The 512,285-nt window shown below is 48.6% G+C and overlaps 10 protein-coding genes and 1 long non-coding RNA gene across 15 annotated transcripts; 7 read left to right on the forward strand and 4 right to left on the reverse strand.

The window, feature by feature from the left end:
• The first annotated feature begins 1,061 nt into the window (after positions 1-1,061).
• Positions 1,062-7,752, forward strand: TMED2 (transmembrane p24 trafficking protein 2). 2 transcript variants are annotated; one of them, XM_063173166.1, is made up of 5 exons: positions 1,062-1,254; positions 2,665-2,857; positions 3,222-3,242; positions 5,103-5,210; positions 6,263-7,752. In XM_063173166.1, exons 1-5 carry the CDS (start codon positions 1,075-1,077, stop codon positions 6,385-6,387), a joined length of 627 nt encoding a protein of 208 aa, XP_063029236.1. In that variant the 5' UTR covers positions 1,062-1,074; the 3' UTR covers positions 6,388-7,752. The 2 variants fall into 2 exon arrangements, with proteins under 2 accessions (XP_063029236.1, XP_063029237.1); XM_063173167.1 differs by lacking the exon at positions 3,222-3,242.
• Positions 7,753-8,317: 565 nt separating this feature from the next.
• DDX55 (DEAD-box helicase 55) lies at positions 8,318-15,651 on the forward strand. Its single transcript, XM_063173169.1, has 14 exons — positions 8,318-8,425; positions 8,663-8,713; positions 8,800-8,886; positions 9,448-9,539; positions 9,633-9,695; positions 10,275-10,424; positions 10,917-11,106; positions 11,243-11,325; positions 11,692-11,823; positions 12,737-12,829; positions 13,453-13,567; positions 14,227-14,395; positions 14,740-15,032; positions 15,409-15,651. Exons 1-14 carry the CDS (start codon positions 8,318-8,320, stop codon positions 15,571-15,573), a joined length of 1,791 nt encoding a protein of 596 aa, XP_063029239.1. The 3' UTR covers positions 15,574-15,651.
• Positions 15,652-15,875: 224 nt separating this feature from the next.
• EIF2B1 (eukaryotic translation initiation factor 2B subunit alpha) lies at positions 15,876-19,407 on the reverse strand. 2 transcript variants are annotated; one of them, XM_063173170.1, is made up of 9 exons: positions 19,347-19,407; positions 19,140-19,241; positions 18,918-19,054; positions 18,722-18,838; positions 18,435-18,547; positions 17,740-17,808; positions 16,992-17,067; positions 16,672-16,797; positions 15,876-16,259 (listed from the first exon to the last, which is right to left on the reverse strand). In XM_063173170.1, the coding sequence occupies exons 1-9, from the start codon at positions 19,357-19,359 to the stop codon at positions 16,104-16,106; spliced, it is 909 nt and encodes a 302-aa protein (XP_063029240.1). In that variant the 5' UTR covers positions 19,360-19,407; the 3' UTR covers positions 15,876-16,103. The 2 variants fall into 2 exon arrangements, with proteins under 2 accessions (XP_063029240.1, XP_063029241.1); XM_063173171.1 differs by lacking the exon at positions 19,347-19,407 and adding an exon at positions 19,319-19,346.
• A 22-nt stretch (positions 19,408-19,429) lies between these two features.
• On the forward strand, positions 19,430-24,297 carry GTF2H3 (general transcription factor IIH subunit 3). 2 transcript variants are annotated; one of them, XM_063173172.1, is made up of 13 exons: positions 19,430-19,502; positions 19,666-19,745; positions 20,033-20,142; positions 20,682-20,845; positions 21,106-21,168; positions 21,404-21,433; positions 21,882-21,910; positions 21,995-22,069; positions 22,258-22,311; positions 22,533-22,601; positions 22,725-22,860; positions 22,943-22,979; positions 23,066-24,297. In XM_063173172.1, the coding sequence occupies exons 1-13, from the start codon at positions 19,430-19,432 to the stop codon at positions 23,133-23,135; spliced, it is 990 nt and encodes a 329-aa protein (XP_063029242.1). In that variant the 3' UTR covers positions 23,136-24,297. The 2 variants fall into 2 exon arrangements, with proteins under 2 accessions (XP_063029242.1, XP_063029243.1); XM_063173173.1 differs by having other exon boundaries at positions 19,446-19,502; positions 20,036-20,142.
• Positions 24,298-24,890: 593 nt separating this feature from the next.
• Positions 24,891-33,034, forward strand: TCTN2 (tectonic family member 2). 2 transcript variants are annotated; one of them, XM_063173270.1, is made up of 18 exons: positions 24,891-25,013; positions 25,759-25,872; positions 26,158-26,231; positions 26,364-26,559; positions 26,763-26,863; positions 27,111-27,307; positions 27,545-27,668; positions 28,165-28,300; positions 28,888-28,953; positions 29,353-29,481; positions 29,743-29,820; positions 30,128-30,208; positions 30,519-30,630; positions 31,005-31,108; positions 31,500-31,650; positions 32,297-32,422; positions 32,511-32,599; positions 32,787-33,034. In XM_063173270.1, exons 1-18 carry the CDS (start codon positions 24,923-24,925, stop codon positions 32,891-32,893), a joined length of 2,076 nt encoding a protein of 691 aa, XP_063029340.1. In that variant the 5' UTR covers positions 24,891-24,922; the 3' UTR covers positions 32,894-33,034. The 2 variants fall into 2 exon arrangements, with proteins under 2 accessions (XP_063029340.1, XP_063029341.1); XM_063173271.1 differs by having other exon boundaries at positions 29,356-29,481.
• A 1,071-nt stretch (positions 33,035-34,105) lies between these two features.
• ATP6V0A2 (ATPase H+ transporting V0 subunit a2) lies at positions 34,106-49,024 on the forward strand. Its single transcript, XM_063173174.1, has 20 exons — positions 34,106-34,254; positions 35,576-35,654; positions 36,655-36,752; positions 37,177-37,314; positions 37,658-37,758; positions 38,400-38,526; positions 39,271-39,353; positions 39,693-39,786; positions 40,090-40,302; positions 40,845-40,995; positions 41,703-41,842; positions 42,570-42,724; positions 43,659-43,749; positions 44,047-44,165; positions 44,597-44,807; positions 44,940-45,059; positions 45,555-45,674; positions 46,648-46,765; positions 47,154-47,325; positions 48,213-49,024. Exons 1-20 carry the CDS (start codon positions 34,138-34,140, stop codon positions 48,313-48,315), a joined length of 2,550 nt encoding a protein of 849 aa, XP_063029244.1. The 5' UTR covers positions 34,106-34,137; the 3' UTR covers positions 48,316-49,024.
• Positions 49,025-49,783: 759 nt separating this feature from the next.
• Positions 49,784-99,389, forward strand: DNAH10 (dynein axonemal heavy chain 10). The gene is made up of 77 exons (XM_063173490.1): positions 49,784-49,955; positions 50,245-50,337; positions 50,697-50,812; positions 51,246-51,414; positions 51,714-51,871; positions 52,560-52,790; positions 53,389-53,579; positions 54,017-54,215; positions 54,918-55,112; positions 55,262-55,432; positions 56,070-56,246; positions 56,599-56,772; positions 57,395-57,564; positions 58,271-58,422; positions 58,804-58,968; positions 59,401-59,608; positions 60,484-60,640; positions 61,784-62,260; positions 62,395-62,553; positions 62,891-63,016; positions 63,096-63,198; positions 63,431-63,609; positions 64,192-64,403; positions 64,701-64,857; positions 65,289-65,522; positions 65,624-65,746; positions 66,511-66,744; positions 67,249-67,472; positions 67,970-68,239; positions 68,326-68,509; positions 68,784-68,918; positions 69,292-69,444; positions 70,017-70,205; positions 70,307-70,453; positions 71,006-71,197; positions 71,363-71,481; positions 71,640-71,798; positions 72,089-72,224; positions 72,335-72,457; positions 72,626-72,760; positions 73,062-73,275; positions 73,521-73,640; positions 74,551-74,696; positions 75,110-75,262; positions 75,550-75,810; positions 76,448-76,620; positions 76,962-77,055; positions 78,097-78,264; positions 78,553-78,741; positions 79,353-79,524; positions 80,371-80,574; positions 81,287-81,367; positions 81,799-81,996; positions 82,603-82,764; positions 83,305-83,479; positions 84,305-84,486; positions 84,690-84,826; positions 85,696-85,913; positions 86,252-86,473; positions 87,012-87,159; positions 87,949-88,228; positions 88,583-88,812; positions 89,424-89,697; positions 90,326-90,430; positions 90,910-91,064; positions 91,816-91,970; positions 92,188-92,371; positions 92,924-93,124; positions 94,221-94,430; positions 94,808-94,903; positions 95,501-95,672; positions 96,091-96,222; positions 96,512-96,723; positions 96,797-96,964; positions 97,170-97,350; positions 98,542-98,687; positions 99,057-99,389. Exons 1-77 carry the CDS (start codon positions 49,784-49,786, stop codon positions 99,201-99,203), a joined length of 13,533 nt encoding a protein of 4,510 aa, XP_063029560.1. The 3' UTR covers positions 99,204-99,389.
• A 105-nt stretch (positions 99,390-99,494) lies between these two features.
• On the reverse strand, positions 99,495-113,575 carry CCDC92 (coiled-coil domain containing 92). Its single transcript, XM_063173175.1, has 4 exons — positions 113,485-113,575; positions 102,966-103,102; positions 102,671-102,712; positions 99,495-102,093 (listed from the first exon to the last, which is right to left on the reverse strand). The coding sequence occupies exons 2-4, from the start codon at positions 103,093-103,095 to the stop codon at positions 101,318-101,320; spliced, it is 948 nt and encodes a 315-aa protein (XP_063029245.1). The 5' UTR covers positions 103,096-103,102; positions 113,485-113,575; the 3' UTR covers positions 99,495-101,317.
• A 51,281-nt stretch (positions 113,576-164,856) lies between these two features.
• On the reverse strand, positions 164,857-210,594 carry LOC134427594 (uncharacterized). Its single transcript, XR_010030201.1, has 4 exons — positions 210,517-210,594; positions 210,213-210,407; positions 178,715-178,857; positions 164,857-165,078 (listed from the first exon to the last, which is right to left on the reverse strand). It is a non-coding gene; the product is annotated as an uncharacterized LOC134427594 (long non-coding RNA).
• Positions 210,595-211,430: 836 nt separating this feature from the next.
• On the forward strand, positions 211,431-227,381 carry RFLNA (refilin A). Its single transcript, XM_063173176.1, has 3 exons — positions 211,431-211,753; positions 220,323-220,432; positions 222,092-227,381. The coding sequence occupies exons 1-3, from the start codon at positions 211,544-211,546 to the stop codon at positions 222,423-222,425; spliced, it is 654 nt and encodes a 217-aa protein (XP_063029246.1). The 5' UTR covers positions 211,431-211,543; the 3' UTR covers positions 222,426-227,381.
• A 10,638-nt stretch (positions 227,382-238,019) lies between these two features.
• On the reverse strand, positions 238,020-464,202 carry NCOR2 (nuclear receptor corepressor 2). The gene is given in 48 exon segments (XM_063173183.1): positions 238,020-240,334; positions 240,453-240,632; positions 242,250-242,477; positions 244,375-244,428; positions 245,681-245,826; positions 246,132-246,278; positions 247,735-247,928; positions 248,254-248,396; positions 248,495-248,638; positions 250,099-250,532; positions 251,046-251,208; positions 251,319-251,453; positions 251,869-252,018; positions 252,146-252,391; positions 252,794-252,878; positions 252,880-253,022; positions 253,771-254,134; positions 254,921-255,195; positions 255,655-255,741; positions 256,065-256,217; positions 259,598-259,748; positions 262,155-262,258; positions 263,083-263,187; positions 263,865-263,970; positions 264,052-264,191; positions 264,597-264,752; positions 268,956-269,196; positions 270,107-270,227; positions 274,464-275,019; positions 277,424-277,571; positions 281,782-281,924; positions 290,879-290,941; positions 293,624-293,796; positions 294,651-294,772; positions 308,807-308,905; positions 311,023-311,077; positions 314,278-314,456; positions 316,786-316,882; positions 318,327-318,514; positions 323,535-323,601; positions 332,061-332,113; positions 336,686-336,742; positions 348,860-348,973; positions 354,033-354,212; positions 372,827-373,004; positions 381,684-381,811; positions 394,071-394,271; positions 464,164-464,202. Coding segments are annotated over 47 exon segments (7,476 nt in total). The 5' UTR covers positions 394,176-394,271; positions 464,164-464,202; the 3' UTR covers positions 238,020-240,158.
• Between the last annotated feature and the right edge of the window lie 48,083 nt (positions 464,203-512,285).

Genomic DNA, 512,285 nt, shown 5'->3' on the forward strand with positions numbered 1-512,285 from the left:
GGCCTGATCCAAACTCATGGAATATGGCTTGGCAGGAAAAGTCTCTCATCCAGGCACGCGTGTGACCTGCAGCTCCTCAGGCTCAGCCTGTCTGGCAGATTTTGTCCACACTTGTCCCCACCCTGTGCCTGCCCTGACACGGCAGCTCTGCCGGCCCACACCTGGAGCAGAATGTGCTGATGGAAATCTGCCATTTGTGCACATGAATGTGTCTGGATGTCACCACGGCTACAACAACCACGCTTATTGGCAAAAGTAGCATATAAATATTTCACTGGAAAGCCAGATTGTGTGTTAGTCTTTAACTCTTCCCCACACCATTAAAACAGCTAGTCATGAAACAGGCTGCCTTGAGCTCAAGTATTAACTTCTGTATTTCAGTTTGGGAGGTTTAATTGGAAATTAGCGCTTAAGCATGGTCATGCAAGGAATGGGTTTTTAAACAGTTACTCTGGGGTGAAGCAGAAACTGGACGTGCCATGACTGTGTTTCCTTAAGCGTGAATAGCCCACAGGCTGGGCTTCACTATTAACATCTTAAACGTTGGCTGCTCCCCAAACATCTCCCTCGCTGCAGCAAGTTCTGATTTCCCAATTTTAGCAGCAGCCGCAGCAGCCTCGGCAGCGGTGACAGCCGCGGTGACAGCCGCCTTGCGTCCCTCCCGCCTGCCCTCATCGCCCCCGGAGCTGCCGGGACCCCTCAGGAGCCGCCCCCCCCCCCCCCCCATCCCCTCAGCCTCCGTTTCCCGCCTCCCGCCCTCTCCCCGCCCCGCCCCGTTGCAGGGCAACGCCCCCTCATTCCCGATCCTCGTTCTGATTGGCTCTCGCCGCCACCGCCCCGCCTTTTCTCCCCGCTCATTGGCTGCTCCCTCGCGTGGATCCCGCCTCCCGCGCCGCGCGGGCGCTGCCTCAGCGCCTTGGCGGTCCCGCTGCCCTTTGTCTCCCGGCGGCCGCCGTAGCGCAGCCCGTACGTGGCAGCGGGGCGGCGGCGGCCAATGAGCGGCGGCCCCGTGCGCCGGAAGGGGCGCGGCGCGGGCCGGAAGCGCCGCTCGGTGCCGCCGCCGGTCGCTCCGCCATGTCGCCGGTGCGGGCGGTGCTGGCGCTGGTGGCCGCGCTGGCGGCCCCGGCCGCCGCCTACTTCGTCAGCATCGACGCGCACGCCGAGGAGTGCTTCCTGGAGCGCGTGCCGTCCGGCACCAAGATGGGGCTCATCTTCGAGGTGGCCGAGGGCGGCTTCCTGGACATCGACGTGGAGGTGCGGCGGCGGCGGCGGCGGCGCGGGCCGACCTTGGGGAGCGGGGCCGTCCCGGGGCCGGGCCCGTGCGCTTCGGCCCTGCTGTGTGCGGGGGCCCTGGGGAGCGAGCGGGGAGCGGGGCCGGAGCCGCCCCCGGGCCCGGGATGGTCCGAGCGGGGCCCGGGATGGTCCGAGCGGGGCCCGGGATGGTCCGAGCGGGGCCCGGGATGGTCCGAGCGGGGCCCGGGATGGTCCGAGCGGGGCCCGGGATGGTCCGAGCGGGGCCCGGGATGGTCCGAGCGGGGCCCGGGATGGTCCGAGTGGGGCCCGGGATGGTCCGAGTGGGGCCCGGGATGGTCCGAGCGGGGCCCGGGATGGTCCGAGCGGGGCCCGGGATGGTCCGAGCGGGGCCCGGGATGGTCCGAGCGGGGCCGGGGCGGGCTCGGGGCGGTCCCGCCGCTCCGCGGGGGCTCCGTGCGGCGGCGGCGGCGCTCAGGGCTCAGCGTGGGCGGCTCGGGCGGGCCCGGTGCCCGTGCGGTGCCACCCCCGGCTCCGCCGCTCGAGGCTCGCTCGGGCTGTTCCCCCTTCCCGTGGGGATTCCGCCCCCGCCGCGCTCGGTGCAGCCTCGGCACCGGGAATTGTGTGGTGCGAGGAGCGCCCGCGGTTGCTCTGGAATCGGTGCTTCCCCTTGAATTGAAGGTGTTGTGTTTAATCCCGGTGGTTGGCATCGGGGAAGTTCTGAGCCAATTCTGATCTTCAGATAGGAATCGAATCAGGAGATACCGAGTACGAATTGATTTAATCTGTTAGAGAGCAGAGAGGGTTTTGTTTGGGATGTCACAGATATGGGAGCTGTTGCTGAGTCCTGTAGCAGTTGGGAATGACCCAAGGCTGGGACACAGGACAGGGCTGGCAGCTCTGAGATCCCTTCCCGTGTCCCGTGTGGAGGCTCAGCAGCAGTTTGGTCTGGTGGGATGGGAATTCAGGATCACAGTGACCCCGAGAGCTCAGAACTCAGGTGTTCAGTCCATCTGAAATGGTAACTGCAACAATGCCCGACTGTGTGTCTGAAGTCGATTGGAGAATGGCTTTTTTTCCTTTTTGTTTTCCTTCAGACATCAGAGATAAGGTTTCCCCTGCAGTTGTTAATTTGCCAAAGAGCCAGGGTTTGAGGTTTACTTGCTCTTGACTGCTTATCTCGACCACAGGAGGCCAGGGAGGGAGGCTTTTCACAGCTTTCTTTACCAAGAACTTTGTGGGGTTTTATAAAAGAGATTTCTGTGTGGGGAGCTGCACCAATGAGTTGTGGGAGGGAGAGATTGAAGTGTGCCAAAGCAGGCAGATTGCAGATGGTGTTGGTGCCCGTGATGGTGCATTTGAGAGCTCTGTGTTTGGAATTCAAACCTGTGACCCTCTGTTCTCCCCCCACAGATCACAGGCCCTGATAATAAAGGGATTTATAAAGGAGACCGAGAGTCCAGTGGAAAATACACCTTTGCTGCCCACATGGATGGAACCTACAAGTTTTGCTTTAGCAACAGGATGTCCACCATGACTCCCAAGATAGTGATGTTCACTATCGATATCGGGGAAGCTCCCAAGGGGCAAGACATGGAGACAGAAGGTGAGGAAGAGTCCTGGGAGGAGCTCAGCTCCAGTCTGGGAGCCTTTCCCTGCCTGCATGACTTGGGAACTTGAGAAGGGCTCTCAGCATTCCCATTCCTCCAGGTGTGGTTAGCTGTTCTCCTGCACAGCTAAAGTGGATGTTTTTAGAGCTGGTTACACAATTTGAGGCCCATCTGCAGCCACTAATCTTCCATCCTTTAGCCCTTCATCAGTGCCATCCTCTGATTCCTAGCAGGCTCAGCAGAGTGGAGCCTTAGTTGTAAATGTGCTGATAGGAAACTTCTCCCATAGCTGTGTAAATGACTGTTTTATCTGCAGCCTTTTGTCCTGTACCTGTGTTCATCTCTCACACTTTCCTCTAGGTGGTGGAGATACCTGGGATGGTATGTGGACTGCTTTTTGAAAGCTCCTTAGCATCTTGTCTCTGGCACATGTTCATTCACTAACAGCTAACTTGGCTTTTTCTCTGTAACATTGGTTTGGAGCATGGGAATGTCTGTATTTAATAAACTACCCCAAAGGTCTGATTCTGAGCAATGCTGAGCACCTGCAGGCTCCCAGAGGCAGGTTTATACCCTGAGCAGCTCCTTGCACTGAGGGCAGTTTGCCTTCAGGTGGTTATTCATGGCTGACAGAGGATTTGATCAGTTTAGGTGAAATTGAGCTCAAACATTGAACATCCAAGAGTGCTGGATGGTTTTGGCAGTGTTTGCCTTCTATTGCTAAAGGGGATGTTGAGTAATCTAAAGCTTTAGGAGGCAATAAGCTGCTCCTAGGTTATGAATTATTGCTGATGTGTCAGGGGGAAAACTCAAACTTGTCATTTGCTGTAAAAAAATAAATATATTGCCTAGCAAGTTATAAACTTTATAAATAAATCAATGACTGTAGCTAGAAAGGGCAACCAATTCTTGTTTTCTATTTTGGCAATTAAATAACTTGGGCTTGATTGAGTGCTTGATGTCACTTAAAAAATAGCACATTCCTAACTTTGGATATTTTTTAAAGACTCACTTAAATCTTTTATTGAGTCTGCCTATATCTGTTGTAAAGGGTATTAGTGCAATAAGACAATTTCTGAAGTGAATTTTTGGAGTGTTTTTACACTGTCCCTGCATCTGTAGTTTCCTCTCTTACCAATAAACTGCACTTGCTGCAGTGACCAGCTGGCCATGGAAATAAGGGATTTGAGGTACAGGGAAAGTGAGCGTGGTTTGCACAACTATTGAGACTTTAACTGTAACTTGTATGAGTGTCATTCTCTGGTCCTCTCTTTTGACTGTTCCCCACAAGGTGTGTGTTTTGAATAACCTGTTTTCAGATTGTGATCTGAAACACTTAATTTACAAATAAACCTGTAGTAAGGTAGCTTCCAAGCCAACTGTGTCCCTTGAAAGGAAAATATGTTGGGTTTTGTGACTTTTAAAGAGAGCTGATTGCCCAGGGTGTGTCTGTAGAATAATACCTCAACCTGATGCTAGAAAACTTTGCAAATGCCTTGCCTAATTTATAAATTTGTGATGGACAGATATTTGAGTGTGGATGTATTAAAAAGATCCTGTGATTGGCAGTCAAACCACTAAATCTGAGATCTCTGAGCCTTCCATTTGCTGACCTGTCTCAAGCTGGTTTTGTGCTGCTGGTTTGGTATTTAACTCCTCTCCTGCTTTCACAACACCACAAGTGAGGGCTGTGCCAGCCCCCCTGGGCATTGTGCCCCCTCAGTGCTGGGTTTCAGCTGAGCTTGAAGATCACAGGATGGGATTTTTTGCTTCAGAAAGTGATCTCATGATTTGCCAGCATCATGATCTTGAGCTAAATTCTCAGTCACTCTATTTTTGCAAGCTTAACAACTAGGAAAAGCTGTCATGTTAAGATAATTTGCTTGGAATATATTGGATGATATTGGCAAAATAGATAGTAGTGTGTGGTATTGATCTCGTGCATTCTTCCATTCTGTTCTCCTGGAAAAGTGTGTGCACACTGGAAATGTGGGCTCTGTGCTGAGTCTGAGCTGTGTCTCCTCCTGTTGGATGTGGAGAAATGTTCTCCCACTTGTTAAACACCACAGAGACACGTCAGGGAAAGTGCTACAGAAACTGAGCTTGGCTGTCAGGGTAGGAAGTGTTCAGCTGTACTGCCAGACCTACAGCAGGAAATTACCTTTAACTGCTCATAAATCCATTGAAATCCTTGTCTCCAGTCATAACAGCCTTTCTGATGCTTCTGAAATTGCTCTGCAGCTCACCAGAACAAGCTGGAAGAGATGATCAACGAGTTAGCAGTGGCCATGACAGCAGTGAAGCACGAGCAGGAGTACATGGAGGTGCGGGAGAGAATACATCGAGCAAGTAGGTGCCAGCCCAGCCACTGCCTTCCCCTCTGCTCTCACCTGTGAATGGGCATCACTCCATCAAAGCTATTCCCACTGACTTCAAAAGTAATCATTTAAATCCTGCAGGGCCTGACACAGAGTAAAGAATGGAGGTGGTGCTTGCAGTCATCTTTAAATTGGCTTCTCCTCGTTGTTATGCAAAATAACATTTGCTTAAGTGATGTAAATTCTGCACTTGAGTGATGTATTCATGCAGATACCAGTGATGGTGTTATTTAATCCATGTACACAAGGGCAGGGTGAGCCATGGGGTGGTTTTAAATTGGAAGGGAGGAGGTTCAGATCAGATACTGGGGAAAATTCCTGCCTGGGAGTGTGGTACAGCCCTGGCACAGCCCAGAGGAGCTGTGGCTGCCCCATCCCTGGGGATGCCCAAGGAAGGTGTCCCTGCCTGTGGTGGGGGTGAGATTGGATGAGTTTTAAGTTCCTTTCCAACCCAAACCATTCCATGATTTGTTTCCCAAACTTTGGTTGAACTGTTACTTCATCCTTGAAGTGGATGTGGTTTAATAATTGAGCCAAAATATTTTTTAAAAATGTTTTGTTGAAATAGAGCAAAACTACTGTTACTTTCATGGGTGAGAATCAAGGGCAAGTATTTTTCATGTGAAAACACAACATTATATGAAAGCAGTGTTCCCTCAATTATTTGAAGCTATGAATATTTCCAGTTTTGTGACATTTGTTACTAAAAATCTGAATGTTTAGAACCAAAGATGGTGACCCCTCAGAGATCAGCAGTTCCTGCTTGACTCTGAAAAAGCAGGAGGCTTTGTTTGGCAGCTCAGAGGCCAGAAGGGTGGGCAGAATAGAGACAGATGCTGCAGTGCATGTCCAAAGTGGGTTTAAAAACAAACTTTTCAGAAAAATCCCCCTCAGATCTCATCTCTGTGATGCACCTGACACAAGCCCAGTGCTTCCTGTGCAATGCTCCAGTTTCACTGCAGAATGTTTGCAGTTTAAATGCTTTGTTACTAACTACTTCTTTCTTTTTTTTTTCCCCAACAGTTAATGACAACACAAACAGCAGAGTGGTTCTTTGGTCATTCTTTGAAGCCCTTGTACTAGTTGCCATGACACTGGGACAAATCTACTACCTGAAGAGGTTTTTTGAAGTCCGAAGGGTGGTGTAAGATCCTTCTGTGGTCTCAGATTTCAGTTCACTCTCTACCAAACATCCTGGTCACAAACAAAAAAAAAAGTCATTTAGTTTCCCAACCCTCTTTACTGAACTGTAAAACTTATTTGCTTATGTTCCTTCCTAGTTAAGAAAAAAAAAAAAAAAGGAATTGTTTTTATATATCTTCCGTAGCAAAAGCTGTGCTGAAATCTTGTCACTTTACTGGCATCATTTTGTTCCACTGAGATCTGCCCAATCTGTGTGCTAAGCAAGGTCCAGGCAAGCTGCAAACTCTGTAACTCACTCCAGTAACAAGCTCTTCTGTCCTTTCTAACTTCTTTCCCTGTCTGCAGAAGCACTTGCACTTCTGCCCAGGGAAACGGTACAAGGCCCTAAGGTGACTGTTTGCATCCTCACACCCTCAACCCTGCAGTAGGTGTTTCCAACCTGAAATAATCCCTTCTCCACTCACAGAAACTGCCAAGGAAAAGCTTAAAATTCATAAATTCATACCTAGTTGCTGTTTAAAAGATAGTCATCAGCAACTGTCTTAATGATACCAACTTCTTCCCAAAGTTCTTTTTAATTAAATAGTTGATATAAAAATGCTTTTTTTTTTTTTTGTTCTCTGCTCATCACCAAATGTTCCTTACACGGTTTTTAGTCTCTCAGAGGTTTTATTTGGAAGCCAATTGTGTGCAGTGTCTTGGCAACACTGGTGAACCCTTTGGCTTTTGCAGGTCCAAAGCTCAGACTGTTTGCCCGGTGCCCAGGGCAGAAAGTTCAGGAATTCTGGGTTCCTGAGGCCAGAGGGTTCTGGATCCTGGGGGTTCAATCCACGCTATGCAGCCCTTGTATTTAAGTGCAGTGGCAAACTCTGCCATGATCTGATCAGAATTAGCATAATGCTAAATACTGGTGTGTTTTCTTTTTTCAGGCACATGTAGATTTGTTTTTGTACAAAGTTCCTTTCCTCGGTTCTCTGATGATTGGTTTAAAAATTTAAGAAGCGTCTGATGTGGGTGCTGAGCCAGGATTATGTTGTGACTGATGTATATTAGTTGTAATCATTTTTGGGGGTGGGGTGGGGTCTTTTCCAGGGGGGATCCTCTACAAGTAACACACAACAGTTTTGTACAATTAATTTAAAATTTGTTACAGGTTTTCATGTTCCAGGTAAAGTTTTTTCAACCTCGGGCAAACACTTGCAGCAGTTCTTCAGAGAGGTGGCTGTTACACCTTATTGCAACTGTTGTGTGCCAATATTTTTGTGTAAAACACTGAAAATTGAATTCTAAGATGTACATTTGAAAATTGCTCGTGAATCTAAATATGACCCAGGTTCGATAAATAAACAAATTCTTTAAAAAAATAAAAACCAGCTTTGTGCTTTTTTTTCTTTAATACTTTAAGGAAGTGCAGATTAACACAAAGGGGTTTTTATAAATTATTTATTTAGTCGTGGCCATAAACTGAACCACAAGAAGTTCCATATCAATGTGATATGTGCACTGGAAATTCCCAGGGAGGTCGAGGGTTCTCCCTCTGTGCAGACATTCCAAACCCACCTGGTGACCCTGCCTGGGCAGGGGGCTCAGACTGGCTGACTCCAGAGTTTTCTCACAATCCTAACGATTCTGTGATTCCCTGCTTCCTTAAAATATCAGTATCCAGAGTCCATCCAGAATAAATATCAGGTAGCTCTGAACCTACAGCTTAGGTTTGGGGTACTCGGGTGGCACAGCGCTGCTGTAAGACCCTCAGAAGTACTCACTGCGATAGGCAGCTGCCATAAAAATGGGAATTTTTGGTTAAATCCGAAATTTGTTTTTCGCGGAGGAGGCGGAACTGATGTGCGGCGGAACGGAGGTGCCGCGGTTGTGCTTCCGCCGAGCGCCGCCGCGGGTGCCGGTGCGGGGGAGCGGCGGGGCGGGGGCACCAAGATGGAGGCGGTGTGTGAGGGCGGCTGGGGCTCGCTGCCGGTGCCGCTGAGCCCGGGCGTGCTGCGGGCGCTGCGCGAGCTCCGCTTCCACCAAATGACCCCGGTGCAGGTGCGGGGCCCCGCGGCACGGCCGGGGAAGGGAGGCCGGGCTGGCGAAGGAGGGCGCGGGCGGTGTCAGGAGCGCCGGGGCCGTGGCGGTCGCAGCAGTCCTGAAGCCGCATCCGTGATTTCCCCGCCGGCGCTGCCTGGGTGATGTTCACAGCGAGCTCTGATGTGTCAGAGGAGTTTCACCTCTGTGAGATTTATCACCTCTTCACCTGCTCATGTGGTGCTTCTCTTTTTTCAGTCTGCGACCATCCCGCTGTTCATGAGTAACAAGGATGTGGCTGCGGAAGCCGTGAGTGCTTTCCCTTCGTGCAGCTCCTTTTTTCCAGCCTTGTCTCCGGAGCTGAGGGAGGGCTGACGCTGTTCCCACTTTCACAGGTCACAGGCAGTGGGAAAACCTTGGCGTTTGTGATTCCCATCCTGGAAATCCTTCTCAGACGGGAAGAAAAGTTAAAGAAAATGCAGGTGAGATTAAAATATTCAGTGCTGAGTTTGTTTTTATGATGTGCCAATAAGATTTGAGAACTTCAGGAAAATAACTATAAGGAAAATTTCCTACACGCAGAGTGACTGCTCAGCAACAAAAAACTGTTTAAAGCCTGGAAATAAAATTGAGGTGCTCTCATTGCACTTAGGTGCAGCTTCTCCTCTGGCAGGAACAGAACAGGGCTCTGAGCTCTGAGAAGAATGTCCCAGAATATGGAATACACTGATGCACTGCAAGAGAGATTTGAATCCTTTTTAGCACCCATTGACCCTGAATTCATTTTGATGTGCAGGGACCTTCAGTGTCATTTGCTGTTAAATGCCATTGTTAGGTGCTGCTCTTTCAGCAGAGATATTTTACACACTGATACAAAGTCTTTCAGAGACATTTTTGGATGTTTTTTATGCTTCATTGTATTTCTGTGGAAATGTTTTGTCTGAAACCAGGCTCACAATCATGGCTCATATTCCCTTAGCTTGAAAGGGAGGATTCTGCCCAAGTCTTTCTTTTTTTTCTCCCCACAAATTCCTGTTTTTCAGGTTGGGGCTATAATCATCACCCCAACCAGGGAGTTGGCCATTCAGATTGATGAGGTGCTGTCACATTTCACCAAACACTTCCCCATGTTCAGGTGGGTGAACTTCAACATTTTCATGACCACAATTCCTTCTGTCACCCAGCAAAACTTCCAGATGACCCAAACCTTTCTGTTTCACTGTTTCAGTCAGATTCTTCTCATTGGAGGGAGGAACCCCATGGAAGATGTGGAGAAGTTCAAGGAGCATGGGTGAGTTGTTTGTTCAGTGTCTCAGAGCTGTGGTTTTCTCCTTGTCAGGGCTCTCAGCCCAGAGCTGTGCTCCTGCTGCTGCTGCAGTGGGATGTGCTGCCAGAATCTTTTGGGGTGAGCTGGGAGATTGTGGGGTCTGTTCCTGGAGGGAGGTACAGCCCTTATGTGACATCAGCTCCATTTATCTGCTGACTGGGTGAAGAACAGAACTGAAAATGCCTTCAGTGAATATTTCACTTCTCCCTGCTCATTAAAGTCCTGGAATTGTTTGGTGCTGATGCTGATGATGGAGTTTTGAAGGAGCCCTGTTTGCCCCTGGCTTTTGCATGGAGGCACCAAATATTCCTGCAGTGATAGCTGCTTGCTGTTTATTTTCTAAACTTTTATTTTCTAAACTTTTCTTTCACCTGGGCATTCCCCCCCACGCCATGCCACTGAAACATGGTGCAGTTAAAGGTGACAAAATGAATTGTTTTACTGAGGAGTGCAGGGCAGGGCTGTGCTGTGGGAACAGTGCCAGGGGTTCTCCAGATTGCTGCCCCTGGGTGAGGGAATTTTTCTGTGTGTGTGCACCCACAGGGGGAACATCATCGTGGCCACCCCGGGCCGCCTGGAGGATCTGTTCAGGAGGAAGGCAGAGGGGCTGGACCTGGCCAGCTGTGTCAAGGCTCTGGATGTGCTGGTGTTGGATGAAGCTGACAGACTCCTGGATATGGGCTTTGAAGCCAGGTATTGAAATAATAGATTGTGGTGGTTCTTCTGCAGTTTTAAATGAGTTGATGGATGTGAATGAGCGTGGCCTGCAGTGGCCTCCAAAGTTAACTTGTTCTGTTTTTTGAAATTTCTGAATTTGTTCTTTCATCTTTGTTCTGTAACTACACAAAGCAGTTGCTAAGGGGGAGGAGAATCAGGAAATGTGGGGCCTCAATGAATATGGCATTTCTTTTGCTGAGATGTATGTTAGCATATCTCTATTAATAAATATCATTATTCACACTTCAGAATGGTTAAAACACTTTAACCAATAAACTTTGATCTCTCTTTTCTCTGTATTTCTGAGAGAAATTGAGGTGATAGCTCACCTCTCTTTGTCTCAGAGCTAAGGTAATTATTTCAGGAGCAGTTTGATGTGATAACAAAGCCTAAACTCCTTTCCAGTGATTGAAGCTCCTCCTGAGGGAGGCCTTGGGACAGTTCCATTTTCCCTGTGCTCCCTTGCAGCCTGAATGCCATCCTGGACTTCCTGCCCAAGCAGAGGAGGACAGGGCTGTTCTCAGCCACGCAGACCCAGGAGCTGGAGAGCCTGGTGAGGGCAGGGCTGCGCAACCCCGTGCGCATCTCGGTCAAGGAGAAGGGGGTGGCAGCCAGCAACACCCAGAAAACCCCAACTCGCCTGGAGAACTTCTACATGGTGTGAGCCTGGGCTCCCACTGAGCTCCCTGTCCCCTCTCCTTTCTTCCAATAACATTTTAAGTCTTGGCCACTTAGGATCACCTTAACAGGAGAGCCAAAGTCCATTTTTTATGTTTTTCTTTTGCATTTTTTAGATCTGCAAGGCAGATGAAAAGTTTAACCAGTTGGTGCATTTTCTTCGTCAGCACAAACAGGAAAAGCATTTGGTCTTTTTCAGGTAATTCTGTTTGTGTTTCTTTGTGAGAACAGTTTGGTTTTTAATTACCCAAATTCCAGAACTCTGTTGCAAAGGACACAGCTGTTTTCAGAGTGATTAATTTTGAGAGCTGTTTTTTAGAATATGGTGCCTAAAAAGAGATTAATCATTGCTTCATGTCAGGATTGTGTTATTAAGCAAAACATAAATTTAATGCATTTTTAAAGTAAGACATTATAGATGGTTATATGTGAATTATAAAAATTATGTGCATGTTTAAATAAAAAGAGTGTATATTTCTGAAAGAGCTTGGGAAACTCTGGCTTGATTAAACCTGATTAAAATGCAGCATAACCTTTTGTTTTATGCCTGTCCTTATCACTACAGCACATGTGCCTGTGTGGAATACTATGGGAAGGCTCTGGAATCCTTAATTAAGCAGGTGAAAATAATGAGCATCCACGGGAAGATGAAGCACAAACGAAACAAGATTTTCACGGAGTTTCGGAAGCTCCCGGGGTGAGAACGGGGGAGTGGCTGAACAGTGAGGGGGAGGTGGTTGTGTCTGACTCTTCTGCTGCTGCTGCTTGGTGTGGAAGGATGGCTCAGGTGAAGGATGCTCCAGGCTGGCTCTGAGCGTGTTGATGATATCACAAACTGTGATGTTGATAATATCACAAAGTGTGACCACAAACAAAGGGAGAATGGGACTGGAGCATCTGCACCCTACTGTAGATAATCCATGTGGCAGCACAGGAGGTGAGCACACTGCACTGTCACTTGCAGCAGTCACACATTAGCCCTGATGTTTAAACAAACTGGTAGCAAAAATCAGCTTTTCCTGATTATTAACCAGAGTGGAAACCAGGATGTTCCTTTGTTGGTGTATGAGCAAGAGCATGGCAGCACTGCTGTAACCTGCCCACAGGGAAATGTGCTTTGGCAGCTTTGCAGGGTGCTGTTAAGAAACTCTTGCCTCATCAACTGTCATTTTTGTTATTGCATGGGACCCGAGTTTTAGCTTTTTATGCTATGAGAAAAATAATTACCAGCAGATTGTAAGAACAGCTGTTGAAAAGAACAGCATGGCAGTTCTGCTAAAATTGTCACTCAAGTCTTGGGTCTTTTATTTTAACATTTATTATAGTACATTCAGCTGTGGTGGATGCAGTGCTGGTTTAAAATTTGAATTTTTAATGGGGAATTGATTTGTCTTAGAAATGTAATATAAATCACAATAATTTTCAAAATGTTATGTAGAATTTTAGGTGGTGAAAGCTGCAATTACCTTATATTTTGTCTCTTTAAAAACTCCAAATGTTTCAGTGTTTTGTTTCTCACTCTCCAGTGAAGGTGCAGAACACAGAGCTGTGAGGAGGCTGGCTCTTCTCAAAGGACAGGTTAATGAAAATCCACTTTTCCTTCTTCCCAGGGGCATTTTGGTGTGCACAGATGTGATGGCCCGTGGCATTGACATTCCAGAGGTGCACTGGGTGTTGCAGTATGACCCACCCAGCAGTGCCAGGTACAACTTCACATCCTGAGATCCCTTTTCTTTCTGTGTCGTCTTTTCTTTCTGTGCTTTTTCAGGTCTCAGTTAGGAACAAAAAACCACATAAAACACATCTAATCACTTCCTGGGGGTTAATCTTGGGGAACACACAAAATAATGCAGGAGCAAGGCTGAAACAGTGCAGGTTTTGTTGTCACTGCTGACTTGCAGTGACTCTGTGGGGTGTAGGTGTCAGTCAGGGGGTGATTGTCACATCTCTGTGCAGAGGTGGCTCTGGGGTTGGGCTTTGTGTGAGAATATCAGAGAGTGAGAGGTGACACTGGGGTGAAGGAGAACAGAGCTGAGAGCAGGGACTGAGCTCTTCAAGGAATGGTACATTGAAAGCTCACAGGAAAGGAGCTTTTCTGTGCATTTTAACTTTTGCTGTCATAATTCTTCCTCCAACTTGCTTGAACTTCCCTCCCAAAGCAGACACCCCTTGCTTTAGCCTAACAATTGAGTGGGATGGTCACACACCTCTTGAGTTACATTTTGCTCATTCCTGTTGGTTTGTTTAGTGTTTTCCATCCCACAAGATTTGCCCTTTTGCTGCCCAGTGCTTCCAAAGCCACTGAGTCTGTGCTGGGCTCTTTCAGTGCCTTCGTGCATCGCTGCGGTCGCACGGCGCGCATCGGCAACGTGGGCAGCGCCCTGGTGTTCCTGCTTCCCATGGAGGAGTCCTACATTAACTTCCTCTCAATCAACCAAAAGGTGAGCAGCCTTTTACTCTGCCCCAAAGCAGGAAAGAGCAAGGGCACAGACTTACTGATAGGAGCTTTGAAATCAGAATTTGTAGGACGTGGGGTTATACACGTGGGTAATGTTTTAGCAGAGGTGCAGAATTAAAAGACAAGAGAGCTGCTTATTAATCACTAAATGCAGCTGGAATGTGATTGCTCCAGTGTTCGGCACTGGGTTTGTAAGAGGAACATGCAAAGAGTAAGGAAAGGCCTTTTGTTCCTAAGGGTGTAAATGGAGCATTTGCAGGAGGGCAGTGCTGGCTTACGGTCCTGCCCCAGCAGCTCACACCCTGCAGCCTCTCTGCTCTTTACTCTCAACCCCTGCAGTCCCCATGCCTGCTCCTGCCTGTGAGGGATTCATTGTGTGAGTTCTCTGGAGACCTCCTAGCGAGAGCAGAGCTTGGTGAAGCAGGAGATGAAGATGTTGCCTCTGTGGAGCTGCAGTATGAGAACTCCTGGAGCTGCTGTGTGGGGCTGATGGTCAGCTCAAGTGTTGGAGTGCCCAAAGGGAAAGGGGCTCAAAGCTGACTGAGGATTAGCTGGGCAAGAAGGGTGAGTTTGAGGTTTCACAGTGCATTCCACATCATTTGGTTGAACTTTTGGTTTTGTTGTTTATTTTCTGGTTGCCAGTGTCCCATGCAGGAAATGAAACCACAGACAAATGTGCTGGATCTTCTCCCCAAGCTGAAGTCCATGGCCCTGGCTGACAGGGCAGTGTTTGAGAAAGGGATGAAAGCCTTTGTGTCCTATGTGCAGGCCTATGCCAAACACGAGTGTAACCTGATCTTCCGGATCAAAGGTAATTCCCACCAGGGCTGGGGCCTCTCACTGCTTCTCTCCGACAACTTTTGGTGTTGCCCAAAAGCTTCAGCTTCTGATTTTTGATCTCACGTTCCCTTCCACCACCATCAGATTTTGACAAAACTTCTATTTTTTTTCAAGCATCTTGTTTCAAGAGAAAACATTTAAATACGGAGCTTGACCAAACTGATAAAAGCAGAAATAAAAGTGACTTAGTATTGTTGCCAGTATTAAGATATAGAGTGCCAACAATACTTTAAAATAATGTAGACTTTTTTTCCTTTCAGTTAAATTAACTTTTTATCCATCAGGAAACTGACTTTATGATCTTTATTTCAACAGATCTGGATTTTGCCAGTCTTGCCAGAGGTTTTGCATTATTAAAAATGCCAAAGATGCCTGAACTAAGAGGAAAATGTTTTCCAGACTTTACTCCAGTCACTGTCAATACAGACTCCATTTCATTTAAGGATAAAAACAGAGAAAAGCAGAGACAAAAGAAATTAGAAGAACTAAAAAAAGAAAGAGAGGAAAATCAAGGGAAAAAGAAATTTGTAAAGAACAAAGCATGGTCAAAGCAGAAAGCCAAGAGGGAGAAGAAGAAGAAAGTAACAGCTAAAAGGAAGCGTGAAGAGGTACCTGTGTCCATCCCTAACTGAAGTGATTTCTGTAGTTTTGCCAATGGCAGAGCCCTGGGATTTCAGTGGGGTGGAACTGATGGCTGTGAAATAACATTTTAGGACTTGGACAAGCAAAGCTTAAAAAAATGATAGAGGTTTTTGAAGCCAAACACTAAAACAACTTCTCAGCACTGATGCTGGTCAGTAATAGGATTTTTATTTCTCAGAAGTGCAGAAGTATGGCCTGAGGGTGCTTTTGTCAATTGAATTTATTATTTTCTGCTTGGATATTTCTGGCAAACTCTGACTTGTAATCTTCTCTTGTGTTCAACTGTGTACAATGAAAACCTTTTGATGTTGTGTTTAATTTGTTGTTCTCAACTTCCAACAGGGCTCTGATATTGAAGATGAGGATATGGAGGAACTGCTGAATGACACAAGACTCTTGAAAAGATTAAAAAAGGGAAAAATTAGTGAAGAAGAGTTTGAGAAGAAACTAACAGGCAACCACAGGCTCAAAGCAGAAACTGTTGAGGACATAGATTCTGAAGGCTGACAGTCACTCTAACCACATTTTTACATTAAAACACTGCTTATTTCAATAAAACTGGATTTCTATAAAAATAGAGAACAAAATATCTGGATAAAAAGAGAACAAAGCTGATCTAATTTCTTCACAGAGAGACCTGGCATCCCTAAGGACACAGAGCCTGCAGTTGTTGAGAACAAAGCTAAAAGCACCACTCTGCTGTGGCAGGGGCTGCAGGGTTCCATCAGCAGCCCTGGGCATGTTTTCATTTTGGTTTTTTCAAGTACATACCACAGATCAGTAACAGCAAACCTCAGAGTGAGTCTGGATACACCATCAGGGATTTTATTTAAAGTATCAAAATAATCCATCCCTCTTTAAAATAATTTAGTTGTGGCCTTTAGAAGCTGTAATAACTTTGGGAACTTTTTAAACAGTGGTCCATAATTATGTTAATCCTTCTAATGGCATTTCCTTGCCATATTCATGTATCCTTCAAGTTCTCAGAACCCTGGCAGTCCCTGGAGGTGACACATCTGTGCCTCTGTGTCTCTGGGTTACAGGTAGAGTTTAATGAGTTCATCACTGACAGCTGAAGGAGTCAGCACACCGAGGTCTGTGAACAGCAGAGTGATCAGAGATGGGGAGGTGTAGTCAATCCAGGGGTGCTCCTCTTTTAGGTTCTGACTTGTTTTCAGAGTGTCTGCTTTGTACTGGAAGGAAACAGAGACCATGAGTTACTGCACAACTGCAAATTAAATCCTCTTTTGGGCAAGAGCAGTGCCACAGCCTCAAGCAGATGTTTGTGGTGAAACTGAAGGAAGTCAAGTGCACACACTGGAGCCACCTTGGCCTCAGCTCTTTTCTCTTGTGTAAAAAGTACAATTTGTAGTTCTGGAGTTTGTTGGTTTAACTGTTTCTTACCCTCAGCTGCTCCTGTGCCCTAAAGGAACTGCTTTAGGAACACAGTACCAGTATCAGGACAAATTATGGCTGTTTGGTGCCTCTACCATGGAGCAACCCCAGAATATACCACAGCAGAGAGATCCAGATAATCAGAGATGCTTAGAAGACAATTTTTCACAGGCACATCAGTGAACGAGATGGAAGTTGAGTTTCTCTCACCTTAAACCTGTCAGGGACGTCCTGCTGATTGAGAGGGAAGAGTCTGACAAACTTGAAACTTTCTGCTACCACATAAAATGGCTTATTCTGGGCTTTGGCACACACAGCAATTTGATTGGTGCCAATCTGTGGGGACAGATGGAAAACAACATTGCAGACTCAGTGCTTGCCTGAAAATATTGCCCAGCTTCCAACAATTAACAGACATTTACTGGATAAAATCTACATGGAAGAGGCTTTTCAAAAAGCTTTAAATGCTTCAGACAAACCAAACTTTAAAAGTCCAGAATGTACAGAATGATGTAAGAAACTCACATTACCTTGTTGATAATGCCTCCACTTTCAACTACACCTTCAGCACCAACTAACACCAGGTCCACTTTCTCCATAATGTAGCTGTTAAAAGGGGAGAAAAAAATCCAAGCATTACTGGGTAATAGGACAAATAACTTGCTGAACAAAACAGAAATGGGTAATTCAAACAATCTTTCCATTTTCTGCACTAATTCCAGCTACCTTTTGTAAGTCCACATGCTGCTACACATCCTTGGAGTGAGATTTCATCTCCTTTCCCTGCAGGAATATTAAGCAGCCTTTTCTTCCCCAGCCATAGCTGACCCTGGCAACTGTGTAAAAGCTGGAAGAAGCTGAACTCTAACTAGGAATGTTCAGATTTGTTGTAGTTGTTTCTTTTCTCACAAGTACTGGGCTTGTGCTAAGCAGTGGTGATTTAGCAAACACCTTAAGAAAACACAAAATGATCACACTTATGGAAATTAGGAAAAACAAGTGGCTTCTTTGTTAAGCACCTCAGTTCTTTTTTACAGATCTGTACAAGTTCTTAGGTCTGGTTCTTTCATTCCAACATGCAAAATCAAACGCTTGTGTTGTAGCTGACACATCCTAATTGTGCACCTGAAGCTGGAACTCGTTTGGCCTGTTGGATGGCTTTGACAAACTAAGTAATATCTCTGGGGTTTGAACAAGCTGCTCACATGTAAAGTTATTTTGTCTTACTGTCAAAATGAAATTGTGATGAAAAAGATCAAAATTTATCATCAGGCTTACCCAACTGCAGCATCCAGAATCACAGTCACGGGAATGTTCAGTTTCCTCAGGGCTTTTGCCATTTTTTGCCTATTAAAGAAACATTTGGACCTTAACAATTATTTTTTTAAAGACAATAATAGGAAAATATTGTCTGAAAGACTGAAGCCTGTGACTGCCCCCATTCCCCTGCTGGTAGAACAGAAAATTAATTATTGTATAGAAATGGAAGGAATTGTTACGTGTTGTTAGTGACATGTATTACCCAGTGTGCAGGGTTAACTCCTTCACTTACATAACATTTGCTCTGAAGGAATTATTTGGCATTTTTAAATGACGTTGTTAGCTGTATATTTTACTTTGCTATGGTTAGCATAATACTGATTATTTTAGCCTGCTTCTTAAAGAGACAATTATAAAGCACTTGTCTCCCATCTTACAAGGGAAAAAGTAGATTTCCTGGCATTGACCAAAAGTCTGTGAACCTTTGAGGGAAACCTACATAATACTAATTAGGATGTCAAGTATGGAAAGTTAATTACCAATATTTTTTAGATTTATTTTTTGATTTGTCCAGAATAATGAGATATGAGCGACACTTGCCATTTAAAATGCCCCAACCAAGCCTAGCAGCTTTTCTTAGGGCAGGACAAGTTGGATGGTAGCTGTAACTTACGCTGTTAACCAAGATAAACCCCAAATTACTGAATACTCACCCTGCTTCGTCTGGCTGTGACTCAGTAACATAAACACTGAATCGCTTCTTGGCCTCCACGGCTGCTTCCAACACCCTGAGGACCACCCTGGAGTAGGCATGTGTCAGTATTCGCTGCCAGGACAAAAAAATTCACATATTACATCTGCTGAGCCTCGGGAAACCTTGACTTTTGTCCTGGCTTGCTGTGCAGAACGAGGTTGTGCAGAAGCCCCCACCAGACTCCTCCGCCCTCCTGTTCTGCAACAGCAGAACCCAACAGCAGCGCCCCTGCCCCGGCCTACTCACAGCACCGTCTCTGATGAACGGGTGACACAGCTTGGCGATTTTATTCCTCGACAGAGACACTTTGGTCAGGAAGATCTCCCCGCGCTCGATCATGATTTCTTTGCACTTGGAGTAGTCCTGGCAAAGAGCGGGACGCGGGCTGAGCGGCCGCGGGCTCCCGCAGGCGCCGCAGCGGGGCCGGCCGGGCGGCCCTTACCGAGTACTCCAGCGAGGTGAGGCTGATGAAGCGCAGGAAGAGCTCCCCGCCGGAGGACACGGCCACCGAGGAGTCCACCCGCGACAGGGTGTCGATGGCGTCCCGCAGGCTGTTCCGCAGGCCCTGGATGGTCTCTCCTGAGGGGAGGCAGACACGCGTGCTCAGGGGCTCGCCCCGGGGACAGCCGGGGCTCCGCGCCCCGCCCGGGCCACCCGCGCCCACCTCGGTCCTGCTTGAGGAACCCCAGCAGCGCTCGGATGGCGGCCACGGCCGAGGCGACATCGGGGTCGTCCCTCAGCTGCGCCCTGAACGTCTCGATCAAGTCTGAAAAGCAACGGGGAGCGTCAGGCCCTGCCCAACCCGGCCCGGCGGCTCCCGGGGCTGCCCCGCGCCCCCGTTACCGTCCGTGCCCATCGCCGCCCCCGTTACCGTCCGTGCTCATCTCCGCCGCGCTCCGCTGCGCTCCGCCCGCCGCGCCGGGGCGTGGGGAGGCCCGGCCGGGGCGTGCCCGGATGCGGAGCGCCGGCCCGGGCGTCATCCGCGGGCGCCGCAGCCGCTGCAGCCCGGCCGGAGCGATGAGCGCGGGTGAGCGCGGCCGGGGCGGCCCGGCGGGGGCTGTGGACGGGTCTGGGGGTGCCGCGGCGGGGCTCGGGCTGCTCCGGGGGAAGCGGAGGCGGAGAGCGGGGCCCCGGGGCTTCACCGCTCTGCTCGGGGCCCGCAGTGACGCCGCTGTGCGCTCCCTTTGCAGATGATGAGCTCAGCCTGCTGATCATCGTTCTCGACACCAACCCCATCTGGTGGGGGAAGAGGGCCCTGGGAGAGGCTGAGGTACGGTCTGTGGGCGCTGGCACTACTGATGACCATTTCTGGGGGAAATGTAATCATTTTTTTTTACTTCTGAACTGTGCTAATATTGTCTGCTAAAGCAGGTATAATGGGTATCCGTAATACCTTTTGAAATAGCTATGCAGTATTCATTAGAGCTTTTTTAACAGCAAAAGCTCTTTCTGCATCTTCAAATGTAGGTTTTTAAACTGCAGTCATTTCAGAGATTACTTCTGAATTGCTTCTCTGTAAATGTTAGTGTGCTACATCTGCTCTGTTCTTTTTTCCAGCAGTTCACCCTGTCGAAATGCATCGATGCAGTGATGGTGCTGGGGAACTCCCACCTGCTCATGAATCGCACCAACAAACTCGCTGTAATAGCAAGTCACACTCAGGAAAGGTAGAGCTGTTCTGAACAGTGTGAACGTTTCCAGTTTCCTGTATCTGTCTCCTGATTTTCTTGCTTGATGGCGAGAATCCAAGTTAAAAGTGTATAATATATTGTCTTAAAAAAATTAGCTGAAACTATATAGGAAAGAACCATAATGAGTTACAATGCACCAAAAGGAAGACAGAAGGGAGATTTAAATAGACTTAAAAATGCTCAGAGAGAGAATGGTAGATATATGTGGAGTAGAGCAATGCAAATGGCAGAAGTTCCCTGTTTAGGGGATATTTTTACCCCCAGATGTTTGTGAATCTCAGGATCTACCCCCAAGTGCAGCCAAAGAACTTTGCAAGATCTCTTAATAGATGTCTCAAAAGGAGGGAGCTGAATGTGGGTTTTACTCCAGTTTAAGGTCACCGACCTTACACAGCCTCATTAATGCCTCAAGCATTAAAAGGATTTTAAATTAAACATCAGAGTATTGTTATTTGCAGCTGATTCATTTATAGCATTTTTTCTTACATGAATGCTTTGTTTTCCCTCGGTTTCAGCCGTTTCCTGTACCCTGGGAAGCGTTGGGCTGCTGCAGATCCCTTTGGAGAAGGAGGCCCTTCCATGGAATCTAACTGCTCTGGCAGCAAGGATGGAAAATATGAATTATTAACAGCAATAAATGATGCAATTGCAGAAGAGATTAAAGACCTCATGACAAAGAGTAAGGAGAAGAAAATTCTACGCTTAATATGCAGAACTGGAAAACACACTTGTATTGTCAACGAGTTGCAGAAATGTCCTCTATTTTCACCATATGAATTTTAATATGCTTAAAGTAGATGAGTTTATTATGTTTGACAGTTCAACCCTCTGCATTGGTATTATTTGCCAAAGATAAAAATGTGTGGTATTTTGTATTGTTAGGTTCAGTAGCTGCTTTTATATATAAAAGTCACTTTTGCACTTTTTCTTGTGTTGCAGCTGACATGAAAGGCCAGCAAACAGAAACCCTGTTAGCAGGATCACTTGCTAAAGCACTTTGTTGTATCCTTTTGATTACAGAATCTTCAAAGCCTTTATGTGTTCTCAAGATTGTTTCTTATAGTACTAACTTTCACTATTCTTGTTTTGTTATAATACTTAAAACTGAAACATTTGCCTGATGGCTGTGGCTTGTGCTTGTCAAAATGTGTATTGGCCAAGGTGGTGAATGTGTGGTATGGATCATGGAATTATTTCTAAAAAGGGAATGTAGATTCCTTAATTGCAGCTCATGTAGACATCAACAAGATGGGCAAAGACCTAAAAGGTAACACCTCTTTTCCTGTTTTCAACACTGAGTAAACATTTTAACCTGAATAACAGGTATAAATACACATGCACACACAAACAAATATACATGTTTGAACACACCCCCATTTCCAAAATTTACACTAACAGGTAGAGATTTATTTTGATCATTTGAAGTTGCCTGAATTAAAAATGTTGAGGGACTTGATCAATGGTCCACGTCCTTAGGGAGATTTTCTGTTGTGTGGAAATAAACTGTAACTGGAATTTCTGTGGAATAACTGGAGGTTGAGAGGAATTAGTCCATAGATAATTGCCACTGGGACTGGAAATAGTTTCATATAGATATTTTATCTGACATGTTAGATCTAACATCCAGTATATTCTGAGGTGTCATATGCTACAGAATTAAAGGGGTGCTGATTAAACAAGGTGCTGATGCATTTCTCTTTCTTTTTAATACTTAGCAAATCAAGAAATTAAATCAAGGATTCTGGTAAGAACTTTTGCTGTCACAGTTTTCTTTTAGTCTTGAAATCCAGTGAAATATGTAGGCTAACAAGTCTGAGTTTGTATTTAGGTCATAAAAGCTGCAGAAGACAGCGCATTGCAATACATGAATTTCATGAATGTGATCTTCGCAGCACAGAAACAGGTGAAGCTGGCCTTTTTTTCCATTTATATTGTCTTTTATTTCTGTGTAAAGATAACACAAATGTTAATTTCTCTTATGATTACATAATTTATAGTGCATTTATCATGGAAACAAGTCATGACAGAAACACTGACAGAGCTGTGTGGGTTTTGGCTAAATTTGTTTTTTGTGCATGCCGTCTCTTGTAGAGTATTTTGATTGATGCCTGTGTCTTGGACTCTGATTCAGGTCTTCTACAACAGGTACAGACTTGCTGTTCTTATTTGCCATTTATATTAACTCATAAAAACTTGATGTTAGTTCAACACATTCTTCAGCTCTTTCCTTTAATCAAGAGTGGGTGTGGAAATACGTTCAGTGGATCTGACAGTTCTGCCATGCAGGCCTTGTGCAGTACATGGATATTCTGAATGCCCTGTTAATGTCATCAAACAACAATCTGATCATGGTCTCTGCTTTGCAGGCCTGTGATATCACGGGTGGCATATATTTGAAAGTGCCCCACATGCCATCCCTTCTGCAGTATTTGTTGGTAAGTCACTTAATAAACACTTCAGTGTTTTTCATGTGTCAGATATGAAATGTTCACTTCACAATTCCCGATAATACAGGAATAGCAACCTAATTGACAAAATACTTTTCTCTATCCATGCAGTGGGTTTTTCTCCCTGATCAAGAGCAGAGATCCCAGCTCGTCCTTCCACCTCCTGTTCATGTTGACTACAGAGCTGCCTGCTTCTGTCATCGCAACCTCATTGAAATTGGCTATGTCTGCTCCGTGTGCTTGTCAAGTAAGCTTATAAATATTTAACAGCCTGATTTCTTACATTCCAGTGACCTGTTTTAGTGAAAGCTGATTCTTTGATTTTTCAGTATTCTGCAACTTCAGTCCTATCTGCAGTACCTGCGAGTAAGTGTTTACTCTTTGTATTTCAAGGGTGGGTGTGGGAATATGTTCAGTGTATCTGACAGTTGCTTTTCCATATTTTTTTCCAGAACTGCTTTCAAAATATCATTGCCACCTGTCATGAAAGCGAAGAAGAAGAAATTAAAGGTAGCTGCATAGCAACATTATGTAAATACATCATTACCTCCTCCAGAATTCCATGAAATGGAGCCTACTTGAGAAACTGATGGCACTTTTTATTGGATATGAAAGAGAACTGTGTGCAGTGCTATTACTTGTTTCTTAGGGGATAAATATTTAAAATGTATGTTTTCTATGCAGCCTGTTAAGTAACAAATCACTGTATTACCATGTAATCTGTGCTGTTTTAATACTAATTCTTCGCTGTAAGAGGAACCAGAAGTTGCATCCTGGTAAAGAGACACAGCCTGTGAATTTGAGGGTATTCTGCCCACTGCAAAGTTTCACACCTCTGAGTTATTTTCAAAGTCAAGAAAGCTTCGATTCTTTCTGTATGTTGGTGTAAAGTTAAGAATGACCATTCCTAGTGTGTAGGATCAGAATTACAGCACTGTGTTGTTCAGGGACTTCAGCTTCTTACTAGCAATATGAGCCATCATTTTCAAGATGGTTTGTGAGCCACTTGGAAAGAAAAAAAAGGTGCTAACTGCCCTGCATGTGCACTCAAATGTATTCATATTCCTGTGACTGTACTGTCCTTGTGGTATTTCTTTCTCAATTTATTATTTCTTCATTTGTGAATGAAAAGGCCTCCCTTAGTTTAAAGTAGCATCAATAAATGCAGACTAACTGGTTAGTCTTCAAGGTTTTATTTTGAAACTAGAAAACAAGAAATGTAGTTGTAATCTGATAACAGGTACAATTCTTATTTTTAGTATGTGGGTTTCCATCTGACATGTGACAAGAACAAAGACTTTTGAATTGGTGTCTTTTATGGCAGGAAGGTCTGCTGTGTACTTCTGAATGTCGCTTTCATTTAAAGAAACAAACGGTATCTCCTCCTAAAGAGAACCGTATAAATTGGTAGTTTAACCTTTCTCCTGAAAGGAATAGAGAGGAATTTTTTTCCACATAGAAAACGAGTTATTTTTTCCTGCCCAATGTGTTTACAGGAATTAGTCAGGTCTTGATATTCACTTCAGGTTTTGTCACTGTAACAGCTGCAGTGCCAGTTTTTTCTGGGCTTGCCAACTTAACAAGGCGAGCTTTTTTTCATTGACAAAAGCCATTTTGTGTGAAGGCTGTATTTATAATTTACATTGTATAAAACTTTTGTAATAAAGATTGTCTCTTTTTCAAACATGGTCAGTTATTGCTTTGATATTTAAGGGAGAGCTACATGATTTTCCTGGAGTTTTGTTGTTTGAGTCATATTAGTAAACAAATGGATTCGTACTTATTTCCTACAAATTACGTACTTCTCTTATTAATTAGTACTCTACTGCCTCTTGGTTAATGATTCTCTCACTTCTCATTTTAATTAGTCCACGTGCTCAGTTTCTCTCTTTTTTTGGGTTTGGATGTTTCTTGTGTCACTGGTCTCCTACCAGAATTACCTTTTAGCTGCTTGGATCTGATTTCAGCACAATTTTTGAGCTGGTTCTTTTAGTTTCTTCCTTAACTGGGAAGATGTCCTAGTGGTCCGTAAATTCTACCTTCTTTCGTGCTCATAATCAATCTTCCCAAACCATGCCCCGGGTCTGAGACCCCTAAACTTTATTATTTTCTTTTTTTTTTTTTTTCTTACACACTTAGAGCTTGCTTGTTAGCGTTGCTAGCTCTATTAGTTTGTAACCGGGCCCGCGTCCCCCTGAGGCGGCGCCGTTCCCGCCCTTTCCCCTGAGGCGGCCCCGTTCCCGCCCTCCGCGTTGCCATGGCGCCGCGCTGGCGCTGCAAGATGGCGGCCGGGCGGCCGCCGTAGCGCTATGGGCGCTGCCGGCTTCGGGGCTCTGCTGCTGCTGCTGCTGCTGCTGCTGCGGGCGGCTCCCTGCCCCGGGCAGCCGGCCGGGGACACCGGTGGGTCAGGGCGTGAGCGGCCGCAGTGAATGGCGGCCTCTGGGGGGCGAGGGACCGGCGGGGTGTGGGGATGGCGGTCGGCCCGCGGCGGGATCTGCCCGGGAGGGCGTGAGGGAGGCGGTGCAGGAGCTGAGGGTTCCCCTCCGGAGCGCGGTCTTGGGCGCCCCTTCCTAACCCGAACGTGCCCACCATGGAGTTTCTGCCGCTGCTCAGCCCAGAGGGGGCAGGTGGAGCAGTTTATGTCGGACCTTTCAGCATTGGCAAAGTCTAGAAAGAAAAATTCAGTGAAACCCCCCACTCCGAACCCTAAACTTGGCACTGCGGCTCATGCAGAATGCATGAGCCTGCAGCTCCGGGATCGCAGGACATTCCTGGCACAATTCATGGCCCCAAGAAATTAAAAAGTGTAAGCTGAAGTCAGCAAGAAATACTAAATATGGTGTTGTCTGAGCTGTGCAGTATCTGCGTGGACTGTAAATGCTGTAATGTCATTTTACTGCCTGCTTACTGGGCATCTTCACACATGTGAACTTGTGGCATAGAAAGCTACACCCACTCCTCCAGGGCTTGGCAGGAATGGAAAACATCCCTGTACTAGGCATTACATGATATTTTTCTTCTATTTGTAACAATTTAAAGTCTAAGAGTGTAAGAGTATAGCCCAAGCACAAGTTCTATATGTTTTACAGATGTTACCTCTTTCAGTCAACTTATTTCTTTCTCTTTTTTTTTTTTTTTTTTTTAGTCTTTCAGCCTTCGTTTATTCATATGTCAGGGCCCAGAGTCAATGCATTTTTTCTTGGCAATTCTTCAGGAGTTAATTTTTCTATAATTTTAAGTCCTAGAGATGCAGAGACAGGTAAGAACACTTCAACCCCCTTTCCCCATGTAAATAAATATGTTTGAATTGTTAATATTTTTTGACACAACAATTACTAGAGAAATGATAATGCATGTCATTTACTGTCTTAATAGTTACAGAAACAAGAATTTCAGACATTCCTGTAATTAACCTCTTAGTTCTCAGTTGTTTCTGTGTGAGCTGGGCCTGAGGGTGTACCTGAAGGCACAAGAGGAGTTTAAAAGCACTTCTCGTTTCCCAGTCCTTTCTAAATGACCTTTAATTTTTCCTTTTTTGTTATAGGAAAATTGCAACTTGCAAATTGCAGTGGAAGTCAAAGAGCTGGAGACTGGAATTTGGATGTAACTCCTGGTGTGGTATGTAAAATACTGATTCTTCTCTTATTCCACTTCATTCCAGCTTCTCTCTCAGAAACTGATGAATGGTATGGACAAGAGCAATTTCATACAAGCTGTCAGAGCTGTCAGACTTTATTTTGTGTTTTCCAGAACATTTCCAAGGTGACTGTAAGCCTCAGCAGAAGTCTGGAGCTGTGCTTGCCCAATGCCACCGAGTGCTGCCCCTCTCCTCTGTGCATGGTGGAAACACTCCAGGTTTTAGCCTGCCGTGGCTCAGTGATGCTGGCACAGCTCCTCATTCAAGCTGAAATATTTGCCAACTCTTCCTTTGCAGGAAATGTGTCAGGTAAGTGCCAAACAAGAAATGGCATTTTGGCTGCTCTTTTCCTCTCTGTATGGAAAAATCGGGATTTGGGCAGCAAGAAGAGATACTGAGCAATCAATGGAACTAAAAAAAAGGTTTCTACACAGGTTAAACTGCAGTGTGTGTGTCTTTTTATTTGGATTTCAGTCCACTTAATCTGATTTTCTCTCCTATTTCTGTTACAGAAAATGCAACCATCATCCCAAACCAGGCATTTAAGCCCTTGGGCTCCTGTCCTTGCAACTTAACAGCTGGAGCTTGTGATGTTCGTTGTTGCTGTGATCTGGTACTTATTTCTTGTTAAACTTTGATTAAGTGTTCTCAAAGTTTCTAGACTCTCTTGTCTGAGGGGAGAGAGAGGTACTGAATGCCTCAGACTAGATGGGCCAGGGGGGTGTTTGGATATTCCTGTATTTCTGAAGGTAAATATGTTCTCTCTACAAAGTTGCTTGATTTACCTGTAGGTTTGGCTTTATATTGCCATAAGTATTGCAATTACCTTGCTGAAGAGTGACCATTGTTTTCCCTTTCAGGAGTGTACACCAGACTTTCAGCAGTTATTCAGTGGATCATGTTTCCCTGGAGTGTTTGGTGGGGATGTAAACCCACCTTATGATCAGCTGTGCTCTTCCCAGCCAATGGAATACACCCCTGAGTGGTTTCCCTTCCTCTGTGTACAGTCTTCTCTTGACAACACACCATTTCTTGGCTATTTTTATCATGGCTCTATGTAAGTCTTAAGAAAATTTATTTTCTCATCACACTCTCATCACACTCATTATGCAACCAAAAATATAACCTTTATATGTCTTTATAACGAAAGTTACTTTGAAATTGGGGTTTTAGGGTGTAAACCTTAAAAGGAAGTAGAGAAATGTCATTGGTAGTATATAAGAACAGGGGACTTGAAAGCAAACCTGTAATTATTTGTGTGAGGTAAAGAGTTTATTTGTAAACTTGTTTGCAGTTCTACACCCAAAGTTCCTTCATTTAAGATCCCTCTACAAACTTCTCCTGGGAAACCTTTCACTGGTTACAGAGAAGGAGATCCAATAGTAACAGAAGAAGATGAGTATTTTACTGTTCCCCAGGTAATCCTTATGAGCTTTTGATTCCTCTTGGTTTGTTTGGAACTCCCTGCATCCCTCTCCCTATGGCTTTGCATCCAATTTCAGCAACTTGATGTTGGGAAGTGGTGGGGTGTATCTGTCAAAAAAACCCCTCAACCAAACAAACAAAAAACCCAAAACAAAACCACAAAGTCATTATTAAAAGTAAACATTATACTTCCTCATCCCCTTGCAAAAGGTAATGCAGTTTGGAGACACTTGTTGGTTATAATTACTTTCACAAATGAAGATGAAGTCATGGTGTTCATTGAAACTGCTTTCAAAGCTGTGCTTTTAAATGTTCACCTCTCTTTTGCCAGAGGCTGAGGTGTTCTTATAACAGCAGATAGCTTGCTTGTCAAAGTGTTATATTTGTGGCTGTAGCTGCCCTACACATTGTGGGGCATTTTACTGACAAGTAATCTTCAAATGGAAAGCAAAGGGGTAGAAAATGCTCATTTCTGTGAACCCCCTGCAGCAATCCATGGCTGGACAGTGTGTTGGGAATGCTCCTGTGGCCTATCTCCACAACTTTGATGTCAAGTGCCTGACCAATTTGGAGTCTTACAAGGAAGGCCTGCCCCACGACGTGAGGATAAACAGTGGCACTGCAGGTATGCTGCAGAAACCCGAGCAGGAATGTGTTCCATTGTTTCTCAGAGCTGCTGGAACAGAACAAACCCCAGGGCTGTTGGCACAGTGGCAAAATGTAACATCTGTGTTATCTGATGGCCTTAGTTCAGCATAAGCCCTTGTGTCCCACTGTTTCCCAGGATTTAGGAGGTAAGAAATAGCAGGATGGGCCTTTGTGTCCCATTTACCTGTTCCTGGTGACTCATTTTCAGACTTGCAGAGCCCTTTTCTGTCAGGAGGGTGCAGCATCAGCGTTTTAGAGTGAGTGAGAAGTGATTACTCTCTGCATTACAAAAGCCTGTACTTATGGAGAGTCATTTTGGAGTTTGAGATAATATGATTACCAGCATGAACATATTTTATTTTATGCTCCACAACTGTCTAATTTTGTTAGTCTATATTACCTCTGTAAGACCCACAGTTAATTAGCTCTGCTTTCAAAATACATAAACAGTCTTTGTCTTTACCAAAATGAATTTTCTAAATAATTTCCTACTCACTTTGCATAACAACAAGGATTGCACCTTGGATGTGAAAGCAGAAGCCTTTGTTTGTTTTTTGTTCTCAGACTTCATCCAACAAAATGTTGTCTATAGAGCCATCACTGACAGGAGCAAATTCATCACTGAAAGTGGTAGGTCTCTTCCATTTAATTAATGTTTCTTACTTAACCTGGATGGTATATGAAATAGATTATTTTGATGTCTAAAATGTTTACCTGCTGCAATTCTTAGGAGGAATTTTGTATGTTATCTAAGACTGAAAAAGTAAACTGTTTTTTCCTGCAAAGCAGGAAGTATTTCATTTACTCCAGTCCATCACAGCTGGTCTGGAAATCAGGTTCCTTACCTTGCACACATGGAGGATTGCACCATTGCACACTGAAACAGTAAAATAAATTCTCAAAAAGATGAATGTGGTAATTTTCAGAATTTTGCCAAGGTTTTAATGTATTCTTTCTCAGCTGCAGTAGCAGAGCTTTCTAATTGGAATGCTTTTCATTATGACCTTTTCTCTTTTTTCCTTCTGCCAGAAGATCTTCTTGCTGCTGAGGTTCTGTGTCAAAATGTAACTTTTGCAGAACATTATAAATTCATTTGGAAAGACATGAACATTGAGCAAGTCAATGTCACTGTCTTCCTTGGAAGCTTATGTGATGGAGGTATCATGACATTTCTTTTATAATTTTTGATTTATTTCTTTATCTTCTGCATGGAAATTCTCTGATAGAATCTCTTATTTACTAATTCCTCTTAAAAATAAATTCCCTCGGACTCTAGAAAGAAAATTATGGGGTTATTTTCCATTAATTTGTGTTGACTGAATTTTCTGTCACTAATGAAAACTAGAAGTTTGTGCCCTACATAGAACATACATTTTGCTAATTTACTTATTTAAAAATCATACTTTTTTCTTCCACCAGAAATCCTGACACAAAGATTCACAGTTGAATTTCTAAGTTTAAACAGTACTCATGGAGAGGAACTATTTGAGAATCCAGGTATTAATACTTCATTTTGCCTCTAAAAGTAAAAACATTTGTACTGTATAGATTCTTGTCAGTTATTACATTTTGTATTTCTTTTGTCCTTTATGTTGTCAGCCTTCACCTTCCTGCCTTACTGCACTGCCAATAGCAGTGAATGGTTCTTAGGCTTTTGTTGCATAGATATTGATTATTTAAAGTGAGGCCATTCCCACTGCAATGGAAATATCTTGTCATTTACTTCAAGATTGATGACATTTAAAACAATGCTAATGCTTATAGATTCTTGTGCAGTCTTGATAATTTACCCTTCTGTGTTTAGGGTATCAAGTTGGAAAACCAGTGAAAGCTGCAAATCTGAATGCTTCTGATCCTCTTGGAAGCCTGAACATTTGGCAGCCAGGTATTGGCTTGTGAGGTTACAACTTCAGTTGTAGTTAATGCTGAAATTTTGGAGCTTTATTTGGTTTTTGGATTTTTTAAAACATATTTTAGTTAAAGATCTCTGCCAGATTTTGTTTTTCTTTCCCAACCTTAAAGGTCAGTGAGAAAACCTTTAATGCTTTCTTGGAAAATTGAATGATTTGTATCTGGTTTTGAACTCTACCATGCTGAGTTTGCATTCTGATGTCTGATGTTTTGCACAAAATTGAAAGCTGGAGGTCCAAAGGTGGATAATAGGAAAGCTCAAGTGAGATGTTTTCATTTCACAGCTGGCAGAGGTTTATGTGCATCAGCAGCTGACAGACCAGTTCTGTTTGGAGTAGACTCATACTCTGGGTGCATTCTGGAAGTTGATATTAATGAAGATTGCAGCTTCTTAAGGTGAGCCTCACAAGCTGATTGTTTATCCCTGTTTCATTCCTCTTGATTGTTATGTGACTGTCTACAAGTGCCTCCCATCAGCACTGGTACATTCTTTTTAATTATTCATGGGTGTGTTTCAGCTTTCTGTGGTTAATAGTCTCACTTCTGGTTTTGATGGGAAATCATAATAATGGTTTCACTCTTTACTCAAATGAGGACTGTGTTGGCTGCAATACTTTTCCATTTCTTCCCTTCAGTAGTTGAAGTTTATTTTTGTTGTGCGATAACATCTTTCAGATGAAACTGACCTTAGGATACTGTAATACTGCAACCCAGAGTGGTGAGACAGCACAGATTTATATTCTGTGTGGTGTTACATTCTTTCTTTGCAGAGGAAACGTGACTGAGAAATTGAATGCATTAATACAAGCCACTCACATTGGAAAGAGGCACAATTCCAGTTACACTGATCTAAGTGACTGGGTGGAAATTATACGTAAGTGAGGCTTGTGTTGTTCTTTGTAGTCTAAATATGCCCATACAGTAAATAAAGCATGTCAAAATAAATCCAAATTGTAATTTCAAGTACCTAAAGCTATGATATGTGTGTCTGCATCCATCCATCCATCTATGTGTACACACAGGCACATAATTCAGTATGTCTGTGGATACTGGCATATTTTACTGCCAGCCTGTACTCATATGACTTGGTATTTATCCATTGATAAATTACTGCTTTAGGTGTTTTTTTATAGAGAGAAACATTTTTAATGTGCTCCTGTGTGACAGTTACCAGCATTTCACTGGGCTATGAGAATAATCTAATTATGGAATATATAATGTTTTCCATAATATTTACATTTAAATCCCTCTGTTCTCCTTTATAGGTCTTGATCCCTTTAGTTCTAATGTGAGCACTGGAGGCTTGAAAGGCTTTTGTCCAGATATTCCTGCAAACCTGAATATTCACATCATCTTTGCTAAGGTGGGAGCAGTGCAAGGGATTCCCCTGCAGGAAATTCTTGCTGTGCAGATCAGGTAAAGTGAGTTGTGTCTCTGGCTATCTGACAAATAAATGCTTCATTTTGAGCCTTGCTTACCTAACAGATCCCAAATTAATTTTACAGACAAAAAGGGTGGGTTTTGTTGCTGGTTTTTTACACGCCTTTCACTTTGCAACTCAAATTCCTTTGATCACAACCAGGTTAGCCTTTCTCCCTCTGAAATGAAAATTAAAGAAAAAATTAATGATTAAAAGCAGATAATCCTTACACTTCACTGAAATATTAAATAAAAGACACGATGCTGCCAGCAGGAGGCATACACAGGGCATCCCATCAGGAGTCATGTGGTGGAAGCAACCAGATTGTCCTGTGTTCTGGTTTGCCCCATTGCAGAGCTCTTAAGAGCTGAGCTAAATGCTTTTTTCTTTCCTGGAACAGGGAATTTTCACTCTGCAAACACTTCCCCCCCCTCCACCAAGTCAATCCCTATCAAATCAGTGGGATTCTGTTCTGTTTTACCTCATTTCCAGACTGTGCAAGTTCTCCCCTCGTATGATGTGGAAAATCCAGGGATTATCAGCCTCCTCATAAGTACTGTGTGCTTTGTCCTTTCCTGCTTGTATTTAGGGTCTAAACTTCCATTTCCATCCCTCAGGCAATAGTTATGCTGTTTGTTACAGTTACTCAACAGTCCTGTGGCAGTTCCAGTGTGGGCTCGGCTGCAGAAACACCCTCAGCTTCCTTCCCATCACAGCTTCTGTTCAGTTCATTGAAGTCCCAGCCCAGCCACCCCCTCCAGTGACCAGGTAGTTTTGGTACAAACATTGCTAACCTCCCATTTTGTTCAGCAGATGTAACATGAATTGCATTGACCAAAAAGTTCCTTTTTTCCAGGTATCAGAAGATTTATGCAGAGTTTGACTGCAATCAAAATGAGGTGTGCTGGCCACAACTCCTTTATCCACTGACACGCTTTTACACAGGTAAAATGATAAACAATGTGGGATGCCACAAAACATGGAAGGCCTTATTTCTTTGAATCATAATTAGATGTGGGGAGTTGTCTGAAAGAATGCTTTTGCATGCACTTCTATCTGTATCTTTTGGTTGTTTATAAACTAAAATTTAGCTTTCACATTGCTTACTTTTTTTTTTGGTTTTTTTTTTCAGGAGAACCATATTCCCAATGTCTTGCTAAAGGCCTGTTTCTGGCATTTCTTGTTTTACTTGCAACAATTATGAGCAACCCTTGGTTTTCTAAATTATGGAGCAGATAGGTAAAAATTATGGAGAAACACTCTTGGATTTTGTAGACAATTTATATAAACGTTTAAAGAGAGATAAAATCAATACTTCTACAGCGTACAGAAAATGGCTGTTACTTAAAACAAAAAGTAATAAATTATTTTTAAGCTCTAGACTCTTGTGTTTGGAGTAGCAAAGTGCAGAGTTGACTTCAAGAAGGTGGCAAGTCCAGCCCAGAGGCTGCAGCGGGTTTGGGATTGTCCTCATGGGTGGACCATTGGCCTCTCAAGCTGGTTCTCTTCTCCTAAAACTCTTGACAGTAAACCCCCTGTGCCCACCTATTTTTGGAGCAGTGGGCAGGCTTCTCACACTTCTGAGAAGTTGTAGCCCTTCAGCTGTTTTCATGTTCTGATCTAAAATTTTCTTTTCTAGTTAATGCTTTGCATTGGTAACCTGCAGTGTCTGTGCTCAGAGCACAGAAAACATCTATTCATTGTCCTTAGCTGGTGAAAGAGAACATTTGGGATTTTCTTGTGGTTTGGATGGGCCACAAAGCTGAGGACTGGAGCAGTTCTGCTATAAAGACAGGCTGCACTTGGGGATGTTCAGCCTGGAGAAAGGTTGTGTGCAGACCTTCAGTATCTGAAGGCACCTACAGGGCTCCAGAAAGGGAGTCTTCATCAAGAACTATAAAACAGGACAAGGAGTATTGGGTACAAATTGAAAGAAGGGAAATTGAGGTTAGATTTTGGGAAGACATTTTTACTGTAGGGGTGGTGAGACACTGAACAGGTTGCCCAGTGAGGCTGTGGATGCCCCAAGCCTGGCAGCGTTCAAAGTGGAGCAGCCTGGTTTGGTGCGAGGTGCCCCTGCCCACGGCAGGAAGGGCTGGGACTGAGGGATATTAATTAAATCCGTTCCAAGCCCACACGGTGCGGCTCTGGGGCAATGCTGCTCTGCAGGGCCGGGACTTGGGCTCGCTGATGCTTCTCGTCCCTTCCGACCCAGCATTTCTGTGATTCCATGATGTTCTCTCAGTCCTGCATTTCCCCTGGGTCAGCGTGCCCGTTGTCGTTCCCGGCAGCTCCGCCGGCAGTGCCCGAGCCCGCCCCGCGCCGCCGCCGTTGGCACCGCGTTCTGCGGCCGTTCCCCGCCCGTTCCCCGCCCCGGAAGCGGCAGCCGGGCCCGCTCCGCCCCGCCATGGCCGCCCCCGGGCCGCGCTCCGCCCGCCCGCCGCGCTGAGCCCCGCGCCGGGAGCCCCGGGCCGGCCGCCGCCATGGGCGCGCTGTTCCGCGGCGAACCCGTGTGCCTGGCGCAGCTCTTCCTGCAGAGCGGCTCGGCCTACGAGTGCCTCAGCGAGGTGGGCGAGCGCGGCCTGGCCGAGTTCCGAGACGTGAGTACCGCCGGGGCCCTGTGGGCAGCGCGGGGGCTGAGGGGGCCCGGCCTGAGGACCGAGCCGGGCCCGGGGCCGCTGTTGGGGTGATGCGGGCTCGGCCCCCATGGGTCGGTGGAAGCTGCTTTTATTGCCGTCTTTCCGCGACTCCGACAGGCAGGTGCATGGCCCGTCCCTGTGTGGCATTCGCCTGGAAGCAGGATCGCAGAATTGTTGGGGCTGAAGGGATCTCTGGAGATCAGCCAGTCCAAGCCCTGCCAAGGCAGGGTCACACAGGGGTGACACCGGCACGGGTGGGGGGATGAGTGATGGGGAGTCAGTGCGCAGCCCTGGCCTCCCCGGCACGCTCGGGAGCGATGCTTTGGGATGGATGTACCCCACCTTTCTCACCTTAAACTGGGGTCATTGGCAGCGAGATCCCGTGGGAGAGCCCCTGACCCAGCCGCAGCCTCAGTGCCTTCAGCCTGAGCGTGTGTGCCCAGCTGATGGCTCCATCCACCCCAGTGACAGACCCACAGACGGCTGCTCTGTAGGTTTATTGATAGCTGGTTCCTGTTCCTGGAGGGGCACTTCCATCGTGGAGGAATCTCCTGCCTAACATAAAGTTGGGTTGGGCAATAATTAGCCACGTCTCTGCGTTGTCTCATCATAATTATATGATCTTTGCTTGCTGAGTGGGACTTTGAAATGTTTTCCAGATATACATTAGAAATGTAGCTTGTAAAATCGTTGCAGGGAAAGCTGGGAAGACTTAAATAAACAGCTAGTTGGTAAATATGGCAGGGAGGAGAAGGCAGATTTCTAAGAATGATTATATGAGTGTATGATTAACACTTTGATGTCATTCTAGTTACCTGATACACCATTTGTTATAGAAACAATGCATTAGTGGTTCTGATTTAATAAGCTGGATAAGTAGTCAGAGATATTGTATGTTCATATTATGGGGATGTACATAAAATGTAATATTTCAGATAGACTGTGGAAATGCATCGCAGAAAATTTGTTAAATGGTTTGTTAATTTGAAGTCATTAAGCAATATTTTAAAACTGTCAAAATAAGATTAGGAATGGTTTCTCCAGTAGACCTTGTTATTTTGTTGTTTGATTAAAACTAGCCAATGGCATGGATAATTCTGCTTTAATAAAAGCAGCTTTGCTATTTGAAGACTTTGTAATCTTTTTAGGTTTTTGTGCCTTCTCAGCTGACAGGCACAGAGCTCATGCAAATTGTCTCCAGGAAGTTACAGGAACAGCTGTGGTTTTCTAGGGGAGGTTACTATTTCAAACCCCTAATAAGCATTTTGTCCTTCTCCTTCAGCTTAACCCAAATGTGAGTGTGTTTCAGAGAAAATATGTGAATGAAGTGAAGAAATGTGAAGAAATGGAAAGAATACTTGGTGAGCTTTATTTTCATGCCTGCAGTTTCTCATCTGTGGCATTACCAGAGTGACACTACTGTGAAGGTTTCAGCTTCAGGGTTTTTTAACCCTCCCATGCTTTGTAAGCTGTGAAATTTACTTACACTAAATATAGATTTGGGGTTTTTTATGCTCAGAGGTGAAGAACGGTTGCCAATGTGTTGCTGATAAATAAATGAGGCTGTTTCAGTGTTTACTACTTGAAACTCTGCTAGGGGAGGTGAAACTTTACTGTAGATATTTCCTTGACTGTAAGATATTCCCTATTTCTTCATTTTGTGTAACTCAACATTATTGATTTTCCAGGCACCCTTAAAAATATCTCAAATTAATAACAGTTGTGTTCTCATGGTAGTTAATGAATAGAGAAGGGTGGGCAGAGCATTACAGCCAAGCTGCAGATGTCTTCAGTGTATCCTGAGGAAAAGTTACAATTGAAGGATTGCGTTGATTGGAATCTCTCATCAGAGGCACGTGCTGGTCATGCCAGCAGCTCTTTTGGCAGTCCCCCTGCCCAGTGTGAGTTGCATTTGTTGTCAAGGTTGCTTAAGCTGCTTTGTTTGAGCACTTTTTACTCCAAGCATGGGTCAGTGAGCAGCAGGTCTGTTTGTGGCAGAAAGTGACACAGTTGCACCATGAGCAGAAAGTGACACCGTGCAGCAACAAAGAGGTTCTGTGAAATGGTAAAAGCTTCTTAGAAAATACTTGTTGGGAAAGAGAAGCCTCTGAAGTTTGCTTGCTTCTGCAGACTTCCAAGGCAGGAATGGTTTGTGTGTTTTATCCCCACCACTCTCCAACATCTTCATTTTTGAAGACTTCTGTGTGAATTGTTGCTGAAATGAATGAATAAAACAGGCAGGGCTTTGATGCTGCAGTGTGATTAGCACCATCAAGAGCAGCTGAAGGTCAACTCTGCAGCACTCTTGGAGGTGTAGGCAATGCAGTTTCCTTTCTGATGCTGTTTTTCTTCTCACTCCAGGGTATTTAGTACAAGAAATTAAAAAAGCAGATATTCCACTTCCTGAAGGAGATGTTGCTCCTCCTGCCCCCTTGATGAAACACATTTTAGAAATCCAGGTAACTCCACACTAAACAGATGCCAAAGTCTTGGAACTTAATTTCAACCTTAATGACTTGTGTTTGATGTAGAAGCTTGTAAAACACTAATTTTGAACAACAGTCTGTTTTGTTGTAATTATATTAAAAGAATAAATGGATATCTTCCACTCTGTGCTACCTGCAGTTCTAATTCCAAGTCTGCATTATTTTGACACAGATTAGGGGCAGGGCAGCACTCTGAACAGGTGTCAGTGGAGGATCAAGTGTACTCAATACAGAGCAATCTGTGGCAGACTGAGGGATAAAAGCTCTGGAGCTTTAGTTAATTAAGAAATGGGAAACTCCTATCACTGTCATATTATTATGTGTTGGAAATGAATCCTACTCTGTTTTCCAAAATCCTGTAACTCATTCTGTGTCTTTTCTTTACTTTGTATCTTAGGAACAGCTGCAGAAGCTGGAGACAGAATTGAGGGAAGTAACTAAAAACAAAGAAAAACTGAGGAAGAACCTGCTTGAACTGACAGAATACAAGTACATGTTACAGATCACACAGAATTTTGTCAGGAGAACGCCTGAGGTATTGCTTGGGGGGTTTGACAGGGATTGTTGTGTGGCATTTTTGTGATTTTCCCTGTTGAATTGCTTGAAAATGAAGGTGTAATTATATTATTTTGGTGCATGAATTGTATTAAGAAATTTACACTGTAATTTTACAGCACTGACTATAATTGTTAAGAGCAGTGCACTTGAGATCAAGGATCTCTCTGTTGCCTCAACTGAACACAGAAATGAGTTTTATATTTTTAATTAAACCATTTACCTAATTACCTTTTCTTTCTTAGAATAATAATGAAATGAGAGGTTGTTTTTTTTTTTTTTTTTCCTGGAAGCAATGAATATTCTTTCTTTTTATTTGCTAGTATGAATCCCATTTACATGGAAATTTTGAAGAATTTCCTTCTGTGGAGAACGAGCCGTTGGTGGATTTCAACCGCACGCACAGACTGAGCGCCTCGCTGGGGTGGGTATGGCAAGTGCTTGATGAGGGGCTGTAAGGGATGAGCTGTTCTCTTAAAACATGGCCTGTGGTGATTTCAGGTGTGCCAAACAGTTTTAGACAGGACAGGAGCCTGGTCCCAATGTACCTTTATCACAAACCCAGATAATTTGATGAGATAAACAGGACAGCATCCAAAAAAGCTGCCACAAAGCTTCCATCAAACCAATGACGTGTAAAGGAAAATCTCTAGATCAATACTTCCTTCTATTGTTTAAACTCTTTTTCTATGATAAACACACAGTGTTTGAATCACCTGGCAGTGTAAATGTAACATAAATTGTGTTGCCTTTGAAATGATGAAAGGATACTGCTGTCTATGGTGTTGTTATGAGAGGATATCTTCCAAGAAAAAATAAATAATCTCACAGAAATAACTAGTTAGAAGTAATTCTACTTGTGTGCTCGGGTCTGTGGTCTGTTTATTTCACAAATAAAAATTTTATATACCAGCTGGTATTTTCTATACCAGTTACTTCCTGTTCAGGGTGATGCTTCCTTCCCTAGCCATGGCAGATACTAAATTATTGTGGTGATGTACTCTGAATTTCCAGATTTTTTCCTTGTACATTTTATCTTATATTTCAATTTTTTCCTTTTCCTAGATTCATATCTGGGTTAGTTCACATAGCAAAGATTGAAGCATTTGAAAAAATGCTGTGGAGAGTCTGTAAAGGCTATCCCTTTCTTACCTATGCAGAGTTGGATAAGGCTCTGGAAGACCCAGATACAGTGAGTAAACATTGTAACGATCAATTTATTTTATTTGGAAGAATTGCTGCTCAGATCTGTCTGCAGTAAATGGAAATGATTTCCCAGTGTCCTTGGAGGAAAAACTATTTAGAAGTATTAGAATTTGTCAAGGTTGTAGAAGTGGGAATTAATTTGTCGTGGTTAGCTTGAGGAGTGCAGAACTTCATTGTGGAATAGTGGTGACTTTATGATTGGCCACCTTGGTCAAAATACGTGGCAGAAATGGCTGCTTGGATATTTATTAACCAGGTCTGTACAGTGCATTGCCTTTTAATAGCCATTCCACTTGTTCATTCAGTAGTTAAAAACGAATCAAGTATAGCTAGTTTTCTGTCAAGTTTTTTCTGTGAGCTTAACAAGTTAATTTTTGTAAATCAATTACGGCAGCCTAATCTGTCGCCTTTTTTTTATTTTTTGCTTGAATTCTAATTTGTTACCTTTTTAAAAGACTCTTCTTACTAAGAATTCTGAGATAGTAAAATATATTGTCTCATTGATTTCCCCTGGAAACTTTTTCTGCTTTTCTCTAATATTAAAACCAAAGAAAGAGATACCGTCACAGTTGAATTTTATTATTTGATCTTCAGTAACTGATGGAAGATTAATTCTATTAACACAGCTTTTTCTAGTTGTTCAGCTTTGTTATTTAGCTCTATTATTATGTCACAGAGGAATTGCTGGTTAAAACATAATTCATCAGCTTTACTTTTTATGGTTTTTTAGGGTGAAACCACTAAGTGGGCTGTTTTTTTAGTGTCCTATTGGGGTGAACAAATTGGTCAAAAAGTTAAGAAGATTTGTGACTGGTAAGAAGTAAATCTAATATATTTACATTCCTTTATACCTGGGGTATTTTCTGGTTGGTTTTTCCCCTGCACCCCTTTTTAAAAAGTGTTGGTTGTTATACAAGCTTTTTGTGTTAAATTTGTTCCTCCCCTTGTTGCACCCAGCTCTATAATTACGCAGTGTACAAATAAATACATGAGTCATTTCACTTGCAGTCTTTACCAAGTACAGGCAAAATGCTGCCTCTGAGTCGAGTGTGTTCCATGGTTATGAAGTGTGTGTTGCAGATCTGGCTGTGGCAGGGGTTGGGTGATGAGTTGTGGTGGGTTTGGTCACGAGCACAGCCCTGTGTCCTGCAGCTATCGCTGTCACGTGTACCCCTACCCCGACACCACCGAGGAGCGCCAGGCCGTGGTCGAAGGACTCAACGTTCGTATTCAGGACCTTGAAACTGTGAGTAAAGAACAGATTTCCTCTTGCACTGTAGGAAATCATATAATGAATCACAGTGTTGAATATAATTTCTAACATACGTGCAGCTTTGGAGCTGATGGGACAGCAAGTTGTGTCCCTGGCCTTGTGTTGCACATATCTGTTAAACCTCACAGCACTTGGCATTGCCTTCTGTTTTCAGCAAAAGGATTTTTGCTCTCCTAAAAGCAGGCCCAGCACTGGACATGTACAAGCTGCTCTTCTGTGATCAGCACAGGCACTGTCACATTCTCAGTGAGATCTCTGTTTTTTTCTCAAACAAAGGTGCTGAATAAAACTGAGGAATACTTGCGCCAGGTCTTGTATAAAGCATCAGAATCCATCTATACTTGGGTTATCCAAGTGAAGAAGATGAAAGCCATTTACCACGTCCTCAACCTGTGCAGTTTTGATGTCACAAATAAATGTTTAATTGCTGAGGTTTGGTGTCCAGTGGCTGATCTCCAGAACTTGCGCCATGCATTGGAGGAAGGCTCAGTAAGTCACCTGAATGCTCACTGATGTTAAAGCTTTTATCTTGAACTAATTATGCATGTAAGGAAAGAAAATAATTATTAACAATAGACTAAAAGTAGGCACAGACAGATCTGGGTCTCTGTATAAAACAATTTTTTGTAAGCGCAGCCTTTATTTAGTGTTGTGTGTAGTATTTTGGTTTTTTTTCTTGAATAACTTCTGTATTGGACCTGAGTCCAGCTGGGCCTACCGTGTTATTTGCAGTCATGCAGAAGATGCCAGTTCTCTTGCATTTGTTTTTGTTTTATAAGAGAAAATTGTAATAACAAATCTTTTTTTTTATAATATTGTGACTGTTAAGTCTCATCTGATACTTGATATGAAGTAAGAATTAGAACACTGTGCATAATTTGTTTTTAGAGGTGATGCAAAGGAATAAATGTTAAACTTGGGCATAATTTAATGGTATTTTTGGATCAGTGAAACTGCTGATAGGGAAGACATTTTCACTTTGATTAGATTAACACAGATCTAACACAAATATATCTTCTGTCTGTAATTAGAGGAAGAGTGGAGCTACAATTTCCTCATTCATGAATACCATCCCAACAACACAACCTCCTCCGACGTTGATACGTACCAATAAATTCACCTCAGGGTTCCAGAACATCGTTGATGCCTATGGAGTTGGAAGCTATGGGGAAGTTAATCCAGGTTGGTCCTTCTGAAAGCTGAGCTCTGAGCTGTGCTGTCATTGCTGCTCGCCTTGATACCTTGCTGAATTGGGCACTGGCAAAGATCCAATGGTGACAGTCATACTGCTTGTTAGTAGCTGTTTTAAAATTTCAGTAGCTCATCAAAAGCACGAACAGGGCTCCAAGCAGCAAGATGGGATTTGGTTTTGCATTTTATCATGAATGGTAGTGGTAATAGCTGTATAATTTTTGTTCTATATGTTTTACTTTGGGTAAGGAAGATATTTAGGGGAAAAAACAAAGAAAACTGATCTTACTGAGGCGTGGAGTTCATAACTTGAAAAATTCAGCTTGTTGTATAGCCCGCTTTAACATATACTTGTAGCTATGTTGACTGGGTCATTCTGCACAGGAGAAAGTACCTCATAATACAGACCTGAAATACCCACAGAGGAAGAACTGTTTGATTGGGTTTTATTTACTGGGTTCACATGATTATCCTCAGAATTGTCAGCTACTGCTCAACTGTGAAGTTGTCATTGCTACACAATAAACAAGCTTTAAACTGAGTTAAATTTACAGTGTGGGGGAAAGGGCTATGAGTAGGGAATGAAATGTCTTTCAAACTTAAAAGCATTGAGAGATTTAAGTGTGGGGTTGCTTGGGGATATGCAGGCAGGACATCCTCTGTGTGCTGTGCTGAAATGTGCCGTGTTGTCCCTGCAGCTCTCTACACCATCATCACGTTCCCCTTCTTGTTCGCGGTCATGTTTGGAGACTTCGGGCACGGGCTGCTCATGTTCATATTTGCACTCCTGACAATACTGTATGAAAACCACCCTAGGTTAAAAAGAGCACAAGATGAGGTAAAAGGAATTTCAAATTATTTACCTTCCATCCAGCCAGAGAATTTGAATAGACATGGTTTCTGAAAAGTACTGTTTTTTTGCATGGGTACTTAATAAGGCTTTTTTCCATTCCTTTAGGATTTTCTGTGTTAAAATACCCCATATTCCATGAGATTAATGTAATATTTTAAACTATGCAATTGGAAGAGCAGAAATGATCAAGTTGTAATGAAAGAATTAGAAAAAATTTAAAGTTTTAAGCTTGTCTTTACTTCTACCTGGACCTACTCAGTGATGTGTTTTACAGAATGTCATTACAGTGGCAATGTAAGGAGAAAATGATTTTCCAAGTTCTACCTTTTATTATTTATAAAAAGAGTTGCAGTTTGAGATTTATTAAACTTCACTTAAATTTTTAAACATACAGGTTGGAATGCAGGAACACCTGCATCTCTCATTAGAATTATGTTCAATTAAGAATGCCTGCAAATGTGTAATTTCTTGTAAAGTAGTCTCAGGAAGGAAATGGCTTCAAAAGACCTTTCCTTAATCTAAGGATGCTGGTGATAAAAGTTTCAATGTGGGTCATGGAAGCTCATATTCCTTAATGACTGTTCACAAATAAATTTTAGTTTTTAGAAGTCTTTATGTGTCCAGAAATGTGTTTCTTTTAGACATGTCTAGCTAACCTTTGCTCACATAACAGATGATATTCTGTTTTTTCTTTTTTCCTCAATACTGACAGATAATGAAAATGTTATTTGAAGGCCGATATGTGATATTGTTAATGGGGCTCTTTTCTATATACACTGGATTGATCTATAATGACTGTTTTTCAAAGTCAATAAATATATTTGGATCTGGATGGAATGTGTCAGCAATGTATGAAAAGGTTTGGAGGTGAGCAGCATGTTTGGTATGCCATTAAACCAGAGATGTATTTCCTGCAGCAGTTCAACCCTTTTGTTCGTGTGTTTTGCTATCCTGTTATGGTTTATCTTTCCATTGATGTTTTACTTTTTATTTTCTAGATGTGTTTTTATGTCTATATAAAGATTTTCAGAGGAATAGAAAACACAGGTCTAGTTTTGGACTTATTTGTCCTAGGTCATGCTTCTGGAATGAATAGTGGAGTGGCATTTCCCTCTACTACAAGAAATTTACTATTAATGAAGTAAAATAATTACCTGGCAAGCACTAGTCTCTGCACAGCTTTTCTTGATATAAAAAAAAAAAAAAAAAAAGAAAGAAAAAATAGTCTATGTGAATTGCCAAACCTGCTTTTTCTCAGAGTGGGATAACCTCACTGATTTGAGGTCTCGTTACTCTTTGGTATTTAAATCTCCTGGTGCTTTCCAAAACAGGATGTGGCTTCAAAGAGTCAAGACCACTGGCTAAAGATTTGAACGAGTTGTGTGTGCTGTGATAATGAAAAACTACAAAAATAAAGTAGAAACTTCCCCAAATGCAAAACAGAAAAAAGGTAGCAATTATTCTTTGGGTGTTTGACAGTGAATTTCATGCAAAAGCAAACTGTGAATTTTTAAAATGAAACTTTGAGTTCTAGGGGAATGTGGAATAAAATCCATGAACTTTGTTTTGAAAGATAGTGAATGTGAATTAAGCCCAGATTATGAGGTTCTAGGTGGATTTTTGTTTTTTTCTATTGATTGTATTAGTCAGGAGTTTTGTGCTTAGAAACTCTTACACTCTTTTTAAAGTGTGACAGTGGGTGAGTTAGGTAAAGGAAAGCAGGAGCAGTGTCCTGCAGAACTGAAAGTATATTGTGGTCATGTTGAAAGTGTCAAATCTGAGTGTTTTTCTTTCACTGCAGCGATAAGGATTTGGAACATAATCGATATTTAGCACTGGATCCAAATGTTTCTGGTGTCTACAATGGAGTTTATCCCTTTGGAATTGATCCAGTGAGTTTCATTCTTTTTAATTATCCACTTGTGATGATCATTCTTTGTCCACTAGATTTTGGTATGTGTATGAGTAAGATAAATCTGACTAAGAAAAAACTACATTTCTGATTGTATTCTCTGTTCTATAATATGTTTTCTTCTGACAAGTCAAAGACTGAACTATTTTTACACAACTCAAATTTCAGTTGTGACCTCCATTTGAGGTAGAATTCTGGTCCCCAGTAGAAAATGGATACTGGTTTATTCCTCCTGTTATGGTGTTCATCAATGCCGGTTTGGTGTTTTCTTCTTCAGATATGGAATTTGGCAAGCAACCGTCTCACTTTTCTGAATTCATTCAAAATGAAAATGTCTGTGATCTTCGGAGTGACTCACATGACATTTGGAGTTATATTGGGGCTGTTTAACCACGTGTAAGTACAAGAAGTTAAAATAATAGCAACACTGTATTTTTTGTCAGGTCTGGGATGATTACAGTTTATCTTATAAGAGAAACTGGAATTATTGTTTGAGAACAGAATAAGAGTAATTGTGAAAACTGTTCTTATAAAAAGACAATAATGGAGAGGTCTCCTTCACATATGTAAGATGATGGTTCAATATTGTGCTAAAAAATCCCAAAACAAATTAATACAAGGCTTTATTTCACTTGTTGGTAAATAAAAATATGTGCCTCTTACAGTTTTTATTTCCACTGAAATACCTGATAAAATTTCACTGAATAAAATGAAATCAGCTCTGGAATGTAATCTCAGTCTTGCTGTTTAAAAGTGCTTTGTTTTATTGAAATTATATTTGGGCTGTGGTGGTAAAACTTTATTTTTTCCACATTTCTACCTTTCAGGCATTTCAAGAAGACCTATAATATTTATTTGGTTTTTATTCCTGAACTTTTATTCATGTTGTGCATATTTGGCTATCTGGTGTTCATGATCTTCTTTAAGTGGTTGGCATACTCTGCAGAGAACTCCACAGCTGCCCCCAGTATTCTGATACAATTTATTAACATGTTCCTGTTTCCTAGTGGTGAAACAAAGAGCTTCTTCTACGGCCAGGTGAGTAATGCTCTTCCAAGCTTTTGGAAATCCTGTGTTCCCTATGCAGATAATACTTTAAAGGAAAAGGGGATGGCTTTTCCTACTGTGGATTTTGTGATCTAATCTAATTTTCCTCCCTCCCACCAACAGATTCCTCTGCAGAAGTTTTTAGTTGGTGTTGCTTTTCTTTGTGTTCCTGTAATGCTGCTTGGTAAACCACTTTATTTGTTCTGGTTGCACAGCGGAGGCCGAGGCATAAGAATGTACAGGGTAAGTACTGGAAGATGCTCACACATTTCCTCAGTGCTGCAGAACTCAGCTGCTGGTTTGTTGCACAGAGTGTGTCCCTGTGGGTATTTCATAGAATGGGATGGGTTGGGTTGTAAAGGAGCTTAAAGCTCATCTCATTCCACCCTCTGTGGTGGGCAGGGACACCTCCCACTGTCCCAGGTTGCTCCAAACCCCTCCAGCCTTGTCTCCAGGGATGGGGCAGCCACAGCTTCTCTGGGAAAACTGTGCCAGGGCATCACCACCCTCATGGGAAAGAATTTCTTCTGTATATCTGTATTCAGTTTGAACCCATTACTCCTTGTCTTACCAGTTTCTGCTCAGTTTGGAACCTTTGGACTGAAACACGTAATAGTACTTCATTCCTAGTACTTCATTCCTCTAAATCTTTTTGCCTTTTTCTGTGACTACTTCAAGTAAATTTATAAAATAACAGTGGCAGCCTGCTTGAAGAGACAATCCATTCCCATTTTGCAGAGTGGCTACAAGCTTATCCGAAAAGAAAGTGAGGAAGAGCTTTGTCTCCTGTCATGTAATGATCTCGAAGAAGGTGTCACTCACTCAGACAGCGGGCACAGAGAGGGGGATGCAGAGGAGGTAATGTTTTTATTTAATCTCTGGTTTCTATGTTCTTAAAAGCAAATTAGAAGTGGACAGTCAATAGATAACCTACACTATGAGCTGAGCAGTTTTGAAGAAACTCAGCTGAGACTTTATGAAGACCTTGATGCCCAAATGCAATTTACTTATTTGTTGCTATTTTATCATTATTTTCTGGTATTTTCAGACTATTACAGTAAACCACAACCTATCTGTAGTAGAGAACAGAAAGAATGTTTTGTTTGCAGTTAAGACTGCATCTAGGAGTACAGGTTTTCTTATATTGAAGAGTGGGGTAAAAATCCTGGGTTTTGTTTGAGTTTATGGATTCTTAAACTTGAGGCAAGGAGGTGACTGCCCAGCTTTCTGTTAATTAATCTTGGCTTTTCAACTGGACAAAAGTCTTTCTGTGTCTGCAAATTACATCTTGTTTTGAGGATTATTGCTAATGGGGATTTGGGCAGCATTCCCAGTCCCCACCCACTGCTCCTGCTTAGTTTGGGCAAATCTTTAAAGGTCTGGGCAGATTCCACTGATTCCATGTGAATTGAAAGACAAAGAATTGCTTCAACTTCCTAATGTGCAGAATATGTATAGTTCTTGTCTCACTGGGGTAGTGGACTCTTGTTTCTTGTGTATAGAAAATACAAGAATTATTTACTCAAAATGTGTTATACAAAGTGTTGAAATACAACATTCAGACAAAGTAAGTGTTGAAATTTTCAGTAATATCAGTTTCGAAACTCTTTATTCATTACAAGTATTTGTATTTAGAACTTACAGTATTAGTGTGGTTATCTCTCTATCAGTAGCATTGCTGGTAATTACCCCTGCTTTTAAAGATGAAAAAATTGATATTGTAGACTTAGAATTTTAATAGAATGGGAATTAGAACTGGTTATAGTACTTAAAGTTTTCAAGAACTAGATAATATTGGTAAAATTGATGCAAATGTATTTTTATCTTTTAGCTGGACTTTTCAGATGTTTTCATGAACCAAGCAATTCATACCATTGAATACTGCCTGGGATGCATCTCTAACACAGCCTCATACCTGAGACTCTGGGCATTAAGTCTTGCTCATGCACGTAAGTGGGGATGGGTTTTTTGATATATTTTTTGGTTTTTTCCTACATCTGTATTTTTAATGCTGTTAGGGGGAGGCTGGCCTGTTCCATTGATACTAGTACGAAATGCACTTTTTCTTAATTAAAAAAAATCCCTATTTCAACTAATCATGATTTATGGAAGCTTCCAAACTAAAACTGTGACTTTATGTAAAATATTGCTCTCAGTAAGTCTAATTTTGACACTGAGGTGTATCTTTAGATATTTGAGGGGATGGGGGCAGCTTTCTGGGGAGGAAGGTTGCTTATACTCCCATGTTCAGCATGGTTGGTTGGTTAAATGAGCAAGTCAGTGGGTGAAGGCACTCAGTACCAACATTAATTATGGCAACTTTCTGGTTTTTGTTAGAGTTGTCAGAAGTTCTGTGGCAGATGGTGATGAGAGTGGGTCTGCGTGTGGATACGATGTACGGTGTCCTGCTGCTGATCCCTGTGATGGCATTCTTTGCTGTGCTGACAGTTTTTATTTTGCTGGTCATGGAGGGCCTTTCTGCTTTTCTCCATGCCATACGACTTCACTGGTACGTTCTCTTTTTCTGTATGCCACTTCAGCATATGCTGGCTTGTTAAAGGGGAATTTTTATGGCAAAATGTTAGGTGCCTTATTAAAAAGGCAAAGTGTAAAATTCAAGAGCCTCATTGCTACTGAAATACATTTATTTAGTTATATTAAATAAATTACTTGTTAGTTGGATTTGATTGTTCGTCTGGGATATTTTCAGTGGATTCAAGTATTATATTGGCTTATGATGCATTTTAACTTCAACCACATTCACAAAATGTAAGTGCATTTGATTTGTAGTATTGCAGCTTTTCATAATGTAGAATATTAGTAACTTGTATAAGTATTTTTAGTTTCAGTCTGGTTATCTCACTATATGGTTTCAGTCCATTTATTTGGTTCAACAGAACATTTATATTAGTGAGTGGGGCTGCCAGCTCTAAAGTATTTTAATCCTTTCTTAGTCTTGGTATCACAAGCTCAGCACTTTGGAGTGGATTCAGAGCATGTTTAGTTTGAAATCTGATGAAATTTATGACTTACACAAAGGCGTATAGTGACCAAAGACAGGAGGTAGAGCTACGCACATGACAGGTTGTCCTCATGATATTGCACACTTGCAAAACAATTGGCTATAACTCACTCAGAAACAAATGAGTAAGCCAGAAGTAAGAAATGAGCCTTTACAGCCTGGTTTAGTGCCTGTGGGTCTCCTGAGAAACAGGAGTTAGACAATAAAAATAATAAAGTTAGCCTGGGACTGTGATGGGAGGGTTAAATAGCTGCACAGAAAACAAATGAGAGGATTGGAGTTGGTTTTATTCAGCTTCTTGTGTTGCACAGTTCTGTCCCTTGATAACTAATTTTGGATTCATGAACAGTTTCTTGTTTTTTGTCTCGTTTCAGGGTGGAATTTCAGAACAAATTCTACTCCGGTGGAGGATACAAGTTTACGCCTTTCTCTTTTAAGCACATTTCTTTACATTTTAATAAAGATGGTGCATTATAATTTGGCTGCTGTCAGCAGAAATGTTTGGAATTGCCTGCAAGTAACTGTGATTGGATCTTGCCTATGAATGGTTTCTTGTGGAACAAAGTGGTTTTCACTGATTGCCTTATAATGCAGCCAAACAATTCTGTAAAACATACCTCCCATAGAAAGACATAGCAGATCTGGAGCATCTTGTAAAATATATAGATATAAAATGTACATTTTTCTCTTGATGAACTAATGTTGTAAATTAATTTTATTCTTAAAAAAAAAAACAAAGTTACTGCTTGTCCTGAAACCCATGTAGGCATTTTTTGAGTCTCTTTATCGCTTTTAAGTTATCTGAAAGACTTCTCATTATATTAAACATTCATTACTAATCACATACTCAACCCAGCTGCATCTTGAGCACTTTGGGAACCTTTCAACAATGCAATAGGAGCAATGTTCTGTTTTCAGTCTGTATTCCAGGATGATTATGAAGTGTAAATTTATACACACCAATGCAATGTGCTCTTTTTTGGCCATATTTAAAATTGCACTGGAAATGTTATCTCTTCATTCTGGATTCTGCTTAGAGTTACTACTTTAAGCTTTCTGAAGCCACACTGATATTTATATTTGTATTTAATGTTATGGAAGAAGGCAGGATTTACAAGTATTACTCTTCTTTTTTCCACTGTAGTGAGGAAAAACTTTTGCACATGGAATAAAGAACTGGCCTCGATCCCTGTTTCTGTTTTGGCTCTAAGGACACACAAAGGGCACTCCCTGATGGCGTAGAACCGAATTTATACTGCATAGGTAGACAGGGGTCGTTTTATATTATTTTTGTATCAGTGTGAAAATGGGGATATTGCCATGATATTTTAACATCTGTGCCATACGAACAGCACAAATTAAATTTTGCACTTGTTTCATACGAATTCCCAATAAAGCCTCGTTTGCGCTGTGCCGAGCGGGCCCTGTGTTTGTCCGTACCCTTTTCCCTGCCTCAGGCGCCGCTTTTCCCCTGAGGGGCGGCCGGCGCCGGGGAAAACCGGCGGGCGCTGAGGGGAACGAGCGGCCGTGAGGGGCAGACGGTGCCGGGGGCAACGAGCGCTCGTGAGGGGCGGCCGGTGCCGGGGGGAGCGAGCGCTCGTGAGGGGCAGACGGTGCTGAAAGGAACGAGCGCTCGTGAGGGGCGGCCCGTGCTGAGGGGAGCGAGCGCTCGTGAGGGGCGGCAGGTGCTGAAAGGAACGAGCGCTCGTGAGGGGCGGCAGACGCTGAGGGGAACGAGCGGCTGACGCTGAGGGCAAGCAGTGCGGCCGGGGTTGAGAAGCAGGAGCGGTAGCGCGGGGCGGGCTCTGTACGGGAGCACGGCCGCTCGAGGCGCCTCCGGAGGCGGGCACGGAGCCTCCCGAGGCGGGCTGAAGGCGGGCAGCAGCCGTCGCTCCACCCTGCACCGTTGCCGTGGCCACCGAGAGGCGTCGAGCCGGTTGCCGCCATGAGCCTGGACGACGTGCGGGTGCGGTGGCTGCGGGACCGAGCGGTCTCCCTGCTGGGTCTGAGCGATCCGGCGCCTTTCGAGGAGCTGCTGAGCCGCGCCGAGGGTGCCCGGGTCGTGCTGCTCTTCTTCGGCCTTGGCGCCGAGGGCGGCGAGGATGCGAGCGGGGCGGGCGCGGCGCTGCTGCTGCTGCGGGCTGAGCGGCCCGGCCCGGCCGGTGAGGAGCGGGCGGGAGAGGGTTCCCCTGGCCCGGCGCTCTCCCTGGGCACTGAGCTCTTTCCCCCTCCCTCAAACCCCTCTTCGTCCCATCTGCTGAGTCGCAGGTCCTGGCCCCTATTTTTAGCCCTTTTCCTGTCTTTCCGTCCCTTGGGCTGTGTTCTCCTGCCCTTCTATAGCGCCCGTTTCTAGAATGTTGTGCCCTCTATTTGCTTTCCTCCCATTTTGCATTTGTGCACTTGCAGGTGGCGTGAGTGAGCGTTTCTATGTGGCTTTTAATGAAATTCCCGAAGAATTTGTGTCAAATTCTACTGTGTATTTTCTGAGAGACACCAAAGGTATGTTCCCTGAAGAACTGCAGCCTCAGCGTTTTCAGTTTTGCGTTAAACAGCACCTCCCATTGTGAAGATATGATAGAGACAGGGACTCAGGATAGTGCACATCCAACTTATTTAACCCCAGCCAGGGCTGGGGGTGCTTTGTCATTTAACAGCATTTCTGTGCAAGATTTTCCTCCTCTGTCTGTAGAGTGAGAGTTCAAATCAAGCCACTGTTCTTTTGAACAGAAAACCGTATTTGAACATGACTTGCACCAAACCTAGTAGTGTTTTATTGGAGTTTTAACTTATTATGAAAACGACTTTATTATTTCTGTATCAATTAATTAGATTTATACTAAATTTTTGTATATGTTTAGAAACAGTTCCTGTACCTAAAGACCTGACTGAAGCTAATGAGATTCTTCCTCGAGTGATAAAGTCTGGGATGCTGACTGATGATACTCTCTTGATGCTGAAGAATGCTATCTCACAGGTAAATGAGTGACAGCTTTTATATATGGAATGAATCTTGAGTGTTTCTTGGTGTGGTTTTGCCTATTTAGTATTATATGGACTATGCATAATAAATATTAATATTTAATAAGTGACCTTCATATGCCAAAATGAAATATTTGTGAATGCTTATTTGATATTTTGTTTCCCAATTTTTCCCCCTATTTGGTAATCGTTTAAGAGTTTGACACCAGACACCTCTATTTCTGTGCTCACAGACTTTCATGAAGGCATGCTGGAGCTATTGCTCTGCAGAACTTGAGGCAGAGAGAATCATGCTAAGGATGTGAAATGGAAGGAGACACACTTAAATTAAATTTAAGAACAATATCTAATGGTTAAGTGAATTGCTTGTAAGTTTTTTTTTTTAATATGAACCATCTAATCTGTGGCACCTGTTTCAATCCTATCAGTCTTCACCAGCTCCCTCCCATGGTCAGCAGCAGACTGAGAAAACTTCTTTTGATTCAGACAGTGAAAACTCAGATTCTGAAGCAGTTAAATTACCTGAGACTGAGCCTAGAAAGTCAGTGGAGTCAGTGGAAAGTCTAACGGGGAGTGAAACTCAGCTGATCATACCAGGTGAGGGGAATGTTTTGCCTCTGCCAGCACTGTGGTGATTGGAGCACATGGCAGTAGAACGAGGTTCACCTGAGAGGGGCTTTGTGCAGAATAACAGATTTGATTAAAGCTGCTCTTTGCTGATACCACCTGTGCTTTTCCTGCCCTGAAGCATAGCAGGCAGCGTGGAGAAATGGATGAAATCAGTGACAAGTCTTTGAAACAGTTTGGAGTAAGAGTAGGAGAGGGGGTAGACATATCCAGTGGTGCCACGCTGCCAGAACAAGCCATTTCATTCTGCATGTGTTTTATTCCAATAGAACATCTGAAACTGGAGATGCCCAATGTAGATCTGGATAGACAAGTGGCTGTTCTTGCCACAGTTCCAGGAGTGGTTCAGTCTCTGAAACGTTGTGCAGTGACCTGGAAGAAATTAATATCTGGAGTTCTGAAGGAACAACTGGAAAAGGTTCCAGAGGTAATGTTGCCTGTAACACCAAGATGCTTTTATTCCTGGAGACTTTACTTCATTTCCCCACAAGAACTGTGTTAGTTTTTAATTCCTCTTCACATTTGATTGTTGGATGACCATTTACTAATTCTTGAAAAGGAGAACAACAGTAGTGAGGAACTGTGTGGCTTTGGGAAGTAGAATATAAATAAAATATGAAGTAATTCACTGCAGATCCTACCCACACAGAACAGCTGTGGAAAACTAAGAGACTTTTGTTATCTGCTCTCTTCTAAAGAGCAAAGAAACACTAAAAGCTGCACTGAATATTTTTTTTAAATAGACAGCTATATTTTTTCTTTTTTTTGCAAAAAAGTGATCTCAAACAAAAGCAAAAATATTTATTTTCAGGTTTTCAGTCTGCAGATGTGTGTATAACTAATACCACTAAACATGCTGAGGGATTTTTTAAAGTTACCTGTTCAAAAGCCATGACTTCAGGGAAATACTCCCCATGAGCAGTTCCCTTCAGTGTGTGTATAATTTTATTTCAGGATCTTATTCTCTCTGGCTTTTTGTATGGTTGAATCATATCAAGTTTATCTCAGCATAAAATTTATTGAAAAGAAGGGAACAAATATAATCCTGATTATAAATATTCACTCTTGCATAATGGTAATTCATCTTTTTGTATTTGATTCCACATTACTTGTAGGGTAATAGCCCACTTGCAGAGATTAACCTCTGGCGTGAAAATGATGCTGCTTTAAGGGCTCTTACTGAACAGATGAAGCTTCCAGAGGTGCAAAAAGTCATGGAAATATTGCAGAAAGCTGAACCTGAGTTTACTGGAGATTTACAGATAGTCTTAAGTGACCTCAAAACGCATCACATGGAAGCTCAAGACAATGCTAAGTTTCTGTCAACTCTTGAACGCCATTTGAAGGTACTTGCCCTTGAGAAAACTTGCTCAAGCTTAAACTATTTATCTGAGTTTGGTTTCTCTGTTGATCTAATCACCTCTTGTTTATTTTTTCACTCTTTAGCAGCAATAAAGATATACTCTAGATTAACAAATTATATTTAATTTTTTAAAAGGGGCACTTATTTTGTATGAGTTTCAATGATTCTAATGTCTGAAAGCTCAGAGCTGTGAGCACTTGGTTTCTAGTCCAGTCTTGGGAGTTTTGATGGCATCAGCTGAACTGGGGAAAACTAAGATTTCTCTAGTCCCTTTTTTTTAGATAGTTTCTACCTCAAATTACAGCTGATGCTTCAAAGTTTAAATTGTATTGAAAATCTTCCAAACAAAGAGTTGAGCCAAAATTTAAAATCAGGACCTAAAATTTGGAGCAAAAGGTGCAGATTTGCACATCTTTAACCATGTGTATTATTCAGGCAGCAGGATGTCTCCTTGTCCAGGTTATTTATTTAATGATCTTACAGACTTTCATAACCTGAGGCATCTACAGAACAAACATTAGTTTACTAAATATGAATTTGTATATTTTCATGACATCTTACCCACAATATGCATTCCACAGAATTTATCAACTGGCACTGGGGTGGATGTTATCTCCCATGTCATCCCCTCCCTGCTGAACGCCCTGAGGCTGGTGTGGATCATGTCCCGGCACTACAACAAGGACGCGACCATGGTGCCCCTCTTGGAACGGATCTCCTGGGAGATTTCCGAAAGAGTGTGCAGAGTTGTGGACCTGCAAACCCTCTTTAAGTAAGTGCTGGGTTCCTCTTTAACTGGGCTGTATTTATTAAAATGTTTTATTATTATATTTGCTTGCTTCCACCAAAGAGGTGTCTGTATTTTTCAACCATCTGAAGTTGTATTAGAAGTCAATTTATTTCGTAATTTTCATAAATTACTAAATCAGCCATGAAGATACAGGTTCTTGTCCTCTTTTGGATTGAAAGAACATGAACCAATAAAACAAATAGAAAGATAGAGGTAAAAAAGTGGCATAAATGTAACCAAAATCACTCCTCAAATTATATCACCTTTCAAAATCACATTGAAAATAAGTTATAAGTTTTGCCTAGATCTTTTAGAGTTAGAAGTGCTAAACCAGGGTATATTATTTCAGGGGAGATACAATTTTTTAATCTATAGTATTTCTATTTGTGATATCTTAACTGTGTTGATTTGATTAATAGACAAGACACAGCTACTGCAAAAAAGAAAATAACAGAAGCAAAACACACTCTTGAACAATGGAAAAAATGTTATTTTACTACTTGTATTCAAGTTGAAGAGTCAGGAAGTAAGCGATACTGGAAATTTGACGTGAAAAGTTTATTTGAAAAAACGGATTATATGGTTTCAATCTGTCAAGATCTGTATGATATGTTTCAGGTAGGAACATAGACAATAAATAGAGATTGTGTAATCACTGTCTTCTACTGTAGAGGAGATTCTTTTGTGTTGTAGGTGTAGACTTGTTAACAATTTTTAGTTTTGTGTTTGGGACCTGAGTGGTGCCTTTGATTCCAACAAAACTGCACTTGATGCTGGATGTGCAAATGCTGGAGGTGGAATAACTTTTCTCCAGGTACTGGCTGGGGAAAGGTGCCACTTGTACATGGTCTGAACATAAGAGACTTGCAGCAACTGTTTCACGCATTTATGATTTTCTTGGGTTGCCTTAATGAGATCAATAAAATACCATTTAAATATACTATAATATAAAATTTGGCCATCTGTCAATCTGTGTATTAATTGCAGAATAACATATGAGTGGAGAGATGCTGTGTTTAGGCTAATTTAAGTCAGGGTAATTAGCAATATGGACAATCATTAAACTGTGTGTAAAGTGGAGTGAAATGGACTAATAACTGAGTATTATCTGTTATAGCAACTAAAATGCTGGGCTTGTAGATTGTTGCTGTGGTTTTTTCAGTGTCTTGTATTGAAATATTTGAAGTTTGAATATTAGCACAAACTGGTCATTCTCTGAGTGGCTGATATTTTTTAAAGGAAAAATTTAACAATAATATGTTCAGTGGCAGAAAAAATATTAAAAAGAAAGCTTTATGGTATGTTCTTGTGAATGAATAGGTTGCTGAAGAACTTCAGAATATATTTATTCCTGAACTGAAAACTGTGTCAGAAAATCCAAAGGGTGTTGATGAACTACAGAGAGAAGTAAATATAGTAATTAGTCCTATGGAAGACCTGAGATTTGACCCTTTTAGGATGGAAAATGCACGTGACTGGGCATTCGTTGTGGAAGAATTTAGAGCAGATGTTGTGGTAGGTACCATATACTGTGATTGCCAAAAAATAGTAAAAATAAGCTTGACTGCTCATATTAAAAAGTATTTTCATTTTGCCACCCTTTCTTGGTTTTGCAGGATGAATTTCTCAGTGACAGGGTTTCTTTGCTTTCTTCCTTTGTTTAGGATATTGAAGAAAAGATGACAAGATTTATTGATAAATCTTTTACAACCCTTCGATCAGCAGAAACTGCTTTTGGCCTGCTGTCAAAGTACAAACGCCTCCAGATTCCTAAAACTATTAATAAGCAGTTCATGAAAAAGTTCAGTGTTGTTTTGGAGCAATATTGTAAAGAGGTATTCAATTTAAGCATTTCTTATCCAGTACATGAAGTTCTTTACCTAATGAAAACCATAAATCTGTATATGTCTAAATACCTGTGTGGTGTAATTTGCTATGTAAAAGACTGAACACTTTTATAAATAAACATGATAATTGCTCTCTTTTTTTGGGACCAAGTTGGAGCAATAGTCTGGTTAATTTGCTGAAATGTGCACATCTGTCTATGTGAGACACTGTGGGAGCAGGAAGGTGCTCTGAATGCAGCAAGGCTTGTGGCTATTCCTGCGCCTTGTAAACAGTAACTCAAGCTTCCTGGGAAAATGGACTTTTTTATACCCTACAGCTTTCTTGTCACAACCAAGTTCATGATATGATTAGAAGATGTCATAGATCAACTTTGGAAGGCTAGCCTGTATGTTGGGAAGCTTTTGTTATCGGCTATTTTTTGATATTTCAAAGGACATTAAACTTAAAACAATTTCACAGAACAGGCTGCCATAATGGAAGTTCCACAAGATGGAGAAATAAAGACAAAATAATTATCTTTATCCTGCTGCTGGAATTAGCTTCAGAACTTGTGCTGTGTATCAGACAGTGATCATGGGCAAGCAGTGAGAAAATGATTTCTTGCAATATTTTATTCTCTTCTAGGTTGAAATTGTTGAGCAAATCTTTGTTCAGAACCTCAAGGATCCACCCCTGTACAAGAACCACCCTCCAGTGGCCAGAGCAATCTCCTGGTCCCGATCCCTTTCCCATCGGCTCAGACACACCATTACTCTGTTCCAGGAAGAAAAGGAGCTTCTTGCCTCTAAACGTGGACAGGAAGTATGTTGGGTCTTTTGGTACTTGATGAAGGAAGAAACACTTTTGTTATATACTTGTAAAGATGTGAGAGTGCTCTAATGTGAGGGGAAGTCCCAAATCTTTGCACACAGCAAGCCGTGTTAGATGTGAAAACTGGATTGAAACCTTCCCACTGTTTCCCAGGGAGGCAGTGATGGAATCAGTTATGTAATTCAAGAGCCCAAATTCTCCAGTGTCTGCATTAATTACAGGCTGTTACTTGTTCTCTTATCTAATAAAAACCAACGACCATATTGAGAGACCATATTAGGACAGGTTAGTTAAACATTTCTCATGATTTTTAAAATGAGTTATACAGAGTTGTCCTTTCTAGGTGCAACTAAAATATCTCCAATTGACCAAGAAAATGGAGGAGTATGAAGCTAAAAAATACCGTCAGTGGAGAGACAGGGCAGAACACGTGCTTCCACTGCTACTGAAAGATACTCTACTGACTCTTGTCGCTGATGAGGCTGCAACAAATGTTCATGCAGAGACTTCTGAGCAGGTGAAATGTAGGAAGATTGTGTACCAGGCTTCTCTGAGGGGAAAACTGAAACTTACCTGATGGTCAGCAAGAATTTTCTGAGAGTAATGTTTTAAACACAGATTTAGGAAAAGTTCTGAGCTGAGAATTGTTTGTGGCCCTTTATAAGACAGTTTCTGAATCAACTGGCAAATGATTGAATTTTGTTTCTCTGTGTGTTCTTCTGTGCTGTAGTTCCTGTTAATTTTTTAGGTTTTGGTATAACATTTTTGGGACATTGCCACGGTACTTGGGACTGAAGTTAGGTAGAGGCAGGTTTCCAGCAGAGATCTTGCAGAATCCTGTTCCTACTAAACTTTTGTCTGGCTGAATTTCCCCTGGGATTTCTGTTGTAACTGTTTGCAGCAGTGTGTAAACAGAACTTTGGTTTGTTTCTTGTGATTGACAACTGAAAAGGTAGTTCTGTGTAATTTCTGAACCAAGAATGCTGAGGCTACTATCAAATTTTAAAGGCATTTCCACAAGCCCTGAATGTCAGTCATTCTGACTGTTACCTTCTGCCTTATCAAATGTCTCCAAAAGCTCACCTTTACCTTGTGATGTTTCTTGCTCCTCTCTTTTCTGCTGCTTTCTTGTGTTGCAGAGCTCTGCAACAGAAGAGCCTGTCAGCATCAGGAAAAGTGTCAGCTGTGCTCTGAATTTTTCTCCTGAAATCCTAGAGATTATCACTGAAGCAAAGTACATGGAACAGCTAGGGCTTCCCATCCCAGAAATGGCGAGATATGTGGCATTACAGGAAGACAAATATCTCAGGTAAGGCTGTAACAGAATATCTGCCCACATACAGGCTTATGGCTGTATTTCAAGTGATTTCACTCCAGGAACAGGCCCTGAGTCATCACATTTTGGAAACATGAGACCCCTTAGTGATTCTTCTTTTTAAGGGTACAATTTCTAATGGCCATGTTGCACTGATAAGCTTTTCTTTGGAACTCTTTGCATCCTTTGTGCTGTAGGACTATTATACAAATTAACAACTTGTCCAAACCTGAGAGGAAAAAAATTTGCAATGAATTGTTTCTGACATTTAGATTTCAGCTCATTTCAACACACTATTGCATTCTTCTTGTACAGCCTTGGAAAAGTCAATTGTGTCTAAATTATCACAGACATTTAGCACACAGATGTGCCAATAAATTCCTAAATGGATTTTAAAGTTCACCTGTTCAGTTCACCAATGTGCTGCAAACTAGGGCTGTCTCCATAACTTTTGAGATGGGGCAGGAGAGGTTTGTCCAGCTACTATTTGAACCACATGAAACTTTTCTTTGTTTTCAGTGGGAAATAAATTACTTTTATAATCAATATGTATTCAGTGGTTAGTTCTGCAAATTTTGCTTTATATGAAAGTCTGAATAGAACAATGTAAGTTCTCTGCTCTTTGGTGGAGTTTGTAGCTCTTTTTCAAGAAAATAATAATTTTTGCCTTTTGAGTTTTTGTGTTTCTTACATTCCTTAGGTACACAAATAAATTGAAAGTCATGCTGAGTCGCTATCACAAATTAATGGAGATGGTGAGTGAAGCAGAAATCAAACTTCTTGATCGCCAGGTCAAAGAACTCTGGAGAACATTGAAAGCAGGACAGAAAAGACTCACATGGAAGTCTGTAGGTAATGGAGATACTACTTTAAAATGGCCTTAGAAGTTTATTTTTAGTTTAAAACATCTCCTCAGTTCTACTTTTTATGATGGCAGAACATATGATCCATCCTCTTGCCACAGGGACAGAATAGCACATTAGACAAACTCTGACCCAGGAGATATTTCTTGGGTTTTTATTATATTTAAAACACTGGAGATGGTTAGAAACACTTAGCTAAAAGCTGTAAGGGAGCAAGATGAAGGATTAGCTGAGAAAACATCTAATCTATGATTTTGCTGAACTTTGGGTCATTCTTAGAGAGAAAACATGTCTGGTTGTGGCAATTTTGATGCATTGATGAAATACTTGTTAAAAGAGAAAAAAACAAATGGTTTTGATTTATTTCAAGGTATTGGTGAATTTATTGTCCAATGTACACAAACCATTGGGAGATTAGAGTTACTTGTCCGTCAGATTCATCAAATTTCTGAAGACATAAACAACAAACTTCAGTTCATAGAGTCCACAAATCTCTTTAAGTTTCCACATTCAAAAAATGGTGACAAATGTCCTGGTAAGTCTTTATATTTTCATTTCCAAGCTCTGTGGTGTTTTATTTTTCTCTATCTGCTACTTTGTGGTTTTAGTTGCTAAGATCAACCCTTTTAATTTTTATCAAAACTGATTACCAAGGGTGTAACAGAGGATGGAACGTTTCCTCAGATGGAAATGGCAGCGAGCTGGTTGTCTGCCAGATCTCTCTGTCACTTGAGTGGATGATGGATCAAATTTCTTTCAACACTTCAGAGCTGTAAAAAGGTTGCTATTAAATAATTGAATCAGATTAAAATCCGTATTTCAGAGGGCTGAAATATTAATAAATTAAAATATTTTTTATCATAAGATCAATTTTGTGTTCACAAATAAAACTCAGGTATACACTTCAAGTGTATAAAACTGTTAGATCTTTTGCAGTTAATAATGCTAGTTTTTGTATCTCTTACAGGAGCAAAAGAATTTTTTGACTATGTTAAGTGTGAGCGAGGAAAAGATGTGGAACAACTGGTTAGAACATATTCTGCAATTCCACAATTGCTTATAGAAGTGGAAAGACGAGTTGCCTATACAAACAGTGGCAAATCTCCAAAATTGGCTTCCTATTATGCATATTGGGAAAATAGGATTTATCAGGCGTTGATACAGTTAGTTGTGAAGTAAGTGAATTGTTTGCTTTAATGAGTTTCCAGTCATCTTTAGGTTCTCCTGGATCTGTTGATGAGTGTGTGCACTGACATTTTGTTTAAACCCATCAGTGACTTACAGTTTGTGTAAGATTTGTATTTCCAGTGATTTTTTTCCTGTGGAGAATGGAGAACTGATAACAAGGTACAGAGGAAACCCAGATTCTGAAAAAATGAGTATTGGCATGTTGTTGGCAGAAGAGAGAAATAAGACGCATTTGCTGCAATGTGTGTATTTGCACTTCCCTGGTTTATCTCTAAAATCAAGGTTTTGTTCTCCTAAAGAAGATGATTTTGAGAACTTGGTGTCTGAGTGCCAGGTGCCTCCCTGTACTGCATGGGGCGGGAATCCAAGAACAAATGTTTTACTTGTTCTGCAGTGGCTGAGGCCAGTGCTGGAACAAGGCATTGTAAAGGCTTCCCTTACAAGCAAGGTGTTATTGCAATTCAGCGTTGCAGCTCTGTTGTAACATCCATCTAAGCTTCCCAACCACCTCTCTTCCCATCATCCATGTTCTGCAATCTGATCCATGCTCAGATGACTTTGCCACGGTTGCTTATCTGGGCTCTTGCTGTGAAGTTGACCACAGTCTCAAGATCCTTTTGCACCAAAATATCTCCATTCATTCCTTCCAGCAGCTTCTTTTAGCAAGTAAAGCTTTTGCATTAAATCAGTTTAGTGAGACAGTTTTCCTCTCAGATACATCAGTGTTTCCAGCTGGGATCAATGATAACTCAGCTTACAGATCTAAGCATACACTTGAAAATTGCAGCCTTTCTAGGAGCATTTTCCTGGGGGCAGCTCCTGATTATTTCTATCTTTGATGCTTTTTTTTTTCCTTTCTCAGGAATTTACAGGCTTTTAATGCAGCTATTCTTGCAAATGTGCCACTGTTACAAGTAGAAGCTGTTTTATCTGCTCCTGAGATAACCCTGCGTCCTAATGACAGTGAGATTGAAAAAATGACTATGCAATCTATCCAAGACTGTGTTGAAGTCACTAAGGTGATTTTTGATAAAGATTTCTTTTTGTTTCCAGAATTTGCTTGTGATTATAATGAACTAATCTTATTTTATGCTTGGGTAAGCATAAATGTCAAAGGGGAGATTGATATTGCTTTATCTTGAAGTCAAAATACCCAGTACATTGTTCTAATTTTACAGACTGTCCTAATTTTACAAACTGATGATCAAGGGGGAAAAAATCCATGCGATTTTTACTCAGGTACAATTGCTGATGACTTTTTAGCAGTTTTGGCAGTGTAACGACATGATTTGGTTCTATAAATCAGCATACATCAGAAGGAAATACTTCTCAGATTGCACTGCAGATGTTGCTTTCTGCTGTATGAATAAGCTGGTGGAATAAGGAACGTGAGTGGCCTCCTCTACTTTACATTACATTAGAAGCAGCAGAAAAAACAGTTCAGAAAATGTTGGAGAGAGGCATCTAGGACAGCAAATACTTAGATTAGGTATCTAACTTAACTGGCAGTGATGTAGCAGTATTTTCCTCCATAAATAGTTTCACACTGAACTGCTTTCCTGAAAAGAAGCCAAATAATGTGACAATGTTCCTGCCCTCTGCTGATGGACAAATGATTCCAGATGTCACCTTAAATGAATAAATTTAGTTTAAGTGTGCTTTTTGTGCTCAGATTTGCTGTTGTTCTCTACTGCTGCATTCAGACTGTTTGAGCCAATACCTTTTCCTCTCTGTCATGCTATAATCAGAAGAGATTTTAGAAACAGATAGAGTAATGCATGGAACAGTTTTGTTAGGATGAAATAAACTCTTCTCAAGTTGATGGGAAAGTGTGATCTCTTTTTGCTGTCAGAAAAGCAATTGATTTGAGAAATCATTGATACCAGTTCCTACATTGTGTACTAAATATTGGTGAACTCCTTCACTGCAAGGGAAGGAAGCATTGGAACAGAATGCCCAGGGAAAGGGTGGAGTCACCATTCCTGGAGGATGTGGCACATGAGGGCATGTATGATTTAGTGGGTGGCTTGACAGTCTTGGACTGCTTGTACTCAATGATCTTAGAGGGCTTTCCAACCCAGCTGATTCTATGAGTGATTTAACTAAAATGACTCCGCCAGGGAACTTTTCTGTTTTCTGACCCTGTCTTTGAAACTCTCCAGCACTTCGTACGATGGATGCACGGTACGTGTATTGAATGCCCTCCTCAGCACGTCAGGGCGGATGAAGTTGTCACTTTCAACTTCTACAGTGATGTCTCCCAGAGCCCTCTGGTAATTGAACAGGCTGTTCTCATCACTCAGAATGTCCAAAATCTCCTGGAATCTCTCAGGAAGTGTTTGAACCAGTGGAATAAGTATGACCAGCTGTGGAAATCAGACAAAGACGCAGTCCTGGACCGTTTAGCTGCACAAAAGCCTCCCTGTGTTGTCTTTGATGAGCACTTGCAGTTCTATATGACAGTAACTCAGGAAGTAACTCAAGGGCCCTTGGTTAAAGATGAACAATTTATCAGGCTTCAGCTGGCTCCTTTAGCCTCTGCAGTGAAGGGCACTGCTAGAAACTGGATGTTGTCACTTGGGAAGCTGCTTAATGAGTCAGCAAAGGAGGAGCTCCGATGCCTTCAAGATGAGATTCATGTAGGTGTTTTCAGTTTGTTTTTTTTTTTTTTTTGTTATCTTTATCACATAGACTAAGAAATGAATCTCATTACTGTAATTCTGACAATTGCTTTGTCAGTGTTGATTCTGGAAAGTATCTTTACTTTTTACAGAAATTATCAGAGAATCTGAATAAACCTCCTGAAACCCTGGATGATCTCAGAGTTGTCCTGGGCGCGTTTGAAGTGGTCAGAGACATTGCTGTTGAGGTGGAACTGAGATACTTGGACATTGGAGAGAGATACAGAACTCTTGAATTGTACAATCTTCCAGTAAGTGTGTGTCTCATCAAACCTTTCAAATCTGAGCTAAGGGCACAGATGCCTCACATGTGAATGAAGAAATATTTTCCTTTTAAGATGTGTTACAGAATTACAGAATTATTGAGGTTTGAAGGGATGTCTGGAGACTCTGTAGTCCAGACTCCCTTCTCAAATCACTCTGCCCACGTTAAAATGGACATATGGAATCTGTTTAAATCCAATTAAGGTCGCTTCAGTATTGGTTTTGTGTTTTGCAAATTTGTAATGTGAACACATATTCCTCACTTTCTTGTGAAAGTGTGTGTCTATTTAGGCCTTGTGAGGGATGCTACTTGTTTTGTTTTAGGTACCTGAAGAAGAGATACTGCAGTCTGACGGTGTTAGGGAAGCGTGGGAGACTCTCCTTGTGGAGGCAACAGAAATCACTCGCAACCTAGATTGTAAAGGAGGCATAAAAGAAGCATTCACAAAGGTAATACTTGTAGTTAGTATAGAAAACAATTAGAAATGGAAACTGTTTAATAGAACCGTTTAAATTATGTTCTTTTTAGGCGACAGAGCAACAAATTGCAGACTACAGCAAAGAGACAGAAGACTTTTTGCAGAAACTCTTGAGTGAGGGGCCTGGTGTTGTTGGAGATGATCTTGATAAAGGTAGATGGAGTAATGTGTGTGAAGTGATGTTTTGAAAATATTAGTCTTCAGACAATTCAAACTTTATGTAAAACAAGAAATTTATGCTTTCCTTATTAATATACAAACTCATCAGTTGGGAAAGTGAACATTTTTAGTACTGGAACATTCACAGACTATATGCAAATTCTGTCTTATTTCCCATGACGATCCCTGTGATGATTTATCTGTAAAATTCCCTCTCCTTTCCCAGGACTAGAACTCATGGCTCAGTTTGAAAAAGAATTAGCGAAATTGGAAGAAAGGCAGCGGCAGCTGGGCAGTGCTGAGAAACTTCTGGGCATGGCAGGAACAGCGTACCCAGACTTATTAAAAGCACAGCAAGATGCAAAAGCTATGAAGCAGGTCTATGACATTTATGCAGAACAAAAAGTGAGTGTCACACTGAGTCTGCAGGCACACATCCGTGTTCGTGCAAAGACACACAGCAAAGATGGGGACTAAAGAAGAGGCTGCATTGCCCCCTGGTTACTGTCAACTCGCAAGCCTTTGCATGAAATAATCTATGCCCTGTGAAATAATTTTAATATCATTAATGCAGCACTATCAGTGTCTCCTTGGTGGACCAAACACATCCTCTCATCAGATGGGAACAGACTTTCCCCAGCCTCTCATAACTGTTGGATGGCATTTTACTGCACATGGTTCCTGATCAGTTCAGTGAAACTACTTTTGGATATAGGATGTGTACAGGTGACAGTGGGTATCTCAGGCTTTAACTATTTTTTAAGAAGTTTTATTTTTCCAAAATTTAAATGCCTTGTAAAGTATGGTGCTGTTCTCCATATTCCCTTTTTACTATTTGTTATGCAAGTGATTGTGTTTGGCTATGAATCTGTCCTGGACATGAACTTGTCTCTCCCTAAGTTTGTAAAATGTTAATATAATTACATTTTGGGGGTCAAAACTAAAAGGAATATGTTTTTTTTCCCTTCTTAATGTCCTTGTTTGTAGGCAGCTAAAGAGAAGTGGTCTAAGACACTCTGGATAAACCTCAATGTCAAGGTTCTTCAGGATGGAACCGAAGGATTTCTGAAAGCTGTTCGGAAGCTGCCCAGACAAGTGCGTGGTATGCCAATATGTAAGCAACTGGATAAAAGCTTGAAGTCTTTTCTAAACTCCATTCCTTTGTTGCTTGATTTGAAAAATGAAGCTTTAAGAGAAAGGTTTGTTTTGATTTATTTACATCACCATATATAGAAGTATTTGATGTGTTTTGTTAGAACTTTCAGTTACCATTACTGGGGTCATAGCATGTCCTGGAGCTTGGAAATTTATTTCTGCCTAATGAACTTGTGTAATAACATGAAAGGTGCTGCAATGACTGGGATAATTTATTTATTCAGACTAGTAGTTCTTATTTAAATAGCAGAATCCTAAACATAAGTTCATTATTATATGTTACAGTTGTTTTTGTTTTTTACTGTATTATGGTGTTAAACTGATGTGTCAATTTAAAACAGGCATTGGGAAGACCTTATGGAGAAAACAGGAACAAGATTTGAAATGAAAACAGAAACATTCACTTTGGAAAATATGTTTGCCATGGAACTTCACAAATACGCCGTGGTTATCAGTGATATAGTTGGAACTGCTATTAAAGAACTTAGCATTGAGAAGGTAATGTACTGAATTATAGAATCAATGTAAAGCTAAGAAGACAAGGATGACAACAATCAGTTTCATTTAAGATTTTTAGATTAGCATAACTGCTAGTTTGGCCATCTTCAGGGAGCTGCCATGAGCTACATGAGCTGGGATTTACAGCTTTGTTAATGAGCTCCTACTGGCACTGGATCCTTGCAGAATTTGGTTTGGCAGCAGCATATTGGATTTCTATGATTATACTAAGAAAGTTTGTCCTATGAAAATGGATCTGAAGAAGGATCAACTCTCTTGCCATCATTCTTTGAAATAGATTGCTTCTTTGTAAACCAGAGTTAGAAAATCTGCAAAAAATTTAGCTGAATTAGCTGTTTCATTTTTTGCTAAGATTATAGGCCTCCAGTTTTGAAGACTGAAATATGCATTTTTTTTATGTTCACATGCAGGGACTGAAGGAAATAATAGAAACGTGGGAAAATATGAAATTCCCTGTAGAAGTGTACACCAAAGGCACAGAGACACGAGGCTTTATTCTGGGATCTGTAGAGGAAATTTTAGAGACTCTTGATGACAACAATGTCAATCTTCAGAGTGTTTTGGGCAGTCGCTTTGTGGGTCCTTTTCTTTCAACCGCTCAAAAATGGGAAAAAACTCTGTCATTGATTAGTGAAGTAAGCGAGGTAGGAGGAAAGTGCTGGACTAAATAATTAATGTTTATTATTTATAATCCAGATTTTCCATTGTATTTCTGTTTCCTCTGATGGTAGCATTTGATTTGTAGATCTGGATATCAGTTCAGAGAAAATGGATGTACCTGGAGAGCATTTTTGTTGCTCCAGATATAAGAGCACAGCTTCCGGAGGAAGTCAAAATATTTGACCGTGTAGACCAAATGTTTAAACAGGCAAGTAACTGACTTGTGATCAGCATATTTAGTGCATTTTGCTTCCAGTTCCATAGTTACTTATAGTCTTTTGTGACATGTGTAATACTGAGAATGATGTGCTATAATTAATTGAATATGAGATTAGGGAACCCAGGAATTTTCTGGTTTACTTCACATCTGTCATAACCAGCAGACTTCTCCTGATTTAGCTGAGATGGGCAGATGTGAGGTCCTTGGCTGACAGCATGGAGTAGGCAGAATCTCCTTTTCTTTCATTGTTTACAACTTTTTACTTTTACCTTGGTAAGAAGAAGCTTAGATGTGTTCCTATTGATTGAGGACCTATGTAGATGCTAAAAAGGCTTTCCTGCTTCATGCCACTGTTCCCATACTGAACGCATATTCCTGGTATGAAAATGGCTTACTTACTTTCCTATGTGCAAAATTGAGAGAGTACTGGGATTTTGAAATATGATGTTTGATCTGTCCTTGAAGTACCATTGTGTACAGAAGCAGAGTCAGGTATGTGCTTAAGCTGGCCTGATTGGGGATACAGGCTTGTTGGGCTTACCCTTGCTTTTATAGTTCTGTCTCCATAAACACACTACCTTCATGTTTTCATACAGCACTGCAGCACCACAAAACCATTTCAAAACCTTTGATTCACTTCTACAAGGACCTCTACTGCTTGTGCTGTTTGCATGCTTTGTCATTAATGAAATATAATTTATATAACCTATTGCTGTTCAACATTTTCTAAACTCCCCTTTCTCCCTGTATAGATAATGGAAGAAACTGTAAAAGATCCGATAATAAAAAATTGCTGTGAAGTCCCAAATCGTCTATCAGACCTCCACCGTATAAACGATGTGCTGGAGAAATGCCAGAAAAGCTTGAATGAATATTTGGATTCCAAGAGAAATGCTTTCCCCAGATTTTTCTTTATATCTGATGACGAGTTGCTCAGTATCCTTGGCAGCAGCAGTGCACTCTGTGTCCAGGAACACATGATAAAGGTACAATGTCTGGCTTTCCACAGTGCCTTGTGCTTTTAAGTGCTTTGAAAAGTTTAACAGACTGTACTGTACATACTCATAAGTATGCATGAACATTTTTTGCATACAAAGAGAATTCTGGCAGCATCTTGAAGAAGATTCTGAATAACCAGATCAGATCTGATGCACAGTCTCTGCTGCCTCTCACACTGCTTGGTAGCAATTATGGTAGAGGAACATTCAAGATACACCAGAATGATCTATCATTAAAGAACTTTATGCACAGATTGTAGCTCCTTCTTGCTCTTATTTTCTAGGGGGGAAAAAAATATCAATGTAATTTGGGCCTGATTATTTGCTTGATATTCTGCAGTTCTGCTGCTGGGCTATACATCAGCATTTATGTTTGATTACTTGGGAGTCAGATCCATTTCTCTGGAGGAGAGCTGGGGTTGCATATGTTTACATTTGGAGGCTTTGTTTCTAAAATGCCTGTGAATTTCTTTGTTGGTGCATTTCATTCAGATGTTTGATAATGTAGCCTCGCTGAGGTTCAAGGACGGTGACAATGATGAGAAGATTGCCACAGCCATGATCTCAGCAGAGGGGGAGGTGATGGAGTTCAGGCAGGATGTCCATGCTGTGGGCAGAGTGGAGAACTGGATGACAGTAGTGCTGGAGGAAATGAGACGGAGCAACCGGCGCCTCACCAAAGAAGCCATTTTCCGATATTGTGAAGACAGAAGCAGGTGAAACAATCAGTGTCAAGGAACACATAAATAGCTGATGTGTTAATGATATGGAAAAGTTACGGCATAATTTTACAATTCCTGCACATTTTAGTCTGTGTATCTCTATGTGGATGGATATGAATACATTCACATGTACTATTTTAACCAACCATGTAGAATGCATAATCTCTCATATCTATTTTTCTAAATCTTGAGTTTTATTTTTGGTGCTGTGTGTTCAGTAAGTTTTTCTCACAATGGAAATAAAATTTCCACTTGGAAATTTTATACCTGGAACAAACAGCTTTTCTATCAGAATATTTCCTAGGCTTTTGAAATCCCCCAGCATACCTTGATAGAATTCTGTGTATCTCTGAAAAGTTTGGCTTGTGTTGTAGCTGCTGCAGGAACAGGAGAAGCCTCTTTTTTGTTGTTGTGGTTTTTTTTTTCTTTTGTCATCAGTTACTTAAAATAAATAGTAACTCAGCCTCCCTCACTGTATGTGTTTTCCATAGAGTTGATTGGATGTTGCTCTTCCAAGGCATGATGGTGCTTGCTGCTAATCAAGTGTGGTGGACTTGGGAGGTAGAGGATGTCTTTCGGAAAGTGAAAATGGGAGAAAAGCAGGCAATGAAAGTTTATGCTAAAAAAATGCACAAGCAAATCGATGACCTGGTTACCCGCATTATGACGCCCTTGAGCAAAAACGACAGGAAAAAATACAACACTGTTCTCATCATCGACGTGCACGCCAGAGACATCATCGACGTATTCGTCAGAGACAGGTAAGCACCACCTCCAACTCCTGAGCTAACGCCAAACCTAGGGGTCGTGCTGCCATCCTCTTGGCTGACGTGAGCTCTGTGTGCAGCATCCTGCAGGCTCAGGAGTTCGAGTGGGAGAGCCAGCTGCGCTTTTACTGGGTGCGCGAGCCGGACGAGCTGATGGTGCGGCAGTGCACCGGCGTCTTCTCCTACGGCTACGAGTACATGGGGCTCAACGGGCGGCTCGTCATCACCCCGCTCACCGACCGCATCTACCTCACCCTCACACAGGTGCACCCTCAGGGACATTGTGCTAGCAAGCCCCTGTTATACTTAGGCACATCCTGTTTTATTGCCTCTTCCTGCTGTCTCCCACTGTGAACGCCAAGATGTTTGAAATCAGTTGTGATATCCTTCTCACCTCATTGCTGCAAAGACAAGGTAGAAGGCGTTCACAAAGATTAAAGTTTTTTGTACCCAAGGATTCATATGTGGTTTTGTTACCAATCTAATCTAACATAAATCTAATTCAAGCTGTGCTTTGCTTTTTGGTTTGTCTTCAAAGGCTCTATCAATGTTTTTGGGAGGAGCACCAGCAGGGCCAGCAGGTACAGGGAAGACAGAAACAACCAAGGATCTGGCCAAAGCACTGGGCTTGCTGTGCATAGTGACAAACTGTGGAGAAGGCATGGACTACAAAGTAAGAGTTAAAGATCTGTGTTCTCTGAAAAAATGTCAATTTCTGCTCTTTATCAGTGCCCAGGATCAGGACATACTCTGAACTTCTACATAAGTATCTCCATTAGCAATACCATGCTGTTTGATAATTAAATTTAGTAAAAGGTGTCAATTTTGAATAAATTTCTGAAGGAATTTCAGGCCCTTTCAAGCAGGGGAGCAATTACTGCATGTTTTGTGTTTAAGTGTATGATAGGCAATCTGCACTTGGCAAGTAATTATTGCAAGACCAGAGGTTTATCCATCATTAAGTATTTTAGTGTGTTCCAAAGTTTTTTGATGCTGAATGTTTTATATAGTCACTGCTGAGAAGTTTTTCTTGTTGCTCCTTTTAGGCAATGGGTAAAATTTTCTCAGGCCTTGCCCAGTCTGGTGCATGGGGATGCTTTGATGAATTCAATCGCATCGATGCTTCCGTGCTTTCAGTCATTTCTTCCCAGATTCAGACAATCCGAAATGCTTTAATGAATGGGTGGAAAAGATTTCAGGTAAACATTAAAAAAGAGAAGTAATTGTGGAAGGCTAATCTTGGTTTTCAGGGCAAGATACAGGGTTAGACCCCATCATTAGATCAAAGGGCTGCTGCTTCTGTATTTCGTTTGTGCTGAACATTTCAAACTCCAGAGTATGTACTTTTGGTTTGAAAGATGTTAAATCCTTGCTGATTGCCTAATCCTTTGCTAGGTTTTTCCTTTGTGAAGTGAGATAAAAGTGATCTTAATAGGATAATAGCAAGTAAATGGGGTGATAGTCTAGTAGTAATGAGGAACAGCAGTAATTTAACTTGATGTGGATTGTGAGGCTTTATTTTCTGAGGCTTTATTTACTGATGCTTACTGGAATTAAAAAACCTCAGACTGAAAATTTGAGGCTTGTGAAATATCTTAAAGAAGGTGCATTAATCCCATTGTTTGTATCACGATGACTTTCTAAAGCTAAATATTTTAGCACTTTGTCCTAAGTGGGTGCCCCAGTATTATTGGTTTTCTCTTTGAGCAAATAGTATTTTTTTTTTTTAGTTCCTAATTCACATTCTTCTAATGTTTTCTTATGCCTTTAGTTTGAAGGACAGGAGATTTCCCTTGATAGCCGTATTGGCATTTTCATTACAATGAACCCTGGCTATGCTGGCCGGACTGAGCTCCCTGAGTCTGTAAAAGCTCTCTTCAGGCCTGTGGTTGTGATTGTACCAGATCTTCAGCAGATCTGTGAAATAATGCTGTTTTCTGAAGGCTTCCTTACAGCAAAGGTAAGATGATTCTGTTGTTACCCATACCCACGTACCCACCCATGTTTGCATGGCCAGTAGCAATGTCCACATTTGTGATCAATAATTTAAATCTCAAACAGGTCCTTGCCAAAAAGATGACAGTGCTGTACAAGTTGGCAAGGGAACAGCTTTCTAAACAACATCACTATGATTTTGGACTGCGGGCCCTTAAGTCAGTGTTGGTAATGGCTGGAGAATTGAAAAGAGGATCAGCAGACCTCGATGAGGTAGATTTGCTGCTTAGTTACCCTGGGCATATAATCTTTTTTTTCATTAGAAAGGTAATGTGTTTCCCCATCTGATGTAGTTTGTCTGGTTTGGAAATAAGACCATTGGTGTTATTTGTCTTATTCTTTCCCTTTGTTCTTATTGAGTTTTGTTGCGCTTTCTGCCATTTCTGCTTTCTCCAGTCAAAGTAGGCAAATCTATGGAAAATGAGATATTTTCCTGCTTATTAAGTCCAGGATGCAAATAGCCAGATGAGTATCTCTGGATGACTAGCAAAAACTGGTTTTTGAACCGTGACTGCTCCAGCTTGGGGAAGCTGTATTGTTTGATTAACATGGTAGAAAAAGGCAGTGTATTATTCTTAGTTATTGATACACTTAATCCACATAAAATAACCTCTGTGGTTTCCACTAGGAACTGATGACAAAAAAACAATCTAAAAGCTGCACTGAAATAATTGAACAATAGTTTTTAAAGATTTAAAGTTTTGAAGTACCTCATTTTAGCTAATAAATATTTGGTAAAGATTGATTTTGCTATGTTTTGTCTAGGATGTGGTGCTAATGAGAGCTCTGCGAGATATGAATCTTCCTAAATTTGTGTTTGAAGATGTACCTCTGTTCCTTGGCCTGATCTCTGACCTCTTTCCTGGCCTGGATTGCCCTCGAGTCCGCTACCCTGACCTTAATGATGCTGTAGAACAAGTGCTGGAAGAACGAGGTTATATTGTTCTACCAGACCAGGTATAAAAAATGTTAATTGCTTGAGGTTTTGTTGTAAATGTGAGGCTGCAGGTGCATTATTGCACCCTTGAATGGCTCCAGAAAAATTTGTCTGATATGGACCTGCTGCTAGCCTTAACCACAGAGGTATGACAGTAATGTACTGGATCAATGTTTATTTTTCAGGTGGATAAAGTAATTCAGATGTATGAGACAATGTTAACTCGTCACACTACAATGGTGGTTGGACCTACTGGAGGTGGCAAGACAGTTGTTATTAAAACCTTGTGCCAGGCCCAAAACAAGTGAGTGTAGAATGTAAACCAGGCTGTAAAATGGCACAGTCATATTAGTCAACCCTGTCCAGCCATGACAGGATCAACAGCCACCCAGGGTATTTGTTTGGGTTAGCGTGAGATGATAGTGTGATGTTGTACTGTTGTTTTTCTTGCTGTGTCTTTAGGCTGGGATTAGTGACAAAGCTTTACACACTGAACCCTAAAGCTATGAGTGTGATTGAGCTGTATGGGATCCTTGACCCTGTCTCACGAGACTGGACAGATGGAGTCCTGTCTAACATTTTTCGGGATATCAACAGACCCACTGAGAAGAAAGAGCGAAGGTAGGCAGCTAGAAATCATAATGATGGTTTTGAGATCCTGGGGTTTACATAAATTAAAAAAAAATAGATATGGCACTATTTAAAAAAACAAATGCTAAATAAATAGAAAGTGTCCACGGCTCTTTCTGTCTCCTGTGAGTTCCTAGTCTCAGTGAAACGATGCAATTATAAAAAATGAATGGTAGACTTCAAAAACCTGACTGACAAAGGCACCATTGTTGACACTTTTGAATTCAGAAATATGTTAGGAAAATCAGAGATCAGTCAGTGCCCATGGCTCTTGTACACAGGTACATTCTCTTTGATGGAGATGTGGATGCTCTCTGGGTTGAAAACATGAATTCTGTCATGGATGACAACAAGTTACTGACCCTGGCAAACGGGGAGCGGATTAGGCTTCAGGCACACTGTGCTTTGTTGTTTGAGGTAAGAAATGACTGTACCATTTAATATACAGGAAGGGTTTGATACAGATGGTGCTTCAAGGCCTGAAAAGCAGTTAAAGTTTACCATTCTCTTGTGTGATTCTTTTATAGGTTGGGGACTTACAGTATGCATCTCCTGCCACAGTATCCCGCTGCGGAATGGTCTTTGTAGATCCTAAAAATCTGAGATATGAGCCCTACTGGCAGAAGTGGGTCAAAAAAAGAGAAAATGAGGTGGGAGTTTCTGCATTTGTTCAGAATACTTGTATTGAATAGTATGGACAGTCTTTGGTAGAATTGCTTCCTTCAAGAATCATATCTGGTCAGCCAGGTATTGATGGGAAGCTCTGCTGTCAATGTTTTTCTTTCCAGCTGAATTATTGTCTTTTTTGTGTTCCTTAGGAAGAGAAAGTGGAATTGGATAATCTCTTTCAGAAGTACGTGCCTTACCTTATTGATATGATTATAGAGGGAATTGTGAATGGCAAACAGGAACGAAAGCTGAAGACCATTATTCCTCAAACAGATTTAAATATGGTAAGAAACAGAGAATAAAGATTGAACACATTTAACTAAAAAGAAAACAGAATGATGGAAAAAGTGCAACCTTCCCAAAGAAAGAACAGGAGGAGAGTGCTGAAATGCCAGTTTCCTACTGATGAGCACACAGAGACACCAAACCAATCAGCACATAACAATGCTCTTCTACTCAACTTAATACATACAGCAGTAGATCCATTTGTAAGAACAAAAGACCAGCAATCAGCTGAAAACATGTTAAGAGTTTTCATGCATCTAAAGGCCAATTTTCTTTACAGCTTTGTCCTTTTTCCAACAGATCGTGCAGTTGACTGTGATGCTGGATGTCCTACTTGAACAGCCTGAAAATCCTAATGTTCTGGAGTGTTTTTTCTTGGAAGCTTTGTATTGCTCCTTAGGTGCTTCTCTTCTTGACGCTGGGAGAATTAAATTTGATGAAAACGTTAAACATATTTCCTGCATGAATGTTATTCACACTGAGGGTGTCCTGGCTAAGCCAGGGGAGCTGCCAGGTAGGATCTTGTCATAATTTAATCTGAATGCCATTCATTGTAATAGAAAAGTGATAGTTTTCATGAAGGTGCTAGAGTAGAGGAATTTTGGCTGATGACTTAATGAGTTAAATGACTTGTAAATAGAACAAAGTGTTGCCCAACTTGGTCTATAATCTTACCCTTCATTTTCATCTCAATCAGAATGTTTTCTTAGGAAATATTTCAGTGTCCTAAAAAACTTGCAGTTGCTTAATGGTTTGCAGGTCAGCTGCCAACTTTGTATGACTTCCATTTTGATGGATCTCAAAAAATGTGGGTACCTTGGATGCAACTTGTTCCTGAATATATTCATAATCCTGAAATGAAGTTTCTTGACATTCTAGGTGAGTATAAGATAAAATACAGCAATGATGTGCTTTTAATTCATAATGTGCCACCACTGAGTGCATGGCAACTTAACATGAGACGTCCCTTTTCTGTACTGAAGGTCATCTGCTCAGGTTCAGTTTTGTGATGGCGCAAATCAGTTTCTTTAAAGTTCTTTTCAAAGTCGTTTAGCAGTCATAAAGAGCATTGTGTAATGAAAAAGTGAGGAAAGGATAAAAGCAGTTTCAGTCAATGAAGGTTCTTTAGGAGCTAATAATGCCTTTTAAAAGCTGGAATAGCAGAAGATTCACAGTTTGCTATACCAGAAATTCTAGAAAAACATCAACTTGTAGTTTGGGTATTCAGTAGATAAAAATTGCATTCTTAGGGCTGCTATTGGTTGTTACTTGAAGCCTTGCCTAATGATGCTTTTCATAGTTAGAGACAAATTTGGGCACATTAATATACAGTGATACTCCAGCAAGCACAGGTTAACTTCACTGACACAAGAGATAAATTTATAATCTCTGAAGTTGCTCCAAATGCAGGCAATTCACATAGAAAAAAATTCATCTCTGTAGAGTTCTGGGAAAATGCTTATGATCCAAATAAATCCTGATTATATCCTTGAAATAGGGATTAAATGGAGCTGCTTAACCAAACCATGGCCCTCCTATATGAAAGATAACTTCTTTTTTAGTCTATATATATGGAAGAAAAGATCTCAATGACAAAGACTGAAAAGAGATGGTTAAGCAATAAAAATTTTCCTTCAGCATTGTTAGTGAATTGATAATTCATCTTATGTCTTTGTGCAACTGCATCTTAATACCTTGAGAGTGTGTTCCAGCACTGTTCTATAAATCTAAATCCCCCAGCTGTAGTGCATTTTCATTTAGGCAAGGATTGTGTTCTGCTCTTTTTCAGTGCCCACAGTGGATACCACCCGCACTGCTTGGTTACTGGGACAGATGGTCAAAGCGAAACGCCCCGTTGTTCTTGTAGGTGAATCGGGTACATCTAAGACAGCAACCACACAGAACTTCCTAAGCAATCTGGACAAGGACGTTAATGTATGTGTGAGGCATTTTGTCCTGTTTGTAAAGCTGCATTTCCATTCTTTGCCCTTGTGTAAAATTTGCATTGTGAAGCCTGAGTCTGTGGGTTGCAATATTGACTTGGGTAATGTGACTGCACACTCCAGACCCCAAGTGTGTGACTGATTTGAAAATCATTCAAGATCAAAAATGTTTTGTCCTCTTTTACCTTGTACAGACTCAATTATATAAAGTAAAAATTTCTTGTCAAAGTGCTAATGATGGGCTTACTTTTCTTTGTCACATGTAATTCAAGTGAGTAGTGGACCTGAGCAGCCTTTCCTCTATGTCTGACAGCTAATATAAAAAATATTTTTGAATGCTCCAGTAAAAATAAAAACCAACAAAACAGGTTAGAGTCCATTCTTATAATCTCCTCCTGTTTGCAGCTGGTGCTGGTAATTAACTTCTCTTCTCGTACAACATCCCTGGACATTCAGAGAAACCTGGAGACAAATGTAGAAAAACGAACTAAAGACACTTTTGGCCCTCCCATGGGAAAACGTCTCCTTGTGTTCATGGATGATATGAATATGCCAAAGGTAAGATGTCAATATTTTTTCCAGGTAGTATAGAAACATTTGGGGTGGTACTGACATGGTGCCTGCAATCACAAATCCAGTGTGCATTTAGTTTATCTCCGAGAAGAGGCACTTTTCCTAGAGGACACGTTAGGAGTGTTCACAATCAGTGCCAGAGATTTACAAAGTGTCCCTTGGTCCCTGTAATGTTCTCCTGAGTATGGAAACCAGTATTCCCACAATAAAGCAGTAATTGGTGAGCTGTTGTACTGTGCTTTGATGTATCCTGACTCGTGTGTATGCTTCAGGTTGATGAGTATGGCACACAACAGCCCATTGCCCTGCTGAAGCTGCTGCTGGAGAAAGGTTTCATGTACGATCGTGGTAAAGAGATGAACATTAAATTTCTTCGAGACCTGGGTTTTGTTGCTGCCATGGGCAAAGCTGGAGGAGGTCGGAATGAAGTTGACCCTCGATTCATGTCACTCTTCAGTGTTTTTAACATCCCTTTTCCTTCTGAGCAATCACTGAATTTGATCTACTTGTCCATCCTGAAAGGCCACACTGCGGTAATTTCACTGTTTTTAAAGGATTGCTCAACAGGTGTATTATTTTTAAATAGACATTTATTTCTGTGTTGTTGCGAGATCTGAAATCTTTGTTACCTTTTTTTTTTTTGTACCTAGAACCTCACATAAACCTTTCTTTTCCTCTTCTTTCTCAATGGATTTTACATTGCTTGGATAAGTTCTTGTGTGATACGTAAACATTCAAGCCAGCATATAATTTATAAACCTGGGACTTTGCATTTGCTGATATGTGTGAATGACTTGGTTACAGTTCCTTTAAGCAAATGCACAAAGATCTGAAAATTTTTTCCTGATGAGTGTGAAAATGTAATATAATGCAACAGACTGCATTGCTGGCAGGGTACCTGCAATATTAGATAAGAAAAGAGGAGTTTAATTATTCTGCTGTAGAAATCTTGTAGGAATTCCAGTCACCAAGTTTGATGTTATCTTGAGCACTCAGAAGGTTCCAAAGTGAGGATGGAGCCTGCCCTAAACATTTAACTGCAGAATATTCATACTACAGAGAGTTGTTGAACCAAACAGGTTTAAAAGCTGGAAAGCAGATTATGTTTAATATTGTTGAATTCTGTCTGGGCAGTCTCATGAAAACACCTCTTCTTTCTCATGTTTGCAGAACTTTAATGAGTCCATATCAGCCATTTCTGACAAGATTACTCAGTGTACTTTGGAACTTTATAAAATGATCGTTACTGACCTGCCGCCTACTCCTTCCAAATTCCATTACATTTTTAACCTGCGGGATCTCTCCAGGGTCTATAATGGACTTGTTCTTACAGATGCAGAAAGGTAAGAATGGAAAAATTGTCATTAGTGGTCCCACACCTATTTTCTTTTTGGTGACTCTGAATGAAATTGAGGTCATTTGGTACAGGAAATCAGTCACATTTGGTCACTTTTCATTAAACCACAGTGAGAAATAGAACATCCTAAATTGTGACCTTACTCTCTATGCCAAACACTGATGCATGATTCTCTCTTAAATAAGATACCAGAGGTAAAAATGCAAAAGAACTAAATCATAAAGAGTAAAAAGGTAAGTTCAGAATTTGGTCCTTGTTATTAACCATATGGCCTTAGGAATCATGTCAGCTCATTTGGTGCAGTCTGATATTTTGATGTTATTTCAGGTTTCACACAGCGACCCAGATGGTGAGAGTTTGGAGAAACGAGTGCCTGAGGGTTTTCCATGACAGGCTGATTAATGAGGCAGACAAAGAATTGGTGAGTAATTTCTTTCAGTTTTTTAGTAGTCACTGACTATTATTATGGCAATTAATTTGCAACAGCAACACTACCAAGCGTTGGGCTCAGGTCTTGCTGTCTGACTGCAGATTTGTGTAAGCAATATGTTGCTCATTAATTTAAAGCATGGCCCAGGGAAGATTTTTTCCTAAAACAATGTGCAGACTAAGAAAGCAGATCTACTGAAGGAATGGAAAGTATCACTTGGTTTGCCTGTCCAGGAAAATTGATTAGCAGAAGTACAGGTGACAGAGTGTGAAAGAAGTACAGGAGAAAACTCAGGAAATCACTTCAAGTCAGTATTTTCCTTCAGGAAGGATTGTACCAGAATGTCACTGTACAATCAAGTACTAAAAATTATAAAAGCCAAATTATTACACAGTGAATTCAGTTCTGGCTGTTGTGCAAATTGGAAAATGCTTCAAATTATATCTTTAAACACAGAAGAGAACAATGTCAATTGTAAACCTCGAGATTTAGGAGAGAAATTGAGATAAAGTCTACTCATCTATAAGCAACCTGCTTTGCTTTGGAAGTTGCTTAGATAAAAAGAGGTAGGCCAAGAAGGCTTCAGATTTTTCTAGTTAAAACTTTCTCCTCTAAAGTACAAAGATACATCTCCAGCTCAATTTTCACAATGCAGAATATTAATGCAGACTTTGAAACTTTGTGAGAGATCTTTCTGATGAGATGTCTATGAATGCTGAAAAGGGAAGTTTATTAATATACTGTTTACATCAATATATGAGGTGTTTTATTTAACAGATTTCTCCCTTTTTGTTTTGATGTCGTACAGTTGATTGGCTTGAACCATTCTTGAACTGCCTATTAGATAATTTTAATTAAACATAGAATATAGAAGGGGGCTGTAATCTTTGGATCTTCTAGTGACATAAATATATATCACCTTGAAATAAATCAGTGTTTGAGCAAGAATCTGAATTATCACCTTTCTAAGTATGACTGGATTCACAATGAGGTGCTTTGTTGTGTTGCCTGACTCATTTCATGTCTGTGAAGGTACAAGGCCATATAAGATCCTTGGTTGAAGAGCATTTTGCCGATCACTTGGAGCACGTCATGAGGGATCCCATTCTTTTTGGAGATTTCAGAACAGCACTGAATGAGGCAGAACCTCGTTTTTATGAAGATATCCAAGATTATGAATTAGCAAAAGCTCTCTTTAAGGTAGAGTGCATCAGCTGGGAACTGTGCCTGAGGAACGGGCAGGAGCCTGCCTCAAACTGCAGGAAATCTGTTCTCTTCTGTGTGCACACAGAACTTTATGTGCTTCAATGCCCATTTGGGATTTGCAGTGATGAAAACTGAGGATCAGCTACAGAGTCAGCAGTGTTTTCCAATAGTTCATTTTCCCTGAGGAATGGGAAAGGAATAATGCTGCTGAATGAGCTATTTTCTTAATGTTATTAATTGTTTCATTGGTCTCCTAGTAACATTGTTTTCCTTTCTCTGAAGGAAATTTTGGATGACTACAACGAGTACCATATTAAAATGAATCTGGTTCTTTTTGATGATGCTCTGGAGCATTTAATCCGTATCCATCGCATCATCCGCATGGACCGCGGGCACGCCCTGCTCATCGGGGTGGGAGGCTCAGGAAAGCAGTCCCTGACCAAACTGGCTGCTCACACTGCTGGATGTGAGGTTAGTGACCCTGGGTCTTGGCTGGGAAAAGAGACAAGGAAAGTAGAACTGTGATTGGGATTAAACTGGGGATGGGAGTGAGTCAGTCAGTCAAGACAAGATCAGGCTGGCAGCTCTTCCCTGTGGAAAGAAACCCAGGTGAGGTGATTGCCAGGAAGTCCAAGGTGATGCCTGTGTGTGATCTGGGCAGGAAACTGTCAGTGCCTGAATCTGGGTTTTGGCACTGGGGAAGGAAAACAAGGATGGGTTTGGTGATGAGCAATTAATTGTCCCTAACTACTGCTGTTGATGCTTAAATGTGTTACAGCAGCACTCCAGTGCTGCTTGAGGAGCCCTGTTGTGATTGATACTGTATTGTTTCAGAGGAAATGTTCCTCTCAGAGGCATTTTACTTAAAAAGGCTTGGAAGGTAAGAACAAAAAAGGAGCATGAACACAAAGCAATTTTGAAAATGCAATCCTCAGGGTTGTACAAATGCACAATTTTATTGATACTTAAATGTTTAGTGATGACTGAGGCCAAACCAACCCCCTTGAGTCTAAGTGGAATTCAGAGTTGCCATCATGTCTTGGGTCCATCTGTGTCTTCTCAGTGTATGTTTTCATCCTTAGGTATTTGAGATCATCTTGAGCCGAGGATATGGACAAAATAATTTCCGAGAGGATTTGAAAATTTTGTATGAGAAGTTGGGTATCTACGACAAGTCAGTGGTCTTCTTGTTCACTGATGGCCATGTGGCAGAAGAGAGTTTCCTGGAGCTCATCAACAACATGCTGACTTCAGGTGCCACTGGCAGCCTCTCTGCTTGTACCCTTGATACAACTATTACTGGTTTACCCTGTGTCCTCTGCTGCTTTCGTTGGTTACACTTTTCAGTACTACCTGAAATGATCTTGTCCTTAACAATGGCTTTCTGGAATCTTCTTACAGTCATTTTTGTGTCTGGAGAGGTTATAGGGTTCATTCATGCTGGTGATGATGCTGCAGGAGTCTCAGATTTCTTCCAAGACTGAGGGAAACTTCAGCTGCATTTGGCCACAAACCCACCTGTTGTCCAATTGGCTTTTGAATAGCATTCACCTGAACTGCAGCAACTGTTCATATGTATATTCATGTATATATGTCCTGAAATGTAGTTTGGTATCTTCTAGCAAATGAAGCAGCTGGAAATGAGCAGCAGCTGGCACTGTGTGACCGCCCTCTCTATAGAAGTTCCTCCACAGTCTGATATGAGAACAGATGAGTTAATTGTATCCCTTGTCTTGTTCTAGTTTTCCCTGTCCCTGGTCTGTCATTAGGTTACTTTGCCACAAGATTGAGAGAACAAAAATGTGAGCTGATGGTTCACAGACATGAATGAAGATTTTCTTAGCAAAGTCCTGTGACATTTTGTATATATTGCTAAAGCCCAAACAAAAATGAATTAATTACTCCTCTAAATCCCAAGTATGACCTATTTTCTATGGGGAGGAGGAGAAGCATAGAGAGATGAATTGGTTCATTCAAAACTACTCAGAATCATTTTTGCAGAACTAGATTAAAATTGGTTTCTCATCTGCCCTATTCCCAGCCATATGGTTTCCTCTTACTGGTGGTTCTCACTAGCATTCTTCTGTCCTTATGTTACAGGAATGGTGCCAGCCCTTTATGCAGACGATGAAAAAGACACCATACTAACTCAGATTGGAGATGAAGCTGCTAAGGCTGGCATGGGCCCAGCTAAAGAGAGTATCTGGCAGTATTTTGTAAGCAAATGTGCAAGCAACCTTCACATTGTCCTGGGAATGTCCCCAGTTGGGGAGGACCTGAGAACATGGTGCAGAAATTTCCCAGGTATCATCTGTACACACTGCTTAGTCCCTTCCCTGTGAAACACAGATTTACAGGCAAGAGAAAAATCTCCTGTGGACACTGAGTCTGGCAGCTGAAACTAAGCAGAGCAGGTTTCATGATTAAGGGCTTGCATTGCATGTTTTTTTTCCAGTTAATTACCACATATCAGTGAACAATATTGATTAGCATTTATCACATCAGTTCATTTTCCAGTTGAACAGCTAGAAATCAATTGGTCATTCTCACTGAACTGGAAATACACAGCCTTTGTCTGCAGCCTCTTTTCTGTAGCTTACAGCAGAAAGTGTGGTGTTAAATCATGAAACTAGGATGGTGGGAAGAGAAATCTTTTGTTCCAAAGCCTGGCAGATGCTGCAGGTGGCTGAAAGGAGTCCTGGGAAACAGGAGAGACTCGTGAAAGAGGGGTCCAGGTGGGAATGCTAAACCAGGCCCTACAATACATTATTGCAGCTCTGCACTGTGTCCTGTAGAGCCTAAGGAATGGTACAGTGGGGTCAGCAGGACACAGGGGCAAAGCTCATCATTTACTGTCAAAATCAAAGTATGGATTTTGTGGTAAATTCTGTTTCTAAGAAAGGGACAAGACTAATTTGCAAATTTTTGCTGTAAATAAAGTTAGAGGATTGCCTATTTGATTAGGGCTTAGTTTTACAACGAAATTTTTCAAATAACACTGTCCTTTTATTTTAAGGTCTTGTCAACAACACTGGTATTGACTGGTTCTTGCCCTGGCCTGCCCAGGCCTTGTCTGCAGTTGCACAGTCCTTCCTGGGTATGTAACATGTCAGTATTTCAACCCATTAACCCTTGGCATAGCCTAAGAAATATATTCTTTACTTTGGAATTATTGTACTTTTCACAAGTTCATTTCCTATTGTGCTTGTTACCTTGAGTCTAAATGGGTAATGCAAAAGCCCAGTCAAAAAATGTCACTGCATTTAGAAATGTCACTGTATTAAGAAATGGTAGTTTCTTAATCAAATAGATTTGAAAATATTTAAATATTTAACACTTCAATCTATGATAACATTCAAGTTCCAAACTCTGCAGACAATGTTACTGACTACCAGGAGGTCCCTTTGGCCTTGCTTTTTGCCCCAGCAAACAGACTTGTTTTGTGGCTGGCTTAGATGTACGTTTGGTGTATTCTGAAAAAAAAAGCCACAAATCTTTGAATTTTTTTTTTTTTCTGCCCAATTTTAGCAAAAAACCCACGCATCCCACCAGAGAGCTTCCAGTCAGTGGTTGACCACATAGTCACGGTGCATGAATCTGTAGGGGATTTCAGCAAGAAATTTCTGGAGAAACTGAGACGTAGAAATCATGTCACACCAAAAAATTATCTTGATTTTCTCAATACCTATGCAAAATTGCTGGATGAGAAAAATGAGTTCATTTTAGGTAAGACTAAGTAGATGTTTTCTCCTGTTTAATCAGTGATTTAAGTATTTTAAAAGCAAAATTTCTGGTGAGAATCCCACATATTATCCAGAATATGCAAAAACTCTGTTAGTACTATCTCAAATGCTGTGCTGGCACACAGCTGTGGGGCTGTGTTTTGACATTGACCCAAAATCCTGGCCACACATGCATGTTCAGACTCTGTCAAACAATGGGCTCTCCTCAAATCCTTTTGTGAATGAACATGAGCCAGAATCTTCAAACCAGACACTCCTCTGCTTGGGGAAGAGTCATGCTAAAATCCAATACCAGCATGGCCTTGCTCAGGGTTTGACTTTGTTCCTCAAGCAGCAATTCTTATTCATACTTCAGTGGCACTAAAATATGTGAAGAGGGTAAAACACAAACAGTGGAATGTGGCAAATATGTTGTGGCACGGGGCCACTATGTCAGCTCAAGTGACTTCATTTTGGCTGGCAGGCTCAGGAAAAGAAAATCTCTCAGTGCACCTCTAAGGTTATTTTCTCTTGGTGAGGTTGTCTGTTGCTGTGTGCTTGAACACAACCAATGAATCACTGACATTTCTCCCTTTTCTTTCCTACCTAGAACAATGTAAACGGCTGGATGGGGGCTTGGTTAAGCTGAAGGAAGCTGCTGTACAGCTGGCTGAGCTGAACGTGAAACTTGCTGAGCAAAAGGTTATACTAACAGAAAAAACAGCTGCTTGTGAGGCTTTGTTAAGAGACATTAAATTAAACACAGAAATAGGTGGGTAGTTTACAACTAGTGAAGTGTCCCATAGACTAAGCAGGGCTCACATCATCTGGGTTAGGCTGGGTGGGGAGACCCTTGAAGAGCTCCAGCTGCTTCTCAAGGTATCCCTCTTGTTCTGTGTGCTGCTCCCAGGCCATGCCAGAAGAGCAGGTCCCCTGCCTTGCCCAGATTGCCATCCTTGCTCCACATTTGGCCCACAATACTTTACACAGTGTTTGCCTGCCCCTGTCTACCCTTTCCAAGGTGTTGGGCATAATGTGGGAAAGGCAATAGCAAGAAAGGCAATTTCTGATTCAGGCATTTAGTATTAGGGGAAAATCAGAGGGAAATATGGAGGAAAAGAGATTATGCATGCTGTTGTGTGGAACACTAACTGTTCCTAATCTGATGACATAGCTGGCAACACAAGTGTTCTGACCTGATGGTAATTTGTGATTTTCAGCAAGAGTAAATGTCTGTTAGTGTATTACTTACTATATGTTCTGTATACAAACTTGAATGATTCATTTATGGTCCTGCCTTTGCAATTACTAGCTGAGGAGAAGAAAAAAATGGGTGAAGAGAAAGCTATAGAGATACAGGAGCAGAATGCAATAATTGCTGTGGAGAAGGCAGAGGCTGAGGCAGCCCTGGATCAAATCAGGCCAATCATGGAAGCTGCCAAACGGGAGGTTGAGAAGCTTGACAAGGCTGAAGTTACTGAACTCAGGTGACTCATTTGTATGTACAGGAGCATAAACTCTTGGAAATACACTCTTGTTTGCTGGGTCTGAGCCTTAACCTCATCTTTCTCACCTGCCTGTGAAGGTCAGGACATCAGGTGCCTGGGTGCAGAGGTCACAACAGAATGCCCTGAGGCCTAGTCCATGCCTTTGCCTTAAGACACTTCTTCCAGGCCTTTGTTTGCTGTTTACCCCATCATTCTCTGGCCTGTGTCTGATGCACCAGAACCTGCTCTGGTTTTTGCCTGAACAATGGCAGTCCAAACCTGTTCATTCTTCCTTTTTCCCTGTGTAAGTAGGAACATATAACAGTTATTTTTCAGGGATACTTTCATAGCACAAAAATGTATTTCCCTGCCTAATTTACTCCTCCCTATGTTTTGATAATTCTTTACATCTTTTTTGTCAGGATTGATATAAAGGCACATCCAGTCTTTGGCTCTCCCTGAAATAGTTGTCCCCAGAATAGCAAAGGCTCTCCCTTCCCTGCCACACTTCAGTTTCCTTTCTCTCATAGATCTCTGGATTTTTCTCCATCTGCTTCACTGCCCTAGGAAAAAATAGCAAGGATCAGTGTTTTGAGCTTTCCACTGCTAAAATCCTTTAGTATTTCATGAATCAAATTGGTTCTTGAGTTTTTGATTAGTCAATAATTTATTGTCTGGCTTGGGTTATTTTTTTCACTGTTGTGGCTTGTCTTATGTACAAGCTCCCGTATTGCAGTGCCTCTCCTAACAGGCAGTACCCATGTCTGGCCTCATGTGCTTTGTCTCCTTTTTTCACTTCCACTGTCTCTTTCACCTGTTTTCCAGGTCCTTTGCAACACCCCCGAAGCAGGTGCAGGTTGTTCTGGACTGTATTCTTATAATGAGAGGTTACAAAGAACAAAACTGGAAGAATGCCAAAGCCATGATGGCTGACACAAACTTCCTGAAACTTCTGTTGACAACAGAATTTAGGGAAATTCCATGGAGCAATGTGAAAGCTATGAGAGGTGAATTCCTGTTCTGGGTATTGCAGTGAATATAGGATCTTGTTAATGGGAACAGCCAACAGAGTCTCTTTAATATTCTGACAAATATTTCCTATTGTCTGTCACAGCATTGGCTGGTGCTGCTGATAGGAAAAGCTATTTTTTTGAGGGTTTGTTCACAGTTATTCAACTCACTTGCAATATTTTTGTGTTTGCCAATTTAGCTCTCTTAAAGAATCTTAATACTACCTGGGCTGAAATGGAAGTTATCAGCAGAGCAGGACTGGGAATGTTAAAGTTTGCTGAAGCAGTGGTGACCTACTGTGATGTAGTTAAAACAGTCAAGCCAAAGGAAGAAAAGGTAAAATGTGCTGGAATCAAACTCAGAGGAGGTAGAAACATGATCCTGATGGAAAAGATAATACTTGACCATTTCATAGACTGCCCACATTTCCTATTGAAGTGCTTAAAAAGTGGTGTTTAGGAGAGCTACTGTAGTAGCAGTGAGGCAGGTTGTCAGGCATAAATCACTGTATTTGTTGTGTCAGGATGCTGGGCCATGGGTTGCCATCCTTGAGGGATGCCAGTGCTTGAGGGATGAGGGAGGAACATGTTCAGTTGGAATTTTGTAATCTAATGTGCTTAGAAAAACACAGTTTAGAGCTGTTTACTAAAAACAAACTTTAAAACCCATGGCATTTGGGCAGAACAGAGGTCAGTAGTACATTAAATCCATGTTCCTTAAGCACAGACCTTTGATTAGCTTTTTCTAAGATGACTGGAAATTCAACTGTCTTACCAAAGGAAATGTAATGTCCAAGAGATGACACTGGAAAATTTTGTCAAGAAAAGGTTCTTTTATACAACTGACTACAGAGCAAGTATATTCACTAGACGATGTGTCTGACTTTGGAGCCTTAATATTGTTATTATTAAGCAGACAAACCTCCCCTTTTGTCAGGAGGTCCTGCTGACCTCCAGTGCTTTAATACTCCTTGTGGGTACAAAACTGGGAGATTTTTCTGCTTTGGAATTGCAGTGTCAGACCATGATGTGTGTTTGGGATAGGGAGAGGAGAGTGACAGTGTCAGTTATTTTGGCTTACACTGTTTATTACCAGAACACTTTGAAAGATATAACACAACCAAAAGAAATGTAATAACTTACTTCTTCTCTCTAAAATCCTCCTGTCCTCTGCCACTCTTATGTTTCCTTCCAAATGTACTCTAGGTGGCCAGGCTGGAACGGAACTACGAATTAAGTAAGCGGGAACTGGAAAGGATACAGGCAGAGCTGGCTGCCATTCAGGAGGAGCTTAAAGCTTTGGGGGAAAAATTAGACCAGACATTAAAAGAAAACCAAAAGTTACAAGAAGAAGCAGAGATAATGCAGAGAAGATTAGATGCTGCTGACAAGCTCATTGCTGGCTTGAAATCTGAGAATGAGAGGTAAATCTAGATCCAAAGAGGATAATTTTTGACATCAGAGGTTCATGTGTCAGGGATAAAATCTTCAGGTGGAGACATTTTTGAAAATATTGCTTTCTATGCTGTTTGTTTCTGAGAAGGGCTATTATCTGTTCTGAACTAATATCCATTAGCTCTTGGAAAATAACTGAGATTAAAGGATGAAAGTTCAGATCAACTCAGTGTCTGTGACCCCCATAATAGCAAGAGAAAACTGATTCTAAATTTGGGGGTCTGTCTCAACCTGTATCGAAGTAGCAGGAAATCCTGCACATAAACCTCATCTTCCTGGTACAGAATCTCCCATATAATTATTTCAGGTGGTCAGATGAATTCAAGGAATTAGAAGCAAGGAAAGCGAAGTTGCTTGGAGATTGTCTGCTTGCTGCTGCTTTTCTGTGCTATGTGGGAGCCTTCAGCTGGGAGTTCCGTCATGAAATGCTCTATCAGGTGTGGCATGAAGATATTGTCTCCCGAGAAATCCCTGTCAGCCATCCATTCAAGTTAGAGGCCCTCCTGACTGATGAGGTGGAGATTAGCAGGTATGTCCAGTCAGGAGAGCCAGGGACTGCTGGATGTGACGTTTAAAGTGGGAGTCTGGAGCTGAATCTGTAGCACAGAATTGGCATTGTGGGTGGAGGTGCACAGCCATACCAGAGAGGGAATCTTACTTTCATGTCCTGATTAACAGGGGCCATTTATTGTAACAATCTCTTGTACTTAACATCCAGGAGCATTCACTGAACTTAGACATCTGTAATACCATTTCTAGGAAGTTTATCAGGAGTTCTGTATAAAATATGTTTCCATAACCCAGCCAGTGTCTTTTCATTGACTTCAATGGGTTTGGCATTAAATCCAGCCCCATGGAGCCCATGTATCAGCTACCACAGGATTGCTCACAGTCAGTGCTTTGACAGTGAGTCAGTCTGACTGTGACACTGTCCCCAGAACCACATGCACTGTGTGTTTGTCTGATTGTGTGCTCAGTGAGTTGCATAATTTTGCTGACAAATGAAATGTGCTGCTCTCCCATTGAGTTTTCATCCCTGGCTGGTCTTTGGTCCATCCTGTTCCCAGGTGGGTTTCTGAAGGATTGCCCCCAGATGAGCTGTCTGTCCAGAATGGAATCCTCACAACGTATTCCAGCCGCTTCCCACTCTGCATTGACCCACAGCAGCAGGCATTGCATTGGATTAAGAAGAAGGAAGAACAAAATAACCTGAGGGTAAAGATGAAAGATTGCTTTACCTCATTACTGATTGTTTTCAAAGCTGCATAAATATCTGTCACCTTGAATGGGGAACCAGTTATATAGCACAGAATTATTGAATGGTTTGGATTGGGAAGGACATTCTAGTTCCACCCCTGGCCATGGGCAGGGACACCTTCCACTATCCCAGGGTGCTCCAAGCTTTCAATACTGCCAGGGACTGGGCAGCCACAGCTTCCCTGGAAACTTATGCCAGGGCCTCATCACCCTCACAGGGAAAGATGCCTTCCTAAATATGTAATTTAGCCTTGGCCTTTTTCAGTCTGAAGCCATTCCCCCTTGTCTCATTGCTAAATGTGCTTGTCCAAAGTGCCTCACCATCTCTCTTGGAGCCCCTTTAGGTTTGGAAGGTGCTAAAAGTCTCCTTGGAGCCTCCTTTACTCCAGGATGAACCGCCCCAGCTCTCTCAGCCTGTCTGCACATGCAGAAAGAGTCTAACCAAAAGGCTGATGTAGATTGTGATTAATCTCAGCTCCAGGATGGAACTTCCATGTAGGAGACAATAAACACATTTAGAGGCACAACTAGAACTTTAAAGGGTAATTTCCAAATGGAAATTATTCTCAGCTAATCAGAAAAGAAGCACCTTACTGCTCTGTGCAAGTGCACATTTATATCATCAGAGGAAAGACAAAAAACAGCAAAGAACAAACTTCAGTACTGTTGGCAGCTACTGCAAAATAATAATGTTCAGCAAATTGAATATCAGTTCTCCTTTCATGTTTTCCCATTGTTCTCTTGCAGATGGCTACCTTTAGTGACCCAGATTTCCTGAAACAACTAGAACAGGCCATAAAGTATGGAACCCCTTTCCTGGTGCACAGTGTTGATGAATACATCGACCCTGTGATAGACAATGTCTTAGAGAAGAATGTCAAAGTTGCACAGGGGAGAGCATTCATTGTGCTGGGGGACAAGGAGGTTGACTATGACAGTAATTTTAAAATGTACCTGAACACCAAGTTAGCAAACCCAAAGTATTCTCCCTCTGTGTTTGGCAGAGCTATTGTTATCAATTATACAGGTAAGCTGAAGTGTGTATATATAATAAAAATGTAGGGGTTGTGCTGTTGTGCAAATTTAGGGCCTGGGTCATTGTCTCAACGAAACTAAAAAATTCATACTCTCCCTTATACTCAGCATCTGATTTAATAGAAAGTCCTTCTCACTTCTCTCTTCTAATCTGCAACTGAGCTAAAAATCTCTTCCTGTCCTGGTCAGGTGAGGATGCTTTGGTGGAATCAAGATGCACAGTCATTAACCAGATCACTCTGTTGTATTGCTGTGGTTTTATGAGAGGCCTGAGATTAACTAAGTTGCACAAAAACTGTCCTGTGCTTACACAAGTCTGTGCTCTGTCCATGTGTTGTACCTGCAGTCACCCTCAAGGGCCTAGAGGATCAGCTGCTCAGTGTCATTACGGGATTTGAAAGGAGGGAACTGGAGGAACAGAGAGAACGTCTCATCCAGGAGACAAGTCAAAACAAAAACCTGCTAAAAAATCTGGAAGACACTCTCCTTCATGGACTGTCAACTTCCACAGGAAACATGCTGGACAATGTGGAATTGGTGCAAACCTTGGAGGACACAAAATTCAAAGCTACTGAGGTACCAGCTCTGGGCTTTTTGGAGGGGTATCTATGGACAGAACGTAGTTGTTCCTTTTTCATTGTGCTTCCATTTTTCTCCTGAAGCTTGCAAATAGTTTGAAAGGAAATGGAGAGTTTTCTCATGAATGTGTTGCATCTTTCAGTATTGGGCACTATTTTATTGATCAGAAAACCAAATCCTATCTTCAGGGAAGTCCTTAACAGGACCAAAGTAATGTTTGTTTACAGTTCTAAGACAAAAGAATCCATCCTTGGAGTTTTCAGGCCACAGCTGGACAAAGCCACACTGGACCTGATCTGATCTTGGTGTTATAACCAAGCTTTGGGCAGAAGTTGAACTAAAAATCCCCAGAGGGCCCTTGCCACACTATTTCCATGATTTTTTGTAAATCTTTGCTGTTACTTTTCATAAATATACGGGGGGGGGGGATTAATTTTATCTAACTTTTAATTTTTATAATTCATACAACTTCTTTTGAGTTACCTGCCCAGATTCCCTGTACAGTCACACAGAGAGGCAGGCACTGAGCAGCTCTGATTCCTGTGGTATAATAGAGCCACTCTGGATCAGCACAGCAATCACAGGTGCATAATCCCCTGTCTGCCCAGGTGATTGAGAAGCTGAAGCTGGCTGAGACGACCGCAGCGGATATCGACCTTCTCCGGGATGGCTACAGACCAGCTGCCAAGAGAGGGGCCATTCTCTTCTCTGTGCTGGCTGAACTGGCCTTTGTCAACATCATGTACCAGTTCTCACTGGTCTCCTTCTTGGAGGTTTTTGGATTCTCTCTTCGGAAATCCATGCCCAGTCCTATTCTTCCTAAGAGGTTAAAGAACATCATGGATACACTGACTGTGAGCACCTACAACTATGGCTGCACAGGTTAGTGCTGTTTAACCAGGGGCTGAGACTGTGTAGTGCAAATAAAGTGAAGCCCTGACTTCATGTTAAAGAGGCAAGTTACCAAGCAGGAATTCAGTGACGTTCAGGTCTCCTGGTTCACACTTTCCTCCCTGCTATTTCTGTTAGAAAAACATTGCACATTACCCATGCAACTCTTGCAAATATGTTTTTCTTAACACATTTACAAATGGTAAAGGCAGCCATAGTGCTGTTCACAGGGGCTGATTAACTCTTAAAGCCTGATTCAAAGCCCCAGCTTTGATGCCCTGATCACAGAATCATAGCATTGTTCAGACTGGAGAAGACCTTTAGGAATATCAATTCCAGCTATCAACTAAATGATCTTTGTGGGGTGTCCAGATCATAGAATCACAGAATGGTTTGGGTTGAAAGGAACCTTAGGAATCACCTGGTTCCAGATCCCTGCCATGGGCTGGGATGCCCCTCACTAGATCAGGGTGCTGAGGGCCCATCCAAAATGGCCTTGAGCACTTGCAGGGGTGGAGCATCCCATCAATCCCACAACAGATGAAGGATGTGGATTGAAAGATTGCTCCAGTTCCACAAGCTTTTGCAGCTGATTTTTGAAAATGTCCTTTTAACGTAGCCTTGTTCGAGAAGCACAAGTTGCTATTCGCCTTTGACATGACTGTCAAGATAGAACAAGCTGAAGGCCGTGTTCCACAAGAAGAATTTGATTTCTTTTTGAAAGGTAAAGTGAATATTTACATGTAAGTAGATAGCTCTACACAGCAATAGCTAAAAGATCTTTTGAAGAGAGATCTTTGACTAGAGATGATTTACTATGAGCCAGCACCTCAATATGGGGAGCTCTCCCACTGAGAGCTGTCCTGTGTGGGGTTACACAGACTGTGGTCCTGCTATTTCTATTTCATATTACCTAATTGTTAGAATGTTATATGAGGAAAGGAATCTGCAGTTATTTTCTGACTATGTTGTAGTTATTTTCTGACTGTGTATACATAATTTTAGAAATGTTTGCAAGGATAAAACTCTGGCTTTTGCAAGCCCTCGTAAAATGCCATCTTTCCCTCAGCAGACCAGTCTAATCTCACAGTGCTTCCAGGAACAAATTTCCTCTGGGTGCCTGTGTGCAGAGGGGCTGTGTGAGTGGTCATGCACTGGAGGGTTTCTGACATGGACACTGATCTCCTTTCTGAACGTGCCCAGGCAATATTTCCCTGGAGAAGAGTGCCCGTAAGAAACCGTTTCCTTGGCTGCCAGATCAAGGCTGGGAAGACCTAATTCGCCTGTCTGAGCTACTTCCTGAGAAATTTGAATCTCTTCCAGATGATGTGGAAGACAACGAAGATGAATGGAAAAATGTACGTGCCTTTTTGCAATGCTGTTTTCTCTCCTGGTTTTTATTCTGGTATTAAATGGTCAAGTGTGATGCAATGTGTCAGCAGTCCACATGTGAGTTGTCACTGTGGGCTCCTTCCCTCAAAGCCTTTCTTTGCTTCTTAACCTCAGTTAGTGATTGGCTTCTTTGTAGAAGAATTAAGGATTATATTATTTAAAAAACAAACCAAAATACTTTCCCTGTTATACTACAGAATTTTTATTTGTCATTCAAATGCCTTAGAGGAGTTATTTACTGTGTTATATTCAGTGGAAATTTTCTGTTCATTTCAGCAGTCAACATTTCAGTGGTGTTTTTGTACTGCTAAATTGTGTTTTGCTCTTCTTGTGGCAGTGAATTCTATAGGCTATTGACAAACACAGATTTCTTTTGTTCCTCCTTTAGCTTCATTCCATGTCTTCTTGCTTAGTAAGAAGTTTTCCTGCAAGCAATCTGTTAATACCTTTTTGCTTTTGATACTATTTTCTATATCTTAAGAGAATTAGTTGACATAAACTGAAAGTACAAATGTGTTTCTAGACTTGAATACTTTATACTGAAAAAGTTGGATTTTTCACATTTACCTGAATTTTTAATATTTATTTGCAGCTGATTGACTTTCTTTGTTTTTGTTGTGTCTCTTAGCCCCTCATTCATCAAATTGATTTTCTCTTTCCTAGTAATTTCCCTGACAGAGCCACTGGGTTCATTTGTGTGCTGTCTTTCCTCGCCAGTGGTTTGACACAGATGCTCTGGAGCAGATCCCATTGCCAATGCACTACCAGCGCAACGTCACAGACTTCCAGAAGCTTCTCCTGCTGCGCTGCTTCCGGGTGGACCGGATGTACCGGGCGGTGATGGACTATGTGACAGTGACCATGGGCGAGACGTGAGTCCCTGTCCCCTCAGACCCCAGCACAGCACTCACACAGAGCTGTCATCAGCTTGGTCAAGGCTCTGTAGTTTGCCTGAGGAGCAGAGCAGGGGCTGTGTCTGAATGATTTCCGCGTGCAGTCTGTGGTGAGCTGTACCCTGGGTGTGCAAGGCTCTGTTCCTACGTGGAGCTGCTCTGCAATCACCCAGACCTTTGGATTTTCCCTCTGCAGGTACGTGCAGCCCCCTGTGATCAGCTTTGATGCCATCCTGCAGCAGAGCACCCCTTTCACACCTGTGGTTTTCATCCTAAGTCCTGGCTCTGATCCTGTCAGTGACCTCATGAAACTGGCTGAGAGATCAGAGTTTAAAGCAGATAGACTCAAATTCCTGGCCATGGGACAAGGCCAAGAAGAGGTAACTTGGATGGGAGGGTGGGGATCTGCTGTGTGCAGTGAGTGTGAATTGTAAGCCATGCTCCTGATGCTCTGGGGCTGATCAAATTTCCATAGGTCTGCTCCATTTTAAAAGGAGTTACTCATGGTTCTGACATAGATTTGTCAGCTTGGGAATAACATTTTACTGAACCTGAAAAGGGCCATTTGGCTGACTGGCTGCTGTTCTGGTTTGGGTGAGGGTAGATTCAGAATCAGATTTTCACTTGTTAAAAAGCAGAGATGAGAAGATGTTGCTGTGTATGGACATGAGGTGGTTGAAAGTTAGTGTTTGCTACCAGAAAGTTTTGATGCTTCTCCTGCCTTTTCTGTGACTTTCCTTTTTGTTATGGACACTAAGGCAGGATGTCCAGAGCTTAAGAGCTGATTGAATTTGCCATGATTTCAGTCAGTGGAAGAACTCCTACCAGACTCATTTAGACCACCACTTTCCTACCCACTGCACGAGCCCATCAGAGGCAGTTTGTTCTCAGGGTAAAGGGAGGCTTACAGGTTGTTCTCCCTCTGTCCTCAGATTGCTCTGCAGTTGCTGGAGGAATCAGTGGTTCATGGACATTGGCTCATGCTGCAGAACTGTCACCTTTTGGTGAAGTGGCTCATCCATCTGGAAAAGGCTGTGGAGAAGATCACAGATCCTCACGAAGACTTTCGCCTCTGGCTGACGACTGACCCAACTGAAGGCTTCCCAATTGGGATCCTGCAGAAAGCCTTAAAGGTGGGGAAACCCCAGCCAGGAGGGCCTGTCCTGGCACTGGTGCTCAGCAGAACAGGCTGGCTCTGGGAGGAGCCTGACCTCAGTGCAGCACACTGGCCCAGGCTTGTGAACTCAACTTTGTCTTTATTTAAGCCAAATCCTTTTTTCATCATCATCCTGTTTATTTTCCTGGCATGTTTCCTTTGGGTGAAAACTGTTCAGCAGTTATTTCAAAGCAGAGATTTGTGACTAAACCTGGAGATGTTGCAAATGGTCTTTAGATTTAAATGAGGGAGTACCTAGAGACAGAAACAGCCTCTCAGCCCTGATGCTGCAGGGCAGAGCCAGGGCAGTGTCAGGCTGGCAGTGCCCGTGGAGCAGATGTTGGAAGTGGATAATGGTTTCCAGCTGCTACTTCAGGCTGCAGTGCTTATCACTAAAGGCTGAGCTGATTATTTTGAAGACACAGGCCATGATTCTGCCCTAATGTTCTTTTCTGTGGCTGCTTTACTGCTGCTGTGGTGCCCTGGCCAGTAAACATTTATTTCATTTCACAGAGTGGAAAGCAGTGGCTCAGTGGCAGCTCTGGGCTGTTCTCCCACTCCTCCTGCAGGGGGAAGGGAGCCTGAGTGGATCTTTAAGGCTGCAGATCTGCACTTTTGGGTCTTGCCAGGAGCACTGAGAGCTGAGGTTTTAGAGCCCTTTGAAAGGCTGCCAGGAAGCTGCTCTGGCACTTTGATCAGCAGTGGAGCCACGTTGTTAAAGCATCTTACTGTGAGGATATAGGGCACATTAAAATGTGTAAAATACTGGTATTTCAGCAAATTAGATCTTCAAGTATGAGAAATATTAATGTCTTGCCAATAAGACTAATTCCAAAATAATATAGAGTTCTCTTTGCATAGGTGTGTTTACCTTGATAAACCTAAAAGGTCTGTTTCCTTTCAAGTTTCCTTCCTTAAGGAAGGAAAGAAGAAAAAATCCATATTTGACAGGCATTTGGAAAACAACTTAAAATGTCAAGCTTGCATTGTATAACTTACTTAATGTGATATATTTACAACTTATTTTCCTCTAGTTATCCAGAATTTGATGGCTTCCCTAATTATTTTGGTAGGTTGTTACAGAACCACCTAATGGTCTGAAACTGAATATGAGAGCCACCTACTTCAAAATTCCCCCTGAAGCCTTAGAGGAGTGCCCACATCCTGCCTTTAAATCCTTAGTCTATGTCCTGGCATTCTTCCATGCTGTGGTTCAGGAGAGAAGGAAGTTTGGGAAGGTTGGCTGGAATGTACCATATGATTTTAATGAATCTGATTTCCAGGTAAGAAAACAATTTCAATGGCTCTTATATTCTTGAGTAGCTCAGATTACTTTTGAAAACACAGAATTTATCCAGCTTTAACCTTTCTCACAATTAGATTTTGCTTAGTATTTTTTCTGCTTCTGAGGAGTCATGTAGACTCCTGATCTTCTATAATGTCAATTTAGGATGCTAAAAATTAGATTCCCAATCTTTCATGTTTTTATTGCCTCTCTCATGGGTTTCTTTTCGTAAGAGGATTTATACTTAGCTTTTTAATTATTTCAGAAAGAAATAATTGTTAGTTTTCAAACAAGAGCTACATTAAATAAAACCTATAAATATGTATATCTGATTTATGAATCTTCTTATCTCATATGTTCCAACAAATTCACTAGGTGTGCATGGAAATCCTTAACACATACTTGACAAAAGCTTTTGAACAAAAGGATGATCAAATCCCTTGGAGCAGTCTCAAATATCTTATTGGGGAGGTGAGTGCTACAATGCCACAGCAATTCAGATTAATTAAGTTTCCTTTCTGCATGGGCTGCATCAAGTAAAGCTGGGAATCTTTCCTGGGCAGGTTTGAAACTCCAGTGTAGCCCTGAGCAAGGGCCTTACTCTCAGTCTCAGGGAATTAGGGCCACGGTGTGCACCTGCACAACAGGGAGTGATGCTGCTTAATTAATTCTGAGAGAGCCCTTGGGAGCTGTGCTGGAAGAGCACAGGGCTGTTGGCACGTGGGGCATCACTGGAGCTGCACAAATCTGTGCTCTCAGAGCTGGCACTGCACTGGCAGCTGCTGCAACATGAAGTCCTGCAGGAAAATGTTACTTTGCTGGTACCTCAGGAAGGCCCCACTGCACACAAACCATCCAGATGGATGATGAGGAGTGCCCAGAGCAGCTCTTTCCAGGTCAGGATCAAATATTTCCTTCCTGTCCCCGTGAGAGGGGACTGGAGATGTCCTTGGGATCCATCACAGCCACTGCAAAAGCAAAGAGCATTTCTGACCTTTCAGTGCTTTTTTTAAGCTGTATTTTCTGCTCCAAAGGCAGTGCTGTAACACTGATGTCACTGATTCCCAGGTCATGTATGGTGGGCGTGCAATCGACAGCTTTGACCGGCGCATCCTGACTGTCTACATGGATGAGTACCTCGGGGATTTCCTGTTTGACACTTTCCAGGTGTTCCATTTTTATAAAAGCGACACAATCAATTATAAAATTCCAGAAGGGAAGGGAAAGGATGACTTTGTTGGTAAGAAATGCCTCTCCTGCCACACTAAAATAGTCTGCTTGCAGTGTACTTTGTCTCCATACATGGCTGCTGGGTGTGAGAAGTTGAACAGAACACCAAACACTGCTGGTGTAGGGATTGCAGTGTTACAATCCACTGCTTTACAGGAGCAGTCCTTTGGAATGTGAGCTTGTCACTGAGCTCCTCGGGTGTTTAAAAAAAACCCCCAAAAAACCCCAAACCACAGAACCTCTGTTGTTAAAGCAGCATGTTGTTAATGATATGTAATATTTCTGTGGGGGAGTCTCTGTGTTTAGAAGTGTTTATTCTGTGCATTACTCCAATACCAGGTTTAGCATTTTGATTTTTTATTCAAGTAGAGCAATAGTAAAATTGCTGTGGTGTTCTGGTTAGCAGAGCCTGTGTGGTTGTATTGCAGAGGCCATAGAAGCTCTGCCACTCTCCAACACCCCCGAGGTCCTGGGCCTTCACGCCAACGCCGAGATCGGGTATTACATGCAGGCCGTGCGGGACATGTGGGTCCACCTGCTCGAGCTGCAGCCCCAGACTGGTGAGGGCCCTGTCTGAACTGGGTTTGGGAACAGGAAAGCTCCAGGGCTACGTGCTGAGCCCTGGGGAGAGGGACAGCAGCCCCTGTGAGTGGGGAGTGATCCAGGGCTGTGTTTGGCCTCAGGGAGAAGCTCAACACCTGCCCAGAGGCACAGCTGGGACATGCAGGGCTGTGGGCAAAGGTCAGAGCACAAGAGGGGGGAGACTGATGCCAAAAGGTGACTCAGCTCTCAGTCTTCTCTCAGAAGATTCAGTACAGATTTAGTCTCATCAGAATGTTTTGGTTTCAGGTGAAACTGGTGGAGGAATTAGTCGAGATGAATATATTGCAAATGTTGCCAAGGATATAGAAAACAAATTACCTCAAGTATTTGATATTGACCAGATACGTAAAGGATTTGGAGTAAACATCGCCCCCACGACTGTGGTGCTGTTGCAGGAACTGGAACGTTTTAATAAACTCATCGTTCGGATGGGAAAGTCTTTGGCTGAGCTCCAACGTGTGAGTAAAATCCCAAAAACTCCCTGGGACCAGCTGAGCTTTGTCTGCCCTCAGAACTCTCACCTTGTTCCAGGCCTTGGCTGGGGAAGTTGGAATGAGCAGTGAGCTGGATGACGTGGCTCAGGCTCTCTTCAATGGGCAGATTCCTAGGATCTGGCGGCGCCTGGCCCCCGACACCCTCAAAACACTTGGAAATTGGATCATTTTCTTTAGAGCTCGATATGACCAGTACACCAGCTGGGTAAGCAAGTGCCTCTGGCAGCCTTTTGTTTTGTTACCTGCACAGTGTGCTGTGCAGGCTGGGGCAGAGGCCAGTGAACGCTTCAGGTAAGTTCTTGAACCAGTGCCAGCCCTGCATAGCTGTGGCTGCAGACTCAGCCCAGCTCCTCTGCAAGGGCAGTGCAGGGGGAGTACCAGGGGCTGCCCGTCACTGTCTGTGCTTGCAGGTCAACGACGGTGAGCCTGAGGTGATGTGGCTGTCGGGGCTGCACATCCCTGAGTCCTACCTGACTGCTCTTGTGCAGGCCACCTGCAGGAAAAACAGGTGGCCCCTGGATCACTCCACCCTCTACACAGAGGTAACCAAGTACAGGAAACCAGAAGACATCACTGAAGGGGCTGCTCAGGGTAGGTGTTTTCTCAATTGTTTGGCAAAACCAGTTAAGTAGTTAATTGGTGAGAGAAACAAATTGCATGGCACACTAAATTACTGAGGTTAAACCTCGGCAGGCATTTGCCCTGGTTTGCATTTCACAGTCCTCATGATTTCCAGATGGGAAGTGGCTGGGTTCTGTCCCTGCAGAGCTCCTGTGTGCATGAAGCACACACACTCTTCCCACCCACAGGCAGGGACCTCTCCCTTGCTTGCTCTCTATATATACATACACACACTATATATATATATATATATAGTGTGTGTATCAATATTTATATATATACATTTTAAAAGGTGTATGTATATATGTATATATATATATAAAGTCTAACTATATATGTGTATGAATTTTTATATATATATAAAATTGTGTGTATAAATATATATGTGTGTATGAATGTATATAAATATATATATAAGTGTGTATATATATATTTTTATACATATATATGTATATATAAATACAAAAGTGTATCTATATATACTTATATAAAGACATACTGATTTTTTATGCTTAGAACATTACCAGTTCCAGCAGGCTTGTAAAGATCTCTTTACATCACAAATAATATATTGAAATGTACTTAAGCAAAAAGCACCTAAAAATATGTATTATTTATTGTGTAAATATCTCTTTATGAGCTCTCTATGCCTAGCACTGCTCTAATTCTAATAACTAAATATAACAAGCTGGGTACAGGGAACAGCTAAGCAAGGCTCTGAGTACCAGTTCTGTTTGGGAACAGAGGAGGGGAAAAGTCTCATTTTTTAAAAATCTAAATGCTGTACTTGATATTTGTAGCAGAACAACTGTCCTGACCCTTCACCTGCTCTCAGTGACCCAATGATCAGGCCCAGGGGAGTTACAAAGCTCTCTATGACTTAGGCAATTGGAGGGCAGCAAATCACATTTATTCCTGCTACTGTTTATCATGTGTAGTGCAACTGAGACAGTTTAATTCGATTTCCTAATACAACTGGATGATAAAAAGAAAGCTCTCAGAAAACTGCACCCTGTGCAGCTGCAGTTTGAAATGCAGTGTGTTTGTGATGATGACTGTAGTGCCCAGAGCAGGGACTGCAGGAACACTTACCTACAGAGATCTCCTAGATCCTTTCTAGGAGCTCAGTCTACCCAAATGTTGCATTTTCTGCCTTCACAGGCTGCTATGTTTCTGGTCTGTTCCTGGAAGGAGCAGACTGGGACATAGAGGAGGGCTGCCTCACCCAGAGCAAGCCCCGTGTCCCGGTGGTGGAGCTGCCCATCCTGAAGATCATCCCCATAGAAGCACACAGACTCAGGCTGCAGGTGAGGCTCCTGAATTTCCTTCCTTCTGCTGTCACAGCTCCCCAGCTGGCAGGCCCTGCCCTCTCTGCCCAGAAACTGCATTTTATCATTACCACTCCCACCTGGTTTAAACTCTCCTTACACTACCCATCCCATTTTCTAAGGGAGTTGATGCATTTGTTGCCTCTTTTCCCTTCCGGCCCTCTTACACTACCCCATCTCTTTCAATTATTTCCCATCCCCAGTAAATTACAAAAAGGGACTTACATTTTCTGGTTGTTGGCTATTTAAGACCTCTAACAAACAAAGTGAATTTCTGAAGCCAGTCCTCTCTCCTGGAGGCTCTGGCTGTTTGCAGTTGCTCAGTGTGTGTGCTGCCTCCTCCTGCAGAACACGCTGCGCACCCCGGTGTACACGACCTCCCTGCGCCGCAATGCCATGGGCTACGGCCTGGTCTTTGAAGCTGACCTGTACACCACCAGGCACATCTCCTGGTGGGTGCTCCAGGGCGTGTGTCTCACCCTCAATGCTGAGTGACAGCCAAAAAGAGGCACCGTGTTCTTCCCCCAGAATGAAACCCTTCAGAAGTGCAGGGGAAAAACCCTGATCCCAGGCAGAGATCTGACCCCATGGGTGGGGCTGTGTTCAGTTAGGCACACCTGACTTTAGTTAGTATTAGCCTGGTTGTATTATACTCCCAATAAATGTGTTTGAGGAATAGTGTTTTTTTGTAATTTGTGTTTCCTTTTGGAACGGTTCCAAGCCAGTCTGTGGCTGCAAGAGAGAGTAAATTGGTCCCACACACACAAAGACTAAGGTTTGCCTGGGTGGTTGTAAGAAATGTCTTTAATTGCCCAAAGCATCACTTCTGCACTGCCTGGAAGCGGTGCCTCCCACCAGCCTCCAACAAGTGGCAGGGTAGGTCACTCATACAACACATGACCATAAAAATATGGTGCCAACAACCAAAGTAACCAAACCAGCTGCTGGTTAACGCAATACACATAAAACCAGTAAACCTCAGAGTAACAACCTTGCTTTAACCAGCCCCTTTCTGATCCCTCCCCACCACTTGTGAAACAAATCCTTCCACAGAGCCAGCAAGGCGCGAGGCTGAGGCGGGTCAGGGCTGTGGGACAGCGAGTGCCAGAGGGTGCAGAGGGCAGAGCCTGCCCGGGGTCAGCCCTGCTGGAAGGGTCATGCTGCAGGAATCGAGCGGGACAGCAGCTCTGCCAGCCTGGCCGGGACGCTGACAGTGGGCCAAGGCTCTGCAGGGACACACACCAACACAGCTGCAGGAAAAGCTTACAAGGGGAAACTACAGCTGGCAGGGGAGGGGACGGGGCAGGCAGGGATCCTTCATCAGCTGTCACAGAGAATACACGTTCCAAAATTTTAAAGGCACATCATAAGCTTAGCAGCATTTGGGAGCCAGTGTTTCTTGCTGGTCCTACTCAGAGGCTGCAGACAAGAGTGAAGCAGAGGTGAACAGAATGTAAGAAAAATGGACAAACTAGTGCTCCTATCCAAAAACTATATACCCTCCCAGCTCCTAGTATGCCTTTCTTTCCTAGAAAAAACAAAAAAAAATGAATCAAGTAGTCTAACAGCTGTTGGGTCTACCTGCTACTTACTAGAAAGGAGTAGGGGAATCTGGTCAAGTGCAAGGCAAGTCCATCCCAATCCACAAGGACAGAAATCAAGGATGCCAGGTTCTCCTGTATGGATCAGTTACATCACTTACAACTAAATACTCATATTTTAGAGGGGCAGCTCAGGTTTCTAGGCTGGCAGCAGCCAGCACTGTCTGATGATGCCCAGAACAAGACTAAGGTTTTTAGGAAACAAAAATAATCCCTTTACAAAAAAAAGTGCAGGTTAGAGCATAAAGAACCATTTCCATATTGGATAGCCAGTTACATTTCCTCCCTGAAAAGGAGCTCTGAGCCAGTATGGAAGGTGCTACAAGTGCAGTGTACTGACTAGCATAAAATGAGTCGTGAAGATATTTGATTAAAAAAACCCAAAACGATCCCCACAAACAACCCAGTGTTCATACTCTTTCTATGAGGGTTGTTAACCCTTTAAATGGTGCTTCCCCCACCCATATTTTACTTAAAGCCACAAACCAAAGTATTTAGGATTAATCAAGTAGTGCTTGCTGGGGCTCTGGGGACGTCCTTAGGTCATTAAAGTGAACGTACACGTGCCCAACTTTCAGTGCTGCTGCGGCTGTGGCAGAGGTCAGTGATGGCTCTGGAGTGCTCACACACACAGTGGAGACAAGAGAGCCCCTGCCAGGTCAGGTTACCAGCCAACAGGTGTGGCTGCAGTGCGAGGGAGGGGTGTCCTCTCTAAGAGCGCTCACTAACGCAGCCCCTGCCTTTGCCCACACGTGCAGTTACACTAAATGGAGCAGCACTTGGAAGCAAGCGGTCAGGTCCCCCTGATTTGGCCACAGCATGGAGTGCTTATATACCTTGCCATATGAACACAGTCCTAGGAGGTTTCGTTAGAGCAAAATGTATTAATGATGTACCCGGGAGGAGTTTGGCATGCATGGGGCATCAAAAGAAACTTCACCGCAGGTGCTATTTACCCTACAGGCTCACAGTGCATAACCAGCACAGAACAGCGCTTCCGTGGTGCTCTCAGACAGTTCTGTCTGTCCCCGAGTGCTTTCTGACCACTTTGCTTCCATGGACCTGATCCACTGCCAGGGTCTCCACCTCCTGCGGGGGCTGTGCGGGCGCGGCGTGGTGGATGCGATGGGCGACCCCCACGTGCGCCTTGTGCGGCTTCTCGCGGGCGGGGCTGTGCGACTCGCCGGGCGCGCGATCCGAGGGGATCGGTGGGATCACCAGGGGCCTCTCCTTGATCAGATGCACCTCTGCTGTTTCCCTGGCCAGCAGGAAGGGCGTGGGATCGGGCATGGCATCCACGGGCTCTCGCAGCACCAGCTTGCGGCTCTCTGCCCCTATTCTGTAGGCCTCTTCGAACTCGGGGTTCAGCGGCGTGGACAGGCTCTTCTTCATCCTGCGCCGCGGCGTCTCGGGCAGTTTGTCCTTGGGAGGGGACGGTTTGTAGCTGGACAGCACGGGGCTGCCAGAGGGGGTCCCCTCCGAAGTCCCGCTGGTGCTCATCAGCTTCTTCTTGGCCGCGTGCAGCTGAGAGGTCAGATAGGCAATCGTGCTCGCTCTCTGCTCCAGTTCACTGGACAACATATTGAGCTTATGGCTTTTCATTTTTAACTCCTCCAAATACTTCTTTTCTCTTTCTTTAATCGTGTTTTCCAGCACCATTATCATCGCGTTCTTTTGTTCAAGTTCTTTCAACAATTCAGTGTTTTCAGCTTCTTTGATTTTCAGTTGAGCTTCAAGATCTTTGCACTTACTTTTGAGTTCATCACTTCTTGAACCACCACTTTCTAGAAGAACAGCAGAAGCGTTTCAAATTAACAACAGCCATTATGTAAAACAGCACAATAGGGCTCCTCTTGCCATCCCTGAGAGGAATCCAAAAGGTGAACTTTGGTCATCCCACACCATCCCTGATCCAGAGGGTTAACCTCAGGGAATTATCTTATTCCTGCTCTTTACCTGTTGTTATCATAATACATATAAAATAACTAGGACCTAGTGTATACAAAGATATATATATATATATATATATATATATATATATATATATATATATATAAATAAAAGCTTTGTGGTTAATTACAGCACCAGCTCAGCTAAGTTTTAAAAATAGTCTCACTCTTCTGCCCCTAAAATTTGTGTCCTGTGTTCCCATATAGCAAGCAAGGAACTGTCTAGTGGAGTCAGCAGTTCCAGCTGCTATTCCTGGCTCTTTCACAGATTTCCTGTGTGACCTTGGGAAAGAATTTTTGATGTTTACTTCACAAATAAATAAGTCTGGAGAGTAGAAAAGAAAATACAAACATTGAAAAAAATTTAGTAAATTGAACATGAACATTAAAACAAAAGCCATGTATTCCTTACCTGATGAATCTGAACTCTTTACAGTCAGCTCATAGGTTAAATCTGAGGAAAAAAAATTGTTTATTTTTGTTAGAACATCATCATGGAGCCCATACATCACCTGGTGAGCAGATTTACAATGACAGCTTTCAATAAATACAGAATTAACTCTTCCCATTGCCCAAAGCAAGAAAAGATTAGCAAATATGTAAAACAACCGAACCTTCAGCTTTTTAAAGAAAAATGAAAAAAGCTTGTCTTTGATCAGCCAGTTTGCCAGGAGCCACAAAGAGCAGCCCCTCCCAGGCAGGGGTACCTGTGCAGCGCTGCTGCAGGCGGCGCAGCTCCGCGTGCAGCCCCTTCAGGGTGTTGGTGTGCTCCCGCTGCAGGAACAGCAGGTTCTTCTGGGCACTCTGCAGCTGGTTCTCCAGGGTGGAGGTGGCCATCTTCACCCTGCCAGGGAACACACATAGAACTGTCATGGTGAGTTACCTTGCACATATGGGGATCCTCCCTTGGCAGCCAGGATCAGCAGGGATGGCTGAATTCTACTGTTAATGCATTGACTGATATGTGAACATCAAATGCCACAAAAGGTTTTTCTGCTTTAGGACTATTTTGATTACAAGTTCTCAAAGTTCATCAAAAGCCTAATTATACTGTAGGCTGGAGCAGGGAACCCATTTGTTTGGAGGTAACACATTTAAAGGATTAACTTCAGACAGTCTAAGTTAGTAATCCTGTTACAGGTTAAAAGCAGAGTTCTCAGGAATGGGCTACTGTGCCCATCTTGCTGAGGGTTTCCCTTACCCCCAGGGACACAGGGATTGGTAAAATCCTTGGCAAGAACAAGGGAGAAAGCACTAAAATGCAGCAGCTCTAAGGGAAGGGGCAAAGCAGGGGTCTGAGCACAGCCAGGCAGGTGGCACTGCCATGGATGCCCAAACTGAGATGTGGGCACTGGCACAAGGGAAGCTCTGGCTGCTCTTGGGTTTCCTCAACACCAGGCCAAATCACACAGAGCAAGATAAGGACAATGCTTCACTCAAAGAGAAAACAAACAGATTTTTCTTGTTCAGGTTACAAGTACATGGAAACCTGTTCCACCACTGGGCTTCCCTTACAGAACAGCCTTGTAAAAGTAATCCTTGGCTACAGCAGTGCTCACACCCAAAGATAAACACAGTTAACAGAATGATGCTGACAGACATCCTTGAAGACCCCTGTGCTGCTAGTAGGAAAGGCTAAATTCTGTTGTATGTGCAGAAACCATTACAGTAATCAGGTTACAAGGGGAAGTGAAGAGTCAGAACTCCTGTTGCCTGGACAACCACCTGCAGTGGCATTGCAACCATTCCTGCAATTATGGGCCCACACACGGTGGCCAAGATGGACCTTAATGGGTTTGCCTTGGCATGGCAAGTGTTATCCATTGGCACTCTTTGGTATGGAGTGTTATGGCAAGAATTTTTTTCTACCAGTTTAAAATTGGTAGAACATAAGCTCAGAGCAAATGACACACTTTTGTTATTCCTAAACATATCACAGCCCTGAGTTTAATTTTATACTTTTATTCCCCAAAAGAACACCAGACTTAAGTGTTCCTGCATCTTGGTGACACACTAAAGCACCTGGGGATGTGGTGTAGAAATCACACACACAGAGCCCACCTGATTTGATCAGTGACCTGAACTGACTTCGTCTTCTACTGACTTATCCCTACAGAAATAAATATTTAGTTGTTAAAAAAATAAAATGAAGGTGTGAAACGTGTTAAGAAATCCACTTCTGTACAGGAGCCAAACAGCCTGGTTACCTTGTAACAGGGATCAAGGATTAAGTTCAGTGCTCAGGAATGAGGGTAGTGGTGCCAACTGTGCTTTATCGAGTGAATGGGTCATACCACCGCTAGCAAACAAGCAAAAATTATGGACCAAACACATGCTAAAAAGAGATTTCTAGGGTGGCTAAACAAATTTTGCAACACTTCATCATTGCCACACTAGTGGTCCCTCACAGCCACAGTGCTGGGGGGCTGCTGGAAGGGAGACTACACAGTCACAGCAATTAATTCTGAGGAGTGAGGATATTTAAGCTGTGATACATTTTCAAAGTGACATCCTCTGGCTTGCAAAGCTGACATCAGACAGACAGGAGCTTTACTGAATCATCCCATTCCTTCAGTGCTCATCCTGCTCTGATGGACCGAGCATGGCAGCAGGATAAAGCCTCAGCTGGAGCTCTGACTGTGCAGGACACTGAGGCTCAGAGGGGATCCTTAATCGAGGAATGGATTTCCCAAAAGAAACCCTAAGCTGTCATAGAAGTAGGTGAAAGAAAAGCCTCCACACAATAGCCCACAGCTTCTGTTCTTACAATGGGTATTAATGGTGGCTTTACACCTGTAACTGTAACCTGAACAGGAAAATTCTTGCCTGAATAGGAAAATATTTCATCACCAGCAATAGACAGTAACTGTTCATAGCTCAGTCCTTACAAATAAACATGTTCATTAAAAACTAGTTCCTATATGTTGAGAAAAACCAGAACAAGGCTCTCACTATTTACTCCTCAATTGCTTTTTCACTTTGATCTTCTGCATCTGAAAGATCACACCAGGATTACCTGCTCTGAAGAAAACAAATATAATCAGAGGCAAGTGAGTGTTACAGGCTTAGGAAGGAAATAAGAACTGCCAGCACCAGAGCATCATCATCCCTGCAGCAGCACTAAGTTAATCAGTGAGATCAAGAAAATCAACCCACGATGGGTTTTAGCTGCAGCCCCTCTGCACTAGGGAGTTTCCCACAACCCTCTGCAGCCTTTCTGTGCTTCTCCCCCTCAGAGCAGCCTCGGTGTCTGCTGTCCCCTTTCCTTCCCTGCAAAAACCACAAGAGAAACAGCAAATGCAGAAGTCAATGATGCCCTTTACAGCCAGAAGAACAATCTCCACCTCCCACCATGGAAATTGGTAGGACAAGCTCCCAAATCTACTGGGCTCTGGCTGGATGCTGGCAGATAAATGTCAGCAGTGCTGGGAAGAACGCTGTGAGTGCGTACACAGCACAAAGTTCTGTCACTATGGCTTTCCCCCTTTCCCTTTGTCTCCAAACAACAACAACAAAAAGTTTGCTATGTTCTTACATAGACAGAACTGTGCAATGCAGAGCTTGGCAAAGTCCCCTGGGAACGTGCACAGCATTTGGGAAGGATGGCAGAACACTGAAGGGACACTGCAGTGTCCAGGGGTGATAGTGAGGGTGACACCTCTCCTCTTTGGCAGCAGGACTGGCCCTGAACACCAAATGTCCAACCTGTCAGCGACAGAGGCTTTGTGTGGATTGTGCAATGCATTCCACCCTTCAAACATCCACAATTTCTCATTTCTCAGGACCACCACAACACCAAATGTTACACATAGCTATACATAGCTCGGAGATTGAGCTTCAACTCCTCCAAACAATGGATTCACAATTTCTCTTGAATAAAGGCAAGAAGGAGCAAATGGAATGAGTCAAACAGAATTCCCTTGGGAATGTTAAGTACAATACTTTAATCATGACTGCACCTACCTAAGCCATCATCTTCCAGTAAAGCAGAGAAGGTAACTTCAATTATCATTCCTGCAAGCTCACCTTAAAAAGGAACTGTTGTCTTTTTATAAATGCATGTTCTCTTCAAAAGGGAATACACACACACAGAATCTTATATGGAAAAGGAAAAAATATTAAACAGGAGCTTTCAAAATGCAACTTAATGACAGACTCACCATAAATAGTCACCAGCACTTTAACAGCCACATCCTGCCTTGCAGAGGATGTGCAGGCTCCAGGCCTTTTTGGATCTTAAGCATTTGGAGAGAGTTCAAAATGTTTCAAGGCAACAAGCATCTGGCTGCGTATCAGATGCCTTTGCACAAAATCAGAGCATCTCTGTGCCCTGCTGCAAGATAGGAGGAGGGAGATGCTAATCTCTGACCTTAGACACAAGTCCAAAGGATGGAACGAAGCCCAAACAACAGTGATTTAACATTTTCATTCCTGTTTGGTATCCACTCAGCAGAACACAATAACCTCCTTCTACGTGGATGGGGTGACCATCACCTGAGAAGCTGCTGTAGCTCCCTGCCAACTCATAGCCTTGAAATCTGTATGGGCAGACATTTCCTCTCCACTGCTCACTGGCCAGTGCTCCATCAAAATGTAATAAAAGCTGCCAAAATGTCATTTGTTTGCTACACAAAATACAATTTCAAGAACTAAGTAAGGACAATGGATATCTCTTGTAAGAACCTCCAAAGTTTTAGCCAGACCCCATTTTAAAGATTGTCACTGAACTGACCAAACTTATCTAAACACAGCTCTAATGCTGAAATTACTGACAGTCACTTTGTTGTTGTTTGCTTAGATCAGCTCTCCATCTCCAAGACATCGTGCCACCCCCAGAGTGTCTGCTCAGCTCCTTTCAGAGGACACAACAAAGGAGACCCTGCAGCCTCCACAGCCAACTCAAGGGCTCTGCTCTCCTTCTGCTTGGACATTTGTTTTAAATCCCCCACAAACTAATTCCATCACACCACTACACCTCTCCTGAAGCAGATCCAGCAGTAACACAGCTCAGTGACAAACTGGACAAACTGTTCCAGTTTCAAATTTCTGCTCACCCCTCATCCATCCATGTATCAGACTAAGCCAGTTCAACGAGTCCAGTGCTGCTGAAGTCAAGCTTTTCAGACAATCCACTCAGCCTACACATCCACCTCGGGCCATCCTCCCTTCTCCAGTGCTCCCCTATCAGTAACACTCTTGCAGCAGCATCTCTATCCTCACCCTTCTGCATTACAAAACAACAATGCTTGCACATCACTGACGACCCACTAACTTGTTCTAATCTTTCAATGTGTTTCAAACCCAGCAGAATTAGTAGCTCTTTCCCAGAGACAATGGAGGGGAAGAAGGAACTGAGCCACTGTCCTCCCAGAAGAAGGACATGATTTCGCTTTCTCAGCTCCTTTTCCATTTCTACTGCTTTTGATGCTATTTTACTCAGTGGTTTCTCTGCCTGACTTTCCCATTATTTTCTGATCAGAGGCTGTGTAAACTCTTTAAAGTTAACCTCTGAATGTCCTGCAAGCATACATTTCAGCATTTTAGTAAGGAGATGATTTTTTGTTACTCCTACAGCAGCTGGTATGGCAGCAGGAAGAATCATTGTGTGGACACCACCCAGGCAGCAATGATTTAATTCTGGATGCTCCAAAGGAAGCAGCTGGTTCTTCTGCACAGGTGTCTGACTGCCCAGGTGTCTGACTGTCCACCTGGGGTCAGGAGCACTGACAGGAATAGTTCACATGGAGTTTTCTCTGTCCTTGAGACCAGCCAACCCCAGAGCTGTCACAAGGGAAGGGATTAAAAGGAATCAGATGTTAAAATCACTCCTGTGACAGAGACTATTAGAGCACCAAATCAAATAGTCCTGCAGTGGCATTTCATACAGACACAGTTATTATGACCAATACCAGGGTGTGCAAAGCTATGGCTGTACAGCTGTCAGGAACAAACAGCCTACTCTGGCAGGAAGCTTTCAAAATCACCCCATTTGAGCCTAATTCACTTTAGGGAGACAAAGAAAGCATTACCTAAATGACACTGACTACTTCAAAAGAACCCCTTTAACAATGATGAAGTGACAATAAAAGCCCTCACAAGCAAGATTACATCTCAGGTAGAGGAACAGGTTGCTTCTCTTCTGCTCTCTAGCACACGCTCCTAAAGAATGGCTCTTCTATTTTATTCAGCCTTTCATTCTGAGGATAAAACAATTTGTTATTTTAATATAACCTCCAGCAAAGCCACAGAATGCAAACTGCAGCCCAATCACAACCAGGCAGTCATAAAACTGCAAAGACACGTTAGTCTTTCTAGTAAACCAACTTCTTTTGTCAGAAGAATGACAAGAAAATTATTATTCAATTCTCCCAGACTAACACAATATCAGTGTTACACATAAACCTGAGCCTCATTCTATTTTTTTCCAGTCATTAAGAAAGTTCTCCTGCTTTAGTTACAGCTGAATCAGGACTTAAGTTAGTAAGGTGGGCTGTGGGTGGTTTTGGTACAAGAATCTGTTAAGAATAACTCCAAATTCATGCTTAGAAATAACACTATACTACAGAATAGTCATGGGCTTTTTTCACAGATCACATACTCACTTATGAACACTCCATGCCCTCTCTTAATTTACTGCCCTCTATGATCAAGAATGTGAGAATTGCACCAGAAATTGAAGAAAATGTATTTATGCAATATAAAAATTTGCCTTTCTGAAGCCTGCTGAAACACAAACCAAAAGAACTACTAAGCTGGTTTCACATAACCAGCTTGGCTGGGCCTTTTCCTGCTCCCAAACTCGACAAAAACCCATCACCACACAGACATGAGACCATTTCACCAGCCAGCCCAGCCATGACTTTGTCTCACCCATCCCACTCACAAACACTGAGCAAGAATTCAGTGCTGCATTCCTGAAACGCTCCAGCATCACCTTCACTCAGCGACCCAGGTCAGGGAACTGGTGCAGCTGAAAACAAACCCATTTTCCCACTGGCTGTTTTCAGGTGGCAGGTTCACTGTGCAGCACTGTAGATGCCTGGGGAAGGTGAAAAAAAATAAAAATAAAAAATAGAATCTGTAAGCAGGTCAGGGGGTGGTACAGGCTGAACTGCTTCCTGCAGCAGCGCCAGCTCCAGGCACTCGCTTGAGCATGAGCTCCCACAGAAATTACGATGTTCAGAGGTTACCAGGGATATTTGTGAAACATGGCAGAAGGCACTGAAGCCTTACAGGAAGCTAAATCTGTCCTGAGAGATCATTTACAGAGAGCAGCTATTGCAAAGCAACTCCACAGAACTGCACAACTATTTGCAGGCAAATGTAACAGGCTGAGGAGATGCTTTTCTCTAATGCATTCTGTTTCATAAGGCATTGATTTTTATTATTTTAGAACAGCAGCTACAATCAAACACACAAAAATTGGCCCCCACTTTGCTAAAGGTTTTGAGAGCTGCTGATGAAGGAAATCTGGTAGTGGTGATGACCTATGTCCAATCTTTCCTAAGCAAGATTTTTTTGGTGTTAAATAGGATGCCAAGACAAAGGACCCCAAACAGAGGTGCTTTATACCCTCCTTACATAACCCAGGTATCTCAAACTGAGACAATAAAGCCACTCATCTCAAACCAAGCTTTTCTGGGGCTCGGAAGGAAACAAGCACACACACTCCTGTACAAAGGGAACCTGCTGGTTCTGACATCATTCCCACGGCTTCTCCTCGCAGATGGGCTCCTCCCGAGCCGCACACCTCTGCTCCGCAGAAAGGCGATCTGCCGCGCCTTTTGTGCCCTCCCTCCGGGCACCGATCGGATTACACGCAGCCACTGCTCCCTGGCGTATTTTCAGCCTTTCTGGAGACAGCCACCATTCTGTTCACGGACAGGCCATGACATTTAAGAGTTTTCAGTCAGTCCAGCATTGTTTTTAAAGAAACTGATTTTAAACCCTATCTGTCTCAATCAAATAATTAAAACCAACGAGCAGCAACATATTTTAACATTTTAAATACAAACCAAAGGTTTCCTTAGAGTAAAATGAGAACAAACATGTTCCCCAGAAGCAGGAAAGAAATCACAGTCCAAAGAAAAGCCTTTATTCAATGATTATTTAAAACCACTCAAACGAACAGCTTGCAGAAGCTCCAATACTCTGAAAACATCCGTTTCAGCAATATTTTCTCATGCCTCTAACATCTAGTAGTAAATAAATTATTGTTCCTATTTATAGCACCATAGTCTTTAACATCAGCAGGAGAAATGAGCTGGTAGACAATGGCAAAACATTATTAAACAAAATCATTCACTGCTCACGTGGAGATAGACTAACACCTATTATCACACTGCTGGACATCCTGGTTTAGAGGAAGATATTTTGTACATCACTTAAAAATGAGCACAGAGACCAATCAGGCCCACATTTATTGATGATGCTACAGGTGAAGGGGATGGAACAGAGGTGAGGGACAGCAGGTGCTAACCAGGGGGTTGACATTCCCACTCTATGAACTATTTGCCATTTTCACATGCTGTTGAGATGAATATTGGATTTGTGCACAAGAAGGGAGCAGGGGGTGTCTCAGCAGAGCCCTGCTGGTAGGAGCTGTGCCTGAACAAAGGGCACCCTCCCACCTCAGCCCAGGCAGGCCCTGCAGGGCTGCTCCTGCTGCTCCGGGCCCTGCTGGGGCTGCTGGCCCTGGTCCCACCACTGGAACCTCCACTGCAGCAGAGCAGGGTCTGGCTGTGGGACTGTCACAGCCCTCGTGCCACCGTGTGCGGGGCACCTGTCCTTCTTCAGCACCAACATCTGTAAACGCTGCTCTTGCTGGCTGTGCTTTCCCAACCAGCAATAAGAAAAGGTTATTTCACATACTCAACTTTGCCCCTCCTCAACTTATTTAACTGCTGAATTTTCAGTAAAGTGCTACTCAACTAAACCCATCACTTTTAGTTACTAACTGACACATATACATAAATATGCATAGAAAGTATCTTGTCAACAAAAAAAAATGTTCAGCATTATCAATCTTCAGAAAGATGAAGATGTCTGTTCTCTCTATAAAATAAACTACAACTTGCTATCTTTTTTAAACTTCACTATCTAAAATGAAGTCAAACATGAACTTGAGTGAAATGATAAATACAGCAATCTTTTTATCCAACATGAAAACAATCCTTCAGTTTTGCTACTTTAAACTCTTATTTTTTAAGCCACAGAACAGAAATGAGATACCTAAAAATTACAAGTGTCCTCCCTTTATTATGCTATTTACAATGTTGAATAAATATTTTATTTTACTTTACATTATGATCCACATTCTGCCATAACAGCACTGGGGAGTTTGTGTTCTGCCTCCTGCAGATAAAGGACTGACTAACGTGGTAGAGCTGGATGAACAAATATATCGCCCTTAACACCTACAGCCTCTTGAAGTAGGGCACGCTAAGGAACAGTGGGATTTTTGTAATAAAACACATTTAAGAAATAATTTTAAAGCCCTGAAAGTATGCAGCTGTATCTGAAATCTGATATAAAGGAAACGATGATAAGAAATGAAATTATTGCTGTACTTTGTAAAAACTACTGGAGTGGAAACGACTTAGAGTATCTGGATTGGTCATGAGAGCTTTGTCTTTTCTAAGGGGATGAGGGAGGAAACTTTACAGAGATATTAAACAGAAGTACAACAAGAGGATGAAAACAAGTGGTCAGCATCAGTTTAGCCAATATTCTTTCCTTCCACTTAAGCAGTCCTTTATTATGACCTTCCTATCTTTGTTGTTTCACTAAAAATGACTGCTGAAACCTCAGTACAACCAAGAGCTTGAAAAATCAACAATATTAAGTCAGCCATTATCTGTGTATAAAGCACTTGCTTTAAATTGTCAAACCAAAAGCAATGTGCAGTTTAAAAGCATAAATGTCAGTCTCCCAGAGGCTCAGTCATAATAATGCACTACAGAATTGCATTCACTAATGAGCAAATTATATGGGAAAAGGCACAGTATTTACAGTCACATCCATTTGTCTTTTATTTTTTAATTAAGAAGTATAATTGATATTGCAAAAGCTCAATGCAGCTTTTTAAGTGTAAGCATCTTACCATCTGAGTAAAGCCAACAAGTACCCTGGATGCTTCCTATGCACCTGCAATGCAGATCAAAACAGACAATTCCACCCCCAGGGCTGCCTCAGCTTCTGTGTTCACATTTACCTTCAGTGTCTCAGCTTTACTCAATTTAACAAGGTGTGCTCAGGGGCATTTCACCGCTGTCCAGGGCGGGAAGGGCCCCTCCTTGCTCCCTGCTGTCCCACCCCATGTCCTGCGCAGGGAAACTGCGTCTGGAAGCATCTCCATGTCTGAAGACGCCCTGCACTTCCCTGCTGCCAGATCCACAGACGATAGGCGTTCTCCTCCAAAGGAAAAACCTCCTCCTCTCAATTATTCCCTACCAACTCCAAAATAAACACAATTCGCCCGTCCAGCCCTTTGCAGGCCCTGTGCTGCTCAGAAAACGACACTTTGTAAAGTGGAAAGGCGCGATGCAAAAGGCGCTGCGAAGGATGCGGTGTAAACGCTGCCCCGGCGGGTGCGGGCGGTAGCGACGGGCGGCCGCTCTCCCGGGCTCTGTCTGGGGCACATCCCCAACACAAATACCGACACGTCCCTGCCCCGAACCGGCACAAACGGAAAGACAAGGCGGGCACAGCGGGAAGCAGGGCAGTGCCTTCAGCCCCTGTGCCCCAGTGACCAGAGAAGGGCCCGGGATGCGCTCAGGAAGCGCCTTGGTCCAGCGCCAGCGCCCGGCCCGGAGCCGCCCTGCGCGCACCCGCCGCGCTGCTCGCTGCCCCGCAACGGCCGCCCCCGGCCCGGGGGGCTCTGCCGGACCCGCGGGGCTCTGCCCGACCCTCTGGGGCGGATCGCTCCCCCTCGCCAGGCCATCTCCGCCCAGCCCAGGCGCGGCCCCTCCACCCGCCGCAGGTCCCGGGGCCGCGGGGCGCCCACACAGCCCCGCCCGCCCCCACGGGAGGGTCCCTCGGCGGGCGGCGGGTTCGTGTGAGGCGGAAAGAGGCCTCAGCAGCGACGCCGCCGCCCCGCTCCCCACCCGGCCCCGGGGGTCGCGATGCCGCTGACGCCCCCTCAGAGCGGGCCGGGGCGGAGGGCGCAGCGCGCCGCAGCCCCCGCGCCTCAGCCGCCGCCCCCCCCGGACCAGCCCGGCCCCTCACCTGCTCGGCCCCAGCCGGGTCCGCCGCTCGCCCCGCCCGAAGGACCGCGGGTGCCCCGCGGGGCCGGCACTGACCGGCGGCGGCACCGGCACCGGGGGCGGCGGCGCAGGCGCAGGTGCGGCTGCGGCACCGGGCCCGTCGCTGTGGCAACGGGGGGACAGCGCGGCCCCGCCCGCCCGCGCGAGGGGAGGGGCGCGGCGGGCGCGCGCGCGGGAGCGCGCACCTGGAGAGGAGGAGGAGGAGGAGGAGGAGGAAAGGCACCAGGTGTGTGGGAATGTGCCAAAGGACGGGATGTGCATTCCCCGGAGACGCTGTCCGGGTTTAAGCCCAGCTGGAAATGAAGCCCCACGCAACCCCCCCTCTCTTCTTCCCCCACCCCGGTGGAATGGGGAGGAGAATCAAAAGTAAAGCTTGTAGGTTGGGATAAGAAGAGTTCAGTAATTGAAAATAAAGTGACATAGAATAATAATGATAATGAAAAGGGAAAGGAAAACCACCCAAAACAAACGATGCACAATGCAATTGCTCATCTCCAGCTGATTGATGTCAGACTGCCCCTCCCCAAACCCAGATCAGCCCCCGGTGTGACTCCCCCAGTTCTGCCACTGGCCATTGTGTTCTGTGCTGTGGAATATCCTCTTGGCCACTTCAGGTCATCTGTCCCAGCTTTGCTCCCTCCCAGTTTCTTTTACAAACCTCCTCACTGGCAAAGCACAATACACAAAAGAGAAAAAAAAAGAATTCTAGGATAAACAGAGATTAACAAATACCAAAAAAAGTGTGTTATCAACACCATTCAGGTTCCAAATCCAGAACCCAGCACTGTGAATGACTGAGCTCCCCCCAGCTGAAGTGAGGACAGAGGTGCACCAGGTGTGTCTGTGTGCTGGGAGCAGTGTGTGTGCACGTGTGTGTTGGTGTGAAGGATGAGGGGGGTGGAAACACATCTGTGAGCAGCCATTGTGGTGTGTGTTCCAAAGGAGCATGGCAACACGTGCGTGGATGTGTGGGAAACAGCCTGCCTGCAGTTTGGGGGTGTTTGTGCTATTGGCACGCGTGTGTGAGTTTCCCCAAGCCCACTGAAACAAGCACAGCTGCAGCAGAGCCCCAGGAGAGCGGTGGGGTTGGAATTCCTGCAGCCTGTCCCGCTCTGCACTGTCATTTCTGCATTAACATATGAATAAATGTGACCTTCAGCTGCCCAGCTGGAGGGTAGGCTCTGGGTGTGCAGCCCTACACGGTTGGACCCTCTCTGCATTTTCTCTACAAATCAATGTTGAACATTTGGCACGCGGCACTGGCCTGTGATTCTATCTCTGGCAATGCACACAAGCGTTTATGGATGCAGTGTCTTTTCTGTCTGTAATGGAAATAAAATACTTCAGTATAAGGGGCTTCAAAATTAAGAGACAGAAGCTTGGCTTTTTGAAGCAACAAACAGAAAAGGCCAATAAAGTTTCTAGAAAAGAGAGATAATTTTCTTAGTCAAAAGATGCACTTTTTACAGCACAGGGAAGTATTTCACCCCTTCACCAAAATCAAATTCAGCATCAAGCTGCTGACTCGGGCTCTACCTACCTTCAAGGTGATTCTGTTGTGTGTGAGGACACAGATGGATCTTTATGTACTTTGCACCTTGCAGCTCCTAAAGCCAGGGAAAACATAGCCTAGAGGGAAATATTTTAAAGAAAATTCCTTAGTCAAAGCTAAAACCAAGGATGACCAGTTTTAAATGGTGTTTAGAAGTGAAAAGCCTGGTATAGGAGGAGATTCAGCTCTGCCAGCAGCAGTGCAGGAGGGCCCTTCCATTTTATCCATCCAGCTTTTTATATAAAACATGGGCTCTTAATTTAGGATCCAGTTAGGTGACAACCTAGTCTGGGAAAATGATTCAGTTAGAACCTGTGCCAAAAGAGAAATGCATTTGCCATCTGACTCATCCTGGCAGGGAAGACAGAAGGATGTTAAATTCAATATGGATCCCTAATAACTGAACACAAATGAGGGAAAACCCCCATCTGTGTTGTTCCAAAGAAGGCTGTTTTATTAACAGGCCTTAAGATGTGACATTTATAGAACAGAAATATGTACCTGTACTCCATGTAAGGAAAACCTGTTGGAAACCAAGGGATAAAAATATATTCATTCAGAAATAAAACTGAAATAGTCCCTGAGTATTTTTTCCATGTGCTCCTGGTTTGTCTGAAATTTTCAGTTCTCAGAAGTTCCAGCCTGCAATTTGTCATCCCTTAAAAGGCTGCTCTGCCCCTTGCCAGGTGAGCTGCCCCAGTTTCTTCATCTTCAGAATGCAATGTGAGCATGGTACTGATGTGTCATTAATGTCTGCAAAATTCTTTAACAATCCTGAAGAGCAGAGTGCAGAATAATACAGTTACTATAACTGCAGGAAGTTCTGACCCCCACTGCAACCCCTGAACTTTGGGGATAGCCAGAAATTCAAATATCCAATCCACCAAAGTGCAAACAGCAGGCTCTCAGATATGAGCATTTTGCAGTAAAATCTCACAGTGTTTGTGGTCCCCCAAAATCAGAGATCACAGAAGCTTTGTCCTGATTTGCAGTGGTCTGTGGAGCTTCTTGCTGGCTCTCTGCTTTCCAGGTGCCTCTCTCCTAATTTTTCTTTTACTTGCTTTGTTTTTGAAAAAGCAGAGGTTCCAGGGAGAGGGGAGAGCAGCAGAGCTGGAGGCAGGAAGGTTTAATCACCTCTCCTGTGTCCTGCACACGGATGTTGTTTCTCTTTGCTGTGCCTCTCTAACATCAACAAGCACAGCTGGCCTGGTTTTGATTCCGGTAATGCAGATCTAAATCCAGGCACCCTCCACCCTCTAAAGCCAAAAGAGTTACTATTAATTAGATCAGCGTAGCTGAGAAGAGAATCTGGGATTAGCTCCCCAGTCACCCCGTCGGGAAGGGGGGCAGCTCGCTGGCGTGGCTGTCCCTCTGTCTGTCCCCCTGTCTGTCCCTCTGTCTGTCCCCCTGTCTGTCCCCCGGTGAGAGCAGCAGCTCACAGGCTGTGGGATGAGTTCCCTGCCCAGGCAGCACCAGGAGAGGGAGGGAAAGGGGAAGGGATTGTGAAGAGCCTTTCCCAGAGCTCAGTGGGGAAGAACAGCCAGGATGAAACCCAACCAAAATATTGAAATGTGGTGGGAGATGTGATCCCTCCCCATCTCAGAAGGGAAGAGTTTAAAAATCAGAACGAAATATATATAGAGACCTCTAACAGTGGATGTTATTTCGTACCTCTGCTGCCAGACATCCTGGTGGAGGAGCAGCAGTTAAATCCTCCCTGCCTGACCCCCTCAGTGGCAGCATCCGAGCCAGCATTCCTCCCGCAGGGCTCTTCCTGAGCGCTGCCTTTGCTCCCTCTTCTGCTCATTACCAACGGCCTCTAAGATAATTAGCAGTCATCAGATGAGAATTAATTTTTAACAAACTTCTCCCTGCGTGGGAGAGGGAGTGGAAAGCTCAGTGAATGGCAGGAAAAGTCTGTGCAGGGAGTGACGACAGGTCCTTTTATCGTCCTCCAAAAACCAGGGACATTACCAAGGATTTATTTACAGAAGCTGGGAGGAATAAGGGAGATGCTGTCAGCTCCTTAAGGCAGAGACTGGTTTTAGTTATTGTTTCTCCTTTGTTTGCACAACACTTGGGCCAGGGGGCGCCTGGTACCAGAGGAAACCTCCTGCTGCAGAACAAGCAACATCTGATGGCGAGCGCTGACCCTGGTGCCCAGACACCCACTGAGGAGGAGGAGGAGGAGCAGAAAGCAGGTCAGCATCCAGGAGATGCCTAATCCAGCCTGACTGACAGTCTGGGGCTGCAGAGCAGAAGGTGGGAGCTGCAGTGAGCTGCGCACGGGGGGAGGCTCAGCACACACATCCCTCCTGCAGCTCAGCTGCAGCCCGGCTCCCCGGCAGGGAGATGGTGCTGGGCAGAGCCCGGCCAGCTGTGCCCCAGCTGTGCCCCAGCTGTGCCCCACTGGCCTGCACTGCCCTGGGGTCACGGCTTTCCAGCCGGGTGCTCAGAGCACCAGCAGATGTTTTTAGTGGGGGACAGCATCATAGCTCTGCTCTGGCTCCCTCAGCAGCAGGCAGCCAGCAGGGTTTTGCATCCCTCGGATCATGTATTGCCCAGAAAGCTAATTTAGTGCAAGCTGCCCTTATCTCATCCATTAAATGTGCAAGTGAATTGACCTGCTCCCTGATCGTAAAGCATTGCTACAATTGCTGGCTGGGAGAAGGCGTCAGCCCCTTACTCAGCCCCCTTATCTCCACTTTACCAACCAGACTCTTAGTAAATCCATTATTTTTTCAGCATTAATTCATGAGATGGCCATTAGCCAGAATTCTGTGACTGTACAAACAAGGGCAAAAGCAGTTCCCACCTTTCAATTATATCATGGGCCTTTCTCAGAAACCTGGGGGTAAAGGTTCTCCTTCCAATCAGAACGGGTGTAATTAAGGCCCAGAGCAGCTTTCAAAAAGCTCTTCAGCTAGACAGCTAAACTTAGACAATTAGTCCACCAAGGAAAAAGGACGAGTTGCAAATAGCCTAGAAAAAACAGGAGAAGAACAAACATTTTTTTTTTCCTCCGGCAAAAGAAAACCTGTGAAATCTACATTTTAAGACTTTCACAAAAAAAACCCCAAAACCAAAAAACCAAAAACAAACAAAAACAAAAAAAAACAACACAAAAACCCCAAAAACAAAAAAAAACAACCCCCCAAAAAACCCCAACAACAACAACAAAAAAAAAACAACAACCAACCAAACAAAAAAAAAAAAAAACCAAAACAAAACAAAAAAAACCCCAAAAACCAAAAAGAAGAAATCGAAATATAACCTGCAGTCTGCAAGCAATCACTGACAGGCTCAGATGTGTGTACTCAGGCTCTGCCTACTGTACTCTATCAATGATCATCATGAAAAAAGCAGTGACCTCTGTGTTCGCAGGGAACCAAGCACAGATCCTGTCGGTGCTGTCAGCCCCTGGATGTGCCGGGGCCATTACCGTGCATTAGCGCTCGTCACACACATTTACACACAGACCATCATTGCTGCCGCTCTGGAGAAGGATTCGCAGTGGGAGATGTACCCTTGGGCCAAAGAATCATTAAATTATCAGCATCAAGAAGCCTACTGCAATGTGATTTGACAGCTGGGCAGTACAGTTGTACAGTACTGGGCTGAGGCTGTTTACTCGGGATTTTTTAAACCTGAATTTCCCCCCCCCCACTCTGAATAATTTCCCGTCATTGCTGAGTCTGATCACTTTGCACAGCCCTCCATCACCTCCTCAAAATAAGCAGCGCCCATGGGAAAAGAGTTTTCATTCTGGTTGGACAAAGACTGGGAGAAATCATAGGAGTATTAAGACTGGAAAATACCTAAATATAGGATTCCTTTTTGCTGAGATTCAAGGCATGGAAATATTAAATAACCTGCCAGAGCACACTGGGAAGCTGAGCTACATCGCCTGAGGGCCTGCCTCACGTTTTAGGAGAGATGATCTCTATTCCTGTGGAACAGAATATGCTCACTGTTCGCTCGGGAAGTACAGATGCCTGTAATCTGTCTTTTAAAAAGGGTTTTTAATGACCAGGAAACAGCACAAGGATCTGAGCTCGCCTTATAAACCCAAACCACGTAGTGCCTGTAAGCACAGCATTCCACCTCCCCACAGCTCAGTGCTCCGTGGTCTCTAGGTGAAGGAAAAGAAGGGAGTTTATTTTATCTTCCCTGACGGTGGCTGGTAATGACCTGCAAATTGGTGTCATGTGTGGCTTTTTTAATTTTTTTTTTTTTTTTTGCAGCCTGTAAAACAATTAGGCCTGGTCCCCAGTTAGAGTTTTGCTCCTTGTGTCTGGGAGGGTTTTTTCTTGCTGCCGGGGAGCTTTGGGTATCTGGGAGTTGTAAAGATGTCTGTGGTTTTATAGCTAGATTTTTACAAACCTCAGGTTTGTATTTTTATTATGATTGCTGCTGTGAGGACATTAAAAAAAATATCATGTTTCTCTTTGAGATTACATTTCACTCTGTTGATCTTTCTCTTGACATTTCAGGGAGTTGGAGGATACTGGCAAAACATGTAGGGTAAGCAAAGGAGATCTCCTTCACCCCAAATCCTACCTGTGCCAAACTGGGGAGGCACAGGAGGTTTTAATTTATTAAATTAACATAGACTTGGGCTGGTGAGAAGCAGTGCCTGAACAGAGCAGGCCTTGCTGTGATGCTAACAGCCCAAGACAGAGCCATTTCCCCTCTCCTGTTAGAGCTGCTAAATCTTCCCCCAGCCTTCTTTTTTGCTCAGCCAAACCTTATCTGAATATTCTGTTCTTGGGGCAACAGACAAATTGCACAGCTGTTTAACTGTCACTGTTTCAGAGCTGTTTTCAGACTGCAGGCTTGTGTTTCAGATTGATTAAGCAAATGATACACAAAGAGGAAATCTCTCCCTTCCATCTCTTAGCTGAGACTAATGGTGAAGTTGAGATGTAGAGATGTGCTGGCATTTGGCTGCTGTAGAGCTGTATCAATTCTCTGCTCTCACTAGTCAGGGGAATTCTAAAATCTTTTCATCTTGCCTTAAAGATTCAGAATTGGTTTCCACCAGCCTGCTGAAAGAACCCGAAAAAGGCACGTAGAGACCTGCAGACCTGAAACCCATGGTCAGTCTCAGCTCGTATCTTTTTATTATGTTCACTTTCAAAGGACTCCAAAGAACTTGGCAGCTATTAAGGAGGTGGTGATAGAGCTGTAAATTACATGGCAGTGCCCTGGAAAAAGCCGGTTTCAGTATTTGGAAAGAAGAAAGCTAAAGTCAATTTACTGTATGAGCTGTTGCAAACACTCAGACCTTCTGATTGATAGGATGAAGATGGGAGCAACTTAGAACAGAAGCATTTTTGATGTTGGGAGTTATCCTGGATTATTTATTATCAGAGATGGTTCATTCCAGGCACTGATAATGACAGTGCTGTAGTCACCAAGTCTCAGCCTTAAATAAACTATTTATGGGTGGCATTAAAATGCTGTTGCTCACATCCTCAACAGATTTGGCCGGGATGGACTCTGAGATAACACTGGGATGAGTGGCTGCTTGACAAATTGTCTGGAGCCTCCGCAGGGTTCAGGGTGCTGGTTTTCCTCCTGCTCTGTGACCTTTAGCAAGGCAGCTCCCTTCTCTGTGCCCAGCCCCTGCCTGGCTGGGACTGCCTCAGGCTGTACAAATCTGCAGCGCCTGCATCAACAGCAGGACGGGGATGTTGGTAGAGGCTTCTTGGCAGCAGAGGGATGCCAGCAGCAGATAATCACCAACTGGAGTCATCGGGTTTGCATAAACACAAAGCTGCTCCCTCGGAGACAGTGTGTGCCCTGAACAGAGTCTCTGGGCCGGCTGTGAGCCCCTGCTGACAGCAGATCTGTCCCTGGGGCCGGTTCCTCCCTGGGGCACCAACAGCGCCGGGCTCCGGGGAATGTTTGTGAAGAAAACCAGAGATGATATAAAGCTTTGTTTTTTGTTTTGTGTTTTTCCATGCAGGGTATGGTGGTTTGGCATCTGTCGGGCAAACAGATTAGGAACAGATGGGGGAAAATGTGAAACCCCGTTGATCTCTAAGGGATTATTTCAGAAACACGGGGAACAAACGTATGCTGGATTCTGGCCCCTGCTCTTACGTCCTTTCTGCAGGCACTGCCCCAAACGTGTTTTGTGTTGATGAACTGTGCCTTGGGCACCTCCAGTCTGTCCCTCTTATGCTGCTGTTCCCTTCCAGCCCCTGCCTCAGGCCTTACCTGGGCTGTACCAGGGAGCTGCTGGGAGTTCCTTCCCCTGCAGAGTGAGAAGGGCAGCACCCTGCCCTGAGCCTGCAGGCACAGAGACCGTGACCCCTTCCTTCGTCCATGCTGGAGCGGTTGGTTTATTGTCCCTCTTCAAAGCCAGCTCGGGTCACCAACATCCCCGAGCGCTGCAGTTCCACCCGCAGCCAGCAGAGGGCCCCCGCCGCCCGCGCACCGCGCCGGGTGCGGGCAAAGGTGGGAATGGATCAGGAATTATTTGGGAATAGCTCGGGAATAGATCGAGAATTCTTCGGGAATGGGTCTGGAACGGGCCGGGAATAGATCGGGAATAGATCTGGAATTATTTGGGAATAGATCGGGAATGGGTCGGGATCGGCCGCGCACGGGCACCGGGATGGACCCGGAGGAAAAGTTAAACCTCAGGGAAGAGCGAAAGAAGTGTGCAGCGACCCTTGAAAATGCTACACCCACTGCGTTATGTAAACTCATCCAAGTTACATCTCATCAGTCAGCACTCATCTCTCTAAATCCCCTCTTCTTTAGGGGCCTGGGACCCATACACAGAAAATGGAGTCAGAATAGTTTAAAGCTACGTACACCACGTCTGTGCTCAAGAAATAAATCAGTACCTCAGTTCCTGAGTGGTGCTGTGGGAGATGCCCATGGTGCCTGGATGATCCTGGGTTTTGGTCAACTGGCTACCCCCCCTTCCCTTCTGACTGTCCTCTGTACTGGAGAGAAATATGGACTTTACTCCTGGCCCACAAAGGAAACCTTGGTCTTCAACGAGCCATTGAGCAAAATACCTGGAGCTGGAAAAGGAATACAGAGAAATGTGCAGAGAAACATACCTAAGTCTTGGAGAAAGTACTGCTGCCTTTCCCCACAAATGGGCCCCAATACAGCTCTCCTGGATAACGTGGAACCTTCCGGGCATGGCAGCAGCACTTTGTGGGCTGTGTGGGGCTGGAGCTGAGCCTGGACGTGCCCTGTGGACTCTGCACCTCGCTGGGGCTCCCATGTCCACCTTGGCTCTGGCAGGAATAAGCACAGCTACAAGGCATGGGGCTCCTTCACCTCCCACTGATCCCTGGCTGGAGCTGGGATCAGCTGTGGGCGAGCACCCAGGAGGTCCCACTTGGCTCAGCAATTAGAACTGTCTCTATCCCAGCATCAGCACAAGCCAAATCTCTGTGCAACACCTTCAGGAATACATTTTCAGTAGATCCAGTGCATGTGGCAGCCTGGCTAACCAGGGGGAAGATGAGGTACAGCCAACATCCAGGTGGACCTCGGGTCCATAACAGAGGCCAGACCCCTCAGTGGCTGTAAAAGTCCTACATAAGGCTTTAAAGATTTGTTAGCTGTAATTAAGCAGCTTTCTGGTCCCATCAGTAGATGTAACAATCCCTCCTAGCCCATTAACAAAAGGAGCTGGCAAGCCTGGATCTGATGACTGACTGAACAATATGAAGAGGTGGTGATTTGCTGGCGATGTGTTAAAGCAGGCAACAAATCAGCTGGCAACCTGCTCTGGACTGAAACAAAATCAAAGCAAGAGGCAGATGACTTTGAATGGGCTCCAAAGGTCACAGAGAAACAAGGAAAAACTGATAAAGTTCACAGGAAAACAGAGCGAGCAGAAGGAGCGCTGCATCTTCTTGGCACTGGGAGCGGTTGGCACCCGACTTGGAACGAATGTATTCCTGAGTTAAAAAAATACATTTATCTGGAGGGAAGCTGGAGGCATAAAACCCAAAATGAACTGGTGCATGTGAGCCTGGCTGCTCCAGCACTGGGAGAGCGTGCAGGGGCTGTGGGGCTGGCAAAGGCAGAGCTGCTCTGTGCTCGGTGGCACAGGGACGGTGACACTGGGGCACAGTCCAGCGGTGGCTGTCCCCCACGGTGGCTGCAAGGGCTGCAGGACTGCAACTGCGCCCTGTGGGTGCTCCACACTGCCCCATCAGTCACAGGTCAGGAGAACAATGCAGAAGAATCAGCTCCAGCATCAGAGCGTAGAGGCCAGTGGTCCTTACATGAGGCAAGATAAAACCACACAAGAGAAAGAAGCAAAAAAATCCTTTTGCACTGAGGATGCACCAAAGTGGGAAAAGCACTGCCAGGGCAGTGCAAGGAGCTCAGAACACCCTGGAGGAGGGATGAACATCCCGAAGGTGGGATGCCTAGAGCAGAGGAGGATGAGTGTTAGTTGGTACTTTCCTAATTACAGGATCTGCTTAGCTATTTTAAGCCATGTTCCATGCAATATTGAAACACACAAGTTCTCATCTTTTGGCAGTTTGGTTGGTACAGCATCTAATTATCTCTGCAGCTTGTGGATGGTAGAAAATGCTTTTCAGACACCCAGCAGAGATAAAATAGGTAGAAAATGTGGAAGCATTCCCTTCTCTCTTGGACTTTGGCAAGGGCAGAATCCAGCTCCCACAGTACCTCCTGCACATTTGTCTCAGTGTTTGCATTAGGAAGGCTTGGAGCAGAGAAATGGGAAACACAAAAGGGAATGGTTTATAGCAGTTCCTCCCAGTGCTGTGACATGAAGGGTTCAACTCAGTGTGTGAGTTGCAAACTTCCATTAGTTCCTGAGGGGTTGGAGCTCCTGAGGTAAGGGCATCACCTTCCTGCAAGCAGCAATCTTCAGCCTGGACATCAGAAATACCCCAGTCCACATGCCAAACCTGGAGCTTCTGACTGGCCCCAGCTAATGGCACTGGGCTTTTGGGATCCATGGGAGAGACCTTCCTGAAGATCCCAGCATGAAGCCTCTTGGAAAGAATGTAATGCAAAAAAAAAAAAAAATTCTATATCCTGCAAGCCCCTGCATGTCCCTGCCATGGGGCTGGGGGTGTTCATGGAAGGAGGGATTGTATCAGTGCTGTCTGCTTTGGGTGGAGGAGTGGGTGGGGGATGATGCCATTTCCAATTCCTAGCAGGAATCTGGATCTGTCTGTGCTGGGAAATTGCAAAATAGAACATTGTGCTAATTAATGCCAAACAGGAGGGTTTGAATATACATCATCAGAATAACCTTTAGTAACCACTAGATGCCTTCCATCCACGAGTGTCTCATAAGGAGCATTTATATTTATTATGTGGCAATGGAAATGAATCTCAGGAGCGGCCTGCCCACTGCCACCATAATGCCCAGTGAGGAGAGAATTGTCCAACGTGCACAGAATGAAACACCCTCTGTTCATTCACGCTCTGGGAGTGCTGGTTTCACCACTGGCAGCCCTCTGCACTAACTAAAATACCTCTGAGCCAGTCCAACAAGTTTTTTTCCAGGTTTGCTTCTCCATGGTGTAACCACAGATCGTGCTCTATGGAAAGATTTGTAAAGTCTAGAGTTACTGTAGGTTGCAGTGGTTGGATTTGATCCTAAAACAATGAAACCAAATGTGAGAAAGACACAGATGGCTGTCACCTCTGTGCCATTTGGAGAGGGGTTTGGGCTCCAGCCAGGCAGCCCCATGGCACAGTTCTGCACATAAAGGAGCAGAGTTGGATCAGGGGTGCACTCACCTCTGACAGGCTGAGGGATAAAACAGCAGAGGGATCTCAGAGAGGGCAAAAGGGTCACCACACCTGAAGGACAGAGGACTTAAGGACACAGGCCATCAAATCCTGAGTTCACTTAGGGAAAAGGAGGCTTTGCTGTGGCTCCTGAGGTGCCTGGATACCATGGGCTCTTGGGCATGGGGAGCCTGCCAGCCCTTCCCTGGGGGAGCCTGAGAAACATCAGCTCCTTGGGATGGGCACACTCACCTGGAGCTCAGCCCAGCAGCCAACAACAGAGAGAGGCAGAGAAGAGAGGAGCCTGATGAAAGGAGGAATGAGAAGAAGCCATGGGAAAAGAATTCAAATTGCCTTGACCGAGGGTGCGCTGCCAAGGTCCAGGCCTTGAATTCAGTGTGGTGTAAGGGGATGTAAACAAAACTGCATCCTCTGGCTCCAGGGCTGGATTTACTCCTGTCATGAATTCCAAAAGACACAAAGGGGTAAGACTGGGCTTCAGCCTCCCATTAAAAATGCTCTTCTCCAGCGAGACACTGGTAATAGAACAGATATCTCTGATAATTAAACTACTAATCAACCCCTTTTAAAAACTGCCTGATGGTTCCCATCTCAATCTCCTGTGAGGATGGGGAGGCTTAGAAATTTAATACAATTCTGTGGTTGAGTTAAACATCAGGCAGGTTTCAGACTGTGCTTTACTAGAACCAGATGAATTTCTAAGCTCAAAATCCAGCATACAGAATGCTGATTAAGTTTGATCTGGTGACCATCTGTCCTTGTGTTTGTAGTATGAGTAGCTAAATGAAATTCTGGAAAAAAAAGGGTTATCTTAAATACACACAGGATAAAGCAAATTGAAGAAAGCCCCTTTCACTGTTGCTATGTGAATCTTCTCAGCAAGAGGGGAAGATTAGGTTAGTCTCTGAAGTTACATATGCTCAAGTTCACTTTTTTGGACTCTCAGAAGCTGAGACATCAATCTGTAACTTTTGCTTGAATTGCATCTTGTGAATTTTCATTTAACTGCACACTAAACCCCAGCAGACAGTTCTGTAGTGAGAAATGTTTCGTGGTCACAGAAAGTCAGTATCTTGGAAGGTGTAAATTGGTGCAGCTCCATGCAATTTCCCTCCCTCTCCAACTTGACTTGGGCCAGCAATCACCCCAAATTGCTCCCCCACTCCTTCATCCTTTAATCTATCCATCCCTATCGATTTACCCATCTTTTTACTTAGATAGAGCAAGTGAAGACAATTAAATTATGAGTAATAGCTCAATAACCAACCAAAGTTCAGCTAAGAGCAGAGGTGATGGCTGCCAGAATTTTTTTCCCCCAATCAGAATGGAAATTTGCTGGAGAAAAGAACAGTAAGATAAATGATGGCACAACATAATGCCCTCCTTTGAACAGAGCCAGCTAAGAGGCTGGGCCCATCTGTAGACTGAATAGGGAAGAAGAGAAAGTATTGGGAAATGCAGAAAAATAGCTCTGTGGGGATCACAAATGGCAAAACAGACAGTGCTTGTCAGGCTTTCGAACGGAAATGGTTTCTAACATGCAAAGGCACCAGCTTGGTCCCCAGGCCCCTTCTCAAGGCACTGGGGAAGCACCACAGGGAGTGCAAAGCAAAGCCAAATCCAGTCTGTGTCCTCTGCCAGCTTTCCCCAGCTGCCCAAGGGACTTTGCTCTTTGAAACCGAGGGTATCTGTGCTTTAAAAGGAGTTGTTCACATGTCAGCACGTCAGGCTGTGACCAGCAGAGATGCTGAGGACGGCTGCAGGGCTGGGCTGGGTGCAGGACAGCTCTGCAAGAGGAGGCAGCTCAGCAGAACCACAGCAAACTCAGCTGGCTGGGGTTTGGGGAGTGCCCTGGGTGTGGGGAGCTCTCTGCTACCAGGACAGCTGCCTGTTCCAGGTCTTCCCAGCGCTCACCCCGAGCCTGGCTGCTTGATCTTCGAGTAAATGGGAAAATTCTGCAGCTGGGATGCTTCTCTGGGGGAAGAGAGAGCCAGAGAGCCATGACAAGTCCCTTGTGGGGGGACATGAAAGGAGTTTGGCATGAGCAGCCAAGCAGATGCATTTGAAAGCCCATGTTTATTGTCTGGTTGGCTCTGGTGACTCCCTGCATCCCCAGCACACACTCCTGCTGGGTGAAAATTCACCTGAGCTGCTCATTGCCCATGGCTGGAGGGAGCTCACACAGACAGTACCTGTGCAAATACATCTGGCTGTGAGAGCCCTGCCATCAGCGTTCAAAGGCTGCAGCTGACACAAGAAAAGTCAAAAATTAGGATCATTTCTACCTCAGACAACCCTAGGAAAAGAGCACATTGTTTGGTCGTCACTGGGCTACATCTATGCTTTTTACCGTGGGCTTTTTCTTTGCATTTTCATTTTCTTTGTGAAGTTTAAAGAGACGCTTGTTTTTCTTGCTAATTCTTTCCTCCCGGGTGCTGATAGGGATCTCTGTAACATGAGGCCAGCTGGAAGAAATTCAAACTGCTTTCTAAATGTTGTTATGATAGAGTGTGGGGGACATGTCTTTGAAGCTGCTGGGCTCTGGAGAAGTTAGGGGCAATTAAACTCTCTTTCTGGAATAAATTTGGAGCCCCTACCTGTGAAAACATGAGCCACTAGCTGGTGTCACCCCATGCCAACCTCTAGGCAAAAGAAAACTTAAGCAGATGCTACTCAATGGATGTTTCTGCATCCTGGGAGGACAAGAGCCACATCCTGGTTCAAGGGAGGCTGCAGCCTGGCTAAACAGTCCAGTTCAGGTGGAGGTGTGAAGGTGCACTGATTTGTGCTTCACATCTCAAATTAAGCCTTCTTTGAAACCAGGAGAAGGAGTAAGGGAATCCTTTCTCCTGCCTTCTTCCTCCAAAGAAAGGTAAATATTTTCAAGTCACTCACTGAAATCAGAATCTGATCCAAAAAAAGGTAAATATTTTCAAGTCACTCACTGAAATCAGAATCTGTTGCTGGCAAACATGTGAAGCAAGTCAAGGCTTTCCCACTTTCTCCTTCCCAGCTCTTTCTGGGTTGAAAATGCCCATGGAGCAGGGCTCTGTCAGCCCCATGGATACCCTTCCACATGGCACACGCTGGTTATCAGCACCTTGGCAGAGATAAAGGAGGCAGAAAACGAGAGAAGCCCTCTAGGGAGGAGATATTCAGCCTATTCAGCCTAATGTTTGTATTACTGATTCAGTCCTAGTGTAGGGAAAAAAATAAAAAGGAAATAAAGGCTTTCCACAGAGCCAGACTTTCAGAAAAGCCCAGTGGTTTATGGAGTGCTGGCCCTGTTTGAAAATCTGGCTTCACTCGTGGCTACTGAGCCCTGACAAGTTTCATCTTCAGAGGAGAAGAGACTTGATGGACTCAGGCATGGTGGGAGGCTGACAAGCCCTCATGAAAGACATTTGTGATGTGTGGGGCCTTGGAAGCAACATGAAGAGACAGCCAAGAGCCCTGAGGAGCTGGAGAGGAAGAAGCTGCACATGGTCAGAGAATCCAGGTCTGCTGGGCTTCTCCTCCCTCCCCTCCTTCCCTTTGTAGCTGTTTCCTGCACAGGCAGTTTCTGTAGGCATTTCCTGGGAAGGCTGCACAGCCCAAGTTGCATTTAATATTTTTTTGTTTGCTTTTTTTCAAACCCCACTTTTCAGAGTTAGAGTGTGTGTGTGAGGAGCAGAGAAGTACAATATGAATGCAACTTTATCTGCACGGACAAAGCACGAGGAGGTTACAGCCAACTCTAACAGACTCTACATCAAATCACACAATCTCTACAAACACACAGTGGCAAAAGCAGCACGCTGCCTGCCTGGAGGCAGCCCACTCCAGCTCTGCAGGGCTCTGCTCCATCATTCCCTCCTTTCCCCAGGGTGCAAAGCAAAGCCCACAGCAAAGCAGGTGCCCTCTGGCCTGCTCCTGGCCCTGGGTGCTGCTGCTGTCATCACCCTGTGCTTCCCAATCCCTCCTCTCTCCATCCACCTGCTTGCTCTTGCCTTTTCCACGATGCTAGGAGTGTCTTGGAGCAGGAATGGTGTGTTTATGTGACTGTGCAGCAGTTTTTGTAAAGGGGCCCAGTTTCCTGGCTGAGGGCTCTGAGCACTCCAGTATCCACATCTCACTGCACTTTACAATTCCCTGCCTTGGAGGAGATAGTGTGGGGCCATCTCCCCTCTTTTTAGCTACAGGAAGGTTTGGGAACAACCTCCATTTGGGATGTATTCACCCTTCTATGCCTGCAGTGCTGTGGCAAAGCCCTGGGAAGGGCTGCCTTGATGGGAGGATTTAAGATAAACATCCACAGCTCTGAGGAATGAGAAATCCTTGCTCCTGCCCCACAGGATGGGGAAGCACTGGAACACTCTCACCAGGCACATCTAATTGCTATAAATAATGGCAGCTGCAAATGGAGGAATCAGACAAACAGCTTTGGCTCTGCCTGGTTTCTCTTGGTTCCACAGATGACCAAAACTAGGGTGGTATTTGACAGTTCTAGTGCAAGGCAGGAGGATTGGAAAAGAAAAGGATCCCTCTTGACATTTCCTGTGTGCATAATGCTTTATGAGGGTCAGACACGAGATCTGAAGTCCATGACGACCCCACACAAGAACTGATGCCAGGTTGGCCCAGAGGATGCAGCTGAGATCTGCCAGCTAATTATTTCATTAGTAATTTTAAATAAGTGACTCAGCCAAGGATGAGCACACCCAGCTGTGACACCTGTAATGGAAACGACACAGAGAACGGGATGAATATCCCCAGATAAGGTCCAGGAAAGGCACTCCTGCTGCTCTGCCTGATTGAGCCTCTCCAGACAAGTGAAAACACAGAACAGCAGCCCAGGTTGGAACGCCCATGAGCAATTAAGCAGAGGGAGCAAGAACATTGGCAGGTGAACGTGTCCTAAGAACACCCAGGAACCACTGAGGACAGAATCACCCTGTCCTGAGCTGCTGATCCATCTCCCCTGAAATCTCACCATGCTGAGTGGTCCTCAGCCCCACGTGGGCTTAATCCAACCCTTCCCCCCTGTGCCAGAGCAAGTGAGTGCCCAGTGACTCTCATTCCCCTTAACTCCATCAAAACCCAAGAATATGGAGCACCAGGAATATGGAGCAGCCTCCAGAACTGCCACCCTCAAAACCCAAAGTACAGAGTGTGTTCCAGAATAAAAGCAGTTTGAGCGGTGTCAGCTCTGCCTGTGTTTGTTTCTATGGAAAATTGTTGCTTTAATGTGAGTCATGGGAGTAATTAAGGGATAAATAGCAGCACTGCAGTTCATCAACACGCTGGTGCCATTGCAAAAGCAAAGGGAAGTGTGTGCATTCCTACAGACACAAATCCAGCCAGGGTGCTGCAAAAATAACTGCTCCCATCTCTGGGGCTTTGGCAGTCTCCCCTGGTCTTAGGCTGGTGTCTATCAAGAAAAGCTGATGTGATTTACCAGAGAATCTGAGAGGTTGGTTCCATTTAAGTCAGGACACACAAGAAAGGGACCAGTGCAGGAACACAACCTCATAAAATGGGGCAGGCTCAGATGGCTGCTGTTTGTTAAACTTGACAGCAAAAGAAAAACATATTGCACCTTCACTGATTTTTCTTTCTTTTGTTCTTCTTTTTCCTTTAGGATATGCTGAACAAAAGGAAAAGCTTGCAGATGTTCCCTGTAAAAGCACTGACTGATGGCAACTGTGACAGTGCTGTTCTAGCCCTCCCTGTGGGATCACCAGGGCTGCAGATCAGGCCAGCATGGGTGGAATTTGGGGGATCTGAGGAAAGACTGGAAGAGCAGTGAGTGCCAGGAGTGCTCTGCATTTGCACCTGTCCATGTGGAAAGACACTTTCTCAGCTGAAATCCATTCTGTGGCCCCTTCCTCTCTATTCCTTTCTCCTTAGTATTTACAGATGACTTCAAGCAACTCAGTTTTCCATTCTCTAACGAGCAATTTAAATGCTAAAGGGCAGTGCCTCTCTTGAAGGCAACTGAAGCCAAGGGAGCTGTGACAGTTTATGCCAGCTGAAGCTTTGCCTTTAAGTAAATGTTTTAAACTTTCCACTAAGGAGCCTAAAATAAGCCATAGCATGAAACATTAAGAGCGAAGAATGAACTCTGGAGACCAGAGGGATTTGGGAAATGAAATGAGATCCATCTTGCTGGCACATTTTCCCCTCTTGTCTATTTTTGGAATTTAAAAAATTCCCCCAGATCTGTCTTTTACAAACCAGCCCTTTGTTCAGTGAGCAGCATCCCGATTCACAGAGAGCAGGTGAGCCCTGGCAAGGCAGGGTGCAAAATACAGAGCTGGAAATTATTAATAATATCTTTCACTGCTGGAGAAGCAAAGAGCTTGGCACAGGTGCTGCTTGTTTGCTTTAACAGGCTTTTCAGCTGTGCAATGTGCAAACAAACAGGAGAGGAACAAGATTTCTGGTTGGGGAGCAGAGCAAGTCGTGATGAGCCCAGCTCTTCCCCAGGGCACTGAGATCCCTGCCAGGACCCAGGAGGTTTTCCTGGATGGGTTTGACCATGCAAGGTGTGTTCACAGAGCTGAGTGGGAGGCAGCCTGGCCCTGCTCAGCAGGCAGGCTCAGCAGAGCTGGGCTCTGACTCCTGCCTGTGGGATTAACTTCTGAGGGGACCCCAGCCTGTCACTTACAGCCCAGTCCTGCTGGCTGGCAACCACACTTTCCACTGACTTTCAGTGGAGAGGGGGATCTTTGTTGCTTATGAAAACTGAGCTTCCAAACACTTCACTCTCCCCATGTTTGAAACAAGGAGAATATTTTGAGATCAGTGGATAAGAACACCTGGGAGTGCTAATACCTATGTGCCCTGCCAAGATACTGGGAGATTAAGCAAATATTTTGAGGGCTGTAAGATCTTACGACGTGGGTATGGGGCTGTTTAGTATATCAAGGATATATTTTTCTCCTTCCTTTCATTTTTTTTCCACAAATGGAAGAACTCAGGCAGAGAGGGGCTACTGAGACTCATGAAGGGAGTCTAAATTGAAAACAAAGAGCACATCTAATGGCGCCCTAAGACTTGGCCTGAATATCACCAAAGAAGACATAGCTGAAAAAGTAAATTATTTTTGGGGATGCTGGCTGCACAGACTATTATTCCAAACAGGATGTTATGAAGCTGATAAGGGTTTAGAAAAGATTTTCCTTGTAGTGGGAGACTGTATCCCCTCAGTTTGGGGCAGTATACAATCAGGAAGACAATAGACTGGAGTGTGTGCAAAGAGAATAAAATGAATGATAAAGAGGTTTTGAAAACATGACCTGCAAAAAAAGGTGGAAGGAAGGGAATTTGTTTAGTCTAGAAGAGAGAAGAATGAGTGGAACATGATAATGATCTTCCAATATTTGCAAAAGGAATGGGAACTGTTCTCCAGAACTTTGGGAAAGGCAAGAAGAAATCAGCCTAATTTACTGCCAGGAAGTTTTAGACAGTACTGCAGGTGAAGCCAACTAAAGAGAAAACTCTAGGATGGGCTGCCTAGGGAAATGGGAAATGTCCATTATGGGAAGCTTTTAAGAAGAGACTGTAGCAATTCAGATATAAACTCAGGTACTTTACAAAACAAATCATGGTGTTTGCAGAGACAAGAATACCCCAGCGTGGGCAGACAGTTACTTACACAAAAGTGTTTTGAAAGTCACCCAGGTGTAACAGCACTGAATAGCAGTTGATTCATTCCAAATTAAATAAGTATAACTGGTGTGGGAGTAACAAACAGCATTTTTGTTTCCAAAATTGCTTTTAGACCTCATCTCTAAAGAATAAGTAGTTTCTTAAAAAGCACCAATGACAAAGGAAATTACAGAGAAAGGTGACTGTGGTCCTGACCTCAACAGGAGAGTGCTACAGCACCTGGAGGGCTTTCAAAACTGGCAGATCAGTATAAATTATCTAATATAGACTCTGACTCAGGTAATGCAGCCTTAAGAGGATGCAGCTTTATCTCTGTCTACTCTTCCTCTCACCTTCTGCCTGAAGAGAAAAAATATCAACTTTATATATAAGTTTACACTCCTATGAATGGCCCAAGTGATTAGGCTGCTCTCGCAGCCCTGTCTCCCTGCAGCAGGGAAACCAATCCTGCTACACTGCATGATGGAGAAAGTTCAAGATCCACTCCCCTGCAAGGCACAGGGGAGGATATCCCCCCCAGGCAGGAGATGGAAATGCTGGAGGGGCAGGAATGCAGCAGTACAGGGCTCATGGCCACAGGGATGGCAGTGGAGGCCAGCACTCACCAGCCCAGGCAGAAACCTGCAGCCATCTCCTGCCAAACACCCCAACTCCTTTTGCAACACCTGATCTCTAATTAAAGGCAAAACATCCTTCCCCAAAAGGCTGAGCCTTGAATCTTGTGAGTGCTGCTGGTTGTTTGGAAATGAGAATATCTGCAGAAGTGCTGTTCTCTGATCCCCTCAAAAGGGAATCTCCAGTCTCCTGATGGGAAGAAGCAGCAGCATATTGGCTGAGAGGAGACCACAGGCTGCTGATAATATTTGGGTGAAAACCCACACCCAGTTATGTTATTCATCCAAAATCCCCTCCAGGGCTGTTTTTGGAACAGCACCTGAAGAAATTCTGCTAGAGGATGGTAGCACAGGCCAAAGAACGACTCAAAACCACCTACTTGTTTTAGGATATTAAATGGTCTGAAAGGATTGGATGCACCAGAGGTGAGAGGTGGTTGTGTGGCACTGCTGCATAACAAACCTTCTGGAAGCTCTGGATAAGAATAAAGATAATAATTCCTATCTTAGAGTCACAGCCTTGCTCTCTTCTGCAAGGGCAAGGCTGTGCACAGCCAGCTTCTTTGTGAGCCCAGAGATCTGCTCTGCACCAGTGGGAATCAGGATGTTCCCAGGGTGGGATTCACAGCTGCACGACAGCAACACATCTGTGTGGGGCTGCAGGAATTTGATGCAAGCACTACCCTGCTTAATTCCCTGCAGACTGCCTGGCTGCTCTGATTTGCTTGCCAGAAGTGCTCTTGTGTCTGGGTCTCGCTGCAGGGATGCCCTGTGTTAGTTCCTCTTCCATTTTTCACTTTTCTTTTTTTTTTTTTGCCTAGGAAACCTCTTGTTAGGCAGGACTGAGCGTCCTTGAAAGCACCAGTTTTAACAAACAACCAGGGGCAGACTTCAGGCAAACGCTGCACGAGTCACAGGTCACAGCTGGAAGTGGTTTTAGGGGAAATTCAAAATTACTGTCAAAAGCAGTTCCCTCTCATTTTAATTGTAATTGGTTAATCTCATTTTATTTGCCTTGCGGCTATGGCTGTGAAGCTCAGGAAACTCTCAGGGCCCCTGCTCTGCTCTCAGTTACCCTGGGAGCAATTCTGGAGACTTCAGCAGAGTTACTTTGGGTTTATCCCTTGTGCCACCGAGACCAGAGGCCATGGCTCTGAAACGTCCTTGGCAAAAGGAGGAATGAATGTGGCAGGCGGCTGTTCCTGCTTCACAAATGAAACCAGACAAATGGCATTCACTGATTTAACCTTCTGTGTGGCCCCTCTGCTGAGCTGCCAGCTCAGGGAGAGATGGTTTTGTGTGTGTCAGTTTATTCATCCTCTCTGGACCTGGAGGAGAGGAGGGATGGGCAGGGCTGCAGCTGGGAAGGTGTGAATACAAAGCCAGGGCAGCAACAGAAAGCCAGCAGGGGCAGAGTGCTCCTGTGGGCATGGAAAGCACCATGGGCAGGCTCTCTGCTGAGAGCTGAAACCTCTACCTGCAGCACACCCAGGGCATTGTTAGTCCAGTGCTGTCCCATCACACTGCAGAGAAAACAAACCCCAGTCCAGTGGTGTCCCACACAACTGCAGAGAAAACAAACCCCACTGGTTTGATGGGACCAGTGGTGTCCCATCACACGGCAGAGAAAACAAACCCCACTGGTTTGATGGGACCAGTGGTGTCCCATCACCCTGCAGAGCAGACAAACCCTCGGGATGGGCAGGAGCTGCTGCAGACGCGGGATGCGTTACCGAGCCGGCGGTGCCTGGGGAGGAGTTTGGCACAGACGCAGTGAACACATCTAGCAGGGTGTCCAAGGGCTCTGTCTCCCCACCCTCTCCTCAGCACACATGTGCAGTCACATGGAATTTGCTGTTTTGACTTGCAGGCAAGTCCAAAAGCTGTCGAACAGTGATCGCATCTAACGCCACTCATCATCACCATCAATTGTTCTCCAAATGAAACAGGCCACGTCGCCAAGCAAAATGCTTGGGAAGATATTTTTCCACTGGACATGCATCCAAAATAAATACAGGAAAATCTCCTTCTCCAAGCACTTTTCCTGCTTACTTTTCATTTGGATCATTAGTAAACCCGAGATACACACACAATAGCACAAGACTGATGAAAACCCACTTCAACATAGTGCCCCATTTTTTTCCCAGAGATTAATCCTCTTTGTTATTCTCAGTGTATGAGAAAAACATTCCTCCCGCCTATCCAAAGCCAAAAAAAGATGTGCACATCTTCACATGTGCAGCCCTTGTTACATGGATGCTTTCTGCAGCTGGTCATTTCAGCCCTGAAGAATGCTTTGGTGGGTTCCTGCCACTGTGTGTATTAGCCCATATTTAGTGTTAAATCTGTCTGCCCTAACATGCCATGTTGAGATGAGATCCTGTTGCTCCAGCTTTGGGATTTTGCTTCAAGGGAACACCAAGGTCCACCTCTGTGACTGAATCCCATCCCAGAGAGATGCCGAGTTTACTGCCCTGGTTTACACAGGGGCAGGGAACAAAGCCCACATCTCAGTGAGGACTGAGAATAATGACCACCTGCACTGAGATCTGCAACCAGGGCAGAAGCACAAGGAAAGGAGAGCTTGGAACAACAGCCATGGCCTTCCCTGACTGCCTGTGTGCAGGAGCTCTCAGCACTCATCCCTTCACTGTGTGACTGCTCAGTGTCACTTCAGGAAGGGCCTGGAGCAAGACATGCTCATCAAGGCCGGAGCTTAGCTCTGCCAAGATCTGAATCCAAACCACACAGAGCCTCTGAACTTCAGTGGGTCCCACCCAAATGGCCCAGGTTCACTCAAACCTCAAACCAAGACCCGTCCCAGGTCTGTGCAGAGACCTTCTCTCTTTCTCTCCTTGTCCAAATCCCTGCCTGCAGCAGATGTCCTGGAGAACCTGGCTTGCAGCTGGAGACCATAATGAAACTTACAGAATGTTCCCTCAACTCCAGTAACCCAGAGATGGGAAAGGCAAATTACAGGCCTCTAGTCCTTGGCTTTTGTGTGCTGGCATTGCCTTTAAATGTGCTAAACGCTATGGACAAGAAATGTTCTGGTTTGCAAGAAAGCAGGTTTCCAGCCAACTGCTTTTACTTGGTGGATTTTCTAGTGGCTCAGCATCCATCTCAGCTCTTGTCTCCACTTCAGTGTGACAGGACAGATCACAAGAAATGGATGAGCTACGGTACAAGCAGGTGGGACTCCAAGGATTTTCCAGGCTCCATCCCACACCTGGCATAGCAGACACCAGGCTGGTTACTTATTTCTCTGCAAAGCAGTGGGCAGCCCAGGGCCCCATCTGGAGGTGACTACAGCTAAATGGAAGCAATTCCTTTCAGTCTATCCTGACATCTGCAAGCAGCTGAGCCTCACTGCTTTTTGCAGTGAAGGTGGGAGCGTTTAGACACGAAACATGCCAGAAGCTGCAGCTAGGATTGTACCACTGCTTAAAGAACCAGCATTACCAGCACCTCCAGTCTTATTTCTTAATGTAATTTATTTTGCCATGCTTTGGAGTTCTTCCTTGGCTGATTTCTAACAAGGCCCCTGCCTGGCTGTGAGAGCAGCCCACAGCTCAGGCTGCTCAGCTCACTGCTGTGCTCGTGCCTGGGATGGCTTGGAGCTGGTGGCCTGGCAGGCACATGTGCTGCAGTGTCACAGCCTGGGAGGTACCAAACCAGAGCACTGTGCCAAGGGGAATGTGCTGTCTGGAATGCTCTGTATGTGCTGGAAGTGCCCAGGGCAAACACAGCTCCGTCCCCTGCAAAGGCAGAGTCACAATCTTTTGACTAGATGGAGGGAGGAGAGGCTGGGGCTGCATTGTGCTTACATCCCAACAAACTGGAGCTTTGGAACAAATCTGACTTTGTGTTTCCTCCTTCTTCCCACCCTCACAGAACAAAAATCCTGTCTCTTGCCCAGCCCTACCACCAGAGCACTAATCCTTTGGCTGTGGTGTTGGATTAAGTCTTGGACCCTGAGAAAGCACTTCCAAGCCACAGTGAAGATTTTGTTTGTTGGGGTCTAACCCATGTGCAGCTCCCAGCTGCCATGGTTGTGAAATTGTGCCTTTTCTTTTGCTTTTAAGCAGCCCAGATGAAGCAAGGAAACGAGGGCTGTTCTGAGAGACTATTCCTAATGGTCTGAAAATAAACCCAGTATTTTTCTTGGCTTGTAAAGGAAAATGGTTACCTTGATTGCAACTTGGTTCTAACACACATTTCAGACAGTAATGAAGACTGCAGATACGAGACTTGTACAGGCTCTGTTACACAAACCTTCACAGGGTTGGTTTATTTTTTCTTTTTTCTTTCTATTCTAGACCCAAAACTCTGCCTGGTATAGCTAAGGACCTCTAATGGCTTTTTGGGAAAAGGAGCTTTATCTCAGGTGCTAAAGTTGGAAGCCACTTTTTATTCTTTGCCATACTGACAAAAGGTTAATGAAACAGAGCTGGCATTTCCTCAAGGCCAGCACTGAAAATTAGGGACAAAGCTGCCATTAAAAATAACCAGATGCATGTGCTTCAACCCCTGACATACCAGTCCTGAAATATCTCTCTTTTGGGTTGTACAGCTTCCAGGGAATAGCAGGAAATTACAACTGCCTCCACAGCTTTGTCCTTGGGACCAACCCCAAGCCTTGGCTGATTTACCTGCCTAGGGTTAGGATTTAGGGTTAGGGTGATGGTGATGTGGCTGGAAGCAGATGAAAGGCAGCTGGTGAGGCATGGTGGTGAATCACTCCTGTTGGGAGGCTTCCCTCTGCCAGCAGGGCCTGCAGCCAAGAGCTGAAGTGACTCAGGATAGCAGCATGGGCAGATGATGAAGCAGAGGGTGGCACAGCTCTGATCAGTGCCTGTCATGGGGCCAGGCCATGTCAGGTCCAGCAGCACCCCTGGGGCAGCAGAACTGCAGCAGCATTCTGGGTGGGGCTGTCATTGCTGGCTATGAGATTTCCTGGCTATCTTTTCTGCCTCCTAAAGCTTAATTTTCTCTTCCCTAGAGAGGAGCAGGAGCTTTCAGAAAGCCTGCCTCTCTAGCTGCCTTTAGCCCTACCCTGCCCATGCAGATGCTGAAGGAAGGAGGATGTAGAGGGAGAGGAGAGCAAGACTGAGCAAATGAAGTAAAAGAAGGAACAGGACTGACAGGGGAGAGCACAGGGGGGACAGGCTGCTTTGCTGGGGTCTGTGGCACTGCCACTCAGCCCTGCAATCAGGGGGTGATGCAGAAGGGAGTGAGAGGATGGGTGGGAGGGAGAGGAGAGCAGACATCCATCAGCAGGGACAAGCAGGGGCATGGCTGTGGCTGTGAGGGGCTGGATTCTGATCAGGCAATCAAGCCTGGATAAGCTGTGCCCGGAATTTCCTCTCCTCCAGTGCCCTGCATAGAGGCTGACAGCTCACAGGGCCACCACAGGGGATGCAAGCACAGATGGGGGCTTGGCTGCTGTTTGTGTGATCCCTCCTGGGGGCTCCTGGCTTGACACAGCCTGAAAAAACGCTCAGCAATTCCTTGCACCTTTATAGTGGTCTGGACAAAATTTACAGCAAGAAAAAGAGGCTCAGGAAAAGCTGTTTGCATGGTAGGTCCACACAAAGAACACTTAATCCTGGGCTTTGCTACCTGTCACAGTGCATTACACTCCCCTGCAGCTGACCCCCACCGTGGAGCAGAGCCGCTTCCCCCAGCAGCAGGGCTGCAGGCACAGGGCTGGGTTTGTGCTCAGGAGGGCTCTTTCCAAGGCTTCAGACAAATGGGGAGCCACGGGAGGCGGGGCTGAGAGTAGGCAAACATCAAACCCTTTTATAGAAGGTCCCACAGGAATTTGTTTTCCTCCTATTTTTAAGTTGAAAAGGATCGAGTTTCACTGCAGGAAATAGTTCTTCTCCTCCTCCCTCCCACACACCTTTAATTTTTTTTCTACAGCATGTTGGAAGAGCAGGCTGCTGTCTGCCTCAGGTTTCCAAGAATCAGGCAAACTGGAAGCAAAGCACTTGTTATCTACAGCCAAGGAAGCAAAGGGAGAGAGGCTGGAGAAGAGGTGCTCCTGTCTGCAAATGTTCAGAGCCTTAGGGGGTCTTTATTGGTGAGATACACCCTTCCCCATCCCTTTTAATCAGGTTGAGATTGTCATTGAGGTTTCAGAAGAGGTTTCTGTGAAGTCCCTAGAGAAGAACAATACCCATATTCATTGAGGCTGCCCTGCTTCCTGCCCAGTAGAAGAGTGTCACAGAAAGACGCCGGGGAAGGAGTGCAATGCTCTACCCTCAAGGAATCTCTTCTGCATTGTATCACTTGCAGGGCTGGCATTTGTAACAGTGCTCAAACACAGGCCTAACTCTGCATTCCCGTTAGAGACAAACACACTCAGTTGGTGCTGTGACCTTAAAATCTCTTAAAATCTCAGTGACCTTCAGTTAGTCAGTGACCTTAAAATCTCCACGTGCCCAGGCCCTGCTAACAGCACAGCACAGATCCTGCACATTGATAAACCTGCATCACTTGCAGATGCAAAATCTGCACCCATGCAGGGGGCTCTGGGCAAGATGCACTGAAGCCACTGGACTCAAACCTGCAGTTCCAATCCCAGCCTGTCACTGGGGACTGAGAGCAGGGCCTGGCTCATGAACAACAGCCTGATGGACACCTTCTGATCCTCAGCATTGACAGCCACTCCCTTCCCCATTCTGCTGATACTGATCAGTTTTGCTCACCAGGCACAGCCACCCTTCCCTCACCTGCTCCAGTTCATTCCTCCTGTTTCCCTTCAGTGACAGTACAGACAATGCCTCCTTTATGGGTGTTCCCACATGCCTGGTGGAAAACCTATTGAGACTAGCACAGTTATATCAATGATCTCCTTTTTGTTATTCCTCCTGGCATGGGATTGGCCATTACCTCTCCAGCTCAGGCAATATTTTCCATACATCTTGTCTCAGCCAGTTGTTTGCTCGTTGGCAGCAGGGGGCTTCAGAAGAGACAAAGCTACAATTGATGGGAAGCATAAGGCCAGGCTGCTGCCAAAAGGGGGCTTCCTCAGGGATATCATAGCCTTAGAAATAGTTACTGCAGTCTCTTTCAACAGTGCTTGTGCACACCTGTTAAAAAAGCTTTGCCTTTGGACCTGTCTTTCTGATGACCTTTGTTGGCCACCTGTTACTCAAACACTTTTTGAGTTCACATCCTTGCAATGCAATCAGTTTTGGGTAAATAACTCCCTCTCACTCCACTGAAGCCAATCACTTACTCTAGAGTGTGCCAGAGGGCTGTGGCAGAGCAGGACAGCCCCTCAAATCCCAGGGCCTGAGATGTGTTTCTGGCCTGCAGAGTGATGTCAGGGTGGTTTCAAGTAAAGTCTGTCAGAGACTCCTCTGCAGACCTATTGCAAGAAAATGTAAGTAGATGTCTGCTCTCCTCACTTCTGTCAGAAGGGCACAGAATAACCAATTACATGCATTTCCCAGGCATCTCAAAATACAAAAGGGCATTTCAAATCCAAAAATCTAACCAAGTTCTTGGGTTTTGCTCTGGTACAGGGATTCAGAAACACCCTCCCTGTTCATGCTAACATTGTTCTGACCACTGCCCCTTTTATGTCCTGTTCCATGGACATAAAACTTGAATGGGGCTGAATCTTTCAGATTTCAATAAGTCAAATGTCACAATGAGAGTTGCAGTAGTAAAGTTGCTGATGTAACCAACCTTCTGCAAAATAATATGGACTAGAAGATTTCTGCTATTATTAGAGCCACAATACTTTTCCTTTTTAGTCACAAAGGGGCAAATAGGATGCTCTGCTCTAAAGTGTATATGGTGGAAACTTGGAAGAAGTGAAAACTAAGCAAGACACACAGGACAAACTAAGGACATCAGATCTGAAGTTGCAAAACAAACCCAGCTGGCAGAGGGAAGATGTGGATTAGAGCGGACAAAGAGCGAGAGTTCAGCTGGGGAACAGACTACAGCTATCCTGGAGGAAGAAAGGACTTTTCCAGCCCTCCCTTCCCAACACTTTCACTGCAAAGCCTCACAGATTTTGACCTAGAACTGCCCTCTTCCTCCTCCACTCCTGCATGGGCTGGCTGTCTGGAACATTATCTCAGCACTGCTCAGATCCCACTGGGTTCTCTCTGCCTGCACCTCCCAGGCTCTGGTAACAGACACCTCTGAGTCAGAAGATGAAACCACCATGCTGTGGTTATTTTCCACAATATTTAGTTCCTTCCCTTTTGTTCACCTTTAGGAGCCAGTAGTGGCTCCTGGAAACAAATCCCCCAGCCTGGGTGGAGCCCTCACCAGGGAAAGACCAAGGTCATTGCTGGTCAGACACTGCAAGCCCTGGACTCTCATTAGTAGAACAATATTGCTGCCTCAGTCACGCTGGCAAACCCACACACAGCCAAGAGCTGCTTGGCAAGATTCACATTCCACAAACACAGGGTGAGTCCCTGTACCCTCCAAAAAAGCTGGAAGGGTGCTGCAGGCAAGCCCTTCATATTTCATGTGGATCTTCCACAGAAATGTGGCCAGAGCCAGTACAGCCCAGAGGCAGGGGCTACCCCCACCTTGGTGGGCCAGGAAAACCATGCACATATGGAAAGAGGCCCTGGGAAAAAGGTGAAGAATTTAGCAAGTTAGAGAAGAGAAACAACAGGAAATGCTGCTGCTGGCTAAGCATCCTCATTCAGAAGTTATTTGTAAATACAGCTCCTGCTCCCACTGTGTTTTTGCCCCCTGGCATTACAGAGGAGCTATAAATACAGGAACTGATTATGCCAAAGTCTGGGAAGGTGCTGTGGCCTGACTTCAAGTGTGGGCTGGCACCCCTGCTGTGCAGAGCCACAATGTGCTGTTCCTCCACACAGGTCTTAACATTTCAAGCCAGACAGAGGGAACAAATGCCCACAGACCTTTTTATTGTCAGGAGACTGGCAGGGCCTCATCTACATGCCTACAGCCCCAGAATATCTTTCCATGAACACTTCCAGCATGCAAGCCACAAAAGAACACTTTCATCCTTGGAACACCACCGTGGCAGGAGATTGTCCCAGGGAGGGATGTCCAGGCTTGGCTCACAGCACTGTCCGACCCAGAGCACAGTTTGTTTTTCTTGCAGGACAAGGTAGGCAGTGAGGGGCTAGGTTCCCTTTCCAGCTCAACCCTCAGAGCATCCACACATTTCAGTGTTGCTTGAACCAAGTGCCAGCCTTGCAGGAGGAATGGGATCCCTGTGGGATTTGTCCAGGCAGTTTGGAGCAGTTCAGAAGGTGACCACCATGAGCAAGAACATACCTGTAAAACCTATGGGCAGAAAAATGGGCTTTTGTGTGTCTGTGTGTGTGCAGTGGGTTCACACTGATAATGCTGTCTGGATTTGCAACTGTCTAGACAATGGGAAAATTAGCATCATGAAACTGGATAGTTTTGTGCAATGCCCAGCCAAATATCTGGGAAATATTTTTGTAATGGTTCTCCTCAGAGGGAGATATGAGCCTGTCCATTAGAGATGCAGCTCTTTTGTCTTGACTCTGGTAAGGGATGAGGGGTTTTACCGAGAGCCTCATCTGCCGTGGTTTCCAGCCAGACACTGGTGCTACTGTGCAGGAAAACAAGCCCACAGCACAACCATGGCAAATGAGCTTTCTGTAGGCTGGAGCTGCTGCTTTTCTGGCATGGAAAGGAATTTCATCCCAAGAGCTAGAGGCTAGGACTGTATGAACAGTGGTTTACCTCTAGAAGCCAGTGTCTCCCCAGCCTGGTTTACAGCCTGCAGATAAGTCCAAAGGATTTTGAGGCTGCAGGGTAAGAGCTCCCAGACAGCAAACAAAACTCATTCTGAGCCTCTTGCCTGGAGCCCCAGGAGCACAGGGCTTAGAGATGCACAGGGATCTCACCCTGGACAAGATGCAGCAGCCAGAACTGTGCTCACAGCTGAGCTGGGAAGTGCTTTGTCTCCATGGCCACTCTTGCACAGACTGTAAGACCCAGTACAGTGAGACACCTGACGCAGAGCAGCACCACAAGAAACAACCTGGATGCAGAAGCCAGGCCAGAAGAACAGGTAAATACAATCTAGTGCCCAGCTGGTTTGCAATACTTGGGGGGAGCTTAGTGGTTCCAAAGTGTAGTACTCTGATTAGCCCTATATGCTCAGGATTTTAAAAAGGAAGGCAGTTTTGCTCTTGAGATAGTGCAGAAGCAGTTCAGAGAAATAAAAACCACTGTTCCCCCATTTTATGTCAGAGGAAGATACTAATTAACACCCTTCCTATCCTATTGAAAGAATTTCCTACCTATGACAAAAAAACCAACACCATGAAGTTAACATTTTTGTGCTGCAGATTCTGTTGTTTGACTTTCCTGAACTATTTCCGTGCCCCCATCCATCACAACCCTGACTGGATAATTCCACCCCCACCTCCAGTTTTTGTAGAAGTAATCTTTTGAGTTTTGTGAAGTTGATCTTGGCTCATGGCACACATCCCACATCTGTTTTCCTAGGCCTTACTGTTTGACTCAGAATGATTGCATTTTAACTTCCTCCCCCCACTGCTACCGTCAAGTGTAAAACCCAAACCAAGCACTCCCACCACCCCCAGGGCCCACCTGATGTCTGGGGAGGCACATGTCCCCTCACCTCCTGGTACTGAACAGTGAGAGCTTACTGCAAGAATGCTGACTGCTTATTTATTATTCTTGAAGATGATACGGTGTGAACTGACAGCATAGGTTAAATACAATTATTCTGTATGAGCGAGTTTTCAAAGCTCTCCTTTTGGTTCTTTTCCAAGATCCTTAAAAGCACATCATTAAGGATAAGCATGCACACAGAGCAGGGGGATGTGACATGTTCTTTAACTTGTCATGTTGGTTTTGCTAGCTTTTGAAATTGAAAGAAAGAGAAACTGCCCTTCCCTGTTCTTGGGCAAACTGCCACACACTTCCAGGAGACTGGACCAAAGACCTCACTGCTGCATGTCCAAGGTGGCTTGGCAGAACCATCCCCAGGTATTGCAAGACACAAAATTTCAGGAGGAAAATACTTGCTGAAAAGCTTGGTGTCTCAAGATTCAGACTTTCCCAAGTTGAAACTTAAAAACCTCCTCATTCTCTTTGAAACCATAAGCTCTTGGCTTCTTAGCACGTCACTGAATTTCAACAGGGGTGATTGGAAGAGAAAAATGCTGAGTTCAGTCAGGCAACATGTACATTTGAGATAGGATATGGTCAGGCAAGAGCACATCTGTTGGGCATGTAGTCAGAAAACCTCTGCTGGACCTCTGCTGATTCATGACCTTCAGATAAATTTGGTTAGATGTGTCTGGCCTGGATATGCTGCCTGCCATTCTGCATCTGGTAATAGAGTTAATAAATACTTCTGTCAGCATTGTCCCTTCCTGTGGTATTTTGCTCAGTCCAATTCTGCTACTAGGCAGAACTCAGAAATGCAGGGATCTGCCAGTTAGAGGGGAGGGGTTTATCCCAAGTGCAAAACAGTAAATCCAACAGGAAACACGAAGGCCATGGGTTAACAGCAACTCTATGCCAGAATACCCCCCTTTCCCAGCTCTGAGCACTGCAGAGTTCTGACCATCCCCTAACCCTGTGCTGAATTAGGGCACACAAGTGCCCTACAACCACTGAGCCCAGAGCAACCTCACAGGCTGAAAGCTGCAGAGCTGCAGTAAATACAAATGTGCTGGTGTAGCAGACCCAGTCCTGCTCTCTGCACCAGCCCAGAGGTTGCCAGCACAGCTTCTCTCCACCACTGTACAGCGTATCCCTCCCACGTGCTGAGGTTGCAATAAATGCCAACTATTCTCCACTCAGGCATCACTCAAGTGCTGATGGCTAGACCAAGGGAACTCAAACAAAGCCACCCCACAAGCCATGCTCATTTATCCACCGTCTCACCCCCTTCTTGCATCAGAGGAGGACATGACTAAGAAGGGGCACATCAGTGCAGTAACAGGATCATCCAAAGCCACGTGTCACATCAGGGCACAAACCTTCCCCTTTTACAGAAGTAATAAGGGCCTGTGTGTTTTGGAGCATGGGGGATCTGGCTGGGATTCCTCCTTTGCTGACACACCACAGTGCTAAGCTGCTGTGGCAGGCACCAGAAGGAACAAATGTAAAGTCAAAGGCATTATAATCTAAGGAAGGGCTGGAGAAACCCAAACTGAGATGCCATAAAAACATAAGCCAGAATTCATTACCCTTGTAACCAAAAAGGAATTATTGATATGCCAGTTTCTACCATAAATAGCTGTAGTTGAGGGTCTGAGTTTATAAAACATTGAACGACTTACCATATGTTGCACTGGATGGTTTTGGTCGGAAGTCCACAAAGAATCTGTTAGACAGCAATTTCTCCTGTTGAGACAAAAACTCAGAGGTAAATCCTGCCTTGCCAAGCCCAGAAGATAAGCACAAAGACACATTGTTTTAAATCACAGGAGAGCAGAGTGTGCTGGAACAAAGCAAATACAGACTCTTGGGGTGTTTAGACTACAGCCTGTCTGCCTTTTTCCAAGTTGGGTTGAATGAAAAAGCAGTTTACAGCGAGTTCAGGATTGCTGCAGTCATGCCAGAGAGCCCCAGCTGCACAGAGCATTGTTCAGTCTGGGACAGCAGCTCGTCCAGGTAAAGCTTCCAGGTGTTTTCAAGGCAGTGTGGTAGGGAGGAGCTGGCTCACAACAACTGGCCCCCATCCTGTTTTTCCCCATTTCCTCTGTGCATGCCCAAGCCCCTTGCAAATGGGTCCCACTGCATTTTCTGCCTTTATCCAGTATAGTTTTATCCCTGAAGATGTGGTGGGTGTGGGCATGGTCAGCAGGAGATATCCCAGGTTTTCCTTTCTCTGTCAGGGATTTGTTTAGTTCCTGTGCCCTGAGCACCTTATTCACCACAGAACTAGGTTTAATATCCAGGTTTTGAACTTGGAATTCCCTGGACTAGAATAGATTGGTGGAGGTATGTAAGAAGTACAGAAAAACAGTTCAGGCACTACCAATTCTCCATGCTGATTGCCAAACAGAGGAATCCTGTTGGTCTCCATGGGATGGGTGGGTTGTCTTTGTCACAGAGGACTCCAAAGCAGGCCCAGTTTGAAGAAGGGGAGATTCCAAGGCTGGCCATGAAGCTGGGAAAATGGATCATGGCACAAACTTTATCCCTGTGCACAGTGATGGAGGTGAACAGAGACTCTCAGGAATTGGGCTGAATTCTCCATTCCCAAGGATTTTGATCACTCTGGGACATACCCCCAGGATTATTTCCCAAGCTTATTAGAACCAACATGGAGAAGCCCCTTGAGGAAGGACCCACAACTTCCCAGCTCCTGAAGGTCTCAACCCAGCAGCTAAAAGGCAGGAGGGGAGCAAACAGCAGTTGCTTTGTGTGACATGGAGGGCTGAGGAAATTTGAAAGACAAATTATTCAAAATAAAAGCAGTGCAAAAACAGATTAGGAAACTACTGTGCCGTGACTATTAATGAAGCGATAGAAAATATCAATCACTCCCTAGCCTCTGAAGCTTGCTGTGAGAGAAGAATTAGGAGATTTTATGTTCCAAGTACCAGGAAACCACAGGGCCCTGGTGCCTAGTTTTCAAAAGAACACTGAATCACAGGGAGGAAAGCAGAGTGCTGCAAAGAGCCAAGGGCAGAGTTTAAAAATAGCAGCTTTCAGTTTTGCTGCTTTTTTCTTCTTCTAAGTGCCTGGATATAGGATCATGTCAGGGGGTGGATAAAGAGAGCAGACCAGCCCCTGTGGAGAGAGAAGTGCTCCTGAATGAAGTACTGCCAGTCGGGGGTTGTGGGCTGCTCATTTTGCACTCCAGCTCTCCCCTCAAAGGAACCAGTCTCTCCTGATCCTCCTGTCTGCCCAGCACAAGACAAGGGCACTGGGGGACTGGGGAGCTTTTCAAGCCCATCAGTTTGTGCAGAAGCTGCTGCAAATGAGCAAAGCCAGGGGCTGAATGTGTGATCCAGCCAGAACCATCCCCTTCTGGACACATGCAGGGCCAATTTCGCATGGCATTAAGGGCACTTTTGAAATGCTGTGCAAGGAATGGGATTTACTGAGATATTTCTGCCAATGCTCTGGGTCTGTGGGCAGGGAGAACTGGCAAATGTGCTAAACCAAGAGGAAGGACTTCTGAAACTTCTCGAATTTCTCCAGCCCTCAGACTGTGTACTGTGCACCTCTTAAAGACCTCTAGGCCAAAGTCACAGCACCTGCCAAAGCAACCACGTGGAGAAGCTGAGTGTTGGTACTTTAGACTGGCAGAGGAAAAGGAGACAGATAATATCTCCTGGAATGGACAGTAAAGTTGGGTAGTGGGGTAACAGTGATGGCTTTAAGGCAGAAATGGACAGGGACTGCAGAAAGAAATAAAATCTCATCCAAATAGATTGAAAAACAGATATGTCTTTAGGTAGCTGATCTTAGAAGACAAAGCTCTGTGCTTGCAGAGAGGCAGGATGCCCCCGTGGGCCTTTGCTTTGTCTGTGAAAGAGAAGAAAGGCACAGCTGATGCTCTGGATAAGGCTGTCTGCATCTGCCTCTCCAGGGAAGTCTGCTGTGCCTTATGACTCACTGCTCAGAGGATGCTCTCAAATCTATAGAGGAATAATTCGTGTAATAAGGGCAGCAAGTGCAGGCTGCCACATAAAATCCTTGTTCCCAATTAAGCAAGCAGAAACACAAACCCTTTTCCCCAGCCTTCTCAGGAACAAAACAAGTAAGTTTTTCACTGCAATAATCTATGATTGAAATGGAAGGTGGGGGAAGAGAAATACTGACTCTGTCACTTGGTTAATGGGAGTACACAAATCATTTAAACTGCTACCAGCATGTTGTGAGATTGAATCATTGCAAATTCAGTTTCTCCTGTCACCAGCAAGGACTTCCAGGCTGTAGCGTGGACAGCAACCAACATTCACAAAAAAATGAGTACAGTTAAAGGCAAAAAAAACTTGCATGGATAATTACGCTGACCAAGTCGTACAGGAACATTTTAACTTTACAAATATGCAGAAAAATTCCAAACATCTGGAATCCAAAGTATTTCCTGGTAAAGGAGTTTCCACTAGAATGTCATCTGTTCTTGCTGTTATTTGAGATAGGCTGCTGACACAACCAACTGGACTCCAGTGCCCTGCATGGCACTGAGCTCTTCATTCCTGTGGCTCATAAAAGAGCCCATTCGTGCCACAGGCCACATGATTGCCATGTCACATGCACAGGTTGTTAGGGAGACAACCTCCTTCTTTCATGGAGATAAGGAGCTCCAGGTGTCCTAGAGATGCTCCAAGACACCCAAGGTTACTTGCTCTTGCTGCCCTTTAGAAGAACCAAACCAGGATGTATTAGGAGCAGTTAGTGAAGCAGACCTGAAAGCTTTTCTTATGTGGGGGAATCTTTAAAGCACAAACTCAGATCCAGTTCATCCACTGCTTCCCTCAGCCTTGCAGGTACAAAAAGCTCCTTCAGCCCAGCTGGCCTGGGATTTTCCCTTGCTCAGCTTTCAGTGTGACTGCTGACAAAAGCAGTGTAGAAATGCCCTAAAATGCAGCCCTAATGGTAGAAGAGCCCTCACCAAATTGCCACTCCAGGGACTTTCTTGTAGTTTCTGCACCTATAAAAGACTGACTGGGAAGTGGCAAAATTGTCATGTCAATACAGGGAGGCAGTTCAGAACAGGAGCAGGACTCCATAAAATATTCTCTTCTTTGAAATGTAGATATTGCAGCAGATTGGAAAAACAGGTGGCTTTTCCTCTGAGAATATAGACCAGGGAGCATTTTAAGAAGCAGGGCCAAGATGAATTAACCTGATCAACTACAGTAAACTTACTGTAAAGTACAGGAAACATGAAGCACTGCATTTTCTCATTTGTGGCTTGGAAAGACAAATTTGCCATTGAGCTTCTTTTGGAGGGCAGTAGGAGAGGGCTGAAAGCAAGACACTGCTGCATCTTCATCTACCCTTGCACCCTACCAGCACAGATCCCTGGACTTCCTTGGACTTTTTGGCCCTTAGCAGTTGTGAAGCACCAACAAATACTCATACTCAAGCCTGGGGAGTTTTCTGTTTTTCATCTGGAAGATTTCAAAAGGTTTCCCAAGGGCCAAAAAGAAAAGGCATTTGGATGTTTCCTAGACAAAACCTTGTTTCCATTCTGCAGGAAGAGCTGACACTTTAAAAGGCAACCAACCACAGACATTGAGAAATGGTGCAAGACATCTCTGAGTTTGTCTTTGCCAATGCTTTGACCTCACCACAGCAACCAGACAGAGCTTGCTGAAAAGTTCTCAATACTTGGAAAAATAGTGGCACCACTCTACCATCTCTCATCCAGAGCAATGCATGAACACATTGTACTTCTGGAACAATTCTGGCCCTTGGCTGCATTTTGGGGCTATAAACACAGACAGCAATGGAGGGGGCACATGAGAAGAGTAGAGGAAAGCTGCTGGTAATGATGGATATATTTTTTAACAGAGTTCAGTGTGGCTGTGCAAGGAACAAGCCAGGCATAGGGAACTCTGCATCATCCTCATGTTTCCCAGGTACACCCTGGATTGAAATCCTGATGGATTTCTGTACCTCTTAGTGCTGGCTGCAGAGTAGGGATTCCTTGAGATTTTAGAGACCAGCAATATAAAGCTATTTCTGAGAGAATGACACTGTTAAGATACATGATGATACGGCAGTAAACCCCAGAGTCTCTGGCACAAGCAGAAATGTAAGAGTTTTCCAAATGTTTTGTCTCTTTATGAAGAGGATGTGGCTGTGAACACGCACTTTGTTATCACAACAAGAAAAATCCACCAGCATCTCCTGACACCTCCAGTGCAAGCATTTGTGGTAACCCAATAATTTGTAAGCAATTAGGGCACGGTGGTGTATGTTTAGAAATTCTTAAGCAGAGAGGAAGAAGCTCTTCCAAGGAAGTGGCATTTACATCTTCCTTGCAATTTCTCTGTGTATTTGCATTACAACCAAGGGATAATCTGGAGTGTTCCAATCAGGGATCCTCCATAAAAAATCCTACTGAAGTTACAGAATTTTCTAGGAGTTCAGGTTGGATCAGACTCCTGTATGAAACTTCCAACTCTCTAGCACCTTCTGTGACAAATATAAGGAAATACAGAAGAACTAAGCATCTCAAATTTCCTTTCCTTGCATAGAGAACCCTACCTAAGACATTTAAAATGTTCTTTATCAAAGAACAAAGCTCCAGTGGAACCTTGTTAAGAATAAATTTGCAGTGAGAGCAAAGACGTGGATGTCCAGCAGTGAAAGCCAGTTCAGGAATGTTTTTACACAGGAGAATTCTCACATCACAGCCTGGTCCCAGAATAACCAGCAGCAAAATCCTTTTTTGATAGGCCCAGTGGTTTGGATCATATTAATGCCAGCAGACACTTGACCTGGCTGTCTTGCCAGCTCTCAGGTTCATGCTTTCCTCCTTTGTTCATTAGATATTTGAAGCAACCATCTCTAGTTCCTCGCCTGTTTTCAAGGAAAAGAAAAATCCCCTTGAGAAGCTTTCTCTGTTCTCCTCCCAGTTACACTTCCAGCTGGTTTTTGCCTTTGCATTGCTAGTTCTGTTCAAATCCAGGTCAACTCAGAAAATAAACTCCTGGCATTTTGAAAACCCTCCACTCTGATTTCAGATGGAATTCTGACCCTTTGTAAATAAATTCTTGTGATTGGCCATGGAGATCCTACAAATCATCTTGTTTCTAGTTCTGGATTGGATGAGAAGCTGAAGCATAAGTTTGCCAGGTGATATAAACTGTGTTTTCCACATATTATGCATTGAGATTAGTTCTCTGCTAACAACAACTCAGCAGCAGTAAAACTGGCTATAAAAATCCATCATCAGGTATTCTGGAAGCCAAATCTCCGAGGTCTTAAAATGACTGCTTATTGCCCAGGCCTACAGAGCAAGACCAAATTACTGCAAGGAGCTCACTTCATTATCCCTGCACTGGATGAGCTGGAGCAGCACTAAGGTCCCAGTGTCAGGCATTGCAAGGCAACCCCTGCCCTTGGGAGTTTGAGATCTAAACCAGACAAAGCAGAGAACAGCCCTGAATTGCCTTTTCCTACGCTGGAATATTTCAGATGAATAAAGCTGCAGGTTTTGGCAGGCAGTATCCAGCTCCGAATAATTTGCTTTGTATCCAGACTGCTTAAAAGATACCAGGGTGAATTCTTCCCATTGATTTTATTTTGGGAAGAGTCCCAGGTCTTTGATTTAACTCCATTTTTTGATTGCACATTACAACTCTGCCAAACAAATATCCATCCAAAGGAGCAGCACTACCTCCAGCAGATCCTTTGGGACCTACACCAATGTCAGTGGAGCTCAGGCACCTTTTGTTCTTGTTTCTCCTCCAGGACTGTGTGGCCACCATGATCCAGATGGGAAACAGCACTTTGTGTGCACTCAGGAGCGAGGCTGGGGTGCCACGGTTTGGACAGGACTTCAACACAGCCCACGCCTGCACTCCTGACAGGGCTGGAGCCTCCCCCAGGAACACAAAGCACTTCCTCACGTCTCATTTCTGCCTCAGTTTTACTGAGGAATTTTCCTGCTGCACTTCAGCTGGAACAATATTTTAAGCCAATAGTGATGACTGGAGAGGCAAGTTAAGGGAAGGCATCTAGTAGCTGGAAATCAGGTCCATTACGCTGTATTAAATATTAAGCTCAGTGTTGTAAGCCAGACAATTGCATACTGAATTAATAATGTTATTTATTCCATTTAGTGGATTATGGAGGACACTTAATCATCGTGGCATTTTAAATCAGAGCTGGCATCAACAGCTCAGCTCCAAGAGTATTATATGGAGACACAGAGATGGATTGAGTAGCTGGAGGTGAAGAGAGTGTGAATGTGTGAAATACGGCAAGTTTGGTAATAATAAAGTTATATAGCCTTGATTATTCATTTGGATACTAATGCTCCAACAACACCTAAAAAAGCATAAGCAAGTCCCCAAAGATAACCTTGAGCTGGAGGTTCTATAATATCTGAAGGAACTTAACTTCTCTTCTTTTTGTAAAAGAGTTACAAATTTTCAAAAGTATCTGCTCCCCAAAAGTATCTGCTCAGTCAAAACATGAAAATGTCACAGGAAATTATGAAGTTTTTTTTGTTCCTGGCAAAGTGTAGATAAAATAATAAAAATATCTGAAGATGTAAAAAATCTATTGATACAGGTGTCTGAAAGCTGTTTTAATTTTTTTTTTTAACCCAGAATGGTCAATTATTTTTTCCAGACTTCAACACTGAAAATTTTTGCAGGAAGTTTCAGCAGTAGGAATCCTACCTTTTGAAATATAAGGATTAAATATTTAAAAAGTCCAAGGTATCTCCCCCTCTCATTATTCTTTCATTTTTTAACTTCCTAATTTTGGGTCCCCGATTGCCATCTTTTTTAGCCTATGAAGAAATGGTTCCCCAGGCATCATGCAAGAATCCACATTTTTCCCAATCACTCAGCGGGAACACCCTATCACTCAGGCACATTTCTCAACCTTAATCACCTCCAATTGCTATGGGTTCTAAAATTCAGTCCACTGGAGAAAGAAATAACTGCTCTGCCATTTCCTGCAGCTCTGATTTTTGTGCTTTCATGGAACAATTTCATTGACTTCACAGGAGCCTATCTGGATTTACACCTGTACAAAAATGAGGCAAGAAAACCTGACCTTGGTGTGGAATATCAGGTTCATAAATGCATTCTGTATCTCCAAGAATCTCCCCATTTACAAAGGTGAACAGCTGTTGCTATAAATCAGACAGTCTGAACCAGCCATTAGAACTTCATCCAGATGATCCATTTAAAATATACAAAGGCAACGTTTTGGAAATAAAAATCTACCCTCATGTCCTCAGGGACACCTTCTGTTAGAGAAAAAAAAATCTCATAATTCAAGGCTAAAATTAGTTCATTTTAATGCTGCTTCAGGAGAGCCATGATACTCAAGAGTAACATTGCCTTGCAAAGGCCTGTTAGAGGACTTAAGGGATTCCAAACATCTTGTAATTTGGTAAACACAGCATTGGAGACATCTTTTTCACCTTCTCCGTGGGTGTAGCTCTTTGCTGTAGCGGAATGGTTGTATCTGGTTCAGTTCCCATCAACCATTTTCTGTCTGAATAGGAACACTTGCTAAAGTGTGGAAACAGCTGGCAGAGTTGGCTGTGGATGAACAAAACACGCTCTTGTTTCTGACCACAGCCTGGCCTCTAAGTTCCAGCTGGGACTGCCAAGGGCTCTTCTTGGCTTTTTGGATGAGACCAGGTCACCCAAGAGGTACAAGCTGGCTGTGTTAAGGGCTGGTTCTTGGAGCATAACACTCTGTGAGCAGGGATAAGGCTTTGTGTAAGTAGAGGGGAGCAGGGTGAGCAGCCCCATTTTATCATCTGGGGAATTAGCACAGGAAGATTTAATTATTGGCCCCTGGACATTTACAGTGAGAAAAAGACTCATGACTCTTCTTCTGACAGAAATACTGACATGCAAGTGTTTTCTACCCAGCACTCAGCAAGCAGGACAGGCTGCTGGGGACAGTGTCCATGCAGGTACCTGTGCTCAGGGTCCCTTTGGCACCAGCTTCCCTGGGACACCTGGAACCCACCTCATCTCCTGCTCATTAGTGACTCCTGATTGCACAGCACACATCTTCTGCCCTCACACACACCAAGAGCATGAAATATAGCCAAAGGACCAAGATGGTTGGTCAGCCCTGCACTGACCACTGAGTGATCACCTGCTCCCAAAGCAGCAGTTGGCTCTGCCTTCACCAGGGCCCCGCTTAGTCCTGAATGGAAAGGTTAAATCATGTATCAGTGTTCTGATGGGCATTGTCATTTGTCTTTCTCAGGGTTCTGGAGAGTTAGGCATAACAAGAACATGAGGAAACCAATGAAACACAGACAGAGTTCTACCCTGAACCCCCACACCATCACACAGAGTAACAACTCAGCTCCTTTCACTCAATTCCTTATGCTCTTCTGAGACCATGAAAAGGAACTTTATGATATGCTGGAAGGGATGAAGTATTAGCTATCAAAAACTAGACTAGAGTAACTGAGAGCTTGCATTATTTTCTCTTTGATGTATACTTATGTAAATTCCAATAAATATGCTTAAATGTAACCTGTCTTCAATTCTAGCAGAGCTTATTAAATCTATTTATGCAAGACAAGCTAGGCTCCATGGAATGCCAGGAACTCCCCTGACATTTGCCTTCCTACTTAATGTGATATTCTATGATTACACATACCAGAGCCTTTCATTCAGGCATTTTAATTTACAAATACTTTTTACATTTCTTAACGCCCTGTGGACAGGCATTAAGAGTCCACTTTATTCAGGAGCAATCAATCGCCGTGCAGCAGGGCAGCCCGTTTTGCTCCAGACCACGCACTGAAACACGAGCAGAGTTTGGAAAACTCCTTCCATGTCACTCAGAAACACAATTTCCATTAAGAGCAGACACATTCTCTTAATGCTGGGCCAAGCACTCTGAGCAGAGATGCAGAGGGAAAGCTTAGCAGCAGGCAGGCCATAGGAAAGAGACCAAAACCAACGTCCCCAAAGCAGCCACAGTGAGGACAGTGACCAGCCCTCCTCTGCCAAAGTCACTCACCAAGCAAGTGCTGCTCTCCATGGTGTGAATCTGTCAGATATTTCCTCCATTTCTCTGTCCAGAGCCAAGCTACCTGCTAAAGGAGAAGAAGGTATTATTAAATGGCATCAACTCAGTCTTCCTACAGCAACCTGGACACTTCAATCAAGTCCTGACTCCTCGGAGGACTGGCAACCCATTGTTCAGGCTCATCTTTTCCTGTTAGCTCTATTATTTCTGGAGCTTTTCATGTCCTTTAATAATGAATTGCTTCTCTGACAGTCCAGTCTCCATGGCTGGCAGAGCTGAGAGAAGCCTGCCCAGCCTGGTAGGTACCAAGGGGCACAGGTTCCAATGGGACTCCCAGCAGAGCCCATAGGACACCAGCTCCTCTCCTACTGAGCCTCCAGGTGGCCTCCATCACCTCCTAAACACTCAGCTACACTTCAGCTACTAATGGCAGTGCTTAAAAGCAATACCTAAGAAGAGAACCCCCTTCAAACCCATTTCCAAACAAAGAACACACAGCCAAGTTCCTTCCACGCAGGAGCTCAGCTCCCAAGGACACTTTTCCCTCACACCTGCAGGACAGGAGCCCTTGGTGGAGCAGGGCTGCTCTGGCAGGCAGGTGATGCTTTCTCTGTCAGACTTTAAGTGCAAAAACTCCTCATGGCACAAAGTAGAGACATACTGCACATCCAAACCAAGCTCTATTTGTATTTCTTCATGTTCCCTTTGTAAGTGGAGTGTAATTATGCACACAAGGAAGCCCCTGCCCTACCTGGGTTAGGAGAGCACCTCCAGCTTTGCAGTAGAATTACCCAGGAGAGTTAGTCAAGAGGCTCCTCCTTAAGAGGTCAAATTCAGGTAAATGAGCCCCATCTGTGCTGCTTTAGGGCAACAGAGCACCAAAAACCTCCAGGTGTTAGAAACAAACAACCTACATTTCCTTTGCTTGGGTTTATAGTGAGAGGGTGACCTGGCTGCAGAAAGAAGATAAAACTCAAGGTGCAATTTGCATCTGTAGGCAGAGATTTGGGCTGCAGCAGGGAGAGCTGGGAGATAAACAGCCCTGGGGAGAGCTTAGAATGAATCTTGCACCAGCATTTTTGTTTGCAGGCCTGCTCTTTGCAATGTTTTAGTAGGATAAACCCAGAACTGCCATCCCTCCATGTAAATAAAGGGATTTGTCATAAAGCTAACAGATCCTGCTCTGAAGTAGTTCCCCAGAATATGATGTGACAATGAGGTGCCTAAGAAAATAACTTTCCCACTGCCTGGGAAAAACCATTCCTAAGATGGTAACTTTCCAGCTGTGATCAATATGGGCTTCAAGAGAGAACAGGGGCCTGAAATACTCTGTGTATGGTCTGCACAAGGAGAACAAAGGCAACAAATAAAACTGAGGTATTTGTAAAAGGTCTGTGTCTTACTCCCAATTATCAGCTTAAAGGTAAGTTCTTGGAATGGTTACAGCCAGCCAGTTGCTCTGTGGGAATCTCACACACATCTGGCAGACAAGGAGCTGTAAACTGGTGCTTGTGGCCTTTGCCCACCCAGGAGATCATCCTGAGAGGTCCATGGTGCACCCCCACAAACTCTTCAGGTGCTATTCTCTGGCTGCTCCAGTGCTGCAAAAGGCGACTGAGATTTTTTGTTCCAATGTTTTTACACTTATATTGTGCCCAAAAGGTTGAAGCAGAGAAACATGAGCCCGTGGTCTCCAAAACCCTGGGGCTCCACCAGAGTTTTGCAGTTCATTTACACTGAGTCAGGATTTGCTGCCAGGTTTGAACCCCCACTGCCTCCCTCTGCTACCCTTCTGGACACACAGATTTCTCCTACAATTTCCCCCATCCTTTCCCATGGGCTTGTGAAAACAAAGAAGCTCACGTTTGACAATTACTCCACGCAGAATCATTAGGTGTGATCCTAACAGTGATGGAAACCGTTTAACCTCATGGGTCAGTCCCACTTTCCTGGCCCAGCCTGCCACCTCCCTCTCTTGCTGACTGTGGCAAGTTGGGCAGAAAGCAACTGGCAGTTTTTAAGAGCTGTATTCTCACAAAACCAAAGTTATGATGGACAGAGAGCAAGCACGCTCATTTCATGAAGAAATACACTGACAGCTCTTCCCCCTTGTGTCACTTCACACACTCCAGGGCAATTGCAGCGGCACTGAACATGGACTCATCCATCCAGGGGAAAACAAGGCTTCCTTCAAAGCCTCTTTTATTTACTCCAGTCAGCTGTGCTGAGTGTATCGATTCAATCAGCTATTTCCTTAACCATAAAACCAGATGTGCGCCGTCACGGCCCATCTACGGGGACTGAATCCGTGCCATTTAGAAATGCAGAATAAAAATAAAAAAATCCCAAGAAAGCTGAGATATGCTGATGTTTGGAGCTCTCAGTTTCCTAGGTAAATTGCTTTCGTTTGAGTCACATTTATTTTTGTTACCTCCAAAGAAATGCTGTTTTAGCCGCATTTCTTGGAAACACTGTTGAGATCTAATGGGTTGTTACTGATGTGAACTCTCAGGGTGGAGAATAGAGAGTGTAGTATTATCTTTGCTTCTGGGTATCAGCAACTTCTGCAAGCAGTGTGGTGCAGTGCATGACATTCCTTGCTAAGGCAATTAATTACCTTGGTCCCTAATGAGAAGAACTGTTCAGCTTAAAAAAAACAACATTGGAGTCCTTTGGACTTAGTTTAGCTCTGGACATCTGGGTAGATGTGTGAATTAGGGAGGCCACATTGCTCAGTTTTCCTCTCTTTCTTCTCATGCCACGTTCTGTTGTTTTCCTCTGTATTTCTTATGGACACTAGAGCTGAGGCAGTCACTGCAGCAGTTCCTCCTTGCAGAGTCACCAAGGAAATGTGGTTTGGCTTTGTTTTGCTTTGTCTATTGGGTACCAGTGAGCCTAAGGAGCAGAGGAAAGGATCCCCATGGGGTGTGTGAGGAGTTACCCACCTGCTGGGTCTTTCCTTCAGCCCAAAGGATGCTGCAGGTGATGCAGGGGGGGTGCACACAGCCACATCCCAGAGCCTGCAGGTCCTGCCCTTGCTGGGATGGAGACACAGGGTGAGCAAACATCTGCACACGGGAGGCCACGGCCCAGCTGAGCCTGCAGCTACAGAGAGGAGCCTTTGTGCAGGAACAGGCTGGGATTTGCTGGCTGGAGGGTTCTTTCAGCAATGCAGCTGTAATATGCTACATGCCAGATTGCAGACATTCCTGGGGCAGCTTTCCAGAATGTGAATAAACTCAGGATATATGTACAAGCCCAGCACTCAGTGTGGGCTCGGCAAGGCCTGGAGGTAGCATGGCATTGCCTTTGCACTTGCACAGCCTGCAGGGATTTCTTCAAGCCCAGATGTCCCCTTCACTTCCAGGATGCACATGTGCTGATCAATTCTTGCTCTGTACTGGAGAAATGATCTCAGAATGTCATACCTCCCCAATGCACAAAGACTCATTCTCACTGCACTGTCCCTTGGCTGCCCGTGCAATATGACCCAGCTCTGAAACACCACAAATGTGAGCAGGGGGGCAATGGGAACATGAGACAGGGCTGTGCTACTCAGGGAAGGCTGCAGAGTGTCTGAGTTGGTCCATCCTGGGGTCCCAGTCACAAGAGTAGGAGTCACAAGTGATTCACTGCACAGGGAAGTGTTACTTCAGAAAATGAATGACTCAAATTTAAGAATTACTGAATAGCTTTCAGGCAAGCCATATCCTAATGCCTACCTAAACAGCATCTGTCTTGTGACATTTAGCATTGTCTGGAAAAAAAAAAAACAGAGGGGGAATATGGCAGCAGAAACAACAAACACTTAAGAAAGACAAAGTGTAAATGCATCTCCAAGAGCTGAGTACTCTCAGTCCCTAGGGAAATGTGCCTGTAGATGTGGTTTCCTCTGGTGCAAGACCCCTCAAAAGAGTCATGGGGTCTTTCTGTTCATACAATCATAATGCCTTTGTGTAACTGAGCACCACTAATTAAATCCAAAAGGAAGGGACTATTTTCCAAAAATGTCTTGCTATTTTTCCTCCCCTTAAGAGAGTTTTCTGACATCTGAAGAGTGGAGCTCTGTGTGGGCATGGGCGCACACATAAATGAATTTAGAGATGGCTTGTGCTCCTGTCATAACTGTCACAGATGCAGAAATAAGTCAAGAGGAACAACAAACTCTGGAAAGTCAAACATTGGGTTTGAAAACAAGAAAATGTTGCATGTACTGTTCTGCTCCTGACCTGTACCTTGCACTGCACTGTTTTGTGTGTTGTTCTTTGTCTTCCCCAGAGAAGACAGAAACCAGACCTTAAAACATTCACAATGAATTTTCAAATCAATAACATGTGAGACTTTGTCTAAAAGGTAAAGTTGTTGTAAAAATCAATGTCAGAGAGAGCGCTTTGCCAATTCAATTATACTTGTTCCTCTCAAACTGACACCAAAAACAAAAAAAAAAAAAAAGAAAAGAAAGAAAAAAAGATGCAGGCTTATTTCAAGCCCAATAAATGTTCCTTGGACTAACATCCCAATTTTGCAAATATTCTCAGGGCTTCTTATGCCAGCTCCCCTCAAGGGGTCATAATTAACTCTAAATAGGGTTACCTTGTTTCAGAATCAGTCTAATGTCAAGCAGTGTTTCTGCTTGTGTCCACAATTTCAAAATAATGTTGTATCCATTAAATAGCATGAAGGCTTCCCAGAAATGGGAACCATACGTCAAAATTTAAACACAAATAAGTGTGATTAGACATGGCAGCTGTCTAGAAAATATTCAGCTATTTCACTGAGTTTTGGTCAAAATGTGAATGATTGTACCTATTCCAGTAAGTGCAGAACCAGAAAGGCTCCCACATTACCCTCTGCTTCTCAAGGCAGATTTCATTTTAAGATTGACCCCAAAGCAAAAGAAAACAGCAAGATAAAAGTACAAACAGCTGTGCCTTCTGCTGGCTTAGCTGGAGACTTCAAGGAGTTTGAGATTCACTCTCTCAAAGACATGCAGCTCACAGCACCCAGCCAGACTGAATCCAGGCCACCATGGGAAGGGCTGAACAGAACAGCAAAATCCCAGAGCACAGAATGTCCTGGTGTCCAGGTGAAACGTTTGTCCAGTCCTTGTCAAGCCTGTCAATAATCTTCCCACAGCTGAAAGAAAATGACTGGGAAGTAAATGCCAACACCAGTAATTCAGGTGCAAACCCAAACTCTGAATCACCCTCTCTTCTCTCGTATGAGAGAAATATCCTATAAATATACACCAAACACAAAATCAGTTACAGAAACACCCTGGAAATCTGTACTTGGTTATCTTGAAACTAAAACACGCCAGGAATTTGGGTAAGTTTTTGCTTACAGACTATCATTACTGGCACTTGATCAGATGCAGATAAGTTAGGTTTCCAGCTTAGGAAGAGAATAATGCAAAAGGAATTGGAATAGATTAATTTCACATGTTCCATTTCAGGACAGGTAGGGTTTTTTTTAACCATTGAAGAAACTTTAATATAAATCTGTGCTATAGCAGCACTGTAATTTATAAGAAAGTTCTAAAGCTTCCAGTCTGTGAGTTTCTGCAATAATTAGAAATTTGGTGTTTATTCAATTAAGTATGAAGTGAATAAGATTCAAAAGCTGTTGAGTAGTTATTACTGTTTCTACAAATACTTGATTACATGCCTTGTTTGTCCCTCAACAGGCGAAGAATGGATTTCAGTGGTTTCCAGAGGAGAGCATGAACAGCACAGGAGCATGTTTTGAAAGGATGTGGCTATTTGGAGTAATGTGAGAGCTTCTGAAGGAAAAACAGCTTTGCTTTTTGGAACAGATGTCAGAACCCACTGCAGGCCATAACAATTGCTACTGGCACAGCTAATCACACACCACTATGAATTTCTTCTCCAGATCTTCAGCTCAGCTTAGACAGCATAGAAAGAACATTAGGGCAAATGGAGAATGAAACAACCTGCAAGGAATGGTCAGATATACAAAGTGAGGGGCTTGCCAAGATAACAAACCAGGGAAGAGGGTGTGTGGCAGCAGTTGGTGTTTGATAGGGGTTTGTGCCAAGTCTCCTAACTCACAGGTATCTCATAGAGAAGTTTGGGACCACCACCGCAAGCTGCCTGCCTGGGGAAAAAGATCCTGGAAAATAGAGTATTGCAAAAAAGAAAACCAACCCAGCATCTAAGAACCAACCCATCTGTGATTGTTTCTCCCTGGAGGAATCACTTTAGGGAAATCCACATTCATTACTGCTGCCCTCCAGGCTCTGGCAGAGCCTCCCTCCAGCACCTTGTTTTGCCATGCTGAAACTACCATGTAAATACTCTTCTCACTGGGATACTGCAGACAACTGATGTTGGTGAAAAAACCTGGAATCTGCAAAAGAACATTTCTAGGAAATTGAATTATATCACCAGGATTTACAATGAAAACCTCAGTAGACAGAGAGCACTGCAGGACACAACCCTCAAAACATTCCCCCCAAGTCTTCTTCTCTCCAAAGATCTCTGCTTATGCTGTAGAAGCAGTAAAATACTTTAAAAATACTGCATGGTCAATAAATTAAGCAATTGTTGAAGCACAGATCAATAGATCAGCTGGATACACTAAAAAGAAATACAATCACAGTGTTTTTAAGCTATTATCTCTATTGTTGAAAAGGTACCGTATCTGCTTCTTTACTTAAAATGTTGCTAGACAAGAGGGAAGAGATATTTAAACCCTTCCAGACATTAAAGTATTAGAACACAGTTTAGTTTTGTTAGGGAAGAAATGCACAATAGGAAGAGAATATCCTGCAGTATCTTCTCACAAATTAACTGGCAGCTCTAAAGCAGCTGCCTTCCAAAAGCCTGGACTGATGTTACATCTGATCTCATGAAAATAGCCATAAAGTCTGACTTACCAAGATGACTCTGCTGGCTTTAAGCCTCAATGAATAACATAACCCTAAAAATAGAGTTTGAGTCTATAAAAATCAAAACAAAGTTTGATGTAGAGACAGTTTTGCAAGCAAAAATGAAAATATTGAATTCTCCATTAGGAAAACACATATAATAGACCAGCCTGGGGAAAATCTGTTGAGCACCATGAACTTTGTGGATATCAGTATGAAAGGCAAAGCTTTTTGAAGAATATAATCTCATTTTTATTGATTGTCAGAAAATTGAAATCTTCTTTCCACAAGGTGATGAAAAAATCCTTTTGGGACCTGGCTGTGGATACTGGGATTCATGGGCCCTTGTGACTTGTTTTAACTGAGCTGCTCCTGCATGGTGGGGATATTTCTATCCTCAGATATCCCTGCAAGCCAGATTATGCTGCTATTTCTATTTACAGATGGGGAATAAAGACAGACAAGAGTCAAGGGCCAGATTTCCAACTGCACTTGTTTATGGAAATTAAAGGATTTCTTGAAACACAGCTCAAACATGCCTAGACAGGGCTTGATTTCCTTCCAGCCCACTCCAGTGGGAGGCTCCAAAATAGCATAAAATACAACACCTGAACATTATGATGAAAGGTTAGAGCCATCTGTTGCAGAACCTGCTGGCTACTGTGATCCCAATGGCTTTTCTGTGCTCATCCTCACTATGAGAGTCTGGAACTCATGCTGGCCTTGAGACTGTGAGTGGCGCAGCTTCTAAAATGAAACAGTGAGGATGCCATCAACATCTGCTCCAATCTGTTGAGATGTCAACAGCCACACCACCAGGGAAGGTGTCTTGGATGCCTAGCAAATGGTTTCCATGAAGTTTTGGGGAGGAATCTAGCTTTTCATGGAAATGCTGAGGAGGACTTAATAGATCATGGAGTTTCTGCCAAAGAACTCCGCCTCTACTCTTTATGAAGCTTGATGAAACTTTTAGCTATTCTCTTTATGACTTCTGAACTTCTTTAAAAACAGAACAAACCCTGTGTCCTGTCCCTCTCCTGGTAGTAACAATTCTGTCCAGAGGTGCAATTACTTAGGGCAAATCTGTACTGTTCTTTAGCAGTACATTTCTCTCTTAGTTTATGTTGGAGCAGACTTGGGATAAGTCCAAGAGCTTTTCAGCTATCCCATGGTGTTGTCTTAGATATAAACTTTGGAGATTCAGAGCATCCACACTGGTTGTGTTCCTGCATAGCAGATCCCTGAGTGAGGCTGCAAGCTCTCTGCAGATGGTGGGGGGAAATCTGGGTGTACATTCTGCCAACAAAGCGAGCAGCCTTTAAATATACAGGGATTTCAATGTGATTAAAAGTCCAGGTAGCTTCTAAGACAGAAGAGAATAATCTCTCTGTGCAGTCCCTTTCTCTCCAGTGGCTGTGCTGGCTGCTGAGGCCCAGCCAGAATGAAGGATGCTTTGCATGACTCTCAGTGTTTACTCCCACAGGAAGCAGAGTATCCTGTCTGGCTCTTGGAATGCTCACCACCTGACTGCGGCATGCTCCAGACAGCGAAGCCTTTTTACCCAACTGGAATGTGCTGCAGTTCAAATGCTGGCAATAAAATAAGCAAGAAGGGCTGCTCTGCTGGCTGGGAGGTCAGGGCACTGTTTGCTTAAGGGATAGCACTGAATTGGGCTCTTTCTGCCACGGGCAGGCCGAGGGGCACAGCCACAGCGAGAGTCGCAATGGGCACTTCCAGGGAGCTGTGATCCTCCTCACTGCAGCCTTTGGCCACCTGGGGTGGCTCCCAGAGAACAAGGGCAGGTCCAGATCACCAGAGGGAGTTGGGATCTGCCTCACTCTGTAAGGCAAGGGATGGTGAGCAGGTCTCCAAAAATGGTCTTCCAAGAGACGTTTCTGTGACTGGGTGTTGTAACGTCATCAGTAACAAAGAGCAATTCCCCTGGCCTTGCACTTGGTACTGATGGATTTGGCAGCACACAGTGCTGGGGTTCACCATTCACAGGACATGGATGGACTGGAAAAGGTCCAGGCAAGAGCCAAGAATTGAATTAAAAGGTTACAAAATAAGTTTAGAGCAGAAGCATCCAGTACTGCAATTTCTTGTTACAGAGTGATCTTATATTCTGTTGAAGCAGAAATACAGGGAACAAAACTGACCAAAGACTTTTCATTCTGGCAGACAAAACCAGATTTGGTGGCTGGGGGCTGAAGTGAGAATTTAGAGTAGCAATAAAGTGAACATTTCTAATAAATGGAACAATTCACTAAGGTAGCAATCAACTCCTCACTACTGGCAACCTTTGACGCAGACTGGACTCTTTTCTCAAACACATATTCAGTTCAAAGGACATTAATTGCAATTTGATTTTGATTACTACAGCCTATATTATATGGAGGATCAGAACTGATGCACTTATGGATTCCTGCTGCATATTTCTAGAATACTATGAATCCTCTTAGAAGTGTGAGAAACCTCTAATTCCCCTTTGTATAGATATTAACCTTGAGTTATTTGTTCCTAGTTCTGCCCAACTGCCCCAAAATTTACTGCCTGATCACAAGTAGTGCCTCCCAAGGAGATGGCTCATTGCTAAAGCCATGCAATTTTTCTTCCTTAACTCAACTTGCATTTTTTGAGTTGAATAAACTTAAGGAAAGTTCACAGGAACATGTGATCTGTAATTTCATACAATAACTAGCTGTAAACTCTCTGTCTGTGTTGATTCAGAAACAAAGAAACCCCCAAGATACATTTCTTAAAAACCAATTAAATACTCCTCCAAACAGCACACAAATGTACAATCTCAGGTTGCACATAACACAAAACCAGCCCAGCATTTTCTTCCTAATAAGCATAGCAATGTAAACACAACTACAGACATTGTTTTCTAATTAGAAGAATGTACCATGAGATGTTTACAGACCCCTATGGAAATGTACAGACATTTGGTTGCCTAGCAAATGAAGGAAATGGAAAAGTCTCTCAGCTGGGACACTCATAATTAGGTTGGCAAAGGGAAAAATAAAAGGTCTAGAAGCAAAGAGAGGCAACAGTCCCATGCTGACCCAGGAAAGGCTAAGACACTGCCAAGGAGAGGTACATAAAGGTGAATTTTCCAATGTTTTCATTTGAATATTAGCTTCCCATAACTGTGTGTGTGTGAGCAGGGAATTTGGGCTGCCTGTTGGGAGGGCTCAGTGGGAATGCTGACACAGGGAAGCTGCTGTGTGGCCTTGTCTCCGTGGGACATGTTCTTGATGTTGATACTTGGCAGGGCCTGGGAACTTCTCTCCTCCAGGGCAGGATGTTGCTGGGCAGACACTGCATTTATGGGAGGCAGATCCAGCGTGCTCCATTGTGAGGCAGCAGCTCCTGTCTGTGCAAAACATCAGCAAGAGAGGACATTTGACATGTGGAAGTAAGACCAAAGGCCACAGCACCTGCCAAATGGGTTTCCTGATGGCTGAGTAGCACAATGCTTTGGCCATATGGATTTCCAAGGCTCCACCATTCCTGACTGTGGCCTGGGTATCCAAAAGCAGAACCTCCTGGAGTCTCAGCACAGCTGTGCCTGAGAACTGGCCCACCACAATCCTCCAACCCTCCCTTTGCTGTGAGCCATGGAAAGCAAGTTCCTACACTGCTGGCTTTTGTGCTTCAATAAATAAAAGACTTGAAAAAGACAATTTTTACTGCCATCAGGGCTGGCTCCAAAATAGAAACTTTGCAGTTTTGATTCTGTTGGTGTCACAAGGAAACTGTTCCCTTATGCACACAGCAAGCAGTTCTGCTTCCAAATTCTCACAACTTTATGCTGATGTTGGCTGCATCCTCTGGGAAAGTGAAAATAACAAAGCCTGGTGCAAAGAAACAATATGTTTTCCTTGGGGTAAATTTCCCACAAATAAATGTGGGAAAAGGTATCAGGCACTTGCTTGTGAAAGAAACTAGTTTCTCAGGCATCCTCCCCATTGTGGTATTGGTTACCACAGAAGAAACATTTTCCATCCCAACTCCTACCCATAGTTACATCAGACAAAGCTATGGCCAGACTGCACTTTCTTCATACAACATTCCTTCTCCCTGGAAAAGCAGGAGGAAACCTGTCTGTACTGCAGGAGTCAATCCCACAGCACCACTGCAAGCATTTCCTGGCCCACCAGCTTCTCCTCCACGCTCCTACAGCTCAAGGGTTTTACCTCACAGTGCCTGGGTTTGCAAGGGGAGGGCAGTGTAAAGTTGCTTTGATATAAAGATTAATCTAATTTACAGGAGCTCTTAGTACCACATTACACAGCTAAACCACATACATGAATCCTGGATATAACTTGAAGAGAATTTGGTTTTAATCTGAACCCTTGAATTTTACGTATGGGAAAAAGCCAAACAATTTCAGATTGTTTATTTATGATGGGATAGTGGCAACGTAGGTGAAATTAACTCCATAATAATCAGCCAGCTCTGCTTTTGGCCGAACAACTTCTACACCTAGCAAATTGTGTTTGCAGCATTTTAAATCCCCTTTAATCCCACTTTTATCCCATAGACACTCCAGATCAGCAGTTTTCAAGCTTCATGAAGTTCCTTTTCCAGTGAAAACATAATGCTTTAAACTGCAAATTTTAACTTGCTGATAATATCTTTCTTACCCCTTTGGACCCTCAGCAACAGCACATCACCCTCCATGGTTCTGCAGAGCACAGGGATACAGCCACTGCCTAGAAAAACAGCTGTATTTGTGTCACTCAGCCCCAGGATTTCTGCTCAACTAGAAATTTTGCCTGGCTTTAACACACAGGAATAAAAGGTGTGGTGGAGCAGGGGGAAGGGATGTTTGCAATGGCTCAAATCTACAAAGATGGTTTCCAGCTGCATTTCACATATGATTTGGGGTTTGGACGAAGTTTTAACAGAATTTCTCCATGAATTATGCAAGAGGCTGCTGGAACGCTGCAAGTACACAGAGGCACAAAGAGATTTTTTTTGAAGCAGCCCTTAGACAACCCACTGGCATCTGACACACGAACCAAATCAAAACCCAGTCCCAAAAGGCAGAGAGTCTGGGGAGGGAGAGAGAGGAGAGGAGCCCGGTGCTGCGGGTGCCGGGTGGGGACACGGGGTGGGTGACCTGCTGCAGTGCAGCACTAGATGGTGCTGTATTTTAGAAATAACTCTGCCTCGTGGGTCCCTTTTTGTTGGATGCAGGCTCAAAGATGTGGCAAGCACACACAGGCTCCTTTTGAGAAACGCTGCTGCTCTTTTCAAGGAAAGTATGGATTTTCCTTTCTGTCTCTTTATAGCACAGGAGTTAATAGAGACTATGAATTTGTAACTGGGGAGTTGCCAGTGAAACTCTCCAAGTGCTGCTGTTTCATTTGGGTGTGTGATGGGAACTTCAGAGCGCCGTAAAAGTGTCAGGAACAACACTGTGTCTGTGTTTACCTTTCCCTGACTTAGCCTCTTGCTCCTGATTTAGGCTGGGGGCAGTCTCCAAAAGCCCAGCAGCAGAACTGCACACCCTCAGCAGAAGCTCAGAGCATTCAGTTCTGCCAGCCAAGCTCTGGTTGCACAGGAACACTGTCACCCTGGGAAAGTGGGTGGCACTGAGCATGTGGCTGGTGCCAGGAAAGTCTTCAGGGGTGTTTTAGAGAAGCATCCACCCTTGGGTTGTCACTGCCACAGGCTGTACAGGAGGAGCTGGGACCCTGTGCTCCCCACTGGTGTCACTTACTGCAGTAGAGCTCTTCAGAGGGAACAGGGAGGAAGCCACAGGCACCCAGGTGAAGTGGAGAAAAACAACTTTTAAATCAGTGGCCTAAAAACTCACCTGTCAAAGAAGATGGGTGGCCTCCAGGGTTTACTCCTCCTGCTGTTTCTCACTTGTGCTGGTGTGTGGTGCATTTCTGGAGATGCTGGGCACACATTCAGAGCTGGCCCATTACCCTCACTCCCAGAGACTCCAGCAGGCAGAGCAGGTGCTCAGCGCTTGGCTGGATCCAGCCTGGGCTGCAATGGGCAAAGCCTTCTATCAGCTCTCCCTGGGGTGGGAAGGGTTCAGAGACACCTGCTTATTCCAGTTGGCCATCCAAGGAAGCAGGCACTCTCTCTTCCCTCCTGCTCTGCTTCCAGGCACAAGTGAGTTTGGTTTCCTGGCCACAAACAGGGCAGCCTGAGCCAGGAAAGGGCAATTAATGTCAGAAAAGATCAGGGACGCAGCACAGCACAGCTCACTTGGCAGCAGCACAAAGCAGGGAGGGGGAGATGTCTTTTGGAGAGCCTGCAAGAAGCCAAAGCAGCCAAAGGAGCTCTGCAGTGCCTGGGCCAGGTTGTTCCCATGGCAGTCAGTCCCTTCAAGGGGTCATTTAACTTCCTCCATGGGGCATCAGCAGTACAGACACAGCTTTTTGGTGGGGAAGGATGAGGCAAAAATGGGTTTGCCTCTCCTCATAAGGTGTGGATGAAAGGACAAGGCAGCTTCAAAAGAAATATGAGCCTGTATGGAAGTCTGTAGGATGGAGGTTGGCACAAGCAGTGGGTCTGCAGGGATGCTCAATGGCTGAGTGAGAACAGGCCCATTGCTGGCTGTGTGCCCAGCAGCCTGTCCCATCACACAGCATGGCAAGGTTTAGCTTGGCAGCAGAGGTGGTGTCTGCCTGCCAGAGCCTTGGAGGGAAGTCAGGAGCCAAGGAAGCACCATTCCAATGGGCTAATGAACTCATGCTCAGGAGTTTTGGCTTTGCTAAAACTCAGTGGTTAAACAGAGAAGGAAGATTTGTGATCACTTAGCCTGCACAAACCCACCATTTTCAAGGGGCATAAAAGGATGGGGTCTCCCACCTCAGGTCAAACCCAAGGGTTGTGGGATGTGCTGTGCTCCAACACCAAAGCATAAATTAAATTAAGATGCCAAAATGTGTCCTAGTGCTGTGGGAATTAGCACTCCACAGCACACTCCAGTGCTCTCAGCAGGAGTTGCCTCCTCTTATCCCCAAGTCCCTCTGGCATCTGTACCATGACAAAGGATGCCAGTCCCAAGGACTATGTATAGACTGAAGCAGGGATAAACAGAAAGAAAGAGGACACTGTCTGCAGCAGACAGCAGGGCAATAGAGGGTGTCATGTCATACCTGAGGATGCTATTTTGAGAGCTCAAGACAGGATGAAGGAAGTAGAGTTATTAAACTCACTGGGAAAAGGCACTGGAAGTGGCTGGCACCTGTCCCAGACTGGAGAGAGAGAGAGGCGCTGCAGACAGCCCAGGAAAACCAAAACATGCCTTCCCTTTCATAAGGAAGAGCAGCCAAACTGGGGCTCAGCCTTGGCTCAGAGTCCACCTGCAAATTGTCTGCCACAGTCTGCTCTCACCGCCGAGGGTTGCGTGGGCAGGAGGAGCTGCCGGTCAGAACTTGGGGCCAAATTCTTAACCCAAATTCTTAAACCTCTCCCTATCCTGTTCACAACTAATTCTGACAGGGAATAGGAATCAGAGCCCTCAGCTCTCCAGTCTTTTTTCTCCTCTTCCTCATGTGCCAAACAGGCAAACTGAGGCACACTGTCCCACAGCCTCGCTCTCTCTCATCCCAGGCTCTGCCTATTCCACCCAGCTCTCAGAATTTTGCTCATTCAAGTTATGTCTCCTTAGGGTTTGCCTATATCAGACATTATATCTTCACATGGAATTTGCTGCATTTCAGCACATTCTCTCTAGCTCTTTTCTATGTCTAAGTGTGATTAATTCTGTGGCAAGGGGAGCAGATCCATAGAAATTCTCAAAAGAAAATCCATCATGAGGAGGCACTGGAGGCTTCTCCCACTGCAGATTACTGTGGGGAAAAAGGTTTAAATCTGCTACTGCAAGCTTCAGTGCTGGAAGAAATTACCCCTGATGCTGAACTGCAATAGCCCACAACTGTGAGAGAGGCTGATTATGGCTGGGACTGCCACACAGGGGGACCTGATGTCTTCCCGGATTATCCCCTTAGAAATCCAGGCTCATACTGGATGTGGCTGCCAGCACAGTGACTCTTAGCTCTCATAGCAGGAGAGCCTGATGGCCAGGGGATACTTTTAAGCAGAACAGAGATGTAAAAATCCTGCTTTCAATTAATTGCATCACCAGGGAACTGGAGGGCAATTTGGATTAAACTGTTGAAGCTCTTTCAATCACTTCCCAGGGGAAGATCCAGCAGGAGTGAAGGATTCAGCCAGAAATGACAAATAGGGAAGTGAGTGAAATGTGGGGAGAGTTATTCTTCTGCCCTTCATAAAATTCTGGTTTCATACTGGTCCAGACTCCTGCACTGCCAGCAGTGGGGAGGTGTGGGGAGTGTGAGGCAGCTGACACAAACCCTGTCAGTGCAGAGAGATCTGCTGCTTGCTGGGACAGGGGCTGTATGGCCCAGGCTGACCTGCCTGGGGATCCCTCAGCAAAAACACAGCAGTGCCCTGCTACCCCCACATACCCAGTTTGTGTGTGGCCCAGTTTCTCACTCCTCATAAAGTAGCCTCTGTTCTAGAGGATCCAACTTCTCACTCTCTCCATGGGCAAAGCCAGGATTTTTTTGGGCTCATGCCTGATCTGCCTTGCTGCTCCTTCTTGAGTTAGAAATTATGCACTACTGGCAGCAAGAAGCACAGCCTCCTCTCCCCACATAATGCCAAAGACTCATTTCTTCTCTTTGAGTTAAAATAAAGCTCTACTGTTTTGTAGTGTCAGAATGGGCTGTTTTTTGTTTTACAGCTACTGATTAGATGGGATTGCTTCAGCTGCCTCACAGCTCCAGGCTAGCAGGGCAGCACTCAGCTCCTGTGCATCACTGGCCAGCTCTGGGAAGTGTCTCTCACTCCCACCTGTATGCCCAGAAATCAAACCAAGGGATTCTCTGGCTCCTCCATTGTAAATCAGCCTAGAAATTGGAAGTGAGGCTGGAGTGCCCCCAGGCACAGAGCAGGTACCTGGCTCTGGATATGATACAAAAGCTCACTCCGGTGGAAAGGTAGAGTTTGGTGAGTCAGGGAATGGATCTAAAAGAATTTTCAGGCCTTAAAGCAACCATCCTGTGCAGATGAACAGAGACCCAAAAAAAAGAAAAAAAAAAAAAAAGAAAAAGAAAAAAGAAAGAAAAAAACCAGGCACTTTATGAAGAAAAGCCAGTTTTTTAGTGATATATAATTAAACAAGTGGTTCAGTCCAGACTATACCCAGATCAACAGCTAGGAGCAAGTAGAACAAATCTATCTGAGTTCAATTTACTAAAACAACACCCCCCCCCAAGTAGCTGGAAATCCTCTGTATCCGCATTTTAGTTGTGTCATTTCTTTGCTTTTAAAAGCCAATGAATGCCAGATGTCCCTGATTTTGGTTTCCAGCAAACAGGTATCTTACCCAAACCATCCCTTTTAAATTAAGCACAATTTGCTGCTAAGTTGGTTTTGTAAAAGAGAGAACGGGCAGGGGGGAAGGGACATGAAAAACCCAAGAACTGCCAGCATTATCATGTGCAAAATGAGTCTGAAGGAAATTGGGGACATGCAGCTGTCAAGGCAAACAGCAACAGATTGAGGCCATGGCATGAGCAGCATGGAGCTCTAATGAGCAGGAAGAGCAAAGCCAGAGCCACAATTTTATCCTGTGTTGATATTCTACAAGAAAAATGATCACAGAGAACATTTATTGCCCCCCTAACAAGATCAAGCTTAATAACAAAGCTACACATGTTATTTACTACAATGTTTGCCTATTGCATAAGCAGCAGTGCCTGTTGCCTGGATCCTTGCTGCCTGCTGAGGTCTTTTCTCTCAGACTGGCTGTTTCCCAGAGAGGTGGGTCTGGAAAACCCTGGATGAGTGTGTGAGAAAGAATCAGATGCTGGGGGATGGTGCTCTTACATGGATTGCACAGGGCCCAAGCCTATCCAACATGGACAAACACATTAAACAAACCCCAGACCATTGTGCTGTTCCTTCCCTTTGCTCACAGCTCTCTCTCCCTGTGGGACACAGGTCTGTAATTGGCACAAGGAGCTTATCCCAAAGTCATTTTCAAGTTGGAGTGACCATCTGGTATGTTCCCAAAGGATTCATGTCCACAGGGTCTTCTGCACAGAAACCAAACCCCATCCATATAAATAGCAAGCCTGGATAGAAATTGAGGATGTACTGGGGAGAATGCAGAAAACTTTGAGATGCACAAAGAATGGCAGAGATGACAGCATAACAAGATTCCAGAGCTGCAGGGGAGCAGCCCTGTGAACTCATCAGCTCAGACAGAAGAGACACACGAGTGAGCAGCCACTGCTCCTGTGCTTGGAGCCTTCCTGCCGCCTCCAGCACTTGAGGCAGCAGCATGTGCTCATTAGCTGAGTTTCCCAGAGCGCTCCACCCTGGCACAAGGACACTCGGGGAAGGCAGGACCCATTTAGCAGTGTAGCCACCGAAAAGGTTCAGCACTTCTTGCCCTGGAGAGCCCTATCAGATGGGCTGGTTGTTACCTGCTCCTTCTCACCACTGACACTTCAGCTTAGCCCCCTCTAGAACAAGTGTGCTGTGAGCCATTTCTCTCCCACCCTTCTTCCATGCCCAGGAGTTTCTTCTGATTTTGGCTACTTCTCCATTCCAAAAAAAGGAAAAATGAACAGAAGGGAAAATGAATGTATGCCCTAATATATAATTTTAATAAGACACAGAGGATCTGCTTTTATCACATCAACTAAAATTTGCCCAGGGGTCCAGATGGGGTAACTGGCCCTGACACAGCAAAAGCAGAGGTTCCAAAAAATCCCCCAAACACAGCACAATATGGAAGGAAGATACATCTTCATCTGTCATGCACTGTTTTACAGTTACACCCTGTGGGTGCACAAGATTAATTGTCTGGGTATGTTTGCCACATGTGAAAGCATCCCAGGAGCAGTTGAACAGGAACATGAAACTATTGTATTTTTATACTTATATAATTTCCTACCTTTCCTTTTTACCTCTGAAAGACATGAAAAACCTGCAGGGAAACAAGCTGGAGGATACAAGGACAAAGAGATGGAGGACATACATGGGCCAACTAACAGAAGAGGCCTCAGCAAACTGAAAAGTAGGAGATCCAGCAGGTAGTAGGAAAAAAAATAATTTTTCAGCTTGGATTTGGGAAAGGAGTGTCTAGGTAATTTAATTGTATTCTTTCAGGTCATGCTGCTGCTGCCACGAGGTAACAGGCAACGTGACTTCCAATACTGCTGATGGAATACAGAAGGAAGCAGGAGGAAATTAATTTCTGATATGCCATTTACCCACAGAAGGCTTGGAGCATCAAACAGGCTGTCAGTAGCCATTTCGAAGGGAGAAATGTTTGTGTGGCCTTTGTGATGGTCGAGCTCCTGAGCTTGCACTGAACCACACTGTTAATGTGTTTCCAGTGTTGGAGCTGCCAGGAAAAGGTGGATGGGTAATGCCACACAGACCCAGCTGGGGCTTGCTGCCCTTGTTATCAGCTGGCTCAGGTTTCAGTGTTGACTCTATGCCTGAAGAAAGCCATATGCAATACAGCAGGGCTAACATCTGGCTGGGAGGTCTTTGAAACAAATGGACTCGTCTCATCCTTCAATATCCCTGTTGTACCAGCAGCTCCAGCTGCAGAGTTCAACAAGACAGATTCCCAGACCTGTCAGAGCCCTTTAATTGCAGGGTTCAAGCATGACTCTGGGATTCTCAGCCTGCTAAGGCAATGCAATCCCTACCCAAAATAAAACCCAGTATTTCAAGGTACACCTGCAGCAACAGGTGGTGCTGACCTACAGATACCTGTTCTTGTAGTGATGAGGTTAAAGTCTGTAAAACTCAGTGTACAGCAGGGTCTGCTGTGTCCCTTCTCCCAAACAGTGGCTGACAGAAATGCTTCTGCTCTCACCTGCAACAGAGTTCATCAACTCACAGTGCACCTGAAATTCCACCAAAATATACAGCCACACACACACAAATATGTGTATAGGTATAGTTATATTTCCACAGAAATACAGCCACATCAGAACACTTACCCACATCATCCCTGCCCAGGCAGAAGGTTTGCAGGAAAAACACAGACAACATGTGTTGCTGCTTGGCAGAAATGAGGTAGAACCACCCCCATTTTCAGGCTCTAAATGCAAAATCTCCCCATCTGCAGAGACGAAATAGGCACAATTGATCTTTCATGCAGGAGTCCTCCCCATCAGCTTTCTCCCAGGTCACTACCACAAGTCAAGAGTAAATGAGACATGCTAGTTTCCTCCACAATGAGTGAAAAAACAGGGAACAGGCATGACAGAAAGAATTTGTTAAATACTACTTTAAAGAGACTGTTCTACTCCTCACTGACCCATGTGTAACTCTCTTACAGCTAGTTGGGACACATGCATGAAAATGAGGAAAGAATTTGGCATGTGGGCTTTGAAAAAACATCTGAGAAAGCTCCAGCCTACTAGCACTGTTTTTTAAAATCCATCTTGTTTTCTCTGGGGCAGTAAATTATATTATCTTAATTTAACAGATAAAGGGATGGAAGCACTCGGACTCCCCAAGGTAACCTCCCTTTCAGGGGTGGAGCTGTTCAGAAAAGTTTTCATTCCCAAACTCTTTTGCTTCAGCCCAAGCCTGATGTCCTGGACACTTTCTCTCTACTGTTCCTTAGCTATTTTTACTTCTTCTTACCTCTCCAGCAAGCAGAACTGCAGAACTGTGAGTGTAGCAGCCACAGCATCTCCATTTCAAATGGTTTGGCTCCCCTTTCCACAACATTATTTCCTGACTCTTTTTCCAGCCTGCAGCTTGCTGAGCAGAGGACTAGGATAAACTGGATCAGGCAGAAAAAGGTTTTTTTCTGGATGGCCTGCAAATACAACCTTTTCTCTCTGAGCTCAGGTACCCAGCAGCTCCTTGTTCCTGCCTTGCACTGGAGAAACCTCCCTAAATTATGTGCATGTGCTCAAAGGGATTGTTTTGAAATCAAACCTTCTGAAGTGTGTCTTGAGCCCAGCTCAACTTTGGACACACTGTTGAAATTTGGATTTAATTAATTCCACTTGAGTTTTGAAATGGTGCGATACATTTTTCAGAGGTTTTTTTCCCCCCATTTCCTGGATCAGAGCCTCAACCACATTCATGGAAACACTGAAGGGGGAAAAAAAAAATCCCTAGCAATAATTCACCAAGTGGGAACTGAAAACATTTGCTGAAGAAGAAGGAACCTCTTGGTCTTTGGATGCTGGGAATAGTTCAACCTCTCCTCCCAATTCCCTAGGGCTCCAGTGGCCCTTTTTCCGGCAGAGCTGTGGTTATTTGAGCAAGCTGCCCTGGGGACAAGTGCATGTTACTTGTAGGATTTGGGCTGGAAAGATCAAGCACATGGATTTGTAGGCAAGAAGAGCTTTGTGTTTTAATAACTGCCAACAGCCCCACAGAAGAGACCAAGCTCACAGGATGAAAAGCCCTCCTTGGCAGAATTTAACTCAAAGCACACAGGGAACAAGAGGCTACTTTGTCTGCATCATCTCTTTTAACACTTGCATGCAACAAATGTACCATTCCTGGAGCCACAGAAGCTCCACTTTGTGCTTCTCTCCTACACTGCTGTTTTTCTGGTTTTTTGGAGATGTTTCATGGTGTACCATGTGCCCAATGAACAGAATCCCATCTGCACCACAGAGGCCTGGAAGGAGGATTAGGAAAGAGGGAGATCGCAACCGGAAAACTGCACAAAATCTCTGTCATTCTGCATTTCTCTGCAACTCAGTGAACTGAATCCTCTCAAAACTTCCAATGCCCTCTGGGCACAGTGGATGGAGAGGACTCCTCTTCACTCAGCCCCAGCCCCATCTCTCACCTGGGGCAAGGGACGTTCTCCTCATTCCCAAACATGGCCAGCACATCCTCAAGGGCTGCAAAAGGAAGTGGTTCCATTTCCTGATGTTCTGCTATGACAGCAGCACACAGCAACCATTGCCAAATTTCTCCCTGATGAACACTGGACACAGTCAGAACCTGAACTTCCTAGATTCTGCTTATGTTTTCCAAAAACCAAACCCCAATTCTATTTACAAAGAGAGGAGGAGATCTAATAAGCACAAATCTGTCAGAAATTAGGTCTTGATTAGCAATGAGCATCTTTGCAAGTGATCTGCCAGGTAAGAATGGGTGACTGAAACTAATCTGAAACAGGAGTTAAATTCTGAATACTGGCCTGACTAAAAGGAGAGCAGATTTTGAAGTAATTGCTACCTTCTTGAAAAGCACTCAGAGCAGCAGAAAGTGTTAATGTGTGGTCATCACCCAGCTTCCATTATTTAAGCTGCTAGCAGGTAAAAAGAACTGCCAACCTGCATGGAAAAAAACATCCATCTATTTCCCATCTGTCATATTTTCTCAAATCCATTCCACATAAATCTGAATACACACGAGACAAAGTATATACCATTGGCCTCAATTCCACTTCAAAAATATACAGCACGACCAAAGACAAACCACAATCCCACAACTAAGCACACATTTCAGGACACATGCTCTATGCAGCCATACTTTCCTTTACTGCTACAAAGAAATAACTTCACCAGTTCTGTACACCTGTGTTTAGTGATTGCTAACTGGGGCTCACTCCAAGATTCTCGTCACCTTTAATGACTGCTGACCCTTAAAAACCAGCAAAACCCAGACTGGATCAGGTCCAAATTTCCAGGACTGCAGACCAATAGTGCCCAGTCTGTATGCAATGGTGGCTGTAGATCTTGGCCCTCTGAGTGACACTTTGTGATGCAGACAGGAGGCAGCAGTGGAACCTGACACCTCTCCTGAATGGCCTCTGTCTCCCTCCAGTCCCTGCTAACCCAGGCACTGGGTAGTGAAGGAGGGAGGCTCTTCTTAAGCAATGGAAACCAAGAGTTTAAGATGAAGAGTTCCAGCTTAAACTTCTGTGAATTACCAGGGATGGATAGAAACTTTCACAAAACATTTTTCCATCAGTAAAATGATTGTCCATTGACAGAAAATATTTAGGTGAAAATCAGCACCTCAGAATGTAAGTGGAAGACAGATTACCTCATTTTGATCATCTGGAAATAGAAACGATCCAGTTTTGGTTTGAACTAACTAACTCAACAGTTAAACAAAGTGAAAAAAAAAATTAAAATGGGAATGAGTTGAGGCTTTTACTTGAACCAAGATGCCTCTTAAATGTCTTGGCATGAACAGTGACTTTCCCAAATCTCTTTACGCTGTTTATTTCTAAATACCGGATGTCTGGTTTGCTCGGAGCGTGTGTGTGTGAAGTATTTGCCTGATTGTCTGCCCCAATGTCACAATCACAGCACAGACTGCAAGAACTCCTGGCAGAGAGAGGAAACAGAAAGCAGACAAAGGGTAGAAGAGAGCATATATTACATTTTGAACTGCTCTTCCAGTAGGGTTCTCCCCCACAGCAATTTGGGGAGCCTAGGTCCGGCTGTGGTGGTGTCACCTGGCACAGAGTGGCAGGAGGGAGCCAGCACAGAACATACAAGTGAAACTCAGTTTGGCTCCTCAGAGAAGCCAGTGGTTTTGCAAACACCCAGCTGGGTATCTTCAGAAACTGTTCCTGTATTCTGGGGAGAGGCTTTGCAATGCAGAATGAAATCTTGTCCTGCCCTTTGGCTTCTCACAAAGGGTTTGCCCAGCAGAGTCCCCAGCACAGCCCAGCCTGTGAGAGCCATTGCAGAACCATGTGACATCACAAAGGTTGTTATTCCATCCTACTCCTTCCAGTATCCTGACAGAAGAAGCTCTGCTAATTACTGGTAATCAACTGCAGACTTTGTTTACAAGGATCTAATCTCCAGCTTCACAGCCAAACCACTGCACCTAAGCTCAGCTAAAGATGCTGGCTATCCACCATCAACAAGGCAAGAGCTGGCTGGGTAGGAACACCAAGCCTCTGTGTCCTTCCACATTTAAGAGAAAATCAGTGTTCCTGCTGCTGGGCTGCTGCCAGAGCTATTTCCTTCAAGTGAACCTACTGTGGACAGCAGACCTGTGCAGTCAAGAATTTAACAAGCCAAAATGTCTCCCATGATATTTGGGCTACTAAAGACAGCCAGCCCAGCCCAGCAGGTTTCCTGCAGCAGCTTGCTAAGCTGTCCAGCCACGGATGCCCCTTGCTGTCTCCACACACAGGCTGGCAGCACAAAGGGCCAGGCACGCTCCTGGACTTAACAAACCACAGAAAGCCCAAATCAGCATGACAGCAGACACAAACAAGAATGTAATTAGTGCTGGATTATAAATCTCTGACTAGGTACCTGGAAACACTTGCATTGTGAGAGAAAGCAACAGCCTTGCTTATGGCATTTGGGCTTAATTTAGGTCATGATTACAGACAGGGTGCTCTGAGCTGGCAGGGGTCAGATGGCAAATCAAAAACAGGCTCGTATTTGTCTTGCCTCCTGCTGCTAGCCTCACCTTTCCAGCCCCACAGCCCAGACAGAGGCAAGCACTGTTCTCCCCTGGCCAGCTGGTGAGCAGCAAGTGTGGTGCAATTCAAGCTTACTCTGCTTGCACCGTGTCTGTCCATGGAACAGGAGAAAAGACAACATTGTTGGGGTTTTTTGCTCTAAAGAGCATTTTTAAAATCAAGAAAGCAGAGATGTCCAAACCCAGCAAGGGGAGTGTGCAGGTCAGCTTCTGTGTGGGGAATCTGAGTTGAAGACAGGCCCTGCACAGCCTTGTGATCAGAGGAGACAGACTTTTGAAAAGATCTCAGGGCAGCTCTGCAGCTCCAGCTCACAGCTCAGAATGTTTCTTGTCAGACAGGGTGACAGCCCAGAGCATGGCACATCCAAGACCTTTGCTGGCTCTCAGGCACATGCCAGTGAGCAGGATCTAGCAGTGAATTTAGAAACTCCCTGCCATCCCCAGAACCACAGGGTGCCAGTTGGATCTACAGCCACCACAGTGCAGGCACGTCTGTCTGAGCAGCCTCCCAGCCTTGCAGAGAGAGGAAGGAGCCATGACTCACCCAAAAATGGAGGGGAGGTGCCAGACTCCAGACACTGACATCCCACCACTGGATCCTGCCATCCCTCCTGAAGCATTTCAGGGCTGGTTTTCATCCTTGCTTGAGTGGGATCGAGAAGGGTCTGACCAATGCAGGAGGCAATCCTGTGAACAGAGTGTGGAAGGGACTTTAGCAGGAACATTAATAAATGAACTGCCCTTTCAAAGGGCCAGCTGGTGTTTGAAGTGTTAATGGTTGAAGGCTACTGTATGATTTAAAAGCTTGCTGGTGTGGACACTGGCTGGCTTTGTTTGAGGTCGTTTGCATTTCAGGCCCACCAACTCTTATTCATCTCCAGAGAGGCAAATTTAGCTGTCACTTGAACTGAACCCTGACTGACACTTCATGCTGATTTTCTCAGGAGTTTGGTGGCTGGACAGTCAGTCCTGGCAGGAAAGCAATGCAAAACTAGCTGCAAAGGTTTGGATCTGATCTAAAATCCCTCTGAGTCCCTGCAAAGCATTCCTCTGATATCAGTAGGTTTTGGATGGGGGCCATCACAAACAAGACACGTGCTAAAGTACATCACAGTTATTTCTGTACAGGAGAGCAAAACCGGTTTCTGAGGGAAAACCAGCAGCTGGAGAGGGAAGTGGGAGTCTGGTCCCCCAGCAATAGCCTGTGCCTCAATGAATGCCATGTTAGCCAAGGAAGAACAATGGTCCCAGCTTTCCCATCCTGGCCTCTTGGGCACATTTGGGCTTCTGCCAATATGCCTGGAGATTCTTAAATGCGCAGAGCAATCAGGCTCCAGTTTCTCCTACCAGTTTGCTGATATCCTACTACTTGTAGCATTTTACTCTTTAACCCCTCACTATTGTGAATAGGACTGTGAAGTACAACAAGCAGCACACCAGAAATAAGCCCAGGTTTTTCTCTGGCAAAGCAAGGCAAAGAAAATTATTAAACTCAGCTCTTTGAAGCTCAGGATAACTTCCAAAGAATAGGCAGCTCAAAATAAAAAACTTCCACTTGAGAGACAGAAGACTATTACTACAAATAAAGCAGTCCTGGGGCAGAGTGGGTCAAGCACAGCCACCTCAAAGCTTTTCCCCTGCCAAAGTGCAGTGTCAGATGCTTAAGGAAGGCCTTGCCAAAGGAACCTGTGCATCCTTTCAGCAATTAACAATTGGGCATCAAAGCTTTTTGTGCACACAGGCTGTAGGATAGGATTTGTCCTTAGTGCTGTTCTCCATGGCTCCATTCCCCATGGCTCTGTACTCAGGAAGCATCTTTTTCATGCTGGCTAAACCTGGTTACATCAGCACTCATGTGCCACGGCCAATTAGTTCTCCATCAAATGGTTCCTAATTATGGGCAGTCACTTATTTAAGCGCTTAAGCCTGGCAAGGTAGGAGGCCCCTGTTGTCCCAGTGCTCTGAGAGCAATGTGGGCTCCTGGGAGAGTCACACACCAGAGATTACAAGGGGAAAGCACAAACTGCCAGGCAGGAGCCAAGCACAAAACCCACCAAACATATTCACTGGTGAAACCCACATCTATGAGAGCACATCTTTCAGAGTACCCTGGCTTCAAAAGAAACAAAGTTTAATCTGGATGAATCCATGACAATGCCAAGGCTTCAATCCAGTGTGCCACAAAGGATTAGATTAAAAATATCCTTCTCTTCTCCCAAAAGATGGAGCAGAACAGCTCCACAGGTGGTTCCTTTGGCCAGCCATTTTGCACCTGCAGTCACTTTCCCCCGGGATCAGTCTGGGGTAGGGAGTGACCATATGGGTCACAGTGCTCAGGCCAGCAGCTGGGAGATTGCTGGGAGACTCCCCATTTCATTCAGCACAGATGATGACAACCTGACTACAGCCTTGGATCTTCTTACAGAGAGAACTCTAGGCAGCCTGTGAAAAATAGACTCATGGCATTAAATACCAGATGGTTTTTGGAAAGATGACACAGTTGGGAGAACAGCCCACTGATTAGTTTTGAGCAGCACACGACCATACACTCTTCCTGTCTGCAGCCACTCAGACCCTGTGGCAGCAGGCAAATGCAGATTAAAGTATCATTTTTTAGCTATTAAAAAGCTGACAAGCCTCAGTTTTTATCTGCCAGCAATTTTTCAATAACAAATTCAGGATAATAATAAATTTTATTCACCCAATAATTATCAGTGTGCAGATCACTTACTGGGTATTTAAAACCCAGGTGCTTTGCTGTGGGAATGTAAAGGACACTCAGGTTTCTGAGAGAATCTTTGTGCTCTGATGACTTGCAACCCCCCTCTGAAATACACAGAAAAGGCACTATTTTAGCCAATCTAGAAATGCACTAAAAGTACACAAGTAATCCAGTTACAGGAAGGAACAGGGCAGATGCCAAGCCTTTCAGGGGAACAGGAGGAAAGCAGAGATAAATGTAACTTATGTGCTTTAAAAATAAATCAATACAGACAATCCTTGTTTTACTGTTTTCCCCCCAAACTGCTAAAATATGCAATTAGCTCATTTACAGATCAAGAATTGATGGTTTATGGGCAAATTTCTCCTTGTTTGCTTCCCTTCACTCCTAAAGGTTGAAGTTAATGGAAAAGTTACTAAGAAGTTTCTAGTTTGGCGTAGCTTCTAAAGTTACATGAATTTCAGTAAAATCAAAATGTTTTCTGAGAAGTTTTCAATCCCCTCCAGCCTCTGTCAACTCCCCACACCTCCCAAACAAATCTGTGAAAAATGATATTCGTGGTAAAATTTCCATTTGGATAAAGAACATTTCATTAAGGAACAGAATGAGACACTGAATACAAAGTTCGGACCAATTTTAGTCGAAACTTTGGCTACATATGTTTTCCCAAATTGCTTTTCTTCATCTAATTTCTTATTATTTTTCTGCATTTTATTTTCAATGGAAAAAGATATTCTGATAAAAAGGATTTGGAGGTTCCCAGGTTGAACCATACAGAGGTTTTGTATCTCCTGGGTGCTTCACAGGCCAAGACTCTGTTTGCTTCAAATATGCACTACATTTATTCCAAATAAACTCCATAAATCAATCTGTGTAATAGAAACCAGAAAAGTTTATGCAAAACAAATACAGAAAGTCATAAATACTGCATTTAAGATGTCATTTTTGTGGCTGGTATATTTCTAGGGTATGTTTTTACTGTTTGTGGGATAAGTTTTTCAGAAACATTAAAATCTTTCCTCCCTTCCATTCTCTATAGGTTTATCCCAAAGAAATAACGAGCCGAACTCCATAAACCAGCATTTATTAAATCCAAATGGGCACTTCATTTTACAGTAGCTTTCAATATAATCTATTTGATCTTTCAAAGTAGTTGGAAAATTATTTCAAGGGGAACTTTCACAGAACAAATTAACTTGAAAGAGGAGAACATTTTATACCCCAAAGAGGGAGGAAAGCAATTTCCTCAGTTTTCCCCTTTCTGGATTCCCCTCAGCCCAACTGCAGATGCTCAGATTTGCAGAGACAATCTGGGGCTGCTGTTGCCTGATCTTGGCAGGGATGCCAGAAGCCAGGGAAAGCAGAGGCACAGACTGGTGGGGCCATAAGGCTGCAACCATGACAAGTTCTTCTTTGGGGAAGCTCCAGATTGCAGAGGAGACGAGAAGGAGCAGACTCACGCAAACTAAAAATGGTTTGCTCAAGCTGCAATTAAAAATCCACCTCTTAAAAGTTACCCTCTGTATTTTTAGAGGACTTTATTTCCTGCCTGTTACAGCTCTTCAAACTGCTTGTTAAGTCAGTAGATAAAAATAGCTCTGGGGCCATAACCTGCTCAGCAGATCCAGGCACCTGCCAGTTTTAAGAATCCAAACATTAAGGCAGTAAAGGGACACTGAGAGGGTGGAGCCCCATCATAGATGGGTGTTGGGGTGTTCCACCAAGAGCTAAATCCATCACTTGGCAAACATGATGTCCCTGTTCTCTCTCCAGCAGCCCACTGTTTCCCTTTGGATTCATTCAACTCCTCCGAGCATTAAAGAGTCTGAACAAATTTCTTAAATTAACAGCAGGACACTAGGAATCTTCATCCAGTCTAAAAACCCTGTATGAATTTTCTTCATCAGACAAAAGTAAAAATGCTAATTTTCTCTGTCTTCACACAGGTGGAGGCTGCAGGAAGCAAACAGAGAATGAAGCTGAGAAGGACTAGGCATTTTGGGTCATGGGGGTGAGACAGCCAAAGGAAAATCAGACAAGTTTTCTGTATGAATGTCAGAAGGTTAGGAAGTAGCCTGCCTGAAGCATTTCATCCAAGGCCTGGATCTCACCATTCCCTACAGCACACACTGCTGAAGGTTTTTGTCTCCACATTCTGCTGTTCAACACTCCCTTAATGGCTGGCAAGTTTACCTGAGGAGTGCTAGCTTCACTATCCTAAGCAGTAGAGGAAAAAAAAAAGGGATTTTGAAAGGCTTTAGAAAAGGAGGATTATCTTGGTTTGCTCTTTCAGAGATCAGATATTTGTTTCATCCTTTTGGTGAGGTTATAATCGGTACATCCTTTCAGGTTTTCTCTAAGTTGATTTCTTCTTTTGGGCTGAATTACTGTTAAAGCCACACAGCACTGGGAGCCATAACACAAGAACTAAACCAGCACCCACCAGGTTTTCTTCCCCAGCTGCACAGTGAGGAGGGAAGGGCTGAGGAATTCTTTGTCCTTATTTTAGAGGTGAGGAACCTGAGGCATGATGTGAGGACAAATATGTGATTTGGCCAACATCAGAAAACAGCCAATGGCAGGTCCTGAAAGCCTCATTTTGGTACCCGAGCAATAAATGCCTCTCCTGCTTTAGTAATGATAGGGATGACTTTTTGATCTCTGCTATTCAGTGTTGGATTGCAGACAAGCCTTCCTCAGATGCCCATGAAAACTTTAAACCCCGCTGAGCAATGCACAAACCCTGCTGGCAGATGCACACAGTGAGGAAACTGCCAGCACCCTGGGCACAACACAGCATCTGCCAAGAGCACAAACTTTAACACCTCTCACTGGACACCTACTTCCTCCAGCACCCAAAAGCCTACACAGAGCCAACAACAACCAAACTCCAGACAGGAGCTACCCACTGGCTCAGGACTGTGAGAAACCTCAGTTCACCTCTAACCACCTTGCTCAGCACAAGCAATCTTTGTCTGAGCTAAGAGCCACGGCCTGGCACTTCTCTCTGGGCCAGCTACAAAGCTTCCCTGTACTCCAGGTAACCTTCCAAGAGAGACAAAATCATCTGCTGCTCCATGTTTAACCCAGGCAGGTGGTTTTACCACAGGCTGCTCAGTGGATGCTGTGTTCCACCCCAGAGGGGCTAGATTTCATTTATTTAAAATGGGAGTGGGGGAACAGACAAGGGAACGAAGCAATGCTTTTATGATGTGTTTCCTGAAGGGATGTTGGGAAGCCCAGCTCACATCAGGGAGTCTCTTGTTCTTCTGTCATAATTAAAAAATAGTCCTCCTCTGCTGATCTGCACATCTCTGAGTAGTCTTTCCTAGAAGATTACAGAAGTGACAAGAATATGACAAAACCCATTCCAGGAGAAGACATCCACCAAAGAGCTGCAGGCCATGTTGTTAAATTATAAAACTAGATGGCTGGAGCAGGTAAAGCTTTTCAGAACATCAGACATCTCTGCCCCATCAGGGAGAAGCAGTCATGCTAGCTCAGGGCATTTCAAAGAGAGCTGTGCAGTCACAGCCTCCAAGACTTTTGCTACAGCAAATTTTGAGAAAGGCTGTTGACAAGGAAGAGAACCGTAATAAATGGGTAACTCCTGTGACAAGGCACAAAACTGTTTATAGCAACCTTGAACTCCAGTGCTGGTTAAATCTACATGATGAAAAGACACCAAACAAGACATCCCTCCTCTTCAGGAGCTGGATTAATCCAGCAGAGCAGAAAGCATCCACAGGGAGCCTGATACTCCTGTACGCTGACCCAGGAAAGGGGCAGCACAGCATGAAGCTCAGCAGAGCCTGGAGAAAGTCTCTCCTAAGAGCATCTCCAGACATTTGCCCTTTTCCATTCCAGTGAGGAAAATCAAGTGAAAGAAATTTGGAGAGCCTTAGACAGATAGGAACTCACCCAGAACACCTGTACGTGGGCCAAGGTTTTGCAGAAGAGGCTGATGATGCTTTGGGATGGGAATGCAGAGAGGCAGGGGCTGTGAAACACTGGAGGCATGGGGCTGGTGAGAGGCCAGCAGGCTGGGTGTGGATGGGATCAGGGAGCAGCACTGCCATGCTAACAGCAGGAGCAGGGTGTGCAGGAGCAGAGGTGCAGGAGCAGGGTGTGCAGGAGCAGGGTGTCCCTGGTGCAGCCCTTGGCAAGCTGCTGCAGGGAGGCAGCCTGCTCCTGCAGATGCAGAGGAGCTGTCAGGGGACAGAAAACTCCTCCCAGCTCTGGCAGAGACCGTGCAGATGCTCTGGCCAAGGCACGTTTTAACAGCCCCGTGCCTCAGTTTCCCCAGCTGTAAGCTATTATGGGGATGTTTTGTGGCTGAACACAGACCATACTCACAAAGCAAGCAGAGCTCTTTGGACAGATGATCCCAAGGAATATAAAGCATTTACTTGAGATTCTTTTCCTGTGCTTCTCTCTGATCTCTGATGCTGACACCTAAATAATTTACAACGTGAAGAAGGAAGGAAAAGACCAGAAGCAATCACACCAAAGCATCCAGCCTCCTCCAGGCATGGCCCAGGAGTTTTGGGGAAGGAAGGAATGTGCTCCCACCCCACCCCTTCATCAGTCCTTCTGCATGATGACATGCAAGTGCTTGTTGATCAGTTTATGGATCTGGGGACTGACAGACTTTGAAGTCAGAGCTTGGCATCCCCAGTTATATGCTAAGACTTGAAATGATCAAAGCTGCCAGCACTTTTGAGGCCTCATGAACGAGCTGCGCTGGTAATGGGAGCTCAGAATTCAGGATTGGCTCCTAATCTCCCCAAGAGCGTCACAAGCATGAGCACACATTCTCTGGGCAATTTGGTGGCCTTTCAGTGTCTGCATTCCATGCTGTGAGCTGCAGAAGGAGGGCACACTACAGCACTGCACACATTGCACTACTTATCGCTGGTTCCTAGTGTGAAGGATGTATTCTGCAAGCAATTCTAGGCAGGATTTCCTACAAAGAGGCACTAATGACAACAAAAACGTTGGCTCAGCTTTCAGATTCCAGCTGGAGTTTGCAGATGTGGCAGACAGGGATAAATATCTTCTTGTTTTTTTCACAGGAGTGGCTCTTCTAGGTGGAGGGACTGTCTTTGTACAGGGTCAGATCCTGGACAAGGGCTGCTTGGTGTCCTAGCGCTTTTTAAGTGAACATATCTGAGCTGGAGAAGAAAGAAAAAGAAGGTGCAGAACAGCTCTGAGGGCACCACTGCCTCTCAACAGTCAGAGTGACCCTCTTTCATGAGGCATCTGGGACACAGATATGAGCTGCTTCCAGTCTGATGTGGCTGGAAGGGGCAGAGGGCAGAATCCATGTGAGAAGTTTTACAACCTGTAGCCTGAGCGTCAATCTAGCAGCCTACATGATCTGTGTGTAGTGCACAGGTATAAATCAAACTCCTGAATATGAGTTTTCTTTGATTAACATGTCCAACAACTTCCTTGCATTCCTTGCAGTGCTCTTTGAAATTTGAACAAGCAAAGCTCTGTCCCAGCAGTGCCATTAAATTTCCTGGTGCAGAGAGGAGCAGCAGGAATGCAGGCTGGTCAAACAGCCTTTTGATAGACCAGACTGAGCTCAGAAATGCTGCCTGAGTGCAAGCTCCAGCCATGTGCCCAGACTGCTCTGAGGTCCTGATGTCCTCCTGGGGAGGACTGTCAGTGTGACAGCAGACCAGACCCTGGTCCTTCCCTGAGCGGCTGCCCTTCAATTCCAGTCTTGCAGATTTGTCATACATACAGAGCCCCAAATTCACACCATCATCCACCACCAGGAAGATATTTGGCGTGCCAAGAGCCTAATTCTGAGTTGTCACATTCTGTGTTACCCCTGTGACCAAAACTCTCAGGTGGTTTTTCTGGATTAATGCATATTACCCAAGAGCTGTGAATTCCCAGACTCCCCAAGCACTAATTCAGCCTGTAAATGAGCCAGGCAAGGGATCACTGAGACATTACCACAAACACCCTTGGAGCTCTTGCACACCTCCAGAGTACAGCTTATCAGTGTCTGTCTTAACTAGGAAGCAGTTATAGGCTGTGAAATTCACATCACATATCCTGTTCCTGAGAAACTGCTCTTGGCCCAGAAGTTAGTTCAAAGGCACTCAACTCTCATGCTTGAAATTCAAGACCACCTCTCTGATTTCCCTCCACCACATGGTGAGAGGATCAAGTTCACCCTTTGCTGGGACTTACTTTTTTTTTTTTTTTACTGAAAAACCATTAAAGACTGACATGCTGTTCACAGAGATGTCACAGCTCTGGACTCACTCTGGGCTTGTTGCAAGGAGGCCTAAAGCTTTACAATGCCCAACACCAGTGCAGTCACCTGCTTGAGAGAACTGATTATAATAAGTCACACTCTACCAAAACCAGGAAGACTCTATTTGTCTAAACAGAAAGGTTTCAGAAAGCACTCAAAGACCACAGTTAGTCTGAAAATAGAGCACATATCTGACTTGGCTGGGTCAGTTATAAGTGGAGCTCAGTTTTCTGATGCCTGAGACCCACAGAAACTGCAAGAAATCCCCACAGGTCCCAGTGTGCTCAGACCTAGACCTACCCCAGGTCTCAGCCAGCAATTCTGTGGTGTTTGGAATGGCAGCAGCTCCCACGTTTTTGCACTGCAGACCCTCATTTCAACACCTTGAGCGCCAATGGAGACACAGGTGCACACACATCTCTACAGTTCACTATTCATGGGCCTCTTGTGTTCCTGATTGGGCCACTGAGTGATAATTTTACACCTGCTAACAATTCAACAAGGCATTAATAATCCAAGAGTCACGTGCCCAACTGGCACTCAGAGTTGGGCAAGATCATAATTTACAGTGATGGGCAGTGTCACTCCCTCTCCCTTTCACCTGAAAGCTTTAAATACACACTTTGGCTGGAAAACCTTGAAGAATTCCAGATTTTTTGAATCAGAACTGAAATCAGAATTGCTTTCATCAGGCAGCATCAAACTAAAAAGGTCATTCAGAAGTCTTGTGTGATTTAATAAATGTATATAATTTAACTGCCTGGGTTTCTTATTCATGAAGTTAATTGCTGAATTTTAATTTTCTTGCCATTTCTTAACTAAAAGCATTCTTGTTCTTTATGAGTCAGTCAGCAGGTGTACACATAACTTTATGTCAACATCTGATTACTACTTATTGCTCATTTAACTCAGCAAAATATAAAAATTGGACCATGTCTCTAGGAAAATAAATAAAAGGAGAATGTTGTGGAGTTAGAGCAGAGGTTTTTTTTTAAATCAAAACAGGAGAGGTTTTCTTGAATATTTTTTCCAAGCACTGTTGTTATAGGTGTTTCCTGAGGAAGTGACGGACTTCCCCCCATTCCATGACTTGCACCCTCGAGTTTCTATTTTTTTTTTTTTTTTCTTTAAGCACAGAGTCCAAGAGGTATAAGCAGGCCAGCACAGTGGACAGTTATTTCACTTTACTGCTAGAATGAACTGATAGGAAAAGAACCAGACTTTTTGTACTCTGGTAAAGCAAAGCAGGGCATAGAGGCAGTAGTGTACTTAAGGTTCTGCACCTGACCCACAAACTCCCCCGGTTTCTACAGTTGGTTTAGCTCTTTTACAGGGAGGAGCAGCTCATAAAGACAAAGCTTCAGGCATGTTAAAAGCTTTAGAGAAAGGCAGGTTCAGATCAGCAGCGAGCTCTAACCCACATGTGCAGATATGTAGATTATCCTCTAAAATTAACACCCAGGATGGTGCTGGTGGGTTTGCTAAGAAAAGGAGAGAAGCCTTAGGCAGCTGTGCTGATGCAGCTATTGCGACTTAGTCACTAAAAAAATTACTATTTGACTTCTCCTTGTGTACACGGATTTAACTCTACAGTACCACACCTCAGCTCAGAGGCTTCACTGCATTTCAAGTTCAGCCAGAAACAGCTTCAGTAGGAGCACAGGCAGATCCAGGGCACAGGCAAAATGTTCCCTCTAGGACTTTGTTGCTGTGACATTCTCAGCAGTCACTGTGAATCTGCTGTTGCTTTTCCTCCCCTCATCTTCCTCCTCTTCAACAACCAGCATGGCCCATTTCCCCTGGCTTTGCAAACACCTCTCCCAGACATTTACAGTGCAATATTTAGCAATGGGAAGTTGCTTCTTTGGCAAGTTTCCAAGCTGCTAAATGAGAAGTGCTACAGGAAGGCGATGCTTTCTCCCATTGGGTTAACACCCTTCCCCTCAACTGTGCACAGGGAGGCTTGAAGCCAAGTCTTGTTTCTTGGATACTCTGAGTAACAAGAGCTCATAGAAAAGCTCTTGCAAGGCATAAACATTGGTTTTCTTGCATAGAAGATTCCACTTAGGCCAAATGCAGAGTATGTCCAGGCAGAACACAGGCCCTGGTGCCAGCTTTATGTGTCCTTAGCTGAGAGCTGTCCATGGAACAGACCAAAGGAAAGTGTCAACAGTACAGAGAAGCACTAAACTGTAAATCAGGGTAAAAAGCGAAACTGATCTCAGCTTAGTGTGCAGACACAAGAGTGGGTAGCAAAGCTGCCCCCTGGTTTTACACTGACACACCTGCTGCCAGTTCAGCATAGTGACTCCAGATTGGCACCACATTCCTGAGAAAACCATCAAGCCAGCAGCCTCCACCTCAGTAGAGGCTGCTAGTTAATCAGAACAGGGGCAGCACATTTTGGGAAACAAACTTCCATGGGCTTTTACCATTGTTCCTTAGCCAGCATTGATCAGAGAACTAAAAAAGGTTGCCAAGTCCTCAAAAGATTTTAGTGTGAGAGATGCAGACCACATGTGCTGGATGGTAAACAGCTCTTGAGGATCAGAATAAAAAGGTCTTTATAGTCCAAGCAAACAAAAGTAAATTCCAGAATCTAAATGAAACAGAACTTTTCAAAAGCCTGAGGCTACCAAGATTTCAGAGCTGAAAGTGCAACCTTGTTTGTTTCTTAGAAAGACCTAAAGCACACCACGTTATCAAGAGAGGTGACCCTGTGCTGTTCCCAGCAGGGCAGCAGTGTCTTTTGATTCTCATCTCATTTCCAAGCACCCATCTGAGCACAGTCAGTCCATGATATTGCCTGAGCCTCCTATTAAAGCTGCATGTAGCTGGTTACTCTGTGAGAGGGTAGGCAGGAGAGGCAGTAGAGAGGAATACTGTCAATAAGGCAAATACCATTTATACCATTTACTGAATACAGCAATCCAGCCCAGGCCACACCACCAGAAACACAGAGAAAGCCTTGAAATACTTTGCTTTTCTGCTTTAAAAACGTGTGTGCTAAACCAGAGCTGAAAGAAGGAAAGAGTTTACTTTTGGGGATCACAAATCTGAGGACCAAGTAAAATCACACAGATTGAAAAGGAGTGCAATTTAGCCGTCACAGACTGGTGCTGCTGGGTATGTAGAATTGTTCCACAAAGACCCTTGGCCCTGTTTCAAGCATCCTCAGAAGCACATCAGTGAGGCTTTGTGCAAAAGACTGCCTAGAATTTTAACCCAGTTGGGAACTAAAGGCTCCTGCAGGATAAATCCTCAGGCAAACGTCCCACTTGGCCCTGGGACACACTGCCTCTGTGAAGGCTGATGAATGCCTGCAGCTTTGAGGTTAGACAGATTTGGTTTATTTAAACTAAAGTTTTGGCTGCTGCAGCATAAACCTACTACTGCTCATGCAGTCCTCGGGCTGTGCAGGGCTGCTTCCCCCACTTCAGCACAACTGCTGCCAGCAGCTGCTCCGCTTCCTCCCAGAGTGTCTGCTCTCTGCAGATGGCTCTGCAGCACCCCTGCCATGGAGCAGCATGAAATGCAGCCTGGCAGCCTCCTGCTAGCCCAAACCCCTCCTTCCCTGGCCCACTGCTGTGGGCTTTCCCCCCATCTCAGTTTCTCTCCCGGCGCATTAACCAGCCCCGCCTCGCTGGTTCCAGTGAGGCCGCTCTGTTTATCCCAGGATGAACACACACATCCAATCTGTTCAGCAAGTCTCAACAGCCCTGGCAAAGCAGGCCTCCATCTGGAGTGTCCATCTTTGCTGCCTTCAGCTCTGGAGGAGCAGAGAAGTGACGACAAACTTGGGCAAATGAGAGCCAAAAAGCATCTGAATATCTGAACATCACCCCTTCTAGCTACCACACGGGTCAGCAGCCAACATGTATGACCTGAATCACTTGACTTCTGCTTTTTTGGGTTTTTTTTTTTAGGTCATTCAGGAAAATTCTTGGGATTTAAAAATCCAGTCTCTACCAGGGAACTTAGTTTATGTGGGCAGAGTCAGCCCAAATCAGGTGCAAGATGAAGCACAGGACATGAGAAAATGCAATGTCAGCAGAGAGGCTGGAAAAGATGTTTTGAGATTAGAGATGCTTTGACACTTGAAGCTCATCCCACCTCACACAATCCACACTGGTACCACATAGAAAATACAGAGAGAAGGCAATGTCCCTCTCCCTCTCCAAATCCTTAAAAAATACACAAACCAACGATGAGAGAGTCCACAAATTTGAAAAGCTTGTAAAGCAGAACCAACACTTTAGTTCTTTTATGGCCCTATGGGTAAACAGAAGAAGCATGGTTCACCTTGAGCCTCTTTTATTCCCCTTAAGAAATTCTTTCCAGTGCTGTTTTACAGGTTTGCACAGCCTTGCAATGAACAGACACCCCACAGCAAACCAGGCATTTAAAAAACACACTAAGCTACCATGAAGTAAATTGCTGCCTTAACAGCCAGGCACCTACAGGTATAATTGGGTTTCATTTGAAGAACAAATTAAAGCAATGTGCATATTAGCTGTGAGTCTGCAAGGGGGCAGAAAAAGACAGTCTGGAAACTTTCCAAAGTGCACAAGATTAAAGAAGCCCTGCCAGAACAGCTCCCAGGGGACAGCAGTCGCACCAAGAAGCTCCCAGGGAGAGCCAGACCCACACCCAGGTACATCTGCATGAAGGCTCCCATCAGAGGGGCAAGGGCTGCATTTGAACCATAAGCTCCAAAGCAGAGAAAGGTTTGGGTCAACAAGAACATTGACAGGGACACAAAAGACCAGGGCAGGGTGAGCAGTTGGATAGTTATTGCAGTTGTTGGGTCATAATGCTCTTTTCCTTCATGCCCTTTTCCTAAAGCCCAGGGGCAGCCATACAGAATTCCCTCTCCCAGTATCAAATCCAGCACTTCAGTACATTTTAGGGCTTTACTAGTACCTATAACTTCTGTTAAATCCCAAGTTCCAAAGGCTTAAGTGGGAAAAACATAACTCCAAAACACTCACCAAAAATTTCTTACAAAAAGTACTCCACCACAGTGACATGTCTCAGGGCAGTTTCCTCAGATGCAAAACTGTTGCTACTGCAGGAATATTTGACTAGATCCAGAGTCTCCTCAAAGGAATAGAACTTCTTTCCTCACTAGCTTAGCCTCCTTTACTCACATCTCTGCTTGCCATCTTTTTGCTGCTGCTGAAGAGGAGAGCAAAGGATGAAAACAATCAATCAGCTGAAAGGGAAAATAAGTAACAGCCATGCAGGGCTTCAAAGTTAAGCAAGGAAGTAATTAGTGGAACAGCTGAAAGAGGAAGGCCTCAAGAAAAGGCAAAATGGTAAAAGAGTCAGATGAAAGTAGGGAGAGATAATGAAGAGACTATTAGCAGCTTCAAGGCTGGTCTTGGATGTTATCCTCCAGGTATTTCTTTCCACCCTGTCCCTGGGGAAGTGCCTTTCCTTCAAACCACTTTAATTTCTGAACTCTGTCCTGCTCCCCATCCACAGCCAGATCTAACTGCTGCTTTCCCTCTTCTGACTCTGAAGGCCACTGAAAGTCTCAGCACTCGCCTTGCCCAGACAAAGCACCCGGGTTTCAGCTGTGCAAGCCAGTCTGAGCTGGGCAGGGAGTGTTCTCTGAACAGCCCTGCTCAGTCCTGCCCTGCAGAGCCAGAGACTCAGATGACTGCCCTGAAGAAGGGCACAGTCAGACCTCTGGAGCAGGGGAACAACTTGACATGAAATCCTGCTGGAGCACTGCAGAGGGAGGCTTGGTTGGTGTCAGTTCAGAACATGAGACTGTAATAATATTTGCCCTCGGTTCAACTTCATATACTATGTACAAAAGCCTCTGTTTGAATGAAGGAATGGCCAGGGAAACATGAACTGAGAAGAGCCAAGAAACTCAAAGTAAAGTCCCAACTCTTTTTGTCTGGAAATCTAACTGTTTTGGAAAGAAACAAAAACACACTGAAGGTAGACAAGGAACGCTCAAAACACATTTCTTTCTGAATTTTCTCAACTTTCCTTGATGATATTTAAGAAGGAGAGAGCAAGGCATGTGTGTTCCACAGAAAGAGTTCAAAAACATGCCTCTTTTTTTTTCCTCATTCAGGGAACCAGTCTGGCTGTCAGAGCAGCCTTGGTCTCCTGGATAAATAAAATCATAGTGTTTTTTCATAGCCTGCAGGGTGGGAAGTAAAAAAGCAGCAGTCAGGCAATCCAGGCTTCACCCTGCCCCAGTTTTGACCTAGGATAAGCCACTTGCTCACATGGCTCAGGAACAGCAATGAGGGGACATGTGCCACTGCTTCTGCAGCCATCTAAACTACAATGCCTTCAGCATTCCCTGACCCACCTTTGCTTTGTACATTTTCAGGGTTGCTGTGCTGCACACTGAATGCCAGGGCCTTTAGTGGCACCAGAGCCAGGAAAAAAATATAAACTGATTGTCAAGAGAGGAGTAAACCTGGTCCAAGGCTAGAGGGATGCCAGGATATAGTAAAGTTTTTCTCCATCCCTCACCTAGACCACATTGCTTTCAGCACAGCATTCAGATAACAGCCTTGGAAGTTGTTTCTGCCACAGATAAGACAGACTGGTCCACTGAGAGATTTTTGAGCCTGTACATACCACGAAATATTTTGGTTTGGTCATATGAATGCTCGTTACCAAAGCTTTCTGGGCAGCAAAGACTAGTGCAGCCGTGCTGAAGCAACAATATTTAGGATTTTCCAGTTGACTGTGTTTTTCCAAATGTGTTTGAGAAGGTCCAGGCAGGCTTACCTGCCCCAGACACTACCCCTTTCTCCTTGAGGTGTATTTACCCAGATGGCAGGTGTTTTATATTTCAGAAAACATTCAAATAGGAAAACATTTGTACAGGCAGGTTCACCTCAGAGGACTTATTTTCCTTCTCCCTTTTTTGTGGGAATAAAGAGCCATGCACCAGACCCTGGAGCTACTCACTAGCTAACCCTGTGAGGCCACGCAGAGCCAAGGCACAGGTGGGGGACATCTGTGCTGCCAGGTCCAGGCAGGCACTGTGCTGGGGCATTGGCACTGCTAGGCTGAGGCAGGAGGGTGACATTATGGATATCTTGTCCAACAATCCAGATGTGACTTAGATATGCACACAAGAAGCAGCTCCATACAGCTGCCTGGATGATTTAATTATATTTATTTTTTTTAAATGCCAAAGGAAAGGTCCTCAGCCGTGTGGCCCCTGGATAGGCTGCAAAGGGCAGGTGACATGAGTCAGCTGCAGCAGCCTGATGGACTCAGTAATATGTCACCAACCCATGAAGCATCAGGCTCTGCCAGACTTCTCCAGACACCTGCTGCTCCCCACAGACAGAGGGAAGAAAGAGCCAGTCCTGAAACAGAGCCTGAAGCAGATCTGACCAGGAAAGCCAGTAAAGCCTGAGAGTGCTGTGACCTGAAAGGCTACAATTATTCACAACAGTCCCTTTGCTAACTGGGCATCTTCTGCATGAGGGTTTGTCAAAAGCCTGCTGCTCCTTTCAGGAGAGGGAGCCAAACCCCAAGCAGAGTACCAAGGCCAGCAGTGCCAGGCCTGTGCCAAGCAGCCCCAGCATACCTGAGAGCAGTGAGCAGAGCAGGGGAGGTGGCAGCCAGCTTCAGCTGAATCCGCAGCACAGCCTGGGAGTGCAGGGCAGGGTCAGACACAGCCCAGTCAGCACCAAGCAAGGTCAAGGAACATCCAAGGTCAGGACAAGAACAGTCAGCGATTTAGGGACCACATCAGCTAAGACCATGAGCAGCCATCCCTACAGCGCTGCTTGGAGAGAGGGGAGAGCCTCAGGTCCGAGCTGAGCTGGATTCAAGGGCCCACCCCATAGGAGGAGTTTGGGTGGAGACCCCAGGTGAGGCTCTCAGGGCCATCAGGGACCGTTGATGCCCTCGGGGCTAATGACCACCCCAGGTGAGGCTAATCAGGGCAGGGACAGCAGCGGTACAAGAAGGAAAACAAATTTCAGTTCTTGTGATGGCAGTTTGTGCTATAAGCAACTAAAGAAGGGTTTCTTTATGCAAGGATGCATGAAAAAGATTTTCTTATGTGAAGGATTATTTTCTTATATTAATTAATCCTGCTGTCTGCCAAAGTCTGCTGCAAAAGAGCAGGATGTCCTCTGGAAAAATGAAACACAGAGAGGTTCCCATGACCCAGCTAGTCCAGCCACCTGAGATCCCAGTGCTCTGCTACATCACGTTGCCTTTAATTTTATTTACACATTGCTTCTCATTCTTATATGCCAAGATGTAGAATCTAAAATTGTCTCCTATGTTTGCCGAAGTTTGGAAACTGGAAGCAAGCCCTGTAACTGCAGCCTATGTCTAAAGAGCCAACTAATTTTCTTGTCAGTAGCTTCTTTCTTTTGATCTCCAGAGCTTCTCACAGCTCAGTTGCTTTCCAGAGATGACTTGTTGCAGTTTGCTTTGGTTTGAACCAGGCTTTGAAACTAGTGACCAGGATGCACAGCACAAGATCTTGAGGAAACAGCAGGATAATTTATCACACAAACTACTAGTATTCAAAGGATAACATCTTTTCAGCAGAACTCTCTTTTCTTCAAAGGAAAAAATGCATTTTGCTTTGTGAACTTGCGTTTTTACAGATACACATATAACAAATATTTATTTTACACCCGCCATGCCTGTGGCATGATGTCTGTGTGTAGAAAGGTCAAATGAAAGGTGGCTGCTCCCAGCCCCTGTGCAGTTTAGAGCAGGATTGCAGGATGCCCTGTGGAAGCAGGCAGCGAGGGCTGGCCTCCCACTGGGCAGTGCTGGAGCAGGGCAGACAGCGTGCCAGCATTGACACAGAAATGGAACCTGTGGGAATGATCTGGCAGCGAGGAGGCTGCAGGGGAAACAAGCTCAGGCAGATAATTAGAAAGACACGAACGGCCTGGAATGGCCTGGATGTCCATGGTAATGATCCCAGTCCCATCCTTCCCTCCACACGTTCCTTGGATCAGCTCCCTCACTGGGAGCCTAAGGAAAGCTGTGTCTTCACACAAAGTGCCTTCTTCTGTGTGCTAGGACAATGGAAATGGATCACAGCTCTTGCTGGAATTAGTCCTAAGGTGGGAACTCAGCCATTCTGGAGCACAGATGGGGTCAGGTCAGGTTTTTCCCTACAAACAGGAGAAGCCATGTGGTTTTCGTATAATTTGGAACGTTTTCTTACAGAATGAAGATTGATTAGATGCCTGGAGTTCCCCAGAAACAATGTTGATAGTGTTAGCAGCCTGCACACCACAAGAACCCATTCATAAAAAAAAAAATCCTCATTTTTAAATTTATTTTTTTTAAACTTTATGTTCTTGGAAAAAGAAGCTTATTGAGTAACTATCAGAGTTCCTCTTTCATCACCTTGTCATAAATCCCACAGGCTCTGAATTCCTTTAACAATCTCTCAGTTAAATTGTGACCTGTCTATTCTAATAAATAAACCTTTTTTTTCTTCCCCCCCAAAAAAGCTGGAAACATCCAAGGAGTTGCTCCCCCTTGCCCTTGCCCTGAGTTCTACTAATTGAGACATCAAAGCAGATGGAAAATCAAGGTTGTGCCGTACAATCCCTGGGCATTAACCTTTCTGTTTAGACCATTTGCAAACAGGGCAATTAACTCTTGCCAACATAGATTCCCCCTCTGAAGTTTCAGCCATACATTCTTCTGTCACTATTTATGTGAAGCATGGAACAGCTGCTGCCTTTCACCCTGAGGTGGCTGTTCCCTGAGGGGAGGGGAAGTGTTCCTGGGTGTATTTTGTGCAAACTGACATCCCATCCCAACCCAGTTCCAAACCTAACTCATGCTGCTGCTGTAAGGTGTGGAGGCTTTTTTATCATCTACACCAACACTGACAGATAAATTTGATACTGACATGTAAATTTGATACTACAAACTGACAAGGCTGGAGTTGATATTGCTGTAAAAGGTGAATTAAAGAAAAAACTACCTAAAATTCATAGATCACGAGATTGCACTTAAACCATTATCCCTGGGCAGATAGGAAGCAGTGTCACCTTAACTCCATTGCATTGGGGCTTTGCTTCCTTATGGAGCCCTGCAGATAATTTAAACATTTCAAAGAAACACAAGAACATGTGCATGAGGGCTGTTCTGTGCTCCGCATTTGCCCCACCCTAAACTAAATCAGAAAGCTCAGCTATGGAGCAATGTGTAATTCACACTGTGCCTCATGGATGTAAACATTTCACTGACATCCTGAGAAGGGATGATGCCAGGCCTCCCTAGGGCCCCCAAGGATCCACAGCATTTTTGTAGCTGGTTGGACACGGTAGCATATGTGTACCCATGTTATATGGAGCAAACAGGATGCATAAATGAGTGTTGCCCTTGGGCAAGAACAAATCAGGTGGTGCTTGTTTTCTCCCTAATTTGCTGGCATCGTTGTTCTGCTGGTGAGCAACCCCAACAAAGCCCCCTGGCACATTTTCACTCATATTTAGCTCAGGCCTCTGAACACTGAACATTCAGGAAGAGAGACTGAAACGGGACCAGGCTTCAATGAAAAGCTGGCCCCTAACACACACACACACACACACACACACACACACACACACACACACACACACACACACACACATTTAAGTGCTCTATGTAGTGAACACATGATTGTGCTTAGGACAAGATGCTGCTCCCAAAAAGGATTTGCAGGTTTCCTTGTAGAGGAGGTGGTGGCAAAGTGCCAACAACAGACATGGCTCATAAGCTCCATTTCTCTACAGTTCCTGCCTCTCCCTGTCAGACAGGACAGTCCCATTAAACCAGGTACCAAATACAACCTTAGAATAACTGAATGTAAGGTGTCCCTGGGTGTCCCAGAGGACCTGGATGGAACGGTGTAGATTCAGAAAATATCAGTGGTACAGGACGGAAATGCATCTTTCCCTCTTGAGGTATCGAATTACTTCACATCCTTGGGCAATGCAGAGTGGAGGTGTGACATGCTGCCAGTCCAGAACGTGTCCCTGATGTCCTTCAGAGGGTAATTCACAGTAATCCACAGGACATCTAAGCACATCCTGATTCAGCCAAGCATTTTTGGTGTGTGCTTCAGTTCTTCAGTGATGGGTAACCAGTGTGTGATGCTCCCTGCAATGTGTGACCACACGAGCATCTGGAACCCAGCTTCTGCTTTTAGAATTAGCCTGTTTGACCAGTGGATGATTAGAAATGACCCCCACTTCTGGCAGGAGTCCCCCAAAACCATGTTCTGTCAGGACCTCAGTTCTTCACTGCCCCACATGCTGTTCATATTCAGCCTGCAGTGATCCCCACCCACTGCTGAGACCCAGTAAATTCTGCTGGGTATCCAAGTGCTGGAGAAAGAGCCTGGCCATCACACTCAGCTTGGGAGGCGCAGATGAACACCAGAGCTTCTCTCCAAAGCTTCCTGGCAGGATCTGACTTGGAGCAGACGGAGGGAAAGAAGAAATTTGAAAACACCCTTTCCCCTTTCAGAGCAGTGAGCTGGAAATCAGTCTGCCTGCCAGCTCTTGTGGTGTAGTTGCCAGGCAGTAGTACTGCTCTGCAGGCCAGGATCAACAAACTACACATTTGTATTCTCACCAGGGCCAGCATTATTACTGCCACAACTTAACACCCTTAAACAGGGACTGCTGCAGCTGAGGGAGCTGTCTTGGGAAGCAGGAGAATCACAGCAACAAATTATGAAGGACCCACAGAAATAGTGGTGGCTACAAACCTCATGGAGAGGGCAAACTCCTTCCTGTTGTGGACAGAAAACAAAGTATCTGATACCCAGATGGACAGAAAAAGATATATAGGAAGGAAATAGAACAACTAGTTGAAATGGAGCCCTTTGGATGGACTTCCTGATGGCTTGACCACAGCCACCAGCATTGCTCCAGCAGGATGCTGTCACCAGCACTGTGGGAATTAGGACCACAGCCTGCAGGCACAAGCAAGCCCACTGCCACCTAAGGGCCTCTAACTTTCTCCATCCTTCTCCCTCATGTGGCCACTTATACAACCTCAGCAAGTGACCAGTTATTTGTGTTCAGCCAAGGGTTCATCAGCCAGCAAGCAGCACCAGACACAAGGAAACACTTGTGCCAGTAGAAATAAAACTGAGATGCTGGAAACACTTTGCTTTTTCCACACACAGATCTGACTCAGGTCATTGTAGAGAGTTGGAGTGAACTCCAGGTGAAAGGGTTTAGACATGGTAATTACAGCATGATATTCCCTGTCAGAAGTTCAGAGCTATCCCTTCATGGTGCACAGTGATGGTGAATGGCAGGATAGAGATTTACTGTTACCAAGGGTTTTCTTCTCACCCTGGATTCCTGTGAACATCTCAGATCATGGACAGGAGACAAACAAGAAAAAGTGTAAATTCTGTCCTTTTTCTTCCCTTCTGGCACAGCCCATTTTGCTGGCTCCCAAAAGTACTGCTGCAAAAAACTGCATCATGGAGGGTCCTCTCAATTTCCTAGGACTGAGGATGACAATCTTACATATTCCAGGAGCTACTACTGCTGAAAATCTTCTTGAAGAGAAAACCAGATCATCCCTTGAGACAACACCTTCTATCTCAACCTTCCAGGGTTGATGCTTCACAGGAAAATTCTTCACCAAGAGATCTTAACACTGAGCTTGTGGAACACCATCTTCTCCCTAGTTTATTTCAACAAACAGCTAAAGATTTTCTGGCCAGAGAGGAGACCAGATCATCTCATCACCTCTCTGACAAGCTCATACCAATGTACCATCATGGTGACTGAAAAGCTGTGGATGGCTCCAAATCAGGATTTATTTTTAGGTTTCCAGACTGTGCATGCTCTTGCCAAAAGAGCCTGGTCCAAAGTTTATTCAAGTCCACGATAAAAATGTCTAATGGCGTGAATGACCTTTGGATCAGCTCCAAACACTGTGCACTGATATTAGCACTGGGGCTGGCTGGGGATTCCCTTTGGGAAGGCTGCCCAGTAAAGAGGCAGTTTTCACAAAATTGAAATTTTCAGGGAGAAAAACATCCTGATTTTGAACCTTCTTTCCTTTCACAATAGAGAAATAAAAACACCCCTTTTTTTTTTCAATTAAGAAAAGTCAAGAAGAAGTATTTTCTTCAAGGCCAGTTGGAACAAAATCAGAAACTATGTTTTGGTTTGAATGGTTCAATAAACCATTAAAACCTCATTTTCCTATAAGTACACAGTCTCAGTGGGCTGTGGTTTAGATGTCTCATCTTTTCTGCAGGCTGTTTCCTCGAGGACTCAATCTGCCATGATGCAGAGACTCTTAAGGTCTGTGAGACATCACAGCAGCTACACATTGTCCCCTGAAAAATACAGGTATTAAGTTACTGCATGAGAGCTGCTAGAAGGAAATCCAATTCAAGGCTGATGTTCAGCATTGAGTGGAGCTAAAGCAAAGCTTTCAGGGTTAATTGAACAAACTGAAGTGAAACACGTCAATTTGGAGCATACCAGAACTTTTGATCAAAAAATGCTGGAGCAAAACTTATATCCCTCTGCAAAGCAAGATGTTTTGAAATTTTATCCCATGAAAAATTTGGAAACATGGGTGTTTCATGACAGCCAGAGAGAAAAACAAAGGTTTCAAGAGAGCAAATCTCCCTTTGACTGCACTGCTGTTATTAAGAAAGCAAGAAAGGCAAGGAAGGAAGGAAGATGTGAGAAGCTTACTGCTCTGTAGCTGAAAAGTCCTGCAGAAATGAGCACCAAACAGCCATGTTCTCTGCTACTGAATGCCTTTGTATTTCCAGGATCCTTTCACATGATGACATGCAACACACCAGGGAGGAGAGATTAAAGAATCCGCAGCTGATGAGAGAGAGTTCTGAGTAACCATTTCCCTGGGTGCCTCAGCTCACCATGGCAAGAACACATCTCTAGGGCTTTGCAGGCTCTCAGATCTAATTTCACCTTCACTGCATTGTTATCTTTCCTGGAGATGTTCATGGTTCAAGTCAGGGAGGCCAGAATTCATTGCTGTCTCACTTGGCACCCAGCTGACAGGTGGCGTGAAAGTGAAGTGGCATGTGGTGCAAGCACAGGGAAAATCACCTTTTGATCTCACTGAAGGTGGTCCTCAAACCAGGTCATGCTTGAGAGAACTGGCAGGGAAAATAAGGAGAGGCTGGGCTGCAGCTGTCTGTCTGTTTTGGGGCAGTCTCCAGTACAGAAGAATATGTGCCTTTCTCTCACTGCCAATTTTAGAGCCTTTATGAATACCACACCTAAATAAAATGGAATAAAATAAATGATCCTCTTCAAGCACCCCACGCCCTTTAATCACCCTCCCTATGAACATCCAAAGGCTGCAGAGATGCACGAGGGCAGGAATTATTGTTAAAAATAACCAGTCTAGGGAGGAAAGCAATTTATGCTGGGTCTGGAGCAAGGATGAGGTTCCACTTCCTTCTGAGAATCAAGTGAACAGTGTCAACCCAGAGCCTGCTGTGCAGCCAGCAGTGACTTCCACAGCACAACTCCCAGCCTGCAGCAGCACACACAGAGTCAGGACAGGGGGTGGGGGAGCAGCCAGCCCATTCCCAGCCACCTGTCCAGTGACAATATTGCACAACCATCCCATCCCATCCCATCCCATCCCATCCCATCCCATCCCATCCCATCCCATCCCATCCCATCCCATCCCATCCCATCCCATCCCATCCCATCCCATCCCCACTTGTAAACCTGTCCCTTGATGTGCATGGTTTTGTTTTGCCATGAAGCACAAAACTTAATGTTCTGATTATTTGGCAAGATGCCTTTGTCCTGTGAATGCTTCAGGCTCAGCAAAGATTCAGGGCTATTCCCTGGGGTCTTATGCTCACAGACAGTTATTTGCCAATTCCCAACACATCTGGATATTTAGCCACCTTTTCTGAACAAGGTGCTTCACCAGAGATGAGAAGCAAGACAGATGCAGCACTAATTAGCTCTGAATCAAGTGTAGTTCAAAACACAGCTCTTAGAGAAGATAATGCCACTCACCTTTGAACTGGACCATGCAACCTATAAATGTCAGGTCTGGAATACACACCACAGTGTGGTATTTATAAATGCCTTTTTACTATTGCTATTATTATTGTTATTATTTTCCTTTTTACCTGGGGACTGAATGTTTGGGGACTATGGCAGGAGAGGTCTGTACATCTGGAAAGCGTCAGATTTAACGCCCAAAGTCATCAGCTCAGGTCAGCTAAAAGTACGTTTGCTTCCAGCAGCAGCTGTGCAAACTCCTGTTGCCTTGGTCATGCAGGGCTTATGTAAAGATTCCTCAAAGACAGTGCCCTCTTTGTGAGCCCATAGCTCTGCTGATCCCTGGCAATTCCAACCCCAGTTTCAAAAAGAAACGGGTCTAAAATGGCACTCCCACCGCAAACAGATGTATTTCAGCCTCTGTCTAAGGCAGCATTCATTTCATCATGAGAAGGAAAACACCATAATTTAGGGTCACACGTCTCCTGCCTGTCAGTCAGGTACTGCCAGCTATTTTTACAGCATCCCAGGGTGTTGTGGCAGCCTAGAGAACAAGTGACACACCTTTCCAAAGGCAGTTCAGAACAATACCATCCAGCAAAGCTTTGGGTTTGTCCCTGAGTTTTTTTTTTCCCTTGAACAGGCTTGAAATAAAATCTCTCTGTATTGCACTTTTTTTCTATTGCACATTGATTTTCTTTGCTTTCCATTGCTTCATGGACTGGCCCTGCACACTGCAAAATCCACAGTGCAGGTTCAGCATTAGAACTTTTTCCATGGGGCTGTGGCATGTGGGTGGAGCAGACGTACCATGAGAACAAACTCTCTCACACCAGTGGCCAACAGCTGAACAAAACTACACCTACTGTAAGAGAAGCAAATTTCACTCATTGACTTCAGGAGCAGTCAGTTGCTTCTGTTTTACACTGAGATTGAAACTGGCGATTTCTTTTAACCTAATAAAAAAAACTATAATTAAAAACAATCCAGTAAAACTACCAGGCATCTGAAAGACACACAGAGAGCATAGAGAAAACAGTTCCAAGCATCCCTGCCTTGTAGCCAAATATTATATCTGCAATGCAAACAGAACACCTCCATATTTACAGTTTGGTGGGAGTTTTGATCAGCTTTAGGGTTCAGACCACTGCTAATTAAAGTCACCAGAAGTCTTTACATTGACTTTAATGAGCTCTGAGACAAGACTGGAATGTACAGCATTCTATCAAGAATTCAAAGTGGAAAAAACCCACCTCTGGTAAAACTCTTACTTTGGTATGTTTGAAAGTTGAATGCCTGAAGGGACTGTAGTGCTCTGGCTGTGCAGTTTCAGCCTGCATGGATAAAAAACCCTGCTGAGCCCCTCCTGACAGTGCCCGAGTCCCTCACGTGGCAAAGTCCACTGGCAGGTTCCATTACCATAATTGTACAACAGTTAATAGTACACTGTGGAGAAAGTGGGCAAGAAAGCACAAGGGAGCAAAATCCAGATGATCAATCATCCTTTTCCCTGACACTGTCTTTATGTGGGTTGTTTTCACCAGGAATATACATCTAGTAATTGCCCAGATTCCTTGTTTTTTCAACATCATTTCTATGGCAAATGCCATTAGTTACTGTGCTGTGGTGATTTAAAGCTGAAAGCATACTGTGACCTGAATCAAAAGACAGATTAACTTATCTGCTTTAACAAGGAGTTGCTTGAAGTCTTATAGGAAACACTGTAAGAACTTACATTTCATAAAGCCAGTAATAGCTTTTCCTGTTACTTTTCTATGAGAGAAATACAAAAGGAAATGGGAGCTGGGTGCATAATGGGAACTGAGTTGCAGAGCTTTAAGTCTGCAGGTCATCAATTCAAGGTAATTTGGCTGATGACTCCAGTGGTCTCAGCCCAGCTGCCAGGGCACAGGTGACCACACCTGGCCCTCCACCAATGCCGAAACCTTGATGGCAATTCAGTGAGTGCAGAGAGCTCTGACTGGCCAGCCTGGCCAAGCCTGAATCCCGTGCTGGGGGGTTTGGCTCAGCCCCATCTGTTGAGCAGCTGGATACAGCACGGGCAGAACTGACGAGAGGGACACAGGTCAGTCCCTCTGAGCACCACACAGAGGTCAGGCTCTTTCTGCCTCTGATTATAGAAATCAGAAAAGGCTGAGTGAATTCCAGTGATGCAGGCTCGCCTCTAGGCAGCCTCAGGGGAAGGCTGTCTGTGAGGGATCTGCTAAGAGCCTGCTGATGAGAATAAACAAGTAGGAGACTTTTCAGCAAATGACCTCCAACAACGAATTCACTGAGTTACAGCATCTATGGACCGATATCCTTCAGGAAGGCTCCATTCTCAGCTCCCACTCTTTCACTAGGAGAGATGTTCAGGTTGGTTTTCAGTGGGATATTAGCTTAGACACGGGAACCAAAGACTTTTAACTTGAAAAGTTAGGACAGTGAGTTCTGACTTTCCCCCCATTTGTGGACTCTCAGCAGCAACACAGCTCCTCTACAGTGAATTTAAGCTGACTAGAATTGCTTTTCTTGGTTTTCTTCCACAAGTGACAGGTTGACAGCTACTGCTCTTGGAAGGAGACGGCCTTCCAATCCTCAGGTCACCATATGGTGCCAAATAATTTCTTTCATGTCATACCTGATTTAGAGCAGGAGGAAATAGAGCTAAGAGAACATCTCCCCCATTGTCCATCACGTGTCACTGCGTCATGCCGTTTTCAACGTGCCCCATCCCAACAGGCAATTTGAGAGCTGTTGTTGTCCTTCCAAGCTTTATAAACGTGCTAAATGGGGTGGATAGCTGGAGGAGAAATGTGCCGTTGACTGTTAGACATTACAGGAGGGAATAATGTGTCATAAATCAAAGAGACACAACACTATCACAACAGGCTAGCCAAGAATATGAACTGTAAGAGTTCTTATAATGACACCTATTTGTTGAGTCAAGAATTTCATCTCTAAGCTGTTCAGTGAGGCTTTACATCTCTGCTCTGGTCCTGTGTTTTAAATGATTGCTTACAAGAAAAATCTGAAATAAAGAGATGTGTTTTATTTTCTAGGGGAGAGTTATCCTCAGTTATCCATGCGTCTTCCATTTAAAAAATTCCAGGAAATGTTAAGCTATGAAACGCTTGCTTTTTTGAAGAGTTTTTAATTTTTCCGAGTACCTTTTGGTGTTCTCTTCTTCTTTAATCATGCATAGAACAGAAGCATCCTTCCCACTGTGATATTTTTCTGATATTTTCCCTTGCTTGTCACAGGATTAAGCAGGCTAGAAAAGCAGAAGTAAGTAGAAAGCACAGAGTCTGTCTAGAAATCAGGGAGAGTAAACAAAGCAGCAGAGAGCCACCTTGTTTCCACTCTGAATGGAGGACTCTCTGAAGGAAGCACAGTAGATGCATACAGACTGTATTCCACCACTTGGTATTTCCTCCTCTGCTCCCCTTGCATCTTCTCCAGGCTCTCACTGCTAGTCAACATCCACAGCAGGAAAGGCAAGAACTGTGCAGTCTCCCTCCTTTCTTCCTAGCACAGCACTTGGTCCAAATGAACAGGGCAAGTTCATTTGGACCAAGACTCCAGTTGGATCAGAAACAAATCACCTGCCCTCCAGGTGGGGTGTTAATCCAGCCCTGCATTCCCTTTTTGGCAACAGACTTCACAATACCCTCACACCTTTAAGCACCATGAGGTGCAAGTACAGTTAATCTCCAAATACTTTACTTGCACCATAAAACAAGGCACCAGTCTTAGTTCCATTCTGCAGCTGGACCCAGAGGCATGGTGGACTTGAGCCAAGAGGGATCTGGAACATCTTGCCACTGCCTCCCAAACAGGCAGCCCATTTGGCCTCTGCTAGCACTGGGCAAAGCCTTAGTCCTTCATTTTTGCTGCCTTATTCCAATCCCGCTGCTGCCCCTCCACAAGCCAGTTTGGTGTGAGAACAGGCCCGTTGGGGCTGCAGAGCATTCCCTGCAAATGGGCAGAAGGGCCACGTAAAAATCAAATCCACATGACTGTAGTTACAGGCAACCAAAGAGAGGGTTGCTCTTCCAAGAAAAACTTTTCCATGTAAAAGAATTCTTAATCTCCCCTTTGACTGTCATTGTTGAAATGATGGCTTCACAGGCCTGAAATTTAAGACCCTATCGGCGTCTTTTCTGTTTGCTGTGATTTATGAATGGTTTCGCTGTTGATTATCCTCCAAGATTACAGCACAGCAGCCCTGACAGACAAGCAGAGGAAATTTCACAGGATAACAGGCAGCTCCTTCTCTGGGGCAGTAAGGCAGGGAGGTGTGTTTTGATTCAGGTCTGTAACAATATCTGGCTGGACACCATATGCAATTGAACACTCATCATGTGGCACCCTACTCAAAGGCAAGCAGGGTCAGCAGAAGTCTTGATAATTTTTCTGTGCTCCAGAGCCTTTGCTCGTTCTGTAATAGTGTTCAGTTGGAGTTTTTTGTCTGGATTGTGGCACAAATCTACACACTGCAGTCAAATATGAAAAGGCAACATTCTCATACAACCCTGTGCATGTTCTTCAAAGATCATCCTTCTTTCCTGCAGTCACAAAGTCTACTGCCTTGTCTGGGAGACGGACCGTCTTTGTTCAAGTCCAGGCTATTCAAAGGAAATTTGCTTCCTTTGATTTATTGCCAAGAACAGGCACTCCTGACCCCAGAAAAGGAGATTCTTGTGCTTTTCATTCCCATTTCCTGCCAGACAGTTTGTTCCAAGTCACTGCTAGGAGGGCTGTTTGTCTGGTGAGGGTAGCAGGGCCAGAGCAGGTGCAGCCATCACTTGAGGGGGCCGTGGCCTTCACTGGAGCAGACAGCCAAGATTTGGGAGTCAAGGTTGAAAAAATTTCTGATGTAGGGGCTGCCTAAAAATAAACGAGTAGACCTATCAGGAGGTGATTTTATCTCTTGATAAATAGCCTCTGCTTTTCAGGCAGAAAGGTTCTTTTGATTTGAACGCTACCATGCTGCAAAATTAATCATTATTGGCATGTGGTTTCCAGGTCCAGCACTATGGATGTGCTTCCCGCTCTTTGTATCACATCTGGACCTGCGCAGTGAGCAGTGATTTTCTGCCCTCATGCTTGGAATCATTTTGGGCTGAGATGATCAACTTGCAGTGTGCCAGGCAGGGGTAGTCTGGGTCTGACAGACCTGGATCCTGCTCTGTGGTCGTATTCCTTTCAGTGATGCTGCTGCTTTGGTGCCTTTCAACGCTATTGTCAGGAAGCCATGGCAGAGAGGGAAGGCTGCTCTTCCTTGGAGGGAACCAGAGAGCAGTTACATCCTACCATGGCCCGAGCCACTCTGACTGGGACTGGAGTTACACTGTGGGTGTTCTCAGGGATCGGGTTCGACACTGAACCAGAATGGACATTCCTAGCATTCTTCCTGTTTTGCCACCCAGCCTGCTTCAGAAAAAGTCCTGATGTAGGTGTTTGTATCCTGTCTCTTTCTTCCCTCACTGTATTTGTCTTTCAAGCCTGGCAGCAGTGGAAGGAAACTTAGCACGTGATGCTGACTCTCTGCCATGTCTGTGGGATGGCAGATTCCTAAAGTACTCAAATCTAGCTAAGAGAACAGCTAGGAAAACAGAAGGCAGAGGACTCATAAAAGCATGGAGAGGCTTGAATCCCAGTGGATTTGAGGAAGGATACCAGCTTTTATCCAGGAGCAGGGCTGCTCACATCAGGAGGGCTGTCTGGGTTCCTGCCCCCACTGTCCACACACTCCCTCTCTTGTGACCTCCCACCTGTTTCAGGACTGGGCCTGGGATTTTGTGTTTTATAACAAATAGATCAATGAAAAAAAAAAAAAGTTGGAGAAGCTCTGAGAAATGTGTGCTTCAAAAAGCCCTCTAATTGTTGTTGTCAGGATTGCACCACTGCCTGAGAGTGAATCTTAACAGATACAGTCCTGCTGGAATATTCCCTAGTTTTCTGCTACTTGACTCCCTACTACTTATTTGCAGTTTTACACTCAAATTCACAGCAAGGCAGGATTTTTCCTTTGGAGACAGTGCTGGTAGTGGAGGCCACTCTCCCCAACGCTGTGCCTTCACACTGCTGCCCTTGTACCACTGTGCTTGCACCTGTTTGTCTCCACTCAGCTGCTTCAGAAAACTCCCCTCCAGACTTTTCCTTTCTCCTCGTCCCACCATGCACACAAGGGCCCAGTTTCCCTTTTCCCAGGCCAAGACACAGGAATGCACCAGTCCCTAGCGATTCCTTCCAGCAAATGAAGAAGTGCTGAACTAAGGAGGGTTTCAGTAAAGCAACATGGCCTCAGCTGAAAAATTTGTTGTCTTTCTCCTTTTCTCAATTGTCAGGGCACTGTGCAATATTTAAATTCTGTTTCACCTGGCATAATTCTACCATACCATATATATACATGTGTCTGCACACTGAATCCTTCACCAAATTTCCATTCAGGCTGATTTTCACTGGCCAAGAGCAAAATACTGTGACTCCAGGAGGACTCTGACCAAAGTCTGAGTCAACCATCAGGACAGGAGCATTTCTTACCACCTGCCTGCCCCGTGCTTTGCACAAGAGAGCTCCAGCCTGGGTGAGCAACCCACTACTAACCTGAAACAGATTACTAATCATAACCATAACAACAATAATACCACCACAGCTCACACATGTGCTGCAGAACAACAACAACAACCATAATAATAATAATATCAACATTAGGTGTGTGCACACATGCCTCGCAGAACCAGCAGCAGTTTTGCCATTCATAAATGAATTCAACATCCCTACCAGTGCTGGGGGATGCTCAGCAATGCTTTGTGTCTTCAGCTGTTTGGAGCTCAGCAACTCCTAAACCATAACAACCACTTCTGAGCTGAACACGTGTTGTACTGAAATCTACCTTTAGAAACATACATTATTTAGGGAAAGGTTGGATTGTAATTTTCTCAAAACAAGAAACAGAAAAACCAGTCTCCTCTCGACTGTTCCCCAAGTTAAACCAGGGCTTTCTAGGACAAAAGGACAGTGCACTCACCCCTGCCCAGTGTCTCTTTGTCCTGCTCCTTTTTTCTCCGAGGAGGAAAGCAGCTCTGAAGAGACTCCTTCCCTTTGCACACATGGTCTTGAGCCAGTTCAGGAGAGGGGCAGGGGAACTGGGCTGCAGGGGAACTGCTGGGCTGAATGCCTGACTTCACAGTGTTAACTGGCCAGAGAATCCTATTACTTGATAGGTAGCAAGCCAGGGACTAATTTATGGAAATTTTGACCTTCAGTCCCCTTTGACATTTTCAGATCAGCCATAGCCTGTGTGAGACATGAGAGCCCTTACAGTAAGGGGCTCTAAATCTGCCCGTGCAGCTGCTGGAGCCGACGAGCGGGTCAGAGGTAAGAATTCACTGAGGTTCGTGTGTGGGCTGCTCGGTGCCTGTTTGACATTTACAAATCAGTGACATTCCTCTGCACAGCTCAGTGCATACAAATCGCTTCAAACTCTGAGGAGGGCCCCTCATTTCAGTCAAAGGTGCATTTGGGCATCCTTAGCTTTCCCTTTAGAATTCAGTAGGAACACATAGTGGGATCTGCTCCCTCAGGAGGATGCAGTGGGGGCACTTTTAGGTTCAACCCAACTTCCAAGGACTTTGCACCATCTTTGTGATTTGGGTGTGAAGCCTTTATCACTAAGTACAGTATCAGACCCCTCACATTTTCATTCGTTGCCACAACAAGCATTGTGTTTGTCCATTTTGTAGCACAAACAGACACACTCTCATTTCACTCAGTGCTGAGCCAGTAACTCAGACCAAGAGAGGGCCAGTTGGATTTCAACAGCTTCCCATGGAAACCTATTTGCCATCAATAAAGCTCCACTGAGCTGAGCCATATGAGTGGGCTTGCCCCAGATTTCTCACAGTCTAGACTCTATGTAGAGAGAAAACATGATGAGAAAAACACAGCCAGGGCTGTGGACAAGGTAACATTAGCCTCAACCGGTTATTGTGCAACAGATGACCATATTGGCTTCAGCCAGCCTGACCTGTTTAACCGCTGCTGCTTCTCTGAACCCTGAGGGTGACGGTAGACTCTTCATTCTCCTCCGTGCTGGCACATGCTGCTCTTCCTGGCTAGAGGCTGTGCTGTGATTTGGGATGCCCTTCCATGGTGTTTACGTTGGCCTTGACCACACAATGGCTGGGATAAGGAGGCCGATTCCTCAGTTGTGGACCGGAAGCTGTGGAGCCAAAGAAAGAGGCGTGAGGGAGGCAGGAGGTGTGAGGGCTGCCATGAGGGGATATGGCAGGTTTGTGTAACACCTTGGTAGCCAAGACTGCCATGGTTACCTGCTGCCTTGGTGAAGCTGACTTTTGGCACCTCGAAGCGGAGAGGGACGATGGTTCTCAAGAGGAAAGTCTCTTCCCTCATGCCCACAAGCCACGACACTGAGGGGAAAGGCTACTTTGGGGGTGTGGGGGTGAAAAAAGGATGATGAAAAGATCAGAACTGAGAGGAAAATCAGCTCTGAGTGCGGGAAAACTTGGGACAGCAGTGAGGGAAAGAGTGGAGAGAAGCTGTGCCCCCGTGATGGCGTGTTGTATGTGGCAAGGCCCCTTTCCCAGCCTTGGAGAGTGCCGAGATCGAAGAGGGACAAAACGGAGGGGAAAATGGAACGTAACTGAGGGAAAACTCGGACAGCAGTGAGGGAATGAGCAGAGGGCAGCCACAGCCCACGGGGAAGTGTGTGGGTGTGTGAGGACATCCCTCTCCCGCCGGCCGTGCGCGGGGGCTGCCCCGTCCCCTCAGGAGGGAGAGGGCGGGCGGGCGGCGCCGAACGCGCTCCGTGCCTGGGAAGCGCCCGAGAACGCGCGGCCGGGACAGAGCTGGGGGGCCGGGGGAAGGGGAGGGCGCTGCCCGGCTCCCTCCCACCCTCTCCGGATAAATGAGCCGCCGGGAGGCGGCGGGCGGCGCAGGCTGTGGACGAGCGCGGCGCATCCCTGTCCCGTCCCCATCCCGTCCCCGCCGCGCCCAGCGCTCCCTGCCGGCGGGGCCGCCCCGGGCGCTGCCGCGCGTACTCGGCCGCGTCCCCGCGGGGCTGGGCGGGGGGATCGGGCTTCGCTTCCCTCCCCTGGGAACGCCTGAGGGCGGGGGCGGCCGGGCGGGCAGGGCCAGGGCCGGTGGAGGGGAGGCGGCCGGGACGCCCCGGTCCGGCTGATGCTGGCGCTGCCCCGCGCAGCACCAGGCTCCGGCAGGCTGGTAGCGGCGGTCGGGACGCAGGAGGGGCCCCCCGGGCTCCCTTCCCCTTCCCTCCCTCCGCGGCGGGCGGCGCTGGAGGATTTTCTCCCGCCGCGGCCCCCTCGCTGTCCCCCAGACATGGTAGGTCACCTCCAGCTGCAAGGGATGGACGAGAGCCTGAAGGAGAAGAGCCGGGAAGGCTTGCTGGACAGTCCGGACTCGGGGCTGCCCCCCAGCCCCAGCCCCCCCTTCTACTCCCTGTCGCCCGGTGAGGGCCGAGCAGGGGGCAGCGGCGGTGCGGACCCCCCGGCCCCGGGCCACCGGCGAGAGGCCAAGGACGGCAAAGTGGTAAGAGCCAAACCGGGCACCGGGCTCTGTCCCCTCCGGGCCCCGCGGGGGAAAGGCAGGAGGGCGCCTGTGACCACTGCCCGGGCACCGCTGGGCTGAGTTCCCCCCGCAGTGCCCCTCACCACCGAGGGCACTCCGGGCTGCCCGTGCGGCTGCGGTCCGGTGTTGGCAGCGCCGCTGCTGTGCCAGGCAGGGCTTGGCTCGGTGCCGGGCAGGGGTTTTGGATACACTCACAGAGTGCTGGCCGCTTGGCTGGGTGAACTCTAATAACGGTGTGGGAGTGAAACCCCATGCCTGAACCAAGCTCCCCTGCCCACCTTCGGAAAAGTGTAGTTGTTTCTCGGTGACACTGCTCTGCCTGGTAGGTACAGGTTGGAGCTGCATTGATCCGGACCGAGGCAGGGGGGTCTGGCTCCCAGCCATCATTACGCCCTGGCATCCCGCATCTGGTTTGTGAGGAGCGTGCAGCCGCGTTTGCTGGAGCCGTGGCTGAAAGAGAGACAAAAGTGCCCTTTAGCTGGGCCAGGGTAGGGATGTGTGTCCGGGAACAGGGTCTGGGAAGGGCTGTGTGCCGCTGCCCTTGCTGGAGCCGGGCTTTGTGGCATGAGCCTGTGTGAAAGGTTTGTCCGCTGGCGGCCGAGCGGAGCCAGGGGTGGTGGTTTGTAAGCTCAGACAGCTGGCACAGCACTGCAGGTCTCGGTCAGCCTGATGCAGTGCCAGTGAAACGCTTGAATATGGGATCTGGGTAGATTTATTATCACTATTATTTTGCTTTATTTGTTTATTTCTATCCCTGAGCTATAAAACCTGTTTTTAAAACACAGCGTTCAGAGCATAAGCAATGGTGGTGGAGGTTTTTAAAGAATGATGAAAGTTCTTCCCCAGGGCTCTTTAAAAATTTTTTAAACATGTATGAAAGATGTTTGTAGGTGTATTCAACATGGTTAATTGGTTTAAAACTGCAGCACAAATCTTTCCATTAGAAAAATTTATCTACTTCTGGTTTAGTGACAATTTAGACTTCTTTCCCATAGAGACATTTTGCAATGACTCCTCACACCCTCGTGCACTTTCTCAAGTTCTAAGGCATTTCGAGCATATTACTGAAAACTGCCTTTTTACTCCTGAACATGCCAAAACCTTCCCCATGAACAATGACTCCTCACAGTGGAGAGGGTGTGAGGGTTTATTATGAAAGTCAAATCTCAAACCTGCTAATGCTGCAGTTCCTAATATGGAGCCTTACCTGCAGATGCCTGGGTGTGTGTGCCATCTCAATGGGAGTGTTTATGTACAAAGTTACCCACACGTCTCTGATTTGGCAGCATCAGGCTGTTCCTGAGTGTCTGTAAAATAAAATTGGGGAGGAAGGTGAGTGAAGGCTGCTGGAGCAAAAAACAGCAGGGCTGAAGGTGTCTGCAAAACTCTGTAATGGGGATGTGACAGTCTCCATTCCAGTCATATGACAGCTGACCACCACACCATCCAAGAAAGTCTTTAGATATCGAAGAAGAAAGAACATGAGAAAATTCATTGCAGTTGATGGGCTGTTAGGATTGAGACTTTTAGTGCTTGACTCCTACAGGGAAAAAAGTTATTCCTGTGATCTGTGTAAAGTTAAGTTTTTCAATTGTTTTGCTCCTTAATGAACATTTTGGACACTTCAGAAAAGCTCACACTGTAGATGTTTCCAAATTCTGAATCACATTTGCAAGGGCTCCTACTTAGAGTATGGGTTCCATACATTGGGAATGTATGGAATTCCATGCTCTTAGCAGGTACAGAAGTTTGCAGGGATCCAAATGCTGAAACCAGTTGGACTGTGTTATTTGGAGTGGTGCTGAGCTCTGCTCTTTAACTCTGGTTCACTGCAAAACAATGAAGTAAATAGGAATTTTCACTCTATTTGACTACAGAGAGTTTCACTTCCTCTCATTTCCACTGTGCAGATACTGTACTTGCAGCTGATATTAAAGCAGGAAAAATGTGAAGAGTATTGCTTGCTTCATACTTCTAAATTGCAGTGTCTAATTAGCTTTAATTTTGCCATTTTACAAGGGCTTGCAGATCTATGAGCAGTTATGCAACCCATGAATGTGCTTCTGTTTAAGTCTATTCCTCTGCTGTTCATCAGAGCATGCGGAATTGGCAAATCAATAATTGCAGCTATTTGCACACCAAGAAATGCTGGTTTTAATCGCCTGTTATATTAGTGTTTGTTTTGCTTATAAACGTGACAGAGCCAGGAACACAACCTGCACTCTTTGTGTTGGAATACTATAAAACCATACATAACTCACCAACAGCCAAGGTTCTACTATGTACAGTTACAATAAATTGCTGTCAGGTGAAGGAAACAGCATTCCAGATCTGAGTGAAGTATTTCATACTATTCTTTGCTGCACAACTATCAAACCACCACTCTGAACCCAGTTGCATTCTTCTGCAGTCAGCTATTTTCCTCCAACTTCACAAATATGTTACAAAATTTTTCTGCTTCAGGACAGACAGCCCTTCTCATGGAGACTGAAAGGAGATTGCATGCTCTTATCGAAGACTTTCTTGTGTGTAAAATCTGTGCTCTCTCTGCTCTGTGTTATTAACTGTGACTCTGAAAAAGTAAACTCTCTGCTCTTTAATAAGCACAACTTTGTTTCAAAGACAATGCACCATTTATTCACATTTAACCAGCCAATTTGGGAACAGCTTTGGGATCCAAGAAAATATGAAAGGCAATTTAGGGCCAGAGTCATAAATACCACAAGTTCAACACCATTTAGGGACTTTTTTTTTTTTCATTTTACTTGTAGTGCAGGATAAATTGGCTTTTATTTCTTCAAATAAAGTCCATGTAGGGAATTTGTCAAGTGTTTTGTGCTTAAGTGCAAATATCCTAAGGAAAATAGAAGGTGACTTTTACCTAGTTCTGCCTTTTAAATCTGAAACATTATTAAATTGATTCTTATGACTTGGGTTACTGAATTCTCTAGACTGTGTCTGTAAAGCTGGGTCAAAAGGAACAGAAATACAACAAAATAAATCCTAATAATATGCACAAATAAGCAGTTGCTGAAAGTGTGGGGAATGAAATGACATCAAAGTACCCATATCTGCTTAGAGTTTTCCCTGTTGCTCTTGCCCTGGGTTACTGATTGAGGCTAGAAGAACTGTTCTGGACTATGCTGAAATAAGTGCTTTGCATCCATCAGAGAACTCCTAATGGATATCAGGGGACATCAAGCTCACATTGTCTGCAGAACTATCCATTGTGTGTTCTTGAAGCAGCAGATTCTATGTTCCTTCCCAACAGTGAAAGGAGCTTTTGCCACTGCAAAAGTTCCTTTTACTTTGTAAGACTGAAGTGTTTGTGCACTCAACTTGCCTCAGTGAGCCCTGACTTCTGTGGGACTATATCCCATTGAATCAGCTGTGGGGATGAAGGGAATTTCTACTTACATTCAGCAGCAAGAATGACTCAGAATCACTCTTGGGTGGTGGGAGGAGATTCCAGCTTCATCTCAAGAATGGAGAAGGAGACCTTGCCCCTTGGCACAGCCTTCACAGACAACAGCGGGGTCCCAGTAACGTGGTCCAAGTCAGCATTTGTGCCAACCCTGTTGGATTAATGGCTCATATTAAAAACCTCAAAAGTACATCTCTTCCTGACATGCAGCATTTTGAAAGACCCTTTGGGCCACAGAGCCAGCATCTCATCCTGCACTGAAAATGCTTCAGGAATGGAGCAATATCTGTAGGGGCTGGGTGGGGAACATGGCCATCAAAGGTTTTCCATATGTAATTTCCATACCTGTCAGCACCTACCCTGAAAGCACACGTGAGAGGGAGGCCCAGCACCCCGAGCTGAGCCAGCTTGCAGCCCACACACGAGGCAGGGACAGGGAACGTGACTCCCCAGGCCCTGTGGGTCCCGGCAGCTCTGGGGAAGCCCCAGGCTGGTGCAGGGAGCAGGGCACCCAGCTGGCAGCACAGCAGGGTTTGCCTCAGGGCTTGTTGGCAGCCTGGCATCCTGACCCACTTCTGAGCCACTCCCACAGGACTGGATCCTGCAGGAATTCCTCCAGCTTCAGCTCCACGCCTGTGTCCTCTCCTGGCAAAGGCTAATCCCACCTGGCTGTTCCCTGTCCCTCAGCCACACCCAGTTCTGGATATGCACCCGCTCCTCTTCCTCCTTGATGGACAGGGCATGGCTCTGGGCCTCACTTGATGTGACAGATGTCCCTTCTGGGCAGATCAGGGAAACAGGCATGAGGATGTCATCATCTGCTCTGAAAAGTGTGGCTCTGATGAAAGACATTGAGGGTGATGTCTTCTAGCTGCTGAATTTCCATTGTGTCCCTACATAACCCTGTGGACAATAAGCAAAGTAGCACACATTTCCCATTTGAAATAAAAGAGGGAGATAAGCAGGAAGGATGTAATTCTTTGAAATAATAAACCCCTTCTTTCTACCTGAGCTTTGCATTTTCTGTTATCACCTCCCAATATAATCTCATCCGGCTCTGGTATAAATTACTCGTAATGTGCAATACGTGCAGATATTGGGAAAATAAATGGTCTGTTAAACAAATACTGCTTATCTTCTAGAGCGGAGAATGTAGATGTGTGTCAAATAACTCAGCCAGATCTTTCATTATAGCTGTAAATAACAGCTGAGTAAAGTGACATTTTCATGGACCTGACATGTTACCATAGTGGGAAAATGTGGTGAGAGATTTTGCTTATGCCCTAGCTAAGTTAGGAGCTGGGAATTTGGGAAGCTGTATCCTGTTTGTAGCCCTGACACTTGGAAAGCTGTTTCCCCTTACAGTCCCTAGAGATCTAATGCCACATCTTAGTGCCTTCCGTATAATGACCATAGCAAAAGGAGTCAGTCAGTTCTGGTTCTTTGTGCTCTCTGGGGAAAGGTTTCGGGGGTTTATTTACTTCAAGTCTTGTTAATTTCCTTTGCTTTTTCTTGCTTTGCCGCCTGGAATTTGGCAGCTAAAGAACAGTCAATGCTGTCGATGAGCTGTAGATTGAATTCCATTCAGCAACCAATTTTATCTGTGTTTATTTATCTGCTACTTGCAGAAAGCAGAGTTTAGCTGCCCAGGCCGTTACATGCCTGAAAGGCATCAGAGTTAAGGCAAAGGGAAAAATGCAGCCAAACAAGAAAGCTCTTCAGCTTTTTAATACTACTGTAACTCTTTGCTGGTTGACACAAATTATGTACTAGAGAAGAAATAAAAATAAAAGCTCATTTACTGCCTAGTATTCGCCTTGGATCAAGTTGTAAACATGGGAGTCCCTTTTTTGATATCTTTGGTATCTTTCATGTTGTGTTTTCAACCTTCCTTGCCAGACCCCTTCTGTCCTTAAAGATGCCAGGGTTGTGGTGTCTTTTGTGAAGCTGCACCTGGTAAGTGCCAGCAGAGCTCCAGTTAGTGGGGACAGATGGGTCAGGTCCCCACTGCAGCGTTCCAGCACAGCAGCCCTTGGATAGACAGACCTCAACTATGGATCACTTATGGATAGCCTGGTCTGAAGTGATCTGGGCTTCTCCTCTTCACCATCAGTGACCCCCAGAAATGTGCATCAAGCTCTGTTCCCTGCCAGTCTGTCCATAGTGCAGGATAATATAGAAACCTACCTCATTTGTGGAGTGTCTGGAGATCACCAGGTGATTCCTAGAAAAAAGCCAGGGATCCTGATTTTCTCAAGGGAACTCAGCAGTCCAGTGCTCCTCCTCTTTCGACCATTCCTGTGCAGAAAGAAAAAAGAATTGAGTCAGTATTTTTTTTGACAGGCAGGACATTTTTGGTTTTTTTTCCTTAAAGCAGATTGGAAGGAGTCGGTGTCAAACTCTTGCCAAAAAGCCAGCTTTTGACATGTGCCAAGCATATAACATTTCAGCCCCAAAGACAAATCTTTTGGAAAGCTCATATCCCCTGTTCCTTGCTTCCCAGCTCCAGGTGACTTGCAGGAGCTGACATTTCAGAACATCACTGGAGGGAAAACAAAATGTCACCTGAGGTGCCTCTCAGTGGCTGCTGTGTGAAACCTGTGGTTGCTGTTTAGTGACCCCTTCATGCTCTGCAAGCAAATCAGTTGCTGTTTGGTGAGCAGCCTGCAGGATCTTAGAGATCTCTATTTTTAGGCCATGATTTGTAAGTTATTTACATCTTCCATGTGCAGACTTCCAGGTTACTTTGGAGTTTCTGATCTACAGCAGCTCACAGAAGAGAGGCCTGAGTCTGTAATGGTCTCGACAGGCAGCAGAAGTCCTGGCTTTGGCCTGCCAGTGTTCTCAGTTGTTCCAGCTTTCTAAACTAAGCCAAGCCTGCAAGTCTGAAGTTGGTGCTCATCCACAGCCTATGAAATGCCTTTTGCCACCCTTCCCTGCCCAGAGCAAGGTTAACTGTAACTCCCAATGGAAATAGTCTCATCACACCCCATCCAGCACTAACCTGGAGAACACTTAGTCCTGCTCTCACCGAGTTCAGCAGCAGATTTTTGACTCTGATTGATGTCAGTCGTGCATGCCAGCACCTCTGTTTCTCCGTGCACTCTGGTGGTGTTTCTGCAGCGTGTTCTTGTTTCCTGTTCCCTGCTGTGGGACTTGAGCTCTGCACAGACAGCGATTGCCGCCGTGCCCACGCTCTGACCGAGCAGCACCCCAGCGCTCAGCGGGCTGGGAAGGCTTTTCCCATGCACACACTGGGGGCCAGATGCCCCAGCTATGTTCCTGCTAGGCCACGGGAAAGACTTCGTAACATCTCCTGCATCCTGGGGATGTTTGGAGCACACTTAGGGTCAGCATTTGTTAGCAAGAAGTGTGAAGGCTTGTTTGCCTGGAAGCACTTCTTGGAAACTGCTTCTTTAAAGGAGGGACACACATCCCCAGCGTTGTTTCCTTCACCAGTTCAAGCAATCTGCATCCCTCTGCAGGTGAACCCCCAAGGGGAGCCTGCCTGCTGTTCACAAAGCTCATGACCATGTGCAAATGGTGTTTGACGCCTGCACCCAAAGGAACCTCTTCTTATGTAGAGAATGTCTTTAGAAAGAGCTCTGGCCTTGTGCAGACTGTTACAAGCTGGACATCTGCACCCTTGTGAACTGAGGCTTGTCTGATGTAAACAATTCACATTTCAGAAGCAAAGAGCTTTATTTACGACCAGAAAGGCTGCCCTTGCCCTCCCCTGTCAAGAGTGTTGAAAGCAATTCAGGAATGAACTTTGCCTTTTGGCCAGTGTTTGCTAGGGAGAGTGAACATATATTTTTTTTTCTTTTTCCCCCCTATAACTATGCAGATACTGTTCTGTTTTGACAATGGAACAGTATTCAATCAAAAAGAGGGGTTGGCCATTTTACTTAATAGTACAACTTTACACAGTTGTAAAGTGCAGGGAAATTTCAGTATGAAAAGAAGAAACAGCTTTGTGGCTTTGGGACACGGAATTAAGTGGCTTGGCAAATTCAGATGGAGCAGTGACATTTTTTGCCGTAGCCTGAGGCAGAAGGCCCAAACCAGCAGAAGAAAGCAGACCTCAGCTAGCCATCTACAGACAGCACAGGGGCTGCCAGCCATCCCCTTTAAAGAGATCCTGTGTCCCTGTGCGTCATAAATATCTGCTGACAGAAAAGCTGTGGCAGAGACTGAAACCTGCAGTGACATTTTTCCAGGAGGGCAGGATTAGGCTGAATTAGCTGCTGGGTTTGGTCCAGGCACCAGACACAGGATCCCCATATGTGGGAACTGGTGTTTAAGAGCATTCAGTATAGAGAAGTGGGATTAGTCATTTCTGTGGTGGGCAGAGGAGCCTAGGCTGGTCTGTGACAATTTGTCAGAGTAAGTAAGTTCACAGTGCAGTTAGTCCTAAAAATCCAGTTTTTGGTGTCATGAATTGGAGCTGCTCCATTCGTTATAAAGTGCTGGCTTGTAACTGGCTTCCTGTATTGCAGAGGCCACAAGGTGCCCTGGTGTCTCACCCCACCCTCAGTTTTATGGTTAACAAGAATGTCCTTTGGAGCACAAGAGCCATTTTTGGCACAGAGACTTCGGGAACAGCAAGTCTATCACTTCCTCTGCTGGATTGTTTCAAGGGAAACATGATTTTATGTACATATTTGTATGTATATCTTTAAAAATACATATACATGTCTCACTTCAGTAAACCTACATGCTTCAAGTCAGCAGCCTTAGGCCCTGTCGCTGTGTTAGGTCAGACATGGAGCACTTCTCCATGCTGACACATTTTGAGTTTTTTAAGACTTGTTAATTCCTATCAGTAAAGGCAATATCAGGGCTAAAGAAAACTTGAAAACAATTGCAATTCCTATGAGAAACAAGAAAGGAAGAAGGAAAGGCAAGGTTAAATTTCAACAAACAGATACTGCAGCAAGAAGTGACAGAGATGTGGGCCCAGTCACGTACCTGGGAGGTGTGCTGGTTGGTGAGGACAGTCCAGGTGTTCTGTTAGGCTGCTCAACTGCCAGCCACAGCACGTTATGAACTGTGCCAGCCCCATCTGTCGTGTTCCAACACTTGCTGTGCTCTCCTTCCCTGCAGATGCCTTATCTGCTCCTGAACCCATCCATGCCAGAGATAAGGCCGCGAATGTACCCGGTGTTTTTTGGAGAAAGCATTGAGGTCAACCCTGAGCCCGTGCAGGAAATCAGGTACAGATGGGATTGGGTGGGTAGATGGGGATTTCTGTCTTTTTGCTGGTGCTTCTGCCAAAAATTAAAATGTGTTTACAAATGGGAGTCATGGTTTTTTTGATGGATAGGGAAGGACAGGTGGGAGGGTAATTCCTGAATTAAAGCCACTGACAGCAACACAAGCAGAGAGGAGGAGGAGGCAAGAACTGGAGGGAGGTTTTAACAGAAGGCAGTTTTCCTTCCAAGGCCAGCTAAAATCCAAGGCTATGAGAGAAAACCATTACCATCTGTGGGCTTGATGGCCTCCACTAAGTAATCTGATGGTCTTCATACTGTTCCCAGATGACTTGTATCTTCAGAAGAAGCAACACCCTTCTAATTGGCACCCGTTTTTGTTCACTCTTGCCACAGAGAAACCAGCATTAGACAGCCCACAGAGACTGAGCTCTTCTGTGTGAGGAGATGGTCCCTCAAGCCAGTGATGGAGATGTTCTGCCCTCCTGTGGGGCTGGTATTGTGGCCATGGATAAATGTTGGTCTTTGCTCTTCATTTGCTCTTTTGCTGATGTGGGATGTATCCTGCAAACAGCATGGAGCACTTACACACAGCTTGGGTCAGGGACAGTGGGAGGACTGTAAACCCCCCCAGCCCATGCAAAAGTCTCTCTTGAAATGTACCCCAGTAAATCTCTGCTGGCTGAGGACCTGCCAGCGGGCATGTTTTTATGGTGATTACATCGGAGTCTTCTTTTATGTGTGCTGAATGACTTGCTTACACCCTAGCTGTGCAAAATACATTACAGCAGCTCAGATTACACGCGGTGCACAATCAGTCAGCCCCCCTCTGGGTGGAGGTAATGACAAGCACACACCCAGCTTTTAATCTTTTTTACGTGGAACTGCACATTCCTTGGCTGCTGATTGTTGGAGGAGCGTTTGGAGAGCGGGGAAAATCAGTGGAAGTCCTGCTCACCATGGCTAGGAATTCCAGGAAAAGCCCTTTTTCTGACCCGGTGTCTGTACATCCTTTCTGGATGGCTGCAGAAAAAAAGGCAGGGTCATGGTATCCTACCTTGTGTGGTTCTTCATCTGTTGGCATTTCAGGTGGCCAGTTCCTTTGAGACCAGTGGCTTGAGCAGCCATAGCCCACAATATCCCTTTGGTTTTCCTGCTCTTTCAGCATTGCTTGGATTTTTTGTAGGCTCCAACAAGCATCCTCACCCCTCTCAGCACTCAGATTTTAGCTGGTTTGGGCATTTTTGTGCAATGAAGAAAGAAAAGACAAACAGCCTTGATGGCTCAACAGGTCCATTACAGGTTGTCTGCCTCCAGTGTAGGTAGCTCTTAGGGCTGAGCTGAGGCTGCAGTGGGACCCTTGGAGAAAACCAGAGGAAGAAGAGTTGTTGCTTGGAGCCTCTGCAGCAAGGTGTTTTCTGCTCTGGTTCTGCTACATTGCAGAAATGCTGAGATGGATTCACAGCAAGGTGGGGTTCCAACAAGATTCCCCAGCAGGACAGAGTCCTCTTGGCTTTGGGTTGTAGAGTTGGCACCTCCCCAGTGTCTGTGCAGTACAAGGTGGTAAATGCTGCCAGCTTCGGAGGGTTAGAGAGGAGTCCTGCCTGTCTGGCCTCCTTTGCTGCCTGGGCTGTGCTCCTGATCCCTTGCTGTCCTCCATAGATGCAATTCTGAGGTGAAGTACGACTCGGAGAAGCACTACCGGGACGACATCTTCTACGGCCCCATCCCCACGGTCACCACCTACAGCGAGACCATCATCGCCGCTCCCAACTGCACCTGGCGCAACTACAAGTCCCAGCTGATCTTTGAGCCCCGCCAGAAGCCGGTGAGGTTTCAGAGCACGACCATCATTTTCCCTAAGCGTGCCAAGAACATTTACCGGACCACCCTCAACTACAGCTTGGGCTGTGCCAAGCGCTGGTTCGCTTCCAGCGTGCAGCTGGAACTGTGTGAGGAAACCAGCCCGTGCGTCATGTACAGCGAGAGCCTCTGATCCGTGCGACCCCGCCGGGGCACGGCCTGCACGGGGCTCTGGCTGCGCCTTGCCTGGTGGCAACTGAACATTCATGGCCGGAGAGCAGCTCCCGAGGCTTGCAGGGCACAGGATGGTTTTGATCAGTGAGAGGCTGGCTTGTGTTTTGCGACGTTCCTGACATTCATGATCTGGATTTTATTTTTGGGTTGTTCGTTTTGTTTTGTTTTTTTCTCCGAGCATATCTATTTTTGGCTTGTGTTTAGATGAAATCAAGATGACAAAGGACCCTGTTACCCATTGCAGAGTGATGCCTTATGAGCTCTGTAGGTCTTGTCTAGCACATAGGTGAGAGTCATTGTAAGCTTCAGAGCTATTTTGGTCTCTGCAAAGGGAAGACCAACTGCAGAGTCAGCGTCTGTTCGGCCCAGCACACACCAGGCCCGATCTCTTTGAGAGCTGAAATGCAGAGGAGGTGGTTATTTGTACCAGTACATCACAGCTTGCTCCAACAGCTCCTCTCAGTGAGAGCTGCCCTATTACAGCACCACAGTCACAGAGAGGAGTGGAGACTGTCACCCCAAGAAAAAGAGGATTTAAACAGGTCCCCCAGCTCTTGCTAGCAGCTGGATGTTTGTGTCCCATAGCAAAGCACAGCACAACCAGGAGATGGGAGGAAGGCCTGCTGTGATGCATAGACACATCTTTTGTGAGCCCAGCCAGGAGCAAGGAGGGAGACTGAGGAAAGTGAACAGCTGAAGGACTAGTTTCTAAAAGTGACTGAGAGATTTAGGAGCCCAATACCCTTCTATCAAAAGTATTGCCATACCAAGTGTACCATGCTGTTCACTGCCTCCAACACCTAATTAAGGGATCTGTATGCACTTGCAGCCCTTCTGAGTTTCAGGGTGTGGCTGTATTGCAGAGAGGAGTGTAGAGCAGAAAGTTCCCTGGTTTCTTTGAAGCCAGGGCAGGGTTAACTCACCCTCTCAATAGTTTCCATATTTGTGGCATGGGCAGCTTTTCTGCCTGTAGAGGAGCAGCCAAACTTTCTCAGTGTAGAGCTTGAAGGATTGAAGAGCCCAAATCCATCTGGGTTTTCCTTACTCAGCCAGGCTGTAGCACTAAAAACAGCAACTCCACAAGCAGCTGAACTGTCTCTGCAACAGGACCAAGGAACAGTGAGCAGGAGTCAGTGCAACCATCCTAGGGTAAAACATTCCCCAGTCATGAGTCCCATCTCCTGCTTTATCTTCACTTCGGTCTCTTGATGAAAATCTGCAAGAGCCTGGATTCCCACAAACATATAACTTTGAAAATAGCACGGAATTGTCTCCAAAAATCTTACCAAGAATTTTTGCATGCTGCTCCGACTTAGAAATAACCGCACAGCTCCGGAAATTAATTTCCAGCTTTCTCTCTTCTAAACTTTCCATTTTGTTCCTGACTTGCTGTGAGTCTGATGGAGTTATTTCAGAACACAGCTGAGCAGCCAAGTCAGAAAGCCTATTAACAATGTCAACAAGACGTAGCTGATTGCCCAGAACAGTTGACGCACAAACCCGCTGAGATTTAAAAAAAAAAAAGTCTGAGAAACTTGAAAAAATAATAAAATTAGTGACTTTTAAAGATACTTTTTCCATCAGTTTCAAAAAGCAGTTGGTAAATGTGACCAGAACTGTGACCTTTATGAAACAGAGTTCTCTTGTTTAAAATGTAGCACAGTTTTTCCACCAGAGGTAAATATAAAGTCTTTAAATACAAACTTCAATCCTGACAGCTGGAGCATCGTTAGTGCTGAAAGATGTGTGTTAGGGCAGTGCTGAACTCTCCCTGCCCACTGGGAGTTAAGGCTTGGTAGGAAGAACCCCTCAAAGGATTTCCAAGGCTTCCACCTACTGTTGAATCCTTTACAGCAGCACAAACAAGGACTATATTTGTTAGTGGTCAGAGTCTGCTGTCACTGTCTGTCAGCATCAAAGCCTGGAAAAGCAGCATCTGCCTCCAGAGGGATTATTATGCCTGAAGCAACCCTTCTCCCCAGGGCTCCAGCAAACAGAGCTGGCTTAGGCAGCAGGGAGTTGGTGCCTGGATGAACATGGCCCTAGTGCAGTGAGGTTGGTGATGCACTTACTTGCTGGTTCATCTTTGGGTCTGTCCTGTTGGCCACGTGCTGCTGATGGGCCTTGGGAGCAGGGGAAATACCCCTGTGGCACATGCAGGGCTCAGTGCCTGCATCCCTGAGGGTCTGTGCCAAGGGCAGGGTCCCAGGCTGACAGCAGGGCCATCCAGGTCCAAAAGCAAGGCCAAACTCACACCCAGGAGATCCCTGCACCATGACAGAGTGGACTGATGGAGACAGGCTGACCTCAGAGCCTCTCCCTGGTCTGACCACACATCAGGCTTTGCCCCTTTGAACAGCTGGATTATGCCCCTGCTTTGAGCACAAAGCTGCTGTTCTTGAGCATGGTGGTCTTTGAGCAGGACAGCTTTTCCTGAGAAAAACTCCTTTCTTCATGACTGGCTGCAGGTTTCTGCCCACTCTGCCCACTGTTAGTTCTGTTTCCTAAATATCAGCTGCATCAGTAAAAGAAAATTCAAGGCAAGCCAAAAAAAACCCAGTGTGCAAATACAAATCCAGCAGAGAAACTGAACCTCAACCTGGACTTTCACCTCACAGGGAGAGGGGCTGCTGAGGCAAAGTCTCACAGGTGGATGTGACCCCAGGAGGGTGCAGTGGAGGGCTGCATCCTTGGTGCTGGAGGGTCCCACACACCCAGCCCAGGCCTCTTTGAAGCTTCATGCTTTGTTTTCTCTGCAAATACACCAGAAGTGACCTAACGTGCTCCTGCTCCTTTGAGTTTAAGCAGCTTTTCTGGTTTTGCCATGTAGGGGGAAAAAAAAAAGATAGAAAGCAGCTTGGGTTTCTAGGCTGCTGAGCACATTCTGAGCTGTGTAGCCATGGTGGCTGTGGTGGGACTGTCACCCTGGACCAGTCCAAACTGGGACATTGACAAGTGCCTGAGATCTGGAGAAATTTTTGAAAAATCCCTTCTTATATGGTATCTGCCATGGGCCCATCACAAGCTGATTTTCTCTCAGCAAAGGCTGGTGTTGGAAAGGGACTCTGTTTTTCCTGAGGTCAAGGAAACCACAGAGGCTCAAGTCCTCACATCCCAGCCTCCTGCCCACTCTGTCCCTGCTGCTCCCAGCCCTGTGGCTGGGTTAGGCAGTGCTAGAAAAGCCAAAGTTCATCTTACTCATGACTGGAAAAGTGATGACTTTTTTTGTTTTGCTTAAACACCAGAAACTGAATTGTCTTTTTGTGTTGCCAATGAAGAATCATTCTGGGCAGCCAAGAAGTGCCTTGTGCCATACCTGTAGTGTGGTTGTACATCTGAAAGGAACAATTAGTCCCACTAGGGAGGTGCTTTTCTTTTAAATGGAGTGTTGTTGATCTCAGCCAACAGATGTTTGTTCCTGTATGTTTCTCAAAGATACAAATGATAAATTTAGACCATGGAAATGTGAGTTTCCTTGAACAGCTGGGACTGTGGCTACACCATTTCCCCCCAGGTTCCTGATGTGCATGTTGCCCACAGCTCTGCAAGCCTGATGGGTAAAGTCAGACACTGCCTTTATCTTTTTTGATGAGGGGAAGATTGGTTTTTTTTTCAATATGGAAAGTCCCTATCTCAAAGGTGGGGGGTCTCTCCCATTCTCTCCCATCTCTCCCTATGATTCTTTTGCCCTGGAATACAACAGTGTGCTCCTGTCTGGCCTGCCTGCATTGCTGTCATTGCATTTGGGGCCAAAAAGATGAAACCCTAACCAAATATTGAACTTTTAGAAGCCGTGGAATATGTTGCACAAACTGCAGAGAACAACTTTGACCAAAAGTTTACTGCTTGTCTTTATAGTTTGTCTTTTTCTTTTTTTTTTTTTTTTTTTCCCTTCCTAAGCCAGCTCTACTTTCCTCAATGTGAAATACAGACAGGTTTGCACCCTGGGTGCACACTTTCTGGGACTGTTGAAATGGTGTTTGGGTGTTGATAGCAGTGTTTGAGTGAGCTGCTGGTCAGAGAAGTGAATGCTATTTACTATTTATGTTGAGTGTGTCTTAAAAAAAATGGGAAAGGTCACCAGAGGGCTAATGAGCAAAAAAGACTTTGTGGAGACTTTAAACTGAAGACTAAAGACTGTGTGAGACTGACATAGAAGTGAACGGTTCTGTGTGTGAACACTGTGATCTAGGATATTTAGCCATTGTGGTTTTAACCCGCCTCTTTTCCTGTAGGAAAAGGCATCTTTGCCTTTTTTAGAGCTGAAACAAAATCAGATCCATCCTCTGCCACAGTCACTGAGCCCTGCTGCAGCCTGTGAGCATCAGCATTCCCCAGGCTCACGAGGTGCTTTCTGAGCATCAATCAAACAGGCACAGAGCTGTGCCTCTGTGAGACGGGGCAATGCTTTGGAGGGATGATGGATCTTCTTGGGGGATATTCAGATTTTTATTGCCAGATAAAGTCTGCTCCCTGAGGATCACCTGATCACTCACAAATTGATCTGTTCTAAACAGCTCCCCTAAAGCTCTATAACCAGTGGATTTTATAAGTCTTGGGAGGCACTAATTCTTTTTCAGATACTGTAATGGCCATCAGAATGAGCAAAGTATCTTATCATATGAATTGTGACCTGAGGATGGGATTGAAAGGTGTCTGAAGGTTAGAGAAGGAAGAAGAGAACTTAAAAGTGGTGGAAATGCATAAGGATGTGTCATATTTTTATTTTTGTAAGTCTGATTCTCTAAGTGCTTGTAAAGTACTTTACTGTTGTATATGTGGTGATGCAGTAGCTCACAATATCCTTTTATTTTTGTATATTCCTTCCTCCACCATAATCCCTTTCTGTTCAACTCATAGAGAGTAATTTAAGAAGACAAAATTTATATATCATAATAAAATGCTCAAACCCTCATGCTGATGTGTGCAGAGTTTCCTTCCTCTTCCATATCCCTTGGTGCCTAATGCCCTTTTTCTGTTTCTGGTGTATCTGTCCCTTTCTGTGTATTTCAGCCCAGCTCTCATGGATGGGTGGCTGTGGCACAGTCAGTGCTGTGATGTGCAAACCCTGCTCTGTGTGCCCAGGGAAAGCTGAAAAGCTGAGGAGGAACTCTCAGAGGCAGTTTTACCTTTCAGGATTTCCCTGGTTGTCAGTTTGACCATTTCTTCACTCTAAATTTCCCTCTCCAGCTTCATCTTGTACCCAGCTAGCTATGAAGCCCTGGTGTTGGATCTAGATAATTCCTCTCCCGGCTTTTCCACGGCCTCCAAGGGCAGGAAGAACTCACACAGTACTTATTTCATATCCAGGTATCCACATTCCAGGCACTATTGGGATCCCTCCCATGTCCTGGCTTCCCAAATCCCAGTGGTGGACGAGTGCCCTGGGGCTCACCCTGCCTGGCCATGAAGGGCATTTCAAAGCCGTGGCTGTATTTGCCTCAGGCTCACCAGCCAGCCCTCAGTAGAACACTCCTTTGTCTTCCAAGACCCAAGATGTCTGCAGGGAGAATCTGACACTAATCCTTATGGAAAAATCAGTGGATTTATAGGGATGAAGTCAATAGGCTTGGATGAAAAGGGCTGTAAAACTCTAAGGAATGGAAAGGAGAAGCAAAGCCATGTTATGCAAGAATTTGCTTCAGCTGCAGCGCAAGTGCCCGTGTCCTCATCCCAAGCCTCTGACAGAAATTATGGCTGAACTGCTCCTAGGATGAAGGATGGAGACAAGCTCATGGCTGAGAACCTGAGGAAACACAACTTGGAGAAGGCAGGGGCTGTGCAGCCGGGCGAGCTCACTGGCTGACACCCAGATGCCAGATGAAGGACATGTGCGTCCACTCCTGCTATTTAAATAAAACCATAAAATGTGAGTGCTGTCCAATGAAGATTCCTGAGGTGGCAGCTAAAGCCTCAGCAGCAAAAGCAGTATTAGATGCAGGATATGTGTTTTGGCAAGTGTGCTCAGATGAGCTAACCCCTAAGCTAGTGGCTTTTACTGTGCTAGTTGGATGTTGTAAATTTAAGCAGATGATGCTTGGTATTAGTTTTGCTCCTGGGATATTTCAGAGAGTAATTGCACATATCTCTGAGGGATTACAAGGTGCTGAAGTTATAATGGATGGACTTTGAATTTAAACTAGATGCCTTTAGGAACAGAAGGAAAGGTTTAGGCTGGTTTTACAGACAGCAAGAATGCTGAATATAAAATGCCAAAAGCCTCACCTAAAAGAATTTGCTGATTATGGGCAGCTACAAATTAAATAATAATAAAACTCCACATGGCTGGGGTCCCTATTCCACTCAACAAAGCAGAGCTGTAAGGAAACAATAGATGCCTTCATCAAATTTCATTCCACAGCTATTTACAGTTAACAAACAATGGAAAGATTTGCTAGAGAAAGACCCTTACCTGATCCTGGAGCAGTAAAAACGTCCCCCTGCTGCCAAACCATCAGTCCAAACACCATGTGTGAGACCTTAGGCTGGGTCTGTGCTCTCCATCAGCAGATGGCAACGGCACAGCCTGGACCTGCAGGAGTGTCTTTGGAAGTTCTAGGCAATGCCAAGCAGCTGGAGCTTATATTGTCCTCAGAAATGTCAGGAATCTCTTGCAGTGTGAAGGAGTCACCAGAAGCATGCCTGGAGTGATGGCCACCCATAGGAACGGTCTCCTCTGGAACAGGGCACTGAACTGTCACTTAAGGCAGCTCTGTGGGGAGACTGGAATGGAAGACTGTCACAGCAGATCCATCTCTGTCCCCTGAGCTGACCCTGTGGCTTCACAACTGCCTCCCCCAGAGGCCATTCCAGGATGGCTGAATCCACCTGGGGTGCTTCAGATGCAGCTCTGCAGCCTCCTGGTGTCCCGTGTGCCAGGTTCAGTGCCCCAGGGGCACCTTGGCCTCAGCAGCTGAGCCCCCAGGGTGGCTGCATGGGGCCTCTGGGTGCTTGGCAGGGTGGCAGGATGGTGACTTCCAAGGCTGGCACTGCCAACAGTGTCTGCCCAGCCACGGGACGGGGATCCAGTTCTGGTTTCCATCCCATTCCATCCCAGTGGGAGCAATTCCCACTGCAGATGCAGCCCCTGCCAATCCTCCACAGCCTGGCAGGAGCGTGCCTTGGCCCCAAACTGCCCAGCCCCAGTTTCTAAATGCCTGGAGCGGTGACACTGCAGAGGAGCAAGGACCTGCCCCAGGCCGTGCATCTTCTGCCAAAGCACTGAGTCTCCTGCTGCTGGCAGCAAGCCCAGCCACAGCAGGGAAATTAATGCAGGAATGGCTTGTTCTCAAGCAGGATAAAGGGTCCTGGAATTGCTTTTTTGGGGTGTAAGGAGGGAGTTTTATGGGCTCTATTTTCTGCTTCTAATAATGATATTTGATCTAAACAGTTCCACGCCTTGGAGTCCACAGCAGATGGGGAGTTCACATCTACGAGGATGAAAATGCTCATCCTGCCAAGCCTTTGATTCTCATCGTATCCTTCCTACCCTGCAAACAGGCGGACAGCACATTTCTAGCATAAAAATATCCTCCTCTCCAGCTAACCACCTCCAGATTCCCTTCCTGAGCCTGTTCTGAGCCTGGTGATTAGACATTTCTATATACATAAACATTCAGATCATCTCCCCAAGGTTCTTCCTGTCTCACAAGCAAATCCTGAGACCAGCAACTATTTGCAGCTCCTTGAAATACAAAAGGGCTCCTTGCAAGTTATCTGCTGTGGTTGGGGCTCTCCGTGCCCCTCTGCCCAGGGCTCCTGGCTGCATCCTCCTATCCCAGGACATTGAAATTCCCATCACTCCTTCTCTGGAGACCAAACTGCTCCAAACACCCCGTGTTGATGGTCAAGGGACTGGGAAAGGGTCAAGCCAAGGGACTGTGTAGACTGGGGAACATTTTGGGCTGGGATGCAGCATGGAGTGCCTGGGCATAGGTAACTTGCAGAGGGAGTTGCAGACCCACACCAAAACCCACACAAAGCAGTGGAGGAATGAACAACAGACACACACGCGTGTGCAAGCTGCTTTCTCTTTGATGGAGGATTGTGGAAACATTACCTTCCCCTGGGGCTTTGCAGTGAAATAACCTGATTATTCATGAACCAGCCAGAATCATCAATCCCTCATTTATCATTTTCAACATAAATAATACGGGCAAGAGAGGAACACGCCAGCAATAAACTAGTTATAGATGTAGTGTTGAAATCTGCCCGTATCCTTTAAATATGCCCCCAGTTACTGATAACAAACAGGGATCCAGCCGACTCCTCTCCTGATTCCTGAGCGTTGGATTACAAAGGACACAAGCCAGCACTCGGCTTTGTGTGAGTGAAAGTCCATTTGGCGCTCGCGTGGGCGGCCAGCTAGGAAATGGCAGCAAATTTTTAAAAACCCACATTTGTCTTGCTGACAAATGCCTCCAGGAAATAAAAGCCTTTGTATTCTTCTTTGACCTCTTCCACTCGCAGATGGGTTTCGCTGTGCTTCCGACAGTGATTCTTTTTTAGCGCCTGCACTTCCAGGATATTTATTTTATCTGCTGACGAGCACGGCTCACAGAGGCCACGATGCACATCATGTTATGGGGCTGTCGTGGCTGGGGAGGATGGCCTTGGATGGGGTTTTACCTTCCAGTCCAGCTGTGAACGAGGCATTTTGGGATGGATGCTCTCTTAGAGCGCCCTTGGCTGGTTGAGCAGCAGCTTTACCCTGAGACACATTGACCCAGAGGAGAGAGCACCCAGAGCCATGCAGGTCCCTCAGTGTCCAGGAGAGGAGTTGAGCATCCTTCCAGCTCTAGTGGGAGCCTGTTTTCCACGTGGACTGATGGTGGAGTGGAGCAGGGGATGGAGGAGCAGCCCTTGAGGCTCAGGGTGCTTTGCTGAGCAGAGCTCTGCCCTCAGCCCTGCAGCCTCTCCTTTCTGAGTCCCCCAGGACTTGTTCTGGCAGCACCAGCCCCGTGTGTGAGCCCAGCCCTGGCTGAGGCACTCTGGTAATGAGCCACGTGTTCTTCCCAAGGCCCCCAGGCTTGGCAGGGACCCTCTGGAGCCCAGCTCTGCCCATGGGCAGCCCCATTCAGCGCTTTTGGGGAAGGTTTCCCTTGTCCTCCCCCTGCCCCTCACTGCACTCCTCCCAGGGTCTCTCCTCTCTGTGCACTCTGAAAGAGGCGGGGAGGGAAATCACAATGTGTTTAAACACTGCCTAATGGTGAAAAATAACATCTGGAGAACAGCCTTGCCCTTCACAGAGTGCTCCACCTCCACGCCTCCCAACAGGGAACAGACCCAGAAGGATCCCATCAGCTCAGCACTGGGACCAGCTCTCCCTGTGGGTGCCACTGGCCAGGGGCAGCAGGTACCCAAGAGCCTGCAGAGGCGGCTGGCCAAAGCCACACTCACTGCTGGGAGATTTCAGAGAGTAAGAGAAGCTCAGCAAGGGGTGACTCCTTGCCCATGCCTGTGCCTCCCATGCTGGCCCATCTCCCCCACTCCCCCAGGAAACAAACCTGCTTCATTGGAGCCTGTTCCAGCCAACATTAACACACTCTGCTTTACTTCCCAGCATGGCCTGGGGCAGAAAGCAACATCTGAACCTAATAAAAAGGCTGCCCTCCCCCTCAAAGAGACCCAAGAGCAACCTCTGCTATTTGGTTTCCAGCCTCTGCTGTTTGGTTTCTCCTTCGGCAGTGAATGGAGGAGGCAGCTCCAGCTCAGGGGCTCTGGCTGGCCTGAAGGGGAGCAGGATGTTCTGGCAGCCCATGGAGAGTGGCAGCTTAAAAGTGACTCCAGTGGGGTGGAGTTAGATGGGTTTCAGTGCTCAGGAGCCAGTTGTGACTTCTCACTGGGATATAAGGACTTGTCCTTGCCTTGAACAGAATGGTGCTCTTTTCCAGTTCCAAAACCATGAAAGCTGGAGATGGCTCTAAGCCAAGGCCCAGGATTAATATCCCCATGGGGGAAAGCTCTGCTTTGGTCCAACTGGAATGCAGATCCAGACCTGGCACCCATCTTGAGGCACACACCAACCAGGTTCCTCATGCCTGACCTCTGGCAGCTGCTCTGCTTTCTGGACAGGCTCAGGATGAAACAGCAGCAGAAAATGCTCCTGGGCCTTGGGCAGAGCTGGATCAGGATTTCACAGCTGAAGTCTAGACTTTTGCAAACAAACACCTGAGTCAGTGGAGTCCAAACCTCTTCCGAATCCCTCACTGGAGCTGATTTGGGGCCCATCAGGCCACACCTGCTGACAGCTGCACAGAGCAGTTGGAGGAACATGTTCAATTAGGATGGAGTGTCTTCAGCAGCAGCCTCCTGCATGGTGCTGCTCAGTTATTTCCTCTTCATGCAGCCTTCCCTCCTCCTGTGCCATTGGAGGCAGGAGAGGAACCCCCAGAAGCTCCTGGCACTGCCCCTCTCCCATGGCACAATGTTTTCCACAAATACTGACCTGCAGCTTATAGAACAGCTGCCCACAGGTGAGAGCTCACAACAACCTCCCCAGGGCTCCTGCTGGCTCCGTGAGTTTCCTCAGCATCTCCTCAGGAGCACTGGGGCTGCCATGGCAATTAATAATGACTAATCTAGATGCACCATCGTCAGCATGGCCAGCGTGGCCAGCATCTCCTCTGCCCTGACTTACTTCAGCAAATATTGCAACAGTCTCCTCCAAGCTGAACATGCATTTAGTCATCAAAGAGATTGCAAATGACTAATAAATATGAAAAGAAGTTGGGGAGCAGCAAAAATTTCTGGACCAAGATCAGTCTGTACTGACAAATGCTGCTTTCCCTAAGCAAAAGTACCCTGCAGAGTTTAAAACAGCATCTGACTTCAAAGCAGACAGCTCTCCAGATGGAGCTTACCACCCCTGCAACACCCCGGGCTCCGTCAGGTTCCCTGCATTTGCAGAGGGACAGGGGGATGATTTCCAAACAGGGAAACGCAGCAGCCGTGGGAGCAGAGTGTGACTGGGGCTGGGCTGGCCTCCCCAGCACCACGGGCTGCCCTTGCTGCCTCCTCTCCTTTTCCAAGGGGAGAGCCTCCCCTGCCAGCTGTGCCTGCAGCTGGGATGGACACAGACCCTCCTGTACTGGAAGGCAGAGTCAGAAAGTGCCGTGCTTGCAGCACAAGGATTTCACCTTTCAGCTCTGTTTTGCAGATTCCCAGTTCAGGGCATGCAGGCAGATGCTGTGAATTTCACAGGGTGGCTTTGGTCACCCTGGTGCCACCAAAGGAAAGGACCTGCAGCCAGCAGGGCCTGCGATGTGCCATGCACTGGGGCTGCCCAGGCTGCACCTCCCCTGCAGCCCTGCCAGGGGGTTTCTCCACAGCTGCAGAGCTGTGTGCCCATGGATTTCATTTCAGGGCTATTTCTGCAGGGCTGGCTGGTTGCTGTGTTGGTTATTTGCTGGTGCTGCAGGCTCCCAGCCCCTCTGAGCACTTGCCCTTCAGTAACACCAACACCAACCTCAGATCACTCCAGATACAACTGCTCCAACTCCTGTCTGTGGCCAGTGATTTATTACCACTCCACTGCCTGGAGTCCTGACAAATCCTTTTTGGTAATTGCAGGAGGCCAAAACATGAGAGGATAAATTAACCTGACAATTAATTCAGCTGTTACTCACACAGGCACATAGTGACACTCATTCCCAAGTCTCTCCATGGACCCGATTCTCCCCAGATGGCACAGAAGGCAGGCAGAGCTCAGCCAGCCTGGACACCTCTGCCCAGCACCCTCCAGGGCCCCAGGGCTGATAAGAGCCAGCATCCCACCAAAAGCTGCTCTATTTTCCTTCCAAGTCACTTGCCAGCCTACCCCGTCTCATCTCGTGCCAAGATCAGCTCTTTAGCCCTCTGCATCATTATCACAGAGCATATATAATTCCATGGCAAATCACAAGAACTGATGGATGGCTATTTGGATTGCAGTTGTCAGGGGAGTGTAAAACGCTTCCTGCTGTGCAGAGCCCAGGAACAGCCTCTGGCCAAGCTGGGCTGGTGAGTGAGGGCTGTGGGCCACCATGGTGGCAGGACACAGGGCTGGTGCTGCCAGCACAGAGCTCTGGAATTCTGCTGTGATTTGAACCCTTTTATAAAACAAACATGCCCTGCTCATGGCTGGGTACCCCAGCTGCATCCCAGTCCTTTCATCACCCACAGGGCCCCTGTGGGATGGTGCTGGTGCCCAGTGCAGGTCCTGGGGTGCACAACAAGGGCCGCCTCCACCTGGTGCCCTTTTCTCCCTGCTCTCGTCACTCTGCCTGGCCTAGCTAAAAAAAAAAACAAAAACCCCAAAACCACAAACATCTTCTTGTTTAATTCTTTCAAAAAAAAAAAAAAAAAAAATCTCTAATCCTGACTAAACACCAATTCATCACCAGCAGGTCACAATGCTCCTGCACCTTCTCAAAGAGCAAAGGTATCAGGGCCATCTTTTATCTTCCCTTTCTCCTCAAAAACTCTTGTCTGCCACTTAAAATACAAGTGAGTGTGGATTGCTGGCATATTTTATTGCAGGTTTTCAAAGCCATCTGCTTTTGTCCCATTTCATTTTCATCTCTTTATGTAAGAGCTTTGCAAGTAGACCTAAAGTTTTCCATCATTAAATTCTAAGTGTTGGCCTTGAACTGAGAGTTTTCCCACCTTCTCTTTCTTCAGCATCAGTGTGAATTATTGACCAGGGAGATGGCTGTCAGCCCTTGTCAGCATTTAAACCCTGATGTGAGAGGTTGAACAGCCCAGCTCCTGTTTGTACTGGTTATTAACTTACTCTAATTGCCTTCAGAGTGGCAAAGGCCTTTCCATGAAGGTTTTTCAACAAAATCTCTGGTCTCAAGAGATCTTCAGGCTGATTTTTAAGAGGCAGCAGTGTCTGCCTGGTGCATTGCCATGGCAGCTGGTTGCTGGAGGAGCACATGGAGACAGGAGGAGGCAGATTTGGTCAGTGTGGGTACATACCTGGAGGGATTTCAGAGGGTGTCTCAGCAATCCAGATGATCCAGGGTCAATCTCAGCAGCATGGAGAAAGAAACCTTTTGGACATCCCTTGGGCAGACACAGCAGTGCTGGCAGAAGGCAGGGATACACCCTGGCTGAAATGCTCATTGCTGTGCTCAGGAAAACATCATTTGTGTAAAATCCATTTCTGAGCCCCAGGAAAGGCAGCAGAAGGCACTCAAACCACCTAACAGCCATTCAAGGGACTGAATTCCACACAGTCATCAATTACTCCTCATGCAGAGCCATCTCCCTGGGCTCAGAGACCCCCACCCATCAATCCCACCCTCAGCAGTGGGAAGTGCTCCCCAGCCCACGGCATCACTGTGGGAGGGGACCTGGGCACTCCCAGCTGAATTCCATCACACCTCACAGGACAGGTGTTGGAGGTAAAGCAATTCAGACCCACAAACAGACCCCAGGGCTTCTTAACTAGGTGTTACTTCTTAACTAGGCAGTCACTCATTGGCCTCCCCCAAATTTCCTGCAGCCCTGGGTGAACGAGACGGGGCTCTAGGGGTGCTCACTGTGCCCTCATACACGGACAAACCCCTGCTGCCATCACCCCTCAGCCCATTCTCCCTCAGACACCCCATCAGTGCCAGCACAGGGGTCCCTTCACCCTCCCACCCTCACCACGAGCAGCTCACACACACCCTCAGCAGGAGCTGCTTTCTGCTGCTAAAGAACTTTGGATTGGGTTGGTTTGTTTGCTCATTTATTAGGGAACCAGCACGGCAGAGCTCGCTCGCTGTGACAGTGAACAAACCCACCTTGGGCAGAGCCTCCCTCCCCTTGCAGAGAGCTGTGCCATTATTTGCACCTGCTGGGCTCTGCACAGGTCCCTCCACAGCAGCTGTGCCCGGGCTGGGTACACACACACAGATTTCCCCCTCCCAGTACAGTTCAAGAGACAAATTTTGCAGTGATTTGTTTGCGTTTGTACAAGTTACAAAGTTGGTAAAAGTTAAGTTTAAACTTGGGGTTTTGGAATAGTTTAAATGTGAGTTTCTCCTGGACAGCACGAGCTGGTGCTGCCAGACCCTGCTGTGAGATTTTGGGGTGCTTGGGGATGCCCTGGTGGGGAGAAGGAGAGCCAGAGGGGGAACACCACAACCTACAGGAGCAGCAGCTCCTCCTTCCTCAAAACCACCCTCCCCTGGGTCCACACCTGAGCAGGTGAAGTGGGGCCATCCCTCTGCAGCCTCCAGGTACAGGGGGGATCCTCACCAAGCATCTCTGGGCCTCCTGCCCACTCAGTACCTGCTCATGGATGTGACACAAATTAATTAACCTGCAGCAGGAGGATGCTCTGCTCCTGCACCCCAGCACGGGGGCTCAGAGCTCCCCAGTGGGAGCTGCTGCTGCTGCTGCTCCAGGGCTCTCCTCAGAGTCCCTCCATCCTGTCCCTGCTGCTGCCAGGGGCAGGCAGCTCCAGGAGGGGATGGGGTGCATGGGGAGGCCCAGCAATGGAGGCACAGCAAGGTAGAGAGTGCCAAAACCAAGCAGTGCTGTGGCCAAGTGGGGGGCTGAGCTCTCAGCAAGGTGGCATCCCCAGGCAAAACCCACCTGTGCTGGCCTCAGCTGCTCCCCCAGCCTAGGGCAGATGGGATGGGGGCACAAGGCACAGCCAGGGCCTGAGCTCCTGCACAGAGTTGGGACAGCAGCAGTGTTAGCATGTTCCCCCTTCAGGATCAATGGCAAAGGATTCCACTGAGCAGGGGCTGAGGCTGCTGGAGCCCTGCAGCATCTCAGTGTCACCTTCACGTCCTCCCAGTCCCCTCCAGCCCACACTGCCCTGCCCAGCAGCTGGGTGATATCTGCCCGCCCATCCATCCATCCATCCATCCATCCATCCATCCATCCATCCATCCATCCATCCATCCATCCATCCATCCATCCATCCATCCATCCAGCAGCACTGAGCCACCAACCCCATAAGGGCTGAACACCCTCACCAATACCTCAGAACTCTCCTGCCATGCTTGTGGCACAGCCTCGGGTATTGCTGTGTTTTGGGCTCCTGGACAGCCCAGCCCCTCATCTTCACACACACAAAACAGTGGGAGTGAGAGAAGGAGAGAAACAGAGCTCTGGGGTGGCACTGGAGGGTGGCACAGGCTCTTCCCTCCACCCACAGCTCGGGGTGCTGCCCAGGGCTGTGACAGGGAGTGCAGCCCAGCCCTGGTGAACGCTGCCCAGGGCTGTGACAGGGAGTGCAGCCCAGCCCTGCCCAGCTGGGGGGAGCCAAGGCAGCTCTGCAGCTCCCTCATGTCCCCACACGCGGCTGCAGGGCTGGCACGGGGTGCCCACGGGGTGCCCTCGAGGTGCCCGTGTGGTGCCAGACCCCAATGCCGCCCCAGCACCTCCACCCTGGCGTGCTCCCCACCTACCCTGGTGAGAGCCCCGGGCAGCTCCAGGGCCCTCCTGCCGCCCTCTGGGCACGGCTCAGCCTCGCTGGGTCCCTGGTGGCACTGCCAGCTCTGCAGCCACCATCCGTCGCTCGCTGCGCCTTCCTGCACGCCTGCAGACACCAAGCAGCACACAGTATTGCTACTGTGCCAAGTGGGAACTTTATTCTTTGTTGTGGTTGGGGTTTTTTCCGCTATTTTTTCCGAATCAGCTAAGGAGGCGGCTTTGAAGATGGGTCAGATTTGGATAATTCTTTTTTTTTTCCCAGCAGAATCTGCAACATTTTAATAGCGTTTTGCCCAGACACCAGCTCTGTGAGTTTGTACAGCTCAGAGCCACAGAGACACCAGCAGCAGTAACCTGGGAACGCAAAAACTTTCCACATCGCTTGTGCATTGTCTCGGATTTTTTTCTTAAAAAAAAAAAAATAAAAGCACAACAGAAAAGACACAAACATTGATGAACATTTAAAAACCTGTACATTGTAAAAAAACAAAACAAAAAATAAAACCCAACAGGAAAAAAAAAAAAAACAAACAAAACAAACCCCAAACAAACAACAAACACCATCATTCTCTTGCTTTGAAATCAGAATCAACCTGGGAACGTTGCAGGGGGAAAAGAAAGATCCGTGGGGAAGGTGAGGGCGCCTGAGCCCGCGGGGCTGGGCCGGGCTGGGGCTCCTCTAGCGTATAGAATGCAAAGCATTTAATACATTTTATTTTTTTTTTTCCTTTTTTTGCCATTTGTTTTTCCCCCCAGAGCGAGAAAGCAGAAGTGAATGAAAAAAAGTCTAATATTTTTGTTCTTTAACCATGTAACTGCAGATATGAGCCAACATCATGGAATGAAAAAAATAATGTAAAGTAGAGCATTCGTGTGTATCACAAAAATACAATAAAAACTTTTTTTTTTAACTTTTTTTCCTTTTTTTTTTTTTTTTTTAAGTTTCCTGTGAACTCCCTGCCACGCTGGCCTCCTGCCCACTCTGCCCCTGCCCTGGCCAGCTTGGAGGGCTCTGGAGAATCAACGTTTACAACCAGCAAAGGTGTGTGTAACGGGGGGCCCTGCAACCATGGCAAGATTTTTGTTTGGTTTTTTTTTTTAAACTAAGTACATACATTCTCCTGACTCCCAGATAACTATGATGGATCATTGTTACCTTCTTTTTTTTTTAAACCCTTCCATACAATGGACAAATGCATCAAAGCCTCCATGTAAGAACAGAACCTCTTTTACAGCATGTAATACTGTGTTTTGTTTAAGTCCTTCCTTGCGTAAAATATTGACATAATTCACTGAAGGTATCAAAAATATACCCTGTAGACCAATACAATTTACAATTGCCTTTTCTCACCATTCAGAAAACAATGCACTTAAAGCAACCGAGCCCCTGGGTGGGCAGCGCGTGAGCCAGCCCGGGACGTCCCTGCCCGCTCCGAGGGACCCGGGATTGCTTCCATCCAAGGGACCAGGATTTCTGTGGGTTTTTTTTAAGAAACAGCTCTTCTCTCCCTCCCTGCCCGCTCCTCCCAGCCATGTTCGAGGCGTGTCGTGGCGGGGCCGATCCGTCCTGTGACACGGGAATGCCGGGCACCAGCCCTGGGATCAGCCAGGGAACCGACCCGGGGCGCTCTGTCCTGTTTCACTTCTCAACCGTTCGTTTGTGGTTTTTTAAATCTTCTCTTTAACCCGCTCGAGGTTTTGCAATTCTGAGGCACATCCCCATGGCCGGGTGCGGGGGAGCATCCCCTGCCCGCTGCCAGCTCCGCAGAACATCCCGCAGCCCTCGCGGGACGGGGCCGGCAGAGCGTCCCAGCGGCCCGGGACGGACACACGGCCCCGGGACGGACACACGGCCGCTCACGGTCCCTCTGGAGCACGGGGTCACCGCCCAGCACGGCTGCCAAGATCGAAGATGGGTTCCTTGGGTTTTGTCTCGTTAAGGCTTTTTTCTTTTCTTTATCAGACCGAAGAGGATGCAGAAATTTCCAGATGTTGAGAAAGAAAAAAAAAATAACCCAAACAAAATTAAAAAAAAAAAAAAAAAAGAAAAAAAATAAACCAACCATCATCCCCACCAATTTGGCTGGTTGGGAGAGAAGGGATTAAAAGAAAAAAAAAAAAGAAAAAAAAGGAAAAGGGAAAAATGAAACAGCTCTGCTCCTGCATCTTCGCTCGTGAGAGCCGGCGGGGCCGGGGTGGTGGGCGCTCGCCCCGGGTGTCCCGCTCGCTCCCCGTGCCCCGGGTTTGGTCGCCGTCTCCCTGCCCCTGGCTCCTCTCATTCACTGTCCGAAAGGGTTTCGTACTGGGAGCAGAGCAGGGGCTTGGGCTCCTCATCCCAGGCGTGGTGCTGGCTGCCGGGGGTGCCCTGTGGCAGCGGGGCGCTGGGCGCTGCCGTCACCACCCCGCTGGGGAGCCGCATGGTCAGCGGGTTGTAGGGGAACGGCGTCGAACCTGCACGGAGGAGGCAGCAGAGTCAGCACCGGCGCGGCCGTGCCCCCGTCCCTGCAGCCTCCCCAGGGCCCTGCCAGGGTGGCACGGCCGCTTTGGGGACCGTCCCCTCCTGCCCTACCTGCGGACGACGGCCTGTCCTCCCAGACGCGGTTGGTGAGCGGAGTCCTGCGGTTGCAGTCGCCCTCCGAGTGCACCGAGGACACCGAGGGCGGCCGCTCGCCCGCGGACAGACCCGGCGCCGGAGACTTGGCCTTGCGGCTGTTGGGTCTGGCAGCGATCTTTGGCTTCCCCCCTCCTCCTGCAAAGAGAGGCACCCGCTGTCACCCGGCTCCTCGTGACGGCGCTCGGGGCTTGGGGAGGGGTGCGGGTTCCCAGCGCTTCCCTTTCAGGAGCTTTGCAAAAATGGCTCGTGGCAGGAGGAAAGCTCACCCCGGGCCGACGGCAGCACGGCGGGGAATGGCGGTGGGGAGGATGGAGGAGGGCTCTGCTCCCTCCTGGGCTGCTCCACTTTGGGGGTTGATGCCACCAACTGTCCCATGGAGGGGCGTGGGGCAGGAGAGGCCGTGTGGCTTTGGCCGTTTCCCTGCAGGATCTGCTCCCAAGCTGGCTCATGGCTCAGCCCACAATCACGGCTCACAAACGGCTCCGTGTGCTGCCCCACACACACAGAACCCCGGAGCTGTGGGGTGCCAGAGCCCTGAGCACACTCCCCATTCTCATGGTCTGTGTGGCCAGGATGGTCTTTCATCCCTCCTTACAGCAGAATCCCTGGGGACGTTTGGTTTTTAAAAGGTTTGAAGCCAGAAGAGGCTCTGTGGGGCAGGTGAGCTCAGCTCCCTTGGGGGAGCATCCCTCCCAAGGGGGAGGGATGGATGGGCCCTGCATCCCACCCTGCCATCCACCAGGCATGGGGAGGCACAGCTGGAAGAAGCTGCTGGTTTCATGCAGGAGTCAGAAAAGCTTTTCTGCAAAAAGCTTTAGAGTGCCTGGTGTTAGGTGACCCAGAGAGGGGTGAGCTGACCTGAGGAAGGTGCACGTGTGCACCCAGGATCTGCTCCTGAGCCAGGGGCTCTGTGCCTGGATTCCCAAGGGTGATCCCTGGCAGTGGTGTCATGGGACAGGGCATTTGCATGAGGCCCTTGTGTGTGGGGGGGCAAATGCTTCCACCATCCATCCCTGCTCCCTCTCCTCCCTCCCTTTCTTAAGTGGGGATTTGTGCAGCCACCCTCTCATCTCTGCTCAAGTCTCCCCAAAGCTGAGCAGACCCTGCCATGGGGCTCTGCAAGCCCCACCAGGGCCTATGGGGCAGAGTTCACCCCCAGCTCTCCTCTCTTATCATCCCCCAGGCATCATTTCAGCTCCCACACAATCTCCCTCTTGCTCCAGGGCACTCCCAGATCCCATATCCTCATCCCAGGTTGGATTCTGCCCTGACACTCCCAGAGACTGGAGTGGGGAAAATGCTACCCTGCTCTGTGTCCTTCACACCAGCCCTTCTCAGCACCTTCCCCTCTTCTGGCAGCAGTGATCCCACTCAGGGTTTAAAGACAGTTGGGGCTTGCTATTTAAGTTTATGCCTTTTTGATTTTTTGGGTGTGGGGGAGTTCCACCCCCATAAACTTCTCCATTGTGTAAAAAAAATATAGGAAAAGGAGATATTAAAAACCAACAAATAGGGAAAGGAGCAAGTCAGTGGTTTAGAGAAAGCAACAGCACCTTTGGAGACTATTAAATTAACATCAAACAGGATTAATCAGCAGATCCACAAAGCTCAAAGCTGGGGCAGGGAGGGGAGAGAAGAAAACCAAAATGAACAAAAATGGGGAGGGGAGGAATAAATCCCCCTGTAAATGGGGAGATGAAAGGGCTGAGAATTAATAACACAGAGAGAGTGAAGGTGGAGAGGGCTGCAGACCTGGCAAGGAGCGCACGTCCTCGTTTCGTCCATCAGCAGGAGTTATGGGCATAGCAGCGGGCAGGCTTGCACTGGCATTCAGAGAGTTAAAAGCATTGGCACTGAGAGGTGAGCGCTCTTCCCACTGCTCGTCATATTTACCCATTAGGGCTTTCCTAATTATTGCCTCCAACCCCATGTTGGTACTGGAATTCTCTTGGACCGACTGGCTCCTACAACTGATTAGCCCTGGGAGATACGGGAGAGGGAGGAGAGAGGGGTCGGGAGATGGGGGGGAGCCAAATGAGAAGAAAGATGGGGGGGACGGGGAAAGGGGGAGAAAGGAGACAAGGGAGAAGGGAAGAAACAAACAGTCAGCACATTCTCGCAAAGCAACAAACTTTGTCATCTTGTTCTTTAAAGCACTGCGATGCACCCGTCCTCCTCCTCCTCCTCCTCCCGCTCCATCCCGCCCCAGGGCTCGGCGGGGGCTGGCGTGGGACGGATGGGACTCACTCTGGGATCTGGGCTTTGGGAAGGTTCCCCAGGGCCAGGGGACAAGGGTTTGTCACTGAGCCCCAGGGAGCATCTCCAAGGAGCAGGGGCTGCGCTCCCAACCCAGCCAGGCTCGGCATAGGGACAGGAGGAAAGTCATTTGGATGGGGGGGTCCCTATGCACACACAACAAAAGTCAGTGTGCCAGGAATTTGGAGGCTGGGGTGGGTTCCCATAAAGGAAATCAGGGAAGGAAGAAGGAGTACCCCACAAAAACACTTGATGAGAAAGACGTGCCTGGATTTGGCCCTGGGGTGGTGACAGGGTGCAGGCAGCGCCCAGAGCTGCCGGTGTGGGTCAGGCTACATGGGGAGAGGGGAGCGTCCTGCTGCCCCTCCTGGAGCTCTCTGCAAGCCCCCTGCCCCCCTCTCTCCCCAGGCCGGGGTCCCTGGGGCCCAGCGGGACAGGATGCAGAGGCGAGGTGTGGGTGAGTCTCAAGCCATGCAGTTATGGAGCAGCACCGCACAGGGACCAGAGGCTTGGCCGCGCCACCGCCACTCCCGGGTGGCACTCACAGGGAACAAGCAAGGGCAAAATACAGACACGGAACTGCCAGGCCCCCAGCTGAGCCCATCCTGGCGAGTTTGTTTGGGATCCCTGCCCCTCTGCTTGGAAAGGGACACATCCCAGGTTCCCACTGTCTGAACGCTTGTCTTGCTGTAAGAACAGGCAGGGTCTTTGCTGGTTCCCTCTAGCCTAAACTGACCCTCAGATCTTGTCTGCCAGGACCCTCAGGTCCTACCTGGCTGCACCTGCTCACCCCAGCAGCTGATGCCAGCTCATTTCTTCTCCCCAACTCATTTCCCCAGGCAAGCAGTCCTATACCACTGACCCTCCCACAGCACCAAACCCCTGCCCACAGCATCTCCTGCCCTTGGCTGTGGGAAACCTGCTGTTCTCCTACTTAAAACTAACAACCTGAAGGCATTCCTGCTGTAGGAGAGCATTAATTCTTAATCAATTAAGTAGCAATAAGTATTCCTCAGTGGGAATTTGCTCCCAATTTGCTTTTTGAGTCCACCTGGACATGCTGCAGGTGGCAACAGGGTGACAGCTTCCCACTGTCATTCCCCCTGGGCTGGTCCTGGGCCTGAGCACTCCTCCAGCTCCCAGAAGACACCTCCTGGTGCCACAGCAACCCTCAGCTCCCTTTTGGTCCTCAACATTGCCAGTTTGCCCAGCACCGGGTGCTGCTCTTGCCCCAGTTTGCTCCTGCATCCTGCCCAGCCCACAGTGACAGACCCCACTGCCCTCCCACCCACCCACACGGTCCCACCAAGGGCAGGGTGCTCTCTCCAGGTGTGAGGTCCACCTTGCTAAGATGGTTTAACCCTCTGATGGCATCAGATGGCCAACCCTTGCTTCACCTTTAACCTCAAACTCTGCCAGGTTTTCCAAGGAATTACACTGCCCTTTCTCCAACCCAACTGCAGGGAGTTATGGTGTGTCCCGAGGCTTCTGCATCCCAGCAACTGTTACGCTTGGTTTTAAGGGAAAACAGAACAAAAGAGATGCTTAAATCTACTGAGCCTCCTGCTCTCCATAGCTGTAAGCCCTGTGGGAAATGAGGTTCAGGTACGTGGGGAGTTACCTGCTCCAGTAATCGCTGGCATGTTGAAAATCTCTGTCCCAGGCTGCCCCACATCTGGAGAAAAACAAAGAAGCTCTTCAGCATGGGGAGCAGCACGGGTGCAGGTTAGGGGCTGGGAGGACCCGCCGTGGCAGCCGTGACAAGAGTCCCCTGTCTCCATCCCAGCACACTGGACAGCAGCCCAGCTTCCCCCCATGCCTTTGGGAGATCCACAGTGGGCACCTTCACCAGGAGGGAAAGGGCACAACAGCAGAGCCCTGGAAGCCAGGGCAATGTCTTTGTGCTCAGTGCTGGCCTCCCTCCCTTCCTGCCTCCTGCCCTTGGGATTACAAGCTCCATGGAGCCAAACCCTCTCTCCTGCCCATGGGATTTTCAAAGGCTCAATGCCCCCTATCCATGGAGCAGGTCTGGGCAGCGGAGAGGGCAAGGAGGAGGAAAAGAAATGTTAAATCAATATTTTCCCTCTTAGCTGAGCTGTTTGACTTGGATATTGCTTTCCTTAGAATAACAGAAAATCTCATCAAATAAGAGGCGTATCCAATTTCTATATATTTTTCCTTGATAAGGGAAAGTGTGGAAGGTCAGGGGGTTCAGCCACACGTCCCCAAAGGGGCATAACAATACTGTTGGCTCATGGTAACATCATCCAGGAGACCAGACAGCTCGGTCCCTCTTATCCGATGCAGCTGTTGTAAGATGGATTCAAATTGAATTAGTATTGACTGGATAATGCTGGGCTAAATTAAATTATGATCCTATCTACTCTATTAGCGGTTAATGAACGAACAGGCTGAATTTCTAATCTGAGCCAGCCTGGTTAGTTTTACAGAGCTGCACCAATATTGATGCAGGACTTAAAGTAAGGTTGGGGGGAGATGCATCTCAAGGAGGAAGGATTCAGCTTGGCTGGCCAGTCATTAAAATATCAATTGCTCTTAAGTGTCCTCCATGCTCAGCTCATTATTTCCTTCCTACTGAGGTTATCTGGTGTGGGTGGGATTGACAGCCTCAGAGCACAGAGACAGAGCTGGGAAGTCTCCCACTGCCCCCCCAGATACAGTCACTGCTGGCACCAGAACAGAGCATTCTAGGAAACATTTGAAACTTGTAGTTCAAAAAATCACAAAATATTCTGAGTTGGAAGAGACCCACAAGGATCACTGAGCCCGACTCTTCAATGCAGACAGAGCTGTCTGGGAGCTCCCAGCCCTTTAACACAGCAGCACCTATTCCCAAATCTCCTGTGCTTTATGTGTCCTCGAGGCTTTTCCTCCCCTGGTGCCCTGCATTCCCCACAGGTTCTTACTGTACTCCGTCTCGTTTTTGTTGGTCGTGCTGAGCTTCTTGATGATCTCCTGCTTCTTGGACTTCACCATGGCAGAGTTGCTTTCCGTCAGCTTGCTGAAGAAAGCTGGACGCTGAGTGTTGTTTCCTGGGGACTTGGACCCCATCCTACAGAGCAAAAGACCATTGGAAACCTCTGCAACATCCCCTGCACAAAGTCCTACCTAAAGAGCCTCTTCCCCCAGCGTGACTCTCGGGATCAGGCTGGGAGCTCCTGGGATACTCAGCACCTCCAACCTCTCTCCCTGTCCCAATGATAAATGCACCCCGTGGTACTGAACAGCCACAAGCTGTGACAAATAGAGCCCCTGGGATGGGGCACAGCTTTGGGCAGCAAGGAAAGCAGCCTGGCCAGGCCATGTGTGGGGCCATCCCCTCGCCAGGTGCCCCCAGTGCCCGTTGCCAGGCCGTACCTCTGGTCCATGGGCTCTCCCTCGCGGAACAGGACGGGGTACGGGGCGCTCTTGGCGTGCTCCGCCTCTCCCGCGCCGTCGGGTGGGGACACGGGCTCGATGCAGCTCTCCGACCCCCCTGCTGCTGCCTTGGCCTGCTCCGGGGACCTGGGCAGCAAGGGGACAGGCCATGGGGTCACTGTGACAGCCCCGTCCCCGTGCAGCACCTCGGGGATGGGAGGGGAAAAGATTCCTGCAGCACGGCCAGAGGGAGAGTGGGGTTTGGGCAGGGAGAGCTGGGCTGAGCCAAGCCCTGGGCCTGATCCCCCAAAGTGGGACAGCCGAGCCACCCAGGAGGGACCTGCTGGTGGCCGGGACACGTGGATCCCTGTGGAGGGCTGTGACAGTAACCTTTTGGGGACACTGCTTTTGATTCTATTGGTGAACACAGCAGAGGCAGAACCTGGCATGTCCCATCCTCAGGGCCACACAGGAGCTGGGTGGCTGCAGGAGCTGCCTGGAGCTGGGGCAGCTGGGGAGGATCGCTGCTGGCCCCTGATGCCTGCCCGTGGCCAGAGCGGGGAGACAGCCACGCTCCAGTCTGCGAGGAATTCCTCACAGCCAGTTCTGGGAATTTACATCTTCGTTCTTTCTGTGGTTTCTCTTTTTCCCCCAGTTTTTTCATCACTGGGTGGTCAGGGCTGGGCTTTTTTCCTTCATGTTGTAAAGCCAACTCCAGGACCAGGCTGAGCCAGGAAGAACAATCCCATTTACTGACAAGGCACCACTCATTCCTGGATACATCTGGGTGGGAATACAGACTCATTTTTTAATTCCATACAACAGCAATCAGACCTGCCTTGTAGCAGCAAGGGGTTTTGAAAGTGACATTAAAACAAATACAGGTGGTGCCTGAAATGAACAATGCCAGTTGTCAGGGCACCTGTGTCTAATAAACTGCTAATTCACTTTGAAAGATGAAGATAAAATTAATTTTGAACCAATGGAAAACATGTTGCTTCAGGTTTTTTGGAATCATCTCTGGTCAGGGACTGAGAACAGGGACAGGACAGGAGGCAACAGGCACAAGCAAAACACATAAAATTCCATCCCAACACAAGGAAACCCTTTTTTCCTGTCAGAGTGCTGAAATGCTGGGAACAGGCTGGCCAGAGAGGTGCTGTCTCCAGCAGTGGAGATATTCTGAACCCAAGCAGCCACAACCAGGGTAACCTGCAAGAGGTCACTGCTGAGCTGGGGGATCTCAAGAGATCCATTTCCACCTAAACCATCCTGTGACACCAGCCAGATTGGGAAGAGGATTATGCATGGATTCTAAGGGGGTCTAAAGATCACCTCTAGGACAACAGGGATGGCAAGAGGCACCACCCCAGGGGAAAGATGCCCAGATGAGAGAGTGGCTGGGCTGTGTAAGCAGGAAATCCCCACAGCACCAAGCTTGGGAGAGCAATGCCAACTCCAATCTGCGACACTGTGCAACCCCTCACGGCAGTGCCAGGCAGCCAAGGACACCCACCCGGCCTCCCCGGAGCCGCCTGGGCCCGTGTGAGCTCGGGCTGGCCCACACCCACCCGTGCCAGCCCGGGCTGGCCCCTGGGCTCACCTTTTGCCCCCCTCTCCCTGCGGGGAGATGCGGGAGGCCGTGCTGTGCTCCTGCTGCTGCAGGAAGGCCTCGCTGGGCGTGCGGCGCAGGTCCAGCACGGGGCACGCGGCGCCGGGGAACGAGTAGAGCGGCGCCTGCAGGTGCGAGTTCAGCTGCTGCGGGTGGTGCCGCGTGTAGTCCTGCGTGATCACCTCCTGCAGCAGAAACCACGGTCACAAACGGGGCTGGCTTTGACTTTTGTCTTGAGGGTGAGCAGGGGAAAATAGGCTGATTTGTCCCCGCATATGGAACTTCTGCCTCCTGTCTGCAACAGCTTTTGTGATGGGCTTCTTGGGGACACAAATACCTGGGCTGAACACTGGTGATGCTCCCTGCTCTCCAGCCCCCAACTAGAGGAGCTGAGGTCTCCAGTGCCACTCCCAGCCCATCCCATCCCCACCCGACATGTTTCACTGAGCTCCTCCCTCCCCCTGGAGCCCCAGCAGGAAGGGGATGGGGTGGATGAGGTTAGTTAGTTACACTGATGTGCTGGGCCAGCGTGACCACGCGCTGGTTCATGCCCTTGATGCTCTGGCTGGACTGCAGGGGCTGGCACTGGGGGCCGTCGGGCTGCCGCAGGTGCTGCAGGTGAGCGGCTTCGGGGGCCGAGGCCTTCAGCGAGCCTGGGGGCACCAAGGAGAGAGCAGGAATGAGATGACATCTGTGTCCCCTTCTCCAAATGCCATCCCAGCACTGGGGCACAGCCAGCCCCTCTTCTCACCTTGCTGCTTCTGCCTCAGGTCATGCTCCCCGTGCCCCTTCTCAGTGTCCTGCAGCAGCTTGGCCCCTTTCTCGTGGGACAGGCTGGGCGAGCTCACCGGGCTCACGGCCTCCATCCGCTCGGGGCTGTAGCCTCCATGGAAGCCTGAGGAAATGGAGGGAGTTACAACCAGGAGCTCACTTAGATTTTCCCTAGCTCTGTTGTACCACTGCTTGTGGGGAGAGTCACATGTTCAGCAAAGTGGGGGAAAAAGAGATGAAGGAAGACCTGGCAGGGCCACCTCTGGTGTCCAGCTGTGGTGATGGCTGCTGTGAAGAGGTGATATCTCATTCCTGCAGAACTAGACACTCAGCAGCTCTTGGTGACAGCATGAGATCCAGGGACCAAACCCAACCTCTGCAGGTTCACAGTTTGTTCCCCATTTTCTCCACCCACTGAAAGCCCCACTATGCCCAGAGGGACAGCGATGCCCAGAGAGTGGAGGAGGCTGCACAAGAGGTCTCCAAGTGCATCCACAGTCCTGGAACACACTGCTAGAAGGTGCTGAGGGTCACCAGACATGACTGAGGGGTGGGATGGGATGCAGCTCTTCTCCCAGCCATGCTGCTGCATCCTCTCCATCCTTGGGATACAGGAAGAGGAATGGGACAGGAACTCCCCATGCTGATGGCCAAGGCAGCTGCTGCAACTTGAAGATGAGGTCCCACCAAACCCCCACAGGGTTGTTTGCTTCTGCATGCTAGTGGGAGCCTGGATGAATGTTCTGGTTGAAGGCTGTTCCCATGAAGAATGACCCAGACCTTCAAATCCATCCCACTCCCTCCACTTTCTGCTGGAATAACTAATCCTAGTGCTTTTCTCTTACACAAGATTGCTCTTAGGTGGTTCCTGTGGTCTGCTCTGGAAACAACTGCTGAGCATGGCTGGGCTGAGTGATCTCAGGACAGCCACAGTGCCCACCTAGGGCAGCATCCAGCACCAGGACCCTGAGTGAGGTCACCCTGAGCACAGGGATCCCATCCATGCTGAGACCCACAAGGCCCTCAGAGACCCTGCAGCTCATGAGCAGGGGAGTGCTTGTCTGATGGCCAGCAGCCTTGTCACACTCACAATCCCAGTTCTCCACTTTGCTCCTTTGATTTATTACCCACAACTGTTCTTTACAGACTGCCTGGGAATTTCTAAGGATGGGGAAATCAAAATTAGCAAATGGCTATTGTCTGTAAAAAGCAATACCAGGAACTGGAAAACATTTGCAAAACAGGACTTGGCAACTGGAAAAGCTAAAAAAGGGTGGAAGAAGGGAAGATCCTTAAAACACGCAAAAATAAAAAAGTCTGGAATAACATAATGGCCAAGGAGCAGAGGGACAAGCACACTTGGGGAGCCGATGGAGTCAATATCCAAATGTGCAACTGATAATAAGAAGCAATGAAATAAAATGGGTGTCAGGCCACAGGTCTCTCACCTCTGCCCTCCAATTTCTGACCATCACTAGTGGGATGGTCACTCAGTGAGCCTTTTTCTTGCTGGTCCTTATCACAAGACATTTGGGGGCATGATAATCACATCTATGAACTTGGCCGCTGTCGTGGTGCTCTTACCGAGTGTTCGGAGCTCCTGCTCCTGCACGGAGAAGCGTTTGCTCTGACTCTTTTCTCTACTGTGCTGCTCGGAGCCTGAGGCTGCGTGCTGCTGGTCCAGAGGGTGGTGGTGCTGCTGGCTTTTCCCCTGTCCTCTGCCATAGTGATGAGAGGAGCCAGCTCCGGAGGCGGGCAAAGGTCTCGACTCCATGGCTTTGATGGGCGAAGGCGACTGCTCCAGGTTGGCCCCGCTGGGCAGCTTTGAGGTGTAGACGTTGTTGTCAGTCTGGGCTCGCTCTGCCTTGGCTTCCCTCCCCCTCGAGGACTCTTTCTGCAGCATGGCTGGCTCCAGGGGGGCTGCGTAGCCGTCGGCCGCGCCGAGCGAGGAGCGCAGGCTGGAGGCCGAGGGGAAGGCGGCGGAGCGGATCGGTGACGTGGCAGTGGTGGAGGAGGATCTGCAAGGAAAATGAAGGCAAGGCCAAGGTGAGAGAAGCATGCGGAGAAAGGGAATGCTGTTAGCAGAGCCCCAGTGTTCAGCTTTGCCTGGCTGAGCTCCTTCCAGGCCTCCTGAGCGTATGGCTGGACCATGCAGGGCCAGCGAGGAGGGACTGGATGGAGCCTCCACCACAGTAACTGGCCACAGAGTATTGGGGCTGAATGCATTGACTGGAAAACCCAAAACTCATGGACAGGTCCCAGAGACCTCGATAACTCCACCACCAGGCGATCTTCAGCATGAGGAGTAACACCTGTATTTGGGCACAGGCACACTCCTACATTTCTCCTGGCAGCAGGAAAAGCAAAAGAATTGGGGCACCAAAATGTACCTCTCCCTGAAAGCCCCAATCCTGCTCCCACTGAGACTGAAGAGAAAATAACTCTCTCTCCTTCCTCTCAGAGGTGCTCATTAATTAAGTGCTGGTGCAGGCATCCAGGCAAGCACTGGAAACCATGGTGGGGGCACGTACCGTAGGACGGAAGGGGTGGGGGTCTCCGAGGAGATGATCTTCATGCCGGTGTTGTGGAGCACGCTGGGGCGCTGCTGGATGGTCTCGTGGGTGCGGGGTGACACGGGAGAGTGCTGGTGGCTGTGAGAGTGGGAGGACGAACGGCTGCTGGACTGCTCTGTACCTGGGGAGACCACAAAGAACGGCTTCTTTAGCTCTCTGTCCAACCGCCCTAACCCTACCTTCCACCCAGCACAGGTCCCAGGGTGGAGGACGGACTCCTCCCCAGCCTACCTGGTCTCCAGATGGGCGCATGCTCCACTGTGGTGGAGGCTAGGATGGATTTTTCACGCTCCCTCTCTCGTTCCCGCTCCCGCTCCCGTTCGGACACCGACGATCCTGACTGTTTGGTCATGTGCGTGGGCCCTCCTGAAACCCAACCAGAAGGCAGTGAGAGGGCTGCAGACACAGCAATTCCCCCTGGGAATGCTGCCCACTCTTCACATCGCTGTGTATGCAGAGCAGATAAGGAATGGCTCCATCCAAGGTCACCTGGAGCGGGACAGACGAGGGCAACCAGTGCAACAAAACCCAGACAAATCATGGAATAGCTGTCCTCGTGCTGTCTCCAGGGTATGACCTTCCACAGAGCTGTTTGCTTTGGGGAAGAAGGATGAAAAGCTAGGAAGCCCTCAACAAGCAGGAAGAGAGGGAGTCAGTCCCTGAGTGAGAATTAATTTGGGGTCTCCCAGTCTGTCCTGGCATGCTGAGCCCATGGTGTTGGATTGATGATGAGCGTCCTCCTCAATAACTTTCCCACTGGAAAAGCAACCTGCAGCATTACCTGGGGAGAGCGGGGAGCTGCTGTGCCGGCTGCCGAAGGTTTGGGGGGGTCCAGGGATGTAGGTGATGCGGTCCATGGTGGTGGCGGAGGTGCCAGGGGTAGGGGGCACGAGGACGGGCAGGTGTGGCACTTGGGACAGGTCGATGATGCCTGCAGAGAGAAGCGAGAGCACTGTCAGGACAATGCCGAGCTGCTGCAAGCTTGGCCGTGCCAGCCTGACCCGGCCTCCTTCTCCCCTGCTGCTCCCAAAGCCCTGGGCAGTGCCGTGCTGGAGGACCTGCTGCATAGTTGAGGGCGAGGGAGGGCTCCCGGGGCGACAGCCCGCGCAGCATGTCCGCCCGCTGCGCCATGGCCGTGGCTGCGGCGTTGTGGTGCATCTGCTGCGACGTGATGTAGTCGTTGATGATGGTCTGGCGGTTCTCCATGGCCGCCGTGTCCGGGTAGCCCCGGATGAGGTACGGGGGGTACAGGTGTGGGTACGTGGGGCTCGGAGCCAGATGCCTTGGCAGGTAGTAAGCAGCAGCTGGGAGAGAAAAGGGTGCAGATGTGAAACCCCAGAGATCTCAAGCTTTTGGAGCATAAGGAAAATAAAAAACCGTGCCCCCAGCCCAGCTCCTACTTACACGAGGCCGTCAACCCCTTCTACTGCTCATAGCCACCTGATGACTCCTAGCTAACCTAACAAACATGGCCCTCCCTCCAACAACACACCTCATAGCAGAACTAACCATTGTAGTCGCACTTTTCAACTGATCCGCCTTCAGAATTATCCTAACAGGAGCTGCAATCCTACTTACCGCCTCATACACCCTATACATGCTCATAATGACACAACGAGGCACCCTCCCATCCCACATCACATCAGTCCAAAACTCCTCCACACGAGAACATCTCCTCATAGCCCTACTCATAATCCCCAGGGTACCTGCTTCCAGCTGGATGCCCCTGGGGATGGCGGCGGGGTCGAAGGGCAGCGGGATGTGCCCTCGGTACAGATCGACGCCGCTGACAGCCGCGGAGCAGGTGCTCGTACGGGGAGATGGGGTGGTGGTGGTCGGGCACGGGGGCGTGCGGAGACTTGGAGTTGCTGAGCTCTCTCGACGTGGGGGTGATCTTTCTGTCCTGGGACACCGGCTTCCCAGCAGTGATGCTGCCTGCTGAGAGCAGAAGGAAATGAGTCACAGACTGAGCACTGTGGCCAAGCCATGTCCCTGAGGGATGCCTCTGGCCAAGCAGGTCCCACAGGGACAATCGCAGCTACCCTGAACTTGAGGGGCCTTTCCCTCCTCCCTGCACTGCCATGCCCTGTTACACCACCAAGGTCAGGGTGGGCCAAGTCCCAGTTGTCCCTTGGGAGAGAGGCCTTTCCCAAATCATCCCTTCACCCCAGCACATCCATGCTGGGCAATCTGTGCATTCACCCTGGCCTGCACAAGCTGATGGTGGTGCAGCCTTGCTGCCACACTCTTCAGCACAAGGAGGTCACTACTGCTGTTAGTGAGAAGTGTGAACATCTCCCACCCAGTGTCTCAAGCATTGCTATCCTGCCCACCTATGGAAAAAAGAGTGCTGTGGGCCTCAACTGGGACAGGGAGGACACTTTTGAAACACCAATGGCTTCACTGGCCTTGGCCCAAGCCTCCCTTTGGCTACCCTGGTGCAGGTGAGGTGCCCTCACTTCAACACTGTGAGCACCCCCAGGAAGGGCACTGAACCCCAGCTGTCCCTGGCAGCCACCCCAGTGCTGTGAGTCAGCTGTGGGTGTGGGGTGCTGGGAAGAACAGGTTCAACAGGCACCTGCTGGGAATCACTTGGGCAGGTGGGGTCAGCAGCCACCTCCCGTGCACCTCACCTGCTCGGCTGTTAGACATTTTACCATCAAATAAAAGCTTTGCCAAGTACCTTCGTGCTGCCGTGGGGTGGACTCTCGTGTGGACACTGGAGACCCTCTGTGCAAGTGGCTGCTGAAGGCCGTGCTGTGCCCTGCCTGGTGGTCCTCATAGCCCAGGGCACTTTGGTGGGGTTTGCCCGGCTCGGGTACAATCACAGGAGCCCCTCTGGCAATGGAGCCACCTGAGTTTGTCACAGGGCTTGGCCTGTTTTTCAGACTCTCTTCGTAAGCTCTTTCCAGATTCCTCGGGTCTTGGATGACATCCAGAGAATGCACAGAGTGGAAAGTCCTGCTGGGGCTGCCGATGATGGAGCGCACATCGTGCTTTTTGGTGCTCGAGGAGGAAGAGCCGCTGTCATACTTCAGTGGGGTACCCTGGGGACAGGAGGCAGAGGGGACATCAAAGGGGCCTAGAACAGAAGGAGCCCAGTGGCTGCATCCCACTGAGTCCCAACAGGACTCAGGGTGCCTCATTCAGTGGGTCAATACACAAGCTTTGCTCAGTCAAACAGCCAACAGCCCTCGGCAGAGCAGAGATATCCACTGGAACAGGGCAGGGTGGAGGGCCCATCTTGCATGTCTTGTTGTGCTCCAACAAGATGATGATGATGAGTCACTGCCGAAGGCTGGCTGTGCCCATCACGCCTCTCTCCTACACACACTGTGAAATGGGACAGGACTGCAAGGTGCCATGGGAACCCTGCAAATATTTGGAGACCAACAGGAGATATCATGCCGTGTTTCATCCTAACTACTGGCCCTGCTGGGTTGCCACTTGCCCATGAAGGGAGGAGACCAAGTTTATGTGCACCAGAGTCACAAATGCTGAGGGCACTGAGTTGACTCTGTCCTTGGAAAAGAGGCAAATGTGTCCCCTTTTTTATACACGTGTAGATGGATCATTGCTTTCTTAATGTGCCAGGAGTTCCCTGGGCTTTGTATTTATCTGCAGGGAAGGATTACAGGATGGTTTGGATTGGAATGGATCCCTTCAAAGGATGGGGCAGGACAACCTGTACCCAAGCAGAGCGTCAGCTCTTACCAGTGATGCAACACAAAGCTGTCTCTGTTCTCCTTTTACCTTGGGAATGGCTCCCAGGATCTGTGCAAGGGCAGCAATCTGAGCAGAACTGATCTCATCCACTTTCACTCCATACCCACCTGTGTGATGGAACCTTCCTTCAGAGGTCTGGTCAGAGAGATGTCGGGTGTGCGCCTCAGCTCCTCCCGGGGGATCTCGTGGATTGATCTTCCTGCTTCCTTCACTGTGGCTACCAGGTCTTCATGGGCTGATTTCATTTTCAGAGGAGTCAGATCGTGAGATCTGACCTTGTAGGCATCAGTTAAGTCCCTTGGTGGAGTGTTTTCCCTCTTGAGCTGTTTGGCTTCTCTTCTGAGGTAGTCCTCATGGGCCTCCACATAGGACCGAGGTATTCCTGCAACCCCCAGGCAGATGATGGATGCAGAGGGTGACTCCCCAGGCAGACCCTGGACTCCCAGTCCCCATGCAGATACCTACTTCTAGGGGGTCTCCAGTTAACACATGTAACTCAGGGACTGGTGCCCAACGGAGCCCACAGGACAGCTATAGCACTAATGCAGCTGGTCCCCGTCACACCTACCACCACCTTCTGCATCCATTTCACACCAATTTCAACCTGCTTCATGCGAATCACTGACAATTTCGTCCTTGACTTTGGCAGAATTCAGGTTGGTAGAAGCTGAGCAAGACTGAAAATCTCTCTGAGCACAAAGCAGGGGCTGCAAAGATCTGCAGCTGGACCTTGACGTGCCCATCCTTGCTTCCTCCTGTCCCACCCTGATGATGAGAACAAGGGGCCATGCACGTGAGGTGCCTCCCCTGCCCATGCCCATCTTGTGCTCCCAGGTGTTACCTTGTGTAATCGAGCCTCGCATGTGATGCTGCTCCTTTAGGTTATGGGGACTGTGTCGGTCTGGAGGGATTGCTCGACCCATGAGACCTAAAGAGACCCAAGAGGGAAAGTCAGGCTGTGACACAGAAATTAATTCACCATAAATACATGACAGTGTTACCAGGGATGCCTGGGACAACGAGGATAAATACCAACAATTTCTAAATTAATTATTTTCTCCTTTTTTTAAATGTGCCCCTTTTTTTGTATTCCTGGAGCTGGTCTGTCAGGGCAGACACTCAAGGCAAAGAGACCAGTCTACATTCTGTTTTTTTCCCATGCTGGTCAGATGCACCATGTAGACAGGAGACAAGATGAGATCTCCACAGGTCAGTAACACAACCCAGGTGAAAGGTCTCACGCAGACCCACCTTCAATGCTGGTAGATAAGGTATCACGGGCTGATAAGCCCCGGCTGATCCTCCCCTCCATCATATCATAGGTCCGCTTAGTTCCTGTGGTCTCATGGGAAGCTCCCGAGCTCCTGCTGTCTTCTTTGGGACACTGAGAAGCAGCAACTCCACCTGCAGGGGGGAACACCAAGAGGCATGGAAAGCCAGCCCGGGCCAGGAGAGGGTGTTTACTGCTGTTTGTGTGCGTTGCTCAGGGGTCAGATCTCATCCCAGCATCAGCCGCCGCTACGCGGTGCCAGAAACATCGCACGGGACTGGCTTCCAGGAAATTCAGCTGGTGTTCTCTCCCCTCCCTGCCTGCCTCAGACTCCAGCTCTGTGCCTCCCTCTTGGGTAGGAGCATCCACCCAGTCGTGTCCCATCCCCTCCCTCCCTGGTGGGGCCATCCGTAGGCAGCAGGACAGCCCTGAGCCAGTGGGAGCAGCTGCAGTTCCACTGAACTTGACTCTTTGGGTCTGGGGAGTTTTGGTTTTTTTCCTTGTTTGTTTTGATTTTTGCTAGACACCTACTGTTTGGGATCTTGGCCAGCCTTAACATCTGCCGAGACACTCCCTGGGTGAGAAAATCAGGGAAAACAGAGGAGAAGCGAAGCTGAGAATGATTCCTTTGAAACAGCACTGAACACACACAGGAACTGGGAGAGATGGTGCAAAGCAGGACTGATGGAGTGAGTGCCAGGGTGAGAAGAGACCACTGACTGCCCCCTGATCCAAACCTGGAGTGGGTTCCCTGTGAACAGGCAGTGGACACCTGTCCTGAGCTACAGCCCCACCACCAGCACAGCCCAGCCCGTGCCAGGCAGCACCAGGCCCACCCCAGGCAATGGGCACCCATCATGTGCAGCGAGCTGTGAATTCAGCAGCTTCTGATCCAGCTGAATGCCTTGGGTTTGTGCCATGAGCTCCAAACAGGATGTCAGCTAGGAGAGACAAACGCCTCTGCCCATCATCCCTGGCCAGGCTGCCCTTGCCAAGGATTGCCAGTGCACGGATCCTCCTCTTTGCGGGTAGAGAAGGTGGTTGTACAATTAGAGAAAGCAGGGAAGTTAAAAAACATTCATTCTACTGTGGACAATCAGGAACAAAACTCCTCCTTGGCAAAACCAGTAATTAATAAAATGGGATTATTACAACTTCACACCCACTGTTGGTTTCCGCAATCAGCACCCACTCAATCCACAAAGTGTTTGGGGCTGTGTGTGGGGAAACAAGAGGGGGTCCGTGCCTGAGCCTCTGCTTCAGCTCCATTTGACAGCAGAAATCCGGGGGTGACATTCAGAATCAGCCAAGCACCATGTGGGTGATGTGCACCCTGTCATCAAGGCACATCTGTTGCCACCAGCCCTTGTGCAGGAGGGGACGCGCTCCCGGGCACCCTTTGTGCCACCGGGAAGCAGGGGGAGGGCGTGAGGGAGAAGAGAGACTAAACAGAAAGAAAACCATTCCAAACCCACGTTCCTCGCCTTGCAGAAGCCATCAGCAATCATATGCAGGATGAGAATAACCAATCTAGCACAATTCAGCTCACACATGCTACAGGATCTCGTCTCATTACAGCTCTTTTATTTTAAGCACCCTCATGACACTAAAGAATTTGCAATTTTTTTTCTGCTTGCCAAAATTCATAATCACCAACAGTTTCAGTTTTCTTATTTAATTTTTTTTAACTCTTCTGTTCCTGGGCTGCTCAGCCTCGCTGGGCTCTACAGGGGGAAGGAGAGAGGCAGGGCTGGCAAGGCTGCAGCAGCTCACGGGATCACTTGGGATGTGATAAACGCTACCAAGCATGTAAAAGGCTCCTGGGGAGAGGAAGGAATTAATTCCACATCTGTGTCTATGGGGGGTAGCATGAGAGGTGACACAGGCTGCAGCCAGGGGGACTCGGGCTGACACAAACAACAGGGGAGAGTTTGGTCTGCAGCTCTCCCTCATTGCCTGGAGTGGGATCCCAGCCCTGGGCACAGGCAGCCCTCACTGCCAGGAGCACTCCCCATCTCTCCCTGATGCTGCTATTTCTGAGATCAGCCTTGTTCGACCCCCAGCCCGGGCAGAGGTGATTAAAATAGCTTCTTGCACAAACAAGTCCTGAAACACTTCCTGAGTCCTCCCTGGGCCAAGCCTTGCCAACTGTCCCAAAGGGCATCCAGTCAAGTCCTCCTCAGTGACATTTCTAATCTGGGCTAGAGTTGACAGTGGCCCCGGGAGGGACATGCTGTGAGCCAGTTTCCATGTGGCAGGAGGGAGGCACAGCACAGAGCCCTGTCTGAAAGGTCCCAGGACACACACAAAGGTGACAACAGCTGGAGCTTGTCCCCGTGGCCTGACCTGAACCCTCTGCCTCCAGTCCAGGATAAGACAAGCCTGTGATGAAAGCAGCTGCCTGCACTTGTGGCCATGAGGAAAGGGAATTCTGTGGGACACAGTGCCTGCAGCACTGCCCACAGGGCCCAGGCTGCCAGGCTGGAATGGATATGGTGCCCCTGGGAGGGAGGCACAGGGCTCAGGCAGCACAGCAGCTTCCCAGAGACACCGACTGAGGCAGCTGAGGTTGGGATCAGCTCCTTAGTCATCTCCAAACTCAAGTGAGAAGGGAGGCGACACATGAGGACAGCCATCCCTGTGCACACCAGAGCACATGCCAGTGCTTCACCCCAGGAGGATTCAGGGCTGCAGCATCTCTAAATTGGCTCTTCCTGACTACAGATGCAAACCAGCAGGAGTCCAGCTCCATAAGAGAGATGCCTGACCCAGCACACAGTGAAAGGCAAGAATGGGGCTGTTCCCAGCCTCACTGGAGAGCAACATCTGCTCATCTCCAGTGGGAGGCACTGAGACACGCAGAGCAGCTTTGAGAGGCAGTGCTGTGATGGGCTGAGCAGGCAGGAGCAGCTGCTGACCACCTGTTGCAGGGGTGCAGCCAACACATCCCGAGATAGGCTCCTTGTGGGATGCAGGAATGGCTTCACCACCTCCAACAGCTCCAGCAAAACTCACCAGACGCTGAGGCTGGGTCCATGAGGATTCCTGCAGGGCAGTCCTGTGCTGGAAAAGCCTCAGGGTGCCCAAGTCAATGCAGGTGAGAACCTGACATCCAAATGAACCTTTATGCTGAACAACCTGACTTGCCTCCATCTTGCAGGTTTGAGTCCACCTTGGCCCAAGACTTTGGGAGTGCTCTTGTAATGTTTTCAATCAGTCCCCCTCCACTACAGGGTGCTAGGGATGAAGGTAACACTTTCCTATCTGGTCCTCTCCTCTTCCCTGTTTCCCAAAATCATTGCAAACCCGCCTGCCATCTCTAAGACAAGATAACCACACGGGACAGATGGACACAGGGCACCAGGGTGGGAAGGGAGAGAAGCACTGGAAGCAGAGGCAGGAGGCTGGCCTGTTGTACTTCATCAGCCTCTCCTCAAACAGCTCCCAAGTCCCAGCCACAGTGGCACAAACCCCTGGCACCTGCCCTAAAAAGGCAGAGAGGATCAGGACTCACCCTCGTAGGACAGCACGTGGCCTTTCTTGCCCTCGTAGATGACATGTCCTTTGGGCACGGCATCCTCCCTCGCCTTCTCTGCTCTGCTGGGGCTGTCTTCTCCGATTATCCTGGTAATGGTTCCTTTGTACAGCACTTCTGCCGGGGTGCCCTTGGAAAGCCACCAAGATCCATATTTAACAGTGTCACAACCAATTAAGCAAACGCCGTGCGGGGACAGGCTGTTCCTCGCGGGAAGCTGAGCGCAGGGAGCACACCCGGCCTCCGCTTCCTGGCGCAGCCAACAGCCAGGGACTTGCAGCTTAATTATTGATGAGAATGATAACGAGCAGCAGTAAAAAGGTACGTGATCTGTGTGAGGCTGCTGGGAAGAGGCAGGGGATGAGGAGAGCACAGAAACAGCAGCTCTCACCCTGTGTGTTTTGGAGTAAGCTGCCTGCCTGGCTCCCTCTTCCCAGGTTTGGGGGACAGGGCTGGTGCTCCCCTGAGGACACCTTAGTGACAGCAGGCACTGCTCCAGCATTAGCTTTTCCCTGCAGCCTATTTCCCCAGCTTGGCACAGGAGGCACAGAGATGTCCTGCCCGCCCAGGCACAGCTGCTGGCAGCAGGGTGACCTTCAGGGAGCTGCCTGTGTGCGGGAGCTGGGCTGGCAGCGCGCCCGGCCGAGATGGCAGCGACAGCAAAACCGGTCCCGCAGCAGGTCAGGGAGCAGAGCCTGCCTCAGATCTCCAACAGGAACACCAGCAGGCTCCCCACACACACCAGTGTGAGCTGAAACCTCTCCTTCACCACGAGCAGACACAGCTCACAGCACCTGCCCACTGAATCCCCTTCAACACACACGGAGCTGATGTCCCTGAGGAGTCGCTGGTGATAAACACCCTTCTGCCACTGTAACCTGTCGGTGCCAGCTGGGAACAGCCACCATGGGGGGACAGCCCCCCTTCCCCATCTCTGGGAAGGCACAGTGACGCTGTCAGAGCGACCCTCCTGACTGACACCTGCCTACTCAGCTCATTTAACCCCAGCAAGCCCCGGGACTGATGCCTGGGGGAAGCCTCGGGACGTGATGCCCCCGCCTGCTTGGCTGGTGTTTCCAGGCTGTGCCACTCAGGCTCTTTCCCCACCCCTGCCTGGGATTGCCCCTGCTCTCCACCAAGCCCTCAGAGCAGCAGCAGTCCCCAAAAGCCAGGGCATACCAGCATGGGGGTTCAGTGCTCTGGGCACCCACCCTTACAGATCTGGGCACCTGCAATGGCTCTCCCAGCCCCAGGTAAGGCACCTCCCTCCACAGATGTGCTCCGAGGGGATGTGAAAGCAAGTGATGACAGATGGCTTCAGAGCAGAGAGCATATATTCAAGATCTGCTTCCTGTGAACTGGATGACTCATCTGAGATCAAGTATCAGCTCTGGTACCAGGAGCTGCTGCCAGAACAGGGGGCTCCTTCACCCCAGCAGGAGCAGAGGGATGCAGGCTGCTGGGCCAGCAGGAGAGCCAGGCAATGCCCTGGGTCTGGCCCTGATACCTTAATTCCCAGCCAAACAAAGGAATCTGGATTGATTCATCAGCTGGCTGGATTCATTAACTGGATGCAAAACAGTATCTCAGCAAACTCTGCTGATCTCCTCAACTGGCACATGGTACTCAAGGTCCCTCACACCCACCCACTGCTGCCCACAGCTGCTGCAGGAGCATCTGAGAGGATGGAGCAAGTGTTTGCTCTGATGGGTTATTTACAGCCCCTGAGCACCCACTCCTGGCATTTGTTGGACACAGGGCACCAGGCAAGCTAAGCCTTTGCTCCGGGCCAGGATTCAGGATCAGGTCCCCAGGGCCAAAGCGAACATGGTCATCCTCCTTGAAGAAGGCAGGCAAAAATTGGAGCCTGAATGTCTTTAAATATCTGAATGATGGCCAGATAAAATCCCCATGGGAAACAGATTTTTTTTTTTTTTAATGCTCTCTGCTCTGTTACCAGATGAGCAATAACTCACACTGCAAGAAACTATCGCCCGCTTGCCAGCTGCTCTTCTGAAGATGGATGGTGGAGATTAAGGCCACAGTATCTTCCTGCTGAAGAGCCTTTGGGCAGGACCCCCAGCACAGCGTGCTCAGCCCTGGCAGGAGCTCCTGCTACCTTACCTGCCCCTCACAGCCTCCTCCCTGCTCCACCTGGCCTGGGCCCTCCACCCATCTCCTTTGCTCAGCCCCACTTTCCTGCCCTGACAAGATGATTTTGCCAGAGCCCTTTACAGCTCCTTTGCCTCTGTTCCTTAGAGCTACAAAAGGCAAAGCTGGGTTTAAAGGTGCTGTAAGGCTGCACTGCTGTTTGCTGGGCTCTGCTCCTCTGCAGTGTTCACTCATGGGACACCACTCGTGCCATCTCCAGTGGGGGCTGCTTGCAGACCCCTCTGAGGGGCTCCATGGGGTGGGAGCACCACAGAGCTGCTGCACAGCCCTGTCCTGCACACCCAGCGTGCCCCACAACCCCCAGTGCCCATGTCCAGCACCACAGGCTGCAGCTGGCAGCACCCAGGGGTGACAAGGGACTTACATGTGTGATGGAGCCTCGGTAGGTGATGGGCGACTCCGGAGGGGGCCTGGATGTGGGTGTTCCTTTGGTGATGCTTCCTCCCGAGGCAGAGCTGAGGGAAGTACCTGTAGGACACAAAAACTGTGAGCTGGGGCTGAGACTACTGAGGGCAGGATTTGACCCAGTCTCTGTGGTACTGGAGGGGACACCCTCCAAGAGCTGTCAGTGCTCAATCCCAAACCTTTCAGAACCCTTTGTGCCAAGTCTCTTGAGAAACCCCTCCCTGTGAGTGTGGGGTGGAGAGGAGGGAAAATATAGGTCTTTTGAGGCTATCAGCTCCCTGCTGTCTCTGTGGAGGTGCTGGGCAGATTTATGACCTGGGAGAAAGCACAGCCTGGCTCAGCCTCTCCTGATGTGATCAGAGCAGATCTGTGGTGAGATGCAGCTCAGGGTGGCTTGAGTTCATTCACATAGATCTGCCCTGGGTTGGATCCAGCCCACAGCACTCAGGCTCCTGACTTGTCTTACTAGGGGGTTCACAAACCAGAAACCTCTGCATTTATTTTCTTCTGCCTGATTAATGGGAAAAGAAACCCATCAGGGTTGCATTTAACCAAAATGGGGTCCCTGATCAGCTGGAGGACCAACAATGAAGAGCATGAAAATACCAATTAATGTAATTTAAACAGGTCTTGCTTTGTCTTAAGCAACAGATTTTCAGGCGCCCTTTGAACACAAAACCTCCATCAGAATCAACACTTGAGGCCCTGATTTGGGGAGGTAGAGAAAAGGGGTAAAGAGACCCCATTGGCTGGGCACAATTCCAGAAGTCAACCCTGAGATCACTGGGCAGCTGCAGCCAGTGTGGCACTCACCAGGCTTGGGAGTGCCAGCATCCCTCCCTCTCTCCCCACAGCTGGGGCACGTGCCCCCCACTCCGTGTCCTCACCCCGCAGGATGGAGCCCTCCTGGGATGGCTGCAGAACCAGACTCTCTGGCTGGCTGGCCTGGCTTCTAGGAGAAAGTTGTTCCTGCTTTACTCCAGGAAAAGGCACTGGAAAACATAAAACATTACCCAGGTATCAGCAGAGGTGCAGGACACGGGGCCACAACCCTTGGCTGTGCCAGCCTGGAGGCAGCACCTTCTTGGCACCTTTGCCATTCCAACTCCTTGGGATGGGCTTCCCAGGGTGGTGAATGCACAAATGCCATCCAGCAAAGCCAGATCCTTCACCCTGGCACTGCCCACACCAGGAGCAGAGCTGACACTGGAAACTCTGTGCTGGTTTATAACAGAACCCACATACAGTGAGAAACAGAGATCATATCCCTCCTCCCCAGGCCTGATCCCTCACCCATTCCCTCCTGCTGTCAACAAGAGCTTCCAAATCTGCAGACTAAACACTTTCTTTGTTCACTTCAGGCCATTTACTCTTTATCCTACCAGCCTGGGGAGCAACAATATATTTCCTTCCTTCGATCACAGTGTTACCTGAAGGGTATTTATGGGCTGGGAAGTGTCCCTGACCGAGCTGTTGCTTTCCTATACTGCACAAATGTAGCTCCCTGTGTCTCTGCTCCCCTGATGGACTAAGCCTTTCATCCTCTTAGCAGTTCTCTCTGTGCTCCTTTGCTGTGCCCTGTGCTCCTCCTTTCCCCTATGCTTCTGGCAAGCTCACTCCCTTCTGCTTTCAGAACATGTGAAAAACAACTCCTCTCCCAGTTCCTTACCCAGTTTCTTGGGATCCATGGTCAGTGGCAGGCCCATGGTGATGGAACCAACGGGGACCTTGGCGTGCTCGGGGCTGTAGGGTGTGTGGAGCTGGATGGGCATTCCCTGTGGGGCAAGAGGAAAGGTCAGGAGCACCTGATGGTCCCTGAGAGGCATCTCCACCTCTCACACCTATCACTGCCCTACCTGGGAAATGGATCCGACGGATCTCTCCAGCACGGAGGGGTGCTTGGTGGAGGAGATGAGGGGAGGAGGGTTGGAGATGCTGGCTAGTCTCTGCAGCCCTGAGCGAGAGCTCTCATGCAGGTTCAGAGGGATGGGGTGTCCTGTGAGGAGAACACAAATGTCAGTGAGACTGAGGGCAGGCAGAGCAGCTGCAGCATCAGGGAGAGAAGGGGAATGGGAGGGAGCAGGGGCTGGCTGTGAGCCTGCAAGTCACACAGGCATTTTGGAAAGGACTGGAATAGTTTAAATTACTGCCCTGTCCCCTCTGCAGCCAGAGGATGAGCTGCCCTCCAGCCAGAGAGGGATGAAACCTGTCTGACTTTGCACCCACCCTGCTCTGTGACAATCCACACCCCTACACCTGCCCCAGCCAGAGCTGGGAGACACACCTGACCACCCTGGGGCCTTTAAAGAGCCCAGCCTGTGACAGTGCTGTAAGCACAGCCTCTGGGCTCAGCCCCAGCTCAGGGGAGGGCACACACACACAGCCAGTGGGTTTTACTTGCCTGGTGGGTTATACTGGAACAAGTGGGGCTCCGTCTGGGGAGAAGTTTTGATCACATCCCGGGGGTAGGACAGAACAGGGGGCCAGCAGGAGGCAGCCACTGACTCAGCACTCAGCTTCTGAACCTCTGCAATGGCTGAGAAATGCACGGACTTCTCTGCAAAGGACACAGAAAGAAACTGCATGGTGAGTGGGCAGCAGGAGTGAGGAGTCCCTGTGAGCATGGCAGGGAAGCAAGAGCCAGCTCCAAGCACAGGAGATGGCTTCAGTTCAGTCCAACTTGGCCACGAGGTGAGGCTGAACTCTTCAACCAAGCTAAAAGGAAAAAGCTCAGTGTCACTGCCTGGATTTGACAGCATTTATTTCACTCAGATTTAAAGGGCAGTGGGACGTCTGTGTTGGTGACTCTGCTGGTGCTCACTGTGGACCTGGAGCCATCCCACCCAGGAGAGATGACATTTGACATGCAGAGTCCAGCTCCTTGCCAGGACTTGGCCATTAGTGAATTGCTCCTGGGCAGCTCCTGCCTGTGCCCACAGCTCCACATCATCCCAGCATGGCAGGGCTGGAGGATTAATGATGATGCTGTCAAATCCTTCCCTGAGGTTAAAGCCAAGAAGCAGCAATGTTGGCATTCCTCTGGAGCACGGGGGACATCCAGAGGGTACCAGTTCCTGGTGACTACACTGTGGTGTGCAGCTTCCCAAAATTACCCAGTTCCCATCCTGGATACCAGGCTGGGCTCATCCTGGCTATAAAAAGGCTGAAGGGAGGCCAAGAAGAGTTTAATGATAGAGGAGCTGTGCTGGGGACACCTGAACCCTGCCATGTGCTGGAAGATGCTGAGGAAAAGAGAGGCTTCATCTGCACCAGCTCTATGCCAAGTGCATCCTCACGCTTGGCTAAGCAGATGGATGAGACAGCCTTTTCTGGATGGAGAGGCAGGTTTGGTAGGATTTGCTTGTAATCAATAAACACTTCATTTTGCACTGCCCTTGCTACCCAGATCCACCTGTGTAACGTTTGCATTGACCAGAAATTAGAAACTGGGCAGTAAACAATGGCAATCACAAATGAACCCAGCCTTTAACCATCAATTTTTGATAAAAATAGATGCTGAATCCTGCTAAGCCTAATAATAGGGCAAGTAGATTATCAGAGGCCCAATTTAATGAGGCTTTACTACATTATCGTTATTAATGCTCAGTGTACTCAGAAGCTGGGAGATTATTCTTGTCTGCCTCAGTGAGAGAAGAAATCCATTGTGGGCACACAGAGGTGTGCAGGCACTCACACCTCTGCAGCCTGGTGGGAGCAGACCCTGGCTGTGGCCTCTTGTAGGATCCCAGAGAGGATCCCTTCATCCTGCCAACAGAGGGGAATCCAGGCACACCCTCCCCACTGCTGGAGAGTCTCTGGCACAGCCACACTCCCTGATCTTCTCCCCTTCAGCTCGGCCCCATTCAGCTCTGCTCGTGTGGGGGCAAACAGCGCTGGGATCTCCAGCTGAAGATGCTCCCTGAAGCCAAGGCCCTGTCAGCCAAGGCTGTGTGCACCCTGGATGGCTCTCGGAGAGCCTCGTCCTCCTCCCCTCCCCGTGGGAGCCGTCCCCTCCCTGCGAGCCTCTCCAGCCTGTGAAATGTGGCCAGTTCCTAATTGCCCCCGCATTAGAGGGTGGCTATAACTCAGCCAGCTTTTGATAAAATAGCACTTACACGGGGAAGAGAGAGTTCCTATTACCGTTTATCAAGTCCCTGGAATGGGAGCGAAGGAGTCAGAGTTTATATGATCCGTCATCCAAATTAATGCTCTTGGCTCCCCGTCGCCTACAGAGGCCAAATGAAACACAACTAAATCAACACAAAACACACTGCTGGCTCTCCAACCGCCAGTGATAACCAAAGATATGCCCAAGAGCAGCTCGGCACCGGGCACAGGGATCCGCCTGGCTGCCGGTGAGATCCAGGCAGGGCTGCCTGCCTCTGCCCAGCCCCGTGATCAGCAGCTCCTCGTGCAAGGGCAGGCAGGGCTCAGGGAGGTATGGCTGCCTGGCCACCCTCCAAGCTGATAGAGCCCCAGCCAGCGGCTGCGAGGCAGCCAAGGCCTGGGCCAGGATGTGTGCAAGGCTTGGCTTTGAAGCGGATCCAGAGCGGTGAGAAGGATGTTGATCTCCGCAGCGGCCGCAGGAGTTCCAGCTCTCTTATCAAGCCAGGGAGGAACAGCAGTACCTGCTCTGGTGGAGTCAGCCCCTTGCTGAGGGGTGGCACAGGGCTGCTTTCCACAGGGCTCTGCAGGCTGTGCTGGACTCTGCCTTTTAACTCCAAGCCATGTTTGCAGTCTGGAGGCTTGCCACTCCACTGGGATGGCTCGGAGAGCAGGGGAGGGAAGGGATGCACACAGATTTGCCAGGAATATCTGGCTATCTCCCTTCTAACCCCTGACCCACAGCCAGGACGTGTTCCAAGAGGCAGAGACAGAACTGACACACTGCCTGAGTCCATACTTGCATTGAAACCAAGGCTTTGGGGGAGTGGAATTCTCCCCTTGAGGTGACTCATCACAAACCTACTGCTTTTCAGAAGAGAAATGAGTTCCCACTATGAACAGGGGAGACCAGCCTATGTCTCCCTGGGGTCCACATGCATTCCAGCCCCACTGTGGCACCCAGCACAGATGCACAGCCACACAGGGCTTGGAGAGCACACAGCTGGAGCCCAAGACCTACTGAGATGTTTGCAGGGATATAGGGAGGCATAATTACTTTCATTAACATGAAATATTCAGAGCTGTACAGAGGAGAGAATAAAGTGCTTCATATCATTAGTGCTTTGCAGAGAACAAAGCAACAAAAGATCCACCTGGATAACAGATCCTTGTATTTGATAATGGTGCCAGCAGGCCACAGAGTGCAGTGGGTGACTTCAACACCTAAAGCCTGCCTTGTACCTCATACCCACTTATCTGCCTCACCTCCTCATCCTCCTGTGGCCAGGAGCAAGCTGGAGCTGCAGCACTGGGACATGGGCAATGCAGAGCTCAGGGCTGGAGTGCTGGCAGTGGCACCCAGCTCACAAGGAAGCTGAGCAGTGCAGCATCAGATCTGCACAGGATTACAGCACAGGAGATCAAACCTGATTACCTGCCACTGGGGAGGAAGAGCTGGAGGGGAACTGTTCCACCTGGGCAGCAAACAGGAGCACAGCAGGATAAGATCTACTGGAAATGGGAATTCACGGGTGGCAACGCCACGAAAGGGGAAGCTCCCTTTCTTGCAAGGTGAGCAGTCACCTTCCTTGCTTATATGCAAAACATTCTGAAGGTGTGATGCACACATTGTGCTATTTATTGTTTGAAAAAATTGTGGCCAAGTGCCAGCAATGCAAGCAAATCCTTCTGTCCAGAGGAACACGACAGCTTGAGGAATAACTACCTGGCGTGGACACTGCAGAGCAGGCTGCCACAATCCCGGCTGCCCCAGGGTGAACTAGTGCAGTGATTTTCCAGCAAACATCACTGCCAAGTCCAGTGCCTCCTCACTGCAGTCTTATCCACCCTTCTCTTCCGTGCACAAGCAGGTGATTTTTGCAGCTGCACCCATTCCTGTTCAGGATCCAGCACTGGTGGACACTCTACCACACAAGCCCAACTTCCCTGACCGTGCCACTGGGGACAGCCTCTCATCTTCCTTAACAACCGAGCCACAGGCCAGCTACAGGGGGCAGGGACACAGACTCTGAACTGGAACAGACTCTAACACTCAGATTAAAAACACATTTAGAGGATGGTTTCATCAGGACTTCCCGTCTCTCCTTAACCTTGATCCCCAGGTGCTCAAGCTAATAATGCTTCAGATGCTCTATGGTGGGAACCTCTGAATTGCTCATTAGGCAGCCAAACCACATCAGAGCTATTCCGGGGAGAAAGCACTGGGAATCTTTACAGGAACCTTTGGACTCCGAGTCACAGTATTAGCATTGATTTTAAATGAAATAATGGTCCCCGCTGTGCATTAAAAGCATTCTTTATAGAAAGCCAGCAAGGTAGAAAAGAGCCATTGTACCCAGAGCCTTGGCATGCCTCCAGGCCCCTCTGCTCTCTGGTGAATGGCAGATGCTAATAAAGGCAATCTTCACCTCCTTGGCGCTCCACACTGCCCGGTTTGCTGTGGGCTCAATGAGACATCACGTACTGTCTAATGAACATGGGAAATTAGCCATGCCTCTCTCGTCCTGCCTCAAGATGCTATTAAAGAGCTTTCAGGGGTCGAAACAAGCTTTCACCTAGGAGGGGGAAAGCTGCTGGCTGCGTGCAGCTGCTCAGCCCGGGCGCTCCGCGCGGATAAACGCGCACACAGCCCTACCTTCCTTCTCTCCAACCGCGGGGCTCCGGCTCTTCCCCCTGGGGCTGCTGCTGGGCTGCTGCTGCTCCTTCTCAGCCTGCTGCTGCTGCTGGGACTGTGACAGCTTGCTCGGGGGCATGTCCTCGCGGGCAGACTCGTGGGCTTTTGTGATCTGCTGCTGGTAGAGAGCCAAGGCGTGGGGAGGCACCTGAGGCTTCGCGCTTCCGCTCTGCAATACCCCCTCTGAGAAACCTTCGGAAATCTGCAAAGCAGGAAGAGTTGGGGATGCTCATCATGTGCTGTTGACATCTGTAACAATCTTAAGGACATCAGGAGTTAGGAGAAACCCCTGCCCCACACTATCATGGCACGTCTTAGCAGAGGCCAAACAGGGCTTCAAAGCTCACTAGCCACAGGAGATTTTAAAAGCCCATGACAAAGAGTACCAGCTCTGTGCTGGTGATACTACAGGACAGAGTCAGACTTGTTCAAAACCCCTAATCTATAGTTACGTGCTTGTAGCTTTTGCCAGAAGTTACATTACAGCAGCCACATCTCTAGCTGCAGCATGGGAAACTGGAAGAGCATCAGGAATGGGTCCTCCCTGATCATGCAAACCCCAAACAGGGATTTCCTCCCTGCCCACCCTGCATCACTGCTCCTCCAGTGCTGATCCTGGAGATACCAAGATGCTTCTTCTCACAGCCCAAGCCGCCATATCAGTACTTTCAATACATGGCTACTGAGCAGTCAAAAAGGGGGACCAAGCAAAGCTCCTGGGTGAGGAAGGTGATATCCTTCAAGCACGAGATGAAGTGCAGGGCTGGGAAGGTGCACTCCTTCTTTTTAAACCCATGGGAGGCAGCAGTCATGTGGCAGTGAGAAGCTTTTTCTGTCCAGACCTCCCACGATTTTCTGATAAAAGAGCTCAAGAGACATCCAAATGCTGCTGGCAGAGCTGCTCCAGCAGCTGGGAACACCCTCTGCACAGGGAGCACCTTGCCTGGCTGGGGACTCACACCGCCCAGGCACAGCTCTCTGTGGACCAGAGGCCATCCCCAGGGATGAGCACATCCTTGCAACCCTGACACACACCACGGGGCCCAGCGGGAGAGCACGCATGATGCACAGGCTGTGCTCCCAGCCCCTGCCCTCTCCAGCAGGGTACTCACAATGGGAGGGATGGCAGCAGCTCTCTGCTTCAGCTGTTTCAGGTCCAGCGGCTTCTGCGGCGAGGAGTTGAGCCGGGTGTCACTGGCGGTGTTGAGCAGGCTGGGCCTGGGGGACAGCAACCTGGAACCAAAACAGGACATCAGCCATGGACAGGCTCCATGGCCCCCCCACACCCTGCACCCCTGCTCTTCTGTGCTGCCAAACCCAGAGCACATCCTCTGCATCAGAGAGGAGCGTGCTGGACTGCTGCTGGCTGCTGGGAATCTGGGCTCAAAGACAACCCCAAGGGACTACGCGTCCAAACAAGACCCTTATGTCTGGCTCAAGAGGCTCTTGAGCCCACTTTCCCTCATCCCCATGCTATTTCTAGCAAATCTGCTGTTGTCCAGAGTAAACCTGAGGGAAAATGGACTCTAGAGCTGGGTGCTATGGAGCGAGGTGACCAGCCCAGATTTCATTTGGACATCGTGTTACCCTCCAGAGCTCACACATACAGCTCACCCAGGGCTTCATGCTCTTCTTCAAGGACTGTCTTTTATCAAGGTGCTAAAGCCAGGGCAAGCCACCATGTGCAGGCAACTCAGGCCCTTGGGTCACTTGAAAGACGAGAGGCTGGATTTGGATGGGATTTGGCACTCAGCAGCTGTGCAGCCCTGTACTCTCACCACTTGCTCTTCCCCTTGGCTGTTTGAACTGCCTGGTAACACTCAGCCAGCCGTGCAGAGCCCCTGTGCAAACATGGGGGGCATCCCCATGGTGCCACCAAAATGGGGTGGGGATGGAGGCGTGCAAAGCCCTTGGGACAAACCCTCAGCATGTCCAGCTCCTGAGCTCATGCTGAGACCACAGGGACCATGTCTGCCCAGGCCACCTCTGCTCTCTCTCCCTCCCGACTCCAGTTTGTTGAAGCCAGTTCATAGTTTTCAAGCTTTACAGCTTGATTTGTTTATTTTAGCTGTTATTTCAGTGCTCTCTTCAGCCTATAAATTTCAAGGTCATTCCATGCTCACCCTTGGATGAATAAACAAGTGTGGCGGGGCCGTGTGTGGGGAATAAATTCATCATGGTGCTGGGGCTGCCCCAGCCCTCACTCTGCACAGTGCCTGGCACCAGAGGGGAAGGGGACCCACCTCCACACTGGCACCAGGGTAAGGCACCCAGGGGAAAACAAACAAGGGACAGCAAATTTGAAAAAATTCTTCCCTAAATAATCCAATCTCGTCTGCCTGTGGAGCCACTCAGGTGTTGTGAAGCTGCACTCCTGGAAGGGTGCAGTGCCCCAAAATCTGCTGAGACACAAGGCTGGGGACAAGGGCACCCAGCAATTGTTCCTGAGACCTTCACGCCAGGCTGAGCTGTGGAACTGCCACCCCAGCAGCTGCTTTGTGCACTCGTTGGTGCTTGAAGAGGTACACTGAAGCACCCTTAAAGTCCCTTTAAGCACCCTCAAGATCTTCAGGTTTCCTGAAGCCCTCCAGGATCCTGATGCTTCGGAAGCCAAAGTCAGTATTAAATTCATAAATATGCAAATTGCCTAATTTATTACGTCCCTCCCAGCAGATCTTGCGCCAGACAATGGGATGTCTGTTGGGTGCTCTGCTCTGGAAATCACCATATGAACAACTCTTGAACATTTCTTATCCACCTGCTGCCAACCCAGCACCTCCCAAACCCAAGGCGCAGTGCCTTAAGATGGCCAATGGCATTGGGAAGGATGGGAGAAGAGTCAGAGCAGGAAGGGGTTGGCAGGCTCACAGCTGAGCCTCAGCAGTGTGGAAATGTCCCCTCCCAGGCATGAAGCTTTGGGGATGACCATGACACTGCATTTCCCACACTCTTCCTTCTTCTGCCATGGAGACGGATGGGGACTAATTTAACTTCCAGATGATCCAACCCCCTGACACATGACCCAGCCAAACAAGACTCCACGGTAGTTGTGCAAAGGCAGTGGCTACCAGAGCTCCAAAATGGGCTCCCCCAAGCCAGAGACATGGCTCCAACGTGGCACTGGCCTGGCAGAGTCCCTGCACCTCTAGCAGAGCCAGCAATGGGACGTGCAGCACCGGGATGGTCAGTGCAGGTGTCTCCTCATCATGCTGCAGGTCTGCAGTGCTATCTGTGTGTGGCCTCCCTCACATGTCCCCATCTGGCGTGACCTCCTGCTGAACCCCATCTTGGCTGTGCTTGAAGCAGCCCTCCTGCAGCACTCGCTGCATGGAACCACAGACAACCAGCTGCCTCCTTCAGCTTGGATGAGTTAAGGCTGCGCCTCCTCAATCCTGGACATGCCTTTGCTAGTGTGAACCGCAGGACCAAAAAAAGGCTGCCCCCACTCTGAACCCTTCCCTTTCTCACCGCGGGGACACCCCAGCCACCCTCTGTCCTCTTCTGGGAGATGCCGGGGACAGCTTGATGCTTTCACAAGCGCAGGGAAGAGCACCCACGCCCCGCTGGCGCTGGGTGGGTGGGCGAGCATCGGGTGATGCGGCGACGGGGCGGCTCACGCGGCTCCGCGGCCCCGCTCCGCGCGAGTCACGCTGCGGCTGCGCCAACGCCCGCGGCCCCGCAGCCCCGGGCCCACGGGGAAGGCAGCGGAGCACAGCTACAGCTGGCAGGGGCACCGAGTCCCCACTGGGAGCCAAAAGCTCCGAGCCAGCTGAGGATCGGCCCTGTGGGTGCTGCTGGGTTGGGAAGCGCCCGATGCCGGCGTCAGCTGCAGCCTGCCCGTGCCAGCAGGCTCTGCCATCGCCTCATCGCCACACCGGCTGAGAGGAGTGGCCCGGGAGCTCGGGACGCCTGTTTGGTGTTTAATATTCCTGGAAGCTGGTAACTGTTTGACAAGCGAGATAGGAGCTGACTCAGCGAGGAGCTGTGATGGAAAAGTTGTTCCCAAGAGGATTTGCTGCTTTGCTGCTGAGAAGTTGGTACAAGCCATTGCTGCCCTGCTTTCGGTTGGGTTAATGTTAAACTGGTGGAGGACAGCCCTGTTGGCCTCACTCTCCCTTACTGGGAGATTTTCTCCTGTCTGGGAAGCAGGGGAGGGTGGGGAGGGGTGGTGCTGGACTCGGGCCATTACTGGAGAGGAGCACTGCAGCCAAGAGGCCTCAGCCCTGCCACGGGGCTGGCCAGCAGCACCTCCACCACCCCTTGGCACCGCCTGCGCTGCTCCAGCTGCTCGGCAGAGAGGGGCTGCACCCCCGAGGATGCTCCCACACCAGCAGCGCTCATCCACCACAGGGGAAGAACAGAGGCCATCTGGAGCAGTGGGATGCACAACAGCTCCCTCTGACTTCATCCCACCACTTTGCTCAGTTGCTTTTTCAACAACCCCATCCACAGCGCTGCACAAATCCACAGCCTGCCCAGCCTGGCAGCACCCATCTTGCTGCCAAACTGCTCCCTGTGAGCCCACAGAGGGCTTGCAAGACACTGGATACAGGATGCCAGCCTTCAGTCCCTGTCCAGCTGAGTCAAAGAGGGACTGCTGCCCCCCATACAAAGGCTGGGTGTACACAGGAGTCCCACCTGGCCCAAGAGCCATCAAAAAATTCAGTGCTACAAAGATGTGTGTATTCACACATATTCTTTAAAAAAAGGAAAACCCTCTCTCCATCTGTGAGGCTCTTGGGTGGGGAGAGCCCTATGGGAAAGGCTGGGAGGGGAGCAAGATGTTTCTCCAAGGAGGAGGCCAGTGTTTCTCCTCCCTGTCCCAAGAGCCATCCATGAAGGGTCTGAGGCACTCTTGGCCAGGTCTAGGGGTGGGTGGAGGGCTTGGGACTGCAGTGTCTCAGGTGAAGACCCACTGGCATGGCCCCAGGAAAGCTCACACAGACCACATTCTCCTGCCTTTATGGCCAGGATGGATAATTTGCCCCTACAGATCTAAGCAACATCTCTGCCAAAGGAGCAACTCGCCCCCTCTTGCAGTAAAAGGCATCCCTGACGTGATTTTTCTCCTGCCAATGCCAACTGAGACAGAAACCATTCCCAGCCCCGGATGCTGGCAAACCAGCCCAACTCGGCTGTCCCTGAGAGCACACCCCGCTCCATTGCGTCACCCAGATGGGCAGCTGCCACCAGCAAATGCAGTGGCTCTGCACCCAACATCTGCCCACGGCCATGTCCTAGAAGCACCCGTGCGTTGGGACATCGCACTGCTTGTTGTGTCATAGCCCCTTTGGAAGCAACAGCCGAAGGGCTGGGGGCACATGGGGACACAGCTGGGAAGTCCCTTGGCCAGGGAGTGCCTGAGCAGTGATATCCCCAGGAGGAGCTCACAAAGGCACCCATGGGCACTGCGACACAATGGAAAAGCTCATCTGGCCCTTGGGTCATGCCCTTGTCCCCCGCTCCTACCTGCTCTTGTCCACAGCATCTTGCTCATCCATCTCGTCTGCGCTGCAGGTCGCGCTGGAGTCGCTGTCGGGGTTCACCCCGGGGCCTTTGCTGCCCTTGTGGCTCTCCTTCTTCTCGGCCTTGGGCGTCCCCTCCGTCCCTGCCGTCCCCGCGCTGCTGACGCCGCTTTCCACCTTCTTGTCATTCCCCTTGTCCTTCTCCTGGCTCTCTTCGCTCTCCTCCTTCTTCACCTCGCTCTTGCCCGGCTCCTCGCTCGCCTTCTCCTCCGGCTCCTCCGTTTTCACCACGTCCACCACCAGCTCCTCGGGCACCTTCTCCTCGCTGCTGGGCGCCTCGGGAGCCGTCTCGGGCGGGGGGCTGGCGGCAGGAGCGGGGTTGGCAGGGGGAGCAGGGGGAGCGTCGGGGGGCGTTGGAGCCTCTTCCCACTTGACTGCCGGTTCTGTGCCGGCGTCACCTCCCGGCCCGGGTGGTGCCTTGGCCCCGTTTTCGCCTCCTTCTTTGGCTTCGGGCCTTGGCGAGGGAATGCTCTCGGTGTCGGAGCTGTTATTTACTGCAGCTGAGAAAAGGGAAGAAATAAAAATAAGGATCAGCCTGAGATTCTTGCTTCCCATATCGCTGCCTCCACCCCCTCCCTTGGGAAGAGAACGCCCTCGTTCCTCTGAGGGGGAGATGATCCCAGGGCTGGGAGAACTGTGCTGGGATCCCCAGATCCAGAGCCTGCTAAGCAAAGGGCTGTTCTGGGGGCCTCTCTGCTTGCCCAGCACGACTGTGAACCCCCACCCAAACACAAAATCACACGCCCAAAAACGTGCAGGCTGAGTGACTGGGAAGCTGGATGTTAAGGGAAAACCCTGGCTGCTGGCTGGTCTGGCAGGACAGGATCTGCTCCCTTCTCGCCTTCTTACCCATGGCACATGATCAGCTGCCTCAGACCAGGCACCCTACTCGCTGACTTACATCACCTGTCTCCCTGGCTCTGCCACCCCTGGAGCAGCTGGGATCATCCCAAAACACTACACGTGTTTGTTGTTGGTGGCAGAAGAAAGGAGGTCAGGGTCAGCGAAAGGAAAGCTCTGGCAGCACTGCAGGACAGGTTAATTATTACACGGGAAGGATCATTCCCAGATCTGCCACCAGCGGCTTGATGAGAGCTGGAAGCACAAGCGTCCATGCACTGCTCAGAGCTAGGTGCTGCCAAGAGATTGTTTCTACAGCTGGGGAGAGGATCACTCCCTCCAAGGCTCGGCCGGACAAACATGGCCAGGGCCAGGAACACCAGGAGATTTCCACAGTCCCATCCCAGCATGTCCCCACCAGGCAGGGCTCTCACGCTCATGCCCCAAAGGCTTCCTCACATACATTCCTTGACCTGCCTCCCTCCACAGCAGCTCAGACAACTTTCTAATGCTGGTGAGAGGAGTGCCACAGAGGGACTGTCTCCTAAAAGCTGTACATCAGAGCACACCCATCTGTCCTCAGAGTGAAACTGTACCACACTCATCAGGAATCTCAGTTTTCTCCAATCTTACTCACTTGCAAACAAGAACTGAGGCATTCCATCACCCAGCCAGGACAAGGTTCACAGTGTGTTTGGCAAAACTCTTCCCAACTGCCACTTGATGCTACTCTGAATGCTATCCTGAGACACCCAACAATCGCTCATCCCAAACTCAGCCAAGCTCTACACCTCCTTGCATTTCCTCCAGATGCTGAATCCATGCTCTACACCATAATTCCCACACTGAGTCTTTCCCCCTGTCCCTGGATTGGCCACTGCAACTTCAACGTATTGTCTGAGTATCCCCAAATGTCACCCTGGAGCCAGTGCCCATCTCCTGTGTAACACCACCCTGGCACTTCCATGCCCATTACATTTTTCATGCCACTCGTGCTTTTCCACAACTCTGTAGGGCACCCAGCAGCAGAGCAAGAGCTGATGCTTGGGGAGTAAGGCTCAGAAGCATGTCAAGAGATCTGTCTCTAATCTCAAAATCATGTTGTTTCCTCTCAGGCACTCTTACAAAGAGCAGTAACTACCTTTTACTTTGCTCCTGTGAGTCACGTATCACCTCGCACAAAGATTTACCTGGAATCTGCCTCGTAATGAGTCACTCACAAGGACGATTTGAAAAGATTTCCCATTTCAAGTCCCATTAGCCTGGGTGCTAAGGCCAGGAACCAGTGTGGTGCCAGAGTGCTGGTTAAGTTATTAAATTACTTTGACAGAAGTCAAATGGGCATTGTTGGAAAATTGTGTACATTTTCTCTGAACTCCAAACTGCTGCGTTTTCTAAGCGATAAAGAGCTGAAAATTGTCACTTTCAAGTTGTTTCCTTTCTTTGGTATCACTGGGAGGGAGAAAAACGCTGCCTTAAAAGGGAAAGGAGGAGGAAAAGCTCCACCAAGGTGCATCAGCATTGCTGGTGGCAGACCACAGCTTCCCCTGCCTTCTCCCCAGTGCTGGGCTCCGGGAGCTCCACTGCCCAGAAAGCAGCAGAGCCCTGATGAGATGGGGACAGACCTTGGTGGGTTATCTCTCCTTGAGCCCATGATAAGCTCCACGAGAGCTCACAGCAGTGGATAAGAGCGTGCAGGGACCCTCCTTAGGAGCAAACACCAAGAAATGTGATTTATAGGAGGTCCTGGGAGGCCGTGTGCTCTTGGAAAGCGCACTGACGGAAATCAGAAACCAAAGGGCTCCCAAAATAGCCATCTGTCCAGACAGACATGGGAGGAGGGCAGTGATCCAGGGCACTCCTTGCAAGCGTGAAATCCAGAGGCATCCAAAATGCCATGAGTGCTGTGAGACACCATCACCTTGGTGTGACTCTGGGGTGACAGACCCCTCGTGAGTGCTGAATGTGCAGCCCCAGAGGCCTTGTGCGGTGCCTCTGCCACAACCGGGCAGCAAAGCCAGCAGAGCTGAGCCCATTCCCTGCCACAGCCCTCACCTGCCTCACCTTCTGCCTCCTCTGCCATCTCCTCCTCGTTGCCACTCATCCCTGACACCTCCATCTCCTCGTCCTCAGCTGCGGGAGGGAAGGCGGCTTCTTCGTTCTGAACAGCGGCGCCTTTTTTCTTCTTCCTCTTGGCGTTCCTTTCTTTCTCCTGCAGAAGAACAAGAATGGTGAGAGGCAAAGCCTATGGGGAGTTATGGGGCAGCAGAGAGCACTGGTCCTGCCCAAAGGATCAAGAGGGACACTGCCAGCAACCCCCTGCCCTGAGCTTTGGGACCAGACTTGCCTGTTGTAAGCCTGGCAGTGTGGTGTCACCTGGCCAAAATCTTTTCACTGCTCTGCAATGGCCAGCCTGGTCCCACAGGGAGCTCCAGCCTCAGTAATCAGGGGAAGAATGGCACAGACACACGGACAAGGCACAGGCATGCAGAGGTCACCAGTGCAGGGCTGGCAAGAGCCTGGGGGTCACATGTCTGCTCACGACACACGCGTGACACGCTGGTCCTGCGCATTTCCAGCTCTACCTCCAGCTACACAAACATGCGTGGCTGGGACTTGACGCTTATCTGTAGATAACAGAGCTGATGCCCCAGATACGGCCCAGCCAACATTTTCATGCACCTGCTTTCATGACCCCTTTGGCAGGAGCTGCCAAAGAACTTTGACTCCCGTGCCAGGGCAGCTGTCACCGGTGGACAGTGGGCAAGCTCAGCGCAGCACGGCATCCCAAAGGTGACTGCCTGGTGTCCTGGCTTGCCCTGAGACAGCCCCAACCTCCCTGGCTGGAGCACGTGCCACAGCCACGAGGGTGTGGACAGCTGCTCCCTCCTGCAGACCTAAAGGAAAAGTCTCGGCTTTGCTATTGTTTCCTGCTCTTGTTGCTTGAGTAAATATTACCAGTAGGAACAGGCTCATCATCTCCGGCTCTCCCTGCAAACCCCACATGAGTGACGTGTGTAGGACGTTTATTTACATGGATGAAAAGATAAAGCCGTGGTGGAAACGTTAACTTTGCTGCTGGATCTCTGCGCTGGGAAGAGCTGGTCCCCCCCTTCCCCCACCCCCAACTTTTCAATCCTTTAGAAAACTTCCAGATAAAACAAACAAATACAACTGCTTTTTGCTTGGAAACGCTGCTTGCTCAAAATCTATTTTTATCAAACTGGGCAGGAGAGAGGGGAAAGAGGCACTTGAGAAGCGGCTCTGTGCAGGCACAGAGAGGCAGAGGGAGGAACGCCAGGCTCTGTGGTTCCCTTTCTCCAGCCCAGCCCTGCTGGTGCTGTCCTGGTGCTGCCCCGGCAGCGATTCAGCCCCGCACGTTCCTGTGTGAAGCAGCAGCTCCCATCACGCTGAGGCAGTGACAAAGCGCCGACGTTACTATGGCAAAGACTTCTCTGCCTCTTACTCACGGGTCCGTGACTCAGCCGCGGGCAGAGCGGGCTCCTCGCTGGGAATTAGCTGGGAACCAGCCTCTGCCTCTGCACCCTACTTGGCCAGAGCCCGGGGCTGGCAGCTGCTGGCAGAGCAGAGCAGAGCAGAGCAGAGCAGTGAGCGGCCCCAGGGCCACCGTGGGTCCCTCTCCCGGCAAACCCCACGGCTGGTATTAGGGGAAATGATGTGAAATACAGGCAGCAGATCCTGCCTGCATCTGGAGATGTGTTCAAGGCCACCACTTTGGCTCTTATCACGCCTACAGCTCCAGACTCCGTGTGCAGTCTTGCTGCTCTCTACCTTCTACCAGATATTTCTTGAGGAGCAACCAGGACTTGGTGCTACTCAAGCATTCTGACTCACCAAGACCACTGAGGATATACCCTGAGCACAGCAAGGACACAGAACCCTGCACAAGGGGTCACTCCATGCCTCCTCCTCCACAATGTCTTTAAAGGCAATCCCAATCAATTTGGTCTCCCCCTGCACTCACTACCTGATGTGGCAGCAACAACCCAAACAGCTCCCAAACCCTGCTACCAACAGGAACCACCCTGATGGGAACCTCCCATCAGGCTGAGCCTGTCTCAACAGCAGGACCAAGGCAAGCCAGACACACTCATTCCCAGAAGCAGAGGCCAACAGAGCACACTCCTGAAGCATTTTTGCTGTGCAAAGCCAGCATCATCCAAAAAAGCAAGGAATTAAAGGAATGTTGCTCAGAGGAGGTCCACAGGACTTGGTCTCCAAGCAGGACCAGCCCCAGCCCCGGGGGTAACTGGCACAAGTTATCCTGTCTTTCCTGCACAAGCCCAAACAAGCCCAGCAGACCAAAGTGACAGTGACACCAGTGAAGACAGGGCCTATCTGCAGCCACTGGCAGAAGGAGCAGCTCCGAGGACAGCGTGTCTGCCGATGCCCTGCTCTCCTTAAATGCCAAGATTAGCGAGTGCAGTGTGCTGAAGGTCAAGGCTAAGTGACGCTGATGCCTGGGACAGCAGTGAAACCAAGCCAAAACACACAGCAGGGCAGATGAAGGGAAGCCTCAAGGTGGCCTGGCCCTGCCCCAGCAGTAACAGGCTGCCTGTCCCAGGGTGCAGCCGGCTGGTTCCGTGTCTGTTTCCCATCCTACACCGGTCACACAGCCCCTCAGAGCCACCTGCACGCTGCTGAATCCTGCTCTCACACCTACCTGGAAGAGGAGGCTACAATATTAATGAGCCCCATTTGGGAAATGAATGAGATCTGCTAATTAAGTTTACTCTCATTTAGCGTGAAGAGGAAAAGCAGAGCCACTGCATTTCCCTGCACATGATCAGCAATAGCTGGTGCTGGTGAGGTCAGGGAATAATCTGTGGATGTCATGGCAAAACTAAGTGATGCCAGGCTGCTCCACACGTGCTTCCTCCACAGAGGTCATGGCTGATACTGGCTATAGGATGAGATTTGGAGGCTCGGTTTGCTCAGGATTATATATAGGAGTCAGGAAGGAAGGTTCATGGCAATTTAATCTCAGTTGTTCTTTCATTTTATTCAGCTTTCTGGCATCTGCTGTTGCCACAAAACAATAGAGTACAATAAATAACAGCTGAATGTTCATTGTTCTTCTCCACGACCGAATCCCACAGCCTCCAATGCTCGAAAAATAAAATGATGATGCTGATATAAACTGCAAGTGAGAGTGAGCAATTAGACTGGAGAAGTCTAGCGGCTGCCTTGGAGGGACGGATGCAGGGAAAAATGTGGTTCTGCAGAAAAACACTTCCGTGATATAATTTCTGCAACATTAGGGAGCAGAGTAAATTAATACACACCGGCTCCACTGCCAGCAAAGCTGTATGATCTTATTTCAGATTCTCCCCAGTAATGAACAATGATATCTTTCTAATGTAACTTTTTATATTCAGAGGGCTTGATGTACATTTCACAGAATATTTCATTCCAGCCTTTATATGGGTCTGGGGGTCTTTTATATAGTTTGTTTGCTTTGTTTCTAAAAACAATTTGGTGAAACATGGGAACACAGGAGTGTCTCTGTGCATAGAGAATTAATAAAAAAGAATCGCCGATGTCTTCTCTTTCTCTCATTCCTATAGACTGACTAGGATATTAAATTCCTGGGTGAGTCATTGAATGTTTTCCTGTCTTTCTTTTTACTCTTGCTGTAATAGCTTGCTTGGAAAGATTCCTGCATTGAACATTGTCCTTTGCATTTTCAAAGCACCCCTTGGGGGTTTAGCCATGTGAATTCTATTAGCCAGAAACTGGGAACCCCAGGATACTCTACAAATGAAATAATTATAATCTTTAGTGTCTCTTAGCAGTCCAAGCTATCTCCAGAACACCAAACAAGCCCCGCTACATTCACACCCTGCACCACATGCCAAGAAAGAAGAGCATTAGCCCCATCTGAAGAGGAAACTGAGGCACGGAGAGGTGTGCACATCTACTTGCAGTGGTGAGGAAAACCTCTTTCAGAGCCAGGCTTTCCTCACATTGTCCTAAATCTCTGATTTCCTTTGGGGCAAACCAAAGCAGTTTACTGCAGGTAACTGCAGAACCAGCTAGGTACAGACCCGTGTGGCCCAGCTGGGCTCTCTGCTCACCGGGGCAGAACAGCACAATCTCACCAGAAACAAGGTATTTGCACAGCCATCAGAACTTGCATCCTGGCCAACACAGCCTGCTCCTCCTCCTGCTCCTTATCTCCCCATGTAACAGCCACGCTCCCGACACCCAGGCAGCAGCTCTGCCCCATCCAGACCTCCCAGACAGGACACAGATGGGTGGACAACCCTTTCCCATGCCACTCCACAGTCCCCACAGCTCTCACCCAACCTGACAAAGGCCCCCCTGGGCTGTGGGAAGCATCCAAGCCCTCGCTAAGAAATATCCCCAACGCCCAACGTGGGCTGGGACAGAGCTCTCACCATTTTCAGTTTGTGCTGCTGTAGGATCTCGTCCAAGTTCTGCCTCTTCTTGTAGTTGAAGTAGAAGTTTTTGCACTGCGACACGGTCTTGGAGCCCACCATCCTGGCAATGGCCGACCAGTTCCGCCCATGCTCAAGGAGGCCTGCAGGTGGGGGAGGCACAGAGGACAAAGGTTTGTCACCAGAGGCACTCACACAAGGCCACCATTATCCACACAGGACCGGAAACCTCCTCCGGGCAAGCCAAACCCCACAGGAACAGTGTGCTCACCAGCACCTGTCTGAATGGCTTCTAGAGCAGGGGATGACCTATGAGAGCCTGTTTTTCTTTCCAAAAGGGAAAAAGGCGCTGTGCTGACCGTCTCTGGAATAAAACACGGCCCACAGCCGCGTCCCGGCAGTCACGAGGCCGAGCAGAGCTCCCTGTCCCTTGGGATGGCTGCAGCAGGTGCTGGCACGCCCAGGAGAACTTGGGACAGCTGCTGTCAGCCCTGAAGACGAAGCAAAGGCTCTTCCCACCCCAGGGCACACAGCCCTGCCAGGGAAGGGAGGGAAGCCTGGGCAGGTGAGTGGCAGCATGCTGGCAGGGAAGCCCGGGTGATGTCCCTGGCTGGGAAGAGGTGTGCCAGGGGATTAGTGCTCATCACAGGCTCATGAGCAAAAGCAGCTTCCCAGGTCAGGCATCACACCGAGGGCTGGCAATCCTGGCCAGATGGTGCCACCCGAGCGTGGGGCAAACCCAGCAGGGTGGAGGAGGATGAGGAGGAGGAGGAAGGAGACAGTCAGCACCCCGTGTCCTTGCCATCTCTGCAGGGGTATCTGGGCACCCCTGGTCCTGCAGATGGAGGCAGGAGTTACAACCACAGCCCAGGGATGGGTGCAGCAGCACCTCAGCTTCCTGGAGGTGACCTGTGAAAGAACCACCCAGACTTTCTGGACATTTCTTTCTTGCTGCCTGCAGTTATTCCTGGTCCTTTGTGAGGTGTCTTGTGGGGCTGGAGCGGCCACCAGTCTGTGGGACACTGCCAGCCTGGCTTGCTCCTGACTGCCCATGTGATGCCACTATCATGCCAACAGCTCCCTACCCCTTCCCTACACCTTGTGAGGGCACAGGACGCAGAGCCTGTAAGTCCAGAGTTACTATACTGCCACAGAAAGGTAACTGCAAGATGAAAGCCAGCACGGAATGAACCTGCTAAGAACATCTTTCTCCTTTGCTGAGGGACTTTCTGCCCAGAGGCCACCAACCACAGAGCCCTGTGTGGCTGGGAGTGGGCACTGACCACTGGCTGCTCTGACACCACAGGGCTTGGGACCATGGTGAGTCCCACACCGGGGCTCCTGGCATGGCTCTGTTTGTGCCTGGGAACATTGCAGCTGTGCCCCAGCCCGATGCCAGCCTGCTGCCAAGCTGCTGCCATGTGGCAGCCCAACCTCTGCTTCAACAACAAACCCCAGGGGATGGCTGATCTCAGCACAGTCACACACAACCAGGCCCAAAGGAGCACCCCAGGATCTGCTCTGGGAGCCCATGCAAGGGGAGGGCACGGCCTGGGGGCTGAGGGCATGGCTGCATTGAATGGATGGCACCATGTGCCCCCAGAGAGATGAAATCCCCCTCCCTGCTTCCCAGCTCCTGGAGAAAACCAGCAGCACCCAGCACAGCAGGAGTTAACATCCAGCTGGTGCCTGTATCCTGCCCTTCCCAGCACCAGGCTTATCAAATTGCATGTACGAGGCATCACATGCACTGAGCACCAGAAAGGCCCTGGCAAGCCAAGAAACAAGTTTGAGCTTTAACTCTGCAGCTCCCAGCCTCGCTCAGCCAAACCCACGACCTCTGTCACCCTGCTGATGGGCTGGGACTGCTTAAAAAAAATGATTAAAAAAATCACATCCGGCCACCAATCCTGAGGCAACGAGTGGGGCAAGAGTCCTCCCCCTGCCGTTGCTGAGTGCCGCAGGGGAAAACAGGACAGTCCCCAGTGTCACAACCCATCCCCTCTGACACAACCCGCTGCTGCCTTCCAAAGCAAACAAGCAGCTCTGTCCCTCTGCTCATCGGCACACCGGTGGCCCAGCAGCAAGTGTGGCAGCCGGGCCAAGGCTGATTGTGTGCCCCGGGCAAAGCTGAAACACTGGCAGCGGTGGGGATGTGCCATGAGCACGGGTGCTCTGGCAGGAAGGATGCCAGGAGGCAGGAGCTGGCATGGCAGAGCTCATGGCTGGGGGGTGATGGATGTCAGCGTGAGTGGTTCCCCAGCGTGGTGTGACCTTTACCGGCCACAGGCAATGCCAGCTCCGGGCTGTCCTTCCCCCTGCCCCGGCTGGCTGTGCCCCTGCTCACCAGGACACTGCTGAAGGAGCCTGCAGCAGGGCAGGTGGCCACTGCTTGGGAGGAGAGGAGGAGGAGGCTGCCTGCAGCCCCTGCCCGCGGGACCAGCAGGGAGCCCCACCACTCTTCTTCTACATTAAACCAGAGCGAAACAGCAACACCGGCTTCCCACGCTGTAGTTCTCTGCACGCTCGGGAGGGACCAGCCGAGACACCCCGGTAAGCTCCGGGCTCGCCAGGCACCCCATGTCCATGAGCTGCTCCAGCAGAGCCACCCCCGGAGCCTGCTCCCCCTGCCCCGCACTCCAGCCCGGCACGGCAGCACCAGCCCTCGGTTCCACATCGCAACTGAAACTATGACTAACCGAGTTATCAGATCCTCAGGAAGGCTGAGCTCCTCGGCTCGGGGCGGGGGCTCCGGACGCAGGCTCTGCCGCAGGCACGCAGCCACACACAACCTCGAGGTTAACCCCATCCTTCGGACCCCAACACCCGACTTACGTGCTCCGGCGGGCAGGGAGCACACCCGCAGTGTGCAGCGGGTGGGCTGGCAAGGACACGGCTCTCAGGGCACTTCTTCAAAGCCCCCCCGGGCACGGCAGCCCGCGGCAAAGCGCTGCGAGTGCTCCGCTCACACCCTCCCCACGCATTTCGCTTGCGCTCCCTCGCAGCAGCCGGAGACAGAGAAGAAAGCAAAGCCGGTTCCTTAAATCCTGGGGGCGAGAGGATTTCAGAGCCATGGGCGGCCGGGAGCGGCGAGCAAACGGGCACCGAGGCTGGAAAGCAGGTCACAGGCGGCAGACTCCTGACCCCGATGGCAGAAGTTGGTGGGAACACATGCTCCGGCCCCAGCGCTCTTCCCTCCGGAGCGAACGGCGCTCTCCGCTCTCCGCTCTCCTCCGCTCGCCCGCCGGAGCGTTCCAGCCGGCTGCAGCCGCGGTTGTTAAGGTGGATGGAAGCGCCGCCAGTATTTTCTCCCCTACCTCATCTCCTTGCTCAGCAGCTCGGGGCTATAGGGAGACTGTGCAGTTTCAGGAGATGCCCGACGTTGCCAAGAAATAATAATAATTAAAAAAAAAAAAAAAAAAGGCAGGAGAAAAGCGAAGGGGCGGGAGCGCGGCAGCTCCGCTCCTGCCAGCCCGGGGACGGGGAGCCGGTGCCGTCGGTATGTGGCGGAGCAGCGAGCAAGCTCTAATCTGTTCCTCTGGCTGACCCGGGGCTCGTTGCATCTGAATGTGACCTCTAGACAGAGCATTAATAACGAACGTGGCGCTGACCCAAGCTGACAAGGGGTGCGGCGCTTGGCACCCGCTCCCGCCCTCCCTCGCTCACTTTCTGTCTCCCTCGCTCTCGGCTGAATGTCAGCGGCAGGGGGAGGGATCCAGGAAAACAAAGCTCGGCTAATAGTTTTCTCCGCTCTCAAGTGAATCAAAGGCGCTTTTCTTTGGGGACGTGCGCGCCGGCGAGCCCAGTGCCGCACCGACGGAGTGCCCTGGCGCCCCGGGACACCCCGGGACACCCCGGGACACCTCGGGACACCGCGGCCCCTGCCCTGGCACAGCAGGGATGGATGCGGAGAGCTCTGGCACCGGGGTCGCCATGGGCACGCCGGGGCCCTGCTCCCGTTCAGCAAGTGGAGGCTGGAAGGAAGAGGAGCGCGGAGAGCGGGGTTCCGTGCTCGGCATCTCGGGGAGCTGAGAAGAAACCCGGAGGGGCAGCGCGGCGGGCGAGGGCTGTGGGCTCGCAGCCCCCCGGCTCTCTGCAGCTCGGGGCTTTTACTAGAGACATTGCAAGGCGCTCTGGCACGGCTGCCCAGCTCCACCCTGGGCTTGGTGAGGGCGGGGAGAGCCCGTAAAAGGGTCCCTTAATGGGAGTTCGCATGGATTAACAGAGCAAGGTTATAGGGGAAAAACTAAGTGATATCATTCCCTACGCCTGACGGTACCTGGTGTGATCCTCCAGTCCCTCCTGCGCCCACACACCCTCTTGGGAGCGAACATGGAGGCAGTTCTGGCTACGGCACCGCCAAAATGTGCCGCAATCCTGTTCTGGAGAAAGAGCAGCCCCACGGAGGCAGCGACACCACCCAAGGCATCCCGAAAGCCTGCTCTGCATCGCTTCCCCGCACTAACCCCGGGGGCTTTGCAGAGGCTCAGAGAAGGTGAGTAACTCCTGCTGGGCCATGGATCAGTGGGTGGCAGAGCCAGGTGCACGCCAGGCTGCTGATGCTGTGCCAAGGGAAGCAGTGGGGATGGTGTGTGGGGTGAGCCCACATCCCCAAAGGTGCTGAGGTGCTGCTAGAGGGACCATGGCACAGGCAGCCAGCTTGGTGTGCTCTTGCCACCGCGGTGGGTGATGCCCTTCCTTGGTGAGTGATGCCCTTCCTTCCTTCAGGTGATGCTGGCACCAGCCTGCTGTGCTCCCAGGGGACCTTTCATTTGGTGGCTGGACACAAGCACACCTCTGATGTGCCCTACAAGGGAGCTTGCAGCTGAACTTCCCAGCACCTTTCACACCCATCACGCCACTTCTCTGCAGGGAGGCAGTGTCACCAAACAAGGTGTGGGTACCTGACCAGCAAGGAGTTGGGATCTTGGACCAGCTCAGCTCTAGTGCAATGTCCCTCTCTGCTGGCCCTGGCTGGGGACCCTCAACTCCCAGATCTCTCATTTGAAATGGGTAATTCCTATACCACTGCATCCACCTGCTGCAAAACCTTGAGCCCTGTGCCCTGATTGGACCTGCCTGGTTTTACCACTCCCGCCACAACCTTTCTTTTTTGCTGTGTCCCATCCTTTGACACAAGGGCACAGGAAGACCCCCTGGATGCCCACTCCTGGAGATGTGCCATCCCCTCTGGTCCAGCATGGCAGTGAGTACACACAGAGCAGCCACTGCTGGCAGGCCTAGCTCTCTTCTTTCACCTGGTTCAGATACTATTCCCGCTCTCTTATTGTTGAAAAAATAATACTCAAAATTAAAATGTAGGCAGCAAATTATAGTAATTACCCAGCAGTTCCTCCTGACAGGCCTTTTGTATTCCATTCACTGACACTCACTAAGCAAATCCTCGCAGTTTGCTCCTACACACTTGGGAAACGTTCAACCAATGGTGGCAGAAAGTGCAGCTCTGGGGGCACGGTGGGCACAGGCATGGTCCTGGGGGTGACACCTTGGCTGAAAGGCAGCCAAGCACCAGCCTGGGATGGCAGGGATGGGACTGCAGTCAACTACAGCCTCACTCAGGGCAAATGTGGCTAATTTAAGCCCTGGACACAGTTGTGCCCTCATGGCACCCAATCTGCCCTATGCAAATAATTTTTACCACGTTGCTTTGTACAGAGTTCATGACAAACACCAGGCACTCTGGCTGTGGACACTGGGGTGGCCAGGCTGGGCTCTCCTTGCTCTGGGCTGCCCTTGCACCCTGCCTGGACACAGGACACCTGAGTGGGAGACCCCAAGGCACATCCCACCCCAAGGCCACCAGAAGGACAACGTGCAGTGACGGACACGGACAGCAAACCAGTTTCTCAGCCCACTTTCACTACTATCAGCAGGTTTTTACAGCTGTAAATACCTCTGATGGGAGAAGGGAAGGTTCCAATATGAGCACTGGGGAGACAAAAGAAGGAAGATATGGAGCTGCCAGCACACCAGCATCACCCAGCCAGCTCCTGCATTTCAGAGGTGATGCAAGGTGGCTGACTTTATTTTAGTTTTGTAAACAGAACAGGACTGGGGAAAAAATGGTTCAGGTCAGTCCAAAACTCAGATGAATTGTTGGCAGCACTGAAAATAAGCATTCAAAAGAGTGTCTTTGGTATCCAAGGGAATATTTTATATCTACCCAAAAGGAACTATATAGGAGTTTTCATGGGTTATTTAACTCTCTGTCATCAGTATTTTACAACCATGCCCAACCCTCCCCTGCCTCACCTGACTCCATCCCGTGTCCTCAGTGTGGGAAAAGGCATCAAGAGCCCCAGGCTGGCTGTGCCCTGAGGACAAGGAGCACTGAGCCTGGGCAGGGCCTCAGCAAGAACCTGCCACTGGGACCTGCCTCTTTTCAAAGAACAAAACCACTTGTTAGACGCCACGGGAAAACCCCGAGCCGGCGAGAACAGGTACCAGACTTTAAAGACTAACAAAGGTCATGTGGAAACCTCCCGGTTCATCGGGTTCAGCTCCAGGGCGGCTGCGGCTGCCCTGAACCTCTGGCACCAGTGCTGACACTGGGTGGAGGGGCTGGGGGGACAATAACCTCACCCACTGCTGAGGCTGGTGCTCAGCCACTGCCCAGACCCCCTCCAGCCCACCCCGAGCTCCTGCCTGCGTGGGCTCATCCAGCAGGTCCCCCAAAGGCAGAACTGCCTCAACATTGCCTTTTAAGGAGCAGCCCCATCCTGCTGCTGAATGCCTCTGCACCCTGCCCGGCCGCAAAGCTGTGGGTGCTGCTGCTTCCCGGCCTGGGAAGGGAAGGGGGAAATCCTCCAGCAAGTCCGGGTAAATCCAAACCTCCTGCTTTAGGGATCACAGCCGTGGCGCAAGGAAATAACATCAGAAAAACACATTCCCCCATCGTTATCCCAATCTCTGCACATTTTGACAGACTACTGAATCGAAGTTCATTGCATACTGAAAGTGTCATTAAGCAAGAACTTTCCTCTTGCTGGGTTTTTGTTCCCCTATTTAAGTTTAGTAACACGGTACTCCCCTTCATTGTCTCCCCCGGCAGACACCATCCTGCCTTCTCCTGATTGGAAACTCCCTGTGCAGCTCTGTGACTCTGGAGGAGAGCAGGCAGTTCAGCTGCCTCTCTGTCCCAGGGCTGTTTTCTCTCACCTCCCTGAACACAAATGACATGCAGTTTCATGCCCCACACACGAAACCCAGGCATGGACAGCAGGGCCAGGCTGATCTGGCTGGCAAGTGCTAGGAGCAGAGGTCACCAACTGTCCCCTCAAGATGATGAGGGGACAGCAAGATTTGAGTCCCAGGGTGGTAGGGCTGACCTCCCCTGGGACTCACATCTTGCTGAACTCCCTAAACCAGCCAGCTAGGGGCTCTCACTGGTACCAGTATGGAGGAAGGTGCCTTGGGCAGCTGAGTCCTTATGGTGAGGAGGACTGTGCCTGTGTCTGAGCCCAGCCGGAGCAGGCCACCACCCCTCTGCCCCTGCCCAGCCGTGCTGGCAGCAGCTCTGCCACCGCCTCCTGCAGCCTCTGAGGCTACCTCCGGAGTTTCAGTTGCTGTGAGTCGGAAACCCCCAGCACGCAGGTCCCTGGAAATGCCAGACACAGCCAGTTCGAAGCATTAAAGCGGCTGCTTCCGGGCAGAGGGGAATTTGGCTTTTCTGTAGAAGTCTGGTGTTGCAATCTCAGTTTCCCAGGTTGTAACGAAGGGAGAAACAATCGGCCATTGGGCTTTACACCAGCAAATCTCCCTGCCTCCTCCTGGCCCCTGGGCTGGAATAGTGCTGCATGCTCCCACGCTTCATCCTTCCTTCACACAGGCTTTGGCAGCTGGTGCTGAGACTCCTTAAGCGCACCTCCGCCATCCAGCATAAAACAACAAGAGGCACTTTTTAACAACCAGATGCTGATCTCCAAAATAAAGCAGTGCTCGGAAAATATCCCTCCAACGACCCTCCCCTGCCAGCATCTGCTCAGCCCATTACCTGGCCCCAGGCCAGTTTCCTTGATTAAAGTCTATCTATTAAGTTTTGTGACTATAGAGAGCCCCGTTCAGCAATGCACAGGATTGGCACTGGGTTGTAAAAGAGGGTTGGAACAGCTTAAAGGCGAGCGAGCCAAACACTTTGGGATATTCACAGGCAAAGTAATCCAAGTCCACAGCTCCCAGCGGCACCTGGGCAGCCGGCGCTCCAGAACGTGCAATCACCATCCCAGCAGCAGGTGCATTCTCCAAGCTGAGCCGAACCTGCTAACACGCCTATTTGCCTTTGCCATCCCTGAACAGCACTCATTTCCATTTTAATTTCCCATTTACAATCCTCTCCGGGCCAGGAGAGTCGGCAGCAACGCAAGCGGGATGCACGGGCTGGGGACGCGAGCTCGACAGCCCATCAACAGGACGTGACTTTGGCAAAAAATTAAAGCAGTGAAAGGGCTGGCGCAGGAGCGGCACGAGGAGGGGAAGTGGCAAGAAGGGCTGTGCTACACTCAGCACTTTTTAAAAACGGTCTCAGCAAAGGCTCTGAATCAGCTCCAGGATGTAAAGTCACCGCACGCTGCCCTGGCTCTTGAGAGCTCCCCAACATGTGCCTGCAGAGTGCTGGGGTTCACAGTCCTCTGCCTGAATCCCAGAGCTGTGAACACAGGCAGACACTCTGTGTGTGCCTTGAACAGATCACACCGAGGCCACAAAGCTCTGAAGAGCGGGGTGAAACTACACCCCATGCTAGAGGCACCAGCAGCTCCAACACTGCAATGGACAACGCGCCTTCCCCATTTCCTACAGCCAGCTCCTGCCTTGGGGGACACGCACGGCTCCAGCCACAGCCCAGGCATCCCTGGTGCTGGCACAGCTCCTAGGGCTGGACAAGCTGAGCACACTCCCTGCACCATTCCCTGCCTTCCCCACACCCTCCCTGAGGGAACAAACCAACAGCAGGACAGGCAGGATCCAGGCCCACAGGATCCACCACACTGCACCAAAGCCAGCACTCAGATTCTTTCCATCCCCAGTTGCTGGATAAGCTCCAGCACAGCCGATAAAAGAAAGAAAATGAGTGTCTCACCTTTTTTAGCTGTCTCCATCTCCTCTTCAGTCCAGCGAGAGCTTTCATTCATTTCCAGGGAAGCTGGGAAGGAAGAAGGAAAGAGAGCAGTCAGCTGTGAGCAGGAGCCAGCAAGCCCAGTGAGCTCAGAGGAGGTGTCCCAACACCCAAACCCTGTCCCATGCCCTGTCCCCTGGAGGCATGACAAAACCCCAAGCAGTGCAGAAGTGCTCCCACAGGAAAGGCTGTCATAGTGCAGGCTCGTGAGGCTTTTCCACGCCACAGTACCCCACGCACAACATCCCCTCAGGATGCACCTGAGTGATGCAAAACCTCCACTCTGGGCCTGGAAGCAAAGCCAGGTGGCTTGAGAGTGGCAGCAGAATTGCTGCTGATGGTGGCACGCACCCTGGCCCAACAACAGGTACCTAAGATGGAGCTGCCTGGGGCTGTGTGCTTTGGAGGAGGCAGACGCAGGGTGGGACCGTCAGAGACGAAGAAACAGCGTCACCTCAGTGGTGACTTTGGCCGACTGCATCTGTCAGGGCTGGCCACTGACAGCACAAGGGTGTTGGCTGTGTGACCACGGGCTCCCTCTGTGCCACCCCTGGGCTCTTGGACAGCACCTCCGAGCCACTGCCAGCAACACTGAGGGCCAATCTGGAGCCTATTGAAGGGGATATGCTGCTCCAGCCAGGAGGCTGGCAGGGGTGTCAGCATCTCTCCCCAAATCCAAGCAGGTGCTGGGGACACCAAGGTCCTGTATAAAGCCTTCACTATGCACCAGTCCGGCTGGCAGCCTGGCACAGAGCAAACCCTACAATAACAAACTGGGGTGTGAGTCAGAGACAAAAAACAACTCGGTAAGGAAACAGATTTCCGGCTCAGGCTGCCAAGGGGTTATTACTCTAAACAACAGGCAAAGCATTATTTCAACAGTGATGAGAGATGTTTTGACAGTGTCCTTTCAAAATGGAAAACAGGCTGATAGGTTCAGGATAAAGAATACAGGCAAGGAGAGAAAGAAGGATCTTCGAAGAAGCTCTACAAGAAGCTGAGACCCTGTGGGAGGACAGCGTGAGTTGCAGTGCCCACAGCAGTGGGCAGAAGAATCTCCTTCAGAGCTGGCTGAGCACGACTGCAGGTGTCACCTCCCGGAAGACAGCACAGGTCACTGCCTCCCCCAGAACCGTGCTGCCCCTGGGACACCAGCCAGGAGGGAGGGAAACTGATCCCTCACTGCTTCCCCCTGGCAGCAGGCACGGCCAGGGCCACAGCGCTCGTTTACGTAAAAGCGAGTGTCCCCAACGCCGTGCAGGCCCTTGGCTCAGCTGGTGATGGCTGTTATTGTATGGTACAGAAATGTCACAGAAATGGCCCGTTTGGTTTGATTAATGGCATCGCCTGAGGTTGCGCAGTTATGAAACAGATGCCCACGGGGAGCTCTGGCACGCTGCAGTTAAACCACAATACGGTTTTGTGCTGGTTTTTAATGTTCAATTGGTATTTAAAATGCAATAACTTTCTTAGCCAACCTAAATTAAAGCGCTATTGGAGAGACATAAAGTGAAATCAATTGCTCAGATATGTCACTGGAATTGATCCACTCCTTTTTCCCAATTTAACATGGTCTAAAGGCTTTCCTCTGTGTTCGCAGTGAAGTTTATCAAGGACTCTGAGATATCAGGATAAAAAAATCCCATCTAAGTTACTGGCATTATCTGCTGCTTCTCTGCAGCACTGCTGAACAAGTTGGAGGGAGAGAGCAGGGCTCTGTTGTGCTGGGGACTATTTATATCGCCTGTATGAAAACAGAGCGCTCGCAATCAAGGCTTCAGCCAGTTGTCAGCAGAGAACAGGGAGGCGAAACACCTCCGCGTGATTTATGGCACATGGAACAGCACAAGCCAGAAACTGCAGAGCAAGGGATCCGAGAGGAGTCACCCTGCTTTTATTTTTACCTGCCTTAGGTAGCACAGCAATAATTCTGTACTTTGACAGAGTAGAATATATAGGAATATCAGCCAAATTCCTCGATGCATTGGCTTCTGGAAGTCAATATGTGAGCCTGCTCCCTGGGGTGGCAACTAGTGATGCTGCAGGTGCCAGAGGCAGATGTGCCCAGTGTGGGGCTGTGGATGCTGCCATGAATTCCCATCTACCCAAGGCCAGCATGGCAGGGCTATGGCCACACTGTGGGCTGGTGTAGTGCCTGGATGCCACGGTACAGGCATGGATGGAAATGGACCAGCCCAATGCCCAAGGCCAAGGAGGAGCAGATCCCACAGGCTGCAGCTGCTCAGGCTGCAGACAAATTTGAAAACAGAGCGGGTAGGAGAAGTGGCAGAGACCCAGGAGGGCAGAGCAGGGGTCCCATGCAGACGTTGAAGGGACTGGGAAGCCGAAGGAGCTGCAAAGGGAATCAGCTCCAAGTGCAGGAGGGACAAAACTTGGCCAAAGCACTGCTAAAACTGAAGGCTTCCCTTTTTCTCTTTTGCAACACTTTCCCTCTGAGGCCATAAAACGCACGAACACTCAGCCAGGAAAGCCCGGGCTTGCAAATGCCCCCACTTATTCTGGTGAACCACACTGAGCAATCCACGTGACCGAGACAAACATCACTGCTACTCCCCAGAAAGAAGCATTTCACAAAGGATTTCCCTCTTGTGCGAGCGGGGAGCAGAGCAGGCTGACGTCCCATCCCAGCACAATGGACACCCCAAAAGCCCAGCCCAGGGCAGGGTGCCCTCGTCCCCTGGCACGTACCCAGCTCGGCGCTCTGCTGTGGCGTGGCTGCCTCCTCGTTGTTGGCCTCGTTGGCCATGGAGCGGGTGATGCGGCCCTTGCGCCGGCCCTGGCTGTTGGCGGTTTTGCGGCCCTTGGACGTGACCGTTTCCTTCTCATCGTTGTCTTCTCCGGACGTGTCGTCGTTCTTGTCCCTGCAAAAACAGGGAGAGAAGGAAAAAAATAATAAAATGTTGTTTGGTTGGTCTGATTTTTAGGTCAAGCAATTATTTCTCTGCACGTGTCTGGGGATTTTTCTTTTTGTTGTTGGTTTTTTAGGGGGGCAGGTCTGCAGTTTTTTTGCAGACGCAGGCTCTTTTCCTGGCTGGGATTGGCAGTGGGGTGATTTGTGGTGGGGTTTTCTTTCTGCAGCTGGCGGCAGCTCCACCACCAAGTGCACGCAGAGACCTGACGGAGACAGGTTTAATACCAGACCATTCAAATTCATCCCTGCCTCCTCCTCATTTATCTTCCTGAAAGGGACCTGCTGGTAAATGTCTTTGCAGCCTAGATATAATGAAGCCAGATGTTCTTTTAAAGCAAGTATTAAGCCCATTACAGATAGCGAGCGGTCTGCGTGCCAACCTTCCCCTGCCACGGCGCTGATGCTCGGTGTGAGGGAGGCAGGGCTGGCTGGAGCTCTGCATCTGGGAGTGCTCACGGTGACATCAATAACACCAAAGGTGAAATGCTGTGCTCCGCTGCCCCCGGATTGCTCCTCCGGCTCCCAGAGGCTCTCGTAACAACAGAACAAGCTGGAGGATCACAGGAGCTTTGCAGATTGATTGGGTTGATATAAAAAACCCCCATATCGTGTTGCTTTCCCACTTTGGGAGCAGCGGGGAAGAGGAATGAGGAGGAGGATCTGCCTTTCCCTCCATGCAGAGGAGGTGAGTGGGCACACACAGTCCTGCACGGGGTCAGCAGCCTGGACTGTGCTGCATCCCATCACCACATCCCACCAGTGCACCCCAGCCCACTGGAGCCAGGCAGGGAGGGCTGTCCTTACTTTGTCAGTTCTTCTTTGTCATTTTCTGTTTCCTGCTTGTCTTCCTCCTTCTCTCCCTCCTTCTCTTTTTCTTTCTCTTTTTCATCTTTCTCCTCTTGGCTGCTCCGGGGCATTTGCTGCTGCTGCAAAACAAAGGACATAAAATAAACCAAGCCCTCATTGCTGAGGCGGACACGGGGCAGCACCTGGGCCAACCCAAACAACTGCTGTGAAACAATGCTGGGGGCAAGTGGCCAAGAGGAAAGAGCTGCAGGCAGAGGGTGCAGGCAGGGCACTGCTGGAGGCCACAGGGGCTGAGAGATCTCCTTTCCAGGGGGATCAGAGGTAGCTCAGGATCAGGCATGGCAGCTGCACTCTGGCTCCCATTCTAGGCAGTGGGACAGCCCCAGCTGCTCCCCTGGGGTCAGGCAACAAGCAAGGATCTGATGTGGGGGTAAAGCAGGGAGGTGAGAACTGCCCCCCTGTTCTGGCTCGGTGCTTTGCAGCCAGTGGATGCATTTTGCTGGAGCATAAAGGAGACAGGGCACCAGTGACACCCCGAGGCTCAGCAATATCAACACTCCTGATCTTCTCCCAAAGTGTCTGACACAGCCCATGGGGAATGTTGGGGGCTCTGTAGCACCAAGCAGGGAAGGTGCCCTCTCTGCCCTCTCTGCACCACCTGGCACCTTCAGCAGAGGCCGTGAGCCCAACCACCCCAACGCCTCTGCTGCTGCTCAGCCAAAGGCACTGTGGTACCCCAGGGAGGGACACAGGGATTATTATAGCTCTGGATTTTGTTTCAACAGCTGCAGGAAGGAGGTTGCTGGGGAGGCCTGGTTCCCCTGACCTCCCTTCCCTCTGGTGACCAGCAAACGAGAGGCGTTGAATAGAGAAGTAGAAATTAGAGACGGAAATGATTTATTAAACCATCCTGCTCCTGGCTAATGCAAGGCTGCCTGCTCCAGGAAACCCACCCGGGCTCACCCAGCCCCTGCCCAGCCTGCAGGGCTTCCACCACCCCCTTGGGAAAGGGTTTGGTGATGTAATGGGGACTAAAATGGCCTTAAAATGGATTTATCAGCAGAAGGTGGCTCATCTGGCTGGCACGCAGCCATACAGCAAGTACTGATGAGGTGTCCTCACATCCCCAAAGCCAGCAGGACTGGCCTGGTCCCACTCTGCAGGACTGGGAGGCTGCTTCAAACATGGGCATCCTGCAGCAGCAGCACTGGGTGCAAGCAGAGCTCTTTGACCCCATGGGCTGGTGCTAAAATCAGAAGCGTGGAGCTGTCAAATGGAGCAGTTTAACAAGAAAACTGCTGATTCCTTCAGGCCCTGGTTGCACAAAAGTCCTTAAAACCCATGCACAGCCATCCCTGAAACCCCAGTGACTTTCAGTTCCTCCTTGTACAGGGGCAGGCAGCTGTGCCACCAGGACCCTGGCATGCCTGGGCAGCCCCTGGAGCACCTCTGCACACGTGCAGAACACAACTGCAACGCATCAGCTCACACCCCTGCTGCTCTGGGAATTGCTCCGTGGGATGCAAGGCTGGGACGTCCCGGGGGAGAGGGAGTCGGGAACAGTTGGGATGAGCACTCAGTTGCTTTTGACTTTCCAAAGTCCACAGATCACTAAGGCCTGGGAAACAGGCTGTCTCATGCAGCAAGGGACCAAGGGAAGTGTCAACCCCATTACTGGGCACTGCCCTGGTCAGCCCCAAACTGGGGGAGAAGGAGGGCAGAGGACAAGCTGGAACAGAAGGTGTGGAGGCCTGCACTGGCTGCAGAGGGGCAAAGGGCATCCATCATGTGCATTTCCCCAGCACTGCCCTGAACTCTCTGACTCTGAGTCACTCTGTGGTGAACCCTGAGCACGGGTTCAGCCCAGACTGACAGCCCTGAGGTGAGGGCTGTGACCTCCAAGGGCTGGGCAGGCAGCAGGACAGGCTCTGCCCAGCCCTGGCCATCACCACCCACCTGCATTCCCCTCACCAAAGGCTTTGGCAAGGGAGGGGAGCCCATGTGAGTTTCCCAGTATTTCTATCAAGCAACGGCAAATATTTTCTTTTGAGGGATGGGGAAATTCTGCATCCCAGAAATCCCAGCTCTCCTTTAGATTTAAACCCAGCCGTGGCCGCACGAGTACCTGCCCCAGCTTCAGGAGCGAGCCTCAAAGAAAGGTTCAACGTCACCTTATCCTGTTTCTATAGTTGTCTGAACTAGGGGGCTGCCACCTGTGCAGCCATCGCAGCTTTTCCCCATGGAATGGCAGTGATGCCAAGGAGCTCCCTCTACCAGCCTGCAAACACAGGGAGAGATGAGAGTGGCCTTGGTGGCTCATGCAGCAACACAGGTGCTCCCCTGCAGAGGCATCTGCCAAGCTTTGGCATGATCAGGATGGGCAAACCCCACTGGGCTGGCTTCAGTGGGCCACTGCACATCCCTCTCCTCCTGAACGTTTCAAGCCCAGCCTGGTAGGACATCTAATCAAGGTTTCTCCCAGTGCAGAGGAACATCTCAATCCAAGGTTGCCCTCTAGTGATTGCCCTGCTCTGGCCACGGCCGGGTGCCCGATGCCAGGAGCGAGAGCTGGGTGGGATAAGCACCCTGCACCCAGCAAGACAGACAGGACAGGTCTCACCTGTCAGCCAGGTGAAATACAGAAAATGGGCAGCATCATCACCATCAGGCCATGGTGGGAAAACTGACCCAGCTCCACCCAAGGCTGTGCTCATGTCCTCATCTGAGGGAAGGCTCCCAGCCAAATGCTGATCTGAACCTGGCAAGCCCACAGTGATGGCTTATCTCCTGTACTGGAGCTTGACTGCAGAGCAGGGCACCTGCCAAACGCCCCAGGAAACGCCTCTGCTCATGAACATCCCCCTTACATCACACCAGGGGTATCTGCTGGGCTGGAAGCTGTGGGGCTGTACCGAGCACCCAGCCCTGGGTGGGGAGCAGGGACCCTGGGGTGCTGAACGAGGCCATTTCAGAGCTCAGCCACAAATGGCACACACAGACGGGACCATCCCCCAGAGATGGACCACGGCAGCTGCCCCAGCCCATCCTCGCCCTGTGCTCTACCCCAAGCCTCAGACTGGCCCTGGAGCCGGCCCACGCCATGGCACAGCGGTGGGAGGGCAGCGCCGGGAGCCCCCGGGCCGGCCGGTCCCCGCTCCCGGCGCTGCCCCCGCCGTGTGTGGGGAGGCTATTCTTAGTGCTGGACACGGACCAGCTCGGGATGATTCAAGGGACGGGACGCCATCCCAAAGCGTGACGGGCCAGGAAATGCTTCCCCAATTACCAGCTGATGTTTCCCTGTGATTCACACCGCCCAGGCTAGAGGTGGACTGGCAGGTGGCTCAGCCCTCAGCGGAACCCCCAAAGGCCGGCACCAAAACTGCTCAGCTCCCGGCTAGCTCAAACTTAAACCTCTCTCCACCTACATCTCTGCCATCCTGGGGATGAGGCACGCCACTTCCCAGAGCTAAACCAGGTACGTGCTGCCCCCCTTGCACAAGAGGGCCAAGAGATGTGCCTGAGGCCAGGGAAGATGCCTGCGGCAGAGGGCAGGGCTGGCCCTCCCTCCCAGGTCAGACGCTCTAAGCCCGGACCGCCCTTCCTCCGCCTCAGCATCGCTGCTGCTTGTTTTTGCTGCCGACGCATCCTGTTTATTTAAAAAGGCCCCGGGACAAAATCGGACGCGGGACGCGTGAGCAGAGGCCGACCCTGCCCCGGGTCCGGGGGGACAGGCGGCCTCCCCCGCTCGGTAATTACAAACACCTGCTCACCTCTGCCCCGCGGTCCCGCCGGGCCCGGAGCAGCTGGGGCGGCGCAGAGCGCTGCCAGCTCTCCCGGGAACAGCGCGTTCCGGGCCCGGGGCCCGCCGCAGGCACGCATGGGCTCCCGCAGCGCCCGGCTCGGCCCGGCCGGCTCCTCCGGGCACGGCACCGCCAGCTCCGCCACCATAAAGCTCCGTCTCGCAGCGCACGTTCGGGGCGCGGCGGCCTCCAGGTGGGAGCCGGGCACGGACGGGCTGACCCTGCTGAGAACGGACCGACTTGCCGCGGGTCCTGACAGCGACACTCGCCGGGAGAAAGCCCTGGCGAGGAAGAGGTGCAGCTCCTCCCACTCTGTTTACTTCCTCTGCCGAGGCACTGCCTGCTCCTGGGAGCGGGACGGAGGGCAGGAGGAGGTGGGGGAAGCAGCTCCCCACCTTGGCCCTCCCCAGCCCCGCCGCAGGCGCCCGAGCCGGCGGCGCAGAGACGGCGAAAGCGGCCGGAAAGCCGTCGGCAGCCGGCAGCGCCTCCGGAGCGCCCCGCTCGCACGCTCCCCGGGAGCTGCGGCCCCTCATCGCCCCCAGTCCCCCGTCACTCACCTCCCCGCTCCCCGGCTCCCGCGAGCGGCCGGTCCCCGACAGCCCCACGGGCAGCTCCCGGCCCCTGCTCACCGCCCAGCCATCCGGGCGCGCTGTGCCTTACGTTCTCCGGCTCTGAAGGCTTCCTGACGATTTGCATAGTTAAGCCGTAAACTAACCACAACATTCCTCTTATGATTTTGCAATCTGCTGGAATAACGTGGTCGCTCTAAGTCGAGCGATGAATCATCATCTATAAACCACAGCTCTCGTCACCGGGGCTCTCAGTGCTGGCTGCAGCCTGCGTGATTAATCCGCCAGGATGCCAAGCTTAACCTACAGTGCAGGGCTATTTATTTTCCAAACTTGCAAGCCTCCGGAAAACGACGGCCGCTGCCTTCCCCATCCCCTTAGTGGCGAGATGCCCCAGGCTGTGGCAGGGGACCAGAAACAAGAGACCTCCCTTGTTGCCCACAGGACATCCCAGCGTTAACCACTGGACTGTGCACCTTGCAACTGAGACACCCACACCCTCCCCCGGCTCCCCCCTCACTCCTTGTGCCACAGCACCCTCAAAACATGCACCAAAACATCACTTTTGCCAGCAGGGATGAGCTCATCCCGGGCAGTCCAGTTCCTGAATCAGAACTACCAGCTCCTGCCACCCCAACTACACCACTTGCTGCTGGATATGCTAGTGGGGAACCAGGTCATGGTGGTGGCACTGAGAGAGAGCCCAAGAGCCCCTGGGGCTGGCATCTTCTCCCTCCCACACCAGGTTTCAAAGGTTTCAAAGCCAGACTGGCTGCATGGGGGATGCCATTTGCTTGCCAGCAGATGCATCACGTCCCCTGCCATCATTACAGTGCCCTGGGCTCTTACAGGAGGATGGAACCACCAGCTCCTGTTTGTCCCTTAAATCAGTAGGGAGCGAGCCTGTGCACCCTGGTGCAGAGGGAGCTGTGCATGCCAGCCTGAGCTGCAAGGCACATGGTTTTGGTGCCACTCAAGCTCGTTCCCAGCTACTGCAGGCAGCGAGCTCCGGGTTTTGTTTAAAGCGGCTCTGCACCCTTGCCACAGTCTCACTGCGGCAGCGCAGGGACTCGTGCCAACCCTCTCCCCGGCATGTCACACCAGAGTCTGCCTTGACAGGGACTTTGGAGGGAGCTGCATCCCACCAGTGTGAGCCCCATCCCCTCTGGTAGCTGGGAGCACCTACTCGGCTGTGCCGCCTCTCCCACGTGCAGGGCACCAGCTCTTCACTCCTCCGGCGTGTGACTTCAGATCAATGGCATTTATGATGTTCTCTGGGGCACTCAGCTGCAGAGCAGGCCCAGGCCAAGGTCATTGCACGCAATCAGGGAGTTGCAAATTAAAACCAGCTCGAGATAAGCTGAAGACAAAAGGCCAATGCTAGGCTGGCCAGGAACGCCTGGGGTTTGCTTTGCTGCTTCTCCAGGAGCCCCAGCACAGCTGCCATGGCCGTGGGCACACATGGGTGCCTGCTGGCATCACCCTGAACATCCTACAGGGTCCAGAACTGGCACCATGGGGTATGATGCTCCACGCTCTGTGCAGGACAATGAGCAGGACTTGGCACTTGGCTCTTATTCCCAGCCCCACAGATTCTCTGCAGGGCATCTTTGCCAGGAACAGGGCCGCCTATTCCTATCCTCTCTCTGCCACCTACATCTGTCTTTCCACCTGCTTTCAATCTCTGCCCCTGGCAGGTCACATCAGTGAGAGCCAGGGCAGGGACTTGGCCACAGAGCACCCTCAGCACCAGGCTTCCTGTTAGCCACCACGCTGCCCAGGCACCCCAAGTGCCCGTGGAGTTTCCTTCCTTGCCAGTGCCACAGCAGAGGAAGAAGCACCCACCTCTGATACAGCCACTGCAACCACCGCTCCCCACACATCCCCACCACCTCCCGAGGCAGGCTGGACACCCAGCACGGGGAGGATGGCTCAGAAACACATTTGTGTGTCATGACACCGACGGGCAGTGCCTGGAGCCCCTGCTGCAGGGGTCTGGAAGGCCTCGGGGCTGGCTGCCACCCACGGCCACGCAGCCTGGCTCCTCACAGCCGCGCGTGGCACCCTCCGCTCCTGGGAGAAACCACAAAGCAAAACAAGCCCTGCCAAAACAACAACGGGAGGAAGAGGAATGTCTGCCGGCAACACAGCTTTGATTGCTTGTGTCCCAGGGCTGGGTTTGATGCTGTTGGCTGTGGAAGCAAGTCAAAAAAAAAAAAAATCAAAGGACCAGGCTCAGATTTCATAAGAATGATAGAGAGCATGGGGATCACTCTGTGCAGCTCAAACTGTGACAGCTCTGAGCTGGGCTGCTCCTCTAGCAGCAAACAGCCACCTCTGCAACACAGTCAGCACATGGCAGGGATGGAGAACACCGAGGCTGTGCCCACCCAGTGTCCCAGGAGACGTGGATAGGCCCTGTGCACACTCACCAATACAGCTCTCAGGCACCACAGGCCACAACACACGGCCAGTGCCAGCAGCAAAGTGCCCACAGCTGCAGCCAGGCTGCCCTGCCATGCCATGGCAAAGCCCTGTGCCATCTCCCAGGCTGCTGGCCCTGGAGCAAGCAGGGTCCTGGGGGCATGCAGCACGTCAGGGGCAAGGAGAGGGGCTGGCAGTGGGACTGGGGTCATGCTGGACCCTGCATCACTTGGCAGACCACAGGACAAGCATGCCCTAGTGCACTCACCCAAGTGTGGGCTCATCTCTGGCAGCACTGGGAGCCTGCTGGGCACAGGAACCATCCAGGCAGGGCCCTGTGTGGCACAGCCCAGCACCACTGGGACTGCTGCCCTCCCACCACTCACTCTGTGATACACACTGAAGTGATTTTTACAGGACCCTGCTCACCAGATCCTTCCTTGCACCACTGAGGGCTTTTCCATAAGAGGAAATGTTTCTTTTCTGGGTCGCTGCTGAGTTTTTAAAAAAGTGATTTGATTGCTTGTGAAGGGAAAAATGACCCGAAGGGAAGAGAGAGCATAGTGTTTGGAAGCAGTGGAGATGAGCCCCGCTCTGTCCCAGGCAGGGAACACGTGTTTTCTCTTCCCTGTGGTTTGCCTTGCCCTGCTCCCCCTGCTCACAGCCCCCCAGCCCCACGCCGACCCCTCTCCAAGCCCTGCCAGCACAGGAAGGTGCCAGGTCAGCAGTTTGTGGGATGCAGAGCAGCATCCACACACACCACAAACAACCAGGGGCAAAGCAAGCCCTCTATCCTTGTAGAAACAGATTTCTGGGATTTTCAGCTGTGCTGCTTCAGGAAGCAATTCAGCAATGACATGACCTATTTCCCATCCATTCCTAGTCAAACCGGGATCACAACAACAGATAAAACAACTCATCCCAAAATCCAACCACACTGAAGGCGCTGCAGGTCCCTCACTGGGATCAGCAAAGCCCAGCCTGGACCCCAGACCCTGCCCCAGAGGTACTCACGTGGGCAGGGGTGTGGAGGAGCTCTCTCTGCGAGGATACATCCACCTGCTGCTGGAGAAACACCAGCCCACCAAACCTGGGGGCCAGCTGGAATGGGGTCACCTCACCCAAGTGACTCTTGTGTCACTGCTACCTGCAGATGTGATCAAGCAGCTCTGAAGAGCCCAGCTGTGAGGGCCAAAGGGTCCATCAGTGGTTGTGTGTCCCTGCCTGCTGATGCCTGTCCCTGCTCTGAGCCCACAGCCCTCCCTGCTGTCCCTGCACTGTCACCAGCCCACACGGGGACCTGGGGACAAGCAGCCACCCTCCTGTGGCAACGCATCCTCTGATTCTTTTCCCAAATATGGCCATGTCATTCTCATTAAATCACCCCCAAAACTGCAGCTGGGATTTCAGGAATGCAAGTTTCCATTCTGTTTGCCCAACTGTGCTGCCTGGAGGGGTGGCAGGGCTGCAGGAAGGCTGCTGCACCCTTGTGATGGGGGAACAGGCACGATGGACCTTACAGGGCACACCTGGGGGAGCAACAGGAGTCCAGACTGAAAGAACAGGTGCCAAGGGGGGGTTACAGAATCGATCCCAACTCGAGCATCACTGTGTGTCACACCTCATCCACCTGCTGGGCAGGCATCCCAACATAAACCTCCCTGGTGGCCACAGGTTTAAAGAGTGGCAGCCTGCACTGAGCACCAGGGGACAAACAGTCTGTGAGATGTTTCTTCCTATGAGGCCACACTTGAGCAGGACCACAGGGTCTGACCAAGTTCAACTTCTCACTGGTCCTGTAGCCTCAGCCTCGTTTCCTGGGCCATCAGCAGCCCTGCCACACTGAAGATTTGTCCAGAAAATGAGCCAAATTCAAGCCCTTTTACATCCCAGCAGTGACATTCCACTGGCAGAAGATGAACCCATGCCCCAGTACTGACATCCCTGGCATCATTCCCAACCAGGCAACCTCCCTCACAGACCGCCCCTGCTCATCCACAGATAATTTCAGTGCTGTTTTAGATACAACGCTCCAGTCAGCACAGCTTTAAGTGCCTGCAGAATAATTTCTTGGTATTTGTGGCACAAAGTTTACTGGCCACATCCAGGGCTGTGTCTGTACGATGTGCTGCATGATTAAACCAGGGTTTTGCGACAAGTATATCCCTGAGTCTGGAAGAGAAGTTGTCAAACCCTTTATCACTAATGAGGAGCTGCTCCCTGGACTGATGAAGATCAAATGGTTCCCAGAAACAAGGATCATTCCTCTCATTAGCTGCTGTGGTTACTGGAGTGGGAGCACTTGCACAATTTACAGAGTTAGAACAGTTTGCTGAGCTCTGGATCTGATTCCTGGGGAGGGAGGAGAGGCACTGGCATGGCAAGGCTGGAGCAGGGCAGGAGATGTGCTCCAGCACTGGGGACAGGGTGCAGGGAGCCCTGGGCGGGCACTATCTGGAACCCCAAGCCCTGCCAGCCCCTGCTAGTGTGACAGGGCTGCTGGTGGCCAGGGAAACCTGCTTGGCCAGGTTTTTCCTAATGCTCCAGGTCCCATGTGATACCAAACCTGGCCAGATCCTGCTGGGACAGTGCTTCTGCCAAAAAAGTAAGCGGGCTGTTTGTAAAAATCTGGGTTGGGGCTGTTTATCCTCGTTGGTGAGGGGAATGGTTTGTGTTTGGGGAGGGCGGGACAGACGGCGGGACGGATAATTCGATTTGGGTTTTGGCAGGGGACAGGGAAGAGGGTGGGCCTGGGAAAGGCTGTCGGGGCTGGCAGGGGACCGCAGGGGCCCGGCCAGGTCACACCGTGGGTCCCCGCCCTGCCGGCACGGCTCTGGCACCGCTCTCGGCGAGGAAGGGGGGTCGGGGCGGCGCCACTCCCCCGGGGCCGCGAGTGAGTCCTCGAAAGTGTCGGCCCTGACACACGGCCTTTGGCCAGGGAACGTCTGCCAGCGCTGCGAGGGGCTGGCGTCACGCTCCGTCCGGCGGCACCGTCCCTCCACCATGACTTCATCCCCTCTGAGTCATCCCCAGGGCGGGCAGGCGGCTCCTCCAGCTGCCCGTGGGGCTGCTGCGACAGACTGACCGTACCGACAGACTGACTGTACCGACAGACTGACCCTACCGACAGACTGACCCTACCGACAGACTGACCCTACCGACAGACTGACCCTACCGACAGACTGACCCATGGTGCTGCTGCGACAGACTGACCCTACCAAGAGACTGACCCATGGTGCTGCTGCGACAGACTGACCGTACCGACAGACTGACCCATGGTCCCACTGCTGACAGACTGACCGTACCGACAGACTGACTGTACCAACAGACTGACCGTACCGACAGACTGACCCATGGTCCCACTGCCGACAGACTGACCATACCAACAGACTGACCCTACCGACAGACTGACCCATGGTCCCACTGCTGACAGACTGACTGTACCGACAGACTGACTGTACCAACAGACTGACCCTACCGACAGACTGACCCTACCGACAGACTGACCCATGGTCCCCCTACAGACAGACTGACCCCACCGACAGACTGACCCATGGTTCTGCTGACAGACTGACCCATTGTCAGCTTTGCCTGGTGGAATGGTCGCCCACCTGCCCATCACGGCAGTGTGTGGCAGATGATGGCTTTTCCCCCCCAAGGAATTCACTGGCAGGAAGCGTATCTGGCACACTGCAGCTGCTCCACTACCACAAGGGCAATGTTGCTCCAAAATCAATGCAAATCTACTCTGGAATAAAAAATCTCACACTCCAAACGGAATTATGTGGAAGTAGAGTCACTTTCCTTCCAGCCCGGTTTGAGCCCAACACTTGTGTCCCCACAACTTCCCAAAGAATGAAGCACACGGTCAGTTTCAGTGTCCCTGCTATAGAATGCAGAGGTTTCACAGAGACACTGAAATGCCCAGAAGAGTGACTGCCACAGACCTGAGTTGTACGGACACATCGACACAAGGGTTTGTCATTACAAGCTCATGCAAATTTATGCCTATCACTGTACATTGACTATTGGATCAGACTATTTTGCCACGGCACAAATTCTTTTTTTGTTTTTCAGTGTGAAACGACGAGGAAGCAATTTCTCTTCCTATCAATTCCCCCCCTCACAGGGTTATACTGCCCTTCCATACACAAACACAGGATTATTTTAGAAATATCTTAATCTCAGGAGCCTCCATATCACGCATCATGACCCATTGGATGTGGTACTTGCACTGAGCAGTGCCATGGAAGGCGGAGTGCTGGAGCATCCTGCTCGGAGTGGGCGGCTGCTCCGCTTTCTGACAAACTGGAAGTGGAATCATGTGAAGTCCCTGCTCTTGGCAGGAGATTTTTAGCAGTAAGTAGCAGCTTTATGAGGAATATCCTTTGCCAGGGGACCATCAGCCAGGGAGCAGTGGGATTCTTATTTTTTAATGGACTTTTAATAAGTAGGCCACAAAGATAGTCTTGACACAGAGAAGCTTTTTTCTCTGTGTAATTATCTCCCCTTCGCTCTCAAGCTCCCTGCAGCCTCCAACAGCAAATAAGACCACCAACCTCTCTGTGAGAAAAGGAGCAAGAAAGCAGCATAGAGCCACTTGAAATGCTCTTTGTAGCAGATCTCATCCGCTCTCCTCTCATCTGATACAAAAAACCAACCTCTCCTCCCCTGCTCTAAATTAATTAAAGCTCAGCTTTTGGTGTTTAACTACTTGAACCTTTACCAGCAGGAAGATATGTGCTCAGAGCATGGGCAATGCTGGGAACATGATGCCATGCCTCCATGTGCTGCAGGAAAGCTGTCCACAATTCTGTCTCCTCCCTGAACACTGCCCATCCCTGGGTGTTCTCTGTCCTTCATCCTGTCACATCTCTGGTTGCTGAGACTGGGCAGGTAATGGCAGAGCTGGCACTGCCACATCAGCCCAATGCTGCTGCTCCTCAGTCCCCACTCCTCACCAGGCCACCGGGAAAACTGAATGAGGGATCTGCACAGGGTTCCAAACAGTCCAGGACCCCTTGGGCACAAGCAGGGTGCTGGCTGAGCCTTTGGGACAGGTTGCTCCCAAACGAGCACTCCTGCAGCACCGGCAGAATTTGAGCTGCTTGTGAAAGACTCACAGAGCAAAATCCCCCAGGAGCATCCCTGCATCGCAGCCAGTACCTGACCTCTCCCGTGATGGTCTGTGCAGGCACACACTGACCCACTCTGGCGTGGGGAAGCAGATCCCACCAGCACCACACCCAGGGGAGACCCCGGCTCGTGAAGAGGTGCAAAGGAGATGCCTCACTGTTCCTGCCAGAACAACATATTAATCCCTTTATTACCTGAAAATGCCACCCTAAAATGAGTCTGTCCCCAGGAGAGCCTTCCTCTGCAGCAGCATGCCCTTCCCTCTTCCAGCACTCTCCTCGTGCAGTCTTGCAGGAAAAGGATGCAAATACTAGAGGTATCATAGCACAAAGTGTGAATTTCAAAACCCCCCAAGATCTCTGTGGGAGAGCTACTCCAGGCTGAATGCAGCAGCTGCTGTTCAGCACCTCTCTCCTACTGTGAATCATGCAGCCAGTCCTTGGCTCTCAAAGCTTGTCTGAACATCCCACCTTCCACCTGAGCATCCAACAGCAATGGGAAATATTCCCTGTGTCGCTTCCTCCCAGACTCAGGGGGGCTCCTCTTTCAAAATCAGCGACGTTCTGGCTGAGGTCTGCTCCAGGGGAGGTGCAAATTGTTCCCTCTGGTGCCATTCCTACTTGCAAAAACAGTCCTACAGGCGATGAAGCAAGTCCCTGCTTCTGCAGGCTGGCACTGAGCACGGCTCCAAAGGGCAGCACACGTCCCCATGCTCAGGATGGATCATGTGGCTTTAAAGCTTCGTGGGAAATGCTGCAACTAGCAACGCTTTGGGTAATTTCAAACCCCAAAACACAAACAGTCCCTGCTGGGTCCAGGATGGGCAGGTCTGTGGCTGCTGGGGTAGGTAGGCAGATGCAGAGCAAAGCCTCTCACTCTCCACATTTGCTCAATTTAACACTGAAACCAGAATGAGCTGTGCTAAATGTCTCCACCGCTAACAAGAAACAAATGTGGCCTCATGTTCTAGTTGCTGTGATCTAACAAAACAGACCATGGTAAACACTATAAAAATGTACTGGAGGGAACCACCCTGTGTTTGCTGGGAGAGGGACTGGATCATCTAATAGGGCTTCATCCATCTCTAATGTCTCTGAAAAAAAGAAGGGAAAATTGGGCCCTGTCCACGACATTTGTCATGTGCTAGCTATTCTGATGTCTTAATGCCGCAGAAATCAAGTTGGAGTGAGGCTACCTATCTGCTTCCCAATCAGGATCTAGGCCCAAGTGCTGCTTTTTATGGCCATGCAGCGTGAAGATCTGCTGATGTCAGTGGTGTCACGGGCCAGGCCAGTTTTTCCATCCTTATTCCCACATTATCTGGAGAGACAGTCCCTTTGTGGCTGCCTCATTCTCCTTGTGACATGAATAATCCCTCACTTCACGGACCTGGGGATCCACCAGCAGGACTTGCCTCTGGCTGCAAGCTCTAATGGGGATAAGGCACCTTCCCAAAAGGTTGGCACTTATCTGTTCCTGGGTATCATGGTATCAGCAGCAACACTGCCAAGGTCTTGTCTAGATCTGTATCTTTGCCATGGTAAGGGCTGACTCAGTCACCTGCCCCCAGGCACCTCGTGGTGCCCTAGAATCTGCTCTGCCCTCAAACAAAGGCTTAAGGGTCTCCACTAGCTTGAGTGCCACATCTGCCAGCCCCACAGGAGACCCCCAAGGGGATCTTGGACACCCTTTGACGCTTCAGATGGATTTATATGCTTCTGCTCAGGTGTCACTCCCACCCAGGTAATTTTCCTCCCACATCTTTACCTATAGGAAGAGCCCTGGCAGGCTCTGCAAGGCAGGAGCCCCACCCAGCTCCCAGGAGCCCTGTCACCATTGTCACCTCAGCTGCCATCTCCAGACAATGAGAGACACACAGACCCCACCTGGTTATTGCACAGAGCTCAGGCTGCATGGGAACCCCATGCTACTGACACACAGCCATGTTTTCCACAGTCACTCCATCCCCTTTTCTAAGCATCTTGGATTTGTTTTGTTTTTTTTAAAAGACATTGTGGCCTTGGCATGGGGATGGACAAACACCAACTACCATTAAACAGCACGTTCTGAAAGAGCACAAACACAACCCACCACAGCCTGCAAGCAGTATCTCCATGCAAGGAGGGGGCAAAGCACCATTTTAGGGGGCTCAGATAAAGTGCTGCAACTCCTTGCTCAGCCTGACAGATGAGCTGAGCCTTCCACACCCTCCTCCAGCCCTTACCTGGCTCTTCCCGCGCCGCCGGTAATTCCTCCTCACGAGGTTCTTGTAATTCTCATTCTTCTTGGTCAGGTAGTAATAGAGGACACAGTCAGCCACCGTCTGCAATGACAGGGGCACGTCAGGGAACGGGAGGTCCTGGCCTCGTGTGCTGCTGGTGGGGCACAGACTTCAGGAGCAGCGTTCAGAACTGGTCATCACCAGGTCCCTGCTGCTCCTGAGCACCTGCAGCCCAGCAGCCTCCCCACAGCTCCCTCCCCAAGGCTCCCAGAGCAGCTGGAGAAGGGGACAGTGCTGCCCTGGTAAAGAGGCTCAGCCCTTCCAAGGACAGAGCAGGGCGGTCCCGCAGGCATGCGGGGCTGGAGATGGGGCGCTGAGCAGAGATCAGCCCGGGCTGGAGGCAAAGCAGGGCTGACCCCAGATGACCGTGGCAAGCAGAGGCAGAAGAAGGAGCTGCCTGTCAGCCTGTGTGAGGTTACAGCAGGCACAACCTGCCACAGCACTGTCAGCTGCTGTTACTTCCAGCCGCTAAGCTCGCCGGCTCAAGCGCGCGCGACTCTGCTGGGGCCAAACTGAGATCCCAGGAGCTGCCATCCCTACTCCAGCGGCTGGCTCCACAAACACCACCGCAGACTGGGCACCTCAGGAAAACCAGGAGTCACAGCCAGCACACATCCTGCCCCTGAACAGCACAAAGTGTGCCAGGCTGGGAGGAATCCTGTGCTGAACAGAGTGGGCACCTGAACGCCAGCCTTGGGCTACACCTTCGCATTCAGGATCAGTGGCTTCATAGAAAAATAATCCCACAGATCCATTGTGCCACGAGTCCTCAGCAGCTTGGGGCAGCTGTGTGTGCCCGGGGGCTGTGCTCACCCCATCCCTCTGCAAGGAGTGGAGCCATTTGCAAAAACAGATTGCAACTTTTTAAAGTGTTAATTGGATCTCTTTCTAATTTAGCCCTGATTATACACACACACACGCGAACACAAAAACTTACAGTCATCTGTTCCAAGGGCTAAGATCACTATTTTTTTATAATGCAATTTAAAAATCTATTAATTCATTACATTGAGCCATACTTTGCATCTCTCTCCAACAGGATAATGGATGTGTTCTGTATCATAATTACAGCCTGATTTACAAACGAGTACAAATAAAATTAGAAGACATTTTACAGCTTGGAACACAGACTGGATTGTAAGCATCATCCAAGTCCTACCACTTTCAGCTTTATCGAGTGAGAAAAGATGAGGAGCTTGGGATCTTACAGCAGCAGCAGCAGCAGCATGAGAGGGCTGCTGGCCTTCCTGGCTCCTTTGGACAGGAAGGTCAAGGTCTTATAAATTATTTCCCCAGCCTGAGTTATGAGGAATCAGAGAATAATTTAGGCTGGAAGTGACCTCTGCAGGCCACCCCCTGAGTGCAGAGTGGTTCCCTCAGAGTGAGTGGACACTGTGTGTATGAAACTCTGCATGAGGTGGCCAGAAGATGCAAATAACTAAAAGGACCAGAGAAGCGGCGGCTTTCAAATGTTTCTTGCTCAGGAGAGCATTCAAGTGATGGACATAGCTGTGTTTTCAGGCTGGGTTTGTCCAGGATCTCCCATATGGTCTGTCAGGTCTTCCTGTAGGTAGGAAGGTACCTGGCCTTGCTCAGAATGGGACAAGAGACTCACTCCTCCCTCAGGTCTTTCCCTCAAACCTTTCTTCCATCAGCCCAATTAACAGCAAAAACAAAAGTCCAAGCAGCACAACACACGAGGTCTGGGAAAGGTCAGGCAGTTCCTGTGAACAACTCTTCCTAGCACCAAGGGGAGCTGTGTGTGCTTTCAGGACACCCGCCAGAACTGCCGCATGAAATGGGACTCAGAGCACCCTCAAAAACCCCTCTCTCCCTGAACAAAGAGACCCCTCCGGTCTGTGCTGGGCAGCTGGGTGCCCACCCGCTGTGTGCCAGCCTGGCTGGTGCAGCATGCCTCGGGGGGAAGCAGGGAAGCAGCTCCAGGCAGATGACGGGGCCGCGCCGCCCCCGCGCCAGGCTGGCTGCGTTCGCACCTCCCGAGCTCCCGCGCTGACTCAGCCCTGGCTCTGCAGGAGCCCGTCTGGACCCTGCCCCGAGCCACCACCACCACCACCCACAGGTGCTCAGCATCTGCTGGCAGCTCCAGCACCGAGGCATGGCACGAGAGGCAGCACAACTGAGGTTAGAGCCAGGCTTACCTTCCTGTCCAGGAAGGATGCGATCAGGCCGAAGTTCTTCGGGTGCTGCATGAACCTGCAGAGCAAGAGGGACAGGGACAGGGTTACTGTGGTTGCTGGCCCTGACCCCCTCACAGCTGGGCTGCCGTGCCCTGCGTGCCCAGAGCAGCAAGGCCAGCTCCCAGAGGGACTCTGGGCTTTGAGAAAATATTTGTCTGCTGCTCAGCTTCCCAGAAAGACAGGAACTTTAAATTTAGCCCAGTGGGGCTGGGCTGGTTGGGAGCTTCGATGTGCAAATGTTCATCAGGGGGTGGGAGAGGAAAGGGGGGCTGGAAGTGCTGGATAGCTGCTCATCACCCTGCTCGACCCCATGGCCACCCGAGCCTGTACCAAGAGCAGGCACAGAGGGCAGGCACACCTGGCCAAGGCCCCAGGATCTGGCGAGGAAAGGGTGAGGAATTGTCATCACACCCCACATCATGGCCATGGGTGGCCCTGGTGCTGAGCAGGACCCCAAGCCCTGCTGGGCTGTTGGGAGCAGCTTCAAAGGACAGGAAGGGAAACCCAAACCCCGGGAGGAAGCACAGAGCTGCCACACTGCTGAGCTGCTCAAGAGATGCCCAGTGGCACAGCGGCTCTGACAAACACCACCTCATGCCCAGCAAGCAGAGGAGCTGTCAGCAAGCTCCCCCCTGGCTCTGCCAGCCCGGGGGGGTACACTGCCTGCTCAGGGGAAGCTCAGAGATCCCTCCTCCACCAAATCCTGTGCCTGGCTGGTGCGGAAGCACCTTGGCAGGAGGTGCTGCTGGCAGCAGAGTTAACCAATGCACTGCCAAAGCACGGACAGCCCAGCGAGTGGTGACTCTGTGCCAGGAGAGGTGGCCACCAGCACGGGCTCTGCCCCAGGGAGCTGAGCAGGCAGGGAGAGCCACGTTCAGCACGTGCAGCTCTGCCAGCTCCCAGGAAATGACAGCTCTGTGCCCTGGGGAAATGGATCAAGGCAAAAGGTGGGAGAGCTGTGGTGTGGGTGGAACATGGGCAGGACATGGTGAGGAGCTCATGTCTCCAGCCCTGCCAGTGACTCCCCTGGGGCACCTGGCACAGCTCTCTCCTGCTTTTGCTGCTCTGTCCCATTGGAGTTGAGGCACTGAGCTGAGCTCAGGGAGGGCCTGACCAACTCCAGCCATGGCAGCAAGACATGGGTGTTGTCACCCACGTTGATGCAGAACTCCCATGTGGTTTGAGTAGAACCGCAAGATCCCTGTCACCATAACTGGTCACCAGAACAAAAAAGAAACCAGAAATGCTAGGGGGGACAAAAAAAAAAAGCAAACCAGACAGGCTGCTCAGACAACCTGGGGTGAGGGCACGGAGCCAGAGCTGGCTCCTCACTCTGCACACAGAACAGACCCAGAGCTGACCACAGGACGAGGTTTTCAACAATGCTAACACACTGCTGGGGCAATGCAGATAACAATCCACTCCTTTTTATGGGCCAGGCCATCTCCCCATAATGAGAGATGGATGCTGCATTCTCCCACTGCCCAGCACAACACAGCCTCAATGCCTGAGCAGCACCCTGCTCCTTCAGCAGCAAACCACAGCTTCCCTGGGAGTAGGCCAGCAATGGGCTCTCAGCAGAGACCTGAAATCCTGCCCAGAAGCAAATCAAATCAGGTTCTTCCTCGTGGTTATGTTCTGACAGCTAAAACAGTTCAGACCTGGAGCTTGTCAGCCTGTTTACTCCAAGAGCCCTGCCAACTGAACAAAAGGTTGAACCAAGTTTTCCTGGTCTCAGGAGGAGGCCAGCTCGAGGTCACGCTCACGGATGACACAACTCCAGTTCACCTTAAAAAGCCAGGCCAGAAGCTGCAGCACAGCAGGCAGCTGGGCTAGCAGCACGCCAGGCTGGGGGAGAGCTGGGACAGGGCTCCCTACACCCTCCTTACAGCTCCTGAGTACCAACCTCTCCAAATGAGCTTGGTGAGAGCCCTGAAACCCTGCTGTACTCCTGCCTGGAGCCCTGCATCACCCCCAGTGATGACACAGAATGCACCGTGCACTGCAGGATGCACACACTGGGTGTGGATTCCTCCAGCCCCATTAGGCAGGCACAGCCCTGCCATTAGAGACCAAGTAATTAGCCTTTGCGTCATTTGTGGCAAGCCTGGCTGTTTGGAGTGGCACATTTTAAGGCTAATTAGCAATGAGGATTCTCCTCTATCAAAGGCTTGGAGCCGGTTTGCTTGTTTTGTTCTTTTTCGGTCCATCTTGGCAATTAATTATTTCAGCTGCAAACAGGAGTCCTGACAAGCAGGGGGAGGAGGAGGGATCCTGGACACAGAGAGGCTTCCAGCATGGCTGGAAATGCCTGGAGCCATCCCCTGGTTGTCCAGAGGAGAGTAAGTGGTGCTGCTGCTCAGGACAACACGGTCCTGGTGCATCCATGCACCTCCATGTCCCTCAGGTGCACAGCAGGGAGCTCCAGCAGAGCTCATCACACTGGGAGCTGAACTCCAGCTCTGTTTTCACAGCACACTGGGGGCACCAGGGAGACTCCAGTCCTCCATGCAAACACACCTGGGTCCCCATTGGGCTGTAGGATTCAGGGGAATCTGGACGTGAGACCAAGCTGAGCACCCACATCTTGGCTGACAGCACAGCGGTACCCAGGGAAGGAATCAGTGACTCCCCAAGTGATCTCAGTTGATAGAACCAAGCTGTTCTCAAGCACTGCTTGCAAACAGGAGCAAGCACCACAGCCAGAGTCTGCACGTGTGTGATGTGGGAACGCATCCATGGAAACAGCAGCCGGTGGCAAACCCTGCAGACAGCAGGATGGAGCACTGGGGGAGAGCACCAGCTGGGAGCTGCAGCCTGAGGGGTCTACATAAGGGGCTTGGATGTTGACAGCCCCAAAAATCCCCTGGACACACAGTGCCCGAAGGACAGCATGAAAATCCAGAAAGGCAATGTGAATGGAGTGCTGGGTTTCCCTGGTGTTGTCTTTAGACTGGCTGATACAACAGGGAATGCAAAAGTTAAAAAACTTCCTGTTCTCAGCCTACCATGAGCAGCAGCTTTCCACAGGGGCAGGAAAACCCCAAATACAGAGCAAGGCCTCAAGTTTCTGTGCAGAAACATCACCAGGTTCAAGGTAACACAGCAGCTTGGGTTGTGTCTGTGGGGGACCAGCCAAGCACTTGGGACATTCCTGCAGGGGTCCTGCCCGCGCTCCCCGGGGCTGCACACACAGAGCTGAGGGGCTGCACTCACTTTTCCCGGAAGGTCTCCTTCTCCTGCTCGCTCCACATGTTCATCACCTGCCTGTCCTTGTAGACCTTCATGGGGTCATCCATGAGGCCGTTCATGTTGATGAATTTGATGCGCTGCTGGTCGGCATCGTAGAGCATGGGCGGGATGACGGCGAGCTGGCGCATCTGCTTCTCCAGGTTCTTGGGGGAAAGCACACACAACAGCTGGTCAGCACCACAGCCCCGTGGGGACCACAGGGGACAGATGTTCCAGAGGAAAAGGACAGGAGGAGGAGCAGGAGAATTCAAAAGCAAGCACTAGACAGCTTTATTGCTGGAGTAATTGTAAATTAAACGCTGAAAGAGGCTATCGCTGTCAGCCAGGAAACAGTATTTCATTTTGGAATAAAAGGCTTCAAGATCCTGTGTGGAAATGTCTGACTTAAGTGAGTCCTGACCATGATGAGAAACAAGTCAAAGCAGCGGTGGCACAGGGAATGCCAACCCCCTCCCAGCCTCCTAAAGCCCCTTTCCAACTGTGAGGGAAGTGGGCCAGCTCTGCAAAAGTTTCCTGAAAAGGTGGGCACAGGCAGACATCATGTTTCCCTTCCACAGGAATTGTTCCAGGAGGTTTCACATGTCACTGAAATGAGGCTGTCATTCCTTAACCCAACACCCTGGGACATATTCTGATGTCTTTACTCCATCCTATGGAGCACAAAGTTCATCCAAAGCCCCAGCTGCACACCAGGACAGGACAGACTGGGCACACTGGTTTCCTTAAGTATTTGCAACAGGGAGGCCAATGTGATGTCTCATTTGTGCTGTGTTCTGCTCAAATGCCAGGACTGTCCCTTTGGCTGAGCTGCTGGTGATCCCCTGGCACAGATCCACCTGTGGGGATAAAGGGATGCTCTGGCCACCCCCTTTCAATTGCACCATCAGTCTGAGTCCTCCCTGTCACCTGGGATGTCACTGCTCAAACTCCAACCCTTGACCCAGGAAGGCCAGGTCTCAGGTGCTGCTATTTTAATTTACAGCCAGATGCTCACATGCTGGTTCCTGGGAGAACAGCCATGGCCAACCCTTCCAAAGAGCTGCTGACTCCAGCCTGCCCAGTGCTGCTCTGCTTCCCTGCTGTGCCTGATCAGACCCAACCTGCTCCTCCTCCTAAAGCACATCTCTCTGCAGACATGGACATTTCAACACATGATCACCTTCCCCATCCTCACTAGGACACCTCCTGTTCAGAAACTGGCTGCTCCAGATGCCTCCTCATGGTGGGAGGGGAGGAATAGCTCTCAGCTGGAGCATCAACCTGGGTAACTGCAGACTGTCCCTGCTGACAGGAGAAGCCCCTGTGCAGAGCAGAGAGGATGCTGTGGGAGCACTGCCCACAGCTAAGGGCACAGTGCCTCTTGGGGTGCTGGCTGCTGCCACTACACCCCACCAGCCAGACCCCTCTTCTTTCCAGCAACGTGCTGGGCAGAGAGCTGGCCCTGCTGCCAGAGATGCTCCCCAGCTCTCACCTCCCTGCTCCTTTCCAACCCTGTGGAAGAGCTGGAAGCTCTTAAGGTCTCCTCCAGGACAAGCAAAGCAGATTTGGGGCTCAGCAGGAGGCTGCTGGGGTGGAGTTTAGCAGCACACTGCGCAGGGGATGGAGGGGATCAGCTAACTCTCCTCTTGGCCATCACCTCTGCAGGGCTGTGAAATTCCCCTCTGTTTCCAAGACCCGTGTCCTCCATGCTGTCACCTTAACTGGCTCAGAGCAAAGTGCCTGGGATCCCAGAGAGGGATCAGCCGTGGTGCACAGGCAGCAAACATCCCAGCTATTGCTGGGCAAGGGCTGCTCTCCCCTCCCAAACATGATCCATTCACTGCAGCTCGTCTCTGTGCCAAGAGTGGAACCCTTGTGAAACCAGATCCAAACGAAGCCGAGGTCACAGGGATGTTTCAAGATGAATGGAGCACTCCCAGAAGATGTGGGCCAACTGGCTCATGTACAAACCATTCATTCCATAGGATTCCCCTGTGTCAAGTCACACAGCCCATTCAAAACAAAACCAAACAGAAAAACCCCTCCACCCAGCAGCCTGGGTGCTGGCTCCCTGCCCTTCCCCTTCCCATCTTCACTTCCAGTATAAACCACAGCCAGGAGGTGTTTGTGGGGTGCTACCCAGGATGAGCAGCACACTGGGGATTCTGGTCCCTAAGAGACAGCCAAATGCTGATAAACCCAACCTACTGGCCACCAGCTCCATGTTTTGCTCTGGCAGAACCATTGCACAGCTCCATTACATCTCTCCCATGGCTGGGAAGATGCTGATGTGTATTAAATAAACCTCTGACTTTGGATCCTATCCAGAAAGTGTTTGCCATCACAACAACCTCCCCAACCTCAGTGGGACCTAAACTTAGTGGGATTTGGCACAGGACTTCTCTGTGTGACCCGTCAGTCCTGTCTCGGCTTCCTCAGAGCAGACAGAGTGAGGGGTGAAGAGGAGGAGGAGGAAGGGGAAGCTGCTCTCACCTCTTGCTCCGAGAGCCCGTCGATGATCTCGGACACCTCGTGCTCGCTGCGCGCGGCTGACATGGAGAGCCCGCCACTGCCCCTCTGTCCTACCCTGCTGGGAAAGGCCAGTGACACTCTCAGGCACTGATGCTCCACTTCATAAGCAGCAAACCACCTTCAAGAACATTCTGACCTCCATAACAGCCATATCCCAACATCCCACCCAGGCCACCCCGTCCCACACTGTGGGAAAGGCACCTGCGTTTGGGGCTCGCAGGTCAAGAGCCCCTCAAAACCACTTTCCTTACCTGTGTCGGCTTCCTGGACTGCTAGAACACGAGAACATTTCATTCCCAACCACAATCTCCCCCCCACATTTTTCCCTGCTCACCCCACCACAGCAATGGCACAAAGGTGTTGGTGTCAGCACCGAACCATTAGCACTGTGCCACCACATCTGGTTTGCAAAATGCTGTGGGAAGTTTTAAATCAAACCCATCCACTGACATCTTCCCCTTATAGCAACAGCCACACATCCCAAGGAATTACAACTTTTCTTATGAATCAGGTAAAAAATTAAAGCATTTCTCAGTACCATTTCTCCCTTTCTCTTTCAGGCAAATAAAGCCATCAGTTAGAAGTTTGGACCCACCCAGTTGTTAGTGGGGCACAAGGATGGGATGTTGGCAGAAGGGTTTAGGTTTTCTGCATATCAGGTGACCCCAGGCAAGGTGCCAGGACTGAAATGGGAAGGACAGGGAGTTTTCAGCAAAAAGGGTGGAGATCATGAAATCGAGTCTTCTCCTGGCAGAAAACAACATGACCTCAATTGCACTTCCAATGAAGAAAATGGACAGGGGGTGGGAGAGACAGGGGACATGCCTTCCAGCGAGACATTTTGCTCCCTTCATGTTGTCTGTGGTCATTCCAACAACCTCTGCAGATGTTTCTGCTCCCATTAAAGCATGTGCATGTAATAAATCATCAATGTGACCAAAGGCACCTGCAAGTTTTGTACATCTTAATCTGGGCACAGCAGTGAGGCAGGAATTAGGGCTGTCCCAGACAGGGACAGGGAGCTAGCCCTGGCCCTGATGTGGCCAGCTGGGAAATCAGCAGCAGAGGTGACAGAGGCAGTCACATTGCTGACATTTGTGCTCCTTTTGGCTCTGTGTTGAGCCACCCTGGGGAAAAAGCAGCAAGGGAGAGGATTTGAACCTCTGAGTTAAAGGACTTAAGCCTTTGGCATTTTCCGAGCTCTGCCACACTAGCTGGTCCTGTTCTTGGACATGGTGTGGTGTGATAGCCTTTTGTAATTTAGTTGTTTTCATTAAGGAGAAGGCTTGCTTGTGGTATTGGCCTCACTTTTCCTATCCTTTCATACTGGGAAGAGTTCATCTTGGATAGAAACTGGGGAAAAAGCAGCAAGACTCACGTCTGTCTGTCTGTCTGCCTTTAACTGGAGAGGGAGAAAAGGCACCGAGAGCCGCCCCAGCCCGCTCCTCCCGCTCCCAAAGAGAAAAGAAAGGCTGTCTGATACCAGCTCAGCCCCTTCCTACCGCTTCTCCTCTAACCTCTGCATGCGCTCTTGCAGCTCGCGTTGCTTGCGGATCTCCGGGAATTGCTTCTCATAGTACTCGCGCACTTTGCTCTCCTTGGCACGCCGCCGAGGGTTGTTCTCTATGCGCTCCACTTTCTTTTCCCAGGCCTCCATCAGCTGGTCATAGCGCTGGCAAAACTTCTGCTCCTGAAAGGGCAGAGCGAGAGAGGGAGCTCAGAGATGTGCCTGGGAAGGGCAACTCCTCCAGGCCTTGCCCTCGATGGCTGCTCAGGCTGAGCGTGAGTCATGTTGCTTAAAGAAATACAATTTATTAGGATATGGACATGCTCCAGGGCCTGGGGCCAACCCAAGGGTGAATTCTCAAAACAGGCCATCAGGTACCCTCAGGCTCTTTTCCTCCAGACCCAATGTGTTTGGTGGCACCAGGACTCCTAGCCAGCGTGGCTCAGCCCACCCCTCACATCTGCACATCTCACTGAGCATCCCCTGGCCGAGCAGGTGCTTGGTTCAGCAGCCAATGGCCTGTGCTGGGGAGGAGCCTCTGCTCCACACCCCAGCAGAGAGCAAGGGGCCTGCCTGAGGCCACTGAGCAAGGAGGGACTGAGACATGGCCTTGGGAGGAGGCACAGGGGGCAGCAGAGGCAGTCTCCACTATCTGAGTAGGGTGTGCAGGGCCATAATTTTGGAGCCACCAGTTCACCATGCTGGGGAGAGCTTGCCATGGTGCCCAAGGCCAGGCACCCCTTCCTACCCACACACACCAGCTCCAGCAGTCACAGCTCTGTGCTTGCAGTGATGATGGGGCTGGGGCCATGGGGCAGCTCCAGGCGAGAGCCTGGCTCCCCCAAATCAAGAGCCAGGCACCCAGGCCCAAAGCCATACAGCATGGTGGCCTGGCCACACACTCAGCTCCTTCACCATCCTAAAAAGCCAAAGTACTTTTCCTGCTGCTGCTCCTCTTTTTTTGGCCCGTGTGACAGGACAAACACATCCCACAGCAGACCCAGGCTCTGCCAAAACATGGCACTGCAAAGGGTTTCCACACCGTGAGCCCCCGGGTGACATGGCACACCCACCAGGTCCAGCACTGCACTTCTGACCGGTATTTATGGGACAAGCCTGGCAACACTGAAATAAGATTTGCAACACAAATGAGTCTCCTCCCATTACACCCCAAATCTCCTCTCCCTCCTCCAGCCACACTCTTGCTGGAGGAGAACACCCACGCACAGGGAAGGTCCATGGTGGGAAGATCCCTGTCTGGTCCCTGAGAGCCTCCACAGTGGCAGCAGTGCCCAGCCTCAGCTGAGAGCAGCTGGGGGACCAGAGGGGCTTTAGGGTTTCAGTTTGTGTCTGACAAATGCCTTCCAAGCCCCAAATCAGGAAGTGAAAGCAGATGTTGCTCTAATGGCAAGCCCCAGGTCACTCCTGACCCTGATGCTGCTTTCCAGAATGGGTGGCTCAGCACCAGCACACTCAGCACTACAACAGAGACACAGGGAATCCAGATTTCTAAGAAATAAACTCATCTCTTGCCACCACTGCTCTATGACCAGAAGTCTGAGGCTGCAGGATTTCCCAGAGGCACTTTGTTCTCATCCCGCTTGCTCTTGGCCACAAAGAAAAATCAGGAGAGGTAAAAAAAAACCCAAACCAAGGGAAATGCACAGCAATCTGCAGCCCATGTCACACCACTCCTGGCACATGGGTTCTGTTTGTCCACCCTGGGCCTGGCAATAATCCAAAGGAACACATCTTTGATCTCCTTGGCCTTTTGGAGGCACCTCAACAATAATGCGAGGCAGAGACAGAGCACCTGAAGGCCCAGAGCTGAGCCAGATTAACACTTTCCCTGCAAATAAATCAATTCCCACTTGAACGCCCGGAGCCAGAGACTGTCCTGCCCTGCATGGATGCACAGGAGGTGCTGGGGTTCCATCAGGAGCTGAAGGAAACAGCCACGAGATAAAAACAAGGAAGGAGAACAGAAACTGAAATGCCCTGAAAGCCCACATGGGGTATCTCACACTTTGGGCGAGGAGCTACAGGTAACACCAACAGCCTGCGGCAGCTTGGCAGAATCGCAGCTGCTGCTTTTCACCTCTCCCAAAGCAATGCCATCAGCCCCCTGAAAACGAGAGCTCCCACCCTGCCAGCAAATCTGCTACATCCTCCTGCTTTCAGAGCATCACATTTGGGAAGAAGCTAAAAATACCCCATGGAGTTTGTGAAGCTGGTGCCCGGCGCTGCCAGCCCGCGGCGCAGCCGGGAGAGAGCCCAGCACGAGGGCTCAGGCTCTGACAAGCCTTGAGGCTGTGAAAGGTTTGTCATTCCCCGTGGGAATGAGCCAGTGCTGGGCCCCACGTTGCCACCACCCCAGCAGAGCCACCTGGCACAGCCCTGGCTGCCTCACAGCCAGCAGGGCGGCTCTTCTTCCTCCTTTTCTTCCACTCCTTGGAACAACTCGACAAAAGCTTTGTCCAGAATTCCTCTCCTAAGGAACTGGCATTTGAAGACGGAGAAAGCAACATCAACGTCACGCTGCTGATTCCCCAGCAGCTCACACCCTGGCAGCAGAGCAGCAGTACCAAAGCTTCCCCCAGGCACAACTCTGCCCTGCAGAGCACGGCTTCACAATGGACTGGCTGAGCATTTCCTGAGCTCCCCACCAGGCAAACTTCAAACCCCACTTCAGCTGGGCTGGGCTGCAGCATCCCCATCCAGTGCTTTTCGCTCCAGCTGGGACACACACTCCCTGCAATCTCCTGCACCTTTCAAAAGCCAGGATTCCAGGCATCCTACAGCACTGCAAACTCCTCAGATCATCACAGCTCCACCACCAGGAGAAGCTCCTGGTCAGGCACTTCAGGAGCAGAAGCATCTATTCCTTCTCTGTGCTTCCTCTGAGCAGCTCTAAGCAAGCGTGTCCACTCCTGAGCAACCATCTGTGCTGGCTTTGGGCAGGGGTGCCCCCTCTGCTCCCCTCTCCATCACACACATCACAGTGAGTGACAGCGAGCCCAGCCGGACCCGGCAGGGATCTAAAAATGGATGGATAGTAACGCTGCCGTAGCAGCTGAAGGCAGCTCGTGGGCTGTGCCGAGCCCCAGCCCTCCCACAGCTCCGGGGAACAGAGCAGCTCTCTGCAGGGAGGAGGAGAGCGAAGGTGACAGGAGGAACCAGCCCAATCCCTCTGCAAGCCCCGTGGTTTTCCTCCCTTGGCTGATGCAGACCAACCTCTCGCAGGCAGAACAGCTCCCTTCACCATTCCCTCTCTGCATCATCCCCCCGATGGCAATTGAATGTTCTCTGCTGTGCTGACCTCCGTGCAGGCAGGAGGGAGCCCTGTGGATCCTCTGGGAGGGGGCTCTGGGGGCTGGACCCTGCTCTGACCCTGCTCCAGCCAGCCCCAGGCAGCAACAATACCCCAGAAAGCAAAAGAGCCAGAAAGAAACGCTGGCATGTGGATGGGCTTTGCTAAAAATAGGGTCTGCTACAAAATAGGCAGAAAAATAGCTAAGCATACCCATTTTGCAAACAGAATCAGCAAATGTATTCACTTTGCAAATTCAGCAACCGTATGTTGCCTATTTTGTAGAATAGGCAAAATGCTTCCCTAAACTGAAAAATCCCCTTTCAAGGACACTGAATAAACTGGCTGGCAGAAATTCACCTATTTTGCATGACAGGCGACTTTACTGCAAGTCGTATTTTAGGAACTGTGCTCTTGCAGCCTAATTAAACCTTTTCCCCCAGCTCCTTGATATTCACACAGAGCAGCTCACTCCAGGCTTAGCACAGCAACCAGCCATTTCCACCAGAAAGCAGTTCCTGGGCACTTCCCTCCTGCTTCCAACAGAACCACGTGGTGCTCTGCAATCCCTTTTTTGAGGAAGGGAATATTGACCCACTTCCCACCATGCAGAATCCTCATCTGCAGGAGGGGAGGTGCCCAGAGCATCACTGGACTGCTGTGCCACATCCTGATGGAGTTGTAAGCCCTGTACCCCTTGCCCTGGGAGAAGCTTTATCATTGACAAGTCTAAATGAACACATATTTGGACACAAATGGGAGACACAACCATTCCTTGGGAATGCAAGGTCTCTGGCTTTTGGGATACTGGTAGAAAACAGCAGGAAGACAAAAAGCATGAGGAAGGAAAAGAATTATTCAAAATAAATTAGAAAATAATGTGATATCTGCCTTAGAAATGTATGTATTGGACGTCGCTTTTAAAGGTACAGCCTTCAAACCACTTCCCAGAAAAATTCAAAAGAATTTTTCCAACAATTCCTCCCAGTTTTGGCACTTCTGTCAAAACCAGCCCTGAAGACACTGAGAAAACCTGCACCATTGCCAATCCAAGACACACTGGCTCTTGAGCTGCCCCAGGACAGAAAACACGAGACAGCATTTACATTTTCCTTGTGAAACGTGAAGCCCTGTGAGCAGAATCACCCAGCACTGAAAGAACTCTGCAAAATCCACCTGCCTGGTGGGAGCCACTGGTTTTCCTGGCATTTCCCCTTCTGTGCTGGCTTTGCCTTCCAGCTCCTGCTGGGAACCACTGCAAGTGTCAGCACGGAAAATGTACAAATTCTGTGAAACCCACTTGAACTTTCTCCTCTGAGAACTGCAGACTTTGCAACAAATGCCTTTGAAGCCTCATGACCAGCCCTGCCTTGCCCCTTACCCAACCAGGACCTGTGTCCGTAAAGGTCACTGGAACTCTCTCGCAGACAGCATTGCCTAGAAACAAACTGGCACGGAGCTTGAGTTTTGTTTTTAAACCACAAATTCCTAGAACATTGCTGTGTGGTCAGCTGGAAGGAGGCAGAGCAGCCTTCAGACCATTTACCCGAAGCAGAGTCAGCTTGTTTCACACCTCTCTTAGGGTTCAATTACTCACAAAGCAGACACTTATGCTGTGAATAGGCTTTCTGAGATCAATGATGGGCTCTGCTGTGATTAAGCCAGCCCCAAGTGTTTGCTCTGTGGGAGGCACTTGCAGAGGGAGGCGCTGCCTGCAGCAGGCTCCGGGACCTCTCCTTCTCGTGTTATTTTAAGCGGGAGAGATTCCACAGTAATGTAACAGGCAAAGTACAGAGTAGCAGCACCTCTCTGCTGGAAATCATCCTTTTCTTTCTCACATAATAAATTACGCTCTTTTATACATAGAAAATAAGGTCTGAGGGAATCACTTACCCACTGTTTGCGCGCATGATTTCTCCTCTTAAAGTATAAAATTAACTTTTTCCGCATTGCCTGGTTTCTGTAAAGAGAGAGAAAAAAAAGATGAGATCTGATTAACGAGGCGGCTGAAATACACAGCCTGGCTTTCCCCACTCCCAAAAGAGTGTGCAGCAGCACAGTTTCCACCTTAACTTGGAATTGCATCAACTTGAGAACAGCAAATGCTCTTATCTCAGACCTGGAGCCAGCTTAGAGAAAGACCAACAAACCTCTGAGACCGGGAACTTCACCCACATCTGTGGGCAAACCAGGACTAAAGCTGAGAGCTAAATTAATAAAGTCCCACTGCAAACCTTCCCTGTGTTCTCAGCACACACGTGGGCAGACGCTCAGCTCTGCATCTATCCATGGGTCAGGCTGGTCCTTCAATGATTTCACATGTTCTGCAGAACCCCAGCGGGTGCTCAGGAGCTGGGGGGCTCGGGCCAAGCTCTGCATGGCAGGAGGTGGCACCCCAGATCAGCAGTGATGGCCATGTCAGAGCACACGCGTTCCCCCAAGGGCTCTGAGGGCCTGATAAGGAGGCAGGATCACAGCAGGGCTTGCAGCACTTATCTCCTGACCTCTTGTTCCTTGGAGCTGTGCCCGACAGAGCTGCAAACAGCCAGCCAGGAGAGTTCAGCCACTTGCAGAATTGGGACCTCAAGGGGGAATCTGGCCACCACAACCCCAACCACCCCAGCGTCTGCCCAAACATCCCCTCACTTTCTTCTTCTTTCTACTTTCTAAAGGCAGCATGAAAGAACTGCTCAAAGAGAAGCAGCACGGGAGCAGAACAGAGCTGAAAAGGCTGCAGGAGCTCCCAGAGGCAGCGTGAGCCCCAGAGCTGAGCTCCTGTGGCTGCTCCTGTTGTAATATTCACAGCAATAAAGTCTCTAGGTAAAAGGCAGAGACCAGGGGCAGAGGAGTTTCCTTAAGTCTTTTATCCCGATTAAAGGCAGAGCTGCAGTGTGTAATTACTGATCAGGAGCTTAGCAGTCTCATGTAGGCATGTTCTGTGGGATTTAGCTGAATGAAGAGACACCCTTGCTGCTTCCTCATTCCCCCCTGTGTGGCTAGCAGGAAGGGAAAGCCCATCCTCCTGCCCTTGGAAATCCCTCAGCATAATGAGCAGCAAACAGGATTGCTTGGGAAGGGGCAGGGGGCCCAGATCACTTAGAGAGAATGGGGGGCAGTCCTGGCTAAGTTTAGGGATGGAGAACATTGCAGAAAGCATCAGCATTGCAGAGAGCATCAACCTTTTTTAAACTCTCTTCTTGCTACACCACTGGACCGTGCATGAGCACTCACAGGAATGACAGTGAGCCCACAGCAAGGGCTGCCCTGGGAACCACAGCTCCCTGCAGCACTGCTTGGCCAGCCCCAGCATCCCTTCACATGACACACTGTGAGCTTTCCCCCATGGCCCCAGCACCGCGTGGTGCCTCAGAGGGCAGCAAACCCTCCCACAGAGACCCAGCCAGACACATTTCCTTCCAAGGTTCGGCTCTTTGCAGGGTCACTGTGCCCAACAAACACATTCCTATTGTTTGTTTATTCCTGATTCCAATGGAAGCTCCAACACAAGGAAACCTTTGGGGTGGTGCTAATGATGCTCATGTGTGAGATGGGCCCTGGATTGTCCCTTGGGGCCAGCCCAGCTCAGTCAGGCCCTGCCCTCCCCACCTCACCTGGGTGACATCCAGGAGCATCCTGGGGTTCTGACACCCTGCTGCTGCTGCTGGATGTGCTGCACAAGTTCTTAGAAAACAGGAGAGCAAATGCAGAAATCAGCAGCTCTTATGCAGCTGATGGGTTGCCTTGAGGTGTGCATCATGGCTGACCTTGAAAGTGCGAATACAAGCAAAGCCTTGATGGCTCTGCAGCTGCAAAAATCAGAAATGCCTTGAAAGCCAGGGTATGTTTACCACCACCAAGGCTGAAGTAATCAAAGAGTGAAAGGATTACAACAACAAACCCCCTCATGCCCTGAATGTTTTTGCCACTTTATCTTTTTGTTTTGTTTTGTTTTTGCATAAGGTCAACCTTTCAAAGGTTAATACAATCTTGGTAAATATAAATAGGCTTCACAGTTTATCTTGCTACATGTACTGCTGTTACTTAGAAACCGTTTGCAGGGAGGTTAATTCGGGCCATGTGTCTCCCAAGCACACGCTGTGCTCCCTGAGCAAATCAGCCAGCCCAGCACAACTGCTGTGCACAGGAGAGGAGGGTGAGGGCTGTCTGCTGGGAGCTGGGCACTGAAACAACCACTGAGGAGAGGCACATGGTAAGGGCTGCTCGTGCAAGGTGCCAGCCTTCCTCCCTTCTCCTCCTCCCCTGCCCGAGCCCTGTGGTTTGCTGGGGAAAGCACCAAGGATGGAGACCCGAACTGCACAGGGGGGAAGGAATCAGGCGGCTCCCAGGCAGGAGGAATGGTGCTCCTTAGATAAAGCAACAGTGACTCTTGTGGGCAGCTGAAAGTATTGCTGGGCTGGCCTGTCACCCACACCGGGTGGGGAGGACGTGTGACCTCCCTGCCTTACCCTCAGCAGTGTCCCTAGGACTGGGCAGGCTGGGACGGACACAGAGCCCCCCAGCTTCTGGTGAGCTGGTGTCCAGAGGCTGCCAGATGGCACATCCCCATCCTTGTGGTCAACAATTCATCATGGATGGAGCCCATCTCCACTCCTGACTTCCCTGTGCTGCAGAGCTCATCTCTCCCCCCTGCCCCACTGCCTGCTGAGCTCACACAGGAGCACAGCTCTCAGAGCCAGCCCCAAACTGCTGAGTGAAACCCATCTCCCACTGCCAGCACAGCCAAGCCAGCCCTGTGGCAGGCAGCTGCTTTCCACCTTCCCTGCCTTGGCCCAAGCCTGCTTTTGTTTCACGTCTTTCACAATGGAGCCAGTCACGGAGAGAACCTGTAGCTCTGACTTTTGAGCCACTTGGCCCAGGTCCACACGGGTCCTTCCTGAGGGTGATAAAAGGATGTCAGGGCTGCTGTGCCCCAGTGGGGAGCTGCCAAAGCCCTGGAGAAGCTCCCAAAGGACACAAAGGGCTGATGCACACCTGGCCAAGCCCGGGGAGACCTTCAACCGGTGCGAGACGAGATGAAAGGAAGTTTGCTATTTGAGCAAAGCTAATCAGGGGTATTTAATTACACAGGAACGTCTTTCATCAGCCAGAGCAAACAAAGTAGGGACCAAACTCAAAGAGTGATGGGAAGGAGGCAGCGAGCAGCTGGCAAAGCCATTGTACAGCGAGATGGATCACACAGGCAAGGGTAGGAAACTGAGGAAGCTCCAGCCAAACAAAGCACAGGGAGATGAGAGACCTGCAGATCAGGAGATCTGAGGAGCAAGAACACTCTGAGGTGAAACCAGCCCAGAGGCAATGGAGACCCAAAGAGCTCTGAAACCAGCCCAGAGGCAGTGCAGACCCAAACAGGTCTGTCCTCCCCTCTGCTCCTGGGCAGGGCTGTGCCAGGATCCCCAGCTGCAGCTCAGGGCAGTCACTGGCTGAGTCCCACAGTGAGGGCAGGAGCAGCTCACCCTGCTCACAGCTCACTGCACTCATTCCCTGCGTGCTCTGAAATGGCTGCAGCACACAGCTCCAGCTGCTAACACACTGTAACCCACTGACCCCAAGGCAGGGCACGCTTCTGGAGAGCCAGCTGTTCAGAGCAGCTCCTTGCAATATTTAGAAACACTTTCTGGGGAAGAGAAGCAAAGCAGATCTTTAGTTATTTACCCCAGAGCCCTTGGGCACTGGGATGGATAAACCCTCAGCATCATCAGTGCCTCTGAGGGTAAAGGGGCAGAGGTTTGTAACTCTGGATGTACAGTCAGGCAGGCTGGTGGTGCCCAGAAACACCCCTGCCATGCCCTGAAGCCCAAAGGGACAACACAAGCCCAAGTGTTGTATGTTACTCCCCCTTTTACTGGCAAGAGGAAGAAGCAGAAGGTAGCAGTGTGTGTCTCCATCATTTAGTAATTCATCACCAGGTAATCTGCTGCCTTGGTGCATGCCAATAGAGAATAAAAGAGATGAGAAACCTTGAATGGGATGAGCAGGGAGCTGCTAGGTGAATTTCTAATGAGGAAAATGTCTACAAGCACTAATAAAAAGACCTGAAAGAGAATGCATTAGTAATGACAGGGTTTGAAAGAACATTTGTGTTACATGTCAGGCTTCAACTGTGAATTTAGAGGCAATCCAGTGCTACTAAATCCCCTAAACAGCAAGTAATGAAAAGATGACTTAAATTTCCCAATGTGAAAAGTGATTTGGAAAGCCACAGTTTGAGATTTTCAGAAGACAGCTGTTCTACTCTTTTGGGGGGGCACTTCGAAAACAAAAAGAGATTCAGAAGCCCTGAAACCTCTGTGAAAATCCTGACTTCAGATTTTGATTCTGCAGAGGCAGATTTCCTGCCCTCTCCCCAAGAAGCTCTCAGCTGCAGACAGGAACCCAGATGTGCAAATATTAACAGTGCACCCAGCTCTGCTGCTGCTGGATCTGGGCATGTGAGAAAACCCAAACCACACCGAGCTCTCCTTCTGTTTTAACTGTACATCCAGAGAGGTTCTCCAACACCTCCCTAAGCATCTTGAGGGGACACAATCTGATTTCCCCCAAGATTCCTGAATTTCAGTGTAAAGCAAGGAGAAGCTCTTGAAGGGGAGGCTTAAAGCAAACCCTGTGAACAGCACTTACCCTGGGCTATTCCCTTTGCTTTCTGTCTGCTTTTTCAAGGCTCAGGGAAGCTCACATTTTCCTTTCAGCTACAAGTCTCACAGAATGTGATTGCAGGATGACTGCTTTGGGAAGGGGGAGGAGAGTCCTGCCGGGTGTTTTCATGGCTGACCGAGCAGGAATCTCCTGCCTAGAGACCAAGGCCCCCTTGGAGAATATCTCTTCAGACAGACAGCAGGTAATTGATCCTGCTCATGTGAACAACATCTTGTCATTTCTCAAACACTTGGAGGAAAGAAGGTTAATATCTTTGGAGCCTGAGCCTGGGGAATACGCAGAGTCACTACAGTGGCAGGGTGGGAAGGGCAGCTCTCATCCTTGTACAAGCAGCTGGCAAAGCCCTGAAATAAAGACCCCGACCAGAGGCATGGTGCTTCACTGGTGCACCAGCACATTCTGCATTTGTTGTGTTTCATCAGGATGTAGAAAAAGGCTCTTTTGTAGCCTTCTCAACTGATGCAGAATCACTCGAGTGGTTTCCAGCTGTGTTCAGGGCTGCGATGCATCTTGAAGACAGTTTTCAGTCTGCTGCAAAGCCAAAAAATTCTCACCTTGACAAACCAGCCACGGGGGCAAAGCTCACCCCATCCCTATGAAATGAGGGCACTAAATGCCACCTTGCCCTCCTCTTTTCTTGATGGGGAAATGGCAGAGCCCTTCTCTCCAACAACACAGGAATTTCAAACAGAAAGGACACGGTCCCATCAAAGGTAGGTCAAGGCTTTGGAACAAACCACTCAAGGGTGCCTTGGATCCCACAGCAGATGTAGCATACAAAATTAACCATGTTTGCTCGAAGCCTGCACTCACAGGTGAACCAAAGGGACCGTGCAGGCGAGGAGCAGAGCACAGCCAGGCAGCTAAATAGGACTTAAAAGCTTTTGAAGCTGCAAACACTGGAATGAACTGGGGCATGAAATTAATTTTAACTGTACTGAATAGGAGACAGGCCATAAAACTCCATGAATATAAGAGACCGGTAACATTTCAGTGAGAGCAGAAATTCTCCCGGTAAGTCCCCAGCCAGCTCTATTAGCATACGTGACTCATCCCAGCTGAAAAGCAAAGCAAACAAGAAGGGAGAATTAAATGAGTGTTGCAAGGCACAGAGTATAGCTGTGGAGAAATCGAGGAATCCTGGCTTTCTGATATTCAAATGCCTTCCCACTGACACTTGCAAACATTCAACTGAGAATAAAAAATTCACACTAAGAAGCGTTTAAAAACAAAGCAAAAAAAAAAAAAAAAAGCTATAAAAGGTATTTGTGACAGTAATAGCCTGGCCATCTTGTGCCCATGGGGCTCCAAACCAGCTTCATGTGGGGCAGTTCAACACAGCCAGGATGCAGTGAGGATTTGTGGACAGAATCACAAGCCAGATGATTTTCCAGCAATCTGCCAAAAGGTTTTTTCATCATGGTTAAATCTGCATAGGGTGAAGCTGTTCTGGAGAATCTGCATCCAATTACACCTTGGCAGAATATAACCTGCGGTGTCCTGGCAGCTGTCCTGATGTTCTAATGCATCGGGCTGGTATCTCCCAGCACCCTGAGGATTTACTCCATCCTCTATGGAAACAGCCACCTCCAGGCTATGGAGCAGAAGCTGCTCTTCTGGAGCAGAAAGGCACAAACATATTAACAACAAGGAAAAGACAAAAAATATCTTCAAATTCAGCTTGTGGAAAAATTGTAGAGCAGATGTGAACATCCAAGCGTAACTCAGTCAAAACAGAAGAGTCTGATATCTTTTGCTCTTGGTCAAAGGACCCTGAATCATTTGTTTGGAAGAATCACCAAAATCTTCATTTCCTATCTGCCTCCCAAACATCAAAATATCCTTTAAGGTGCAGCACAGACAGGGAGATGGGAGTAAAGACACACCAATTTCTCTGCATGTCCACCAACAAGTAGCCAAGTGCAGACCAGACCAAGGGACCTGCAAGACAGACCCGTGGCCAAAACCAGCCAACATCTGGAGCCCAGATTGCTCAGGGGCCTTTCACTGACCCAGATCTGTAACTGTGCTCAGCTGGCATCAACAACCAGCTGAAGGCAGCTAATTGCCAGGTTTCTGGAAGGAGGAGACGGAGGCTTTTCATTAAAATGTGTGGTTTCCTTCCCGTATTTTTGCAGCATTAATCACAGCAAACATTAACCCCAAGCCTGCCTGCTCCAGCCTCTCCTTGGTCTGTCCCTGCCACAGCTACAGCCACGTGGTGACTGTCACTGTGTGGGGTGGGGACAAGCCTGCAGGGGCAGGGATGGAAGGGAACACCTGCCCTGCTGGCTGCTTTGATGGGGCTTCACCTCTCACCACAGTTTCACTCCCGACCTGCGCAGTCAGTTCCCTCTTGTTTGCGCCCGTCTTTCAGGCAGCAACCCAGGACAGGAAATGGTTTAAATCACAGGAAAATGTGATCACAAACCCACAGATATTGGCAGGGGAATGGAGAGTGGGTGAAGTATCCGAATCTACTTTTAACTCATTCTTTGAAGGACAACAGTAGGGATCAGCTTGAAGCTGCCACCTTCAGCACCTGCACTCTGGGGCCCCTCAAGGCATCCCTGAGAGCTGGTGAGTCCCAAAGCCCATCAGAGCTGGGGGTGAGCATGACCAACAATGCAGAGAGCCATCCTTGGGCCACACAAGATGGTTTATCACTCATCAGCCCCCTGAAGTGACAGGGACCCCCAGAAGTGACAGGGACACTCTACGCCCTGTGGGAATTGAGGAGCTGGGGGTGACTCTGGGCTGGAATGCTCTGCAGGGAGAGCATTGCTGGGATGACACAGGAAGCTCTGGGTGGGGCAGGAACAGAGCAGGGCCTGGCAGTGAGCAGCAGGGTCACATCACCAAACCCTCCTCCCTGCAGCCCTTGGGGACAGAGAGCCCCTAAACATTGCCATCTCCTGCCATGCTCCCCTAGAGCAAAGGTACAGGAACTCTTCCCTCATAAACCCCCGGGATCAATTAACATACCGCTGAAAAGCAAGAGATTATTAACTTTTGTTAATAGATTATTAAAGATGATTATCACCAGCTGACCGAGCTGGTACCAAAATAGACTCACTGCAGGCAGCTCAGAGCAATCATCAGTTCATTCAAGGCAGATAAAAAGTTTCAGATCTGGTTTGACTATTTAAATTTCCAACAATAATCACAATTATCGCTATTCTCATTATCTGTTATAGCTCTTCTATGTTCAGGAAGTCACTGTGGTTATTAAACACATGCTGATGATTAAATCATGTATTGAGGTGATAAGTCAAATTAAATGATTGCTAAGTCTCAGTAAGTATCTTTGAAATAACCAGTTGTTATTAGACATTCAAGAGGTCCTTCATGAAAATCTAATTGTAATTGCAACTTTTCATTTTACCTCATCTTTCTCGCATGCAAACACACACACACACACAGAGGCAGCTGATTTCATATTTCAGTACGGGAGAAACACAGAAGAAAGCACCTAAGGTAAGTGTTGTCTGGGAAAATATCAAGGACCCCCATCCACCCCACCCTCAGAAAATCAAACAGCACCTTCAGCATCCACCCTCAGCTACAGCCCCTGACTGCTGAGCTCCTGGAGCTCCTTTGTGCTCCAGGCACCCAGAGCAGCTCCCACAGGATGCTCAATTCCTCAGCAGCTTCAATTGGGGTCTGGGAGCAAGCTGGCACCCCTCCTGCTCCCCTCTACTGCCCAGCCTGACATTTACAACAGCTTCATCGCCACATACTTACATTTTAATGTTCTCATGGTACTGCCTGGTGTCTGAAGGCTGGTTGTATAACGGCTGAAACAAATCAGAGAAACGAAGGCATAAATGGTGCGGTCTGACATTTAGGAACCCAAAGCCACCAGCAGTGGCACCCAGCCCCTCTCCCGGCCGTACTGGAGGCTGCTGGCTGCCGGCAGAGCCCCGCTGCATCCCGGAGCATCCCGGGGGAGGGCGGCCGGCCCGGCTGCGCTCGGATCGGCGCGGCGGGGACGCGCTGTTATTCACCGATTAAAAAACGCACTGCGCCTCGCAACATATGACACGGGGGAGGCGAGGGGAGAGCGGGGCTCGGGGAGCGCGGAGAGACAGTCTGTGAGCTGCGAGTTGTTATGTCTACGCGCTAAAAGCCTGCCTGAGCCCGCCCAGCGAGCCCGGCACGGGGAGCTGCGGACACGACAAGCGTCTGCTCCCGGGGCTTCCAGCGCTGCCGGGTCCCCTGCACACCTGAGGACAGAGATGCCCTTCTGGCCATCAGAATGTGCTTTCCCCAGGGTTGCTCTGCGCCCCACAGCCTCAGGGGGGATATGGCAGGGAGCTCCATGGGGAGTCGGGAGAGTTGGATCCATCCCTGGTCACTGCCCCGCTACCTCTGCCTTCCCAGGGATTTATCCTTGGCAATCTGGAGGGTCCCACCTCTGTGAGGGAGAGATGCCAGAGACCAGGCTCAATCCCACCCAGCTCAGCACACACTCCAGGGGCTGCCACCCATTGTGTCCACATCAGCAGGCTGACAGGGTGCTCAGGATTAAGCCCTTCCACGCTTCTATTCATTGTCTTAAGCTGCTGGGAACACGTCCAAGAGTGGGATAACCAAAATCTTGCCACAGCCCAACCATCACCAGCAACCATCACCTAAAGAGCACAGCTCAGATCTGACCACAAAAACATCACCAAGTACTGAAGCAGTTCATCCACAAACCTTCCCCAAAGCAGCTGTGAGCATCTCACATCTGTGACCAACACAGCAGAGGGACATGTGATGGCCTGGCTGAAGGCAGCACCCTGACCACGGATACACACACCAGCTCACCCTGCTCCTGTGGTCAATAGGGCTGAGAATGTGCTCTGGGTTTACCCAATTTCACCCCAGATTAAACACAGGAAAAGAGCAAAACATGTGCTGAGCATCTGCTCAACCAGGTGAGCAGCACTGGAGGCGACAGAACACGTAAACAAAGATGGGTCCTTTTCCCCTCCAGTCTGAAGAAGGTGTTACTCCCACATCCTCTGTGGTATCTCCCTATCACCATCACAGGTGCTTGGCACAGAAGCTTGTTTTTCCACACAGCCTGTTTCTACTTCTCTGTAAAACACAGATTCTGCTTCACCACACAGCACAGCCACATCAATCCTCACAGAACAGAGACTGGGTGTAGCTGTCCCTGCTCCATCACTGCGGCACCATCAGGTCATCAGCTTCTCTCTCGGCTGTCCTTGGACGAGTCCCTCTCCTCTGTGAAAGCACACGTAGTCCTGGGCAGCAGGGGCAGGCAGAGGCACGTAATCCCCAGGCAGACAGGCACAGGACATGAACCCCTGTGTTCCAGGAGTGCTGACAGCCACCCATGCACCCATCACCTGGAGAGGGGGTGAGGGCTGCAAGCCTGCCAGGAGACACTGCCAGGGACACCTGGCCACCGTGGGCTGGCAGAGCCAGGGCAGATGAGAGGGACGAGCAGATCCTCGTGAAGGTGACATTCTCAGTGGTATCCCATCCCCAGGGGTGCTTCCATCAGGAATCCTCTCAGATCTGCTGGTGTGGCTCCAGGCTCAGAGCTGGCTGTGCACTTCATGCTTGGAAAGCTCGGAGGAACACAGACATCCGTCTCATCACGTAGCTCCAGAGGCAGGTCTGCACCACAGGCAGCAGGAACAGCCACAGCTCCAGAGCATCACATCCTCAGTCACCCTGGAAAGCTGGCAGGCCTGGACCAGTGACTGTCTTCTGGGAGAGGACTGCAGGAACTGGAAATACTGAGGAATGACCATCTCTCTTCCCTCCTTGCTCATAAATATCAAAGCAAAGAAGCTTCCATGTTGCAGGTCACACAGACCTTCCTCCTGGGAGAAGCAGTGCAATTAACATTTTGGTTTGGACCTGGGTTGGAAAATGCTCACGTCCACAAGGACATTACAGATGCCCTGATGCCAACCAGATGACCAAATGATTCCTCTCAACTACAACCTATAAATGATATGAACACTTAGAGTCTTAGCTAGAAAACTTAAGTGTTAGCCGACAAGCACTGGAACACATCTGTTTAAAAGAAATGCCCACACACTCAGAAATATGAAATTCTGGGACCAGAACCCAAGACCCACGTGACACCAGTACCTCAAAGAGATTTCTATCTGCACAACAGCCTCAGCAGTGGAGGAAGCCCAGGAGACAAGTTCTACTCACCCACAGAGAACTTACAGACTAAATACTTAAAGAAACTTTATTCTCAGCAGGGCAGGGACTGAGAAACAGCATCTTCCCTCAGAGCCACCAACAACTCCCAATTCCACCTTTCTCAGTAAGTAAGCAGAAGTACAGCTCACAGGTCAGATAGGTAAGGTGATGTTCAAAACATACCCAGTGTTTCTCCAGGCTTAGGAACATGTAATACATTTCTCTGGAGAATGACATTTTAGAAAAACATAATTGCAATGCAAAGCTATTACTGGAAAAGCCTTGTATTTACTGAAAGCTCTTAGAAATAAACCAGAAAGGTCTCAATTGCTTTCTGGGGACTGCAGGGTTCAGATTATACATCTCAAAACCATTTCTCCTGGGGAAAACACGCAGACATTTTTTAAATGGTACCACTACACTGCAGGGGTGACACAAGCAGAGCCCTGGTTTACTGACTCACAACCTGCTCCTGACCCAGAGGGGAGCACCAGCTTCCCAGAAATCCTTGGCCTCCTGCTCCTGTCTGCCAGCACAGCAGTACTGGTGCCATGAGTGACCAATTCCCAGCACAACCTCCCACCCCACCCCAGGAGCTCCAGCACGCTGCTCATTCCTGAGCCAGTGTGGATCCAGCACCATCACTGCTCCAAAGTCACCCACCAGAGCCCTCTGAACAGCCAGGACAGCACATCCCACAGAGCTGACAGCAACATACAGCCCTGCTGGTGACAGCCACACCTCTCCCTGCACAGACTGGGCTGGCACCAGCATGCCCAACCTCCCTGCAGGAGACCCGTGGGCTGGGGCAGCTCCAGGGCTGGAGCATGTGGGGTGTGACATGGTGGGGCAGGATGAGCATCAGGCACAGCGCGCTCCTCTTCCTGGAGCTGCTTCCTTTCCAGCTCAGAAGGAGCTGTGACCATTCATCTTGTCTCTTGGAGGCTGTTGGCAAGTCCTGGGCACTGCTGGGCCATAGAAGTGGCCCTCCCGTGGCAGACGGACCAGACAGTCTGTAGGATGCCCAGCTGGCTTCTCTCAGTGAGGTTTCCCCTTTTCCCCTGCCCTCCAATGAGCAAGGCACAGACACAGAGGAAAGGTTTGCACTGGTCTCTGTTACAGCCCCTACTGTGCAGTGTCAACAGCCAGGGAGAAAACATCAACAAAATGAAAAAAGGAAAAACAGAGTGAAAAAAAAAACAAGCAAAGAAAGGAGGAGGAAAGAAGGGAAATGCAACATCTTTTGGATAAGGAAGCACCAAGCCTGGGCACTGCCAATCTTCAGAGCAGAAAGAGCAAAGGGTTTGACCCTGGTGACTCAGAGGAATAATAATGAGTGTTACCTCCTCAACGAGGAAGTGGGCTTTGTCACGTGTGACCTCTCCTTCTGCGCAGGGGAAGACAGCAATTAGTGCCACCCCCACAAGGCAAGTGCAAATTACAGCTGTGGAAGCCTGAACTGCCTGCTCCCATCTCCTGCAGACTGCATCCACTGCATCCCACGGCTGGTGCAGAGCAGGGATTGTCTGTCAGACTGGCTCCGATCCTTCCAGCAGCATCACTGCCAGTGCACCTTTCTCCAGGACTCAGCTCCAGGGGTTGTTTCCAGCTGCCCCTCCAGCAGTCAGTCCTTTGACTACAGATGGATTTTTCCAGATGAGGGAGAAGCCCCAAACTGGCAATCTGTCCTAAGTTGTTTTCTCAGCTTCCCCGTGCATGAGAGAGAGTGAAATAGAAGTGTGCAAGTGCTGATACTTGCAGGTTGTGGCAGCTCACAGAGCACCCTTCAGCATCCTCCTCCATTGTCAGTGGGTGGGACAGAGGAGAGTGCAAGCACCCATCCCTCCCCACAGCACCGAGGCTGGCTGAGAGGCAGCAGCTGAGCAGGCAGCAGCCCCACAGTGCCTCAGCATCCCCAGGGGAGGCAGACTGTGCCAGAGCCCCTTCCACCCCCCAGCTCCACTGCAGCGCGGGAGGAGGGAGCCAAAGGGTTAAAGCTCAGCGAGGAGGGCTCTGTGAGTGTGTCTGCCCGCGTTTCAGTACTCATCTCAGTCACTTCGCTTCCTGCTTTGGTGCGGTGCCAGCGAGAGGTCCGGGCCAGCAGCGCATTTCCCTGTGACAGACACACGGACAGCCACAGGGACACAGGGACAGCCACACGGGACCGCTCCCCCAGCACGGGCAACACTCACCAGCTCCACCTGCGGACCCAGCCCTTCCAGGATCCGGTGGGCAGCCTCCGCCTTCTTCTGCAGGGAGGAAAGGGGACAGGAAGAAAAAAGTTACTTGTGCCATCGCTTACGAGTCGCGGCTCTCTGCTCAAACCACTCCTGAAACCTCCACGGAGCCGGCACAAATCCCATCCCTGCCTGAGAGGAAAGGTTCAGCTCAGCCTCCGGAGCGGCACTCGGGTTATCACGGCCCTAAAGCATCCGAGCCGTGCCCAGGAGTGACCCGGAGCCCTGACCCGTCCTGTGCCGGTACCTCTGCGCCGCTGCCCTGCCAGGAGCAGCAGGAGGAGGAAGAGGAGGAGGAGGAGGGCGGGCAGACCGGCACGCACGCAGAGATGCCCTTTCTAGGATTCATCTCTTGACGAGCATGTGATCATTAGAGTTGAGCTGCCCTCGCTTCCCTCCCCTCCCTGCCGCAGAGCAGCCCTTCCCCGTCCCCTCCCGCCCCCGCCCCCGGCCACGCTACCTAGCGCTTATTACAGGCACAAAACCACCCAGGAACACGTGTCAGGGGCTGCGCAGTGCTTACTAATTAAACAGGCCTGAAAAAAAGACATGGGCTGGCTGTAGCAGCAGTCTAAATAAAAGATGACATTTTCAGTAAACAGCACTTCCTCGCAGAGCCAGGCTTTTCAGGGGGTTACTGACAGTCCAATAAATCCAGATCACTGCGTGCTGCCGACACCAGGGGCTGAGCTGCTACAGCCAAGTACCTGACAGTGATGGGGATAAGGAGATGGATTTTCAGAGGTTCAGATAAAATAAGCAGTTTTAGCTATTTTGGGGTAAGGGAGAGAGAAAATCCCAGTTTAGCTGCCTAAAACAGGGAGCTGAGCCCCAGACTGGGGAGCAGGGGTGGGCTGGGGTCTGGGCTCCTGGCACAACCAGTGGGGCTGGGCAAATCTGGGAAAACTTTCCAGGGAAAGGGATTTCAGCTCCAGGGGTCCAGCTCACGTAGCTCTCCAGCATCAGGCACCTCTCACACCGTCTCAGGGCAGGATGAGTTTCCCAAGGATTGTCTCACCAAAGGCTGGCAGGCACACAGCCCTGCTGCTTGCCCCCGCATCCACCCCCGTGGAGAGTTTCCAAAGTCTCATCTATCCCCCACTGCTGGCTGCTCCTCAAAAGCACTGATGCAGCTGTAGGTGTGCAGACTCCTCACCAGAGCCTTGTGCACCCACACAGAGCCTGATCTGCACACCAGCACTCTGAAAGAGTCAGCCCAAGCAGAACAGCAGCTGTGGGAGTCACCCTGCCCGTGGCGGGGCTCAGGCAAATGGCCCTGGCCAAACCCAGCCCTGTCCCAGCCGCAAAGCCTGCAGCAGGTGCCTCACCACAGCACGACCAGGAGAGCTTCCAGGTCCTGTTTTTGCTGTACACAAAGCTTTTGTGCAATATAACAGGGACTGCAAGGGCGCTAAGAGAGATGTGACTGCGCAGGGAGCCTGCTCTGGCACCATCCCCCTGCTGTCAGTGCATCCCTGCCTGGTACCCACAGCATCCCCACAGCAGATCTTGGTGGTCACAGATGTCACCAACACTGCCCACCTGATTCCATGAATGGGAATGAGCCAGGTCTGCCCAGGGACCCGCCCCTTGGAAAAATTCATCACACAACAGAGAGCTCTGAGCCAGAGCTTAACATTTTGGTCTTCGTGAGTGATAAAATCTGCTGGCCTTGGAGAACATCAGCACTGTGGCACTGAAAAGTGTTACAGAATTAAATCCAGGAGGTAAGATTTCCAGGAGAGGAAGGATCATTAAAACCACTAAAACCACTCTACATCAGTGGCCAAGAGGACGATTTGGCCAATGCCCTCCTGCCTGCCTTTGGCTGCTGGTGAGCAGGAGGCATCAGCTTACCAAAATTTTATGTGAAACTGGGACAAAAACCAGCAAACTAATTAACTGCATTCTGCATAATTATGGGTAGAAGACTGTAGCCTCACTAAAGGCTGACAGTCCCACCATGGGCTGGTGGAAGCTGCCCTGGCAGCAGGGATGGCACAGCAAGGGACTGGTGATGCTGTGTACAATGAGATTAACTTTGAGAAAAAGCTGAGTATGTTCAGCTTGCTGCATTTGCCATGTTTAGACAACTTAATGAGACAAGCCAGAGGCAAACCACCACAGGCAGAACATGTGGCAAATCAAGAAGAATGACATAATTTGTCTTGCATTAACCAACTGCAATATACACGTCTCCAGAACGAAAGATCAGGAGGAGAAGCAATTCCGAGCACGTCATATCTTTGTACGTACACAAAGAAATTCCTCTATCTTGAAAGCTGCCCAATTAACACTTGACACCCACTGTAATTGCTGATGCTCCTTGCTGCCTTTATCAGATCATAGCAGAGCCATAACGAGCTGTCTGAAAGGCCTGGCAGAGCGAGGTGAGAGCTGGCAGTGCAACTGGGAAGAACAGAAATCACCCAGCTGAGGGCTCCCACCACGCCAGGGCTCATCTCTGGGGGCAGACAGACACAGGGAGGCGTGCTCCTGCCCAGGGACACAGCAAGCCAGAACCTGACTGGAGAATTTATGCAAACCCCAAACTGTTCAGGTACAAAGGCAGCTCCCCAGGCCCTCCCACAGCAGTGGGACCTTTGCTAAAGACCACCAGCAGTCCTGGTAAATCCTTTCCCTTCCAAAGGCATGGCCACCTAGGACTTGGTTCCAATACTGGTTTTGTTAGGAGTATGTTTAGTGATGGACCCTGCAGAAGAAAACCACAGGGTTCATCCTACATCTGCTGAATGACCCCACCTGTACTTGCATTCCTGCTGTTTAACAGAAGGAAATTCATCAAGAAGCAAACCCCAGCCTTTACCTCTAGTGAGATACATGAAGATCCCCAGCACTTGTACAGTCCCTCTGCAGCTCCCCAGCACACAGGCAAAGATCCCTTTTCTTGATCTGGTAGGGAATCCTGAAATATCCTCCACAGCAGTGGAGCAGTGTTGCCCATGAAGGGACCTCCACTGCTGGAGGGCTCAGTGCCTCAAGAAACATGTCTGAAACAAAAACCTGGTTGCTGCAGGGCCCACAGATTCAGAAGGGAACCCACAGATGTATCAGGCAGCAGGATTTGCCCCTACAGAATCTGTCTCCCCCTGGGCAGGGGTACAGGCAGGGAAATTGTGCTCTTACCCCAGCTCATGCTCCTCCAAGGGGCCTGGAGCTGAAGAGATCTTCACCAACAGCAAAAACCTCCCTGCAGACTACAAAAAAATCTTCATTCTTGCCTGAAGAGCATTTGGCTTCCAAAGCAAACTCCAGCCCCTTGCTTTTCCTTTGAAGAAACTTAAAATAGGCCTGGGAGGGGAAAGCAGGCAGGAGAGCAACTTCCCGGCCATGTGGGCTCCCGTGGGGACGAGGAGCCAGCCCCACGAGGCAGCAGAGCAACCGCAACCAGAGCAGGGAGAGCCTGGGATTTTGCGTGGGCTCCTCTTAAAGCGAAGTTTAAAAATGGAAGAGAAGGAAACACGGGAGTTATTTTGAGAAAGCGGATCTGAAATTAGGAGGCGGCACTTTCTTGGACCGGCTCCAGCCATGGTTCCATGCAGCACAAAGCTGCTGCAGCTGAACCGTGCTCCCGGGGTTATTTATAGCACCCCGCAGGCTGCAGGGCTGGGATGGGAGGGGTTCTGCTTGGGACCAGCCATGTCCTGCACACAGACAAGCAAAGCCCTTCCAGAGGCAGAGACTGCACACAGGACGGTGCTGGGAAAATTCCTGTCCTGGTACCCGGGCAGGCAGGGCTGTGGGAGCAGCATGGCAAAGAGGCAGGCTGGAGAGAGATTTTGTTTAAAACAAAGTTCAGGAGAAGTGTGGCTGAAGTCAGCAGAAATCATGGAAACCCTCAGAGACACCTCTGTGCATGCAGCAGAAAGCAAGCAGCACAGCCAAAATGTGCTGGGACCAAACCACAACCTGGCAATGCCTGTTCCATAGGGAAAGATTTTCACTCCTACAACCACAAGCACTATTTTTTTCTGTCCTTTAAACCTCAGCGTGCTCTCTCTGAGAGCCAAACCACCCCAGCAATTTGCTGCTCTCCACACACACAGAGCAGGTGGGATGAGCCCCAGTGCTGTGGAAGGGAAAGCAGCACTAACACTCCTCCCTGCTCAGCTCCTGCAGGCACGGCCAGCACGGTGCTCTGGGCACACCGAGCACCAGTGCCCTCCCCTGGGCTCTCCCTGAGCACAGGGAACCTCAGCCAGCCCCTCTCACCTGGCCCAGGTGATGCTCTCCAGGGCTGCCTGTGGGATGCAGCTCCCCCAGCAGTGACAGAGCACTGTCCCCAAGGCTGGGGCCAGCAGGTGATGCAATGGGGGTTACAGGTGACTCATCACGTCAGTAAGAAAACAGAGGAAACCGGTGACATGTGAGCCATGTTCACACCAGTTCACACCATTCCCCATCCACCCTGCACAGAGTGTGACAAAACCACTCATTTCAGTTCTTTGCTGCTCTCTGGCTTTGGCTCATCACTGCCAGACAGTTTCAGTCCTTGGCTTGCTCACACCCCATCCATGGCCAGTGGGGAGCCCCCAGACACAGCTGGGTTTCCACTCACACTCACTCTCACCCCACTCTGCTCTCTTCTACAGTGCCCTTCAAAGGCACACTAAGGTTAAAGTGATGTGCCAGCCACTGCAAACCATGGCTGAGCATTCCACCACCCCAAAACTGCTGAAAGTGTTGGCACCGCACAGAAAACTTCCAGAAATCCACATTTCAGCCCTGCAGCAGCTACAGGAAAGCTCCAGTCACCCAACCCAAGAGCCAGGGCTGTGTGGCAGTCTGCCTTCCAGCCTCCAGCAGATTTGGGATCTCTGCAGTTCTCATCACTACTTCCAAGACCTAGAAAAGCAGGACATGGCCTAATCTGGTCTGGAAAGATATCACATTTAATCACAGACAAATCTTCAAAGTCAATATACCTGTTGGAAACTCCAGATCCTGAAATAGACACCAGGATCCTTAAAAAAGCCAAAACAAATGAAAGTTTCCTTAAAATGCAATAAAAAATTAAAATATTCCCAATGACTCCAGGGTAATTGTTTACATTTTATCTTTTTAAAAATTTTATTATGTAGAAATGTCAATAGTATCTGAATTCTTGCCTTTCTAGTTTTCCTCCAGACTTTCCAAAAGCCCATTTTGCATCACCAAGCTCAGATGAGGCAGAATAAAAGTTATTAGAAACAAAAGCAAAACAAACAAGACCCTTTCATCAGCCGAATATGAAAAGCCCCATCCCAACTACCATGTAAACTAAATTTGAAAAAAGCCTCATAGATAATAAATGCTCAAAAGCACTTTTACTGTTAAGGTCTTATTTACTGCAGCAGCTCCGTGCTGACGAGGCAGGCCCCATTCCTCCCTTTCTCATGTAAATCAGGAGTTCATAGAAAATCAGAGTTCTACAGACATCAAATCCCTGTAGGATCTGAGTCACACTCAGTGTCTGTGAGTGGTTAACGGCAAGATTATATTTTGCAATGCTAAAAACCTTCATTTATTTATTCTCTTATTTATGGATGGGGCATTAATGCTTTATGGAGGTATTTGAGGGTAAACTGATAGCTGGGAACATGCTCTGCACAGACACAACAGCAGCAGGGGATGGAAAAAGTTCCAAACAGTCCTTTGAATTCCAATTTTACAGCATAATGCTGGATTTATAGATAGATAGCTGTGCCCTTTTGAAGGAACAAGCATCAAGACAGAAAACGAATTAAAATTTAATCTTATTGATTTCCACCAGCTCAATCTCAAGAGCGAGACAGACGCTGCTGCTGCTGCTCGCGCTGCCTGCACTGCATCAAACCCAGTTTTGCCAGGGCTGACAGCAGGGCAGGCACGGGCTCCCCTGGCTGCTGGCACCCACAGGGGTGACACGGGGAGACCGGTCCTGCTGTGGGGGGGCACAGCACGAGGTGTCCCCTCCCTGGCACGGTGGCAGAGGACGGAGTCACGCCACGTCCTGACGCGACCTCTGCGTCGGCGATAAAGGCGCGCAATGTTTCAGAGGGAGCTGACTGAGCTGCTTTGTCTGCTGGCCTCTGAGCAGCAGCCCTGCACGACAGGGACCTCCGACCACCCTCATCCGTGGGCTCCACATCACCACAATGGTCAGAGAGATGGCACAGGTACCTCTTGTGCACATAAGCAGGAATTTTTGGGACGCACAGGAGAATTCACCCAGCCAAGCCTTGTTGGGCTGATGGGTAGCAGCATCCTTCAGGACACACTGCCAGCCCTGTATCCCAGGAAAAGCACAGAGCAATGCTGCTGCCCTCCCTGAGCTCAGCAAGGGACTTGGAAATTTCTGTTTAAAGCACAAAAACATCTTCAAGCCTGGGTATGTTCAATTGATTTCAAGGGAAGTCAGGTGCAAGGAATCCTGTGAATGCCCAGTGGAATAAAGCTACAGCTAAAAATACACACAGATGATCTGGCCAGGTTGTGGGGATTTGAGGTGGAAGAAGGGTAAATTCTGTTGATACAATAACACATCCCAGAGCTGCAAATTAAAGTCCTCAAGGAGGCTGTGTCATACAGCCACCACCTCTGAGGTGCCAGACTCAGCAGAGATCAGCTTTCTTCCACAGGGGAGACACTAAAATCACTCACAGGGTTTAATTTAGGAGATCCCCAATGTCTCCATCACTGTCAGCCTCTGGATTAACTGAGGCATCCATCCCAATCTGATTTTTCCAGGTAGTTCTGTGCCACCCTCCCAGCATCCAGCTCCTGGAGAGGAGCCCCTGAGCACCCTGCAGCCAAAACTGTCCCCTGAGCTCCCCATGGCACTTTTCAATGGCTCTCGGCAATTTTAGCCCCCAGAACTGTTTTCAAACACAATTTTGTTTCTTCAAGGATGAACACACTTTTGAAAATATGACTCAAATGCTTCTGTCAATGCTGCCCACTGTCTGTTGTCAGGTTAGTCCACAGACAGTACCAAAAATGTTAACTCCCTTTCTCATAATCCTTTCAGAAATGGTACAGTTGACACTTAGGGTTGAAATTTTGGCTCAGATACACAAATGTGTGTTTTTCTGTGTTATACTGCAAAGATTTCCCAACAAGTACATTTTTGGATGCGACTTCACAGCCCATCTTTGGACACAAGAGAAAATGGCTTGGGTCAGCACACAGCAGGGGAAAAGGCACCTGGATCTTGAATATCAACGGCTCCTCTACAATCCAAGTCCCCTAAAAGCTTCCCAAACGCAACCACAGCCTCATAATCCAGGATATGACTGCAGTCAAGAGCAGCTTCTCTCCACTCTCCCCCAGCAGAATTTGTACAGTCACCTTTTTTCTCTGGAAATCAATTACACGTCCAGCAGAGTGTGGCAAGAGGGGATTACAGGTCACATTTTCCATAATTATCCTCTCTGACACCGAGGAACTTTTCAAATCACACACGTTAAGTAGGTCACAAGAGGGAACGGCAGCGTGATGGGCATTTAGCATCAGAAAACCTGAATTTGGAGAAAACGGGATCCAGCCCAGCGCCGCCCTCATCCCAACCCCACATCCATCCCCAGCTCGGTGGTGAGAAAAATATATAGACTTCCCTGATGAACCATAAGCTAAAATTAGAAACCATTCACGCCTGCAAAGCCACAGCTATCGCCAAAAGGAAAGTAGGTCACAGAATGGCTGGCTAACTTGATTTTCCGGCTTTTCTAGCTGCGTGTCCTCAGGTAACCCTCCTCTCCCATGGCCCGTTCTGGTGCCTCCTTTGTTGGGCTATGACTGCGGGCAGTGTGCGGCTCCGAGGGGCTGGCAGGCGCGGTGGGAACGGGCAGGGCAGCGCCTGTGCCCGGGGCACACAGAGCCAGAGAGCCCAGCCTCACACAGGGCCCAGCTTCACACAGAGCCCAGCTTCAAACAGAGCCCAGCTTCACACACAGAGCCCAGCTTCACACACAGAGCCCAGCTTCACACACAGAGCCCAGCTTCACACACACAGAGCCCAGCCTCACACACAGAGCCCAGCTTCACACACAGAGCCCAGCTTCACACACAGAGCCCAGCTTCACACACAGAGCCCAGCTTCACACACAGAGCCCAGCTTCACACACGGAGCCCCAGCCTCACACACAGAGCTCCAGCCTCACACACAGAGCCCAGCCAGAGCCAGCAGAAGCCCCTGCACCAAGCTGCTGCCTCCCACCTGCTCGGGGATTGGCACAAGGGCTGGCTTGCTGCCCCTTCCACAACGTTGCTCTTTAAAGATCGTTTCAGGCTTTGCCAGCACTTCTGGGGTGCTTTCCTTTCTCGCCTCCTCCTGAGGCCTGAATATCCTCTTTTTATTTGCATTTCTTAGCGTGCACTGCCTCCCTCAAGCAAGCCACAAGCCAAGCCATGCGAGTAAATCTGGCTTTCCTTCCCTTTGTGCATGGGCTGGAGCCCTGGCTCAGCCATTACCAACGCTTTTCCCACAAGTAGACCTCCAGGCATCAACTTCACTGCTTTTCCACGGCACAGAAGAGGCAGAAAAGCTTAAAATTTGGCTCAGTGACCTTCATCACTCTAAATCAATACATTTCTATCTGGCTTGCAGCCTTTGCTCCTACCGACTCACCTTGCAATTAATTACAAAGCTGCAGGTCAGCACAGGAGTGTCTGGGCCTCTCCCACATTCACAGAGATAGAAACACCTGGAGGATCTGCTGCCATCAAACCCACCCTATTGCTGACCACCATTCACTCTTTTCCAACTCACAATCTCAACTGACTCTAATCCCAAGACCCTTCCTCTTCCAGCTTTCCTCCTCCTGGCCCCAAAGGCAGAGCAATCACCACTAAAATGCATCCCAAACATTCAGTACAGAGAGGCTGAAAGCTGAGCCCCTGAATGTTCTTCAGAAGGGCAATTACATCCTGATTCCCACCCTTGTCACTGGAGCTCTGACAAAGACAACACTCAGCACTCCTTTCCCTGCAGCCCCAGCTCAGCCTCTCCCTGCTGTGGTACAGGAAAGGCTCCTTCCACCCTCAGCCATCCCAGCTGGCCAGGGATGCTGCCAGTGCTCTGTGGCCCACAGACCTCTCCAAAGGAGGAACCTGCCTGCAGCCTGCTCTGGTTTCTGTCGAGCCAAAGGGAAGGTTCTTGGTTGGAGTCTCCTGCCCACAGATGGGCTCCTCACACACGACACGCAAGGGAACTTGACAAGAACAGGAAAGAATCATTGCTTGCCCATCCCCGGCAGAATTCAGACATGAACACAGAGCCAGATTTGAAATTATACAAAAATCTGGTGTGCAACGTGATCTTTGTTTGCAGGGCACCCACCTGGAATGAGTGCACCCATCACAAAGGCTCATGGTGAAACCCCTGGCACCAAGCTGGCTGGCATCCCCCTCATACTGACAAAGGGACACCACCAGCTCTGAGCGCTGTGTGACAGTGTCCCAGGGGTTATGGCCATGGGCACTGTGTGTGACAGTGTCCTGGGGTTATGGCCATGGGCACTGTGTGTGACAGTGTCCCAGGGGTTATGGCCACGGGCACTGTGTGTGACAGTGTCCCAGGGGTTATGGCCACGGGCACTGTGTGTGACAGTGTCCCAGGGGTTATGGCCATGGGCACTGTGTGTGACAGTGTCCCGGGGTTATGGCCATGGGCACTGTGTGTGACAGTGTCCTGGGGTTATGGCCATGGGCACTGTGTGTGACAGTGTCCTGGGGTTATGGCCATGGGCACTGTGTGACAGTGTCCTGGGGTTATGGCCACGGGCACTGTGTGTGACAGTGTCCCAGGGGTTATGGCCATGGGCACTGTGTGACAGTGTCCCAGGGGTTATGGCCACGGGCACTGTGTGTGACAGTGTCCCAGGGGTTATGGCCATGGGCACTGTGTGTGACAATGTCCCAGGGGTTATGGCCACGGGCACTGTGTGTGACAGTGTCCCAGGGGTTATGGCCACGGGCACTGTGTGTGACAGTGTCCCAGGGGCTATGGCCATGGGCACTGTGTGTGACAGTGTCCCAGGGGTTATGGCCACGGGCACTGTGTGTGACAGTGTCCCGGGGTTATGGCCATGGGCACTGTGTGACAGTGTCCTGGGGTTATGGCCACGGGCACTGTGTGTGACAGTGTCCCAGGGGTTATGGCCATGGGCACTGTGTGACAGTGTCCCAGGGGTTATGGCCACGGGCACTGTGTGTGACAGTGTCCCAGGGGTTATGGCCATGGGCACTGTGTGTGACAATGTCCCAGGGGTTATGGCCACGGGCACTGTGTGTGACAGTGTCCCAGGGGTTATGGCCACGGGCACTGTGTGTGACAGTGTCCCAGGGGCTATGGCCATGGGCACTGTGTGTGACAGTGTCCCAGGGGTTATGGCCATGGGCACTGTGTGTGACAGTGTCCCAGGGGTTATGGCCACGGGCACTGTGTGTGACAGTGTCCCAGGGGTTACGGCCACGGGCACTGTGTGTGACAGTGTCCCAGGGGTTATGGCCATGGGCACTGTGTGTGACAGTGTCCTGGGGTTATGGCCATGGGCACTGTGTGACAGTGTCCCGGGGTTATGGCCATGGGCACTGTGTGTGACAGTGTCCTGGGGTTATGGCCATGGGCACTGTGTGACAGTGTCCCAGGGGTTATGGCCATGGACTCTCCAGGAGAAATGTAGAACTCCATGCTTGCCCTCCACAATCTCTGCCATCACCCATGGCAGAAATGCCAAGGGACCACCCTGAGGCCTTGAGAGCAGATCCTGTCTGCTGTGAGGTGGTAGCAGGAAATGTGTGACCCTTCTGCTGGCAGGGGCAGAGACAAGAGGTGACAAAGCAGGACAGGGGTCTGGCAGGACACCCAGCCCCGAGCCCCAGCTAATGGGGACTGCCACAATGCAGGCTGCTGGGGATGTGAGGGCTGAAGATCACCTTCCCCTCCTGCCTCACCCTCACCATTTCTTCCCCTTGTAATGTGGTTCAGCTACACAAGACTGTCCAAGGAGGATGGGGCTCAATTGAACAGGAATAAAAATATTTGAGAGCTCACTTTTGAGCCTCCCCCTTGCACAGGAGGCACAAGTCATCTATCCTAGGACCCCCAGAGAGCGCCCTTGGTGGTGAGAATGGCTTTGAGAACACTCAGCAGTGCCCCCAAAGCCCAGAGCTGTGCAGCCATCACCAGCTGGCGCCTGCTAATGCTGCAATCACATCGACCTCAGCCTTCACCCACTCACACAACAGACCGTGCCAGCTCTGGGTTCCCACTGCTCAGGGAGAGCAGCAGATGGAAAAAGGAAAACCAGGAAAATTGCCCTGCCTGGGAGCGCAGGGTAGGCGATTTTTTTTTTTTTCTTTTTAGGAGTCAGGCACCTGGATTTCTGCAGCTCCCAGTGAAATCGCAGGCCTCGCAATTCAAAATAATTAGTGACTGGTAGTTTTCCTTTTATGCAAAATCATCCTTTTTATCCAACACCTAAATGAAAATGAATATGCTTGATTATCTACCAAAGGGCCCAATTTCTGAGCCTCGCTCCGATGCACACAGCAAAATTCATCTCTCCTCGGGCTGCTGTTACAGGCAGGGGCTGATAAATGAGCGGTCAAGGCAGAGATCCAGAGCCAGGGATGCCAGCCTGACCTTTGCTAATGGTATTTACAGCATCAAATATCCACAAATCCAGCCATGGCTGCATCCACATCCTTGCTGCTCCAGCCTGGGGGGCTTAGGGACAGCCAGGAGAGCTCACAGCTGGCCTGCCAGTATTAGAGCAGCACAGATGTCACCCTCCATCCATGCAGCCCACCCACCACGTCAGAGCCCACCCCTTGAGGCAGCTTTCAAGCTGGTTCACTCCAAAGAAGAGGATGAAGCAAACTGTTTAGCAGAGAGGAGTCTGAAGCATCTCTAAGGCAGATCACAGGAAACCACCCCGGGCAGGTTCTTCAGAAGACATTAGTGCTCATCTGCACCATCCTCACACCATCCTGACAGAGCTCCATCCATCCCACTCCCATGGCCTCCACCCCAAAGGTAACAGCCAGGAAAATCCCCCATCTGATCCTCACCAAGCTCCCCGTCATCCCTGGCCACGGTGACACGGCACAATCTCACATTTGCCCCTCCACCACGTCCAGACTCACCCTGTTCTCGTCGTAGATGATCTGCACCAAGCTGCGATGTTTGGACTCGATAGGAGGGGGAGAGATGGGTTTTTCAGGCTCTGGTGGTTTGGCTGCTTCTTCCTCCAACTGTTGCTGTGGAAGGAGAGGGGGGAGGAGGAGGAGGGTGAGTCACAGCGAGGAACGCAGCCGTCCCTGTCCACACGAGACTCTCTGAGGTGCCCTGAGCGAGGCAGAGAGCGCCATGGCAGGAGAGTTCCTGGCAGCCAGGGGAGAGGGAGGAGAGCTCCAGCAGCCCCGGCCACGCAGGCGCAGCGCTGCCTGCCCCAGGCACCGGCCCTGTGCTCGTGGCTCGGCGTGCTTGGGGTATGGAGGATGAGGACCTGCCTCAAAGGAGCCTCCTGGAACGGGCCCCAGGCTAGAAATAACGATTTTACTGGGAACACTTAAATGAAACCACAGCTCCAGCCCGGCTCCTTGCTGCTACCTGCCTCTGGAGCTGCTGCTGCGTGCAGGGAGAGGTGGAGGAGCCAGGGGTGAAGTGATGAGCAAGGCTGCTCTCCACCCTCAGCTTCCCCTTCCAACGGAGTGGTTGGAGGAGATGCCTTGGGATGACTGTGCTTCATTAATGACTCGTGCACCAGCCGCCCCTGCACTTTGCAATATCACCTGGTCAGCAGCTAAACCTGACATTCCACCTGCAACACTGAGGTGGGAGGAGACATCCCAGCCCTTCCCATAAGTCTGAGGAACTGCTCGGCTGAAAGAGGAAATCCCAGATTGCTGCAGGCTGCTCCTGGAGCCAGCCCGAGGAGGGAGAGCTGAGGAGGGAGAGCGCGGCAGCTGCGGGGCAGCACAGGCACGGGAGAGGGAGCGCCTCTCAAAAACACCGAGGCCTTTTCCCTGCTAGGCTCTCATCTCCAAATCTTTGCTGTTTTTTCTTCCTGCAGCTAAAGCATCCCCTGTTGAAGCATGAGGAAAATCGAGTGAGGAAGAAAATGCAGCTGGGACTTGGCTTGCACAGAGCACAGCACTGATTTCCCAGTGACACTGGTGGCTGTGGCCTGAGAAGAAGGTCAGCATCTATTCCTCCTCCCCATCACCTCTGCTCCTGCTGATGACACCTCAAGCACACCAGGGTAGGAGGATGCATTTGGGATGAACCCAAGAAAGCACTTAAGCACCCAGACAGGTTGAATGGCTTGGCTGAGAAAACACACACTCCTAAAATTGTGTTTCAATGGATGAAGCCCCCCATGCTGTGCACTCCACCTCCCCATAGGTGGATACCTCTCCCCATAGAGGGAGAAGCAGCAGTTTAGGGAACACCAAGATAAGGCCAAAAAAGCTGCTGTTGCCAGCCAGAGTGAGGAGCAGGCTCTGGCAGTGCAGGAGAGCCTGTGTCCCATAAATTGGCATCACCAACGGCCTTAGAGTTACTCCAGCCATGAGTGAGAGCAGCCAGGAACTGCCCAGCCTGGAGGGGGATGAACCCTTCCCAGCACTGCAGGGATCTGTCCCTTCCTGCCTGCAAACAGCCACACCACGGTGGCACTCTGCAGGCTCCAACCACAGGAACAGCCCTCTGCCCTCTGCTGTTCTCAGGTGGCCCAAACCACAGCACAGGGGACAAGAGCTCCCTGAGAAGCCACTGCTGAAACCACGGGCTGCAAAGCTGAATTTGGCACAGTTGCAGCACTTCCAGGACCTGCCAGCTCTTCCCTGGTGCCCTCCTAAGGCACCCTATCACTCCCATGGGATAAACTCCAAAAACTCCAAACAAGCCAGCAAAAAGGATCAGATACATCTACTTCTCTTGGGGAAAATATTTGTGTTTAAAAAGAAAAAAAGTCAAAGCATCCAAAACTTGGCTACATCATTCTGGAAACCCACAAAAATTCTGCCAAGTGGTCGGGTGTGCAGCTAGGGATTTCAGAGGAGAGGGTTTGATGGCCTATCAGGAAACGAAAGTTTGCCACTAAGTGGAGGCTCATTAAAAGCAGCTCATTAGAAGAAAAAAATACAAATCTAATTATAGCTGAAATACAGTAGAGAATTCAACTCTACTTGCTGTGGTGGGGCACTGTATGGATGTTAAAGGGCCAGATGCTGGGTGAGGGTGTGAGGAGGGGCTGGAGGCAGCACACCTGACTGACTGCAGCCTGGACAGCTCCTCCTGGGAGCCGTGGGAAATGGCAAAGCAAAATAGGTCAGGGTTCCCAGACAGGGACACAATGGATTCCTTAAAGGTCTGCCACAAAAGCCAGGCTGGGACTGTGACCTTTACAGGGAGAGAGCAGGATGAGAGATGAGTGCTGACGGCTGCACACTGCCTCCCTCACCCAGCAGTGGCTGCCCAAGACCTCCCTCCTCTCCCCAAACAGAGGACAGGGCAGCAGTGTGCAAGGGATGCAAGGTGCCACCATCACCCACAGGGCAGCCCATTCTCAAGTGGAAGAGGTGCCCACTCAGGGAGAGAGACCCTTTGGCTGGACCATGTGCTCCAGAGGGACACTGCAGGTCGCAGCACTGGTGGGAAGGTGGGAGATACTTCAGGAAGGTGGGAGATGCTTCAGGAAGGCCCCATCCCTGCAGGAACCAGCTCCCTTGCTGCAGACACCTGCCTGCTGAAGCCAAGGCTGTCACACACACCTGGGCACTGGGGATGCTCCACCTGCCCAGGCAGAGCAGAGCCTTCCAGGCACAGGGCAGCTCTGGAAACCATTTCAAAGAGAGCACAGGAAACCGAGCAATGGAAGGGAAGGCTGGAGCTCTCCCAGCCAGCAGCTCCACCTCCATCACCAGGTGGGAGTGTTGTACTCCCGGAGAGCCCTTGGCTGCGCTCGGCGCCCAGGGAGGCTCAGGCTCTGCCGCTGCACAGAGCAGCCCAGCAGTTTATTTCTCCTTCAGAGCCCGGTGCTGCTGCCAGGAATAAATGCATAAGGATTATCCTTCCCTGTCAGGAAGAGGGGGAGAGAGGACTCGGAGAGATCTGAGCGCATATGGCGCATGAATGAGCGGGGGAAGGCTGACGGAGGTGGCCTCCTGCCAGGGGCGTGCAGGGTTTGGGGAAGGTTTCTCAGCTTTGCTTCTTGCAAGGTCCAGGCAGAGCCTTCCCTGCCATTTTTGGAACAACCAGAAAGAGAGAGATGGTGGATTGTGGTTGGCCGGGATTTTTTTAAGCTTTTTTTTTTTTTTTTTTTTTTTTGTGCAGCCTTTCCATACAAGTGTGTTTAATTACCCTGAGAAGGCCTCCCAAAGACAGAGGGGAAAAGCATTAGGATATTCTGGCTGCATGTGGTTTCTCCCCTGCTCCACTGACGTTCCTGCAGGAGCAGTTTCTGTTCCAGGCTCACTGCTTTCCCTCACTCGTGCTCCTGCACTGACAGCTCAGACGCACAGATGCACAAAACGTTCCTGGAGCATCTCAGACAGGACCCCCTGCTCCAAAATCACTTTTTCCCAAATGTGCTAGCTCTGCTGGAGGACTGCGATGGGGAAGGAGGCCATAGTGGGGGGGTCAGTTTTGCTACCATATAACTTTGCCACCATGTGCCAAAAGTTTAAAAAAAAAATAGAATAAAAGGAAGGGAGGGGACACTTTTACTGCCAACAGCCACTTTCACCTTCTTCCCCATTTAACAGAGCATTTTTGTGGGCAGGAAGAATCATAAAATTTGTTCCTAGGGAAGAAATAAAGCAACTGAACAGCCAACAATAAAAACCCCATTTCCTCACGGAAAGACAGTTTGATTTTAAGGGCGAGGAGCATATGCTGCTCCTGTCAGCACCCCTGAAAAGCCAGGCAGTGGATCATCAGAGCTGTCAGTGCTCCCAGCTGCCATGACAGGGACCTTCCCTGCCCTGCCCATTTGGGAAGCCTTTTTCCAGAGCAGGAAATGATCATGGTTGGCATCTCTTTGCTCAAATATGAGTTAAAAACATGGGACAGCAGCCAGGTGTTCCCTCCAGGTGGCAGAGGGGAAGGGCTGCCTTCACCCCAAAACCAGCAAGAGGAACCTCTGTGGTTTCCATGGCTCCAGATGTTCCTCTGGGCCCCGTGAGCTGGCACACAGGGCTCTGCCTCACCCCCAGCACAGCTGCTTCTGCCCAGACACCTCTGCAGCAACACATGCCAAAAAGGGTCCTTGGCATTACTTAAACCATATTGTTTGAAAACAAAATGAAAATATTCCTGCTTTGTCTTGCAGGACAGAAAGGAACTGTGTCTGGTATGGGAAAATACAGATCTGATGGGGAAGAGCAAGTGCATGCTCATTCTAAGGAGCTTCAACAGTAAAGGTTTTGCTCCATTCCCAAATTCCAATGCAGCTACAGCCCCTTGGGAAAGGCCATTCCTCTTGGGCAGTTTGGGATTAGCCATCAGGGAGTTCAGAAACTCATCCCAAGCAAAGAAAATAAAACAACCAGGAAAAAAAGAGGCAGTGATTTGCTTTAAAAAGTGAAAGCCTTTAAGTCCGTGTTTTTTTCACAGATGTCCCTGAAGGTTTTGTCATATTAATCTCTTAATGGGTTTATGGTAATTATGTACAGGCCAGCACTGAGTGGGCCATCCTTCTGCTGAGAAGTGCTCCTGTGCAGGGTAAAGCTGCAGCCAGGAAGATCAGATTCAATCCCTGCTCAAGCACAGCCCTGACTGGAGCTGCACCAGATGCTGCTCAAGGCTGCAGAGCTGGCAAGCCCCAGAGAAAGGGGACTGGATGCACTGCAAGGGACATTTGGTCATTGCAGCAATGTTAAACAGCCCAGTACTGAACACTGGCAGCAACAGCAGCACTGGGGAGAGACAATTGCTGGAAAGGAGAAATAAAGAGAAATAAAGGACGTGGTGCTGCACTGGGCTGTCCAGTGACTCGGACAAGCCAGCCTGTGCTTCCAGCTCTGCCGCTCACCACCTGCACATCCACTGCCAAGGCACTGAGGGCACATTTTTCTCTCTTTTAGGTTCTCTGACATGCACAGAGCCACGAGCTGGGTTTCCAAAGCATTGCGTGACCAGCAGCTCCAGACTGCAGGCACAGCAGCCACCACCCATGTCACAGCAGGGACACGGCTGATCCTGTGCGCTGGCACTGCCACTTCCCCTCCTGTGGCCACGCAGGGACGAGGACGGGCCCTGTGGCACCATGCAGAAGCGAGGACACGTGCTCCCCTCCACACCACAGCCTCCTACCTGCTTCTTCTTCAGCTTGGAGATCTGCTGCTCCACCATGGTGATCTCGCGGTCCACGCGGTCCATGTTCTGGATGAGCTCCTCCTTGGAGAGCCGCGCGGGCAGCAGCTCCAGCTCGGCCTCGCCGTGCGCAGGGCTCACGGGGGACACGGGCTCCAGCTTGCCAGGCAGGCCACGCTCCTGCCAGGGGTGAAACAACACATCAGCTCTCTCCCAGGAGACTCTGGATCCTTCTCTCATCCTCCCACAGCTCCCTGGCCCATTCCCAGCCTCCTGAGATGCGCAGAACCCTGAAAAAACCTGCTAGACGAGGGAGCACCAGCTGCCAGATCACATCACCACAGGGCTCCACAACCTCCAGCAGCTCCAAAGACAACCAGGTTATTCTCCCAGGGACACGACAGCAGCTCTTCCTCCTGACAAAGCCTCAGTGGCTCCCACCACCTTGAGAGCTGCTCATGTTCTCACAGGATCAATAAACCATCCATATTCAGGAGCTCCCAGCACCACTGTCCCTTCAGAGGGCTCAAGGCAAGAATGAGACACCACAGTCACATCCTCCTTGTGCCACAGAGACAAGAGCAGCATGAACCATGCTGAAGGAAAGGGGCTGGGAGGGCAGCCCTTGGGAGGAAAGCAGGCTCCTAGCTCCTTCATGGCTGTCTTTCTCCATCTCTTCCCAAACCCTGGGGATACTCCGAGTGTTGCATGTCGAATACATCCACCCAAATGTGGAGAAAAAGGGGATAGGTGAGTCAAGATAAAAACAGACCGAATTGACGTTTTTCAAATTCCAGGTAAAGAGGCTCTCAGCTCAACAAGAGCCTTCAAGTCAGAGAGACTGGAGAGATCAGCAAAACCTCCATGGCCATGACAGGGAGCAGCAATAATGACCCCGGGCTGAAGGAAAACACATCAAAACATTCAGCTTTGTCCCCAGCAGTGCAACAGCTTTGCTGAGCCCAGGATGCAGGAGCACCCACAGCCACACTGTGCCTCAGGCATGGCAGGAGCACCCTGCAGCCTCTCCTGCCTCACCCTTCCCCTCTGCAGCTCCAAAGCAGCCCCTTTCTGCCATCCCGGCTGCCTGGATGAGCCTGCCCACCACAGGTGAGCACACCTGGGCTGAGGCAGCTGTTGAACAGCCACCACCACACGGACGGGATCACAGCACAGCACCAGCCTGCCCTGACCCAGAATGCTCCTCTCTGGCAGCCACCCAGAGCCTTAATTAAAAGTTTATCTATTCATTTGTTTAGTGAGTGGATGGATTTCTTTTCCTGGAGGGGGAGAGGAGGAGCAGTGGCTCCAGTGGTAACCCTAAACCAGTGCCAGGCTGGGCAGGCAGCACAGGGCAGCTGCTGGCAGGGGAGGGAGGGAGGGATGGGGCAGGCAAACAAGGCAAGGAGCTCACACAGCTCTGCCACCTTTGTAACTGCAGCCCTCAGAAAGCCAACATTGTTCTGTGCTCTCACTGCCCTGCCTCAGCCCATCCACCCAGGAGCACAAAGGCACCACAAGGCTAAGCTGGTTGTGTCCAGCATCCATCCAGAAGAGAAGCTAGAAGGACATGAGAGCTTTCTGCAGAATCCTGAAGAGGAGATCCTGTCTTGTTTTACTTTCCCAGCATTAGACATCAAAAATGGTCAGTCTGCTGACATGGGAAGGCTTTGTGATCTCCACAACTGGGGTTTTTTTTTTTGTGGTTTTGGTTTTTTCTCAACTCAAGAGGAGCAGGACAACCACAAAAAGCAAAAGATAAATTAGCTGTTCATGAAATCTTGCTCAGATTAAGGCCCAGGAAGGGGAAGTGGCAGTGGGTAGGTTTTTCTAAAGGAAAGGAAGCTACCTGCCAAAAATGCAGGAGAGAAAGGCTCCTCACTGTGCACATGAAACAAATGATACTTCCTCTTGTCTGCCAATGTGCAGGACAGGGCATCTTTAAACTCCTACTTGGAACAAAACACCTTGGGAACCTGGGTCCTGATACATTTTTATCTTTTTACCTTGTGGAATGTGAAGCAAAAGAGCAGCAAAGCTGAGTAAGGGAAATAGCTGCAAGTCACAGCACAAACATCATCATCATCATCTGGTACTAGGAGATGATTACAGCAATAGAGAGAAGCCATGTCCTTGCTCCTCACATACTGGGCACTGTCATGTCACAAGTACCTCTCTAAATCAACAAAATGACAAGCAGCAAAAAGAAGGAAAAAACAAAATTAAAGGAAAAAACAAAAATCTCGTCTGTGCAGTGCTGCCATCCAAAAAGCAGAGCTCAGGGATTTATGCAAGGCATAAAGAAGCTCTCATAAATCACAAAAGTGGCTTGAAAAGAGGTGTGCCAAGACCAGTGTCTGCTCAGAGCATGGGCAAGACCCCCATGCTCAGATATTTCAACCAGTGCTCTGCTTCCTACAGCTCTCAAGAAACCCTCAAAATATATTCCCCTGCTCTAGACAGTGTCATACCCTGAGCAAGTGCAGTGTGAAATGTGAAATTCTCCTTATTAACGTGAAGTCACAGACTTCCCAACCAGCAAGAGCCAGGAGAGGTGGAATAAATCTGCTGGAGGGAAGAAAACAATTACTGCATTACTCAAGTTGATATTTTCTCAGTAATTATACTGTTTCCATGTGATTTGTTTTTACACATGGCTAACAGCTACTGCAGCTCCTGTTTATCCCTGGCCTTGTTTTGTGATTTATATGATAACAAGGGTGGGTGTGAGGGGGGCAGAGGCTGCACAAACCTCCCCGCAGCAAGAGGAGGTGCTGGCACTGAAGAAAACAATTATCACTGAGGAGGTTGTCAAAGAGCAAGGCCAGACTTTGGGGTGGGTTTCTTCTACATGCTTAGGAATAAAAATTCCCAACACAGCTAACGGAGCAAGCCTGCTATTCACTATTGAGCAGTGACTTTAAATACATGCAGAAAAGAGAGGAAGGAAAATGAAAAGCCAACTGCCTATTGAGGCCTTGAAGAAGTAAGGCTCTAGGTAAATTTGATGTCCCAGCCTTCAAACACACCAACACTGGGGTCACAAGAAAAAATTTCATTGGGAACCCCAAGTGTGGTCCCAGGACACAGTGGAACCTGCCCCAGCCCATCTCCACCTGTTTATTTTGCATTACTGACCCAGCCTTTGATACTCACAGAGAAGTCATGTGAGGTGGAGGGATTTAAACACACATCTGTGCCCTGCTTCAGCTCAGCACCTACAGCTGGATGCAGCCCAGCCTTCCTGCAGGGTCATTTTTCAGCTGCTTCCCACCCTCAGGAGACAGCACATGGGGAGCTCCGCTCCATCTGCACCTGAATCTCACTGCAAAGTGCATTTTGACCTTGCTGATCCCTGACTGCATCAGCTGCAGCTCCCAAAGCTCCAGAGCCCAGCAGTGTGTCCCAGGAGAGCAGAGCCGCCTGCCTGGCTGAGCTCAGGCTCTCAGCACTCGGCGTTTGCCCTACATATCGTCCTCCCTGAGCCCGGGCCTCTCTGCCTCTCTAATCCAGATCATTAGTGATGTTCCCCCAAGCCCAGGACAGAGATTTAGGGATGCCAACATCATCTCTTGCACAGTCTGTTCACTTTCTAATTATCAGCCAGCAGCAGCATTTCCTGCTGCAGCACCAGGAGGGATTAAGAGGTGTTATCTCCAGCTCCTGCCCACTCACACATCTCCTGTCCTCAGGGCTGGAGGAGACTGCCAAAGCAGGGAGGACAGGCTGGGGCCACTCAATTTGTGCCCAAATTAATCCCCAAAAAAACCTCACATGAACTTGGGGATCTCCTTGTGGGGATGCCTCCACCACCTGAGCCTCCCGTGGCAGCACAGCCAGAGAACATTCCAGCACTGTCCCAGCCAATGTCCCTCCCAAAGCCCATCCATGTGGGGACTGCAGAGCCAGCAGCTCATCCTCACTGCCCAGCAGCCCGGGGATGAGCAGCATCACACTCTGAGCCCCCAGGGCTCCCCACACTCCCTGCGATGGGAACCAAGCAGGAAAGCAGCACCCCAGTCAGGTTTTTAGGTAAAAAGCACACATATAAAACTCCTAAGTGAGCGAAATACAGACTGAAGGAATTTGGGTTTTTAATTGGAAAAGTGTCCAACACATTCTGACATATCTTAAGCCCCAGCATGACAGCACTGACAGAGGGGAAAAGTTATGGAGCTGAAAATTAATGTCTCCTTTCCCTGGGGAGGTGCACGAGTACAAAAAGTCAGGGAGTCTGAGCAGTGAAAAGTACATCGAGTTACTGCAATTCCTTTGTTCCTGGCCATCTGCTGTGCTAACGGCTCTTTCTGCTGCCTGGCCCTCCAAATGAGGTTTGAATTCTTAAATTCTGCTGGGCTGCCAGAACGGGATGGAGACCTGAGTGTGCTCTGGGGAGCACCTGGGTGTTCCCCTGCAAGGCCAAGCAGTGCTCCCAAGGGATGCCAGGTGTGGGACCAAGGCAGCATCCTCCTCCTTCCTCCATCCCCACTCTCCATGGCATGTGCAAAACAAGGAATCTCTCTCACTCACTACGTGCTCTCATGGGAATTCATGGAGCTGGAGACCAAGGAGCTGTCTGAAGACAAAGCCGAGGTTTTTTTTTCATTTAATTTATTTTTTTTTAAATAGATCTGACTTTATGAGCAGGCCCACGAAATTCCTTTCCTCTGTAACCCAGCTGAATTCCACGCAGACAGAGCAGAAAACATCCCAACAATTTCTAAAGCCTGCACGAAAGTAGGTCAAAAAACTTCCCCCAATGTTTCAACAGCTTGAAGCAATTTAATTGCAAAACCAGTACCAAATGCTGACCCCTCCCTCCTGCCTCCCCTGCCCGGCAGATTTTCGAGGGTGGTAAAACCTTGCCAGCCAGAGCCTCAGTAAATGCAGTAACCAAAGCCTCGGATCTGGTTTTACAAAACTTGCTCATGCTCTAAGGAGCTGCTCCGTGTGTTCAGCGAGCAGCTGCTGCCTCTGGATTTCACAGGGCACAATTCTACAGCAGCACCACCAAACAAGCACCTTCACGGGCTCAGAGACAGCGCAAAATAACGGGTCAGATTCGGAAATCCTGACTCAGGCAAACTCCCAGCGCCGCCGAAGGCATTACCCAGCAAATGGATGCTGTGCCGCTCATTCCCTCCCTGCTCTCCCCGTTAGTGGATAATAATTGCACTGAATGCCAACGCTCCCCACTGACTTACAGCAGTGATGGATTCTCACCTGCCCATCTACTCATTACCACGAGGAGCTAATTGCTCCACCTCTCATTAAGAATTCCCCAGCACTGCCTATTCTGCATCCCTGATTTTCAGCTGACTTTAAGTTTGTTCAGTATCTGTCTGGACTGAAATTTTCCATGCTGAATATCGGCTTTAGGCACACTTCCACTCTTTTTTTCCTTTTTTCTTTTTTTTTTTTTTTTTTTTTTTTTTTCCCTAAACAGGGAATCTCAGCCAAAACAACTCTGTCACTTCCAAGAACAAGTTTACAAGAAAATATGCCTTTCTGCAACATTCAGAAAGATTCTGGGAACTTTTTCTTTGAGCATCTTCAGTACAGTTGATACATCTGGTAAGACTCTCTGCCAGCGATTTGCCTTTTGTTAACACTGAAAAAGTGTCCGAGTCAAAGGAAAAAAATTAATAAAAATCTCATCTTGGTGCTTGCCTTAGGGGAATGACTTGGAGCTGAGCAGGCAAGCAGAGCGAGGTTCTGGGAAGCTGCAGAAAGGTATTGCAATTTACAAAGGGAAGGAAAAGGCTGAGATGGAAGAGATGCTGGCACGTGTGGAGCATTCCAGGCCAACAGCAAGTGCCCCAGAAGAGCTGTGAAAAATGCATGGTTTGGGCAGGTATGGAAAGCCTGGATGGAGCAGTGCAGCCTGTCCCAGGCTCTATCAGAGCCACAGCCAACACAGGGTCCTGCTGTCCAGCACACAAGGGGAGGACAAAATCTCAAACTCTTCCACTCCTCCATCTGCAATTTAATGCTCTTTCTGTAATTTGTTCAGCCAGCAGCCACCCGTGCTGACACTGCACACACGAGCTCACGTTTGAAACCTCCTAAAAAGGAGCAAACTGTGATTGCACGACGTGCCGAGGCAGGGAGAGAAAATTTTAATTGCCCAGTTTGGCACTCAGCCAGGCAATGGGGTCACCCCCGGCTGCAGAACAGCACTTTAAAGACAATGGGGAGCTCATGGCTCAAACCTCCCCTGCCCTCCCTGGGGTCAGCCCATTTTGGGCAGCTTTCACAGGGATCTCTGAATCACCACCAGAGCCTCTTTCTGCATTTGTGCCTGCTGCTCAGGGAGTTTCTTCAGGGAGGCAGGGAGGGTGCCTTGCCTGGGGGTGCAGGCACGATCCCCAAACCTCCTTTGGCAGCCTAGAGAGCACCTGGTCACCCACCCAACAAACCTCAGGGGAATGAACACTCACTCCGTGCCTTTAAAAGCTTTAGTCTCCTTTTTTTTTTTTTTGTTTTTCAATACCACTCATCCTCTTTCAATTACCACATGCAGTAAAGCAACTTCTGAGTCTTCCCAGCATGTCAACCAGGCAGGGATGAAGCATCAAGGTCCATATTAATCCCAGCAGGCAAGTTCGCAGTGCTGGGATAGTCCCAGCAGCCAATCAAGCACATAGAAAGTCCTCCAGGCCTAGGTGCCATGTGAAAAGCAAGCTCAAGAGCTGTAAAAAGGCTTCTGCAGAATAGAAATCCCTTTTTATACCCATGCAATACTCCAGTGAACAACACAAATGCCACTGCACTGCTGGGACAGTGACATCCACACCCATCAGTCCTGCACAAGTGGGAGCTGGGCACCACATCTGCTCTCTGCTGAGCATCCCATAAAAATACAATTTCACACCAACTGGAAAAGCTACATCAGGCAAAAATGCAGGCAGGCAACCAGTGAGCAGGACTGCAGCCACAGCAAACCTCCTCCTATGCTCCCAGGAGCTCCACAGCATGGACAGGGCAGCAAACCTCCTCCTCCTGTGTTCCCAGGAGCACTGACAGGGCGCTCCCAGGTGGGCTGTGCCCCAGGAAGCCCCAGCTCCTTCCTTCACTGGGTGATGCCAGGTGCATCCTCCAGCACATGGGCAAAGATGGGGGGAGGAGGAGGGAAAATCCACCACGGCAGCTTCTCCAAACCTCACTGATTTAAAAATAAAAAATTGAGGGGAAATGAAAAGACAAAAGCCCTTCTCAGCCTGGTGTTATCAAGCAGAGGAAATGAGACTTCTAAAGCTCCCATTCAGAGAGGAGTGGGGGAGAGAAATCCCACTCCAGACGCACTTGAACGAGCAGCTTTTGAAATGGAAATGTTGCTCTTCAGAAACATTTAAATTTCCTCCTCTTGCCAGGGAGGAGGCAGGAGGCCGAGGAGGAGCAGGGACTCCTCAGCACACACATCCCAGCGGGATGCACACAGGGCAGCCCTGGGAAGCAGGGTTTGGCTGGGAGTTAATCAGGATGGCACACAACATCAATATTGGGAAGCTGGCTTGAAGGGGAATCAAATTTAGAGGGTTTGATTGAAGACAGCTCTATTTAACCACTACTGCTGCCAGTGAGATACACTGAAAGGCAGCTCACACTCCTTCTCTCACAACCATCACCCATAATTATTTTACCCAAATCCCAGAGCCTGAGCTGCCTACTGAGGAGGAGATTGATGGAAAAAGGAAATGCAAACAAGATCTAAAATGGTTTGAGCAGCAGCTGGGCTGTGTTGTGGGACAGCCCAGAGCTCCTCTTGCATGCAAGAGCCATTGCAGCAAGCCAAGGCTCCCAACAAGGCTCCCCAGACTCACAGCACAGGATGGTGAGTCCCAGGGTGATGTCCTGGCTGATGTTCAGCCCAGCAGCTCCCACTCCAACTGTGTCACCTCCCCAAACTGAAGTAACTGCTCCAACGGAACCCAGCGAGCTGTGCCTGCCAGCTGCTGTCACCACCTCACTCCAGTGTCCCCAGGGTCACCAACCCTGCCTGTGCTCTCAGGTGTAAGAGGCAGGACATCAAATACCTCTGAGCTGTAAAACCACGAGGGACACAGTGGGGACAACACCTCTGCTGCCTCTCCACCGCCTGAGGAATCCCCCCAGGCTGCACAAAGACATCCAGTGACCGTCCCAAACACCCCACAGGCAGCTCTGGGACACAGAGCACATCCAGTGACCGTCCCAAACACCCCACAGGCAGCTCTGGGACACGCACACAGCAGGGATGTGGGACACAGCCCCAGCAGCCCAGCAGGCTCAGTGCTGACAGGAGCACGGGTGGTGCACAGACTGTCAGCTGCACCATCCATCAGAGCCCAATGCTCAATGCTTCATTGTTCTAGTAATTGTGCAGACACGTGGAAGGGGCTGCCTCGACACTGGCCACTTGTCTGAGGAGCCCTTTGCTTGTTTGAGGAGCCATTTCCTTCGCTGCTCTGCCTGGTTTTCCATCAGGAGGTGGCATCCTGCAGTGCCAGCCATCCCCAGCCCCCTGGGCAGGATGGTGGGAGGAAACACAGCAGGATCTGCTGTTCCAGATCTCAGCTGGCAGCCAAGCCCTGCACCTCAACAAGCCCAGGAAAACATGCAATATAAACCTTACATGGGTGTTTTGGGTTTATGTGGAGATTTTTATGCCATAATAACTCTGCCCCCATTCAGCAGCAGAGATGGGCTCAGGGTGTTGGGAGCATCTGGGTGTCTCAAATCTGTCACACCTTCAGCATCACTCACTCTGCCATCAGAGCAAGACTGACCATGGAAAAACCAAACACCACGAGAGCACGGGACAGAGCAGTCCCCAAAGGCCCAGAGCAGAAACACCACTTCTACCCGTGAACGGCTGTGGGAGCTCTAAACCACAAACCTCTCCCAGCCTGTTGCTGCAGCAAACCATGAAGCACCTCTGCTTCCCCAGACCAGGGAATTACACAGAAACCTGAACATCCCAGCTCCCATAGCAAGAATAAGCCCACAGTGAATTTGTTATTATCTGTTAGCAAAGCAGCAGCTTCCCACCAAGGCTGGAATTTCCATCTTGGTTTGGCAGGCACAGGGCTGTGAAATGATTACTGTGTTTACTTTTCCTTTGCTAACTATAAAATCCCATTCCACTGCCCTGCCAAGAATGACTGAAGCTAATAAAATTCAGGCATTTGGAAGAAAGCAATAATAAACCTCCCTTTTGGGGCCTTTATGATGAAATTTCCCCACTCCAATCAGCGATTATGCTGCATTCATGAACACTAGTGATGTCTCCAAGTGCACCCAGATTGACTCAAATCAATATTTAGCTTTGCTCGAGACTGGGAATCTTTCTCTTTGTGGCAGCTGAAGGCAGAATCACTGAACAAGGCTAGAAGAAGCCTTTGAAAAAACAGCTTACAAGAATAGGAGGCAGCATACATAAATATATAGATATATCAAAAATGTAGGCTTCTCATTTACCTAAAAACCTACAGAAAATATACACACATGATTTCACGAATTTACAAATCTCTCTCCAAATATAGTGAAAGCCTTTCATATAATGCACTGTATATACACATACCTGCCTATTCTTTGGGAGTTTTTAGTGTTTGAAAGCCAGCAATGTTCCTGTGTTTACATCTGCCACTCTGTCTGCTGCTGAGGCAGAAACACATTAGCTGCTGGGGGCAATCTGTTCTACATCATACCTGAGATGGCTGGCATGAAATAAAATAACACAGAGCTGAAAACCAGCTTGAAATAAAAGCCTGTGCTTGGTTTGGTCACGTCACCACATGGGACAGCTTGACCTGCACGAGGCAATGGCTCTTTTTTAAGCAGTCATGGGAACAACAGTGTCCAAAGTGGAGATGAGAAGGCAGAAAGGATCACTGTTGCTCCTCAGGAACAGCTCAGGAGGAGAGGAATCAGACCCTGTTGGGGCAATGACCAGAGCACATTGCTCAAAGTCAAGCCTAGAAGCATCGCTGGGCAGGCAGAGGAAGGGATGCAGTGCCGTGGCAGCAGAGAAATTCACTGTGGGCATGTGCTGCAGGATGGCACGGGCTCTGCAGCCCTGGGTGGATCCCTCAGCATGCAGCAGAGCACTGGGAAACACCACCAGCACTGCCCATCTCCTCCTCTCCTGCCTGGCACTGCCACAGGACAGTGCTTGCTCCTCCCAGGGGCAGGATTAAGCCAGATGAAGGCAAGCAGAGCCTGGGCAGAACACTGGCACCGGCAGGAAATGCTCTGTCAGAGCACTGACATGACCAAAGAGCAACTAGACAGAGGCCAGGACTGCAAGGAGGTGGCTCAGGTCATTTCATCCCACACTCTGGTCATTTCATCCCACATTCTGGTCATTTCATCTCACACTGATTCTCCCCCACTAACTCCTCCTTTTGCTCCCCCAAACCTGGGGCAGGACAGAGCTCACTAGCCAGCTCTGCTGCTGGGTAAAAGCCCATTTCCAAGGACAGAGGGAACAGGCTCCACTGTGCTCTCGCTCCTTATCCTCCTGGAAAAAGGTGCCAAGAATTAGAATTACATTTTTCGAGAGCAGCAGAACAAGCCAAGGGCCTGTCAGCTTGTCCTAAAACAACCCCTCTCTGCTCCCTGAGCACACAGCCAGCATTCCTGACACACACCAGCGTCCAGCACCCCCAGCCCCCCCATGCAGCACGGGGGAGCCAAAATCCCTCAATGTGCTCTGCCTAGAGCACAGCCAAGGAGCTTTTCTGTTTAAAAAGCAAGTTTAGGTCCAAAAAGAAAGGAGGTTTTCAGCGAGTGATTTTAACTAGGCCCTTTCGCACTCGACAGTTCCTCTCTTGTTATGGATGCTGAGGGTGTTGTTAGGAGATGAAGCTCCACGAAGCACGAACGTGAAGTCACAGAGCTTTAGCAAGGGCTGTTGCCATGTTCAATATGTTATTACAGCTCCATCACCACAGGCACAAAGAGCAGCACCTCATCTCTGCCAAATCCATCTCTGAAATCACTCCCCCACTCCATCCCCTCCAGCAGCAGCAGGCAAACACCATTGATTGCTGTTGCATCTCCTCCACAGCTTGCACCCCACGCTGGGAAGGAAGGTATTAGCATGAAATACCCTCCTCCTCCTCAAAACACAGCACCCAGAATCAGTCTGAGGGGTGTCACAACTCACTGCCTTTCATTGTGTGACTCAGGACTGCTGATGGGCTGCACTGCCCAGCCAGGGAGAGGTACAGTGCCAAAAATGTGTTCAGTGCTCTATGTCCATGGAAAAATCACTCAAGTTGTTCCCATGAAGACCCTTGGGCAGGAGGGGCATGCAGGATGCTGAACAAGGAGGGAGGAGCATTCATCTGTGAGATGTATGTGCTTCCAAACTGGAACAGCCTCCTGCTGCTTGGGCACCTGCACTAACGGGACAGATCCCACACAACCCATCCCAGAGCGTGCCTGGATCTGGGGGGAGCTGGAGCAATGCTCCCTGCCCAGCAGCACCCACACCCCCTCCCAGAAAACGAGGGAAAAGAAAAAACAGATCAGGAAGAGACTGCAAGAGAGGAAAAAAACAGCTGGGATGTCCTTCTTGCTACCAGGACCAAACTCTTCCCTTGACTTTCATTCCAGGAGAGGGACTCTGTTTAACACAAATGAACACAACCACTTGAGCACAGGTAAAAATGGTGGCTGGCACACATCCTTACCCCACACCATCCTCATCCCCACCTCACCCTCTGGAGCCCAGCATCAGTTCCTGCCATACCAACATTATTTCCCAAGTCCCACCTGAGGACAGGCAAAGTAGCAAACTAGCTCTCCTCTCTCCTGCATCTCCAGGACAATTAAATTTCTTGCTATCAGATAAAATAGATACAAAGAGCATGTACAAACACTTCCTAGACGGAGAAGAAAAGTCCCCATGAATGCACACAGCACAGCCAGCTCAGCACACTGCCTACTGCAAGCACAGAGCCAGAAATATTCCTTCCAATTACAGGGGTGAGGCTCACAAAGTCAGGGGACTTTCTTTCCCTCCAGCAGATCAGGTGAGATGTGGCACTGCACGAGCCTTGTAATATTGACTGAGTGGAACAGAAAAGTCCAATTATGCAAATGATGAAGCAGGTTCCTGAGAAGCAGCCAGCCTTATCGCACCGTCCTTCGCCACCGCTGCGGCTTGAAAGGCAATTTAAAAGGTTGTTTGGGATGTCAATCACCACAAACGAGCTGAAGAAGTGTGAAACAACCTCTGCTTGAGGCACCATCAGTTCTCCTGTCGGTTTTCCAGCCGCACTGAGCCCTGGCCCTGCTGCCTGTGGCCACTGCAGGCTGGGGCAGACAGGGCAGGGGGAGCCAGGCAGCTCAGGGAAGGGTCAGAGGTTTTTACATCCTGCCTCTGGAATGTTTCTGCAGCCTTTGAGGGCTTTTCCTGCCATACCCGAGTCTCTCAGACCACAGTTCAGTTCTTTGGCCACAGGAGCTTCAGCTGAGAAATGGAATAAAGCCAGTGGTCTGGCAATCATGGTGCTCCTTTCCTTCGCCCCTCAGCCCAGGTCCAGATGGAGGAGCCAAACATCTCACAAGGACTCTGCAACGCCCAAAAGCATCTGTTTCTCAAATGAAACCAGCACAAATCCATGCATAGGATGGAGATTCCAGATACAACACTCCTCAGGCTGCTCCCTTGGCTTCCACACCGGTGCATGGCACGGGCTGCTGACCAGCCCCTGCAGCCATCCTGGGCAATGGGCAATGGCACGGACTGCCAGGCATGCCAGGAGAGCCGCTCTGCTTGCACAGGCACACACTCCCAAAAGTGCTCACACACTGCTGAGCAGGGCTTGACACACTGACACTCATCCCATCCTCCCATAATCTGGAAATTATCTTCAGAGCAGGGAGGAAAGCAGGGGGGGAAATCCAGCCAGAAGTGTTTGGGCTGTGGCAACGTGAACAACGCAAATATTTCAGCTTTTAAATATGTTTGGAATGACAGAGAATGCCAACACGTCCCTCATCTTCCCAGAAATAGCTTTGAATCATTGCTCCCCTAACGTAAATTCCCCACCCCACCAAATAGGTTTTTTTTTTTTGCAACCAGATTTTTATCAGGCACAAGTCGAGAGTGTGAGCAAGCACATGGCAGATGGGTGGGTGTCAAACACGTCACAGGAGGTTCCTCCTGGCTCCACAAGCCCAGCTCCACTCGAGCTGCTGGACTCAGCCACCCCACACCACTCACTCCTGATGGACACCAGTCCACTGGCTCAGCTTCAGAGGGAGAGCCCAGCTGCAAGGAGAGTTAACAAGAACTGCTGAGCTCTGGAGAGGAAGGAGGACAAAAGCAGGAAAGACGTAGGTGTTTTGGAACCGCTGAAATTGTTTCATTTCACTGCTCAGATCTGAGGTTAGAGCTGCTTCTGCAGAAGTCCACTCCTCCAAGGAGTGGTGGGGAGGCCACACAGCCTGTGGAGAACCCCACAGGCCTCAGGACAAGAAGTTCTTCTCATGGCAGAGTGTTTGAGGAATTTCATTTCCCACAGGGCTGCTCAAGCCATGCACTGGTACAGGTCTCTACATCTCACTTGGGTTCTGGATAACTGGGATGGAGCTGGATGGAGTGGGATGGATAACAGGGTGCTGGCAGCATTGGTGTGTCCCCTGTGCATTGGTGCTACCACAGCTCCACAGGATCCCTCTGCCTGGGCATCCTGCAGGGCAGCCAGCCCCTCCCCACCAGATGTGGGCACAGCTGGCCATGCAGCATCTCCCCCTCTCCCAGCAGAGATGCAGGGCTGGGGAGACCAGAGCCCCACTGTCTCCCGGTCCCTGCTCTCAGACATTCCACAAAAGCCCGACAAACAAGCCCAGAGCTCTTTTGCTCAGTGAAAAACACCCTCCGGTGGGGAAGGGAGAGCCTGGAGCGATCCCGCTGCAATCTCAGAGGCTATGGCAGGACACACACCCAGGGACCGACGCTCGCAGCTTGTTCCATTCTGCGGCCCCTGCGCGCTATTGTTCCACAGCAATAAATCACGGGGAGGCGCTGGAATTCCGGCCTGCTTCCTGCAGGAGGGAGCCCGGGGTGCCGGAACCGAGCTGTGAGCTGTGCCTGCCGATTCCCGAGCCGAGCCCTGCTCCCTCCCCCGCATCCCGGCCGAGCACAGCGCTCCCCCGGCTCAGGCACGGCTGCGTCCGCCCCCTTCCCCCAGCCCGCACCGCTCAATCAGAGATTATGCTGCTGCCAGTTACCTCCAAGCCAACTGGGGCCTCTGCCAAGGTCAACACAAGTTCCAGCCAGTTTCATTAATAACTGCGAGACCAACCCACTGGAAACTCTGAGAGGTTAATCCCAGCAACAGAGCGATGTTCCCATAACAGAGGCACGGAGCAGAAACGCAACTGGTGATTTACCAGGCAGCCCAGCTATCTGTGCTGGCAGCTGTGGCACTGCTCCTCCAAGCCCTGCTGCTGCTCTGCCCTGGTGCATTTGCCCAGGGACGATGGAGCAGCTCCCAGGGACCAGCGGTGCCGGGCACAGGGCAGGGCAGGGCAGGAGGAGAAGCCGAGCTCCCGAAAGCCTTTCTGCTGTCCTTGGTGCCCTGCCAGCCTGTGGCCAGGGCAGGAGTTAGCAGGCTGGCCAAGAGCCTTTTCCATCCCACAGCCTGGCTTCCAGGAGTTCATTGTAAATTGGGCTCTGGAACGGGCAGCCAGTGTGAAATTTGGCATGGACGCTGCTGGCTTCAATGCATCATTAAAAAGGCATTTCAAATGTGTTAATTCCTCCTTTTTCAATTAATTGCTTTTAAAGCTGCATTGATATGCATGAAAGCAAAATGCCCTCTGCCCTAATTTCTGTTTTGCCATACCTATTTCCTGACCTTAGCTCTGTCTTTTCCAAGACTTCCCCCCCCACACACATACTTTTCTTATTCCATTTTTCAGTCCGTAACAAAACAAAAATGCTCATGCAGAAAGGGAAGAAATTAAAACCTTTGCACAATGTAGAGTCCAATTCTTAACAACACATGGCTTCTTAATTGCCTTTTTCCATCCACAGTTGTTAATTATTTTACAAAAGAGGGAAGTGGCATTGTCCCTGTACAGATGGGGAAATCTGAGACAGAGAAAGGGGAAGAGACTTACCCAGTGACCAGCAGCCTGCCAGGGCAGATGGCAGCAAGGTTCAGGTTTCCTAAGCCTCCACCCAGCCCCATTCCCGTGGGATTACATGGCTCCCTGTCAGTGAATTCCTGCTGGAGCAATAGGCCACTCATAAGTGCAGCCAGCCAGCCCTTGCAAGGGGACTAAACACAGATCACAACTGACTCACATCCTATAGGAAGGAGCAGCAAACCACGTTATGTGGTGGGAGAGCAGCCTTAAAAATGGGAAGAAGAACAGTGAAAGCACAATAGGAATAAGAAGAGATGGCAGGGGAGAGGCAGGATGAAGCTCCAGCTCTGGGGAGGGGAGAGCAGGCACTGATTGACCAGATGTGCCATGCTCACCATCCCTGAGGGGCAGGACCACAGGCAGCACGTGTGTGCAGGGACAGGGATTGTGCACATCAGGACTGGCCTGCTCTGGGCTCTCTGCTGCACTCCTGGCTGCTGCTACCCCAGGGAGGTCCATGACTTTGCTGCAAAGAATGCAGAAGCCACCAAGGGTCCTGGGAACCAGCTCCTGCCTCTCTGCCAAGAACACACCTGGCAAGGCCACATCACAGCAGCTTTTCCAGCGAATCCCACGTCCAGGCCTGCAGTGACTGGAAAAACAGCCCTGCTTTAGCTGCTCTGGTTACTGTCAGCCAGATAAAGGGAGAACCTTCCTGGGGAAAAGCACCTGCCCCAGCTGGCACAGAGGGCACAGGGTGGTTTCATTTCTCCCCAGCAGCAGGAGCCCAGGACCACAGCACTGAAGCATAGCACACAACAGCAGGGAAAAAGATGTTGAAGTGGGGTAAAGCAGGCAAGAAAACAACTTTCTGCCTCCAGCTTGAAAAGAGTTTGAGGATATCAGCAGTGTGAGGTTCATAAGGAAAGGTAATATCTTTTACTTGTCCAAGGGAGATTTAGCTGAAAGCTGCTGCTTTTGAAAGGCAGGCTGCCCAAAAGCGTGTCTGTTTTCTGCAGGGAAAATGCACTGATCCAAGAGCTTCTCCTTACAGCCTTGCCTGGAGAGAGGATGCAGTGATACTGAACAGGGCTTAGGGGGCCCAGCTCTCCTCCTGTTTGGGAGAGGTAGATGAGGAACAAAGGACATGAGAAATCCATTTCTCTTCAGGGGAGGAAAAACTCTGAAGCCTGTTACCACCAGCTGCCCCATCAATTGTTCTGTCTGTGTTCAGAGCATGGATTATGGCTCTAAACAAAGGCCCTGGAAATGTGCAGGAATGGTGCTGACTTCTCTCCCTGGGCTGAGGGTTGGTAAATCCAGTTATCAGTGGTTATCAGGGATGTGCTAAACTTACATCCCATCACAGACCTGATTCTGCACCTCAGCTCAAGGGCTGCTCTGAAACCAGGAGAGACCAAGAGGTATCCACTGCCCGAGAGCAACTTCCATTCCATCGCCATCCCCTGGGACAGCCAGGCTGGCGCCCAGAGCCTGTAACCAAACCCCTGCCCTTTTTACTGAGGGCTTTGTGGAGCTCTTGCTGTGCAAAACCGAGCTCAATCTGCAAAATCACCATGAAGAGCAGTCCTAGCTCTATTGCCCCGGTGAGTAAATGGAGCTCCTCCCCAGGCAGTGACTGCAGCAGTGAGGAATGGGCTAACGGGTAGGGGAGCAGCTCTGGGATCCTCTGCCTAAACAAGCAGCAGTGTTTAGCAATAGTGGCCTCACGTGGTGCATCTCACCCTGAGAGCTCACCCAGCTGCCAGAGCTGCCCCAGATAAAGTATTGAGTGACTTCATCAGACACTGAGTCAGCAGCACACACAGAACAGCAAATATCTCTCTCCAGCTCTGGTCACTGGGACACACGTCCTGCCACCACTGCTCCCTCAGCACAGAGACCTCAGCAAGGTCTCAATCATCTGTCCTGGGTGCTGAGCTCAGAGCAATGCACACACTGCCTACAGGAGCTTTGCCACCACCTTAATGGCCACCCCAGCAGGTTATAGCCTAGTCTGAGGACAACTGCTCAGCACTAACACCAATGACTGCTATTAACCCAATTTCCCAGCTGCAAAGGCTGATATACCCTGTCCTGCCCTCTGCTCCCAGCCACTTGAACAGCACTGAGATCACCCAGGCTTGCAGTGAGCTCCATCAAACCCATTCTGGAAGCAGCTCCTGCTAGTTTAGAGCACCTAATCCCAGCTCCACTCAGGCTCTCACCAGTCAAGGACACCACATTTTCTTCCTTTCAGACTCTAAAATTACAAATGGCTCCACTAAAAGCATAATCTTGTCTTGCTGAATTGTATCTCAGCTCTCTCTTTTATTAACCAATGTTTTAAGTCCCATAAAATGCATGTACTTCTTGGAAACATATCACAGACTGAGAAGCAAATGCAGCCCCTGAACTGATGAACTAATTCCTCAAGAGCAGCTCTGCCTATTAGAAACAAATAGCTGAGACAAACCATGGTTTTCTGGTGAGAGGCAGAACAAAACTGCTGATGGGAATAATGTGAAGACAGAAAAGTCATCCTAGTTTCCTCATGTCTTGGAGAGGGCTATTTTTTGTTTTGTGGACAACAGTGCACCAGATACCCAAACAACATCCCCTGAGGATGGTTCAGAGCCTTCAGGCCTCCCTTGGCATCTGAACTGCTCCAAAGTCAAATGTCCTTCTCATTAAAGAGAGCCAGAGGGATCTCAAGTAAAGCCCACCAGTATTGCATGGATTAAAAAACAGCAGACTATCCCAGCATTCCCAAGGAAGAGCTTTCTTGTCTGTGTGTTATTTCAATCACTCCCACAGGGATACAACAAACCATCCCCATCTTCCTGGCTATGAATGTGACTTCCCTTTCACTTCACTGAGGGCCTGGGCAGTTCCCAAGCCCAGCCTGCAGAGCTGCCCCCAGCACATTTATCCAGCAAGGCTTTCCTGCCAACCAGGAGCACGTCCAAACTGCAGGTAAAATCAAATACAATCTACCCCAAGAGAAGATGAAAGTAAAACCAAACAGGCACACAAGCAAGGGATTTCTCCTTGCAACATTTATTCCATGCACAGAGGGGACAATTGTAAGTAAATGATTTGCTTTGTTAAATGAGACTGGTACAAGAGAGGCTTTCCTGGGGAAGATTATATTAAAGAACCACCAGAAACCGATTCCAGCCCTTCAAACACCAATATTAAATAAAGAGATGTGATAAATGAGAAGCATCAAGTAAAAATCAAATCAAGGCAGCGTATCCAGAAAAGCCAGACATGACCATCCTTAATTCAGCCTACAGGAGCTTCCAAATTGTTCTGGTGCATCTAATAGCCCAGTAAAAAGAGCCCAGCACTGTAACAGTCATGGGGAAAGCTGATATGCTTCAATCCCCAAAGTGCTCATGGAAAACCACCCAGTATCTCCAAGCACTGCTGGATGCATTGGGAACCATGATCTGCACTGAACTCAGCAGTTCTACTGCTACTCCTCCATGGCTAGACAGCAGGGATTTATTTTTCCAGGATAGGGGAGGAAAGAAACCAACCACTTGTTGTTGCACGCTCACCCCACCTCAGGGAAAAGCATCCAGCGCCTCCAAGCACTGCTGGATGCATTGGGTGCAGCTCAGAGCCTCCAAGGCAGCTCCACACGAGCCCAGAACACAGACCCCACACGCAGCCAGGCCCAAACGCCCAGCCCTTACCTTGGAGAGGTCCTCGGTGCCCTGCTGGCCCTGGCTGAGCAGGGGCGAGTGCCGCAGCAGCGGCTCCTGCAGCAGCTCCAGGCGGGGCCTCTTGCTCTCCATGAACTCCAAGTCTGACGGCTTGGTCAGGTCAGAGAGATAGGAATGGCCCTCGGCTCTCAGGTGCAGCTCCTGGGATCTGGGGACAAAGGGAAAGCAGCCTTTAGACAAGAACCACCTCTGCTCTCCCCTGCTCCGTGGCTGCAAACCACTCGAGGAGGAGAGGGCTCAGTTTTCCAGAAGGATCCACGTGGGGAGGCCAGCTGGCCCTGCTCCAGCATCTCCGGTCCCTGCAGACCCACAGGCACAGCCCCAGAGCTGCTGGGCACGGTGCACGTGCTGGAGCAGGAGCACCAGCCCCTCCAAGGCCAAGGGGCCACCCTGCTGTCCCCAGCACTGCTGCTGTGCCACCTGGAAAGCCCTGCTGCCACCTCCTGTGCCACCAGTGCAGCGGGTGCCTGTCCCTACACCTACAAAGTGAGTACGGTTCCAGGTCTGAGCCCTGACACACAGTTGGGCTGGTCAGAACAAGGCAAAGCTTGGCAAACCCTCAAATCTACCCCATAAATCCTCCAAGAGCAGGCAGAGCCCCCTTCTGCCACATTTCTCTTATTTAGTCAAAGGTACCTGCCTCAGTGTTTATATTTAGTGTCTTCTATAGGAATACCAGAGATTGTATGCTGGGGAAAAAATGCCTAGTCCTCCATGGCTAGACAGCAGGGATTTATTTTTCCAGGATGGGGGAGGAAAGGAACCAGGCACATGTAGTTGCACGTCTCTGACACAGAGCTGGCAGGCTGTACAGGCACATTATCCACTGACAGCAGCTGCACCAACGAGTCACATCGAGCTCAAACACCTTTTACCTGCTAAATATGATGCACTTGGTAATACCTGGAGACTAGGCTTGGGTTTTTTTAAAGAAATGTTGAACTTTTTTTGTACTTCTGTGTTCCTCAGCAGGATTCTCTTGTGGGAATTGTAAAGGGATCCTACAGAAATGCATTAAATCTTTTACTATGCCCTAGGATCAGCTTTACTGCAGCAGCTCCAAGGGTGTGTTTTTAACACTTCAGGCAGAAGTGTCCCTTAAAAAAAATAAAATTAAGCACAGGAGAGTCAAAGCTTGTGAAAAAGCATTTTTTTTTTCTTTTCCCTCAAACAAGATTGTTGCAATTCTCCTGAGCTGGTGGTGAAGTGTCTTCCCCAGTTACCAAACACTAACAAACTTAAGAGCCTCTGGAGCTGCTTGAAGGGGAGGGAGAAAGAGCAAGCATAGGAGACGGGGGGTCTAAAGTCTTGTCTGCCCCCCATCCACAAAGTACAACTGCTGACATTAAAAATCTCAGGGAAGAGGCACAAAGGGAGGATCCAGAGTGCCCTGAAGCCAGCAGCTGTAATGGCTCTGGCCCACACCCAGGGAGAGGATTTTACAGAAATCCACAGTCTCGGGGCTGCCACCCTGAGCACTGCCCTGTGCCCTCCCTGCTGCAGCACAGCCACCTTAACCCAGCCCCAGGGAATCAAGATAAAATTGGAGGGTTATTTTTTAATTAAACATCAACAGCAGGCACAAAGCACATGCATGGCAAGCTCTGCTGCTGTGGGGTTGGGGTTGGGCAGCAGCTTTGCTGCTGACACACAAACAGAATCTGGCTCATCCTCTTCCTCCTGCCCAGCAAAAAGGGGACAGGAGGATGGGGAGGCTCCAGCACTGCTCCAACATCCCAGACAGAATGTACAGCTCACACAGCAAACCCTGCAGAGCTGAACAGCCCTGAATCTGGCACTGAAGCACAGCTCGCTTCACCTGCCAACACCTCCCTGCTGAAGGATCCTCAGTTTTTCTCAGCAAGCCCAGAAATCTCTCCTGGCACCTCTCAGGTTTCCTGTCCCAGCCCTTCATGCAATCCCTGCCTGCCCACAGCTGCATGCCAGCATTTCAGGCTCTGCTGTAAAACCCACGAACAATAAGCAACTGTTGAGCTGGGCAGGTGCTAAAATATTCCAACACCCAAGGCCCTGCTCTACTGAGGCAATTAAAAATCAGATGTCTTTATTTTCCCTTCTTCCCCCTTTTTAAGGCCATATTACCAAGAAGCTGCTAATTGACAAAGGAGGGCTCCAAGACCTCTGCAGTTGCCAGGAACTCACACAACTGGTGCACTCAGAAAAAAACCCAAGGATTCTGAAGATAAGAGCAGCACTGAGCTTCACGAAGGCAGTTACTCACAGCCAGGCAGGGGCCACGCCAGGGAAAGCAGCTGCAATGTTATAAGGTGCTATTTTATTTCCATTTCCACATCCACTGGAACAGCCATTAACTTTATCCACTGGAATTTCCAGCCGCTCCCGAGATTACTCTGCCCAACACAAGCCGCTCAGCCTGTCCTGGCTGCAAACACAAATGCTTTTGCTTGAAGCCTTCACACCTTTCACTCCTCACATCCACACCTGCAGCAAGCTCTTTACAACAGCCTTTTATACGGCACCGACGCTGCTGTCAGTGCAAAAACTGACTCTGCCTGAAAAACCCTCCTGTTACACCGAGTTTGGGGCTTGCTGCGTTCTCCAAACAGCTCCCACCCATCTGGTTTATTCCAGAGATTCCTACTTTGCTGAAGGGAAAGAGTGTTTTTAATTGCATGTGAGTTGTGCATAATTAAACGAAGCAAAGCAAATGCCAGCATTAATTATGAAGTGGGACAGGTTAGTCTTCACCTGAGTCCTTCACCACAAACACTGAACACTTTGGGGAAGCAGAGCAGCCTGAGATGTGCTGACACACAAGGCTGGGTGCCCAGGGCTTGCCCAACTTGCAGCCACCCCCACACATCTCTGCTCAGGGTAGGTGCAGGTCCAGAAGGCCGAGATAACCCAAGAGGAGACCTTTGGTTTATTACTCACCCTCCCAGCTGCAGAGCCGTGTTACTCATGCACCGGGGCAGATCCCTCAGCACACTCACAGAGGGTGGAAGGAAGGCAGGAGCAGATAAATTCCTACAGCAGTGTGGGGTACCTGCAGCTCACCCCAGCAAGTGTACAAGATGGGCTGAAAACACAGGGTTTTGGGTAGATGGGTATCAAGGAATCAAAGAATCCTTAAGGTTGGAAAAGATGTCCACAATCTTTGAATCCAATCATGAAGCTGAGAGCTGGGGAGAGAGGATCAGATGCGATATCCTGAGCTGCCCTCGGTTAGGACTTTTAAGAGCAGTCATGATGAGATCTTACCATGAGGGATCTTAGTTGTACTTTCCTGAAGCCAAATCACTGGGAAATGGGCAAGCACAAGCTTTTCAGGAGGCCAAAGTCTCTCTCTCCCCAATAATCCACTGTCTGGCTCCTCAGAGCAGCACAATCCTCCCCTGCTCTTCAGACCTTCCCATTTCTCCCTTACCATGGGGCCAAACAACATAACCAGGCTGGCAAAATGATTCTCAGTGTCTTCTGGAACCAGAACCAAGAGAAACCATGGCCTTGCTGGGGCTGTTTATTTCCTCCAGCTGAGATGGTTTGGTGGGAAATTGTCTACACAAAAAAAAAAAAAGTTCTAAAAAGAGTATCCAACCCCCACAGGTACAGACAGACAATGAAATGCTTTTGAGAAACAGTAATATAGAAAACACAGGTGTTGAAGTGAATTATTTATAGCCAATGCTAAGATTTGTCAGAGGTTTCAACAACCTCCTTACGGCTAATGAGAGACAGTGTGAGACTGGGCAAATTGGGACCTGTTAAAGAGAGAAACTGGAGGCTTTGTAGGACCAAACCCACCACCAGGCACCTACAGAAACATGTCCAGGACCAGCTGATATATTCCCTTTGTCATGTAGGTGGGGAGGCAGATAAACCATCGTGACTTGACGGGAAGAGCTGCATGTCTGGGCGGGAAGATGGAGCTGCTCCCACGCCCTCAGCAAAGTCTGCCAGCAGCAGGACTGAGTCCTCCCAAACCAAAGGTGTGGGACAGCCTGGAGCAGGATGCTCAGCTCACCGTGTGGCCCAGCTGAGGGACTCCCAGGTCCTCAGGAGCTCTGACCAAGCACCCACGTGCACCCTTGGGATGCTTGGGCTGTGCATTCCCACACAAGGGCAGGGAGCAGTGCTCAGCTGCCCTGCACAACCCCTCAGCCACCTTCCAAGCCAACTGCGATGTAGATAAGAGCAGATACTTTATTTAAAACTGCATATTGAAGATCCCCATACACAGAACCTGTATTATTCATGGACAGGAGCAGCAGAAGCTTTAACACAATAGCACTGCCTCATTCAAGAGGAAGAGAAGGAACATTTCTCTCTCCACAAGCTCCCCCACATGCTTTCTCCAGGTATCCAAAACTGCAGCCTGCCAGTAAAGCCCTCCTGGGTAGCTGGAACATCCTGAACCAATGGCTTCAGAGTCATCCCATGCCCATCCATGGACACGCCAGGCAGCCCACAGCAGAGCTTGCAAGGTAAGGCTTGTCCCCAAGTGCCTCCACACCAGCATCTGCCCTCTCCAGATGTTGTTTTCCTGTGCTCAATTATGGGGAAGAAAAAACTGCAGCTCCTGGTACATCATTTCCAGCGTGAGAGACACAGATAAACGGCTGTGGGGATTTCAGCCACAGCGCCGCTCACTCCTGAGAAAAGGATCACCTTTAAAAACGGAAACTTAATTAAAAACCATAAATAAAACCAAATTGGTCGTGCTGTTACCTTGGGAGCAGCTGGTGCCATTTGGCCCAGCACAGATGAGGGCTGAGAGCCGTGTGTGATTTCCAGCACCACGCACACTGCCCCAGCTCCCCAGCCCTCCCCAGGCTCCCGGGCCAGCAGGATTAATCCCAACAAGAGGCACAGTGATGCAGCCTGCTCTCCGTGTGCCACACTGCACATGGCTACCTCAGATGGCTGCAGAAACACAGCAGCTGTTTAATGTATCCTAAATGTCACCCTGCAGATCCACACTGGGCAAGCTCTTCAGACTCCTTGCGCCTGCTGAGCAGAACGCCTCTGAAAGAGGAGCATGGTCTCCTGAACTGGGAAAATAATCTATGAAAATAGTGACTCATTCTGGATAAAGGTGGAATACACTGTGTTAACACACAGACCATTTATTCCATTTATTTACAGCAACATTTTCTGCCAGAGAAGAAGAGAGAAGTATCCACCCCGGCATTCCTGCATTAATATGGAACCTTGCTCTAAAATCCTAACACATATGAAAAGTCAGAAAAATCCAGTTCCTTCATTTTTCAGATCCCTCACCCTCTAGCACCTGCCATTTAACACTCAACCCAGTTTTTCTCACTTCTTCTGAGGACCAAAATATATATAGAAGAAGGAAAAAAAGCCCTAATCCTTGTCACCTTGCCAGGACATTCCACTGCAAGTATTCATGGTACGACTTGTACCAACAGCAGATCCTGAAATACTTCTCTTCACTCCTGCAGACCAGTTGGCACAACTGAACAAGCTAAGGGGAAGTCTGCAGATCCTTCCAAGAAAAAGCCTGCTACCAAAAAAACCATCATGGAAAGCAGCACATCCCTGCAAAGACAGGCACAGCCAATTTTCCCTGCAGCAAGAGATTCAGAGTGGTTCAGGTTTTCCTTCCTTCTTCCAGCCAGAATTGCTGCACAGGGAGCTCAAATCTTTGCCCAGCCACCAAGGGGTGATGACAACATGGAGAAGGGCAGTCTGGAACTTCCCAACAAGCTTCTTGCTCAGGAAGCCCCAAAATGCAGGACCATCTCAGCATTCCATTCCTTCCAGCAAGTCACCACTCCTCACTTTTTGCCAACAACTCTTGATTCATCCTTAACACATTGTGCTTTACCTCTTGTCTCCTTTCCACTGAATCACAACTAACCACCATCCTGGTGCCCACAGCAAAACAGCAGCAGGAGAGACTGAAAACCTGCACAGCTGTAGAAGACCATCCAAGCAAGCCCAAATGATTTCTGTGGGATTTTGAGCGTCCCCAGGGTCAAGCCTCCAACACCACGTGTAAAGACAACCTGCAGAGGCTTTAGAGATGTGTCCAAAGGGAAGGTAAAGCCAAAATAGGGGCTAACAGCCCAAAAGCAGCACATGGAGTAAAGGGAATCCCTGCAGTTTCCAGGACAGGAAGGCAAACAGCAGCACTCACCAGGCAGGTGGGCTCAGAGGAACTGGGACCCAGCGGCAGCTGCAGGCAGGGCCCTGGATGAGTGCAAGGCACGGTGCTGAGGGCAGGGCAGGGATGCCCACCTGGCAATGCCCCCAGGGCTCAGGCCCCAGCACTGCCCGCCTGCCACATCCCACTTGCAGCAGACTTGCAAGCTGATATCCTTAAGGAGCAGAGGGATCCTGGAACCACAACCAAGAGCAGACAGGCTGCTTCCTCTGAGCAACGGGGGATTGGAAGGGCTCCCCTGTGCTGACACTGCTCCAAGGGGAGGACTGCCACGTGCCCACCACCCCTGAGTGCCAGCTGGGCTGTCAGGCAGGGAACCACAGCAAGGTCTTCCTTTCAGGCCCAGCACACCCCTGTGCTTGCCTGCACTCACCCCAGAGCCGTGCTGGGGATGTTGTTTGCCTTGGGCTCCCTCCTCCCAGCCCCTCATGCCGAGAGCCAGCTGCCTCTGCTTGAAACCATCAATCCCAGCCCAGGAACAAAGCCAAGGCTCTGAGCCTGCCAAGGGGACTCAGCTGCAGCCAGGGCTGCCATCACCACCTCGCTCAGCCAGGCTCTGCTCTGCACCAGGAACAGCCACAGCTATGCTTTGGGGAGGGCACCAAGGACCAACCCAACCTGCTGCAGGGTCTGGCCCTGGAACCCTCAGGGGAGTGACCACCACCCAAAGGGCTCCTCTTACAACACAGCAGAACTGTGTTACAGCAGCTCCTCAGACCACCGGGGTGAACCAGCAAAGCCCCCAGAGAATGGATTGTTAAGTGTAGAGCTTAAAGACGCAGAGAAGCAGCAGTTGGCTTTGAAAAACAGAATAAAATCGCCCCAGCCCCAATGGTACCCAATCTGAATAACCTCAATAACTGATTACATTGGATTGAAAATTTCTTTACAATTTCTTCAATCACCCCCCTCTCCTTTTTGTATCCCCAGATGCCCCCAAAATTTTTCAATGTCTATGTCTCAGCATTCTGGCACAAGATGTCAACTGAACTGAAATAGCATTTATAGCTTTACTACATAATATAATTTTTGCAAAAGTACTATTTTTTTAATGTTAAGGGGAAAAGGGATGGAATGTAAGTTATTAAAAGAGTTTCTTTTTACAGCATGCCAAAACACCACCATTCAGGTTGAAAATGTGGTATCATGGTAAGCATGTGGATGTATAACATTCCCTGACAACTTTTATTAACATTTACCCACATTCATCTGATTGTCAACATAAAAATAAAGTTTGGGGACTTTGAAATATTTGTAAGCCAAGGCAGATGCCTGGGTGACCACACCAGATCAGGCATGTAGTACAGCAGACACCAAGGTTTGCAGTTGGGCTTTTTTTTAGTGATACAGAAAAACCAATATACTTTTTTTTAAACAGCAAATTACTGGAGAGCAGAACTGCTTCTCCACTTTGCAAACCATCAGTAGTGTGAAAAACAAAAACAGGCAGGAGCATGTTGCAGGGTCCTCTTTACCCATCTCCCCCAAATTTAGCTAAATCTGACCCAATTCCAAGTTAACCGTGTTACTCTGTGCTAAGAAATCAAAGCACTGAGAAATCAAAGCGAGCAAAGGCAGTGCAACATGCTGCAATAAATTATGGGTTATCAAAAGTGCCACAACCCTCTGTACGTGCAGGTGCCACATGCATAACCCAGAAGGGCATGTCCAGATGCAAAATGAACTTTGGGAGGTATTTTTTGCCTCCAAATTCTCACAGGTTTGTTTCTGCTGAGCACCAAGCTGAACCCAACCTTAGCAGAAAAAGAGGATGCTGTCTGTATTTATTATGCATCCAGCACCCTGAGCTCTTACTCCTCTCCCCTAACAGTGATGATTTTAGAGAAACAGATTCATCTCTGACTCTGCACTGGTTTTGTTCTTAGCCTAAGGAATAAGCATTAAAACAATTGGTTTGTGTGTATCTACTGTAGCAAGGCTCTTATTTCACTTCCAGGGCAGTTTTTTTCCCCAAACCATAAACATGAAATGCAGAAGAGAAACTGTGAGAGAGAGCAGAGTTTTGCATTGAAACAGAGAGTGAGAGTGAGGTCCTTCAAACAAATCAGCTGCTGTGGTTGAAGCATGTTCAGCATTCCCAGCCACAGCACTGGCCTGACTTGCACCTAAAAACTCTGCCAGCCTCCCATGGGGCTAGGACAGGAAACAGGGACACAGGGAGAGGCACGAAGGGAGCAGGGAGGAAAAAAGAGCTCAGAGAAAGTTGTGAGGGGAATGCAGAAAGAGAAACAAAAACAATGAAAGCAGGGAGGAAGAGCAGCAGCAGAGGAAGCGGAGATGGGGGAGGAAATGAGCTCTTCTCACTCCTCCCTGCAGCCTCGGGAGCCACAGACCAAAGCAACCACACGGCTTCACTTCCTATGCTGAAGAAGCCAACACAACCAGTCACAGCCATGTGAACCTCTGCAGAAGTGAGGGGGTGGCTTTTTTTGTTGTTTGTTGTTTTCAAGACTTCTTTACAACGCGTGCCAGTCATAGGTAAGGAACCAGGAGGCAAAGACACCGCTTGATTAGCAGAAGGAATCCAAACCGGTGGTCGGTACCCAAAACCAGTGTCCCACTGCCCAGGTGGGTCCCTCCCAACCCTGCTGCCCCCAGCCCCAAGCCCTGCAGGTGCAGGCAGGCAGGCTGTACCTCTCATTGCCCGGCTGGAACTCGGAGAGCAGGGACGGCCTCCGGCGCTGCGGCTGCATGATGGAGCCTGGCGGGAGGTGGGACGCGAAATCCCTGGAATGATGCTGGTACTCCAACAGGGCCACGTCCTGCAGGAACAGAGAGCAGAGACCATCAGCCTGCTGGCAACTCTCAAACAAACAGAACAACTCAAAAAACCCATGCAGATATTCCTCCTCTGAAGTACTGGGCCACAAAGCGCTTTGCCCTCCCCAGTAACTCCCAGTCCCACTACTGGACTGGTGGCTCAGCCCCTTGTTCAGTCCAGCCTTTTCCTGGGGCTGCAGGCAGAGAAAGGCTCCTGGGAAAGGACCACTTGTTCAACGAAGCCTTTTCGTGGGGCTGCAGGCAGGGAAAGGCTCCTGGGAAAGGAACCCAGCAAGCCCAACCCAGCCACTGAGCACCCACACATGGATTTTTGGCATCCAAGCAATCCTGATGGCAATTGTGAATCCGAGAGTAAGAACAGGTAAGAGCAAAATTAAGTCACAGGATGCTTTCAGCTTCAATAGTCCACGTAGCAGCATGGAGAAAGAAGAAACGGGGAGGAAAAAAGAACAGAAGAAAAATCACAAATGTTGTATTGAAAATGTTCCTTTAAACAAGGCTCCCCTGGGCTGAGCTCAAGGGGTTTGAAAGGACAGTTTGCTACTTATTATGTGTACGTCCCTTTTGTTCCTTGACCCTTGGAGAGTACAGTACAGTATGTTCCTGATTTTAATTAAATAAGAAGCCCTCCTGCTCTGTGCCACAGACTGATTCCAGCAGCAGTATTTTAGGCAGCTACATTCAACTGCTATTTTTTATTTGCAGATAGATACTTGACCAGCAGACTAATCATCTAATTAACTAAGACCTTCAGCAATGGCGTAGAAAACCCTGTCACAGAATAACCCTGGTAACACTGACACACATTTACCTCAGAAGAACCAATTCCACCTGGGAGTCTATTTTTGAACAGTTCTCAACTGGAACAAGAAAGAAGCTTTAACTTCCTCAAAAAGAAAGAAGGAATTTCAGGGTTTACAGGGGAAAAAAAAAAAATCAATAAATAAGACACCACATGCATGCAGTTGATGTGGGCAGGGGGAGTCTCAGCCCCAACAACTGGAACAGAAATTATTTGATCTGATAGTGAAGATCAATATGAAAACTGGGGAATTGCCCCAGAAAGATGAATGTCAGGAAAATAAAGGGCTTGGGAGCTTAAGCAGCCACAACCTGAGCCTGGAGACGCTCTCTCCCAAGCTGGAAGTGAAAAGAGCAGCATTTCAGTGGATGTCATGCTGTCCTCCAGCAAGCTGTGGAGTTGGAGTATCAAGGTCCAACATATTTGACCATCAGAGAGTAAAATGAGAGTTTTTCTGGAAAGCCAGGAAGAAAATCAGAGATTACAAACATTCAGCCTGGGAGAGCCAAGAAAAGCAGATCCCCTACCTCCCATCCAGCCTCTCTTGCACCAAAGCTGAAAAGGCCAAATACCAAAGGGAGGAGGAAGGGGAATTGTGGTGTCCTATGGCCACCACTTCTCGTGCCTAGAAAGCTGCGCTGGCTTTTGGAATCAAGTTTATTTCTCCCCACTGTCCGGCAATGGAGTGGTGGTGCTGCTCCTTCTCTGTTGTGACCAATGTTGGGGAACACCAGGAACAAGAGACTCTGCCAGCCCCAGCTCCATCCCAGACCTCAGCCTGGGTCCAAGGTGTCTGCACACAGGTTCTTGTGACATTTACAAGGGCACGACCTGGACAGTGCCCACTCATCCTGTCCTGCTCTAAATCCAGGGGTGTGGGGAGGATGCAGCCCCCAAAGCTGCTTCCCCATGCAGGATGCCAGGGACAGAACACGCCATCACTCCAACCACAGGTGGGACAAACACAGACATCTGAAGTGAGGGAGCCCAGCAGCTCCTCCAAAATCCCTGCCTACAAACAAGCTTCCCCACGTTCACACTTGTCCTGGTTTTAAATGAAAAATAAATATTTAAATAGAAGAGTGATGCAGCTCCTGACATCCACCTACAAAACAAACACATCGTGTCTGGGAAGACACACCACTAGGCCCAAAACCAGGACCATCACTTTCTGTGGGTGTATAAACAAGAATTACCCGTCTGGGAGGCTCAAAGGCTGTGCCCTTGAGAAAAAAAAAAGGCTCTTGCATGCCCCAAGAACCGTCTGTTTTTCCTTTTTCCCTGCCCACACTCAGCTGAGCTTTTGCCTCCTCTAACCCCACCAGAAAGTGGCTGGTGGAGCTCAGAACCTGCTGGCATGGCCTGAAGTGACTCTGACCCACTCTGCCTTCCTTACATCCCTGTTGGGTTGTACAAGGAGAAAAGAACACCTAAAATTTAGTGAGGAGGATTAAAATTGACAAATTTCTGTGCCCTGTGATGAACTGTTAAGAGGCACCGTGGAAGCCCTGGAAGATGTAGGTGGATTAATTGCTCAGAAAGTTACTCCAGTAAATTGCACTGTGAGCTGTGACAGTGCTTTTCAAATGCAAACACCAGAAAGGTTTATGAGCTGCCTTCAAACTGCCTGGTGGACTTGGCAGTGCTGGGCTGATGGCTGGATTTGATGATTCTATGGGTGTTTTCCAATCTAAATGATTCTGTGACTCAGAAGAGGCTTCAATTTTCTCTAAGAGTTTTAAAGACAGCTGCTGGGAGGCTCATTGCTGCCAGCACCTTCCTCACAGACACAGGAGCAGCAGCCAGTGGGTGCCACCTGGATTCCCCACCACTGAATCACACAAATGCAGCGCAGCCCTCACCCTGACCTCAAACTTCTAGCACCTGCTCATGGGTAACTCCAAGACACCTGAAATAAAACAGCTAAAGAACCTGCAGCCCCAAACTATGTGCTGTTTCTTTTCCTCTCCATTGTTTTGCTGAGTTTTGCTCAGTTCTATTTTTTGCTCGTCCTCTCCCTCTCTTTGCATCTCTTCCTGCTCTCTGCAAACCTTCCTCCCACCCCACAAATCTGCTGATCTGCCAGAGCACCCTCCCAGACCTTTCAAATCTCCAAATGCCTCCAGTAAGGACTTTCTTCCTTTTGCAAGGAACTTTCCTGCTGTTCCTTGTGGTTCTGGTGCTGCCACATGGATGTACTTTGGGAAGCTGCGCAGATTTCATGAATTCAGTAAACGTCATGACAGAAATCAAGGAAGCAGAAACACCGTGGATAGTCAGGGGCTCTGGCAAATCAGATCTGGGGGAGGAGGCCAGCACTGCCAAGGCCAGACAGACACCAAGAGTGCCACAGCACCACCACAAACCACCCCAGCAGCACCAGGCAAACCTATGGATAAAATGAAAAGCTAAAGACCCAAAAGTGGCCTCATTAAAACACTCCTTCATGCAGCAGACTGAAGAGGCACTTAGCCCAGCCTAAGGGACCAAAAGCATCCTTTGCTGCCCACCAGGGAATTTGGACATGTCCCTGCTGCTCCTGTGTGGGGTGCTGGGAGGGAGAGCCAGGGAAAGCACCCTGAGTCTCAAGGCTTCTGGGCTATCCCTTGATTTGAGAGTGCCAAGAACACTATTTCCATCCCCTTCCTGGTAAATCCTTCGACCCCAAATAACCTGAGTCTACCAGGCTCATGGAGATTTGCTAATCAAACTGTTCAAAGCCAGGCTCCTGAACACAGCATTACAGAAAAGTTCTATGACAACACGCAGAGAAAGCCCAACAGAATGAAAAAGGAAGAAGCCACCCACCTCCACCTTTTAAAATTATTTTAAAGCTTCCAGCCTGCTGCCTTACCTCCCATCAAGTCTCTAGCAAACTCTCCAGTGCTGTCCCCGACCTCAGGGTAACCCCAGACTGAGCCAACAACTGCAGGCAGCAGTTCTGCCTCTCTCGCTTTCTGTTCGGGACACGTGCACTTGCTGCTGTGCCTCATTTCTCCTCCCCTGCCTGCAGCTGCTGGGTCCTGGCTGCCTGATCTCCAACAGGAGGATGAACGGGAGGTCTGAGAGCATCCCTAGGTGCTGACCTGGGCACCAGAAACACCACGCTGCAGCCAGCAGCACCTCTGACCCTGCACTCCCAGCTCCAGCACCGAGCACATCCACACTGACAGGGCGTGCACCGACTGCTCCATCCCGATGGCCTTCCATGGCTCCAAGAATCAGCCTCTGGGGAGAATACCTCAGACACAGGAGGCCTGCAGAAAGGAAGCCTGGAGCTGCTCTTGCAACAGAAAGGCGAACTGCTCCTCCTCTCTTCCTCCCACCAGCAGAAAAGCAAGCACAAACACCCAGTGCTTGTGGCTTCCTTGGGAAACAGCTCTGGAGCAAAGCCATGGAGAAGACCCAGAGCACAGCCAGAGGAGAACCTGCAGCCCAGCTCCAGCAGCCCAAAGCGTGAGATCCCTCCTTGCTGCTTACCACGTCCTCAACCCGAGAAAGCAGCCGGGAGCTCCCCGCCGAGTTTCGGTGTAAGACAGCTTTGTTTCAAAACCACCGGGGCTTGTTTTGCCGTGAGGCTGAGGAGGAGCAGCCCGGGGTCAGGCACCACATCCGCCAGCTGGGCCGGCTCCGGCGGCACCGGCCCCGGGCGCGGGCAGCGCCGCACCTGCGAGCTCACCCGCGACAGGGCACTGCCCCACACTGTCCTCGTCACCCTCCACAGCCCGACAAACAGGCCTGGCCGCTGCCACGCTCCTCGAGGAGCCAACGCCGGCTCCTCGCCACCTCCACCGTGGGTTAGGGCTGCTCCTTGCAAGCTCACCCAGAGCTGCAGTGCAAACAGTTTTTATTTTCTAACAACGTGTGTTTCTGCTTAAACATTCAATGAGGCCAATTAATAATGGTGTGGCACAAACAATGCCAAAACATCCCTATTTATTTCACTTCCCATGAAGGCACCCTTATCTAATCTCACAAAGGATGCCTGCTCTGTCCCTGCTGCTCGTGAGCAGCTCGCGTGCCGCCCCGGGAACGGTTAACCACAGGGGAAGTGATGGGTGATGGCACTGGGCTGGTGCCCCCAGACCGTGGCACTGGTGGCACGTAGAGCCACGGCTGGACACTCCACAGCTGCTGCTCTGCCATGTCCACATGGGCCAGAGCAACACGGTGTCCAAGACACGACCACACTGCAGAGCCACCCCAGCCCCTGGGGAAGCACGGGGCTTGCTGAGCTTCCTGCACCCCCAGAATGGCACAGCCAGCATGGAGCAGCACATCCCAGCCTGGAACACGCCAGGGCCTCAGATCATCCTGCAGGAAATCTGTGCGGTGCACAAAGCAGCACGGCCACCACTCTGGTGGCTTTGTCAGAGACAAGGGATGTCACCCAGCCCTGCTCTGCACACCCTCGACTTTGGAAAGAGAAGTTCCCTAACATCTCCTTCTGCCAGCAGTGAGTGTGACCTATTTTAGCAATAAAAGGAAAAGTTCTCTGGTGCCTGGATACCCCTTGGCACTGGCAGCACAGATTTGCTCATCAGACCGAGAAATGCACTTTTTAGCATTCGCCTGAAGAAAATAATTTTTCCCAAAGCCAATTCTCAAAGGTAAGAGGAAGGGGAAAGGTTTGGGAGGAACCAGGGTGGTAGCAGAGCTGTCAGTGCATAAGGTCCAGACTGTGAGGGGGCCAGTGTGGCACACAACCTACCATGCTCAGCCTCCCCAGCCCTGAGGAACCATCCCCTGCTGCTGAAAGCCTCCTCTGAAGTGCAAAGGAGGTGATTATTGATCCAAACAGGTTGTCCACAAGCACAAGGCTGTCTGCTCAACTTCCTCCCCCAAAACCCTGTGAGGAGCTCACTGCAGGCTTAAGAAAAAAATACCAATAACATAAACTAAACAATAACTCCTCCACAATCAGCTCTCCTGCTGAAGATAAGGTCAGTAATAAAAACCTGGCTGAATACATGCATTTTTATCTTGCCTACAGGGATGCAACATGTGCTGAAAAGACAAATGCCCTTATTGTTCCGAGACAGCCTCATTGCCATCCATCTCTCAGAAGCTGCTGACTTGGCCTTTTGTTTTAGGAGGTGACCACAGCGCGCGTGGCCCCTCGTTGGAGGGCACCGATTCCTGCTGCCACCCCTGCTGCCAGCACTGATGGCATCTGTACCAGCTGCACAGCACTGCACCCTCCTCCATGCCCTGTCCCACCTCTGCAGCACAGCAGGGCTGTCCGCAGCGCCTGGCTGAATGTGCCATTCATGGAGCAGTCACGTCTCGGTGAGGACAGCTCTCAGCTGTTGTGGCTCCCCGGTCATCTGACCGCTGCGGGTGCTGGAGCCAGCTGCCAGCCCTCTCCCCAGCGGCCAGAGGTGCCCACAGAGCAGCAGCACATCCACTACAGTGCTGCTTTTCAGCCTCTCCCCATCACAAGACTTTTGTCCCAGTCGCATCCAGGCGCCTTTGAGTCGGGAGTGACCCGTGTGCCCTTCCTCCAGCCCCACGCCTGGTGCTGTGCTTCCTGAAGCCGTGGACACACACCCAGGCTCAGCAGCTCTCCTCACACAACAAACACAAACTCTCTACCATAAAAAACACCAGGTCATTTAGCTCATCATCATGCTTCCTCTGTAGCCCTCACCACCTCCTACCACACCTGCTCTCATATAACACCCACACTCTATCTGCAGATCCACACAGGACCCTTTCAGCTTTCCACGTCCCCTACTCCTCCTTACACCTCCACAGCAAATCCTTCACTTGGCTCAGTATTTTGAATAAATGCTGTGACAATGACAACCAGCAAAAGTCCCCAGTCTCTCAGAAGTTGCCTCCAGGGGCTGGTGGGGCAGCATGATCAGAGTCAGGCCTGAAGAACAGGAAAAGGCTCCAGAAGTGGCTGTAGTGGCTTTGCCAAACCACATAAGCAGTGCAAGTTCTTTCTTCCCCTGTGGATTTGCAATCATGAGATCAACCAAAAGCAAAGCATCACCTTCTACATCAAATCATGTCCAAAAAGAAGATTAGGGAGCAACCACAGAGGTTTACTGTAACTTGAAGTAAAAGAAGTGTTTTGGATAAAGGCTGTATCCTAAAGAAAACAAGATTTGAATACAAACTGCTGTAAGCCAACTTCTTCCCAGCAATGGGAGGGAGACCCTAGGGCAGGGAATTAGGTGTCCTGTTCTTTCACCTCCATGCTCTCCCAGTCCCAGAGCAGAAAGCCAATTTCCCGAAATCCACCCCTGAGCTGCTCAGAGCTAATGCAATCTGTCACTGCAAAGGTACTCAAGAGAGATAGGGCTGAGTTCTCGTGACAGACCTGATCAGAGTCAGTATTTCCAAGGCATGCCTTTTATTTTCAGGTCATTCCTTAAAACATTAGCTGGAGCCCAGCAGGCAGAATGCAGGAGTCCCCTCACTCAGCTGGTAGAGGGAGTTTGTTCTTTGTGCTCGGAGGTGCTGCACCATAAACTCTTCTGTTTTTCCAGTTCCTGGGCCACTGACACAGACCAGCATTTTGCTCCCAGGAGACAAAAGTGTGACTAACTACTCCAAGGAAAACCACCACAGCAGCTGTAAGGCACAGTACAGCGCCCCTGTGCAGGCTTACCTGGTGCCACTGTGCCACACCAACCACGTCACCGTGGAGAGGAGCGAGCTCCTGCCATCCCCAGAGCCTCCCAACAGCACCTTCCAGAGCAGGACACTGCATGGAACTCGCCCTGCTCAAACTGCTGGGAGGAGGAGTCTGGGCAGGGAACGCACTCCATTCCCCCCAGGCCACTTTTTGGCTTGGACACCAAATCAACACGCAAGCTTGCACCAAGCTCTTGTCCCTGGTTCACGCAGACAAGGAAGTTATTTATCACGGGCCAAAGCAAACGAGCCATGGGGCCGGGACGCTCCTGCACAAGGGCTGTGCTGAGAATGGGGAGTTAATGAAGGAGCTGCTGAGCTGCCCCAGCCAGGAGAGGTGGCACGGGAAAAGCACAATGGTCTCAAAGCTGGAGCAGAGGAGCTCAGGAGGGCTCAAGCTCACCTTTCCATCCCAGATGAAGCTGTGTGCAGGGAATTGGGGCAAACAGCAGGAAGGAGGCAAAATAAGCCTCTTGTTTGGTAGGGAGGGAAAAGTGCTCACAAAGGGGAATTCAAGTGATGATGGAACACCAATTTCATATAAATGTGTACACACCCCAATCCCTAATCCGGTTTAGCATCTCTAGTACATGAAACACTTAAAGCACCCCAAAAGCAGAAGCTGTTTTGTCACAGGGGCTGCTGCTTGAGGACACCTTGTGTGCCCTGACCCCCAGCATCGCCAGCACCTGATACCACCCTCCAATCTGCATCCCAACCCACACCATTCCTGCTCTGAAATGTCAGGGCACTAGCAGGAGCAGGAAGGCTGGTAAGGAGGTCACAGCAAGAAACTGGATTCACACAGGAGACAAAGAAGGGAACCCTTCTGTTCCCAGGGAATATTGATCATGAAGAGGTTTTAAAAAGAAAGGGGGACGTGCACTACACAGGAAAATTGATCTGTTTACAGAAAATATCTGCAGGTTGCCTGAAAATGAATATCCTTCATGTGAAAGTTTCCTTTGAGAGAGCATGAACTTTGGACACATTAGAAGGTTAAGAGCGTAAGTAATGTGTTTTTTCACCTTTAGCTAAAGGTCACGGAGCATTCAAACAATTCCTCTGTTTCCAAGCTGAACATGACAGAAGTCAACTGCGCACCCCAACATTACAGCTAATGAATATGGAAAACAGAAATGTTTTCCCTTCACTTTGGCCAAGAACCACTCTGTGCCCTTAAGAAGAAACTGCTGATTATTGGAGGTTTTAGTTTTACCTCAAGAAAGTCAAACAAACCAGAACCTTTTCACTAAGCTTCTTTCTTCCCGTTTAAAGCATGATGACTTGTCAAAGCTTTTTGCAAGTCATTGTCTACTAAGGCAGAATTAAACTCAGGGTCATTATAAAATTTTGCACCCTTTTCACATCACACTCAGCCTTCCCAACAGCTGCTGGGACCAGGTGTCTCTCAGTGAGGAGGAAGAGGAGGAATACAAGCACTCGTTTTCTGCGTCAGCCATTGGAGAGAGCTCAGTCTGGGTCAGACCCACGGGTTCACAGCCCTGCCCAAAGCTGGCAACCAAGAGTGAAACCAGACAACAAACATCCTCACTCAACCAGTACTGGTCTTCTCTGCCAGCTCCAAACTCAGCAGTAGCTCGTGGAACATGCTGCTGGGAGGAGGTGCCCATATGTACAAAGCATATTTCTGTTTGTTTACTTGAAATACACTTTTTTTTCCCTATTTTGTTGGATATTCCCTTAGGCTTTGTGCGATGGGAGAAGAAAAATCCCTCAGCCTGCTTCCACTGCCTCCTGCCCCTTCACAACATCTCCTCTCACTTGCCTCATCTGTGAAATCAAACAGCTGCAATCCTTTAAATCACTTTTCATAAAGTGTCTCCAAGCCTAAAATAATGTCACGGCTCATTTCTGAGCTCAGCATTCCTGCCGCGCCGCATTTCCCTGGGTGCGACCGTCACAGTTGAGCTGTGATTATTTATTTATATTATAATAGCATTTGCAGCCCTGCTGTGCTCAGCCCTGCACACGCGCCCAGGAGGTGACCCAGGGCGTTTCCACCACCAGGATAAGGATCCCTGAGCTGACGAATTCCCAGTTCTCAGGAAAGGATGTCTTGGAACGCAACAAACCAGAACCAAAATTTAATTAGATGCAAGACATGTTAGTGTCGGGTTGGTTTTGGCCTCTCTTGGTTTCTTCCAAACAAGCCCTCACTGTGCAAACACACCCCATGACAAAACTGACCTGGCCAAGACATGCAAGCAAATACCGCTGACTTTTAATATTAAACAGCACAGCAACTTCAAAGGAACTTCTTTGGGCTTGGGCTCTCCTCTCCCAAGCAATCCCACCAGAGATCAGCTCCAGCCCCAGAGCCATGGCCAGGCTCCAGCTCACGGCGCCGCCGAGCAAGAGCCACGTGTTTGTGAACAGCTGAGAGCGGCGGGGCAGCTCACGCAGGGACACGCTCCCACCAACACTGCCTGCCCTCCCAGCACGGGCCAGGTGCGTCCCTCTGTGTGGGGCTGGCACGCTGCTGCCCACAGCAGTCTTCTGGCTTTCCACCCAAAACACATCTCAGCTCGGAGCTCTCCTGCATCCAGACACCCAAAAGGTATCACATAACTCCGGGTGATTACATGTGCCTGTAAAAATAGCTTCTAGAAGTGAATGCCAGCAGCTTCTTCCAACATTAATACAGCAGAACAGAACCAGTGTTCACTGCAGGCTGCAGAAACCCCCAGCTCCAGCCCACTGCAAACAACTGCTCTGCTCATCCTGCTGTTGCAGCACTAAGGGGAAGCAGTTGGGATTCCGCAGGAGACGAGGGCTCAGCACCCCAAAGAGGAGCCATTCACACTCTTTTTAATATCTGTCTCCATACTGCGATGGAGGTTCCTTTGGTTTGCATTTAAACCACAGTCTTGCAACAACTGCAGATTGTGCTCACCTGGTTGCATCCTCCTCCTGCTCGGGTTTCTTATAAAAAGGAGAACTGGGATTTTCTTTTTGAGACAAATGCTCTTGGTTACGTTCCAGCCCCCAAACAAACAGGCTCACAGCGATGGAAGCAAAGCTCCCATAAATCGAACCAGGTCAGCGTGTCTCATGGCCAGGATGAAAAGCTCCTTTGTGCAGCAGCACGCAGGCCCCGAGCGATGTAGATGAGCCAGCAAACGCAGCCAAGAGCTCGTCCCGCGCCCTCCTTAACGTTTCTATTTCAAAGCCTTTCCAATCTCCAGGTCTGCTCCTTGTGCCACTCTGCTGAAGCCAGGCAAAGAGGGCAAATGAGGGAATTCCAGCCCTTCACTGGTTTCATGGGTTTCCAGGCTCTCAAGTCAAACACTAAAACCAGCACAGACTGAATTTGACCATTCAGCAGCTGTGACTCTCAAATGCAACCCCCAGACAAGGTCTCCTGCCTGACTTGCATTTCAGGGACCTTCCACCTCACTGTGATCCACCAAGAAGCAGTTCCAAAGACTCTTGGAAGTGTGAGCCATACTTCAGCACCTAATAAGATTCCTTTAAGCAGCCTGAGCTGACTAAAGCTGTTCCACTAAGAAGAGTTTCCTCCGTTAAGGGCTTAAACGGAAAACATTCACCCGTCCAGGATGAGCAAACCCAGGCATGAGTGAGACAGCACAGAAAGGAGAGGCTGGATCCAGGTGAATTAACCTCTGTGCATTCTGGTACATTCAACAAGGCAGAGCCAAAAAAAAAAAAAAAATCATCTCCAGCTTATGCCTTGATCCAAGAAGAGAAAAGATTACAGGTCAAGACCAAGGGGGGGGGGGGAAGAGGGGGAAGGATAAAATGGAAAGCTCAGCAGCTCAGTTATCTGCTTGCTCCCCAGGAGAGCTGCATAAAAAGAAGCAGGCCTGCTAACAGAGGGCAGGAGGCAGGTTCACTCTCAGCAGCTTGCCTGGGAACCAGGAGAGCTCTCCTGCAGTTGTGAGGAGCAAGGACTGGGTTCACTGGGAAGCAGCGAGCCCACACATAGAAGATGGTCCTTCCCTTGTGATTCAGTGCCAAGGAAAGGCCATTCCAGAAAGGGCTGGAGGGCATGTGCTCCTGCTCCACAAGAATGGTCAAACCTTCCCCTTTGCCCCCAGGCTGGATACACCCAACCAAGGGTGCTCTTGCCAGGAGGACAAACAGACACAGGCACTCAGAAATGATGAGCCAGAGCCCATGAGCACCACCACAGCAAGTGCTTAGGAAAAGGCTGGAAAGAGGGAGAAAAACTGAAAGCACCATATGGAGAAACAAAAGAGGATCCCATGAGAGAGGAACAATGAAATCCTGTACCAAAGACATGGAAATGTAACAGCCGCATCCCAGAGTGGCACCGGGGACACCCCTGTGGGCTCCCATCCTGCCAGGGGCTGGGGTAGGAAAGCCATGGCCTATTGTATTTGGGGGGGTGCCCCAATGAAGGAAGAAGTGAGGAATCTGACTCCATGTTCTCAGAAGGCTAATTTATGATTTTATGATACTATATTATATTAAAGAATAAACTAAAGTATACTAAAGAATACAGAAAGGATACTTACAGAAGGTTAAAAAGATAATAGTGAAAACTCATTACTCTCTCCAGAGTCCTGACACAGCATGGCACTGGTTGGCCATTGAGTCAAAACAACTCACCAGAAACCCAATGAAACAACCACCTGTTGGCTAAACAACCTCCAAACACATTCCAAAAGAGCAAAACACAGGAGAAGCAAATGAGATAAAATTGTTTTCCTTTTTCTCTGAGGCTTCCCAGGATAAAAACCGCGAGCAAAGGGATTTTGCAGGAAAGGTGGCAGTGCCCTTACCGCGTGTGGCCGGGCGATCTGCACCGGGTAGGACATGGCGTGCGGGGCGTAGCGCGGCTCGGCCGCGCGCCAGCTCTGCGTCACGGGCTGCGTGGAGCCGGACATGGCCAACAACCAGGCTGCCTCCAAATCACCACCAGAGGATTAGGAGAGCAGAGAGCTCCTCTTCATCGTGTGTGCGCTTCCCACGTCGTGCAAGAGCTGGAAGGAAGCGGGAAAACAGCAGGTTAAAATCCAGTCAGCCGCAGTCCTGTGAGACAGCCGAGCGTCAGGGCTCGGGCTGCCACCAAAACCTCACTGCCCTCGCAATTCCCCATTCTCCATCTGGCAAACCCCACTGCTAAGTTTCTTCTGTAGATTACTCCTATCACAGGAAGTCCAAACGTAAGATTTCTCCAAATGTATCCCACCCAATTTCCCCGGAAAGCCTTCACCCATCCCCAGCAGGACCAGAAAACCAAACTGCCAGCTATTTCTTTGGGTCCTGTTCAGCTCTAAGTCTCTTGGAGATAGGTATTTTTTTTGCAGGGTGACTCAGTTTCCAAAAACTGAGTTTAGAGTTTTGGCATTTCAACACAAGGCCCAAAAAGGCACCAGGTCCCTCCCCAGCCCATCCCTTTCAACCTCCACAGTCTCACATGTCAGTGAGATCCTTTCCAAGCTGTGGCCACTTCTGCAGCCCTCTGAGATAAGCCCTGATCTAATGGCAGGAGGGACACCAGGCACTGACCTCGCCTGCAGCTGTCCTTCCACGAAGCAATAATAAAACCCAGCACTAAAGCACGTCACACACCTTCAGTGCCACCTGCATCAACCCCTTGTGATGGGGCCAGAGTGCCAGAGAACACAGCACAGCCCCGAGGGTATTTTCACAAACACCCTGTCACCCACACATTCACTCCTCTCCCACCTGCTGCAATTCCTTTAGCAGCTGCAACAAAATCAGGAAAACCAACAAAGTGGGAAGGTGCCTCTTGGCCCCAAGGGGAGATTTACAAGTTACTGATTTTTATAGATACTTCACACTGTTTGCTTGGTGATGATTTTAAGCCTCCTGGCTTTTGTCTGGATTACAATCAAAAAGTAACAAAGGTCTAAATGCTGCCCTTCATGGCTGTGAGTGTGAGGTGCATTAACTATTATTCTCAAATTAACAGCTAGTTAACAAAGCATAAATTGCCTCTGCTGCCTGCCCGGGTCAGGGGATGTTATCAGGACTGATCCCAAGCAGGGATCAGCTCCCTGGGACCCATTCCCCATCCCAGCCAGGGCTGTGCACGCTCACACAGCTCCTCCCCAGTGCAGGTATGTGCTATGTATGGATCTGTGCGAGGTTTTGGGCAGTATCAAACTCTTCCAGCAGCACATGAGGAACAGCAAAGGAAACCTGCAGTGCTCCCAGGAGCCTCTCCCCACACTTGTGGTCTCTGTGCATGGGGAGCACAGCCAGCCCCAGCCAACGCAATTTCAACTGAAACAGCAGTTGGCATGCACAAAAACCAGAAAGGGGGTGGGAAAGCTGGGGAAAAAAATAAGAAAAAAGAAAGAGGAAGCTTTTCTTTTTCTATTTCTTTTCTCTCCTGCGAGACCACAGATGAGCCCGTGCTGATAAACCCCTCGCTATCTGCTGCAGGCAGGCACAGGGCTGCTTCTCTGCTTTGCCAGCAGCCACACACCTCACAGCCAGAAATAAACCAAACCAAACCAAGCAACTGTCCCTGGCAGCCAGGGCAAGGCAGCCCTCTCACCCAGAGGTCAAATCTTACAGAAATCATCTCAGCAAATCCCCATGAAGCCTAAGCATGACAGACACACAAAGACATCACCACGCTCCTGATGGAGGTCAGGTGAGTCTCTTTGAATGAAGTATTTCACCAAATGACAAATGGAAAAAGACAAGTTTTAGCTCTCCAGGCAGGGTGCAAAGGGACACCCAGGTCCCTCCTGCTTTCCCTTACTCCCTGCACAAGAGCTGGGATTCCCCCCGTTGTGGACCCAGGTACCTTACCTTAGCCCAGGGAAGCACCGGTGGCCTGGAGCAGCCTGAGCCTGATCCCAGAGGAGACAGCCTCCCCCTGCAAGAGCCTGGCGTGCTCAGTGCAATCCAGCCGGGCAGGAAAGCCCCTGAGCACACGGGGGAATTCAGAGATACCCAGAACAGGCGCATTTATACTTCCAGTATGACTGTCCCACTTCCCCTCGTGCTTCCGACTGGATGGGATTGTGCTCACCCATTCCCAGCCCAAGCTGGGGGCTGTGCCAGGGGCACGTGGTCCCAAAAACCCACCGTGCTCACCCTCCCGGGAGACACCAGCACCCTCCTGCAGCCCAGCTCTAGGGCAAACCCTCCCTGCAGCTGCCAAGGACATGTGCACGGGGCTCTCGGGCTCTGAAAGCTCAGTGGGATCTGCTGTAATTTAAGGTACTTTCCCAATAACAGATTCAAACTCAGACATCTTGGCCCACGGCCATCTACAAGTTAATTAGCACATGTAAAAATATACATATACACACACAGACACACACTCCAACCCAGAGTCCATGGCAGCTTTCAGCAAGCCAAGGCTTCCTGGAAGCACAGCAGGTAGACCTGACCATGCTGAGGCAGCTGTCTACAGTAAAAGAAATAGGATTATTTTTTTCTTTAACTCTTCAGATCAGCAGTTCAGCTTAAAACACAGCACCAGGTGCAAAGCCACATGGTGTCGAGCTCTAAAACAGTTTAAAAGCTTTTTTGCCTCGGTCTGTGCAACTAAAAAAAGTTAACAGTCTACTAGAGGAATACAGACACAGGATGAAACACAGGGGCCAACAAAACCGTCCTGCACCAAGGCACAGTGCCTGTGAGCTGTGCCCTGCATTAATCACAAGCCAGCAGCAGCACAAAAGGATTTTTCCTTAACAAGGGCAGCAAACCACCTCTGCCGCTATTGAGGTTTCTCGTTAGAAACCCTGGGAAGACAAAAGTAGAAATCACATGGTCCTTGCAGGCAGGAGAGAGGCACTGCCCATGCATTCCCACATCTGCAAACAGCAGGTCACCAGCAAGGTCCCAGCACAAGCCCTGGATGTTTCTGCCACAGCAGGACTGAGCTGGAGCCAAACAAGGTCACCCGAGCACTGGGGCAGCTCCACAGGTGCCTCAGATCACAGCTCAGCTCCCATTTCTACACCCCAGAGCCCAGCCCAGCAGGCAGAAGGGCTGGGGGGGCTCCCACTGGGGACAAAGCGGGAGCACATCCTGCAGGACATGCACTGGTGCCCTTCTCTGGGTGCAGCTGGGACACCACCAGGACACCTACTCCCAGCAAAAGCCTCCTCCTCCCAAACTCTATTAATTATTTTTAAGAGAGGAACGCAAACAATAGGAACAGATTAATGGAATGAGAGAGAGAGTGGGGCCAGGCTCCTTAAATCTTTAAAATCAAACTGTTTAGTTCTTACTTTCTCAACTGATTTTGATGAAGAACAGACATTGTCTCACAGGAAAGGTATTTCCCCCCCCAGTCAGAGTCTCCATCTGAGACTGCTTTACCCACAGACCTGCATTAGCCATTACAGCTCTAGGTACCAGGAGATTTATGGTCTCTGATTAGGAACAGGAGAAAGCTGGAGGTTATCACCACAACCAGAATCAGGGCTACAACATGAACCTGTGGAGGAGGTGAGTGCCTATGGAGCCTCCTGTACCTGTTTATACTCACAGGATTCCACCCCACTGCTAAAGCCTTCAAAACTGCCCCATCCTCCCCTGCCACCACCCTGCTCTCCTGTTTCTCCTCTTCACGTGCCATTTACCATCTAAAACTGTTTCCCCATCACCTGTTCTCCCAATTCTCACCACAAAATCACACTACAGGCCACAGCAAGTTGCTGCAGGCTGGCCCACATGCCAAGAAGCTCTGCCCCAGCACCAGCCAGCTGCCAGCAGTGTCCCCAGCCTGTGCCAACAGGGAGCACAGCACCAGGCCAAGCACATTCACATCCAAAAGAGGGGCACGGAGAGTCCACAGCACCCTGCAGCCACCTCTGGGTTCCCAGCCCACAGCCCCTGGGCACAGCTCCAGCCTGGACCTTCAGTGCAGCTCCTACCACAGCAAAGCCTACACTGATACAGGCAGGACCCTGCTAAACCCTGCAGCTCTAAAATAAGGGGCTTGCAATTACATCCATACATACAATCCAGCTGCAAAAAAAAAAAAAAATTAATTAACATCATCCAACACACTTGTTGCTCTTCAAAGATAGAGACAACCTTCCTGATTTGCTCTGGGCTCCTCAGGGAGAGCAGGATTCCCAGGTGAGGTCCCTGGCTTGACTGGTACAACACAAATGTGGGCCAGTTGCTGTAATTACCCTGGGCCTGAGTTCATCTATCTGAAAGGTGAGAACAACAAGACACTCCCAGCTCACAGAAAATACTGGTTCATCTGTTCTCAGAGGAGTTTTAAAGATCCCAACGAAAACACATGGCTCCAGTTCAAAACACACTTTTTTTTTTTTTTTTTTTTTTAAGCAAGGACACGCTGAAATAAGATTAACAGAATTATTTTGTTTCCTAAGCCCAGAGTAATGTTACTCAACTTGTGGTCTACGGACCATGGGTGATCTACAGAAGACGTTAAGAGGAGCCCACAAAACGCCTGCCATACCCCTTATTGAAAGGCAACAACTACTACCACCACACCATGCAGACATGGCAAATAAGAGAAATACTGCTGGCACTCACCAGTGCATTTAACTGAAGAGTATTGACAACAAAGCTCATATTTAATTACATTAAATGATGCAGGTTTTGGAAAAAACAACAAAGTCATCTTTAATCAAATGCTAAATACATGACAATTTTCCTCCTCAAAGAAGAAATAAAAGGTACATATCCTCCAGTCAACTCGTGCATTTTCAAATAAAAGTTAAGGAGACCTTTGTAATGATGCTTAATTAATACCAAGCTGTAACATCCACCTCCAGGAGTCCAACCAACCATGGTGCCTAAAAATCCCCAGCACCCAGCTGTGTGTGGCACAGCAGAGAGCATTGCCTGTCAGCCTCCACCCCACTGACTGCAGCTCCAGATCAAAACCAGACCTGAAAAGCAGCTAAGAGATTTACTCACTCTTGCTTTAAAGGACTAGTGGAAGCAGAAATAATTTAGATGTGATGAAAATGGGTAGAGAGCTTTCCTAAGAAATGCACCACAACGTAACGTTAATGGATTTGTCTAATCAATATGTGCATGAAATTTTCTTGGAAGACAGTTGACATTATACACAAATATTTGTCTGTACTGTATCTATGAAGTCCTTTCAAGAGGAAAGCAGGCTGTCTGCCACAAATTTAGGGCTCTATTCAGAACAACAAAGATAACAATGTCAATGTCTGCAGCCCGGGAATGCACAGTTCAATCACAGCAGAGCACAGAGGTTTTACATTAACATTGCAGCACGGGGTCAACAGGAAAAATCAGGCACATCCTGAGCTCTGTGGCATGAAGGAGAGGTTATTTCAACCCCAGGGATCAAGGCTTGTACCTGCATGTGATCCTAACACATTCTCCTTGCTTTGGAGGAGCACAGAATTGAAGGCAGACTGGCAGCATCCCGCACACGATGGTCAGACCCTGCAGCTCCTCAGCTGCTCCCCCAACATCAGTACCCAAAACAGCTCTGGTCCCATTCCCCAGCTCACCCGCTGGCAGAGCTCTCCTCCCTCTTCTCTTTTGTCCAGATGACTTCTGAACTAGATTCTTCCTTGCCTGACCAATGGTGCGGATGCACAAGCAATTATGGCAGCAGATCTGGGGGAAGAAGGGACCTCGCAGCACCACCACAGAGCTGCTCAGAGCAGGGTGTTGCCCTTGTAAGAAGGTACAGCTGCTCCCTGAGGCCACGGAGGGGCTGACAGAAGCTCAGGAGTGAAGCCTCCCATGCTGGTTTGCTGTCTCACAGCTGCAATCAGGCTGCATCAGATCTCACAGCCCCGGCACAGCTCCACACAGAACCGGTTCCAAGCCCTGATGAAAGATGACTTCTCTGCCCTGTTCCTATCGCTGCCCAAAGCCACAAAGCAGGATTTGCCACTTGCATTTCTCCTTTTCAATCTTTCCAAGCTATTTTGGGCATGGGACCCGTGTTTAGCTCTGCCCCAAGATAACCTTTGCCAGCATTTGTGTGTACAGATCTTGGCACCACACGGAGCAAGGTCAGAGTGCTGGATTTTGCCAGCCCCATTCCCAGCAGGGTTTGAGATGCAGGTTTGCCAGGCCAGCTGCTCCCAGCCTGATGCTTCTGGAAAGGACATGCTGACTGTGCACTGTGACTCCTGTCCCTGACAGCCCTTGCTCAGACCCCAGCCCACAGGAGACTCTGAGGAGACACCTGCACACCCACCCCAGCACTCCTCCTCCTCAGGGGAGCACTTGCAGGGGATTTCACACGCTTTAAACACATCCCAGCCCTCAGCGGAGGGGCTGCAAGTGACCTTGTGATGGTTCCCAGAGGGACATGTATGTGCTTAAAAGAACAAGACTGACCCATTCCTCTTTGCAGGAGCACTTGGCCGTCACTCCCCAGCTGCAGGGACATTGTCTTATTAAAATGCACAAGCCACACACCAAGTGCCAGCCTGGCCATGGCTCCAGCCTCAGGTCAGCATCAACATGGCCAGTCTGAGTCTTTGTTTTTCAAATCCAGTCCTAATGTGCCTCTTTTCCTTTAGTCTTCCAACTCCCAGTGTCGGATTCCCCCTTGGAATCCATCTGAAGAACACAAGCACGTCCCGATTCTGCCATTGAGACCGGTAAACCATGCAGACAAGGCATGGCTCTTTGAGCAGCCAGCCTGTCAGCAGGGACACGATGGCAGAGCTGCTCCTGTTATGCAACAGCATCCTTGCTCCTGTGCCAAGGCACCCACAGCCCTGCAAACCCATTCCCAAGTTTCCCAAGCTCCGAGGGAAGCAGGGACAGCCAGCACGCACACGGCCACACGCAACCCACATGCCCTAAAGGGACACTTGCAGTAATTAAAGATAGTGACAAAGAACAGTGAAACAGGAATCCACACTCAAAAAAAAAAAAAAAAAAAAGAAAAAAAAATATAAAAAGGGGAGGTGGGATTTGGATCCATGCACAGGCCATTCATGGAACAAAGGAGTTATTTTAAGGCTGGGCTGGAAATAGAAAACAAATTAGACCATGCAAGGCCTTTGTTGAAGATGATCTGCAAAGACAAATGGAAATGCCTGGAGAGGAAATTAAAAAAAAACCCAAACATGAAACCACCCGGGCACTGGGACTGCAAAGGGAAACAGGGCAGGGGAGTGGAGAAGGACAGGAAAGGAGTGACAAATCAGATGCCAAAAAGGAGACAGATAAGAAAACCAGTGCAGGACAGCAAAAGCAGACTACCAGAACTGACTGGTAAAACCTCAGGGATGGACAAACAGCCAAAAATGCCCCATTTTGCAGTGGAAACCCATCCCAAAGTCCCAGATCCAGAAATGCAAGAGTTGAAACTAAAAAGCACATCTGCTGGGGCAAGATGGGCTGTGCAAAGGAACAAACCAAACCCTCATCCTCCTGCCCAACCCCCTGTCTGGCAGCCTGGCATGCTGCAATACCCACCCTGCGCTGCCACATCCACCTGGGATGGCACCCAGGCACAATTTTAACCATGGTGCAAGTGCAGACAGCCCGTTCCAGGGCAAAGCTCCTTCTCTCCCCACTCCCAGACCCCATTTCTCTCTTTTCCCTGCTCACACTCTACACCATCTCACATTAAACATGGACTTAAATGCTGGAACTGTTACGCAGCTCTAATATCCACTGAATAAACACACGCTAGCAAGTTTAAATCAAAAAAACCCCACGCAATTCCTTGCTGACAATGACACTGTGTAAGCATCTGGGAATTCCAGCCCCACTCCCAAGTGCACTGAACAGCACATTAACAACCATCACTGTGACAACACATCACCACTGTGTCCACTCGCTGCTCCCAGGAGCTAACCCAGAGCCCAGGCTACCCAGACAAACAGGGCTTTTAAAATGCAAGGCAGATTACAAAGCACCTGCGAGATTTATTTATATATTTTGCGCAGAACACGCTGCTCATTTGATTTTCAAACCCTTCAGTTCATGTTGCTAAAGAGACAGGTCCTCTGATGTCTTGGGCACATTCATGAAAGCGAGGGGAGTCATCTCCTCCAGATCCTTTTGTTGAACAAATTACTCAGCTCAGGAGTGACATTTTCAGTTATTTACATCCTGAATAAAGAAGGGAAATTCATTTTCTGGAGTTCCTAAGATAAGTTATTTGAGGAAGATTGTACCACTAAACATTTTCTCCTTTCGCACGTTCCCAGTTTTCAAAGGCGACAAAACATCTTTGCCTTCTAAATTATTCCTTTTCTTTCATGATCCTCTAATGATTCAGGAGTCTAAACTTCACACGAGGATCTTTGAAGAGCACCAACTGCCAGCATAAAAGCTGAACTATTGTGACAAACTGCACAATTTAATGCCTCCCTAGGAAGACACGTGCAAAGGAACAGAATTACCCTAGGGAACCGAAATGAAGCCTGCAAATAAATTAAATGACCTGTAAACCAAGGTACTCAAAAATATATGAGATGCTATGCAACTGTGCCATAAAATATCACTAAAGGAAGGGGTCTTTTGGGAGCAGAGTTGTTTTAAACGAACCCATTTCACTCCTGGTTTTCACTGCAGTTGTTCCACACACCCAGCACAGCCCTGCACCCCAGAATCCAGATGGGAACTGAGGTAATGCTACCTCAGCCACTGGTGATGGTCTGTCAAATACCAGCTCTGAACCCTCCCCTGTGCCTTCCTCCTAACATCCTCCAGGTAATTACTAGCAGGTAGAGTCAATTTTCAGCCCAGGTTAATAACTGAATCCCAGCTATTTGTTGCTGCATATTGCTGCTGCTTTCATTTCTCCCCAGGAACACTGATGAGAAGTTCTGGCTCGCTGGTGGCCCACAGAAAGGAGCTGCTCATTAGTTCACAGTCAGACAGGTCCAAGCAGTAGCAGCCATTAATTGGCTATATTCTGCTTTTCTTGTCTAGGTAATTAATAGCTTCTAGACAGAAAGTCAAAGTCTCTCTAGAGGCACCAAAAAATTCCAATGTTTGCATACAAGGAGGGCAATTTGCAGAGAGGGAAGGGGAGCAGGAGAACATCACCTCCACCTCCTCCTCCCTCCCCTTGTCAGATCCCCATACATAAACCACAGCCCAATGCAGCAGGAGGCCTGGACTGCAGAAACCTGCTCTGAATCCACAGAGGAGTCTTACCCTGGAAAGAAGGAAAGGTTTGCACAGCTCCAGCTCCCTCCAGCTCCACTCCAAGGCACACAGCACTTTGCAGGAGCCAGGCTTTGGGTTGTGTTTCCAGAGACAGGCTTACAGAACAGCTGAGGATTCCTGGTGTGTTTAATAACTGAACTCATGCAAGTGGGCAATCAGGATCTCAGTGCCTCCCTGCCAGCTCAGTCCTGCTGACAGCACGCTGTCCAAAGCTGTCAGTCACTCCCCAGCAGTCCTGCCTTGTCCATCAGGACACTTCTCCAACAGCAGCCTGCCCAGACCTTTGTCATTTACCTCTCCTGGGCTTGGGGCAATGGTTTTCAGCCTGTCATTTACAGGTGTCTGGGAGCCTGAGGACTCAGTTTGAAGGAGTCCTTGAAAGGTGACTGTAATTCACGCTGCACAGATGAGGTATCTCACAGGGTCTGCTGCTGCAGGGAGAGGCAATGAGCACTGGGGTCAGAAAACTCTGCTCTGCCTGCCCTGTCACATGGGAGGGAGGGGAGACTGCCTTGTGTGCTGGCAAAATGCCCAGTCCCTGGGCTATCAGTCCATCCTGTTTAGCAACTGCTGAACTCCAAGCTATTTAGTAATAATAATTAATAACTACTCTAAAAACCCCCTGAGCTGCCAATGCCAAGCTATTCCTAAAGTGAGTCACTGGCCCAGTTTGCTGTTGCCACTGCACAGGCACAAACAGGGAGCTCCTGTCCCGCTGCGCCTGTCCTGGGGCCAAGGTTCCAGGGGCTCCTCACCCTCCAGCCATGTCACAGCAACAAAGCAAACCACGAGGGCAGCGTGTGACACCAGGCAATCCTCCTGATGTGGGCAGCACAGCAGCTCTGCCCCCGACTCACTGAGCTCACACCAAGCTGGGCTGGACACGAGCACTGGGGATGCCAGCAGAGGAAATAGGAGAGCCACAGCCTCAAGGTCAAATACTGCTTTTGTGGAGCTATAGAAACAAATTATGGCATAATAATCTTTCCAGAGTCCATCTGGGAGGTACTTAAGGATGCTTCCCAGTACTTCCATGCATTGAGCTAATAACCTTGATGAAGGCCTCACATTTAAAGCGAGATGAACACTGATCATGCACAGCAAGAAAAGACATGGCATCCAAAATTGTCTCTGCTGAGGCAATGAGTTTCCTGGGGTAAAGCTGAAACAAGGCAGCTTACACAGGCATAGCTCAGACAATTATTGCCCCCAAATCTCCACGACTTGGGCAGCTGAGCTGCCCATGAGACAGCTGCCTTGAAGAGCCCTGCTGCTTCATTGGGAGTAGCCAGTGACGGTGGATTTCACTAAAAACAGCTGTGGTACCACAGCACACAGCCCTTGCCACTGCTCCTGCAAAGCCTCTGAGCCCACCCAGGGAACACAAATCCAAGAAAAAAAAATTTAAAAATGAAGCCAAATTCTTTTTAAACAGCCAAGAGGCCATCAGAGCACCCCAGGTGTAAAGCAATCACATCAGGAGTTACTCTCTGCACAGCTGGGCAGTGTGTGTGTGCTCCTGGGGCCCTCTGGCATGGCAAAGTCCTTATTTGTCCATCTTTGGAGCTGCAATTCCAGAAGAATTCACACCACTGGGTACTGATTACAGCTCAGTGGGCACAGACATGCCACTTCAAACTGGAAAAACAGCAAGTTTCTGTATTTGGGTAACTCTCCAGCTTTTAAGTTGCACAGGAATTTTTATGGAAGAACACAACACACACATTGTGAAGCTCTGTCGCATGCTTTACCAAGGAAACTGAATCTGCTTTAATACAAAACACTTGACCAACAGTTTCAAGCAATGGAAGAACTGCCTGCCCTTCAGAAGGAGCAATGCCATCCTGCCAGCAGCTGGGGAACAGCAGGATTCCCACAGCAGCACTGCCAGGCTGTCCCAGGAGCAGCCCCACAGAGCTCAGGAGTGCTGCCTGGCAGGACAGAGGTGACCCAGGGGCAAGGCTGCTGACTGACTCAGGCAGGACAGGGAGCTCCTCAGTCCTCCTCCCACAGCTCTGGTTTAAGGGGTGTGGAATGACTTAATTATGCCCCTCAAGGCAGGAAGAAGTCGCTTGTCTTTAAATACTCAAACTTTTATTGAGTTAACAAGTTTTAACAAGGTCAAGGCTTGAACAGTAAACTCTTACCCGAAGGGGAATTTGCTGTTTCCCCTCTTGCAATTCATTAGTGTCCCCCACAGTTTATTTCTTATCCCTGGGTTAAAGTGATAAACTTTACAGAGAGAGAAAAATCAAGGAAAGAAAATATTAGAGCAGTTAGGGTAAATAAACCTTAATTTCATCATCCTATCACCATGTCCCAGAGCAGCACTGTACACAACACCCACACACATCCCTGTGGAAGGGCACAGGCAGACAGGGCACCCTCCTCTGTCACCTCCTGGCCAGCCTGGGGTAAGCTCTGGGAATCCCCCTCTGTTCCAGTCCCTGTGGTCTCTGCCCTGCAAACAGCTGCAGCACAGCTGGCTGGGAGCTGAACAATGGGCTCAGGCCACTGGAGCCAACCCTTCTCCCTCCATTTCCTACAGCATGCCTGATTGCCAAGGAGAAGGAAATCTCCAGAAACAAACACACAAATCTTGCAGACAGATGCTAGAGGTAAAGAAATGAATGCTGAGCTGTTTAACAACATGGAAAGAGAAATATTAATTGCAGCCTTCCACAAAACCACCTCCCTGCTCCACAGCCCAAGCCTGGAAAAGGCTTCCCAGTTTTGTTTTTACATCAGCCACCCACAGGGCAGGACCATTCCCACGTCCCCATGTGCTCATTTACATCATCAGCCTTGCCTAAATATTTCCAAGTCCTACAAGCTCAGCCTGCCAAGGAAAAGGACAGCATTGCCATCCAAGCATGCACCACTCACCAAGATCATTCAACCATGCAGCAGAAAGTCACCACTAGGCAGGAGTGGGGACAGAGGAAAAGTCAGCCCTTGCCAAATTTACCTTCTTCCCACAGCCCTGTGAGAAGGGCAGAGCATCAGGGATGTGCCTTGCTCAACCTGCCCTTGAGAGGTTCTGCTCTTTGCTCACTTGAGGATCCCTCAGCAGCAGTTCCTGACCTGAGCACAAGTGCCATCCATTGGACACAAAGCAGTTTTAATTCCTCTGAGCAGGAGCTTGTACTGGTTTGACTGAATTTGCTTTTAAATCAGGTCTGCTTCAACTGGAGCTGGTTTCCTGCTGCAATTCAGATATCCCATTACACAGCTCATCCCAGCTGCCAGCTCTGTACTGCTCAAGCAAATGGAAAGTTGAGCAGTTCATGGAAAAAAGTGCTTTTATACACAGACAAAGAAGTCAGATTTGAAAAAGCCTGTCTTCTAAAATCTTGTGTACAGAATTCACCTCTAGGTTCTGGTGCTTGGTTAAATAAAGGTAAGGAGAGGTTGGATGAGGAGCTGAGCAGTGTGATCTAGTGGAAGGTACAGGGGGCTGGAACCAGATGATCTTTAAGGTCCTTTCAAACCCCAGCCATCCTGAGATTCTAGTAAAACTCAGAAGCCAGCACACTTCTGGACATGGAGCAGGATGCAGAGCTTTGCCTGCACCTCTCCTCTTTCAAAGCAACCTTCCTGCTCTCCCACTCCAACCCAGCCTCTTCAGTGAAGTTCCAGTTTGGCATCCCAGGGCTCCAAACAAACCACCCTGTTCCCTTTACACCTTTAATCCCCCTCAGCCTAGATCAGACAGGGCCCCAGGGGAAAGTGCAGGAGCCCCCCTGCTCTAGCAGCAGCCAGGCCAGCCGGGATGTGTGTGAATAGTCACCAGCTCTGCTCCAGGGCAGCAGAGAGCTCTGTCAGAGCTGCTGGAAGGACAGAAGGAAGGCAGCACATTGTACTTCTGTGCCTTAAACACACTGTAACAACGTACTTAGTACTTCAACACATGAAATATCATTTCTGTCAACAAAATCGGTGTTGCAGGTCCACAGCCTATTTTATTAGCTGGGTGCTAATGGAGCTACAATACATCAGGTCCCACTTTAAAAGTTGCAAATAGTTTATAAAGGCTTAATCAATCATTAAATAGGTGTTTGAATAAATGGCTAAATCAATCATTATAAGCCCTAACTCTAAGTAAGCTATTGGACTTGGTAATAATCTGCAATATCTCCAGCTGAGATTCCCACACCTACGTACAGGACCCCATCATGCTGCAGATCTGAAGAACAGAACATGCAATCCATCATTTCTTAACTATTTTGCATAAGCTTTAATGTAAATATAGACCATATATTGCCACATTCCACGTAGGTGATGTTAAAAATACAGATGAAACACTGCAGAGCACTAAAAAGCTGTCCTTTGGGATGGCACTGGAGAATATTTAATAAAGGCAAAAGCTGCAGGCTAATTTCCCCTGGGAGTTCCCATTTAGAGCCTGTCGCAGTGAGAATCCATCACAGGCAGCACTGATTCACCCAGATCTAAGAGGAAAAACCCTCTTCCTTCCCCAGGGGCAGCCACCAGGACATCACCTTGGGTAAAGGAAGGAGCAGTGCCAACAACCCACCCACCCTCTCTGTGGTACCCAGCAGTGGGATGGAGCAGAGCTGTCCCCAGTGCCAGAGCATCCTCAGAGCTCCCACCCAGCCCCTCGCAAGTCCTTGGGTTGTGATCAAGCTCTCCTGTAATTCATGCCAGGTAATTTCTGTAAACGCTGTTCAGCAATCCCAAAGAGCAAGAGATGCAGTTTAACACAGAGTGCTACATTAAAGTCACTCACACCCTGCAGCACCACTGTCCTCTCTGGCACACCAACCCAAAGGTTGGCTATCAGCAGGTATTCAAATTTCAAAGTAAAACAGTTAAACTTTAAACCATTTAAAGTCTGTATCACACCCATGTGTGCTAAGTAGAGAAGGGAAAGGCATCCAGTCCAACGGCTTAAAAAGATTTCAGGTCACTGTCCCTTATGCAATGAGAGTTACTCAGCTGGATAAGATCAGCCATTAAGCAGGATTACAAATTTATCTTCCCTCACTAGTGTGATCTTCTACTATTAATGGTATCATGAAAAATAACATAGAAAATGTCTAAAGAATTGCCCTTTGACACAAAATGCTCACATGGTGAAAGGCAAAGATCTTGTCTTGTAACTGCAAGGATGCTGCAAAGAACTGAGGAGGGCAGAGAGGCAGAAAAGAAAACACCACAGCTCTGGTGTCACCACGAGCATGAGCAAACTCTGGCTGTGCTGAGACCCTGCAAATCAAACCAGGGGCTCAGCTGGGAGGGAAGAGGTGAAGCATCAGCAGCCAACTTATCCCAAGAAGCTGGGGTTTGATACATTCTGCTTCTGATGGCATCTTTCTTACATATAGGCAGTGCCCTCCTGCCTCAAGACACTTCAAATAAATACAGACACAGCCTAAGACATCTCTTGAGAGAATTAAGGCAATTTTTACAGTCTCACCCCAGTGCAGAGCACAGTGTGGAACAGAGGCAGCTCCAGGACCAGGGCTGGCCAACAACTGCCCCACACCTCCCAGGGTGGAGACACATCCCACTTTCCATCCCCAGCTGCACTGACACTTCAATCCCATCCCACTAATCACTGCACCAGGGAACACTGGACTACTCCAGCAATGACATCACTGGCAGATTTGATTACAGCACTGATTACATCATCACCCATAAGAGATTATGCAGCTTTCCAAATGGCACCAGCAGCTTCTAAATAGCTTAGGTGGAGGAAGCCACGAAGGACGTATAAATTTCAGAAGTCTCAGGTTGTAAGTTTAATGGAAGAACTTTCAACACTATCTTTTGGAAATATCTGTGCATGGACAAAGTATTTTCACATGCTGTTGCTGATGTCAGTGAGCCAGCACACGTTCAGGAGAATATTGTGGTTTCTGGAGAAGTCACAGGCACGGTGAGCGAGGGCTCTGCGTGAGCGTAACCAGAAGAACGTCACTGCTGCTCATGGGGCAACAGACAACCCCAAATTGGCCAAGAGCACGAGAAGGAATGTGTGTGCTCAACCATCGCTCTCCAGGGTGGGAAAAATACTTTTGAAAGCCTGTTTAAATGACTTTCAGCAGAAGATAACGAAGTTTAATAACAGGAACTGAAATGAGAGGCAAGCACCCGTTACAGAGTCTGGCACTGCGATCCAGGAGCGTGAGAAGGACACTGCTTGGCTGTCCCCATGCCACACACCAGCATTAGCTCTGTCACGGGGTGCTGCTGCTTGCTCAGCCTTCCCTCCTCTGCGTGGACTATTTGCAGAAACAGCATTAAAGCAACCATCAAGCAGATGCTTAAAAAATGCAGAATGACGTTCAAATGACATCTATCCATAAATCAGCCCAAACCACAAACATCTGAAGAAGATTTTCACTTAATCCAATTTACTGTAATCTCTCTCTTTAGTTAAAATGACAGAAATGTCAAAATGGGACTTTACTCCTCTGTCAAAGCATCTCATGGTGAAAAAGGAAAATAAGCAGGCTCTCGCACGCAGCGCCACTTATTAGGTTAGAAATGTCACAACTGTACTTTGATTCTCACTATTAGCAGTCACATCCACATGCTGTGCCCTTCTGTTGTACTTCATTTCCCCCAAAAGTGAGCACATAGCATATGCTCCATGCCAGGCATCATCCAGGCAAACCCACAAGTTACCCATTTCTGTTCCTGATGACCCTCGTGCTGATCGCTGCCTGGGAGCAGGCACACCCTCCCAGATCACACACAAACAATCTTATTTGCCATCAAAGCTCTCAGGAGGACTGTGCTCTGCTGCTCCCAAAAAATAAAACAATGACCCAAGCCTGCTCAGCAGACCAAGCTCAAATTGCTCTCCCCTATCTCCCCACATTAATTAGCAAATGGGGTAATTAATTCTCTGCCTGGGAGTTAAGCACGTGTGTGTCCACATCCATATTTCCATGTGTGAGAGTGCATATCGTTTTCCCCAGTGGTCACAAAAATTAAGCCATATTCCAAGAGTCCAGGGAAGTGAAAGAAAAATACCTACTGTCAGGAGTGGGGTCTTCATGCATTATTTAACAAGAACTCTGTTGGCAAAACTGGTGTTGTTTTTATATAAAAGCTAATAGAAATTGTACCTCCAGGTGTCAAAACACTGATGGTAATTCCTGCTGCCTCAGACATCTTGATGTTTCAATTTTAGCAGTATGAGGAGCCTGCAGGGAATCCAAGAGGGTAAAGTGCTTGTACTCAAAGAGAAGCAGAGAGAAGGAGAGCCTTTTTATTTCTTTATAAAGGGCTCAGGGGAACAGTTCTACTCACTGGAATTATCAGATCTGGTTCCCCTGCTCCTTCCCCTCCTTGAAAGAGGAAAGAGCAAGATAGGCTAACAAGGAGTGATTGCATTGTGTCGACAGAGAAAAAAAAATCCACGAGGCTGCTAAGGAGAAAAGACAAAGAATTGGTGAACAGAAGATATCACTGGGGTGCAGCAGCACAAGAGCAGCTGGAGTAACAGGACACTTCAATGATCTCCAGGGAACAGAAAAGCTGCAATGGAAGAGCAATTTTAATTCAGGTTGGGTTTTATGAAGTTTGTGCCTAAAAGCCCAGTGCTATGTAGGACCCCCCTCTCCCTAACTTCCACCTGTACTTCTCCAGCCCATCACACCTGCACAGAGCAATGACAGGGCTGGGAAACAGTAAGAGACACACCAAGAGTCCTCTCCCTGGCCACCCCAGAATGTGCCCCAGCCAAAATCAGAGCTACAGCAAAGGCACCAGGCAGTAAAAAGCTCTGACATTTCAATAATCAGTTATGGCACCTATGAAATAGTGTTTTCAGGCCAATGCTACACCTGAGAACCTCAGACAACGCAGGCCACTGTCCCCAGGTACCCAGTGGAGGCTGTGGGGAGGAGGATACAGCTCTCCAGACCCACCCTCCTGGGCTCAGGGCGTAGGAAAGCCCCAGGTTCCACCTCCTGCTCTGGGCACTCCTGTTTCCGTGTCACTTCCACCATGGGATGGTGGGGGGGACAGACAAGGAGAAAACAATAGCTCAGGAATCCACACACAGCTCAGCATGGAGTTCAAGGGAAAAGAAAAACAGCTTCTCCAGGCAGCCACTCAGGCAGGGACACAAAGGTCTTGGAGAGATCCTTCATTGGGTCGTGAACTTTCGCAACCCCATTGCAAAAACAGCGCTGAGGAAATTCCCGAGGAAAAGTAAATGGACACAAGAGCAAGCTCAGACAAGGAATGCCAGGACTGCTGCTGGCCCCATTTCACCAAAGCCCGTGCCCAGTCTCCTTCCCCCTGGCAGCCCACCAAACAGCACGACCACCCCGTGGGGCTGCACCCAAAGCAGCCCAGCCCTGCTGTGCCAGGTACCCAGAGCACGGCAGGGCTGGGCAGTGACCAGGGCACTCCCTCCCACACAAATCTGACCCTGTAAGGCTTTCCCAGCCACCTGCACCAGGCCCCCTCCCCTCTGTGTCTGCCCAGGTATCACTTACGGCTGACTAACCCTTCAGGGATGGGCGGCCATCACTCCCACCCGCTCTCAGAGAAGCGTTTGTTGCCTTCTTGCTCCTCCAGCCATGTCTCACAGTGCGTGGTATAAACTTTAAGAGGCAATGACCTCATCGGAGCTGGGAAGAGGGAGGCGGGGAAATTGGCTACTTGCCACCTTCTCATTTTTCACATAAGAAAAATAATTTATGAGTGAAAGCCCATTTTATTCATCTGAATAAAAAAATCGTACTAAAAGCAGCAGACCTGCCTCGGAGTGCATCACTCACACAGCAGCCCCTGGAGCAGCACCCACCTGGGGGGATGCAGAGAGGGATCCCCAGGACTCCCTGTACCCCCTGCTCCAAGGAACCAACTCCCAGACACCTCAGTGATGCACCAGCCCCACAGAGCACATCAGGCCATGGAGCAAGCATCCCTCCCCTCCCTGTTAAGGCTGGCTTCCGTTAAGGCACAGGCAGGGACTTCCAGCTCTCTCTAATTTGTAACTCCTCCAAAAGGGCAATTAAGCAGCCAAAGCGTGGCTGTGACTGGGATTTCAGCTCAGCTCTCTGTGATGAGGCCATCAGACAGGGCTCTGCAGCGAGCAGGAACTCCAAGGCATGTCATTAATTTTGCCCAGACATGTATCACGCCCCATTTGAGAACGCACACGGAGCATGTGTGCGGTGCTCTGCAGACACAGGACACACAGATCCTGCACACTCACACATTTTATATACTCCTATTACTTATGTTATAGATTCACACATACATTACTCATAGCTCTTACGAACAGAACATACAGTTCATCTTGGCAGGAATCCCAGAGAAAGGAAAAAAAAAACCCCAAAAACCCCTGCAGTAACAAATCCAACTTGCATTGAATCCAACAGCATCTGTGGTAGGAGTTAGAGCAGTATTATGGATCATTAAATGATTGAATTATTTTGTGTAACACACCCATGCGTCTCTGATAACAGCAGGCAAACCTGCTGTTTCAAGGGACATTTCCCCAGGGAAAGCATGTCACCACTCTCCCAAGTTCCTACCCATAACTGTGGGAAACTGTGGAAAAAGCAGCTTATTTCTGCAGTGTGCATTCAACAAGCTGTTGTGTACATCAGCTCCACTGAGACACCCCTGTGCTTCAACACAGAGCCCAAATATGTTCATTTGGGACTGCAGCTGCCCTAAGAAGTGCAAGAGTCACAAAGTGCTGGTCAACACTGGAGTCCACTCTCAAGAGGAGTCTGGCACAGCAGTTGGGATATTTCATCTGTACACACCACACAACAGTGGCAAGAAGGCAGATTAGCAAGGACTGAGAAGGTAACTCCTTAGTAGGATGCTGTGCAATGAAAGAAAACAAAAATAAAAATCACAGCACACTGCAGATTCTATACACCTTTGTAACCCCTGCAGCAAGTTTGCAGCATATCAAAGCATTCTTCTTCATCCCCTCCAAAAATGGGCTTCCTTCACTCTTTGGAGCTTTACACCCAATGTTAAAGAGATTTAGAAAGCCACAGCTGCAAGATTCTCATTTACTGAAGGAGAACTGAGCACGAAGAGGAGCAGCACAGCTCAGCCCAGCTCTGACTGTCCCAGCACACCCTCCCATCCCATCCCATCCCTGTCCCTGCTGCCACCTCCCAGCCCAGCTAAAGCCCCATCTCACCATCTCTCCTGAAACCCCCACCCCACCACAAGTGTCTTCCCCAGGATCACAGGACTACAGCCCTCAGAACCAGCAGAAGCACCCATTCTCAAAGTTCTGCAGGAGAGTTCTCCAGCAGTAACTCCTCTATGTGACAGCAGCACCAGAGCAGCAGCTGCAAACTCGCACCGCCTGACCCAAGTGGAAACACACCGAGCGCCGCTTTCCAGGCAAACCCAAATTACAGCATCATCTGCTGACTGCTCCAGGACGAACAAACCCACATTAATTACAGGCTAAACTTTGCAATCCACCTCTCAAAAGCACAGAACTGCTTTGATCCCACTGACAAATCCCCTCTCCAGCCGACGCGCGAGACCAAAGCGTCCGGGAAAAAAAAATCCCCAAACTTTTTCTCTCCTTTTCCCTTGTTGCTACCCTCCCCATAAAATTACACGCTCCCCGCCAAGGAGGGCTGGAGGGGAAAAAAAATCACCTCAGAAAGCAGCAGGGGCTCACAAAACCTTGCACTTCACCTCCAGCAGCAAGCAGCCGGGCGAGCGCAGGAGCGTGAGCTCAGCCTCCAGCACTGAACGCTGTGTCGCCGGGCCAAGTCCCAGATTTCCAAAGCAACTTCTTTCTGCTGTGGCCTAGTTTAGTTCTCCACACAAAATGCCACCAAAACAAAAGCCTCCCAGCCAGCCGGGGGAGGGAAGTGGGGGGTACTTACCTAGCAGCATCCCCACATCACCTCCTGCATCTTTAGCAGCCACTCTCTTAACTTCAAAATAAATAAATAAAGCGAGGCCACACAGCCTTAAAACCAATCTGGAAATGAAATGGAAAGCCTGTAATTATTTCTCAATGCTCCTGCCAGTCTCAGCCTATAAACACAGTGGATTACATAAGTCCACCCCTCCTGTTTTGAAGCCAAAAGTATGAGCTTTTCCTCCAGCTCTGGCAGCAAGTAATAATTCCTCGTCGGCATGGCAACGCTGGCTGGCTTCCAGCAGACAATGGGCGAGTTGAAATACTGCTACGGCCTTTTTATAGCTTAGCTCTGAAAAACCTCTAAAATATTAGCTATCTGATGGCTAACCCAACTTGACAAGCTCGCCTCCTTTAACCATTTCCTTCCTGCACCACCAGCAGGAATTGCCCAGACGCTCCAGGGTCACGGGGCAGTGGAGCAGGGGACGCTCCTCTTCCCAGGGACAGCACGCAGGAACCGTTCCCCATCTACTGGATTTGTTGATTTGTCACAGACACAGCATCTGCAGTAAGTGCCACAAGCCCATCTGGGCTCTTCTGGGGTTATTTCAGTCTGTTACTCAGCAGGTACATTTGCTCTGCTCGCTGCCTCCAGCGAGCTGCCTGCGAGGTTCTCCTCCAGCTTGCCAGGCCTGAGAGAAAACAGACCACAAAATAACACTTTGTGCATGTGGTTCTGTCACTGCCCTCCTGTGAGCAGGCTGGTGGGGCTCTGGGTGTGATATGCAGGGCTGCAGGGAAGCAAGATGCTTCACAAATCCTCCCTCATCAAATGCTGGGAGAAGTCATGTGTCCTTTAGGGACAGCACTGCAGGGATGTCCGGGAGAACCAGCTGCACTCTGCCTCTGTGGCAGTGGAGGGCAACCTGCCCATACTGCTGGGGCTTGTGCTGAAGCTGAACGAGTTAAAAGCAGTAACACATCCTGGCAAGGCTGAGAAACAGCAACAAAACTCAAACAGGAGAGGAACAGACACTCAAAGCCATCATTAATGCCAGTGGTGTAGGAAGACTGATGAAGTTAAGGAGACTTATGATTGCGTTTCAACCAAATCCTACTGAAATGAGCAGCTAACACACACACACACAGAGCAGCCCCCAAGATCACGGGAAGTTAATATTTACCCTGACTACCCACACTGTGTCCAGGATGACCCCATCACCTCCACACCTGGCACAGACCCTGTGCACCCCAAGGCCAGCAGGTCCCAGCTGCATTTACTGCTCTGAGCATGAGCTCAGTGAGTGCCATACCCTGAGGAAAACTCACCCCGAGGGCTGGGAGATCCTCTGCAATTTGCTGAATTTTGCAAGTTAGCAAATACGCAAAGAAATCAATAGAAATTAAAGGGAAAACTGAAGAACAGCAGAGCCAAGGCCACCACAAAAAACAGAGTTAACTCCATTCCCAGTGCTCAGTTCCCAAAACAGTGTTGCCAGTGTTCACAATCCAGCTCCATTCCTGGCAAGAATGCTGGGAAACCCAAAGGCTGCTGCTCTGCACTGGTGGCTCTCCATGGCCAGCCCACTGCCCCCTGATCTCCAGGAAAGACTGGAATGCACGACCCCTGGGAGTCTTTAACACTCAAAACCAGAAGGCAAACAAAAAAAGAACATTTCTTTCTAAATCTCATTAAGTTGCAGAGCATGATTATGATTTTCTAATGTGTAGAGGTGATAACACTGCTTGGAGCTCTAGTTCAATTAATTATTTTATGGGAATAAACATACCAGGAGAGACTAAATGCAAACCATAAAGGCTCCTTGGTACATGTCAAGCTCACAGCTGCTCAGCCTTTGATACAAGGCTACAATTCCTAATGCCACAGAAGAGCCTAATTCCCACAGCAAAAAAAAAAAAAAAAAAAGAAAAGAAAAAAGAACATAAAAATCAAGCAATCATCTCAGCACAAGCCAGGATGCAGCACACCCTGGCAGATGCTGGTTCCTGTACCAAAGTGTGCAAAGATGGCCAAGAGCAGCAGCTGTTGCTGCTGATAATTAAATACACGTTATGCTACCAGAAAGCCAAGCAGAGCCACACAGGAGAGGAGAGAAAACCAGACCTGTCGTGGAGCATCTACCTGAATATCTCATGAGCTCAGAATGGGATGAAATTAAGAGGTGCCAACCTTAAATCTCCTTAATGTTGTTTTTTTTTAATGAGGACTCTGTCACATGACTGGAACATTTGTGTTTTGTAGGTGAGAATAATAATTTAGTCTCTTTTTAATTGTAAATTTTCTGGGTTTCACCCCAGCAGGTTACAGGTGAATGAGGCACAGAGAACTCAAAGAATTTCTATGAGGATGGGACTTAGTCCTGCTCTGCTGAACGCCACAGACACAGCTCTATCTCTCACTCCTCTATTCCAGTGAAACCTCAGTGTGTCTCAGGACACCTCCCTGAGCAGGCTGCATTTGATCCCAGTCTCCTGCCCCTTCCTCTTCATCCCAATTTGCTGTTACCAAGATGACATCTATGAACATGACTCTTCCCAGCCTGAAGAAAAACCCCCAAGCTAGTGGGGAAAACCAAAGCTGGTATTTCCTCCTGTGTGTAACACACCATGTGCATGTGCCTGCAAAGACAGCACCTTAAGTGGGCATCAGGAGTCAGAAGAAAGAGAAAATAGTGAAGTCAGGGCTAAAACATCTGGAGAAACCTTCCTGCTCTTCCACAGACCAATCTCTGTTCTCTGGGTAAGGAGCACCCAGCCCCACCATGACCCCAGACACAGGGATGGATGATGCAAGATGAGGAATAACAACTACAAAACCCTGCTGAAACTTTAAAATGGCATCACACTACACACACTCTTCCAGCTCAAACCCTTAATTAAACACACTATTCTTTATGGTGCTGGAGCCACTCCAACTCCTATTGTTAAATTTAAAATAAAACCCCAAAACCCCACAGCATCTGTAAGACATTAGAACATTCAATACCAACTTCTTTATTCAGCTTTAAGACATCATTTAATAATTTTTCCCTTCAAACCCCAAATCTAAGGATTTAAAGGAAATAACCACCAGCACCTCTTACAGAATGTTGTTGTTTGGGTTTTTTTAAATGAATCTTCTGCAGTAATATCCTTGACCTTTAACAATTCCAGAGCAATTAGGCTCATGTTTGATCATGTACAGCCTCTGGACAGACTGCACAGCCAGGGCACGTTCAGTGCTGGGTGTCAGGATGAAGCAGACTCTGCAGCCTGAAAGCCAGCTCCAAATACAATCCATTCATGCACAGGGACAAAACAAGAAGGCAGATCTGACCACAGAAAATCACTGGGATCACAAGAAAAACACATTAGAAAATCAATTTTGATCACTGCTAATAAAGCTGGAAACACAAGCCAGAACCTTGTTGTTAAAACCTCCATTACTCCAAGGTGAGTCTTCACTTCTCCTGCTCTCCCTGGAGAAGGAGCCACTTGCAGCCACTTCCAGCTCCTGTAGCAGCCCTCAGGTGGTTCCCATGGCCTGGAGAACACAAGTTCAGCCATGCCAAGGGACCCAGACACGGAGACTTTCCCAACAGGAGCAGGAGGAGAACTTGGTCTGAATGACAACCTCTGCAAAGTGATGGGGAACCTCTCTTCACCCACTCACTGCAGGGAGAGCAAGCTGAAATATCACCTGTTAGCAACCTCTGAACACATGCTGCCAGGCCGTGACAAACCTCCAGGCTTCCATAAAGCTCCTACAACTTTACTACCACTGCTAATACTCCTCCTGCAGCCAGTTTCACAGCCTCTGACACAGCCTGAGGTGTCAGGTGGAAGAGATGACCCAAAGATTAGCAGAGTGCCCAAGGTGCAGCTTGGCTCCAGGAGCAGCCTGCCCAGGTGGGGGTACCAGAGCAGGGACTGGTTCCACCATCACACAGCCAGTCAACTGCACAGGCACTTTGATCTCTGCTCAGGTGATAACATCTCACCTGGGCCACATCCTCGGGCACTCCTGCCTGCTCACAGCAACTCTGCTGAGCCAAAAACATGAAAAGGACAGCAAGGTTTGCACAAAATCCCACTAAGTTCTCTCCAGCAGCTCCCACAGTTAAACTGTTCAATCACGCATGCTTTAAAGTCCATGAAATTAAAAAAAAAAAAAACCCCAAAAGAAATACAAAAGCTGGACAATTGGTGGAAGCAGGTTTGTTTGATCAACTCTCCTCCACCTGCCAAGCAATTCTGTGACCACAGTAAAAAATCCTTTAGGGAACTCAGCCCTCTGTGCTGATCCTAGCCTGCAGCTCCAAATCCCCTACACCCACAGCTGCATGGCCAGGGATAAACCATCCCTCTGCTCCACAAGCCAGAGCCTCCAAAACACACACCCAGACCTAGGTATGACTGCACACTGGGCACACCTGCCTCCACCAGAGCCTGCAGCACAGAAAAGGCTTTGCAAGGGCCAAGCCACATCCTTCAGAACAGGCTCCAACGTCAGAAAATTCTGTTAACACAGGCAAAACAAAGGAAGCATGTGGCATGTACGTAGGAACCAAAGGATGTTGGATGAGGAACACAAAGAAGGGAGGAGGTGGAAAAAGACGACTCATTCAAGGATCTGTGCAAAAAAAAAGCTGGCATTACTAGGCAATGCCTCTCCAAGTGGATCAAGAAGTCCAGTAGCAGAGCATACCCTGCAGACAGCACAGAAAGGGAAAAAATATCCAAGAAATCAGAGTAGGGAAGTAGCTCATCACATCTTTTAGTGAAACAAAGTGGAAGAGAATAAAAACCAAACCAAGAATCTGATCCCAAGCTATGCCTTACTCCAGTAAGAGTCCTCTGTGTTTCTGTAAGTTCTGGACCATGTCCTTGCCAAAAGCACTGCCTCAGCAATTTTAAAAAATACTTTAAAAGCATCAAAAACTAGATCTCCGAAAGGTATAACAATACACTGTGCAGAGCCCTGAGCATCCTCCTAACACTGGGGAGAGAGCTGCAGACATGTAAGAGGCCACATGGACAAACAGATGCTGAAAGCAAAGTAAGAACATGGTGAAGATACTCAACAGCAAAGTTATAAACAGAGCAAACTCCTCAAAGATAAAAAAAACAGCTAGCTCAGACTGGATGTGGAACCAGAAGGAAAGATTAGTGGAAACACAAATCACTCCTGTGCAAGCCAAGAAGTCAGGGAGAAATTGGAGGACAAGTGTTCAGCCACCGACTGGCAGAAGTCACAGGGGCTTTGAAACATGGCTGGAACCTGTGTAAAGCTTGTTTTTTAACTCAGGAAATGATAAGTTCATAGCCATCCAACCACCACACCAGTCCCCTTGCAGAGTATTCCACATTTCCTGATATTTCCTGAAACAGAAATATCCTGTCAAGAAAAAAAAAAAAGTCCAAATAAAAAACTCTAAACAAGAGGGCTGTACCCAGGCCATGCAAGTCAGCTGCTTCCCAAACACACACCACTGTTATCTGTTTATTCTCAGCTGGAGCTTCCCCTCCACGTCCACCTCCTCCCTCCTTTCACTTACACACTGATATGCCATTTAAGATCTCCTATCTGCTGGCTCTGCCCACTGCATCCTCAGCATTTAAAATAAGCTGTGACAAGCTGGGTAAACCCAGGCACTATGAATACTGCAGAGCAGAGTGGCTGAGGGGTATTGCAGTCTAGTCATATGCTTCAATATTTTGTCCCCAAGAACTCGGCCAATCCATTTAGCAATGGAGCAGGACTCTAAAAATAGACACCAGGATACACAGGAGATAAATGTACACAAGACAAAAATAAATCCCAGCCTTGTTATAATTTTAATACAGGAGCTAAACTGGGAAACGATAAATGATGACTGTTTCCACAATTGAGTCAAGAGGAAAATTTAACTCCCAACAGCCCAAGAGTGAACACAGACATTCAAAACTGGATAGGAATTCTCAGGAAGTTGGATGGGCATTAATCCTAAAATAAGTTTTTCATTATTTCAAACTGCACCAAAAAACCCAACACTTTAAAGAAGCAGACTTTAAACAACTGTGCATGTTCTCAGTCATCAAGCTGTGGGGCCACCATCCATCTCAAAAAGTTGCTCTCAGCTCTCTGTAAGTGGTTTAGCTCCACAGCAGCTCATTCTAATCTCAGTCAGCGATCTCAAATTGAAGTTCTAATACATGCATATACATCTATAAACTCCTACATACATTTTTCCTTTATGAGCTTCAGCCTGTCTTCACTCTACATGGTTAACCACGCTCCCCCACAGCCCTGCCTTCGCTTTACAAAACAACCTCTGGTGTTTATGAGATTAACTATTTCCCCATGGAAATTATCTGAGGGATAACTCTTCCCTTCCCACAGGAATACCCAGAAGAGCCTCAAAGATTTCACAACCTTAAGCCCTGTGTCATCATGAGTTATGCTTTTGCATACACAAACATCTTGTGTGTGATCAAAGGAGGAGGCAGAGCAGGGGCTGTGGCCAATGTAATGCTGTGATCTGACCCCTGGCCAGATGTCTCCAGCACAGGGTTTCACCCAGCAGCTCTCAGACACTCCCCAAGCCTCTAGACAGGGGAAAGCACCGTGTTCTTCACCACTCTGCCCCAGATTCACCACCCTGCCTCCCATCCAGCCCCACCTATGAGTGACCGCGTTCACAACCAGGTGCTCCAGCACTGCATGGAAGTGGCTTGGTGACATGGCTTGGTGACATGGCTTGGTGACATGGCTTGGTGATTGGCCATGCTGGGGACTCTCACAGGGCAGCTGAAGGGCACTCCAAACACTCCTGGTAGTCCCCCCATTTGATTCCCCAAGCTCTGGCTCTGCAGCTCAGCATGCACAGGATCATTACCAGGAGTGATGCGAGATGACCCAGAGCAGATCTTCAACCACATTCAAGCCCATCCTCTGCTGAATGACAACTGCTTGGCCCTCCCCTCCTCCCTCAGCAGCCATCCCTGCCCATGGCTTCAAAGCTCACTAACAGGCTGAGCATTCTCCTTCAGGTGACTCCCAGACTGCAAGGAAATCCATAATGGTACAGGAGTAAGATTGGACCAGGCTAAATTTCACTGCATGCTTATCTCTGCTCAAATCATCCTACTAAAAAGGAGAAAACAGTCATGTTCCAGATGGGAGAGACTTTTTATAGCCAGCCATGGATATCTGGCACGCTTTACTGAAGGTCTTTCATCATGCACACAAGGTATAATGCTATCTAGTAATCTGAGGAAACATCCATGGGATTTTCAACCTCCTCTAGAAATTGAGATTCAACAGGAAACCACAAATACACCACGCAATTAATTTTTCTTTACCAAATGTTTCCAGTCATGTCGCAATTTTAACAGTAAGCAAACTATTTGGGTTCTTTCCAGTTCTTGTGCAACAATGTTCCTCATTTTTCATTTTATTTTTTAAAGAATCTGGCTGAGATTTTTTTTTTTTAGAGGAGAGTTTAAAACAAGTTAGGAAGTCGGTGTGAATAGATCATACTCTCCCTGTTAAATACTCACGCCACCACCCCCCAAAGTTTCCATACCACATAGCAGAGGTTTTGTACAAACAAAGTAAAGACTTTTCCCAGCTAAAAATACAGCAAGCAGCCTAAGAAATAAGAGCAGAACAGCATCTCTACCAACACAGGCAACGCTGAGCTATCTGAACCACATAAATAAAAGTCTCATTCAAACATTCCCCCACTCCCCTCCCAACACCATTCCAGGAGAACAAAGAAACATTAAGTCTTACTTTCCTGGTGTATATTTGATCAGACCTTCTGTTAACACAATATGACAACAGCAATGAAGGGAAGAATATCACAGCTAAACAAGCGTCTACCATTCCCCTTCCTTCTGCCGAGTCCGTGCTGACGCAAGGATGGAGCAGCTGCTGTCTGTTTTTAAACAGCTCCATATTTCATAAGAAGCTGCTGATTTCTGAAAGGACAGAAAACCCAGCCAACGGCTTACAAAATAAGAACCAAATTAAAGCAATCCAGGACACACTATTTAAACATGGTGTCCCTTTGCTCAGCCTCCCTCCAGTGTACCACGGCAGCTGAAATTCCTAAGGCACGTCTGTCCTCTGTCTCAGCCTGCTCCCTTATCACCACAAGCACAACTTTTAAGTATTCATCTAGCACAGAGCAGAGGACAATGGAAAATCCCTCCCACAGCTCCAGATAAAACAAATGCTTGAAATATGGGAGAAAACAAACTTGTGTCCAGCTTGATGCAATCACAGAAACTACTTCACCAGATTAACATAACCCTCCTCTAGCTGTGTGTTCTGCTGCTGAGGGACGCTTTATCAACAATAAACAGACATTTGGGATGGAAAGACTCTCCTTGAAGGACATAGCCATGTCTCAAACTTTTGAAAACTTACCCCAAAAAAAAAATAGCTATTGATATAAATTTGTATGCAATCCGGGATGTAGCAGGTATCCGAGAAACCTCTCATCACCACTAAAATTCCACATTTGGGTCTCATAAAAAATCTGCATCACAGCATACAGGTCACTGAGTATTAGGACCTCAAAAAAAGAAGCTTAAAGCTTTTCTGCTCTGACTCTGCAGCTCTCACTCTGGCTGTTAAAAGCAGTGGGTTATAGCAGGCCAGTCCCTCCCGAGGGGCTCCAGACACCCGCTGTCTCCTTTCTACTTAATAGCTGCTCTAAGAATCCTGCTTTTTTGGCTGTTTGTGTCATGTTGATTAGCTTAGATAAGGGCTTGGGGAAGGAGCAGGGAGAAGAAGAGAGCATGTAGGGGGAGGAGGATTTAAAGAGGAAAAAAAAGGCTTTCATCTGCTCTGATAATTAGCAGGTCATGCTGAAAACGATCAGCATCCCTTTAACGCAACTGCGCATGAAATGTGCAGAGCCCTGCTCAGGTCACTGCACCCATGCAAATCACTCTGTTATATCCCTCACTACACCCTGTGGTTTACCAAGCTCCTCTGCCTCCATAAGGACTCCAGCCAAGATCCTTCTCCTCCCACGTGGGAGATGGGGGTCACAAGGGTCTCCAATCTTGCTGCTCTGTCACAGAGGCGCTGGGCATGGAGGTGCCAAGGCCAATCAAGGACTAATTGAAGGTTTGCAAAAGACCTCCAGAGTCTCTGATGAAGCAGCACAGGGGGAGCACTCGCCATTCCTGGAGAAAAAGCGGCTGCATGATCCTGCTGTTCATTACTTGGAGCTTTTCCCAGGGAAACCATCAACAAGGAAGAGTCAGACTGCCCTGAACGTGACAAAAATCTTCTGTCGTTCATCACCTGTGGCTGCTGTCCCAGGTGTCTCCTGCAGAGCATTTCTTGCTTCATGCAGAACAATGCCCCTGCCCAAAGCACGGTGCCAGCTGTGGGTCCCCAGGAGCACAGCCCCTGCATCAGGCAAGCTTGGCTACTACACTGAAGACACCATCTGGGATTTAGCACATAAATCCTGGTGCAAAAAGAACAGTGGGGCAGGGGGGGAATTAAAAAAGCAGCCACAGAGCTCTGGTCATTTGGGCTGTCCCTCCTCCCCACACGTTTTCTTCGGAAAAGTCAGGAGTCATCTCCTGGAGGGGCAGGACCAGTTCTGCTGGAGCAGAGGCCCTTTAATAGACCTGCCCTTCTCAAAAGGAGGTGAAAAGATGATAATGACAATGACAATTCTTCCTGTGATGTACTCACATCCTCCTATTAAGGACACATTACCTCAAAGGTCAGTAATTGCCAGCCAGAGCCAGCTCTGCCTTGACAACCCATCTTCAAAATGCACTGAGTGCCTGAGTGTGCCCAGGACAGGGAGAGACTGCCCTCAACGTGCTGTCTGCAGAGAGAATTCCCTTTGGTGGCTCTGATGGCTGCATTTTCTCAAGTGTCTTCAATTTCAGCAGCTTTTCCTCACTTCAAAATTGTTCTTCTGCCTCAGCTTAATGTTTATCCCCCAACTGACACACACCTTCAAAGCGCTGCTGTTTGAGAGAAGCCCAGGAGGATGGAAATGAAGAGATTTATTTTCAAATAAAGAAATGGGCTAAATCATTGTACCCAGAGTTACCAGATGTGCCATCCTGCTTGTGGAAACAGGAGCAACCTGCCAGGCACCACAGGGATGGGAAGGACAGGGAACAGTCCCACCAAGGGGATCAGTGGGGCACAGGGACCAAGGAAACAGCACTAAGGTTGGTCTGGAAGCAAACCAGAAACCCCCTGTAGCAATGTAAAAAACCATCACATCATCAGCAGAGACTATTATCACCCAAACTCCCTCCACACATGTCAGCAAAACAGAAAGCTCTACTGCAATGGTCACAAGAGCATCAGGCAGGAGCCAAAGCAAACTGAAGTGTAAAACACATCCCTCAGTGGTACCAACATTCACCTGGGAAAGGGGAAGCTCCAGCCAAGAGGGCAGTGTGGAGTTCCTCAATGACAAACCTACAGCAATTATTAGAAAGGCATCATCCATACATAATTTTGAATTTAATTTAATTAGGCACCCTGCTAACTTCATTACTTATTTAACTGGACTGCTCATTCAATTTGCATTACTACTGTTCCAGATAACTGCTCCGGGCCCCATGCAGTGGGAAATGCACAAGAGGACACATTTGGGAATGCTGTAGCCCCAAGCCACAACTGGGAACTCTGTAACCCTAAGCCCATCCCCTGACACTCAGCATTTCTCCTGGGACAAAGGCATTGACCATGCCTAAGGTTTTATTTTTCTACCTGCACGCAAAGAAGAAGAGCTCAAGGAGTTAAAAAAAATAAGACAAAAAATCCCAGGTAAAACCCTCAGATTTATCATTTTTAATGCTTGTGTACACCAGTCAAAGCATCAGCCTCCTACACAGTTGCCAGATTCTTCGTTTTCACCTAAGAAGTACAGAAAAATAATACTGCATAGGGCTTGGGGGAATATCTATCAGAGCACTTCACTCACCACCCAAGAGCATCTTTATAAAACCTCTCCAGAACACGACACATCAGGTCAGGACAGAAACCAGGAAAGGTCTCACGCAAGCAACTGCTCGTGGCATACTGCTGGGCTGGGGAGGTCAGCAGCCTGGAGCCAAACCTTTCACACCAAATCAAAGCCAGAACGGAGGATCCAGCTCCCAGAGCCTCTCTGGTCAGCGTGGGCAGCCTCCTCCCCACTGTGAGTGCCTCAGACAGTCACATCCCTGCTCGTCTGGCAGCTCTGCCTGCCCTCAGCAGCTGCTCAGACACAGCAGAATTTTCCCAGGCAGGGAAATTTTCAGGAGTCTCCTCGGAGGACGGAGTCCAAAGCCTCAACTCCCTGATCAGAAGGGATGCAGCTGCATGCTGTGAAATGGAAAAGAGGCAGCAGCACCTCAAGCAGATTCCTGACACAGCCTGAAGTATGTAGGAAGATACCTCAGCCTTAGACTGCAAGATCTGTCTCAGAAAATTAAAAAGACACATTTTAAAAGATCCCTGACTGGCAGGAGTAAGAGAGTGTGACATGGTACAGACACCAGCCTCAAATTAGGCAATCCTCTGCTGCGTTTGGATTGGGGCTTTTTAATTCCTTCAGCTCAACATTTCTTCTTTAAATGAAACTGCTCTGAGAACTCTGACCATCCATTAAAAAAAATACGTGAACAAAAAGCTGGAGAGCAGCACAAAGCCAGGAGCACCCCAGGACAGCCATCCATTCCTTGTGCAACAGCCCTGTTAGCAGGGAGGTGCTGCTCACCACAGGCCCTGCACAGCCTGGAACATCATCACCTCAGGCAGTGTCTTCAAGACACTTGTGACATCCGTTTTTCACTCTCCAAATCAACTCCAGACCCAAAAACAATTTAAGAATTCAGGAGCTCAATGTACTTTGCTCCAATCAATGCACAGGCCCTGTATGAAGCATCAGAAGTTCAGAAGAGTGCAGACCAATCCTCACCTGGCATTTGGGAATCTGCTACCTCAATGGAAAAGATACGGACCCACTGGTAGTGTTTTTTATTTTGAGGTTACCTGGTAAACAAAAGGACTAAAATCATCTCTACAGAGATCAACAATCATGATCAACAAAAGTCAACAAGTCATGAAACCAACATGTAACCAACAGCAGTAACACCTCAGTCACTACAAAACCTTCAAGAAGAACCAGCAGCACAAGTGATGAATTTTCCAGCCACCTCCCATGAAAATGACACTGTCTAGCTCACAACCCCCCTCTGATCTTGTCTTCAGGAAGTTCAAAATGAAACATCTCACCAAGGCAATCTAGTATTTGGTTTCATTAGCGTGCAAGTGCAGCATGGACCATTTGCGTGTTCCCTGTGAAAATAAAGTTGCAAAATGATCTGCACAGCATTAGGGAAGTGTAAGCATTGCAGTTCCCATCAGTGGGGAAGGAGACTGGCAGTCCCAAAGCCATCTCTGCTGACCTGCCCTTGTAGAGGGGTGGCAGAGGCAAATCACTGCAGCAGAAGAAAAACCAGGCTTTGCTATCTGGCAAGGCTGCAGTGGCAATATCAGCATTATTTCAGTCCTCACAAGGGGAAAGGATCACATGGACTCCATTGAAACACAGGATCCTGGCAATTCTCATTTCCTACGGCAAACAGTTCTCAGGGGCCTCCTCCAGCCTCCTCCAGCAGGAAGGGGGAACTTCCAACACCTAATCGCTGACATTTAAGAATGTGAAGCCTCAGCCATCAAGTTGACATTGCAGCAGGGAATGCAACTAACAGGTATACAGTTGCAGGCTTCCAGACTGTGGATTTCAATTTACAGTTTAAAAAAAGAGAGAGGAAACTAGCCTACAAAAACAATCAACTTTATCTGGGCTATTTATCACACAAACCATGTGGCCACACCATAATGTGAACAACTGTGTGCATTACACATTTTTCCTCCTCTAGCAGTGTCCAAGACATGCTCACATCTGGAATCCTTTATGTTTTAAATGCTACTTCTGCCTTCTCCCTGGTGCCAAAATGCCTTGAGCAAGCAGCACACCCATGGGGGAGGAAAGGAGCAGCAGAAGAATCAGTAAGGCACCAAAACACTTCAGGTATCCACATGATGAGCACAGCAGGCAACTGGAGGAGCAGAAATCCACCAGAAATCCACCAGTGGCTCACAAGAAGATCACACTACGTCAAAGTCCCTGCTCTCCTGTGGCTAACAACGAAAAGCAAAGTCACACTTCTCCTAAATAAACCCAATGTTTGTTATTTCTGTTCCTTTGTTTGCTCTGTAGAGCTCTAAAGCCAAGCAGGAACATTTCCTGCCCAGCTAATGTCATTCACTTAAAACTCACCAACCTAGGCTTGCACCTGGACTTAGGAGTCACAAAGAGTGTCACAGGCAATCCCTGAGTCACACAGCACTCCACAACGACCCAAAAACGCCTTACAAGTCTCTCCAAGGCTGCCCCAGCTTGACTGCTGCCATTTGAGGTCCCTTTAAAGCAAGAACTTTGTAATGCATCTCCCGCTGCTCTGGGAGACAGCATTAAAACACAAAGGCACACAGTGCTCACGCTAATGTTTCCATCTGCTCAGAGCCTGGGTGTTTTTAAGGACAAAATAAAACCAAGCATGTCGTGATGATCCTGTGCACAGACACTTGGGTGCCTCAGTCCTTTGAAAATCCCTGGAGATGCCCGAAAGTGCCCCCAAGGACACACAAACATTTAAAGGGAGATGCGTGTCGAGAGGTCCAGCAGCAAGTCTGTAAGAGATGTTTGGCTAAGAACTCAAGAGACAAGGCCATGGCAAAGCCCTCTGCCTTCAGTCACACGTGGGCTGACCCTCCCAAGCCTGCCCCTTGCCTTTGCTCCAGTTACCCCAGCGAAGGCCGGGGTGACCCCAGCTAGCCTTTCGCTCTTTGCTGTCCATGTCCAGCCTTCACAGAAACCTGACCCAAAGTCCAGCGAGGGTAAGGGACAGGCACACGCTGACGTCAGCCAGGTCCCTGGATAAGGTCACTGCAGTGTTTGCCTTATCTTGAAACTGGCACTGCCAGGAAGCCAAGGAACAAAGTTAACACTGATCAGAGGTTGGCTGCCTTCCTCTTTCCAAGCCCAGCCTCTCTTCTGCCACACCCCTGGCAGGGCTCGGGCAAGAGGGCACTGGCATTGGAAAGCTTTTTCAACCATCCAGATGGATTTCTCCACATCAAGCAACCATCATGGCCAGACTCAGAAGTCACACCCCAAAGGCAAGACAACAGACTGGGGAAAACTGCACACAAAATGTTGGTGCACCTTCCATCTCACGGGCAAGGTGCCAAAATCAAGTCTCTAAAAGACTTGGGTTCCTGAGAGGTTCAAGGGTCACTCCCAGCATTGTCTACCAGAAACAGCAGATGTGACCTCAGCTGAACACAGCACATAACATTGGGACTCACAGCCTCAAATATTTGCCTCATAAGGCCAGAGGTTGCAGAGACATTATTTACTTGGAAAGTTTCATTCTACCCAAGGCAATTTTTGGGCTGCACTCCAGAGACGTTTACCTCCTGCACCAGCCTACCCTGCCAGAGACACCAGGAATCCAGTTATTCATCAATCCCTTAGCTGAAAAAAAAAAATTACATCATTACTAAAGTCAGCTCTTTGATAGAGACTCCCTGAAGATCCTCACGTGACAAGAGACAGGAGCTCAGAGACAAACACTCCTCTGCTCCCATGCCAGAACACCTGTTTATTTCTATGCCAAATCTGATGGCTCAAAAAAAAAAAAAAAAAACTCTAAGCCATCTTTCTCCCTTGCTTCTTTTGAAGATGATGGATGCATCTGGTGGGAAGCTGAGCAGCACACAAACAGGCCTTTCTAACACCCCCACAGCCCACAAGCAAGACACGCAAAGCAGTCACCAACAAAGATCAAGTCCTCATAAGACCTGAAATATGAAGGGATCATACAGAACAGCATTTCTGAGTATTTGTGTACTAAAGCTACTTTTCTACAGCAGCCAAAAAAACCCGGAGAGCCTAAGGCAGTCCCAGGCAGGACGTGCAGGCTCAGAGTGAATGTTCACACTAACTTACAGGGAAAAAGAGTGAATCACCCTCCTCCCCTGTAAATAAACACGTGCAGCTCAGCACAGAGGCTGGGGCTCCCAGGCCTGTGTAACCTGCCCCAGTGTGGAATGGGATGGTGGCTCACTGGGTGTTAGCACAGCCTGCACCCAAGTTTGCAGAGCCTCTACACAACACAGGAGGCACAGTCAAGGCAGTCTGGGGGCTCTCCCTGGGCTGTGCTCACATCCCCCAGCAGCAGTCAGAAGCTTCAGGCACTTGTCAGAAGGAAGTGCCTTGCTATAAGAGCAGCAATACTGGAGTCTTAATCGGAGTTTTAAACAAGCCCCTGCATTGGTAAAGGTCCATGACTGTCCTAAGACCAGGACAACCACTGAACATCCACCAGTAATCGTGGCACCAACAAAGACTGAGGTCTTCACCCAGCCCTCACTCCCATCTGTAACACCCCAAAAGAACTGTGTGGTCATTCTAGGACCCTTCCCAAGGCCAGCAATTCCTAGAGCAGAGCCTGAGGAACAACAGCACATGAACCAAGCCACAGAACTGCACTTTGCAGGGCTCACAGCATCACACCAAGCCAGCACAGCTTTAGCAGGAGCGGCTGCCAAGCTCTGCCCACGCCGGTGCTGAACGCGCTCCGCAGCGCTGGAGGCGTCCCCAGCCAAGCCCATCCCAGCCAAAGCAAGAGAAGGTCACCGAGGGGAGGGCGGCAGCTCTGCAGAAAATGTGAGGCATTGTTGGGAAAGCAGCAGGAATGTGGCACAAAGGTAACTGCTACAGCCTAGGGCCGCCAGATGAAAGCAGGATCAATACTGCACTATGTTGTTTAACCCGTTTATTAGGGGGGAGGTGGAGATAAATGAGGATTTGAGTTGCCAAAGGGTACACTTTCACCCCGATCTGAGTCAGCCAGAGCCGAGTTCCTGCCCAGCAACACCATCGCAGCCAAGTGATTTCAGCCTTACAGTTCACTTCACCACAGCACACAAAGAGCCAGTAACCCAGCAGTCGATAATGGAATAAACTATAGGTCAGCGACCGGGAGAAAACACACCATTTAAAATTATTCCAATATTGACAGGCACAGGAAACGGGCCTGTATATTTATTTGTTTGTTTTAACCAGCCTATGTGCTCAGAGGCAGCGCTGAGCCAGCTGCTAAAATTACAAGGTTAGATTCTCAAAATCTGTGGGGGAACTGCATGATGCCAGCACACTCTTACAGCCTTCAAAGCACAGCACTGGCAAGCAGGGCTGAGTGTACATGTGATCAGCCCCAACACAGCATGCACACACTTGCTTATCAGAACATCAGCAGGCGAGGGTTAGGGGGTACCTGAGCACGAAGCACAGCTCTGCCAAGCTGCCTTTGAAAGCCTGGCCTGCAGCCAAAAGGGAGAGCACAAACTGATTCAAAACACTCAGCCAGGAGCCCAGCCAGGCTCATTTATAGCTCCATTTCCTCTCAAGGCTGCTTTTCCCTGGAAAATGCTGCAATGGCAATTTGCACCTTAGGATTAAAGATCACTGTGGCTCTGTAGCAGCTGAAAGCACCCAGAAAAGCCCCTTTCCCCTCCCAAGATTAGAGAGCATTTCTTCCATTGCACGTGAGCAAAGTGAGGAGGAGGAGGAGGTGACACCAACTCCTGCAACAAGCACCAAGCAGGGAACATTTCAGCTGGAGTTCACCCGGCACCACAAATCAACAGTCCTTCCCCAAAATGGAACAAGACAATGTGAGTTTGGCAGGGCAGTTCAGACAGGCAGTAGGCATTACTCCTGGCCAAACTCCTGCTCCACTGAGTAAAGCAAAACCATCTGCACCATGAGCACCAAGGAGAGCTTCAAGCCTGCAAGACCAAAGAAGAATTCTGCAGGACTCTATGCTTACACCTCACCACACAAGCAAGATTAAATTACAATTACAGTTAAAATTTAACACATTCCGACACAGAGTGTCAATTCCAATTCCTCCTCTTTGCAGAGCTGGCCAACTGAACACTGAACGAGATCCAGAGTGCTCTTCATCCATGCTGGCACCACCACAGCCATGGCTCCCTGTGCTAACCAACCTGCCCAGGCTGAGGCAGGCAGTGCCAGCAGCGTGGCACCAAAGCATCATTTCTCAACAGCAGCAAAGGGAATGCAGAGCCAAGACTGATGACTTTTCCAGGAGAGTACCAAGGAAATAAATTACACTGCTTCCAAAATCCGTTTTTCCTCAAAAATACTTGCTTACCAGAGGGGAAAGACTTCAAGGCTGAATTTAGTGCTCAGGAAAAAGACTGGATTAAGAACCCCAGAGAGCACTTGCTCTGTTTTTTCTCCAGCAGAAGTGAAATAGAGCTGCAAATCCCAGCCAGGCAGATCTGCTGCACACCACCAAGGGCAAGTGACCGACAGCACGGGCCACAAGGGAGCTCAGCTTCCCATCACAGCCTCTCCTTGGCATCTTTCTCACCACTGCTAACAAGGCCACTGCAATTCCCACCAGCAGGAGAAGCACCTGCCCATTAACAACTGGACTCCTGCCACGCTGTGCCACGAGACAGCTCTGGCTGCCCACTGCCAGCCCTGAGCCTGGCAGATCCCACGGCTGTCTGCTTCCCTCCAGAGCAGGAGGAGAAAGCACAGCCTTTGTTCAGTGTCCGCTCCTTCCTCTCACTTGCTTGGGCAACAACCAGCAGGTAAACAACACCCAGCATCTGTTTACCAACAAAGAAAACCCTTACCTTTCAGCTCTTATTTCTTTCCTTCTTTTCTGTTGTTGTTGTTAGGGTTTTTTGTTTGTTTTAATTCCAGTAAGAAACAAAGCCTTAAGCCAGCTCAATAAAGCACTGCAGAGCCTGGCTCAGCTCACTTTGGCTAGAGGCAGATCAATAGCTTTCTTATATCTCTCTGCTCTGCTTGGGAGGGAAAAGAGGCCACTTCTTTCCCAGCCAAGACATCTGCACAACGCATCTATGTGCTGTGAGCCAGGACCCCTCACAGGGAGAGCTGAAAAGAGATGAAAGAGTGCTTTGGCACAGCAGAGCCATCTCCTCTCACCCTCATCTCTGCTGGCACTGCCAGTGCCTTTCATGTGGGAAAGTTTTCAAGTCCGGTTTGGCCTCCCAGCCACCATCAGCTCTGCACTGGTTGGTTATTCACAGTGGGGAGGGGTGGGAGGAGGGGAAAAGTCCCTTGGAGCAGAGGTTCAGACACTCCAGGTAGGATTGCTCAGCCTCCTGTGCTGCCCAGGCAGCTGCTGACAGAACTGACTGTTCTGCACATCCATAAGCTTAAAAAATGAGCTGCAGAGGCACCAAGGAAAAAGCACACAGGAAAGGCAGCCCTGGAGTCAGGAACACCTCAGTGGAAATCCATCAGTCCCCAAAGCCTCCCTGAAGGTCATGACGGGTGCCTGCTGTTTCTGTGGGGAAGAGAGTGACATCCAAAACATCACCTGTGCAAACATCCCTGGGCTGGGGAGCTGTGCCTTTCTGAAGTGAAATGTCCACCATGAGCCATCCCTGGGCTACCACCATGTTGGTTCAGGAGAAGCCAGCTCCACACAGCATGCTCAATCCTGCAGAAGAGGGGAGCTGACTTGACAAGATCAGTCACCAGCTACCCCAGCAGTAAAGCATAAACCCCACAACTTTAAAATAACAGTTCACATAAACCCATATTCCAAACATGAACAAAGCTCTGTCAACTGCATTCGGCTCTGCCTTATCCATCATGTTTACAAGACACGTGAATGCTTTCTAAAGAGCAGATGCTTTTCAAGTTTAATAATTCAACCGTTTAGAATTGAGCACTGAAAGACCCTGCACGCGAAGAAATAAATGCACGCACAACTGAAGCCTTTGCTGATTTTCAACTTTTTTCCTTTAAGCAGAAACTACCAAGAATGCCAGAAATGTTTCCTTCTGAAGAAATGACTGACAAGGAGGATGTCTAATAAATGGAAAGCATTTGAAGAAGGAAAAACAAAAAACAAGATGACTCTCAAACATATTCTTGCGGGACAACTTCTGAAAACCACATGAATAAGTAATGCAGGCTTCCCTTGAAACAGCAGCAGCACAAGCTTCAATGGGCAACGTCACCAGGACTCGATCTCTGCTGCAGATCAAATGCCACACAGCAGGAAACAGCTGACACACAGCTCAGCCCAATTATATACAGTGCCCTTTGCATACAGGGCCTCCTCTTTAATGCATCTCCAGCTCTGCTCTCTTTGCTGGCAAGCAGCCCCTCGTGCCCCTCCAAGGAAAAAGGCAAAGCTGGATTTGTGCACTCTGCCACGCAGCCCAAGGAACACAGAGCTGCCATGTCTCAGGGTGCCTAACCTGTGCTCTCTCTGCAGGATGTTCAGCAGCACAAGCACAAGATGGAAAGCCACAAAACACCCCACGGCTAATCTCAGCTCTGATAACATCTTCCTGGAACATGTCACTTAAGGTCTCCAAACCTCAACTTCTCTATCTGTTAAAAAAAAAAAAAAAGGAACAGCAAAAAAAAAAAAAAAAACCAAAAAAAACCAAACTTTGCCAGTGCAAGGGCTAAATGGAAAACACCCATAAAAGAGATTTTCCAGCTGTGCCCTGCACTCTTTGTACTCACTGTTATCAGAGCTCAGACCAGGAATTGTTCAAAGCCTGAACTATTTGCATTACCTGCTGAAAACAGTGCAGTCTGTTGCTAATGCTCAATGCACAGTATTTCCTACACACCCATCTCATCATCTCAGTCTTTACACCATGACTAGTTCTTTTACATGTACTCACACATAACCACCTCAGCTTGGCATTTACCGCATTATCACTACAGAGAAATGACTGCAGGGGACAAATTAATTACCTATGCAAAGCAGGCTGAGAATAGTCAGCAACATACTGTACCACTGAAATGCCAGACAAAGCCTCAAACAGAACTTCCCTCATGTGGAGGATTATAGGCTCTACCCACAAAGGACTCAAGTGTCTTGCCTTATCTTTTTTCCATTTAAAAGGAAAGAGACTTTCCTGAAAACCTGATAGAAACATGCCTTTACAGAACAAATGCAAATGGATTAACACACTTATCAGCAGTAGGCTTGAGGGGAGGCAAAGACATAGTTCTCCTGCTGCCTAGATATTCTAAGATGCTTTTAATTAAATTATAGAACATCATTAGCTAATTAAATATTCTGGTCCATCATTACACATCCCTACACCTCCTGCTGCCTCGCAGACCCCCACTGTCCATGAACCACAGAACTGGTCAAGCTGGAAGGGACCAGAGCAAATCATCTGGTCCAACCTCAGGCAGGGTGATTCTGAAGACCATGGGACAGGATTGCATCCACAAAGTTCTTGAATACTTCCCATGAAAGAGATTCCACAACCTCTCTGGGCAACCTGCTCCAGCACGTGGTCACTCACATAGTAAAGAGGTTCTTTCCTCACATTTAGGTGGTACTTTCTATGCATCACTTTCTCCCTGTAGTTCTGTTGGTTGGCACCACCAAGAGAGAATCTACATAAGCATTTCAAAGACATGAGCACTATAAAGGGAGTTGTAAAAGAAAATCTCATTGCTCTTCCTTCCTCCACAGGCCCGCTCATACTTGATTCTGGAACACAGAGACTCCCCCTTAGGCATCTTGTACACAACCCTGAACAGCAAAACTGCCTGAGCCAAAGACAAATGGCTCAGCCACACTTCTCTGCTGCTCCCAAGGTGATGTGAACACACAGGTCCCTCCCTGCTCACCCAGAGCCCCCCCAGGTCACACAAGCCCACAGGAGTCTGCACAGGCAGAAGGTCTCACAAACTGTTTGGCTTTCAACGCCTTGCACTGGCTGAGGGGTTTAAAAGTATATTCCAAAACATTGCCCTGTCAAATTCTGGATCGTCAGCGTTAAATCCTTGAGCAACCAAGTGAGAAATGAACCTGCAGACAGAGAAACGTGTCTCAGTGTTCTTCCCCTGCCTCGCCCTCTCCGTCAGCCAGTGCATGTTTGCTTTTGCTTCTAAACTTCACTTCTCTGTGCAAACAGTCTGCTATGAGAGGTATTTGCTCAGTCCACAAGTTTCCTGCATTTTTTGTCCAGCTCTGGGGCCTGATCATCAGGCATTTCCAGCTCAGAAATCCAGGCTACGAACGAGCTCAGCCCCACAGACTGATGCATCAGAAGCAGACACAGTTATCTGAGGACCAGAGCAGATGACAGGGATGCTGCAGAGGACCTCAGGGTGTCAGAGCCACAGGGCAGCCCAGCCCTTTCACCCAGGAACAAAGACACCCAAAGCACTGCATCTTTGAAGCCACACTTGAAAAACATCAAGCAAATCCATGGCACAGCCTTCTCTCTGCTCTCCTACTCCCAAAGAGACTCTGCCCTTGGTCATGCTTTGTAGGCTGGCCACCTCTGAAACTCAGCCTGCTTAAAATCAGCTTTTATACCAACAACTCTGTTCTACATCAGAGCTTTACACCACACTCACCACCAGTCCACGTGCCCTGGATTCGTGTGCCCAGCCTATGGAGATGTAGTAATTTTCCCTTTTCCAAAGGCCTCTGACACCCACTCTTCAAGCATCTGCTGCAGCTCTGCACAACACTGCGCCTTGAGGAGCCTGTAACATGTCCAGAACATTGAGCAGCTTTGACCTGGAACAGCACCAAGCACAAAGGGTCCTCAGCAGGCTCTGTATGCAACAACAACACAACAAGGAACACTCCAGCCCAACAGAAACCCAGGGGACACAAACAGTTGAGCAGGGTTTGGTGGATGGAGGTTATTAGTGCATTACAAATAGAACAGAAATTCAGGAAGCAGTTATCTCCAGAAAAGAAAGATTCATTTCCTTATGGTGCTTGCAAATCACACTGCTAACTTCAGATCGGAAGAGCTGGTGCTCAGTAGAATGAAATTAAGCATGTTGGATCACACAGGACACCCGAGTGGATAATAGCAGAAAATTAATGGAAGCATATGTGCCTCAGGCAGAGGACTAGAAGACCAGCAAGAGAGCTGTGCTCAACTAAACTTCACCATGATAAATGAAAGCCAGAAAACATACTGCAAATGCAGAAATATGATGATTAGCTCTACACCGGAGGTTCAACGTCTTAAACATTAATTTTCTTTCTCCAAGAGCATCACTCCCAGCCAACATAAGCACATGTACAGTTCTCCTTCAGAGACAAAAGGGTACAGGGAAAAACAATCACAAACTTTTGGAAATCACTGGCCTCACACAAGGATTTTATTCCTGGATCATCTCCAAAGAAAACCTTCCAAAACAACAAATGAAACGGGACTGCAGAGACAAAGCAATCTGCCACTTAACTCCTGACAGTCAACAGCCTGGTACTCGGGCACCTGGTGACCCTCTGGCACTGCACAGCTCACCTTCCCTCAGCAAGGAAAATCCTGAGACACCTCAGCACCACTGGGGGGGGTTCACCAGAAAGTCCAAGGCACTAGCACTGACTCAGGCCACCATTCCATCAGTGTTGAAGCAAGTCTGTGCCCTTGTACCACGTACCTGACTGTTCCCACCGCCCCTGCCACGCCGCCTTCTCTCCTCCACCAGAGCATCAAGTACTTTGCTTGCACATTTCCAGCAATCTGTTGTTTTCACTGATGCCAATTCCCTACTTGCAAACCTAAATCTTGGAGTCTCCCTATGACTTGCCTTCACAAGAATGCTAATTAGGTCTTTACTACCCCCAGGCTTTCTGAGAGAACACAAGCATCTGCCATGTGCACTCCCACTCCAGCTATGTTTTCCCACTCCAAATCAACAAAACAAGTGTGTTACTCGGTCAGTGACATGCAGAGGACACAACCAGATTTTTAAGAAACCTGGGAAAGGAGCTGCATCACCCACCACATTTCACTCTCAAACACCACGAGGAGCATCCCTTCTCCTCCAGGAGACCATGCCTCGGTGAGAAGCTGCAGAGCCTGGCTCTCTGTGTGCTGGGTCCTTGCTCCAATGGTGCTGGGCTCCCTCAGCATTTCCAGAGGAACAGGCTGCTACCAAACCTCAGCCCACACACAGGCTCTCCAACCTACACCATTCCCTTCCCGTGACACCCCGGTATTTTTAGCAGGAGTGCACAGAGTGAAAGGCAATCTGCTCCCATCAGCTGGTCACACTCATTACATCCAGCCAGAACTGTCCCTCTCCAGACAGCCCACACCCAGCAACACTCAGGTTTTCCAGCCAAAGAACCTCTTCAAGGGCAGCTGCCAAGGTGGCACCAGCTTGTTTCTCCTGTTCATGTTGGCTCTTCACTCCTTCCTAAAAAGGAGGCATTTCCCAGGACCAGGCTGCCCCCAGCTCTCACACACAAATGAACAGCCACAGAACAACATGAGGAGGGGACTGCTCTAAGATCTGTCTCCTGCACACTTCCTAGATGACAGACATGCCCTCCAAATGCTAAACCCTGCAGGTCTCACCTTCTGCCTCAAGTACAAGAGAATGCAGCACGCCCTGCCAGACTTAGGGAAGGTGTCATTTGGAGGAGCAAAACTATCTTCACACTGAAGGGCCTCTGATGCAGGAACCCAAACACACTGAAACAGACAACCACACATGTCAATGTGAATTAGGAAGACACCACAGGTCTCCCAGTTTCCAAACAGGTAAACCATTTTGATGGTTCTTCTCAGCTTCTCAATTTAGGAGATAGCTCACAGTGGCCATTGCCCACATCCTCCAGAGGGACTGGACATTTTCCACAGCTTATCTGTATTGTACTTGGAAAGTAGGCAGCTGAAAGATAAGGAAATATACTCAGATACAAAGAATGTGGTACAAGTGGCTTTGGGGGAAGCATTCTTTAAATGCAGCATTTTACAAGCAGAATAAATCCTAGACCATGTGGCGACAACTGAGCTGCACACAGCTGCTGAGCCAGCTATCTCTTTCTAGGGGCAAGACTAGTTCCCTGCATAAATGGTTCTTTAAACTTTATAATGCCAACTGCATGAATAGGACTTTTATGGATTCCTGCAGTGACGCACAAAGCCATCCTCAACATTTCAGAGCTGCTCTGTGAGCCCACACGCTAGCTGCCTTCACCAGAGCGCTCAGACCCCAGCCCAAACCAGAACTCTTCCAGGAAATCTGTCTCACCAGGGACATCCTGCTGCCTCCAGGAGGTCAGCACTGCCAGCAAAGCTTGGTTAAAGTCCAAACAGATCAGACTCTGCAGCTCTGGTTCCCAGAGGCCACACCAGACCCTGCTCCACCACCACCACCCTCCTCAGAGTGCTGCACAGGGCTGCTTTGTCCACACAGTTGTGTCTTCAGAGAGGCACAAAAGAAGCTGAGATGAGCGTGTAATCAATAGGCCTCACCCTCGCAGCTCTCCTGCTGCCCCTGCCATTTCTCAAAGGGAACTTTTCCTTCCTCCCTCCCCTTCTGTATCATCTTCCCTGGCACCCAAACCGACAGCTGTGGCTGTGCTAAGCCAGCTCTGGCAAACTGCTCAGTGGAGCTGACCCTGGCCATGCCCTGGGACAGCAACGTGCCAGAGCTGGGAGCTCTCCATGAGCTGCTTGTGCTGTGCGGCCAGGCTGCCCAAAGGCACCCTCCCACCGCAGGGGACACAATCCAGAGGCAGGGCCACGGGAGAGGCTGTGACCCCAGGCACAGCACCATGTGTGCTCCCTCCTGCTGAGAGCAGACACGGCCTCAGGGCATGGAAGGAAACAGTTCTGCTCCTCTAACAGCAGCCAGGGCACCAAAACCACCCTGGCAACAGATTTCTGTGGCTATCCAAGGAATGCCTCCCCCTCAGTTTCCAGTACAAGAGCTTTACAGCCTGCTTCTCCTCAAGCTCCCTGCTGCAGCCCAATCCCACAGCATGTCAGTGAGCAGCTGGCACTGGCCCTGCTGTCTCCAGCTGTGCTGCTTCTGCAGAGCAAGGCAGGGAAGCCTGTGGTCTTCCCAGGACACGTGGGAGGCTCAGCACTCAAAGAGCATCACAGATAGGGCCACTGCAGGGAAGCGTGGAAGAGCTGCATCTTTGTGAAGGCTGAACAATCCCATCTGTCCTGCTGGAACTCCTCAAGGGATGGACACAAAGAGCGCAACGACAGAGAGAGATAAAAGGTATGATCTCAAATGCGCCAGTGTGGCTGCAAGACACAGAGAACAGTCTGTACTGTGCTTTCAGGAAATCCTCTCCCTTTTCCATATTCATATTGATCCAAAAACTCCTACATGACATCTCCTCGAGCTCAATGCAAGCTATTACAGAACTCTGGAAACACAGACAAAACCTTGAAGACACTCTCACAGCAGATTTAACGAGGCTGATGGTTTATCCACCTGACTTTAATCTCCCCCGCTTGTCTTCAGCAGCTCCCAGTAACACACTCGGAGACCTTCTGGGACTTTTTCCATGTGCAGAAAAAGTGCTTTTCACTGCAAGACCAGGCTCTCAGGATGGAAATTCAAGTACTAAGGCGTGGAAATACATAAGACAGCAAAAGCGGCAGCTAATATCAGGCACCAGATATACTATCTCACCCATTTTTGCACATGACAACCAAGTGAGTTTGACCATATTCACGGGGGAACCCCATGGCCAGGGCAAGGCAGCCCCCCACATCACCCCACAGACATTGTGAACACAACCCAGTCTCGCTGGCAACGAGCACAGCTCCCAGCTGCCAGGCTGCTGCACAGAAACCTGGCAGGGGATGTGGGAAATGAAGAAAATCAATACCGGTTGGGTTGTTTGCAAATCTGTTTCTCCCCTCACCTTCCCGGTCTCACAGAGGACAACTCATTAGGTGCCTGGAGAGCTGCCAAACCCAGCTGGGGCTGCGCAAGCCATGCTGCAGGACAGATCCCATACCCACAGCCTCTCTCCCCCTTCAGCAGCCCCTCCCTGGGCTGGCAGGTGAAAGTGGTGCAGGCAGCAGATAAAAAGGGTAAATAGAATTCAGCCCCATGTGCACCTGTCCTCCAGACAAAGCCTGCTCCCGGAAGCCAGGCTGTGCCTCTCAGCGCACAAAGACGGGTCTAAATCTGTCTGTAATAGAGCTTTTCAGGCTGACTGAACAGTAATGTTCACAAGCTGCTCCCCTCAAGGGAATACTGTATCCTCCTCACTGCATTACCCCAATCAGAAAGATCAGTGAGCAGCTCAAAGGCAAAGGTGGAAGAGGCACCGCTGATGTGATTCCATTTAGAATCTATCAGAATATTTTATTCCTCCCTTTGAAAGCGACAGATTAGGTATTTCCACTTCTCTTTGAAGTCTGGCAGAACAATTCACACCAGTGGACCAAACAGCCCTCACTCCTCTCCATGTGCCAGGTAGTGCAGATGGGAGAAAAGCCTCTTGATAAGCCCCCCAGAGCCACCCGAGGCAAAGCTACCTCTGCAATCAAAGGCCAAACTCCAGCCAACAGGGCAGCGATTTCTCTTCATCACAGCAAGCTTTATTTCCATTCCAGCTTCTTTATTTTCAGAAAGTCTCCTGGAAAATTAAGTGTGGTACACCTCTATTCCAAAAATCTCTCCTTGGCAAGTGCTGGCTTCCCACTTTCTGGCAGACACTGAAATTAAATGCAGCCTCCCTGTTTATTTCCTTCTTGCTGGGGATATGCACATCCTTGCTGAGCTCTGGAAGCAATTTTTTAGTTGGGAAAAAATAAAGATTCCAAGCTCTTACATAAACAATGGCTGGTGACGAGAGGAAAGACAAGGGTTGGAAAATTTCTCACATTTTATTAAAGCATCTCTCAGTGCAAAAAAGAACAAACCCAAACAAACAGATTGAAACCGCTGAATATTAAAATGGCACTGGAGGGATCAGCTGCAGCATCTTTCCATGGCCAGGACCAGAGCCTCCACCAGACAACATCACAGAGACACAAACAAGGGTGGATTTTGCTGCTCCATGGTACAGACAGAAGCCTTCTAGAAAGAAGGTGCTCAACACAAACCCATAATGGAAAAGCAGAGCCCAAGGCTGTTGTACTTGTCAAACACACCTCTGCTGCTCTCAAGTCTCAGTGCTAGAAGGAAAAGGAAAAAAAAAAAAAAAAAGAGAAAAAAAAAAAAAAACAAACTTCCTGCACAAAAAGGGAAAATAAGCAACTTTGTCAGTGCTTCCTCCAGCCTGAAGCACAAATTGATAGGATCACACTGATCTAATCCAGAGGGCATTCCCCTAGAGATTACAACAGTCTCAAAGTAGGTCATGCTTGGGCTTGAGCTTCTCAGCAAGCCCAATTCTGACATATTTCCAGAGCCTGTGTAGGTGCATGTGTGTTTTCCCCTTCCCTGCAGCAGCTGCGCCATGCTCGTTACCAGAAACCCAAATCACACAGAAGTGAAGATTAGGGGCTGGATCTCTGCTTGGAACAGCGAGAGATGGAGCTCTCCAGGCCAGTGTCCCTCCTCCCCACACTCTGTTAGTGGCCAAGGGCATTCCCCCTGCTGGGGTTTCCCGGGGATCGTGCTGAAATACCAAGGAACCCACACACTGCCCGTAAAGGGGGCAGCAAGCACGGATGTTAACGGGACCGGGGCTGTGCTGGCCATGAGCTGAGCCCAGGAGAGAGCAGGGCTGGTCAAATCAGACCTCAAGGGAGGTTCTGGTGTCCACACAGGGTCTATTCCTCCCTAATGTTCTCCCTTTCCTCCCCAGCTGCAGCACAAGGAGCTCATGTGGACACTGCTGCCACTGCTCCCTGCTTTGGATGTTACACAAGGCTGCTCCTCCAAGCTGTAGCTGACTCCAGGCTCACCCTTTACAGCCAACCTGCTGCACACTTCAGGCTGGAACAAACAAACAAAACCCAGAGACCTTCACCAGCCTGCGTTTCACTCAACTACAATAAGAGCTCCTCCACTTCTCCCTCCAGCACCTCTTCACCTCTCCCCTTACCCTGAACACCAGAACCACATCCAACACATCACAATCAATGTCTGCAATCAGAGCCCTACAAAACAAGGGATAGAAGCACAGCAATACTTTTGAGTGGTCAGGACACCAGCACCTCCCTGTTCACCCTCCATCACCCTGGAACAGCTACAAAACAAAACACCCATCCATACCAAATTGCTTTTACACTCATGCACTCAGAGCCTTTCCCATAACTTTAATTTCAGATCCTCCCAGCTGTCACAGCACTTGCCTCATCCTCCAAGGACTACAAACACAGGCTTTCTTCAGGGTCCTGGACTGTTTATGTGCAGAGCAGGGAAGAGAATTGCATTTCCTGAGGCTATGAATGATTTATCATCGCACTGAATGCGGGAGGAGCGGGGTCCCAGGGCTCGCTGCATGACCGGAATCTCACAGGCAGGCTGCATCTGCAGAGATGTTTGTGTGCACTCCTCAAATCATCATTAACCACCAGGACCCTCAAGAGGAGCATTTATTTCCTTGGGATTGTAAGGGAGATGGCTGCTGAGAAAACAGCTGGGCAGGATTTAGCCCCATTATATGCATCTATCTCATTCCAGTCTCCCACCCCTCCACCTCTCAGTCTAGCTGAGTACAAAAATAGAAATAATAATGAAAATTGAAATTAAAAAAAAAAAGCAAAGAAAAGAGAGGGAAGTGCAGCACATAGCACAGGCCAACTGTGGGTCACAGCTCTGGTCAGTGGAAGCACATGCAGCTGCACAGGGCAGGTTTTATATTTCCAAATACCTCCCGCCCCCCCGGGGGTTTAAGTACTCATCCCATTCTCCAGATGATTTGCGCAGCGCTGTAAATGCAGGTGTTATAAATAAACAAAAATATGCCCATGCTGGCACGCAGCTTTCAGCTAGTAAAATGGGCATCAAGGATTCTTAATGAAACGGTTTTGCAATTCCCAGCAGTTCTGCATTCTCTGGAGACAGGGTGATTACACAAATACACAGAGCACGAGCCCAGCCTTGACTCCATCTATGGGAGTTTTGTCACAGACTGAAATGAGGCAGGAATGCCATCCCATGGACCTCCCCCAGACAGCTCCACGGGCTGTAACTTAATATTATGCCTCTTGTTACGTGTTCCTACCAAGAGGCAACCATATTTAATACAGTACTCTGTATCTAGGGATAAAGCAGGATGGAGCCAACCATCTATCACTCAGCTTCTCTTTCCTTGTAGGATTACACAGGCCAACCCCATGGCTAGGAAGTATTTATAAAGTCTTTTTTTTTTAGTTCTAGATACTGCAGACTTTTTTTATAGTCACTACAGTCCTCTATTTTCTGCGTACTATATTTCCACGCACATAATCCTCACCTCAAACCCACTCATGAAAAAAAGTACTGCTCCCTTGAAAAATAGTCCTCAGATTACCCACAACTCACCCTCTCTCTTCCCCAGCAGCTAAGAGTGGTGCCATCAGTTACCCCAGCAAAAGCTCCCAGCAACCAGGGAGAAAACGGGAGCTAGGAAGAGAGAGCACCAGACCAGGCAGGGGGTGGCTGGCCTTGGAGTAAACCTCCCCTATTTCCTACACCTGAATAATTTCCTCCTTCTTCCCCAGGCAACCCATGGATTAGATGCATGAAAGTACAGCAATTACCCTCTTCAATTACCCTAAAGACTCCGCAAGAATAAATTGTTTGCAATGGAGAACCCTCTTGCCTTCTCCCCCCTCAAAGCCAAACCCATCCTCCACCATCCACAGCCAACCTATGAAATCTGTATGCTCTGCAGACCGAGACCATTGCTAAGCAGTCAGCTTTAATTTCCTTGGAGTCCTCCAAGCACAGCACTGTGCTCAGACACAGTTATCCAGCACTGCCTTTGGAGGCTCCATTTCTCCTCTCTCCCTCCCCAGCTCACAGCCCACATATCACCAAATACAAGCAGGAAGAGAAGGCAGCAGGGAAACTTCTCTGCAAAACCACCTCTTTATTTCAGGTTTCTTGGATGTGGTGCAACACCAGTGTGGAAAATAAATCCTCACTCCCCACAGCCTCCTGAGCTTCCAAGGGCTGTTTGGAGAAACAGCACCAGACATCAGCTGACACTAGCAATTACATCCAAATAGCAGATACAAGTCTGTTATCGATCTGTTCCTAGAGGGAAGGACAAGCTATCCAGTAAAAATGGGTGTCACGTTATTAAATTCTGAAAGGATAATAACCCAACACAGAGGGCACAGCTGTTACTGGTACACTTCAGGCTTCGTTTCCAAGCCTGACAGGGAGCAAAGATCAGAGTGCTTCAGTGTTCAGAGACAGGCCTAGAAATTAGAGGGAATAAATTAACATATCCATTTCTGAATTATCAGGCTAAGGGGGCTGCAAGTTCTACTGGCAGGAACTGGCCTGGTGCTGCCAGTTGCTCCCAGCAGCAGCTGAAACCTCTTCTTAGCCAGTGCACAACACTCAAGAAGCACTTTGACCTCTCCAAGCTCTGCAGCTTTGCCCCAGAGCAGAAGTTTTAACAGCCCAAACACTTGCAATAGCCCATGGAAAAGGTGCAGGGAGGTTGTCTCCTTCAGTAACCTGAGCCAAACACCCCGGTGAAGAACAGCAACAGACAGCTCTGTGGAAAAGCCTGGATCAATTTTGCTGTGAAAAAGAAAACATGGCTCAGGGTAAGCGAACAAGCCACAGCCTTTCAATATCAGCAACTCAAAAGAATGGGAGAATTTAACCAAGCTGCTGTTGGGGAAAAAAAAATCCAAGAAGAGTTATCGATTTTTATGAGCTTGGAGTCAAGAGATCCATAAATTATTCACAAGGCAACAGAGATGGCAGACTTCTTGGACATTTCAGTGCTGCACTGCACAGAATTACGAGCTCAGATCATCTGGCCAGACTGTCCCACAACTGAGCCTTTAGAAACAGCAACAGTGATCTCCAAGGGGCCTCTGGATGTGTGACAGGCAACTGCCCTGCTAGCAGCTTGTGGGATGTGCCAGGGGCTACAGGCAGAGCTGGACAGACAGAACCACAACACAAAGTGGTTTCAGAGCACACTTTGAGGATTTTCCACCCCAGTGCAGACAGCAGGTCTTCCTGTCTGCATTAACAAAATTACAAAATAACACCACGAATTGGAAGTGAAATGTGCCCATATCCCTGCCCAAACAGACTTGGCCAAGGAACCAATCCCCTCCAATCACCCCAAAAGGCACTTGGAAATCAAGGTGTGAAGGGCACTACAGACACCAGTATTTATCTCAGATGTGAGTCTGGGCAGAAAACTCAAGCTCAAGAGCTCTGTGAGGTACTCCCAGCTTCACCACAAGCCTCAGGTGCAGCCCCTGGCAACTCATCTCTCCAGGCCCCTTTGCAAAATAGAAGGCAACAGTTTTCCTCCTGCTGCCAGGGAGAAGCATTGATGCCCCAGATGTGAGAGCAGCCTAGGCCAGGCAATGCCTCAGATCCTGAGCTCACCACTACAGATCCTCATCACCACAGCCAACCTCTGACACCAAAACAAAGCAGTCCCTTAGATCTGCAGCACTCAAAGCACTGGAGACACCTGGGATTCTCCCTTCACACAGCCAGAAAAGGGCAGAAACAGCACTGCTGAGCCAGCCAGCAGCACACAGCCACTGCCTCCACTGGCTCCAGTCACACCAGTCCCTGCTCCTGGCTAGGAACTGGGGAGTCTCTGGTTGAACCTACTCCAGAGCATGGAAAAGACCTCAGCACTGGAAAGAGTCTTATTTAAAAAGCAGTGGATTGGAACTACAGAACGAGGTAAGTTTTTATGAAATCTAGTGGGGAAAGATCAATATTCTTTTGTAGGTAAATGTGGTCATTGGGAACACTGGAGCAGCAGCTCAGAAGACAGATTTTCTGTTTATCCACACCACCAGAAGCAGAAGTGAGAACAAAGGCAGCTGTCCTTACCCAACACAAACCAAATCCAGGAGTCTGAGCCTTTAACTCACAGAAAAAAAACCATAAATCTCACTGTGCTTGTGCAGAAAGAGCTGGAGGTTTTTAAAAGTGCTGGAAGGGAAGCCAGCATTTGTCTTTTCCCTTTCCAAACCCAGGGACTGGGATGCCTGGCCAGTTGCCCATAACAGCACCTAAACCCAAGGCAGTGGGGCAGCTCTGAACACCCAAACCCCCGAGGGTGCCACGGGTGAGCCAAGTGTGGGTTTCCAGCCCAAACCCCCCTGCTCTGTGGCAAACCCAGAGATGCTGGAGGCAGGCTGATGGGAAGGCTTTGGGGCTGAGCTGGCTCACACTGCTGACCCCACAGCAGGATCTGGCAGGCAAAGGCAGCCCCCAGATTTAGCCAGAGCTGCTGGAGTTTCAGATGGTGCAGAACAGCACATTGATCCATTTATCGTCTCTGGGTTGCCATGGAGACCACAAGTCATTCCCCACCATCACCACCCCCCTGCAGACCCCCCCACTGCTTTTCAGTTGATAGCTGGGCACTGGGGAAGCATTTGCAGCACCGTGGAAATTAAATCCACACCAGAGGAGCAGAGGATTCAGAGCTGACACAGCCAAGAGACCTCAGCTTGAGGCAGTCTGTCCTGCTCTTCCCCACTGAGCAAGGCCAAGCAACCAGGCACTCCAAGCCTGAGTATTATGGGAAATTAACAATAATAAAGTGGGATTTTAATGCCACTCCATGGGTTCCCCTCTGACAATTCTCACAAGGTAGCAGGGAAGAAATCTCTCTAAGTGCATGTGCCAAAACAGGCTTTGGTGTATCACGGAGGACATTTCCACCAGGGAGTTCCCATCTCCCCAAACAGGGTAACATCCAGCAGGACAGCAGGCTTCTCCTTCTCATGCAGCAGATCCAGTCATGAAGGATCACAGCTGACCCTTCATTGAGGGGAGCAGAGCACCAAGCAACTTGTGCACACTGCAGGCAGCAGGATGAGAGTGGGTGGATCAAACTCCAGCCACCTGCTGCTGGAAAAACATCACTTCTGGGTCTGTAGGAGAGACATGAGCCACCAGCTCTGGGGGCAGCAGAGCAAGGCTTGAGCACATCCTGAAAGCCCACCATTGAGATACACCTCCCCCAGTCTCTCAGCCAGGAAGCAGAGAAAATACCTGAACTGCTTTTGGGGCAAATGTCCCAATGGGGTGCACAGCACTGCCTCCCCACACCTACCCAGTCCAGGCTCTGGCACCACAAAGTGCTCAGGTGCTGTTCAGCACTGTCATTTACTAGAACCAGATAGTATCACATTTCCTTCCTCCCACCTCATGTAGGATGAAAAAACACCATCAAGACAACCTGAGAAAAATTTTTCATATCTTAATACTTAGAGTTTGGCTTTAAACTCCTCACACAGCCACTCAAGGCAGTCACCTGCTCAGTCAAAAGAGCTGATCCTGGGTAATTCCCCTGCATTTTAACAAAGGGCTGCTGTGCAAGGGCTGCACTTCTTACCAGCTCATTCCCTGCACACACCACTGTGAAAACTTGGTGCCGGCTCTACCCCAGGCTCCAGCACTGGATTACGACAAGCACCTTTCCAGAGGCCAAAGGACAGAGGAAGAGCTGGTGTGACAGCCCCCCCAGCATGGTGGGCTGCTGCCAGAGGAGCCCAGCAGCCAGAACCCACCCCAGGCACTGCAGCATGAGGACACAGGGCAGGTGGCAGAGCACAGAGAGGCAGCTGCAGGCTGAGAGCCTTCAGGGAAACTCAAGAAGCGTGGTGTAAATACTGTATGTGCCTGGAGCCAGAAAGCTCAGCGAGGGCTGTGTGTGGCATTTCCTGAAGGTTACCTCTAATAAGTGCTGTCAGCTTGCCAGCCTTCGACTGTCTGCTGAGTCCTTCTGTGGGAAGCACGGCCTCTGTGGCATTGTCACAATCTGTGACAGCAAGAGCTCAAAAAATAAAATTCCTCCCACGCAGCACAGACAAAGCAGGTGTAGGACACCGGGGCAGGCAAACCCACTGTAAGCTGGCAGGGTGGAAAGGCTCCTCTCTCCTTGCCAATGCCTGCTCACGGGGCTGCCTGCTGAGCACTGTGTGTCCCCTTTAGAGGGGAGGGGGCAGAGGGGCAGGTGAGCAGGTGGCCCAGGCTGTCCTGCCCTGCAGCCCTGCTGTGCCTGCAGCTGCTCAGCCCATCCAGCAGGACCAGAGCTGCGATGCTCCGGCCACTCTCCTCCTGCTGGGGTGCTGCAGCAGCTCCCTCACCCCTGCAGAGGGCTGGGCACTGCATCCACCCGTGCCAGAGGCGGCACAGCCAGAGCACAGCAGTGCTCATTTGTCTGCGTTCATTTTCCAGCTGCCACCCGAGAGATTATCCTGGCCCTCCCCACTCATTTACTTTTGCCACTGGGAACAGACAGGGCATCTCCATCTATTCCCAGGGTAAAATTCACTCACAGCTTTAGAGCCTTTCCAGCCCCGTGCTCACAGCCCACTGGTGAAGTGGATCTGCTCTCTGCTGTTTTCAAATCACCTCCTGAGCTCAGTGTGGCACAGGGGCCTGCAACCAAGCCACATGGCACCAATCTCCCCAGCAAGGACACCAAGCTTTCTGCAAAAGCAGAAAATGCCCACAGCTCCTCTTGCTGAGCCTCTGCCTCAAGCCCTTTTCTTTTTTTCACAGGACAGCTCCAAACACAGCACTAGAAATGAATGCCAGTGGTAAGCAGACAGTACACAGCAGATAAACACTGCAGTTGTGAGCAGAGAACTCAGGAGATCTGTCATTCCAGTTTCCAGGAAAGAAAAAAAGCCACAGTTCAAGGCCTCTTTGGTTACGTAAACTTCATTTCCATGTCTTTTATCACTGATAAGATAAGCCATTGCTCAAGTTCAAGTTCTGTATCAAGTAAACCATGATAATCCTCTTAGGAATTCCCCATGCCCCAGCTTGAACAGACCTGCAGAAAAGAGCTTAAGGGGTTGCCTTCAGCTTAAAAAAAGAAACACACAAGCACACAGCCACAGACTTATTTATAATGTAGGCAAATTTGGGGCCTAGTGTAGAGCACTGGAGACTTATACAGCTCTGTCTGAATAAGGGATCTACTTCTGCCCCAGTTCATAAATGCTACAAGCTACTACTTGGTCATGCATGGCTCAGCTGAGCACCAGCCTGGGGATGATTGCCTTCCAAGGAGGATTTCTTGCAGCAAGAGGAATCCAGAGGGTCAGACCCCAGAAGAAATTAAACTGACTCACAACCAGTCACACACACTTTGTCCTGGATTACAGCAACAAGACTTTTCCAGGCAGCAGTAATTTTTTTTATTTATTGCAGCACAGGATAATTTTATATCCTTTAATGCTGGCAGCAGAATTACAGTGATTTTAAGCAATTATTGCCCTGCTTCGGGTACAAGACGTTAAACTCACTAAGACCACCTCCTCCTGTACTTTACTGTCAAAACACCCAGATGCAAAACATCACTGTCTATATTTGTTAAGAGGATGATTTGATCCAATCTAGCAACTGACTATATTTACTAAGCACTTAAATATGCACTCACACACCCCGCACTGCAACACAAAAGGCCATTTCATAAATATCTGATTGCAAGACAGATGACAGCAATAAGCAGGCACACAAACTCTTGCCCTCCTCTCTGCTGCTCATCATCAGGACACAAATTACCTGGGCCAGCAATTTCATCACAGCGTCTTCCAGGGAACCGACTTAGCCTGAAGGCAATGAAGGCCAACGTTTGAAGCTTTAATACTTTATTTCACAGGGCTGCATCTGGCCACCCCAGCGTGCTGCAGCAAGGTGCAGCCACATGCTGCAAGGGCACAGCATTAAACCCTCCTAAGCTGTGGCTGCCACAAGATCGAGGCACCAGGCAGTGGGTAACATCTGAAATTGGTGCTTAAAATGCAAATTTGCTTCAGGTCTGTCTACTTCCTCAGCCAGCCCAACGGGCTCCAGCACCCACAACTGTTTCTTACACATTTCCAGCTACCGTGACTTTTATCCCTCTGCTAGCTCCTCTCCATTAGGGTCTTTCCCACATCTCTCAGTATTTTATGACACTCAAACTAAAAGATGCAGCATATCAAACAAAACACATCTCTCTCCTTCCCACCAGCAACTTCAAGATCCTTCAGCACTGACTGACAACCCACAATATTGTGGGAAAGGCTGTTTTCAGATCAGCTGCTGGAAAAGCTCTTGCAAGGTAGCAGCTGAATTCAAATCACACACCAATTAGCTCAGGGGGATTTGTATGTTTTTCTTTCAGGAAACCTATTTGAAAACAAAACAAAGAGGGGGGGAAAAATTGTTTAAATCTCATTAAAATACCTCAAACTGTGTCACAAGAATGCCACATTTTCTACTGAAGAAAACAGGAGCAGCTTTAACTAGTTTCACCTCACCAGATGGAATTTTGTCCTTTAACCCACTTGCTGTGTCCCCCACCTCAAAGAAGATAACACAGAGGTCCAGAACAGCTACAGACCTGCTCAGCATCACACAGCAATTAAACCACTGTGCCAAACCGCCTGGTCTGTCCCAGATCTTTCCCACAAGATGAGGTTTTCCACCCTGCTCCCCTCAGGTTCTCTCCTCCCGCCTCAAGGCCACATGCAGATGACCGTGCTTTTTCTGAAGGCAGTGCCAATGAGGCCACTGCATTCGTTATCCAGCAGGATAATGACAGAGTGCAATTCAGTCAACAGCAAATCCTCCCCAGGGAGATGCCCTCTGACCCTCCCTGAGCTGGGGGATGAACGCAGACAGCCAGATCTCAGACAGGCGGCAGGGCTGAGTGAATAATTCCTAATGAATCCTTTCATCTCTTCTTTTGTTTTGGGCAAGGAAGGGAGGGGTGAAAGGAAATAGTTTGGTACTATCCACCAGCAGAAAATTATTTTCTAGAGCTACCCCAAATCACTGTCATCTGAGGAACATTTTTCATGGCTTGTGCACAGTACGTGGGCACAGAACACAGGCTGCTCTCTGCAGAGAGCCCCTGGTGCAGACAGTCAGTCTGGGAGCAACAGCCAAAGACACAGCAAGAGCAGGGATGCTGCTGGAAACCTCGCTTAAAATCACCCTTAGGCAGGCAATTGAGAGTTAACCTAAGATATCCACTCAAATCATATTTTTACCAACAAAATTCAGTTCCACTGACACATCAGCAAACGCAGGAAGGACAAGAAAGTTCATGAAATGAGGCCCTCAGAAAGCCAGGATCTTACCTCTCTCCACATGCCACTCAGACCTCACTATCAATTTTCTCTCATTTTCCAAGCCACAAGCTGTAAGGATAACAAGGATGTGATAAAAGCAGATTTATTTTTTTCCCCAACAAAAAGCAGCAATTCTCATTTCTCCAGTGTGAACTCAGCTGTAGAATTCAGTTTAGCAGCATCTGCTGAACGCTCTGTGTCACCCAGAGGTCCCACAGTAAACAAGGGTGGAAAAACAACTCCCAGCTCTGAGATCTCAGAGCTGCTTCACAGCTTTCAGCCATTCATGCAGCACCCTGGCCCACGGGCACTTGTCCTCATCACTTTTAGCCTTGCAGTTTTTATCCCCATCTCTCAACTCATCCTAAAATCAGCCATGTCTGAAGCAGTCACTCCCTTGCAGCTGCATTTCCAGGGATTTACCCTCAGCAGGCTGCGGGTTATACTGGGAACAGAAATCACACACAAGGACCATGGTGCTGAGATGCTCCCAGCCCCATTCCCAGACAAATGAACTGACATGAACCTGCACACTTCAACAGAGCTTGGCTGGTGTATTTATACAGATGCCAAATCCCAGGGATATCAATGACAATCTCCTCCCCAGTAAAACCTGATTACAGTGCTGGGCTCTCTAAAGCCCCCCTGCCACCTCAGACATCACGGGGAGCAGCCCCAAACCCCTCCAGGTGCCCTGCACAGCAGGGGCTGCAATGCCAATGATTAAGCAAATCTTCAAAGGAAAAAAAAACAAGAGTCCTGGTCAATGACTGACCAGGGTAATAGCTCAGGCTACTATCATGTGCTCTTCTCACACCACATTTGTTTGCTGGGCTGCCCAAGAGGTTTCCAAGGGTCAAACACGAGGTCATCAGCTTTGCTGAAAAATAGAAAAAGCTGGAGCTGCAAGTAAGGAAGGTCCTAGTGCTTACAATTAAGGCTAAAAAAGACATGAAAATGCAAATCCTTTTAAGTTTAAACATACCAGAGGCAGCATCAAAAAGGAGAAGAAAAAGAAAAAGGATTTTATGGTGTTTGAGGATCAGACCTTCGCAATATTTAGTAATCCACAAAAAATTCTGACCAGCCTCAAGGACCAAGAGAGGCTGTGGAAAGCAAAACCTTGCTTTCAGGCTATTTTGAGAAGCACTCACAAGGTTTATCCCAGAAACTGCTTTCTGCCTACTCAGATTTCTCAACTGAGCCAATCACATGGTGTTTCGGTGGACTGCTGGAGACACTTGAGAATAGCAGAGCTGCCTGCTGCTATCTGCCTGGCACAGGGTGGTTTTTAATTGAGGCTGAACTCTTAAGTCCCTGCTGCAGTCTGCAGCTCCAATCACTGAAATAATAATTAAACCCAAGAGAAACAGTGCAAAGCAGCAATGCCTTTAACTAGTACATTAAGATGAGGGGACCTGAAGATGTGCACAGACATCTCCAGGATGTGCTGTTCTGCTTCAAGCCTGAGGATTTCACAGATTTTTAAACAGAAAGTCAGGGTGGCAGAGACCCTGCAGTACAGAAACAGCAGAGATGCAGGAAAGTATCCACTTTCACCTCACTTAGTCCAAGAAAGAAATCAGAGCAATTTTTTGCCATCTGAGTTTGGGACCTTCCTTCCCTGGGAATCTGAGGGATTACACAGAGAGGGGAATGAAAAGCAAGAGATCAGACTGATCCAAGTCTGACCAGACTGACCCAAGACATCAGACTGATCTGAGCCGTCCTCCCCAGCTCAAACTAACCTGTGAAGGAAACCACCCTGAAGAAGTCTGTGCTGGCTGATCAGACAGCACAAGTTCAGCTCTGAAATCCGAGGGGAGAGACTGAGCCTGGAAACCACTCTCCATCAGGTTAATTAGTCAAGTTTGATGTATCCAAGTCGGTTACCATGGCCACAGGAACTGAAGAGCAGCGCTTTACACAGATTTCCTTGTGTGGGACTGGGGACAGGGGAGCCCATGCAGCCCCTGCAGGCCCCCGGGCAGGCAGGGAGGAAGGAACTTGCCACCCTGGGCTCTGTGCCAGCCCCTGGGCTGGCTGCTCACAAACCCTTTACTGGAACTGCTCCCTGTCCAGAAGGCTGCTAAAAATAGCACCCAGCTCAACCAGGTTAATGACACATCGAGAAGATGCATTTGCACATAAAAATAAACAGAATGCATGCGAGAGCTCCCCTCCACCTGGCTTCTGGTTGGCTGGTTTTGAGTGGGGAGAAAAATCAAAAAGCTGCTCTGTTTTCTCTTAAAAATTCAATGCCTATCTGTCAAAGAAGTGACAGAAAGCTGTCCATCTCTGCAAACACTATGCCAAATACAGCCGAAGCTTGTCTGTCAATTCCAGAGCCTGGAAAGCAACCACAGCATATCACAAACAAACATTTTAAGTGTCATTAGTTACATTATGATCAACATCACGTCAGTTGCTTACAACGCTACTCTGCAGCAAACACTCACCCAAGCACTAGCACCCATGAGTAAAACCTACTGCAACTTCAGGAACAGCAGCAGATTTAGAAAAGAGTGGGAGAGAAAAGGCAATTTGTAATTCAGCAAGGCTGCTGTGGCAGAGCAGGTTTAAACTCCCTTGAGGAAAGGACTCTGCTCTCACCCTCTGTTCCTCAGGTGCCTCGCTGAGCCAGGTTCAGAAGCTGCCACACAGCACAGAGGATGGTTTCTGCCCAACTTTGCTCTCCATCAGCTGGCCCTGGGCATGCAGGGCCACGCCACAAAAGCACAGAACACTTGATTCTCCTGGGTGCACAAGAAGACTCCAGGGACAAAGGTGCTGCAGCCAGCAGAAAGCAGCAACAATGTGAAAAACCCAGGCCTGCCGCAGAGGAACGTTCTCAATCACCACTCCCAACCAAGCACTTCATTTCCAGCTCACAGCAAAGGAGCAAATGCCACAGACCATGGCAGAAATGACTGAGCTGCTACAGCAGTGCCTGAGCTTGACCCCAAGCTGAAACTGCTGCAGGAACACCAAGAGAACCCTCCCTGAGGGTCTCTGTCACCTGGTGCAAAATTGATTGGTGTGTCCCACATTGAGAGACACATGGCATGTCTGCAAACAGGTCTGTGCACAAGTCTGGGGGGAATATCTCCCCTCTTAGGAGGGTATTTCAGTCCTGTGGAATTTACTCCTGCAAAAGAAAGGCTTGAAGCCCAGGTTGTGTAAAGCACAGCCACTCTTCCCTGATTTCAGGCCCTGTGTCTCCTGGCGCCACATCTGTCCTTGCGGCACCAATACTTTGAACTGACTTAAACAAAACCATGACTGCTTGGTGAAGACATTCATTCAACTACTCAGGTCAAAAGTAACAGGAGAGAGAAGCACTGAGACATGAACATGCTGAGAGGCAGGGAGGTGGCAAACTCCTTCAACTAGCACTACAGCCAAAGTCCCCCAGTTTCAGAAATACAGCTTGAACAAAGTGAGTTGGCGCTGTGAAAAGGGGAGCAGCAATCACGCCTGTTTGACAGCGCCAACCCCACCACAAACTACCATCAGCCTCACCTTTCTCAGCAGGTTAATGTTCAGCTGTCAGCCTCCCCCATCTCTGCACATGCCATAAATAGTTGCTCATACAGATTTCTCTGTTACACTTACCAAAAACCGGGGAGTGGCCATGCGACAGGAGCACAGAACATGGAGAACACCATTCACTTCTCTAATTGTTCTGCCCCCTCAACACACACCAAACTGACTTGGCAAAGCTGCAAGGCAAAGCTGCTGTATTTATTATTTATTTACACTTTTTTTTTCTGCTGGTTAAGAAGCTTCATCAGGCAGACTACAAACGGCCAAGACAGCACAGATACCTTTTTCAAGTTTTGCCTAAACTGGAATGAGTGAAGAATAGCAGGGATAGCAGCATTCCTGGCTGTGTCCTTTACCATAGATATTTTACCTAAGAACTAAGTCCTAAGTTACCTAAGTAATTAATTGTTACCTAAGAATTAATTGGTAAAACACTCAAGAAGTTTGTAAAGGCAAGTGTGAACACTCATTATTTCTGAGTATGGTGTTCTTACCCTGGGGATCAGCCTCTCAAACAAAACTCAGGCTGGCTGATCAGAAGGCAGGGGAGTGCCTGTGCTAGCCAAACACATTTTGTGCCTGGAGCAGCAGCCGGGTGAGCCCGGGCTGAGCAGTCGTGCACGGACACGCTGTTCCTGACTCTGCACCCATCATCTTCCAACTCAGCCAAAGGTTCAAGGTGTTTCCGCATGAAACAAGGAACTGGAGCGGGGCAAACACAATAATACATTGTGTGGGGACTGAAACCTCCTGCTGAGAAGAAATCCACAGACGTTTAAAAAGCACAACTGAGCAAAATGCAGAAAAAAATAAGACACAGATGGAGCTTAAAGCACTCGTCTCATTGAGCCAGACCAAAACTCACTCCGCCTTTGGCAGGGGAAACAGGAGCAACCAGGGTGCTTGTGTCTGCCTCTGCAGCACGACTCCTCCACCTCAGAGCAAAGCAAATTCCCCATTTCTCAGCCCTCTGTGCTGTTGGCAGAGTTTAAGGACGTTCACAAAAGCGCGTTAGATTTCATGAGCACCAGTCTCGGTGGAGAAGATGCAAACCTCAGCTCTGCACAGTGAGAGAGTTAAAATAAAAACACAAGCCTTAAGGTACATGCTGACTTCTCTCTTTACTTCTGTTTCATAATGCTGGAGAAAGCCCAAAACCCTGCAGTGTTTCTCACTCCAACACCACACAGCCCTCAGGAACGCTGCTGGCAGCTGGCTGGGTTTGGGACCAAAACCACAGCAGCTCTTTATGTGCATCTCAAGACACGTAGACATCAAAAGCCAAAAAAAAAAAAAAAAAAAATCTAACAAAAAAAACCAACCCCAAAAAAAAAAACCCACCCCAACAATTTTTAAGTAGCAACCCTGTCAAGATATCAAAGTAAAGCCAAAACTAAAACCTACAAATGAAGGAAAAAAAATAGAGAGGAAGCAGAAAAAAAGGGCTGGCTGACACCTCCTATACATGCTGCCAGCAGGATCATTTGCTCCAAAAATAAGGATGCTCAACACATCTTAACTGATGACATGACAACTGCTTCACGTCCCAACACCGAAGTTGCATAAAAACCTCTGAATACCCATTGCCTTGCAGCTCAGTAAAAAAAAAGAACTCTACTCACTCAGAGCAAGCAACAGACACCGTGTGCCGCTCCTCAGAAAGGTTTTCAGCTTCATTTCCACTCGGGCTGCAGAGCAGCATTTACCCCTCCGCCCTCTCCAGTCACGCTGAGCAGCTCCAGCCACGAGGCTGCAGCTGAGCTGGCTGCCCAGGTGCCTGTGCCCACAGCATGCAAAAACACCTCAGCTGCAGCTCTGGATCCCAAAACACTCGCAAAGGGAGAGCTACTGACTCCAGGTGCCCCCCAGACAGCAGCAACAACCTCCAGCAGAGCCTGGGTGTGCTCAGGCTGCCTCAGCAGCACCTCTTGAATAAGGGACATTTAAGACTAGAAAGCCTTCAATAAGAATTCTGAAGGCTTTTTCCACTGCCAGTTCAGAGAGTCCTCCCAAAACACTGAACACACAGATTCTTGTAACGCAGACTTTGCTGCATTTTATTTCTTTGACGGTTTTTAATCACCTCTGGTCTAGCATTTGGAAATTATTATTCACACACACAACAGGAACAAGGCTGCAGGGAAACATGAATTTCACTGGCCTGCCTGGTTTTGTCTGTGGACACCACCTCACATATTACCAAATCAAAACAAGCCGGCCAACTTGAGCGTGAGGGGGAAATGAAAGGGCAGACCGGTGACCTAGAAATGAAGCTGACACTCTGACATGAGCTTGAAACTCTGCAGCAAAGGGGGAAAAAAAAAGCTGTAGCTGCTTTCAAGATGGGGCTTGAAAAGTTTATTAATGGAATAATGGAATTAAACTATGTGGTACCCACAGAAAAGCAAGGACTTGATCAAGGAAGTTTTTCCAATAGGAAAGAGGGGACGTAGTTATTTACTAAACACAAGAAATTCTTACACCAAAGAGGGGACGTAGTTATTTGGGGTTCAGATGCCATAAAAACACCCCAATAAAACCACTGAAGAAACTTCTTGAGCACACAGTTGTGGTACCATACACCACTGCTCTGATGACACCCAAGATTTACACACCACACCATGCCACAAATGTATGATGGTAACAGCACAGGCTTGAGGAGGCAGTACACAAAGCTTGTTCAAGCAGTGATCAGGAATGCCACAGTCTCAGCACTGATCCAGACTCACCCTGCCAGGTGTAATTGGTTCAAAGAGGGTGTTCACAAGCTATATTTGTCCCAGCAAGTCTCAGGCTTGAGCGAGTAACGTCCACATCAGCAGCACGAACTGCCACAGGACCTGCATCGCCCTCGGCAAGGCTGGCAGAGAGGCCTCCAGAGCCAACATCCAGCCCAGAGCCTGCCTGCACCATCAGGCAATGCAGGGTAACTCTCTGGGGACTCACAGCCTCCCAAACCAGCTCCTTGCAACACCACAGCAAGGAGATCACGCGGCCTCGGCAGTAAACACTCACACAGAGCTTCTGCTGCACAGCCAGGTGCTGCCTCTGATAAACCCCTGCTCTCCAGGGCTTCTGCAGCACTGCAGGTACGGCTTGGAGAAGTTTGCGGAGGCCAAAGACTGAGCTATTTATGAAGTGATCAAGTACCATGCAGCTGAGAGCTGGTCTTATAAAAAATTTAGCCGCTGGAGTAATTTTATAAGGTTTTAAAATATTTTCAGAAGAAAGCCAACTTTCCATTGTTTGCCACAGCTTGTTAGAAGCCCACACATCCCGCAGTGCAGAGGAAAAGACACCCTCCACCCTCTCCAGCCAGCACTGCACGGCTGGAGGCACAGGCAGATTTTCAGAAAGCTCTTTGCCTGTCATCCTACTCAGCAATTCAATTCTCCCACCACATCCCACTGACACCCAAGCACAGGGCTCTGTCCTTCACCGTGCTCTGTTGCAATAATCAGGCCCCAGCTCTTTACACAACCACCTAAGCCTCCAGACCTTGCAATTAAATGCTCCCTGAGGAGGATGAAGCCTGCCCACCTGGGAGGCAGCAAGTCCTCAGGGGCTGAACACAGACGATGGGACGATCTGCAGCAGGAACCTTCCCAAATCCTGTCATACTCCACCCACGGGCTGACACATTTCTTTCCTTCTGCCTTCTTCAACACAGAGACAAGGAAGAGCACACTGCAAAGTCCTCTCCTGCCCTAACATGCACAGGACAAACCCAAACTGTGTTGCTTAAGAAGCTGGTAGGCAACATTCGGGCACCAGCAGAGAGCACAGCCAGAGCTTGCAGAAAACAGAGTTTAGAGGACGCAGAAGTCCCAAAAACTACATGATAGATTGAAGTATTTATTCACTGAAGTATTTATTCAGTTTACAGCCAGTTCCCTGAGCAGGCAGAGAGAAGCACACCCAACTGGAAGAGTTAACTTCCCACACGTTTGGCCAAAGCTGCGTTTCTGGGCACCGCCGCTCTGTCCAGCGTTACGCCAGGGAAACAATGCTAAATAAAGATTACGTGGAGTGGTATTATGTAAATAATTCTCTTCCACAATGAAAGGATAAACCTAGGCTGCCTGGTTAGTTATTAACCCAGGAGCCAGCGCTGCAGAGAGGAAATCCTGCCGGCTCTGCCTCCCTCCCTGACACATGCACCACCCACCCCGAGAGCCAGAGCCAGGCCCGCAGCCTCCAGAGACAATCCCCACACCACCCCTGGCCTCCCTGCAGGCTGCCACTCTCCCTCACGGGAGGAAAACTTCCCACAGGAGGAAACTCTCTGCACCCCACCACACTGCCTCCTCCCAGGGCAACCCCGCTGCCAGCCTCACCACTGCTGCCAGTGCCAGCTTGGCCCCCTTCCTCATGCTCCTCTCACCATCCGCCCAGGACACCAGGGGTTCCCTGTGCTATGATGGGAACACCCTCCTGGACACATCCCTCCTCTTGATGGCCTTCCCTTCCCCTCCCAGCTGAACCCACTTTGCTTGCACATCTTCCTCTGCCCAGAATAACTTACTCGACCTTTCTGCCTCCATTTCTCCCTGCAACCTTCCTGCTGCCTTGGCTTCACGTCTCAATGCTTTATGTTTGTCGTACGATTTTAAATCTGTCAGCAATTCATCCATCTGCCACCTCCTGGGTTTTTAATGCCGCAAAACGTTCTGGGATCCAGCCTCGCATAAACCTCTTGGTGGAAAATTAAGCTGTACCTCATTCAGAAACCAAACTGGCTATGAGATCATTTCTTTCCAAGGTGCTGGGCTGTTTCAAAGACTGGCTTCTTCCCTACAGCGAGCAGAAAAGCCATGATGCTATCCGGTCTAAAATAAACATTATGGGAGCAGCGATAAGGGGAAACATTTCAGCTGACTAAGAGCAATGTGGGTTCAAATCCAAGCGTAAGCTGATATTGCTTATAATTTGTTCCCCAGCCAAAAACACAGACTGGAGTGAAAAAATGGAAGGCATTAAACAACAAGCAGCGTACTCAGCGACTCTGAAAAACTTCAGCATTTCCATTTACGTTATTATTTTTTTAAATAACCTTCAGTTTCACGGATCATAAAGTTAATTTGGAGCAACTTCCCTTGTCTGTAACTAGACAGAGCTGCTATCCTTTACATTCATTAATGTTTGCTCAGTGCTCCACAGCTATAAAGAGAGCACTAACCATTATCAGCATCCTGCATGCACCCAGCAGGCACATAACTGCTGTGCTCTCCCCGTCCCCAAATCCCCTCCAGCTCTGGCACTGTGGTCACAATCACAGCCATGGACAACCACCTCCATCTTTACTGCTTTTCTTCCTCTCCCCTGCAGGCAGGGCTCCTCTCTGGGCCTCTCCAGGCCAGATTCAGATCATCAGCAATCAGTGCCTCCTCACCTGCCCACCCTCAGCCAGGTCACATTTCTCAGCTCCACACGCTGAAGGTGGCAGGGGAATGCCACTGTGTGAGCACTGCCTGCTCACCAGAAACATCCCCTCCTGGGGCCCCTGCTCACCTTCAGCAGGAACAGTCCAACCCAGAGAGACTCCAGCTGCCAAAGGCAGGTTGGCAGGAACAGAGAACTGGTGGCCTCAAGAAGGGAAGTGACAAGTAGGGTGGGCAGCAGGACTGGGGTGCAGCCCAGATTTCTCAATTCCCAGTAAAGTCCCGCAGCTGCCTCGTGTTCAGGTCAGGGATCACTTCCCAAAACTGACGAATCACTCATTTCCTTCTGCTCTTCTGTCCTCCTTCCCTTCCTGCCAGATCCATCCCTCACTCTGATCAAGCTTTTACAGGCATTTTCATGCCCTCTGTTCTGCAGCTCCAGCTCCCTCTTCAATCTTCCTTTTGGGAAAGCAGCTCTGCCCTAGTCACGCTCATTAAATGACACACATTTCCATTTTCTACTGCAATGCAAAGATCTATCCCTTGACATTACAGGGCAAATCAGAGCCCTCAACACCTGTGTGCCAGCACAAGCCCAGCCATAAATAGCAATTCTCTGCTGCTTCCCATGTCGATACACAGCAAGGGCCCTTCAAAGCCGTGCAGGAGCCTGTGCCACAGCAGCCTCGATGAGAATCCATGACCTCACAATGCCCAAATCCTTAGGCAGCTGCAAAAGCCTCAGTCACTAATCAGAGAGGCGACTGGGTGCTGCTATACCTCATTTCCAGCTCCATTAGAGCTGACCCTGCTCTCTGCTGAAAACTCTCAGCGAAGACTAAAGCGAGCCACGGCTCCTCAAAACGCAGCTGCACAAAAATAACAGTGCTCCAGAGAACACCCTGGCCTGGATTCCCATCCCTGTGCACCCTGCAGCCGAGCCCAGGGGCTGCATCTGGGGACCCCTGCTCACAGGCACAAAACCTGGGGGGAACCAGCACTCTGCCACTGGGAGCACGAGCCCTCACACTGAACAAGCAAAGCACTCATGGAGAAAGAGACTCTTCAGCAGCTCTCCAGCAGACTTGCTCTGACACATTGAACTTCACATAACCCCACCAGCCTCAGTTTTGTGACTCGTGAAGTGATCTGGTCAGAATGAGACACTGGGTTAGGGATGGGGAGTACAGCACCCCAAAGGCTCTCCTCCAACCCACTGCCCTTCAGCACTGCTCAAACCAGCCACCCTAAACGCACCTCGGAAAAGTTACCGATGTAATCCTCCTTCTGCACCCACTCATCTAGAAACTGACACAAGATCGTAACTTTCCTCCCCCCGCAGGGACAACGCGATGATGGTATCTCAGGCGCATCAATTACAGTCAGTTTCAAACAGGTTTCTCCCAGGACAAACACATTGCAAAAAGGACCGTATTGCAGCAGAGCCACTAAAAACCAGAACCAGGAACACTGGCAGCCATCAAGGGGGACAAATAATTCACAGCCATGTCACAAAAGATGAAGATATCTCCTATGACCCAATTCCAGCCGTGGAGATGAGACAGGAGCTCTCACCACGTGCAGCTATCAGCACAGCTGCTTGCACACCATCGCTGCCAATCACAACAGAACTGCCTTCACCACACTGCATCTCCTAATTACAAGACATGAACACGGCCTGAACCAAACCCTCTTTGGATTTAGCGCAGGATGGCTCCAGGGATTAGTACAACCTCCACTGGAGGCAGCTTGGTTCAGCTCCAACCACAGCCATTAGCAAGCGAAAAGTATTGCCAAGCAGCAGCTGGCTGGTGGCTTGCACAAAACAAGTTTATGGTTTCAGTGCAGATCCTGTCGCAAAAAAATGCCAGTCACCTCCCCGGAGCTGCAAGGTGTGAAGGCAGAGGCACCCACCTGCTTCTGCGGGGCTGGAGATGCTGATGTGGGAGGTGTTCCCACACGGGCCCAGACCAGCTCCAGAGCCAGCCCTGACCTCCGCAGGGGTTTCAGAACCAGGTATGTTTTGCAACTTGGCAGAAACACACAGCTAAGTAACAGAAACCACCACCCACATGAAGCCAGGAGAACAAAGTACCAGTGTTTTCCTGCCCCAGACATGTGCGTGCCCCATCTCCTCTCTCACACCAAAAATAGCTTCTACTTTTTCCCTTTTGGCAACAACAAACCGAGGTTTGAGCGCATTTGCTTTCAATAAACTAAACACGTTTTGCAAGAGTCTCTCTCACAGTGAAACTTACTCAACTAAAGTTATAAAATATTTGTCACAGGCAAAACTTCCCTGCCATGGCATCGTGAGACTCAACCCCAACACACTCTGCGAGCCTCACTCACTGAATTCCTCACCCAAGGCACAGGTCGTGCACAGAGCCGGCAGACCCAGACACACGGGAGGTTTGAGCTAAATCCCAAAGTCACCCAACATCAGCACTGAAACTCAGAGAATTAAGTATGATTTGATTAAAATCATCCAGGAATACACGGCTTCGCAAGAGCCCTTGAAGAGTTTTGCCACTACTTGCAGAAGAGAGGGAAATGCTCACCCAGTTGTCCCAACTCACACTGGCTCCCTTTATGAATCAGTAGTAGTACCAAGTGTTTACCAGTAAAGCACACGGCAAACTTAAACTTAACCTTGCTGATAAAACCCCTATATACTAAATGGAAAAACTCTCACCCCACATGACCAAGGAATACCAGCGGAACGACATCACACCCACCAAACCGATTAAAACCACCAGATTCAGCAAAACCCTGACGGTTTTCAGGCATCCAGAGGGAAACCATAAACTCCTGTGGACCGAGGGGTTGGGAAACACCCACAGCACAGCTCTGTCCTCTCCCGCACATTCCTGAGCTGACCCAAAACACAAAGTTGAGGGAGCAGCCGCAGCCTCGGGCGCGGGCAGCAGTGCCCGCAGGCGTGCGGGGCTTCCAGAGGGTTCAAAGCGCTGCAAGCAGCGATGGCTCTGTCGGGTCAGCACGGCCCGGGCAGCCCCAGCCCGAGCCCTGCAGGTTTTGCTGCTTCAGTGGTGTTGGCAGCAGCCCACATGGCAGGCAGCTGCCTGCACCCACTGCAGCCTGCTCTTTGTGCATTGTCAGGGCAAGGGAGCAGGAGGAAGGGCCGAGGGAGAAGAGGGAACAGGAAATTATAAGAATCAACAGAAAAAAAACCCCAAAAAACAACAAAAAAAGCGATTACTCCAGAGACCTCAGCTGGGGTTCAGAGAAACGTGCACTTGTTGCCTGCAGACACCCGGCTCAGTTACCTCGCGTAAATATTTACACGGCGAACGGCACACGGCCCGAGGAGCCAGCCCTCAGCTCGCGTCATGGCCGGGACCGGCCGTGCCCCCTCATGGCCCGGAGCCGGCCGTGCCCCCGCACCCCGGGCACGGCAGGGCCGCCCCGCCGCCCCTCATTCATTGCTGCAACCCACCGGCCCCGAACGTGCGGGGGGCTGGAGCCGCAAACACAGCGGGATTGAACGAAAAGGAGGAAAAAAGAGAAATGGGGGGTAAAAAAAGGCCCTTGGGTGCCCCCACCCCGCAGAGGGGTGTCCCCGCCAGTCTGCCCAGTGCGGGGCTCCCCCGCGCTCCCCAGCCCCGCCGCTCCCGGGCGCCGCGTTCCCTTGAGGCCAAAACCAGCAAAACCAACAGGAAAAAAAAAAAAAGAAAATAATAAGAGAAAGTTTCTCCCCGGCGAGCGGCTCCCGTGGCACATTTTCATTTTTACGTAACGCGGCCGCCTTTCCCCCACCTGCGGGGAGCGGAGCGGAGCGGCCCCCCCAGCCCGGCCCGCAGCCCGGCACCGGGGGCTCCCCGGGGCTCCCCCTCCCGACTCACCTAATCCCGCCGGCAGCTGCCGCCCCCCATCGCCGCCGCCGCTCCCGCTTCAGCGGCCGGCGGGGCAGAGCTGGGCGCGGGGACGCGGCCCCGCCATCTGCGCCGTGTTTATAAATCCAGAGCCATGGGGCTGCGAGCCGCGCCGCCCGCCCGTCTGTCCGTCCGTCCGTGGGGCCGGGCCGCCCCTCGCCGCAGCGCCGGCCCCGCAGCGCCCAGCCCAGCCCAGCCCAGCCCAGCCCTGCCCGCCCCGGCGCGGCGGGAGGCGGCGGTCGCTCGCTCGGTCGTGGCTCGCTCGGTGTCTCGGTCGGTCCCTAAGGCCGCCCCACAGCCGGGCCGGGCGGGGCGGGGCGGAGCGGGGCCGCGCCGCCCGCGCGCGTTAAAGGGGCCGCGCGCGCCCGCGCCGCCCAGCGCCCGGCGGGACCCGGCCGAGCCGCGGATCGCGACACCGCGACACCGCGACACCGCGACACCGCGACACCGGCTGTGCTACCGCGACACCGCGACACCGCGACACCGGCTGTGCTACCGCGACACCGCGACACCGCGACACCGCGACACCGGCTGCATCCCTGTCCCCGCCGCTGCCCTCGGCTCACCCCTGCCATCGCTGTATCAGTGCCACCGGGTACCTCGGTGCTGCCGCCGGTGTTCCCAGCGTTATCGGGGCGTTAGTGTCCCTGCGTGTCACTGATGATATTTTGGGTGCAAATCAGGGATTCTCACTTTGTGGTGTGAGCTGGCCGACAATCCCCTTGTGCCGATGGTATTTCGGACACTTCAGAGGAAGAGGTCGGGCAGCGCTTGGTTTTCTGAGCCCTGACAAGGGTTCAGCCCCGAGAAATTGTCCAGAGCATTGCACGGCAACATAGTTAAGCATTCCATAGTTGTGAAACTTCAGTTTTCCCGCAAAGGGAAGGTGGGGGGCTTCAGGAGAAGACCCCGTGATGCACATTCCCAGCCCTGGTTTAGTGTCTGTGCTGTGATCCCGATTGCATCAAAAACATTCTCGGTGTGCGATCTTTGCAGGAAAATCTGAATAATTTAATAAGCAAGTTCCCACAGGAATAAGCACTGAGGCAACCCAGGTCACTGACAGATTTTAACTAATACCTTGCTTTTCCACACTTTTTCTTCCCCTCCATCCTGCCAGGGGGCCGAGGAAGGTCACATCTCCTCAGTTCTCACTGTTCCCGCTGCTCTGCTGGGTCTCCCTGCCAGGCGAGCCCACCCCTCTCCCTGCCACGAGTGATGCATGACCCCAACAGCTGGAAAAGCATCCAGCGAGCCTCCCCTGCTCCAGCAGCTGTGAAAACCTCAGTGTGTCCTAACCCTAACCCTAACCCCGCTGCAGCAGCAGATGCGGGCATGCAGGGGTGCCCTGCAGTTCGCTGCTCTTTCCCCGCATCTCCCGGGCAGCTCTCGGCATTCCTTGTCCCAATACGGCTGCAGGGCACAGGCGCTTTCCCAGGCCTGGGCTCGGTCTCCCTGAGTCACCCCGCTCGCTGTGTAAGCTGCTGTGTGAGCACAAACACCAGGAGCAGCAGGCAAATCGCCTGAGATGAGCCTGGCGCGGCACAAAAAGCAGGAAAAGCTGCCCTGCCGTGCCTGTGGCAGTTTTGTGTCTGCTGGCTCGGGGCAGCACCTTTGGTGCGGTTCAGAATTTTGGTTTATCCACAACAGGCTGTCTCGTGAAAGCAAAGGAGCAGATCAGATCTTTCTCTTGAAAATATGTTTGTCTTGGTAGATAAAGGACCGAATTTATCCCTGTTGCATTGCAAGGCTTCTCTGCTCCAGCTCCATTTAGCATTTTCTGAGCTTTTTTTAAAATTTTTTTTAATATCTGTGACGTTTCACTTAATGAATGGAAGGTAAGTCCTTGTACCACAGCAAAATGTCCCAGGACTTTAATTTTACAGGAGCCAGGCCTTTATATCCCAGTGATCTTAGAGCAACATTAGAATAAAATGTATCTAAATAAACCCCTTAGGGTTGAACACACTTCCCAGCCACATAGCACAGATGGATTTTTTGCCTGTTCTTGCAGTGCAGAAGGCCACGGTGCCAAAGGGAATCACCACGCTGGTGTTCCAGTGGCAATATGTGTTTTTCCAGTGGCATTGCTCTTAGAACAGTGGGGATAATTTCCCTGTGCGTTGCTAGCTCTTGGAGCCTTGAGGCTTTTGTTTTCAAGCTTTTTCCCCTGGAAACTGGGAGCTTCTTGAGCTAGAGATATCACAGATAGGATCGTGGCAGCATCTCAAGGCTCTGGGAGCTGAGATTTCAGGGTGAGCCTGCCCAGAGCATCCCGGAGCAGAGGGAGAGCTGCCGTGGGTGCTGTGCTGCAGAGGGACACGAACGCTGCCCTCGGAGCCGGGAGGCAGAGCCCGGCTGTCCTGCAATCCCGGTGTGTCTGTGCTGCACAGAGCTTACACAGATTTTCCTTGGAAGCTGCCGTTGATAGCTGTTCCATCAGATAAAATGGTAATGCGAGCCGGCCAGCAGCAAAGAGGGGGATTTCAGCTCTCAGTGGAAAACTGGAGTCCTGCCTCAGATATTTGAGATGGTCTGCATTAAACCTGCCCCATGCCCGGTACAAATGCAAGGAAATTGGGGTGTTTTCTTGCTTAGCTTGACCTGAACTCCTCCAGGAAAAGAAGTGAGATGCAAAACAGGAGCCACCCTCCCTTTGAAACCTCCCTCCCATAGAAAGCTCCAGGGGAAAGTGATTACATCTAAAGCAAGCCTAGCCTTTAGCCCCAGCCAGCCTGTAATTGAATTTATTGAGCATCAGCCCACCAGGACCAGCGCGAGTGAGAACTTTGGCGGGGGTTTACCCTCCATAACCACACGTCCAGGCACAGGGATGAGGGATGAGGGGTCCTGGAGCTGCTGGTCCCAGGGAGGGACTGGGGGCAGGTCTGGCAAAGGGAGGAGGCAGCAGGAGGTTCGCAGCCCTGCCCTGCATGATGCAACTCAGCTGCCTCCAAAGCACCTTCCCAGCCGCTGGTGACCTGCCTTTACTTGCTCCAGGCACGACAGGAATCCGGTGGGACCCAGGAGATGTGAAGGGATGGAGTTCACCTTGGGGAAGTGGATCTGTCTCAGGGAAAACACCAACCAAAGTAAAAATCTCTGCATGTTTCCCTGGGGAAGGGGGAAAGGCAAAACCCGAGGATGCAGCTGGTGCCATGGGGTCTCAAACCCACTCCCCAATCCTGCCTTTTTCTGTGTTCTCCCCCAAGCTGCCAATGATTTACAGAAACAAATCATGCAATGTGAAATATGCCAAAGTCAGTGGCACTCAGCTACGTGCAGAGAGGGGAAATTGAAGTGATCCTGGCTGGCGGCTGTAAACTGGGAAATGATTCAAGCAACACCAGGCTGCCTTCATCCCCGAGGTGCAAGGGTGATCCCACCCTGTGCATCAGCCCCACCAAGGGAGAGGGACCCCAGCAGCACCCTGGCACTGCAACTGCAATGAAATTCTGCTTTCCCAGCCACTCCTGAGCCTTGGCCTCTGTTTCCCTGGCCATTTCCTCAGCCCCCTCTCCCAAAAGGCTGGGCTGGGTGGTCCTGAGCAGCTTCCCATTCCCTCCCTCGGTGGCTTTGGGTTGCGTTTGGTCACCCTGTGCCAGGGCCAGCAGTGGCTCATGCTCCATCTGCCTGCCCTGAGATCTCAAACCTCAGGGGACAGACAGGACCCCAGAAGGGTCATGTCCTTGCTGAGGGGATCACCTTTTAAACACACGAGTGCAGGTTGGTTTTAACTCCAGCTAAAAGCAGCAAATGCATTCATTCTCCCCTCCCAAAAGTGCGCGGTGACCCCAGGGCTGAGCTGCACAGAGGCACCAGGAGTCAATTCAGAGCCAGGGGACAAAGCTGTCCCTGTCAAAGCCATCCGTGGGGACAGCGACACGCAGGACAGGCTCAGTGACCGGTCCCACTGCGTTCTGCCCTCCCCAACACACACCTCCAGCAGATGGTTCCTGCCTCCCACGGTGATGGGGCAGCTCACAGAATAACTAACTGGTTTTTACCACAGAAATAAATGGCCACAGCTTTATTAAATCAATATTAATTCATAATCTTTAACAGACAATTACAGTTATCTCACACACAAAACTACCCACCTCTTCAAATCTCTGATCTGACAGGGTTATAATTAGCTTATTACTGGCCATACATCTGCTAATAACTTTTCCCTCAGCCCTGTGAAGTGAATTAAGGAGCGCTAATAAACCATGGCTGTTAATCCATTTATATGTCTTATGCTTTTGTCTAGGCACCGAGTTTAAAGATACATAAAAAGAGGTTTTCTCCTTTCTTTCCTCCGAGGTCTGAGTACCAAAGAGGTTTTCCCCTTTCTTTCCTCCAAGGTCTGAGCACCCTGCAGCCCTGAGCTGCTGGCTGTGGACAAGGTGCTGTTTTTGATGTCCTGCCAGATCCATCCTCTCTGGGAGCAGGGTGCAAGGGGAAGCTTGGGAAAGCACTTTCCAAGCTGAAAACCCTCAGAATGTTTAAAAGCAGCAATATTTTCCCTAATGCTTTCCTATTCCAGATGTCAGATGCCATTGTCATTGGGAGCAGGGTGCAATGGGAAACTTAGAAAAGCACTTTCCAAGCTGAAAACCCTCAGAACATTCGAAAGCAGCAATATTTTCCCCAGTGCTTTCCTATTCCAGGTGCCATACTCACTGGGAGCAGGGCGCAAGGGGAAACTTGGGAAAGCACTTTACAAGCTGAAAACCCTCAGAATATTGAAACCAGCAATATTTTCCCCAATACTTTCCTGTTCTCAACCCCAGGGCCCATTCCTGGCATGAGGCAGAGAATATTTGGGGAAGGTGTGCTGGCCAGAGTGTGAAACCCCGAAAACAGCCCGTGGGAGGCAATGATGGGCAGGCAGGGGTGGAAGAGGACAGGTTTGGGGAGCAGCCCCAGCGCTGGCTCCCGGCACAGAGCCAGGGTCATTAGCGATAATGAGAGCGAGATCAGAGCGGGGCTGGGGGAACGCTGATCTCGGATGACGGCCGGTAATAAGGGACAGCGAGAGGCACCGAGCGATGGGGACAGATAAAAGCAGATGGCTGGCTGCTGCTTCTAATTATAGCGCCCTGCTAACGAAGAGGGCGCTGATTAGGCTGGCATTGTCCTGGGATGTGTTTTTCTAGAAGGATCAGGGGGCTCAGATTTTGGGTGATGTGATGGGGATCCCCACTGCCTGCCAAGACTGCCCCAAAACCTTCTCCTGCCCCATCTCTGCCCATTCCCCAAAGGGGACTTTGGTGCCACCATGGAAGCGCTCGGGCCAGGTGTAGCCATGATGTTCTCTGAAAATTCCCTTTGCCAGGATTTTTCTCCTGAGAAGCTGAGAGGCCTCAGAGGAAAAGAAAAGCAATAATTATCTGCTGCCGTGGAATGCAACAGATGCATCTTTAATTGGTCCATGTTGATTGTTTTTAATTAATGGCCAATCACAGTCTGGCTGGCTGGGATTCTCTGAGAGTCACCAGCTTTTGTTATTCATTCTTTCTATTCCTTTCAAGCCTTCTGATGAAATCTTTTCTTCTATTCTTTTAGTATGGTTTTAATATATCATTTCCTTTTAATGTAGTAGATATCATAAAATAATAAATCAGCCTCCTGAAACATGGAGTCAAGATTCTCATCCCTTCCCTCGTCCTGGGGACCCTCAAACACCTCCACAGTCAGGGTCTGGGGGAATGTCAAAGAGGAGCCAGCAGTGATGTCCCCATGTGCTCAGCTGGTGGAAAAGCCCTGAAATCCACCCCCAGCCCAAGAGGCTCTGGGTTCCAGGGCCCTGAAGAGGAAAGGAGGCTCCTTTTGAGTAAGAAATGTGGTTGAATTCACTCATGGGTGAATAATTTATGATGCTTACTGTAATGAGACATAAAAAAACATTCAGTTCTGGTTTCGTCATGTTTTTGGCTATGAGTAAAACAGTAGAAAATGATGAGGGCTTCCCACAGCAAAGCTGAACCCCTGAGACTGAAAGTGGTAGCCAGGCCACTTCTAAATGGTGAGTTGATCTTCTGCATATTTTTGGTCGTGTTGGCACTTTTCCCCCTCCATGGAGGAGATGTGAAGCGCATTTGTGATGACAGCTCTGGCTCTTTCTCAGCTGGGGATGCAGAGAGAAAGGCAGAAGGAAACTCCTCAGCCTGCTTGGCTCGGTGGCAGTGCCCTGACACCCATCTACATGGGACAGTCCCTCCCTGAGGGGCTCAGGTACCCCTGCACCAGTGTTCCAGCCCCACAGCATCCCCTGCACCAGTGTTCCAGCCCCACGGCATCCTCCTGCACCAAAATCTCCCAAAAGGAGATTCCCCCTCCTTCCAGCCCCTGGCCCTGCAGGGATAGCAGGGTTTTTTCTTTGCCAAAAGAGCTGAGCTGAAGTCAGATCCCCTTGTCACTCCTCCAATGCCACCCTTGAGAAACTGCTTCCCTGTTTTGGATGTGCTGCAATATGTAGTAATTGGGAAATTGGGTTTCTGGAGATTTTTCATTTTAAGACATCTGGTATTTTCTGGAACTGGGAAAAACATATTTCCCTCTTTCATAGTCCAACTCCAGTGAGAGCCCTGCGTTGGGATGAAGAAGCATCAAACAAAAGACATAGGATGTGCAGCCCAAGGAGGAGCCAGAAAAAAATGAGGTCAAAATTTTGCCAGACAGGATGTGGATGGAGAGGCTGGAGAGCAGCTGGCTGAAATTTGGCAAAATCTTGAAAAAAACACCTCCAAACTGAGCAACACCAAACTGATGCATGCAAGTCAGTCTCTAAAAGAAATCCAAATGCCTTTCAGGAAATGACCTTTTTCTGGGTGAAGCCCACAGGAATGAGCCTCATGGCCCTGAGCTGGTATTTTCAGTGGGGATGGAAAGGGTGGAAGAGGCACACAGAGACGTGGATGAGGTGACTGGACACTCATGTGCCCAAGGGGCAGCTGCTCCCAGCTAGGAAACCTGTATTTGTTTAAATTGGAGCATCCTGTATTTGTTTAAATTGGAGCAGCTTTTCAGGAGGATGCTGCAGCTGAGCTTGGGCATCTTCCCACGAGCAAGGAGCCCAGAAAGCGCCTGGAATTCCCTGCAGGATGGAACGAGGAGCCCAGAAAATGCCTGGAATTCCCTGCAGGATGGAACAAGGAGCCCAGCAAGAGCCTGGAATTCCCTGCAGGATGGAACAAGGAGCCCAGAAAGCGCCTGGAATTCCCTGCAGGATGGAACAAGGAGCCCAGCAAGAGCCTGGAATTCCCTGCAGGATGGAACAAGGAGCCCAGCAAGCGCCTGGAATTCCCTGCAGGATGGAACAAGGAGCCCAGCAAGAGCCTGGAATTCCCTGCAGGATGGAACAAGGAGCCCAGAAAGCGCCTGGAATTCCCTGCAGGATGGAACAAGGAGCCCAGAAAATGCCTGGAATTCCCTGCAGGGTGACTGCAGGAATTTCAAGCCCTGCTCAGAGAGACGAGGCAGTTGCCAGGGCACCCAACCTTTTGACATCTTAATGAGCCAAGAGTTCAAAAGGATATTTTCCCCCCCCCTTTTTTTTTTCTTTTTCTCCCTCCCTCCTCAGAGAATTCAACTTTTCATCTCCCTCCTCCCAAGTAGGAGACAGCCAAGGAGGGGATGACAAATGAGCCTCAGCTCCACCTGAGGAGTTCAAGCTGCAATCATGCAGCTCCTTGTAGCTCCAAAGAGCTGGGAAGTGCCAGAGCAGGAGAGGAGATGTAATTAGGTGCGATTCAAGAACAGCTCATCAGCTATATTTAACAGACAGGATGGATCCTCACAAGCACAGCCCTGCAGAGGAGCCAGCCCCTGGCAGAGCTGCCTTCCCCCAGCCCTGGCTCTCTGGTTGTGTTTCTGCCTGAAACATTCTCTTTCTTTAATTACTATTTTGCAATTTTTATTATTATTTTGCAATTTGAAGCTGTAATGGTTGTTTACCCTGTGAACACCCAAGCACCCCTCTCACCCAGGACTTTGCAGCATGTAGATTTTCCCCTTTGCCAGGATTAAAGTTACTTGGAGGGAGAAGAGCACAATAGCCCCCTGTATCCTAATCTTTCTGCCTGGGACAGATGGAGAGCCCTGCCTGAGCCCCAGGGAGTGCCACGAGGGCAGGGTGACAGGGGGGACACTGTGCCTGTGCTGGGACAGGGACAGGGCTGCGGGAGTGCCCTGCACAGAAAAACCTCACAAGGTTTGGGTTGGGAGGGACCTTCGTGGGGTCTGGTTCCACCACCATGGGCAGGAGGAGGCCCCTTTCTGGATTGCTGAATCCATCCAGCCTGGCCTTGGGTCAATCTGCTGGCCAGGGTTAGCACAAAGGAGCAGCAGGTTTGGGAGCACCCAGGAGAGCTGGAATACCTTCAACTAACAAGGCTGCTGAGGGTTATGGTGACTCTGATTGTCCTCAAAGCTCCATCTCAGCTCCAATGCCATGCTGAGAGCTGTTTCTCTGTGCCAAAATAACACCCAGAGATGAGGAACAGAGAAATTCAGGAGCCAACCATGGCAAGTGGAGGAGCCACAGCACCCTGCAGATGTTGCACAGATCCTGCACCCGTGCCTGCCTGTGGAGATCTCTTAAACACACAAACTGCATTAAAACATCAGCTTAACTACAGAAATCACTGAACTAACTCCCTGGAAAACCATTCTTGTTCTTCCTCTTAATGACAGACACCAAAGAAATGGCAATTTCATGAGTCAAACTTTGGTGCTGCTTCCCAGCCAGGGGATGGGTCCAGGGATGCTCAGCAGCTGCAAACAGCAAACCACGTTGGTGCACAGCAAAAACTCCCAAGTCCAAGGGTAGGCTGACACAAAGAATTACCAAAACTCACAGGGCAGAGTCCTCTGGCCTGTGGGGATGGGGGCTCCCCTCCAACAAGGCTGGAGCTGAAGCAGGCAGGTCCATGGAGAGCAGGGCATGCTCCCCTCCTCGGGGAAGGATAAAAGAGCTGTTATGGAGATCCAGACTGTGCTCAGGCTCATGCTTGGCTCCTTGTGAGCAGAGGGTAAAGAGCTACTTATGCTGGAACATAAAAGCTGGGAGACAGCACAGTGCTATAAATAGGGCATATAAACTTTCAACTGACAAGGCTCTGATTTTGTTATTGTAAAAAAAAAAAAAATACAAAAAAGAGAGGGAGAAAAAGTGCCTAGGTGGAGCTGACAAAGAGGGAAATACATGCAGAGTGCAGGTTTGTTCCCAGGAATGTGCTTATTATAAGTCAGATGTAGTTAGAGCTATTACTTTAGCTTGAAATGAATGGAAGGAGAATAAATCTGCCTTTGTGCAAGGCTGCCTGCAAATAGCATCTCCCTCTAGCAAACCTGCAATTGTGTTTGCATGAGACATTTGTTAGAATAAATGCAATTTAAAAAGAAAAACCGTTCACACCTACGGCAAGGGAAGGCTGGTGTATGAATGGCAACCAGCAGAGGAGGAGGAAGAGGCACAACAGGCTCCAGCAGCAGGGGCACAGCCTGTGGCACTGCCAGGGCTCACCTGGGCTGCCTGGAGGGATGGAGATCTGTGAGCAGCTCACCCCAGAGCCTGTATCTATCATTACATCCTCACAAACCGCTGGGCTGGTTTCACCCATTCCCTCACTTCCTGCGCCCAGGGGATGCTGTGAGCACACACAGCTTCTCTAGGGAAAGGATGGGCCACCATGGAGGCCTCTGGCCCTGCTGGAAGCAGCCACAGCATCACAGCCATGGGAGCAAACCCCGAGGTTTGTCCTGCACCCCAAACCGGGGGCACCCCGGCCTTGGAGAGCTGATCTCTGTGAGCCAACAGAAAAGAACAAGCGCTTCCCTGCAAGCTTTGGGCTTTGCATCTCCTCTTCCTAAATAACTTCCCCAAGGTACTGAAAGTGCTTGCAGGTTATTTTTCTTCTATTTTCAACTAATAGCAGGTTTTTCCTCTCAGGGAACATCAGCACCCTGTTGTGACCTCCATCCTTCATGGTCACAGCATCTTCAGGAGGAGGCCTGCAGGGTTGGCACCTCTGGGGCTGCTTGTACCTTGTGGTACCCATTGGCACATCCATGCCCACTGCCTCTTCCCCCAGATTTTAACAGTGTGAGTGCACTGAGGCTTTCAACAGGCAAATCTTGCTGGGTGGTGGCCTAAAGAGGGGAGAAACCCTCTGCAAAGTCCCCTCCTGCCTTCTATCATTAATTTTTTTTTCAATATTATTCCCATTGAATTTATAGGAGTAAGTGTCTGGGAAAATGACTTTACCTCTGGCTCCTTCATAAATTTTTAATAGGGCAGAAATAGAACCAAAAGGGATTAAAAAAAAAAAAAAAAAAAAAGCGTTAGCGTCAAACTCTGGCTCTTTTCATAATTAATTATACTTTCAGGGGGAGGGGAAAAAAAGAGGAAACATAATTACAAGCTTCTAGTGAGAACATTCATTATCATGCTAATGCAGAAATCAGCACTGCTGTGCCTCAGTGTATGTGTGTGTGTGTGTGCTCGCTCTAATTACTCGGCACTGATGGGTGCCACTCGCGGCACCGAGTGCAGGGATTGCAAACCCAGAGCTGGGGACGGGGCTGAGTCACAGCTGGGTGTGAGTCACAGCTGGATGGGGGGCATCGGGACCTGCCCGTGCTGGGGCTTCTGCCGAGGGTTTCTCAGCTCTGGCTCCTCGTCCCAAGGTTCTCGTTCTGAGTTCTGTGTGTTTCGTTTAATATTTGTAAGTTAATAAAGTTTTTTTTCCCCATTTTTTGCTAAGCTGGAGCCTGCTTTGCTCTATTTCTAGTCACATCTCACAGCAGACACTAAGAGGAAGGTGTTTTTCATAAAAGCACTGGCATTGCACCAGTGTCAAACCATGACACTCCTCCAGCATCCCCAGCCAAGGTGCCCATCAGTGATTTTATATTTTTAATATGTTTTTATTATATTTTGGGCTGAAAAGCCATTCCAGGAGTGTTAGGAGGCATTTCAGGCGTGAAGAGCAGCGCACACCAGGGGAAGGAAGAACAAGCTGGGCTGAGGTTGAGGAGAGAGCCCAGGAAGAGGTGGGAGTGGAGAAAAGCAAAGCAATATTTGCACTATTTAGTGCCTGACAGCTGCCCCTGTTTGCCATGCCAGGGAGATTCTCACCTCACAAAGAGATCCTGAGCACTCTTCCCAGGAGAAGGGTTTGGGTCAGCCTGGCTGCCCACAGCATCCTTGTGAAAAACTCCTGCAAACCAGAGAAAAACATTTCCTCAGCATTGCAGACCCGAACCAAGGGGTCTGCTGGGACCCAGAGGGGGCAGGCACGGGGCTGAGCCTGCTCTTGTGGGATGCCTGAAGCTCCAATTGAGCCCAAGGAGGAAAAAGCACAGGCTGGGATCCGTGGCCTGAACATCACATTCAGCCCCAGACATGTTTATAGACATGAATTATCTAAATTATATTAAACCTAAGTTCGGCATCTGCACAATCCGAGCATTTCTGGGGAGTAATTAAATGGATTTCCCATTATTTCTTGAGCTGCCAAGCGAATGTCCTACTTTCATAAGTCAGAGCCCTGCATTTCCCCAGCAATAAATCCTCTGCAGGAACCAGAGCCTGGCAGGCAGAGCAGGAGAAGAAGGATTCCTGAGCCAGGGGAGAGGAGGCAGTGCTGGGACACCCAGCCCTAAAAACCTTGGAGAAAAACAGCTCCACGGGCAGTGCCACGGTGTGCTCTGCGTGGGGAGAGGGCAGCAGTGGGCAGCTGAAGGAGCAGCCAGAGCTCCAGCAGGGATTAAAGAGGGGGAGAGATGGAGAAGGAGCCAAGTGTTGGTGTGGTGCCATCCCTGGTTCAGGAATCCTCTGCTGGGAGGAGAAGGACAGTGATGATTAAAGCAGGAATGCTGCTTCCCTTCCCCAAGTGGGAAAATCGGCTCCTGGAGGAAATTGGAGGGAGAAAAGACAGAGCTGGGGATGAATAATGCTGTGGGGTTTGATGCATCCCTGCCCTGCCTTAGCCCGCTGAAAATTCCTCCTGTGCAGGATGAAAACCCTGCTGGGCACTGCCAGGACCACAGGGCCAGCCAGAAAGGGATCACAGGAACCTCGTGGCTGCTGCCCTGTGCCTCCATCCAGAGCACAGCAAGGGGGAATCACTGTCCCAAAAAGGAGCGGGAGCTCTGTCACCCACAAACACCTCAGAGTGTCCCCAGCAAAGGAGCATCCAACACCTTCAGAATGTACCAATTTTCCTTGGCACGGAAGCGGCTGCTGGCACGCCGGGATGAGCACATTACATTTAAGTGTGAAGGCATTAAAAAAACCCGAGAATTGTTTGCACAAAAAGCCACCATTACCCAGGCACGACAGAAGTTCCCCATCCAAGGCTGCTCCACGAGCAGCACCGAGACCCTGCTGTCAGTGTGGAGGTTGGGAGGAAGGGAAAATTTAAAAAAAAAAAATCAGGTATTTTTGATATTTTTTTGCCCCAGAGGTGGGCTGTGTGCAACATCTGTGAGCCATTCCCCTTGCCATGTGTCAGGGGCTGCTCTGGCCTCACTGGAGCTCCAGCTGTGCCTAATTCCAGCATTTCAGCTTTGCCTGCAGAGCTCCCTGACCCACTGCAGCCCTGGACAAATGGACCAGGGGGTGTTTTTGGCCGGTGACAGAGCTCAGGGCTATTTGGGAACCTGGAGCATAATTGCTCTGCAGAGTCTGCCAGCTGCTCTAAAAATACCCACCCCACCTCAGCACGCTGGCACTCCCATCCTCATCCAGAAATGCAATTTGGCTGAGAGCAGCACTGGGTGCTGTGGCCTCACAAACAGCAATTACAAGGAAAATAAAGGGGGGAAAGCACAATTTGGCCATCCCCATGGCACAGGACAAGGGGTGAGCGCTCAGTGTGGAGCGTGGCTGGTGCTTGCACAATTCCTGGGTCCTGAGGATTGGGGTCAGAGCAGCTCCAGGGTGTCCCCAAGCTCTGGAGCAGTTTCCCAAGCCAGAAAACAGAGCACAGGTTTTATGTGAGGGTCTAAAATGAGCTCTCACACGAGGGAGAGGCCAGCCTGCCATGCCCCCTCCCTGATAAAAGGGCCTCACTGTTCCTCCAGATGATGAAATGATGAAACCAGAGCCAAATCCCCTGAAAGGAAACAGATGACCTCTGCTGCTGGGAACTGCTCTGCTCCCTCCATTAACTTGATCATCACCAGAGTGCTGCCAGAGGAAAAGCAGTGAGCACATCCCTGTCCCTGTCCTGGGTGCAGGGAGGCACGTCCCCTGCTCCCTGAAGCTCCTCATTAGGGCTGCCCATGGGAATCCCTCTTTCCTCCATCTTTCAGGTGATATTTGCTCTCTGCCAGAGCCCTCAGCAGCCCTGGGTGCTGGTGGGAGTCATGGTTTTATTCAGAAAGGTCACACTGAGCATTGCTCCCCTCCACCAAAATGCAGAATTTGGCATTTAACACCCATGGTTTCAGTGGATACAGCCCAGGCCACAGTTCAAGTTTTGTTTTTTTTTCTGTTTATAACTAACCAATGGGAAAATAAAACAGGGTTCTGCATGCCCTTCATAAAGATGTTTTACAGTGCAAAAAAGTAGCCCTAAAGCTTTTCCCAAAAGTGCCAGTGATGGAATTTGGGAGCAGCCAGGCAGGGACAGCCCAGATGTGGCAGGGACAGCCCAGATGTGTTTGCTGAGCATCCCCACCCTCCAGGCAAGGGCAGTGGGAGCTGTTCACTTCCCACTGAGAGAGCCCTGCCATGAGAAATGCTGCTGTTGGGTCTTTAAGGTCCCTCCCAAGGCAGGGCATCCTGTGATAGCCCAGAAACTCTGGCTGAGGGTGTTTTTGATGGGAGTGCTGGCTGCCAGTGCGAGGATGCCCTGCCCACACCGTGGGCAACACCTGCCCAGGGCAGGGCAAATTCCCCCTTTCCCTTGTGGCACTTTCTCCATCTGCATCAAACAGCAGAGCTATGAATATTCAGAGAGACAAATGTGTTAAAAACCGGTGACATTTTCAGGATTGGCTCGGCGCTAGCCAGGGAACGTCATTCACAGTAATTACAAATAAAATCCACAGCCCTTCACAGATGACAACAAATCCAAATGGCCTTTTTGCACAGTGAAAATATTAGCCTTAACACTTTTTTTTTTCCCCCAAATCTCTTCCAACCAGTTGCTGCTTTCACAGGCACCTCTGAGAGAGCTGATTTTGGGAAAACTTTTCCTGTCTCAGTGGCGTTTGCTGCCCTGCACAGAAAGCAAATTGCATTTTTTTCCTCCCCCTCCCTCTTGTTTGAGACTTTTCTTGGTAGGGATGGAACCATGAAACAGAAGGCCGCCTAAATGAAATTATTAACCCAGAGAAACCACTAAAGGAACCTGATTAATTTGCCAAGTAACAGAGCCTGGTTTGTTCTTTTAGGCAACACATCTTAAAGTAATTGAATCACCCCTTGAAAAAAAAAAAACAGTAGATGATTGAGCCCTGAGGTACACTCGTTCACTATCCTTAATAAATCTCTCTTTATGAAGGAGGTAGTATGCTTTTCTCATCAGAAACCTGTTAATTTTTTTCTCCTTTAAGTAATTGAATACAAAGTTCAGGATCTATCTGCAGCATCCTTCAAGAGGGAAAAAAAAAACATCACAGGTTTATCTCCTGCTTCATCTCAGCAAGTTAATTATGGTCTCATAATTGAGTTAAACCAGCAGGTTATTAAAAATACCACAGGATAATTTAAAAAAATTTTAATGTGTTATCAGGTACCCCAAATCTTGAGCAGAACCAAGAGCTGCACTGTGCCCTGCGTGCTGCAGGAGGTGCCCAGGATGGACCATGCCAACCTCATTCCAGATGAGCAAAGTGACTGGGGTGGTTTCATTCCTCTTTTTTTGGAAGGAAGAGGGTGAGCCCATCACCAGAGCCTCAGGGCACATGCAGAGCCTGAGGACAATGGTGAATGTCCCCTGCACCTCCCAGCACAGAATGGAATCACTGACCACAGCATGGGCTGGGCTGGATGGGACCTCAAACCTCATCTTGTGCCACCCCATCCATGGCAGGGACACCGTCCATGGTCCCAGACTGCTCCAGCCCCAGCGTCCAACCTGGCCTTGAACATCCCCAGGATCCAGGGCAGCCACAGCTTCTCCAGCTGTGCCTCCCCACCCTCTGAGCAAAGAATCCCTTCCCAATATCTGATCCTACCCTGCATTATTTCAGTTTGAAGCCATTCCCCCCTGCCCTGTCACTCCGTGCCTGTCACAGACACATTTTATGGAAAATCCTTTCCTTGGGATTTTTTCTCCTGAGAAGCTGAGAAGCCTAAAGAACAAAATGTAAATAATATACATTGATTATCTGCTGCTGTGGGATGCAACAGGTGCATCTGTGATTGGGCTCATGTGGCTGTTTCTCATTAATGGCCAATCACAATCAGCTGGCTTAGACACAGAGCTCAGGCCACAAACCTTCGCTATCATTCCTTCCTATTCTATTCTTCACCAGCCTTCTGATGAAATCCTTTTCTTCTATTCTTTTAGTATAGTTTTAATGTAATATATATCATAAAATAATAAATCAGCCTTCTGAAACATGGAGTGAGATCCTTCATCTCCTCCCTCATCCAAGAACCCCTGTGAACACCATCACACACGTCCTTGCCTGAGTCCCTCTCCAGCTCTCTTGGAGCCTCTTGGGGCACTGGGAGGGCATTTAATCCTCCACAAATTCTTCTCCATCTGAGCAGCCCCAAGCCTCCCATCCTGCCCTCACAGGAGAGGAGTTCCAGCGTCTTTGGTGGCTGTGACTGGGACACCTTTGCCTGTTCCCCAAGAAACCTGGGCTGAGCTTTGTTGTGCCCTGGGATGGAGGAGGAGCCCCCAAAGCCCCACCACGATGCTCATGGTGCTTCCACATCAAGTGTATTTCTAATCAGCATTTCACTTCAAATATTACCCATTCAACTAATTCTACTAATTCTAGGGAATTACAGAAATAATTGCTATTTTCCAGTAGACACAGGACTGCCTCTCGAGACAGAAAAAAAAAAAATAAGGGGAAAAAAAATGCACTGAAGTACTGTTTAAGGGAAGTCAAAATAAGCTATTTCCATCTCCTCATTTGCAATTAACTTCAGAGCATAACACAGTGGGAGGTGGTTCATGGGAAAAGTACAACTCCACTGTAATCCCGCGTGCTCCTGAGAGATCAGCAGAGAGAGATGCACCCTGCCAGGTGCAGCCACGCTGTCCCCTCTGTCTGGGTGCCCCGGGGAGGGCAGGGCAGCTGCCAGCCCCAGCTGTGTCCCTGTGTCCCTGCCCAGCTGTGCTGGCACCACCGTGTCCATTTCCATCGTGTCCATCCCTTCCTGCCCGCAGATCCCACACCACCACAGCTCCCAGGAGATAAAGCAGAGGGGGAAAGGGATGTGCGGCTGAGAACAGTCTGGAAAACAGCCTGGGAGAGCAAACTTCTTCCTGGGAAAATCAGGAGTTGGGTTGGAGCTGGCAGAGTGAGCACAGAGCGGGGTGGCAGAGTGGAGCTGCTCCCCTCTCAAAGAGGAGCCCGTCTCCTGCTTCATCTCTCTCTTTCAGGAGATGGGCTGCCTGAAGGAAGGGCTGGTTGTTAATATAATCTACCTTTTCTTTTAATTAAAAAAAAAAAAAAATCAGGATTTTTCTGTCCTTCTCCACTTCCCCACCAGTGCCACTACAGCTGCAAGGAGAGGTGGCAGCAGCCATCCCTCCCTGGAGAGCTCTGGGTGCTCCCTGTAGGAGGGTCCCAGCAGGACTTTGCTCAGTGGGACATTTGTTCCCCCTGTGCCTCCCCTCAGAGCACCTCTGTGCTCGTGGCTGCTCCTGCCACGTTCCCAACCTGCCCAGGCTGGGAGCTCTCCCTGATCCCCATGCAAACATTCCCAGCAGGAGGAGGAGGAGGAGGCTCAGGCCCTGCCAGTGCCTGCCCAGGGCAGGGAACCCAGCCTGCAGAGTTGTCCATCCTGTGCCTGGGCTGGCTTCTGGCCCTTGGGCTGATTGCAAAGCAGGCAGAGAGCACAGGGAGCAGCAAAGGCTGGGGCTGCTGCCAGAGCTGTGCCCTGAGCCCAGAATCCTGCAGGCTCCATCCCCAGCTCCCCTCCAGGGCCCTTGGCTGCTGAGGGTGCTCTGTCCTCCAGCAGGCACTCCCCACCCTCTGCCCCACAACATGAGCAGCACCACTGACGTGGCAGCCTGCTGATTGTGCATTAAATATTCACCTACATGATGCTTCCTTTGAAGAATTCTCCTTTTAACTGTTCTATTTTCATCGCTGTCCTCATCTCTCCGTAACGCTCCATCTTCTGCTTAAGTGTCATCTTCAGATTTTGTTCCCAATTAATATTTCTATGGCAACTGCATTTAATTTTGAAGTGGTAGCACTCACTCTGCATAGGAGCCAGAGCCTCCTCCTTGCCTCACAGCCCTGTGCCTGTGCTGGACATTTGTGCTGTTGTGTTTGCTTTCACGGCTCTCTGGAGCATCCACATCCAGCCCCAGTGCCCCTGCCTTGCCCAGTTCATGCCAGTCCGGGCACAGCCAGGAGGTTGTTCCAGGCAAAGCTGAGCTCAGATTAATCCATCAGCTGGGGATCACCAAGGGCCAGGGCAAAGCAGATACTTGGGGAACAACCAGGGAAGCAGCCAGGTGCCCAGGCAGGACAGAACACTGTGAAACAAGAGCTGGTTGGGACTGCAGGAGTGGCAGAAGGGATTGCTGTGTTTGGAAGGCCAGCCTTCACCCCACGTCCAGGCTCCAGGTGATGACCAGAGCTGGGTGGGGAGTTTTGCCCCAACACCCTGAGTTGTGAACCCAGTGATGGGGTGCAGACACATCCCTGGTTCCTGCAGCCAGCAGCACTCCCCAAAATGATGGGGAAGGCACCCACTCGTGTCCATGTGTGAGTTTTATTCTCATTCAAAAGGTAGAACCAATCCTTGAAGGTAGAACCAATCCTTGAAGGTGGGAACAATCCATGAGGATGGGGACGTGCCCAGCTCAGTGCACCACAGGACCCTCCCCTGGGCTCTGCACCGGTGAGACAAAAATGGGCACGGAGTGGTTAAAATGAGCCAGGGTTAGGGCCTGGAATGAGAAGTATTTGTGTGCTGGTTTCCCTGCCGCGGCTGCCTCTGCTCTGGCTGAGACCTTGCAGGCATCTCTGGAATGACAGAAATGCTGAATGTCCTGTTGGCTGGGTTCTGCAGCCTCAGCACTGCCCTGTGCACAGGAACCCGTCCCCATGGCCCCGGGGGCTGGCAGCCAGACAGATGGAGCTGCTGCTGCCCTGCTGCATGTACCACGCAGGAGTTGGGGATTAACTGCATAAATCCACCTTCACAATGATTTTGTTCCGAGCCGACACCCCTGCTCTGCCATGGCCCTCCCGGGCACTGTGCGAGCCTCTCCTCTCCGTGCCAGGTGACAAACTGTGCACAGAGGTTCCCCTGTCACGCCGTGCCTTGGTTCCCCTGGCCGTGTGATGGGTGTTTTCCACTGAGCCTGGGGCACCTCTGCAGTTGCACACCCCTGGCATTGCCCATTTCCACGCTTTTCTCACCAAAACACCTCAGACACCCCCAGGGGACATTCTGGGGGGGTTGGCCCTGTGTTCAAAGCTGGCATCCAGCTTTCTAAACCCAGACTCCATTCCCTGCAAAGTGCCCAGCTGAATTCCACCCAGAGGCTGGCGTGCAGCTGGCATGCCCTCCTGCCCTCTGTGCCCACTGTGCCACTGCCACCCCACATGGTGCCACCAGCAGAACAAGTGCACTCGCCATAGCTTTGGTTTTCCAAGAGCTCCCAGACAGGCTCTGCTCACAATATCCACATTATTCCTCATTCAAATGAGGGAACCACAGAAAAATGTAACTTTGGAAGCCGAGTAACTTAACTCCCCACAGCTGTGCCTCGGGCCGGGCTCCAGCTGCCTGGTGTCCAGCCCACAGGGCTCACACAAGCACCACATTCCTCCCAAAGCTCACTTCCCAGGATGGGCAGGGACTGTGAATGAAATCTGGGGCTGGGATTGCTTTCCACCGCCCCGTGGTGGTGGCATGAACACGATTTTCATGGAGCTCCCCATCCTGACCATGCCCTTCCCAAAGATGCTGTAACCCAGCTGAGCTGGCGGAGGACCACATTCACCATTCTGTGCTGGTTAAATTGTGTGTTTTTCCCCACCCAACCCTGCCCCACTAGGCACAGACACCTCTTTCAAAGCTGAGACGTTGGCTATGGTTCTGAGCTCATTCCTGCTTTGAAATAATTCCTGTGGTAAGGACACACGGACACCCCACCCAAACAGGCCAGAGGGAGCTCGCAGGGTTTGTGCCGGGGCTGTTTTCCAGGGGGATCCATCCCTTCCCACACTGATCCATCCCTTCCCACACATCCATGCCCCGATAGCTCTGCTCCAGCTCCGTGTGGGATCCCAGCCCAGCACCAGCCCGGGCTCCCAGGGCTGGGCTTTCAGCCGTGGCTTTGTCAGCGCTGTACTGAAAATCCACTTAAAACCCAGGGCAGCTCCACAAATCAGCCTGACCCCGCCGTGTGTTCGTCTCGCCGGCTGAAGGGCTCTGTGCTGTCCTGGTGAGCAGCGGGGACAGACAGTAAATCACAAATGAGCTCAGCAAATGCAGCTCCGGCTCCCAAACCTCCTCCCCGCCCGCCCCGGCCGTGGAAAACAGCACCGATAATAACAGGCAGGGCTCTCTCCTTAACCTGAGATCTTTACGAGTGATCAGCAAATTCGAGAGGCCAATTAGGGAAAATCAGCACTTCATTAGCAGCCTGAAATGCAGTCAGGGCGGGAAGGAGAGGCGGCAGGGCTCGGCACAGGAGCCCAGGGCTCCTGCAGGGGAGGAGATGCTCGGGCACTGCGGGATGCAGGAGGAGGCTCCCGGTGCCTTGGGGGGCACTGCATGTCACGGACATATTTTATAAAAATCCTTCCCCCAGCATTTTGCTGCTGAGAAGCCTCAGAAAATAAATGTAAACAATAACTATCTGATGGCTGTGGAATGCGGTCTGGAGATGGTTCACCAGCAGGTGCATCTTTGGTTGGGCTCATGTGAATTGTTTTTACTTGACGACCAATCGTGGTCCAGCTGTGTCGGACTCTCTGTCAGCCACAAGATTTTATTGTTCATTCTTTGCCAGCCTTCTGATGTCTGCTTTCTATTCTTTTAGTATAGTTTTAGAATATAATAATATATAGCACATAATATATTACATATGACATATAATATATTATATATAACATATAATATATGACATATAACACATAACATAACATATATATTATATATTATATATTATATATTATATATTATATATTATATATTATATATTATATATTATATATTATATATTATATATTATATATTATATATTATATATTATATATTATATTCTAAAACTATACTAAAAGAATAGAAAATATATAATATATGACATATAACATAACATATTATATATTATATATTATATATTATATATTATATATTATATATTATATATTATATATTATATATTATATATTATATATTATATATTATATATTATTATATTATTATATTCTAAAACTATACTAAAAGAATAGAAAAGAGACATCCAGGAGGGTGAATAGAAAAAATAATAGAAAAAAGCCCCTCCAGGAGGGGCTTTAGGTGCAAAGTGCTTTTTACACCTCTGTGAATATTGCTGTGAGCAGAGTGGGGAACCAGGAGCATCCTCACTGTCCTAGGCTGCCCCAGGGCAGTGGCATTGCCTGGGCAGGAGTCCCTGCAGGGTCCCAGCCTGCTCTGGGCTCCAAGGAGAGATTTCTCTGTGGAAAAAGTGAACCTGAGTGCTGAGACACCCCGTGCTGCAAGCTTTGGCTCTTTACCCTTGCCTGGACCTGTGCTCAAGGAAAGCCATGACATTTATCAGGAGAATGTCCTCCGGTTCAAAGCAGAGCCCCTGATTCTGTTAACAATTTGGCAATGAATTAATGACATTTTCCAGTGGAAAAGAAATTGCAAAACTCTCCCGGGAGCTCCTGATCTGACCCAAACAATCTGTCAAGGGAGGCTGGCTGGAGCCTGCCCGCTCAGCAGCTCCTGCCTCTGAGCTCATCCCCAGCCCAACTGCAATAAATACAAACCAGGAGGGTGACAGAGGGTGCCAGGGATGGGTTGGGGTCTCTGAATCCATGGATACCCCTCAGAAAGGAGACCTGAGAGGGTGGGCATACACGATTTTAGGAGTTCAGTGCCTTGGATGATGGGTTTATTTAAAATATCAATAATATCAATACTCTTTCAGATATCAATGAACTCCATGGACGGGGTGGAGGTGCCCCAGTCCCTCCAAACCTGGACTCCAACTCCAGCCCCAAATCACTGCCTCAGCAGGACATCCCTGGCCACTGCATATCAGAAAGGAAAAATGCTTAAACCCCCTGATTTACAGCTGCAAACTTCGCCTTGACTGTGCTCAGAATCATTAAGCTACAAACCATAGACTAATTATGGGGCCCTGGGCAAGAACGTTAATCCAAAGAGCATAAAATTATAATGACTTTCTTGGCATAATTAGCCCAAACAAGACAAACAGTCCAAACAGCAGCGGCAGCCTGGGCACACTCACAGCCCCAGCTCCATCCTCTCTCTGCAGGGTGGGGCAGAAGGTATGTCCTGGGGCTGGGGAGCTGTGACAGCTCCACTTGAGGGTGGCATGGAGGTGTCACAGGGCAGATGGGGTGTTCCCATCTCTCCCCATGGTTTGCAATTTCCCCAGGCACTGTGGGAACTGTCCCTCCCTGCCCAGCCCCTGCACGGGCACAGGGACAGCACAGCCAGCATCACCTGCACCAAAACCATCACATCAAACAGGCAGGGCTCTCTTAGGCCTGCCAGATCCACAAGGAGCCACTCAGATCCCTGAGCCTCTTATCAGTGCCTGACTGAGTGCAGGGGCCCAGGGAAGTGGCCCCAGGCACAGTCAGAGGAGCCACTTCCAAAAGTACAGCCTAAGTGTAACACTCACTTTATCTGCATCTTTATTTATTTATTGCTGACTGGGAAGTGCAACGCAAAAGCGAATTATTTGATAAAAGCTTTGGGCAGGATAATAACCAGCCAGACTTGTAAGCAGATTTCCAAAGCCCCTTTCTGTCTCTGCCTCCGGACTGGGGCTGGCTGGGGAACGCAGGGTCCCTTTTCAGGGCTGCTGTGGCTCACCCTGCATGGCCCGGGGACAGACAGACTCGGCCCGGGGACAGACAGACTCGGCCTGGGGACAGACAGACATGCCAAGGGCTGCTGTTCCCCTTCCCTCCCTCCTGGCTGCTCCCAGCTCCAGACAGAAGGGAGTTGGAAGGCGCTGGGCAGCAGCTCAGTCTGAGCATCCACAGCATCTCCTGCCCAGAGCCTGTGAGGGTTTAAAGCTGTTCTCACCCTCCCACCAAGACAAGCCTTTGGACTCGTTCTGTCCCTGTTTCCTGTTTTACCAGACTGCTCCAAAAGCAAAAAGAGCTGTCTGGGTGCTGGCAGCGCCTCTGATGAGCCCAAACTGCCACCCTTGGCTACAAACAGAAGTGGCCCTGCAGCTCAGAGCCTGCACTGAGGGCAGGGGACATTTTCCAGTCCAGAACAGCCCAAAGGACACCTGAGAGCTTTTCTTTTCCTGGGTCAGGGTGGCATTCCTGTCCCTGCCTCCCCCTGCCCCCAGCACCAGCTGGCCCCATGGACACTCCTTGGAGCAATTCCCCAAAAATCTGCTGTTAAATCCTGCTGTAAATCCCAGCTTCCAGTTAATTTTTGCCATGCCAGGCAACACCCTGGAGATGAAATATTGCTCCCATTTGCGGCCACACTCAAAGAAAGGTCAGACAGAAGCATGTGGATGGAAGCCCCATGGAGGGGATCCCACCCCTCCTCCCCTGACTCCCTTTGGATGCTCCAAAGTGAGCCTCAGGTCTGGCTTCTGATGGGAAAATGAAATAAATCTGATGGGAAAATGAAATAAATCTGATGGGAAAATGAAATAAATCCATCTCTGCTTTCCCTCTGTGGGGCTGCCCTGGTGGCAAACCCAGCTCCCACCCACTCAAGGCAATGAAGCCACTCAAACGTTTTAAGAACAGCATGTCAGCTGGGAAATTTTGCAACCACGGGATAATGGAGACTATCTCCGGGCGAGCAAGAGATTAGGAAGATAAATGGCACCGATAAAGGACATTTTAGCCCAAAGCAATTTGAAATCAATGCAAATGGGGGGGTTTCTGCAGGTGCTGGGGCTGCCCATGGGGAGGGCTTGGCCATCAGGGCTTGAGGTTCCCCCCTGGCAGCACAAGAAATGGCTCCTACTCTGGAATATTTACTGAATAATTTTAATTTCCTGTTAATTGGGAAAACAGTGTTGAAATTTATTGTGCCTTGAACCAGTGACTATTTCAAACAAGGGAGAACAACTGCACCTACAGTGAGCAAAGTGCATCTCCTGGGTGTGGAAATGCTTATTTGTCCCAGCAGCTCAACCACCACCAACACAAAAATCCGTGTATGGCACATGCTGTCCCTCCCATCTGTGCCTGCAAAGCTCCCCACAGGGACACCCACCCAACAGCTTCCACACTCCTCTTTCTCTCTTTTCTCAGCCAAACTTCAGGGTTTTTTTAGGACGTGACACATGAGAGAGCGGTGCCAATGAAGGGGGTTGGCAACGTGAAAAGCCAATTCCAGATCCCGTGAGCACAATGAACCGCTCTTAAAAAAAAAATAAAATTAAAAAAATCTAATCAAGAACTTTTCCTTTCTTCCCTTTTTTCTGTTTTTTTTTTTTTTTTTTTTTTTTTTCCACCAAGGACAGTATGTGATGTGTATAGTCTCAAAAGGAGATTTACTAGAGACTGCTGTGACTAAGGCAAGATGTAATTAGAAGAGGGGAGGAACATTTATCATTTGCCAGAGTGAATTAGGTATTTCGACTTCTCAAAAGAATTGAACACAGAGGGTGAATTTTTTTCCAATTTCTCTCACATCTCCAATATTATTAAGTTCAGCTAGAAAACACTTGAGACAAATTGACTCATCTGAGCCCATCTCTTCATAATTGCTACACATTTTAAATTGGCTTAGTTAAATGAACACTTGGTGGTGGTTGACAGGCTCTGTTGTCTGGATGCAATATTAAAAATATCAAAATCAACACCAGAGCTCGAGCAGAGCTTGGGGATATTGCTTTTCTGAGCACTGGATATTGCTTTAGCTGGACTGTAGCAAATACCTACAACTCTCAAGGTGTTTTTAGACATAGATTAAGAGATGCTATTCCTTTCCCATTAATAGTGAAGCATTTTTTCCCTCTTTTCTTTCTACTTAGCAAGAAATGTATTAAGCTCATGATCTAAACTGGGCCACCAGCCATGGGTTGTGTACAGAAACCATCCCAATAATGGTTATTCTTTACTACACAGTGCAGTGCCCTCATATGTTGTGCATTTCCAGTTGTCTGCATGGAATATATCCCACTCCCAGCACTCAGGGACCTCAAGGTGCTGATCCCACCCAGTTTTTTATGACTTGGGAGCTCTGGGGCAGAGCTGGAGGTGCTCAGCATCCCCCAGATCCCAGCAAATCCCCTCTCCCAGCTCATTCCTCAGTGCTGCAGTGCACGAGAGATGTTCCACAGATCTCCTCTGACGGAGGACTCGGACAGGAGGGAAGAATTTGGGTCTGGGCTCTGCCAGCGTGATCTCACGCTGCATTTGCGAGACTCAAGGGCTCTGTGAAAACCCAAAGCCAGGCAAAATAATTGCTGATACAGAAACATTTGAGCAGCTCAGGCATGCATTAGATAAGGGATCTTGTTTCTGCTCCCCCTCCCCTTGGCCTGCGTGCTTCCTTTGCACGTTGTTTTATCATGAACAGAAAATATCAGCAGAGACAGAGAGGCAGGGCCTGCCAGCTCTGTGATTTGTGCTGGCTTTGGAGCTGAAGCACTCGATGGAGCACCCAAAGCCTTGGGTGACTGCTCAGGGGCTGCAGCAGGGCTGGGACCAGCCTGGCCTGGGGCTGGCAGGGGGAGGATTGGGGCAGAGAGCCCAGGGAGGAGCTTTGGGATCACAAACGGGGACATTGCCGGAGGTTTCCCAGCCTGCAGCCCCTTCCACAGCCACCTCTGCCCCAGCCCTGCCCTTGGGAACCTCGTGGGAACTGCCTGCTCCAAAAAAGGGGAGAGCAGGTGAACAGCATCACCCACCCAGGCCAGGATGGTGACAGTAATTGCCACTCAGCATCTTGCTGTGAAACCCCCCAAAGACGGAGATGGAGGCTGCGACGGTGTTCACAGGGGTTCTTGGATGAGGGGAGAGACGAGAATGTTGACTCTCTGTTCAGAAGGCTTCATTTATTATTTTATGATATATATATTACATTATAACTATACTCCAAAGAATAGAAAGAAAAGTTTCCTCTTAAAGCTAGTTAAGAACAGAAAAGAATGAATAACAAAGATCTGTAGCTCAGACAGGGAGTCTAAGCTATGTAGTCTGTAGTTAGCCATTAATTGTAAACATTTAAAACAGCCCAATCAAAAATCCACCTGATGCATTTCGCAGCAGCAGATAACTATTGTTTACATTTTGTTTCTGAAGCTTCAGCTTCTCAGAAAGAAAAAAAACCTCAAAAAAAGATTATTAGTGAAAAGATGCCTGCGACAGGAGGCCACGGAGGGATGGAGGCTTTGCAGCTTGCCAGCCCGGTTTGCTGCAGAGACACACAGACAACCACGCTGGGATGGAAATAAACGGGTTCCCAGAGCCCAGCGAGTATTTGTTCATCGCTGCCCCGGCAGTGAGATTTCTCCCGTATTTAAATAGCGTCTCCAAGGCTTTAGCCTCACTCATCTCATAAAGCAGCGTGTCAACACCAGTTCTGCATCACAAAACCAAGGGCACTCAGCGACTCCCCCGCGGGACAATCAAATAAAGAGAGAGGAAAACAAAGGATCGGCTCAGCCTGAGCGCTGCCCACAGCACACGGGGCAGGGGATTCACCCTGCCGGGGAACGGGCACCGGGAGCGGGGCTGCACGGGCAATTAGGGGCTCTAAACCCCTAAAATTGGGGATAATCCCTGGTGGGACGGACAGGGGGCTCTGGCAGCAGCACCGGGCTGCCCTCGCAGGGATGGGAATCGGCAGCAAATGGCTGAAATGGGAATTGGAGCAAAAAGCCAAGCAAAACACCTCAATTTAGCGCCGGGTTTAGCAAACCCCGCCTGCCCACAGCCTCACCACCTTTCCCCCCATCAAACATCTGCAGACAGCAGCAGTGATGGCATCCCCGGTTTAACATCAAACTTTTTTAATTTTTTTTTTTTTTATGAAAAGACTTGAGGGCATTTTTAGCACATTTCTATTGAGTTGCTTGCCAAAAAAAAAAAAAAAAAAGGACATTTGGAGAAAAGAGAAAAGAGCTGTCCTCAAACCTCGCGTCTGTCAGGAGATATGGTGCTCTTATCCCCTTTGTAGAAGGGAAGCGGGGAATGTCTCCTTTAAAGTGCCTCAAAGTGAATTTAATTTAGAATGGATTTCGCATTCGCATTTGATGAATTAAAACCAGTGTGGTTTAACAACTATGTAATGGGGTATATATATGATCTGTTAAACAGGTGTTTGAGGTTTAGCAATTATCTAATAAGAGACTTATACATATTACAGTAGATAAACTTCAATAAATATGTTCTTAATCAACCGGAGAGCACTCAACATACAATTACCGTCCCTGCCACATCTTGTTGAAACGAGCAGCTGATTCACTGCTCGGTGGGGTTTTTATGGGCTGCTCAAAAAACCCTCCCCTGTCTCCTGTTCGTGCTGCTGGCCTGGGGTCTCCATCCTTTCCCCCCAGGGAATGAAATCCCAGCAGTGATTTTAACATGGAATATCCATGATGGGGATATTCTCCTGTTCGTGCTGCTGGGCTGGGGTCTCCATGCTTTCCCCCTGGGTATGAAAGTGATTTTTCCATGGAATATCCACGATGGGGATCCATGTGACAAGCACAAGCCCCTGCCCTCCTTTCCCCACCTCGCTGCCCGCCCATTCACCGAGAGACATGGAAAGGGGCTCAGGATCAGCAAGAAGGAATAGAAAGGGATTCAGAGCTTCACCCTGCTGAAAGGTTTGCACTGGGAGGTGCCGAAAGCGGAGCAATGGGCTCAATGAGCCCCCCGCACCCCGGGATGCTCCCGATGGGAAGCTGAGCCCCGATCCATCCCCGTCCCTGCCCCTGGGTCGCTCCGGAGCGATGCACAAACCCAGCCCCACTGCGGGGTTAACGCTCTCGTGTTTTGGCTAATTTGCCGCGTTTCTAGCTCGGGTGTTAAATCTAATTAGCACATTAGTGCTGGCTTTCCCAGCTGTAAAACAACAGGGAAATCCCCACCAACACCGCAGACAAACGCGTGAGCTGCCTCGGCAGCTTCCCCCATCCCTGAAATTCGGGTTTCACCCCAAATCCGGGGACAGCGACAGCGCAGCGTCCCTCCCACAGCCGGGAAAATAAACACGGGCTGCTGATGGAACAGGAAAGTACCCAAAAAGTACCCAAAAAGTACCCAAAAAGTACCCAAAAAGTACCACCGGGTGCACAGTTTTTGGTTATTATAATGCACAGACGTCCAAGAGAGGAGCTCGCAGTGGGTTTGAATCAGTGCTGGGACGGAGCAAAATTGAACCCCAGCAGCACTGAGCAGCTGAAATGGCATTTCCCTGGTTCTCCGGGACACACAGCAGCCCCTTCCCACCGCGTTATAACCGGGTGAGCATCCCTGTGCTGGGTTAACCCCATCCCCTCCGTGCACACAGGGGTTATCTGCTGAAATGGGGTTTTTGGGCTCAGCACAGCCCAGGGACCCCCTCTCTCCCCACATCCCAGGGCACCGGGTACAGGATGCTGCCAGCACCGGGCACAGCAAGGCAGGGACGCAGCGGTGCCCCTGCCCTGGGGATTCTCCTCTCTTTGCCCCCGGCTGCACAAGAGGAGAACATTTCTAAATGCAGCGTTAGAGCTGTCTGATAGCCAGGCTCGGAAAATCTGAGTCCCAACGATTTCCCAGCAGCAAATGCACGGACAGCAGGCATGCCTGGGGGACAAGCAGCTCCTCGGGCTCTGCCTGCCCCGGCTTTGTGGTTTCTGCCCAAACCAGAGGCTGTGGGGCCCTCCCTCGCTGGGCACAGCCCAGCACAGCTCTCTCTTCTCCCGCTGGTACTTTCCCCCATCATTACCAGCGCAGCTTTACCGATGGCTGTATTGCCGGCTGTTTAATCATTCCTTTTTAATCCCTTCAAGCAGATGAGACATAAAAGCAAAGGCCATCAGCGACTGTGGCGAGAGCCTGGCGGGCAGAGCAGATCCCAGCCCGGATTGTGCCGCCCACCCACCATCCATCCATCCATCCCCGTGCTGGACAAGCGTGTGGGAAGAGGCATGCCAGAGGGAACGGCGCTTTAAATAGACGGCAAAGTGGGAAAAACAAGGAGGAAGGTGCCAAGGATGCCCCGGGGCCCGTTCCCACCCTCCCCAGCCCCGCTCACAGGCAAGCGGCAAAGGCTGAGCATCCTCAGGGGGGTTTTTCTGCTCAGCCCAAGCTCCCGGCACCCAAACCCTGCTGCTGAGAGGCTGTCACCCCCAGCACCCTGCAGGGGTGCCTGCCGTGCTCCCGCTGAGTTTCAGCTGACAAGCTCAGGTGGAAGGAAAGCAAGAGAGATCTGCTTCTTTTTTTAGAGCGGAACGGAGAAGTTGTACAATTTCAGTGTATAAATAATTGAAGGGCTAATGTGATCTCAAACTGAGCACTTATGAAATGGAAACGTCCCTGTTGACAGATGAATTCCTGTAAATTTTCTTTGGTTGAGCTCAGATTCCCATTTTGTGCTTGGAAGCAGATGAGGTCACCCTGGCTGGACAGCACACGCTGTGCCTGGCAGGGACCCGGGCCTTTGGAGAGGAAAAAAGGATAATCACACTAATAGTGGCGATAGTGGCAATAAAATAATAGTGGCTGAGATTTTAAAGGCTGCAGGATGGCACACGCAGCTCAGTGCACACCCTCGCTCTCCCTCTCCTCAAAGACCCAGAGAGGCTCCCTGGGATGGCCCCAGGAGCTGGAGCTGTCCCTGGCCAGGTCCCCGTGGGGATCGGGGTCCCAGCAGAGTGGCAGGGACGGGGGGAAGGTCAGGACCCCTCCCAGCACAGAGCCACCACCTCCCCCTCGCCGCCGCTGTGTTTACGTTCTGCCTTCCTTCAATTATAATTAATAGCGGCTCATTATCAGGAGGGGACCGTTTATAAGATTCAATTAGAAGCCATTTATTTTAATGCTTTTGAACACAAAATGAGTTTGATCTCAGGAAACATTTCATTAGCATAATCTTCCCATAACAAGATCATCTCCTGAGCCTGACATATTTACACACCAGTGGGGACGGTGGGGCAGGGCCAGCGCCTCCCCTGCCCAGGGAATGGCACCCTCAGGGAGGGCTCAGCCCTGCCCTGGCACCTGTGGCTCTCACACCTGGCTGCCCCTGGCAGCGCCAGCGTGCTCAGAGTGCCCCAAAGGCACAAACACAGCCCTGGGGCTGATGGCAGAGCTCCCACTGACCCCTCCAGCTGGAACCCAGCCTGCCCCAGCTCCAGCAGCCCTCAGCAAAGCTGTGCCATGGCACACACAGGGAATGAGATCATTTCATTTGGCTGTTCAGCTTAGGAAATTTAGTCATGAAGCAGGAATGAAAACTTGTGTCTACTCCAAGTCAAAATGCTCAATACAGCATGGCCATTTTTTTCCCCGGGGATAATCAGCTCTGATTTGTTGCCCATATGGAAGATGTATTGGTTTTCCATACACAGGATGAGTTATACGTTTCATAAGCTAAGCTGTCCATATATCCAAAGTAATATGATATCATTCACTTACACTTAACTTTCACAGTGCACCACCACGTATTTTGGGTATAAAACCGTGCCATGAACACATTTTTAAATGCTTGGTCTTTATCAGAGCCCTGTCTGGAGCTATTGCCTTCCAGAGAATGATGCTCAGGGTGTTCTGCCACATCAGCTGCAGAACAGATGGATAAAACACCCCAAAACCCTGCCTCAAGCACCAAGCGCGGGCAGGGCTGTCCCTGGGGGAACAGTTTGGTTTTGGGCACAGGGACTGGGGCTGCAAAGTGCAGAAAAGCTGTGCCCTGTTTGCTGGATGGAGAAGGAGCCCCTTTAGCCCAGGATCTGCCTGACCCCAGGCTCAGACATCCTTCCCGTACCTGGTGTTATCTCCCTATTTAATCCAGGCATGTTGCAAACAGGCAGGAATTGAGGTCCCCAGATCATTACAAAAGGACAAAGGGTATAAAAAGAATATAATTATTACTAGAGCATTGGCACTGGAGGGCAGGCGCAGGCAGTGCTGGCCCCTCTGCTGCCCAGCTCTGGCCCTGGGCAGAAGACCAAACACTCCCTCCCCAGGATCCTGTTTCAAAGCTGCCTAAAGCACCGGGAAATAAATTCCCCTCCAAAGAAATCTCTGGTGTCACAGCTCCAGATTATCTGCCAGTGCAGGAGGCAGCGCTCAAATATTTTAAATGTATGGGCCATACGTTCTGGGAAATGTAACATACACAGAGAAAAAAACATTGCCTCCCATATGGGCTGGGAGAAGCTGCGGATTGCAGCACGCCGAGCCAGATGGCCACTGAAACTCAGTGCAGCTGAACAGGAATCTCTGGGCCAAACTCATCCCAGCACAGCCACCCCGAGCCCCAAGGGCTGGTGGCAACACTCAGCTCAGTGAGACTCCTGCAGGGTGGGAATTGTGTGCCTGTGGTGGCCAGGTTGTGGCAGACAGCTGGAACTGGGGTCTGCAGTTGTTATTCCTACTGTGCTGTGGGTCTGTTCCCCCTCCCAGAGGGGCTGGAGCTCCCCTGCTTCCCTCGTTTGCAGGCTGGGAATGGAAAGGTTTGGGGGAATTACACAATAGGGTCAGAAGCACTTCACAGCACCAAAGCCATACCACTGTATTGGGTACCTGGGATTTGGGGCTGGCCATGTCCTGTCACCACCTCCTCAGTGCTGTGCCTCTGCTCTGTGCTGCTGGACCCCTCCTCTGCACTCTGTCACTTTTCTCTCGTGTTTGGCCAGCATAAATGAGCAGAAAAATCTATTTTTGTGCCTTATTTGCCACAGAGTGGTGAACAATCCCTGAGCAGCCCTTGCATCACCCACACCACAACCACAGAGCCCTCACTGCCCCTCCAGAACCACACAGCCCTCCCGGGTGGCACAGGGCTGTGGCAGGACCTGGGCAGCTCTGCCATGGCCAGGCCACAAAAATTGCTCTCTGGAAATCCCAGTTTGGAGTTTCTGCAGTGATGGCAGCGACAGGCAGCTCACACTGACAGCACTGCTGTGGGATCAAGCTGCACGTGGGGATGGAAACCCAAAAGGGGATGGAAACCCAGAAAGTGATGGAAACACTCCCTGACACCACAGGAGCTGTGTTTCCAGCTGTTCCACCACTGAACACCTGGCTCTGGAAGGAGCAAAGGCTGAGCTGAGTCACGACAGGACACCAAAGAACACAAGCACACACCGCTGCTCTCAAGGTGAAGAAGAAAAGGGAAGTTTACTTTCTGACTCCAACATTTACAGATTTCCAAAAGTGACAGCGGATTGGAGGGTGACAGTGCCACCTCTCCAATGACACTGGACAAACCGACAGTCCATCCAATTTCTCCTCTTCCATAAAAGAATCCAAAACAACGAGTTATTTACAGAAAGTGCACGAGAAAGTTCGCCACAAGAATGTCAACATCAGAAGGCTTAGAAAATCTTAAAGAATCAGGGTGACAGAGCTGCCCAGCTCCCTGGGGCTGCTGGGGCAGCAAAGGCTGAGCCTCGTCCACCTCCACATCACTGGATTTTCCCTGGGAGCCCGGTGTGCTGCATCCTGCCCCGTGAGTCACCCATGCAGGCACCAGTCCTGCTGCTCTCCCCATGCAGGCACCAGTCCTGCTGCTCTCCCCTGCTCCTCGGGGGTTCTGTCCTCATGAATCACGAGTCTGCAGCAGGGACACCAGATGGGCTCCAAATGAGTCACTTGGAGGAGGTGAAAGGAAAACCAGCCCTGCCACGCACTGAAACTGCTGCGACAATGAAAGGGCTGTGGACATAAATCACTCTGTTGTGACTGCACTGGTAATGGTTGGTGGGAGCACGGTGGCTTGAGGAAAAAATGCCAGGCCAGAACACTTCCAGGGATGGGGCAGCTCCTCCTGGAAACCTGCTCCTTCATTAACGCCCCTGCCTTAATGATGCTGGATTTAAACACAGCTCAGGGATGGAATTTAAACACTGAATTTAAACACAGCTCAGGGGTGGAATGGGTCCCTTGATGCAGCTCTGGGTGCCCAGGTCCCATCCCTGAGGGGCACAGGAGCTCAGGTGCTGCTGCAGAACCAGGTCCTGGGCTTTGGGACAGCCAGCACAGCCCACCAGCCCTGCCAGGACCTGCTGCTCCAGCCAAGGGGAGGCAGGAGCTGTGATCTCAGGAGTAAACATAATTATTTTGTCACACAGATCAGGTTATTGCCTGGGTATGGTGTGATTAGAGGGGCTCAGTGTCACCCCAGAGAGACAGAGAAGGGAAAGGGAGATACTGCAAGGGATTCTGGCCACATTGAATGAAGCACAAGCGCAGCTTTCCTCATTAACCCAGCTCCATGATGGGGTTCTATGGAGAATCACAAAGATCTGCACCCTGGAACAGCCCTGAAACCCTGGAGAAGGGGGAAGGGATGGGGCCCCATGCCCTGCTCAGGGCCCTGGGGATGCCAGCTGGCAGAGGGGCCCTGGCAGTGCCAGCAGCACCGCGGCTCTGCTGGCTCATCCCACATTGCTCACATTCCTCCCCTGATCCCCAGGCTGCCCAGATGCTCCTCTCAGCATCTCTGAGGAACCAGAGCTCCCCAGAGCTGCTCCAGGAGCTTCTGCAGCAGGGAAAGCAGAGGCTGGGACAGGCGCGGATCAGGGGCTCCAAAACGACGCAGACAAAAACATCCTTGCTAAAATGTGATATCCTTCCTCCGGCTAACCAAATGGGAGCCATGTGCGTGTCCCAGAGCCCAGAGCTGAGCAGATGTGTGGGGCAGGGCTGTCTGCACCCTCAGCAAACCCCAAAGCCCAGCCCTGCCTGGCTCCTGCAGGGAAACGGGGAGCAGAGCCCCAGCACGCCAGGGTTTGTGTGCACCACGTCTCCCACAGGGCCAAGACAGAAAGGAGGAGGGCTCTGAGCAGCACTGAGAGGTACAGAGAGCTCTGAAATCCCTCTGGCTTCACTTCACCAAGGTCTGTGTTTAACCAAGGCAGCTCCCTCCCTGCCAAATGCAAACATGATCCTCGGGGGAATAACAGAGCAAAGAATTTGGATGAAGAAGCTTTAAAAAAAAAAAAAAAAGGAGAGAGAGAGAGAGGAAAAAGGAAGACATCCAATAAATACTTAAGGGAACAACTGCAGAAGAGATTTCCAAAAATCCAAAAGCATAAGGGGTTGCTCATAGGGGAGAGCCAGCCTGAGCATTTCCAGAGCTGCATTTCCATCCCTGGATGCCCCTGCCTGCCCTGAGCCTCCCATGCTTCATTTCTGAGCTTCCCCAGATGCTACCCACCAACAGAAAAGTCAGAAACCACCTCAGGACAGGTGCTGTGGTTAAAAACTGACCTAATTCATCATGAAGAAATCTGGAGGTCCCTCACCATGTGGTCCTGCCCTCCAGGCTGAGCAAACCACCAGGAACCCCCTGACACCACCTTTGGGACAAGCCCCTGGGGACAGCAGATAAAACAGACTTAATTACATCTCTGTGTTCTTTTCTGGATTTTCTGTCCCCCTGGTCACACTGCTTGGATGTGCTGGAAAAGGATTTACAGAAAGGGTGATTCTGTGAATTCTGTGTGGGTTTGGGGCTCTAACTGCACCAGCCCTGACTCTGCTGCCCCCCACACCCCTCCTGCCTCTCTGAGCAGGCAGCACAGGCTGTGCAACACCTGCATTACCCAAATTATCCCGCTCCAAGGTGGGTTCAGCTGCACGGCCCTGTGAGTGAGCATCAGCATCCCACAGGGAAGGCAGGAAAGCCTCTCCTTCCTTCCCCAGCAGGATGGAGGAGCTGGGGAGGGCCCAGCGGCTCCAGGGCCAGCTCAGGGTGGGAAGGGAAGTTTGTTTTCAAGGCAGCTCCCTCCAGGCCCCTGGGTTTTCCAGATGGTTTGGCTGTCTGGGGATGCCTCCTGATGCCTTTCACAGAGAGAGCCCTCCCTGAAATATGGGAAATGGGAACTAATGCTGAAGCCAGAAAACAGGCTGCAGGAGACTGAGAACACAGATGTGTCATGAAACCCAAGAGTGGCTTTTCCCCTTCCCCACTACGGCCCTGGGACTCTTTTTGTAGCCAGAATATTAATATAAAACAAACCTTCCCCAAAATGTCTGAAGCTCAGAGCCTCTCTCTGCAGAGGAAATTGCTAATTCAGCGCAGGGCAGACCTGTGTGCACAGGAAATGGGAGTCTGGAGGAAAAGCAGGGGATTCCTGGGGAAGGCATCCCTGGATGAGCCAGCGCCTCCAAAGGGATGTGCAGCCCTGCAGCTGGTTCCTGCAGGCCCCTTCCTGAGCTACCTTACCCCGTTCTGCCCTGTTTTATCTGCCACCCCTGGAGCCACCAGGGGTTTTATCACCATCCCTGCACCTTATTTTGCCCCCCCAGCCCTTGGAAAATCTCCATTTCCTGGAGCTGTTTCCAGGGAGACTCTGGCACTCCAGCGGGGAGGAGAAGCCGTGCTCCCTGCCTGCCTTCAACAAGAAAATCCATACATGGTAGGAAAGTTTGTAAAAGGCAGAACCGTTTCGATCTCAGATAGAGTCAGCACGTGATGGAAAGAATTTCCCCACTGGCAGGGCAGGAGAATCAATTGAAGGTGTTTACACAATGCAAAGCTCCCAGTGTATAATTATCATTTTATAGTCAATCAATTGTAATTCTGATCCAGAGCACAGCACAGGAAAATTAGCATTCAGGAGCACCTTTGATAAATTAGTGAGGATTAGGGAGTCTGTGTTTGCAGAGATTTTGGTCTGGCACTAAGGGAGGATTTAAAAATGGCAAAGTTTTTGCCTCTGCAGCTGAATACACATGGGACTGAGGAATTTAAAGCTGTTTAGTTCTGGAAGAGAAGTAGGATTAAAGCTATGGAGAGGGCAAGGATCTATTCTGTATTTGATTAGGAGTTTTATGATGCAAAGGAGCTTTAGGGCACGCTCCAACTCTCCGTGCACAGGATTATACACACCACTGTATTAATTATTAGTATTAGAATAACACCTAAAAGCCCCAGCAGCCTGCAGAGCCCTCCTGCTCCACATATTCTGTGTCTGAGCCAAGCCCAGGATCTGAGCAGATCCCTGGGGTGAATTACCTTGAATCACCCCAGTGCAGCCACAAATCTTTCCCAAAGGAAATCTCAGACAGGGCTCGATGAGTGCTTCCAAAAAAAGCCCTTCCCTACAGACCTGACATCATCTCCACCAGCCCGTGCCCAGACTCCTGCAGCAGCTCCTGACAGGGAGTGCAGCGTTTCCCCCTGCACAGGGACCACTCTGCCAAAAGCCACAGCCCTGGAAGGGTTTGGAGGGGTCACTCAGCCCTCGGTGACACGGCAGGAAGGTGACAGAGATGTCCCCAGCACTGCCTGCCTCACCGGGGCTCGGGGATGGAATCACTGCCAGCAGGCAGCAGAAAATCAATCCAGAGAAAAGAGATGTTTTTCCTGCCAGGGGAATGACTTGCCCAGCTCACAGACTGCACATGGAAAAGCAGTTTCCAAAAAGAAGCTGAGGGCTGGGATGGCTCCTGGCAGGAGAATTACCCAGGAGTTGGCAATGCCCCCCACACCCACTCATCCACCTGCCCCTCCAAGGCTTTTCCTTGGGACAAGGAGGGATTTGGACAGCCCTGATCCCAGAGGAGCCTGGCAGCCACCAGCATTTCCTCCCCTGACCTGTCACATCACAAGCCTTTCCTAAAGTGCCTTTCAGCAGCACAATGAATCGACAAAAATGGATGGGGAGGGGAAAAAAAACTGTAAAAAACCAGCAGCAAAAAGGGGCCTGTGACAGTGTTCACAGGGGTGCTTGGATGAGGGAAGAGATGAGGATCTGACTCCAGGTTTCAGAAGGCTTGATTTGTTATTTTGTGATATATATTACATTAAAACTATACTACAAGAATAGAAGGAAAGGTTTCATCAGAAGGCTGGTGAAGAATAGAATCAGAGAGAATGATAACAAAAGCTTCTGAGCCAGCTGACTGTGATTGGCCATTAATTAGAAACAAGCACATGAGCCCAATCCCAGATGCACCTGTTGCATCCCACAGCAGCAGATAACCATTGGTTGCATTTTGTTCCTGAGGCCTCTCAGCTTCTCAGGAGGAAAAACCCAAAGGAAAGGGTTTTCCATAAAGGATGTCTGTGGCAGGGCCCAAGCAGCAGCAGTGCAGGCACTGTGTGCCCAGCTTGAGCAGCTCCGTCCTTGGGGAAGCACTGGGCTGCAGGGAGGGGATGGATGCACAGCCCTGCTCTGTATGCACGCCCACCCTTCCCGGCGCTGCCTTTCTCATGGAAATGCTGGAGCCCAGTCTGGTGGCAATAATCTCCTCATTCTCTGCCATTTCCTCACGGGGGTAAAGATCATGGAGCATTAACACAACGGATGTGCACTTTGAACCAGAAGCTGTTCCCTGGGCTATAAATCAGCGCCTGCCACTGCAGCACAATGGCTCTGAAATTAATTACCCTGTCTCTCTGCCAAAGGGAAAGGGCCCTGTGCTGCTGTGGGTGCAGGAGCACAGCCCTGGGGACAGCCCTGGGGTGGATGGAGCCACGATTTTGGCCCCACATCTCCCTTGAAACCTCTCCAGCCATTTGGCTGTACCTGGGATAGTCTGTCCTGCTCCCTCCTCATCCCATGGCGCTGTTGGAATTTTTTTTTTTATAACTGGAACAGCAGAGCTTGTACACAAGACTTTATCTCACACGGGACACAAGAGAGAAAAATGCAGCCGGTGCCCAATTCAGAGCATCTCCTGCCTGTCACAGACATCTTTTATGGAAAATCCTTTCCTTAGGATTTTTCCTCCTGAGAAGCTGAGAGGCCTCAGGAAGAAAACGTAAACAATGGTTATCTGCTGCTGTGGAATGCAACAGGTGCATCTGTGATGGTGGTTGTCTCTAATTAATGGCCAATTACAGTCAGCTGGCTTGGACAGAGAGCCGAGCCACAAACCTTTGTTATCATTCTATTCTATTCTATTCTATTCTATTCTATTCTATTCTATTCTATTCTATTCTATTCTATTCTATTCTATTCTATTCTATTCTATTCTATATTCTATTCTATTCTGGCCTTCTGATGAAACCTTTTCTATTCTTTTAGTATAGTTTAAATGTAATATATATAATAATAAATCAAGCCTTCTGAAACCTGGAGTCAGCTCCTCATCTCTCCCCCATCCTGAGAGCCCTGTGAACCCTGTCCCACTGCTGCCTTGCAGCTCCTCTGACCCAGAGCAATTCCCACCAGTGCCAGGGCTGGCAGTGCCATCTGTCCATCTGCACCTCCCACAGCGTGGCTGCTCCTCTGACACAGGAGCTCAAAGCATTGCTGCTTTTGGGAGCCAGCACAGCAAAATTTATGTGAAAATGAGACCCGAAAACATCGGTGCTAATGGAAGGGAGAGGTTGTACAGCACAAATAAACCCTGATCCAAGTGATGCGGAGTGAAATGGCAGCATCCATCAGCTCTGAGATGCTGGCGTGCAGAGCACAGGCTCTGGCTGTTAGTTTCACCACCATTACAAAAGGAAAAGGGCGATTACAGCACTTTTTCAGCCTGGCTTCCTTTCTGCCTGTGCAACCCATCCCTCCCTGCGCTAAAAGGACAAAGAAAGATGAACCCACCAACCAAAACCCAAGCCACAAGAAAGCAAGGCCATTTACTGAAGAGATATTTACGTTTCAGATGGAAAACAAAAAGTATTTCAAAGGAGCAACAGTTTTTAGCTGCTGTTCCTCTCTCCATCTCCACCGCAGCCCATCACAGACAGCTTAGTCAATAATTAATCAATAATCACTGCATCCCTCTGCACCTGGATGAAACCTCATCGGGCAATGCCTCTTGGGAACCACAAAAAAAAAAAAAAAAAAAGATATTTCATTGGAAAATTAGGATAAGAAAGATGGAAAAGCCTGAGAATAGAACCACCAAAATTAAAAGGATATTTCCTTGGAAAATTAGGATAAGAAAGATGGAAAAGCCTGAGAATGGAACCACCGAAAAACCAAACCAAACAAACAAAAAAAAAATCCAAAAAACCCCAAACAAAAAACCCAAAACAAACAAATAAACAAAAATTGTTTCCTTGGAAAATTAGGATAGGAAATATGGAAAACCCTGAGAATTCACCACAGCACAACCTGCCAGGACATGCCAGCACCAGCACTCCACCATCCAAACACATTTTCAGGGCAATTCCCCCAGGAAAAGCCTCTCTCCCTGTCATTTGCTCTCCCAGCATTAATTATTTCTCCCCTGACACTCCAGAACTGGGACAGAACCCAAAGCATGTTGGGCTCCTGCAGGAGAATCTCTAATGGCTGTTTATAGCTGCTGTGTTAGAGTGAAAATAAAAACTCCTGTGCTCAGCAAGGCGAGGAACAGCTCGCCCCTACAGAGCCAATTTTAGCTCCCCAAGGTACAGCAGCACTCAGAGGCACAGCCTGGGGAAGGGCCCGCTTGGCACCCGTGGAGAATATTGATACTGGGGGGGAGAGAAGGGAAAATTCCACTTTTCATCTATGGAGAACTGATATTGGGGGAAAGAAAAAGAAAAAGTGTTGTTATGGGACACAAAATAAAACTAAGTGGGCACTGGAACCTCCAAGGTAAAAGAAGGGCAGCTTAATTTCTGACTCCAACATTTATAGATTTCCAAAAGTGACAGTGGGTTGGAGGGTGACAGTGCCAGCTTTTCAAAGACCCTGGACAAACAGTCCATCAAGTTTCTCCTTCTCCAGAAAAGAATGTAAAACAATAATTATTTACAGGAAAGTGCGTGAGAAAGTTCGTTACAAGAATATAAATATCAGAAGGCCTGGAAGAACTTAGAAGAACAGGGTGACAGAAAAATTCCACTTGTCACCCATGGAGAACTGATACTGGGGGAGAGAGAAAGGAAAACCCACTTTTCATCCATGGAGAACTGAGACTGGGGAGAGAGAAAGAAAAATTCCACTTTTCATCCACTGAGAACTGGTTTTGGTAGGAGAGAGAAAGGAAAAGCCCTGCCTGTCTGTGGGGATGCTGTGGCTGTTAGCAGAGCATCTTCACTAAAAACACCTTTTGTTTAAACTAAAACAAGTTTAGTTTTCTTTTTTTTTTTTTTTTTTTCCCTTTTCCATCTTCTTTTCACTCCTGGTCACACATCCTTTAGCGACCTGAGCTGATGTGACCACTTGATGAATCACTTTCTTTTTACTCTGAGGGTAAATTCGACCCCAAAGGAAAAACCCTCCCTCAGCACTGAGCCGCTCTGGCTGATCCACCCAGCTGGGGATATTCTGTGGTTCTAGAAGGGTTCTTGCTGCTGGAGGCATTTTTGGGGCCTGTGTCCCTCGCATCCAGGCTGGGCTGTCCCTGTCCTGCACCCCAGAGCAGCTCCAGACAGCAGAGCAGGAAAAGCACATTTCTAATTAAGTGATTTTGGCTGAAGTTTTTATAACCCAAAGGCCCCAGAACAAGAACAAAAGCTTCCTTTCAGGCAAAATGAATGTTTGATGAGGTATTTAATCAGAACCAGCACGACTCTGAGGGACGGGAGGAGGAACTGTGCCAAGGGGGTGTATTGCTGTTTTGGAGGACAGTGGGTCCCCACTCTGCTCAGGTCACTCAGGACCATCAGGAAAACATCCCCCAGCTGTCCTGCAGCTCCCACCCCTAAATCCTGGTTTAACAAGGCACAAATGATCAAAAGCTGGGCTCTCCTCAGGAGATCCCACTCTGCAGAGCCCCTCACCTTCCCAAAGCAAAGCTGCTCTTCCTAAATCCCACCTCAGCAGCTGAAATCAGGGAGCTGGCTGGGCTTGGAGGGACCTCACCCCTCTTCATCCCCTGCAGAGGAAGCTCTGAGCCCCTCATCCTCCTCAGCAAGTGACCCATACAAGCATCATCTCCCAAATCCCTGTATCAAAGACCTGCCTTGAATATATATCTATATCACATTTTTTTCTTCTAATAATAAAACATTTAGTTCTAGGTCACTAAGCAGAGGAGATGGAAGATGAGAGGGAGAGCTGCTCTGATCTCTTTCGCAGCTTTTTATAGAGGAATGTTCTGCTTAACCGCCTTGCTAAAAAAAAAAAAAAAGTAAAAAATCAAATCCCTGCCCGCAGTATAAATGGGGAACTGGCCCTGAGCCAAGGCTGCCCGGCTCCAACCTGCTGGAATTGTCAGCTCGGGGCGCTCTGGAGCCAGAGGGAACGGTGATTTACAGGATGGTGCAAAAGCCCTTTTTCCATGCTGCAAAAGCCCCTTTTTCCCTGCTGGAGAGTCACAGGAGAGCTGAGGCAGCCCCAAAACTCCAGCAGGGGCAGAGGCTGAGCCCAGGCAGTGCCTGCGCAGCACCCTGAACACCCAAAATCCTCCTGCACAGCCAGAATCTTCCTCCATGGAGGCACCAGAGCCAGCTCGGCCCTTCTCCATCCCCTGATCCACCCAAAAACCAGCCCAGCTTTCAGTGGCACACACATCTCCTTTCCACATCAGTTACTGAGATTGGAACACTGAGATTGGGAAAATCCTCCAGGATCATCAAATCCATCCCTAAAGCACAGCCCTGTGTGGTTTCTGATCACTTCCAGGGATGGCCACCTTGCTCTGCTCCAAGTCTCATTTTGGAAATAACTCTGGAGCAATAAAGAGAAAGGGAGTACAAAGCCAGTCTTGGTATCTGGCTGGATTAAACAGAAAATGAATTTAAACCACCGAAAGTTCACACACTCCTATAGCAACATACTATAAAGCTTTACCCACATCGATTTAGGGGGGTAAAAAAGCAGTTTGCTTATTTTTTATTCAGCATTGTGAACCAATGAGAGAGCAAAGCCCAAGTCATTACTGAAAAGCTGGCGCTCACGTAAGCCTTACAGAAAATGTCTGTCTCCTGCCTTGATAGCCATAACAAAAATGATTAATAATCTGCTGCAGACACTTATAATTGCCATAGCTTCCTCTTGTGAATTTAAATAGCTTTCTTGAATTACTGCCTTTGACATAATCAATAAAGCTGAGTTATTGCTTTATCAGCCAGGTCTCTGTGGCAGGGGAGGAACAGAAACCTGGGGAGACAAAATCCCTCCAAAAATCCAAAACCAGGGGGTTTGTCCCCAGCAGGGCTGGGCCACCGTGGCCCCCAGAGCCCCTCCAGGGTTATTTACACCCCTTTAGACAGAGCTGACAGCGAGCTGGAGGCAGAATGGGAGCCCCAAACAGCCCAGCAGCAAGCATTTAATGACTGCTGTAAACCCAACAACACGTTTAACTTTTCCCACCTGCTGTAAAAGGGCTCCTGTTTATCCTGAGAGGACTCTGAAGTGAAACACAGCCTCCCATGACATGCCAGGGGACACAGGGACAGTTCCCAGGCCAGGATTTCCATCCCCGTGGTGCGGAACAGGGTGTCAGTCTGTCCCAGGGTGACCCACGCCATGCCAGCAGCACAGGGATGTGACTTTTCCCTGTCCCCCAAATTCAACTTTTCACCCCTGCCAGCAGTAAGGACAAATATTGTCTTTTCAAGTTCCAGATAAAACTCAGAAATTTATAGATTTCCCCCCTCCCCCAAACAAAATAATAATAATATTTCTTTCTAACAGGCAGGAAAAGAGCAAGAAGTGTTTTTGAGCTCTCAGGAAACTCATCTGGCAAAACCCTGCTTTAATTCAATACCTGTCACAGACATATTTTCTGAAAAATCTTTTGCTACGATTTTTTCTCCTGAGAAGCCTCAGAGGAAAAGAAAAACAACAATTATCTGCCGCTGTGGAATGCAACAGGTGCAGCTGTGATTGGTCCGTGTGGTTGTTTTTAATTAACGGCCAATCACAGTCCAGCTGTGTGTGACTCTGGTCAGTCACAAGATTTTATTATCCATAAAAATGAGCCCAAAATCACCTCCCCGAAGCCAGCAGTGACTGGGGAGCAGTGCTCTCACAGAAGAGAGCCAGGCCAAACTAAATGTTGACTTTTTATTAATTGGGTGTTTTTTTAGAGCTCTTATCTCTTTCCTTAACTGGGGATGGAAACATCCATGCTGGTGAGAATCCAGTTTCAATTTTGGCTGCCCATCACACACAGATAACGCATGGACAAGATTTTCTTGGTCAGATAAAGGGATTTTGCTTGTTTTCAAATTCATGCCTTTGATAGATTCTTTGAAGTGCAAAATATTTCCTTTTAATAAATGCTGCACCATATTAACATTAAACTGATTTTTTTTTCCTCCATGAGAATTCCCTGCTAGCAAGGGAATTCTCATAGAGGAAAAAGCAAAAACCACCCCCAAAATTAGGGGGGAAAAAAAATTCCCCTGAGGTTACCAAGGACTTCCCATAACTCACAGTGAGCCCTAATGGAGATGGATGAGTCACAGGTGGGGCTGCTCTGAGAAAATCCCATTTTTCATTTTGATAGCACCTTTTAACAGGAGCTCTCCAAGTGCCTGAAAACCCTTTAGTGCTGCTTGCCAGGCAGGGGCAGGGAGGGAAATTCTCCTGGAGAGAGGGGATGGATCAAGGCGAGCCTTGGGGTTTTGTTTTCCCTCTGGTGCCACAACAGGAGCTCGCGCCGAGCTCTGATATCAGCATCCTGCACCTGCCTTGCCCTGCCCATGAGTAAAGAAATTACCAGGCTTTTCTAGGAGCCACAAAAACCCACGAAAAAAAACAAAAAAAACCCCAAAAAACCAAAACAAACAAACAAAAAAACAACAAAAAACCAACCAAACAAAAAAACCAAACAAAAAAACAACAAAAAACCAACCAAACAAAAAAACAACAAAAAACCAACCAAACAAAAAAACAACAAAAAACCAACCAAACAAAAAAACCAAACAAAAAAACCAAACAAAAAAACCAAACAAAAAAACCAAACAAAAAAACCAAACAAAAAAACCAAACAAAAAAACCAAACAAAAAAACCAAACAAACAAAAAAAAAAACAAAAAACCAAACAAAAAAACAAACAAAAAAACAAACAAAAAAAACCAAACAAAAAAAACCCAAACAAAAACAAACAAAAAACTACTAAAAAAAACCCAAAACAAAAAACAAACAAAAAAAAACCAAAAAAACCCCCACAACAACAAAAAACCCCAAAAACAAACAAAAAACCACAAAAAAACCCAAAACAAAAAAAAAACAGAAAAACCACCAAAAAAAAACCCAACACAACCCCCCCAAAAACCCCACAAACATCAACAACCACAAAACAAACAAAGAAAAAATGAAACAACCTCCCCAAAATAAAACAAACAAAAAACCCACAAACACCCCCCCATAAAAAACCAAACAAAAAAAACCCCAAAAAATCAAACCAAAACAAAAAAAATCCCTAGCGAAAAAACCCACCAAAAATACAACAAAACAAGAAAGCAAAAAAACCCCCAAAATAAATTTAAAAATCCACAAAAAATAAATCAAACAGAAAAAAAACCCAACAAAAAAACCCCACTCCCCCCCAAAAACCCAAAAAATAAACAAAAAAAACCCAAAAATAAATTTAAAAATCCACAAAAAATAAATCAAACAGAAAAAAAACCCAACAAAAAAACCCCACTCCCCCCCAAAACCCCAAAAAATAAACAAAAAACCCCCAAAAATATAAAAAAAAACCCACCCAAAAATACAAAAAACCCAAACCAAAACAAAACCAAAAATCCCCACAACAAAATAAAATCCCTCCCTACTGTTTTGCCTCATCTGTGCTCTCAGCACCATGGAGGAGCCAGCACAACAAATATTTCCCACAGGATCATCTCTTTCTGAAGAGATAAATGAGCAAAATCTTGCTAAATTGAGGACCAGAGACAAGTATAAAGTGGGATTTTCCTGTCTAGGAAAAAGAAAATGTTCCTTTTTCTTGACTAACCCAAGTGTGCAGCATCTTTTCTTGTCACCTCAATTCCCCAGTGGCTCCCAGCACATGCTGGGAACAGCCTTGCACAGCAGGACTGCACCCATCACATCTCTGAGGGGAAAAGGGGATTAACACACGTAATTAAACCCCAGTTTTAGTGGAAACCTTTCCTTGATTTAATCAGCAGCAGGGATATGGCACCACTGACATGTTAAGGTGATGTAGAGACACAGCTCTGCTGGAAATTGGGGGGATTGAAAAGAGGGGTGAGCAGTGGGGTTGCTGAGGAGAGGCTCAGCAGCTGCCTGGGGGTTTGGGAGTGCCCGTGGATAGGACACGAGGCTGAATTTAGGAGCAGAATTTGGGGAAAAGTGGATTTATTCTCTCACACAGGGGGGTTAAGGAGTGGCACAAAAATGGGGCGTGAAAGGGACATCAAATGCCAGCTCCTGTGAGATTTGGGCTTCCATCAGAGATAGATATCATAGAATTATGGAGTGGTTTGGGTTGGAAGGGACCTTAAAATTCATTTTGTCCCATCCATCCATGGGCAAGGACAACTTCCACTGTCCCAGGGGCTCCCAGCCCTGTCCAGCCTGGCCTTGGGCACTGCCCACCCTCCGAATAAGGAATTCCTTCTCAACATCTGATATAAATCTTCCCTCTTAGTTAGAAACCACTCCCCATTACCCACCCATACAAAAAGTTGCTCTCCCTGCTCCCTTTTAAACACTGAGAGGAGATGACCAGGCTGCAGAGCTGCCAAACCCCAAACACGGCCTTAGTTTGGTGAACACGACTGTAAAACAGCTCCTGCACTCCCAACACAGCCTCGGAAAAATATCAGGAAATTCAGAAAAATAAAGAAGCTCTTGCAGCAGGGCTGGCAGCAGGAGGACATGTTCCTGCACTGACCCTGCAGCTCTGGCACCTTCCCCAAGGGATAAAACAGCTCTGGCACCTTCCCCAAGGGGTAAAACAGAGCTAAAGCTCCCATCCCCGGCCCAAACGATGCTGTGCTTCTGGGGAAAGGGAGAAAAGCACCCTGGAAATGCCTGGCGAGGGGAGATGCTCTCGGAGCTGCTGTGCAGAGCAGGACTGGGCTGGGCCCTGCTCCTGAACCCCTCATCCAGCCTTGGAGGGCTGCCCCTCACCCTGGCCCCTCTTCCTCCCCCCACACCATAACCTTGTGGGATTGTGGGTTTTCCTTTCCACAATAAAATGATTTAAAAAGCAGAGGGGCCAGCTCCTGCTCTCCCCTGCACAGAGGAAATTCCTGTCTGTCTCTCTGGGGCTTTGCTTTATCCCTGCATCCGTGCTGGAGCTGCTCCCACCACCACGCTTTAATCGTTTGTGACTCTTACTTCCTCCAGCTCCTCATTCAGCCGCTTCAATCACCAAATTTCACCATTTCCCGAGAGCAGCAGCAACAGCAAACATTCCGAAACTCCATTAATGCTGGAAAGAATCCCATTGAAGGGCTGCAGCTCTGGGACTCACTGTGGGACACAGGAGAAGCAGCTCCTGCCTGGTGGCTGCCACCTTCCAAGGGCTCATCTGCAATGGGGCAGCTCCTCCAGCAAATACACACAGAACTATTGATTTATTCATATTTAAAGGAATCCATTTAAAGGCAGTATCCAGTAAAACTGAGAGATTTTTGACGAGAACTAAGAGATTTCTGTTTCTTGGCTCTTGTGCAAAGCTTGTGGAGAAACTGAAGATATCACCTGCTATATTAAGCATGATATGCAGCTTTAATGGCCAAAACCCACATATCTGCCCTTCAGCTGCCTCACCCACCCGTGCTCCCAGCTCTTAAATTATTTGCTCCCTTTAATGCTTTTATGTGAACAGGTTTTCAGGTATGACAGAAATCCACCGTGAGCAAAGAGAAGGAGGCAGGGTGCACAGACATGTTTTCTTAACCCAGCAGAACCTTGTTTGCAGGTCAAGATAAACAGAGAGAGCCAAGTGATGAATCCCTGGCTTCCCACAGCTTTGGGATCTGCCCTGCTGCAGGAACATGACTGACAGCCCAAATCCATGCCAATGTTGGGAGCACACTAAAACCCTCAGAGCTCTGCAGAGACACAGCTCTCATACACCAAAAGCCAGCCACCCAAAATAAAGGCATGAAAAGCTTTTTGATTCCCACAGAAAAGGAAAATTCAGCATTTGGATGAGCCTCCCTCAGGCCAGCCTGTCCCAGGAGAGGGGGGAGCAGCCCCTGCCAGGGCTTGCACCGATTAATGGGGAGTGGAAATACAAATTGTTGAATCAGCGAGGGAACGCGTCCATCTCCCCCAGCACCCGGGGCTCCAGGCTGACAAGAGCTTAATTGCAGCTGTGGGGAGAGAGGAGCAGAGCTGAGCATCCCTGGGGCATCTTCCCCTGCTTGTTTAACAATCTGCACATCCCCAGGCCCAGGGAACACCTCTGCATTCAGGGGGAGGAGAGCAGGAGCTCCCCAAAGCCCCTGGGCCGTGCAGAAAGGGCTTCCCACCCTGAGCATCTCTACTTTGCAGCACTTCCCCGTGGTGTTTTTGGCAGGCATTGAGCCAAGAGAATCGGTGCCATGTCCCACCAGGAGTTTGGTACTTTGGGTCACCCCCCAAAAACCCTGCAAGTGCTCCAGGCTGGGCTGGACAGGGCTTTGAGCACCTTGGTCTATCAGGTGCCATCCCTGCCCATGCCAGGGGGTGGAACTCGATTTTTAGGGTCCATTCCAGTCCGGACTGTCTGGATCCCACCATCCCAGCTCAGCCCTGCTCCCATCCCCTCCCTCACAGCTGCACAGCCAAGGAGGGGAATTACACCATGCAAGATGCATCAGTGATTTAACAGGGAAAAGGAAAGGGCTGCAGATAGACCTTAATGACAGAAATGTAACCTATAATTAACAGCTAACACGCAGGGAAGATGGCCCTCAGATGGAGCCCTTGCCAGCAAGGAGAAACGTGGTCATTTATATTCCATGTGGGTCCAGGAGCAGGCAGGCAGCTCCCACCCACACTGCATGTGTAAATAAGGGCTGCTTCAAATGAGGGGAGGAATTTACAGCAAACAACATTCTGTGTGCTTGCTCGAGTATCTTATGTTTAAATAATAGGAGCTAAGTGATGCATTTCTGCCCAGGCACTAATCACTTCCAGGGGCCTGCAGCTCCTTTAGGAAAATTGCCTTCTTCAATCATTCAGGCCCATCCATGGCTTCTCTGGACCCGGAGCTGCTCATTCTTTGCCTCAGTGCTCTGCTTATTCCCACATGGATTGTTGGGGTAAAAAAATCAGGATTGGGGTTTTAAGAGCCCCACAGCTCTGGGCAGCTCTCAGCATCCCCTGTGCCTGTCAGAACCCAGGACATCCCTCTGGCTGCCCTGCAGGGCTCAGAGACCCTGGCACAGAGCCCAAGACCGCTGTGCCTTTGATTTTGACCCATGGAAAAAATTACCAATCTTATATGAGGATTTACAAGCCACGAAAGTTTAAGTAGAATAATAGTTTGTCACAGGGTGAAAAGTAGAATTTTGGGGTCCTTAGAATGGGTTCCACAATGGAGGAATTTGGGTGTGCCTTGGCCTTTTTTCTCCTTCTTCCTAGCCTCCATTTTCTGGGTGATGGTGGCACTTTTGGAATGGTTTAGGGTAGAGATGGACTGTCTAACATAGGTGATTGGTATTGGAAAAGAATTGTAAATAAAGTACAAAAGTAAATCAAGTAAATAAAAAGACAACACTGCCCTGAGGGCGGTCAGTGTGCCACTGACTGACCTGCTGAACAGACCTCAGCAGGCCA

The sequence above is a fragment of the Melospiza melodia genome, chromosome 20 (assembly GCF_035770615.1).
Source record: "Melospiza melodia melodia isolate bMelMel2 chromosome 20, bMelMel2.pri, whole genome shotgun sequence".
Lineage (NCBI taxonomy): Eukaryota > Metazoa > Chordata > Aves > Passeriformes > Passerellidae > Melospiza > Melospiza melodia.

Excerpts from the sequence above, each read along its gene's own strand:
- TMED2 (XM_063173166.1), top strand. The coding sequence starts at position 1,075 with ATGTCGCCGGTGCGGGCGGTGCTGGCGCTGGTGGCCGCGCTGGCGGCC. Across the intron at positions 3,243-5,102 it reads TGGTGGAGATACCTGGGATG|CTCACCAGAACAAGCTGGAA; the intron begins GTATGTGGACTG and ends ATTGCTCTGCAG. Across the intron at positions 5,211-6,262 it reads GGAGAGAATACATCGAGCAA|TTAATGACAACACAAACAGC; the intron begins GTAGGTGCCAGC and ends TTTCCCCAACAG.
- DDX55 (XM_063173169.1), top strand. The coding sequence starts at position 8,318 with ATGGAGGCGGTGTGTGAGGGCGGCTGGGGCTCGCTGCCGGTGCCGCTG. Across the intron at positions 8,426-8,662 it reads ACCAAATGACCCCGGTGCAG|TCTGCGACCATCCCGCTGTT; the intron begins GTGCGGGGCCCC and ends CTCTTTTTTCAG. Across the intron at positions 11,107-11,242 it reads GCCTGGAGAACTTCTACATG|ATCTGCAAGGCAGATGAAAA; the intron begins GTGTGAGCCTGG and ends TGCATTTTTTAG.
- EIF2B1 (XM_063173170.1), bottom strand. Across the intron at positions 16,798-16,991 it reads GTGGAGGCATTATCAACAAG|ATTGGCACCAATCAAATTGC; the intron begins GTAATGTGAGTT and ends CTGTCCCCACAG. Across the intron at positions 16,260-16,671 it reads ACGTCCCTGACAGGTTTAAG|TACAAAGCAGACACTCTGAA; the intron begins GTGAGAGAAACT and ends GTTTCCTTCCAG.
- GTF2H3 (XM_063173172.1), top strand. The coding sequence starts at position 19,430 with ATGCGGAGCGCCGGCCCGGGCGTCATCCGCGGGCGCCGCAGCCGCTGC. Across the intron at positions 21,434-21,881 it reads GATGGGCAAAGACCTAAAAG|CAAATCAAGAAATTAAATCA; the intron begins GTAACACCTCTT and ends TTTAATACTTAG. Across the intron at positions 22,602-22,724 it reads CCCTTCTGCAGTATTTGTTG|TGGGTTTTTCTCCCTGATCA; the intron begins GTAAGTCACTTA and ends CTATCCATGCAG.
- TCTN2 (XM_063173270.1), top strand. The coding sequence starts at position 24,923 with ATGGGCGCTGCCGGCTTCGGGGCTCTGCTGCTGCTGCTGCTGCTGCTG. Across the intron at positions 25,873-26,157 it reads TCCTAGAGATGCAGAGACAG|GAAAATTGCAACTTGCAAAT; the intron begins GTAAGAACACTT and ends TTTTTGTTATAG. Across the intron at positions 29,821-30,127 it reads GGAACTATTTGAGAATCCAG|GGTATCAAGTTGGAAAACCA; the intron begins GTATTAATACTT and ends TTCTGTGTTTAG.
- ATP6V0A2 (XM_063173174.1), top strand. The coding sequence starts at position 34,138 with ATGGGCGCGCTGTTCCGCGGCGAACCCGTGTGCCTGGCGCAGCTCTTC. Across the intron at positions 39,354-39,692 it reads GTTAAGAAGATTTGTGACTG|CTATCGCTGTCACGTGTACC; the intron begins GTAAGAAGTAAA and ends TGTGTCCTGCAG. Across the intron at positions 39,787-40,089 it reads GTATTCAGGACCTTGAAACT|GTGCTGAATAAAACTGAGGA; the intron begins GTGAGTAAAGAA and ends TCTCAAACAAAG.
- DNAH10 (XM_063173490.1), top strand. The coding sequence starts at position 49,784 with ATGAGCCTGGACGACGTGCGGGTGCGGTGGCTGCGGGACCGAGCGGTC. Across the intron at positions 53,580-54,016 it reads GACCTGCAAACCCTCTTTAA|ACAAGACACAGCTACTGCAA; the intron begins GTAAGTGCTGGG and ends TTTGATTAATAG. Across the intron at positions 66,745-67,248 it reads TCCAGGAACACATGATAAAG|ATGTTTGATAATGTAGCCTC; the intron begins GTACAATGTCTG and ends CATTTCATTCAG.
- CCDC92 (XM_063173175.1), bottom strand. The coding sequence starts at position 103,095 with ATGGCCACCTCCACCCTGGAGAACCAGCTGCAGAGTGCCCAGAAGAAC. Across the intron at positions 102,713-102,965 it reads CCTGCAGCAGCGCTGCACAG|ATTTAACCTATGAGCTGACT; the intron begins GTACCCCTGCCT and ends TTTTTTCCTCAG. Across the intron at positions 102,094-102,670 it reads AAAGAGTTCAGATTCATCAG|AAAGTGGTGGTTCAAGAAGT; the intron begins GTAAGGAATACA and ends CTGTTCTTCTAG.
- RFLNA (XM_063173176.1), top strand. The coding sequence starts at position 211,544 with ATGGTAGGTCACCTCCAGCTGCAAGGGATGGACGAGAGCCTGAAGGAG. Across the intron at positions 211,754-220,322 it reads AGGCCAAGGACGGCAAAGTG|ATGCCTTATCTGCTCCTGAA; the intron begins GTAAGAGCCAAA and ends CCTTCCCTGCAG. Across the intron at positions 220,433-222,091 it reads GAGCCCGTGCAGGAAATCAG|ATGCAATTCTGAGGTGAAGT; the intron begins GTACAGATGGGA and ends TGTCCTCCATAG.